A 576,716-nucleotide genomic window follows, 5' to 3' on the forward strand; every position below is an offset into this window, starting at 1 on the left:
ACCAGGAGATGACCTCCCTGTCCCCTTCCCACTCTAGCAGCCTGTGATTCTTTAAACTGAGAATGACAGAATTAATTAACCTGAAATGTAGAGTTCAAATCAAAGTAGTTGGTCTTAGAAAGAAGCTAATGTAATGTATACAATTCATCTTGGAAAACTGTTTTACTATCAGGGCAATGCAAAAACTATGATTTTTTGATAAGAAAGTCAAATTAAATTATGAACTCTTTGAGAGGCAATCCTTGAAGCATAACATTTCTTAAATGTTTCTCAGCAATAAAAGTCTATGCTAACCAGGAAACATTAAAATTCAGGTCGTTATCCAACAATCAATGCATTAAAATTCTTTCTTGCAAGAACTGTGGAACCCTACCCTAGGAAGCATGGAATAAACAATCCACAAATGATTGAACTCATCAATGGTCCCTATGAAGCTGATTTTTTTTTAATATCTCAGATTAAGAGAAAATTTTCAGGGATCTAGCAGCTTGCAGGCCAGGGATCTAACACTTCCAGAAACTATATTATCTGGGGATTTTACGTCTGATACAGATTCCTTTTTCTTTAAGACAACCCAGGAGAGATCTTACACCTGGCTTTGCGGGATGAAAAGGCAGATGATGTACTCAGCATCTAAGAGACTAAACAAAGCAACCAAAATAGAGAACAAGAAATGGGTATGTGTAGATTTTTTCCAGCGAAGAGTCACCACTTCTTTAGTGTGTCAGTCAGGGCTGATAGGTGTGAGTGAGAGAAAGCAAATGGAAAATATGGGCCAGATCTCAGTAACTCCAGGTAGGCCGAAGAATTAGATTTGGAGACAAGGCCAATGCTGGAAGTAACACTGTAGAGCTGGGCTGCTGAAGACACCACTGGCACCGCTGTTCCATTGAGTCACTGCGGCGAATGCCTCCGATTCCATCAACGCTGGTCATTGGACACTGTGTTAGGAAACAATTCTCCACTAACACCTTACATTTCTGCACGTCTTGCAAGCAGAAGCACTGATTGGCTTTGTTCCAGACTACCTTTCAAGACTATGTGCAGAGCAGAAGCCTTGGAAGGTAGAGATGGTATTTCCCTCTAGAGCACAAGGCAGATATGCTTACTGCCCATTATAAAAGATCCAGACAAATAAATATGATAGAAAAAAACCCTTGGAGTCTGACAATATCTTTTTGTCTTTCCTGGAAGAATTTTGGTGTGCCCTGACTTACCCTTCCACCAACTGGCCACGAGAAGTTCCTCTCCCATAACACAACCACTGTGTATTTAGGCAGCTATCGGGGCTCATCTTCATTGTCCTCTGAGAATTAGGGACAAGGGGAGCTAGTGCCTATGCTGATGTCATGCAACTTGGTGTGCCATGAGTACTAGAGTTCTTTGTCTTTGACCCAAGGGTTTAGTGTCTTCTACCAGCATCCATGAACCTGTGGGAAGGTGAACTTGTTGGCTTGCAAGTAGGGCAAAATCTCAGACCCTTGGTTTTTGTACTTCGCTGCTACAACTGTTCCCGTTGTTGTCCGTAAAAACTGGACACAAGTTATTAGAATGGAATTGGCAGTCTCAGTTTTTTTCTCTTCTGAGCTTCCAAGTCTAGCTGAGGTGGCAGGTGCTCCTAATTGGTGGACCCTCAGTCAGGTACCCATGTCTGTGGTGAAGAGGAGTCTGAGAAATCCAGTATTTGTTTTTTTAGTTTCTGTAGTGGGAAAGCCTCCAAACATTTGTTCAGGACCACAGGCAAAAACATAGACGAATGCCCACTACATCAGTAGTTGTTCTATATTTCTCAAATGATACATAATGGGGATTCTTAGGACTCCATCAAAGGTTAGATCTTTCAAAGGAAGAGGTTTGTAATATCCCTCAGGGAAAGGCTTTAAATTTCATGGCACTTAGCAGAGATGTTAGAGGCACTTGGCAAGAAAATACACCAGGTGGCACTCTAAGTTGTAATTACACTTCAGCTTTCTTCTAACTACAAGGATGACTTGGGTTTGGGGTGTGTGTGTGTGTGTTCCTATGGCCTTTCCATAGGAGGGCAAGTCAGGGCACACCAGAATTCTTCCAGGAAAAAAGATATTACCAAATTCCAGATTTTGAAAAAATAATTATTTCTCAAATAAGATGGTTTCCTAGGGAGCCATAGATAGCTCAGGGCTGGGATGAGGCATGTGCTATGTGTACCAAGGCCTGCAATAATCATAGGTAGGACTCAGTTACCACCCCCTGGGGTAACAATGAAAAGGGCAAAACTGAAGATGGGAGATTCTCTAAGATGGCGAGGTGGTGGGAGTGAAGAAGCAACCCTGGGGGAGGGGCTCCTAGAAAGTCATATTTGTTAGAGATTTAAATCCACTCATCCTGGAGAAGCCTTGACCCATGTGTGTGTGTGTGTGTGTGTCTCATGCATGTGTGTTAAAGGGTAGCATACATACAGGAACATGTCTAGATCATAAGTTCAATTAGTTATCCTAAAGTGAATATACCTGTGAAATTGTAACCCAGGTCAAGAAACAGAACATTGCCAATACCCCAGGAACTCTCAAGTTCATTCCTAATTACTGTCTCCTTCTCCTCTCCAAAGATAAGCACTACTCTGATTCTAGCATCATAACGTGCAGCGTATTAGTTTGCTCTTTTGAAGTTTATAAAAATGGAATCATAAGTATGTACTCTTTTGTGTCTGACATCTTTGCTCAACGTTATGTTTGCACAATTTATACACATTTTTTCAGGTAACAATAGGCTGTTCATTTTTTTGTTGTGTGGTATTACATTATATTAATATATCAAATTTATCCATTTTACAGTTGATGGAATTTGGGTTAAGTCTAACTTTTGTCTATGACAAATAATGCTTTTTTGTATTAAACATTTCTGTATGTCTTTGGTACCTGTATTTTGGTTCAGTTTATACTTAAGAGTCATAAGACAATCATATGTACACTTTTAGTAGATAACTCCGAAACAATTTTCCAGAGTGGCTATAGCGATTTATACTCCCCTGCTCTGGGGTTAAACTTTAAGAACATTGATCCTATGACGATGAATGGAATCTTCCATCTTGAATCATCAGACGGCTTTGTGTAGTTAACTGTTTGTGGGCTGAAGGTATGCGTAGGAGAGTGTCGTATTCCTCAGCCCCAGCTGAGTCACTGCCTTCTTTGTCAGAGAGCTCTTGCTTTCTCCCATGCTCAGTTTCTTCCCCCGTCACTTCCCAGATTCTTGAGCATGGCCCCTAAGGGTCAGAATGCTAGACTAAGAGTCAATATTAGGTTCAAACCAGGTTTAAAAGATCATGGGGAATCCAACTCACCAATTGGCCACACCATAAATTTCCTTAGGGAATAGTTTTGCATATCTCTCTCTCTTTTTTTTACAGTTTCTGACACACTTATTGGAATATGGGTAATGCCAGTTGAAAAATAGAACTTCTTTATTATCTTCTCCTTCGAGATATAAAATATAGTCACAGATAAATATGGAAATTTTTGCTATTATTTCTGTTTTTCTATTAAATATTTTAAACATACTATACAAAATATTAAATTTCATGTTTAATATTTTCCTATGAAAATGGCTACTGTAAAACATATTCAAATAAAATAAGATAAGCAAGACAAAAATTAGAAGTTCTTTTGGTATATTTCTAAGTAGACTAGGTTGAATAGTATTATCTATAAAATTTAATATTTGTTGAGTTCTTGTACTGTGCTATTATTTGTATAGATAATGTATTATTTAACCCCAGAAAAATCCTCTGAGCTATAAACTATTAAAATCTCTGTTTTACAGGTAAGAAAATAGAGGCATAGTATATAAATGCCATGAGACCAGAGACACTGTTAGTCTTAACTGCTGCTGTACTTTGAGCATTTAAAATAGTGCCTTGCACATAACATGTATTCAATATATATCTATGGACTGAATTAATGAATGGAAGTAACTTGTCTAAGGTTTTAGAGCAAGTAGATCCAACTCCGAGTCCAGAGAGCATGCTCTTACCCTCTGTGCTGTAAACTGAAAAGAGATGGCTCATTCAGTCCTCACACTAACTGCATGTTATTAATGAGCCTCCACCAACAGTAAAATGCAAAAAGAGCTGTTGAAACCAGAGATGAATGCAGTTGGAAGGAGATGAGATGCATCAGAAGTGCTGTCCACCCTGCCTGGTGTGGCTCAGTGGATTGAATGTCAGCCTGTGAACCAAAAGGTCACTGGTTTGATTCCCAGTCAGAACACATGCCTGGGGTGCAGGCCAGGTCCCCAGCAGAAGGCACACAAGAGGCAACCACACACTGATGTTTCTCTCTCTCTTCTTCTCCCTCTCTCTTCAAATAAATAAATAAAATCTTTAAAAAAACCCAGTACAAATACTTCCCTGGATCTCTTGATCACCAGTGCTTTGATGCAAATGTATTATCAGATGAGGTCAGGTGTGTTCAGGGTGGTATAGCCATAGACCAGGGGTGTCCAACTCATTTTCACTGGGGGCCACATCAGCCTAGCCATTGCCTTCAAAGGGCCGAATGTAATTTTAGGACTGTATGAATGTAACTACTCCTTAACTAGGGGCAAGGAGCTTGGGCTGCTGCCGGGTAGAAACAAGGTGCCGGGCCAGATAAAACAACTTGGAGGGCCAGATTTGGCCCACGGGCCTTGTGTTTGCCACCTGTGCCATAAACTGATGCAAATATATTATCACCAGTCACTCAAACAAGTATATTTTATCCCACATTTAATGTACTGATTATATCCCATACATAAGTCAGCTCTTGACCTAAGGAATCAGAGAATCAGAAGCTGGAAGGAACATTCAAAGTCAGTGTGTTACTCTACCCAAATCTGGGCTGTTCTATATCAAGCCAGGTTTAGCTTCTTCTGGAGTCAAGAGAGCTCATAGTAAATGCATTTTGTCAGCTTGGCTTCTCCATCTATTTCCAGAAGAAATTGTATCTGTAAAAAAATACGAGTATATATGCCACCATCAAATGCCAATGTTATGTGGTCTGATTATATGGGGAGAAGTGGGAGGACAGAGACAACTAGTCAAGGTTAGCAGCTGGACTGAAAAACCTAAATTTCTAGTGAAAACGTAAGGGAACCAAGAGCTGGTCCGAGGATTTGGAGATCCAAATGTATTAAGTAAATTCACATCAATTACCAATTATTCTACTCCAAAATTTACTTAGTGGATGAAAACACTTATAATTCTGAGGGTTGGCTAGGCTCTGCTGGAAGGGGCTTTGGCCCACATTGTGTTTGCTGGGCTCACACATGTCTCCGTATTCAGCTGGGCTTTCCTGGAATGAAACATCCAAGATTGTGTCAATCACATGTCTGGTGTCTCAGGTGGTGGCTGAAGCCACTGGAGACTGGGTGGGTTTATCTGTCTCTGTGTGGCCCCTTGTCATTTGGTAGGCTAGCCCACATTCTTAACATGACCAGATCCCAAGAGAAGGTGAACAAGAAACTGACAAGTCTCTTCAGGCCCAGAACTGACACAGCATCCCACTATGGTCTCATCCTGCTGGTCAAAGCAAATCACAAGGTAATCCCAACCGATGGGAAGAGCAGTGCGCATGCACAGGAATGGGAAGAACTGGTGGCTATCTCTGCAGACAATTTACCACGTTCACTTATAATCTAGGTATTTCAAATCAGTAGCACACCTAACTTTGATGACTGTCTTTCCAGTTCCTAGACAAGGAAACTGGTGTTCAGAGAAGCTGTCCAAAGTCATCAGCCTTCTAGAAACAAAGCCAGAAATAAAACCTCTCTCTTACATTGCAAAGCCTGTGTTCATTTCAATCCTGCCACAGCATCTCTTGTTTCTGCAATATTTGACTAGTCATATTTGCAATATTTGACCATTTAGGGGTAAATTCAAACAACTTTGAGCTCAAAGCCTTTAAAATAATCTTGTCCAGCCTGTTCATCTCACGGATGAAGCAAGTGAAGCCTAAGTAAGTTCACATTCACACAGGAAGTCAGAGCAAGGACTGCTCGGACTTTCACACCACAGCCTAAGCCAAGGTCAAATGCTGGCTGCAGGAGTCAGAGTGCCATGGAAGCACTTGCCAGGTGAGCTCACCCCAGCTGTGCCTTCAGAGCTGTGGCTGCAAACTTCCCCATTGCCTCATCTGCATGTTAGGACCTGCTGACTGCTGGGCACTGTGAGTGTGCTCAGTCATCCAGGAAGCAGAAGTGACCCAACAAGTAATTTTTACCTGCCCTGTGTGATCAGGAGCTACGCAGAGGTGTCCAACCCACGGCCTGCTGGCCACATGTGGCCCAGGATGCCTATGGATACGGCCCAACACAGTATCATAAATTTACTTAAAACATTATGAGATTTTTTTGTAATTATGTATCAAAATGTATTTAACATGTAGCCCAAGACAGCCCTTCTTCTTCCAGTGTGGCTCAGAGACACCAAAAGTTTGGACACCCTTGACAGGAAGAAGATGACTCCTGAGGTGATGGGTTGAGAAATTATACAGGAAACCTGGCACTAGCTCCTTGCTAATTCAGTCTTGTTGTCTGACCCCCTGCAGATGATGCTGTTTGCCTCTGGGCTTGTGTCAGGACTGCATCTGACAGCGGAACAGTCTAAGAATTAGGTATGTGTCTTCTGTGCCATTTACTTGGTCAGACTTAACAATGTCCATGTTGTAACGCATCCGGACAATAGCTAGTCGAATTGAATATTAAAAAGGTCAGAAAATCCAAGCTCACCGTTAGCAATGGAGTTTCAGTGGTCTGGTCCAGTGGTGCCTGAGGAGCCTAAATGAGGTCTGGGAACCAAGAAACTGTCATGGCAGCAGGAAGTCCACTTGGGTCTGAGGACTAAAACACATAAAGACCAAATACACTACAGTCTTATAGGAGAAGCAAGAGTGTATAGTAGTTAAGAAGGCTTTTGGCTATGTTCTGACTGCTGATTTTGAGTTGATTTTCTCTCTCAGAGTCTTAGTTTCCTTCTAAGTAAAAAAGGGGATAATAATAGTACCAACCTCAGATGGTCATTGCAAAAGAGCACTAAATGAGGTGGTGTGGATGAGGTTCTTGAGATGTGTCCATGGAACAGGAAGCAGCCAATAAATGGTAGCCAGTAGCTTTAGCTTTAATTATTATCTTAAGGGACTACCATGAGGATCGAACTACACGTATGTGTTAAGTACCTGGCAGAAGGCTCAGTACATGGTAAGAGTTAAATAAACGAGAGCTGTTTGCATTAATATGAGGGAAATGCTAGATTGTCACTAAAAATGATATTGAAGAATATTTTGTAACATGGAAGTGTGTCACTTCATACTATGTAATCTTCTAATTATCCCCCGAAGGTCTCCCCTGATTGCCCCCTGAAAGACTCATGCAGACATCCACCTGACATCTGTTAGCCAGACCACCGGCACCTGACCTGACCTCTTGGCAGCCTTCTGCGGCACCACCTGGCATCTGTGATCCTGACTGCCTGACATCGGACTGACAACCGTCCTGGACCAATCCAGGGGCTGAGACTGCACGACTGATCCTTCTGCAGAGTGTACCTGTTACTCTTAAGAACTTCTCTTTCTTTTTTGGAACACTGCTGGGTTTTTGCCTTGCTATACTCCCAGTGTGCGGACTCCAAAAACCTTGAATACAGCTCCATCATTTATTTCTAGCAAAGCCTCCAGAGTCTTTTTCAGTTGGTTTGACACGATCTTAGACACAATTAGCGCTGTCTAGGTATTTGATACTGCTCTGTGGGTGTGTTATGTGTGTGTGACGAGATTCTTGGGAATTTGTTTCTTCTCTATTTTCTGAGTTTAAAAGTTGTTTATTTAGCCCTGGCTTGTGGCTAAGTGGATTGGGTGCTGACCTGTGAACCAAAGGGTCACTGGTTCAATTCCCAGCGAGGGCAAATGCCTGGGTTGTAGGCCAGGTCCCCAGTTGGGGGCATGTGAGAGGCATTAAGGTAAGCAGTATTATTCACTGAACAGCTTCACTAACTTTATATGAAGAATTTTTAGAACCTCAAATCAAACACATTGAAAGGTAAGTGTAAAACTTCATTTGAAAACTGAGAGAATGCTACGTGTATCACTCTGCTACTTCCTCTTTGGGCTGCAGAATCAGGCAGACTGAAAATCACCTTTTCTCAAAATGCCCCCAATGCCCAGCTTCAGAACCATCTGGAATACTTATTAAAATGCAGGTTCCCAGGGCCTCACCTAGAGATTCTGATTGGCTGCCTCTGATTTGTGTGGGGGGATGCTGGTAATGACGATGACAGCTGAAATGCATGGAGGTCTGTGGGCCAGAGCTCAGAGGCTCTGTTACATCCGAACAAAGGGGAAAACCCAGAGAATCTGATCAATATGGGATTTCTTCAAAACCTTTGAAAATAGGCTCAAACCACTTATAATCCAATTTAAAAAATAAAGATATGTGATGTTTCTTATACTCTAAAAGTCATGCAGAATCCCTATGTGTCACAGTTTTATTAGTTCTTTAAAATACTGCATCACAAGCTGACTCATGGCATAACTACAGGAGAGAGGAATATAAAATGAGGAAGGGGAAAGAAGCTGAGACCAGGGAAGAAAACTTCCCATAGGTTAGAGTGTCTGTTAAAATGGTTGGCCAGGAATGTAGTAACGGCTCATGATTTTTAAGTCTTTAGATGCAGCCACTCTTGATACTTTCAAGGCAATTTTAAAACATTGACATGATGGAGCGTTTTATCTCAGGCCAGTGAATAGCTCTGTTCACTTGTTTTGGTGGATTTGAGATTGTGAGAGAAAAAGAAGGGATGCTGTGATTTGATAGAGAGGTGTATGACACTGTGGCCTTAGGACCCTGCCTTAATGCTGTGATAACTGGTTAGCCGAAAAGGCCTGAGCATCACCAAGAACTGGGGAAGTAAATCAATTTCACAAGGGAAGTATCGGAATCTGGCCAACCAAAGGCTGACAGTTGTGAACTTAACACCACCTTACTTTAAAAAACAAACAAAAACAAAACAAACCTTTATTATAAAATAGAACAAAACAGCTGTGGCCGGTGTGACTCTGTGGATTGAGCACCTGCCTGCAAACCAGGAGTTCACCAGTTTGGTTCCCGGTCAGGACACATGCCGGGGTTGCGGGCCAGGTCCAGACTGCGGCCATGTGGGAGGCAACTGTTTCACTCTTGCACAACGATGTTTCTCTCCCTCTCTTCTCATTCCCTTTCCCTCTCTCTAAAAATAAATAAATAAAATACAACTAAACAAACAAAACCCCGAGACTGTATAAAAACTTGAGACTGTATTTCATAGGTTTGGAGTGGAATGTAATACTATGAAGACCTAAGCCCCACAAGGAAGTAGACATAAATAAACTCTTTTTAACCTCTAAAGGTTAACAGGAGTAAGAGAAAATTGTAGTTCAAGGTGTAATGTAGATAGCATCCTCCAGCCTAGGTCAGAGTAGCAAACTCACACTTTAAAGACATAGCTTGTCGCATACTGTGGACTCGTTGTTTTGCAAAATCGAAAGAGGCTCACGATGGAAGTCACCCAGCAGATTCCTGAGTCACTGGAGAGCTGGGAGACAACTTGCAGAAGTGGGTGACTGTATTCTGAAACAGTCATCCAATGTAACAGGATCTGTCAGTAAACATAGTTATTTCCTAGTTATCTTTTCTGTTTTCACTAAGAAATGTACATAAACTCCCTTGTCTGAAATACGTTAAAGTATCTCAAAAAATTAGAAAACATAAATCACAGCATTTCAATGACTATAGACCACGAGAGTAATATTTATTTACCCTTATGTTTCCATTAAAGCAGCACGATACTAATTCTGTGAGTACAGGATGGAGGACAGCACAGAAATGGAACGCACCATGGACTTAATCGTTGCATAAGTGCTAAACAATTAAATGACTTACTTAAAATTTTAACTTCCAATGCCAATATGTTTTCTTTTTAAATCCTAAAGGCTGGCTAATCCCATTTCCTTCCCCATTACCATAAATTTCATATTTACTGTAAAATTCAAAATTGATTTCAAATTTGACAAGAATTTTTATGTCTGGAGAATAAAGACCCTATATGAGCACAAAGCAATAATTATGATTGCAATCTGGCCTCTGAATTCTGGATTTAATCTTAAGGGAACCAGTGATATAAGAATTCACGTGCAGAGAGTTACAGAAAGAGATGACAGGACTGCAACACATTAAACACAGAAACACAAATATTCTGATGAGCAAAAGTATTGACTGATTAGATGGCAATTGCCAACATTAAAGCTATAAAATGTACAGAAAAAGTACTTTTGTTATTTAAAGAAGTAATAACCCTGTGCAATCAAGAACTTTATACAGGTTGTAGAAGGAAATGGAAAACTTTAATAAGGTATCTGTGAGTACACTGTCTCATTTCTTACACTGAAGACTCCTGGTCCACATGCTAATGGCTCTCAGAATCTTTGTCTCTAGAACAACTCTTACTCTGAAATTCCCAAACTGTGTAATGCACTTCCTGTTGGGTAGCCCCACTTGTGCTACAGACCTGTCCCTCCAACGTAACCCATGCAAACTGGAGCAGATCCTCCCTCCCCAGCCCTCCCCTGATCCTGCTTCTCTTCCAGTGTTCTATGCTTTGGTGCAAGGTGTGTACCCCAAGAAAAATGATTGATTTGATGTGAACCCCAAGAAGCAATGTATCTGTTGAAATGGACTCCCCAGGGTCAAATGAGGGTCCACATTTGCTGACAGTGGCTCCTCAGGTGCTCTGTATCCAGGGATGAACCTCAGACTGAGCTCTCAGCTTCTCACACTATGCCTGCTTGTTGCCACCATCTGAGTCAACCACTGTAGTAAAGCCCTGGCATCATCTTGCCCCCAGTGGACTGAGACCTACCCTATCCAATCCAAGCTGTGCAAATTATATCTTAATTTGCAACTATGCTGACCAATCAGATTTGTACAATTTGGACCTATCAAAACTGTACAATTTGGAAACCTGATTACCATCAAATGGACTAAAATGGCAACTGTAGATGGAAAATGCTCTATAAAAGTTGACCTCTCTTTTTTGTCTTGGTGGTACACAGTTTAAGTTGCTACTTGAATCTGTGTGTTCCAGGCTGTAGCATTTTTTTTGCTCAAATAAATGCTTTTATTCCTTATTACAAACTAAAGTTAATTTTTGTTGACAAGGCTATCAAAATTCACCAAATTCCCAAGCCAGAGACAGACATGTTATTCCTAATCTGTCTTTCCCACGTTATCTTATATCAGATTGAGAATTCCTGCTATTTCCAGCTTTTAAATATCTCTAGAATATCATCGTAACCAGGGCCCAGTAACAAAAACCATACTGAAGCAGGGTGCAGCCAAGAGGAGGGCCCCAAGAAGGGATTTGTAATGGGGTCCAGGACTCAGGGTGTCCAGGAAATATTAGAAAAATGTATGTAGGATGTCTTCACCCCCACAGGCCTGAGCCAAGGGGGATGGGACACATGGAACAGGGCCATTCAGAGTTGTTTTGGGTAGCAAGAGCTTTGCAGCTAACCCCTGGCACAGTCATTTAACATATCTATAACCTTTAACTGGTTTCATGGATGTGTTAAGTAGCTGTGGCCATGCTTTGAGCCAGGGGGATGGGACCAAATTCCACCCAGGATGGGACTGGGAAGTAACTCCCCCTGGTTACAGGGCCTGCGTGAGAGCGTGGAGATGATTGGCTCCATGCCATGGGGCCACACCTGCCCAGACTTACTATGGCAGCCCAGTAAAGCTGGAAGAATACAGGGATGCTGGCAGGTGTAGCTGACTGTAGGAGGAGTCAGAAATGGGGCTGCAAAGCAAGATGGGCACTGGGATTTAAACCTAGGCCCGGCAGCCATAGAGAGAGGAGAGACCACGCGGCTTCAAAGAGTAGGGAGGACCACAAGGTTATGGGGGAGAAAGAAGAGACCATGCAGCTCTGAAGGAAAGAGTGAACCACGAGGCTCTGAAGCAAGTAGATAGATAGAGGTCCATGTGGTTCTGAAGTGGGGAAAAGGACCACGCGGTTCTGAAGGAGAGTAAAGAGGACCACGAGGTTTTGGAGTGCTTCTTCTTGCCACGCGGCTTAGGCAGCAGGAGAGACTTTGCAGCCATAGAGAAAGGGGAGAAAGGACTCTTGCTGCTGGGCCATGAGAAGGTGCCACATGGCTTTGGATTAACTGGAGATCGCAGCAGCCACACAGCTGATGGTGCCGGGAGCCTGAATCACGGACTTCTACTTCTTTTCCTGAGACACGGTACCCCGGACTGGGCACAGGGAGAGGGAAGGACTGTGCATCTGTGGGTATTCTAGAGGACTTTAGTATCTTACTGAAGACATTAGGTCATTATTCTAAGTTTGTGTAACTTTTGAATAAACAATTCCTTTCCTTTTCACCAGTCTCTGGCATTGAGAGACATCTTTCCTCTGGCGGCGGGCATTGCGAACCTAGCAGGTGGGCGTGGGGGGAAGGAACCTCCAGAGACAGAAAGGCGGAATCCTTTCTGTAATAATTTATCGTGAACCACCCCCACCCTCTTGCTCTGTAACAATACTAGTTATTTTTTTTCATACTAGTTATTTTAACAAAGAATTTAATGTAAGGAAGTGGTTAAGTGTATTCTGGAGGGCTGAACAGACAAAGAGGGAACACCAAGGTAACTGAGAGTGAAGTGTTCCAGCAGATGCCACCCCTTGGACTGGGGGAACAAAGAGCAAGGTTAGGGTTATCAAAATCTAGGAACTTGCTGGAAAGACCCTGAAATTCTTGGGACTCAGAACCTGAAGAGGGGCCTTTGTTTAGTTGCTGCTACTCAGGAGCTGAGAGGAGGGTTTGCATCAAGTTGGGCTGTGGAGAGGAGACAGCTGGTGGTGGTCCGCTGAAGAATGTACTTAGGTCAGTTCTGGGAGCATAGGGAAAAACAGACCAATCGCTGCTTCTGGAATGAAGAGCTATTGCTGGGATCAGCAAACATGTAGAAATGAGCAGGTTTCTTCCTCCCTTCTTAGCTTTGAGGTCTCCCTTGAGTACTTCCTATTGGGAGAACCGAACAAGAGGCAGGAGGTAGAGGGTGGGGATTTAGCTTTTAGAGTGCTGGTGTGAGCACCACAGAACAACATGTAGAGAAATGTGTTTGGACCTGAGAGATAGCTGTCAAATGATAAAAAATAAAACAACTTAGTAATGGATGTCATGTCCTTAATTCAAGGGAAAACAATCCATGGATTAGGGGAGTAGAGTGGAGAGCTCTTCCCAAGGGATATTTGGGCAAGAGCAAGTTTTGTAGTGTGTTAAAAGAGGCAACGAGGAAACAGGGTGTGTGTAGTGTAAGTCCTGAAAGTTGTTTTCTTCTTCTTTTTGGGAATGCAAGTGCCCGACGAGATTTGATTGGCAAGGCATTCACTTCGGAGGGGCATCTGCTGCAAAGATGGCTGCCCGGAATAAACACCCATAGCCACACAGCTGCACAAAGAGCCAGTCTGCTTCCCCCACTGAGGCTCTTATGTTTCGGGGTCTTGGTTGACTTCAATAACTGACCATTTGGGCCACTTGTTTTTTTCTTTTCTCCCTTTAAATTCCCACTCTTTTGTTTCAAATTCACCATCAAAGAGGGAGCCCTAGCCCCCGACCCTTGACTCCAATAGAAATAGAACCCCAGGCCCATGAATTCCCCACCAACTCACCATCCTACCTCGCTGTGTGGTCCTAGGTGTGCTGTGTGATTTTCAGGTCTTATAAGTAATAAACCTTAATTGTTCAAAGCTTCCGGATGGTTATTGCTGAAGGGCATCTTGCAATCATAAGGACTACAAGGGATGGTCTTTATGGCACAGGACGCCTGATTGGTTAGGAGGTAGGGATTTCCTCATAAGGCTAGCAGGTCTACGAGGGAATAAACAGAGCATTTGGTTTAAACTGACGGGCTGGGGTTCATATCTGACTTTATTTAAAAGACAGGAACCAATACAGATTACCGACAGTTGGGGACTAGCTGACTGAGTGGACTGGGTTTCTGGTCAAGCGGAGGATTTACAGGAATATGAAAGTTATTTAAGTTTCAGTTTGCTGACTCGGTATCACAGTCAGGAGAGGCTCCATCTTGGGCCTAGAAATTTATTTCAACGTAGCCTGACAGGGCATGTTCAGTAAAGTGTGCTGTTTCTGCCTCCTAAACTGCTCTAGAGTTCTTCTTTCTCTCCCCACTGCTGCTTTCCTGCCTTAGGAACTGTGCCTCTCAGATGACCTAACGTAGCAGCTTCCTAACTGGTTGCTGTTTTCTCTCTTACCTGGCTCAGAATCACTCTGCGCCAGAGTGATGGTAAAGGGGAGCAGAATTTACCACCACCAGTACGCCACTCTGGCTTGAGGACTATTTTGAACTAGAGGCAATTAAAACCCAGCAGATTCAGGAAAAGCTCTTTACCTCCCCGTCAACTGCCAAAATTTACATTGGAAAAGGGACCTGTACCAGGAAGAGAGCTATATATATATATGTAAAATACACATTACATACAAATAAATTCTTAGGTAAACTACAGGTAAAGTTTACCTATACCTATAGGTAGAGGAAACTTAGGTAAAGTGTGTTAGGTAAAAAATATATATATAATTTATTTATAAATAAAGAGGGAGCCCTAGCCCCTTACCCTATATAAATATTTTTTTAACCTAAGAAACTTATTTTATAAAAAATAAGATATATTTTTAAAAATAAAGATATAAAGATTTATATCTTATTTTTTACATTTTATAAAAAGGGGCCTATACTAGGAAAAGAATGATTACCAGACATATATATTTATATTTTTATATAAATAGTATATATTTATATACTATTTATATATTAATATATGTATTTATATAAAATGTGTATATTTATATATTTACATGTAAATATACACATTTATATATATATATATATATATGTTTTGTCTACCTAAGAAATTTATCTGCGTAACTTATCTGTTAGTTTCTGAACATCTCCTTTGCCTTCCTGTGAATGGCCTTTCTGAGCTTTGTATCCCCAGACCCTACCCCTTTCCTTGTCTCAGGATGTTATACAAGCTTCAGTTACCCAGCTGCTTTTTGAGTCTTTGTGGGGTTCCCATACATATGTATTTAAATTTGTTTTTTCCTGTTAATCTGTCTTATATCAATTTAATTATTAGACCAGCCAAAGAACCTAGAAGGCTCCTCTCTCTAGAGAAAATCAATAAATAGAAATTTTAAAAAATTATCTGTTTATCAGACCTTATTATGTCAGTATTTCACCATGATGGGTATTGAAATGTTACACCACAAAACATGCCTCTTTGGCATATAGATTATTTTGAGCTAAAGGCCATTCAGAACCAGCAGATACAGAAAGAGCTCTAAAAACAGGGCACAGGTTTCCATTTTGTAAAATAAATTTACTTCTATATAAAGGGCAGTTTCATTTGTAGGGGACTCAACAACTCTTATCAACAGAGAAGGCACTGATTTAAATCTGCCTAATGAACTTCACTGAACAACCCTTCTTTCCCATACTTTCCCTGGTCACCTTTTCATAACGTGCCTATCCTCCTCTTCCCTTCTCTCCCAGAAGCCCCAGACCCCTTTTCCTTTAGCCTAAGATAATAATATATAACCCTTCCTTTTTTTTTAGGCATCAGCCTTTTATTATTTATTTATTTAATTATTTGAGGGGGTGGAGAGAGAGAAACATCGATTAGTTGTTCCACCTATTCATGGATTCATTGATTTTTTATGTGCCTTTACTGGGGATTGAACTGGCAACTTGGTGTATCAGAATGATGCTCCAACCAATTGAGTTGTCTGGCCAGGGCAACCCTACTTTTTAAAAAAAATTATTAAATTTATTGGGGTAACATTGGTTAATAAAATTATATAGGCTTGAAGTATACAAGTCTATAATACTTCATCTGTATATTATGTTGTGTTCACCACTCAAAGTTAAATCATTTTTGTTACTACATAGCTGACTCCCTTTAACCTTTGTTACCTCTCTCCCAAACCCCTTTTTCTCTGATAACCATCACACTATTGTCAGCATCTATGGTTTTTTTGTTTACTTGTCTTGTTTGTTCATTTGTTGCTTTTAGTTTTATAACCCACACGTGAAAAATTATGTAGTTCTCACTTTTTCCATCTGACTTATTTTGCTTAGCATGACATTCTCAAGATCCATCCATGTTGTCACACATAGCAGCAGTATTTCATCTTTTCTCATGGCGGAGAATTCCATTGTATACATGCGCCACATCTTCTTTATCCAATCATCTACTGGAGGGCACTTGGGTTGTTTCCATGTCTTGGCCACCATGAGTAATGCTGCAATGACCATAGGGGTACGTATAGCTTTATAGATAAATGTTTCCACATTTTTCAGGTAGATACCCAAAATAGGAATTGCTGGGTCACATGGTAACTTAGGTAAACTCTATTTATTTTTTTTGAGGAACCTCCACACTCTTTCCTATAGTGACTGTACCAGTTTACATTCCCACCACCAGTGTATAAAGGTTCCTTTTCTTTCTATAACGTCTCCAGTGCTTGTTATCACTTGTCTTCTTGATGATAGCCATTCTAACAGGTGTGAGGTGGTAGGTATTTGCAGTTTTGCCCTAAATTTTAAACACCTCTTTGAGCTTTACATCCCTGAGTTTCTCCCATGTGTATATAAGAGGCACAGGTTAACAAAGTTTTTTCTCTTGTTGATGTGTGTTTAGTTACAGAGTCTCCGTCAAGAACCTAGAAGAGGAGACAAAAAGAATTCTTCCCTCCTCTACGATCTATACCATTCTAACGCTGTAAATTTATCAAATTTCTCTTTCTTCACTTTTAATTGTCCTGTTGGCCTAGACTAGGGTTTCTCTACTGTAGCACTAGGCAGAATAACTATTGGCTGTGAGAAGTTGTCTGTATGCTGTAGGATGTTTTGCAGCAATTTTGGCTTCTATTTTCTGGATGTAAGTCACATGCCTCTGCTCTGGTTGTGACAATCAGAAATGCCTCCAGATATTGTGAAATATTTTTAAATTTAATTTAAACAACATGTAATTTTTTATTATAAGGATAGCCCATGCAAACTTCAGAAACTTATCTAAAATTCAAATTTAACTGAATACCTGTGTTTTTATTTGCTAAATCTGGCAGCCCTACCTGGGGTAAAAATCATACCTGGGTAGACACTCACTATCCTAGAGTTACATAGAAGTGTTTTACCGACTGCAAGGAGTCAATTTTTTTTTATTGGCTTGTTTTTAGAGTCAACCACACATTGAAACACTTCACTTTTCATAATCATGAGGATAGTGCATTTGTAACTAACTACATAGTAGGTGAGAAAAAGTAATTTTTCCTATACTCTTCTAGGTTCTTGGCTGAGGTTTCCCCACCCCTGTAATAAAAGGTAGATTAACAAGGGAAAAGCAAACAGAAGTTGAGTAACATGCATAACTCATGTATACATGAGAGATACCCAGGAAAACTGAGTAAAAACCCTCTGAAATGGCCCAAGCCGACACTTTAAATACTATTAAAGCTAAAGACAAAAGAAAAGATGTTGGGGAGGCGCAGTTATGGGAGGTTCCCAGGAAAAGCAGAGCAAACAACGGCAAAATTTGTTATGTAGGGTCAATGGCTTCTCTGCTGATTATTAAGAGTTTCCAGGGATTTAGAGTCATCCTTCTCCCTGGCACAGACAGAAAAAACCTTTACAAGTGGAGATTTCTTTTATAAATTTAAATATTCCTTACAACTGGTTAAATGCTGCTCTATGTTCAGAGACTCTCCTGTATGTCTACAGTTTGCCAAAACAATCAATTGAAAATAATCTTGAGGCCAAAGAATCATCTTTTAGAACAGCATATCTTGCTACCCTTTAAGATGCAGGGAAGAGTCAAGATGCAGAATCCAGTGAGATGAATTGTGGTAACCGTAGGAAATTAAAGAAAACTCTGGGTTCCGTCAGAGAGGGAAGAGCTTGAAGAAGGAAGCTGGCAGCAACCTGAGGACAGAGGTAGTGGGAGCAAAGCGTTCTGCTACACCAGTTTGTTAAAACAGGTTACAAAAGAAGCTATAGGGGGTTATGAAAGATTTGCATAACAAAGGAAAGATTTTCAGTGGAAATACCAATGTTTAGGTCAATGGGAAATACACTTAAATGTCTTAAGAAACTACAGAAATGCAAAATGAAAGCAAGCCGAAGAGGAAGTCAGCTGCAATCTTAGAGGGTATTGCAGACTTTCTGTCTCCAACAGAATTACCAGATTCTTAAACTCCTATCGGCTTGGAGCCAAGTCCAAGTCTATAGTAAGATATGCCATTCTTGTTGTAACAATTATAAAATGATTCATCTGTGACCAGTGGATTAGGAAGAATGCCCTGAATAAGCTCAGGATTTGAATCCCGGTGTCTAACCTTGGCCACTGAAGAACCTGAATTGATTAGAACAATCCCATCAGAATGCTTGGAATGGTTGAGCTGTTTCTTTCATGGGAGTGTATGGGGATTTTAACATTTTGCTGTGATTGTGTTAAGTTCAGAGAAAAATGTTGAATATCTGATATTAAGTATATAGTATGTTTATGTTTAAGAGATTTGGCATATTAGCAAGTTTCACAGGTGGCCTGGTGATTCCATTTAAAATGTGTAAATAGAGTACTTTATTTTAGACTTACAGTTTTTAAATTGAATATTAGAAAATAATTTGGCTAAATTCGTAAACAGGATTAGAATGTTTAAGACAACTTAATATTTATTATATTAATACAATTTATTAAATGTATAAGACCATTTAATTAGCTGGAAAAGTATTACCTGTTAGACTCATAATTGAAGTGCCTAAAAAGAAGACTTAAATATAGTAATGCTATAAATGTAATTTAAACCTTTTACTATAATGTAATTAACTAGGATGTAAATGGATTGATTCTTCAAAGAGTTTAGTTTTTTCAATTTGAGTTGCTCAAATTTTATTCAAAGAGGCCTTGAATGTGAATATGAACACATTTAAATATGGGAAATAATATATTTTTATAAAAATATAAAATAATAATTTATATATAGAAACAGAATAATGTATGTATACTAGCTTATAAATTGACCTTAACTTATTAATTTATTATTTTTAAGTAGTATATATTAACCAACATCAAGGAAGAATAAACTTATCTGTACTTAAAGAGAAAAAAATAATCCATAATGACAGTTTTGAAGATTATTTTTCATGAAGGTCAAGCAAGCAAAACGCAAGTTTGTTGGTTTCCAGCCTTTCTCAATAGCTTCTGAAAACCAGAGTTCAATTAGGAAATGTCCTAAACGCACTACCCTATTTTGAACTCAGCGTTCTTCCTGCCAATGTGAGTGAGAACTTTCCTCTCCTTCTCAACTTCGCTTCTTTCTTTCTACTCGCTACCACTGGCAGAGCAGGTAAAACTCAGAAACCGGTTTCTCAGGGTTGTTTGTAACAGGAGATGATGCACCGCGTGGGTCATCGCTAGGTAACTAATGCCTTTGTCTCATTGGGTTGGTCCCTGTACAAGGTGGTGTAGCTGCCTGTGTTGCTAGAAAAGCACTGGCAGGTGTGGAAACAGAGCGTTTGCCACTGACCTGGGCTTCTGGAATCTTCCTCTTTGACGGGAAGCATTTTGATGTTAATCAGAAATACCTCCGGAGGATTCAGGAAGCTGTGTAGGTGAAGAAAGCCTGTGAGGGACCGGCATGGGAATCCTGTACTCTGAGGTATGGAATCTTTCTGAAAGTAAGACAACAATGGTGTTAAAAACTGCTCATGTTTTTCAAATGTAGTAACTTCCTATCCCTGTTAATGTCTCCTTTCCTTCTGTTTAACTTTCTGTGAGAGCAAGTCAAAACAAAGACCTGCATGTTGCTCTTTCTGGTATTTTTCATATCTTAAGGCAAACTGGCAATTCAAAAATGTTAGCTACATGTAAGTAGAGAGGAATACAACAATTCAGAATGTCCACGTGGTTGCAGGGGTAATGTGGACCTTGCAAAAATGGAATTTGAGTGGAGTTTTTCTGATGTCAGACATCCAGAGGGAAAGTGAAAATTGTATCTAATTGCATTTTCTAAACATACTAATGATAGACTGGTTGTTTTATGGAAACACATGTATCGAGTAACACCTTTCAGCTTGGTATATGAAAGGAAATTCACCTCCAGCAATTATTAATAAAGACTTTCTCTGTATAGAAGAGAAATAAAACCAACAGGTTTTTAAATACATTTTTGAGTTATTTCTTTTCACATCTGATGAATACAAAAAATGCTTTATCCTGTATTGAAAGTAACCTATTAGAATAAAATTGATTTTTAAGTACATTTCAAAGGAGTACAAGTGAGTAATGATTAAACAAGCACTGGAGATGGGATGACATTATTATTCACTGTTTGTTCTCTCTAACACTTTAACCGGTTAGTCTGCATTTCATTAGACATGCTCAGCAGAACCTCATCAGGTGGTTCGTCCAGTACTAAATGCAGTTTCTCTCCATTTGCAGTTATTTTTAATGCCATTTGTGTGTGCGTGTGTGGTTAGTTTGTAAGTCTCGGTATGTCATGCCCAGTGACTTTGGCCTGGTGTAAAGCTCACCTAGATGAAAATGACAACACTTGTAATGCTCTAAAATGCTACTCAGAACTCTCAAGCTTTAGACTGCCTAAGTGTCCGTGAGAAAAATAGTGTTTAAAATGCAGTTTCAAGGGCCTCCACCCCAGAGAGTTTGTTTCACTCGGTCCGTGGTAGTGTCCAGAAACCTGCTTTTAGAAGAACATCCTGGTGATTCTGATGTAGGTGATCAGTTTACCACCAGTGGAAGAGGAACACTGCCCTGGGCTAGTGCTTTTCAAATTTTAATGTGCATACCCATCACCCCAAGATCTAGTTTAAGTGCAGATCGTTATTCTGTTGGGCTGAGTGGGGCCCAAGATTATGCATATCAGACCCTTGATGCTTATGCTGTGGGTCCACACACCACACTGGGCACAGCTACTGGACAGCTAGGCTGCAGTCTAGGCCCCGGGAATAATACGTTGAAAAAAAGTCTTTGCATGAGCAGTGTAATTGTTTGTTTATTGTGTGTTGATTTGGCAAGTGGTTGAGGCAAGGAAATGAAAGGCAAGGCAAAGCAAGACATGTTGAATTACTTTCGAGTATCAACAATGAAAATGTACCCAGAAGTGGAATATATGCTTTACTTTAAGGTATATTGAGGACAATGCAACTTTGATTTACTATGATATTTATTTATTTATAATTTTTTATTTTTGTTCAAGTACAGTTGTCTCCATTTTCCCCCCACTACTCTCCCCTGCCCCACCTCCCATCCTCAATCCTACCTCCCCTCGGGCTTTGTCTTTGTGTCCTTTATACACGTCCCTTGACGGCCCTTCCCCTTATTTTCCCCATTATCCCTTTCCCCTCTTCCCTCTGGTTACTCTCAGTTTGTTCTTTATTTCCAAGTCTCTGGCTGTATTTGGCTGCTTGTTTGTTTTGTTGATTAGCTTCCACTTACAGGTGAGATCATACAGTATTTTTCTTTCATCCCCTGGATTATTTCATTTAGCATAATGCTCTCCAGTTCCATCCATGCTGTTGTGAAGAGTAAGAGATCCTTCTTTCTCTCTGCTGTGTAGTATTCCATGTAAATGTACCATAATTTTTTGATCCACTTATTTACTGATGGGCACTTAGACTGTTTACAGCACTTGGCTATTGTAAATTGTGCTGCTATGAACATTGGGGTACACAGGTTCTTTTGAATTGGTGTTTCAGGATTCTTAGGGTATAATCCCAGCAGTGGCATTACCCGGTCCAAAGACAGTTCCATTTTTAGTTTTTTGAGGAAATTCCATACTCTTTTCCACAGTGGCTACACCAGTCTGCATTCCCACCAATAGTGTACTAGGGTTCTCTTTTCTCCACAACCTCTCCAACACTTGTTGTCTGTTGATTTGTTGGTCAATCTGATCAGTGTGAACTGGTATCTCATTGCGGTTCTAATTCTCATCTCTCTGATGGCTAGTGATGCTGAGCATCCTTTCATACGTCTTTGGGCCCTCTGTTTGTCCTCCTTGGAGAAGTATCTGTTCAGGTCCTATGCCAGTTTTTTAATTGGATTATTTTTCTTCCTGACGTGGAGTTATGTGAGTTCTTTATATATTTTGTAGATCAAACCCTTGTACAAGGTATCATTGGCAAATATATTTTCCCACACAGTTGGTTCCCTTTTCATTTTACCAATGTTTCCTTTAGCAGTGCAAAAGCTCTTTAATTTGATGTAATCCCATTTGTTTATTCTTTCCTTTATGTCCCTTGCTCTAAGGGACCTATCAGTGAAAATATTGCTGCATGGAGTATCTGAGATTTTCCTGCCTATGTTCTCCTCTAGGACTTTTATGGTGTCACAACTTATGTTTAAGTCTTTTATCCATCTTGAGTTTATTTTTCTATATGGTGTAAGTTGGTGGTCAAGTTTCTTTTTTTTTTTTTTGCATGTAGCTGTCCAGATCTCCCAACACCATTTGATGAAAAGGCTATTTTTTACTCCATTTTATGCTTCTGCCCCCTTTGTTGAATATTAATTGACCATAGAGACATGGGTTTATTTCTGGGCTCTCTATTCTGTTCCATTGATCCATGTGTCTGTTCTTATGACAGTACCATACTGTTTTGATTACAGTGGCCTTGTAATATAGTTTGAGATCAGGTATGGTGATCTCTTCTACTTTGTTCTTCTTTCTCAACATTGCTGCAACTATTCGGGGTCATTTATGGTTAGATTCTAGGCTCTTCCATTTAATTCTACTCATTGTTTACTACTTTTGTATCAGCAATATGAAACACCTGAAAACTCAGTCATTTCCAGAAAGAAAATTGTTTACCTTTTTTCAAAAATAATTTCTCAATCATCAGAATTCCTCTTGATACCAGCTTCTCTTCCTCCTCCTTCTTCTTGTAAAAGTAGCCATAAATGATGGTATGTAAAGATACATGCAGAACTAGTTTGAGTAGTAGGTTTGTTTTAAGAGTGAGTGTTGAATCTTCCAGCATGACATCTGTGGTGGGGATGCTGTTTGTGGAATGGCGGTGTGGGTGTGTGTTTATTCTGCTGTCTCATTACACTCCAGCAGCCCTGAACCCAGGAGATTTCCCATTAGTGTGAGGGGCGCCTTCACCGAACTCCCTGTAGAGATTATCCAGTTTGGCTGATGGGTTTAGACACGTCTCATTTTTAGTTTTCAGATTTCATGGTATGCCAGGGCAATGGGTTTTAGAGCTACACTGATTCTGCCAAAGATTTAGAAAATCATTAATATCCCTGCACATCAACTTCTTGATACCTGGACTAAAACTGTGCTATTAAATGTCCAAAATTAGAATAATCTGACTACAGTGATGGACAAAAGAGAAACAGCAGAAGAGAAATGGGTTCTTTTAAGTTGGAGGAAAGCTGAGGTTACTTGTTCCAGTTGCATTGGGGAGTTACATGTGAGTGGAAAAAGAAAGAAAGAAAAACTTAGCCTCACCCTCTGGTGTTTTGATGCAGAAGGTCTGGGGTGGAACCCTCTGTGACACTTGTCCATCTATCATTCACAAAAGGTCGAGGAGCTCTGGAGTAATCTCTCAAATATTTAAACATAAGTTGCTCATCTGTTATGTACCAATCTCTCATTTGTCCTATACTAACTACTTGGCATTTCGTTGATGTAAAGAATGTGAACCACTAAATGAGAACAGGGCAAGAAACATCCAGTCCTGCCCTATTCCCTTGAAACAACTATTTTTATTTAAACTTTTAGTAAAGTTCAGCTTCCCACTTGGCATGTGAGAAGTCCTCCAGGTTGATAGAGGTTCATTATACCTGTAAAGCTGTAGGGGAGGAAGAAGATCCTTTTCTGCTTTACTCATCTTAGGTGCATTGGCTGGGGCCCCGTAAGATAGACTGACAACAGAAAGATTAACAGGAGAAAAACAAGCCAGCTTAGTCACACCTGCATCACGTGTACATGGGATGAGTAACTTAATGGGTAGTTGGAACTTGTGCTCACATAGCATCTTAACAACAGAACAATAAATGTTCAGTGGGGAGATAGAGGAAAGAGACTGAGTTTCTAGGAGTGGCAAATTATGGGAAGGTAAATATATAGGGGAGCTAATGGAAGATAAAGGCTAGTTGATAAATTTTATTATGTAGAATCCTTTAGTACCTTCTCTGGGCCAACAAGGGTAACTTTTGTCCTTCCTGTTAAAGAGGCAAGGGGGCACATCTTCGCAAATTTATGTCCTGCTTTTAGCTAAGTAAGGGTAGGGTAAAGAGCTTTCCTGTATTAACTTCTCAGTTGCCTTTAGCTCACAGTATTTGTTATGCTGAGAGGTGTACTTTGGGTTGAATATTCTGCTGCCCTTCAGAGCCTTGCATTGCTAATAGTTATGATATGTATATATATCATATATATGTATTGTATGTGCATGATATATATGATAATATTTTTAAAATTGATGTATAATTGATATAACATTATATTAGTTTCAGGTAGAAAATATAATGATTCAATATTTGTACATATTGTAAAATCATCACCACAATATATCCAGTTAATATCTATCACCATTATAGTTATAATTTTTTTCTTTTGACAAGAACTTTCAAGATCCATTCTCCTAGAAACTTTCAAATACTCAATACAGTGTTTTTACCTACAGTTGCCATGCTGTGCATTATATCCCCAGGACTCATTCACTTTATAACTGGAAATGCGAACCCTTGACCTCGGATAACCACCAATCTGTTCTCCACATTCATGTGCTCCATATCTAATTTTTGCTTGTTTGTTTTTATATCCCACATGTCGGTGAGATCATACAACACTTATCTTTTCCTGTCTGACTTGTTTCACTTAGCATAACGAACGCCCTTGATGTCCAGCCATGTTGTCCCAAATGGCATGGTTTCCTTCTTTTTTTGGCTGAATAATATTCCATTGTGTGTGTCACATTAAAAAAAACATCTTCACCCAAGGACATGTTTATTGATTTTAGAGAGAGTGGAAGGAGGGGAGAGAGGGAGAGAGACATCCATGTGGGAGAGAAACATTGATCAGTTGCCTTCCATATGCGCTCCAACCAGGGATCGAACCCACATCCTAGGTATGTGCCCTGACAGGGAATTGAACCTGCAGCCTTTTGGTATATGGGATGATGCTCCAACCAGCTGAGCCACCTGGCCAGGGCTGTGCCATACTTTTTTTTATCCATTCATTTATCACTGGGCATTTACATTGCTTCCAATATGTTTTTAAGAAAGAAGGGGAGAATGAGGGAGTTTCTCAGAGTTGAGCCTAACACCTGCAATAGAGGATATGCTTAGAGCCCAGTGAGAGAACCTAACTTGGAATAGTCAACCTCAGCTATGTAAGCTGGACTTTTAAACACAGTTGATTCATTTAGACCTTTATCGAACATATTTATATTCATATTATTTACATTATGTTTGTACATTTGCAAACATTTAATGAGGATGTTATATATCTGGCCATGTTCTAAACACTATATGTGTATTAACACACTTCATACAACAATTATATCCTTATTTTACAATTGAAAAAGTGAAGCAAAGAAATGTCAAGTAACTTGCCCAGAGTTATGTAGCTAAAATGTACTTAATGGCTAGAGAACAGAGGCTGGGATATGAAACCTATGTTTGTACACTCAGGGAAATTCTGCTTATATCACTGATGAACACGCTAAGTTCTTTCTCTACCTGCTGTCTCAACAGGGGCCTCATGTGCCAAAAAGGAGTTGGTCTTATCCACTCTGCTGTTCTCCACTAGGATGCACTACTGCTCTTTCCCTTAGTGAAAAATGGGGTAAACTGAATCCAGGTTCCCTGAGGTACATCCTACCCCTACGTTGCAGATGAGAAGTATTATACTGCAAAGTATTGCAAAAAATTGGAAAAAAGGAGGCTATAGAAGAACGTAAAGAGATTAGGAATTCGTATTTAGCAGATGTATAGAATCTTCTGTAGATGCTTGACTCTGTCAGCTGGGGAAACAGGCTTTAGAAGGAATGTCTTGATAATTATATCACAAAGATGTATCTCTTTAGACTTGGGAAAGTCTAATGATAAGGTGATCTAAGAACAGAGGGATAGATAACATATAGCATGCATGTGCATACATGCAACACACACAACATACATGCACATGCCGATGCACACACATACTCTTAATATTAATTTTTTAGGAATGGACCTATTTTTCAGATGTTACTATAGAAAAAGGGTACATAGTTCAAAGAACAGAGGGATTGGTTTGAAATATACAGTATCCAGAGAGCGCAGTTTAGGTTGAGCAGGGCTTATTGGGAGAGCTAGTGTAGTTGGGGGGAACTCAGGGAAGACAGAATGAGTTGTGACTAGTGGAAAGGCCACTGGACTAGAAATCAAGAAAGCCTATAATTTAGTTCTGATTGTGCCAGGAAGTCTATGGGACTTTGGGGAAGTCATTTAACCTCTCTGAGTTATAGCTCCAATATTTACAAACCAAGAGAGCTGGGTGAGATTTTGTGCAGCACTGAACATGGTACCTTTCCATGATATGGAAAAAGAAAATGCCAAATAACTGGAACAAAATTGTCCCCCCTTACAGTCTTACCAGCTCCTTCTTTGGGTAAAGAGTGTCCCAAACAGAGGAGATAGATGTAGGACGAATCCGAAGCATGAAAAGTTGGGCCTGTTGTCCAAAGAGAATCAGTCTACCGGAGTAGCTCCTGAGAACGGTTTCTTATTTCTTAGAGACACAAGGACCATTTTTCACCTATTGGGTGGACAAGAGGCCATGAAGCTGTGGGTGTGGGTGACAGGCTCTATGTACATTGCTGACGAGAGAATAAATGGTACAAACCCCGGGAAGGGTAAATGTTGAAATCTTTTCAACATTTGTCAAGATTACAAATACCTATCCTTTTTACCCCACCAATTCTGGTTCTGGGCATTTGTCTTATAGGAATACTAACAGGTTTCTGGAATATATTAGAACAGTGAATATGGAAGATACCGAAGTGCCTATCAAAAGGTGACAGAGAGATGTTTTTTGGTTAAACAAATCAGGCTACCTGCGTGCAATGCAATATAACTGTCACACAACATCTAGGATGTCCTTTATGCAAAAGCACTCTGCTACGGTCAAAAAGCAGTATCAGAAATGCCAAGGGTATGGTATTACTTGAAATAAATAAGAATGGAGTAGATAAAACTACATATTCACATTTGCTTCTAATATCCCTTATTACATGAAGAGAATCTGTAAGAATAAACAAGACAGCTCGATTAGTAAGAAGATAGGAGTAATAGGGAGTCTTTTATTTGCGTGTCTTTTCAGTGTTTTATATTCAAAAACCTGTGGATGTAACAATTTTCTATGGTCTGAATGTTTGTGTCCCCACGAAATTCGCATGTTGAATCCTAGGTGACGGTAGTAGGAGGTGAGGACTTTGGGAGGCGATTAGATCCTAAAGGTACGGCCCTCATGAATGGAATTAGTGTCCTTAAAAAAAGAGGCCCCAGGCTCCAGAGAGGCCCCGCACCCCCTCAGCCATGTGAGGAGACATCGAAAAGACAGCGCTCTGTGAACCAGAGAGCCCTCAGCAAATACAGAAATTGTTGGCACCTCGATTTTAGACTTCCAGCCTCCAGAACTGTGAGAAATAAATGTATGCTGTTAATAAGCCATAAATAGAAAATAAGATGCTGGGCCTATCGGAATAATTGAGTGGTTTGCGAAGGGCATTCCGGTCACAGCAGTTCATCTAGGTGCAGGCAATGAGAGGTTGCAATGTTCATACAGATTTAGAGACTCATAGCACTGGCTAAATATTGACTTGCTTTTTGTTATCACTGTTCTTTGATCATCCTAAATAATGTAAGTTCAGCGTGGCCCTCCCCACCCTTGGGTGGCCACTGTTGGACGGGGAGCCCTGGAGCCCAGGCGGCAGTGGGAGTGACAGGGGCCGCAGTGGGGGGGGCTGCCAGGGCTGGGTCGTGCAGGCCTCGTAGGCCAAGATGACGGACACTGACTGTATTCTAACACTATGGAAAGCAGTGGAAGGGTTTGAGGAAGAGGAATGATATGACCCAATTAAGGTTTAAAATGTTGCTCTGGCAGCTGTGGAAGAACGAATTGGTGAGCTGCAAGAGGGGCAGCCTCCCGGAAGGAAGCTGTCCTATTGGTGGTTGTATTAGGCTGGTGGATGAATTTGAGGTACATTTCAACTGCAGTGTGATGCAGAATATGGGAAGTACCCATGTGAGTGCCTACTGGGTTTTATCCATCTCTGTATCCCTGGAGCCTCACACGGTACCTGGTGAGTATTGAGAGCTCAAGTTCTCTTAAACTGAATTGAAGAAAATAATCAAGAGCTATAGAAGCTTCTGGAACCTTTGTGGGTAGAGTTCCTGATGACTTAGTACATAAGGGAGTGTGAAGGTGGGAGAGTCACTGTAGGTTAAACACTGGCTCTCGAGTGGGACAGACTAGGATATGAATTCCAGTTCTGCTTCTTACTAGTTATTTACAGCTCTGAGCCTCAGTTTCCTCATCAGCCAGTCGGGGGCATAACTATCCCCAGACCAAGATCGCTGTGGGATTAAATGAAATGTTTGTGAAGTTCTTGGTAGCTGTGTAGCTGTCATGTAGGGAAAAATTCATATTCAGTAGCTATTATAGCTCTTAGTCTTTTACTGTTACTTGTCATTTCTCTCCCAAATAGAGAGAGTGTAAAAATACCTGTTTTGTCCATTGAGTGTTTGGAGACACTGCTTACTAAGAGTCCAAGTCCTGGGCCGTTCCCCAGCTCACCCCTCCGGAAGGTTGGGGCAGACAGTACAGAGGAGTCTTGAGACGATGCGTCAGTTGCTGTTGGAGTCAGGTGACTACATGTCAGTGCTGGCTGGAGTCAGCTGGCACCGACTGGAACTGATTTCTTGTGAGAGCTGATTTTGCCCAACTCCAAATTCAGTGACCTCTCCTTGGTAAGTTTGAAATGGAGGAAGTGGGAGTGGAAGTAGTTACATCACTGAAATTGACAAATACCGCAAAGAAGATTTTCTTCACAGCCTCCCCACCCCCACCCTGCCCCACCTGTTTGCCTGGCATTTACCCCTTTGGTGGTCTGAGGTAGTGGAAAGGTCCCAGGGCTTTGGCTTTGTTCGATTCTACCAGCTAGAACCCACTCCTCCTCTGCCGTTTCTCCTCACTATTGGAGGCAAAGGCTTTCTTGCCCTTTCCCGGTCTTCCTCATTGTGACCTCAGAGCCTCTGAGTCTGAAGTGTGGCAATGGGGCTTCTTTAGCTCCCTGGCAGTGAAGACAGCATCTCTCAAGTAGACCTTGTTGGAGAAAGAATAGAAAACACAGACACAGAATTAATAGAGCCCACTGATCAACTAACTTTTCTCTCTAGTGTCGATTACACTTGTCTTTGCTCACAGCATTCCAGCTATTCTGGAATATTCCATGTTCTTCTGTCTTTATATCTTTGCTTTAATTTAAGCCAAATCATGCATCAGCCCACACCTCCCCTCCTCCAAGAAGCCTTCCTCAAGCTCTCAGTCTACAGGGACTGTCTCCCAGCCCAGGCACTCTCTACCACATTACTATGTCTTAGGTTTTTTTAATTGCAGTTATAATTACTGAAATTGGGCTTCATGTTTCCTATTTCCTAGAGTGTAAGGTACCAGTGATTTTTGCCTGGTTTTCAAAGTCCTGTTTCTCTTTGACTAAGGTGTAAAATTCTGTACTGCATCATCTGTGTATTGTACTGTGTGTTCCGCGTCCCAAGTCTAATCTCCTTCCATCACCAGAGGAGCAACCTTTTGTACACTTTAGTCTTCCCACTGAAGGGTCAAGGACTTGGTGCCAGAGCCCCACCCCTGTCCCACCGTCCCAGACCCTAAATTTTGAGCAGTGTCTCTTGGCAGTACGTGACATATCCAGCATGTTGATGATAACTGAAATATTCTCTATATATTATTTAACGCAATCACATTTTGCACTGCTCCAAGTATAATAAATATCACAGCTAGAAAGATATCTTTCTTCCTCTAAAAATTAAGAAATCTTAGGGAAAAATAATAAACACTGGTTAGATTTTTAAAATTTACTCTGTTGTACTTTTTACACTACCATTTAGTTCCCTTATGCTCCCCAGCAATCACCACACTGTGGTCCATGTCCATGAATCCTTTTTCTTTTTGCCCAATCCCTCTACGCCCTAGCCATCATCTGCTCTCCACCTGTGAGTCTGTCCCCGTTTTCCTTGTTTGTTCAATTTGTTCATCGGATTCCATATATGAGTGAAATCATGTGGAATTTGACTGACTGGCTTATTTTTCTGGCTTATTTCACTTACCATAATGTTTTCCAGGTCCATCCATACTCTCACAAAGGGTAAAATTTTCCTTCTTTTTCATGGCTGAGCAGTATTCCTTTGTGTAAATGTCCCATCATTGTTTTATCCACTTATCTAATGATGGGCACTTGGGCTGCTTCCTTATCTTGGCAATTGTAAATAACACTGCAATGAACATAGGGGAGGGGTGCTTATTATGTCCTTTGGAATTAGCGTTTTGGATATAGGGTTCTTTTGGATATATTCCCAGAAGTGGGATTCCTGGGTCAGTAGGAAGATCCATTTTTAATTTTTGAGCTGTCTCCCTACTGCTTTCCACAGTGGCTGCCCCAGTCTGTATTCCTATCACAGTGCAGAAGGCTTCCCCTTTCTCCACATCCTCCCTGGCACTTGTTTGTTGATTTATTGATGGTGGCCATTCTGACAGGTCTGAGATGGTATCCACTGTGGTTTTAATTTGCATTTCTCTGATGATTAGTGAAGTTGAGCATCTTTTCATATGTCTATTGGCCCTCTGTATGTCCTCTTTGGAGAAGTGTCTATTCAGGTCTTTTGCCCTTTTTTTAAAAAAAAATTTGTTGTTGTTCAAAATTTTTTTAGTTGTCCCCATTTCCCCCCTGTTGCTCTCCCCTTCCCTGTCCACTCCCTCTTTCCCACATTCAATCCTCCCCGCTGTTGTTCTTGTCCATGGGTCATTTTTACAAGTTCTTATTTTATAATTGGGTTGTTTATGGGTTTGTTTGTTTTTTTGGTGTTGAGTTTTATAAGTACTTTATAAATTTTGGACATTAACCCCTTATCTGATTTGCATGATTAATTTCAAGCTTTTCTTTCTAATGACTCATTTCTTCATTACTGTGATTTTTAAAATTTCTTAGTAAATTTTTTCTTTCAAACAAAAAAGGCACAAGGATTTTTTTAAGTTTGTCTTTGACCCACTTCACCTTTATATAACATGAAGGAAGGTCCAGCAGTGACTGGGTTAAGAGGGCCGGCAGCCGTCAGGGGAAAATCAAGGCGGAGCACACGTGATTACTTCTCTCCAGTCTCCCGCTGGCCTGTCTAGCCCATCCTTGGTGTCTTCACTGAAACCTCTTGGTGACCTGTACTGCAGTCTCCTTATTTCCTGTTTATCACTGCTGGGTTCTGCCCATCGCTCAATTTCTTACTTGAAGTCCTTGCTCTGCGTCTTTCTCTACCTTTGCACATCTTTCTACTGTTCTCCAGGACACACTTCCACCTTCCTTGATGCTGTAGCACAACTTCCCCTTTCTTTCTCTTCCCGGGGGTGATCCTCAGTGACCTCAATATCCACAAAGCTTCACTCTCCTTTCCTGACCTCTGTCTCTACTCCAAATCAGCCTCTCAACGTGGCCACTCTGTCTGTAGCACTCAGGATTTGTTACCTCTACCTCCTGTCAGAACTTCTTAACCGGCCACAATTCCCACTAGATCACATGCACTGACTCTGCTCGAGTCCATCTCTGTTTCCACCTGCTTGTCTTGCTCTTTTTTTTCATCAAATCTACCGGTCTCTGCCTGGTTGGTATATGCTAACCATCCAGTCTAAATTCCATGGCGAGCCACTCTTCTCTTATACTGCTTGCCTGTCGCACATTTTCCAATTTTTGCTCTTTGTCCCCTTCATTTTCTCCACCCTGCCCTGACAATAGGTTTGCTAAAGAAAGTAACAGGCCTATACTGCAGGCTCAGCCCACTGTAGCTTCTTAGTGTGTTTTTATAACCCGATACTTCAAGCAATTTTGTATTTTGTATTCGTCTCCTGTAGATACTTTCATTATGACTGTCCCAAATATTTCCCACCGTGATAAAGAGCCTCTTCCACTCTTGACTCAGTTTCCTCTCCTCTGTCATTAGCCCCACTCATCTATGTAAACATAATTACTATTTACTGAGTTGTATGTCCATCTATTTATGATAAATGTAGTTAACCTAAAGCATGAAGATGAAACCTCAGACTTCCTGGCAAAAACACTAGCCCGTGTAAAGTTCTCTCCAACCCCAAATCTCTTTCTTCCCTTGCTTCGGCCTTAGACCCAGAGTTGTCATTCTGGTTAGCAAGGCAGTTACGTCCCTTCTTGTTCTCTAGCCTGTCACCTCTCCACTCCCTTTGAGCAATTATCTACTCCTGCATAACAACTCCTGCCCATGTCGCTTGCTCCTATGCTTTGATAATTATAAGTGTAGCTGACATTAATTGAGGGTTTATTATGAGTCAGGTCTGAGCTAAGTGCTTCATCTACACAGTCACCTTTAATACTTCCGCCTAAAGGAGATGTGATTATTAAATGGAGAAGGAAATGGAGAGTTTAGGTAACTTGTCCAAGACACTGTTACATGGTAGGGTTGAGACTGCACCTTAGAAACTCGCTTCCGGAGGCTGTTCTTATAACCTCTTGACTTTGCCTACGAACGTGCAGAATGTTGGCTGGACTCTGCTACACTCCTCCGTGTACTTGCAAGCTCATTCTTAGCTTTCACTGCCAAAGTTACCATAAATTTCTCTCCAGTCACATCCTCTAACTCTTCACAGACCATGCACTCAGGCCCTTGTCTTCTGCCTTCTGCCCCACACTCTATAAAAATTGATCCCTAAATGGTCACTAATGTTCAAATCCAGCAATCTTTCCTTATGCAATGCTTCATTCTCTTGACTTTGTACCTCTTCTTGAAACATTTTCTTCTAGGCCATATATGTTTCTAGTTTCTCCTGCACCCTCTCTGACCACCACTTCTTTACCTCTTGGCAGATGTTGCTAGTTCTAGGTCAGTTTGGAGAAATATCCTGGTTCTACAACCAAGAAGGCTGGGACACCAACAGGCCAGGGCAGAAGACGAATGATCAGTCTCTTAAGGCTGTCGGCTGTAGCTTGATTTTGGGTGCAAATGCAGCCAAAAAAAGTCTCAAACACAAAGTCCTGTAGCCAGAAGACATTTTGAAGACTGTTTTAAAATTACCTGCAGTAATTAGAGCCAGAATGTGTGCATTCTGGAGTCAGTCCCCTTGACTGGCTTCCTAGCATCGTCAGCTACGAGCTGTGTTACTTTGGCAAGGAAGGCAGCCTCCCTCAGTTTCCTCTGTACAGAATGGCTCTAATAATACTACAGGGTTGTAGTACAGGGTTAGCCTATCGGGCTGCTGTGAGGGTTAAATGAAATAAATGAGTGCTCAATAAAAGCTCATTATAATTTATTCATTTGCTTATTTGCTCACCCAATATATACTGACTGCCCATTTTGTGTCAAGCATATGCTGGGGGCTGGGGAGGCAGTGTTCTCCAAGTACAGACACAACACCTGCTCTCATGGAGTTTACGGTCTAGTTGGGGAGATAGCTGTCAATAACACTCATCTTTATTTACTTAGGTCAAGGGTAGCGATGGGGAGTGGTGGGAAATGAAGTTGGAAAGACAGGATCTGTGAGATTTGAAGAATCATGTGTGCCAGCCTGGGGACAGCATCCTAATCTGGTTGGTCACCACTGAGGTTTCCAGCAGGGAAGTGATAGGAAGCTGCTGTTTTGGGAGGATGCGTTAGAACTGAATGAGTAAGACTAAGAAGTATGGCCAATTATGGGCTTGTTAAGTAGCCATTAGTCTTTGGTGAGAATTATGAAGATCTGAGCTAGTACTTTGGCAGTGAAGTTGGACAGAAGCATTCTCAGAGTTATTCGGGGATAGAATTATCATGGTACTTTCCCAAGTTCTCACTGGTTTCCTCTACACATCGACTTCCTCCGAGTTCCAGGACCTTTAGAGGCCAACAGAACTTACACCTCTTCCCTCAGTCCAAATGGACAGCCCCCACCCCTCGCCCCTTTTGCATTCCTAGCTTGCCAACTGGCATTTTTCTATTGGCTTTCCTCTCCTTCTCGTCAGTGCTTTTATGACGCTGAGCTGCCCCCTAGTGGAGACTGATAATTTATAATAGCATAGATTTTTTAAAGCGGTTTTTACAATTCACACAACAAATCACTTGTATGTTGACTGAACCAGGCATATACTTTAATTTTCAAAAACAGAAACTCTATGTCTAGGATACAGGAAGACTAGGAAATATTGAAAGGTAAGATTAGATTAATGTGTTAGGTAATATCGCCAAAATAGGATTGAGAAAGTACTCAGAAACATCAAGTGACCATGCAGGAAAACTATTCACCTTTCCCTTTTTCTGTGTTAGTTAAGTTCCAGCAGAGATTTTGAGGAGCTCAAGCAGAGAGGGCTTTATTTTGTGTCCTAAGGGAAAAGGACCAGTATTGCCAAATCTTTCAATTTTTTTAAAGAGAACCTGGAAAGCCAACTAATACATGATATATTCTAGCTTTTACAATGTTGTACAATAATTTAGAAAGAAAAAATGAACTCTGTAGCCACCTGTTTTCAAGTTCTACATGCTAGACCATCAATTTCCAAATGGTAGTCCATAATTAGTAGTGATCATTGGCAAATTTTTGCTGGTTTATAATGAAAAATTTTTTTAAAAGATTTTGTTTATTTACTTTTAGAGAGAGGGGAAAAGAGGGAGAAAGAAAGGGGGAGAAACAGCAATGTGTGAGCGGTATGTCAATCAGGCGCCTCTCATGCGCCCCCTACTGGAGACCTGGCCCACCACCCAGGCTTGTGCCCTGACTGGGAAGAATTGGCAACCCTTTGGCTCACAGGCTAGCGCTCAATCCACTGAGCCACACTAGCCAGGACAAATTTTTTTTTAAAAAAAGGACAATGAGATAAATTTTTCCATAAGGCTAAATATATCTAATATAATGAACTTCTTCCCCCCTGTGATGGTATCCTTACATAGTTTGTTAAAAGTAGTCTTGGTTTGGATTTATATTTATCTTTTATTTAAAGTACCTTTTATTTTATGAAGTGATGCTATGGCTTCTAATGTATTTAATTGACAAAATTAAGAGTTGGTGACTTTACATTGTCTTATTATATTTGGTTGTGTTGTACTTGTTATTTAAACCTAAGTGTCTGGGTATCAGATCACAATTATGTGCTTAAATAACACTAACCCCAACCTTAGACCCTAGCAGTTGAGGTGGAAACAGTGTAGGGTGGGGAGAGATTTGAGGTCTAGAAGTGTGACTGTCACAGAGTGAGAACCCAAAGGAACTTCTGCTTCACTCCTTTATTTGGTAACCGAGGACACAGACTCCCAGCAGGAACAAACTCATCCACGGCCACCCAGGAGGCAGCAGGAGAGCCGCACTATGGCCCAGTTTCCTCATACCAGGTCCACGGTCTTTCAACTGCCCTGGTCATTTCTACGTCAGCCAAACAGTCCCCGAGGCCCTGCTGAGCCCGAGCGGTGACAAGGCCGGTAAAGGGAAAACTTCAGGGTAACAGGAAGGGTGATTTATGTAACTGCATTTTTACTGCAAGTTTGAACCCCTGTAACATGTTCATTTCATTGCAGGGTATAGAAGTTTGCCCCTTCATCTGCTATTGGGTTGACTTTTCTTTAGGATGTTTCTTTCATGAGTAGGTCTTGGGGTTTAAAGCTCACTTATTACAATATTTAGCTGTGTCAGAACATGAGCTGATTAGCAAATGTACCATTGACTCGCTCACTGGTCTGTCTCACAGCTGCAGGCACTTATGTGCTCAAGTCTGTGTCCTTTAAAATTGTTTTCTTATTGTTTACTCTTGTGTGTGTGTGTGTGTGTGTGTGTCTTATATCCCCAACCAGTGAACAAATTTCACATGGTTAATAGTAATGTAGCTTATACGTTTCTCCCCTAGCAACTGTGGCTGGCACAGTGTACAGGTTTGACCTTGTTAACAAATTAAAGAATGACTTAATAAGCAATACTAATAACCTCCATAAATTGAGCACCTTGTACATACTAAGTATTATTCTAATTGCTTTTTCTTTTACACAATTAAAATCAGTCCAAAGATGTTTACTGTCTTGCCTCCCATGTTATAGGCTGGGGATAAGGTGGGGATTGAATCCTGTAGCCTCTGACTTCAGTGCCTTCCCTCACTCACTGCTGCTTCACCCCCTCCTGACTCATGCTAGCCTGAAACACACAGTTATAAATAATTAAGAAAATAGTTACAGTTATGCTAGTTGTTGCAAAGGAGTGCTGGGGTCAGGAAAGACGTAGAAAAGATGAAAATCAAGTTATGACGTGAAGGATAAATGAGCATTAGCCGGGTGAAGAGAGGAGAAAAAGTGTTTTATGCAGAGGGAGCAGTAAGGCAGAGGCCCAGATGGAAGTAACTAAACGTGGGGCATTGACAAAGGAGAGAAGTCCACCAGGAGAGCAGAGGAAGAAAGTGGCGAGATGACGTCTGCTTCTGTCTTGTTGCTAAACTCCCATCATGCTTTGCAAAGCTCTTTATAATGCTTTCTAAAAGACATCTAGTTGCAGTCAATTACATAATTTATTTATATGTTATTTATCTTAAATAGGTCTTTTTCCACTGTGCCAAGTTCCTGGAGTACAGGCGGCCATGCATCTTTATTCTGTCACCTAGCACTGCCCTAAACTGCTCCAAAGTGCCTATTGTGTCATCTGTAAAATCCTGCTTTTCTGACAAGAATTATCTACCCGTGAACACAACACAGAATTTCTTCACGGAGTCGAATCGGAACTATTGCATCCATCTATTCACTCATTCATCCCTTTGATAAACATTTCTCTGTGTCAAACAAGTTAGGAAATCTAAAGAGATTCCTTAGGGACTCGATGTTTGTTCTAGACTTAACACTAGGCATAATCGAGACCAAAAATCTCACTGACAGAGCAGTATATTACTATTAGGAAACACTTGAATTTTGTCACTGGATAATGATTTTTTTCTTCTTTTTGTGGCTTAATTATACTTACATTTAAAAATCTGCTTTTGTTTTTTTCTCCTCAGCCCATCTGCCAGGCAGCCTATCAGAATGACTTTGGTCAGGTGTGGCGGTGGGTGAGGGAGGACAGCAGCTATGTCAACGTTCGAGATGGCTTTAATGGAGACACCCCCCTGATCTGTGCCTGCCGGAGGGGCCACCTCAGAATCGTTTCCTTCCTTTTGAAAAGAAATGCTGATGTGAACCTGAAAAACCAGGTAAGGCCATGACACCGGACTGGAGAAAGTAACTGACCGAGGTAATTCCCTTCTCCTAGCATCACCGGGATCTCATGCTTGTAGCTCCTGACACCAACAATTTTTATTTTAGAGAGACTGACACATACTGAGGACATTTTACTGGGCTAAAACGCAAAATAAAATATAGTTCAGGAAGCAGGTATATTTTATGGCGAATTATGTCCACGTACTTCTGAAAAGGAAGAGAATAGTTCACTCTTTTGATTGGAGAGAGCTTCCTTTTCTTTGCCTTCTCCTTCCCTTGCTTTTCCTTGACCCCCACCCCCTTCTCTGCCAGCTCCTTGTCACTATTACAGAAGTAATGGGAAAAGATTTCCTGGGGAAAAATATTGACCTGCTGGTGCTATCTCATGAGTTGGGTTTTTACCGTCTATGTCAATATACTGATTCTTAGAAGGTGCTACAGTTTGCTTATAGAATAAAAGGATGCTAGTAAAAAAATTGCCAAGGACAAGTAAGCTCACGAACCAGAGGTTACTTGAAGCCACGTAGAAAGGCATTAAGAATGCAGTATTAGCTGACGTGGAGTCTTCGGTCAGGAAGAGCAGAATACGTGTCCATTGCTATGAGGGTCCTTTCAGAGCCCCTTTGGAACTTCCACAGCCTGCATCCTAGTAAAGGCAACCTTTAAAGTACCCTGAGGAAACATAAAAAATCATTATTTGTAATAATTATGCATGCCCTGCATTCATTCCTGAATATTCAGTGAGGAAAAGCAGACTGTAGGGCCCCACTTGCCCCTTCCAAGTTATTTTAAAGACCAACCCATTTAGAGCAATAATGTATTATCAGAAAAATAGACCAGTGCTGAACTTTCTTTTATATATATATATATGGCTTGGTTGGATTTCAAAGCAAGTCATGCCTGTTCTAAATCTGACAGATCTACAGCTTAGAGTATGACAAGATCTCCCAGCTGCAGAACCAGGTGTGAGGAGTTGTGGTGAGAAGAGGTGGCAAAAACAGACGTTGATGGGTCCACATCCTCTCTCAAGAGACTTACTCTCAGGAAGCTGAGGGAGGGAGATGTTTGCCAACACAGGGGCGGGGCTGAGGAGACACACTTATCTCTGTTTTGCAGAGAACCTGAGGCAGCTTCCTGGGCTCCTCTCGTGTTAGAAATATCACGGAGAAGACTTTAGTGGATACTTTAGATTAATAGAGGTTTTTATCCGAATAATTGGTTTGCATTTTCTATTTTAAAAATATCTTAATGTTTTAAAATGTTTGATCTTTTTATATTTTTCTCAAGTATAATCTTTGTGCATTAATGATTTAAACCAGTGCTTTCTCACTTCTTAGACTTACGTTTTTATGAGTTATTTGCAGAAGTACTAAATAAAGGCCTTGAAAACAAACAAAGAGCTCTGCTGGTGACCCAGATGCACAGGCTTAACAGAGAACACTGATTCTATGGGAAGCAAGTTAAACCGTAAAGACGGCCCTGGCTGGTGTGGCTCAGTGGATTGAGTGCCCGCCTGCGTGTTGAAAGGTCACTGGTTTGATTCCGTCAGGGCACAGGCTTGGATTGAGTCCAGGTCCCCAGTTGGGGACGTGTGAGAGGCAACCGATTGATATATCTCTCACACATTAATGTTTCTCTCCTTCTCTTTCTCCCTGCCTTTCCCTCTTTCTAAACATAAATAAAATCTTTAAAAAATGTAAAGCTAGATATAGATACAGATATAGATATATAGCTATATTTTGGTCTGTCAAGTTGACCAGACTTAAAAAAGAAAGCCAAGTGTTGATCAGGAAGGAAATTTAAATCATTATCATCTTACTAGGGCACAGTTTGGTAGCACAATATGAAAAACATTAAAACTTTTATTCCAAGAATTATATTTTTAGAAACTTATGTTACAGACAAATTTAGAACTGTTGACACATCTTTATGAGGATGTTCACATAGTCTTATTTATAAGAATCAAAAGTTAAAAACTCAAATGTCCAACAGGTAAGGTTTAGCTAAATAAATTACAATAGTTCTAGTCAACAGAGAGACAAACAGTCTTTACACTCATAGGTTTAAAACCATTAAATGGCATGGAAAACACATGTATCCTAAATGTTAATTGAAAAAAAGGCATATAATTTTGCACATGCAGCATGAACCTACATTTAAAAATTTCACAGTTAACTCTGGGCTGTTTGATTAAACGGGTGATTTTAAATTCATTATGTTATTATCTTCTTGCCTAGTTTACAGAACTTCTACAGGGAACAAATATATTTCTATATTAGAAAACCAGAAAGACTTGTTTAAGAACAGTGCCTCCCCCAAGTAGAAGTTAGCCTCCTTTTTCTCTCTGGCCCTCCCTCTCTCCTCATTGATTTGGTTGGTGTTGCAGTCACAACAGCTTTCTGCATTATACTTATTTGTGTTTCTCTCTCCCTGGGTTGGTTTTGAGGCCCCAAGGCTTTACATTCCTCACCAGTTTATCACCTGATAAATATTCATGTATTTGAATAATTAAATTGAGTCATTGCCATTCTTCTAGCACTGTCTGTATGTATGTAGAAACAGAAAAATTGCCATGTGGTTAAGATTTCTTTAATGAACAAACCGCAGAATGAATAACTGTATACCATTGATGCTTAAGGGATAACTATAGATTTTTATACTGAATTTAGTCCTATGTTTATATCTCAATGTCATGCTCACCAAAACCAAAATGTGTGAGAATCCTTCTTTTGATGATTTGTAAAATGTACACTCCACCTGTTATCTTTTTGCGCCCCTCCCCCAGCTTCTCCTGTAGACTGTACTCCATTCAATATTCTAATCAGGGAAACCTGGGTTTTTTCAGCAGACATACTTCACAGAAAAAAGGTGGCCTGTGCACCATAAAAATGAAAGGCATAAAGTAATTTTTTTGATAGGGTAGTCTGAAAATAGGAAACTTGAAAGGAAATATTTTATTCATGAAGAATTCTTTTCTTAATTTTTAGAAAGAGAGAACCTGCTTGCATTACGCTGTGAAGAAAAAATTTACCTTCTTTGATTATCTCCTCATTGTCCTATTAATGCCCATCCTGCTTATTGGTTACTTCCTCATGGTGAGTACACTGGTGAGAGCAAAGGGCCTGTGAGCAGGAGGCCTGTGGTGTGACTTGCAGGGCCCGTGAGATGTAAAGACATAGTAACAAAGTAAGCGCTTGGCTTGTATTCTGTAAATGACATTTCCAACAGACATGCGATGCTGTGAGTGAAGTAAAACAAAAAGGAAAGTAGCCAAATAAATTAATCAACAGTAAAATCATCTGTGTGATGTTTATTTAGAAAAAGGAATTAATCTTGCTTTAAATCTTCTTAGGGAAGCACAAAAATCGTGAATATTGAAAATAAAATTTCCCCTCCTAGGTGCTGTTTCTTTTTACCCCTCTTCATAAGAGGAGTTTGTCTTTGTACATGTTTTTCTGAGTTTCTGATTGTTAAGCACCAACCCTGGCTGTCAGTTAAAAAACAGAGCCCAGGACATTTGCAGCCAGGAGCTGACAAACACAGAAGATCTTTATACAGGGATTGTGAAGCCCACCTTTCCCTGTGATGAACTTAGTCGGGCTTGAATGAGTCTTCGGGCATGCAGTGATGTTCCTGAGTGATTAAAGATGTAGTTGGTGTAGGAATGCAGTTCTATTATAAGGAGAAGATGACACTTGAGTTTTGTTGTTGTTTTTCATATAAGGTGACAGCTTTGCAGTGACTCATTCACAGTTTTCCATACTGTTCTCCTGTGGCCAGTTCCGCCTTTGAGAGATGACTCAATGGATGTGTAATTGACTCCAGTTCAATGACCAGTCTCCCTTTTTCTTTGTAGTTAATAAACTGTGGCTGTTAGTTATTCCTGTTAACATAAGGTCCAGAACAAGGTCTACACGTCAGAAATGTTATTACCTCCTCTGTTATTTAAATTTTACAGAATTTGAGGAACTGCAATTAAATATGATAACATTGATTTTGATGCTTGGGTTTATGGGAGAGAGAAAACTATAATTCACAGATAAACATATAATCTGCTTATATCCTTGAAAAGTTCTTGAAAAATTAGTTGTGTATTTAGTGCATAACATTTAAATATTTGTAATTTGGGGGCTGGGGGAACCTGTTGTTCATTTCCAAACATTTTTGGAGATTATGAAGAAAACATCTATGATTAGCAAGGTTCATTCAGAATTTGTTGATGCTCAATCCAGCTTTCTAAGACAGCCCAATGTTTAAAAGCTGGAGGCCTGGACACAACTACTAATTGTAATCAATAGCCTGACTCCGATTGCACATGTACCCTGTTTATTAATGGGGCCCGAAATGCTTAATTTGTAGCATATAAAGAATGAATGACATGAGAAGAAATTACAGGTAAAGAGACCAGAAAGGACTGTGTCACTTCAGAGGAGGGAGGGAGAAAGTCAGTTCGGACGCTGACACAAGAGGAAAGCACAGAGCGAGAAGACCACTGGCTGGAGCTCCCTGGATAATAAAGGGGCTGACCTCCAGGACAAGCCCTTCTGAGCGGGAAGAGCTGTGCTCCCTCAAGCAAAGAGTTGTTCTGGTGGGGGTGGGGCGTGGGATATGATCCATCTGTCACGTGCTCAGAATCTCAGGGGACTAGGCAGGAAAAGTGGATTTCTGAGGAGCCTAGTTAGTTTCATCCTTTTGTTCAGTCAGTCAACACAAACTTATTATGGACCCACTATGTGCTGGCACCGTACTGGGTGTTAAGGATAAATGGTGAACCCAACAGGTGTAGTCCTTGTCCTCCTGAGAGTTAGAGGGCAGTGAAAAATGAGCCATTAATCAGACAAAGGCAGGAACACATGTAAAATTACCAAGAAGAGGTGGTGCAGAGAGAGGCAATCAATGTTAGGAGTGAGGTTATGGTCAAAGAGAGGGATTTCACATGGCCAGCTAGGTCTGGGAAAGCTTCCTGGAGCAAGAGGGGCTTGGGCTGCAATAGTAAAAATGATTTTTTTATTATTTCATTTTTTTATTACAGAGGTATTTAAGGTTACTTTACAAGGTAAACACAGGAGGGAGAAGGCTTTTAGACAAAAGGAATAGAATATTCAGTGCAACTATTCTACAGCACTAGGGAGCCTGGGATGTGAAAGACTAATTAAAGGCCCCTGCGGCCAGGGCAAGGTGAGCCAGCAGGTGTGGAGCAAGCCGGCCAGGGACATAAGTGGAGGCCAAAACATGCACACCCTTGCAGGCCAGGCTTAAGTGTTCGCCTTGCTCTCAGAGCAATGGGACGTCATTGGAGAGTTTAGAGCCAGGGAGACAGGTTGCAGGGCCCTGTTCTCAGTAGGATTTGGTAGGTCTGGAGTGGGGGCCCAGAATTTTCATCTCTAAATACCCAGGCTCTGATGCTAGTCCAGGTCCACACTCCGAGAACCCTGGCTTTATCTAGTTGATATTAGAAAGGGGTGTAGAGGTGGGGGAAATTTTTAACAAGATCTTGGGCACATAGGGGTATTGGGATTAAAATGAAACATTGATTGGAATAGTTCAGACACAAGATGAAGAAAATGTTTGTCAATAAACCTTTTGTACGGCTATTTGTCGTAGGTATCAAAGACAAAGCAGAATGAGACTCTTGTCCGAATGCTACTCGATGCTGGCGTGGATGTTAACGCTGCAGACCGTGTAAGTTTGTACTTTTAGTAATTTTGAAATAATATTCGAAATGCTATTTGTAGGTGGTGTACTTGTCATCTGTAAAGCTGCTTGTTTTATTTTCCTAGACACTTTTGCATTTCTTTTTCTTTTTTCTTTTCACTGCCAGTTATGTGATCTTGAGGTTGTTTATATATGGACACTAAACTTGTGGGAATAGTCTTTATTGAATATAGAACATTTAAACAAAAACCTGCTCCACCATTGGCGAGAGGTTAAGCAAGATGAAGGCTCCGATAACCAAACTTGTCCTCGGTAGTTAAGAACCTGGAGTCAGAATGCCTATGACACGTAAACCTAGGCTTGCCGCTTTTTACCTGTGTGCGTTGTGGCAAGTTATAAACTTTCTCAGCTTCCAGTTTGCTCATCTGTAAAATGAGAATATCGATAACTCACAGGGCTGATTCATGTAAAGCACTTAGCAGAGCGCCTGACACATGGTAAGTGCTCAGGGAATGTTAGCAGATGCTACTGCAGCCAAGATCCCAGCCAGCAAAGAGGGCCCCCACCTGCAAACTAAAGAAAGGTAAGAACAAGGGTCAAGGGAAAATCCAAATGATGTTAAGAGCAGCAGTAACAACAGGAGCAGCCCCGGCTAACTTCTTCCTGTTTATAAACATAAGGTTTTGTTTTCAGCTTTTACAACTGTGCCCTGAACACATCTTCCCCCTTACATGGCCCTACGTGGGTCAAACATTTATTTCTAAGGAGTTTTATTTGCTTATTTGATTGAATGAAATTTTGGTTGCCTAGTTCCTTACTGAAAAAATAAGCCAGTTAAAATTTGATTAAAAAATACTCTATCCTTAATTTATGTTGTATACATCTGTGTATATATTACCATTCTATGTTCGGTGATAGAGACAATGTCCCTTTCTCTGTTTCTATTAATTATTTACATCATTTTAGTTTGGGTTATGTTGGTATCAGATGTTTAAATCAATGTAGTTCTCATTTTCTCTCTCTTTGTGTGTGTGTGTGTGAGAAGAGAGTAGGGGAGAGAGAGACAGCGAGTTTATGAAATGTGTGCTTTTTCTTATTCCAAATATAATTTTTGGATCCATTTGGACAGACTACTACTGTGATTCGTCATTTTCTCAGATAACTTTGAAATGTATTAAGATGTCATTAAACATTACGTAAAAGATAATTCAGAATGTTCAAACCTTTGCTTGTGAACAAAACTTCTCTAGGATATTTTTGAGTTACCTATGTCTCTCTCAGTCTCTAGATAAAGAGTTACAGTCCTGTGCACACTCATGCATAGATGTGCACATAGGCACAGGTTTTTACCACGTTTCAAAACCTACCTGTATATTAAGATCCATTTTCCAACTCTAAGTAATGCCGTGTATTGTACTTTTTTAGACTATTTCACATGGAAAAATTCAGAGCCAGATGTTCCATTCATCATGCCATCACTTAATAAAAAATATGAGATTACAACGTTATTCCCTATGATTTTAGAGGAGTTTCTAGGCAAAAAGATGCAGAGTTAATTCTGTTAATCTTGATAGTCAAAGATATTATTTCTTCACTTACTAAAACCATGGTTGTTTGGCTTTGAAAGGTAAAATTTTTAGCACAAATGCCCCAGCTATCAATTTCTTTTGACCTGTAGTTAGTGTTTTAAATTAGTACCAACAGAGTAGATCCACTATTTTATAGTACATAATAGAAACTGCAACAGAGCAGGAATGGAGGGCTTCTATACATACCCAACTGCACTGGTCTTGTAAGTGTGCTATAGAAATATGAGCACCAGCGACCTTCTTCAGACTGTGGGATTTTGATCAAGAATCACAGAGGATGGTATCTGCAAAATGGCCCATGTGGTGACTCTACGGAAAAGACGGTAATGTGATCAAAGCGCTGATTGGCCAGACATACAGAATTCCACAAAAAAGGCCTCTGGATAATTCAGCAATAGCTTTTGGGAGAGAAAATGAGAAAGGAAGATATCAGCAACTTATAGAACATTAATAATAAACATGGTGAGACAGAAAAGACTTTAAGAACAGAAAAACGTAGCTGCCCCCAGATGGCTGGGCCTGTTTTGCTTAGTTGTCGCCTACAAAACGTGAGGAGCCCTTGCTGCTGAAGCCGCGTGCGGCGGCCTGTGGAGTGTGATGGCTCAGCGGTAACGCGGCTCCGTTGTGTTTCAGTATGGCCGCACTGCCTTGCACTACGCCTGCGAAATGAAAAACCAGAATCTTATCCCTCTGCTCCTTAAAGCCCATGCCGACCCCACGAAAAGAAACAAGGTAAGACACTGTGGACCATGGTTTGTGGTATCTCCAGCAGCCTGATCCTCTAACTTTGGACTTGTGTTGAATTAAGTTACCGTTGAGTGTGGTGTTAACAGCAACGTTAATCATCCTCATTAAATACCGTATTTTGCCATGTATAACGTGTACCCACGTTTTTGGCCTAAACTTTCAGGAAAAAAATCTTTCGTTTGAACTTTTAATTCAATTATTTATTTATATTTAGATACTTGGTTCTTTGTATTGTAAAAGCATTTTAGCATTTATTTTTGAATATATGGATATCATTATTACTTTCTGGAGTTACATTTTTAACACATAAACATAAATTAAAGAACTAAAATCATTTATATAGATATTGAATTAGTACGGCCCATGTATATAATACACATCCTTACTTTTCCCTAAAAAATTCGGGCAAAAAAGTGCTCATTATACATGGCAAGGTATGATAATTAAGTAATCCTATTACTTTTAAAACAATAACATTTAAAGCCTTTGCCAAGCCTGAGTGAGAGTCAGTCAGCTTAAACTGATACCTGGACTCTGTGTTGACATGTGATTCTACTGGAGATAAATGACGATAATTTTTTTTTTCTTTTTTGGTCAGGATGGTGAGAGTTCCCTGGATATTGCACGAAGATTAAAATTTTCCCAGATTGAATTGATGCTAAGAAAAGCCTCATAATACTTGTGGCCTCAGATGGAGAAGTAGAAAATGTTAAAGGACTAGATTCTGTCTGCATCTTGGACTATTGGTCTGTGGGCCACTCAACCTGGGTGCTGCCATCTTATGGGGCCAATGATGGTTGCCAAGGATAATGTTTTTGAAGAGATTTGGAGTCATGTCCTCGCTCAGTGGAGTTCACCACGGCCCTAATTCTAGAGGACGCACTAAAGCTGTGTAAATTTCTACTTCAGTCAAAAAGGTGATGCTTCAAATTCAGTCTCTCCTGAAGAAGAGGGTCAGTTGTCTCAGACAGTGACCTCTTCTCTTTGTGGTGTGCTCCTACGAGGGGCTGTCCTCTCCATATCACATCCCAGGAGACACTCTTCCTCTCAGGCCCCTTTGAGTGGTAAGATGAAGACTGGGAGGATGTACATTTGTATAGAATGGTGTGTCTATGTGTGTGGGTTTGCAATTCATGTGTAAATGTTCCTTTGGCAAAACAACTGCAAACAAAACATTTATCAGTTGTCAGTGGTGGCAGTTTTACACCACAGAAATTGGCAAATCCTAAAACCAAGGCTTTTCTTTTTTTCCTGGAGAACCACTTTACCAGCACACTGCTAAATGTTTTGCTGTTGGTTTACAAAAAAAAAAAAAAAGCCATCTTGATTTTTAATAAGATTATGTAACTATCAAGATGTTTGTTTAAAAATATCTCTCATTCTCTTGTGAATGAATACAAGGCAGCTATTGAACTTGTGAATTCTGTTTATTTTATTGATAAAATTTTAAATAGTATTGTAGTTTATTTAGATAAAGTATTTCTATATAAGAAATAGTGTTATATGATGAGATAGTATCTGAGTTATGCTTCTAGATGAGAGTGAGAATATCAAAATATTTGTCCAACTACTTTGTCAATGAAACAAAGCAGTGAAAAAGTATATTTTTAAAATGATTAAATTTGCTGTGGCTGGTGTGGCTCAATGGATTGAGTGCTGGACTGTGAACCAAAGGGTCGCTGGTTCAATTCCCAGCCAGGGCACATGCCTGGGTTGCTGGTCATGTCCCCAGTAGGGGGCGCATGAGATGCAACCATGCATTGATGCTTCTTTCCTTCCCTTCCTCTCTCCCTTTCCCTCTATCTAAAAATAAATAAAGTCTTTAAAAAACTCTTTAAAAATGACTAAATTTTACAAATAACGACTGAATTGTGAATTTCTTTATTTTTAAATTTTAAAAATTATGTTCTATTGATTATGCTATTACAGTTGTACCAATTTTTCCCCTTTGGCCCCCTCCACCCAGCACTCCTCACTCCCCCAGGCCATCCCACACCATTGTTCATGTCCATGGGTCATGCGTATGTTCTTTGGCTACTCCATTTCCTATGCTGTACTTTACATCCCCAAGGGTATTCTGTAACCACCTATTTGTACTTCTTAATCCCCTCACTGCTTCACCCATTACTCCACACCCCCTCCCATCTGGCAACCATCAATACGCTCTCTCTGTCCATGATTCTGGCTCTGTTTTTCTTGTTTGCTTAGTTTGTTTTTTAGATTCAGTTGTTGATAGATATGTATGTATTGCTATTTTATTGTTCATAGTTTTGATCTTCTTTTTCTTAAATAAGTACCTTTAATATTTCATATAATAATGGTTTGGTGACAATGAACTCCTTTAGTTTTTTCTTATCTGGGAAGCTCTTTATCTGCCCTTCAATTCTAAATGATGTCTTTGCTGGGTATAACCATCTTGGCTGTAGGTCCCTGTTTCATGACTTTGAGTATTTCTTGCCAATGAAATATTTCTAACCTGCAAAGTTTCTTTTGAGAAATCAGATGACAGTCTTGTGGGAACTCCCCTGTAGGTAACTGCTTCTCTCTTGCTGCTTTTAAGATTCTCTCTTGATCTTTAACCTTTAGTATTTTAATTATGGTGTGTCTTTGAGTGGGCCTCTTTGCATCCATCTTGTTTGGGACTCTCCATGCTTCCTGGACTTGCATGTCTATTTCCCTCACCAAATTAGGGAAGTTTTATTTCATTATTTTTTAAAATAGATTTCTAATTCCTTGCTCTTTCTCTTCTCCTTCTGGCCCCCCTATGACACAAATGTTGGAAAGCTTGAAGTTGTCCCAGAGGCTGCTTATGCTATCTTCATTTTTTTTGGATTTTTTTTTCTTCATGTTGTTCTGATTGGTTATTTTTTGCTTCCTTATGTTCCAAATCATTGATATGGTTCTTGGCTTCACCCACTCTATTGTTGTGTCCCTGTAAATTGTTCTTTAATTGTTGTATCCTTCATTTCTGACTGGATCTTTTTTATGCTGCTGAGGTCCTCACTAAGTTCCTTGAGCATCCTTATAACCAGTGTTTGAACTCTGCATCTGATAGATTGCTTATCTCCATTTTGTTTAGTTCTTTTTCTGGAGTTTTGATCTGTTTTTTCATTCGGGCCATGTTTCTTTGTCTCCTCATTTTGGCAGCCTCCCTGTGTTTATTTCTATGTATTAGGTAGAGCTGTTAAAACTCCCTGTCTTGGTAGCATGGCCTACATAGTAGGTGTCCTATAGGCTCCAGAGGTACAGCCTCTGCTGTCACCTAAGCTGGGTTACTCGAGGTGCACCCTTCATGTGGGTTGAGTACACGCTTGTTGTTGAGTCTTGATTACTGTTGGCAGGTCAATTTACCCAGGCTAGTCAGCTGCAAGGACTGGCTGTGGGCACTGACCACCAACCTCCACCCAATGTAGAAGACCATCTGTGCAGGTGCAGGGTGGTGGTGCTCCAACATGGTTTGTAGCTATCCTCTGGGTATGCAAGCTCTAGGATTTCCTGGGTGGTGCAGGCCAAGGTCAGCTCCCACCTGTGTTTTGCCCAGAGCCACCCTGCCTGAGCAATAAAGCGATCTGAAATGGATGCTACTTGTACTGGTCTTAGAGATTCCAGGTTAAGCCAAGCTGTGAATCTATGCTCGTTGCTGCTAGTGATGTGCTTGGGGCCACTTAGCAAGAGGCATGGGGGCTGGGGGCTCACTGAGTTTGCCTGTTGATTGTTTGAGGGGATTTAGGAAGTTGTGAGGCATGAGCCAAGAACAGCCATTAATATGGAAAAGCAGCTTGGGTGGACCCATTAGTTGGGTGGGACAGAGTCTCTGGGGATCTCTAAGGTGGGGCAAACAGTGTTCCCCAGGTTGATGGAGTCTCTGATATGGCACCAGCCTGTTGGCTCTGTGGCTCCGTTGGAGGAGGGATCAAAAAAGGGACAATGGCCTCTGCCCACCCTTCTGTCTGGGAGAAAACTGTCCTCCAGCTTTCGTTTTTATGCCAGATACTTCAGCTCCTCCCTTTGTGCCACTGGTGCCTTTGGAACTGTTACTGTGGTGCTGGAGCTCAGAGGGAGTGAGTCTGAGTAAGTCAATGTGTGGATTAAGAGAAATTTCTTGGGACTATTGCAGTTTCTTCCACTAACTCAATTGCCACTCATTTTTGCAGCCAGAAGTTTTGGGGAATTTTCTTCATGGCACTGGAACCCTGGGCTGGGGGGCCTTTCTCCTGAGATATCCCTCGTGAATTTTTATCCACCACACATGGTTGTGGGACCTTCCTGTTCTGTTTCTCCATCCCTCCTACCAGTCTGGTTGGATATGGTTTCTTTAATTCTGTAGTTGTTAGACTTTCATTCAACTCATTTTATGATGGTTCTGAGTTATGGTTGTTTTATATTCTAGTTGTAATTTTGATGTGGTTGTGCGAGAGGTCAGCCATGTTCACCTATGCTGCCATCTTGACTGAAAGTCGAATCATAAACATCTTTAGACCTAAACTAAGCTACAATACGTGTGGTAACAAATATGTCTAAGAATAAAAGATTTGCTATCTTTGAACAGAACAAAGTTCTAATCCAAATCAAATCCAGGGCCTTTAGGCACTTATTGTGTGATATGAGTAGTAGGGTATAGATATAGATTCTGAAGACTTTAAATGTCTCTTAATAAATTATGTAAGATTCAGTCAGATTGTACTGAGTGGCCAGGTGCCTCTGAGAGATACAAAAAAAAAGTAACTTCACACATAAATATACCTTCGACACACACCAGTATACCTTCAGAAGTTTTCAAAATTGTGCTATTGGTTCCAGAGTTTTCCATAGTTGTACTATTACTCATGTCATTATATCTGTTGTCTTTGAAACTGTGTGAAAAGTGAAAGAAATAACCAGATTTGAGAATGGCCTGAGGAATTTTCCAACAGTAACTTTGTCAAGATCAAAGGATAAAATATATAACCGTTAGTTTTATTATGCTCATGACATTACAAAGTTTTCTTCCTAGCTTTTAAATTTCGAAGGCAGGAAGCTGGGTCAGACATTTCTATCCTATAGGTCTCTAAGCCACCCTCAAACAAGCTTGGACTGGTGTCTCGGTACTGAAATACACATACATGCCTTATGCAATGCAATGCGCTTATTGAAAAACTCATAAAAATTCCATAAAAGTATCTCCTCTGAGACTCAGGTGTAAAACCTGGCCCTTTTGAAGATGCTTAAAATGTAATATTTTATCCATGCTGTACAATGATTATTTTGTTTATTTATTTATTTGTTTGTTTGCTTTTTATTGTAGCAGCTTGGCTTTCTGAGGTAGTGTTCTCTCCGTGTCAATAAGGTGAAAATATCTAGTTTATTTGTGAAAGTCAACAACAGTCCAGAGATTCAAGACTCTTGTCTTGCCCTGGCTGGTATGGCTCAGTGGATTGAGTGCTGGCCTGTGACCCGAAAGGTCAGTGGTTCAATTCCTAGTCAGGGCACATGCCTGGGTTCCTGGCCAGGACCCTCGTTGGAGGCATACCGGAGGCAACCAACCAATCAATGTAGCTCTCGCACATTGCTGTTTCCCTCTCTTTGTCCCTCCCTTTTCCTTTTTCTAAAAATAAGTAAATAAAATATTTAATAAAAAAGACTCTCTCATCCCAATTTTTCATTTTACTTTATTGTTCCAAAAATAGGGCTTGTAGAAAAATAAATAACAAGTTTTAGGGAAGTTTACCTGAATGACACAGAGAATGTCTAGATGATTTGTAGCTCTCAGATAAACCCTACCTTTCGATATGGTAGAGTATACAGGGCCTGGCACAAGTAACACCCCTTTTTATTATAGAATCTCTTATTTCAAAATCATAAGCATGTAATTCTATAACGTAACAATATCACACTCAAGCATACCATAAGACATTTTAGGTGGAATGTTCAAATTAAAACTTTGAATTATTACACCTACATTATTACCCTACCAACCACACTCAGGCTGGCCTTACTTCTGCTGGACCCTGTATAAATAGCACATGAAACCTACGGTTAGCCAATGAGTAGTTTAGTTAACTAAAACCAAAATTTAGTGTCAGTTTTAGTGCCAAATGCAAGAAATCTGAAGGAATATGTAATAAATCTCTGCCCTCCCTTCTCTGCTTCCCTTCTATTGATATGATAGGTTTCCAGTTCTAGAAATCCTTAAAATCCTTTGTTCATGGACCCCGGCACCATCGTCCACAAGGTTTTTCCTAAGACTTGTCAGTGTTTGGTGCTTCACAGTCTGACCCCACACGTTCCCTGGGAAAGGCTGGTCTCCTCCTGCTTCATCAGATGTATGATTTCATTATACAGACGATGAGGTGCATCTAACCCCCAAATGAAGTCCACATGCGCCCATTCGGGAATGTTCTTGTGGTAGATGAGGTTGTTCACTTCGGAGAGCAGTGTTCTCACATCGTCTGGGTTTGAAAGCCAGTCCTGCCCTCCAGTCCACATCGCTATTGGGACCGTCATGTCTCTAACTCTGTACCTCACAGGAGTTGGCTGGAAAAGAAGAATATTGTTACTGTAGATCACATTTGGACTTCCAGGCTCATAATTTACATTTCAAATAAACACACTAAATATACCATGTGTTGTGATGAAAAATGCATGGGCATTGGAGCCAAATAGATGTGCATTTAGAGTTTCTGTTACAGCACTTACCTGAAGGTAAAATTACTTAACCTCACTGAACTCCAGTTTCTTCGTCTGTGAAATGGGGGTATCTGTAACCACTGACTAGGTTAAATGAAGAAATATGTAAACTGCCTAGCACTTTAAGTGTTCATATCCAATTTTTTTCCTAGTAATAAATATTTAAGATATAAATTACCTCTAAAAGATAATTTCACAAACATTTCATGACAACAGAGTTAGAAATATTTTACAGAGAAAGGCAAGAGAATGGACCCTCGGTCTTTACAGAGATTTTCTATGATAACAGAAAACCCTTGAACAAGCGCAGCTTGACCATCTCCAGAAACATGGGGAAGTCAATGGTACTGGGACTCAGGGAGTTTGAGTCAAGAGCAAGTATGAATTAGATCCCTGCTCTAGTCCGCTATCACCCAAAGAAGGGCATCTAGGTTTCTTAACTCTTGAAAACATCTCTTATTCAAGCAGTGCTATGAAATCAGATGGCTGACCGAGCCCTTGAAGTTAATCAGCACCCAGATCTTTTCCACAGAAATGTTGAGGCCCATTTCTTACTTAGAAAATCCACTCTGGAGCTGAGGTTCCAATCCAGGCAGTCCTTGTTTCACTTTGTGACTTTCTAAAAATTAGGAGTTATAGACTATGGTGTAATTTGAAATAAAAAAAAAACATATTATTGGTCTTATCCCCATTTTTGGAACAGAGCTCCTAAAACCCTTAGTTAAGGACCTTGAGATGAGATCATCCTTGGTTAGGGTAGCGCTAAATCAATTGGCATTTTTCAAAGGCAAGGGCAGAAGACAGAGAGAGGAGAAAGTCATGTGAAGATGTAGGCAGAAGTAGAGAGATTAGAGTGATGCATCTGCAAACCAAGAAACGCTAAGGATGACAAGCAACCACCAGAAGCTAGGAGAGAGGCATGGGACAGAATCTCAGAGGCTCCAAAAGGAACCAACCCTGTCCAAACCTTGATTTTAGACTTCTGGCCTCCAGAACTCTGAAGGAATAAATTTCTATTGTTTTAATCACCACCCTCCCAGCCCCCAAAAAGCGCCCTTGGAATTTTACTAAATAATGAGTACCATAAAGGTGTCTTTTGTTATGTTAATGAGGTGGCTTGGAACCAGGTTCCCAGCTCCTAAAGTCAAGCATGTAATGTCTATGATTCTGTTCCTGTTCTTCTCGTTTGCTTAATTTGTTTTTTTAGATTCAGTTGATGATAGCTGTGCATTTGTTGCCATTTAATGTTCATAGTTTTGATCTTCTTTTTCTTATATAGTTCCCTTTAACATTTCATATAATAAGGGCTTGGTGATGATGAACTCCTTTAGCTTTACTTTGTCTGGGAAGCACTTTATCTGCCTCTCCATCCTAAATGATAGCTTTGCTGGATAGAGTAATCTTGGATGTAGGTCCTTGCTTTTCATCATTTTGAATACTTCTCGCCAGTCCCTTCTTGCCTGCTAAGTATCTTTTGAGAAATCAGCTGATACTCTTATGGGAACTCCTTTGTAGATAACTGTCTCCTTTTCTCTTGATGCTTTTAAAATTTTGTCTTTATCTTTACTTTTGGCATTTTAATTATGTGTTTTGGTGTGGTCCTTTTTGGGTCCAACTTGTTTGGGACTCTGTGCTTCCTGGACTTGTATGTGTATTTCCTTCACTAAATTAGAGAATTTTTCTTTTGTTATTTTTTCAAATTCTTGCTCTCCCTCTTCTCCTTCTGGCGCCCCTAAGATTTGGATGCTGGTACATTTGGAGATGTCCCAGAGGCTTCTTAGTCTATCCTCATTTTTTTAAATTCTTTTTTCTTCTTGCTGTTTTGATTGGATGCTTTTTCTTTTCTTTTTAGTTCCCTTTTTATATTTTTCTTTACTTTACTTAATGAAACCTTCATTTCTGCCTGGGTCTTTTTTATGCTGGTGCAGTACTCAATGAGTTCTTTGAGTGACCTGATAACCAGTGTTTTGAACTCTGCATCTGATAGGTTCCTTATCTCCATTTCATTTAGTTCTTTTCTTGGAGTTTTGTTCTATTCTTGCATTTGGGGTATATTTCTTTGTCTTCTCAATTTGGCAGCCTCCCTGTGTTTGTTTCTATGTATTAGATAGAGCTGTTTTGACTCCCTGTCTTAGTAGCATGGCCTATTGTGGAAAAGTGCACCTGCATGTTGTATGGGGCAGAGTCTTAGGTAATCGCCAGGGTGGGGCAACCTATTTTACTGCTTTATGGCTCTGTGTGGAGGAGGATTCAGAGAGGGGACAATGCCACTGCCTGGCCTCTGGAGATAGCCTGGAAGGAAGCTTTCTCCAGCACTCACACTGTTGCCAGCCATCTAACTTTCTCCCTTTCTCTCCGTATGCCCCTTGTGCTCTTCCAGCTGTTGCCTTGGTACTGAATCCCAGAGGGGGTGCACCTACATGAGTCTTAAGTCCATTGCAGGCACTTTAAGAGCAGTCTCTGAGAATCCCGAAGTTTCTTCAGCCACTCCAACCCCCAAGCAGTTTTACTGCCAGAAGTTATGGGGACTTATCTTCCTGGCCCTGGAACCCTGGACTGAGTGGTCTGGTCCAGGCCTGGGATTGCTTACTCCCAACATATCCTTCCCAATATTTATCCACCACTAATGAATGTGGGACTGCCCATTCCGCTGCCTCTCCACACTTCTCCACACCTCTCCATACCTCTCTGCATCTCCTCCTCTCCTACCTGTCTGGATGAATGTGGCTTCTTTAAATCCTTGGTTGTTGGACTTCTGTATGGCTCAATTTTCTGATGAATCTGGGTGATATTTGTTTTATAGTCTAGTTGTAATTTTTGCTGTAGTTGTGCAAGAGGTGAAGCATGTTTGCCTATACCTCCATCTTGAGTGGAAGTTGCTTACTTGTCTTTAACTTCATGCAAAACAATTTAGTGAGATTGTATTGTGACAGCTATCGTATCAGCATGCATTTTTAAAAAACATCAAAATTAGGGAATTTTTGTGCAGTCATTTTAATATTGAAAGGGGAAGAAAATATACAACATATTTGGTGTATTATGCTTCATTATTTCAAGGAAGATGAAAACACAACTGAAACACAAAAAAAGATTTGTGCAGTGCATGGAGAAAGTGCTGGGACTGATTGACCATGTCAAAAGTGGTGTGTGAAGTTTCTTGGTACTATTAACATTTTGGCCAGATAATTCTGTGCTGTGGGGCTGTCTTATGCATTGGAAGATGTTTAGCAGCACCCCTGGCCCCTACCCAATAGAAGCCAGTAGCAGGAGATAGCTAACATACTTGAAATATCCAAATCAATAAAGTTATTGGTGAAAATGAAAAATGTGTCTTTTATTTTATGGAAAAAACATAACAGATTTTTGGCCAACCCAATATTTTAGGAAACAGCTAAGATGGATTTAAAAAAAAAGGGAGCAGATACCTGTGATGGAGAGTTTGCCATTCATGGGCCCTACGCAGTCTTTAATTTCCTAGCCTTTTATATCTGGATTGATATACAGAAAGAGATGTTAAGTGTGCTATGAGACTATCAAAGATTTACCTATGTCTATTCAGCTCCCTCCAGATTTGCATGTGTATGGTCAATGTTTGTTTACATTCACCAACAAGCTCACCGATGGGCTGCAGCAAAGACTGTATCTTCAGAAGAGTAAAATATCCACTTCTGATTCTGCACAACATTTATTTTTAACTTTGTTCTATAGCATTGGCTATACAGTTTCGTAGGTAATATGGTAACATTTTAAAAATATTTTTTACTTGCAAATTGCAGAATCATTATAAATGGGACCAGGGAGAGCTAAGAACAATCTAGCCCAATAATTTTCAGAGTTAAAGAAGACTTAGGCCTAAGGATCAAAGCAGCCTATACACAATCACATGAGTGTACAGGTAGAACGGCAAGACCAATGCAGGAATCCTCACTGGCCAGTTAATGGTCTTTTTCTTTATGCAGCAAGTTTTTAAAACTAGATATAAGATTGAATTATAATGTGAAATGATTACCATAGTAAATTAGTTAACATCCATCACCACATAAGTTACAATATTTTTTTGCATGTAATAAGAACTTTTAATATCGACTCTCAGGAACTCTCAAATATACAATACAGTATTATTAACTATAGTCACTCTTCTATACATTATATCTGACAACTTATTTATATTGTAACTGAAGTTTGTACCTTTTGACCCCCTTCACCCATTTCCCACCTCCAACCCCTCACCCCTGTCTCTGGGCAACCACAAATTAACGCATTTTGTATTGTACCATAAAGACAACTTCACCCCTGCCATCCTCATTGGCGTTTTTGTGTTTTTTGTTCCAAAAAGGATTCTTCTAGTCGTAGCCACCACAGACCACACTGTTCCCTTCACTTAGCCTACCCTATTGGCTCCCAAAAAGCCCAGTGCCTCCTTCATGGAAGCAGCCTTTCAAAGAAGCTCTCCTACTCCATTGGAGAAGCAGCAGGCCTCTTGCTAAGTGTGAACTTTCCCATTTGCAATGGAGTCACACCTGAACTATTATTTTCTGCTCGCTTTCTTGTATTTTATTCGCATCTCCTAAACTGCCATTATAACTTTTTTGTTGTGCAGTTGAAAAGGATGATATTGATTTTCTTACCTGATTGCCTTTCTCCAGATTTTTGGTCTCGCTTCCCCAGTCAAATGCCCGGAGTTCCCCAGAATTTGCTGCCTAAAAGGAGACAACAATTTACATGAAATTCAAATGCATTGCTGGATAAGAGTGGGGGGAGGGATGGAAGTGTGCTACCAAGTCTGCAGTTGTGGGGGAAGCAGAGAGCAAAGGTTGAGGCTGAGCTTCCTTTCAGCTTTAGGATAATCTTCAGGAAAGTACAAAGGCAAGAATAAGACCCATTCAGGGAGAAAATGTATGTACTGCAGAAAGACGTGGTCCCCATGTTATACAACTCCAGGAAGAGCATCCCCATCGAAGTCTACCTAGATGGCTATTCTGCACCGCTCTGCAGGCTCCAAAAGAAAAGCTCCCCCTGGTGAATCGGGGAGAAGATGACCAATACTCAACCCAGTTCACAATTATAAAATCAAGCTCGCTCTCTCTCTCTCTCTCTCTCTCTCTCTCTCTCTCACACACACACACACCCCGGCCTTACAAGATCAATTTTGCTAGACTCTAAATTGCTAGAAAAACAGATAAAACAATATTTAGGACTTATAAATGTCACCACTTCTTAAAACTCTCTGCTTGAGTTATAGTCCTCTCGGGTTGTTTTTTTTTTTTTTTTTTTTTAACAAAGTGGGATTTTAATAAATGAGAATCTAAGGTTAGTTATGCTCTATCTCTGTTCTTATTTCCATCTTTATTTCCACAATTAATCAGGATCACTCTACAGCATCATCTAGAATGAGCAATATTATTAGGTTCAGCGCTTCTTCATTTGTGAAAGAATAATTAGCATTGACATTGCCCTCGGATCAGTTCTGAATGTCTTACTTCAGCTCTGCCTTCCTTAGTTCATGTGACTTGTAATCAAGTCATTCCCTCCTATGTAGCAGGTATAGTCTTTCCTTCCTGTGAAACCTCTTTGGATAATTAGGTCTTGCCTTAGCATTTTGTAGCTATTTGACCAAGCTGCTGGAGGAGCCAAAAATGATATTCTCCTGCCTCATGTTGAAACGGCTAGAGACAGAGAAAGGTCTCGCTGGGACCACCTAAATTCACACTTTTAAGGTCAACTGAAGACATCCTTGAGCCAATACTTTCCTTCCACCTCCTGAAAAGTTTTCATGTTCAAGATCACATTTTATCTTTTTTTTAAAAAGATTTTGCTTATTTATTTTTAGCAACAGAGGAAGGGAGGGAGAAAGAGGGAGAGGGAGAAAGAGAGGGAGAGAAGCTTGATGTGTGAGAGGTTCATTGATCAGTTGCTTCTCACAATCTCCCAATGGGGGACCTAGCCAGCAACCCAGGCATATGTCCTGATGGAGAGTGGAACCAGCGACCTTTCGGTTCGCAGGCTGGCACTCAATCCACTGAGCCACACCAGCCAGGGTGATCACATTTCATCTTGTCATAAATGTAAAATAACCCCTGGCCTGTCAAGGACATTCTTCAACTATTCTAGACAAACTGCACAAAGACACTTACTTAGGAAAAATTACAAATCAACAGTCTTACCTGGCTCCAGTGTAGGATGTTTTGCACAGATGTTCCAGCAGGAGAGTGAGCAACATACACATTTGCTCGGCTCTGTAACAAAGCATGGGTGGTTTGTGGGACATGGAAAAACCATATCTTATCATATGTAGCTATTAATCTTATTATTTAAAGAAGAAGGAAAAGAATCTTTAGGAATTAAAGATGTGTCTTTCCAGCTGCCAGGGCTGCCACTGGCTGGTAGCAGTGGGCCTCCTTGGGGTACTGTCCCAGGTGTAAAGTCCTGTCTTGCCCAATGTATCAGCCAGTACTGGCATCATCTGCATTGAATGACTAGTTGATGTGGGGATGTAAAAACCCAGCTCTCTCACTCTCTCTTAGGACAGCTCTGATGGTCATCCCATCTTCACACATCCCTGTAGGATCAACCCAGCTTCCCATTAAGACTGCACCAGAGCTTATTTTCCCCATCTACTCAATCCTGTTTCATGCCCTTCTCTCGGTGTTATCCCAAGAGCATAACCCCGAACCACTCTGCCCCCTAATCTCCATCTCAGAGTGTGCCTCCTGGGAAGCCACCCTGTGACACCCACCAACTGGTGGCTATGCCTAGGCCGCATGGAAACTCCCAGACATCCTATCAAAGGGCTTAAACTACAAACCAGAAGGACCCAAGTAGAAAGAAGAGGTGGATGATGCACCATTGTTCTCTCTTTTGACTACTGGATTCTAATCACTTTTATTCATCTGCTAATTCACTGTGTAAACCTGCTTTCATTATTTCTTCCATCTATGACCTGTGAAGTTAATATCTAGCAATGCCCTTACATTAACCTGACTTCAACCCATATTAAACCATTTCCCACATATTAGTATAATATGGAGAAAACCTAAATACTAAGATTACATTTCTCTAAGTGTTCATTGGTAGTAACTCACCCTCAAGGAGTGAGACTAATAGCTTTGCTTTAAGAACTGACAATTTGCTAGATTCCCCCTTACCATGTTCATGTTTTGTGTGTTAAATCCTCCCAGAAGTAAAATGAGACGGCTACAAAGCTGATCAATAATCATCTGGCCACAAAGGTAAATGTAAAAGTGGCGGAGAAATCTGGTCTGGTGCAGAAATTCTTTCCTGCCAAACAACCCCTGTCAAGATATGAAGCAAAACAGTAGTCATTGCTTTATAGTCCAGCAGAAGTGGCGGAAAGGAGTCAAGCTTTCCTCATTGTGCTGGACGACTCCTGTACGTAGACAAGACATTTTCTGAGGAGTCACATACCTTGATCATCATATCGGGCAGCAACAAAAATTTGGTCCCAGGGCTTTTCGCATGTTTAATGGTAGCTATGGGTGCTAAGGCAAAATACATTTTTACTTTCTGAGCCAGCTCTGGCATGGTGGAGAATGCAATAAAGCCTGCAAGAGAAGGAATGTGTCAGCGTGGGTATCGAATATCCTGGAATTCAGAAAACGCTTATTTTACTTTTGCCAAGCTATTTCAGTAATTACTTGTGATTATGTCTTCGCTCTCCCAGGAAATTGGAAGTGCCAGAGGGGGAAAAGCAACAGCAGCAAAAACTCCTTTGTGTGCCCTCTTATTGGATGTTCAGTAGTAGGTTCTCATCGAATTACTGAATTAAAGTATTGAGTCCAAGAATATGGACTATGAGAATATTTATACATGGAGAGGTAACCATATGCTAGACACTTTGTTGCTGGTTCTTACCTTATTTAATTCTGAAAATTTTATGAGATATTTTAATAAATCTCTACAGTGAAAAAATGAGAAATCGCCTGTTTATTGATAACAAGCATGTTCTATGACATAATGGGTAGAGCAGGATTTTGCCAGTTTTCTTTGATACCTATTTTTTCTGGAACCCAAACTGTAAGGTAATGTAGTAGACAAGTTGTCTAATGAACTGGATTCCAACTCTTATTTTTGCCATGAATTTGGTGTGGAATGCTAATTAAGTCAGTCTGTGCTTCAGTTTCTATGTCAATAAAATAGAGCCAAATTCCCCAAATTACCACTGTACAGGGATACTCTCTGTGAAGCCTTTGGGAGAAAAAGGCTATTGTAAAAAGCCAGGGCATGGCCATTATATTTGAAATACTCTTATGTCTACTTCAAAAGAGCTCGTATTCTCTCTGTCTAAGCTGATGCTGATGGTTGTGGGGAGGGAGGCTGAGTAGGGAAAAAAGAAAACACCCCTTGGAATCACATGACTTCTGTCTAGTTCCCAGCAGGTAAGTATTAAGAAAGACTGATTCCTTCCCTTCTTTTCTCTTCCTGTATTAGGTTTGCCAGCCACACGCAAAGGCAGGCAGAAGAGTGACCTGGTATTAGCACTTGCTCTCCCAACTGTACCACCAGTAGGACTGGGTTGAAAATAGTTTAAAATATACGACTATATTTGAGCTTAATTGTGATGATAAAGAGCTCTCCTCAAATGTCAAATTCTGAGAACTCCAGATAACTTCTCCCATCAATACTCCTTATACAAAGCAAGTTTGAGTTCTCCGTATTAATAGCTGCGTGGTTGATTAATAGAGTAATCTTATGCTTTTTTTGCCTCCTCCTTCTTCTCAGAGTAACATTTAGCTTCATCATTACCATCTTTTTCTTCATGTCAAGTTGAACAATTTGAGTATAGAGCAAAAAATTTTAAGACCTCTGGAAAATAGAGTTAGAGCAGTCATAATACTTTAACTTTCTTTCTATGAAGTACACGGTGAGACAGCATCGCTAGGATCAGTTAATGTTATTGAAAGATCCAGAAAGGAAACTGTGGAAGTCAGTGTCTTTTCATTAGAAGTCAGCACTAGACAGCACTGAGTAAAAATGAAAGAACTAAACTTGAGCCCTGAGTTCCTGTAAGTGAGTGCTCATCTGTCTCCTTAGTCTCCCTTACCCTGTCCTTCACCTTTGGGTTTGGCTCAGGGGGAGGGTAGAGAGCTCCTCTCAGCCCTCTCCAGAGACAGAGAGCCTTCTCCTCAGGCACATATGGTGCTTCTCCTGATCTTCCTTTGTTCTAATCTAAGCCAAGTGCATTTTTCCTGTTGACTCTGGTCTGATATAAAGCCAGCATAGCCCCATCTTTCCCAAGTAGGTGATCTGTATTCTCTGGGATCATGAGTTAAGGTTTCTCACAAATTCATCAAAAAGCAAAAGGACACGAGCATGCAATTGCAGGCATTGGCATTAGAAGGGAAAAAAAGAGATTTGAGTAAATTCCCCCACCTGTTCTGTTTATGGTGTGACACTGCTTAGTGTTTATTATTTGCCTATTACATGCCAGGCACTGAACTCATTCAATGCATTTATTGAGTGCTGCTTTCACAGCTGTTTTAGATAAAATTCCTGCCTTTGCGGAGCTTATATAAATCATCATATCAAATAGTCCATCACCTCTAACACACCTAAGAGGGAACTATTATCCACATTTTATAGATGAGGAAACTGAGGCCAGAGGAGTTAAATAATTCGCTCAATGTTATTTACCTAAGATGTGGTGGAGCCCAGTATTTGAATCCTTATCTTTCTGATTCCAAAGCCCTTGCTCTACGTACCATGCCAGAAGCCTCCCTCAATTCCATTTCTGTTTCCTGTAGCTCTTAGAGTCACTGAAGAGGATAAGGTTAGATGAGCGAAGTGTGAGATGACTGATCCCAGGCATAGTTGTTCACCATATGCTCACATTTCTTCTGCGTATACAAACCTGCTTTCCTTTGAACCTACCCATAGTGGTGCCCTGTGAATAGCCGACATAATAGATCTTTTCCTGGCCCGTTTTCTGCAAAATAAAGTTTATGACTGCAGGAAGGTCAAACCTAGCCATCTCATCATAACTACAAGGAGAAAAGACAAAGTCATATGAAAAGTTATAATCAGAAACAAACAAAAACAGCCCCTGGGGTTTACAAACAAACCCTTGAATTGTCAGCCCCAAACGCTTGTTGCCACGCCCCTCACAAGACTAGGAACGGACTTGCTTCAAGCCTGTGTTGCACGGGTGCCTCTGGAGTCCCCGGTCACTAGTGAACTGCTATTTTCTGCAGATGTTATAGAACAATAATCATCTTCAGTGAATATGCACTGAGCACACAATCCACCTCCTAGTAGAGGTGTCCTGTTATTCTGTTAACAGAACAGCACAGGGTCATGCAGATTCATTTACATGAAAAGTACTAAAGATGCTATGAGGCCCTTCTCTGATGAATTGTATACAGAGCAGGTTGAATGTCCAGAGGTAATTTAAATAAAAATATTAAAAACCATTTGTAAGAGTGTGAGACATGTGTTAGTTGAACTAATAGTCCCTAAGGCTTAAGAGTTTCCTTATGTCTTTAATGTCTGATCTCATCTCCTCTTGGGGGTACTGGTCCTTGTCATAACTCAAAGAAGAGTTAGTCCCAGGACATCCATCTGTGAGAAAATGGACATACATGTCTCTTGTACTGGTCTTAATCACCTGACACCAGCCCCCATTTTCACCCCATTCACCACACCCAGTCTTTTACGTGGGGAACTCATTTTCCCTACTACTTCCCCCAAAGAATCACCAGTCAAGTAGGACAATCAAAGCATATCGTATAGGATATTGACGAGCCAACCCAAGTAAATTACCCAAATACTGGAAGCCATAATTGTTTACCCATTTCTTCCAGAGACATCCACGTCCATCTCCACTCTCAAGATTTTCAAATACCTGAAAGCCCAGAACTCATCTTGGTCTATGGAGAGGGTCTTGTGTCTCCGAGACCAGGTGTTTCCCCGGCTGTTCCCCATCCACACGTCAAAACCGGCGTCTGCCAGAATGAAGCCCAGGCTGTTGTTGGGCAGGTTGGAAATCCAGTTGCTGGCGTCTCCAAGCAGACCATGCTGCAGTAACACCACCGGCCTGGAGCCTACAAAACCAGAATTTCATCTGTGGGAAATGTTCTCTACCTTTCTTGGTATCCTTTAACATGCAAAGGCTTTCAAGTTAGACAAACCTGTGTTCAACTATTGATTCAGCTTCTTGCTAGCTTATCTCAGCCAGTTACTTAACCTTTATGTTTCTGACTTCCTCATCAGAAAAACAGAATTTTTGTTATAATTAAATAAAATAGTGCACAAGGAGCAGATGGCACAATGCCTAGAACTGAAAAAGAATCAAAGTTCATCTTCCATTGTTGTTTTTCTGTAGGTATTATTTGTAGACTTGTCTAAGCACCTGAGAGGACATTAGAAATGCTCCAGGAAGTAGTGTATACAGTGATTAAAGTAATTATTATATTAATCATAACTATTCTGTTAATACGAGTAAAAATTATATTATTATATATTTGCATTATGTATTATAATATATTGCTGCATTATTGTAATGTATAATATATCATGTTATTATATAACATTATATAAAGTTATATATGTGTGTATATTAATGTTATAATATCAATAATTATATATAGTACTTATATAATTATTGATATTTTAACATTAATATACACACATAGAAATGTGTATACATATGTAAAATATATTATATATCTATATATAAAATCTAATATATAAAATGAATAATATATTAATTATTCATAATATATTATAATATATAATAACTGATATCTCTATAATATAATATAAATATATTATATACAATTTATTAGATTATATAACATAATATATTATATAATTGTATATAATTACATATTATTTGTAATGATTAATATAATATTAATACATATGCATATGTACCTATACCATAAGTGTAATGATTTAAATGGTTATGGGTACTTCATGTCAGAAGGACTCACAAGCCAGCTTGAAGAATCTCCCAATATTTAAATATGGGAAAATTTGAGCACCCAAATGAATAATGATAGTAATAAATTATATCCTATTAAATAAAGAATGTATGAATCAATATTGATATCAATAAAAATGAACAAAGAAAGAAGCAGGGGATGGTAATAGCTCTTATTTATAACATAATGAAATCATGAACGGATGCTAAAATTAGTGGTTAAAGTTTGAAGGGATATAGGATATTTACATATCTTGAAAGTATCTCCTCACAAAATTTATTAATTACAGAGGGAAAAATACTAAGTTTATGGTAGAAAAACCTGTCAGAAACCATTTTAACAAAGTTGTGAAAACTAATATCACTAAATAGAACTGATACCCTAACTTACACTGCTCACAAAAATTAACTCAAAATGAACTAAAGACTGAAATGTAAGACCTGAGACCTAGAATAAAACATAGGGGAAAAGCTCTTTGACGTTGGTCTTGGCGATATTTTTTTGGCTGTAACATCAAAAGCACAGGCAACAAAAGCAAAAATAAACAATTTCCACTTCATCAAACTAAAAAGCTTCTACATGGCAAATGAAACAATCAACAGAGTGGAAAGGCAACTTATGAAACAGAAGGAAATGTTTACAAACCATGTATTGGTGAGGGGTTAATATCCAAGATACATAAAAAACTCACACAACTCAATAGCAAGAAAATAAACAATCCAGTTTAAAAATGGGCAAAGGTTCTGAATGGACATTTTGCCAGAGACATACAAATGGCCGAGTGGTACAAGAAAAGGTGCTCAATGTCGCTATTCATCAGGGAAATGCAAATCAAAGCCACAGTGAGATATCACCTCACACTTGGCTTTTATCAAAAAGAAGGGCTAGCCAGTGTTGGTGAGGATGTGGAGAAAAGGGAACTTCTGTGCATTATTAGTGGGAAAGGAAATTAGTACACCCATTAGGGAAAACAATATGGAGACTCATCAAAAAAATAAATAGAAAATGAAACTACCATATCATCCAGCAATCCCACGTCTGGGTATATATTCAAGGCAAACAACATCAGTATTTTGTAAAGGTATCTATACTCTCATATTCATTGTAGCACTATTTACAATAGCGAAGATATTAAAACAACTTAAGTGTCTGTCAAATGATGAATGTGTCATCGGGGGGAGTCTATAGTGCCCAGAGAAAAAGCCCATATAACAATTTTGGTTAATTGTCTGCCTCCTGTCACAAATGCAAAATGAACAAATAGAGACTGGAGCAAGATAAGGATTTGGGCTAACACACCCCACACATACCAACATTTGGGTAGTGACATCGCCCTGGGAAAGCTGGCACCTCCTTTACCTCTTATATTTAGGGGTTAATGGGCATGATGTCTGAAACTTCATATTAAAGATATTTGAAAAAACAATGAGAAAGGAGGTAAATAGGAGCAAAATGTAACTCACAATTGGTAAATCAGGATAAAGAGCATGTGGTAGTTTCTTGCACAATTCTTGGAAACTTTCCATAAATTTGAAATTATGTTAAAATAAAATTTATAAAAATATCAGTAGGGGATAAGGAAGGATTAAGAGCATTAGGAATTCTAACATGTTAGATAAATAAGATAAACATTATTTTTGGCATTAGCAAGTAATACCGAAAGATTAATAAAATGTTGCCTCTTTAAAGAGGAAAAGCATCGTGCTCTTGATAGGACTTATGGGAATTAGGTCAGATCATAAATGTCATGTCCACACGGCAGTACCTGGTTTAGAGGAAAACTGTAGTAAAGAGAAGCTTCACTGCTGCTGTGATTAGTGCTATAATTTTCAAAGGCAGCTATTCTCTGAGCTTCAGTGTACTAATTAACAAAACAGTGATGCATCTGTCTACCTCACAGGGTTTTGAGGATGCTCTGCATTCAGCATTTAGCTGCCTGACCCCTTACAAGATGGAAGGCCCTGCTGTTGTGGGTGGAAATTAGGCTCCCTTGGCCACAAAGCTGCTAAGGCCATGTGGCTATGGAGAGAGGACACATGAGTGCAAGGGGTGTGTGTGGATCACCAGCAAGAGAGAGAATTTCTTTGTTCCCCTGGGATTATATTAGCTTGGGTTTGCGATGGACGAGGTGCTTTCTCAGAATAACCAATGGTTTCCTAAGCTTTCCTGGGCTTTTGAGAGGGCCCACCCCCTAGACAGACTGACAGGCTTTGGGATCAAGCACCTTCCCCTCCATCTCCCAGTGATTCAGTACTGGAGGGGGGAAGGGAAGGGTGTTAATCCCCATGGCAGAGAAATGCTGTAATCCCCTGAGGGGTGAAGTTGTAGCTCCTTGGTGAAGCAAACAGGCTCATGCTCCAAAGTTGATTAAACTCAATGCCTAATCCCCTTTGCTCCCCTTTTCTTATTAATAATAGTTAACTACCTATGGTAACACTACTATTCACTGAACTGACTCCATATGCATCTCCTGATACACAGAGGCCTTTCTACAACAAACGCATCCCGCACCCGGGAGATCTTTATGAATTTCATTTGCCTCATTTTTTTCCTCTGGGAAAAGAACAAGAGGGCTGCTAGTGCAGGACCAGGAGAATGAAACTGGGTTATTTTAGGTTTTCCTTTATTTCTGGTCACTGAGTTCATCCTCTTAGCCCTCAAGGAGGTGACCTCAATGTGTTGCAATCAAACCAAGCTAGATCACTACCCTCCTTTGGAATTCTTGGTACATTTCCCATGGCTGGGGGCAGCTTATCCCGACCTGGCAGTAGTCTGTGCTTGTGGTTTCCCTAGAGCCATGGAATTTCATTTAAGTTATAGCCAACAGGTGAAGGTGTAAGAGCTACTCTTTAAAAAGCTCTCATTTTTGAGGATGGCTCAGCCTATTTTCTCTCTTGATGTAAATATTTGAAGCCAACAGTGATCATCTGACAAAAAGATTTTAAAAAATGTTTTGTCACGAGCTTGTAGACAGCTTTCAGTTGTTTTCACTCTGAATTTTATTTGCCTTCTTTTTGAAAAGATGTTGAGAAATCTTGCTTTCCTTTAGTGCTGGAGATTTCCTCTTTGAAAAGACCAAAGGGAACTGCAGTAAAACATCAACCACTGGAGGGCAGTATTCTGCACTGAGTGGACCGAAAAGGTTGACACCTTGGACACCAAGATATTCCTTTGGCAATGAGTGTACAATGTAAATAACCAAGAGGTGAGAAAACAAATTCCCATGAGCAGGAGCTGTAGGCCATCTCCCCTGAGCTTAGGAACTAGAACAGTTACTTGATTGCTTGGCACAGCCATGCCCTGCTTACCCTCAAGGATTTATGGGGCTACTGAAAAGTTATCTGTGTCTCCAAGGTATCAATTATTCATATAAAATTAGTTTATTCATTGCATGTATACATATTGGCACCTACAATGTGTTTAACACTCTTTTAGGCACAGGTGACAGTCTTGAACAAAATAAATAAAATCCTTATTCTCAATGAGTTTATATTCCGGTTGGGAGGAGACAGGTAAACAAACAAGCAAATATCTACATATCAGGTGGTGTTAAGTGTTGCAAGATAAATTAAGCAGGATAACTTGCTAGCCCTCAATAGGTGGCAAGGGGTTGCTGTACTGAGTAGGGTGGTCAGGGAAAGAATGTGATGGAGAGGGTCTAAAAGAAGGGCCAGTACTAACTGGAGGTATATCTGATGAAATAGTTGTCCAAAGGGAGAACTGTAAATTCAAAGGCACTGAAGTGGGAGCATGAAGGACATATATAAAGTACAGCTATGCACTTGGTAATTTTTAAAAACCTGGTTTGCAATAAGATGCACAAGTGTAAATTAGAATAAAAGAGAACCCTGAAGCATCTTTACACTGAAGGCCAATAGCATTTGCCCAGCATTTCCTGGTCTTAGTTAAGAACATAGGCTATGTTTCTGTTCTTAGTTAAGAACATAGTCTATGGTCAGACAGATCGTGATTTGAGTGCAGGTTTTGCAACATACTAGCAAGTGCTGATACTTACATAGACTTTCTGGGCAAGTTACTTAACCTCTCTGTGAGTGGCAGTTTCTTACAATTATTGTGAAAGTTACATGAGACCGATGCAAATAAAGCGCTTAGCATTTTACCTGGCATATAGGAAGAACGTTGTAAGAAACTAGGTCACCTGGACTCATGACAGATAATGTGGTTGTTACTATATACATAGAGCTAGAGTATTAAAGACAATACAGACAAATAGAGATGAAGCATGGGCACAATTTAATGAGTAATGAAGGTAAATAAAAGCCAGCAATTGCTAAAAATATCACATGCAAAAATGGGGAGATTATATGAACTATGGAAATATGCACCAAAAATTTAAAATGTACAAATAGTATCTGATTCTTAAAAAGAGCTCAGTGGGAATGTGGGCAATGTCTTAGATATTTAAAATGTTATTTGGCTGGGGAATATAGAATGTGCTGGGGTTGGTCTGGTCTGTTCAAGAGAACATTAATGAGTATTCTAGAACATATAAGAGAGGTTTGGTTAACTGCTAGGACAGGTCAAGAAATAGACTTTTTCGAAGGTCTTCTTTGAAAAGTAAACACTATGTTTATTTGAGGTAATTGGAGATGGGGGTGGTGGTGATGGAGAACATGGGGAAACCGAAGTCCTTTTTTGAACCATGCGCCCCAGTCAATACCAGCAACCCCAGTTCCCCTTCACACACTCAAGTCACAAGGAAGTCCTGACTGTGGGGAGGAACGCCGTGCCGGGACGACGCAGGGAGCACCATACCTGTCTTCGTAAGTTGCATGGGGCCTTGAGGAATTCTGTTAACGGAGAGGATGTACCCATCTTCTGTCGTGACCTCGTACTCCTCACACGGGTAGCCTTGATGTTGGATGATTTCACTCTACAGAAAAAGCACAGGTTTTTTTTTTAGTTCAGTTCTGTAAGGCTATATTCTCAATTATCCCAAAGTAAAAAGTAGATTTCTTGATGCTGGAAGACATAAACATAAAACTTTCTTTACTTTAGCTAATCATGTTACCTCAGAAAAATTAGCCAACCCTCTGCAACTCTCTTCTTCTTTATCTTTAGGGTGGAGACCGGATTAGAACAGTGTTTTTCCAAGTACCCACCCTGGACCAAAAACATCAACATCACTTGGGCACTTGTTAAGAGATACAAATTATCAGTTTCCCCCAAACTTATTGAATCAGTAATTCTGAGAATGAGGCCCAGAATTGTGTTTAACAAGCTCATTAGGAAATTCTGATGCATTCTAATGTTTGAGAAACCCCGGACCAGGGCACTGACTCCAACCCTGGGTGTGCATCAGCACCGTCCCACCGGGGCACTGAAACAAACAGGCTCCTGGGCCTGCAAGAGGCTAGGGACCACGTGATTTCAATGCAGCCAATGGGGCACTTGCTTTATGAGAACACCTGGGCCGTGCCTTTCCTCAGCTCCTTTTCAGCTCTAAAAATGCAGACCCAAGAGCAGTAGTTCTTAACATTTTTAGGTCACGAATCCCTCAGTGAATTTGAGGGGTTTCAGATTTCTTGTTGCCTATGTATGACCCCTGGTCATGGACCCCTATTCTATGCAGTTGTTATATGTACAAACTGTAGAATATGAAGCTGCAGAGACCTCCAAAGTATTCTCAGCATTCGTGCCCCTTGTAATCATCTAAAGGAGGGAGTTACTTCTGTCAGCTGCTGCTTTGAAAGGAACAAAAGAGGAAAAAGCCAGGTGCCAAACGCCCACTGTAGTACAATATGTAAGGCCAAAGGACACAGTAGTTAAGAGAAAGTCCCTAGGGGCCCATTGCTTGAGTTTCCCTCCTGGCTCTAACACTAAACACAAGCCAGCTACACGATCGTGGGAGATTTACTTAACCCATCTCTATTCTTCAGTGTATTCATGTGTGAATTGGGTGTACCAGTGATTTATACTCCATGGAGTTTTTGTAAAGCATGTAAAAAGAATGCACGGAACTGAGCTACCTGGCATTTAGTCGGTATAAATGGCCATTGGCTACCACAACAATTAAACATCATCCCCACGTGTTCAGGTAACTCCTTTTATCTTTCAGACTTCAGGTAAGAAACCCTTTTCTCAGAAACTTTCCTAAACTGCCAGGGTTAGGTGCCCCCTATTTTGTTTTCACCTTTGATTTCTCTGTTCTTGTAATTAGTAAAGGGGTGTCCCTCATCCCTGCCAGATTATCATCTCCATGAAGCAAGGCCTGTGATATTCTTAGATCTTTCTGTACCTCACTGCAGAGCACAGTAGCAAGGGCCTAATAGGTGTTCAGTTAAACACTTACTAGGAAAGTACACAAATGAAGTCCATTTTATACCAAAATATAGGCTAGATTATATCCATATAAATCAGTATACTGAGTCAAACCCATTCAGGCTCTGAACTACTTTATTCTAGGTCGTTTAATTTATACCAGCAGCCATTCGAATCTCCTATTGTACTTTGCCTGTCCATGCATAACTGCTCAATGCCAGAATCCAATTCAATGAATGTAGTTTGGGGGCTCCTGAAGCTCCCACAGGGTGTAAGTGCTGTGCACACACGGTGGGCGAGGCGCAGGGAGATTGGCTCCGCTGACAGCCGAAGAGATTCCCGTCACCCAGTAGCGCAGAGGAGGCCGTGTGGGGCCTTGTCAGGGCCAGAGGATGGCTCTTAAGGAACCACAATGGCTTGCTAGCTATCTGGACAAACCACCAAAAGACAGTCAGTCTTTGGAATCATAGAAAGAAACCTGATATTTGGCATCATGTAGATGCAAAATATTTCTGTGATCCATCAGAGTTTTAGAATCCATTTGGAAAAGGCTTCTGTAAAAAGTGTCTTAAATCTGTATTAAGGCAAGTTAACTTTGTGACAAGTCTGTGGGTCGTGAACACTACATACAGTCATCTCCCTCCTCCGGAGGGAGCCTCTACTTCTCACCAGGGAACGTTTATTGCAATCTGGTTGTAATTATGTGTTTGGGTAGGCCTGCTTATAAATTTGTAGCTCTACCACCTACCAGTGGCGTGGCCTAATTTAAGTTGCTTAATCACTTTAATTTCAGTTTCTTCATTTGAAAAATGGGGTTGATCATATTTACTGAATAGGGCTGTGAGGATTAAGTAAAATTAGTATTTCTGCAGCTTTTACCACAATATCTGCTATGGGATAAGTGTTACCATATGTCAGACATTATTAAAACACAACCAAGATTTGAAAGTAAGCCAAAAAATTATCTGGGATACCTAAAGAGATGTCACATCATCCATTAATTTTACTCACAGGAGGCCCTCTGTAGCAATCATTAGGGTTCATTTATTTACTGTCTGTCAACAGAGTTACCAGTTCAAAACAGGGTAACAAGAATACATTCGAATGGTGCAGGAGGCTACTAGAAGTGGGTGCCCTCATGGTAAGGAGTGAGGGATAACACCTTTCTAATATGGGATAAAGTAGGAAAACAAATAAAAGCACAGACAAAATGAATATAATCGAGGGTCTGGGCTTGGCCCAAGATACTGCAATGATTTCTTTGCTCATAGAATGAATCTATGAGTTCAAGAAAAAGGTAAATTGTGTTTGAAGCCCAAAGAGATTAAGTCATTAGCCCAAGTATACTGAATTTGTTTGAGGAGACCCCAGTCTATTCTCATCCAGTGTAGCAGTTTAGCACTTTCCAGTACAATATGCTAATTTATGACTGCTAGTGAAAATCACCACCATATATAAATATAATACATAATGCAGGTAACACACAGATGCAAACACTAACATGCAAGGCACTTCATTTCCCAAAAACAGTATGAAAAATCCCGACTTACAATATTCATGAATGCTTCTGGGTCCACATCTTTCGTCGGCATGCGTACTGAATTCACGTTCCTTTGGAAAAAGTGCGCCACCAGAATCAGGAGCCACATCTCAGTTCTGTGCGAAACAATCCACTCTCTTGACAAGATTTTTGACATGGTCCAACATCTGCATTTATGTTTTCCTGGCAGTAGAACAACTGATGCTAAAGTCAGAAAGATCTGTAGGTTTAAAAACAGATTTTCCAGCTGTGATTCCTTCCCCAAATTCTGGAGCACATTAAATAAGCTTGGTTGGTAGGAATGAAAGAACACGAAGTTAGGGTGGAAACATTGTCCGGGATGTCCCAACACCACCTGGCTCCTCCCACTCCCTCACACAACTTCCTGTAGGTAACCCGTGAACTTGAAGGTGTGTGAAACTTTCTTGATGCACCTACAACCTGAATTTATGTGCATGTTATACAATCCATAAAACCCTTGTTCTTCATCACCAGGTAATGAGAACCACAGGGAGCATCCTTTTCTTTTTTCTTAGTTTTTATCTTTCTTTGACAGGTAGAAAGATGTGGAGTCTGTAGAAAATACTACAAGTTTCTACGGCCACATTCTAAAGCTTCAATGACTGCTGTCTTCTGATGGAAGATCAGTGCGGTTTTCAGTATTTTTATTGAATACATCAAACATTTTAGAGCACTTTCTATTTTTAGTGGTGGGTGAGAACACTTATGAGAAGAAAATGAGTCTTCTATGTTTAAGCTATTTCTCTATAGTTCAACTACGTACACATGTATAAACATTTTTATTTTGTGTTGTAGTTAATTACTGTGAGATTAATTTGAAGGACAGCTGATAATTCAACTCTCTTCAATAACTAAAATGAGTTGCAGCTTAGTTATTTTCACTATGCGGCGATGAGAGTCATTCCTTAGCCTACTAATATTTAAGCAGGCCAGGAGAATGGCTCTGTGTCATTTTAGGTAAAGAATGTGTTAACATTTAAGAAAAAATATTATTTAAAGTAAAATATTTTTTTTACTTTGACATCAATTCTTCCGAACTGAGCTAGCAGCAGCCGGAGTAGTTCGGAGAGTTTTGGAATGTGGTTGGTGAAGCAGCCGTAGCTGGAACAGGAATGGTGAGTCTCTGAGCGAGGATCTGCCCCAAGTCTCAGCCTCGCCCACTCTGGGCCGGCTGCGCCTGGGAGGAGGTAAGCCTGCAGCTCCTACCTGGAAGGATTTCAACATTCCCACCATTGTTGATCTGATGCATGCTGAGGAGGAGTGAGTTGACCTACTTTAGGGGAACAGAGGGAGCATTTGCCTAACTGCAGAGCCCCATGCCCTCGTACCCACTGAGCACACTCTGGGGTTGTGTATCCAACATGGAATTGTAGAAAGTAACTTTGCTGCCGACTGTTGACATTTTAGGGTTTTTAAATGTTATAGCGCCAGGTGGAAAGAAAATGTCATTCAGCTCGTTCATTTTTAGAAATGCGAAGACACGTTAAATGACTTGCCCAACATTACCTAGTTAGGCAGTGGCAAGGCCAGAATGAACATTTAGGTATTTCAATTGATTGTTTACGATCATTACCACAAAGGAAAGATGTAATGTTTCAATAGCCCCTTCCCCATTCAAGGGCAAAGGCCCACATACAATGAAAAGCAATTATATCAACCTCAGTGAATTGTCTCTTTAAAATTTCTCTCCCAGATTTAAAATTTTAAATAATTTTAAATAATTTTATTATAATTTTGAGAGATATAATCTACTCACATTTGCTTCAATATATTCAGATAAGATCAACTCCCACACTGGATTAATATACTTATGAGTATTGTACAGACTACTAAATCAATCGATACCAATAAACTGATTAGCTCAGAAAGAATCCTCTCTTTTTGGTAGTAGAACAACATCTCACCCCACCTTTATTTTTCATCCTTTGGAAACTGTCCGCCCTGGATACAAGCATAATGCCGAGAAAATAGAATTCGATTTGTCTCTCAAATTCTTGGATAAGTTTATGGGCTCACAACTGTCATTTTGGAAGCAGGAAAGTGACATCCAAAGTCCAACTCAAAGAGCTACATTTGGAACAGATGTTAAATAAGTACAGTTCTTCCCCACCGCAGAATGTTAACAATGACGTTATCTCCTTACAAACCCACAGCCCATGGAAAGCGTCAGCGGCACGATAAAGAGAGATGGGGGGTCCAAATGTGACACCGTGAGCTCCAATGTGGAATTATCCATATCTCAGAGATTTTCCTTCAGAGGCTTCTATCGAGAAACTGTGATCTTTTAAAATGGTTGTTGTGATGTTGTTGTTGCTACCATCCCCAAAAGGTGGATCCCATGGTACTTCAACATCTCTTTGTTGTCTATGTCTATGAGTTGTGCTGAGTTGTGCATATAAGTTCTTTGATCCCCAACATCTTGAAACTAACAAAACAGGTCTTAACTAATATGTATTGCCTATAAATCAATTATATATCAAAATTACATAAGAGCAGCAGGTCAAATAGGAGAGAGGTTGAGGAAAAGCTTTCTAAAAAAAAAGTGAACAGAGAATAAGGTGCAGCCTTACCCATAAATGTACGGTGTGTAAAAACGATAATAACTGAAATAATTAAAACAAATAAACAAAACAGGACAGAACAAAGAAACAAACACCCAGTAACACAAGAGTTAAAAAAAGAAAAGTAAAACAAGAACCCTGAAACTGGGAGAGAATTTCTACTTTCTGCTTGAGTTGCCATTAAGTGCTGCTTTTCCCACGATGTTGAACTAAGTTTACGAAAACAGTTCTTTAGGTTTTATAAACGGAAGCCTTGAGTGCAGCAGGGGCCATGCCAAGAAATTTGTCTGCAAGTCCAATTCAACGCTCTTGTCAGAGTCTCTCTAGGATCAAACAACCAACACGCTCCCGTGGATCAAGCTCCTTCCCCACTACCCCTCTCAGCAGGAGTGACCTCTCAGGAGACTCCAAGCCTTCGTGCAAGGGGGCCTGTGGTTTAGCTGCTCACGCATTCTGGAAGACATGCCTGAAGATGTATGATTTTCATTTTGATACCAATCAATTTTTCCCAGCTACATTAATTGACATGTGAAGGGTTTTTTTTTTTGATGGTTCTTCTTTTAAGAAAAAATAATGAATTGTTTTTATTTTAGAATAAAGTTATTAACACCTGAAAAAAGTTGAGTTAAATTAAAAATTTATAAGTTTTTGGAAATATTTTAAACGTTACTGCAAAACAAGATAAGAATGTATTTATGTTTATGCTTAGGTAAGATCTTAAAATAACAATTGCACAATATCAAGTTTGCTGGGATTATAGAAGGCATAATGTTTTTTGAGATGTTAATTTCTAAAAACATCAATATTTATACCCTAAACTTACCACAGAAATTCTAGAAAATTCAAAAACATACAGTACTATTCCATTAAATTAGGATGTTTCTAAAAATTTATCCATCATAGTGTAAAAACTATAGAAATTGATACAGTTAAAACAAACAAACATTAAAAAAACAGTAAGAAGAGTTTTAAAAATAGTGAAACAAAAACCCTTAAAACTGGGAGGTAATTCAATTTTGTTATCCAATTTGTTGAAATGTAATTGTCCATAGTAGGTTCTTATGATCTTTTGTATTTCTGTAGTATCAGTTGCAATGTCTCCTCTTTTATTCCTGATTTTATTTGACTCATCTCTTGTTTTTCTTAGTCTAGCTAAAGTTTTATCAATTTTTTTCTCTTTTTTAAAAAATGAATTCTTAGTTTCATTGTTTTTTTTTCTGTTGAATTCATTATAAAGAAGTGATTATATGGAACTAAAAAACCCCAAAAAACCTCAGCAATCTTGAGAAAGAAGAACAAAGTAGGAGGAATCACATTACCTGATAACAAACTGTATTACTAGGCCACTGAATCAAAACAGTCTGGTATTGGCATAAAAACAAACACATAGGTCAATGGAACAGAATAGAGAGCCCAGAAATAAACCCAAGTCTCTACGGTCAATTAATATTCAACAAAGGGGGCAGAAGAATAAAATGGAATAAAACATAGCCTCTTCAACAAATGGTGTTGGGAGATCTGGACAGGTACATGCAAAAAAAATGAATCTTGACCACCAAATTACACCACACACACAAATAAACTCAAGATGGACAAAAGACTTAAATATAAGTCCTGACACCATAAAAGTCCTAGAGGAGAACATAGGCAGGAAAATTTCTGATAACCCACACAGCAATATTTTCACTGATAGGTCCCCTAGAGCAAAGGACATAAAGGAAAGAATAAACAAATGGGACTACATCAAATTAAAGAGCTTCTGCACTGCTAAAGGAAACATCAGAAAAATAAAAAGGGAACCAACCACATGGGAAAATATATTTGCCAATGATACCTGAGACAAGAGTTTGATCTCCAAATATATAAAGAACTCACACGACTCTACACCAGGAAGGCAAACAATCCAATTTAAAAAGGGGCAAAGGACCTGAACAGATACTTCTCCGAGGAGGACAAAGAGAGGGCCTTGAGACATATGAAAGGATGCTCAGTATCACTAGCCATCAGAGAGATGCAAATTAAAACCACAATGAGATACCACCTCACACCAGTCAGAATGGCCATCATAAACAAATCAACAAACAAGTGTTGGAGAGGTTGTGGAGAAAGGGGAACCCTAGTGCACTGTTGGTGGGAATGCAGACTGGTGTGGCCACTGTGGAAAACAGTATGGAATTTCCTCAGAAAACTAAAAATGGAACTGCCTTTTGACCCAGCAATTCCACTGCTGGGATTATACCCTAAGAATCCTGAAACACCAATCCAAAAGAACCTATGCACCCCAATGTTCATAGCAGCACAATTTACAATAACCAAGTGCTGGAAGCAACCTCAGTGCCCATCAGTAAATGAATGGATCAAAAATCTATGGTACATTTACACAATGGAAAACTACGCAGCAGAGAGAAAGAAGGAGCTCCTGCCCTTTGCAACAGAATGGATGGAACTGGAGAGCATTATGCTAAGTGAATAAGCCAGGTGGTGAAAGACAAATACCATGTGATCTCAGCTATGAGTGGAACCTAATTAACAAAACAAACAAGCAACCAAAATAGAGCCAGAGACCTGGAAATAAAGAACAAACTAACAGTAACCAGAGGGAAGTGGGAGGAAGATAACAGGGAAAGAAGGAGAAGGGTCAAGTCAAGGAACATGTATAAAGGTCCCATAGACAAAGACAACAGGAGGGGGAGGATTGAATGTGGGAGGTGGGGGAGGGGACAGCAGGTGAGAGTAATGGGGGAAAAATGGGGACAACTGTAATTGAACAACAATAAAAAAATGAAAAAAAAGAAGTGTTAAAATGTATGGAGTTCAGTCTTTTGAAATTTTCATATGTCATAGTTCAAATTTCAAAATTTCTGGTGTTTTTAGACAGATTTTCTTTACACAAAGGTTATAAAGAGTATCTTCTATGATTTCTTAACTTTTTAAAAAAATTTAGAATCCCATACTATTTAAAATTTATTTTTCAGTATGGGTAGATACTGAATCTGGATTATTTTTTCCAAGCAGTTATTTAGTTTTGCCATGGTCACTCATTATATAGTTTTCTGGTTCCACTGCTATGAACACCACCTTCCTCTTTTATCTTTGTCACAAAATCCTGAGGCCCGGAGAGCTTACAGGATTTTTCTCAGGCATGCTTCCCAACTGGGAGTGAGTTTGTCTCCAGGAAACTTTTGGCAATGTCTGGAGGCATTTTTGGTTGTCCCTACGAAGGAGTGCTGTTGGAATCTAGTGGTAGAGGCCAGGGTTGCTGTTAAACATCCTACTTACAATGCATAGTGCAGAGTCCTCAAAACAGAATTCAATGACCCAAAAGCTGAGGTTGAGAAATCTTGGCCTATGGTCATCACAGTATATGAATATCTGTCTGTAAAACAAATGCTACTTAGAAAAGGTATATGAACATGTTGTTTAAAGTAACTATTTTAAATTATTGACTTTTTCTTAACTATTGATAATTCCTTCAAAAGTGGTTGTGCATATAAGCTTGTCATCATGAATTAGTAGCTGTCTGTTTTCCGGGTGAGAAAAAAAATGTGACCTTATTCATTGTCATTTTGGTGAGATGCTCCCTGTTCTCCACAGATGTAATATTTTATTCTCATCATCTGGAGAACATGCTGATCCTCCGGACAACAAATGCATGTACTAATTGTGTGCTGTGTTCAAACACTGACGTTAATAAGATCAGGTAGTGAGGACGTTTTCCAACTTGACTTTACCTCTCATATTCAAGGAAATCAGACGGAGAATCATCTGATTAATGATGCTGGTTTCAGTTCCCATGCTAGACCAACTGAAGCCAAGTCTCCAGGTTTGAGGCGGAGGAATTTGTATTTCTATCAGGTGAACCAAATAGTTCTGAGGAAGAGCTGGGTTTGGGGGCTGCTGTGTGTGGGGCTCACAGACACCCGGCCTGCAGGGAGAGAAGCGCTAATCCCCGTGACACAAATTGTTCTGATTTGACTCCTTCCCTGGAGAGGAATTTGGTCCCAGGCAGTGAAATAAGACTGGGCTTTTTAGGGTTAAAGTTTTCCCTTTATCCACCAGTGCCAAAAAATGTAATAAAATGATAATTTATAATAACTACTACTTCTTTTGAGGGGGGACATTTTAAAAATATTTATTTATTTATTTTTATTCAGTTACAATTGTCTGCATTTTCTCCCCATCCCTCCACCCGACCCCAGCCAGTCCCACCTCCCTCCCCCACCTCTACCCTTCCCTTTGATTTTGTCCTTGTGTCCTTTATAGTAGCTCCTATAGACCCCTCTCCCCACTATCGCCTCCCCACTCCCCTCTGGCTGTTATTACAATGTTCTTAATTTCAAAGTCTCTGGTTATATTTTGTTTGCTTTTTTCTTTTGTTGATTATGTTCCAGTTAAAGGTGAGATCATATGGTATTTGTCCCTCACCACCTGGCTTATTTCACTTAGCATAATGCTCTCCAGTTCCATCCATGCCATACCATCTCATACCAGTCATAGTGGCCAACATAAACAAATCAACAAACAAGTGTTGGAGAGGATTCGGAGCAAAGGGAACCCTAGTACATTGTTGATGGGAATGCAGACTGGTGAGGCCACTGTGGAAAACAGTATGGAATAACCACTACTTCTTTAAGGTTTTAAAATTGTATCAGAGAAACTACAGGGGTTGATGAAACAAATATGCAGATTACTCATTTCTACAACTGCTAACAATGGTTTGTGTTCGTTTAGTTTTCTTTCATCTCAAAGTGGACTTAAACATCAATTAAGTGTCATGAAAATGGGCTGCATTTAACAAACAAGTATTACAAAACCTAGAGAACAAGATCACATGGATTTGGTCTGCATGATGCCTAACACCACCCATGGAGGCATTTTGCAAATACTCTGATAAATAGAACTTTCCATGGTTTGTTGAGATGTTTAGCATCCAAGTCACTCAATCAAGAGATAACAGAGACATGAGAACAGCAGTAAAGGGCCTGAACTTCCAACATTGCTTCAACAGCGGCAAAATAATTTTCTTAGTACACTTAGCAGTTGGGGGGGAGTTATTTTAGAGTCTTTCAATATTGGCATTCCTAATGTTTCATCTTTTAATAGATTTATTTTTTATCATCAAAATGGTTTCCCAAAGGATGTACTGAAAAATAAAGAAAATTTGAAATGAATTGCCAGAATATTGTTTGCAAATTATGAAGGAAGCTATTTGTGATGGAAGAATTAGCTGAAAAAAAAATCAGAGAGCTAGCTAGGCATAATTCCTAGTGGAGTGCATTTTGGTGAAAGAAAGGGAACAGCAGAAATTAGAGTGTCTGTCTTGCAGGTCCCTTCTAACCTTAGGGAACTGGTCAGTCTGTCATCTGGACAAAACATGGCTGGAAATGTGATGGCGGCCAAAGGAAGGCTATTTTTTCATGTGCACATTACACCAAACAAGGAAAATTAGAGCATCAAAGTAGCCTCTGTCTCTAAAGAGCCCTGGATTGAGTATTGACTCTCAACTCCTTCCGAAGCCTAACCCTAGTTCATGGTTTCTAGAGCAGGGTGTCTGTCCTCGTGATTGCAGACTTAGGCCATCTGAGAAATAGCCTTAGGGAAAGGAGAGTCTTAACATTTTTTAACCTGTTATAAACCAGTAGAAGAGATCACTTAAAGTGATCTATGACTTGCGAGTAAATTTATGCAGATAAATAAACCTGATCGCAACCAGATGTAAGATAACTTATCCAAGAAGGTAGGTAAGTAATTTAGAAGCTACCTGAGTCAATGCCTTTGCTCCCAAACATCTTTCGTCCCCTAATTATGAAAAATTATTTCTGCTTTGTTTTGTCATAAGGCCTGAAACCTCACTAATAAAAAAGGAACTTGGTTAATGAGGCATTCAGGTAAAGTGGAAAGACCACTGGAACAGGACTTAGTGTCTGTGGTCCCTTGTTAGCAACTTGTAGGATCGTAGGGAGGATACCTGCCCCATCTAGGCCTTGGAACCTCTCAAATTTAGTTGGGACTAGATGGATAGTTTTCAAACAGCGTTTTGTGGAAGCCTGGTTTCAGCAGAAAAGTCAAGGAGTCTGCCAATGTGTCAGTTAAATTTTTTTTCAAATACAATTTCACTAGGTGAAATTATACATTTAAGATCACAAGTGAAATGGTTTGTATAATCTCTCCTCTTACGTTATACCTTGGTTCCTTAAAAAAATTAGAAAATTTCTACTTATGTTGTTATCCTTTGAGATTTTGAGGAGTTTGATGGACGTTATAGAGAAATGGTTGGGGATTATTTTAGCCCTGGAGCACTTGATGGAGAGTCAGGTTTACATGGATTCAAATTCAGGGTTTGGGGTCAGGCAGAGAGCAGCATGAAGCACCACAAACCACGGGAGGGTTCGCCGAAGACATGAAAGGGGCAGAGGCTGGAATTTCCTGGCTGGAAGGGTGCAGAAGTGCATAGCTGTTCAGCTCTGCCTTTGGAAATGATGGGATTTATAGGAAGATAACATATTGAGGCTGACCCAAACCCAGCAGATCTGTGGTTTATTTTACAGGTAAAACAGGCCCAGAGTATTTATTTGAGAAATCCAAAATACTAATTCAAAAAGACATATACACCCTTATGTTCATTGCAGCATTATTTATAATAGCCAAGATATGGAAGCTGCCCAAGTGTCCACTGTAGATGAGTGGATAAAGAAGTGGTGCATATGTACAATGGAATATTACTTAGCCATAAAAAACGAAATCTTGCCATTTTCAACAACATGGATGAACCTAGAGGGTATTGTGCTGAGTGAAATAAGTCAGAGAAAGAAAAATAACATATGATTTCACATATATGGGAATCTAAAAAACAAAATAAACAAACAAGAGAGAAACAAACTATACACATTGATGGGAGGGGGTTGGGGGATGGGTGAAGAAGGAGAAAGGGTTAAGAATCACAAATTGGTAGTTACGGAGTAGTCACGGGGATGTAAAGTACAGCATAGGGAATGCAGTCAATAATATTCTAATAACTATGTATGGTGCCAGGTGGGGACTAGACTCACCCAGGTGATCATTTTGTAAGTTTTATAAATGTCTAATCACTATGTTGAACACTTTAAACTAATATAATATGGTATGTCAACTGTAATAATAAAAACAAAAAGCAGACCCAGAAGAAAAAAACAACTTGCCCAAGTGTTTAAGATCAGCTTCAGCATGACGGGGGCTAAGCCAAGTGGGGCAGTATGGAATGAAAAGAGTACAGAGGAAGTGGAATCAAGAGAGAGGCCCCTCTATCACCTCACTATCATTCAGGGGACAACCTAGCAATTGCCACTGTCCCCCTTTAAAACAATTAAATGGCAAGTGTCTCTGTGTTCAGAGGTTGCTTCTCATTCCTATGCATTCTTGCCTTCGGGAATCTCCCCATTGCCAGAACATAGCAGTAGGCCACCTACCTAGCCCTGTCACTGACATTGCTGATATATTATCTCCAGAAGATTCTCTCCAAGGTTTCCTTCTTTGATTGTTTATTTAATTGTTGGTGGTATGCCTGGTACATATTTCCAACAGGGAATATGCAGTCTATTCACATTAATACACACCAAACAAAACAGATCAAAATAAACAACAACAACAAAAAATCCAGAAACCTTATAAACAATGTTAGAACAATGTCCTAAATGATACGGAAGAAAAACATCTTTTCTGCTCTTTCAAATCTGTAATATACCTAATAAAAGCTGGAATAATTCAGGATCATGAAAGACTCTAGCCATCATTGTTTCTTAATCCATTTTTTTCCCAGGGCCATTAAAGGGGCAGGCACGAGGATGTGTAGGTTTAGTTATGGAGCCTGGAAATTCCATGATGCTTCAAGCCACTGACAACACCTGGCATGGAGTCCCACCTAAAGAGCAATGGAGAATAGTGGAATCTGACAGACCTGGGCTCACATCCCAGCTACGTTTCTCATTAGCTGTGGACCCTTGGACAGTTTTCTGATTTTTCCTTTTCTTACCCAAATAATAATAATAATAATAATAATAATAATAATAATACCTTCCTTGCAGCATTGTTGTGAAGCCCAAGTATAACACATGTGTGAGGGGCACAACATCATGCCTGGCACCTAGAAGCTACTTGATATGTTGCTGCTGTTGATTGTCAGCATCCTTACCATTAGGGTTAACATCAGTCTGTAGCCTGGTGGAGGAGAAGACTACCCATAAAGTTGATTACTTGGACATTTCCTACTTTATATGTCACATAGAATAGGAAGGTGCCCAGGTGATCCCGACAACAGGCCGTGCGTGTTAGGAGTTACCAGTTTGCAGACGAGGTTAAGGCAAAGCTGCCTGGCCCGGCGCTCAGCTGCTCTGGCTGTCATGGGCCTTCCCATGACAACTCTTAGCAGATGAGTTATTTGGAGTTTTCCATCTAACAATCTGCGTAGACAACCAAAGCAGAGATTTTCTTTAAAGTTACACAATGTGATTGTCTTTATTGATTAAACCATCCAATCTGTTGTTGGTTGAGTGTGCACCATGGGACTTTTTCTGAAGTAGGCAAAGATTGAAAATGATCTTTCACATTTTGCCATAATGAGGAACGTCCATTTGCTACATCTTTCTGCAGCCTCGGAATATTGATACCAGAAGAGTTTATACATTCACCTAAACACCGCTTGGAAAAATCTTCCTTACTTTTTTTCCCCTTTAAGAAGTTAGTCCATTTCCAGAGCACCTCTGACTGCCCTCTTCTCTCTCCAACGGATGGTCAGGTCTACGGGAAGGCAGCACACTCTCTTGCTTGTCACGTGAAATACGACATAAAAAGATTCTTCTTGCTCTTTCCCCAAAACTGTTACCACTTATTTCCTCTCTTTTTTTATTTACTCAAATTTGCAGCTAAGTCCCTTCCAAAAATGTTTCTTTTTAAGAATGTAAACTCTCTGGTGGAATATTTGGCCATATGTATAAAAAATTAAATATAAATTCAGAAACTTATTTCTAGGAGCCATCAGTGGTGAACAAAGATGTGTAAGAACCAGAATGAAAAATTGGAAACAGCACAAACAGCCACATGAATGAAATGGTTTGATACATTCTGGGTCATCCTTACAACAGAACACTAGTCAGTCGTTAAATATACTATAGAACATATATTATAGGTAATGCTAAAGCTTTCATAATATCCAGGGTCCAGCACAAATCGCACCCCTTTTTTATTACAAAATCTTTTATTACAAAACCATAAGCATGTAATTCTGTAACATAACAACATCACACTCAAGCATACCATATGATATTTTAGGTGAAATGTTCAAATTAAAACTATAAATTATTACCTCCATGTTACCACCCTACCAACCACACTCAAGCAGGCCTTCCTTCTGCCAGACCCTGTATTTTAATGGAGAAATGATGGCTACTAAATAGTATTTATTGAATGTTTTAAAATTATGATGGACATGAGCAGAAATGGACCAGAGAGAAACATATCAAAATATTAATCAAATAGTTTTCTCTTACTGTTGACGATATTGTTTATTTATCATTTTCTTTGTTAGTTTCTCTCTATTTTCTAAATTGTCCATAACAAACAGATTTTAACTTTTGTAATTGAACAAGAACACAATAAATCATTTTTTTAACCTAATAAAATATTCCCAAGCCTATTGCAATTTAAAGAAAAGGCAGTGCAAGGTAGTAGCCGAAAGAACCATAGCTATGACCTACCTCAGCACCGAGTCCAGTTGCTGAAGCAGGGCTGAGTCGGGAGTGACGTCGCCTCAGCTGGATGCTACAGTGTGAAGGGAGGTCAAAGCAGGGCAGGAAGCAGAACGCGGACTGCACAGAGCTTCCCCTATAATCAGCCGTCCTCTTAGCAACCAGTTTCACTGCCTCGGGCCTAAATTCTTCCATAGTCGCTTTAGACAATGGACAGCATTTCCCCCACGACCTAGTGGAGCTTATTGGGCAGTGTTTCCTCAAGTGTGGACTACACAGCTTGGGGGCTGTGAGATGTTTTAGCTGACATACAGGCATGGTATTAAATGTCATTGAATCCTGTAGTATGTCCGTCTGTATTCATTTCTTATGGCCGCTGTAACCAATTACTACAAAGTCAGTGGCTTAAAATCAAATAAGTTTATTCTCTTACACTTCTGAAGATCAGAAATCTAAGCGCATGATGTTAGGAGGGCTGTATCCTGTCTGGAGACTTCATGGAGAATCTTTTTCTTTGCTTTGCCCAGACTTTGGGGCTGCCTGCATTCCTGGACTCTGGTCGCTTCATTGTCATGTTGCACCTTGACAATGACCTTCTTGTCTCCCTCTTATAAGGACCCTGTAGTTACATTGGGCCCACTCAGGTTACCCAGAATAAACAAGTTTCTTAACCGCCTTAACTTCATTGCGTCTACAAGGTCTCTTTTGTCATATAAGGGAATATATTCACAGGTTTCTGGAGTGAGAACATTTAGGGGGACTGTGACTCATCCTATCAAAGACTCACTATCAAATTTCTTTCAACTTCTGAGTACATCAAGGAGAAAGTCAAACTTTGGTTTACTTCTTCGTTTCTAGCACTTGCTACTCCTCCTTTCAAATCAAGAGAAAGTACTTAACAAAAAGAAGTCAGTTCTAAAACTTAAGTGCCAAAAAAGAAAACCCTCAAGCGCCCTGACTAGTCATGGCCTCTATGTATTTTATTATCAATTGTCTGCCTTTTTATTGTTATAATGTTTATGGTTATCTTCAAGTTGGGGCAAATAATACCTTTTCCTCCCATTTATAGTAACTTCAGAAGGTTTTTTTCTTAAATTCAAATAAGCACATTGGTTTTGAGACTTTTAAATAAGCAGCATCATAGGTGGCAGGCAGATAATGGCAAACATGACCGAGGAATGTGAGTGACTAGAGTTTGGGAGAACGCCACCCTACTCACAGCTGGGGAAGAATCAGGATGTGTAGGGATGACTCTGCTCCGTGCTTAGCTCTGCATGAAGCTTCCCCTGAGGAACTGACACAATTTCCTTTCTGCCTCTTGTTTGGTTGTGTACATGGGTACAGGGTGAGTCATCAAGACAGGGAGAAAGATATTCCTTCTCATTCATGAGGAATGCAAATCATCAATGGAGACTCTGTGGCATGCCATTTACTGGGGATTGGCTCCATGAGAATCTCCTGGCAGACTTGCTGAGAGGTAAAGGAAGTCCCTGCACCCAGGTGGTGTCTCTCTGGTAGAGGACCACAAATCAAGGAAATGTAAGTCTAAGGTAGGAAAGGGCCAGGCGCATAGAAAAGGAACAGTAAATTGCTACTGAGTCTAAATAGGGACATGATTCTTTCCGTTTGAAGGTAGAGAGAATTGGGTGAGCATATAATAGTGTAAGAATGGGGAGGATCAAAGAGCTCTTCATGGTGAAGATCAATTTTAGTTCAGGGACTTTACGAGGAATTTCCCCAAGAAGCGTTTGGGGTGGGAGCTTCATCCCTGCCAACACTTAAGGTTTTCTGATGGCATCCTCGGTGTGAGGAAGGTTCCTGAACACCAACTACTCGCCAGACTTGCTCAGTAATACACTGATACAAAACTAGAGTTTAATTTCTCTCTGATAAAAATCATAGAATAAAATCATAGAATTTCTCTCTGTTAAAATAATAGAGTTCAGTCTCTCTCTGTTAAAATCACAAAATCATAGAAAATCACAGAAATCATACAATATCTTAGATAATTGGTCTTAATGAAAGATTATAAAAAGTTTTTCTTTATATTTTATGTAATCTGCCTAGGAGGCAAAGATATATGTTTTATGAAATATTTTCTATGCTTCATATTGTCTGTCTCTGGTCTTTGATTACTTAGAAAAAATTAAGTCTTTTCAATGTTAAAAGAGCTAAGGTGTATGTTATTGTTTGCAACTATGTAACTTCCTGAATTCATCTTCAAAGCCTTAAATAACTGGAAATACGGATGCATATTACACCAATGCCAAAAATGTTCACTTATAAGAGCAACAGCATTAAAGAATTTTTAAAACATTTGTAGTTTTCTGATTTTCTATAACATACTCGTATTATTATAATGGAAATATTATTTTATGACAACATACAAGCATGCAGTTTATACATATCCTTGTGACACTCTTGTAGAGTATGCGGTTAGTAATTTTTTCTTCGCTCCACCTCCATTCTATTTTGTTGGCTTCTCTTTGCGATGTTCAGAGCTTCTCCACCCCCCTCTGTTGATGACCTGCTTTGACAGGGTCTAGGACCAGGAATTCATTACCTCTAGTAGAATTTCCAGTGATCTTTTCTTGGGGGAGGAGACACAATGGTAGGGCATGGAAGGCATTTTTTTAAAGTGCTTATTTGGATGAAGCTTATAAAGGGCACATAATATTCCAAATCACTTAACTTTGCTCAGTTGACTTGTTTGGTCAGGAAAGCAATTTGCACACAAAATGAAATAACAAACAAAGGCATGGAGGACAGGAAAAAAACGGGTGCTTTTATTTATACTTTACAGACGATTTTAAATGCCTGCCCAGTGTTGTTGTTGTTAGGGTATTTTCATTTGGGTCTGCAGAAGATGTTATACTGATGGAGATTTTGGTGGGACTGAAGCCCTGTCACACCTTGATGCTGGTTGGCAGAAGTATTTCATAATCTGGCAAGAATACCAGCAATCTGTTTTCACTCTGACGCTTCTTAATTACGTTAGAACTGTAACATGCAATGAAAACCACTTCTACGTTTTGCAATCCCTGAATGTCAGATTAAGATATGAGTGAAAGATTGTGTAGTCAAGTTAATGGGTACTTTTAGAGAAACTGACATTTCCCCTTAGGACAATATGCATATTAGAGATGATATTAGTACCGAAGTCAGCTTTGGGTGGGACTAGCAATTAATGCAAATTAATGAATTTGAATTGTTTTCTGCTTCCAAGTCACCTGGCTAAGGATTGAAAAGTTAAAAGATAAAGCCAAAACTTGGGAACAAACCAGATGTCCTTCAGTGGAAAAATGCTTAAACAAATTGTGGTGTATACATACAATACTATTCATCCATAAGAAGGAACAAACTTGGTGCGTGTAACAATTTGACTGGATCTCAAGGCATTTTGCTAAGTGGGAAAAAAAAAGCCAATATCAAAAGGTCACATACTGCACGATTTCATTTACACAGTTACAGAGATGGAGACCGTATTAGTGATTGCCAGGGGTTAGGTTCAGAAAGAGTCGGGGCGTGGGGTGGAGTGGTTGTTGACTACAACAGCACAAGGGAAATTTTTTGTGGCCATGACAGTTTTATATCTTAATTGTGCTGCTGGTTACGCAATGTACACGTGTGATAAAACTGCACTGAACTACACACACACACAGAGTGCAGGTAAAACTCATGAGTCTGAGTAAGTTGTTTGGATTGTACCAAGGTTAATTCCGTGGTTTCGAGAGTATACTGTAGTTATGTAAGATTTTACTTCTGAGGGAAACTGAGTGAAGAATACATGGGACCTCTCTGTACTGTTTTTGCAGTTTCCATCAATCTATAATAAAAAGCGATTTAGAAGAAGTATTAATTTGGGGACATGAGGCTCAGGGAAAACTTTTCAGAAATAGTGGGAGGTGTGGATGAGTGTCCTATGGAAGGAGAACGGGGAAGTGCTCAGAGCTGAGCAAGGCGCTGGTGGGAACTTCCTTGCCCTTGGATTCACGACTCTCAGAAAGCCATTATTTCAGTCAGGTTTCACCTCTCTGAAACTGACTACACTTTTGGAAAGAAATTCACCAAAGAATTTACATTTGACATGAATTCATGTTGATTGAAATTAATACTATTATTTATATTTTTCTATAAAAACTATGAGTAAGATATTTAAGCTTGAGGAACTATAGTAATCTAGTGAGCCTGCTAAGGAGCTGTGAGCATGAGTTTCTTGCTTTATATAAATGTATGGGGAAGAAAAAAAGGAGAAACACTGTCAAGTTTTCATAAATTCATATTAAAAGTCTATCGCGAAGTTCCACATCAATGAAGGGATTGTTAGATTGCCTACTTGGAGCTGATCCAGATATTTCAAACACAATAGTGAAAAATGTGTCATAATTGACCTATTTTCTATCTTTATTCAGATAGACTTATAACTGACATACAACATTGTGTAAGTTTAAGATGTACAATGTGTGACCTGATACACGCACGTATTATGAAATGTTTACACACAAAAAACTGGTTAACAAATCCTTCCCCTCACACGATCGCTACTTTGCTGTTGCTACAGGGAGAATGTTGGCGCTCTGCTATGGCAGCAGCATTCCGCGCTCAGCAGCGAGGTGGCTGCCATAGGTGCCGGGCTGCGGTTAGACCTCCGGAACGCTTGCTTCATCTCACAACTGAACGTTCGCCTTGGACCAGCTTTTGCCCGCTTCCCCCACCTCTCGTTCTCTGGCAGCACCATCGCACTCTCTGTTTCTATGAGTCTGATGTTTTGATATTCCACGTACAAGTGAGATTATACAGTATTTGTCTTTTTCTGTCTGACTTATTTCCCTTAGCATAATGTCTTCGAGGTCCATCCATGGTGTTGCAACTGGCAGGATTCCCTTCTTTTTATGGCTGAAAATTATATGACTATATGTGTATGTATATACATTCATTCATGCAATGAATATGTATGTATATATTCATAGACATATGAGCATGTGTGTGCATATATGTTGTTTCTTGACTACTGTGAGGAATGCTTCAGTAAACATGGAAGTGCAGATATCGTTTCAAAACAGTGATTTCATTTCCTTTGGATACATAGTCACAAGTAGGATTGTTGAATCGTATGGTAGTTCTATCCACTCATCTCAATTTGATGCTTAGAATTTGAAAAAAAATATTTTCCTATCTGCTTCCTTAATTTTCCAAGAATGTTGGTCTAGGTTAATACAAATATGACCATTGTCTTTTATAGAGCATCCAAACATACTTACCCAGGGATAAGCCGAAGTGTGGATTTGGGGATATCAGACCTCCTGGGTTAAAATCACAACTCCTTCACTTGTATAGTGTTAGGCACATTTGGCTTTTATGCCTTATTTTTCTCTGTTCCTCAGTTATCTCCTCTGTAAAACGAAAATTACCATAGTACTGTCTCGTAGAGCTATAAGTTTCCAATGAGATATTTCATGTGAAACTCTTAGCAAAAATAAGTTACTACTCAGACCTGCGACGGGCAGTATATTTGCTACCATATGCGGAGCTGCAGTATAAAAAGTAGTGGTATGGGAAGGGTGGGGCATTGTTTCCTTCTATACGTCTTAGTGCATTGATTTAAAGCAGAGAAGCTCAGAGTTTCTAAAAAAATACTTTTTATTGAAATATAGTAACAGAAAAAAATGCACATATTATAAATGTATAGCCTGACCTGATACTAAAACTCCATGCTGCTCTTGGAACTCTACTAAATCCTAGACATCCGTGCTTGGCATCATTTGGAGACTGAAACAAAGGAGGAGTTTGGATACTCCAAGTGCCTCCCCTGCTGGGCCTCAGTTAGGCTTTCCGGGGACTGCTTTACACGGCACTGAGGTACAAATGCGGCAGTGTAAATTCTCCTTTGATGGTGAAGACATAATGGTTGATTGGTGGACTTTATCTTTAGAGCAAAACAAGAGAGATATTCCTCATATGTTATAAATTAAGACTATTTCCTACTGTCAATAAGCTCTAGTATACTATTATCAGAAAGCTTTATTAATTTTACCTTGTTTTTAAAACAGTGATCTATAGTATATAGGTTTAATAATTAGTAATTTTAGTTTATCCTAGACATTTCCAATTTTGTCTCTCATTTTTTCCTAGCTCGGAACAGTAAAACAAGCTCCTGGAATACTTGAATTCTGTTAGTTTTTCATTCTGCTGTTTTCTTTCACGCTTGACAGGGACCAGGCTTTATTTCATGGTTTGCATGTATATGACCGTATGACTACAGCCCCAGATATGACTTCAAGGAGGCCACAGGATCCCAGCCACACAGAATACATTCCCAAGCAGCTGCCTTGACAAAGTCTTGTTCTCTAGGCCAGCACTCCTATGCTTGGTTCAATCCTTTGAAAAAGTGGATGCGGAGCAAGTATTATTTTCATGAAGCCACTGTATATACTTGAAACAGGAAAGAAAAATCCTCTTTTGATTCCCCTCTCAAGTGTACCTTTAGCAAAGATAAGTTTACTAGACCGTCCTGGATGAAAAAGAGGGCCTAACACTGACTGAAGGGAAAAGACTCTGAGATTTCAGGTATGGACATTTCTTGGAGACAGAGCAGCACAGTTGAAATAATTCCCCGTTGAGCCTCCATGATAAGGGAACACTCAGCAACATCAACAAGGTGGAGGATGTTGGGGTAGACCACACAGCTGATAATTATTATTTTCCCAAAGCCTCATGGGCTTGGAAGCAACTTTTAACTAAAAGTAGATGTACGGAAGTTAGGAATATGCCTTCATCAAATCTACGATTTTACTGTACACCCGTTGAGCAGCATCAAGGCCCCAGATGAAATCAACGTGGTTCCAGTCTGGCAACAGCTTGAAGTAATGGAGATTCCTGATTTGGGGGAGCACCCTGGCCACGTCCTCGAGGGTTACAAGAATATCATTTCCACCAGCCCAGACTGCAGTGGGCACTGTCATGGAAGTCAGGTCATACAGGGGGGGACGACTCTGTGGAAGAGAGAGAAAGGGCATTCATGAGAGGAAGCTCCTCATGGCAACAACCAAATCCAAATGAGCAGAGAGGCTGCCAAATCAATATCACCAAGCCCACAGGTCAGCCAGGCCCTGAGGGAACTAGGAAAGAAACTTGCAATGGTCCTTACTTTCAAGGAGTTTGATGAAAAAAGGCAAGATAACCAAGTAAACATTTGTATACAAAGGAGGGTATGTTCAATGCTGCAAAACACTCCACAAATACAATAGAATTGAAGACAAAGAAGAAATTATTTCCAGTTGGGGGTTTCATATAAAAAGAAGTCATTGAAATGACTCTTGAGCGATGTTGGATTTTGACAGATAGGAAGGAGGGTGGGATGGCGTCCTAGCAGGCAGGAAGATCATGCATGCCACAGTGAGGGATGACAAGCTGTCCTGTGTGTACCCAGATATGAAAACATGTGAAATAAGATTGACCACTGACAGTCAAGGTCTAAATGCCACCCTAAGGTATTTGGACATGCTTCAGAAGTTTTGGGCACAAAGCAGGGTCGTTTCTCAGAGCTCTGCTTTAGGAGGATTGTATGGGCATCAGTTTGTGGAATGCCTTGAAGTGGAATATACTTGAAATAGGAAAGAAAAATCCTCTTTTAATTCCCCTCTCAAGTGTACATTTAGCAAAGATAAGTTTACTAGACCATCCTGGATAAAGAAGAGGGCCTAACTCTGACTGAAGGGAAAAGACTCTGAGATTCCAGGTGTGGACATTTTTTTCAGATCCTGGGCAAGCAGTATGGGTGGTCCACAGAAGGGGATCACTGAAGCTATGGGGATGGCTAAATTCTCCAAGGAAGAGAGAGAGAGGGGTGGAAAGAATGTTGGGGGTCTGCTGACATTTGGAGAGTCATGGGAGATGAGAGAGTAGCCAGTGCAGAGCACCAACAGAGCAATCAAAACGGGAAGGAAAAAAATCAGAGATCATTGCGTTATGGAAGTCCAAGTCAGGGGACTGAGTTGCAAGGGGACTATGGTAACTCTGTTTTTCATAAGGGACAAGAGTTCATTAAGATAATAAAAGGAGCAAGAGTGAAGAAAGGATGAGAAGAGATGAGGTCAAGGGCACAAGACCTGGCTAACTTGAAAAATAAGAGGATCTTCTTTTTCTGAGAAACAAAGGAAGGATAGAATCAAGAAGACAGACACATTTTCAGGTGGGTAAGAGGGAAGTTAAGAAATTTCCTTCACACAACAAATAAGTATTAAGGGCCCAGTGAGTGCCAGGTACTCTGTCTGCTAGGGGAACAGCAGAGAAGGAGGTCCCTAGCCTCCTAGAGTTTGCCTGGGTTAATCCTCTTCGTCTGGAAAACAGAGTGAGCTGGCAGCACACTGATTGTGCTGGAAACTGAAGGAGAGGGCAAACTGTAGAAATTAGAATGTAATAACAATTGACTTCAAATGATCTAAAATCACAAACAAATAAAACAGGATCAGCCTGGAGTAGGGTAGGACTAAAAGCTAAATGTTGATGAATTCTAAGGGCATTTACATTATCACATGCGTATCACATTTAACACTTCAATCTTAAAATCACAATTTTAACTGTGATTTTTACCTCAATAAAGCTGAAAAACAAAAGAATTTGATTATAATGATCTTAACAGCATTTGTGATATCTTTTGTTCCATTTTCTTTTAAATGTAAGCAATATAAAACGTGTTTAATAAAAATAATGGATGAAAACGGACATGCGTGAAATCCAAAATGAGAGCCTCCTTTACTCCATCACATCCATTCAATTGCCCTTTCTTTCTTCCTCTCTCTGAAGATAATCATTTTAACACTTGTTATTATTGTTTTTCTGGCCTTTTTCTCAACCTTTGTGAATATACATAGTTGGCGTGCCGGGAAAAAATTTCTGTGGGCAATGGAAATGTTCTATATCTTGATCGTGTTACGGTTACACAAATGAATATACTTGTCAAAGCTCATTGAATTGGACACATAAAATTAGCAAATTTTATTGTGTGTAAACAACACCTTCATCAAGCTGATCAATAATAATACTAAAAATATGCATGGCTCTCATAGTTGTCTAAGAGCTAGCAGAATCATTTCTCTAACAATTCGATACATTCCTAAGAAATTGGCTGGTCTGATTGACTGACTGTTGTGATTCTCAGAAAGAACCTACTTTATCTTTGTTTGCACTAAGTAGTCTTAAATATGTCAGTCTGGGTAAATATTAAAAAAATTAAATTTAATGTGTTCAATTCACACTGAGAAGCCCAGCCCCTGACCTTGAGAGAAGGAATGACGGCAACAGGATTAGTAAAAGTACGGGAGAGCTGAAAGACTCTATAAACTCTGGCGTGTAAAGTTAAAAGGAAAATAACGCTGCAAGACTCAACTCTTCATGGTGGATAATACTCTTCTAACATTTGTGTAATATCTCACTGATATCAAGAAATTCATATTCATTTTCTCTGTAAATTTTTGTAGGTTTTTATAAAACAATTTTCATTATTATGTACCGTTAAAATTATGTTAAAAACCTCAGTAACATTGGTTATGTCTTGCTATGACTGTAAATAAAAAAGAAGTATTAAAAGTTGTGTAAAAGAAATGACACTGAGAAAATGGTAATGAATTGAACAAAATATTGATACATCTAGTTATCTCTGGGTGGAGGGATTGTAAGTTATTTAATTTCCTTAGTATATGCTTCTTTTCTCCTAGATTTTTCTGCAATGAGTGTATATTAAAATTAGAAAAATTTCAAGAGGCTCTATCAGTGTGAATACCACCAATTACCAGATAGGATTCTTCCCACTCACAAATAATTTCTTACTACAATGTCTCAAAACCACCTTTCTGAGGGCATTCTGAGTAACTCACCTGATTGTAGTGACGCATGTTCTCAGCTTCACTTCCCCAGTCATAAGCTCTGAATTCATCAGATCGGTAAAGCTGAAATAAATGGGGTTTTTTAGAAATATAATATCAGAGTAAGAATCATGAATGATAACAGTAAATCTTTAAAAAAGAAAAAAGAAAAAAAAAAAAACGTACACCGGGAGGCTTCTGGACAATTTGCCAGAGAGAGGCAAATACGCGTTTACCACTACGAAAAACAAGGTCAACAGAGAGCAGTGATCTCCCTCCGTTTGAAGGAAAAGCTCGTGGGAAACCAAAACTCATTAGGGGGAAGCTAAATCTCAGGTATTTCTCTCTCTGGGGAAGGCTCAGGTTCCTGAGATTTTCCCAGTTTACCTCTTGCTGTAGCTCAAGGCCTATTTCACAAGCTCTAACTTAAGATGGAGTCACTTATGTCACCTACGTGATCGGCACCGTTCCTTGCCCTCTCTGTTTAAATCCAGGGAAATCAAACCATGAAGATAGTGACAAGGACAAAAGGAAAGCCAGCTTCTAAGCTTCTTAGGGGAGGCCCGCTAACTCTGTCCTTTCACAGCCAATGAGAATAAGGACTGGAGCGGTTCCCACGGCAAAGACACTACCTGCTTTATGTGCAGGATATTCTGTACCGAGGATCCTGTGGGAGCGTGCGACATATACACGTCCATCCGACTCTGAAGGGAAACAAACCACATGTTACAGCGCGAATCACCTACAGAAATGAAACGATGCTTTTCAGAAACAGGAAACAATTCTGCTAAACATTAACAAGCAAGTATTGGGGTGCTGAAAATAGCAAGGCGAATCATCGAGATAAACCTTAATTTATGGCAGACGTGTGAACATGAGTGAATCATGGGCTGCCCAGGGGCATAGGCTGCTAGAAAGCAAACCTGCACCAGTTCTGAAACTATAAGATTGTTTGTTTATTTTGAAGTAGAAGAAGCAACGATGGGCCTCAGGGAGGAAAGGGGTTACGTGCAAGTGGGCGTGGTGGTGTGTGGCTGTGTGTGGACAGGCTCTGTTACAGATCAGTACATCAAGAAACCTGGATTTCAGGATCCAACGTTGTTCATTATAACCTTTGTGACTTTGGGCAAGTTATGTAACATGTCTGAGTTTCTGTATTTTTGTCTATTAAATGAAGATACTAAAAACTGTGCTACCAAATTGATAGGCTCTTGTGAGAATAAAATAAAACACTGTAAAAGAACAGGTAATCAATAATCATTTCTGTGTGCACTGTATTTCAATCTTTATAAACGTTACAGAGATTACATTATAGAGATATAACAGTAATCATAATTTTTTATCTTAGAATATAATAAAACCAATCAAGAGAACTATTCAAAATCTTTACTTTTGAATAAGTAAGCTCTGAACAATCTTTCCTCATGGCCTTTAGGATAACACAACTCAGTTTCTGAAAGAGTAGAAGTAGAGTGTGCTGGCAGAGAAATGTCCGGGACTAGCTTCCCTGTCTGTCACAGACCCGTTTGGCTGCCGTTTGGAATATGACAGAGATAACTATCCAACTGCACTCCTCTGCAAACGTTAACTCCTCCTCCTCTTCCCCATCCTTCCTCCTCCTCCTCAATGTCTCCGTAAAAGGAAACACACTTGGAGAAACAGGACCGCTGTTTCTTCACAGAAGAGGGATTCCATCTCCATTGCATTCTGTCTTGTACTTTCCAAGTTAAGTGCTGAGTTTTATTTGAGGCCAAAGTCATCCAACAAGGGAGGGCACACGAGAAGTGAGTTCAATGCTTATATGTACTTCTCTTCTTTTCTAGAATTTTGTTTTTTAATGTACTATATTAATTATAAAATCAAAACTCACTGTAGTAGGTGATGGCTGATTATGAACATGTGAGTCCCATTGCAGAACACTCATTTTCCTAAACCTGACCAGGGATGGAAGGCTGAAGCTGCCTATTTGTTCTGTTTCTCAGTCTTTACATTCCCGGTCCATTGAATTCCTAATCCATGCATAGCAAATCTCTGCCCTTAAGGGCTTATTATACCATATTAATTTATGCAGTGTAATAGACACATCAAAATAAGTCGAAGGAAAGTTGTGATTTCTTAAAGCATCTGATGGTCCCATGGCCATTATACATACCATATTCATATTTTTCTTGTTGAATCCAGCCCATAAGGACATTAATTCACTACATAACACCCATAATACTTTATTGTTGCAGATTTTGATAGAAGGTGGCTTCTCTGATTTATATTCTAAAAGGAAACCTTTGGTACCAAAAAATCTCTGTAAAAATAAAGAATAGTTATCCTTTCCAGAACCATTTCCAGACTTTTTGACTTTCTCATTATCCCAGGAATAAGATTCTTGGGGATCAATTTGTATTTGTATTTACTGTTGCAGTGAAGGACACCACGTCATTCAGGCAAAGTAACTACTTATAAACCCATCTGCACCCAGGGAAGATCACCATACATAATTTACAAAGAGATTGTATAAGAACCCTCAAACCCAAATTTGCTTCTTCATGGCAAAGCTTCCCTGTGGCTTGCCTCTGTATTCTGTAATCAGCCTCATTTTTGATTTCTCATTAATTTGTAAGAAAGGCAGAACAGTTTCTCCTTAGGGTTAAATATCTCCTTGAAGAGAAAGGAAAAACAGGGGTTTCCCTATCACCCATGTGCTCACTGGTTTTCTAGTAGTGTCCCGGATTACCTAGCTCTTATGCTGAAGAGTGGAGAGCGGTGCACCAAAGACAGGGTGTCACTGGACAGAAAAGAAATTGTCATGGGAGGCAGCGTGGTAAAACTTCTAGGGCTTGGGAAAGTAACCTCGAGTGGGGAACCTCTGATGAGAGAATTAGAGCTTGTGCAAGAAGCATATATAGGGAGCGGTGGGAGGGGTTAGGGAATGGGACTTAAAGGGGCAGGAAATTTGACAGTAGGAGATAAGAAAGAGATAAATCGGGGACAATATTTGCCTCAGACCCAATCTTTGTAGGCAAAGCAAGACATATGCAAAACTGGTGTGTTTAGAGACAGATGTGTCTGTCTCTTAATTTAATTTAACTATTTGTCTGCTCAACTCTGTCCAAATTTGGAAAACACTGATATCAACACACTTTGAAATAGAACTGTCAACAGCACAGAAGGGAAATTACATCATGTGAGCTCACAATAAACAATACATCAAACTATTATCAAACTAATCATTAGGCCCTATGGAAATTCTTCCTTGTCGTAGCTTGCAAATCACTGCCCCCGCACCGCACCCCCCCCCGGCTTTCCACTACTCCACTCTAAACCAGGGCCTCATTTTATTGTGAATCACTGATACGTAATTTGTCTCCTTGACTTCACTTCGGCCAAAATTTATTTTATCCTTCACCCCAAATTTAAGGTACAATCTTGGTAAAAATACCATGTTCATTGTGCCAATGACCTTTTTAAAGAAACAAAAGGCAAACAGAAAAATAGATTTAGTGGATGGAATTCCAAATTCACAATTAGCAATCAAACTGCTTTTCCAATTGTTGGAAAATAACCAATAAATATTTGAATAAATAATTAAGGTAAGACATTGAGGCTTTAAAATCATAGCTTTAGTAAATGAGAGCAAGCTCCCATATGGGAAGGGCTATATTATTCAAGTTCATCTGACATCAAAGTCAGGGACATCTGTGATCCTATGAAACTAGGAAAGTGTCTTCCATTTGGACACTGTGAGTTCATTGACCTGCCCAGTGGAACAAAAATGGAACAAGACAACTTATGAATGGACTTTAAGCTGACACAGCACTGAGCTCAGCTAGAAATTCTGATATTAAATACGTAGTCAGGTCTGTTAATGACCGAGCACCACAAATTGTGTATGAGAACTGTAGCTACTGTGGCACAGACACAAACACACATGGACACGGATTAGCACCTGGTTGCAGAGTCTTTCCACAGGTTTCACCTAAACTTCCTATTTTTACTTCATAACAGATTTAAAAATAGTAAGGATCTATGACCCAAAATGAGACCCTCAGATACATTTTGGTGAAATGGAGAGCCTACCTTGATTGCAGAACTTGGAAGTAGGAAAAAACTGGTAAAAATGCTCTTGGGATATTTGAATGAGACCACAGGACCCAAGGCAAAATTCATTTTGATTCTTTGTGCCACTTCAGGCATGGTGGAAAAGGCTACAAACCCTGGGGAACAGGAGACAAGACAATCTTGTAAAAATGAGACATACACAATGTTTCTACTAACAAAAGTGGGGCTTTATCATTTTTGTCCTTCTATTACAGTGATCTTGGGAATGAATTGGGAGACTTATCTGAGTTATTCTGCAAAGAAAATTTGCCTTCAGTCCTCTCTCCTCTCAAGTCTCCTTTGGAAAAAAAAAAATTCTGGAGAATTTAACTTGCTTGGGGAAAGCGAGGGAGTGAAGGATAAGCTGTTGAAGCAACTACTGCTGAGTGAACTATGGATAACCTCACTTCCAAAGCATGGGGTTAAATGCTGGCAATATTGCCATTTTACCCCCAACTCTGAGTTGCCAGAATGAGATCCGGAGCTTCCAGAAGTAAAGAATCAGTTCATGGGAGGTGACTCAGATCTTCCTGCAGCATCATCGAGTTATTCCAGTTTTTCTTTCTCACAATGGAATGAGATCTCATTGCTCATAGTGCTTCACCAGATGCTTAGCAACCCTCCAGAATTTTTCCTGCTTCCAAGAAGGAAGGGGATTTCCTTCAGTACACCGTTGTCCCAGGAAGAACCAGGTGTCTCTCCATTTGCTCTGATCTTTAAGCAATAGCATTGCACCCATTGCTAGCTCTGTGAGGATGTGGGGTGATCAGCTCCACACAGGAGTTATGTGGAGTTTCTGTGTATTCAATTCTCCAAGTGCCTTCCTGGCCCCCTACCACTGTGTGTGTGTATGTGTGTGTGTGTGTGTGCCCATGGCAGAAGCTACTTCACCCCCCCACACACAAAATTCTTATTGACATTGTGTTGGCCAAAAAAAAAAAGTTTTTTAAATCTATTTACTGAGCCATTGATACAAGACTCTGAAACAGGCATAATATTTCCATCTAGAAGATGTCTGTGCATTTTGGGGGGTCATACTCGCTGGCAGCCTTATTATCACTTAGTGAGCTGGGGCCAGTAGAGATAGCTAAGTGTCCTGCAAAGGTTGTGTCTTCCCCATAAAACAAAAATTGCTCTGCCCAATGTGCAAATAATGGTCACTAAAAACTTCTATGCCTTAAATGCAATGCAGAGCACTGATGATCGAATTTTCTGTTTGCTTGGAGGAGCAGATGTAAGAAGAGCCTATCTAGGTCTTACCTACTTTTCTAGCCCCCACTCAAGTCGTTCCTTCCTGCTCCGTCCAACGCCCAGGCACCTGATGGAGAAAGTCAAACTGACCTGGTACGAATCGTGTTCTTTCTATCTTTTATGTGCAAAAAGGCCTTGAACAATCCACTTAATTTCTCTGAACTTAAGTTTCCTCTTCCATGAGACAGAAATAATAGTAGGATTGTTCTGAAACTTAGAGAGTATTATGGGAAAGTTCTGAAACACAGGTCCCTAAACCTAGTAAATGCTTGATAAGTGTTAGCTATGATAGTATAATTATTTGCCTGTTAGTGACATTTTTTTGATGGGGGGGGTGTCTCCTATTGGTTCTTTGATACCCTTATAGAATGCGTTCTCTGGTGCTCATTGCCTATTCCAAGGCTTGGAAGCTGCCAATCAGTATAAAGCACTGATAAATATATAATTGTTGATGATAATGGTAATAATGAGACTACCATAGAAATGCATATTGTCTCTTGCACAGTTTCACCCCTACTTAAATATTTTTCATATAACTAAATTTCTTAAAATTGGAAACTTCAGTGGAAGATCACTAAAAATTCACATTTTTAATGGTATGGATCCCTTTACATTTTTATTTGGAGTAAGGTTATTGATTCCCACCCTCCCCCCGCACCCTGCAAATATCTAGGTAATCACTGAGAAGTATGTTTTCAAAGAGCAGGGTCTTGGTCTCAATTTTTTTTTTACATAATTTTTACAGTTAATTGCTATTCTGTAATATTAAATTTCACGCTAAATAGATAAGCCCAGTTGATTTATTATAGCAAGCTTTTGTGTGCCAACGCAAAAAAATGTGATCATATCTTTCCAGTTTGTTCAAATATAAATATCAGTGCCTCTCTTTTATTTATTTTTATAAAAATCCCATGTGGGTTGTGAGGAAGCTATGACTGATGTGTTCCTGTATTCTTCGGGGATTGCTTTATGTATTAGGTTTTACTTTTTCAGCTCAGAGGGAGTCTAGAGACTTACTCTTTGGATACTTCTTTGCATTTTGGGTACAAGTCATTCTGGGAAATGGCATCACCATTACAAATGTGGTGTTGTGTTCAAAAATGAGGAAAGATTTGACCCGCATACAGTCTCTGAAATTCAAGTTTGCAGTCACCTAGGGCACCAGAGTTATGTGCTAAGCACAGGACACGGCAGTAAGGACACTATTAATGGCAGTAACTCTGGTCCAGCCTGAAGGTGAACCCTTGGAAGACTCTGACCCTTGTAAAACACTGACTCTTTAAACATACCTATTGTAGTGCCAAGTGAATGTCCAATAAAATACAACTTCTCCTGCCCAGTTTTGTGTACAATGAAGTCTATTATTCTCGGAAGATCATATTTGGCCATTTCGTCAAAACTGCAAAATAAAACAGGGGCTTATAAATACAACTGAGTTTAAAATCAGAGCATTCGTTCACTTATTTTTACATACAGAATTCTGTACTGTCCACTTATTTGGTGCATACGTCATTATTTACCCAACTATATGTAGGCTATCGCAGCTTGTTTACTGCATTCATGCGGGTCTCTTTCTAACAGCAGGAATGATTCAAGACTTGTGTATGCTATCTGAAGTTCAGTCTTATCATTCTTCCTCTTTATTCCCTTCCATTGTGTTTCTTTCACTTTTCTTTCCCATCTACTTTGCATGACTCTGCTTCAGACTGCCCCTGCCCTGGGGACTTAATGCTCTTAGGACCATTTTAATTCCCCACTTTGGAAACAAAACTGGTTGTAAACCACGATGTAGCATGGACTAGCTGATTAACTTTAGATTAGTACTTAAATGCTCTAAGCCTAAGTTTTCTTACCTGTGACACGAACACGACAACACCTGCTATACATCAGGGATGCTCTAAAGTTTGGATAGTGTTAAAGAAATGACTCTGGCTGCTGGCAGGCACTCAGTTCGATGTTGTTTTTATTAATATTTTGGTCCATGTGAAGGAATATATATTCGACATACACCAAAATCTTATAGTACCAGTTCAGCTGGCATTAATACAAGAGAACTATTAATATATAACATTTAGTGGAGTCAGGTACCCCCTGAGTGAGAAGACTATTTGTCAAAACAACATCAGAGGAAGTCTCTAGATTGATATTCCCAAGTGTGGAAATTGTGGTGCCTTACAGTGAATAAGATCCAAGCCCCCCGCCAAGGACTGGTGGCACAAAATGTTTCCTGATGCTTGCTGCACTACCCAAAAGCTCTGCCCGTAACAATTCATTCTACCCTTCCTTTCTTCTCAGCCCGTCAGGGGGATCTGAGCATTTCATTCATGTGGCAGGAATGTCCGCTCTGTTCTAGCAGTGGGCTTGCATATGAGCAGGGACCCTACGCCCGGGAAGGGAAGCCTACTGATGACAGCAGAAAACACTTTGACTAAAAGAAACAGTCACATATCAAGACATTCTTCTCCATTGACCATGAACAAGGTTTTAAAGACCTCAAATTGGAATTTTTCTGAAAACGGTGTTCTGTACAGTTCAACCACAGCATCTCTAAAGAAAAAATAGTACCGATGCACATCATTGCAAAACTGGCTGTCCAAGACAAACGACTTGCATTAGCAGCAAGTAACAATGAATATAACGTACTAATGTACTAGAATATAATTGTACTAGAATGAATATAAGCTTTGAGAGGGTAGGGACTTTGTTCAGTTTCGAACGTTCAAGACCTAGAACAGTGCTTATACTAGGCACTCCATAAGTGTTGAGTGAGTGCCTACGTTGGTCATAAAAATTTCCTGAGCTGTCCTTTGGGACATACTTTAAATGTATAACATTGGATAGAATTGGATGTTGAAATAATTGTGTTAAAATGATATAATTTGCCTATGCGAGAATCCGTGGAAATCACAACTTCTTGCTGTTTCTGTCCTTTGAGATGTTAGTAAGAACTACAAAGAACTATGACTTCAAATATCATAGATTATTATTAATACCATTCACACTATTATATTCAAAGAAATTGTCTCCAATTTTCTTTATGATTTTTCTTAGATACAGTTTACCTAAAGGCCCAGAATTCCTCTTCAGTCACTGACAATGTTTTGTGTCTTCTTGACCAAGTGTTCCCCCGACTGTTCCCCATCCAGACGTCATAACCTGCATCTGCTAGAATGAACCCAAGGCTCCCGTTGGCATAATTCTCAAGCCAAGAGGCGTTGTCTGCAAACAGCGCATGTTGCATGTACACAACTGGCCGTGGTCCTGCAGTAAGGGGGGAAAGAGAGAGAGGAGAGATACTTAGATAGATAGATAATGAGAAAATAACTTATGATAAATAGAGCATCTCAGGAACATGACAGAAATACACACACACGCCCCTCACACCAGAAAAAGCCAAAACCGAAAACCATATTCCCTTTTCCCTGTCATTAGTGTAGAGCTTCGCGATCACACAAATTTCTTGAGCACCTACTTTGTACCTGATGTTTTGCCAACCGACTGACATGCAAGGGCTTATTAAATTCTTACAATAACTCTATAAAGTAGCTGCTATTTTGAGGACTCTCGTTTCATAGATGTGGAAACCAAGACTTAAGGTTATTAAGTAACTTTTGCAAGGGGTCAGCCTGCTAACAAGGTACAGAGCTAAGACTCAGGCTCAGTTCTGTTTCATGCCAAACATGCGCTTGTAACTCCTCTGCTCCATGTTTTCATAGTTACGTATCCTCCGGGTTCGGGTCACAAAGACATGAAAGTGATCACATTCAACGAAGTCCTATCCCTCTTCCAGTCCTTTCTCCAGGGGGAAGAGGGATGCGTATAAATGGACAATCACTAATTTCTCACCAAACTTCTAAGCAAACCCTGAACTTCTACCCACTGGAGAGCATTTGAAAACTGTAATAGTAAAACCAGCTCAACATTCCTCTGTCAGCTCTCCAATTCCCAATGGAGAAAGTATTTATTTGGGGAGATGAGAAGGACCAGGTTAAAATGTTCCCAGAAGGCTCTACAATAGTTGTTAAGAGGACAGGCTCTGGAGTCAGGCTGCCTGGGGTTGGATCCTGGTTCTGTCACTTGCTATTGGTTTGACTTTGTCTATTTCATAACCTGTTTGCCTTAGTGTCGTCATCTGTAATGTAAAATAACTGTCAATAATATTGACTTCTTGGGGTTGCTGGGAAGTTTAAGTGATTTAAATTAATATAAAGCTTTTGGAACAATATAGCTAATAAATGACTTTTAATTCCAAATCTTCCCAAATTCTCCCTCCTGGAGCAAAACCATCCCTTGAAAAAGTTTTCTTCTTTTGCATTCCATAGTCTCCTTTCCCCAGTACCTGAAGGAAGTTTAGTTGCCAGAGTATTGCCAGATTTATCAAAAAACAAACAAGATAAACAAAAATACCCAGGAAGCCCTATTAAATTTGGAATTTAGGTAAACAATGAATAACTTTTTTGTCTAAGTACTATATCCTCAAGTAGGACATCCACAAAAAGCTTCTTTGTTGTTCCTCTGAATGCAATTTAACTGAGTAGCTCAAATTTTGTCAGATCATCTGACCAACATCACACCTTCCCCGCTTTTGTAAACTCCTGCATTAATTACACATTTCTTTCTGAGAGAGACAATGACAACGCGATTACAGCCACCTCAAGATGGAGATGGAGGGGCACGTGCCGTGGTGGTCATGGCAGGCGATTTGCCACCAAGGTTTTGCAGAGGTTTTGCTCGCTCCCTCTCTCCCCCCTCAGAGGCTGTGCAGTTATACATTCCTCTTTAGAGTGTAATTCCCCTGCTTGTGCACAGCTGGCTCCTCATCCTAGAATTAACACCCTGCTCTTTTCATTCCACAAACCGTCATTTCCTCAGGTCAAAGCATATGTGAATGTTATTGTTTTCTGTCCCGGAAAGCATTTCAAACATCAACCATTTAAGCTGAATTTTTATCCTGAAGAGGGAGGCCAATTGATTCTAGTGGGGGCCAGAGAGACTCTTGGGGGTACCCCATAGCCAACTTCATACAATCCAGCAAATCCTTTTCCAACAGTGAGAAAACTCACTTTCTTGGAATACAACAATTTATCATATAAGAAATTAATAATGAACCAACAAAATGTGAGCTCTGCCTTTGCATTCACACCCTAAGAAGCAAGCCTGGTTGCAGTCAGCAAGATCAGGCTTGCCCTTTGTATTTTTAGATTCTTGGCTGTCTCCGGAGAATTAGGAAACAATGAGACGCCCTGTTAACCATTTAAAGACTAATGCAAGATTGATTCTCATACTTTGAAAGTCCCCGTTTGAAGTTCTCTTTCCTCCCCTTGCAGAAACAGAGGGCCTTAGACTTATGAGAAAATGCTCAACATAATTAATCACCAGAGAAATGCAAATTAAAACCTCAGTGAGATATCACCCTATGCGTGGTGGAACTGCTACTACCAATAAATCAACAGACAACAAGTGCTGGAGAGGATGTGGGGAAAAGGGAACCCTAGTGCACTGTTGGTGGGAATGCGGACTGGTGTAGCCACTATGGAAAAGAGTATGGAGTATCCTTAAAACAATTAAAGATGGAAATTCCTTTTGACCCAGCAATTCCACTTCTAGGAATATACCCCAAAGATACTGAAACACCAATAAAAAAATATGTGCACCTCTATGTTTATGACAGCGCTACTGACAATAGCCAAGATTTGGAAACAGAGTAAGTGTCCATCACTGGATGAGTTGATTAGAAAGCTGTGGTACATTTACACAATGGAATACTATGCAGCAGTCAAAAAGTAGAAACGATTACATTTTGCAACAGTATGAATGGACCTGGAGAAAATTATGCTAAGTGAATCAAGCCAGTCAACGAAAGACAAATTTCACATGATGTGAATATGTAGAATCTGATGAACACAATAAACTAACAAACAAGATAGCTTAGATACATAAAACAAACTGACCGCTGTTGGATGGTGGGGATGGGATGAGAGATGGTGAAGGGATTTAACAAAGAACATTTATGCACACCCATGGATGGGGACAATAATATGGAGATCAATTTGGGGTGGGGAGAGGGTAGGGCTGGGTGAGGGAGAGGAAGGAAAGAAAAATGAGAACAATTGTAACAGCTTAAACAATAAAAAAATTTAAAAATTTCAAAAAGACTAATGTAAAATTCAAACAAGTTTTGATAATCAGTCACGCTCTTAAAGAAAAGCCAGCACTAAATTTTCGTCATGTGCAGTCCTTCTAGCAGGAGAGACACATTTTGTACCTGTGCTCCTAGTAGCTCTTCGCCCATGGGGAATTCTGTTGATGCTGAGGATGTATCCATCTTGAGTGATGACTTCATACTCCTCACTGGGGTAGCCATTATAGGTGATGATTTCACTCTGCCCAGCAAAAAGACAGCATTAGCTAAACATCTTCTTTAAATGTTATCAATAGAAACTAGAACAAAGCATCTGGTATATGCTTATTGGAGTGAATTATCTATAATCTGTAGCCCCGGGTAAGTGTAAAATTAATTTATTACATAAAGTCTTGATAAAAAATAAGTAGAATATTAGAAAATGTCTACTATTGGCTTTTTTGGGGGGGGAGATAATATTTAGCATTGACCCATTCTGTTGATAAAACTATATTCTCAAGTCAATTGTCTTTTGAGATCCTGTTTTGGTTAAAGATAATAAAATCACAGCCCAATAAGCAGCAGTCATAAATATCATCCAGATGGCTTAAAATATAAATTTTTAATATTCTTGAAATATAAATTGTCTATAAAAATACAGTTCTGCTTTGTATTATTAACAAGTAATATTTATTCAGCCAAAAGAACAGATCTACCTAGCTTGACTTTTGGAGAAATGTTAAAAATCACCTGTTTATATCTGTTTTCTTATCAGAGATTTTCAGCTATAACAGATCCTTTCATAATTTCATAACCCATTAATCTGCTTTATTTGATGTTCTTCAGAATTTTCCATGACTTACAATATTCATCCACACCTCAGGATTCGCGTCATTTTCCAAATTAAAGAATCTATCACCATTTAAAGTTCCACAAATCAAACAGGTTGTTGTTAAAAACAGCCACATCATGGGAATGCCTGGCATAAAACATTTAATATCACAGATTAATTTCAAGGATCAGAGTGGATTAATGAAATGAGTATAGTACCCTAATAAAAAATTTAACTAACATCCTGAAAAAGCTCACAAAGTGTGGAAGGGAAAAAATACACTGAGCTAACTCTGAGCATTATTAAACTATTTTTTTTTCCCATAAAAACTACCTTGACATAGTCCAGTTCTGAAAATAAAACGAATTTTAGTCTGTATGAAGTCTTACTTTTTGTCTTATTTTAATCACAATTTTTCAATTATTTTAAGGCTCTGCTCACCTGTGAGTTGCCAGAACATCTAAAGATTCACGCCATGGCAAAGCTAAAAGTGGAAGTAGCCTACAGTCCAGCCAGAAACCCGCAAAACAAACAAGAACTGAAACTTCAACCAAACAAGCTTATGATCGGTTTCCGGCAATGTGATTATTTCTCTCGTGGTCACCCAAATGGCAAATTTAAAATAAATGTGCAATCTGTACTTTCTGGCATGGCTGAAATCATGTCTCTTCCACGGCCAGCATCATCCCAGTGTCCAGTGCTTGTCACGTGAGAGCTCCAATGGCCTGAGATTGAAGTCCAGCCTGACTACAAACAAGATTCCTAACCTCAGGCGAGTTAATTTTAGTGGCGTTGTCTCCTGGCTTCCTTGATGGTAGAGTTAAGATAATCGTGTTCCACGGTTCTAGGGAACGATTATAGGTTAGACAGAGGATTAAGTGAGATATAAAGCACTAAGTGCATTGTAAACTCTTTCACTACTTAATCTAAGAATGAGGAAGAGAGTAATAGCAGAGTCTTTGCTCTAACAAATTAATGACTGACTTCTAGAAACTCAGAATTTACTTTTGAAATTAAATAACTTTCCATCTATCTGGTTGAAGACAATTTTATATCTGTAAATGTTATATAATTTAAAACATTTTTGAAACAAATAATAGACACCTTTTGAATGCTTGGTTTGTGCCAGGCAGTGTTCTAAATGTTTCACAAAAAAGCTCCACGAGGTAGTTACTGTTATTATCCTCATTTTATTAATGGAAAAAGAAAATAAACCAAAGACTTAGGGAGATTTAAGACCTGCCCAAGGTTACAGAGCCAACAAGTTTCTGAAATACAATAAGAACACAGGCAGCCTCCCTGCAGAGACCGTACGTCTGATTGCCATGCCCCACTGCCTCCTGCTCGATAAATCTTGATCTTACCTTGTTAAGTGAGCTTCCCCTGCTCCCAAGGACTCCTATGGGTTAGGAACTTCTGATCTTCGGCAAGTGACATCAGGCTAAAGAATGAGATATGGTTGCAGTGACAGTTAGAAGCTAGGCAGATAAGACAGGCACGCCCAGGGCGTCTTCCCAACACACCGAATGCCACAGTGCACTTGTGGGTTGGGAAACAATGGTCTAAACGACGCCAAATAACCAGTTTGACTGAATCTTTCATGTTTCCACTGAGTGTCTAACACTGCTGGGAACACTCAGCAACATTTTGAAACCAGTGAGTCAAATGGGGAAGTAGAATGTGTTCAGGATCCTAATACACAAAATCAGACATAATAATGGCTACCTCCTCAACCCTACGGCATTACTATGAGAGTCAAATGAGGCAATGTACAGTTGGCCCTTGAACAACACAGGTTGGAACTGCGTGGGTCCACTTACGTGCAAATTTTTTTCAACAGATATTGTAAATGTATTTTCTCTTCCTTATGATTTTCTAATATCATTTTCTTTTCTCTAGCTTACTTTATTGTAAGGATATAGTATACCTATACCTATAGCATGCAAAATACGTGTTAATCAACTATTTAGGTTATCAGTAAGGTTTACTGTCAACAGTAGGCTACTAGTAGTTAAAGTTAAGTCTTTGGGGAATCAAGCAATCGATTTGATGGGGTAAGGGGTCAGCACCTATAACCCCTTGTTGTTTAAGAGTCAACTATATGTGAAGGTAATGATGTCAACCATCTAGTACAGTGATTTATCAACCAGTGTGCCACAAGAATTTTTAAAACATGCAATACCTGCCTATTTAGTCAGAGTCACTGACCTCTTTTCCCTTAGACTGTCAAATAAAAAAATAACAATGGCCAACACAACAATAGCTGTCTGGTCTGACTGTCCTGTCTTGAACCATGAATATATAGGTCGTATAATAAAGTTGCCTCTTATTGGTCATGTCACATAATAAGGTTGTGTTCTGATTGGTTAATTGTTAATACCAGAAATTCTTATGAACAAGTATATGCACTTGATTTTTTTAAAAATCACTTTGGAGCAAAAAGGGTAAGTGATTACTACTTTTGGGGGGTAAATCAATCAAAATTATACCGATTTTTGTCATATCAGCAAAAATACATATTTTGGAGTGGGCAACGGAACTTCACTAATCAGTTTATGTGTGTCGTAAGATGAAAAGGGTTGAAACTGCTGACCTGGTGTGTAGGGATGTGAATGTAACTCAATTCACAAGTGAGCTGTCCTGACTCCCGGTTCTTGAGTCCAGAAAGAGTTTGGAACTGCCTCGTAGCAGAGGAAACTGACCCATATGTTAAAGAGATTCAACCTGCTGCCAACCTTGGCAGCAGCCACTGGGGAGCTAACATACCAACTATTTTGCAACTGTCCTGAACAAGATAGAGATGGAGACCCGAGGAGAGTAAAGACGTTTTAGTTCTAAGCACCATCTGACATACTAGACAATGGAGGTGTAGTGCCTCAATTTTCTACTTCACTTTGCCTGCCTTTAGATCCCAAGCAATATTTAAATCTCTTTATCTTCCAACATGAAGAAGGGTTAAGTTGCCATTCAGTATGATACAGGAGTTTTAGTACTATTAGTTTGGACTCATGCTCAAGTTCTTTCAAAAACAAAGGTTATCCATATTTCTCCAAATCCTAAGATCTATCCAACTTGTGTGAGAAATTTTATGCCATTTAAACCAATGTGGAGTGAGAGAAAGCACTGTGCTTGTTGGAGTAGGTGGAAAGGTCAGGTACCAATCTGTCCTCAGCCTTGGATGAAAGACTCAGCCGTGCTTCGCCATGATGGACAGTACAGTGGCAGAGCTGCGTGGACTTGTCTGGGGTCTCTCATGAATTACGACTTTAAAATCCACCCTTTCTAACAAAACTTCGGAGGACTCGTTGGAGAGTTCTAGGAAGCAGAGTATTATTATTAATGCTGATTTGTTGCTGTGACTTAATGTGGAAATAGCATAAATATAGTTAAACTTCTCAGGCTTTTACAGACTGTGTAGATTAGCTTAAATCTCAGAAGAATTTCTACCCCACTGCCTCCTTATATTCCTTCCTCAGCTCTGAGGGTGATTAAATACCTGGAGAATTCTTATGCTTTTGTTTATACAGATACAAAGCCCATATCAAATAAATGTGGCTAATTTTCCCACCATTTTTTCATCATTCTTCTTACATAAACTTGCTATTTCAGTAATTACTTAGTATATTGAAATGAATTAAAATAAAATACATTGAAACTTCTTCCTTGGCTCTGTGAAATATAAAATGATAGTTGATAATCTCTAAACACTCAAATTTTTCCTGCTTTTTTTCCCCCATAAAGCTAGATGACATTAGAGCTGGAAAAGGATGTTGGCGAAAACGTAGATTAAGGGGCAGCCTTTCGGAAGGCCTGTGATATTTCTTTTGTTTTTAATTTTTATTTATTTAGTTTTTAAATTTAATTTTATTTATTTTTTCAATTTTTAAATTATTTTATTGTTGTTCAATTACAGTTGTCTGCATTTTCTCCCCACCTCTCTACCTCACCCCAGCCAAACCCACCTCCCTCCCCTGCTTCCATCCTCCCCCTTGGTTTTGTAACCAACAGTATGGGAAGACATATTTGCCAATGATACTCAGACAAGGGTCTGATCTCCGAAATATATAAAGAACTCACACGACTCCACTCCAGGAAGACAAACAACCCAATTAAAAAATGGGCAAAGGACTTGAACAGGCCCGTGGTATTTCTGATACCTTGACCCAAGGACCATATCCAGCCTCAGCAAAGTGTTTAATGATGGCTGCCCATTTGATCATTAAGGTGGCTGAAAATACGTAGTTGAACATACATCCTTGAACTTGATATCTGTCTGGAAAAATGATGATTATTTTTTTCTTCAAAATACGTTTGCTATTACCCCTCATTTTTTTTGTTTGCTTCATTCTTCCCAAAGATTGCCTTTTATTATTTAGCACATGACTGTATTAAAGGGGGCATAATTTCCCCTTCAACGCAACTCAAGGTTAAAAAAAATTAGGCATAACTAACAAAATAAAAACCACTACGAATTTTAGAAAAAGAAATAATTTGAAACTTTACACCCTTGAGACTTTGTATGAACAGGACTACAGAATTTGTTGCTAGTTCACTAGGTAATTTATCGAATTCATTATGCATCTTAAAATTCAAACAAGACTCAGTAAAGTCATAAGTGGTGTGTGTGTGTGAGTGTATGTAAAATGATTGATTAGCACATTTTGGCTTTAGGAAAAGCATTTTAAACTACATTTTAAATTTTTATTTTTTTACCCATAAAGCAAAGTTGTCAATGTCTATAATGTCTATAAGAAACAATGTTGTTTTTGAGATTACGTATTAGAGTGGAGCATGTTCTCCTTAGTGTTGGCATCAATGCATCTTCGTGTCTGCTCCACTACACTGCTCCCATCTTCAAATTCAGTGTGGCTATGGCAAAGAGGTAGAAGAGAGAAATGACAAATAAAAACATTCTACCCATCATAAATGAGTGAAATATTGAAGGTTGTTGAAAGAGGCCACAATAAGCTAATTGAACGTTTACCCACCCCAAACCAAATGCTCAAAAGAAAGACCACTTACATTTAAAGAGAAGTTACTACCCGAAGTGCTGTTTATTGCCTTTGATGACATCCACGACCCAGAGTGCCAGGATCAGGACACTATCAGTGACAAAGGTCAAGGCTTTGTTAGAATGAAGAGGAAGAGCCATACCATCCAATGGGAGGAAATTTATACCATCCATTCCTCCAAGCAGGTTTACCTGCCTAACTGCTTACTTAATGTTCAGAATTTATGTATGGTATTTGCTAGAGCTCATTTTGTATTTGAATTCCTGTAGGAGGTATATTCAAATGCAGATTCTTTAAAAAAAAAACACAAAAAAAAACCACATGCAGAACACTCAGCCAGAAATTCAAGCTGGGTCTAGTTTTTAAATTGTCTCAACAATTTACAAAGGTAAGTAGTGATTAGAATGTAGAAAGAGGTAACAATGGCTCTTTTGATATATGCTCCTGTTTCTTTTGAGAATTAATTTCCTCTTTTGTGCAGTTACTGTAAATCACCTTCAAATCTCCCCAGCACTTCTGAAAATGGAAAGGTGGCTTTTTAGCGTCACAGTGCCTTGATTTATTTGTCTCCTAAACACCATCAACATCAAAACTATTTGTTGAGTGAATGAAGAAATGAATGAATGAATGACTGTGCGAGATGAGATTAGGTTGCTTAATTACTGAGGAATACTAATGATGTTAGGCTACCAGCTTGGCTATAAATTCTAATGTATCTCTTTACTCTTACATATGTTTCAAACATTTCTTAACATTTTTATATGGTAAATTTAATAGAAGAAAGTAAATTCATAGGAAAAATCAATCATGTTTTGTTTTTGTATTAAACTGGAATAAGTCTACCATTATTCATATATTGCGTTGTACAAAAAAAAATTACTCCTCAACAATAGTTTGTATGCCAATTAGCCTTCTAATAATCCTCAAATGTGAGAACTATGGCACAATCTGATATTTCTCACACTATCTTCTCTCATATCTCCATACATTAAAAAACTTTATAAATAAAGAATTATTCAAGTTTTTGTATAAATAACCAGATTTCCTAGGCAATAATAACCTTATTCTTGATTGTCCATACCAGTGCTGTCCAAAAAAAACTGTAATGTAACTATATATATATATAATTTAATTTTCTTATAGCCACATTTTTAAAAATATACAGAAACAAGTAAAATCCATTTGGTATTATATTTAAACCAATAAATCCAAAATGTTATCATTTCAAAATGTCATCCATATTATTGACAGACTTTTCTTTTTATTTTTTTGCATGAAGTCTTTGAAATGTGAGGATTACGTTACGTTTTCAGCACATCTGCCTTAGGACTAATCACATTATTCGTGCCTGACAGCCATACCTGACTGTGGCTGTACTATCAGTGCAGCTTGCTTTTCTCTACAACTTTTCTCCAACAAGATTCCTCATTTTTCCATGTAGTACTCACCCCAAAGACATCATTTGCATCACATATTTGACCTGAATTGCATACCTGCCTACCAAGCTTCCTCCTCTCTGAACCATCAAACATGGCTTTTGAAGTGCTTGGCCCCTGATCCTCGGCTGAGCTTTGAGTGCTGTCGTCTAACAAAAAAGACATGCACAGATATTTCACCTACAGTCGTTTATCAGGAGTACAATATCCATCAATGACCTCAAGGTCAGTAAACCTAGAAAGATAGCTTGTCGTATTGACTCCTCTTCAACAACAAATGCCAAACTATTATTTTAAAGTTTTTATTAATGATTTAAAATTTTCTGACCGAGGTGTCACCAAAATTATGCTAGCATTTTAAATCATTTATAAGTCTGATAGTTTCCCGGATCTAAACTTTCTATTCCTTTTATTTTTTTGATTTAATCTTTATTGGTTTTTTTTCTATTACCATTTAGTCCCCTTATCGCAATCACCACACTGTTATCCATGTCCATGATTTTTCCTTTTTGCTCAATCCCTCCACTCCCTAACCTCCCCCTCCCTCATTATCTGTCATTTGCTCTCCATCTATGAGTCTTTCTCTGTTTTGCTTGTTAGTTCAGTTTGTTCATTAAATTCCACATATGAATGAAATCATACGGTATTGGTTGAATAAGCACCAACATAGCAACTTTCTTAAGAGGTTTTACTTGTAGATCATGGGTATCAGCAAAAATTCATCACTTGTTCCTAAGAGTCCTTAATGTAGAACTGAGAAAATATTTTCTATGGCTAGCTTTATGGTTCTAAATAGTGTAGGCCTTCATCTCTAGCTGGACCACAGCAATCTTTGAACTAGATTCCCTACACCCATCTAATTCATTCTCCACTGTGCAAATATTATCATTGTTTTAAATCACACATCTGACCTGATTCTATTTTAAACACTCTTGAGATTAAAACTCTTTAATGGCTTGACAGTCACAATTCTGCGAGTGTTTAGGAAGACCTACAAACCGGGCTCAACCTACTTCTTTAAGTTCAATACTCCCTGTCTCCTTCTGCTTCTTTAATTCTCTTCAGTAAGCCAGCTCCTTGCCACCTGGGCTATTCCCCTGCCTGTAATATCTGAGAATTTACAGATCTCAGCCACAATTTCATTTCCTCAGGGAAGATGTCCCTGTCCACTCTGATGAGGGTGCACTTCATATCAGAGGATTCAGCACAATTTTAATTAAAGATTTAATTATGTGAGTAAACAGCTGTAGAGTATCTGCCTTTTTCTTTAGTCTGTGAAGTTCCATTTGGGCAGGAACAATGCCTACCTCATTACTCTTCATAAGTGCCCAGCTAGTTCATAATAGACACACTACTACAGCATAAAGATTAAGAGCTTGGTATCTAAATTCAAGATCCCAAAGTTTAGAAAATTGATATTTTGAGGTAAGTTGCCCGATATTTTCAAATTTTAGGTCCCTAATCAACAAAGAAAGGATACAAATGGTATCATTTTATAAAGCTATTGTGAAGCTTAAATGTAAAGTTAGACTGTTATATTCTTATGAAAAGGCTCAGTGCACTTGAATAGTTATGTAGGTAATGGTTTCTGTTAAACCCCATACTTCCTCTGGCTTTTTAAAATTATATTTTATTGATTATGCTATTATAGTTGTCCCAATTTTTCCCCCTTTGCCCCTCTCTACCCAGCATCTCCCACTCCCTAAGGCAATCTCCACACCATTGCTCATGCATATAAGTTCTCTGGCTACTTACTCCATTTCCAGTACTGTACTTTACATCCCCATGACTATTCTGTAACTACCTGTTTGTACTTCTTAATCCCCTCACCTCTTCATCCATTCCTCTAAATCCCCCTCCCACCTGGCAACCATCAATAGGCTCTCTGTATCCATGATTCTGTCTCTGTTCTTCTTGTTTCCTTAGTTTGTTTTTTAGATGCAATTGTTGATAGATATGTATTTATTGCCATTTTATGGTTCATAGTTTCCATCTTTTTCTTTTTCTTAAATAAGTCCCTTTAACATTTCATATAATAATGGTTTCATGATGATGAACTTTAGTGTCTTTTTTTGTCTGGGAAGCTCTTTATCTGCCCTTCGATTCTACATATCTTTGCTGGGTAGAGCAATTTTGTCTGTAGGTCCCTGGTTTTCATGACTTTAGATATTTCTTGCCAATCCTTTTTAGCCTGCAAGATTTCTTTTGAGAAATCGCTGACAGTCTTATGGGAACTCCCCTGTAACCCTTGCACACCAAGCAACATTTTCTCACTAGGACTTCCTGTGTGTTTCATTACAGGGAAAGCATCCATTAGTTTGGCATAAAAATTGATATCTTTTTTTGACAGCTATAGATTTTAATATGAATTATATGTTTGGGGTTTATGCTTCATAGCTTCTCAGTTACATTTCAGTTATGTGACTCAGCATGTGTTAGGCATGGTCATTTCTGGGACACTAACAAGGCCAAGTATCAGGTTATGACACTCTGATATGCCATAGCCCCAGATGTGCCTCCCTGTGAAGCCTTTTGGTGTCCTGCCAGCCAGGCTTTCTCTGCCAAGGTTCAGATCTCTTTCCATTTTCTCCCCTTCCCATCTATAGCTCCTTATTGATGCCAACAAATTCTTGAGAAATGAGTCTTAGCCAAATATATATTATGTTTTAAAAGTACCCCAGTTTCCACAGGACCCAGTCAAGTGCTTGGAGGACAGAGAGGACACTCTCAGCTATTTGACAACTATTTGTGAATCACTGACTCTGTGCCTGGGTGATTGTTGGTGTGACTGTAAATGAGACAGAGGCAGCCATGAGGCAGCTGACCTTCCACCCAAGTTCATTGGGAAATCAGATAAACTCCACATCCTCTGGCTCTCTTTCTGTCTATAGACACTCCAAGGCTTCTCGTACCTTCCATTTACATACGATTATATTCCCGCCTAGATCACAACCTTGACAGCATATGGATATATTCTTGGGCGTTAGAGTAACAAGATAGTTGCTTGCCATTTGACCTGGGGTACCTAATTATTTCCGGAACTTATCTTTTTCACATGTAAAATGAGTTTACTAATATCTAACTCATAAACTATTGTAAAAATTAAATGGCATAATGAGCTATATACTTGGCATTCAAAAATAAGAAAACAAACAGACAAACAAAACTCATAGACACAGACAACGGTATGGTGGTTACCAGAGGGAAGAGGGGTGGGGGGGTGGTAAACATAAAGGGAATCATATATGGTGATGGAAGATTTGACTTTGGGCAGTGGGCACACAATGAGATATACAGATGATGTATCATAGAATATACACTTGAAAGTTATATAATCTTATTAACCAATGTCACCCCAATAGATTTAATTAAAATAATAAAAATGTATGAATATCCCATTTCTATGCATGCACACAATACCTGGTCCCCTTGTCTCTCCATAGCAGGAAGTATAGCACTGGATGAAACATTAGAGATTGTTTAATTGATTGTGCAAAAAATGGAGAATAATTCACAAATACCACTATGCTGGCAACATTCCATTGTGAGAGGCAATATAGCATCACAGTTAATTAGCATGCTGGCCCCAGTAGTGAGACAGCTTTGGGTCATTGCCCTCACCCCTCAGAAAAGTGGCTCCACCCCTTCAGAAAGTTATTAACTTTTCAAATATCCAATCTCCTCATCTGTAAAATGGAAAACGTGAAGTCCATCTTTAGGAGTATTATTAGAATTAAACAAGAAATGTACAGAAGCATTTAACATAGTGTTTGGCAAGAGTGTTTCAAAATAATAGGTAGAGATGATTTCTATTAATGTTATTAAGGTAAATATTAATATATCCAAGTCTAAAGAGGGCAAGGAATTAGGTATTACTTTGTATATGTCATTTAATGTCTTGGTACACTGCACTTAATTCCTATGTAAATCAAACATTCTATTCTATGTAGGGTTTTGGTTACAATTAAAAATATCGAGCCTTTATCTTTGCATAACATTTGATAAATAATAATGCTTATTAACCCCTTTCCAGGTAACTGACATCGTGTCAAATTTTTAAATTCATTATCTCACAAGAGCCCAATAATAAAGGTACTAACATTATCTCCATTTTATAGACAAAATATGTAGATTGGAGTGATAAACTTGCTTATGGATACGAGTATCGTAATAGAGCTGGGGGCCAAGCCTAAACAACTTGGACTTCAAGGTCCATGTTTCAGTACTGCGCTACACCAATGTGCTTCATAAACATCCTTGATCTTTAAGACAGCATAGGGGTAGGCAGGAAAGAATGCCTCCATTTTGTGGGAAAGGAAATTGCTAGAATTAATGATAAGGAACTATTCTAGGATCACACAGCTAATAATTAGTGGAACTGGCTTTGGAACTTTCATTGTTTAGCATTAACATGAGCATTCTTTCCCTTGTGACCCCATATTACCTCTCAGTCTATAAGAGGAAAGGTATTTATACCTGTGAAAGCACTTTAAAATGAAGAACATGAAGTGCCATAGAAACAAGAGCAACTTTTTGTTATGATGATTTTCGTAAATATTGGTATCCTTAAAAGGAATGGTTAAGAGAGAACTGGGTTTCATTTTACTGAACCAATGTACCCGTCTGACACCATGCTGGTGTGCAGGGTAAGACAGCTGGAACCAAAACTAAAAGGAGTGGGTCAATGGAACCTAAAAATTTGAAAATGTTCAGCCTCATGTAAGAAAGCTCAGCTATGAAAATAAGGGAAAAGTCTTTTCTTATAAAAGTTATAAAGAATAGTGACTTTTCAAATTTTATTTATTTATTTTTAAGTTGAATTTATTGGGGTGACATTGATTAATAAAATTATATAGGTTTGGGGCATACAATTCTAGAATACATTATCAAGTCTCCTTGAATCACCATTTACCCTCCTATACCCTCCTCCACCTTTCCCCTACCCCCTCCTTTCCCTCTGCTAATCACCAATCTGTTGTCTGTGTCTATAAGGCTGTTTTTTTTCCACCCAGCCCCCCAACTCCCCTCCCCTCTGACAGTTGTCAGTCTGTTCTCTATACCTATGAGTTTGTTTCTATTTTGTTTGTTAGTTTATTTTGTTCATTAGATTTCTGATTCTACTAAATATAGGAGGGAGGATTGTTCTCTTGAGGCTTGGGTCATTCTCCAATGTTGCAAGACAGGGCTTCATTGAGAGGAATTACATTGGGGAGGGTCAAGAGGATGATGCTCAGCTGTTACCTTAAAGTGTTGAAGCTATGCAAAAGCCATCACAACCCTACTGTCAACAGATTTGTCAGATGAATACCAACTAAGCTGTCAGCCTGGTTATGACTCAGAACTTGGGTAGCCTGCTTCACATACTTACGTACACTCCTGTTCTGTCCTGGCGTTGCCTGTTTCATCCCCAGCCCTTGCTGCTGGTTTAGTCAGCCCTCTCTGTAGCTCAGGTGACGTGGATTGTGCTTTAGTTTCTCTGTTTACTTTAAGTCTGTGTTAAATGCTGGTCCCGCCTACTGTACAGAGCCCCAAGAATCCTCTAACAAGCGGGCACTTTCCTGACCAGACTACCCTACCCTGGACTCCATATTGGGAGACAAAACAAGAAAGATTTAGAGCCTAAGATTTGGATTCAGAAAATTCTGGGATAAAAACTCAGATTTGCTTCTAATTCTTAAATATTTGACCTGAGCTAGCATTTGTTTTCTGAGTCTCAGTGGTCTTCTAGCAAATACAGGGTTTAGCAGAAGTAAGGCTTGTTCGAGTGTGGTTGGTAGGGATGTCTCGCATGAGATGGACAACAATTTGAACATTTCACCTAAAATGTCTTATGGTATGCTTGAGTGTGATATTGTTATGTTACAGGATTACATGCCTATGATTTTGTAATAAAAGATTTTGTTATAAAATAAAGGGGCATTATTTGTGCTGGACCCTGTAGCTAAGCTTAGTACCTTTATAACAAAGATGTGGACAGGGATGAATGACTTAGGCCATATATTTAATAAAAGTTAAATAAGTTAATAAGTGCACAATAAGTGCTAATTAATGTTCATTATTTTAATTACTGTCCTTATTGTGTTGAAATTTCCCATTACATTTGAATTCAATATATAAATCATAAGGGCAAGAAGCATGTTTTTCTTTTTTCATCCCATATATCTCTAGCCTTTAACATATAAAAAACGCAGGGTAAAATTGTTAAATTCATAACTTGTAACTTTAAGGAGATGCTCAGAAAATCTTTTGGCAGGGGCTCAGAGACTGTCTATCACTAAGGAGACCTCCCACCTCCTGCACAAAGTAGTCTTGTGATTAGACTGGAAAATCATGGTTCCATATGAAAGTTTTCTCCCTTCTACAAGCTGCCAGCATTCAGAATATTGGGCAGATAGTACAAAATCAACTAAAATTATTAAATTGATATAATTGACGAAAGTGATGATGATGTACTTTGAGATTCCTACTGAAAAAAAAATTATGAATTAAGAAATACTTTTAAGATATGGCAATAAAAATAAGAAAATCCGATTTGACTAAGAAATGCAATGTTGTGACAATTATAATTCCATTCAGTTTAAGGCAAACATTGTGGACAAAGCTTGTTGATGAGAATGAAAAGATGTGTGGGAAGACTTAAGTATACAAGTATTCTTTGAATAAAAGATATGCATTGGCTAAGGAAGCAGAGGCAAAATGTAACTGGAAAAGCAGGTGAAAGCAGAACACGGAAACTTGGAAAGACAGATAAGGGAGTTAGGATGTGATGGGGTAAAACCAAAGCAGAAAGTTATCATAGATTCTGGTAAAGTGGTATTTCATGGCTAAAACACCCTTTAAAAAAGTAATAGGGAAGATGAGCCAGTGGAAATGCTTACAATTAAAGACATTAAGGAAGAAGGAGTAAAGCTTTTGCAGAGAAAAATTAATGCCGTAGAAATGCTACATTTGATCAGCATTCTGAAAATACAGTTCTAATCTTATCTTACTCACTAACTTAAACAACTTGGGCAAGTCACTTAAATTTTCTATGACTGTGCTTACTTATATCTAAATTCATGTGGTTGGATTCCACTAGTTTCCTGAAACATACTGATAGTAAGGCAGACATTTTTAGATGGAACACAGAAACTTAAAAATGTCGTTACATATTCTTTTTACTTACTTATTTTTACAATTACATTTTTTAAAATGTAAAGTTCTACCAGCTACACATTAGCAGAATGATATAACTTTTAAAAAGATCTTGATTTTTGCTTCTAGTGATGAGAGAATAACAAGGTTTAGAATTTTCATCCTACCATCAAAATTAGAAAATTGGAAGCAACATAATAAATGACATTTTCCAGACGTTGGCGAGCAGGCAACACTGTGATCACTAAAGAGGACGAAAACAATAAGGAGAGACCTATGATGGCCTTAGCTTTCTGCCTATCAGCAATTTCCATGTTGCAACAAAGGTAGGGGAACCCAAAGAAAGCTCAGTGGTCTAGTTGACTGAAGGTGACAAAGACTAGAAATCAGGGAGAATGAGGACAATAAAATATGTGGGCTTGAGCAACAAAGAAAAAGGAGCAATTAAGAGAAAAAATTCCTGAAATATAAAGATGCATCTCCTGGAGCTTTTGGCTAAATAATAATCTGCTGATGCAAAGGGTAAAATTCCACAAGAATGGACAAAGTGAAACTTTCAGAGGAAAATAATTGCCAAGGAACTGTGAGTAAAATAATTTCTGGAGTATGCATAGGGATTGATTTGAGTTCCCACCAACCAGCAAGAAGAGACCTCTCTGAACACATGGGAATTTAATGGAGACCTTGGAAAGGGCATGTCTCAGTGTTAGGGCTAAATTTCCTTAGAGGGGAGATTGCTCTAGACCTACCCTTGGGAGATGGAAAAGTTTCAAAACAATCAAAGTTAGATGCAAGTAAATTAACTGACTGCCAAAAAATTTCCAGCCCTATTTGAAGGTATAAAATCAAACTCAGTCTTCAACAATGCAAAATTCAAAGTCTTGTAACAGTGGAAAATTGTAATGGTGGAAAATTATAACCCACCCCAACATTCTTTGACATTATTTCTGTAAGTGCTGACTCGGACTAATATGTAGCTTGTAGCTAAACAGCATGTTTGTATAAGAAGCCTAGGAACTAACTTCAAAAGACAGACTCCAACCTTCAGGCATCCCAGCTCTGGGAGATTTACTCTCCTTTGACCGTGGAGCCAAGATGATGTAAGGTCAGGATGACTAATCCAGAATGATGGCATCAGACCATCACGTGCCTTATTGGAATGGACTGTGCTCATCTGCACTTAGAGTTTTCAACACCCTCCCTTCATCTCTTTGTTAAAAAGACCTCTGCCTCCACTAAGAGAAGTGGAGATGGGCTTTGAGACGTGAGTCCCGCATCTTCCAGGTGGCTGGCATCTGAAAATAAACCACTTTCCTTTACATCAATCTGCAAAACAAGCAATGCTCAAGGAAGTTCTTCAGGCCAAAGGAGAGACGACAAAGGGAAACAAGGGCAGGGTCTCTCAAGCTTCTAACCAAAGAGACAGAAATAATAATAACAACAATAATAACATTATTAGTAGTAGCAGTAGTGGTTTACTACTGCTGGTAACAAATGACCACAGACTTAGCAGCTTAGAACCACATATATTTATTATCTCACGGTTTCCGTGGGGCCCTGCTCAGGGCAGGGCATTGCTGGGTCCTCTGCTCGAGGTCTCGCCAAGCTGCAATCCAAGTGTTGGCCGGGCTGCGTTCTCAGCTGGAGGCTTTGCTGGGAAAGAATGCGCTTCCAAGCTCATTTGGGTTTTAGGAAGAATACATTTCCTTATAGCTGTGTGACAAGGTTCTGACTCTTTGCAGGTTGTCGGAGGGAGGTCACCAGCAGACCCTAGAAGTTACACATACTTCCTTTCTATGTGGGTTTCCTCAACACAGCTGCTTACTTCATCGAGCCAACAGGGAGAATCTCCTGTTCCAGTCTGCTAAGATGGTTTCTTCCACAGTATAAAGTAATCAAGGAGTGACATCCCAGCACCTGTGCCAGGAACATAATCTAATCAAGGGTGAGACAGCCCATCACCTTCACGAATCCTAGAAGCAAGGGTCCGGTCCCTCTGTAACTCAAGGAGTGCGAACTACACAAATGCATCGATGCGAGGAGGCGAGTCATTGGAGGGGTCGCCTTCGGGTCTGTATGCCACATCATTATCATGGAAACTTGCTTGCTTAGAAAAAGTGTATTTAGCTTCAGAAACATCCCTCCATCATTCTAATCAGGTCTTGGTAAATTTCCTGGGGTGCATCCTGTCCAAGGTAAAAATCCACATGATTGTAGTGAGGAATAAATTTGTAATAAATGAGTCTGGTGATTTTAGGAAGTAAATTTTCAGTGTCCTTGGAATCAGCCACACGGTCCTGTCCACCACTCCACATTGCTGTTGGAACTTCCATCTTAGAAACGTTGTACAAGGGAGGTGTTAGCTAAATGCAATTAAAGAGAAAGAGAGAGTCTTACAGAGTAAGGCCACCACCTAAACCTTTTTCCTAAAGCAGCTATATACTCTTGTCAAAGGGAGGACTTGGCTAATTACGAGTAAATAGTGCGTACAGACATAGTGTGTGTGTGTGTTTGGGCACGTACACCCACACACGTATGTAGTTATAGTATTTTAGAAGAAAAATCAGATTTTTCACACCAGTTGAAGTTATTAATTTTTACTACTGTAGTTGTTATGGTGGCACTGAAAATTTGCTTTTCAAAAAAATTCCAAACTTCCACATCCCTGATTTGTAAAACACATGTATCTTTGATGACTACTTGTTTAATGTGAACTCAATCTGTCAGAAAAAGTCAAAATCTCTATTAAATTCCCTTATTTACTCAAAAAACACATATATATCCCTTAATATGGAATTTTTGCTCTAAAACTTTTCATAGAAAACATCAAGAGATATCTTGATGTAGCATTCTTTGGAAAACAGCACTGATTCTTCCTAAAGGTGACCTTTCTGTCTGCTTTATTTTTAATGATTCTGTATAGTAGTAAAAAACTTTCCAAAGAACTAATAAGACAGTGTTAGCTCATTTTATGAGAGATGGATATGAAGTCAGAGCATATGCTCTAGAAACAAAAATTATGTATCTTTACTTCTCTCTTTAACATATGACCTTAAATGCTGAAAGTTTGTTTCTTCCTTCCTTCCTTCCTTCCTTCCTTCCTTCCTTCCTTCCATCCTTCCTTCCTTCCTTCTTTCCTACCTTCCTTCTTTTTTCTTTTTTTGTGAAACAGTAAGTAGAGTAGAAGAAGAATGGACTTTAGATCCAGAAATGCCTGGGTCATATTTTGATTCTTTACTAGCTAAATAATTTTGACAATTTACTTAACCTCGCTGAGCCTTGCAAGGTCATAGTGAAGGTCCAAAGTAATGCTATGGCACATGGTAAGAAACCAGTAAGTAATATCTGATCTATATAAAATAGCTGGCAGAGTTTGAATGAGACCTAGTCAGTGTTTAATGAGTGGATGCATACAGCGTGGTGCAAAAGTAGGTTTGCAATTTTTCATATGAAAGATAATACAATAATCAATCAACAAGAATAAATGCTGTGTTTTGCATACTCACAACTGTAAGCCTGCTTTTGCCCACCCCGTGTGTACTAGCTCGTTCACAGTACGCCACTGATGACTGTTCCTACTGTACCTGGTGAAAGTGCTCCATGTTCTGATCGGGGTTGCCCCAGTCGAAAGCTTGGAACAGACCGGAATTAACAGCCTATAATAAAAGCATAAACACATTAAAATGATATAAAAATAATACATTTAAAGACAGTAAACAAGAAATATACAGAGAAGATTGACATTACGTCCTACTTTTTAAAATTCAATAAAGATTCATAAGCCAAATAATAAAAATTTATACTAATTTCTGAAACATTGTTAAGCTTTTATCCCCCCTTCTAATTTTCCCATGAAGATCCTCAAACAGAAATGCCTTTAAAATGTTACCGTGCTGTACACAGATAAGTTTTAAAGATGCCCAATCGAATGATTCTTAAATATCTTGGCTTACGGAATTTACATATCTGTATCTACATCTATATATGTATATATATTTAAAAGGCACCACCTATATATTTCTTTTTTAAGAAAGATTTTTATTTATTTATTTTTAGAGAGAGAGGAAGAGAAGGAGACAGGGCAACATCTTTGTGTGGTTGCCCCTTTTGCGACCCCTATTGGGGACCTGGCCTGAAACCCAGGCACGTGCCCTGATTGGGAATTGGACCAGAGACACTTTGGTTCACAGTAGGGCATTCAGTCCACTGAGCCACACCAGCCAGGACCACCTATATATCTCTTACATTAAAAAATGTCTGCCATTATTATTAAGTAACTTTAAACCTTATTATCCTTATCAGGCAGTCTAAGATATTCCAATGATACTCCCTGTTCTTAAACAGTTTTTTTTACTATCGAAAGGGACATTCATTCCCAGGACGCCCCAGGTGCTTCCTGTGGGAGGTGTGGCTCGCTGGGTCTGTCTCCTGTCTGCAGGGCCAAGCACCCTGCATGTTATCAGTAGGGAGGACACGGGCTGCACGGCTGAGACACCACGCCTGCCCTTTCTTGCATTTTAATTTTAGACTTCAGGTATTAGAACAGAAACATTCGTACACCTGGGGGCTCCTTTTTCTGTGATTGGCCACCCATGCCTATTTGAAGAGGCAGATAATTTTTACCTTTACCTCAAGCTCTTCATTAAACTATTAGCAGACTACTCTAAGGGTTTTTTCTTCACTTGAATCTCGAGGTATTTTTTTCATACTCATTGATTTAAACTTTATTTTTAGTTTTAAATGATTCCCATCAGATTTATATTGACAGAGGCAGCAACCTGCTGTTACTGGAATTTTGCAAAATTTCAACAATGGGAAGCAGTAGAGTATACTAGTTACAAACATGGATTCTTGCATCAAACAGGCCTGATTTGAATCTAGGCTTAAAGAAATGTTGAATCTGTGGTCCAGGACAAGGTATTTGTCTTGTCTAAACCTGTTTTCTCACCCGTGAAGTAGGATTGACAGTAGCATTCTTCTCATGGGTTGTGAAGAGTAAATAGAGCCTTAAAAACACGCAGCACCTAGAAAGGCTCAACAAATCTTTTTTTTACTGATATTACTATCATCTTCCTCATCCTTGCCTTAGCTGTCTGTATAACTTATGACCGAATATTTTATACCCCCACCTTTATTTCTATTTTGAAGAGAACTGCCTGTCAGAGAACAGTGCTCCGGAAGAGGATTCAGCTGTGAGACGTAAGGGATTGGCTATGGCATTTGTACAACGGGGATATTAGTGTCTTAATACAAGATTGTCATGAGAACGAATTACATGACATTGGATGAAGTCATGTATAGAAATGATAAAAGAACACATAGTCAGTGCTCAGTAAGTATAAAATTGAAGTTGCTCTGCCCGGAATGCCATGCCCATCAGTGAGTCTGTTTGCCTCCTCACTAGTAGGAGGCGCTGTGTCTCCAATGTGTTTTTTCTGATACAAACTTGAAGGCTTATTTCAGAAAGCCTCAACGAGTGTTTCAGGCTAGCTATGGCCGTGATTTTAAACTTTAAAGCAAGAAACAAATGTATCAAGGCATAGGTTAAAATGCAAATTCCTAGAGATCTCAGATACATTAAAACTTTGGGAAGAATTCTCTCTCTCCCCCATTCCACGTGCAAACTCTCTTACATACTTGGCTCAGGAAACTATACTAATGGAACTTGACTTATCTTGGAGCTTGTCAAATATTGAGTAACATAGTAACACAAAGAAAAACTTAAACTGAGGGTAAAAACAGACACCATTAATCTATATTAATCCCTCCCTAATATGGAATTTGCTCTGAGTAAAACTGCATACTCTGAAATGGCCCATAGACCAAATGAAGGGTGAGATCTTTCTGGAATAGCCTATATCATGATGCATAAAGTTCTGTTAGAACTGGTGGTGTCCCAGAAGAGGAAATATAAGCTTTCCCTAGAAAGGCAGTTAGGAGTAATCTAAGGATCAGAATTCAGTTAGCATATCTGGGAACCAGGCCCAGACTCCAGACGCTGAGGACATGCGGACGGGAAGGGAGTAAAGGAAATCAACATGTGTTGATGCTGATGCTAGAAATATCAACTGGACAGTGACAGGTGCCTGCGAAACCCTGCAGCGAGCCGTCTGGGGGTGCTGCTTGGGGGTCTCGCATAGATGTGTGTGCATCACATCAGAAACAGGAAGCACGTACCTGGGACCAGTGTAGCATATTCTGCACAGAAGTTCCTGCTGGACTCTGTGCCAAATAAACATCCAAGCGACTCTGCACAGTAAAGAGACCATGTTTCATCTCGAGCCTAATCATATGATCACATCACAAGTAAATTTGAATACTTTTCCGTCAGTTTTTCTTTTAGGAATAAACATATAGCATACCCTCTGAAGACATATGAACCAAAGAAGCCCATCTTTAAGTTTTCCTTCCCTTAACTCTGTTCTTCTGTCCCGAGCAGTGACTTCATAAAGCCCACAGAGGGCATCCCACAGGTCAGAGGCAGAAAATAATACACCTTTTCTTTCTAGTCGCATCTCAGACGGGTCCCAGAGGACAGGAAGTCATGGGATAAAAGACACACTGGTTTTCTTCTTCACCCTCTATTATGTCTCAAAGGACATTCTAAGAAAGTTGTCCATTGTAGATATTGAGACCAGATCTGAATGTTCCCATTTGTTTTCTGATTTTTAGTATGTGGTAAATATTCTGTAGGGCTGTTTGAAAGTTTGTAGGACATAAGCCATCCAATATTTTAATCTCCATTAACATTTAAATTTATTCTGTATTAAAAAAACCCTTAAGTTTTTCATATTTTCAATTGCATTCTGTTTTTTTAGTATACAAAATGAGTGATTTGCCCACCAGAGTAAACATCAGAAACATCTTGGAGCTTTAAAAAATACAACTATTTATGAACTACCCAAACCTGCGATTCAATATTAAAATTTCCAGGGCTAAGTTCTGGACGTGTGTATTTTTTCAAAGTTCTACAAATATTATGCTTACATACCCCTGGTTATACTCTACTAAACATTCTTGCAGGCTTTGTAATATTCCATAGTCCAGACCCTGACAGTGAGAAAATAGAAGGCGATCTCTCTGCATAAATGTACAATGAGGGCTGCCAATCTATGTTCAAGTGTGGCATATTGTGAGGGATTACTTGAGCAAACTCTTAAACTATGTTGAGTGGGTGATTTTGAAATTATCTCTACTGAGTTTGCTTAAAGGTCTTTTTACTTAGCTTGCCTACATGACATGCTTCCATCTAAGTGATAGGCAAGCATAGTCTCCCTAATAAATTCAGAAAGGGAGAAAGGAATGTGAAAAGCAGTGGCTAAGGCATGCTTTGCAAAGACGACATTTGAAACCTTGCTTAAATGCAAGGAAAGCATTAACCTGTGCTTTCCACCTCCAGAGGGATACAAATCTCTGCGCAGAATCTGTGACACAACTGGAAATCACCTTCAGCTCTGTCTCTGGTTTCATACATATCTCCTCTCTAGCTGGGCAGTAAACAGTAACTGCCTCTCTTTCCTCCACCCACTGCTTGGGTCAGCTAGTGGTAAATAAGAAAGGAAAGGATCGCACTTAAGTTGCAAATGGCTTGACAAGCACCCAACACTTATTCCTGTCTGTATCCCTTGAACAGTCAATGTATAGCTATCATGGAAGAGCCACCCCTTTATCTCTTTGGAGTAAAGAAGTGGCTCACAAAATGGCTATTTCTATACGGAAGTGGAAAATTGATTTTAAAAATAGAAATGCCTGAGCTCACTTCCTGAAATTCTTCTTCACTAGGTCTAAGATAGGGCTTACACACAGCAAGATAAGTTTCAAAACCATAGCTGTGATCAAAGTGAGGGGCTTTCCAATGTGGAACTTTGGCCAATAGCAAGAGGTGATAAGAACTTGTAGCAAAAAACTTTCTCAAGTCCTCATACTTTAGTAGCAGGTGGACTCTCAGCTTTGGATGGAAATCATGAATATCCTATAACATTTCAGGAGACAAAAAGCAGACCTTGTACATGGTTTCTGTGCAATTTAGAATAACATCTTCTAACCGTTGTGCAACAAAACAATTGCTTTCCCAGGTCCAACTACTTACACGTACCATGTTTAAGTTTTTTGGATCAAATCCAGAAAAAGAAAATAGGAAGTTGCTGCAAATACGATGAAATAGCTTCCGGTTACACACCTTGGTGGCAATGAATTGTTCAAAAAATGTATGAGGAGAGAACATCTTGTCACCAAATAACACCTGCAAGTTCAATTTAAGACACCATCAAATTTCATGGGGTGCATGTCAACAGTGGAAAATGAGTAGTAATTCAGACAAGGACTGAACAGAAGATGACATCTGCTTAGTACTTAGAACTCAGTGAAAGCAAGAGTTATGTTAAGTTTTGTCTTTGTAGTTCCCCCAGTTCCCCTCATTTCCCGAGATCCTTTTCTTGGAGTGTTTTTGTAATGCCTCCTAAGAAACTAGTCCCTATAGAACACAGTTAAGGCTTTGGAACCAGATATACCTTGGTTATACTCTTTCTCTTTCTCTGAAAGTATTTAATTTCTATTATCCTGAATTTTCTCAACGATAAAATGGAACAATCAATATGCACTAAGTAGAACTGTTGTGAAGATAATAAGTCATGTTTAAAAGATACCTAGTGCATTTTCTAGACCTAGTGAACATTACAAAAACAATATTATTATTATATTCAGTGACTAATACAGACGTAATAGTCATTCCTTCTAGAATCTTTAAATAAACTCTTTCTAGAGGCAAAAGCTTAACCCAAAGAAATCAATCTCTACTCATGGAATTTCTAGCAATGTTGCAAGTAACTCGAATGTATATTTTGAACTTTAAGAATCCTTGAAGTTAAAACATAAATTAACATCTAATCCCTGTGCATATAAATCCAATCTTGCCATAGTTTTACAATAAGTAGTTTTATAATCTTAAGACAATAAACAATATAAAGGTGAAAAGATATTTTTTTGATTCTTAAAAATTTTGGAAACACCCATTTACACTAAAAAACTATCATTTCTCTCTTCTGGAATTGTTCTTTAATTGGCAATCACAACTAAGAACAAAAAAACCTAGCATTTATTTTTATTGCACTAATGCACTACAATAACTTATATTACCTTTGGTAAACCAGATCTACTAATTCTTACTGTTACAATTCATTAAATTCCGAGTTTGAAAAATGGTTATCTTTACAGTCAAAGGTAATATTTAATAAAATGTTTTATATTCCATGGGATATTAATGAAGTATATGATATGCCATGACAATATAATCTTTCATTCCAGAGAGAGGGAGGGCTGGAGAAAGGAAGGAAAGGAGACAGGGAGAGGCTACAATATGTTAAACTAGTTCAAACCACTGCAGGCATTATCTAGTTTATCCTGGCCTCTTATTCACTTTGTCACAATAACTGGGACCATTGGACAATATGTCAGCTAATTCATTTACTCCACTTAACAAATTGTAACTCTTTCTATGTAACTGTTTTCATGATAATTTAATAGTACTTATCTGTTAAAAGAATGTTGACATCTATGTTCTCAAGTGTGATAACCTAAATAGATCACCACATAAATAAGTAATTAAAGTAAAAGGCAGGATCTGATTTTACTCAGTGAACATTTTTATTGTTCATTTACCAATATCTTCATCATCCACACTTGGCGAAATATTCTTGTGAAAGAAGACAGCCAGTTCAGAGAGTAACTGACCATGAAAATATGATGTGAAGAAGAGGCTATGTACCATAAGAAGTTATCGTGCTTTGTTCAGACGGTCGACTTTCCTAAATACGGGGTGAAATAGCATGATAGCCCTTGACTCCACCTCTGTAACCATGCAAGAGTGACTCAGCAAAACTACCAACCATTTACCCAGGGATAAATAATTGCTCCTTTACCCTAACCTAAAATGGAGGATAATAATGCAGACTAACCAGCCATATAGCATCCACTTGCAGAGTGGTAAACATGCTAACTTGTCAATGTAATTCCAGGTTTGTTCTAGAGGGGACATGTTTGTCTCATAACAGCATGGGGATACGCTCCTGCTGTTAGCTTTTTTGGTACCTTTGTGACAATTACAAAAGCACCTCCCTCTTCTGGGCACATGACTCTACGCCAGGACACATGGCTTGCCAAGCAAAACAGGGACTGCATTCAGCCCTCCACAGCCTACTGAGCTGGGCACCAGTGTGTATGGCTGCATAATGATCCAGGACTGACTTCTTCAGGTCGGCACTGAAAATGACAACCTATGAAAAAGCACTGCCCATGGATGGCATAATCAGATCTGGGTTCAAATTCTGACTCTGCCACCCATTAGCTCTGGGTGATTTGGAACAAGATGTTTAACAGCATGTATGTGCTCTGAGACTCAAGTGCTTTTAAGAAATGGAAACAATATTAATCCTTAGAATCATAGATAGTATGTAAAAAGCAAAGGGTCAAAGCAAGCTATAGCTTAGAACAAAGAAAGTTAAGAAGAGGAAGGCATAAATGCCCAGGGGAGAAACAAGGGGTGGGAGGGGAGGAAAGAAGGAACAATTGGTAAACAGGAGATCTGAAACACAAAGGGCTGTGGCTTTGACTGCAAAATAAATTCAGTTAATAATACTAGATAATATTTATAAAGCACCTACTACAGCCCAGTACAATTATCTCAATGAATATCTCAAACAAGTTGACAAGTTCTATATTTTTTAATTTACTTATTAACTTACAACTTTAATGAATTGACACTATAAGACATTAAAATCCTAAGAATGAAAGCTTGTACCCTTTGACCTACATCTCCCTATTTTGCCCTTTTTCAGTCCCAGAAACTACCATTTATTTTTTGTTTCTACAAAATTGGCGTTTTAAAATTAGATTCCATACATAAGTGATTCCATACAGTATTTGTCTTTCTTTGCCTGGCTTATGTCATTTAGCATTAAGCCCTCCAGATTCGTCCATGTTGTTGCAAATGAAAGTATTTCCTTCTTTTCTTTTGACCTTTTTATGTTCTTTTTAATTTTTGTTTTTTAATTTGTTGAGGAACCTGCGTATTGTTTTCCATAAGGGCCATGCCAGTTTACTGCCACCAATAGTATAGTATGTAGGGGTCCCTTTTCTCCACATTCTCACATCATTTATAATTTCTTGTCATTCTGAGAAAAGCCATTCTAAAAGGTGTGAGGTGATATCTTATTGTCAGGTATGAGGTGATGTCCCATTGTGGTTTTAACTTGCATCCTCCTGATGATTAATGTTGAGCACTTTTCACATATCTACTGGCCATTTTTATGTCTTCTTTGGAAAAAAAAATTGTGGTCCTTTGCCCATTTTTAAATTAAATTACTCACTTTTTTCTATTGAGTTATATAAGTTCTTTGTATATTTTATATTAACCTTGAATCAGGTACATACTTGGCAAGTATTGTAGGTTACATTCTTAACATACTGATTACATCACTTGCTGAGTTGGAACATTTTAGTTTGTTCTCTTTTTTTCTTTCATTACCCATGCTTTGGGTACTTTATGAAAAAAATTATTGGTAACATTAGTGTCAAGAACCTTTTCCTTAAGTTTCCTTCTGTGTGTTTTACGGTTGCAGGTCTTACACTTAACTCTTTAATCCATTTTAAGTCAATTTTGTGTGTGGTATAATATAGGGATCCGGTTTCATTCTTTTGCATATAGCTATCCCGTTATCCAAATGTTATTTTTTGAAGAGACTATCCTTTTCCCATTGTGTGTTCATAGTGCCCTGTCAAAGATTAGGTGACTGTATGTAGGGGTTTATTTCTGGGCTCTCTGTAATGTTTCGCTGGTCCATGTTCCTGTTTTTTATGCCAGTACAATACTGTTTGATTACTATGTTTTTGTAATATAGTTTCAAGTCAAGAAGTGTGATGACTCCACCTTTGTTCTTTTTCTTTTTTTAAATTAATCTTTATTGTATTTTTTTCCATTGCCATTTAGTCCCCAACTTACACTCACTCCTCCCAGCAATCACGACAGTGTTGTCCATGAGTCCTTTTACCTTTTTGCTCCATCCCTCTGCTCCCTAACCTCCCCTACCCACTATTATCCTGCTCTCCATCTTTGAGTCCATCCCTATTTTCCTTGTTAGTTCAGTTTGTTCATTAGATGCCACATCTGAGTGAAATCATATGGTATTTGTCTTTCTCTGATTGACTTATTTCACTTAGTATAATGTTCTCCAGGTCTATCTATATCGTCACAAAGGGTAAAATTTTCTTCTTTTCTATGACTGAGTAGTATTCCATTGTGTAAATGTGGCATAGTGGTTCAATCCACTCATCTACTGTTGGACACTTGGGCTGCCTCCATATATTTGCAATTGTAAATAACACTGCAATGAACATAGGGGTGCTTAGGTTCTTTTGAATTAGTGTATTGGGTTCTATCAGATATATTCCCAGAAGTGGAATAGCTGATTTAAAAAAAACAGATCCATTTTTAATTTTTGAGGTATCTCCATACTGCTTTCCACAGTGGCTGCACCAATCTGCATTCCCATCAACAGTGCAAAAGGGTTCCCCTCTCTCTACATCCTCACCAGCACTTGTTTGTTGATTTACTGATGATAACCATTCTGACAGATATGAGATGGTATCTCATTGCGGTTTTAATTTGCATTTCTCTGATGATTAGTGACATTGAACTTCTTTTCATATGGCTGTTGACTATCTGAATGCCCTCTTTGGAGAAGTGTCTATTCAGGTCCTTTGCTCATTTTTTAATTGAGTTGTTTGGGGGTTTTTTGTGTTGACTTTTATAAGTTCTGTATAAATTTTGGATATTAACCCCTTATCAGATGTATTGGCAAAAAGACTCTCCAGTTTGCGGGTTGTCTTTTTATTTTACCGATGGTTTCTTTTGCTGTGAAAAGTCTTTTTAGCTTGATGTACCCATTTGTTTATCTTTTCTTTTGTTTCTCTTTCCTGGGGAGATATATCTGATAGAATATTGCTACAAGCAATGTCCAAGATTTTGCTGCCTATGTTTTCTTCTATAATTTTTGTTATTTTGGGGCTAACACTTAAGTCTTTGATCCATTTTGAATTTATTCTTGTGTGTGGTGTAAGAAGGTGGTTTAGTCCTTTTTTCTGCAGATATCTGTTCAATTTCCCCAACACCATTTATTGAAAACTATCTTTAGCCTATTGTATGTGATTGCACCCTCTGTCAAATATTAATTAACTGTAAATGTGTGTGTTTATTTCCAGGCTTTCTATTCTGTTCCATTGATCTATGTGTCTGTTTTTATGCCAGTACCATGCTGATTTGGTGACTATGGCCTTATAGTATAGTTTCATATTAGGTAGTGTAATTCCTCCAACTTTTGTTCTTCTTTCTCACGATTGCTGTTGCTATGAGGGGCCTTTTGTGGTTCCACATAAATTTTTGAATTATTTGTTCTAGTTTTGTGAAATACACCATTGGAATCTTGATAAGAATTGTGTTGAATCTATAGATTGCTTTGGGTAATATGGACACTTTAATGATGTTAATTCTTCCTATCCATGAACATAGTCTGTGCTTCCACTTAGTTGTATCTCCATCTATTTCTTTCTTTAGTGTCTTATAATTTTCGGAGTATGGGTCTTTTACCACCTTGGTTAGGTTTATTCCTAGGTATTTTATTCTTTTTGGAGCAATTGTGAATGGGGTTGTTTTCTTAATTTTCATTTCTGTTTGTTTTTGGCACATAAAAATGCAACTGATTTCTGGATATTAATTTTGTATGATGCTTCTTTGTTGAATTCATTTATTAGTTTTAGCAGTTTCTTGGTGGAATCTTTGTGGTTCTCTATGTACAGTATCATGTCATCTGAAAATGATGACAGTTTTACTTCCTCTTTTCCAGCTTGGATACCTTTTATTTCTTCTTGATGTCTGATTGCTGTGGCTAAGATTTCCAGTACTATGTTGAATAAAAGAGGTAAAAGCAAACATCCCTGTTTTGTTGTCAATTTGAAGGGGGAAGCTTGTAGTTTGTGCCTAATGAGTATGATGCTGGCAGTGGGCTTGTAATATATGGCCTTTATTATGTTTAGGTATATTCTTCTAATCTCACTTAGCTGAGAGCTTTTATCATAAATGGGTGCTGGATTTTATCAAATGCTTTTTCAGTGTATATTGAAATAATCATGTGGTTTTTACCCTTGATTTTGTTTACATGGTGAATCACATTTATTGATTTATGAATGTTGTACCAACCTGATATTCCTGGAATAAATCCCCTTTGATCATGGTGTATGATCTTTTTGTTGCATTGCTCTATTCAGTTTGTTAATGTTTTGTTGAGGATTTTAGCATCTATGTTAATCAGAGATATTGGCCTGTAATTTTCTCTTTGTAGTGTCATTATCTGGTTTTGGCATTATCTGGATAATGCTGGCCTTGTAAGATAAGTTTGGGAGCCTTCCCTCCTCTTGAATTTTATGAAATAGTTTGAAGTGAAAAGATATTAGTTCTCCTTGGAATTTTTGGTAAAATTCACCCATGAAGCCATCAGGCCCAGGGCTTTTGATTGTTGGGTGTGTTTTGATTACTGTTTTAATTTCACCAGTTGTAATCTATCTATTCAAATGATCTGATTATTCCTGATTTAGTTTTGGAAGATTGTATGTTTCTAGGCATTTATCAATTTCATCCAGGTTGTCCAGTTTTTTGGCATGTAGTTGCTCATAATATTTTCATACAATCCTTTGTATTTCTTTGGTGTCAGTTGTTATTTCTCCTCTTTCATTTCTTATTTTATTTATTTTAGATCTCCCTCTTTTTTCCTTGATGAGTCTGATTAAAGGTTTGTTGATCTTTCCCTGTAAGTCCATCAAGATTTGTCTCAGATATTTAGTGCTCCTATGTTGTGTGTGTGAATGTTTACTAGGGTTATATCCTCTTGTGGGATTGTTCCCTTTATTGTTATGTAGTGTCCTTCTTTGTCTCTTACTATAGCCTTGTTTTTAAAGTCTATTTTGTCAATTATAAGTTCTGCTACCCCAGCTTTTTTTTCCTTTCCATTGTATGAAATATCTTTTTCCATCCCTTTACTTTTAGTGTGTGCGTATCTTTTGAACTTGTTTTCTTATCACTCAGTTACTCTATGTCTTCTGTTTGGAGCATAAGTCATTTACATTTAAGATGATTTTTGAAGATTTATATTTAGTGCCATTTATTGTCAGACTATTTTCCTCCTTTTTTCTTTCTCTTTTTCTTCCTCTTCTTAAAGCAAGCCCTTTATCACTTGTCGCAGTACTGATTTGGTGTAAACAAACTCCTTTAGCTCTTTCTTGTCTGAAAAGTTGCTTATTTCTCCTTTGATTTTGAATGATAGCTTTGTTGGGTAAAGAAGCCTTAGTTGTGGGTCCTTGCTTTTCATTACCTTGAATATTTCATGCCACTCCCCTCTGGCCTGAAATGTTTCTGCTGAGAAATTAGATGACAGTCTCATTGGTGCTCCCTTGTAGGTAACTACCTGTTGTTCTTTAAGCATTATCATTTAAATTATGATATGTCTCTGTGTGGGCCTCTTTCGGCTCAACTTGTCTGGGACTCTCTAAGCTTCCTGGACTTGTGTGTCTTTTTCCTTCACCACATTAGGGAAGTTTTGTCATTATTTCTTCAAATAGGTTCTCGATCCCTTGCTCACTCTCTTCTCCTTCTGGTATTTCCATGATGTGAATGTTGTTACGCTTCATGTTGTCCAAAATGTTTCTTAAGCTTTTCTCATTTTTTAAAATCCTTTTTTCTTTTTGCTGCTCTGCCTGGGTGTTTTTTTCTACCTTGTCTTCCAAATCACTGATTCAACCCTCTGCTTCATATAACCTACTGTTTATTCCTTCTAGTGTATTATTTATTTCAGATATTGTATTCCTTATTTCTGAATTGTCCTTTTTTATGGTTTCTATGTCTTTTGTTATGGTGTTGAGTAGCCTTATTGTCATTACTCTAAACTCTCTATGTGATAAATTGTTTGCCTCCATTTCATATAGCTCTTCTTCTGAAGAATTCTCTTGTTCTTTCATTTGGGGTCCATTTCTTTGTCTTCCCATTTTGGCTGCTTCTTTGTATTTGTTTCTTTTTATTAGGTAGACTGCAAAGACTCTGGTGTAGGCCTTTGTCAGACACCGATGGTGACTGGCCCTACTCACATTTTTGGAGCTGTCAGCAATCCACAGCATGTGGCTCCCTCTGCTGGACAGTATTGTTGTGGAGAAGTGGTTTTTCTATTTGTCTGTGGTTATAAGGTTTCTCTTCAGCTAGTGTTCAGGTGGTTATTCAGGATGATTTCTCTACAATTTAATTGTCATTCCAGATTGGTCCTGGGAGGAGGTTAGTGTAGCTTCCACTTACTCTTCGGCCATCTGGGCTCTCACCTTTTGTTCTTTTTCAAGATTCATTTGGTTTTGCAGGACTTTTGTGGTTTCATACAAATTTTAGGGTAGTTTTCTTTTTCTATTTTTGTTAAAAGCCTTTGAACATTAGATAGGGATTCCACCAATTATAGATAGCTTTAGGTAGTATGGCCATTTGAACAATATTAATCTTCCAATCCATGAACACAGTATATCTTTTCATTTAATTGTATCTTCTTCGGTTTCTTTCATCAATGTCTTATATATTCAGTGTACATGTTTTTCACTTCCTCGGTTAAATTTATTTCTACATATTTTATTTTTTGATGCTACTGTACATAAGATTGCTTTCTTAATTTCTTTTCCAGATAGTGCATTGTTTAGGGTAGAGAAATGCATCTGTTTTTTTTAATGTTGATATTCTGCAACTTTATTGAATCCATTCATTAGTTCTAAATTGTTTTGGTGGAATCTTCAGGGTATTTTTTTATAAGATTATGTCACCTGTAAACAGAATTATTTTTACCTTTTTCATCCCAATTTAGGTGCCTTTTATTTCTTTTTCTTGCCTAATTTCCTTGGCTAGTATTTCTAGTGCTGTGTTGGATAGAAGTGTTTCTGATCTTAGAGGAAAGGTTTTTAACCTTTCACTGTTGACTATGTTAGCTACGGGCTGTCATATACAACATTTATTATGTTGAAGTATATTTGTTCTATACCAAATTTGTTTAAAATTTTATCATAAAGGGGATTTAACTTTTCCAAATGCCCTTTTCACATCAGTTAAGACGGCCATAGATTCTTATCCTTCATTCTATAAATGTGATGTTTTACATTTATTGATTTATATATGTTGAAACATCCTTGCATTGTAGGAATTAATCTCACTTGATCACAGTAATTAATTCTTTTAATGTACTGTTGAATTCAGTTTGCTAATGTTTTCTTGAGGATTTTTGCATCAAGTTCTTTTCTTGTAGCATCTTCGTCTGACATTAGTATCAGGGTAATGCTGGCCTTGTAAATGAATTTGGAAATGTTTCTTCTTCAATTTGTTGGAAGAATTTGAGCAGTATTGATATTGATTCTTTTAAGCTTTGTCACCTGAGCTCAACACTGGTGAAGACTGCAGGAAACCTCAGTAGCCAAAATTGTGGAGGTCTTCCGGTAGCAGTGGTGACCAGAGTTAGTAAAGGTGTCAGTGGCAAACACTGCTGGTATTCTCCTATTTGTTTTGTGCGTGGGAAGACGCTATAGCTCCAGGTATACTCCCTGGTACCAGGTTTGGTTCACTGAAACTCAATGGGGCAGCAAAGCCAGTGTCCAGGGTTCAGGTACTACCACAGCAGCTAGGTTGGAGCATAGGTGTATTTACTGTGGTAGTGGTATTAATTCTGAGGTGTGGGCATGTGCACACCTCCTGTGGAATTAGGGTCTGGGTCTCTTGTGCTTGTTGCAGTGACTCAGGCCCAGGGGTGGGGGAAGAAGTTGGGAGACTCAGCAGCAGCATGGGCCCAGGGATGATAGGGTGCAGTGGTGGCTTAGGCTCAAGAGGCAGGGTGCAGCAGCAGCATGCCCAGGGGATGGCATCATTAGGGCCAAGCTGCTGCTGTTCCACATCTGCCCCTGGGGGTCCAGTGTTGGGACTTTGTTCCACCCTAATGATGTTAGGATGAAGTCCCAACTTGGGTACCAAGGGCAGAGCACAAAGAAGCAGTGGTGTGGCCACAGTGATGGTGGTTCAAAACCATGATTTGAGAACCAGAGAGTAAAGGGCAGACAGTAGCAACTGTAGTCCCATAGATGGCAAGGCACTGTGGTGTCCTGATTCCAAAGTGGGCAAAGCAGCAACTGGGGCTCCTGAAAACAGGTCTCACCGCAGTGACAACTTTAGCCTTGGAGAGGAGATGCAGCATCGGGAACTCAGAGCATCACTGTCAGCTGGGTTCAGCACTGGAGAAGACTGTGGGGATCCTTGGTAACAAAGGCTGTGAATTCCCAGGGTAGTGATGAGGCTTGTTGGAGTTCTGCTCTTTTTTTCAGCCACTTGATGAAGTCCCTCTGAGGGGATCCTTTTGAGTGATGAGCTGCTTCATACTAGCTAGTGGGGTGATGCAGGTGAAATGCTTTCTATTATTTCCCATGAAGCCATTCTTGGTATTTGAGCTCTGAAGGATTTCTGCTGTTTCTTCACTATAGTCCAGAACTTCCCCAAAGCTATTTTCATGAGTTTACACTTATTTTATTGTTTTTGTTGTTTCTATTGGGTAGACATGCTGGGACCTCCAAGCTCGCCATTTTGCTCATGTCACAACTTCAAATTCTACCCATTTTATAAATGTAAAACTTAGGTTTGAAATGGTTAGGTAGCTTGCCCAAGGCCACAAGGGGCAGAAAGCAGAGGCAGAATGTAAACTCTGTTCTATTTGACTCAAGTCCTTTGGCCAGTATGTAATGTGCATTGAATTGAATCAAAATGAAATAAAGGAGTTATAGAAAAGAACTGATTGTATCAATAAAAAGAATTCTCTAATCAGAGATAGTGAAAGGGTTGTCTCAGTCCAGCTCTCAACTGAAAGAGGAAGCCATTCTCCAATTATGTCTGAGAACTTTTGGCTAATAATAGGAAGAGAAAGAAGCCCCTCCCTCTCAAAGTTTATATCATGTCTATTTTATTATCAAATCCTGTAATTTCCTTTTCTTTTTGGACAACTCTGGCTCAGATTCTCATCTATCGGCTGAAGTGCAGCAATAATCCCATAACCGCTCTATCTTTTATCCTTCATGATGTCTTTTATTCCCACACACTTCCATTGGGTTACCAGGAGAATCTTCATTCAAAAGAGCATTGTGTGTGCCCTTCCCCAGGTGCAAGCACTTCCCATGGTCACCCATTACCTATGGAATAAATTCTAACCTTATTAACTTAGCACTCAATTCCTTTCAGAATCTATTCCTGCATTTCCAATATTATTTCTCATACACTTTTTTACAAATGTAAAGCGCCAGTAAAGTCGGTTACATGTGGTTTCCCATGGCTTGAATTTTACTACTTCAGTGGTGCTGATGTTACCCTTTCGGTTTGGAAGGACTTCCTACACCACCCTATATGTTGAACTCTGGCCTTTAACCTCAAATTCAAATGCCACGTCATCTAAGAAGTTCTGTAATTCCAACAACTAGAAATATCTTCACTTTTCTCTGTGTTTGTCTATATTTTTATTTTTACTTTATCATTATAATGCTGGAGTTTCTACTAGAAGTGAGTGGGTTACATCTGGTAGCTCCTCTATTGTAGTCAAAGCTCTTGCAGGGCAATCTTTCTAAAAGTACAAATTTGATCAAGCCAGTTCTCTGCTTGACATTCTTCACTGGCTTCCCATTACCAACAGAACGAAATAGAAACTTCTTAACATGACATAACCGCTTTCCATTAGCTGTGCCACACTCTCCTTTCAGTCAAGTCTCCCATGACTCTCACACGCATCCTGACTCTCAGTCATATCCGTCGGCTGAAATGGATGTTTATAGACATTGCTGTTTCTTGATGTTATGCCTTTGAAAGAGTAGCTCCTAGATATCTTTTCACAGAATTGAATTGACCTGCACTACACCACAGGCGTGTCAGAACATGTGAAAGGTTGAAGCAGAGCTGTGCAAATTGAGAAAAATAGAAAGAGCCCGTCGTATCAAAATGTCTCTTAGCTGTGTGGGAATGCTGAAAGAAGTTAGCAAGCAGTCCATGAGTTTTTACGGTATAAGAGGCCCAAGTACTATGAGGGAGATGCGAGCGTTTTCCATGTTGTTTGGTGGCTTTCCTGCTACTGCGTTTCTGAGTTATACAGGTATGGAATGGACTCAACATAAACTAATTTGCTTATCTCCTACCAACCAAATCCCTGGCTTCTATAAAAATTATCTCAGTATTTGCTTTAACTGAAATCATTGATTTTGATTAAACAGTATGATTACTTTCTGTCAACCATGGGAAAAGCCTGTATAAATATGCAACATGAAAACACACCAACCCACATGCACCAGTTCTCCCTGACTGGGAAAATGATGAGCTTAGCAAACTGTCAGCTAGCGGAAAAACCTGAGGTCAAAGATGTTGTCTAGGTTTTGAGGAGTTAACAGACTGGGAGTCTGTGAACTGTGGGCAACTGGGCAAAGTTGGACTTGTAGAGATGGGGGAAGGTATGTTATATGAAATGCATGAGAGCACTAACAATAGTTGACATTTGTTGAAGGCTTATAATGTGCAAAACCTAAGGGATTTACATGAACGATGAACTCACTTAATCATCACAGCAGCCCTATTAGTAGAGACTATTATTATCTCCACTTTAACCAAAAAAGAAAATAGTTCACAGAACAGTTAAGGTCTTGACCAAATTTACCCAGCTAGCCAGGACTCAAACCCATGCCACCTAGCTTCATGCCCTGATCTCAACTTCAACTGTATACAGCCCCTCAGAAACTAGGGGCCACTGGAGAGAGATTTAAGCTACTAGATTAAACAACCAGTTAATCCAAGTGGCATTTGCTTTATCTGTAATTGAAGAATGACATACATGAGAGAGAGAGAAGACATTGATGAAGACAGTAGGGGGGTATAGCATCAGAATGAGCCCCCTGAACCCTGCTGGTAAAATTGCACATCATCAGTAAACCTACGCGGGTACCTCCAGCACCTGTTATAGTCTCAGAGGTTTGTAAAATGTCATTTGATTTTCTTCTACTGAAATCATCGGGAACAGAGCTAGCTTTAGTTGCTACAGAATTAAACGTAGGAAGTCACATACCTTGACTGCTTTTCTGGAAAGAGTTGTTAACTTTCTCATAGGACTTTGGGTGTATTGCACTGTGGTTACTGGAGCCAATGCAAAAAATATTTTAATCCTTTTAGCCAGCTCTGGATTTGTAGAGAATGCTATGAAAGCTGAAAGGGAAGAAAATACTAGTTTATAGACTTAAAACAATTCCTAATCATTTTAAAACATAGTAAATAGTTATATTAAAAACAGCAACATAAATAAAAAATAACTCTGAGTAAGTACAATTTGTAGAGAAGGATTTTCTAAATTTCTCAAGAATGGAATTGGCTAATGCAGAACAAAGAAAACTGGAGAGTGCGAGAGTTACAGAGAGGGTTCAAACAGCCCTTGTCGGGCATGTGGAGGTAGGCTTCTAGCTCAACCATCCTCTTTGGTATCAGACAAAACTTGACTTTAATTTTGGCGTACATTCACTAGCTATGTGAAGACTTGGGCAAGTTAACTATGTGAGTCTCAGTGAATCTGTAAATGTGGACAAAGAATCTTATAGGATGATTCTTTTGAAGGTTAAAATATACATATATGAAGCTTAAGGTATTATTTGGCAGTATCACCATTAGAAAGGATTTCTAAATTCAGCCGTATGTAAAATATGGATGATAATTGTCTCACACATTTGTAGTTACCAAGGTGAGAATGTATGTAAGATGCCTGGTGTAGTACAGGCATATGAAGTCCGACTTTATACTAGCAACTTGATTAGGATTGACTAGCAACAGAAAAGAGACTGGTGGAAATGCTGTTGACACTGTTGAGGTCTGTGGCAGAATGAGGAGCAGCAAAGGATGGGAAGTGCCTCGTGGTGTTGTCCACACGGCCCCATCCACATCCAACCTACCCCAGCGCATCCTGGGAAGTGAAAGGTATGCTGATCGTGACATATGACCAGTGGGATTGGTAATTCTCTGTTTTCTTTTCAGTGTCTTTACTAGACTGTGAGCTCTTTAAAGGAAGTGTCTGCCATATTTACCTCTGCTTCCCCAGCATCTAACCCAGTGTCTGAAAAATGTTTCTTGTGTGTAAAAATGAATAATTCTCTCTCCTTATGACTTATTTATCAACCTCCAGATTTAGTCTTATGGGGGAAAAAGCCTTGTCATGCTTCCTCTTTTTTTTAATCTTCAGAAATCAGACAGAGAAAATGGCTTTCCAACTCAAGTTCCCAAGCTAGAGACATCACAGAGGGAAGAAATCCTGACCCCTTTCATGAATAGGGAAGAAGATCCTCTGACACTCTCAGGTCACACCTGCCCCAAACACACCGATGGTGGTGCCCTGGGAGTGGCCCACATAGTAGAGTCGCTCCTGTCCAGTTTTCTCTACAATAAAATTGATTGTGGCTGGAAGATCATACTTAGCCATCTCATCCAAACTGCCAAAGGAAAAAAAAAACAAAATTGGAAAAAATATCATTGTTAGGCCTGCAATATTCAAACACATTCTTTGCAGACATAGGTACTTAGCTTTTTGTTAAATCAATACATGATATTATGGGTCTCTGGGACTTTTGAGGATGAAAATCACCTTGATTGCACATTGTTAAGAAATTGGAATTACAAAACATCTGAGTTACAAAGGCCTATGCTTTTCCTGAAAGACTAGTCATATTTCACTTAATTCTATGGCAGATTTATCAAACTCCCTTTAAAAAGAACAGTTACCTAAAATGAAATATACAGAATCTGGCAAAAGTAAGGCCTGCTTGAGTGTGGTTGATAGGGTAATAATATGGGTTTAATAGGGGTTGATAGGGTTTAATAATTTATAGTTTTAATTTGAACATTTCACCTAAAATGTCATATGATATGCTTGAGTGTGATATTGTTACGTTACAGAATTACATGCTTATGGTTTTGTAATAAAAGATTTTGTAATAAAAAAGTTGCATTATTTGTGCCAGACCCTGTATTTGGAAAAAAAAAAAACAAACAAACAATAAAGGAAACAGATCCGTAGTCTTCAGCCCAGAAAGACTGAATCAAGGCAGACACCTGGGAATCAATACTTCAGGTGCTTCTTTTCGTGTGTGCATTTGTATGTGTAGCTGGGAAAACACTCACCTAGGGAATCATCATGTCATTTGCAGTCATTTGCATTTGCGGTGGCATGTTCAATGACACAGCTGCACTGGGGTGTGCAATCAGGAAATGCCAAGTGGCTTCCAGGAATGAGGCGGAAATGAGGCCAGGGAACAAAGGGCTCTCACGGCCTTCAAGGTATGGTTCTCAGTGCCTCTGCAAGTGCAGGGTGTGTCCCGATGACCAAGCAGGCCTGGCCTCTAGAGCCAACAGTGGCCCCGGAAGGGGGCTGGTGGCAACACTCTGCTGTGTAATCATCCCACAATCAGGTTTTCTCCTTATTTCCCCCAAACCTGACGCCTGGGGCAGATTTCAGTACTGCCCCCTGTGGGGGGCAGAGTGTTTTTACCACTCGGTGAGTAAACATTTGAGTGCCACCTACACACAGGATTAGACTCCCCCTTGGCTTATCATGAACGTCTGGTTCTCGGGATTTTCACCGAGAACCTTGTTTCTTGTCCCAGTTCTTAATCGGTTTCATTTTTTCCTTTTTCATAAGAGTTCTATGTCAGCTTCCTGTCAGGCATCTACGTGGACAAAGGCATAGTCTTGGAATTAACTTTTTCCTAAAGCTGACCCTTGCATTTTGATTTTTTTGCATATATACTTTGCATACGCATATGCACACACGTGTTCATCCCCCTTCCCTACATAGCAGCAAGTGGGGTGTTAGAAACAAACATCAATGCAATAATAAGGACATTTTTTCAGAGCCGGTGAAGAAAGCCTGGGTAAAGGAGGAAATGTTTGTTTCCTTCTTGTGGATTTCATTGGATGCATTTGGACAGAAAGGGAAAAACTGACATGTTCATCCATATATATCAGTCAGGTACACATTTTATTCATTACTATGTATCTCCTTACCTGAAGGCCCAGAATTCTGGTGATGTGGGTGAAAATTTCAAGTGTTTTCTGGACCAGGTATTTCCCCGGCTATTCCCCATCCACACGTCATAACCAGTATCTGCCAGAAGGAAAGCCAAGCTGTTGTTGGGCAGGTTGCAAATCCAGTTAGTGGCAGATGCAATTAAGCCATGTTGCAAATAAACAACAGGCCTTGGAGCTGCAAAACATAGGCAACAAGAATTTCATGTCTACTTCCTCAGTGCCCACAAGAGAATTCTCTTTCCTGACTTCCTGTAGTATACAAGAGATGAAATTTGGCACTAGGCAAACCTAGGTTCAAGTCCTTTCTGAACTACTTATTGGGCTAGTTATTTATCTCCTGTATGTCTTGTTTTTCTTTTTGTAAAATTTGGACTATATACAATGTATTGTGTTGTCTGTAGGTGCTGGGGTCAGATTGTCCTGGTTCAAAATCTATGCTACTACGTATTAACCCTTTTGTGGTTATCTCAGCTCACTTACCTGCGTAATGGGTAATAATGGCGCATTATCTCATAGTAGAGCCATAGAATTAGATTAGAATTAAAATACATAAAAGACTGTTCAGCACAACAAATATTTGCTTTATTGTTATTCATATTAATAACATTTTATTTCTCAAGAAGTAACTGAAAATAAAACTAACTTTTTCTCCAAATCATAACAAAAACCATAAAAATGTCATTTGTTGAATACCAGGCACTATGCTGGATATTATACACACTACTTAATTTAATCTGTTCTTTCAGAAAGCAAAATTCAAAGATTTAAGTGAAATGTTATGCCATGTAAAACTGTGAATTTAATATAAAAATCCTATTGATAATGTAAAATTGGAACAATCTGACTAAGAAAGAGAAATAAAAGGAAGTGGGGAAACTCCAAGAAGAGAAAGGAGTGACCAGGATTTGGTTTTTTTAATAAATAGTTTGGAATGCTCTGTTGCTGCCTTAGGACTTTCCCTCAGGTCACCTTTGTTGCTACACCAGCTTTCCGAGATTGGGTAGGCTAGACTAGACCCTCCGAGAGCCTTCAGCCATCTGAGAGCAAGGAACTGTGTCTGTTTACCCAGCTTTTCAGAAGACAGAAGGACGAGGTATTACTAATTCTACAAATGGCCGTCACGGTCCCTCTCGGTTCTGAGCCCTCAGGCAGCTCCTCATTGCAGAGACCATTTTCCATCTTATGCATTTTGCCAGCTTCCTGGCAGAGATCATGAGATAAAAGATTGTGGAAACAAAGTTCTTGTGAGTATTTATAAGAAAATAGACTTATTTGGGAGGAATGGATGGTTCTATTAAGTCATCACCATTTCATCTCCCCCTCTTTTTAAAAGTTGAGATTTTCTCTTTAAATAATCAACCCTTCTGATGTTACAGTGTCTGTTATACAACACTCCGAAGAATGAAGGGAGCTAAAAATCAGAAAAGAAAGTAAAGAGTTATTGCCAAATGAATCCCTCTTCTCTCTGCAGGTACCAGCCTATATTGCAGGGAGCTAGAATGGCCCTTTAATTCATTTTAAGTATAGAACTAGTAGTGTCAGATTTACTTTAAAAATGAAATCCCACTGACGGGTGGAGGACTAATTACAGCTGATATAATACCAGTTAGAAAGCTATTGTAGTAGTTAAAGCAAAAGATGATAATGGTGGGTAAGCCTAGACTTGAGTGATCTTGAAGTTAAAAGAATTTTGCAAATAAGAAAGAAATTTAGAAAGCCAGTGTTGGTGATGGGCTATATATATATATAGTAGGGAAGGAAGAAGAAATTATCAAAATGACTTAGGTTTCTGGTTTTAAGCTGGAAAGTGGTATCTCTAGAGTAAGACTGAGTTTTTCTTCTTATGTTTTCTAGGAAAGAGGAAAAAGGGAGCAATCAAAGGTTAAATAAACAGTGTACATAAAATGCCTTAAAAATTCCAAAGGGTTACACAGATGAAAGCGAGTAGTAGAGTTGGAGCATCTCTAATGCAAGACGCTGGGCTCTGTTTCAGAACAAAAGCTGCCTTGCTGCTATCAGCCCACCCAGGAATCTCTACCTTAGGCATTATGCCTTTCATAACAAAATAAATCCTACCTGCTCTCGGACACCCTCTTCCATGAGGAATCCTGTAAATTCCGAGGACATAACCATCTTTTGTCACAACGTCATACTTTTCGTAAGGATAGCCCCAGTAAGAAATAATTTGGCTCTGAAAAGAGGAAAGAAAAAAAATATACGTTCATGATGTAATCTCTTGATTTCTATACCTGCATTGCAATATAGTCCTTTAAGTCACAGCCTACTCTTCCTCTGTGTATTGAGACAAAATAAAGCAGGAAAATCAGGATAGCTTGAGGAGGGCAAAGGGGGATAAATACAGCAAAGGCATGAGTGAGATAAGGTTGGGTGACTGTATGTTTTGGTTTGCTTGGCCTGGTATTATGAATGCACCTAGTTCATTCTCAACATTTTTTGACAAGAAATATATGGTCATAATGAGGGAAAGCACAGACGCTTGTGCAGTACTCTACGGCTAATAATGAGTGAGCTGTCTCCGAACCTCTACCGTGAAGGGGATGAAAGGAAGTGGTTACCAGAACAGAACCAGAAAGTCAGGTACAGAGGACCACGCTGAGAGGAGCTGTGACCTTTAGCAGAGGGAGACAGCCTGTCTAGGGTGACCTCATGCAGGGGGCCAAGGCAATAACTCATATGATTTCACTCTCCCCCTTCTTTCTGATCTCCTGCTCATGATTTCCACTGGATGAACTGAACTGAAAAGCAAAGGTCCAGGGAGCTTGTTGACCTGGTTCTTACAGGTCAGCCTCTTGGACAGAGAAAACAGTATAAAAGAATACAGAGTGTATCTAGAGGGTTAAACTAAAGATATCTCAACCACAGATACACGAGAGAGGGGGGAACTACTGTTTATTGCATAGAAGATGGTTTATACCTCCTGTTTTATTAATCTTAACAAATGGACTTTAAGATAAAATTACACCCATTTTGCAGCTGAGAAAACTAAATTGCCAGAAGATTAACAATCTGTCTGAGATTGTACAAGTAGGAAAAGATAAAGATAAAATTAAAGCTGAAGTAACTTTAGCTCAAAAGCATGCCCTTACCACAAGATTATGTATTTGACCATGCCAGGCACACAAGAGCTGTGTATACATTATTGGACCATATGAAGCAGTGGTTATGAGCACAGACTCTAGAGACTCACAGTATGACACCGAATTCCACTCTTCCTCTTGCTAGCTATAGAACTTTTGGAAAATTAACCTTCTTCTGCCTCATTTCCCTCAACTCTAAGACAAAGATAATAATGGTAGCTCTTCACAGCTTTGTTGTGAGGATTATACATAAAGGGTCTAGAGCAGTGCTTGGCCCAATCTAAGTGATCCATGATGTTTATTATTCTTTTTTTCTCCTCACCCAAGAACACACATTGATTTTAGAGAGGGAGGAAGGAAGGGAGAGAGAGGAAGAGAAACATCGATATGAGAGAAACTGATCAGCTGCTCCTAGTAGCACCCTGAACAGATTGAACCTGCAACGTAGGCATGCTCCCTGACTGGGGATTGAACTTGTGATCTTTCGGTCTACAGGACAACACTCCAAACAAACGAGCCACACTAGCCAGGGCTAATGTTTATTATTCTTATGATCATTATAGAATAATTAAGAGCCAAAAAGCATTCAGACCAGAAAGAATACAATGTATGTGAATATGGGAGGAAAAGGAGAATTTGGATCGAGGACATATATTTATAGATTGTGAGCTCAGCAGTGTGGTAGAAGGTTAGGGGTACCTGCTGGATGCATTGGAGTGAGAAACAAAACACTAATTTTAAAACTTTGACAGTTCCATTCTTAAAGTTCTAATATAAACAGGTGTGGGAGAGCACCTCAGTGGTGTACAATGTATGCAGGGGTATGGAGTATCCTATTACAACAAAGTCTACAGTGGATATCAGTCACTTGTCTTTTTCCTCCCTCCCTCCATCCCTTCCTTCCCTCCTTCCTTCTTTCGCAGCACCGTTCCATTCTATCACTCTATTTCATTTGATCCCACTTCTGGTGTGAATTCCTGTGTGTTAAGATACTTTTTGTTAGCAGCAACCAGAGCCAGTTCTGGCTTACTAAACTAAAAGAGTACACTGATACAGCTCACAAATCACAGAAACTGCTCTAGAAAAAAATCCTTAGGAAGAACTCGAGGATACTCTGTAGTCTGAACTCGTGAACATTTTCTTCACCATGAGATGGTAGCTCCACTACCAGGAGAGGGAGTATTACCCGCCCCAACTTGAATCAGGTCTTTCAACCCTTGGATTAGTGAGTTATGTCAAGGAACAGGGGAGGAGGCACAGACTCAGTCAATTTAGAATTGTTGAAAACTAGACAAGCACATCAATTATGTCTAAAGTAATGATGACTTAATAAATCCTTATCTTAATTTTTTTCCTTAATGGATGACTTACAATATTCATACGAGCTTCAGGGTTTGTGGTGCTTCCTTTCTTGTGAGAACCGCATAGAGGTCCAAGAAGAAGCATCCAGCATGCTGCTGCCAAAAGCTGCCACATTTGGGGTCTGCCTAGGAAAGGAAATATTAATATTTTTGTCATCAAAGAAAATTCTAAAAGTGACGTTTGGTGTAATATTCTATAACAATATTGTGGGAGGGAGTAGAAACACACTTCTAGTTGTGTTTTAATGAGTAATATACTTAATTATTCAAGACTTAGCCCATGAAAAAATCTAAATGGTAACTTTTTAATAAAGAAAGAAGAAAGTGTCAATTAAGTGTCCAGTAGGTAATTGGACAAAAGAAGGAAATGTCTGATTTCCAGAAAAAGAAATATAATGGCCAATATATTAATCATTAACTCTAATATTAATGTATTAGATTTCTTAAAGTAGGTTTAATAACTCTAGTTATCAGATAAATTAATATTTTTTCTTCTGATGGTGGGAGTGAACATTGGCACAGCCTTAATGGGAAGAGATTTTTTAGCATGTCTTAAAAATTTGAAAATATTCATACCTTTCACTCAGTCATTCTATTTTCAGAAGTCTACCCAAAACAAATATAATATATGTAGGTAACATGTGTAAAACTATTTCTTAGATCTTAGAATAGTGAAATTTACCAAAATAAGTGATTGATCAAATAAATTATGGGTAAGGAAAAATGAAATTATTTAGATAACAAGTATTATGTTTACATGTGATATGTGAAATTCCTATTATACAATAGTAAAGAAAAACAATGTACATAAATTGTGTATATATCCCCTCACTTAAGAACATTGATTTTTACAGAGAGAGAAAGGGAGAGGGAGGGAAGATGGGGAGGGGGGAGAGAGGAACATTGATTAGTGGCCTCCCATAGACTCCTCAATGAGGGATCGAATCTGCGGCCCAGTATGTGGCCTGACCTGGAATTGAACTGGAGACCTTTCAGTGCAGAGTGATGCTCCAGCCAACTGAGCCAAGTCACCAGGGCAGGTGCACATATTTTTAACTCATGATAAAACAAATTATAAAGGGAGAAAAAAAAGACTAAGCATCAAATTTTATTATGGTTATGTCTAAATGGTGAATACCTGGGTGGGTGATTGTTTTTCATTTTTAAAGGATTGTACCTCCTTCTAAATGCCCGATGTCCAGTGTTTATTATAAGAAAAAATTCTTTTTCAAACAGACAGTATTGGAAACAAATTATGGGGGTTAAAAAGATGACATACATTTCCTATTTGGCTTTGAAACTACTTGAGTTTAAAAACAACAACAAATAAGTAATGACTGCAAAAATAACAGAGGGGGAACATTTTGCAGGAGACTTCCCGTTGACTACTGTCTTTACAAAATAAAGGTCTTCAAATTCCATTAGAAAACGCTCTCTCTGCTAATTTGCTGTTTTCTTCTAGGAAGAGACAATGGCAAAATTTAGGCCAGAGTAAGTTTAGCTCCAAAGCATATGCTTTTATCATAGGATTATGAATTTGCCCATGCCATGAACACTATTATATAGTGTACATAAACTATATATATGTGTGTGTGTATATATGTATATGTATATATATACATATATATATATATATATATAGTGTATATTATATAAGTGTATATGAGCATATATTAAGGGGCTATATAAAGCAGAGGAGTCGCTTCTCTCTCTTCTCTGTGGTTTCAACACCACTCCCCCTACTTCCATTTTTTCTTAGTCAAATTATTACAATTCTTCATTGTGAATAGGATTCTTATGTCTAATTAACATGTAAGAGAGATGGTAAATCTCACCCTGCAGGAAGTGCATGGCTTCACTGCTCTGTTATAGAAAATTGTATGAATTCCTTTCTTGAATTTGTCAGTCATAATCTCTGTTGACTGTATGTATTAATATAATTAATCTATACTGTAATTAGTATGATTAATAACATGCATTATGCAGTTTTATATTAATATATTTTATATTAATATATTTAACTAATATTGATTAATATAGCTTAGTTCTGCTGAATCATTATGGTAGTGATAACACCATCAATAGCAATAATTATTACCTTTACAACTATGTATTGAGCATCTATTATGTGCCACGTAATGTGCCAGACATATATTAACTCATTTTATTCTCAAAGTAATCCCAAGGGACAAGAGATATTATTCTCATTTTATTTCAAATGAAACTGGGTATCAAAGAGGTCAAGTCATTTGCCTGAGGTCAACTAGATAGTGATGGAGCCTGAGTCTGAACTCAGGTTGCCTGACTCAAGGAGATGTGCCTGAACTTCCACCCACTCAGTCCATTCAGAACAGGCTCACTAGAGCCCTCTGGCTGCCGTGTGCTGATTTGTGTTCACCTGCGGCCCACAGACCACAGGCGTCATAATCACCATAAAAAACAATGAGGCCTCTTAGAATCCACCCCAGCTTAACCCAATGGGACTCTGTGGGGCTGTGGCCGGGAATCTGCATTTTAAACCAGTATGTCAAATGATTCCCAGGCATTCCAATGTGAGAAAAACAGCTAGACTGCCATGATCCCATGAGAAGAGAAACTATTCCATTCTCATTTCTGTGTCTCTGAGACGTAGCACGGAGGTCCCTATAAATGTTGGTCAAATAAATAAATGAGTGAAAGAGTGAACGAGTCCATTACTTAATCTTAAAGGCTGTTTCACATTGGCTCAATATTTTCTATCATATCTTTCTCACCTGGTTTCATTTCACCCCACCTCACTGGTCCTCCGTGATGGGAAGCTTCCAGTTGATTATGTCCTCAGTTCAATTCAGGAATGTACCTTAGTGGTAGGTAGTACAGCATTTTTTTTAAATTCGCCTTTTCTTGTAGGGCATTTACAATTTAGATGTTCCAAATTCCACTGAGTGATTGGGATTTGAGGCCTCTGAGTTATAGTCACGGGCAAGGGAACCTGGAGCCTCTGCATTAGAACAGATTCAGCTCTCTTCTGAACCAGGCGAATATGAGAGCCTGTGGAGCCGGTAGTTGTGCAGGGGAGGAGGTCTAGGTGGTTAGCACCATGTGCTGGTCCTAGTCCCAAGAGATGGCACAAGAAAGTGCTAGTCCTGACAGGTCATCTTTTGCAGCCATGGCAGGGAGCCCATGCAGCTGCTTTAGTTTCATCCTTACGTGCAATGGATCTGGGTAGGGCAGGGTGACACACCCAGTCAAAAGGAGTCTCTGTGGTCATTTTTTAAGGAGTGGCAGGTCCCAGCCAAACAGTCTTTCTTCGGGCTGTGGCAGGGCTGTGTTTGCCTGTGCTTTCCAGGGGTGTGTTTACCTGCTCTGCCGTATCTGGGCCCCACATTATTTACTGTAATTGCTGGGTAAGTCTGCCTGTCTCAGGCATCTCTCCTGAATGATACTCCGACAGTCTTCTAATCTCTTTGACCTGTTTCTATGATGGCTCCCTGATGAATGTGCCCTACATCGACTGACGTACTGCTTGTTCAAACTAACACATATAAGGATGTTAGACTTAGGAAAAGCAGACATAAGTTCCAGAGGGCTGTCAGTTCTCAAAAGTGAGACCTTTAGCCTCAAGTGCCCCGACTAAACCATATACAATTTATATAGATTATGTATGTCTCCCATAAGGTGATATTTTTAAAAAGAGCTCATGGGGAAACATGATAAAATAGATAGATAAATAGTAGACTCTATATATACATATGTGTGTGTGACTTGCTGGAGAGTCATAGACTATATATCAATATATGTATATAAATATTTATAAATGCTGCACACATGACTTGCTTAGAGAGTCTTAACTTACAATACGATATTAAGGCTCAACATAATCCTGCACTCAAGACAACTGTTTAACTTTGTTAAAAACAGTCTGTTTTTTCACAGCCTTATTTGCTCTTAGAATTTTACCATTTGAATAATACTGATTCAATATACTATAACCCAAATTTTCTAAGGAACACACTTGGGAAATGTTGCTTTGATATTTATTTATTTTTCTATTTACTATACCAAAAATACTTTGTGTAATGAAGGGAAAGCTAAAATGATGCAAGTAGCCCCAAATTGGAAGCTCATCTTTGAAAAGTTTCCTGCAGGCAGGTGCCCTCCAGGCCCATGGTGAGAGCTGCTGTGGACATAACTGAGTGTGGCTGTGAAAAGACAGTGCCAGGAATGGGAACACTTATTAAGACTCTCCTCCATGGATCAAAAGTCTCCCTTCTCTGTGGTTATTTTCTGTCTTTCCCCCTAGCAAATGCAGCCAGGGGGATATATGAGAATTTTGAAAGAATATTGCTACATTTTCTGTTTCATGTAGGTTTAAATATTGTACATCAAATGCATGTGGAGTATATAGGAAACTTTCATAAGGAAAACATTTTCCATCTACAGATACATCGATGATGAAATAAATCAGGGGTGGCAATTTCTCAAAGAAAGAATCTCACAAATAATATAGAACTTCGTTCCACTTTCCTCATTGCCCCATTATAGTGATTGTCAGACTTATCAAGTGGACATTTAACCAAGGTTTATGTTGATGCCTGGATAGTATTCTCAATGAATCCAGACCCCAGTTCTTAACTATGTTGTGAAAATAGAGATGAGAATTAGCCAGAATAGGCAGGTAAAATGACCCTACGGGTAGTTCTCAACAAGAATGTGTTTTGTTCTAAAAACACATACAGGCCAGTTTCTATGAATGGCTCTCTGGTGAATTTCAGTCTGCTCAATGGTAAAGCAAAGGATAAGTCCCTGAGTGCTCTGCACAAAGTTTGAGTTAAAAGTCTGGCTCTGTCCTAGTTTAGAGAATGTGGCAGCCATGAGAATGCACCTCTTACACCTCCAACTACAGAGAGCAAAACTGGCCATCAGCCATCTCTCCTGTGCTTGAAAACCCATCACTGTGTCTCCACTGAAAATAAACTCTGTAGACACTTCATAAGTGTTGGCTACCACTGTTATTATTATTAGTTGGGTGACTTTTGCTAGTTAACTTAACCTCTCTGAAACTTAGTTTCCTTACCTGTATCATGAGTATAATAACATCTACCTTGTAGGGTTAGCTTGAGATGATAAATGAGATGATAAATAATGTCTATAAGACATCTAACAATGCTTGGCATTCAATAAATGGTACTTGTTAGTATAACATACCTTCAATTATTCAATGATTGTTTCAGATGAGTATCACTTGGCTGTCAAACTAGTTCATGCATTTCTTAAAATCAAGAACCACATTTTATACTCTGACTGTATTTATAATTTTTATATCTTTCATGTGTCTAACCTTGCTCATGCTAGATATGGTACAACTTTTGAATTGAATTGTAAGTAAATCAGGTATTTTATACCAACATTTCTTCAGAAATAGTAACATATAAGAGTGGTTAAGACTGTCTGTTTATAACTTCTACCAAGAATTCTAATTTTTTATGACATAAAGTACCTTACTTATTTAATCTGTAATTCTTGGGTTGATAATACCATTCATTGAACATCTATATGTTTAATCACCACAATTATTATTTTTCACAGGTAGAAAATATCAAGTCCATGACTCAGGATAGAAAGAAGTTAGGGAAACCTCCTGACAAGTGGAATACAGAGGTAGGAGCAGACATCACGGCCACTCCAGCAAACCACTAGATCCTCTCACCAGAGCCCCCACCTCTGCACGTGATGAAAGGGAAATAGTTTATGGCAGGGAACACATGCAGTGGCCACAGAAGTCAACAATAAGGGCTGGCTAAAACCAGAACAATCCAAGATGGAGGAAAAATTGACCAGAGACCCAACTCCAAAACTCCTTACAACATTATTGTCATGAAGACTGGCACCGCAAGCAGAAGGGGGACTGGGGGGGCAGCACCATGACGCTTCCCCTCCCAACCAGAAGGCAGAGTCAGGATTTGATGCCACCAAGTTCAGAAACAACCCACCATTGGAAACTGATAAAATTCCAAGAACCGACTGACCCAGATGCCACTAACTCAGGAGTTCACCCACATCCACCCTGACGTGTACTTCTATTTCTTACACAGCAGAACCCTGTGAGACTTGCAACCAGTGGGGCAACAGGTGGCGGCCGCCAGTCTCAGGCTCAAGCTCTGATCCTGTCTCCAGGAACACAAGTCCTAGCCCTTTTTTCTCTCCCTGAATGAAATTTGCTTTTGCTCTCTCATTCTCACTTGTTCTTGATATCCTTCCTGCAAGCGTCAAGAGCATGGAGGCCCAGTCCCAGATGACACCAGAGCAGGGCCAGTCCCCAGCACGGAACCAACTGGGTGACATTAGGGTTTGAACAAGATCTATTTTATTCCATGCTCTTTTCACTGAGTCTTGTTTCCTCATAAAATTATTCTATAATGAAATTTTCTCAAAGTATTAATAGATGTTAGAAAGTTTGGGCACACTGTAACTCAGTAGAAGGTTAAAACAGATGAGCAATTTTGTCTTAACAGATTTGAGTATGAAATTATTATCAGTGATAATATTGAAAATGGCAGAAACAAAGTTGGATGACTTATGCTACCTGCTTTCAAGACTGACTATAAAGCTCTACAGCATAGAGAATGACTGCTTAGTAGTGTCACAAAGGTAAACCTATAGTTCAATGAAATACAATAATAAATCCACAAATAAACACATACATCAGTGCTCAGTTGATTTGGAGCAAAGCTTTTGGAGCAAAGTAATTTCAATTTCCATTCAAATGAATGGAAAAAATTATATTTTCAAAACTGGTGCTAGAACCATGTTAAAAAAAATCAGTTTCAGCCCCTGATTCACTAAAGTTAAAAGGAAACCATTGTTCTCAACATAAAAACTAAAGCTATAAATGTTTGGAAGAAAACACAGAAAATCTTTCTGAACGAAGCACAGAAATATCCTAGGACAGACACACACAAAAGAAAAGGCAAAAATGGCAAAATGAAATTCATCAAAATTAAAGACTTGTACTGCAGAAAAGACACCATTAAGAAATTTAAAAATGAAGCTGTAGACTTAGAGAAAACATTTGTTAAACAAGGATCTGACAAAGAAATTTTATCCAGATTATATATAAGTCTCTTACAGTTTAATAAATCAAATGGACAATAATAAAATGGACAAAAGCTGTGAACAAATACTCTAGAGAAGATATATAAACCACTAATAAGTACATGAAAACGTGTTCCATATCTTTAGTCATAAAGAAATGCAAATTTAAAACTACAATGTGATAGTGCTTCACACCCACTATAACAGCTACAGTTTATTTTTTCCCTTTTTAAATTTAATTTATTGGGATGACATTGGTTAATAAAATTACATAGGTTTCAGGTGTACAATTCTATAATACATCGTCTGTATATTGTACAGTGTGTTCACCACCCCAAGTCAAGTCTCCTTCATCACCATTTATTCCCACTTTCCCCTCCTCTACCTCCCACCCCCTTTCTTTCTGGCATTCACCATATTATTGTCTGTGTTGTTTCCACTCATTCTTTTTATTTACCTCAGAAGAGTCCTATTTAGATGATTAATTAAATATTGAGGACAGAGCTATTAAAATGTTTATGAAGACTACATAGTAACATGAAGACATACTTACAATATTCCATTAAATCAGGAAAAAACTGTTGGGAAGAACTGTATGTTCCAGTAGTCTTTCTTGCTACTAGGGTATGCGATGGCTTTGTAAAGAATATACAAGTATATAAATAGTTTTTTAAAAATTGAATTAGGTATAGAGCTTTGACCCCCACATATACTCTTTTCTAAAATTGATATGACCTGAGAATTTCTAGCTTCAAGCAGGTTTTCCTTTTCTAACTCAATGAAGGAAAAGCCTCTCTTCTCTCCTGAATCTATGGTCATTGCCCCAGGCTGGAAAAACGTTGGAGGCCCCTAACAAAAGAACACATGGAAGTATTGACATTGATATTGGGAAAGATATTGTTAATGAAGTGATCAAGTTTTCCAAGGGCAATTAACCTTTGCAAATCAGTTAGTTTATAATCCTTTGCTTTCAAAAAAATTGAAAAAGGATCTACCAAGTTGTTAGGAGGTAAATCATTAAAAATAATTTTGGGGGATGCATCATTATGTGATTTGTGGCACAGAGCTTCAGAAAGAGTTTGAAGAATTGAGTAAAATTATGCGAACATGGTTTTTCAGCAGTTACATCTGTTGAATAAATGGGAAAGAACTGATGTCGAATATCTCTCCTCTATCAATAAATAATAATCATCACTAGACATATAAATTAAATGGAAAAGTCCATTTATGTCATTAATAGATTTATTGTTAATAGTTTTATTTTAATGTTAATAATTATTCATTAAACTTTTAATATATTTGTGATCTTTTGACAATTTTATACTATTAGAAATTATAATAAAGAATTATTTAAAAATTAAGGGAAGAGCTGAACTGTGGGTCGACCAAGTGGCTTTGGAATCACCACCACCACAGCCAGTCAGTCGCAGGGCACCCTTTGTTACTACAAGTTGGAGAAGTGGGCCACGGAGAAGGTGTGCAAGGCTGGCAAATGGAAGAACCAGAGGCTGAAGCAAGCCAAAGAAAAGGTTCAGTCTGAAATTGTGTTGTACTGCCTGGAGAAGGAGAAGAAGTTCAAGGTCAAGCACGCTGTGGCTCTGGGATTCCAGGCAGTTCAGTTGCAGCACTGAAGTGAAGAAGGACACCCAGAAGAAGATGATCATTCTCCAGGCTTACTTCCGGCAGAACAGGGATGAAGTGCCGGATTGCCTGTTGGCCTTTGCCACATCCGGCCACAAAGCCATGAAAACTACAGCATAACTGGATAGAGGAACAAGAAAGAAGCACCTGTTCCATGGACTGGCATTTTCGATGCCTCCATGGAATATGAAGTTTTTCAAGTCTTCTGAAAAAGCTACTAAATTATTTCTGTACATTACATACTAGGTCCTTTTATTTTGGAGAACAGCAAATCTTGTTTCTTAGATGTAGTAAGAAACACTTTTTTTTTAAAAGAAAGACAAGAATTAAATATATGTATTTTTTTCTTAAAACTTTCTCGAAGGTTAGGGGCTTTTTTTATGAAAAAGTAGTAAATAGTTGTTTTTAACCTGCGCAAAGCAGCAACCAGCCTTGAAATAGCCCTTTCTGGCTAAGGGTTGGAAAAATGAATACTTGTGTAATTGTATGGGCTGTTTTTAGTATCTCTTTATCAAAATTACTAGATGATAGAATTCAAGAACTTGTTACATGTTATTACTTGGTATACTGATAATCATTTAAAAATAAAGACTCTTTATCATACAAAAAAAGAAAGTGAAAGAAAATGCAACCTATGATCACAAGGTATAGAAACAATGAAAATATCCATGTGTTTTCATTTTTTAGTTGCAAAGAAGGATCAATTAATCAATAAAAGACTTTAAGCATACTAATGCATTTCATTAGGATGTATACTTATAGAAATATGTAAAACACCTCTAAAAAAGTGGAATGGGAATATGAAATTGAAGGAAAAAAAAACCCAAAATAGAAATGTTCATTCTGTTAAATGAGTTTTTTTCCCCCTAAAGTGATTAGGTATCAAGTCACTATTCTATTGGGTATATTTTTTAAATGTGTAACAATTTTATTTTAAACTGTCAATTTTTATAATGTGTCTTAAAGTTCATTCTTTATAACTATTTAAAATTATGGTAAAAATTTGTATATGTCAGCATAAATATTTCTAAGTGTTAGCATAGGCAGGTAGTTAGTTATTAACAAAAGAGAAGAAAGCCAGACCGCTAATTAAGCCAGGTTACCTAGGGGATTGCCACATTGCTCCACCAAGCAATGAACATCCCCCTGAGGAGGGAGGAAGGATGACTTTCCAATCACCCCAGAGGACCAATCAGATAGTTTCTGCAGATGAGGGGTGGGGGAACCAGTGAGGGGAAGGGGAACCAGTGAAGGGAAAACTGTCTGCTGAGGTATGTGCAGTAGGAGCCAAAATGGTGACCGTAAGAGGAGGAGGGAAGGAGTCTAGCCTGGGAGAATCTGGGAAAAAGACTGGGTGGGATGAAGGCAGGAACTCCAGGATATCCAGGAAAGGGCCTGGTTAGGGGGAGGGCCCTGCTCAGGCCCTGGAAGAATTAGGAAGAAGCTTGGTTAGTTGGAAAGAAAGTTTACCCTTTCCCAAACCCAAGGACATATAATCACAGCTTAAAGGCCCAATGTTTACAGTGCTCTCTCTGTCCACAGCAGCTGCAGGGCAGCCACAGGGACGGGAGTGTAATGTGGTTCAAAGGATATTGCCCCATAAGCCTGGCTTGGGGGGTGGGAGAAGCAGAGCACAGTGACTGGGAGACTTTGCATATCTAAGGCAACTTGGCTAGCTTAATAGTTATGTTAAAAAGCTGTGCCAGCTGCGCCTGGAGACAGGGAGATGGGCGGGACTTTAACCCCTGAAGGAGCCGGGTACTTGCCAGCTTGGAGGTGGTTCCCTCTGCCTCATTGGGCCACGCATACCTGGACTAACAATGGCAGCCAGAGAATGTAGAAGATAATGGGGAACAGGCAGATGTAGCCCACTGTGGGCGGAGTCGGAAATGGAGTCGCCCCAGGAGCTCTGGGTGGGGGTTTAAACTAGGCGCGGCAGCCAGTTGCTCTCTTGGCCATATGGGGAGTTTTCAAAAGGTTTCCACTTTGACATCTGCCACATTTCCCTTTTACCTGATGTGTTCAATTTAAAACAGATTGGGATGTTTACAAACATTTAGATTCTGCCTAGTTGTTACTTCAGCTTTCTCCTTCACTAGGCTCTGATGTTTTTATCTCTTACCAAAGAATGGTGACTCACCAGGTAACACAACTATTAGCGAAGTTGGTCAGAATCTAATCTAAATTGGTTCGCTGCTCTCTGAATTCCCCCACCCATAGGTGAAAGAGGAAATGAATCAGGAAGAGTGAGGAGACTATTAACAAGTGAATGAAAGGAAATCATTGCACAATAGGATACCCAGGCCTACCCATTTCAGATTTGAGTTTAGCTCCTTGTGTCAAATGAAGAAGGACTGGGCACCTTTGACAGGATCTTTAAATAGGATTGAGAGGCCAATAGCTCTATGCTCCAAGCCCAGAGATAGCAGAAGGGTTTTAGGATGAATGGGGAATAAAATGCTCAAGAGAGAAAAAAATACAGAGAACAACTGGAGGACATTTTCATGGCTCTTCTGCAGTATTAAGGATGGAGCACTTGAACTCTGAAAATGTGTTGCTTCAAAGTTTATAAAATAAAGTAAAATAGATAACAAAGGAGGAGCCTTGGAGGGAATAATTTTTTGTTCAATTTTTTTTTTTTAAGTAAAGGAGACTAGCGTGGACCAGTGAAGGAACATTAGAGCAAGTTGCATTAGAGTCCTTTATCACCATATTCTTATCCCAAAATTTAGCTCCATACTCGTATTTCCAGTCTGAAGTATTAAGTGTGCTAAAGGGATTGTACATGTGAACAGATTTATTTTTTCAAGGTCTTGTAACAACTTCTTTCTTGTTTCTTGAGATTAGAAAGCAAAAGAAAAACCAAACCCCAGAACAACCATTTGGCTTGGATATATAGAATTAAAGGATGATTATTTCATCTCTCAATTTCTGGGGGTTAAATTTGTCCATCAGGTTGGCCCATCCTCATCTCCCCAGATTTGAATGCAGTTTTGCAATTCTGAGAGTGAGTGGAGCATGTTACACTTGAAAACCATTCACATTAATATGAACCACTTTTTCACTCTACACCCAGTAAGATTTTCATTACAAAGAAGCAGAAAAGAAAAATGGTGTGTCCCTTACAAGCTATTAGAAGGGTGTTCACGATTCCCATTAGCAGGAATGTCACTTACTGCAGTGATTCCTGCCAACCGTTTGGTCCCACACTTCCCTGCAGATGACCCCTCTCATAAGAAAGAATACAAATGCTCAAAGCCATTGGAATAAGACAATAAAAGGCTTTCTGTAAATGCTAAACATTTGTAAAAACATTATCCAAATATTACTTCCTAAGCCCTTAAATGCACAATCCCAAAGAAAGGTCTTTTAAACCCTTAAAGTATCTGTCATAGCACTTCTCAGGTGTAGACTTGTGATGCCATATTTCGCTGAGATTCAGATACAGGAATGTCTGCTTTGTGAATGCTACCACAGCTTTCTGAAAGGGGAAACTCATCACAACATGCCGGGAAACACCACCATATGTCTTCTCCATCCGGAGTGGTCACATTATATACTTTTGTCATCTCTTGCTTAACTTTACAGAATCAAAACCCAATGCTCCTCACCAACATGTAAAGTTTCGTACCTCTAAATATTTCCCATGTCTCACTGAAATACCATGACTCAGGCTCTGTGAATAGATCAATAGTTATTACCTGATGTCTCTGGGGATCTGTCTCCAAGTCTTGGGAGCTTCAGGTGATTCCTGCCCTTCCAGAAGCAGCTGTCAGTGGAGCATGCTCTGTTCTCAACAGCCCAACAGATGTTGCAATGAGAAATTTCTCAACTGAGACAAATTAATTATGGCTTCAAGTACAACAGATGCCACCCAGGCAACCTCGTTATGTGAGTTCTTAGGCAGTAATGAAAAAAAAGTTGCAATGAACTAAAATCCCTGCTCAGGCCAAGCCAGTCATGTGCCTCAAGGGTCAGATGAATTGGAAGATCCTCAGCAGAATACAGAGTCTCAATTCAGAAAATAATTTTCACCTACAGTTGGATGCAATGACTCAGTCATATAAGCATCTTTGTAAACTGCCTAATCACCTTGCATTGTCCAACCACAACACCTATAATGCTATTCATTTCTAATTAATGCTCTCATTAATTTGGTTTTCCTAATTTCCTCTACCTTGTTATGTAAATTGGGTATTCAAACTGGCAGAAAATGCAAAGAAAAGTACCCAATTTTTTTCACTGAAGCCTAGAAAGACAGTGTCTCTCATTTCCAACCAGCTGAAGACAAACAAACCAACCCCCCAAAACAATAAATAAATAAACACACACCAGACCTTTTTCTTTTCGTAACCAGTCTTTTCCAACCACACAAGCAGCTCCTGCATCTGCACTGGGTGGAGGTTTGGTGTTAGATAAGCTGTAAGGAATTTTAGACCTATATAGATTTTTATTTTTTTATTATTTTATTTTTATTATAATTATGAGGCTGCAAATCTAATCTGGCTAAATTCACCCAACCAGACTTCTAGTATGATTTTAAAACTAACATCTTACATGCTTAAAAGTCACCTAAAGCAGAGAGAGTAGTATTCTTGAAGGAATTTCTGAATTTTCACTGTTGGTACAGGCATGTCATGTTGACTGACACCCCCTCAGAGCACAGGAGACAGGAGACGGCTGTAAATGCACTTTTTTCACATTGCGTTACTTAGGCCCAAGACTTAGTGGCATGTGGCTGATTTACATATCTTCAAGTATCTTTGCATCGCGTCAATTCTTAAATACATTTTAGGCAATTTGATTCAAAATTGTAGGTGGAATTAGCTTTAATGTGTAGTTGGAAATGGAAGTGATTCATGAATCGGACATCATCCCGTCTAATAAGTAGAAAGGCACTCTGGGGAGGGAGGGGTGTTGTACACAGTGAAAGGCTTTTATTTGAAAAAAGGTGGGGCAAGGGAGCTTTAGCAAAAGAGATTATTTTTATGCCATCTTTTTTGGGCAAAAGGGACTAGCAAGGGTTTTATCATGCAGATTGTCTCTTTTTCCTTTGAGGGGGTGGGTGAGTAAAGAGGATCCCTGTACTTGACCAGAGAATTCTAGACTGATTAGGATCACATTTCTGATGAAGGCTGAAGCTGCAGTAGGTTAGGTATCAAATCTACTTTTGCTATTAGATGCTTTAGTGCAGGTGACACCGTTTTGGGTCTATGGTTTTCTTTTTAATGCTATAATAGTTTCAGCAGTTTAATTAAAATTTTACATAGATTTATTTGCTTTATTAGAAGCATTTTATATAATGTCAACATAAGAAACAGTCAAACCTGTAGAGAATTTTTGTGAGTTTATTTGAGCCAAACTGACCATTGCTGGGAAGCAAAATCCCAACAATTGAGAAAATGCTCCAGAGAATGGCAGCTCTGCACCCTGCTTTACACGTTGCAGTCAAAAGAGAGGATGGCAGTGGGTTACATAAAATCCACTGGTGACAGGTGGGGAAGGCAGGAGAAAGCAAAGCTGGGAAACTTCCGGAACTGGATAAAAAGTAAAATAATAGACACGTACTTCTTTTACCAAGGTGGGTACAGGATAGTTGACAGTCAATAATTAACTCAATAATAATGAGGGGCTTTGTGGTCCCCACTCTGATGCTCTGGTGCGGTATCTGCTTTGAGAGGTCAGGGAAAAAGAAATCACTTTGACATTGTGAAGGTATATTATCATAGATGCAAAGAGACAATAGACAGGCTTAATTAAGGTGAAGATTGACTTTTGTCAGGGAAAATTCTAGCCTAGGATGTAACTATCTGCCCTAAACTGCTTTTAGTAAGTTACAATTTCAGACCATCCTTTCGGTCTCTGAGTTAATAAGGCTGCCACGCAGGCCCCCCCCGAGCTTGTCAGGTTTAGTATGTGGCCCCTTTTCGTCCACACGTACCTGTGTTTGTAATGGACAATTCCACTTACAAAGTAATACATTATACTAACACACCATTTTGAATCTCTAAAGAGAGACAAAACCAGCTAGAAAAACAGTTCATGTGTTGGCAATATAAAAACAATGGAATCTAGCCTATGCTAGAAAATCAGATATTCTTGAGCAAAAGAAATGGAAAGGTAGATTTTCCAACTATTGCACGGTTGATATGGAACTATTTTACCAAAAGTTCTTTGTAATGCATCTTTCACCCTCCCCAAATCCAAATCCTTATACTTTGCATACTTTTATAGAGAATCAGTTACGTATTCATAGACACTCTACTATTGTGTTTATTCTTATCTTATTGAATTTTAACCTGTGTCCCTGATCCCCACCGTCATACATTCAACCTCCATTTCATCCTAAAATATAATTGTAACACGCCATTGTAAAGTATGTAGTATTTTATGATAAATATGATTCTGTTTCCTACATGTCTTACTCTACACTAGGCTTATGAACAAGTGGCTACTTAAAATGTGCAGGCCAGTGCAAAATGAAAATTCAGAGCCCCTCGTTAACAAATCATTAAGAATTTCACGATGACAATAGCGAAGTATCGAACGAAGTGTGGTGTCCTGTGCTACTGCCTGTGTCCAGCATCTATCAAGTCAGCCCCATTTGGGAGAACACAGCACTATATACGCGTGGTTTGTTTTTTCTTCCTGTCCTGTAGAATTCCACAATACCCATTTTCTAAGCATCCCATCCCTCAGGGACAGATGCTGTCATTTCTTCAAATTCCCCACCCTTGCAAACATCAACATCTGCACTTTCCATTAATTATGTGAGCATTTCTTTGAGACGTATTTCTAGGAACAAGACCTTTATGTCATAGGTTATATGGTTGCCCAATTTTACTCTATGTTGCCAGATTGTTCTGGAACAGGTTGTATACTCTCGTCAACAGTGCTGAGAGTATGCATTTCTCTGTTTATTGTGCTAATTGTGATGTAATTATGTCTGTCAATCTGTCATTTTAAACATTTATCTCATCTATGGTTTAACTAATTGAACGGAATCCATTTCTGTTCCCATTTTTACTTTTATGTTCATATTTGTGCCTTAGGGTTCTTCTTGAAGCTTATTTTTCAACCCCAAGATCGCGAAACAGCAGAGCAAAGATGCTTTTCATTTCCACTAACTTAGTAGTGGCTTTAGGGCCCTAGAGGGATGCGGCCTCTTTTGTTCTTTGCTCCTTTACTTCTCTTCCTTGTCCTACCGTGCCGGAGGAGTAGGTGTTCTTTCAGGAGTACATCCTCTTCCTCTTTCCTCAGGACTTCTAAGATCTCCAGGGTATCAGGGCAGAGCACGGGAAAGAACGGAGTAACTCCTGTCTGACTCGAGCTGTAGGCTGATACTGATACTGATGACTAATGCCGCTGAACTCTTAAGAGAACATTTAGGATGAAGTGCAGCTGGGTCCCCATCTGAACACATTTTAAAATTTGTGCCCTCAGCTCTGGTCCTGCAGCTCGGTTGGTTAGAGTGTTGTCCCAATATGCCAAGGTTGTGGGTTTGATCCCTGGTCAGGGCACATACAAGAATCAAGCAATGAATGCATAAATAAATAAATGGAACAATACATCAATGTTTCTCTCTCTTCTAAAATCAATAAATAAAAATTTAAAAATAAAATAAAGTAAAATCTATGCCTTCTGAGGATTTATAGGGTAACAAAATATTCTGTATGATACTATAGTAATGGATATATGTCATATACATGTCATTATACATTTGTCCAAACCTATAGAACATGCACCCCAAGCATGAACCCTAATATAAACTATGGACCTTGGGTGTCCATAGTTTAAACTATGGACTTTGGGTGTCAGTGTAGGGTCATCCATTGTAACAAATGTACCACTCTGGTGGGGGGTGTTGATAATGGGGGGGCTATTCATGTCTGGGAACAGGGAGTATATGTTATTTTCTGTACCTTCCTCCCATTTTGCTGTAAACATAAAACCGTTCTAAAAATTAACATCTTTATAAAAATCTGTGTCTGTAGGTCTGAAGCAGGAACTTGGCATTGTTCCCTCCAGAAGGTGAAATGCCTTGATGTTTGCATAATGGCTTCTTTTGTTTTGATGTATTGCTTGCGGGCACTGTCCCCTGAGGTTTGTATTCTTATGGGCCTGTTGGTAAGGAACTAGGCTAGCATGAGGGTTAAGATCTCAATTTTAAGGAATGTAATCCTCCAGGGCTGTGCACTGAAGACCTTTTGTGTGTGCCTGTGTGTATGCGTCCGGTATCTTGAATGCCTGGGTATACTGGAGATCATGAGTCAGGGGAAAACAAGGCCCACTGTGGGGTCAATGGACAAGGCCCTGCCCCCTACCATGACTGGGGGTTGGTCAGACGGCCACTGGCCAGAAAGAATGTATTGTTTTGGGAATGGATTGTAACTCCCTCTTTATCTCTTTTTGGGAGTAGCTTCTTGCCCTGTGACTGCTTCTTGACCCTTGTACGCACTCAGGCAGTGTAGTTTAGAGTCATGTGTAGAACATGAGCCTCCTTTGTCTGGGACCCCTAATAACAAGCCTCAGACTGGAGCAGGTGCGGTCTCTCTGGCACCGGCCCACCGCCGCCAGTGCACGCCCCTGTAACGTGGGCAATAGACGCCACGTCCTTGCCGGCTAGTGCACTGCGTGGTTTTTTTGAATATCGTGAACACTTAAGCAGTTCCCCTGTTTGGGTTTGGAGCTCCTGTGCTACACCCATGGACAAGACAAACATCAAAACTCACTCCCCCTGCTGATGAATGTAGCAATTTATTGAGGCATGTAATTTTCCTAGGGACTGGGTGTTCGATTAAAAAAACAAACAAACCCTGAAGCTCCTACAGTTTTTTGTTGAATCTAAGATGTCCCCACTTGTAAAATGTCTTCTTCATTACAATATATATTCCCAGGAAGAGAAAACAATGTCAATCATATTTGTAAGATATCATCAATTATAAGAAGTATACATAAGAGATATAAAAATGTAAAAAACACATTTTGAAATTAGTGAAATATAGTTTACTATGTGGTCCCCAGTGCGGGGACCACAGATCTTTATCTGAATTTGCTCAATGATTCAGATTTATGTATGGGTTAAAACACTCACATGTTTTGGCATATGATGAAGGGAAATCACCTAGGATTTTGCAAGCCCAAAAAATCTCTTTTTAAAATTTTGTAGGGACTTTAAGAGGCCACAGTATTAGGAAAAAGGTCCTGAGACTGATAACCTATTAACTCTAATTGTCTCCAAATCTCTGCTTAATTAAGTAATATAAAGCCCATTTTACAGCTTAGGAAACTGATGTTCAGAGAAGTTATAATGTGTTTAAAGAACTAGCTGGTGAAGGATAAATATCATGACACTTAACCCCTCATTAAGACATTTAATTCATATAGTACCAAGTGCCTAATTACCCTACTATGCAGATATTTTGGTACTATAGGCCTAATAGTTAAAATATCATCTATAGACACAGTCTATGTGTTCAAAAGATACAGCTTATAATTCATTTCAAATGAGATTTCTAAGTCAATATTTATCTACGTTTATTTATTATTCAATAAGCTACATGCACAGAAAAGATACAAGTCTGTTCATTTTATAAAATGAAAAGAAACAAAAATAAAATTCCTCCTCTACACAAAATATTTCCTCTATAGATCAATTGGCCTTATTGCCTGTCTGTATAAACAACTTGAGAATTAATATTTTTATAGGAGGACAGCATTACTGAGTACCAAAGCCAGAAAAGGACACTGGAACCCTATAGGACACCTAACATCGTATTCAATGGAGAAAGGTTGAAAGCTCTTCCTTTAACATCAGGAATAAGACGGATGACCACTCTCACCACCCCTGTTTGCCATAATACTGGAAGTCCTACCCAGAGTAATCAGACAAGAAAAATGGCATCAGAATTGGAAACGAAGAATATAATTGTCTCCATTTGCAGGTGACAAAATTTTGTATATAGAAAATCTAAAAGACTTAAGAAAGCTCTGGCTGGGTATCTCAGTTGATTGGAGCATCGTCCTGATATGCCAAGGTTATGGGTTCGATCTCTGGTCAGGGCACATACAAGAATCAACCAATGAATGCATAAATAAGCTCCTCTGGTGGTTTCTTAAAATCTTTGGATAATGAGGACAATAATGGTAATTATGATGATATAGCTGCTATTTATTGAACATCAACTATGGGATAAGTTTTTGACCTATATATTTTAATCCTCACCATAATCTTATAAAGTATGAATGATTGCTTTCATTTCTAGATTTGGAAATACTGCTTGGAGAGATGAAATATTTTATTTAAAGCCACTAATCCGGGCAGAGGTGGGAGCTATGCACTTGTTCTTTTTAACTGGGCTCCTACTTGAAAAATGAGGACAAAAAGTAAATGTGGCAATGCATGCGATATGCCTGATTGTGCTTGATATTTCGTAGGTGTTAAATAAATGTCAGTCCTTTTCCTCTTTAGTGAGGGTCTACATTACATGTTTAACTACGGTTGGAAAAGGTGATATCACCATGAGTTGACAAGAATTGGGAAAGAACGATTCCGGGAAGTTAATGTTTTTAAATCCCATCTGTTCCTTTCCATTGGATTCGCTCCACTTGCCCAGACGTCACTGTGACGGCTGGATGCATTCTCATAGACCATGACGAAAGTAGTTACCAAAGGGAATCAAATGGCACAGCCTTCCCTCTCCTGCCTAGTCCTTCAGTAGGACAACTGCTGACACCTCCTCCACCTAATCTGCATTGTTTAACCCTTTCCCATTGCCAAAACCTTTTTTGGTCTGACTAGCAGCAACTCCACTGCCAGGGTCTCTGCCACTTCCCTTGATGGTTGCCCGAGGCCGTGTGGAGGGAGGAGAGGCTTCATGTGGCAGCGTATGAGTGTGTATGCGCTTATATTCATTGGGGACTATTCAAACTGGACTGCTCCTACGGACCAGGGATCACCATCTTATTAAAAATACAATTTCAATGGGCCCCATTCCAGACTTAATGACCGGCATTTCTGGACTTGGGCCTCTGTTTTAGCAAGGTCTCCAGGAGATTGGTAGTATATACTAAGGTCTGAGAAGATCTGATGTAAAGCATCCTTTTCATAGGAAAATGTGTTGCAAGTTTCTAATGAACAATTTAGAAATTAGCATTCAGAGACAACTTATTATTAAGTGTTAGCACTAATGGCTTTATGAAAATGAGAAGACACAACCCTCTTTTTTTTTTTTTTTTTAGGAAGAGGGTTATTGACACTGTCTCCAAGGAGCAGATCAGATAATAAAGCTTCTCTCTCCACCTCTCCCAACCTCAGGACAATGATTTATCTGCACATCCTGGGTCCACATAAGATTTCCATGTGCACTCGATTTGTGAAGACAGAAAAGGGCAGAGATGTGCAGAAACACTGAAGTCTGACTGTTTTTTCAGAATTTAGGTTTATACCTGCTTCAACACTCTACCTCAACAATCATATTTTCCCTGTATGATGCCTATATTCAGAAAGACAGACCATTAATACGGTTAATGAATACACATTTTTATTGCTGTTTTCTGTTTCCAGCTTATCTCAATGAACTGACTATCAAGTGCCACTTCCTACCCAAACTTGCCGGACCAAAGGTAAAGTTCAAATCTTTAGGGCTGTGCCTTCCCAAAGCATTCAGGACGGTTTTCCGCACATGTTAGATCACTGCTGAGTGATTAATAGAGGCACTTTTCTTTTTGCCTTAAAGGAAATGTTTGAGTTTTATTTTAGAAAACAAATAGCTCAATGCAAAAAGAAAAACTCAAGGTCATAAGAAAAACAATAAAATGATTTATGCAAAAACAAACAAATAAGAAAACCTCCACAACAAACCAATAGTTTTGTTTTACTTCAGGGCCACTTACCATCACTCCCATCCCCAGTCTTGAGGGATGACATACATAATCGTAAGTAAGGTTGGAGGGGGCTCTATTCTACAACACGTATCAGAATCCCTTAGGATGAAGTGAATATACTTTGAAAAAAACCCACAAGTGATTTTCTAACTCTTTAGCTGCTATACCAGCAATAAATACTTATATATATATGTATTATATATATATAATATATACCAGGATACAGTCTAGCAACAATGTCATAAAATTTCTATAAATAACTTGAATAAAAAGTGAAAGAGACCTAAACATAGGAAACTATGCAATTATACTAAGGTACATTGAAGACAACTTGAGTAAAAGTCCAAACATAAAATGTTTAGAATAAGAAGATTCTGCTTGAAATATAATTTGAATTATTGAAAAGGTTTAAGGCAATTTTAATGAAAATCTCAGAGAAATTGTTGAAACCTTGCCAAAAATGTAAACTTTACTAAGAATAAAAGGGCAAGACAATTTACTTAAGAATTCAAGTCAGAGTAACAGGAAGAGACATACCCAACTATAATTTAAAGTGAATTTTAAGGTTATTAAAAGTTAAAAAGTGTGGCATAGTACAAGGATTGACCACAGATCTACAAAATAGAACAGATAGGCCAAAACAATTGCAAAGTAGCAAAACATGATATATAATATAAATGTATTATAAAGATAATATCGTAAGTTATAACCAAGATTAGATTAGTGAGTATTTTAAACTCTTTTAAGGGTCAAGATTCTTTTATTAAAAGCTCATGTTTGGCTGTGCTATTTCTTATTTTTTACCATCTTAGCTACTTCATATTGAATGCACAGTTATCTAAATTAACTGCCCAGTGTTCAGCCAAAATATATTCCCTAATTGTTCTATGCATTGGGTTCAGCTTTCAATACAGGAAGAGTAATATTGCGGATCATTTGCAACAAGGGCCCAGCAGATACTTTTGAATGAGGACATGTACCTTAATAACTTGGAAAAACACAGGAGCAACTTTGTGCTGGTATTTTCTCATAGAACAAGTGACAACTTCCTTACTGTGTCTCTGATGATCAGAGCTCCTCCAGACAGATTTGTCTTTCTGATTCCACCGTGCTGTTTATTCACAGGATATAACAGAGATTCCAGAAAGAGCTATTAATTGTTAATGAGTAAAGTTAGCTCATTTAGAGGTCATGTAAATAAAATCAACACTTGACAGAAACAAAAAGGGTAACCAAACAAGTCCAGGAGGAAAAATCTCCCCATTGCATAATAATTATTCTTGAAAGAATACCCTGATACTTTGACATGAGGGTAGAAATTCATTATTATTAATATCATTATTAATTATTAATATTATAGGCCTGTCATGTCATGATGGAAAAAGAGTGTTTCAAGAGAAACTCAGAAATAAACTTGATTCTGATTTAAGAATTAAGCCCTCTGTTGGTTAAATAAAAAGCTAGAAATTGTGAGAGGCTCCTGATGTTAGATTAGATCAGGAGATACGGAGTCGCGAAACTAAGGCTCGGATATTTGGCTGCGACGTGATGTTGAGGATCAGAGCCTTATAGAGTTTATGTTGTATGGGAGGAGGTGATGGGATAAAGGGACTCTGGAGTGAAATTTTATTAGTAGTATATTATTTGTGTAAGTTGAGTTTAATGTGGCCACATTAGAAAGTAGATAATTATTAAAAGCTAAAATGGGGATATTAATTGGGTATATCATATTGCAATAGAGAAAGATTGCACTTGGCAAAAAAATCAATATATAGTATTCTCAAAGATGAATTACATTATCTTGAGATTGGAGAATATCATCTATAAATATATGGCAACAAAGAAATAAGAAAACAGGAAGAAAGGACTGGTATAGACAGATATTAAGATACCTATAAACCTAATGTAATGTATGGGTGTGTTTATGTCCTGATTTAGACAAACATTGTTTATGAGACAATAATGGAAATGCAAACATTGCTTGGATATTTGATAGCATTAAGGAATTTTTGATTTGTTTGTTTTTTAGGCATGGTATTTATATTGTGGTCATATTTTTAAATTTTCTTATGTTTTAAAGCTATATAATAAAGTATTTCTATATGAAATGATATGATATCTAGAAGTGTGCTTTAGAACAGTTTGTGCTGGTTGTAATGTATAAGGGAACTGTTCCACATGTGGGAAGTGTAGCCCAGCCCCCACTTGGAAAAGCCAGTGGGGTGAGAGGTCTGGCACACAAGGACCCATGCCCACAGACAGGTTCTCCCATGGGGAATCAGACCTGCATTGTCTGGTCCGCATTGCATAGCAGACCTAGGCTGCTATGAGACTTGCTTTTGCTCAAACTCCCTCACCCTGAATTGAGGAAGCAAATGTTTACTGAGGAAGCAAATCTTTAACTTCCTAAAGTCTGTGCTAAACCTCCCAAGTATGGAGTGTAACCAGTTCAACCACTTTTTGCCTTGATCTGTAACATCCTTTTCTTGAAGTAATTAGCAACATTCTTTCCTTTGTTACCTGTAAAAGGTAATCAATCACCTGTGGTGAACCTGTGCACAGTAAATGAGGACCATCCTTGATGTAATTTGCCCAGAAAAGCAATAAAAGCCTGTCCAGGCAGGGGTGCTGGCTGTATTGCCCTCTCGCCCTCTCTCCCAGACAGCGGCCATGCCGTCCCTTTTTCTCCACAGGATTTCTGTAGCCTGTGTGAATTTGTCCATTGCAGCCACAACACATGGATCCCGTGGGCTGGGGTCCACATCAGTAGTGGGCTATAGATGTAAAACAATTGCCCAAAAACTAACAATTATTGAGGATAGATATTTGGGGGCTATTCTATTTTCTCAATGTTTTGTTTGAAAACATCAAAAATAAATGTTTTAAAAAGAAATTACTAATAAGTTGTTTCAGGAAATCAAACTCAGGGAATTATAAGTTTTGTATTAAGTTTAAGAATATATTTTGTAATATATGATTAAGCTAATCCTAAATATGCCTGTTGTTTACCTGTGATTGTAAGAGAATCTGGCACATTAAAGAAATGGACAGATTAGCCGAACAGAGAAAAATAAATAATCATTAAACTAGTTTTAAAATAAAAATTAGTAAAAATATTAACTATAGAGGCACATAATAATAAGCTTCAATAATTAAATAGGAGCTCCTATGAGTCTGTTTGTGCCATGCAATAGAGACTATTTGAGGAGTAATATGTGTTCCTTGAATTTACAGAGCTCACAAATGTGGGAGCAGTGATAAAAACACATCACACATACACACTATACAAAACAAAGAGGTAAGAGTGGAACCAAAGGTAAAAATGTTTTATGTAGCATGGGATCGTGTGAAAGATTTATTAATGGTATTAGGACTTAATATGTTGGTGTGAAATAGTGGACAAACTTGGATTTTGGGGTCAGGCAGAGCTGAATTCAAATCCTGGTTCCAACGTTTGCCATTAGATTTTGCACACACGGTATATATTAAGCATCCTTTCTTCGTAAAATTATTATAATGTTAGTGATTTTGTAGTATTTTTGTAGGAATTCTGATGCCATATTAAAGTACGTAGCAGTGCTGGTTTCCCCTACTTTTCATTTGTGAACTTCTTTAAGACTTAATTACATTTTTAAAGATAAAATCTTCACAATTTTTAATAGAGGGGCTTAACATGCTAAGTAAAATGAGCACAAGCACCATCTATTGATAGAGTAGGTAAAAACCCTAGATTAAAAGGGAAAATTTAGGCAAATTTCCAAGTCTACCCTCTAGTGGCAAATTTGGGTAACTGCATAATTTCTATAAATTTTTTTAATATCAATTGTGAATATGAACATATATTTTTAAAATAACAATAAGTGTTTTTCTAATAAGAATTAGCTATATGCCCTGGCTGATGTGGCTCAGTGGACTGAGCACCAGCCTGTGAACCAAAGGGTCACTGGTTCGATTCCCAGCCAGTACATATGGTTGTGTTGGGGGCCAGGTCCCTAGTTCGGGGGTTCACAGGAGGCAACTGCACATTGATGTTTCTCTCCTTCTCTTTCCCCCTCCCTTCACCTCTGTCTAAAAATAAATAAATAAAATCTTTTTTAAAAAAGAATAAGGTATATGTATATGTTCAGCTACTGATAAAGTTAATTTAATAGAACAGTTAAATTTTAGAGCCATAAAAAACAAAATGCTGATAGATTTCCAGCAATTTTGAAATAGCTACAAAGCATATTTCTATAATAATGGCATAGTTTTCTGGACCTGTATGTAATCTGAAATAGGTCATTTTAAACTCAATTTTTACTTCAAATTTTTTAATGAAATACTGCATTGTTTTTCTATTATAGTTGTCTCAATTTCCCCCCTTTGCTCTTCACCGCCCAGCCCACTCCCCAGCCGACTCCCCAATCCCACATTCAATCCCCACCCTTTTGTCCATGTTCATGGGTCAGTCATACATATTCCTTAACCAGTCCCTCCCCTTTTTTTCCACACTTATCTCCCACCCCATCCCCTCTGGTCACAGTCAGTCTGTTCCTTGTTTCTATGCCTCTGATTATATTTTGTTTGTTTGTTCTGTTTATTAGGTTCATCTCGTAGGTGAGATCATATGGTATTTGTCTTTCACCGCCTGGCTTATTTCACTTAGTATAATACTCTCTAGTTCCATCCATGCTGTTGCAAAGGGTAGGAGTTCCTTCTTTCTTTCTGCTCATAGTATTCCATTGTGTAAATGTACCATAGTTTTTTATCCACTCATTTACTGATGGGCACTTCGGCTGTTTCCAGCACTTGGCTATTGTAAATAATGCTGCTATGAACGTTTGGGTGCATACGTTTTTTTGAATTGGTGATTCAGGATTCTTAGGGTATAATACCAGCAATGGAATCACTGGGTCAAAAGACAGTTCCATTTTTAGTTTTTTTGAGGAAACTCTATACTGTTTTCCACAGTGGCTGCACCATCTGTATTCCCACCAATAGTGCACTAGGGTTCCCTTTTCTCTATATCCTTGCCAGCCCTTGTTTGTCGATATATTAATGATAACCATTCTGACCAGTGTGAGGTGGTATCTCATTGTTGTTTTAATTTGCATCTCTGTGATGGTTAGTGATGTTGAGCATCCTTTCTTCTAACTATGGGCCATTTGTATGTTCTCCATGGAGAAGTGTGTATTCAGGTCCTTTGCCCATTTTTAAAACTGGATTGTTTGTCTTCCTGGTGTGGAGTTGTGTGAGTTCTTTATATATTTTGGAGATCAAACCCTTGTCCAAGGTATCATTGGCAAATATGTTTTCTCATATGGTCAGTTTCCTTTTCATTTTGCTGATATTTTCTTTAGCCATGCAGAAGCTTTTTAATTTGATGTAGTCCCATTTCTTTATTTTTTCTTTTATTTTCTTTGCCCTAAGAGATATCTCAGCAAAAATATTGCTATGTGGGATATCTGAAATTTTACTGCCTATGTTCTCCTCCAGGACTTTTATGGCATCACGACTTATATTTAAGTCTTTTATCCATTTTGAGTTTATTCTGGTGTATGTTGTAAGTTGGTGGTCTAGTCTCATTTTTTTGCATGTACCTGTCCAGTTCTCCCAACACCACTTATTGAAGAGGCTATTTTTACTCCATTTTATGCCTCTGCCCCCTTTATCAAATATTAATTGACCACAGAGACATGGGCTTATTTCTGGGCTCTCTATTCTGTTTCATTGATCTATGTGTCTGTTCTTATGCCAGTACCAGACTGTTTTGATTACAGTGGCCTTTTAGTACAGTTTGATGTCAGGTATTGTGATCCCTCCTACTTTATTCTTCTTTCTCAAGATTGCTGAGGCTATTTGGTGTCATTTTTTGTTCCATATAAGTTTTTGAAATATTTGTTCTAAATCTGTGAAATATGCCATTGGTACATTAGTAAGGGTTGCATTGAATCTATAGATTACTTTGGGTAATATGCACATTTTAATGATGTTGATTCTCCCAATCCATGAATACAGTATATGCTTCCATTTTTTTGTATCTTCCTTAATTTCTTCAGTGTTCTGTAGTTTTCCAGGTACAGGTCTTTTACCTCCTTGGTTAAGTTTATTCCTAGGTACTTTATTTTTCTTGTTGCTATAGTAAATGGGATTTTTTCCTAGTTTCTGTTTCTGATATTTTATTGTTGTTGTACTAAAATTGATTTTTTCCTTGATCTCATTGTTAACCCATTCATTATTTAATAGCATGTTATTCAGTCACCATATATTTGAATGTTTTTGAGTATTTGTCCTTGAGGTTGGTTTCTAGTTTCAAGTCATTGTGATCCAAGAATTGCTTGATATGATTTCAATTTTCTTGAAGTTGTTGAGGTTTGTTTTGTGTCTTACCATGTGGCCTATCTTTGAAAATGTTCCATATGCATTTGAAAAGAATGTATATTTTCCTTCTTTGGAGTGAAAAGTTCTGTATATACCACTTGATCTAGAGTGTTGCTCAATGCCACAATATCCTTGTTGATTTTTTGCTTGGAAGTTCTATCCATTGTTGACAATGGGATATTAAAATCCCCTATGATGAGTGTGTTGCTGTTGATACCTTTCTTAAAGTCATCCAAGATTTTCCTAATATATTTAGGTGCTCCTATGTTGGGTGCATATATGTTTACAAGGGTTATATCTTCTTGATGGACTATCCCTTGAGTGTTATGTGATGGCGTTCTTTGTCTATTTTTATGGCCTTTGTTTTGAAGTCTATTTTGTCTGATAGAAGTATTTCTACTCCAGCTTTTTTTTTTAAGTCATTTTGCCTGGAATTTTTTTCCCATCCCTTCACTTTCAGTCTGTGTAAACCTTGTTCTGAGGTGAGTTTCTTGTAGACAACATATGTGCAGACCATGTTTTCTTATTCATTCAACTACCCTATGTCTTTTGATTGGAGCATTTAATCCATTTACACTTAAGGTTATCATTGATAGGTACTTATTGATTGCCATTTTTTCCCTTTGTACCTGTGATCCTCTCTCTCTTTGCCTTCAACTTCTTAAAGCAGTCCCGTTAGCACCTCTTTCAATGCTGGTTTGGTGGAGAGGCATTCTTTTAGCCTTTCTTTTTTTTTCCTGGGAAACTCCTTATTTCACCTTCCATTTTAATTATGAGTCTTGCTGGGTAGAGTAGTCTTGGTTGCAGGTCCTTGGTTTTCATTACTTGGAATTTTTCTTGCCATTTTCTTCTGGCTTAGAGCGTTTCCATTGAGAAGTCAACTGCTAGCTTTATTGGGGCTCCCTTGTATGTTACTTCCTGTTTCTCCCTTGCTGCCTTAAGATTCTCTCTTTGTCTTTAAACTTTGCCATTTTAATTATGATGTGTCTTGAAGTGTGCCTCTTTGGGTTCCTCTTGATTGGGACTCTCTGTGTTTCCTGGATTTGTGTGACTTTTTCTTTCATCAAATTAGGGAAGTTTTCCATCATTACTTTTTCAGACAGGTTTTCTATGCCTTGTTCTTCTTCTTCTCTTTCTGGTATCCTTATGATATGAATATTATTATATTTCATGTTGTCCTCCAACTCCCTTAAACCCTTGTCATTCTTTTTGAGTCTTTTTTCATTTTGTTTCTCTTTCTGAGAGATTTTTTCTACATTGTCCTCAAGCTCTCTGATTGGATCTTCTGCTTCATTTAGCCTGCCTTTAATTCTTTCTAGTGTATTCTTCATTTTAGGTGTTGTATTCTTCATTTCCTCCTGGCTCTTAATGATAGTTTCTATGTTCTTTTTCATGCAGATGTAGTTCCCAGTAAGTTCCTTGTAGTTTCCATAGAGTTCCTTGTCATCTTTACAGAGCAACTGGAGCATCTTTATAACTATTATTTTGAACTCAATATCTAATACATTGCTTACCTCATTTTCATTTATCCCTCTTTCTGGGGATTCCTCCTTTCCTTTCAATTAAGGAGTATTTCTTTGTATCCCCTTTTTAGGTGTCTCTTGTTTGTTTCTGCATATTTGATTCATCTGACTTGTCTCCCTGTGTTCGTGGGGTAGACTTCTGTGGTAGGAGACCTGCGGGACTCAGTGGTACAGTCTCCTTGATCTCCTGAGCTGGATGCTCTTGGGATGCCCTTTATACTGTTTATGTGGGTTCTCTCATTGTAATTGGGTTTTGGTTGTTGTTCAGTCATTCTTTGGTGGGTTCTTCCCTCTGGCTGGCTGGCTGGCTGAGAGCCACTCTGCCCACTACATCTTGTATGCTATTGTATGGAGCTGTGAGAACAAAACAAAATAACCCAGGAAACAAAACCATCGCCCACAGTAATGATCCCCATCCTCAATCACACTATCAACAGCAAAAAAGCAAATATTAATAAAGGTCTAAAGAGATTTTGACTATACAAGAAAGGAAAAATGAATATTAGATGACTAAGTGAAAGAAAAATGATTTTGAGAGAGTAAATTATGAGAAAATGTAGTATCAGTAGGAAATAAACAAGTTTTGCATCAATGTAGCCAGGATCATCACACAATCTGACATTTTGAATAAAATCTTTGATGCTAAGTAAAGTTTCTTAGGTGTTAGCCACACATGTTAATTATTAAGAGTGAAAGGAAGTGAATAGTACAAAATCAGACAAGGAAATGGCATCATTACATTGTGTAGGTTAAGGATAAACTATTCCGTTAAAAGAAACTGTGTTGGTTTTGGTGGGTGACAGAAATAGGTGATTAAGCTTTGGAAAAAATAAATATTATTAATTCCCTGCCATATATGCCTACTTAATATTCATGGTTTTGAAATCTATGCTACTGCCCTTGAAATCCCTATTTAAAGAGAAAGGAGCTCTTACAAAAAGGCTTAGAAAGCCAAGAGTATTTGAAGAGGGGTCTCAAAGTCCAGGCTTCACTCAACCACTGTTTTTCTCCTCCTTTTTGCTTCCATTCCTTTCCTCTCCTCCCTTATTTTCTCCTCCCTTCCACCTTCCTTCCCTCCCCTTTCTAACTTATTCTTCCTCTTCCTAGTTTTCTTGGCCCAGTCAGTTTCAGTTCTTTTGGACTATTTTGTATTGTTTTTATTTCCTGTCGCTGCTTCAGGGGCGGAATCACAGTCTTAATAGCTGTGTGGAGTGTTTGGTAAATGAAACAGCTATGGAGGCATTGCCACACAAGGTAATTGAGAACAAAGACACACACAAGGATCTCACAGCCCGTAGTGGGGATTCAAACATAGTCAGTGCTTTTCAAGGAATAGTACAGTACATGTGTACATTTCCATTCTGGACATAAACACGATTATTCACCAGGTGTTTAAAAAAATCACAAACCTTGAGGTAGAAAACAGGAGTCTCTGAAATTCCTCTTAATAGGCCTTTTATGGCACCCTACCAACCGGAGCCAGTGCATTAAAGGCTATGATTGTTTTAGCCAGTGTGGGGTTAGTAAAAAAGGTAATGAAACCTGAAACAGAACAAGGAGTGGAGGAAGTGTGCGTGAAAGTTACAGCTGTGACATTATTTTGGGTTTTATAGGACTGCCATCAGAGGAAACCTGAGAGATTGACCATCTCTGCTTGTTCAAGTAATCAGATTTTAGTATTTTTCAACATTTGTTTTATTTTCTTAGATTCGCCATGCAGACATGAGGTTTCAAAAAGTTTATGAAAGTTATAATAAAATATAATAAAGTATATAAAGTTTATAAAGTATATAATAAAGTATAAAGTATATAAAGTTTAAAAAAGTTATAATAAACTCTTTTATCTTACTTTAGAAATAGGGCAACTTTAGGACAAAGAAGTTTTTATACTATACATAAGATTTGATGTATTTAAATTCATTTTGTCAAATGAGATAACTTTTAAAGTGAGTAGACTATATAAGCAGAAAGGTCAAAAGCATTAGTTTGCAATCCAACTAAATAGGATTTGAATACGGGTTCTGTGGTTTATAAGCTTTGTGACCTTGGACAAGTCACCTAAACTCTAAGAGACTCAGTTTCCTCAGCTGAAACCTGGGGATAATAATAAGTGCTTCATTAGTTGTATAGGGACAATACAAGGTGAATACTCATGTAAAGTATTTACCAGGACACTTGGCAAATAAGTAAATGCTTGACAAACAGGTAGCCAAGATAATTCAAATACCCACATGTAGTAAATATATTCAGCTTACTCTGTAATTAATTGGTTTTGTAAACAGTAGCATATTAGTAGGCTAGGATGTAATCAAACAGTTTTTAAGTTAAATTCCATACTGTTGAAATACACTGGATGATCATTTTTCACTCTTAATAATGGCATATAGAGGATGCTCAAAAATGGCCTGGAAAAAAAAGCTTTCAGATTTATACAACAGTCTCACCTATATAATGTACAGCCTGATTCTCTTTGAGGAAAAATGTGTTTTTCCTCAAAGAGGAAAATCCCTGGCTGGTTTGGCTCAGTGGATTGAGTGTTGGACTGTGAAGCAAAAGGTCACTGGTTTGATTCCAGTCAGAGCACATGCCTGGGTTGCAGGCCAGGTCCCCAGTAGGGGGTGTGAGAGAAGCAACCACACACTGATGTTTCCCTTTCTTTCTGCCTCCCTTCTCCTCTCTCTAAAAATAAATAAAATTAAATCTTTAAAAAAATAAGATAAAATTCTACAGGTGAGATCCATACTTTAGGAGAAACCAGCAGTAAGAAGAGAACTTTCACAGGCTCCCACCAACAATTTCACCCAGTTTCCTGCGTATGTGTCTATGTACGGACATTCTGATGGCTCAGAATTATAGTAGGAGATAAAGTAATCAGCTGAGAGTGAAGATCAGCAGAGAAACATGCTCTTATTTCTCCCACATGATGCCTCATTTGCTCCTCCTTCCACCCTACTTCTTTCCTTTAAAGCTTTCTCTCATGCTCTTTTGAACTCACTTGCTTTCACCTCATCCACTCCCTCAAAGTTGCAGTTATGAAAGTCTCCTGTAACTTTGGGGCTGCCCAACAAAATGGTCAGATTTCAGACTTTGTTACACACGGCTTAACAATAGCCTCATCCACAGTTGGCCACATTCTCTTTCTCAAAACACCTTCTCCCCTTGACTTCAGAATACCAGAAACTCCTGGTTTTCCTGACACCAGTCATTATTATTTCCCAGTTTCTTGTCCTGTTTCCTCCTCATCTTCTAAACTAAGAGTGGCCCAGGGCTTAGTCCTTGGACTCCTCCTCTTTTCTGTCCACACTTCTCCTTTGGTTATTATTGCATGCTGTCTCATGTACTGATGACTCATATTTTGTATCTTCAGTCCAGTCCTCTCCCACAAACTCCAAATTTTTATTATCATTGACAGTACAACCCCTCCATTTGAATCTCTGTTAGGCACCTAACATTCAGCAGGTCCAAAACTGAGCTCCTGCTCTCCCCAGTCACATCATCTCTTCTCATAGTTTTCTTTGTCTTGGATAATGACATCCCATTACTCCAGGTGCTCAGGCCACAGATCTTGCCATCATCTTTGACTCTCTCTTTCTCTTACACCCACACCGCATACAGAAGCAAATCCTGTTGAGATCACCTCCAAAATATATTTAAAATACACAGAGAGCTTAATCTTTGTTATTAACTCCCCAAGTAGCCATACCCCCTCATCTAGGCCACTATTATCTGTCAAATGGGTAAGTACAAGAGCCCTCTAACTGGTTTCTCTGCACTAGCCCTGTTCCCTTCAGCAACGAGAGGGATCCTGTTAACAGAATCACATCACTCCTGATTCTGTAGAGGGTCAATAGGTCAGATCATGTAACTCCTCTATTCAAAATTCTTTTGTAATTTCCTCTTTCACGTAAAGTGAAAGCTGAAATCCTTACAACAGCCAAATCCCTGAGCAGTCTGCCCTCCTAAACTTCTCTCCCAGTCTCATTTCTCTCTCTGTCTCTCATTCTCAATCTGATTCACCTACACAGTGAATAGCCTTACTTCCATTCTCAGCCTCAAACCTTTCTCACTTTCCAATCCTTCTTCCTGGAACATCAGTCTTCCAGATATGCCGTGCACATGACTCACTCCCTGACCTCCTACATTCTGTTACTTAGAGAGTGGCTGGTGCTACTCCCTACGTAAAATCGTTGTGTACCTTTCTGATGTCCCTTAATATCTTTCCCTGATTTATTTTTCTCCCCATAGCATTACCATTATCTAACAGACTTTGTATTTTACTTTTAAATACTTAGTGTTTTCTCTGCCTCTTCCCACTAATATATTAGTAGTAGGAAGATAAAGATTTAGTCTATTTTATTTATTGCCGTATTCTAGGACACATGATAGGTGCTCCATTAACGTGGTTGAATGAGTGAGATCAATTTGGTCCAGAGGCTGTGTGACACAGCGTTTCAGAGCATGCGTTGGCAGCACACTGCCTGGGCTGCATCGGATCTACCCTATTTGTAATAACTGTGTTACCTTGCACAAAGCATTTACCCCCTGCTTTCTTTCGCCATGTATACAATAGGAATAATAATTGTTCCTATATCATTGCATTGTTGATATTACATTATATAGCGAGTGGCAAATGATTAGCATGACGACCAACAGGCCTGCAGAACCCCTAGAAAGAAGTCTGCATCAACTAAACTACCTGCTTCAACCGCTTTTACCTGCCAGTGGTGGCGCCCTGGGAACGACCAACATAATGTAGCTCCTCCTGTCCAGTTTTCTTTACAATGAAGTCAACTGTGGAAGGAAGGACATGTTTAGCCATTTCATCAAAGCTGCAAGAAAAAAAGACAAAATAAACAACATATTTCTTGTTATAATTTCTAAAAGTAGACATATTTATACCTAAGGCTCTGTGTGAGAAATTGAAAACTAGATTCTCTAAGTGTTGCTGCTTGTAGACCATTAGTGACTGCCACGGGCTTTTTGGGGTGACTTCTTATACTCAGTTGACAGCATTTCGAAGTGTTTAGCAATTAAAAGGAAAATTAGTATCACGATTTGAAAATGATTATAGCAATTTCTCAATTCAACCCCCTCATATTATACAGGTAAGAAATAGCAACCTACTTCCTAGATAATTTAATGGTAATTTCAAGTCAACTGACTTAGTGCTATTGTTTCAATGATCAATCTTTCACATAATTGCTTTATCAGAATTGGCAGGCTTTTGCAAGCTATTTTAAAAAGTCAGAAAACATATGTCAAACTCCAAGAAATATCTGCAACTCTTATGACAAAGCTTAATTTCTTCAATATTTAATTAGCTTTTACAAATCAGTAAAAAAGAAAATACCAACAGCATTTGAAATTGGTATAGTACATGTAAAAACATTTCATAGAAATAAAAATGTCTTGAAAGCTTAAGACTTAAAACCATTTGCAAAAATTCTCAATTTCATTTTTCATCAACATAATATAAATTAAAACTATAATGTTGCAACAGTTTTCACCTATTAAATAAAGTCTGATAAATTATAGTAATGGAAAAGTTATAAAATAGACACTTAAATGTTGTTTATGAGAGTATAAATATTTGAAGGATCTTTTAGAGGAATGTGGCAATACTTATGAAAATTTATAAAATATGAAAATTTAAAATACATGTCCCTTCCAATCCACATTTAGAATTTTAACCTCAAATGTAATTACAAATGTGCCTACATATATGTATTAGCATGTTCATTACAGCATTGTTTATAACAGAAAAGATTGGTAACAAATTCAAAGCCTATCAGTAGAGAACATAATTTCATAAATTATTTTTCAACTACACCACAGAATGCCAGGCGTATTATTTAAAAGAAAGCAGTAAGGTAGATCTGTGTGTGCTTACATAAAAAATTATCCTAGAGGGATTATAACAGCAAGACAGGGAATTCAATGTACTTAGTATATATAGTATACTATATGCAGCATCATTTATGAAAATGAAAATGTATAATTTAAAAAGTAAAAATAAATCACTGAAATGGTTAGGGTTTTTTTGTAGTTGTAAAGCAATACAAGCCAAAAGGACAGTCACAAAATGTATTTGCTATGAAACAAATAAAATGTTTTGCATTGAAAGTAGCTTAACTGATGAGCTTACTTACTAGATCTAATCTCTCATAAAAACCTAGTAAGTTCCAGCTTAAACCGGGTTTTCCAACCTGAAGTTTATCAGCCTTGCTTGTTAACATGTGGTCCTTGGAGCAACGGGTTAGCATTTTTTCTGAGACAAAACTAGGGATTTCACATACACTCAAACTCAGTAGACCTGAACTAGTAATCCTTTCAACTTTTACATTTTGAATAAAATTACAGCTTATAAGCTTTCTTTTTCCAAATGATCATTTTAACAGCACTCTACTGTTCTGCTCCTCTGATGGGAATTATCCCTTGTTTCTCAGCACATAAAGAATATTTGACATTAGACCCAGAACATCAAAACTTCCTATATGTTATCATTGCAAACAAGTTTGAGAATATTCAGATATTAAGCTGGGGAGAAAGCTTCAAGGAGAAGGGATATTTGTCCTCAAATATTTTAAGGAATGTCATGTGGGGAGCGGTTTTATATCAATTCATGTTTAGTGTGCCAGAAATAAATAATTCAATGTATTTTATTAAGAAACTATTGCATGCTAGGAGCAGTACTTGGAGGTCACACATGGAAAGATTTTAATTCTATATAGTGAAGACTTGTAGGATCCAGATCATCGGATTCAAGTAGGATTCTTTGAAAAGTGATGAGTTCTCTGTTGCTAATGATATTTCAACAGAGGCATAAAACCGTTTGTCATAATTCATGTAGAGTACTTAGCATAGTGCCTGACTTACAGTAAAACCAGACTAGAACCCTCAAGACCTAAATCTGACGCTCTGGCCTAATAGTTTGGTCTCTCATTTAGCAAAGGATTAGATATAATAGAATCTCCTAAAAATGGATTTTTAAAAACTCAACCATGTCTTCACAATCACATTTTAGGAAAGGACAAACTAATATGTAAAGACCAATGAGTAGTGTTTTAACATTCAAACCAGAAGGCTTCATTCCAATATTTCAGGAATGCATAGTTTTATAACATCTATCACCTCCACTAAGTAATTTGTTACTGTAAAGTGAGGACATCTGGCCAATAGTCTGAGTTATCGACATTCCAGCAACCCAGTTATATGCATGTGCTCGAAGATGTTCAGGGGCACAATAAACGTTCTCAAATTCAGGATGACTAGTTCTAAGATAATAACAGTGACTAGTATTTTCAGAGTGCTCACTATGTGCTGGGCAGTGTTCATTCAACATGTTGCATGTGTGAGCGAGTTACCTTCTCCCAGATGGTTTCCTCTTCTGTAAAAAACAGGGCCAGTAATAGTGCATGTCCTGAAGTTATTATGAGAATTCATTAAGATAATAAAAGTAAAGTTCTTAACAGCATATCAGGCATCTAGTAAACCCTGGGTAAATGCACTTATAATTAGTATCATCTCATTAAATTCTCATTCTGACCCTATGAGGTAAGTAGCATTATACTCCTCATTTTACAGATGAGCAAGCCAAGGCTGAAAGAGGACTTCCCCAACATGTGTGTAGAAAGCAACTGAGCTCATATTTGGCACTAGGAAGTCTGTCTCCAAAGACTACGTCTTCTCCACTATAAAGGTTTCTTTGGAATGAGCTTAGGCTAACATCTACGAGGAACTACTTGTAATATCCTCAGGGAGAATTAATTTAATCCAAACATAATTTGAGGTGTTTATAATGTGAAGATATGTGTTAGTAGCCTCTGAAGTTTAACAACAGTATGCTTACAGGTTAATTCAATAACTGTCAATTTGTGTGAAATTAAATTATTCAATATAACATATCAATACAGCCAGTTCATATGACACTAGAGGACTGATCTAGGGTTTCTCAAAAGGGAAAATAAAAGATACAACACTTTCCTATTAGACATCCATGACAAAATGCCAAATTAATAAACAAATTTGTCATCTAGTAATTACAAATTTTATGTAGCTATAAAAATAAAAGAAAAACTACATCAAACCCCAGAAGAATAAACCTTAATCCAAGTAGACACAGTTATATAGGTCAATATGCAACAAATATTTAAGTCTTTAAAAATGCACAGCTGGGTTAAAAAATGAATCTAATAACTCAAATATCAATTTTGCTCAGCAGAAATTATACTCACGGTCTAAGAAATATGGTTATGATTCTCTGGATGTTTAGTATTGTCATTAATCTTGTATTACTTCTTATATAAAAAACTTCAACAATGGCCAGAATTACTCATCTACTGATTAAATTGATATAATGTCTTTAATATCCTCACATCATCAAGATGTAAAATGACACATCTAAAAATCAAATACTGCATTCATTTGACATACTGTTGAGTTGTTAATTTTTTTTTAAGATTTTTAAATTTATTTTTAGAGAGAAGGGAAAGGAGAAAGAGAGGGAGAGAAACATCGATGTGTGAGAGACATGCCTATCAGTTGCCTCCCACATGCTCACAATTGGGCACCTGGCCTGCAACCCAGGCATGTGCCCTGCCTGGGAATCAAACCAGTGACCTTTTGGCTTGCAGGCCGGTGCTCAATCCACCGAGCCACACCAGCCAGGGCGAGTTGTCAATTTTAACTTTTAACAATTACAAACATTGGCCAAAGAAGTTGTGATGATTAAGAATGACTTAGAAAACATTAAAAATGATTCTTGATGGCTTAAACATATAAAACTATTGAGCCAAAAGTAGAATGCAAGTTATTATGTAGTATGGCTCAAATAAAGAGGCCTAAGATTTAAAAATAAAAAATGTTCTCTTGTATAAATACAATGCTTAATATATTCAGACTGGATAGTTAGACAACCACCAGAAAATACGTGTAATCAGCAAGAATTCTTTATTATTGTCTTTAACTAGGGTCTCTAACCCTGCAAATAATATTCCAGTTAACACACAAAACCCAATCCTGCCCTTTGAAAACATATAGGGATGTCTGTGTTTCTGGTTGCTCACCACAGTGCCTGGTGCCCTGGAGTAGCTGGGTGTGAGGGAGCAATGAGCTCTCAGTTCTTCTGGCTTCCAAGGCTCTACATGTGTCTGAGGGAGAAGGCAGTGAGTGACAAATCAACAACTGAATCTAAAAAAGCAAACTAAGCAAACAACCAGAACAAGAACAGAATCATAGATATGGAGATCATTTGGAAGGTTATCAGCTGGGAGGAAGATGGAGGGGAATGGGAGAAAGGGTGTAGGGATTTAGAAGCATCAATGGTAGATACAAAATGGACAGGGGGATGTTAAGAATAGTATGGGAAATGGAGAAGCCAAAGAACTTATATGCCTGACCCATGGACATGAACTAAAGGGGGGTGGGTTGCTGGAGGGAATGGGGGTACTGGGCAGAGGGGGGAAACAGGTAAAATTGGGACAAGTGCAATAGCAGTAATCAATAAAAAGAATCTGAATTGAATTTTATGAGACCCTCCTGCTGATCTTCATGTGAGTAGCCACTATGCTGTTGTTTGGAGCATTTGACATTGTGCAGCAAAGAAATATTTATGGACAAGCCCGATCGACTGCTTGTAGGACAAGGAGTTCATGAGGCAATATTGTACTTTGCTGAATAAAGCTCCAGGATATTTACACAGGTTTTATGGCAGGAATTCTTTCTATGTTCATGGTGGAGTAGATGCTAGCGGAAAGCACCAGGAGGCTGTTTATGGACAAAGTGATATACTCCATGAAGTATTGTCTCTGAACTTCAGTGAATGTCATACCCAAATCTATCATGTGGATGCTCATGCAACGTTGAATGATGGAGTAGTTTGCTGTCTAATGGTGGACAGCCCGAGAGGAAGTTTATGCGAAACTTGGCTCCTGAGGCATATGTTCCAAATAAGTTTTACATTCACAATTATGTGCTTTGTTATAAGGAAGAAGTATTTGGTGAAGCTAAACCACAACTTGATGAAGAATCAGATGAAGAGAACAAGAAAAAGGCAACCACCTCCAGAACCTGTACAAGAAAATAGTAACAGTGGATACTCTGAGGTTCACCCTCTGCCTAATGGCATAGAGGAGCCTTTGGAAGCATACTCTCATGAACCTGGACCTGACCCAGATTCCGAAACTAAGACGGAAGAGCTGCAACCAGCAGTGAGGGAGAAGAACTTAAAAGAATTAGAGAAGTCTACTTCTACTATGGCTGAACCTGTTTCTCTGCCTCAGGAAGCACCAAAGCTGAGAGTTGAACTAGTAGTTCTGCCTCGGTCACCTCATGTGCGTGAACAATGAACTAGAAAATGGCCTGGTTTCCCTCCTAGAGAACCAAGACTAGGCAGTGTAGAAATAGAACAGAGTAAATACAACCACCACAGAATAATTCGCTTTCCAGTCAGTCATCAACGTTTTTGGTAATTTGTCACATAATACTGATGAAAATTAACTGAATGGGTTCTTTGTGAATTTTGGAAGCATTATGGAAGTTCACATCAACAGCAAGAGTGTTCGGTAAAGCTTCCAAATTTTGGTTTTGTGGTTTTTGATGACTCTGAACCAGTTCAGAGACTCTTAATTGCCAAAACAATTATGTTTCAAGGGGAAGTGCATTTAAATGTGGGAGAGAAAAAAAATGGAGCCACAAGAGTGAGAAACGAGAGATGGTGGTGATGATGGGAGGGATATTAGGCACAGTGATTGAGGTCCTCGTGGCCCATATGGAATAGTGGGCGATGGAATGATGGAGTAGTTGGATGGATAGAAGAGGACCTCCTCCAAGAGGTGGCATGGCACAAAAATTTCGCTCTGGAAGAGGAACCATGCAGATGGAATGTCGTTTTGCAGGACAGTGTCGCTGAAGCCCCACTGTTGGCAAAATCTTGGCGGTGGTACATCCTTCACGGTATTTGCATCCCTGTTAATCTATTTTGGCTTAGGTTAGAAATGTGACACAGCCTTTTTGATCATTTCTTTGATGTGAAAGGCATCTTTGGTTTTGAGTGGACATTATTTCCCCAATTTCAAAGCAGGATTCAAATTGTTAATTTATAAATCTAGACTTGGAGAATGAAGGACTGAGGAATGACCATATCTTAAATGATTTACAACAAAATGAACTATTTAAAAGGACATGCCCAACTGAGTTCAGGTCCTTTGAGTCAAGAAAATCCTTTCCTGCACATTTCATTTAAGTGTGACTATTTCTGCCTATTAACGTTGGAGACACAAATAGTGCAATAGGAAAACCTTGCCTTTTTTCTTAGTTCCTCCCAAAATACAAACCAACAGAAACTTGTTATGCAGGCATCAAAATGCACTACTATGTATTCTGAACACATTAACATTGACATCTGCAGTAGGAAGCAACAGGTGAAAAATATTTTATCCTTTTTTCCAGGAGACAGTAGTTTGAGAAATGATGAGGGCATTTTACCTGCTTGCTTTGACCAGCAATGTGTGTACATGAACCTTAACGAGACTGCGAGTATAGTCCAGAACTTCAAGTGCTATGGTCTGAAAAACTAGACCAGATTTAGTGACTCCATATCTCAGATTTTTCTACCTGCCCCTCCTCAGTACAGGGCTGGCTGGCTGCTCATCAGACTCCCCTTCCTCTTTCTCCTGTCTCTAATCTGTGTACAGTGAAAGTTGTCTTTACCGTATTTTTGTTCTCTAGTGATGAAACAAGCATGATTCTATTAATGCATCATTCTATTAGTACATCATTTCAGCTTTGCTGGTAACTTTGTACAGTAGAATGTATGAATTGCTGTGCTGCAAAGCCAAATAGCTGCAAAATGTTGAGTTAGTGAGGTGTATAAAATTGCAGTATCTTTAAAATTAGTAAAACTAAGTAGTATATTATATTCCTTGTTCTTTAGTTATCAGCTTTGTGTTCTCCGTGGGATGGAGTCTGGTGCGTTTGGGAGGGAGAGGGAAAGAGGCAGTTATCTGAGTAAGTCTCTTGTTGACTGTTCTCTTAGCATGAATGTGAACCTCGAAGCGGATCACCTGAGAGGTGCTTGGAAAAGTCGATCAACTTGATGTACATTAATAGCGACATTTAAAAGCAGTCAGATTCCATTCATGGCGAGTAAACCTGAAGTGAGGACACTGCAGTTTTCAGAGAAAAGAACAGCAGTTCTTAAGCGTTTGCATTTTTTATTTTAGGGGAAGAGAAATGTCATGAATTTTGCACAATTCTTGAACTGATGTCACCAGCCAAGTGGTTCTGAATTTAAGTCAGAGACACATCTTTTATTTGAGCAAATTTTGCAGCTGCTGGATTGTCTGTCTTTATTGCAAGTTCCAGTAAACAGCAAGAATGTAAAAGGATGTATAATTTATGCTTGGGGCACTCAGTAAATAACCAGTGTCTGGCGTTTCAAGCTAGGAGCGGGGTAAGTAAGTGTGACCATTAAAGCTGCTTGTTAGCATGGAAGACGTCTCCATTCTATCTTGGTAAAAACAAATATGCACTTGACACAGTAGCAAACCAGTTTTGAATCATGAAAACTGTTTGCTATTTAGTAAACTAGCAAATGATGCACATGTTTTGTTTTTCATGTACTGGACAAAATAAGTAAAATTAAATCTGTCCCTTTGTTTCCTCTGAAGGAGATCTTCCATGTTTAAGGAAAAGTCTTGCCCTATTGCATATATTTTGGGGAAACACATCTATAATAATTTCTATTTTGAGAGACTTAAGGATTCTTCTTTGTCCTGTTTAAAACACTTTTCACATTTTCTATGTAGAGTACTTGAAGTTCTTACCAGAAAGTTAATTCTGAGTTTTGAAATCTTTATCAAACTACGTTTCAATTAGTGTTTTATTGTCAGTTTTTTACAGTATATTTTTCCTCTACTCTTTTCTTTCTTTCTTCCCATTTCATATATCTGAAATTTCCAACCTAGGATATTGCCACGCCTCTCATGGAAACTGCTCTGGCCCTGAAAGCAACAGCAGATGCTAAGTGTAGTAGGAAAGTAGAATGAAGAGTCATTCAGCTTAAATGCCATGAATAAAACATTAAAACATCACATGGACAGGTTTACATGGTGCTTGGTCACCAACCATACTGTGGACTTTTAACATTTGTCCCCCAAAGTTTTCATACATTGTGAAAAGGTTTGTGAAGAAATAGAGGACTATGTGAAAGAGAAATGCATTATTTCACAAATTCATGAGAAAACTCTTGGTGCTTATGAAATGACTCCATTTGATTGTCTTCATAAAATTCCAGGTTCTTTATCTCTTGGGAGAGATTATACTGTCATTGTAACTCCTCTAGAAACCTAAGCTAGCCCTTATCACTCAAAATAGTTAGCACTGACATTTATACGGGACAGATGTTCATAACCTGGGGTCCATGTAAACGTGTGTGTATTTAAGTCTGTGCATTTCTTAAGTGAGTAGCTCCTTTACTTCCATTTGATTCTTGAGCAAACCTCAAGGAATACTATGGCAGAAATATGAAAGATAAATGAATAGCATTAAGGAGAACAATTCCAATGACAATGATACCCAGAGCGTTGCATCTAGTAGGAAGATTCTTTTTATCATGCCAATGATTTTATAGTAAATGCCCCAAAGTGTTTCATGCCCCCAGATCATATTCAATTGATTGTAGAAGGTAGAGTCAGAGATTGTAGAATGCGGTTAGGAATTTGACAGGGTAAGTTGCTAGCGTGCTTAGGGTTATCCGGCAAGACCTTTTCCTGTCCAGAGTAGCTGGGGTACGTCTGTCAGTCACTTGGGACTGTGGAGGAGTAGGCAACTGAATACACAGAAAGAAAAGAATCTTCACAAATAATTACACTTACAAGTGACATTAGGTCTTTGTAAAAGCATACTTTACTAGGAGAGAATGTGTATTTTACTAATACTATAATTATTGGTGAAAGCGAGTTGACTTTAAAATCCATAGCTTCTAGTAGAAAGACCACTCGCATATTAGTAAAACATAAGGGTCCACACGACAATAGTCCGACATACCTGTCGAGCTTGGCGACCTTTTACACACAGACTGAGATTAGGAGAGAGACAGTAACTTTTTCTAATATTTAAGACAATAGTAAAATAGATTATTGAAACCAGATCTTCTCTGTTGACTCTTTTGAAGAAACAAAGACAGACGTGGTTTAAAATTTCTGGACAAAGACCAGTCTGGATGCCGGCCATTGTCCTGGTCAGTTGGTCTTGCATTGACCCTGCAGGTCTGGAGATAAGGGTGTTGATCTTACTCTTAGATTCAACAGGTCCCAGTCCTAATCCTGCTGAGGTTTGTCCTTGCTTCTCCTCTTCTGTCACCACCACTTGGTAAAGCAAATTTGTGAGTCCCTACCACAGTGGAGGCAAGTAGAGAGCTGAGGTGTGGACATTCTACATGGAGATTTTGGGGTAGAATTATGAAAAACTGCTTTGGGGATAAAACTTGTGAGTGTTCTAACAATTTATAGACAGATACTGCCACCCCAGACCAATATCTGATACACAAAAGAACCCTGAAAACCAGTTTTCTTTGGCTGTGTCATTTGATGCTGAGTAGGTCAAACAGATTAAAAGTATTAATATTCTATTAGTTTTAGACAACACTTCGTATGTTATATGTGTTTTTACTTTCCACTTATTGTCTAAAGAATAATTCTCCTGAATAAGTATCCTATTACATTAGCCTTTTCTGAAGGATCATTTGAAAACTTTTAATACATACTATATTAACATTCTTGAAGAGATCACTAGATATGTATTTATTCTCCGTGCTCCACTATTTTAACCCTTTGTTAGGGTTACCAAAAAACGAAAACAAACTTATCTTTAGCCTTAATTATGACCTTTAAAATTATTGTTTGCCTTCTGTTGGCTATAATATAATATATCCATGTATTTTATTTTTTCTCAGTATCTATCCACATGCCATTTATTTTTGTATGACAATTTTTAAAGTCCATCCCCATGTGTTAAATACAGATTTTGCAGCTTCAAAACTTATTGAACTTGACTTGGCTTTCAACCTCCATTTTGTCAGAGGTAGAAAATTCAATTTTCCCACTTAGTAAATAATAGATTGCTTATCCCAATCTTTATGTGGCAAATTCACACTCAGTTCTAGAATTCCCCCTTTTCCATATTGCTCTCCCCAGGGATTACAAAAGTCCTGTGAAATTATAGATTATTTAGGAATTGGAAGGAAGAGAAGTTTGGCTTCCCCTGAGCATAAATCTGCAGTGTGGTCTGCATCTGCTGGAGATACCCACTGTCTTACCGCAGCCTGTGGCTCCTTTAATATATGTAGCAATTACTGACTGTATTCCTTCTTCCCAAATCTTCCCGTCTGCAGTACCCTGTGGAACACGTCTGCGCTTTTCCGGTGTGTAAGAGGCTCTTGCATATTTCATGCACTAAGCTGCAGGATGTATTTTGTGAAGACACCTTCAGATCTATTTACACAGAAATATATGCCTACCACTACTTTTAACACACACTAAGCTGGGCAGGCAAATGCAGTCTCCCCAGGCTATACACCCAAGACGTGAGGGACACCCGCTCTATGGCTTCTGCCCTCTCTCTACCTCTAGGATTTAGCCTAAAATGCGGCAGTGGGCAACAACATTATACTGGCACCAAGGCCCTCTTTACTCTCTTCCCCCCACAAATTCCTATATCTAGCTCAGAAAGTGTTTTACTCTTCATTCAGAATAGAGAAAAATTAGCTTTCATGTCAGCAAGTATTCTTCCTAAATCTATTTTTATCACATCATATATGCTCATATTTCTTTAAAAAAACACATCTTTACCCTGGCTAGTGTGGCTGAGTGGACTGAGCACTGGCCTATGAACCAAAGGGTCGCCGGTTTGATTCCCAGTCAGAGCACATGCCCAGGTTGTGGGCTGAGAGGCAACCCATCGATGTTTCTCTCATACATTGACTTTTCTCTACCTCTTTCTTTCTCCCTTCCACTCTCTCTAAACATAAATAAATAATCTCTTTAAAGAAAACACATCTTTCTCAAAAAACTATCTCTTGCAATTAAAAATATTCAAGGTTATTGTTTTTCTTTTTACTTATTTACATTCTATTTAGAAACACAACAGATTTCTTTGGGTTTAGTTATTATCTGTTATTTCCCCTGATACAACAAATGCCACTGATTTAATGAATGGAAGGCCTAAGGGCAATGAAAACATATAGGGAAAAATTTCAGTGTTTATTTAAATAACTGGAAATACATACATAGTACGGAAAAATAATCAGCTTTTATTAAAAATTATATAGATCTTTCAAAACAAGCACCATGGTTTTTATAGATTGCCTTGGATAATATCAATGATTTCACGATAAACTTGATGATATGCATCTAATCCAAACAAAAAGTCTACGTGATTGTAATAAGAAATAGTTTTATGGTAAATGTGGTTTCTGATTTCAGAAAGTAAAATGCCAACGTCTTCGGGGTCAGCCAGCAAGTCGCCGCCACCGCTCCACGTTGCAGTTGACACATTCATGCTTGTCACGTTGTACAGAGGGGCAGTTGTCTAAGCATAAATGGGCAGACATCGGTGTTTTCACAGGGAACAACACTTAGAAAGCGTTATTTACTAATTCTTTAGATGTGAAATTTAAAAAACTGTTTTAAAATAACCTGAATTTAAATAATTACTACTAGGGAAGCAATGAATATGAAAGAATAGCTATTACAATTTTTACTTAGAAATAAATCAGATACAAATCAAAACTAGATAGTTCTAATTCAGAGTATCCAAACATTCCACAGAAGTCATTTCAGTTTTACTTGCACAGCATGAAAGTGTGTTCATCAAAACCTTCTGTGGCTGCCAATATGTTTATCAACAAATGATAAATACTGGTAGTCAAGGTCAAATCTGGTTTTATTGAATTTGATGTTTATGTTACTTCAAACTTTACACAAGCAAACCACATCAGGCACAGAGTTTAGCTAATGAATAAAAGTTAGGTGGAAAACCATAAACTTTGAAACAAATAGACTTGGGTTTTAATAGCCCAGGACTTTTGTTATTATACTCATACTATTTTTTACCAACTTCTGCATTTTCCTAATTATTACATGCATTTATCTTAGCTTCCTCAATAGAATAGTTTTAGGGTCAAGAACTATATTACACTTTTTATTTCTTATTTAAGCAACACAGAGCTGTGAAAAATATAATACTTTTTTCTCTTGCAGGATGATGAAAGGACCCAATGGACAAAGGCAATGGTGGGGAGAGATTGAATGTGGGAGGTGAGGGTAGTAGGGCAGGGGAGAGTAATGAGGGGGAGAATGGGGACAGCTGTAACTGAACAACAGTAAAAAATTTAAAAATTAAAAAATAAAATACGTCAAAAAAAAAAGAAAACTTGGAAAAGTCACTTTGACTGGATGTGATAATCAGGATCTGAAGCAACATGATCTTTACTGCTCCGTCTTACTGACTTATTATACTCCTGGGCTCTACAGATGAGCCTTTATCTATAGCAAGATATTCTGAATTGATCACGGAGATAGTTTTTAGTTTATATATAATTATATACCTGATTAAAATGAACCAAGTTCAGAACAGGACTGCCCCAGTCAAAAGCTCTCAAGTAACTAGAATTGAAAAGCTGAAAGAAAAATTAAAAACGTAAGACTATACTCATTTTTTTCATCACAGGGGCAGTAGAGACAAGCTAGGAATGCATTGCAAATATGGCCTCTTTTTGCTGGGTCTACTGGTATATGTGCAGGCGACCTTCATTGCTCCTCCCTTCCTTTGCATAGGATTATGTGTGAAAGAGGTGGGCGTTGGGGGCAGGGGACTCTACAGAATATGACTCTATTCTTCATTTAAATGCACATCACCCCAAGGCCTTTTATCTTATTATAGGGGGGCCTGCGTGTTTAGGGTAACATTAGGCTTCGCCAGAAATCCTTAGCTTCGTTCACAGATGTCAAAAGTGAGCGTCTAACACTGAGTAATCTGAGATTAACATGGTACTGCCCTAAATACGCTTGCTTCACTCTTAACACTCACATTCTCACCACCGCCAGGCGCTCCGAGCTTATCCAGCCTGATGTGATTATGTCCACTTTCTTCCTTGATTATGTTTTCGTTACAAGGAAATGTAGACTCTCAGGTTCCCATTTCCCTGATGCTGTAAACCGTGTAAGTCTCCATACCACCATGCCGCCCACACCCACTTTATCTCTTTCCAGTTGTCCCCAACTACAAAAACTCTCCATCACCTGGAATTCCATCATCTGTCTAGATCTTAAAACTCTAATCTAATAGGCCTCTGTATCTTCTTGCTCTATTGAAAATCTGATTTTCCCTGAGAACATTTTTCTTTTTTTGTAGCTCTTTGTTTCTACCCAAACTGGCCAAGGTTAATTGTGACCTAGACATTTTTAAAACTTTGGTCAATTCTGAGATAGTTTCTCATGTATGAGCAGGACTTGACACAACTGTTCATTTGCTCATCCTTGAGCTCTTTCCTTTAGTTACCTTCTAGAATAGCATTATTTCTTGATCTTCGTTTTCGTTCACTGTTTCTTTTTAGTTTTCTATGTTACACTTTTCTTTCTGACCTCTTAATCTTTTCATATGTGAGCAGTCAATCCTTGCTTCTTTTCTCTGTGCTCATTCTCTTTGTGTTCCCATCCAATTTCTTGGTTTCAAATGTCATTCACATTCCAAATGTTTGTCTCCTTTTATAAGTTTCTTCTAAATTATGGACTCTTATAAAAAACTGCTTATCAAATTATTCAAACTCATCACCTGGATGTCTAATACTTAACCCCAGAAGAGAACATCGTAGCTCCCTGCCAAGCCCCACTCTACCATCAGACCTCTCTTTCTCCTTTAATGGCAATTTTATCTTTTCATTGCCGAGGTCAAAAACTGTGGAGTTATCCAAGACCCTTCCTTCTCACATCTTATGTAATCCATCATTAAATTTTGGTGGCTCCATGTTTACAATATACACATATTCAGAATCTAACCATTTTCACCACCTCTAGTAGGAACACAACGGTGCAAGCCATTATTAATTACTGTTTGGGTTTCTACAATAATCTCCTGAATTGCTCACTGTCCTTACCCTTGCCCACTACAGTCTACTCAAGTAGCAGCTACAGTACTCTTTAAAAAATGTAAATCTTGTCATGTCACCTTCCTACTCAAAAGCCTGTAGTAGTTACCCACATCATACTGAATGCGAAAGTCCCTGCAATGGCATACAAGCTCCTTTCTGTTGTCCCATTATGTTTCTGCCTTTTCCTACTACTCACTCCCTTAAATCACTCACATTAGTTGTACAGGCCTTTTATCTGTGCTTTTCAGAAAGGCTCCTGACTCAGGGCTTGGCATTAGCTATTTCCTTTATCTGGAATGCTCTTACCCAATTTTCACATTGCTAACTTTCTCATCTCCCTTACATCTTTTCTCCGGTGTCACCATCTCATTGTGGCTTGTCCTAACATTTCTATTGAAAAGTATAATCTACTACCTCATATGCCTAATCTTTTTTCCCCCTAGTTTCCTCTCATTTTTCCATAGCTTCTATTCCCTTCTAACATTTTAGTAACTTAGTTATTTGGGTTTTTTTATTGTTTAGTGTCTGTATATCCACTACAAGGATTTAAGCTCAAGGAAGACATGACTATATTTTTGTTCACTGATATATACCATGAGCATAGAACAGTACAGGATGCACAGTAAGTACTCAATAAATATAGTTTCATTGAACGAATAAATGCAAAGGCTACTCAGATTTTCCTGGTTTAGCTATAACTAGGTATAAACTAAAATTGAGGATAAGTAATAAAAATAATAATTTTAATAATTTATTCTTAAACAATCACTTAATAGATTTAAACATTTTTAAATGAGGAAGTCCTTAACCAACATCTTAATGACACTTTAAATTTACCTAGTGTTCATTAAATATGAAGAACACCCACAATTATCATCCTATTTAATCTCATAATATTTTTGTTAGGTCAGAAAATTATTATTAATTCTACTTTTTAAATTCATAAGATTGAAGATTAACTCAATATCGTTGACGATAAGGTTCAGAGAAAAGATTCAGTGCTTGGTATTGTGACCTCGAGAATAGTGTTCTTTCTGTGACATTATCCTGATTCTCAGCATTAAAATGATATTCACACTGAATATTTTTTCTTCATCAATATTCATTCAACCAATATTTTTGAATATCTACTCTTTTCCAAGAACTCTTGGCCTTGCAAATATTTAAAAAATGAACAAAACTTGCTAATGGTCCTCATAGAGTTCACAATTTAATGGAGAAGAAAACGTAATCTTGTGAAAAACTAGTGTTAGTTTTATTTGTTTGTTTGGTTTCTTAAAGGAATGGCTTTGACTCTTCAAGTCAAAGAATGGACATGACTTAGATGGTTCCTATTCTACTGTTCTGAATTAACATTTTCTCAGCTGTGAAACTGAACATAATTATTTTGTTCTTATCGTTTCTTAGCATTATTGGGTCTAATAAATTATATGAACACATTATAAAGTATCATTTTTTACAAATATGTAGCAATTATTTCTATCTTTCCAAATTTGTCATTTTACAGCAATGGCATGCATCCTAGAATGATATGATAAACCGTGGATAATATAAATAAACTTGTACTGAAATGTACTTGAAAAGTTATACCTGAGTCCAGTGGAGTATATTTTGAACAGAGGTTCCTGCTGGGTTATGTGACATATAAATATCCATACGACTCTGAGGGAAGGAAAAATTATTTTTATTCTTAGCCCAACCACAGAAAGTGAAATCTCTGATATTTAGTGAAGTAAATAATTCCAGAAAAAATAATTTTTAATAAATAATACACATAAACTATATTTAAAATAAATATATAAGTGTACTTAATAATTTTAGAATTTCTGCATTAAGGTAGAAGCTAGTATTAGATTTCTAAGTTAAGTGGTCTATTACCCAACACATAAAACAATCAAAAGTGATGGAACACACACAAGCACACCTTTTGGAAGCACTAAAGAACAGAAAAGATAGAAAGAAATTACCAGGACAAATGAAAAACACAACTAAGAACCCAAGGAGAATAGCAAAGTCCTACGGCCACTTTTTCCTTAAGGTTGTCCTAGAGAATTTGAGGTTTCATTTTGAGATCTTAGCTAGGTGAGGAAAATATAAATCAGCTGAGGGCCTCCCAAGGCAGTCAGAGATTTAAAAAGAAACCTTTTCCATGATAAACTGGGGGCCCAAAGTTCTGCACAACTGAAAGTGAAGCTAACTCAGAAATACTGTGGCCTCGTGTCAATCTGTAATCTAGGTTTGCCTACACGGTCTTTGTGAACATCAGTCAGTGAATAAGATATTTTTAAAAATACTGTATTTAAAACATGTATAGCTCTGTGTTTGGTATATAAGAAATTAAAGTCCTAATTTGACCCTAAAATTATTTATTTTATTTGGGAAGATAAAATAAAGATGTAATAATTAGGGAGAATGTTGACCCAGACTTGCATACCTGAGGTATTTTGTTCTATATTTTCTCCTAAATTTGTTCCAAATTATCTAGTTGTTTATGCTCAGAAGATAATTCTAGACTCAGCTATTCACTCATGGCCAGATGTAAAATTCTTTATGTGTTTTTGTTATGTCACTTCTTTAAAAGTTTTTGCCATTTGGCTTCTTGGGGGGCTTAAAAGAACATTTGTTTTCATTGCAACTCAAGGTAGCTGGAACTGGCAAGAGTAAAATTCTGATAAAACTGTTAAAAATGTCCTGTGTAAAGCTTTTTACCAGAATCATTCTCTACTTTACTCTTAGGTGTTTGGTGTACCCTCTAATCATAATTCTTTCTCGTGCTTGAAAGAAGCTCCGATATAATGTTTGCCTTGGGTGGCATATTCCGGATGTACTAACATTCATGGCCACCATTATTTACCCTGGTGTGGGCTGAAGACTTACTCAACCAAAAACACCTTGTCTCATTCATTGTCCTGGGAAAAGCAGCTTATAAGTAGCTCTTATAAATGTTCATTATCTGTATCCATGAGTAATCTGAAGTGTTTACAAAGTCTCTACATTAATTTTAACAGACAGGTAAGAATAAATCTATTCCCTTAAGGGATTCAAATCATAACCACAAACCATAAATTACTGTATTCAGATATCTCAGGCTCTTTATAAGTATTAGAATTTACTTTTGTAAGCCATTACCAAAGAATCATGTGAATTGAACAAAGTCAAAATACTGAATTGTTTGGTGATACATTTTCCTAGTTACTTTGGTGAGAGCTTTTGCCACTTGTTCTTCCTGGCATGGTAGCTTGTTTCACTTTTCTTATTTGGTTTTCTATTCCTGAGTGACATGGGCCCAATTCCATTCACTGCCGTGTTACAAACTGCTAGATTCCCTGTCAGTTATTCATGCTGACCATAGGAAAGAAATTCCAAGTCAGACCCTATCTTCCGCCATAGATCTGACGGACTCAAGAAGACTGAGTCGAACTGAACTATACTGTCACTCTGTCTTCCCATACACACTCTGTGTGAAATTGTTCCACTTTAAACATTCCCAACGCTGGATAACTCAGGACACAACCATATCACAACCTATGTACTGTCAACTTTTGTCCCAGAAGGGAGACCCCACAAAGTTGAAGGCTAAGAAGCCAGAGTAGAAGCTTCCTTTATAGTTCACAAAAAAAGTTTTCAAAGACACCACAGTATAATTACAGAAAATACAGCAATGCTAAAATACTACCCAAAACATAGAATGAATGAATAAGGCAAGCAAAATTTCAGATTAAATTTATGATTATATTATTTTCATGACTGAAAGATGGCATTCTTTCCGTCAGTCCATGGTAGGTATGTAATACTACATGGACATAATAATATGAGAAAGAGAGGGTATTAAAACAGTCTTTTTAAAAACTTCTATGGCTAAGTTACACTACTCACACCTTTATGTGTAAAAGGGAGAGAAATGAGTTCATTTCTTCTATTATGAAATATTTCTTTCAAATTTATGCTATGGTGTATATACCTCCCTTGGACTAGAATAAGACCTTGGGGTTGAATAAAACCAGCATATTGCTGTGGCATGAAAATGTATTTAGGAATTAAGAGGAAATCAATCTCTCTCTCTCTCATTGAATGAATAAATTGGTTCTCATTGAAAAGTTCTTAAAAGGTCCAGGTACAAGGACCAACCACTAGTCCAAATGCCACAATTGCTTCTGCCAACTCTGGATTTTTTAATTTAATGAAAAGTTTCAGAATGAATACCTACATCTTTAAGAGAATCTACACACATTCAATCCAAATGGACTTGGTAGTAGTAGCTTGAATACCAAACAGTTTCCCACTCTGGGATTTGATGAATGCCAGAAGCATGTAAGTAACTGACAGGCACCACTTCTAATACAAAAGGATCAACAAGGAAGACAACGTGTTTGGAAGCAGGATATCAGAGGAGGAGAAATGGGAAACAAGTAAATAGAAGGCAACCTAAATTCAATAAACCACAGGAAACTAGCACTTAATAGCAAAGGCTAATGAAGATGCCCATCACAACAGCTGCTCTCTGTTCTTCACAAATATGGAAGCAAAATAATCCCAATATGCAAATCAAATTAGTGTCACAATATTGGCTTGAACACAGAACCAGAAGGGCAAGGAATCGAACTACTAGTATATATGGATAAATCATAAAATGACACACAAAGCATAAAATAAACTATTAAGAGCTGCTTTCTAAAAATCGACACAATATGTTTTAAATCCATACAACTTGGTCTTACCATATTTAAGTTCTTCAGGTCATATCCACACATCATAAATAAGATATCATGGCAAATCTTACCAAAAATCTTTAGTGGACATAGCTTGGAACCAACAATTCTTTTAAATGAGGTATCAGGTAAGAAGTCTTTGTTGCCCAAAAATACCTGTAAAATACATTTACTTTATTCATATTTAGGAGAGGAAAATAATTTATCAAGAAATGATTTGGTGAGTTCACTATGTTTATAACAATGCAGTATCTCACAGTAAGTTAAAGCATTTAAATTAAGGACAAAACTGAGAAGCAGAATTTAGATATGATTTGACTGCTAGATTTTCATTTACACTGAGATGTTCTAAAGTACCAGAATTGGCATCCCATTCTTTTCTAGAAGCAAAGGCAAGAATCCAGTGTGAATGAAACAGAAAAAAATCAGTTCATGCACGCGGCTGTGCAAGCATAGTTACGGCCTCAGATTTTGAAAGTAAGACTCATTGTCTTTTGCAGTGAACAGTGTAAAGGAAATAAGCAACATACCTTGATCACTGACTTCCACTTGTATGCCATTTTGATTAAAGGGCTTTTTATGTATTTAATGGAAAAAACTGGTGCTAAGGCAAAAAATATTTTGATTCTTTTAGCTATCTTTGGTATTGTGGAAAATGTTATGAAACCTGAAAAAAAAGATATAAATGAACTATTCTTAAGTAATTACTAGCATGCAAGAAAAGACACTATGGTGAATAAAAGTTCAATAGGTTCTAAACAATTAATTTACTAATTTTTTATTTACTTATCAAACATTTCCTGATAATCCAGCATGAGAGATATATATTAATCACAACATAATGCTGATTATTAGGATTAAAAAATATGTATAGACCATAAATGATGATAGTTCATCAATAAATCAGTCTTGTAACATCATAATCTAAAAATCAGAAAAATATTGAACATTTGTATAAATGACAATGTTAAAAATGTGGTTAGTGAATTTTTCAGGTAAATGAATCCTACACTTTAGGTGAAAAATTCAGTAAATGTCAAATTGTTTTAATGTTTACTGTTAATATATCTTAAAACTCTCTTGCCTTCCAGTACAGAAAACACTGAACACTACTTTATATTGTGCTGGTAATTTAGAGTCATTATTATAACAAATAGAGGCTGTTTCCTTTTTGACGTCTAGTGATCTGCTTGCAGATATCTACTCGTATTGTGCTTTTCTCCCTGGGTTCTACGAAGGCAAATAGCCAGAAAATTACATATCATATTATGAGTCAGGAAGCCCTGGGTGATGTATCACACTTTTTTAAATTTAATAATTTTCTAAGATTCTTAGTTCCACAGAACTGAAGAGCTGATGAAAATTTGGACTAAAAGTCACACATGGTTAATAAATGTCAGAGAGAATATCTGTGAAAATTAGGAATAGATAACATGTTATTCAAGACACTTTTTCTAGTAGGAAGATAATCTCCATAAGAAAGTGATACTCTTCAGCCTAGAAAAGACTCATTCAATATTAGCTTCTATTATAAAGTTGCTGAACTCCAAAGCGTAAAGAGTGACTTTAACTAAGCAGGTTTGCAACACCATGTAAGAAACTATGTAGGAAACACTTTCTCCCTAAGGAGACGAAAGTCCTTTTCTAGATGTCTTTAAGTAGAGGAAGGTTTTCTCATCTTTATATATTTCTTAAATTTAATCTGTTCTAAATGCCAAAACATAAACAACTTTTTCAAGTCTCTCACACTTAAGGCCCTAGGCTATAGTTTTAAAAAATTATGAAATTTCTGTTTGTGGAACAAGTGATAGTTACGGTCTCACTTTGATCTGAGATGGATATCCAATTTTTTTTACAATTGGAAACAAAACTACAAACCACCTCGTTCATCCAATCAATTCTTTGTGACTAGGGAAGACTAGGTGGAATTGAAGCAGGGTGTAAGCTCCTAGGGCACTGCTATGCAATGCTTGTCTCAATTCTGCCTTGTTTCACTTACAGGTCTAGAAGCTTATCTACAACCTTAAGAAGCATATGTACAAATTTTTAAGATGTAACTAAGGAATACTGGCACCAATCTTTCTTGCCATACCAATAGTTGTACCCTGTGAGTGGCCTACATAAAATATTTCCTTTTGTCCAGTTTGCTTCACAATGAAGTCAATGGAGGCTGGAAGGTCATACTTAGCCATTTCATCAAAACTACAAAAGAAAAAGAAAAATGCAATTCATAGTAATGTTACATTAACATTTGAATGTAATAAATAGGTAGATGAGTAAAAGAGGTTTTCAACTCTTGTTGGGTATGATCAAGAAGTTACATGGCATAATACATCCACTGAATAAAGACTTCTGTGAGAGCACTAAGTCCAGAAAATGAAACAGCTCCAAAGTAACTGGACAAAGAGGGTATTAGATTGTTCTAACGATAGTGGGTTAGACTAAACTGTAGGTTACAGGGCGAAAGAGTAGTTAAAGGAATCAGTAGTCAGTAAAGCTTACCGCTGAAAAATGAGAAATAAGTTTAAAAGCAAGCACTCTTGATTGTAAAGTCAATTGAAAGCCTTCAGATGAGAAAGGAGACCTTTTTTTAAATTTTATTGAAAAGGAAAAAACATGTTTAATACACTTATAAAATAAAATGAAACATTTCTTGAATTTATTTGTACCTGAAAGCCCAGAATTCTTTGGAATTTGTCTTTAGGTACAAGTGTTTTCTGGACCAGGTGGTCCCTCTGCTGTTCCCCATCCAAACATCATAACCAGCATCTGCCAGAATGAAGCCCAGGCTGTTGTTGGGAAGATTGGAAATCCAGCTGCTGGCAGATGTAAGCAAACCATGTTGCAAGTATACAACAAGCTTCTGAGCTAGAAAAAATGCAAATTTTTTTTAAATTTTGTAATGTCTACATGAATATGTCATCTGAAATTCAATCTTTTAATAGACTGCATTTTAAACATTTTTCAAAAGTGATATAAATAGGCTAAGTTAATAATGTTTAATCCCTTTCTATGTCAGAGTCATTTAGCAAAGTTCAGTGATGAATTTCTTTCAGATAACCAAGTGAGCAATTAGGTCATGTCCCACTTAAACATAGAAATTTTAAGGATATAGAATAGTCAAATACGGTGGTACCTCAGTGCTCGTCGGCTTCAGAACTTGTCAAACTTGGTACTTCTTGCATTTTGATGAGAAAAAATGTTTCACCACTCCGTGTTTGCTTGCCACTCATCACGCTTACTAGAACTTGTATGAATCACGACGCCACCCCACAAGAGACAACGCTTCATCACTCGGCACTGGCTCGCCACTCATCAGAACGGATTAACAAGTACCAAGGTACCACTGTATGTAATAGTAATCTGGGCACATATGTATATATGATTTTCCCACTTTTCATTTCATGAAACAATTTTACTATCATATTTATCAGCCATATTTAATATAGGTGCCATCATTATAACTGCTGTGTTACTCACCTAACAGAATTCCTAGAGCCCTACTTTATACATCCAAGGTTTTTGACAAATACCGTCTTTTGAATAGTGTAAGGTGTGCTCACCAGTCACTTGGCTTCTCACCCCCAAGTTGTTATTCACACACAGTCCACCTTATCATCATCTACCGAAGTGACACGGACAGTGTTTCCTGAGGTCAGTCCCGATACGCTGCTAAGGTTTCTTGTATGCTTAGAAAATTTCAGAACTGCAGCAGCAAATTGTGAAGGAAAGGATAAAAGGGTTTAGATGTAGGTATGCTAAATCTATTAAATAAGACCAGAACACCCGCCGACTGATAAAGGTGCATTGGGAGATCTTGGAGGATGTTCTATTTCCAAGTTTTTTTAAAAAAAAATAACACTGGTGGGGACAGCAGCAGAATTTAAAAGCTCAGAAGTAGAGAATTTCTGTTTCCATTTTGAGATAACTGGAAGAAGAATCACTCACAATTTTATTAAAAACTGGGGTCAAATTCATAACTGTTAAATAACTCATCAAAGAAATGATGTCACAAAGCAAAAATCTGGACCAAAATCTGAAGAGAAACAGGTGCTTGCAGGGAGAGAGGAGTCATAAGTCCTCCCTAGGAGGGAGGCACAATCAGGAGAGTTCAGGTAGAATAAGTAATTAGTGAAGGCCAGGTACAGGCGAAGCTTCTCGATGCAGTAGATATTGGGAAATTCTACACCCTCCCGCAAGCTCTTTCCCATGAGGCCTACATGAAGCTCACAGAAAAGACTGGAAAAAGTCTTTATTGTGGTGCAGACCTATGAGAGGAAATAGCAGTTATGCAAAAGGAGCAAGAAACTCTCCTCTAACCATACACCCATCAGCCTTGTGGAACAATATTTAACCTGTGTGTGGGGGATGGGGGGGGAGGTGTGAGGAATGGGATAGGAAGAGCAACCAACACTACACAGAGCACACTAACCAAACAAGTGCTTTGGAAGACTCAACCAATTTGTGTCAGCCAGATACTGTTTTTGGCAACCCCATTGCTGTGCAACATGCTCAGAGAGGCATAGCCATGATGGCAGAGATGTAGGCTAAACACTGGCCCATCATTGTGGGCCTACTTACCAAGGCAGACCTAGCTACTGCCGGGGCAGTATGTCTGTCAGCAAAAGAGAGCTTACATGGTACCTACCCTCAATGAGACGAACAAGAAACTTGGCGACAATTTGGATACTTCAGTCCCTTTGTCTCCATGGAAAGAGCAATTTGTTACAAGTAGGACTGATACACATTTCTGCTATGATTTGCCTTTCACTCCACACAGGACCATAACCAGCACCAGTCTTCAAGAGTTCAAAGTGTGTCCGCTCTACCTACATGGGACACTGACCCCCCTCCCCACCCACTCCCACTCAACTACAATCAAAAGACTTCCATCCTTGTAAAACAATGAAACAAAAAATCCAGGGGAGATGCCAGCTGGAGTATGATATCCTGGAAGTATGGGTGCTGTCCTTCGGGATTTGTTATACACCCTAAACACACGGCCATGATACAGCGCTGATTCCCCTAGTCAGTAGAATACCTGAGTTTCAAGGGGGGAAAGGAGTCGCATTAGGGATCATTATCACTCCTAGTAACTCCTTTAGAGACTTACACTTTCTGTCTTCACAATTTGGGGCCCTGTCAATCTGGAGGTCCTGGTTTCCGGAGAGCAAATGCTTATAGCAGGGCACACAGTAAACATCCTAAGAAACCTAGAGCTGTGACCGCTGCCTGTTCGCTTTGGCCTCCTCCCGCTAGAAGACTGGGAGGCAAAGGAAAGCATTACCGTCATGGCAGGAGTAATTGGCCTTAATCATCATGAAGAGGTAGGGCTGCTGATGACAGAGACATTATATTTATTATTCAGATGATTCTCTGGGGCATCTTTTGTTATTCCCATGCCTTGGTTTACTGTAAAAGTACAAGTCAGCCACTATGAACTGTCATGAAACAGTAGACCTTCCTTAGTGACGAGGGCCTGGCATCCCTCTTCAGGAAAGGTAACTGGGAGGGAGGAAAATCTATGGTGCGTAGTGGAGGTGGGAATTTATATGTACCAGTTATGGCATTAAAATCAGCTACAAGAGCAGATGTAGGAATTTGCCCCACTCACCTGTTCTCCTAAGTTTCCCCAGAAATTCTGACCAACCACGATTCTAGAAAAGCTGTTCCTGAATGAAATAAGCTTAATGTGAAAAACAGGAGGATCTGAGTAGTGCAAGGGATGCATTCTGTTGGATTGTTTAGGGGCCCCACCTAGGTTTCCTTTACTGAGCAGGGAGACCCTTCTCCTGGCTGTTGTAAACTGCTTTTGAAGGTTCACTATTGCCGCTTTCTCTGTAGAACCGTCCCCAAGCAAATGGGAATTGCCTCACCCAGGAGATGACATCTTTTTCTATAGGTAGCCTCAGGCACTGACTGATAGGGGAATGCAAAAACTAGTTCTCTAGCTACAACTGGGACCATGTCTGGAGCACAATTCATAAATCCTTGAAGTCCTCTGAGATCATATTGCAGCTAGACTTAGCTGAGGCACATCCTTCCCTCGTTCCTTTGCCTGGCCTACCCTGAATTCCACATTACTTTCTCTTGACAGCATTCCATCAATAAATAACATTCGTCTGCATCCTTGTCTCTGGCCCTGCTTATAGAGAATTCTAAGGCATCTACTGTATTTTTAAATTACCTTTAAATATTTTATTATAAGGTTTGCAAACTTAAGTCTTACCCTAAGGAATGATTATTATAATTATGTTAAATCTATGTTAACACTTGCTGTCTAATGGATGTCAGCTTTACTAGGATCCAAAGTTACATTGTCTAGGGTTGTTTTAAATTAATGTGTCTTCCCTGAAATATGCTTAATGTTTAAAATGAGAACTTGAGATGGTGTCCTATAATATGAGAACAATCCTTTACTAGGAGAAAATCTAAAGAGAAAAAAGCTGACTTTTATTCGAGCAATTAGATGAATGAACAAAGTAACCCATTACATATTCTGCTGGTAAGTGGTAGATAGAGGATTATAACTCCAGAGATGAACGCTAGTGCATTTTTTGCACCTCACTCTGCTGCTAGTGATACACTTATTGTCGCAATAAAGAGCCATGAGGCTTTTACCCACCTGATCTCTTCGCTATTACTGAAGGGAAGGGTCATAATTATGAAAAAAATTTTCCCAGCCATTCTTCAGTCCTACAGAATAATGTTATTATGGTTCAGAGTGTTTCTAACCCCCAATTAAACAAGTCCCAGAGAATCGACATGTATGAGTAAAGTGATCCACAAAGAAAATTTGGGAGAAGCAACTGGTGTTCTTTAAAGTTACTTTAAAACCACTCGGTGAACAGTGAGCCAGTGGAAAAGCAAACTCTCTTCTTGGGGTATGTAGAGAGACAGATGAGGAAGTAAACTGTTCACTTGCCATTCAGATCCTTCTCTTGTCCTAAACTCACTGAGAAGAAATAAAAAAGTTAAGAACTTCTGACCCTAGAGAGTCAACAATTTATCTTGAATTGAATAATACCTGAACTGTTATCCTTTTTTGTCTTTCCATAAGGAATTCTATAAAGGCCAAGGATATAACCATCTTCAGTTACAATATCATACTCTTCATCTGGGTATCCCCAGTAAGAAATAATTTGACTCTAGGCAAAAAAACAAAAAAGGAAAACTGGTCAGAATAGATTGTAAGACAATTAATATAAACTAATTAACCTAACATTAATATTATAATGAACTTTCATATTCTCTTTCAACCTTGGGCCTATTTTTATTTTTATCAATTTACTGACTTATTCAGTAATAAATATTTTTAGATACCTACTAAGCATCAACCTTATACAATAGGAATAAAAAAAAACATAAACCCCTGTCTCTAAGGAGATACATCAGGACTAACCCATATTCTTTTTCTAAGTACTAATAACTTAGATTTTTACCTACTCATTCTTATAAAATTTTAAAATATTTATCAATAAATGTTTACATGACTATGCATATAGCTAACTGTTCTCATTATATTAGCAATGGCTGAACTTTTTCCGGACAGACCTCATATTAGTTCACCTATATAAAAATACATGAGTGCAGAAACATAAGTTTGACTATAGATCTGTTAAGTTAAAAAGTTGAATGGGTAACATTCACTGTTATTTTATCAGGTTAACATTTATTTTCTAGTAACTTACAATATTCATATTTGCTTCAGGGTTCGCAGATCTTCGATATTGAAAAGCACCAGAAGTAGTTCCAAGATTTAATATAAAAGATATCACTTTGAAGAGGTACCACATTTGGGGTCTACATATAAAAGCAGACATTGATACTATTAAAATTGCAGCAAATAATATCTTTGACTGTTTAGATAATTCCATGAAGTAGAAAATATTACCTTTTTCAGGTAAGAAAGCTGAGGCTCTGAAACATTAAATGACTTGTCTAAAGATACACAGTATGTAATAGTCAGGACTCAGATTCAGGCCTGCTTCATTTCAAAGTCCATGCTTTTCCAACTGCCATATTTCAGAGCACAGGCTCCCTCTTTGAACTCTCCACTAGTATTGTTTAGCCCAACTCCAAGAGCTTTATCATACATTGAAAGTTAATTAAATTAATAATGTGTCAGTGTTGATACAGAAAATCTGAGCAAGATGAGCAAAAACCTTGATTAAATTAGTTTTATGAAATATCACACCACAACTTTTTTTAAAGTAGATGAGGATCATTCACTAAGAAAGACCATATATTGGTCATGAAATAAGTATTAATGCATTTCAAAAATATTAAAATATTGCAAAGTATGTTTTCAGACCACAATAGAACTAAATTGGAAGAAAATACCAATTTGTAGAAAATGTAGAAAAACCTCAAATATTTAAACTGCAAACAGTACATTTATGAACACATGAATAACCCAGGGGTCCAGAAAGATAAAACATTCTCTAAGAAAGAAATATTAGAGAATATTTGTGACTAATGGATTAGAACAGTATACTGTTTCTTAATATGTTGGATTTAATTGAAATAGGGCTTAGGGAAAGTTTGTAACTGCTAAGATACCTTGTTCAGATAATAATAAGTAGATAGGAATAGAAGAACTTTTGTTGAATAATGTCACTTAATTTTGTTAAATCTTGAGTTACATGTCAAAAATATAATGACTTAAGCAATATTTAAAGATAGTGACAAAGGAGGCTTCTGCATGCCCCTCCTTCTATGGACATACTAAATAAACAGCTAGGTACACATGGAGCAAGACCCTCTGAAAGAAATCCAGAAACTACCTTAGCAACTTCTATACATCAGGCAAACAAGAAAATATCCACTTCAGAATGGGTAGAAAAGGATGAAACATACTCACACCATAAATCCCACTCTGCACAACACCATGCAATTTGGAGGGATTCCCAAACTCCCAGCTTATTCCTGAGGGCAAAGGATTTCAACACCACATTCATGGCCCCAACTCTTAAGTCATTCACCCTGGCAATGGACCTCCTCTCCCAAATACCTAGGTTTGAAAGCCAGCCACACCTGCACCCTCAAGACACGTAAGGCTATAGCAAACAAACAAGCAGTTATTAATGGGCATGAGCACACAGTGCCTATATCACCCCAAGGTTCAGTGCACAGGGAGTTGGGAAAATGCCCATCTCTTCATCTTTCCCTAAACAGGGTCTATATTTTGCAAACTTCCAAAACTGCTGGCTGGGGATCAGGCATCTAATTTAGCAAGTATCTGGGTACTTACTGTTATCCTCCCCTTTTGGCCACTGATGGGTCTTAGCATGGCCTCAACTACTGGGAGCCACTAAGAACACAACTGGTGGTTTGGGTATTCACAAAGGTCAGACAAATAAAGTATGGGCCAATCTGACTCATGAGGTTAATCACTTACCTGAGACCACTCTTTCAAGACTAGCAGAGGTGACTATTTTAGCTAATGCACAGAAACCAACAGAGTCAAAAAAATGAAAAAATAGGAATATATTTCAAACACAAGAACAAGATAAAACTCTAGAAACAGATGTTAGTGAAACCAAGATAAGTGATTAACCTGACAGAGGGTTCAAAATAATGGTCATATATATACTCCCAAAGATCAGGAAAAAAATGCATGAACAATGTGAGGATTTCACATGGAGATGGAAAATCTTAAAAAGTACCAAACAGAAATCACAGAGCTGAAAAATACAGTAACTGAACTGAAATATTAATAGAGGGGTTCAACAGCAGGTCAGACCAACCAAAAGAAAGGATTAGAAAACTAAAATAGGAGACAGTGGAATTCATCCAATCAGAGGAGAAAAAACACCAAAAACACCACAGTGGATTAATACACACATAGAGGTCCCAGGAGGAGTAGAAATAAAGGGGTAGGATGTTCAAAAATACAATGACTGAGAACTTCCTCAGTCTGGGGAAAGACACAGCCATCCAGATCCAGGAAACCAAGGAAGTTCCAAATAAGACTACGAAGAGACCCACACCAAGACACATTATAATTAAATTCTCAAAAGTTACAAGTACAGAATCTTAAAAGCAATAAGAGAAACACTTGTTACATACCAGGGAACCCCCATAAAATTTTTCAGAAGATTTTTCAGCAGAAACTTTGCAAGGGCCTGAAGAGAGCCTGCTCGATATATTCAAAGTGCTAAAAGAAAAAAAAAAAAAACAAAAAACCTACCACCTATAATTCTACCCAACAAAGTTGTCCTTCAGAATTGAAGGAGAGATAAAGAATTTTCCAAATAAGCAAAAGCAGAAAGAATTTATTACCACTAGATGGACCTTATGAGAAATGTTAAAGGGACTTCTTCATATTGAAATGAAAGAATGCTAATTAGTAACAGGAAAACATAAAACTGAATAGTAAGGTAAAAAAAAAAAAGTTAAATCCAGAATTTCACAATGATAATGGTGGTGGGTAAATCTTCAGAAGAAAGAACAAAGCTGAAAATATTATACTTCCTGTTTTTAGACTATTATAAAACTATAGTAAAACAGGATGGTATTGGCATAAAAACAGACACACAGGTCAATGGAACAGAATAGATAGCCCAGAAATAAACCTATGCATATATAGCCAATAAATTCACAACAAAAAAGCCAAAAATATATAATAGGGAAAGGATAGTCTTTTCCATAAATGGTGTTGGGAAAACTGAACAAGCACTTGCAAAAGAATGAAACTAGACCCCTATCTTACATCATAGAGGAAATTAACTCAAAAGACATTAAATAATATGAAAGTAAGACCTAAAACTGTAAAAAAAAAAAATCTAAAGGAAAACATAGGAGTGAGCTGCTTGCCATTAGTTTGGCAAAATAATTTTTTTGGACTTGACACCAAAAGCAAAGATTACAAAAGCAAAAATAAACAGGTGCTAAAATGCTTCTCCATGTTAAAGGAAACTAACAAAAAAAATGAATGGCACCCTACTGAATGGGAGAAAATATTTGCAGATCATATATGTGATAAGGTGTTAAATATCCAAAATATATTAAAAACTAATAAGTCAACAGCAAAAAAAGGCAAACAATTCAATTGAAAATGGGAGAAGAATCTAAAGAGGTATTTTCCAAAACAAGACATATAAATAGCCAAAAGGTACATGAAAAGGTACTCAACATCACTAGTCATTAGAGAAAAGCAAATCAAAATCAGTGAGATATCACCTCACAATTGTTAGAATGGTTATCATAAAAAGATAAGAAATAACAAATAAGAAATAACAAATAACTGCAGGGCTTGGGAACTGCCCTGCCTGGTTTCAGAAGCTGTAACCCCCCATGGCTAAGGCTGAGTGAGAGACCTTGAGACCCTAAGCCACTAAGGAGACAAAGCTTATCTCCCTGGCAGGAGCACCGCCTCTGTCCACTTTACTTCACCCTGCCTGGTCCCCAGTGCATGATCAGTTAGCCAATGACAGATAAGATTCCTCAAGGGAGGGATGACCTAAGATAAGCACAGTCACAAGGGGGCCCTCAGGGAAGGACTTGGGGGGCTATGGAGAAAGGGGGTGATGGAATCTCGCCCCTCAGCTTTGACGTGGCCTGAGTCCTCATTCTGTCTGCAAGAAGTCTCCTAATTTCTTGGCCGCCTTACTTCCCCTGCTCTACCTAAGCCTGAAACAATGACAGAGGGTGGTGCAGCCCTGTGCTGGAAAGGGCAGGTTCCCTGGGGTGATCAGGCCTGAGAAAGAATGCATACAATCCTGTGAAACCTGCTTTGCTAATACCCTCAAATTTAAATGATAAAGGTCCAAGCATGAAATGAGTTTGTTTCCCCAAAGTTTTATGGTCCTTTATCTATCTGACCCTGACTCAAAATAAGCCCTCAGAGTTCTTTGAATGTTACCTATTTGATTATTACTACCTGACAATAACTGATGAGCTTTCCATATACGCCCTGTATTCCTATGCAAATTAAGCCAATAAAAGCCTGTCAAGGCAAGGGTTGGGGCCTTCTCCCCTGGAGAGAGTGGCTGTGCCATCCCTTTTCCTCCAGAGGACTCAGTAGTCCGTGTAAATTTGTCTCAGCCACAATGCCACGGACACTGCTTGCCGGTGACCGCGTCAAACAAATGCCAGTAAGGATGCGGAATAAACAGAACACTTCTGTACTGTTTGTAGAAGTATAATTTGTGCAGCCACTATGAAAAATGGCATGGAGGTTTCTCAAAAAATTAAAAAATAGAACTTATGATCTTGTAATTACACTTCTGGGTAATTCCAAATGATATAAAAATAAGGTCTCAAAAATATTTGCAACTCCATGTTCATTACAGTATATTGTTCATGATAGCCAAGATATAAAAACAACCTAAGTGTCTATCAACATATAAATAAAGGAAATATGGTGTGTATTCATCCACACAGACACACGCATATAGCGTGGAATATTATTCGGCCATAAAAAGGAAGTTCTGTCATTTGTTACAATATGGATGTACCTTGACAGTACTAGGCTAAGTGAAATAAGTCAGTCAAAGACAAACAATGTCTGGTCTCACTTATATGTGGAATCCAAAAAGAACCAAACTCATAGAAACTGAAACTAGAATTGTGGTAACCAACCGAAGGCTGATGTTTGGGAGAAATGGGGTTACGCTGGTCAAAGAATATGCATTTCCAGTTAGAACATTTATAAGTTCTGAAGATTTAATGTACAGCATGGTAATTATAGTTAATAACAGTGTATTATATATTTGAAAGCAAATCATAAACATTTTCACCATTAAAAATACATGTAACTATGTGATGGGATAGGGATGTTAGCTAACACTAAAGTGTTAATTATGTTGCACTATAGCAATGTGTTAAATCAACATGTTATATACTTTAAACTAATATAATGTTATATCTCAATTATATACACATTTAAAAAATGTTTCATAATAAAAACCATTTTATATAATTTCAGCTGTCTTTTTGATTGGGTTCTTCTTAAATTTTGCTGAAGTCGAGGAATTGGATTCCCAACTAAGTGACAGGATGATGCGATCACTCGCTTTATTAATGCCAATTCCAATGTTTGAAATTGTTTCTTGATTGAAAGATTAAATGTTTTTATTCCCCAAGGCAATGCCCCATAGTAGGATTACAGAAAAATGCGCGATAAATATTTCTTTTGTAAAGTTATAAAAGAACAATTGTGAAAAGGTAGATGAGAAAGGAGAATCTGCTTGACCACTAGGCTTTTTACAGATACTTGAAAATGTATTTTCAGCAGTTTAGGAGGTAGAAATTAGCCTTTTTTCCAGTAGAGAATAGTTTGAGAAATGATGAGGGCACTTTATCTGCTTGTTGTGACCAGCATGTTTACACATAAACTTTAGCATATGTACAAGTATATTCCAAAAGGAATCATTTCGTTTGAACTAAATACCAAAAATCAACACTTTAAATACTATGATCTTCAATACTAGACCAGGTTAGTATCTAACATTTTTCTCTCTGCCCCTCTTCAGTACAGGAATGGCTGGCTGCTCAACAACCTCCTCCTCTTCTTTCTTTCTTTAAACTGGGTATAGTGAAAGTTGTCTTCACTGTATTTTTGTTCTCTGATAATGTAATAAGCATGATGCTGCCTTCCATTAACACATCATTCCAGTCCTGCCAGTAATTTTGTACAGTAGAACGTGTGAATTGCTGTGCTGCAAAATGAAACAACTGCCAAAAGTTTTTAAAATTAGTGCAGTATATAAAAATTGCAACATCTTTAAAATTAGTAAAATTGACTTTAGTTAACAACTAAAATTAGTAAAATTGTTATTTAGTTAACAGCTTTGTGTTCTCTGTGGGATGGAGTCTGGTGCGTTTGGGAGGGAGAGGGAAGGAGGCAGTTATTTGACTACGTCTCTTGTTGACTGTTCTCTTAGCATGAATGTGCACATGGAAACAGATCACTTGGGAGGTGCTTGGAAAAGTCAGTCAACTTGATGTACATTAGTAGTGACATTTAAAAGCAGTCAGATTCCAAAAATAGCAAGTAAACCAGTAGTAAAAATGCTGCAATTTTCAGAGAAAAGAACAGCAGATCTTAAGTGCATTTTCTATCTGGGGGACAGAGATATGTCATTAATTTAGCACAGTTCCTGAACTGACGTCTGCAGCCAGTAAGTCTGGGATGACATCTTTTATTTTTGCATGAATTGCTACACAATTCTGTGAACAAAATTTGTAGCTGCTGAAATGTTGTCTGTCTTTATTACAAGTTCTGGTAAACTACAAGTCTGGCAAAGGATATTCAATTTTATACTTGAAGCATTCAGTATATATCAGTTTCTTATGTTTCCAACTAGGAGTGGGATAAGTAAGTGTGACCATTAAAGCTGCTTGTTAGCATGGAAGACGTCTCCATTCTATCTTGGTAAAAACAAAAATGCACTTGACATAGTAGCAAACTAGTTTTGAATCATGAAAACTGTTTGCTATTTAGTAAACTAGCAAATGATGCATGTATTTTGTGTTTTATGTACTGGGTAATATTAAGTTAAATTAAATCCATCTTTTTTATTCCCTTTGAATGAGGTCTTTCATGTTTGAGGAAAAGTCTTTACCCCATTGCATATATTTTGTGGACACAGATATCTAATCATTTCCATTTTGGGGGATTTGAGGATACTTCTTTGTCCTGTTTAAAACATTTTTAACACTTTCTGACATACAGTACTTGAAGTTCTTATCAGAAATTAATTTTGAGTTTTGAAGCCTTTATCTAACTACTTTTAAATGAGTGGTTTATTGGCAGTGTTTTTTATAGAATATCTCTTTCCTTTACTCTTTTTCTTTTTTTCCATTTCATATATCTAAAATTTCTAATCCAGTTATGCCCTGCCACTCACAAAAACTGTTGTGGCATCCAAAAAATGGCATATGTTTAAGCGAAATAGAAAATTAGAGCAAAGTGACATTCAGCTTCAGTCTTTACATTCCATGAATTAAACATTAAAACATTATGAAGCAGGGTGCAGCCAAGAGGAGGGCCCTAAGAAGGGATTTGTAATGGGGTCCAGGACTCGGGGTGTCCAGGAAACATTAGAAAAATGTATGTAGGATGTCTTCACCCCCACAGGCCTGAGCCAGGGGGGATGGGACACATGGAACAGGGCCATTCAGAGCTGTTTTGGGTAGCAACAGCTTTGTAGCTAACCCCTGGCAGTCATTTAACATATCTATAACCTTTAACTGGTTTCATGGATATGTTAAATAGCTGTGGCCCTGCTTTGAGCCAGGGAGATGGGAGTGGCTTCCACCCAAGATGGGACTGGGAAGCAACTCCCCCTGGTTACAGGGCCTGCGTGAGAGCTTGGAGATGATTGGCTCCATGCTATGGGGCCACACCTGCCCAGACTTACTATGGCAGCCCAGTAAAGCTGGAAGAATACGGGGATGCTGGCAGGTGTAGCTGACTGTAGGAGGAGTCGGAAATGGGCTGCAAAGGAAGATGGGAACTGGGATTTAAACCTAGGTCCGGCAGCCATAGGTAAAGAGAGACCATGTGGCTCTGAAGGGAAGAAGAGAGACCATGTGGCTCTGAAGTAAAGTAGAGACCATGCGGCTCTGAAGTAAAGGAGAGACCACGCGGCTCTGAAGTAAAGTAGAGACCATGCGGCTCTGAAGTAAAGGAGAGACCACGCGGCTTCAAAGAGTAGGGAGGACCACAAGGTTATGGGGGAGAAAGAAGAGACCATGCAGCTCTGAAGGAAGGAGTGAACCACGAGGCTCTGAAGCAAGTAGATAGATAGAGGTCCATGTGGTTCTGAAGTGGGGAAAAGGACCACGCGGTTCTGAAGTAAAAGAGGAGAGTAGAGAGGACCACGAGGTTTTGGAGTGCTTCTTCTTGCCACGCGGCTTAGGCAGCAGGAGAGACTTTGCAGCCATAGAGAAAGGGGAGAGAGGACTCTTGCTGCTGGGCCATGAGAAGGTGCCACATGGCTTTGGATTAACTGGAGATCGCAGCAGCCACACAGCTGATGGTGCCGGGAGCCTGAATCACGGACTTCTACTTCTTTTCCTGAGACACGGTACCCCGGACTGGGCACAGGGAGAGGGAAGGACTGTGCATCTGTGGGTGTTCTAGAGGACTTTAGTATCTTATTGAAGACATTAGGTCATTATTCTAAGCTTGTGTAACTTTTAAATAAACAATTCCTTTCCTTTTCACCAGTCTCTGGCATTGAGAGACGTCTTTCCTCTGGCGGCGGGCATTGCGAACCTAGCAGGTGGGCGTGGGGGGAAGGAACCTCCAGAGACAGAAAGGGGGAACCCTTTCTGTAATAATTTATCGTGAACCACCCCCCCCTCTTGCTCTGTAACAATTACATGGACAAATTTATATGGTGATCGTTAACCAGCCATACTGTTCACTTTTAACACTTGTCCCCTTTCCAGTGATCCACAGTAAAAATATTCACTTACTATTACTGTAATTTACTGATTTTTTATGGTAATATTCTATCCTTATGACACTATTGCAACCATCTTGGCTTTTGTAGGTCTAATTAGAAGACAACGGATTACCATCTCTATTGCTGTAATGTGTTAAGCATTACATACTAGCAGAATCTAGTTTAATTGTTTCAGGTGAAAAGAATTCTTTCAGCTTTCATTTTGAATATGTTTGGACTAAAGAAACAATAAATGACTGATGTCTGCATCTATAGGTAATCTCCAGGGAAGGGCAACCCACTTCACCAGGCTCTGTGTGGGGTGAGGTCTTGGAGAGGGGGCAATACTACTGCTTGGCTTCTGGAGGTTTGCCCAGCACCTGCCCTGTTCCCAGTCACTTTACCCACTTCCTGCATGCTACTGGCACCCTTCCAGTTGTTGCCCTGGTGGTAAATCCCAGCATGGGTGGGTCTGCATACATTCTAAGTCTATTCAGACCCTTTCAATGGACTATCCTGAAAATCCAGCAGTTTCTCCTGCTGCCCCAACCCCCACTGGGTTTTACAGCCAGAAGTTATGGGGATTCATCTTCCCAGCACTGGAACTCTGGGCTTTGCAGTCTGGCCTGGGGCTGGGGTCACAAGCTTCTAAGGTAACCCTCCTGATTTTTATCCAAAACACAGCGAATGTGCGACTGCCTGTTCCACAGCCGCGGCCGCCTCTCCCTGCCACACTGTATCTCTGCACCTCTCCACCTGTCTCCACGACTCCAGCCCTTCTACCTGTCTGGATGAATGTGGCTTCTTTATATCCTTGGTTGTCAGATTTCCATGCAGCTCAATTTTCTAACAGGTCTGGTTACTTTTTTGAGATAGAGCTGTAATTCTCTCTGTGGTTGCATGAGGAGGCGAAGCGCGTCTACCTATGCCTCCATCTTGACCAGAAGTCTGTTTTAGATGTATCTATGTAAAATTATTCCTTAAACATATTATTTGAGTTAAGGCAGATCCTACTTTCTTGTAGTTTTCGTTGATTGCTTCAGGATACTGAAAATGTTTAATTACTTTTCTCCCTTAAGCCCTTTTACATATTTGAAGATAGGTTTCATGTTCTCCCGAAGTCTTCTCTAGGCTAGAAATCTCTATCCTCTTTACCTGTTCAAATAAGGTAACTTCAGGCCTGTTTACCATCCTGGTCAGTTTTTGTTGGAATGGTACCACTTTCTGAATGATCCTCTTAAATCTGGGATCCAGCACCGAGTTTTGTATTCTAGATGTGGTCTGGCCAGTCTAAAGTGTGGTATTTTCACCTCTCTTGTTCTCACATTATAATTCACTAATCATGGCACATTCTCATATTTACTTTTTGTCTTGATATATCTGTTATATTTTTAATGCATAGTGATCAGGTAAACCAAAATTCTAAGCCTCTTTCCTTGATTCAGTAAAATTAGTTTTTAGAAACAAAGGTTAAGACTTGGAGTATCCTTTTCCAATTTTCTTTTGGGTAAATTTGTTTCAGTGACTGCCCATTAAAATACTTAAAATCCTGATTATAAAATAACCCCATGGAACTATTCATCTTGTTGTTACATGATCTAAAGCTGTTAGATATGCCATCAAAGATTATCTCAGCTATCAATACACAGTTAAGTGAAGATAGAACTGTGCATCACACTAGTAGATATCCTCTGATGACTGGCACGATATATTATTACAGTCATATTATAGCATTAAAACACTCTATGGGAAAAGGTACTTAATATCCCAATCATTGAACTGAATAGCCATTCACCTTATCTTACTTTAAGTAATATCTTCAAAAGGCTTGTATACCTTCTAGGCCAAAAGTTGGTGAATTCTCAGTTTCTGAGAATTCTAACTTTGATTCTAGTCACCAAGGATACTAGCATTTAATATAAAAATGTCTCTGCCCTCTTGGTTCTTAAATTCTAGTAGGAGAAAGACAATAAATAAACAATAAATAAGTAGACAGGTATAAAAACAAAATAACTTTTAAAAGTGATTGTCATGAAGAAAACAAAACAGGTTAATGGCATAGAGTCACTGGGTGGGTGTTTTAGGTCAGTAATTAGAGAAGGCCCCTTTAAGTGACTTGTAAGCTTGAATTGATTAACAGAAGGAGTCAGCCTTGCAAAAATCAAGAATAGGAAAAGTTAAAGGGAAAGAATAAGGTGACTAGGAAGAGAAAATACAAGTACATTTGTCCCAGCTATTTTGCAATCCTGCTTTTTATAGGTCATCTAGTTATTCCCAAATCTCCCTGAAAGATACATGTATGCCAATAGCCAATCATGGACCAACAAACCTATTGTTATAGTTCTGGACTAATGTAACCTGTTCTGGAGGTTGGGAATGGGGAATGGGGTGGGTGGCTATACCAATCCCTAAAGATTGAAGCAATGAGAAATCATACTCACCATGACTAGATCTATTCAATGGTCACAAGAATCCCGAATTCTGGTTAACTATAAAGAGCACATTGTTGATCAAAGGAGAAAAGAAAAAGAGAGTGAAGAATTAATGCAAACTCACAACTGCAGGAAACACAGGTCAACAGTTCTTGAGCATAAGCAAAGGTTTACCAATTCCAAAAACAAGTGGGAAATCTGAGCACGTTCTCAAGGAAGATAAAATAATTCCATTTAGCTATAACACAGGGCATATGAAGGTTATCAACATAAGATATAGACAGGTTGAGGAAATGTCACTGAATACTTTTTATGCCAAGCAGTTAAATTTGATTTTGTATGAATGTGAGAGTTACTAAAAGCTTTTTGAGGATGGTCATGTGACTGATCTCAAAGATTGGTGCAGAACGCAGACCAGTTACAAACTGGTCTGTGGGGAGACCAGTTAGAAAACTATAAAAAAATTTATAATAATAATTCAGTTAAGAACTAATGATTGCCTTAAGTAATCATTAACTTAATTTAAGTAATCATAAACTTAAGTAATGGTTAACCTATTGGTGATTACCTTTCAGAATGCTAAATGCCCACAGTTGACAAGAATGAGGTAAAATAGGCATTTTAGTACATTTCTGGTGGAAGTAGGAATCAGACTTTTCTGGTGTAATTTTCTTGTATGGGCTTGAATTACAAAGGAGAGGATGTCAAAAAGACCAGAGGACTGATAGATACAAAGGATGAGAAAAGAGAAGCTATTGAAGATGATTAGGAGGTTTTAGAGCTGATTGTGCAAGATGATCAGACTATTAACAGAAATGAGGAAACAAGAGGAGATGATAGAAAAGAGCAGAACACATTCAAAAGACTATGAAGATCTGCCCTGGCCTCATCATACAAAATCTTTGTAAGCTTGGAAAAGTTCACTTAAACTTAATGTCTGTATTTATGAACATAAAATCGGGGTGGCAGCGGGCCTTGAAATAGACTACCTCAAATATCCTTTCCAGCTGGACAATTTTGCGATTTTAGAATGTTGTTGTGAATCATATTATTGAAGCTTTTAATTTCAGAGAAATGTCTTAAACTATAAACAACTAATAAGGCAGGGACTTATTATCTTATTATGTTTGGCATATTAGCTTAACTAACAAATAAATAAATGGTTAGAAATATATGGGTCTTTAAAAAACATTTGAAATTAATAGTACACTTCCTTTTGTACTTCTCTGAGACTGCATATGTATTTGTATCTGTGTGTTTATAAGAATCTGGGATTTTACTAGTTTGTAGCCCTTTTTATCAACATTACAGCATATGTAGTTTCCCACGTTTTTATATATTCAAAAACATGTTTTTAAAGAAGTTTTATATAGGTGTGTGAATACCCAATCCTCTGTTGATTGTATACATCACTGTTTTTAATAACATTGAGGTAGACACATTTTTACCTACATCTTAATGTATATTTGTACATTATTTTCCCAAGATAAATGTCTAGACCTGGAATATCTCATTTAAAGGGCATAGTTTTAATTTGATATATTTTCAAACTCTAGTGCAGTAAACCTATTACATTTCCACCAGTAATAACATTAAAGTATGCTTTGCTATACTCATGCCAAATGTAGGCATGTAACATTTTTAAAAAGCAATTCCCAACAAATGAAGAATGGCATCTCATTTTAATTTGTATTGAATGTAGAAGAGTTAAACATTATTTTTGTATGTTTATATGTTTCATATAAACATATAAACATTTTATATGTTTATTGGACTTTTGTATTTCTGTTCAAGGATTCTATTAAATCTGGGACTATTTTCTTTTTGGATTATCATTTAATTATGTCTTAAAGATTTTATATAATAAAATTATTAAACTTTCATCTTTCATAGGTGTTCCAAAAATTTGTTCACTATTTTTATTTTGTGTTGTGTATTTTAACATACGAGTTGTAATGATTATGCATTCCACTTTTCTTCTCAGTTCTACCTTTTGTTTTTATGCTTAGAAATGTCTTCTTAAACTATGTATGTTCACCTGTATTTTCTTCTAGTTCTTTTATTGGGTATATGTAATATTAATCCATCACTAGTTTAATGCATGGTAATTTCTTCATGATGTGGACAAAAAGTACAACTTGTAATTTGTAAATGTTTTCATTATAAGTGGCTACCATTGTCAACTTTCTTATTAGTTCTTATAGCTATTGTTTCCCTAGAATTTTCTAGGTAAACTTTTTAATCTACAATTCAATGCAACTTAATTCTTTATTTTTTTAATAGTTCAGATTTCTCATTGCTTTTTGTTGTTTCACTGAGAATTTCCAGAACCATGTTGGGGGAGGAGGAAGAGTGGTAATCTTTATATCCCTTAGAGCATTTGTAATGTGTTATGCCATAAAACATTATCTACCGAGGAGCTGAATGATCTAAGTGTTTTGGCGAATCAAATATCTTTCATATTCATAAATCTGAAATGTAGACATTATCATTCCCATTTCACAGACGCAGAAACTGAAATTCAGAAAGATACATAAACACAAAGCCCAAGGGCTAGTTTAAGAAAAAAGGTCCTTGATTCCAAAATCTTTTTCTATCATGTGAATAGCGGCCATTCGGCGCTGGAGGGAGGCTTGCTCTGGCGTCGCTGGAAGGTCCCCTCCGATCCCCACTTTCAGACTTAGAATATTGAGAGCCAAGGTCCCAGCAAGCAGTGACAGTTACCCTGCAGGCACGTGAGTGAGGCTGGGTCTCCGCTGCAGTCAACACCAGCCCAATGTGGAGGGGGACCGTCACACTAACCTAAAGGATTTCCAGGCTTTTCCTTCCAAGCGAGGGCTGGGCGGCAGTTTGCAGCTTAATCTACCGGCGCCAGCGGGGTCGGATACACCGGCTCCCGGCCCCCCAGCCGAGGGGAGAGCCCAAGTTTGCCGCTGGACTCTGGGCTGACAACCCTCTCGGCCCGGGTCGCCTCCTCTCTGCCCCCTGCAGGCCGGCCGGCGGGACTGCCCAGGGGACGGCGCTAGCTCGGCCTGGGCCGCCCGGCCACAAACTGCAGGCCAGGCAGTGTCGCCGCGGAGACACCGGGCCATGGCGCGGGTGCTGATCGTGGGCGCGGGGCTAACAGGAAGCGTGTGCGCTGCGCTGCTGAGGAAGGAGGCGGCCGGTCCTTTACATCTCGTGGTGTGGGACAAAGCTGGGGACTCAGGTGGGTCGACTAGTGGCCAAACGCGGGGAAAGGAAGCCCGCGCGGACGCCGGCTTCCAAAGAAGCCCGGGCCTCACCGGGGAAGTCTGGGAGAAACGCGGCTCTGTCGGCTCCGGCGCGGGCCGGCCTGCGCAGTGCGCGCCTCGTCACGTGGTCGGAGGCAAAGCCGCGGGATATGGCCGGGGGTGGGGGCGGCGACCCCGGCTTGGTTGGCGGCGGTGCGCCGGCGTGCGCCAGGCCCCAGCAGCTGGGACGTGATCCTGGGAGGAGTTGGCCTGGCTCGGGCTCACCGCCGTCGCTGATTAACAGATTTTCGTCTTGGCCTGCCTGTGCCTTTGCAGTTTTCTCCAAATTATGAGGATCCCCAAAAACCCATTGACCAAGACCTAATGAAGATGTAGTTTGCAGGATCCAGTTATTCTCACGAATCCTGACTCAAAAGAGTGAAAGCATTCATTGATTGATTCATTCTGACATTTCATTCATTATTTTATTCATTCATTCCTTCCATTCAAATTAGTAGCTGTACGCACCAGACACAGTACGGAACACTGCTGTTATTCATGTGTCTTTTTTTTTTTTAAATCACACAGTGACCACATTTTCTTTTAACTGTTTTTTACCAATGTTGGATGACAAAACCTTCAACTTAAAAAAACCATGTTTTCTGATACAGATGTAAGGTAACATGGGGTGAATAGCATTGATTGCAAAGGTTATTCTAATGCAGAGACATTTTCCTGTGGATTAATTCAAGGGGGAAGAATGGCCACCACCCGCAGTCCTCAGAACCCACAGAGCACAGTCGACTTGGGTGCCCAGTACATCACACGCACTCCGCATTATGCCAAAACACACCACAGGTGAGTTAGTTCAAGGGTGGAATCCGTCTTAATAGCTGTATGATAAAAAAGTAAACTATCCATATTTAACAGGGTTAAGCTTTGCCTCTTGTAATATAGTGAAATTATTATGATATCATCATTTGTGATGGCTTCAGCTTTAAAAGGTTTACTTAGTAAAATGGGAAAACCACAATCCACGTCTCAGAGTGTTGTGAAGGTCAGACGAGGTGGTAGAGGGAACAGAGTAAGGGCCCATTAAATGTCAATCACTATGCCGGTGTTGAGGAAGACGACGAAATAGCTGTGTTGAAGTCGGTGCTGACCAACTTAAATAAAACTGGTGTACTGAATAACTTTCCGTTCATTTTCACCGACTTTATTTATTTATTTTGAAATGTGCAAGAAAATAGGCCTTTGGTTGATGTCAGCAAAAGATTTATGGATTCTCAAAACACTTCTGTTCTTCCCCCGAATTATGTTGTATTAACACAAAACATATGTTGATTTGATCGTATGACAATTTCTGGTTATTATTTCATGTTATGATCTCTAAGAATTCTTGTGAGAGAATATGGTATGTTAGAGCTAATTCTAGCATATAATTGTGTTACTCATATTGATTTATTTCAGTTTTTATGACGAACTGTTAGCTCTCGGCATTTTGAAGCCTCTGACCTCTCCTATTGAAGGAATGGTGGTGAACGCCGGAGACCAGAACTTTGTGGCCCCTCAAGGGATTTCTTCGGTTACTAAACATTACTTGAAAGAATCAGGTGGGAATAGGATTTTCTCTGCCTTCTTTTAAAATTAGCATTTTAAAATAAAAGTTATACACAGAATTAAATATTAATACTGTAAAGAAACATAAAATAGATATCCTCCTAACCAACATTTAATAGCTAGTTTTCTTCCCCTAAAGTAATCACTAATAACAGTTTCCAATGTATGTTTCCAGAAAAGTGTTTATGCATCTACCTATTTAATCTACATGGCTGTCTCTATTTATTTATTCATATATGTTTGTATTTATTCATTTTTTAAACTTTGGATTTTAGCTTTATTTAGGGCTGTTTGTGCATGTTTGTAGAATATTTAGTTTAACAGATGACAAGATAGCTCCCCCTCAGTGAGGCCCTGGCCTAAATATATTTCGTTTACTTATAGAGCAAGAGGATAATATTAAGCACGGAAGCTTTTGGTTTGTGGCACTGAACAGTGATCTACACAGGGCATCCTTCAACAGCTACAATTTAGGATCCACTTAGCTTTTCAGCAATACAAGCCCGGGTCTCCTGGCCTATTTGCTTGACATTCGCGTTTTATGCCTTGAAATTTCTTTTTGATTGCATCCTTGGAGCTTGCATTGGTTTTATTTTTCAAAGATGCTAGTTCTCGTGCCTGCAAAAATGCAAACAAGCAAGTAAAAACAGCATTTCCTCTTTTCTGGATTCCTTGGTTTCAAAGCTTGGATCAAACAAAGTGTAGCAAGAAACTTCCTCAGGAAGCATTCCCACAAAATGTTTAAAAGGATTGGTTATGGCTACACCAACATCTCCAACCAAGAATCAAGTTCTCTTTGCCTTCCTCACTTTTTGTCCGCACTGAGACAAAAAATGACAGCCTTCTTTCTTTTCTTGATTTTGTCTGGTGTGGAACATTTCCTAACTTTCATGTCATAAAAATGCGACATACTTCATCAGCAACTTGCACTCCCAAGGCCACCTTCAATTCAGTGTTGGTTGCAAGGACAAGGCAGGTGGGGGAAAGCAGGATGGGGAGGGGGCAGGGGCGGGGAGTCATCCCACGCATGTCTAATGAGCACCCTCCTCACAGCAGCAGGACCAAGTGACATGTTTATATTTATTGTTTTGAAAAATATATACCTGTGGGACTTTTTACATAAACCATTCTATAACGTATTTGGTCTATGTTGATAATAAATTCTCTATTCTCTCTCTCTCTCTCTCCCTCTCTCTCTCTCTCTCTCTAAAGCAGTGTATTTAGTTAGACATTGTTCGAATCTCTTCAGGTTTTGTCTGATCAGTTCTGAACTGCTGCTCCCTGACCCCTATTTGTAGGAAGTTATAGTAGAAAAATGCATATAGATTTTCTCTTTAAAATGGAGGAAGCCTGGGAATAAAATTGAGTAAATATATATCAGAAACATATTTGCTTTTGTAAAGTGTTTAAATTTAATATTCTGATATTTTTATTTTACATATTTTAACATTTTTTATTAAATATTATGTGCTGGAGAAACAGTGGTAAATGAGAGATGTGGTTCCTACCTTTGTTAATAGAGAGGAAAGACTAATTATATACACGCACAAAGACACTTAATAAATGCTAAGAAGGAATGAGAACCTTATGAGAGAGCGTATGATAAGAAGATCTTACTAGTTTCGGAGATATGAAGGGGGAGATGGGTCAAAGAATGTGTCACTGAGGAGTTGCTGTTTTCATGAGTACCTGAAAGGTAAGCAAGAGGAAACTAGGCCAAGAAATGAGTGGTGATGATTCCATGCAGTGGACACGTGAAATTGGAACTGTTCTAATGTAGGATCAAGTTCGAGGGACTAAAAGGCCATCATGACTGGAGAGGAGTGAATGAGGAAGAAAGTGATGAGATGAAGTTCAAGACTACGACAGGGGCTGCATCACAAGGGGCTTTGTAAGCAATATTAAAGATTTTATACTTTATCTTACGTGCAGTGGGAAGGCATTGAAGAATATTAGATTGTCAAATAAAAAATGACAACAGCCAACACAACAATAGCCACACAGTGTGAATGAATCAAAATTATACCTATATTTTTGTCAGATTGGCGAAAAATAGAATATATTTTTTGGGGTGCTGCAGAATTTGAGTAATTAGTTTGTGTGTGCCATGAGATGAAAAAGGCTGAAAATCACTGCCTCAAACAAGCTTTGATTATATACCTAATATGTGCCAAGGACTATGCTATATAGGCTGTATGCTACCTATAGAAATAAAACAGACTTAATTACAGATTAGAAGGGAAGAAGGTATTAATGAAATAACTGCTCAAATAAAATACCTTTGGGATAAGTACAAAGAAGAAAAATGCAATAAGAGGATATTCTAGATTGAGTTTCTGTTAATTCCTTCTTAGTTAAGGTAGTGGATCCATTGACAAGGACATGGATGTCTCTTACAGAGACCTTTTTCAGGTTTAATAGGAATAATAATTCCTTTAATAGGGGATATTGCTCGCTCTTGCTATTCCTAGAGAGAAGAATTAACACCTTTACTAAATGTATACTTGCTCTGCAATGATAATGAGTCCACAGTCGGATAGATATAGCTTTAAGTTACGGCGTGGCGTTTCTGAATCTGTTTCCTAATCTGTGAAGTTAATTGGTATAGTGTATAGCCAGCACTTTGCATAGTCTTGACGTATAGCTGATGCTTAATAAAAAATAGCTATGGTTACTATTATTATTAATTGTAATCATATTTTTCCCCAGTACAGGCATTGATAGGTAGGTCCAGGAGTGCCAGAGGAGAGGAATTCCCACTAAATGATAAAAAAAGTAAAGAAAGTGAACCCCAGGGGCTGCGGAGGACAAACTGCACCACTTATTCACACAGGTGGATGCAGTTGGTGACTCTTCTCTCCCCCTGTATTCGCATGGGAAATTCTGCTTACGTGAACATGATTTTGCTTTTGGAACAGGTGCTGATGTCTGTCTCAGACAATGTGTGACCCAGATCAACCTGAGAAATGACAAGTGGGAAGTCTCCAAGGAAACAGGCTCCCCTGAGCAGTTCGATATTGTTGTCCTCACGATGCCAGTTCCTCAGATTCTGCAGCTCCAAGGTGACATTGCGAACTGTGAGTCTCGGCCTATGCTGTTAACTTCCGGGAATGGACTTTCTTTGGGAGAGCGAGAATTCAGCTGAACTCTCTTAGCACGGGGTCTCATAGTATGGATCCTATTGATTTACATGTGTTACAGACACAAGGTGGCCTGGCTCACGGTATTAGCCTTGGTCACACTGAAACCCTTAGAATTTTTTTCCTTAACCAGTTGAAGGGTGAATGATTCTTTTATTGCTCTTGACTTTAAGATGTAAATAATTTTGGTGGATATGCAGTAGTTTGGCCTACAAGAATAGCAGTGTTCTTGTGGACAACCTGGAGGAAAGAAGGTTTTTATGACACAGCATTAATTATGTGAGCCCCTGGCAAACCTCTTCTCTGATTGCTCTTGAATAAGAGTCTCATGATCTTCTCTGCTTGGGATCTGTTGGCTCACCTTTTACCTGGCTTCTCCCCTGTCTTTTTTCAAAAACAGCTTTAAGATGTAATTCTCATACCATGTAATTCATTCACTTAAAATATACATTTCAGTGGTATTTAATATATTCACCAATATATGCAACCATTCCCACTCTGAATTTTGGACTATTTTAATAACCCCCAAAGAAAACCTATATCCTAAAGCTCTTGCCTCCATCCCTCTAACCCTAACCCTAAATGGGTCCCTAACCCTAAATGGACTGTCACTCATGTTCTGTGTCTAGATTTCCCCATTACCTGGATTCTTAAGAAAAACGTTTCTGTGGATCTGCTTTGCCCCTACCCGTGCCAGGTTTCACTGATTTGTCTCCTGTCCTTCTTTTGTCTGACTGAGCCTGACATATCGAAGTCATTGACTTCTACAGGACACCTCATCTTGCCTTGAAGCCCGTGAGTTATAAGAAAGCAGAGCCTGGCGATGATGGGCAAGACTTTGGGTCATGTGGGAATGGCGGTGTATATGATGTGCCTGGAGCTTTTGACTTTGTTGCCTGACTGAAGTTGACAATGGGTTTGATTGAGAAATGGCCTTTGATGCCACTGTTAGAAAGAAAACTGGTAATTAATGTGGTTTATCTATCATAGATTTAGAACTGTAATAGAAATTGTTCTTTGAGGAAGAAAATAGCTGCTTACTAGATCTTGAAAGTAATTAACTTTTCTTTAAACAACAGTTCTACCGGACAGTAACAGTGTATTGGTACCGTCTTTGCTAGTGCAGTGTGAGCTGATGATATAGAAGGGATTGGAATATGTACTGTATAGCTATAGGCACATTAGGAAAGCAATTTCAGTGATCTCTGTCATGAGCCTAGTCCTAGTCTGTTGCCAAAGTCACTTTACAGTAGGATAATTTATTGTCATGGCACCTGCAATAATTGGGTAAATTTTGAGACTTAAATAATACGCTGGAACATTTTACTAAAACACCGTTATTTGTCAGTGTATTCAGTTGTGCTGTAAGTTACATATTCCGATTTTTAAAAGCTACAGTAGTTTTGTATGTGAAGAGACATCCTTCAACATTGCAATTTGACGGTACTTATCAGTATTTGTATTAGTGACATATAAAACATAACAAACACCTGGTATATGTTTAAGGGCCTTCCAAATAATAATTTTATTTAGATCTTCTACATCCTTTTTTTTTTGAGTACTTGAACTATAATGGACTGAGAGAGATAACTTAATTCTCCTACTGTTATTGTATTATATATCTTTCCAGAGTTTGGGGGGCAATTTTTGCTTTATGACTTTTGATATTTTATTTGATTCATAATATATCTTCATTAAATTTATCTGCTACATCCTTTTTACTAAATATTTCAGAGATGCTTTATTTTGGAAGGCACCATTTAAAAAAAAATTTGTTCATCTTCGAGTCCAGTAATTTCATAAAGATGTATAATAGTTGGTTAGTTTTGCAGGGAGCATGTCACCCATTGTTTTACTTGAATATTCAGCTTTCCCCTTATTTGCAGCTAAGTTTTCTTCTGACACTTGAAGAATTACTTTTGGCACATTTGTTATGATGTAAGAGTATCTTAAAAAACACAGAGTATCTCCCTCCCATACCTGCCATTTTGTCTGAACTCACTTCCAACTTTGGACTTTGCATTACTTTTTAACTTTCTCTTAAAAGCCTTCTCTCCATGTCACCCATGTAGTTTTCAAAAGTGTTTCTTTTGCTCTCTTCCTTGAGATGCTTTCTCCAGAGGTCATATAGTTCTTCACTGTTTTCAAGTCATTGCCTAAATGTTTGTTGAACTACTGTGCTTCCTGACAAAATTTTTCTGTGTGTTTTTCATCAGCTCATTTTTTAGGTTCTGTTATGTTTTGTTCTCTTTCTCCTTTTCTCAGCATAGGCCCCTCTCTAATCATTAATCATCTATAAATGGGGCTATTTGCGTCAATTTTGTGAAGAATAGTGTTGTCGGGAAGGCCAGACACTTCAGTTAAAGCATGTTCCCTCAGAATACTTACTGTGTAAATTTTGCAAATACTTACCTGTGAACAATTGAATGCTAGTGATCATTAATTTAATAATATAGTTATTAACAGGAAAAGATTTCAAAATATTTTAAACTAGAAAATAAAAAGATGTGTCTAATTTTTCCATCAACCAAACATATTTTGACAGAGCCACTTTAACATTTTTTATTGCTTAAAGATGATTTTTATATTCTTCCTTACAATAGTGATGACCATTTTTTGAAAAGTCTTAACTTTAAAAATAAGGATAGTTTAGTCTTATTATTAAAAAGATAGTGTTGACATAATCTGAAAAAATATATCATGCTGAAAAAGAAATAGATTTTCTTCTTTTTTAGTGGAGCAATATGATGGAATATGTAGGCTCTTCATGGTGAAAACGTTTAAGAATCATTGACTTGGTACATTTGATTGATGGTTAGGGTCTTTGCTGTGTTGTGTTGTCTCAGTTCAGAATTGGACCCCATGCAAATAATTCTGTGTTTGTTTCCTTGTTATGCAATAACCTACTCTGGCAGTAAACAGTTAACAGAATGTCCTAACAATGATGACGCAATGCCTACAGGTATGAAAGAAAGGAGTTTAAAAGATCTGCTTTCTCTTTATGTTATAAGTTTTAATAATGACTTCAGTATGAAGAATAAGTTAATCTCTTCTCTCTTTGTTTCTGGAGAACTTTAAATGTACTCTTGTTTGATTTTAGACATTTTCAATTTCTATGCAGAGATATCCATTTACAAAGCCCTTTATTGCCATCTAGTGGATCTCAGTATATATTGCAGTATCCTTCTGAAGTTTTCTTTTTATTTACTTATTTTTAAAATTGTAATCGTTTATTTTTATTGTATTTTTCCATTACTATTTATCCCCCTTGTACCTCATCCACCTCCACCCACCCCCCTTCTCCCCACAATCACTGCACTGTTGTACGTGTTCAATATGTGTCCAAGAGTTTGGGGTTTTTTTTTTTGCTTGATCCCTCCATCTCCCACCCGCTACCCCCACAGCTGTCAGGCTGCTCTTTATCTATGACTCGCCCTCTATTTTGCATGTTAGTTCAGCTTGTTCATTAGATTCCATATATAGTATTTGTTTTACTCTGCCTGGTTCATTTCCCTAGCATAATGGTCTCCAAGTCCATCCATGCTGTCACAAAGGGTAAACTTTTCTTCTTTTTTTGCGACCGAGTAGTATTTCATTATGTAAATATACCATCGTTGTTTTCCTATTCATCTACTGATGGACACTTGGGCTGCTTTCAAATCTTGGCTCATAAATAATGCTGCCGTGGACATAAGGGTGCATATATTCTTTTGAATTAGTTTTTCAGGTTTCTTCGGGTAAATTCCCAGAAGTGGAATCGCTGGGTTTTAAAGCAGTTCCATTTTTAATCTTTTGAGGTAACTCCAGACTGCTTTCCACAGTGGCTGCACCAATCTGCATTCCTACCAACAGTACAAAAGTGTTTCTCTTTTTCCGCATCCTCGTCAGCACTTACTGTTTGTTGATTTATTGATGGTAACCATTCTGACAGGTGTGAGGTGATAGCTCATTGTGGTTTTAAGTTGCATTTCTCTGATAATTTGTGATGTCGAGCATCTTTTCATATGTCTATTGGCCATCTGTATGTCCTCTTTGGAGAAGTGTCTATTTAGATCCTTTGCCCATTTTTTAATTGGATTGTTTGGTTTGGGTGTGAGTTTTATAAGTTCATTTAAATTTTGGATATTAACCCCTTATCAGACGTATCAGCAAATATGTTCTCCCATTTAGTGGACTGTCTTTGTACTTTGTTGATGGTTTCCTTTGCTATGAGAAAACCACCCAAAGCAATCTGTAGACTCAGTGCAATTCCTATCACGATACCAGTGTGTATTTCACAGGACTAGAACAAATATTTCAAAAATTTACATGAAACCACAAAAGGCCCTAAATAGCAACAGCAATCTTGAGAAAGAAGAACAAAGTTGGAGGAATCATGCTACTTAATGCCAAACTACACTAGGCCATAGTAGTCAAAACATCATGGGACTGGCATAAAAACAGATACATTGATCAATGGAACAGAGTAAAGGGCCCAGAAATAAACCCACACCTTTATTTGACAGAAGAAGCAAGCACATACAATGGGCTAAAGATAGTTTATTCAATAAATAGAGTTAGGAAAATCAGACAGATATGTACAGAAAAATGAAACCAGACCACTTTCTTACACCACACAGAGGAATAAATCCAAAATGGATTAAAGACTTAAATGTTAGACCCAAAACGATAAAAATCCTAGAATAAAACATAGGCAATAAAATTTTGGACATTGCTTGTAGCCATATTTTTTTCTGATATATTTCCTCAAGCAAGGGAAACAAAAGAGAAAGTAAGCAACTGGGACTACATCTGTCTGAATTTTTAAACTAGAAAGGACTATGAAGGTAATTGAAACACAGAATATATATAAAGCTATAACTATATATAATTCACAAAACCCAATAATGTCACAGGGAAATAAATTTAGGTCTATTCTAATTAATTTACCCAAAAGTGCATAGCTAATTAGAGACAGAACTGGGGCTGTGTTACAGGTCTCATATTCATACAAACTCTGAGCAGTCCCACGTCTTTGGCTTGTTTTGTACTTTTCTTCTCATTCTATATCTATTTCCTTTTCTAAATCACATCTAGCTTTTAGGATCTGTGTATGTACCATCTCTTAAATGAAAGACTTCCCTTTTGATTACAGCACTGTGGTCTGGATTTCCTCCTAACTCTTCCTTTTCCCTATTTTGTTTTCTATGGAAGAAATAAAACTACTATTTTGCAGGGGTGCAATTACTTGTTACTTTTATTACCTTCTCCAAGTTGGAAGAACAGGGAAGCTTTATGGGCCATATAGTGAATCTCTTATGATTCACAGTTTACCTTCTGGTTCTACAACTGTGCTCTTCTATGTATTAACCTTACAAAAGTCATCTCATTGAATCCTCACCTGACACCATGCATAGTTATATTCCCTATGCTCTGTTTACATCCCTGTGATTATTTTGTAACTACCAATTTATACTTTTTAATCTCTTCATCGTTTTTACTTAGCCCCCTAACCCTGCTCCCATCTGGCAACCATCAGTTTGTTCCCTGTACCTATGAGTTTGTTTCTGTTTTGTATGTTCATTTATTTTGTTTTTTGGATTCCACATATGAGGAAAATCATATGGTATTTGTATTTCTCTGTCTGGTTTATTTTAGTTAGCATAATACCTTCCAAGTCCATCCATGTTGTTTCAAAAGATATGATATCATTCTTTTTTATGGCTGAGTAATATTTCATCATATGTACCACATTTTCTTTATTCATTCATCCATCAATGGACACTGAGGTTGCGTTCATATTTTGGTTATTGTAAATATTCTGCAATGAACATAGGTGTGCATATATTTTTTTCTTATACCATACATAAGAATAAACTCAAAGTGGATTAAAGACTTACATGTAAGACCCAAAACCATAAAACTTCTAAAAGAAAATATGGACAGTAAACTCTTGGACATTGCTCTTAGTAATTTTTTTGATATGTCTCCTTAAGCAAGGGAAACAAAAGAAAAAATAAACAAATGGGATACATCAAACTAAAACATTTTTACATAGCAAAGGAAACCATCAACAAAACAAAAAGACAACCTACTAGATGCAAGAAGATATTTGCTGTTGATACATCTGATAAGAGGTTGATATCCAAAATATGTCAAGAACTGATACAATTTAACATCCCAAAACAATTTGGTTAGTGGGCAAAGGACCTGAAAGGGCATCTCTCAAGAAGGGACATACAGATGGCCAACAGACACATGGAAAGGTGCTCAATATTGCTAATCATCAGAGAAACACAAATGAAAACCACAGCAGGATATCACCTCATACCTGTAAAAATGGCTATCATCAATAAATCAACAAACAAGTATTGTCAAAGACGTGGAGAAAGGGGAATGTTTGTGCCCTGTTGGTGGGATTACAAATGGGCACAGCCACCGTGAAAAACAATACGAAGATTCCTCAAAACATTAAATTAGAACTACCAAATGACCCAGTAATCCCACTTCTGGGTGTTTGTCCTACTAATTCTTGATCACCATGTTTTCCAAATATGCCTAATAAAAATTACTAGTTAAAAAAATATAAGGGTCACTTTTGAGAAGACTTTGATTCCTAGGTTTTGGTTGGGGTCCAGGAATCTTGTATTGTTAACATGGAGCCCATGGGAATTTTCTCTTCCCCAGTTAGGCCTGTTTGAGACATTCTGTCCTGTAATAACACTCATCAGATTTTATTGTGATGCTTAATTTTTAGTAAGTGGCTTCCACACTAAGTCATAAAATCCATGAGGAAAGTGGCCTTATAAGCCACTCTGTCCCCACCCAGAATCAAGTACCAATCACATCCAGATCCATGCATTACTAGTATTTTTCAATTAATATCTGCTGAATGAATGAACATCTGTTTTGTTTTGTTTACCAATTTGATTATGCTCCTTGAGGGCAGATAATCATAGTCTTCCTGTCCTGGCTTGATACGTGGTTCACACTGCTAGGGTAAAAAGGAAAACCTCAGATGGATCATAGAATTTAGGACTACAAGGAACCTTGGGGCTCATTGCTTTTTCTACTCTTAGAAGTGAGGAATTTAAGACATGATCTGCCTTGTACACAGTCACACAATTTATTAGGGGCCATACAGGAGAGAGTATGGCCAAGAGAAAAGGCACCTTTCAAATATTGTCTTGATTTCATGTTTCTCACATGAACGTTTCATCAGGCTGCAAGGGAAGGTCTGGGCCTGAAATCCACATAGCTGGCTTCTGTGCCACAGTTCTTCCATTTTCCTGCTAGGAAAGTAATGAAAGTAGTGCAAAGGATGTGGAATGAACATTGTGGAATAACACAGGTGGCATATGGTCAGTGATTGTGAGGGATGAGGCGCCTGGATGGGGTTTCTTTCCCTGTACCAGACTGCCTCCCACCCAGAGATCCTCAGGTTTTCTCCCACACACCCTTAGATTAAAGGAATGCGTATTTTAAAGGTCTCCCAGCTAATATGTTTCCTTTATAGTTTGGTATGCTATCTCATATCCTCAAAACAAGAGTGCTGTTTTTTTTTTTTTTTCTCCTAAAGAAAGAAAGAGAGAAACCAGGTCTGGTGCCTGAATCTCCCTGTGAGTGCCATTCCTAACCCAGTGTAGGCTCACGTGCACTCTTGCTTCTACCAGATGAATTGGTAGAGGTGAGAACGTTGTTCATCTGAGCAAATAGATGTCAGTATATCTCCAGGGCACATATATGCCAGTTTTGCTATGCCCTTACACCCTGCCGCCCCCCTCCCTACTCTACTAACTTTGGATCAAAGGCCTTGGGCAGGAATATGAATGAGCCGTGGTCGAGTCTACGCCGAGCATGTGGCCACAGATCAGAAGTCTCCAAGAGGAAGCTGAGAGAGGCAAGAAGAGTGATGGAGTTTGGTCTCCTTTCTTCAGAAATCCTTGTCTACTGTGTATTTGTATCCAGGATACTGTGTGATATTTGATATTTGTGGAGATCATGAATAGTTTAAAAGTTTCAGTAAATTCACAGGTGGTAGGTTTTTAATGAACTATGAAAGATCCTGAGGGTATACTTCTCAATTTCTAAAGATGCCCTAGTAAATAACCACTTTCTCAGTAGTTCCTTATGTACCATACCTCCCTTTTCTCACATCAGTGCTAGCACGCAAAACAAAGCTCCCCGTGCTTCCCCTTCTGTCGTCCTTTCCGACACCTGGCTACATACTCTGGCTTCAGATACCCTGCGCACAGTTTGCACCTTAGCGCTGTCCTTAAGATACGCAAAATTGTTCAGTTCCTCCTTTCTCCTAATATTATTTATTTTTTCAATTTTACTCTTATTTTAGTTAGTGGAGTTTATTGATGAAAAATTTGAAAGTAAAAGTAAAATAAAATCCACTCATAATTCTAGCCCCATAAATACTAACCCAGTGAATACACATTTCCAAAAAAAAAACACAACCCACAAAAACACATTTCCAGATATTTTTTAAGGTAGAAATAAAAATATTTTTTCTGTTTTCAAACTTTCTAGTATTTTAGGAATATCTTTCCAATGCTAATGAATGCTCACATGTGTCATCATTTTTACTACATAGTGTTCTATTTTTGGATTTCCGTTAATACATTAAAACAGTTCTATGGACACTTTAGGTTTCTAGTTTTATGAAGTAATCACTTTGACAGTGCAAACCTGAAACAGACTTTCTCCTCTAAACCCCTTTCCTCCTGGCAAGTTATTTTACTACAGAGTAGAAGAAGGCCCTCTTGGTGGTTTTTGTTTTAAGCTTTCTTGGTTAATCTATCTTTTAGTTTTTCTCTGCGTGCTTTAGAATCAGGTTTCATTAAAAACTCTTGTTGAAATATTGATTTGAATTACATTTAATTTAAGTGTTAACATAGGGAGATTTGCTGTCTTTACAATAGTGCACCTTCCCATCCAAGGAAATGAAACAGTTCTTCATTTATTTAGGTATTTTTATGTTCTTCAGTAAAGTTGTATACCTTTTATCTGAAGATATTACATATTTTATTGGACTTATTTTGAACTCTTTTATGTTATTTGTGGAGATTTTGAATAAGAGCTCTTTTGTTATCTTATGTTTACTTAGGTGTTTCCAGAGAATACCATCTAGCTGAGTTTATATATTTTTTCTTTTTTTAATTGTTTTTCAAGTACAGTGGTCTCCATTTTCCCTCCACCACCACCCCCCTGACCCCAGCCATGCCCACCTCCCACACTTGATCTTACCCACCCTTTGGTTTTGTCCATGTGTCCTTTATAGCTGAGTTTTTAAATCCAACATGAAAAGTCTGTTTCTTTTGATAGGAGAATTTAATCCTTTTACAGTTATTGAAAAAACAACCATCTTGTTTCTAACCTTTCCATTGATGTCTATTATTTATTTTGCTTCATTTCCCCCCCACTTTTTGACTGTTTTCTTGTATTTGCCAATTTTATCAAGTATCTTTTATTTCCTTCCTCATTTACTTATAGGATCTACAGTTCTTTGACACTCCATTGATGGTTATCTTCTTATTTATTAAAACATATTTAGCCCTGGCTGGTGTGGCTCAGAGGACTGAGTGCCAACCTGCAAAGCAAGGGGTCACCAGTTCAATTCCCAGTCAAGGCACATGCCTGGATTGCAGGCCAGGTCCCCAGTAGGAGGCATGCAAGAGGCAACCATACTTTGATGTTCCTCTCCCTCTCTTTGTCTCTTCCTTCCCCTCTAAAAATAAATAAAATAAAATATTGAAAAAACATACTTAAACCTATTTCACCCACTTCCTATCCCTCCCCACATCATACCACAAATATTTTCTAAATGCCTACTGTACTAGAGGTTGTTGGGCAAGTCAAAAAAACTTAAGTAGTCCTTCTCCTCTTCTCCCAAAATAGTTTTTCATTACTTTAAATGACAAACCTGATTAGTAATTATATATATATATAAGTTTATATATATATACACACACACATATAATTTATTTATATTTAACAGCTGCATAATTTTCTATAATTTGGAAGTAACAGGATTTAGTTTTTTTGTCTCTTATTATTTATTGATGGACAGTTATGTGCTTTCCAGTTTTTTCTTATTTATTCCTATTTATTGCTATGTTGGGTGATAAGGTACTAAAATAGAAATTTTTAGATAAAAAGATTTGTATGTTTTAATAGATATTGCCATATTACTTTCCAATAATTTTGTCGTGATTCTCATTCTTAATGTTTGAGAATACCTGTTTTTTGATACTGTCTATTCAATAGCACTAGATGTTTTTAAGATTTTATTAACCTTTTCAGATTTCTGCTAAAGTAATAAATGAAAACAGGTGCATTGTTCTTACTTTAATTTGCACTTCCCTGGACTGAAAGTGAGATTGAGCCCCTTTTAATACATTTATTGGCCATTTGACTTCTTCTTTGTGCATATCCTGGTCACTCCCTTGCCTCCTTCTCTAGTGTGCACTGTGTCTGTTAGGAGCATTTTACGTGTAAGATACTACTTTTTGTACATTGTATTACAGTTATTTCCCAGACAACTATTTGTTTGCCTTTTGCCTTCATTTACGTTGTTTGCCATAATTTCTTTAGAAAATGTTTTCAGTCCGTTAGGTCTGTGCTTACTTTTACAGATGCTGGATTTCTTGACTTGCCAAGGGCTATTTCTTCCCCTCACTCTACAGTCAATAAATACCCTATTTATATTTTATATTGTGTACATGTTTAAGTATATTTATATTTTAAGAATTTTAATTCTTATACTTCTAAATCTTTATTCTATCTGTAATATGTGTTTTATAAAGTATGAGACAGGGATCTAGCTCTGTGGGGCATTTTCCCCCCTGGTGATACCAATTTTATCAGCACCATTTATCTAATAAGAGATTCTTTTCCCACTAACTTAAAATTCCTCATTCGCCATATGTTAAATTCCAGTTACTTTGTGGCTGTAACTCATTTTTAAGGGAACACTATGGAGTGGACACATGAGAAAGCTTGATTTTGTTTCATGGAACTGCCCTCAAACTTTCCTGTGTTGAACTCCATGTTCTTCTAGAGAGAGAGTACCTTAACAACATCTTGTTCATGTGCTACAGTGTTCTAGTCACTTTTGACTGTTGGAATAGTCTCATTTTGTTTTTTAAGACTTAGCCATGTTTATTTTTAAATTTTAATCTCAATTCAGAGCTCATTCTTTCCTCCTAATGCCAAGTAAATCTGTGTGTAGTATCAGAGGCTGTGAGCAGAGTGAATTATGGGGTCTGTTTTTATAGACACACCCCTTAGACGCCCTTTGAATATCCACTCACTCCTCCCTTCAGACTATATTCTCTTGGAGACATTGATTGCTCCTCCTAATGGCTTCTTTTTGGTGGCTTTGGCCTACCTATAGTTCATTCCTGCTATCTGATGCTTGGTGATGATTTTACATGTAGTCAGTGATGTGTTCTCTTGGCCCAGTGAACAGATTTTAGCTTCTCACTGAACCCCTCTGGGGCTGTTAGCAAGGCCCTCACCTACCCTAGAGGCAGTGAGTTTCTCGTAGACAGCCCACTAGCAAAGCTTTGCCCCAGCCCCTGTGGGTTCTGCGGGTCAGCAACCACCTAGTTAGAAAACAATGTCCCAGTCACCCCTCTTGGAACTCTCTCCTGAGGGTTTGCTTCTGAATCATTCCCTAGAGGTCTCTTAGGAAAGAGAATCACCCCCTCCCTGCTCACAGGATTGAAAAGAAAAAGCTTCTCTCCAGGAATGTGACATTCCCACTAAAGCTGAGCTTTCACATCCCTTCGATTCTTCTTCCTGTATTGACCAGGCAGTGCATGGGGCTCTGAGTAGTAAGGCCAGCTCTTGCTGGCAATTTCTCAGAAGTCTGAGGGCAGTTGGCTTGGTTCTCTTCCTGGTAGCTCCTTGAGCTTCAAATGCAGGATCAGTATTGCTTTTTGTCCCCAACTTTACAGGGAGCCAGGATAATAGGGGAAAATGCCATGTCAGTTTTAATGTCTGAAGGCAAGGCTTTCCTTAATATGTCTTTATTAATAACCAATTTAATAATTACCATGCCCTCATGAAGAAAGTGTATTTGTTGACCGTCCTTTGCCCCACTTTAGCCCCCTGCTCATCCTTCAGACTCATTTCAGAACACTTCCTCAAGAATACCTTCTTGACCCCCAAGACCAGGCCATTGCTCCTAATACATGTTATACTAGTTTAATGTCCCTCATATTTTTAACACGTATCACAATTTTAATTAATTAATGGCTTAGTCCATTGTGTTGTGTGTCTTTCCCAATAGAATATAAAGTACAGGAAGACAGGAACTGGCTTGACTTATGTGTATGGTTTTGCTCAGGATTCCCTGTGAGTGCCTCATTTATGGTAGGCCCTCAGTCTGAATGAATGAATGAATGAATGAATGAATGACAATCTGAAATATGTCTTGAAGACAGGCAGAGGAAAGGAGGGAATGCTTTGGAGAGGAAAAAGGGTCTTAGCAAAAAGTTGGAAATATAAATGTTTGTTTTATATCTTGGGAACTGAAAATAGATTGACTCAGAACAAAAGCTTTGTTGTGAGGAATTTGGAGAAATAAAGCTGGAAATGTGGATTTGGGGCAGAATGTATTAAGTCTTGAATGTGAACATCTGTTGAACAAACAACAGAGGTGTAATTCATCCAAAACATTGTATCTGCGTTTTAAACCTGCCTGGATACATTGAGATGGTAAATAACTTTATCTAATTGGATTGGGAGGAAGAAAACATTTGCAGGACTTGCGGGAACAGCATTAAAAAGCTTTTAATATTAACATATGCGCTATCCTTAGACACTTAGAAATTTAGTAAACTATACTACAAAAATGCTTAATCTTAGAACTTATTATGCACTATAGAATATAATGGCAACTTATTGCTCATAATAAACACCTGCAACCTCCTTCCCACAACTTTTAGAATCTCCCATCATCATTGATGGAAAAATGAGAACCAATTCTTTCTACTAAAAGAAGTTTAAATTCTTCATTTTTGTTTGACATTTTGCAGAAAAGATTTTGATGAAAAGCATGAGTAACATGCTTCATTGCTTTTTCCAGCAGACCATCCCCACAGGAGGGGAAATAATTTAGTTTCTAAACTTCTTCAGGTATTAGCTGCTCTATTAGTCTGCCTGCAAGCTTATGAGCTGAGAGTTGGTTCTGCTTAATCTTCCATTCTTCCTCTAAGTGCCTGAGAGGGAACCCAAGCTAGTGTTTGCCTCTCTACCACCTTCTGGAAACTGCCTGTCAGTGGAAGTGCAGGAGACTCCCATCCATCCTGGAGCTGAGAGTGCTCTGGCACTACTCTTACCTGGGCTGGCTACCCACTCTAGGTCCTGGCAGGACAGAGACTCTTTCCCTACTCCTATCCCTCTGGGGAACTAATTACTGTGTGTGTGTGGGGGGGAGAAGTAAGGGGGATAACCAGATGATGATGATAACCAACATCAAAGAGCATTTTGGGAATACTTACTAAGCACTTTACCTACATTATGTCATTTATTCTTCACAACCACTTTATAAGAAGTAGTTCTTCCCCATTTTATAGAAGAGGAAAGTGAGAAGCAGAGAAATTAAATGAACTTGTCTGAGGTCACGTAACACTTGAGTGGCAGATCTGGAATCCAGATCTTCTCCAGGCTCTAGTGATTGGGACATCACACCTTTTTGTGCCTGTACCCAATGTTAGTGCGCGTGATCTCACTGTACTTGATATAAATGCATCAGTGATGTCTTGCTGCTGACTTTTTTGTTTTTGTACACGTGCTTTCAGTAGACACATGTTTGAAGCTAGGCCGCCAGGTTGCACCTCTAACAGAAGGTCCTTTCTTAATTCTGCCTTCACAACTCAGAACTTTACTTTTCATTCAGAGTTCTTCGATATCAGAAAGCTTTACAAAGAAGTATCAGAGCTAGAGATGGGGTGAGATGAAAGAGCAGAGAGCTATAATTTATAGTTGCGTCCTTATCACCAACTGAGTCGCCAACTGAATTAAATTGAACTTCCCCCCCTCTGAGCTGGCAAAGACATTTGAAAGAGAGAAGAAATTTGAGAACTAAGATTTTAACTTTCTGGCATAAATCTCCAAAAATTCAAATGAAATGTGCCGAACACAAATAAGAAAGTATTACCACAATAAAATACTAATGTTAAAGTGCAGAAGTTTAAACATCAAGACTAAAAGAAAGTCCCTGGCTGGTGTGGCTCAGTGGATTGAGTGCTGGCTTGCGAACCAAAGGGTCACTGGTTTGATTCCCAGTAAGAGCACTTGCCTCGGTTGCAGGCCAGGTCCCCTGTGGGGGCACACGAAAGGCAACCACACATTGATTTTGTCTCCCTCTCTTTTTGCCTCCTTTTCCCTGTGTCTAAAGATAAATAAATACAATATTTTTTTAAAGATTAAAGGAAAGGAAGGGAAGTATAAGGGAATACGAGCATTCTGCATTGGACAAGCCTTCTTCCAAGTTTGTTATTTTTTTCACAAATACATAAGATTTATGAGACATGGCTATATGCTGACCAGACATTCTGATCATCTACCATTCTTCTGAAGTTCTGTTTCGAGTCTGACATTTTCTCATTCTGATTTGAATGCTCACTTCTAGAAAAGAATGAGAATCTTAAAAAGTACTTGAGTAGCTAGCACAAAATATTATGTTTACCAGTGTAGAAGTTTCTGTTGGTTTGAGGAAGCTGTTTAAATGTTGGTCTCTTCTAAATTTTCTTCCATGAATTAGCCTCCTCAAAATCACTATCCCCAAAGCGGAGCTTCCTTTCCATTTCTGTGACTTGTTAGATATTTTTAGTATCTTATAATTTTACTTGCCACAGGCATATAAAATCATGACATTTTATTCCCAGAAGAGAAATTAAATCCAGTTTTATTTTTAAATGTAATTTTAATCTTTTATTCAGATGTTGAATTCATTTTTTTCATTTTAAATGTTTATCAAACATCATCTCAGAGTTGTTCTGGGCACCCTGAATACAGCAGTGAACCAAACAATAAAAGCTCCAAAGTATTTCTTCTCTAGTGGGAGGAGGAGAAATAAGCAAATATCTATGTGAGGTGATAGGAAGTGTTGGGAAAGAAAGTGAAGCAAGGTAAAGAGGACAAAAGGTGAAAAGGAGTAATTTTGTATATAGTGTGAGCAGGTCTGTGACAAAGTGACTCTGAGCAGCAGAGACCTGAAGGCAGTGAAAGTGTGAGCCATGGGAATATCTGCAGGGATATCCAAGTAGAAGCACAGTAGCTTCAAATTGAAAAGCCCGAAAGTATGAGCAGTTTCGCAAGGAGGCCAGTGTGGCTGGGGTACAGTGCGTAGGCAGGGGCAGGGGTAAGAGATGAGAACGGAGAAGCAGCAGGAGGCCCAAGTATCTAGAGCTTATGCATGACAAAGACCTTGGCTTTTACGCCACCTGAGGTGGAATGATACGGAAGGAATGACAGGACCCGGCAGGTGGTGTTGTCATGCTGTCCTTGTGTGGACGTTAGACTGGAAAACAGCTGAGCTGACGGGGTGGGCTAATACTATAAAGACACAGGCCAGAAATGCAGGTGACTTGGACCGTGTAGCAGTAGTGGTGGCGTGTCACAGAGTGGTTGCAATCCAGATGCTGACTACAAGAATCCTTCGTTGTCTGATTCAGTTCTGTTCCCGATATCAGCTACCAAGAGTTCAGATAGTGAGAAAACCCAAGCATTAGTGGTGCCAAGAAAGTTCCAGAAGAAAGAAGTGACCAGGTATGCTAAATTCCGCCTCTAGTTTGTGCGTGGTAAAGGCGCTTCTTTCAGAAGAAGCTCAAACATTATGAACAATATATGACCAAATATTATATGAATGATAAAATAACAATAAATTCATATCTATCAATAATTGAATCTAAAAAACAAAATAAACAAAAAGCAGAACAGAAACAGAATCATAGATACAGAGAATGTTTTGATGGGTGCCAGATGGGAGGGGTGTTGGGAGATGGGCAAAAAAGGCGAAGGGATTAGAGGGCAAATTGATTGTTACAGAATAGTCATGGGAATGTACAGGACGGCATGGGGAATACAGTAGGCAAGGAACGTACTCGTATATGCACGACCAGTGGATGTGGACAACAGTGTGGGGGTGGCCTGAGGGAGTGGGGAGGGTCTGGGTGGAGGGGGGCAATGGGGGAAATATTGGGGCAATTGAAATAGCATAAATAATAAAATATACTTTAAAAATAATTTTTTAAAGAATTGGCTATTGAATTTAGCAACGCGGAGGGCAATGGTAACATTGCCAACCGTAGTTTCTGTGGGTACTGGGAATGAAAAAATAGGACGAGAGGACATTGAGATTATAGGTTTAGACTAGTGTTTCTCAATCTTTTATCGTTATCACCTCCCTAAGGAGCTTTTTAAGACATTTTTTCCTAATTTCCCCCCTACCCAAAGGATTTCTAATATCACAGATATACTTTATAATTATTACATATTATATGTGTGGTGTGCTTTATCTATAAAAAGAATATGACTTTTTCATCTGGGAAGAGTCAAAGTTTGCCTTTTGAGGGTAATATCACCTCTATTGAGAATGGGATAATTTCGACAATTCTTTAGAAGTTTTCCTGTGGAAGGGTGTAAAGAATTGGGTTGGTAGCTAGAGGAGGAGATTGGATTGTTTTTATTGCTTTGTATTTTCAAGTTGGGATATATTATAACATGCTTGTGTGCTGATGGAAAGAATCTAGCAGAAACGGGAAAACTGATGATATGCAATAAGATCGAACAGTTACAGGAGTCACGGTCTCATGTAGAAGACAGAGGACAGGCCAGACAGTTCCCCCAAAAATAACAGGAGGGAAGCCAGAGCATAGGAGCACAGGCACAAATAGGATATCTTTGGAGGGGAGAGCTTGTGGAAGTCCTCTTCCCACTGGTTTGTTTTCTCATGAAACAAGAAGGAAGATCATCAGCTGAAATTCAGGAGGGCAGGAGATTTTGAAGACTTAAAGGAAAAGGAGAAGTGTGATATGGTCATGGAGGGAAGTACACTGAGTAGGACATCGAACAGCTTGGCAGCCCTAAGACACACCCGAAGTTAGCGATTCGGAGTTTAAAATCAGACAAGTCAATATTCGGTTCCTCCAGCACTTGATTTTCTCTAAGCACATTAGAGATTTTAAGGATTTGAACCAATGAATAATGTGAGTTAATACTGAGTTTATGCTGCATGAGACCTAAGATTTTTTTCAATTTAATACTTTTATGCTTTTAATTGGAATGTTTTATTCTTGATTCTGTTAATATTAAGGACTTCAGATAAGAAGTCCTTACTTATCTGATAAAAGTAACTAAAATCAACAAGGATTTTAGTGCTTTTATTTTGGTTGACATTGCTGCTGAATATGGGAATGTGAGAATATATAAAAATGACAACTAGTTTTGAATCTCTTTCTAAATACATATATTATTTTCATAAAAAGGAAACAGTAAATGGTAGTTTCTTTGAAGATGTGGTAGTCACTCTCTAGAGATTTCTGAAATTCTGAACTATACTTAATCATTCCTTCATACATTTATTCACTTAACAAGCATTTTCTCAGCAGCTACTCTCTTGTCAGTCACAGGAAGGACAAAACTGAATATAACACAATTCCTACCTTGAAGTACATTGCAGGCATCTGGATGTTACACTGCTTTTAGGTGTACTCACTTTTCTTTATAGTATATAAAGATATACTTAAACTAATATACAGGGTTCAGCAGAAGTAACAGCTGCTTGAGTGTGGTTGATAGGGTAATAACATGGGTGTAATAATTTATAGTTTTAACTTGAACATTCCACCTAAAAGGTCATATGGTGTGCTTGAGTGTGATATTGTTATGCTACAGAATTACGTGCTTATGATTTTCGTAATAAAAAAGCAGTGTTATTTGTGCCAGACCCTGTATTTAGAGCTCATGGTTCATATGTGGCACCATATAGTATTAGCACTGATAAAGAGAGAATGGTATGAAATTTGTAAAATAAAAATTCAAACACATTAGGAAATTCCGTACATTTCATACAAAATGTTCGTGGTTGAGTTTCTGTTCTTTGAATAGGAAACAGTGGGCTCATAGAGACTGCTTTGTCATGGCCACAACTGCGTGCTTTATAAAATCTGTACTAGAAATTACCAATTCTAGCGAATTACTAATTCTCAAGATTTATCCTTCTATTTGACAAGACTGGTTGTTGCTTTTAAAGAGTTAACAGCATCATAAATCTGTCCTGCGATTTACCCTCCTGTTGAGGCCAGGCCTGGTGCCTCCAGACTGCAGGACACACAGATGAACAGCATGCGGCAGTGTTTAAATGCTCTTCTGAAAACCAGTGTCACCGCCGAAGACAATTTAGACCACTTGTCTGCAATCATTGCAAACGCATCCGGGATTATATTTTTCTTTTATATTGCTGTGTGTCATGCTTTGTTTGCCAAACAGAGTATAGAAAATGAATAGGCAGTTTTCTGGCATAATTCTTTGCAGATGAATTGTCAGAATGAACTCTGTTGCTTAAGAAAAACATAAACACGGTTTAGTCACTGGATGCGGCTGCATGCAGGTTGTGGCTGAGGGGAATTGGGGTTTGGCTAAAGTGTTACTTTTTTTTTTAAATTCTGAGAGACCAAGATTCTCTTTGCTTTCATAATAGTCCCACTTCACTCACCAAAAAAGAGCAAGCTATCAAATTACTGAGGTTTCACTTGTATGCACATATCTGACATAATTGTGAATTTATTTTGTCATGACTAAATTATAGTTATTATTTGAATAAGAGAACTAAGCTTTTGATTCATTTTTACAATTTGTATGGAGAATTTTCTTTCATGTAGATTTTTTCCCCATATACCACATACAGCTGACTGAACTTTAAGCCATCCCCCAAATACACACGTGTGTGTGTGTGTGTGTATGTGTGTGATACTCCTCATTATCCTTCCTGTTTTAAGGTAATACCACTGGCAGTGATTGAAATCTTTACATAATAATATAATGGGGGCAAAGCTCTATGAGCACAGTAGTCATTATCACAGAGTAGATGTATGAAGATATTTTTAACCCGTGACTATTTTCTTTACGTATGAATATTCTCACTACTCTCCTACCTTTTGTACTGACTGTCATCCCAAAGATTGCTTAGAGAGAATGTGATTCCTTATTGCCCGCGTTGCCATTTGCATTTCAACTAATTATAACACACAGATATCTATTGAGCTCTCAGAGTATTCTAGGAATAGTCCAGATTCTGCGTTCACGTAGGTTAATGAGCCCTGGCCCCAGTTCTTCAGGAGCTCATCGTGGGGAGATTTGTCTATTGCACCTTTCTTCTAGTTGATTCTGAGTTCATTGTTTGTATATAGTTAGGCGTTAGGGCAACTACTGGTAATATTTTCTGCCCTTCTTGCTAGTCCGGACCCTATTGCTTGTTAGCTTGGTGACGTTGGGCACAGTACATAACCTCTCTGGCTCCCTGGTTCTCTTCTGTACAGTTGAGGTGATCCCCCACTCATCAGGGCATTTGGGGGAATAAAGAAGATGATGTATGAAAGCACCTAGTAAACTGCTGGCACATGATCAGTGGTCAGTGAAGGAAGCTGCTGCTGCTGCTATTTAACTTGTATTTGTCACATGTCTGGCACTTATTTCTAAGTTTTAGTTCCCTGTGCTGCTATCCATTCTTCAAACTCATGGCCAGTTAGGAATTTGGAACTAGAGTAAACACTATAGCTCCAATTTGTGAGCATCTTTTATGTGCTAGATATTTTACATGTCAACAATCCTTAAAACAGCTCTGTATTGTTGTTATCCCTGCTAGGGAGGAGACCAGGGAGATCACAGTTCCTTTCTAATGCTGTGAAACTACCTACTAGAAGAACCAATATACTGACTCCAAAACCTGCCATCTTTGTAATACGACACATTCTAAGATCCCTTCTAATTCTCAATGCTTTAATTTTTTTTAAAAAATGAGCGTGTATTATGATCACAAGCAATAGAAGTTTTCATTTGAGCACAAACTCAGACATTCAAATCTGGATGCCTGATGATGTCATTCACAAGCTAAGATACAGAGATCTGCACTTTTATAAATAAATGTGACTTTTAGACCATGGGCAGCCAAAGTTTCTCAAATAGTTCTCAGATCTTGCTATTTGCATCCGTTCATTTTTCTGTATCAGCTGAAAGTAGAATTGTTTTTAAGGGGTGTTTTGGGAGTGCTTTCTTTCTTCAGACTTTTGGAAATATTTTAGAAATTTTGATAAACGTTTATCACTGATTTTTATTAAAAGGTTTCTTGATATTTTGACTTTTCTTTAATCACAGGTGATAAACTTTGAAGATCTGTGCTTGCTTTGGTATAACATTTCTCTGTCTGTATTTTGTACTTCTTGGTCTTTAGTGGCCTGAAAACCTCAGGCGGAAAGAGATACAATTAAGACCATGGAGAGCTGACCCATGTGGCTCATTGCTTGGCCATTGCCAGCGTAACAAGAGTTCCTGATTTGAGAAAAAAGGAACTTGTGTGGGTGTGTATTTTCTGTGGAGAAATGAACAAACTATTAAATTAAATTAGAATAATTAGAATTCTGTGTAGAATTCTCGTTATCAGCTTCTAAATGGTTACCTTGGGCAAATGCCAGTGTATCTGGACTTTATTTTCCAACTCTGTAAAATGAGATCATTGAAGTCTAGATTTCTAAGATCCCTTTTTAATCTAAAATCCAAGCTAAAATGATTGTTTAAAAGGGCAGTTTTTCTTTTCCTGTAAGAAAAGCAGGTGTGCGTAATCACTATTTGAAATGTGAGTTATTTGAACATGAGTTCATAGGTTATAGATGTAAGAAAGTGTGTTTATAAAATGTTATTGTGGGTAAGTGAGAGAGAAATATTTCATTGTTGTTTACAAACACCTTGGTTAACAAGTTTGCACCTTTCCCGAACACATTGGACTTGCAGGCGAAGAGAGAGGAAAGAAAAAGAAAGGCTTATATTCAAACTAAGATTTAATATATTTTTAAAATAATGGTTCATTTATCTCTTTCACTCATTAAACTTGAGTTCCTTGAGTCTTATTCTACTTGTACCACCTTACACTGCCCTAAATAATATTTTTTGAATGAATGAATGATTAATTGAATGACAAAATCCCCTGTGTACTTAATTATACTACAAGAAGTAAGACTTTTTCAACTTGTACTCTTTTTAGCCTCAACTATCTCATCACCTACTATCCTCCTACATTATATTTAAGGGAAAAAATCAATTATCAAAGGAAAAATATTCCCCTCTTACCTTGCTTTTTCCTTGAACTCTCATTTTAAAAAAGCAAACTACTCTCTTTTTTGATGATAGCTGAATGATTTCTGAAGTTTTGCAGACATAAATGATTTTTATTTCTGTAAAACAGTTCTACTAGCACAATTAAACCATGAAATGAAATACAGCAGCAGTTAGTGTAGGACTTTTGTCTCATTTCCAAAAAATGGTTTTGTTGATATCTAAGTATCAACAAAATATAGCAACAACCAAAACCAAAGACAGGTTGGGGATTGTGTGTGTGTATGTATAAGTGGATAGGTGGGTAGGGGTGGATGGAAGTGTGGATGTTGTGTTGAAGGAGGAATGGAATTTAAAGACAGTTATTTTGTATGTATTCTGAATCAACTCATAAGTTTAGCACCAAGTCTAACAATAATAAGTTTTAATATTAGTTCTAAATCTAATAATATTTTATACCTGGAGAAGTTTAAAAACTGGATTTCATTCATGAATATAGAAAAAAAAATCAAACCATTGCTCTTTCTGGACCTCAACCTCCTTAACCATGACATGAGGAGACTGGGATACGTGACGTTCATGATTCTTTTAGCAACAAACATTCGCTGATTTTGTGAACCAATCAGTCGGCTGTCATACTTTCCAGCTTGACTCTAGAGTGGCATTTGTCTGCCTCTTTGATTTCATCTCTCCTGCTGCTTTTTCACTCTTCTCTGTTTATTTCCTCTAAATGAGAATTATTTTTGTTTCCATTTTTGTGCCTTGTATTGTAAAAAAAATAGCAAACTGGATATATTTCAAATATATATTTTAAATATATGGGCGATATTTTTTATTTTTATCTATATGGGAGTAAGTTTTAGGATATAAGAGTGTGTAGGGCTACAGCTGTATGACAAGAGCTCTAGCTTTTCCTGTGGCCCAATATGAATGGGAGCATTCGCCAGGATTTTTCGTATTGAATGCAGTCTGTTACTGTCTACTCATTCTGTGCTGCTGGTCTCACCCTCCTGAATGTGAAATAAGAGACCTAACCTAGCTTTTATGCCATAAATTCACATGTATCAGTCCACTGTCTCCATTAATGATTCTGAATATGCATATCTTAATGCACCTGGATGCTATTGTCATATGACACTTTCTTGACAGCGAGGAATTGCCAATTTTGCATTCCAGGGGCTGGCAGAATGCTAGATACTATTGATGCATGTATGTTAAATGCATGTTCTATAATTTGTCAGTCTTTGAATGCATGGATTTGTAAAAATATATATCTTCTTGTAAATGTGTAGGGATATACTTGGTAATGAGGTAAAAGTGAAATACAACTAGTTCTTCCATGAGGTACACCTATGTTTTAAAGTTTACCAAGTTTATGTTTTAAATTAGTTAATATAGGACTTGCTCTGGTGATGCTATCTCCTCGTCTGGAGTACTTCTTCCATAATTGTAGTTTTGCCTACTCTTATGACCGCCGTATGAGGTAGTAGGTCATCACCCTTTCATACTTGGAGAGAGCCACTCAGAGTCTTGACTGGTGACTAAATATAGTGGATGACCAGTCATAAATAAAATATGATTGGACAGCAATAGGAACAACTTTCTCAGATGTCTCAAGAACCAGAATGGAGGTTGTGCCGAGAAATTCCAGAAATGTTCTAAGGATGCTGGGATTAGGGAAGGTATTCATAAATATACTTTGGCCTTCGGAGCCGTTTCTCAGGAGGCTATGTTTTTTATTTCCACAGTGTTTTCCACAGTAGCTTACTCATACAGAGTTTTTAAAACTTCTGATGAAATGCACTGCACAAATTATTTGGGGGAAGAAAACTGGCGTGGTATTTAACATTTATGAAGTGTCTATACCTTAAGCAGGACATATTGTATGTCACATATTTAAACATCGCCTCTGCCGTTAAAAACAGCGCAGCAAAGAAGAGTGACGAAACAATTGAGTCAGCCTCAACAAGAAACAAATGTCTACGACTGTGTCAGTTGATCAAGCCTCAGAAACCTGCCTCCTTCACAAGCCATTCTTTTATATGCAAGTAGAAGGAGACTGTGAACCACTGTGATTTGTTTGAAGAGATTGGAAGATATGTTAAGATAAAGGTGTTTGAGTAAGAAAAAAACCCTCATTCTCTGATTCAGCTTTTGTATTAAATTCACAATCATATTCAATATTGCAATTCCTGGTTGCTGAGGTTAATACCGAAGAGTATGATGGTTTTGGAAATTGAACTAAAATCTCAAATCATTACTGGTAAACATGTGTAACTGGGTACCTCTCAAAAGATTCCACAGATTCAACATGAGCAAACATTTTAAACCATTACAATGGTTCTCTTGGTCTGCAGCCCTGAAAGAAAGATCAAAGTATTTTTATTAATAAAAGATATGACAGTTATTTTGATATTACGTGCTTTTGATATGATAGTGTTTTATATATGGTAACTTAGTTCTTACAACAACGTGAAGAATTAGGTTCAGTTATTATTCCCACTTTAAAGATGAGGAGATTTAGAGTTAAGCAACTTGCTGGAGGTGACGCAGTTCCTGAGTGAGTTGGAATTGGAACCCAGGCATGCTGAATTCGGGGGCCCAGGCCTTAACCACTGCACCACACTGCGCTACTTTTCACTGTTTATACTGCTTCTCACACTCAGCAAATGAGTCACAGGTTTGCAAGTATAGTGGAAACATGGTAAAAGTACAAGATGGGCCATCTTTCATCTTCCATAATCTTTCATCTTCCATGTTTTGATATCCAGTGTGGTAGACAAAATAATGGCCCCTCAAAGATGTCCACATCCTAATCTCTGGCAAATGTTACCTTACTTGGAACAGGGGACTTTGGATGTAATTAAGCTAAAGATCTTAAAGATTATCCTGGGTTATCTGGTGGATCCAAATTAATCTCAGGAGGGAAGAATCAGAAGCAGATGAGATATGATGATAAGAGCAAAGTTCAGGGACGTGTGATTGCTGGCTTTGAAAATGAAAAGGGACTATGAACCAAGAACTGTGGGCAGGCCTTGGAAGCTGGAGAAAGCAAGGAACAGACTTTCCTCTAAAACCTCCAGAAAGAACCAGCCTGCAGACACCCAGATTTTAGCCCCAGAAGACCTATTTTGTCCTTCTGACTTCCAGAGGGTAAGATAATGCATTTGTGTTATTTTAAGCCACGACATTTGTAGTTATTTGTTGCAGCAGCAAGAGAAACCTAATATACCCAGTAATTATTTTCATGAACAATAATGTTTTAATGAAACTTGCTGATACCCATCTAAGAATGATAATCAGATTGAACATTATAACCGTTTCTAACTCAATACTCTATGTAGGAATTAGGAGGAATGGAATTTACTTCTTCTCTCTTAAAAATAATTCCAGTTGACTGCTTTCTCCAGCAGTGTGAAAGCATCTTTATATCCTTACAGTTTTGCTGGGTCAAGTACTGATAGTCTAACCAGTTCTAAGGAACTTTTGAGCAATTTACTTGGAAATGACTAGGAAGTTATTTAGGCAATAGATCTTTTAATGAGATAATTCTCTTTATAGTGAAAAAGGGTTTGCCCCTATATAGGAGATTATTTATTTTCTACCCATAATTGGAAAACCCAAAATTGCCTTGAAGTTTCAAAATGCTGATATTTGGAAATGTATTTATTTTAACCAAGATAGAATCTATTTTATCTGCAATTACTTTCGCTTAGCATGTGCCAAGGCTGTGTTTGTTAGTAAATTTTGTAAAACCCTACTAACTATTTGAAAGAAAACATGCTTTTCAAATGCATAAAGTCTGAGATAGCATCCCAGTACTAGCATGCACAAGCCAAGACAGGCTGATGAAAGCGCTTTCATAGCTACTTCCACTGGGAGCACAGTGATCATGGACTTGGAGTATGTTCTTTCGATTAGCGTTATCATAAATCAATGTGAAAAGAGGGAAAATAATTTGAAAGTAAATAGGAAAAAGAAGTCTTGACGTGAGGACATGATATATCTGAAGATCATCTCAAGGGGTTGATGTACCCTTTTAGGGCCATTGTTTCAGAATAATGAAATTAAAAATGCTCACATTCATTTCTCCTCAACCTCTCATTCCCAACACACTAATGCGCACAGACATACCCCATAAACTCAGTTCAGTAAGCATCTGTTGGACCTCTGTCGTTGGTGTACCATAATCCTTCCGTGATTCCTTTCTTGTCATTTACGTGGCAAATGTAAATGACATTTACATTTGTTGTCTGTTTTGGTTTCTTGGTAAGAACTCGATTTAGAATTTGAAAGTTCTTGTTCTCTTTGAAATAATATTGGATTTTCTAATATTTGTTATCCAGAAATTTTATTTAGTCAGCTCAATAATAAGTTTATGGCTGGTTAAGAAAAATTTTAACATTTCTTACCTGGATAATTTTTTGTTTAATCATTGACATAGACATACATTTTCTGAATTATGGATTCGATTACAAAATTTCTATTTACCCCTAACATGAAGACAATAATTAACTATTTTAAAGCATTATCAGTATCACAAGTTTCTTCAGTGGTAGTGTTCATAGAGTTATTACTGTTTCTTATATGAAAGAAAGAAAAAAATGTCTATTTGCAGTAAGCACAAAGGGCAAAACTTGATTCTCTTATTTCACTGCTTTCAACATAAATAAGTGAAGTTCATCTTTATTCTAACTGTTCAGAGCTTCTAAAAGTCACCATTATTCATTTTAGAATTTTGTATTTTTATTTCTGGATCAAGCAGGTGAAAAGATCAGCAAAGCATTTTTTTTCTTTTAATAGTACTTTAAAATGTTTTGAATAGGCCACAATGCTAAAATGCTCTTTTGCACTTAAAAATTACTTCACTATAAGATAGCTATAAAAAATAAGTATGGTATCAAATATGATACTTGGAGTATTCTGTAGTTTTGGATTTTAGTTTTTATTCTTTTTTAAAAATATGTCACTTGTTTTTTTGTTGTTGTTGTTGGTTTGTTTTTAAAAGATTTTATTTCTTTATTTTAGAGAGGGGGAGGGTGACCAACCAGAAGGTGGTTCTCATGCAGACCAACTTTTTGGAACACAATGGTCAAAGATGGCTTCTGTTGCCACTAATCCATTCAAAATCTTCACAAATGGCTTGCCTTGTGTTTAATTATGATTAATTTACAAATATTTTATAAGGTATATAAAGTATTTTTGTGTATATTTAGTACCTTTTAACCAATTGTTTCTGTTAAATAAATGTCTTTGTGCATTTTAGTTTTGCTTTACCAGAGACATTTTATCTAAACTTCATCTCTTTCTTTACCGTATATAATTTCTTAAAAATATAATTTGGATTGTACTAGACAACCAGTAGATAACCCATTGGTCCATCTAACTTTTAAAATATATAACCAAAAAGCATGAAGTGGCATTTAAGAAGTTTCAGAAGAACATGGGGAACTCTTAGATAACCAATTTTAGAAGGTTTTTTCTTTAATATGGAAATGAATTCACATGTAGGTGTTTAAGTTTTTCTCACAGTTACTGTCTGAACTTTCCAATTCATAAGGGAGAGGAAAGAGACTGTGGGCGAGACCTAGGGTGGAACTACTAGGAGCTGGTGATGAGAATGGGGGATGGGATGGAGGATGGAGGGGTGCAGATGATTGGGGGAAAGCTAGCAGGTCATCAAATATCATGAGGAATTATGCTGGAAATATTGAGCAAAGGGATTGTATAACTGAGGCATGAGGGCAAAGGGAAAGGTTGCAGAGGTGGGAACATACAGGTGGGGGGCAATTTAATTAAGTTCACCTAAAAAAAGCACACTCTAAAAAGATTCCTTACAGAATTGTCCATTTCTCCCTCCAGGTAGACATTACCTCAGTTTGGTGATAGCTTTTTCCTCATCGTTGTGTATTAGGAACGGAATGGTTTTATATCACTCAAGGGAGATACACTCGCAAGTCCTGTGAGAGCCCAGAGCATTTTTATTATATTTTGTGATTACAGTTGGAGTGCTGCTTATCTTCTTTCTTGTAAAACTCAGAGGGAAGCTTTCCAAGGGCTTTACTGCTCTTGGGTCCCTTTGTAATCAAATATGCATCTTCAGCAGTAATTTTAGCATCTGTTATTGTGTTGAGCCCTGGCAGCACCGCAGCCTCGCAGCTTTGACATCATTTGTCGTTTGCAGAACATCAGGCAGTGCTGTCTAGTGCTCCTGATAATACTTTCTAAATGCATAGCTGATTTATACTGCTTGGAATTGTCCCATCTCTTCCTAGCAATTGAATTTGGCAAATACATCATTTAACCTTTTCTACCCTGTGCCCAGGCCTCACTGCGAAGTCACCGGTGTCACACCAAGTAAGTCTTCACATTGACAGAAACATGTTTGTGCTGGAACTGCGAATGCCACCCTTTCTGGAACATGTGCATGTTGGCACGTTAGATGAAGAAACAAAAGCAAATGAAAGCCTATTTTTCTAAGTACACTTAATGAGTCCAAAACAGAACCAAAAAGAGAGATCTATGCTCCTCCTTCCCAGTCACATGAGTGGTTCCTTGGGCTGCCTTCTCTTCTCACCAAAGCTCCTGTGCCACCAGCACAGAATAATCAGAGTTGATTTTCTATGCTCAGCCTCACACTTACGTTCTCAGAGCTGATTCCAAGATACCAGGTTTAAGGACTTAAAGAGGGAGGGCTGTGAGGTGGGCCTACATAAATCTGATGGGCTAGTTCTGCATTCATTGTAACCTTGAATTTTTATAGCACAGGGACCCATTTTTAAGCAAGGCTTGTAATTAAGAAGAAACTCAGTAGAAAACGACTCTGACAGTCACATGAATTGTCCCCCAATGTAAAGGTGTCTCTCCCCTGTTTAGCTCCCTATCCTCAGAAATGCCTCCTCTTGTCCTTGGAGTAGGCTGTGGAGGGTTCCATGGAAAAGTGCCATCCCTTCCAGCCCCGCACTCCCCATACCCCACCCTCACCAGATAGACATGTCGGCCGCTGAGGCTTCCTCCCCCGTGAAGAATCCTCGGATAAACTTCACAGGCAGGAAGTCCTTAGTAGTATCATACATTTACTTAGAGTGGCGCAAAGAAGATATTTCTCTTTGCCTCAGGTCAATTTGACCCAGACCAGATTTGACTAGAATATAGAGATATAAATTGTAAGGCTGAAGAAGGAACTGTTGTTAGGTCAATTGTTTTCTCAAGCTAAAGGTTAGAATTATTATCTTTTCAAACATAATCTTGCTGCCCTGATTTCCTGATTTCTCATGCACAATAGTACCATGTGTTCTCAATACTAATTCTTCTCCGGTGCCATTCTACCTCGTGTGTCTGTTCCGAGGAACAGGAGTTGTTCATCTCTGCCTGCCTTCTCTCCCACCAAAGAGCATTCCACCACCCCATGAAAGATTCAGGGGACATAGCCATGTGCCCTTGAGGCCCCAGAACTATCTTTTCAGTTGTGAACTAAAAGCCAACAAAGATTATTATCACTTTAAGGTGGATAATGATGAAAATTAGCAACAATTATCTTTATGAATGGTTCAGTTTAGGGGCTGAGGCAAAGGATGAATTGCACGTTGCTGATGCAGAGGCAATGAATTATGAAGGCAATCCAATTAAAGTAACACTGGCAACTTTGAAAATGTCTGTGCAGCCAATGGTTTCCCTTGGTGGCTTTGAAGTAACACCACCTGGGGTCTACCATTGAAATGTGTTCAGAGCCTGTGTGTATTAGTGGACTGCTCTTAACCACTGTGGAGGAAGGTGCAGAGTCAGAAGATGAAGATGAATGAGGAGGACATGAAAATCCTAAGTATATCTGGAAAGCTTTCTGCCCCTGGAAGTGATAGCAAGTTTCCACAGAAAAAAAGTGAAGCTTATAAATATGATGATGAAGATGATGATGATTTTAAGGATGAGGAAGCTAAAGAAAAAAACTCAGTAAAGAAATCTGTATGAGATACTCCAGCCAAAAGTACACAAAAATCAAACCAGAATGGAAATGACCTGAAACCTTCAACGCCAAGATCAAAAGGTCAACAATCCTTAAAAGAAAGAAAGAAAGAAAGAAAGAAACTCCTAACACACAAGAAGGACTTTGTTTTATAAAAGACATTAGAGCAAAAATGCAAGCAAGTGTAGAAAACGACCACTGAACAGTCCTGGACACTGGTGGTAAATTAGACGCAAAGATGGGGAAAGAGGAAGAGGAGAGGCAAGTATGTCCGTACTGAGTTCATCAGCAATCCCACGAAGTTTTCTATTTTAATCTCAATCCCCTTTCCTGATTTACCACTCACCCATGCCCTCTTCCAAGTGGGAAGCAGTCTCACTTTTAACCTCCTACAGAACTTTTCTTTTGACTGCTGCAGTTCAGTGAACTTTTCTTGTTCATTTGCCTCGCCTCTTTGACCATGTTTTAAATATTTTTCTATCTCCCTAGCTGCTCAATAAATATTGGAAAGAGTAAAAAAGGAAAAAAGGACTAATTCTTGGAACATACCAGAAAGGTTCATGTGCTGCTATTTTGTTGCTACTTGTTGAAGTCCAAAAGGGTTCAATGTGTCAGACACAGTGGGTCATTTGCATGACATGCTACATGTTAATAAAAAAGCATATGTGGGAATTCCAGGATATGTTTTATTCTGTTTCAGCATTAAATTTCAGATCATGGCCAAGTATCTGTTTTCATTGAGAAAAGCCAGAATCTGTCAAAGTCAACATGAAACACAAGAATTGCATCGTGATGAAAAAGAGTTAAGACATTGTACACAGCCATGTTGTTCTTTTCAGTTCTTATCAAAGTAGCCTTGTTTTTTTAAAAAGTGTATTAAATTTTTCATTGCCAATTAGAAAACTAGAGAATTCAGTTTACATAGTGATTTATATTCCATTTTGAAAACTGCTCACAGAGTAAATATTTTCTCTCTATATAATAGAAATGCTTATATAGTTTTCACAGTTTGCAGCCTTAACATGGAAACAAATGGTAGAAGTTGGCGTTTTTATTGAAACCACATTCTAGAATTTTTAATTCAAGTAGATTAAGAAATGCAGTAAGGAAAGACCTATAGTGAGTGAACACACCATATCAGAATGTGATTCCTGATAATGTTGAGAGAGCAACTTGGAGTTTGAAAAACTCAATTTCTGATTAAGGGTAGCAAATTATCCTGCTTCTACCAAATTACCATACTCATTGCTTAATTTAGATTGGACATATGAAAAAACTATATGTGGTATGCCATCAAGTAATGAGATTTGGGGTTTAGACTCTCCTCAGTTTTTAAAAAAATTCTTTTTTTTTCTTTTTTTGCTACTCTGCTTAGGTGTTTTTTCTACCTTGTCTTCCAACTTGCAGATTAGATCCTTTCTTTCACCTAACCTACTGTTTTTTCTTTCCAGTGTATTATTTATTTCAATATTGTATTCTTTATTTCTGACTGGCCCTCTTTTATGGTTTCTATGTCTTTTTTCATGTGGTTGAATGTCCTTATAATCATTACTCTAACCTCTCTATCTGATTAATTGTGTTCCACTGTTTTATTTAGTTCTTCTTTTGGAGTATTCTCTTATTGTTTCATTTGGGGTCTGTTTCTCTGTCTTCCCATTTTGGCTACCTCTTTGTGTTTGCTTGTATGTGTTAGGTAAATCTGCAAAGAATCTGGTGCAGTCCTATGTTAGATGCTGCATGTGACTGGGCCTGGGCAACCTGTTTGGAGCTATCCGTGATCTACAGCTTGCGATCTCCCTCTTCTGGCCTGGGTGTGTGCAGAAAGAGACAAGCTGCACACCAAGGCCCACTTTTACCAGCACTGGGCCTGGGGGATGGTCAGTTAAAGTCTCCGAGATTTGGTTTTGAAAATACTTATATTTAATTTATTTAAAATGTGTGTTGTCCTTGAGAGAGTTCCTCTGGAAATTTGTACCTATTTCACAATTCTCAATTTTTTTTTGGAAAATTATTTTAAATAAAGTTTTAGTCAACTCTTTTAAATAAAACTAGAACAAAGTTTTTTTTTTTTTTGAAACTACCCAAGAGTGGTAGTTTCTAAATTTTGGAATTTAGAGCCTCCCTAGAAAAGTTCTTCGAATTACTGTTGTAGTCACACATTCTTTTAGATACATACCTACTTCTCTGGCCATGACCGAAATACTTTTTGACTCTTCTAAACCTATTTTCTACTTTCAAAGGAAAAGTTTTGCTATCCTTGTAGATATTCAAAAGAATAAGCAGGATTCTCTAAAAGCAATTCCAGAAGAGAATTTTTCAAAATATTAGTAATAATAGTAACAGTTTTGGTATAACAACAACATTTTTAAAACAGCACAATTGTCTGGATATGTTAGTTCTTACGTATTTGTTGGTAAAATATAATACTTTATAGTAACATGTGTAATAGGTTACAGTAGATGCCTTGTTTTAGAAAATGTTCACTTCCTTGAACCAGAAAATAGTTGCTGTTCTAGCAGCCTCACAATAGCTTATGAAGTGCTTGTCTTTGGCTTTTGGAATAATATGGCATCTTAGAATTTTTCAGGAGCTATGATACATAATTTAGCACGGCTGTTCTATGGGCATTTCTAAAAGCTACATCTTGCGGTAGTAAAAGCATGTTAGTAAAGTCAGTGTTCACAAAACAGGGGGGAAAGGTATTATATTTTGAAAACCCTATATTTACTTGAAATACTTTTTGTCACGATATAAACTTTGTATTTGAAATTATCTTGACACTCTGGTAGAGGGGAAATCTAATTTAACTCATTTTTGTTAGTTTGTAAATTACATTATCAAAGTGACAACAGTATTTTTTTCATAGATGATGGCTAAGAATCTATTGATGGAATTAATGAATGGGAATGCTAAAGAATTAGTTCACGAACAACATTTGTGTTACAGCAGCTTGATGAGTATTTAAAATTAGTACAACTTTATTTTTGTAAATCTTTATTTTGAATGATTTAACTTTGAATACATTACGTGGACTCCAAATTAATAGACCCCAGATTTAAGAAAGTATTGATGTAGCCATGTTGCAAAGCAAGCTATATATTTACAGAGATGAATTTATAATACTTATGTGCTGAGTAACTATGTGGCTCCAGATGCTACGCTAGGTGCTGGAGATAATGTGGTGGGAAACAGACAGCATCCTTGCTATATGAGCCTGCACTCTGGTGACTGTAGGGCTCCAGAGAGAAGAGACCGAACTAGGAGTCTTCATAGCGACTCTGTGTCCTATGGAAAGTCCTCATTCCAAATCTCTGCATTCTTCTCTTTACATGAAGTGTGATGAATTTGGACTCATGATCTCTATCCTCTAGGATCAGAACTTATGCTATGATTTTCTGAATGCTTCTTTGTTATCTTAATTGATAGAATCCTACCTCCCAAATTCTTAGTATTTTCAATATGTAATATATGTGAGTACTATGTGAACATTTTGTAAACTGTAAAATCTTTTCACTCAAAGGTAGTGCTGTTATTCAATAAGAAAGGATTGAGCTATATCTTCACAAAATACAATGTAGATCCTCCCAGTTACATAGAAAATGAAAAAACAAGTAATCGAAAGGTCCTTTCTCCTCTCTCTCAAAAATTGGAAATGTTTTTGCCTGAATTAGCTGGTTAATTTATCAACTGTCTACCTCAGTTTTATAGAAACAATTTTTGAGTCTCTCGAAACTATAGTTCATGTTCACTGTGGTTTGGAGCTCACATTTCTTTGGTGGGCACAGAATGTGTCACCCCATGAAAGAGAGACTGTCAATATTGTTTATGGAAGCAGGGAACAAAATGAAGTCATGAATCCAGGGGACACCTATTTGGTCACAGCTTTTGCGGAGAAGTAATTCCAAATAATTTAAAGTGGCTAGTTAACCTTTTTCTTAAACACTTTCCAGCAAGGAAATGTAATAACTCCCCTCAGTAACTTAAGTCAACAGTCACATACATTTTCTTAAGTAGTTTCCTTCTGTTGGAAAACTGGAAAAAAAGGAAATGACAGGATAATATCTAAGACTGTCCTCTGTATCTTCTTCAATTTTCCTATTTTTTTAAAAAAAACCTCAACCCATAGTTTAGCCTTCTTAAGAATAAACTGCAACTGAATGTGCCCAAACTAATTATTAAAAAAAGAAAAGATCAAATTTCACTACCACTGTTTTCACTAGGAATGAACAAGAATTTATTATTTATTTTAAGTTCTGCTTCCTGTACTCTTTTCTGGAAGCATCTCTAAAGACAGGCATGGCAAGAGATTCTGAGGAGAAATAAATCATGATTGAATATAACCATAGCAGAAATGTCTTTTCTAAGGGTTAATGAGGTCACATTGTTTGTTATATTTTTTGAAGTCTTAGAATACTTGTGAATTTTTTTTTCTGACAACAAAGTGCAGCTGTTTCTAGTCAATGCTTTTAAATAAAGTTCTTTCTTAGCACATCCATTTCAAAATCAGCAAACCTCTGGGCCCAGAGTCAATCTTCCCCTATGTACATGCCAGACACTTTCATTATTGGTAAAAGTCACAGGTTAATCTCCAAAGATAGATTTTTTTTTCCCCAGTCAGAATCACATATGAGTAAATAAAGGCCCCATCTGGCTCTCTGCTTCTGAGACTTGTTTTGAATTCACTTATAAATTCTTTATTTCCACACAATTCTGTTGCATTAACAGTTTCTGAATATCAATTATATTTTTCCACTGCTGAAACTCTCAAGTGACTCAACAAATACATCATTATTTTTTTCTTCTCCAAGCTCCCCTGGGGACCTTACATTTGGAAAGAGTTCACAGTTATAAAATTGTCATCATCAACACCATTTTTTTCATGTCTTTTTCTTTTTTTTACTTTTTGTTGAAATATACATATAGGAAGTACACATACATTGAGTACACATCTTAATGAATTTTTACAAATCAAACATGTATCCATATAACCCGCATCTCTGTCAAGAAACAGGAAACACTGACACCTGAGAAGTCCCCTTGCTGTCCCTTCCAGTCACTGACTCTCTCATCCTCCAGGAGTTATTGCTCTGACTTCCAACAGCATAGTTTGTTTTTTAATTTTCTGCCTGTTTCTGTGCTTCATTTAAATTGAATCACACAGTATGAGTTAAGTGCTTAGCTTCTTTCACTTACTGTTATTTGTGGAGTTATCTTATTGACATGTGTAGTTAGAATCATTTTTTCTTATTGCCGTGTAGTATTGCATTGTGTAGCTGGAGCACACTTTGTCCATTTCACTGTTGATGGGCATTTGGGGAGTTTCTCAGTTCATGCTGTTATATAGATAGTGCTCTTCTGAATATTCCTGTACATTTCTCTTGGTGAGCAATTTGTATACATTCCTATTGGATATGTACTTAGATCATCAACATTTTAATTTTTCAATTTTATTGATGAAAAACTTAAATGAAAATTTCTGATCAGCCTGAATCAATCAGTTACCATATTGAGTTGATATAATTTTTTTTCTAATTCATACAAGCTCAACATTTTGGTTACTCATGCTGCTCTCTCGGTTTCAGTGACGCTCATTTCATTTCTGCTCTTTCTTTTCACTGCCTTCCTGTCACCCTGCATATCTGTTTACTCCTCCCTTTCTGCTTTTACTTTTATCTCCTAAGATAGCATAGTAGTAACATGATGCTTATATTAGTAAATAACAGCAGCAACCATTTCTTGAGCACTAACCATGTTAAAAAACACTGCTATGATTTAACTGCTTTTTCATTGAACTCTCACATGATCCCAGTGTTATGCAAATATGTTCCAATTGAACAATAATTTTTATAATGAAATATTACAGATATATCAAGAAAGAATCAAGAACAGTATAGCTAACATTCATGGACCTAACTCTTAGATTTAATTTATGTAAAGAGTCTGGCATTTTTGTTTCTATTTTTTCCTGTACCCAAGATGTAGAATTAGTTTGCTTGCTTAAGTCTTACTCCCATTAAGTGTCAGAGCTGAAAGCTGATATTTAACTTTTTATTACTGTCCCTGTAAACCCCCGCTCTCTCCCTCACACTTTATATTATTTTAAGGTCTAAGCTCCTTTCTTGCATGATCCTATCTATACTGTTGTTGCTCCTCTCTGAGAAAGGTAGCCAATATTTATTCTTTCAGCCAACAAATATTTACTTGCCTTTTTTAGGTTCCAGGAACTATGCTAATATGTTTCCATGCCTCATGTAATTCTTACCATGGCCCATGAGGGAGGTACTGGTATTGACCTCAGTGGACAGAAGAGGAAAACACAGTTTGGGGGTTAAATCACTTGTTTAGAACTGTAGCTCTATTAGGCACCCAGGATTATATCCATCTCAGGTGTGTCTGACTCTAAAGTCAATGCTTTTAATGCTCTCAAAATCTTGTTCATTGGAGAAGGAATGTTATTTTATATTATTTCTTGTACTTGTAGTTAGTATGAAATGCCAGCTGGGTGTGAGCCCCTCCCCCAAGTCCCATCTCCTACTTTACCAGTGAGGATGTTAATGTCATAGAGCAGTTATATGACCAGTTCCAGGCCACATGGCTACTCGGGGGAGCCAGGGCTAGAACCTGTACTTCGTGACGCCTCATCCAGGCTTCCCTAGTACATAATGCTGCACGTGCATCTCCAGTTTAAGAAGGTAAGTGTGTGAACAGGTCCATGGAACAAATTTAAACCTCTTTTGTTAATTCTCTGATAAAACTATTCTCTATAAGGCCATCCCCAGTGACCTCCTCTTTGTCCCATTTGGAGTTTTTCTCCATTGTCACCCTCCTTATTTCAGTGCCTCCTTTATGGAGCTCTTTGTCTCTTGGCTACTCTGGATCTGAACTCTACTTGTTCTTCTAACTGTGATCACCTTTTTTCCTCTCTTCTTTGTTAATTAGTCCTCTTCCTTACTCCTAAAACACAGGCAGTACTCAAGGTTTTTTCTTGAATCATCTTCTTTTTCTACGCTCTGTCTCTTAGCATTCCATTTACTCCAAGAGTTTCTGTGCAGAAGATCACAAATCTTCATTTTAAACCCTGATTTCTCTTCCAAGATTTAGACCTGAGGCTCAGGCTGCGGACAGAATTAACTTGTGCAAAGCTAATTTCAACACTGCTCCCCTCACCAGACCTGTTCCTCCCTTTGTGTTCAGTGCAGTGTCATCCGTGGCTTGCCATTCTCTCACGACTCTTTGCATCGCTTACTGCTTGCCTGCACTGTAACAAAGCCCCTTACGGAATCCTTCTGTCACTAGTCAGATCCGACTTTCATCCATCCTCATATCTGAAACCAAAGTAATCTGAAGGGTACCTGAGATCATTTCATTCTTCTGGGCATATAAACTTTGAGAGGTTCCCCGGTACCTACCAACTAAAATTAGGTCTTCAAAGCCCCCTTTTACTGATTTCCACTGATCTTTCAGATCCAGTTAATCTATTTCTTTTCCTGTTGACTTGTCTGCAAGTTTCCCTTTCTGTATCCTTTCCTAATACCTTCTTTCTCTAGCATTTCCTCACTTCTGTTAAGATCCAGTTCATCCTTCAAGGCTACTTTCCTGTATCATTTCCTTACATTCTCAGGCAAAAGTAATACTTGGTGGTCCTTTCTAACCAAGGATGATTGGTACTAGGGAAAAGGCTGGTCAAGGGGAATCCAAATTAAACAAGGACCAAAATTTCACAGTAAATAAGAATGAAAGGACTGATCTGGAACTAACTTGAAAATGAAATTAAAAATTGTAAACATAAGCTTATCTTCCTTATAATTAATAAAATTTAAGTTGTAATTGAGATTATATGGTAATTGCTGGAATGTACAAAGAACAATTAAAGTATTTATTGAGTTTTTAGCATAATTTTCTGACAATCATAAGATGGAATAATTCAATCACATTGATTTTGACTTTTACAGCACCAACATAATTTTTTTAATATTACAGAAGCTCAGTTTTATATAGATCGTCTTTTAATTTAATTTGATTTTAAAAGCACCATGTCAGTCACTTATCAAGTCTTTATCAAATCAGTTACCTGGTTTCTCTCTGCCAGATCCTCATTTATAAGTGACTTTGCATTTGATTTTAGTGCTTTCTTTCCCACCTCTACTTTCACTGATTTTATGCAATTGTGCAGATTTTTCAATATCTACAATTTCTGTTTGCAATAAATTACTATTGATATTATAATCATTTAGTAAAGTGCAAAACCCTTTGTAATTACCTAACACTTTATCCTTAGGTGTTCTATAACATTTACTATAGTCTAAGTGTTTGAGTATATATCTGATCTCCCAGGTTTTAAATTTCTTGCAACAGCTTTGTTTTTTGTTTGTTTGGGGGTTTTTTTTTACCCTTTCATGAATCCATGGAAATGTCTCGTACATAGTAAAAATTTAAATTCTGTTGTTTCTTTGTTCCTCAACAGAACAAATCCTTGCCTTTTGCTGCATTTCATCATTAGAAACAATATCATAAAACTAGATTATAGAAAAATGAATTGTCTATTTTTCCCGTTGGAACAGCACACACAATAATGAGCTGCATTCCGAATCAAAGACTCAACCTCAGATAAAAACAAGAGTGTATCATAAAATAAAAGATGAACTAAGTAACGTCTTTAAGATAACTTAAAACATTTCAAGTCTTGCAAAATGTCATATAGCATGTGTAATGATTATTTGTTTCTTATGATGTGTACATAAAACATAAAGTTACAAATTAGATTACACATTTAACATAAATGTAAAGGCTTTCATAAATGTGAATTTAAGAGTCTAATTGACAACAAATTCTCTTATTCCAAAATTTAAAAGGGTCTTTGTAACCTAATTCTTTTTATTTTTAAAATTATTTATTTAATTTTGGGGGTATAAAGATCTGCCTTAATTTTTTCCCTTAATTTTTAACCTCATTATTTTTACTTTATTTTTATTGTTTACACTATTACAGATGGCCTCATTTTCTCCCCCTTGCCCACCTCCTCCCCACCCTCTCGCCCCCTCCCCCCACAATCTCCCCATCATTTTGTGTCTGTAAGTTATGCATCTTTTAAAAGGCTCATTCAGGTATGCCTTATGCAGATACTTCCCTGGGGGAAGCAAACAATTCTGTTGACCTTTGATTTGCCTTGTCTTATTGTCGGGTTACTCAGTAGTTTGGGAGATGATAATAATTTTGCTTCTACCACTGGGTAGCTGATCTAACATTTCCTCATTCACCTTATTCATGCTCCCCCTCTCCTTATTCAATTTAAAGCCATTCAACCTCAGAAAAAATAAGTTCTACACAAGAACAGAAAGTAGTTATGTCATTCTTCTTGATATATAGTCATGAGAATACTACACACATCATTGGCATGCTGTAAAAACGATTGCTAGGTCTCTGGAATGGGCATTTTAATGGGAATTTCTGACAGAAGGTAGTGGCCCTGACTTGGCTTAGCATGTGCGATTATATGAAAATCAGTGAATAAATAAAGGTGGCAGAAATTTAGGGATGGTAGAAAATAGGCAGCTATGATTTAATGGCATTGAGATCTATGAAATGGCTTGACATGGCGATCGCCTGCATTGCTAACACTGACTGGGAGAAAAAAATTGCCTTCACAACTCAAATGTCCTTGCTCTCTCTATAAAGCTTTTACCAGGACTAAGTGGAATTGTAGTATACCTAATCTACTGTGAGTTTTTCAAATTCTGCTAAATCTAATTTGTAGCAGACCTACATTGAAATAGACAATTTATCCAAAAGATGAGTTTAGAAACCATTCTCCCCTTTCTTTTCAGAACCTAAACATGCCCTTCTACAGTTGTGTTTCTCTTTGTTGCCCTAGCAATGCCTATTAACCTACAAGGTCACTGATAAAGGCAGGCTGCCCTCTGCTGTACTTCATCCCTCCGTGAAATCGCGACAACTGAAATCAGATGCCGTTCTCTGGTTCTCTAATGCATTGATTCCTCCACTTGGAAAAATATTTCTTACACACTGGACCAAGTATTGGGACCAGTGCCTTTGGAGACATTTATTGAAAAATATTTGTTCAGTTCAACTGCTATTAAATAATATTTAATTGAAACATTTTTTGTCTTCCCATCAACTTTTTTTTAAAAGCAAATCCTCATTTTTTAATTTATTAGGGAGTGAACCAACCTGCATTTCTGGAAATCATATGTTATTTCATTAACTGTTTTTGATGATCCTGCCTTGGTGCTCCCCCTCCATTTCCTATGGATTCACTTTTTTGACTTTTTTTTGCTGTTTTTAAGTTTTCTTCAATGTTATCTTTCAGTTGAAATTTTTTAAATTTTATTTTTATCATAGTATCCTTTCTTATTTTATAAACACAGTATCTTCTCTTATATTTCTGAAGACAACAAAATTTTTCAAGTTTTTTTTCCTCTCAGTTGCTGCTTTTTTGTTTGTTTAGGTCTCTCTTTTCATGTTCTTCACAATGGTTACCCTTGGTTGTCATATCATATTTTAAAGATGCAGGACTAAACGCCAGTTGAAAGCTCTGGTTCGGGGAGTGGCATTTGGACTAGTACATTTTACTGAAGGACAATTAGGCTAAGTTCTGACCATTTAGAGAGGACCTCTCAAATAGGTCTGCAGTTGACCCTCACAGTACCTTTGTGTGAATTAGAAAAAGGTGTCCCCTGGAACATTTGAGTTGTTGGCCAGTTGTTACCTTCATGCTAATTGGAAAAAGCCCCTTCTCAGGATACGTGGCTCGGCTAATGGAGTCTGGATTAGATGTCATTCCTTACTCATTTCTCTAATCAATGTCCCTTGTATAATTAACAACCAGAGAAACTGTAAGAAACCTACTCCTAAATGTTAGTATCTGTAGGCCTTTCTCTTCAGCCGGCCAGTTTCCCAGACACTGACGTTTAGTGTTCTGCCTGGGGATGGGATTGGGTGGGGCTGTGGCAATGCAGGGAGTCTAAATAAAGGTCCGGCTGCTAGATTTCTGGAAGCCAAATAGAGGAAAGAAGCTGGGGAAGAGAAAATGTCTCATTATTGCATATGTAGACTTTTGCCTCATCCTCTGTGTCACTAGAAGAGTTAGCCACGCACAGATTTCCAAGCCTTTCTGATTCAGCATCTTCAGAGTCTTCTGCCATGATGGCTGTGAAGGGTAGAGGAGGAAATGTGGGGGTCCCTGCAATCCAAGTCCTCAACCATATTCTTTTCTTTTCCATCTCTCGTTGCTTCCTTCTGAGATGCCTGGTGCCTCCAGTTCCTGAACCTTTCTAGAATTCTGCATCTCTGCTGGCCTCCCACTGTTCACCTCCTTTGAAAACTTAAAATTCAGCTATCTCTAAAGCCCAGCCAATTATCCATCATCCATCTACTAAATAGCTTTTAAAATTTTGTTTCTGTGCCTTGTCTACTATTGCCTTTTCAAGTTTTCTCTGTCCTTTTTTGTTTATTCACTTTTTAAATGTATAGTCATCTTACTAGGAGATAATAAGGAAGCAGAAACAAACAACTAAACAATTCTTTGTGTTTAAGTGGAAGTTCATGACTTCTTTATCATTTGGGGGAGGAAGATCTGTATTACTGAATTTCTACATATACTCGCTCTAATATGAATTCTAAATTTGGTAGTTAAGGATGTAATATATTTTGCCCAAGGTTGTAGTTGCTGCATTGCTCTTGCCATTTTGATCTTGGTAAAGTAACCAATAGGCCTACTTGATTTTCATTGCCCGTAGCTGAGGTACTGTGGTTCATTGCAAGCTTATGAAGATGAAGTAGACTTAAACAAGAGCTAAGGCTTTGCACCTTGGTAAACACATTTACTTGGACTTCACATCGTCCCACAAATCTTGATTGGTTTCTGTGGGTGTTGGGCCAGGCTTTTTAGTGAAAGTCATATAGTGATTTCTTAAGGGTCTGAGGAGACCTGGGCAGCTGATACATATTTGTATTATTACCAGGAGGTGTTATGATCTCTTCTGTCTGCTAAAGCGTGATCTAATGTTGCAAATGAATACAGAAATGTACCATACAATGCTTTTACTAGCCTAGTTGTACCCCACAGCAGCACTCTAGTCAAATGAATAAAAAGTGATATTCTTTACCACCACTTGAACTTCTCTGTGGGTGAATATTTATTGATAAGGTCTTAAAAATAATTCTGAATATCTAAGTTAGTAAGATATTATGACCTAGAAGTCTGAAAATCACTGCAGTGAAATTCCCTCACTGCAGGGTCAGTTTGAATACCAGTCAGTGTTTTCAGGCATATACAAAGTATGTCCAGAAGGTATCCAGCCCTGTAATATGAAAAATAGAGACTTTTATTGAAGATACAAGATACAAGAAACATTGTACACAGGACAATGACGCATCAGTCTCCTTCAAAGTCGGGACCTCGAGACCTCACACAGTTCTCCCAATTGCCATTCCCTGCCCCATTGTATTTTCTTGAATCTCATCAATGGTCTGAAATCTCTTCCCTTTCAAAGGTGATTTTAGTGTTGGGAAAAGCCAGAAGTTGCAGGGCACCAAATCCGGGCTGTTGGGGTGCTGGGTCACCTGGGTGATTTGATGTTTCAGCCAAAAAACTCTGCACAAGACATGATACATGAATGGGTGCGTTGTTGTGATGAAGCTGCGAATCATAGCTGCGGCCTTCTGAATCATCCAAATAGTTTCCATGGAGGAATGTTCAAACATAATGCAAAAGTTGATGCAGATTCGTCACTCTACTCTCTCAGTCATTTTGAATGTGACGACCACACAGTACACATGCTCACTCAACAGTGTTTACTGCCCCCACTGACTAGTACAGTGAAGTCGTCACTGTTCACGCATGCACTTTCCAGTCCACACTCCTTGGCTGCCAGGTTACATCGATGTCATGCAGGCCATTCTTGTTATATTAACAATGGCTGGAGTTTTCCTGGGCAGAACTTGTATATAACTGCACATCTAAGCTATGATTGCAAACTTGTGGAGCATTATTTCTGAGCACAGTTCTATGTCAACAAAAATAAGTAGATAAAACAAAATAAAAATGAGGCCTGCTGAAAACCTGTTCAGAGAAAATGATCTCCCCTTAACTTTGAATGCCCTTCTGCATTGCTATAGATTCAGCCATCTGAACTATTTCATTATCTAGGTGCTCTATATGTAGTTATTTAGGGCTTTCCTGGGGCCTTTATAAATGTGAAGCAAGTTTATTGTACTGTGAAGTGAGGAAGTTTAAAGGTTTCTTATGTTCGGTAGAATATATTTCATATCAGGGATGATCAACAGGAATTTTATGGGATGGGATGTAGAATGAAAGAATAATTCTCGTATTAAATATTTGTTTCATGTACCTCTTAAACACACAAACACACATGCAACAACAACAGCACAACATCTTTTGCTTCCCAGATGACTTAGACAAGTGAATTTTCTTTCTGTTGTAGTTCTTATGTGGAGTTTAGATGTCCCTTGCCATCAGGTTGCCAGATGAGGAAAATGAACTGTAGTATTATCTGCTTTCGGTCTAAGGCAAGGCATTTTAGTACTTGAAGTATACTGAAATATTAGCTACGGCTAGTATTTGGCACAAGTTTATATGTAGGGCTAATATTGTATTAATACATTTGAAAATAGTCTAATTAGTACTTTCCAATAGTACTTTCAGTGATGACGGAAATGTCCCGCTATTGGGTATGGTGGGCACTAGCCACCTGTGGCTGCTGAGCACTTGAAGTATGTCTGGTGCGGTTAGGAACTGGATTTTAAATTTTGCTTCATTTTAATTAATTTAAATTTAAATAACTAATAAATAATGGGATATTCTTTTCACAATTAATTGGGAGTATAGATAACAGAATAAAATTATTTTGAACAGAAGGTCTAGCCTATGAAACAGAAAATTGCCAGTGGCTTGACCATGGCACAGGTCATTCATTCCAACATCTGTTCAACACGTATGAAGTACTTACTGTGTATGATACTAACTATATGATGTTAGATGTTGAGGTAAATAAGTTTTCTGTTACTGAATTGGGCTCCAATTAAATGAAACATTTTTAAGGTCACTCCATATATATGCAGCTGACCAATTGAGGTTGGAGATCCAAATGGTTTTCTGTTGCTGTTACAAAACACGTAGAAAGAAAAAAACAGCCCCAGAAACCATCAGGGAAAGGCTACAGCCAAAGAAAAAGGACAGAAGCCAAGAGACCTAAATAATTTGTTATAATTAATTAGTCTGAAGAAATGATACGGTTTAAACATTATCAGAAGATAGAGTTCAAAAAGTTAAAACAGAAACAAAGGGGCAAAGCCAAGTAGAAATTATTGCAAGATTAGCACAGTGAATGGCGCATCTCAGAAAGCAGCTGTTCAACCAGGATGTGGTATTGTTCCAAAGTACGGCTCAGTGGCCATAACTCCATGGGAAATCCATCTAGCAAGCAGATATGGTAGGTATAAGGCTGCTACTCACTGATTTCCCTTATGTATTGTCCTGGCTTAAAGGTAAGGAAAGGAAGGGTATATTTATAATTTAAACAGTGATTCTTCTATTCTGCAGGTGATTCTGAAACTACTCTGGCTTTGAGAATCCCAGCTAGATTCTGCATTTTCATACAACACCATAGTCCTTTTCTTATCCATGGTTTCGTTTCCCACAGTTTTGGTTACAGCAGTGAACTGCTGTCCAAAAATATTAAATGGAAAATTCCAGAAATAAACAATTCCTAAGTTTTAAATTATGTAGCGTTCTGAGTAGTGTGATGAAATCTTGTGCCATCTTGCTCCATCCCACCTGGGACGTGAATCATCCCTTTGTCTGGCATAACCGCTCTGTATGTACTACCTGCCTACTAGCCACGTAGTAGCTGTTTAGTTGTCAGAGACCACATTCACACAACATTTATTACAGTGTATTGTTATAATCGTTCTATTTTATTATTTGGTATTGTTAATACCTTCCGTTTCCCAATTTATAAATTAAACTTTATCATAGGTGTGTATGTGCAGGAAAAAGCACAGTATATACAGGGTTGGGTACTATCTGTAGTTTCAGGCACCCCCTGGGGGGTCTTGGAACGTATCCCCTGTGGATAAGGGAAGACTACTATATCTATAAATTACCCTTTTTGGCTTCTTTTTAAACTGAGTCTGTGCCCAAAAAACTACAATGATTGATGAGTATGATATTTTGGAATCCAAGAAAGAGATGGGAAAGAGTCATCTTTCGTTTTGTTCTTTGTAATTTTCTAAACTCAAAGGGATGGATGGACTGTGGCTGAATGTTCCTGAGCATGGAACCTGATCTAAAGTGGTCCCTTCCTTCTAAAGGAGAAAAGAAGTCTGTAAATGTTCATCTTTGTGGAATAATAGACAGTGGAAGTAAAGTCCCCTTTTACACTTGGCCAGGTGTATAAATAACCTGAATAAGGTAATTTTCTGAATGACATTTAGTGGGACATGTGCAAAGCAGACCTGTAGTTAATCAATAGCAATGTTTTCTTTTTAAAAATATTTTTATGATTTAAGGTTCAGAATTCCCCCTTTTACAAATCTTACGAAAAGGTAATCTCTTCTGAAAGTTTCTTCTCACATCTCTTGATGCACAGGTGTATGTGATGATTCTGAGAACTGTAGAGATAAAAAAGGGTTTCTCTGTTTATAGAATTGCTTTCTCCTTCCCAGGACAGCTGTTTGGGTTACATAGCTGCATGCTCGTTTGTGCTAAGGAAGGTCCAGAGGAAGGAAATGCTGCTGCCTTTTATGGTTCTCCCAAGCATTTCGCCCCAACCCCTGCAGGCAAGAAGTTCTTTGGGGAAGGACCGGCGGTACAGCCACTCTGCTGCCTCTGCTGTGGAAGCTTTCTTTCTCTTGTCCTGCCTACAGAAAAACAGAACAGCTGTTTGCCACATTGGCACAATACTTAAAAGCTGTCATTTCCTTATCAGCCTTCCTTTCTTAGGTTCCATAAGCCACATTTCTTTGTCTTTCTGTTTGGGCCCAATTTTTATCACTTTCTATTCTTTCAATTTCTTTAATCAGTCTCTGTGGGATTCTTTCCAAATCCTCTATAGATGTTTTCAGGGCCTAGAACTGGAGCTGATCAGTACCCTTATAAAGGCCTGCCCCGTGCTGAGCCTGAAGGGTGGTTGCCTTGTACTTCCTCTCAGTCACATGCTGAAAAGACTCTTGTACAAAGCTTGGTTTTTCAATTGTAGCGTAGCATCACTGGCTTGTATTTAATTTGCACTTTTTCATAGAGGCACAGGTTTTTGTGTCATGGATACTCAACACCAGCCTTACTAAATCTTTTCTCTTTTTAATCTTCACCCGAGGACATTTCTTCGTTGCTTTTAGAGAGAGGGGGAAGGGAGAGAGAGAAACATTGGTGTTGCCCGGACCAAGGATTGCACCCACAACCTAGAATGTACCCTGACTAGAAATAGAACCCACAGCCTTTCGGTTATGAGACGGCGCTCCAGCCAACTAAGCCACACCATCCAGGGCAGGCTTGCTAAGTCTGTGTTGGTTCAGAATGGCTTCACTTGGAAAAACCTACACTACCGAACTATATCGTCACGTCCATTTGCCAACCTCCACGTCATCGCCATCTAGAATTTTTATTCTGTATTTCAATTTCCGGAGCCAGTTTGTGCAGAATTCCAGTTTTTCACCTTCAGTCACGCATTTTTCTTCAACGTGTTTATTAAACCTCTGTATTTCAGGCACTGCCTGTCCTACCCTGCAGATTTTTAATGCATCAATAAATACTTTGGAATCACACTACAACATTGTTTCCGCCCAAGGCAGGAGTTGATTGGCCTCATTTTAGGAGAATGTAATTAATGAAGTATACAAAAGTCCTCATTAGAAGATGAGTCTTCAAAGACAACATTAGGGTGATGTTCGGGCGCAGGACCAGCCAGTGAACTGAGCCTGCCAGAGCTTGTTTGAGCGTTTACTCCAGGGTAGGAGGGAAGCAACAGTTATTGTTTCTTGGGGAACAGCATCTAACAAGAGTTATGAGAGAAGTCACCCTTTCACGCCAACTTACTGGCTAAAATCTGAATCTCCATGTTTCATTGTTGATTTTGGTAATAGGGGTGTTCCTAGGGTTTACTCATTTCTTGGTGTTCAGACCGCTCTGTTCTTTTCCTTGCTAATATGATCCTGTGCCAGTTTTAACTCTTTTTATCTGTACTTATGCTTATAACTTCTCTAAGATCCAGTTCTGTCTATTAGCTACCCTAAACAATATTATCTGATATGTGTTTTATCACAAATTTAGCACATTTTATTCTCTCTGAAATTATTTACCAATTCTAATAGCTGCATTTCTATTACTGACATAGACATCCTTCAATGAAAACCTTCTTTGTTATTTTTAATCTGTCTCCCTTTTCTTCTGTTATATGCTAATAATCACAACTGCTTTGGTGTCCTCCTTCATTAATCCCTATCACCCGTTGTGGGCACACTGAATTTCATAACACACTTCTCGAAAACCTCCAGTGCTTCCTTACTATCTACAGGATAAAATCCCAACACTTCAGGCCTCACAAACATGGGAACCAAACCGGGTCCGAATATTAAGCACAATTATTCTGAGCTTTGCCTTTATCATTGCTTCTACCTCCCTTAAACATCATGCAATGAATTCCCTAAAAGGCAATATCTTTGAAAGTTGGAACAAGGAAAGCGAATATCCACGGTTAAGATCTGAACCAGAAAAGACTAACTCAGGAATAGGATGATTTGATTTGGACAGAAAATATTTTAAGCACATTTTGCAGCAAGGCCTGTAAAAAAACAACACAAATGTACAGGAAATAAGATACTCAACAAGGGAGAAAAAGAAGCCTAACAGACTTTGATGGAGAGAGATGTGAAGAACAGGAAGAAAAGAAAAGTAAAAATACCTGGTCTAAGTTAGCATAAACTAGTGTTTATATAGACTCTTGGTTCTTGATAACTTATTTTCAATAAAGTTTGTTTTCAATAGGCCAGTGTTTTGGAGAAATAATTCTCTTCTGGATTTAGAACTTTCTCTGCAGCTGGAAATTTTTCTGTACATGTTCAATAAGATATTTATGTAAAAATATGGCAAGTCCCTGCTCTATGTGTGACGCAAAGAGGAGGGCCAAGTAGATGTTCAGTAAGCACTGGAGTGCGTACACCTCCAATCTTCCTCTTTCAACTGAAAGATGTGTATAATTTAGGAAAGGTTAGGGATGGAACATTTGCTAGGCTTGGAAAGCACAGAAGTTCAAGTCTGAATATGCATCAGACTCACCTGTGAAGATTTAAAAAAAAACAGAAATGCCTGGAAGGATCCCAGACCTCGTGAATCAGGGTCTCTGGCTGTGGGACCCAGATACTTTTTAAATGTTCCTCAGATGATTCTGCAGAGTAGCCAAGCTTATGAACCGCTCATTGCAGCCTGGAGAAAGTACAGGTTTCCTATAAACAAAAGCCAAAGAATTATCTTGACTTTCCTTGAGGATGTGCCATGGTCAAATGGAAAAAGTGCTGGACTGGGATCTAACCTTGGACTTAGTTCTGCTAGTGTAGGAGGTCACCTAATTTCTTCTAATTTCTGTACAGAGCTGTTGTAAATATTAACAGAAGCATCTATACCATAGGCGCTAACTAGTAGTAGGTGGACAATAAGTGTTAGCTCTTTTTACTTGCCCTTTTCCTCCTCTCTAGGTAGGTAGTGATTCTTCAAAATAAGTAGTTTAGCACCCACTTCTTAGTCTAATGGGAGAGATGAATGGCAAACCAATTATACCAATATTTATTAAATTACAATTTTGGTACATGCCACAAATGTAAAATGTTATAAGGATCTTTAACAGTATTTTCTGATCTAATTTATATTACTATATTAACCTTTTGTTTTGGCTACATTTTTTCATATTAATGTATTGAAATAATATTTCTTCAATGTTAATGCAGGAAAGCTTATTGTAAGGAATAAAATCCCTTATCACAGAACAGATATAAATGAACAGATATACACTGTGTTTTCCTGTGGGTTATATGTTACTTACTGTTATGGATAAATATGTATACCCTTAACGCCAAGCTTTTTGAAAGCCCTTTTCATTATTTTTTTTAAATCTAGATTTTAAATTTTATTATATCTGTTGGGTTAAAGACAAAAGGACTGGTTCTCATTAGGGTCTAACTTGGCTGTAGTGACAGTGAAGAAATGTCCAAAGTCAGTTCTATTTGGCAACACTAAAGAGAGAAATCTCTCTTACCATGTTTTTAAAAACAACTGTCCATTAAGTTTCATTTGGGATTAGGATCTGTCTTGGTTATATACTTCAGAAAAAATTAAGATTTATAACAGGACAATCTTAGTGTCCTAACATCATTAGGTATAGCTGTAATCTGTTCATTGTTTCCCATTGTGTAAAACTCAACGTTGCCTTTAAACTGGCATGAGAATTGCTTCTCAGACTCTTCTGGCATTGACAATCAAGTTTTGTTCGGTGAGGAAATCTTCATTCAGTCAAAATTATACGACCCTCTTTGGCTTTACACTCTTCATAAGTAACTTAGGATTTTAGGCACTTGTGTCTATAAGAAGTCTAGAAGAAATCTCTTCACTGGATAGTGTAGGTGCCCATGTTGAAAGATTATTTCTCAATTACCAGTGAAAAATATTTGAAGAATAAAGAGTGGCTTCTGGAAATCACTTCTCAAGTTCATCAATCTGTGTTATTTATGTACATGCAAAACAAAAGGGCATTTCACTCAGTTTATATTATATACATGTAAGATAAATATCAAAGTGAACCTCTGAGACATCATAAAAATTAACATACTCAAAACATTTAAATTCTCCAACCATTGCTTAGATGTGTTTTCAACTAAATATTATTATCCCCATTTTATAGCCAGTGTTAGAGCCTCCGAGGGCAATGTCGATCTTTGTTATTTAATAAATGGTGCATCACATATGTGCGTGGTAAAAAAATGATTGTGTTTTCCTTATGATGTAAAGTCTGCAATAAAAAGGAGTTCTGTACTATGGACAAAATAGAGTTATGCACAATGAATTTATAATGATTTTCCAGATGTTCATATTTAACTAGCAACCATTATGAAAGGAGCAAGACTTTTAAAGGTTATCTTCCTGATTCACAGCTCTCGCCATTCCTGGCTGGGTGATTTTACAGTCTGTCAGGGAAATTAACCCTGTAGCCTCCAGGTCATAGCTGTCATCATATAGACGGAATATAATGTCACACGTTTCAGTCACATATCGAGATGAAAAGTAGACATTACTGGATTTCATTTAATGATTTATGTACTGTCACAGATATATTGACATACCCAAACTCTGAAGGGAAATGAACAGTTTGTCAAAGTTGGCATACAGTTTTTACTACAAGAATATGGCCATCATCAGAGATGAAATGTACGACCACAAAGCCCTCTCAAGGACTTCATGTCTCATGATTAATTTTCCTTTTTTCACGATACTATTGAATATACCAGTGTGCCAATTTCATCTCCTAAGAAAAATGTCTCTTTGAAACAAAGTAATTTAGTGGTAAAAAGGGAAATACTAAATTGGAAAAATACCATCCAACTTTACACATAGACTAAAAATTATAGGGATTTCTCAACAGTCCCAACAATGTGATGTTGCTCTGAATGCATGTACTTCTTTCAGCTTGAGCGGCTTGTTGTAATCAGGCTAAATTCTCACCATGTTATTCCATTAAATTTATGACTTAAATCCATGAGAATTATAAGAGAACCTTACCTCACCAAAATCAAATTTAATGATATATTCACATTGTAATCTAGAGAATAGAGGTCTTAGTTTAAAATCAGTGTCATCTCTCTGTTCCTAATGGAAAATGAATCACTTTTTTTCTCAGTGTGACATATTTTCTGGGACGTGAATCTTCCACTTGCCTCTAAAAGGCCTATATGTGGATAGTCTCTACTCTAGCCATCTGCCCTTCTATATCCTCTAATCCCTGTATTAGTTTGCTAAGACTGCTGTAATAAAGTACCACCGACAGTGCGACTTAAACGACAGAAATTTATTTTTCTCACAGGTCTGGACACTACAAGTCCAAGATCAATGTGTTGGTAGGTTCTCCTGAAGCTTCTCTCTTTGCCTTGCAGACAATCACCTTTTTTCTGTGTCCTTACATGGTCTTCTGTTTGCCCGCCCTTGGTGTCTCTCTGTGTGTCCTCCTCTTACAGGGTATCAGGAGGATTGTATCGGGGCCCCACCCTAATGGCCTCACTTTATCTTAATTACCTGTTAAAGGCCTTATCTCCAAATACTGGTTAGAGCTTCACATAAACTGAAAAGACACAGTTCAACCTGTAACACCTTCTGTGTATTGCTCTCACTCTCCCTCCCTCCTCCTCCTTTTTTCTTATATTCTTACTTTTTTTTCCTTAAATATTTATTGAACGTCTACTTATATGCCAGGTGGGGCTGGAGGCTGAAGATACAATGATGAATGAATAAATTATGGTTTTCCCTCCAAAGATATGGAGGAGAAAGCAAGGAAGCAAAGAAAAAGCTAATTATATTATAGAAGGGTAGTATTCTCATGAGGGTGTGCATAAGGCATTATGAAAGAACAGGCAAAACCTCTGAAACCTGCCTTGGGGAATTAAGGAAAACCTTCGCTGTAGAAGCAGCCTTTTAGCTGGGTCTTGAATGACTAGTAGCAATTAGCCAGGAGGAGAGAACTGGGAGAAGGGTTCACAAAGAAGCAACATATGCAAGAGCTCACAGGTGGAAAAGACAGTACAATTGGACCCTGCAAATAATTCAGTAGAATATGAGTGAAGCAGTTGTGAGGATTGAGACTGGGGTGATAAATAATGGAAAAATAGTAAATCAGTATTTAGTACTTCTTGAAAATAAATTAACATAAACATAATGCTATGCTTGGAAACATAATTCATATTAAAATCAGAACAGAAATGACAATCTTGGAAAAAAGTACTTGTAACTCCTAGTAGAAAGGGCTAGTTTCTTTAATATGAGAATTCTACTAATCAGCGTGAAAGGCCAGTAATCTAGTAGAAAAACAGGCAAAGGAGTAGAGAATTGAAAGAAAAAAAATGCAGTGGCTCCTAAACATATGAAAAAAAATAAGATGCACAATAAAACTACAAGATACTTTTTCATCTTTGGTCTTGGCAATTTAATAGTAATGTATTATAAAGGCAAAGTGAGACCCATATATTGCTGGTGACAGTGTCAATTTTTATAATCTCAGCAGAGGAAAATTTGGCAATAGCCCTCAAAATTATAAGTGTGCATTCCCAACAGTTCAACTTCTAAGAAATATTCACACATGTGAAATAGCATTTATACAACATTTTTTGCATAACTAATTATAATAGCAAAAGTTTAACATCGAATAATAAATCATGTGGATTAAATATTTTGAGGCAGATATAATGTTATCTGCAACATATTCTGAAATTAATAAAAATATAAGAGGAATGGACAGAGGGATGAAGAGAAAATTAGATATGTGATAAAGCAAGTCCATAATAAAATGTTACTTACAGGATCTCGTGGCTGAGTATATGAGTACTGCAACTTTTGTGAACATTTGAAAACTTTTATAAAATGTTGAAAAATTGCTAATAACATTGTAGCTTATTTGTACGGGAATGGCTTAATTATGGTGCATCCATACCGTGGAACCCTATAGCTATCTGTAAAAGAATATGACAGGTGTTTATGTACAGACCGAAGGCTCTCCAAGAAGGGTTATGAGTGAAGTTAGATGTCAAAGGCGGTATGGGTACCACCGTTTGTACATAATATCTCTAACAGGATGTGCAAAGATTGGGGGGGGATAAAGCTTCTAGTAGGGGAACTTCATCGGGAGGACGGGGTGGAAGGGTGATCGATTCTTTCATACATGTTTGTTTTGAATCATGTGCCTTTCCTGTCTACTCAAAAATAAAGTTTAAAAACAAATAGTTATCTAGCCAGATACTTTTGATGTCTTTTTTTCTCTAGTTCTCACTGCCATCCTGCAAGATAGGTTATTCATATCACCATTAGCAGATGACAAAAGAGTTTCTGAGTTCAGTAATTTGCCAAGGCGACACAACTGGTGAGTGACAAAGGCGCAGCTGAGATGTGGGTCTAATTCCAAAACCTTTGCCCTTTGCACTGCCAAGTGGTGCTAGGAACACTGCATACGAAGCCAAGGCCGCAGAGGTGGGAAAGGGAAGCCCTCACTGGAGACCTGTGGACAGTACAGAGTAGCTGGAGGGCAGAGGCCTTACCGAGAGGACTGGAGAGAAGGAAAATGAAAACTCCAGCCCTGATTGTACAGCCAAGGAATGTGTACTCCATTTTACAGACACTTAGGAGCCACGTGTTAAAGATTACTTTTTTATTATGTATTTTATGGTGAAGGATACAGAAGAGTGAAAAATGACAAGTTCAGATAAGTAGCTTAATGGAGAACTTTTGTTAACCATGTTGTTTTCTGGGCATCAGTCAAGTAATAGAGTGGCAAATATTTTGTAAACTGTGAACACTTTTTATTATAAATCGGCATGTTTGCATTTTGTAGGCACGTATGAGCTCCCTACGTATATGCAATTGAAACCTTCCAAAAAGATCATCCACAGACCATGTACTGAAGCAATAATTATGGCCAAAGGGGACTTGCTTCTGACACAAAAGGGTGCAAGCACTTTTTTCTTTAAATCTCACCCTCCTTTAAACAAAAGATTAACAATCGCTAATAAAAATATTAGCATTATAAAGGGATTGCTATGTACCAGAATTTTTCCAACTTGTTTTGGAAAAATTACATTATTATAACTATCATTACTAATAGTTATTGTAAATATGCTATTTAATATTAAATATTATAGAACTGCATAATTAAATTATATAAATGCTATGAATAATAATTATAAATATGCTATTTAGTAGCAAAATTCCCCTTGTATTTTATACCATTTTAGTGCATACAATATACTCACCTGAATTCTTAAATACAGCATTACTGGTTACATGCAAGGATGATTTTGAATTGTTATTTATAAAAGTAAAAAAATGGAAATAATCTAAATATCCACAACAGCCATTTGGTTAAGTGAATTATAATACATTTATATTATGGACTGTTCTGCAGGCACAAAAATACGTTTTCAAACCAAGAGTGTTTAATGGCAAATGAAAAAGTAGTAAACAAAACAGTATTTGTAGCATGACCATCAGATTTTCAAGGACATCGTTGATCTCTAGGTTGTAAAATCCAACTATCAATCTTCTGCCTTCAACAAACTTGACCTACCTTGGGGACTTGAGCTTAGATTCGTATCACTCCTTCCTTCTTGAATTGCTGTCTTCACCGGCGTCCTGGACCAAACTCCCTCTTTTGTTCTTCTTCCCTCGCTCAGTGTCCTCTCCTCACTCTCCCTCATCCTCTCTACATTTCTAACTGTTGGAGTGCCCCAGGATTCAATCCAATGCCCTCTCCCCTTCCTCATCTACACCCTCCTCATCCATTTTCATCATTCAGTCCCAAATGTACATTCTCAGCTTTGGTCCCTCCCCGGAACTGCAGACTGCTCAGGAACTCAACCTGCTTGTATAATAAGCGCCTCAAACCTAACTCCTCCAGGATGAACTTCTGATTTCTCCCTTTACAAACATGTTCCTCCCACAGCTTTCCCCATGTTTGAAAGTGACAATTATGACTCCAGTTGCTCGAGCCAAAATCTCTGGCGTTATCCTTGACTCTTTTCTGTCATACCCCACATCTTGGTCACTCAGGAATGGAGGGAGCTGCTGCAATCACTTGTGGCTTGTGCGTCACTGAAAAATGATTCTCCTGGGAAATGAGGGCCTGAGTATCTAACGCAGCTGTGGAAGGCCAGGAGCCTGCCACTGACCGGCTTGATGGGCAGGGAGGGAGAGAATGCCCACTGAATCCCCATTTTGTATTGAGCTCTCCCGCACTCTAATCCATATCCTATGTCTCCCATTATTTTCATTTAAAATCTCAGTTTTTTATCTATAAAATGGGCATAATGATTATTTTTTTAATGTGGGTTAAAGTTTTAAGCATCTATAAGGTGCTAATTAATGTAGTGCCCGTTACATAGTAAGCCTTTAATAAATATTAACCTGCTTATCTGTTATTTATTTTCATCTTTGGTGATACAAATATATTCTCTTTATTAATAGAGATATTGCGATAAATTTATTACTGCTGAATGAAGCACTTTAGGGATAGGAGACATTTGGTAAAAGATTTATTCTGAAGCTGCTTGTGATATGAGTCAGTGAAAATTTTAATTGATAGTTAAATAATTTCTTACATTTTGAATAATTGAAAATATTTAAAAGGTATTTTTACATCTTTTTTTCTGTGCTATTTTTGCAAGTTCACATCAGGATGGTTAGAATTATCTGAGCCAATATTTTTGGCTTTGTTTTAATTTTTTAAATATGGAGTCATCTCTTCTGTTATACCATCCAGTGCATATTACCCCAAATGTGCATTCAGTTTGTTTATATACCATGCTATTCTGCTGCGGAAAATACAGTCTTCTGTCCAAAAGTCTGACATAAATTTGACATACTTTCCTGAAATGTGAAATGGTTGAGACTTTCAATCCTAAATTATTCTCTAAACATTCATTTATATTAAAAGCCTCGGTAGGCACATGAACTGCAAGTGTTAATATCCTAAGGGATGACTTAAAATGACCATTTGGACGTAGGTAGAAAAGAGACTATGAAAAATTTATCAGTTTTGAAATGGGGCTTGATGAGTCATCTTCGCAGAGACAGTCATAAATCTTTGCAGGCAGATGGCCATCACTCTTATCAAGCGTATTTGAGAAAGAAAGATTGTATGACCAATTGGTATCTTATTTTAATATTTAATAATCATAACTGTGAGGATGTCCTTCCTTATAGGTATTTAAGCCTCCCTCCCTTTTTATGTAGTGTTTTTGCAGAGAACATCTCACCCGTTTAATTGCTTTTTGCATTATGTTTTTGAGTTGTCCCCAATCCTTTTTTTTTTTTACCTAAACTGTTCTTAAATATTCAACTTAACCATTTTCTGGCTTTTTTTAAAAAAAGTAATCAAACATTTAATTTATTTTATCCTGAGTTTAGGACTAGGATTAGAACTCTTACTTTCCTTCTGCCACCCCTTTCTCTCTCTCTTGCTTGCTTTCTGCCATTTATTCCATCATTCAGCTAATACTTTCCCCATGTTTACCCACACCAGCCACACTATGCTAAGTGTTGGGAATGTAGTAAGGAACAAGGTGGTCCATTTTCCCATGGAGCTCACAGGCTAATGCGAGTCAGTCCCTCATTTAGGATAATGGGCAATCATTGCCCATCTTTGTTTGCCAGTGTCAAAGACCATCATGTCACAAAATCGTGATCACACAAATAGAGAAGGAAGTGATGAGTTCATCTAGGCTCATTGGTATCCTGACACTGAACTTCAAAGTACTTCATTCATTCCTTCACTGTCACCTCACTGGGGGCCAGATAAGAACTAGAGAGGAATTCAGTTCAGGAACACGGGAAGAGAACTCCACAGGGGCAATCTTAGAAGGGACGTAAGAGCCAGCCAACAAGAACAAAAAGGGTTTTGCCAAAGGAAAAGCAGTCATTCTAAAACGATTGCATCCTGGACCCAGAGGGAAATGTGCAGTGCCTTTGATAAAGTACGAAGGACGGTACCAGTAAATCAGTACCTCAGCAGTTATATTTAGGAATTGAGCTGAAAATGGGCATATTTGACATTATTAGAAACCATGTTTCCTTAAATTTCTGCATGGTTCTTTTCTTCTATGTAAATAATGTCTCAAATAGGCATTCCTAGATAGGAGAGAAAACTGGGAAAGTGAGAGTAATGATGGGCAACAGGCCTCCACCTGAAGACACAGAGTTCCAAGGCTGTGGTCTTTTCACTCTTCACCCCCACAGCTGCTGCAGACACAACGCAGAACCACCACCAGCACCAGTAACGCCCAAGCTTCTAGTGGAGAAATGCTAGGAAAGATCCTCAGGATTGTATCAATCAATAATGCTAAATAACAATAGCAGCAATAATCCTAACTACATTTACTAGGCACTTACTAAGTGCTGGACATTCTGGCAAATACTCTATGTACATTTTCTCATGGAATCATCACAGCATATCCACGTGGTAGAAAATTATTAATAAACCCATTTTACAAATGGATAAATAAAGGCATGGAACCCTGCTATAATTTTCATTAGGTTACACAGACTGTAAGTGGTGGAATTATTCAAATACAGATCTGTCTCTCTGCCCGGAATGCTATGATTCCTCTCTAGAGCTGTTTCACTGAAGAACCCTCAGTTGCAAGCTGCTTATCAACTGGAATTTGCTATTTTCCCCAAGTCTAATGGATACACAGCTGGCAACTAAAGACAGGGTAAGAGACTTAATAATAAAAGGCTTCAAAATAGTGCTTATAGTAATAGAGACCATTCAAGTTTAAAATTTCAATTTTCCAAGAATGATGATTCATTTTGCAGCTGCAACTGCCATCCATTAACTGATTAACTCTTCTCGCTAGTGACTGTTTACTCTATTTTAAAGTTTCAGAAATATCCAGTTAATCCCACAGTTATCAGTTGTAAAGACATTAGATTTACATATAATCACAGTTCAAAATCAAAACTCTGTGGATGTAATAAATGGTTACATTCTTTTATCAGTGGATTTAGTTTCCTGGTGGCCACTAATTTTGAACCCTTGATGTGTGCTGCATTGAAATTAAATATTTATTATGATCTTTTGAAGTTTACATTGGAAAGCACTTCAAAAACTATCAGTACATCAAATTATAATATATTGCTTCTCTTTTTAAAAATCTGATAGTGGTAATCCTCTGTGAATTTTGCGCTTTATAATTCTTTCATCAGTGCAGATGTTAGCAACTCACATGGGAGAGCTAAAAAATGTCTTCTCATAAAAGCTGTAAAAAAGAGTCAGCCGTAAATCATGCTCTTTAAATATGGGGAGAGCATCCTGCTATGGATGGTACAGTTTCTCAAGAACAGATGATTGTAAAATGAAAGGTTTAATACTTCCATTAACATAGCACTTTCTTTATTGATTTGTTTGCAGCGGATTGGACCACTTCTTTCAGGGATGTCATTTAGGACTTACTATTCCGTATATTTCAATAATTTTTTTTAAATTACCAGGAAAAATATCCAAAGAAAAGTGCTATCCTCATTTCATTGTGGTGATTGTGGGGTTGGGGGGTTGTGGAGGAAGGGGGGGGGATAGGGGGGATAATGGTGATGGAAGGAGACTTAACTTGGTAAGTGAACACACAACACAATGTACAGATGGTGTGTTGTAGAATTGTGCACCTGAAACCTGTATAATTTTGTTGATCTGTGTCACCTCAATAAATTCAATAAAAAGGAAAAAAGGAAAAGTATTTTACTCATTTCATGTGTGTGTGTGTGTTGTGTGTGTGTGTGAGATTGGGGCAGGTAGGCCCTTAGACTGTGCATTCACATTTAATTGCATTTTACATTTCATCGCATAGCTCTCGGACGTGACTTATGGGTAACAGTAAACATGTATAATTATTCTTTCATGCAACTTGGCCATTGGCAGTGATTTTCATAGCCGTAATTTAACTGCTGAGACTGCAAGTCAAGATTCATCAGTTTTATTAGGTTGCTGAACCTTAAAAGCTTATGGTTGATGATGTTATTAACTCTCTCTGCATTTCCTCTGTAGTAAAGGGAAAAATTGGAAGTGCAGCAGTTTTTAATATAGTCCACATGTGGGAGGCTATGAAATGCAGGGGTGAGGACTGTGGCAGAGCTCAGTGAGCGACTAACCCAGTTATCTCAGGACTGTGGCTTCAGTTGTCAAGCATTTAGTTGCTTCAGAATACTTGAGCCTTTCACCTTGCAAACGCAAATCTACAGAATGGCTTTGTGTTCTGACTTCTTTGTTTTTGTTTTAATAGAATATTCACCTTTCTTTTGGTTTCCATACATATTTTTGCATGAATTTTTGTCCATCTTATGAAAATGTTCAAAATCACAGAAAAGCTAAAAAAAAAGCACAATGACATCTAATATCAATTGTTGCCATTGTTTCAGATTTATTTTCTTCCTATATACAAAAAAAAAGCCATATAGATTTTATTTATGTTTATTTTTTATTGATTTTTGCTTGCTGGTTCTTATTTTTCCTGACTCATTTGAAAGTAAGTTGATAAGTTGCAGACACCATGACAGTTTTTTAAATTAATTTTCAATTCAGAATCCAATTAAAATTCACTCATTGAATTACACTGTTATATCTCTTCAGCTTTAATCTAAAACATTCCTCCCACAACCCGTCCCAGGCTCTACTATTGTGTAATTTGTGATCTTGACATTTTTGAAGAGTTCAGGCCAGTAGAAAATCCGATGATCTGAATTTGCCTCATTGTTTCCTCTTTAGATTCAGATTAAACCAGTGGTTCTCAAGTTTTGGCATGCTTCAAAATCCTCTGGAGGGCTTATTGAATGTAGATTGCTTAGCCTATTCCCAGAGTTCCTGATGCAATAGTTCTGTGTAGGAACCCAGTCATTTGCATTTCCAACAAGTTCCCCAGTGATGTTGGTGCTGCCACCCTTGGGGTCATACTTTGTGAACCACCAGGGTAAATATTTTCACACTATTAATATGTGCTTTTCCTACTGCATCACATCAAAGGGCACAAGATGACAGCTTGTTCTACCACTGATGAGAAAAGTTTGATCATTTGGTTAAGGTGTTAACTGCTAGATCTCTCCATTGTAAAGAATCTTTTTACTCCTTTATAATTAGTAAGTTATCTATGGAATGATACTCTGTAAGGAAGGAGTAATCTGCAGGGACAATGCAAATCTATATTCTCCTTAAGAACTTGGTTTTAGCATCTGGTGACAATTCTTGCCTGGTTCAATTGTTGTTATTCTATTATTTTGTAAATATCTCTTCCTCCTCTCTTTCTTCCTCCTCCCCATGCATATAATATACACAATTTCTCGCTCTCTCTTTCCTAGTCTCTGCTGTTTCTCTCTCCCACTCTCCTTCCCTCCAGCTTAACCCACTTCTGACTTTTCACTATGAATCAAGACTATTTACATTAAATATGTTATAATTTATTATCATGGCTATTATTTGGGGGACTCAGATTCATCCAGTGACAGCCCTTCCTGGATCCTTTTGAAATGATGCCATTACTATTGGGCACTCCCTTGTTTTCTGGCAAAACATGTTCAAATCTTACCTTGTACTATTTCTGCTCTAGACTTGGAATCAATCATTTCTTGAAGGAGAACTGGTTTCTTTTAGCAGGGAATATTATTTAGAAGCCAATATCTAAGTGTTAGGCATTCCATTTGCTAATGGAGTGTCATCACTTCTAGGCTCCTTCAAAGAACAGACCTAAGATTTAATTTTTTAAGTGGTGGGATCGTACTGATACATCTAGTTCAAGTGCAGCGCCACAGAGTTCTTCCTCACCTTACTCCAGCCCCCAGTGGCATCCACATTCGTCCGCAGTGAAAACCCTCATACTCAAAACCAATTTTTAAACATGTTAAAAATTTTAAACATTTAAATATATATGTATATATTTGCTCCAGTACATACAAAATAGATTCAGAATTACAAGAGTAATACTTCAACCACCAATAATAAAACCACTAAGAAAAGTAGATTTCCTTATGTTTTTGGTTCTTAGAATGTGTTAGAATATATATAGTCTGAATGCTATGTTCAAAAATTTCTTAAATTATTTTTATTGTGTTTGTGTTATCAATTTGATATATAGTTTATTTAGCTGCAGTTTTTAGTCCCTTTAAAGGTTTTATTTTCCAACTATTTTTATGTAATTTTATGCTTTGAATATGTAAAATATTTATGTGGTCAAAGTCAAAATTATATAAAAGTCCAAATGTCTCGACCCTGTTTATATTTATTGGTTTCAGCTTTATTTTTTATGTTTATTTAAATGAAAATAAATGAATACATGTACATTTCTCCTTCTTGTACAAAAGCAGCATATAATACACATTCTATGGCACTTATTTTTTTTCACTTAACCATATAGTCAGGGAAGCAACCTAATACAAGTTCATAAAGATCATTCTTTCTCAAAAGCATACATTCCGTTATGTATCATAGACAATTCAGTCAGCTTTTTATGGATGAATATTTAGGTTGTTTCCAAGATTTTGCTGGGTACGTAATGTAAGCACCTTTAGGTCACCTTATTTAGGGTCTTGCATGAGGTTGCAGTCAAGCCATGGGCCAGTTATCTTACGGCTCAATCCGGGCTGAAGAATCTCCTTCCTAGCTCCCTCACACCGCTGCGAGCAAGTCTTTGTTTCTGGCCAATGGAGCCTCTCCATAGGCTGCCTGAGTGTTCTCGAGACATAACAGTTGGCTTCCTTCTCCCCGGGTCACTTTCTGATATGAGAGCCAAAATATGTGAGAGAAAGCACGTGCATCCACTGTGTGCATATCCAAGGCAGAAACCATGGTCATTCAATAACAGAATACTGAAAGTATCATTCTATCATGTCTGCTGTATTTTATGAAACTAGGAGTGAGTCACTGAGTCTAGCCCACACTCGAAGGGAAATAAGCACCACCTCTTGGGGGGAGGAGTGTCAAAAATTTGGGAGCAAACGTATTTTTAAAACTAGCCCGTTGTCTCTAAGACAGAGACTTCAGTCTCAAAACCCTTATTCTGTGATAGCACTTGTCCTATGTGACGTCACAATATCACCTTACTCAACCCTAACCACCTTGTTCTGCTCCAGAGCAGAACCGCACATCTATCAAATTGCAACTGTATAGTTTTAATGAGTTTTCAGGTTAAAAATCAATTTCTATGCCTATACTCAAAATTAAATTTCAGTAGATCATCTTACACATTTGTGCTATTCAGTATCTTAGCTTTTGTTTTCATGTTTTGAGGATAATGATGAAAAAACAGAAACCTTATATAGAGTAGGGAGAAATGGGTGGAGTGATAGATAAAAATGGCTATAAATTGATGATCGTTGAAGCTGGATGATGGAAAGACACTTGGGACCCATTATACTGTTCTATCTACTTTTATATATTTTTTAAGTTTTCCAATATGAAAAGTAAAAGAAAGAGAGGAACAGGAGAAAAAGAAAGCCTATCTCTTTTAACTCAATATTCTGTCCTTTCAGATACATTGCAGTAAGGGAATATAAGTGCTTTTGATCATTAAAAAAAAAAAGATTAGTTCTTCTAATAATCATGAAGTTTCTGAGTCATGAGGAGGAAGCTGAAGTTCCTAACACATAGTCTTCTTGTTACAGAGTTTCCAAACTTTACTGTGCACAGGAATCATCTGCAGAGCTTGGTAAAATGTCCACAGATCCCCACACCAGCGATTACAATTTAGGAAGTTTTGATAAAATAAAAAAGCCTGCATTTTAAGCAAATATCCCTGGTGTTTCTGATTCCAGGGATAGATGGATTCCAGTTTGATATACATGGTTCTGTGGATTTATAGTGAAGGCACTCTTATGAGTAAAGCATATGACAGATATGAAGATGAATGTGTTCTTCTAATATGCTGTATTTCCTAAAGAAAACTGCAGCCTAGTAGAGGAGAAAGACATGCATAAAGTGGTGTAATGGGAGTATGAAGAATTGGGCTTATTCCATACTGTCACCAGCTCTCAGCAAGAAGAGAAGATCATACGGGAGCAAAATTTTTGTCTGGATGAACAGAATATAATAAGAGCTTTGAAAAAATAGAGGAATAGACCATTGTTAGCTTTTCTAAAAAACAAATCAGATGTTTGAAGCTAGTCTTGTCAAGTGCTGAAAATTGTTCATTCTGTAGGTGACAACTCTGATAAGTACCAGGGTTTTAGGTTATTGATTAAAGAGGAATCGGGATGCTTTGAATATAAAATGTGCCGATGACAAAGGTAGTTTAAAAGCTAACACTTGGTAGCTCACAAGACCAACCCACTGAAATGTCACAGTAGACCTCAGAGAGCGCAGGAGCGCCGTGCACAAAGTCATCATGGTCACTCTTTAGATCTGCCCAGGAACCTCGACGGGTAGACTGCACCATTGAGAACTCACGTGTTAATGTTTAGCTTTATCTCATTCATCAACTAAAATCTACTTTGTAAATAGTATTGTATGCTACTCCATGCATAGCTGAGGAGCACATAGGGCTTAGAGAGAGAATTAATAATAAATTGAGTGTCGGTTTTTATCATGACCCAATTATGAAATGGTTAGTCCCCATTTTAATGACAAGGACACCAATTTAAAGGTAATGACTTTTCCAGCTAATTCATAACTATCAATCTTGTAAAATATATCTCCAAGGGATCAGATGATTTGCCCTTTAGTATATAATTTAATTAATATTGTTGATACTAAGTTTTTCTAATAATAGCCAAATAGGAGAAAGATGCTCCTAGTTCAGCAGCATCAAAATAAGAATAGCTAACTTTTATTGAGTACTTATGAATTAGGTATAGTGTTAGTATACATTAGTCCATTATATGTCATCTTCTGAGTTAAGATAATAATTTCATTATGTAGATAGATGCTTATGTATGATAAGTGAAAACAAATCAAATTTATCCACTTGCTAGACAAAGTTATACTTTTGTCATATATCTCCTACTGCTAGACTGCTTTTGAGTTATCTCTTAAAGGGCTGAGTAACATCAGAGGAAAAATATAACAGCCAAGCCAAACATTTTGAAGAGGATGATGATTTAAAATATGTCTTTGAATTAAACTCGGAGGATAGAGATGTATACTCTTCTCAAGTTCAGAGAAATGTCAACACTAAATAGCATGATTTATTTGCCTTAGTTTGTATCTGTAGTTTTCGAGAACTACTTTTATCCTGAAGGCAACTAAACAAAGATAGGAGTTTAGTAGCTCTAAAAAACCCAGATGATGTCAGGAAACATTAACTCCTTATGTGTTCCTAAACGATAGTCCAGAAATAACTCCAGTTAAGCCCAAAATCATTCCAGAGAAAAGCTTACTTCTAGTGTAGAAAAATACAGATCTCTCCAGTGTAGATAAGTTCATTCAGCTCTAGAACATTTTTTTTATGTAATTTAAGTGCTGGTACAAATTATATAATCATTTGACTTAATCCCAGTATTCTTAATCTTCGCTACCTCCAGGGAGTTACCATGAGATGATTCAAAAATAATGACTCACTGGCCTCCTGTTCAGACTAGAATAGGAACTAACTTACAGCTAAGGTATTTGAGAATAAACCTTCCCTTTTTATGTCCCATTAGTCCAAAGTTCTATTTGGCACATCAAGAGAAACGGCAGCCTAGAAGACACTATTAAAATTCTGATCTAACCATAAGCAGGACTTTGCTCTTATTAAATCTTTACAAGTTCATTCGAACTTGTAAAGTTCGAATGGATATTTTTGATTATACATGATCATAATTCTTTCTTCTATGCCTCTTCCTGCCGATAGGAGAATTTTCAAAAGCCTGCATATCTCATAAATATATACATAAAGTTATGATGTCCACCCTTTTATCTGTTTGGCACTTGGTTTTAGACTAGTGCAACCTTCTTGCTGACTAGTCTGCCCGTTTCTTGTAAGTACTCCTCAGGAGCTCACCTGGTGATGGGCAGGGTCCACTGCTGGGCTTTGGGCATATGGGGACAGATGTGCTGCGTCAGAGCTGGCAGAAATTGATTGCTGAGGAGGTGGTGTGGCAGGGGGTGGACAGGAACCTATAAAACTTCTTAAGGAATCACTCAGGCTGTGTCTACTTTGGGATGTACATCTGTCTGGTTACTGTGGGGGTGGTCAATATCAGGCTACTTGCAGAGCAGCTGAGAAACCTCCTATGGAGGGTGGGGGTGGAGAGAAGGCCTTCCTTTTGCCCACCCTGCAAAAAAAAAAAAAAGCCAGACCTGATAAAGTAGCCACAATAACAAATAATTTTTATTAAGAGCTTATAACATACTAGTTTGAAATACAGGCCTGAGCCCTGGGGGGAGAGAGAGAACAATAAGGAAATGTTGAATGGCCATCACACTAAATTATGGGACTCACTGGAACCAAGAAATCCTGGTTTAAGGATGATGTAACAGAAGATTAATCAAATGGGAGTTTTGAGACCTTAGGGATCAAGGTAGTCACTGGCCAAGAAATGCTGTGCCCAGCTAAGGGGTGAAAGAAATACTGTGCCCAGCACGGCAGGGCAGACTGGTGAGTGCTTAGCTGCTGCTGCCATACCTCGTGAGCAATGAGGGGCTCTTCCATACTCTCTACACTTTTACCTTCAACCTCAGCGCTCCTCTCCTAAGTCCAAGGACATTCTCCGACATAAGCACACTGTCATTGTCAATCCTGGCCAAAATTATGATCATTTTGTAATTTCATCTGCTATTTTGTCTGTATTCAGACTTTCCCAAAATGTCTTTCATAGCTGTTCTTTCCCCAACTAGGATCCAATTAAAGTTTATGAATTGTATTAGTTTGTTCTTTCCAGAGGATTTTTCATTGGTAATTCTGAAATAATTTGAGACATAGAAAAGTAACTGAAAGAATAATGCAAAGGATTTCTATATATTTTTCACCTAGATTCTCCAAATGTTAACACTTCACCACATTTGTTTTGTTAATTTCCACCATAGATAATAATAATAGTTCTGGTATTTATTTCTTAGCTGTTTGAGAATAAGTTGAAGAAGTGATGCATCATATTCTTAAATATGTCTGTGTGTATTTTCTTAAAACAAGGGCGTTTTCTTACATAATGGTAGTATAATTGTCACAATCAGGAAATTCATGTGGGATGCAATATTGTTACCTAATCTACATACTTTATTCAAATTTTACCAGTTGTCTCAGTGATGCCCTTTATAACAACAGAAAAAAATTATTTTTTTTCCTACTCCAAGATTCATTCCAGGATCACATGTTTCATTTAGTTGTCTTGTCTCTCTAGTTTCCTTTGATCCCAACAATTACTCAATCTTCATCTTCCATGACCTTGGTAGTTTTGAAAAGGTGAAGAGTACTGGACAATCATAATACAGATGTTCCTTGATTTCAATTTGTCTGATGTTTCCTCCTGATTGGATCCAGGCTTTGCATTTGTTGGCTGCATGTGAGGTGTGTCCTTCTGAGAACATCATGTTCAGGAGGCACATGATGTGGACTTTTCTTACCGTTCATGATGCTAACTTGCTGATGTCACCTGCTGGCAATCACTTGTTTAAGTGATGTTTGTAGATGTGCCCACTGTTAAGTTACTATTTTTCCTTTGTAATTAATAAGTAATTTGGAAGATACTTTGAGACTCTGTAAATATCCTGTTTCTTACCAAACTTTCACCCACTAGTTCTAATATCCATGGATGATTCTTGCCTGGATCCTATCCAGATAAATTTTATGTTCTTGACCGGGACGTTTGGCTTTTTCCTCTCCCAAAGACCTCAAAAACACTACTTTATAACTACTTTACTGAAGGTTGCTTCCAAAATTTGAGCTAGTTGGCTCTAAAAATCTCACAGCGGTACACTGTACTCAGAGACCAGGTGTTGTTGAGTCTCTCCCTCCTCACACCTTCCGTTTGGACAGGTGCTTGTTCTCTCCCAGAACTTTTATGGCTTAAACCAGCCATGGGTTATGTAAGATATTTCCCTTGACATTTCTGCTTTGTCCTATTTTTTCTCCTACCTGTTCCTGGTTTTAAACAAAAATCTCTTCCTTTTTAATGCCTACATCCTCAAATCCATCAACTACTACTTTTCAAAGTTAGGCCTTTGACACCTGTCTCTCTAAAAGACTTTCCCACCGTTGTTTTCAATCCATGGCATTTTGTCTCCAAATCTGCCATTTCCTTTTTGTCTCTCTCCCATTTCAGCTTTTGAAAGTCTCCTTCATGCAGCCTGTTTACACCACTTTCAGTCTGGGCTACTGCAAGTTGAAGACTGCATCCCGACGATTGTCCTCTTCTTTCACCTTGAAACACTAAAACGTGAAAATAAGCTAATTCTGTGTGGCTTCTATCTAGCCCCTCTGCTTCCAGGGCGTTAGACTTGTGTCTGTTACCTCTATTGTTGCCTTTTAATTTAAGTGTGTTTCTCCAATATTTTCGATAAGTTCCGTTAGTCTTCCCAAAGAACTTTGAACTCACTTTTTGAAAATAATTTACTCGCTTTTCTCTTACTTCGGATTTCACATCCTCCCCCGACCTTTGCTGCTGTTAGCAATCAAGTTCCTCTCACCGGGGCCCATTACACAGGCCCACTGACTTTTCTCTTTTCTTTCATTTTCATTTTGATGTGTTTTCCAGGGAAGCAATACACTCAGTTTGAGATTCTCAACCTTTAGTGCACCTACTCTTTTTTTTTCTTTTTATCTTTTTTTAATTAATTAATTTTTTTTATTCAGTTACAATTGTCTGCCCTTCCCTCCACCCTGCCCCAGCCAGTCCCACCTCCCTTCCCCACCTCTACCCTCCCCCTTGATTTTGTCCTTGTGTCCTTTATAGTAGCTCCTATAGACCCCTCTCCCCTCTGTCCCCTCCCCACTCCCCTGTGGCTATAATGCACCTATTCTTTTCTCCCTTTTAAAATGCCCAGCCCTTTGGACATCTCCATAGCTGTGTGTGTGTTCCCATGAAAGTTCCACAGTCTCCCTCTTGAGAAACACTAGGTAAGTTGTGGATCTCAAACTTAAAACCATCCAAGGCTGCACTCCATTGGGAAATGCTTTTTTGAGTTGCAACTACCATTTCTTGAGCTGTTTACATTGTATTTGCCTGTTCCAGCTTTAACCTTTGTCTTCCATGAAATCAGGTGGGGGTGGGTTTTTTTTTAAAGGGATCCAGTTTGTTGTGGGCTGTGTGTGGCAAAGGGGTGTGGTACCTGATGACAGACAGCCTCTAAAGTCTTTGAAATTGGTGGAGATTCTTACGCATTTCTCTTGGGAGAGTGTTTATGCTTCATCAAATTCTCAGAATCATCCTGTCTCCCTGTCTCAAGTTCTGGTTCCAGGTTTGATTTCCTCATCCAAAAGTCAATCAGGCTATTTTTTCTGCATTTCAACATCTGAAGAACTATTGGGCCACAGAGTCTTCCTTCTCCTATTCTGTTTTTGAAGTTTAACGTTTCCCAGGTTAATGAAATTCTAAATAGTTCTCTTGGAAGTTCTGGGTCCTTTGTTCATAATATAATAATACCCCAAGGGAATCCAGCTTTACAATTTAAAAATCCTATCAATTCCTTAATTCCAGAGGTTTTAATTACTGCCTTGTATTTGTACAGTCAAGTCTATATTCACTCTGTCTATTGGGCAATTGCTGTCCTGCTTTCACAAGTAGAAAATGTCAAATAGTTTTCCTTTAAAGGTGTCCTTCTGGAGTACTTCTCTCCTTCCAGAAGCTGCATAAGTGTTCTCTCCCCTCCTGCTTCTGTCCCCTTTGCCCTTTGCAATCCATATGAAAAGCAAAATGGACAAGTTAGAAATGTTTGCCTCTTTCCCTTTTTGTCTTCTGCATCCCCACAACAACTTTTTAAAGCTGCTTTCCTCTATCCTGGCCCAGTTTTTCAAATATACTCTTTCTTTCAAAATTCCCGCTAGAAGCTGACACTCATCAAACTCCTGAACCAAAAGAAAAAGTGCTGAGACACCCATACCTACACCCTCTCATTTCCACTCCTGTTGCCCTTAATCCTGAATTTCTTTGTGGTTAGGCTAACCCCAAACCAAGTTTTTACATCTTTCCCCTTCCATTTCTCCTTCCCTCTACCATGCTGCCCTCTCTCATTGTCACTATAACATTCTCTCTTTCTCCCAAATTTCTCTCCTCTCTCAATCCCCTTAATCCCTTTTGATTTCCCTTCTTTCCAGTATACTCCATTCACTTAAATGAAGACTATTTTGACACAATCTCTCTGAGGAAGTGAGAGTTAATGTACTATATGTCCGTCTTATAAAGATAATAGCTGACGCTTGAAAAATTTAACTTACGTGTCTAACACAACACAACCAGTTATTATAAGGCTTACAGACCCAAAGCCATCTTGTCACACTCAGTTTATCTAAGGATTTCCTTCCTTCTTGGGAATAAAGATGAAGATAACAAATTGAGGCTAGTAGCTAATTTTCTCACGTCATACTAATATCTGTGTGCACCTTACTCAGAGAAATTTCATATTTTTGCAACAAGTAAAACATACAATGATTGCAAACTCTCTATACAAGTCATTTGTCTCAAGTTGTACCAGTTTATTATGTAATGTTGCTTCTTAAAATCTGAGAAGGATATCCAAAATTAGGTAATGAAACTAAGATTAGTTATCATCACTAGGAATTGTTTCTGTTTTTGGAAAGGTTATTAAAAAAGGGTATTGAACATCTTTTAGCATCAAAGCATGTGCTGAGTTGGAGGCAAGTCTCAGCATCACACCTGCAAGAACTCAAGGATGGGGTATTCAGATTTGCTCAGACATAGAAATAAATTGGTAATACTTGAATGTTGTTTATTGTTCTCTTGAGTACAGAATGTAAGGACAGCAGAGTAACTGTTTAGCTGGTGTCTTGGTGTCCTGAAACGTTTGCCTAATTGTTCAATTAAAAAGAATCAAAGATTAAGTCTGGCCTTAGAGACTTTTAGAGAAAAGTTCACTACTGATTTTTGTAGGTTCCATTCAGAGTTTCCCCAAAGTACATAGCTGGAGAAGCAGTGGGGTTGGGACTTGCACCAGTTTTCAATCCCGGATCTAATGCTCTTCTCGTATAGCTCCAGCATCATTTGTAATATTAGTCTTTGAAAATAGTCCCTCTGTCAGGCTAGCATTAGAATATGGTACCACACGTATCCAGAAACACTTCACATATAATTTCTGAATAAAGTTGGGTCACCTTAGAAACAATGCAATTTGAGTATTTTTGAAAGTAAGTAGAGCTACAAATAAATACCTTCAATGCAAAGAAAACAATACATTTGGCTCCATTAAATTATAGAGGCTTTATTAATTTTTATCCATTCCTATTTAAGCTCTTTTTTTGTCCTTGTTTCTCTCACTGTCCCAAAACAGAGCTTGTTTACAGAATGACTGAAAAAAATGTTTTGTTGAATGAACCGATATCCCATTTGTATACCAATATTAAGAAAGTGAAAGCCACTCAGTTTTTTTTCATATTTTCACTTTTTAACAAACTGTCCTTTAACATTTTACCCTGTAACTTCCTCATGTGGATTTTCTCCACTCTGAAGCTAATTGCAGCACTGTTCAAAATCTGAACATCCCTAACTCCTCCTTTTCCTCTTCCTTTCAAAAATCTGTCTTTGTCAATGTATTTTAACAGAATCCATGTGTTTCTTTTTTCCTCCTTACCTTTTTTTAAGTAAGTCTACTGTGCATATCAGGACACGTTTCTTGGTGTTTATCTTCTACTACCACGACAAAAGGATAATCTGTTTTTTTTTAGTTTAACTTCAGAGTCAGAGGTCAAGATATTGTCAGTTGAATTGTCTCCCAGTGATTTTTATCTTCTTTATGCTCCGCTAGTGTTCAGAATTGGTTGGGGATGTTTGTATAACCCAGTCATCCGTGGTAGTAAAAATCAAAATGGACACATGCAGCTTTGCATGACTTCACATCCCTCATTACACCTAAGGAAGCAATTAAGGTACTTGAGAGCATGCCTTTTGAGTGGTTGCAGTTGTAGCAGAAAGGGAGAGCAGTAAAGGACAGGGACTGAGAGAGAAAAAAGAAAGGGGCGCTGTATTATCCCACAATAAGACAGTCCTAAATTTATACATATGTTTCTACAATAATATAATATAGTGGTCTTTTGTCGGTTTATAAAGTGAGAAGAGCAAGTAAAGTACTCTGTGTAAAGATAAATGTTCAGGAAAAAATATTGGAAAACTTAGAAAGTGATCTAGGGGAGGACAATTTGCTGAGAGCTAAAAAATCTACAAAATAATTGACATCAAGTTGTAGCTATTCATTGACCAATAACTGATGTCCAGTTTGCATGCTTTCCTCTGTTCTTATATATAGTTTCTGTTATCATTAAAAGATACATTGCATAATATGGTGGAAAACAAGATTGTAATCTTCTTAAGCTCCTTTTAAATATGCATTTACTACATTTATTATCTATTTTACCAGGATATCAGAATATACATCATTGATGAAAAAATTATAATACAGGTAACTCCTACTAAATACCCATTTATTATCTCTTCTAGCTATACATCAGATTATCATAATGGTCCATTTAAAGCTGGCTTGCAAATAAACTCATGCCAGAGCCAGGAATTGATGCATGCTGGTAAGATAGTGAAAAATTAGTCCATTACATTGATTAAATTTCTCATATAACAGAAAAACTTGACTAGTATAACATGTCAGTTATTGTAGGTAACACTCGTCTTTAAATGTTTTCAGTTATAAAATATATTTAGATACTTTCATACGCTTATTCACTCAGAACTTTACCCTGGGTGGAAAGGGGACTGCCATAAGCATCGAGAGAGAAGAGAAACTATCATATCCCTAAGTTTCATCATTCTGCCTCCCTGCTTTCAGGAGCCATCAACAATTTGTCTTTTAATAAACATTTGGAGATGATGTGATTGAAAAAGCTTAGGTAACTGCACACGCAAAACTAGGGAGAAAAATTATGTTGAAAAAAATAAAAGAGCAGGTTTATAATTTTACTCCTATAAATATATTAGCAGCTTGCATGCCTCCAATACCCACTGTTTGGATGTTTCTTAAGAAGACTAAATTCTACCTGGAACATTACTTTTTTAAATGAAGTAGAGCATCTTTTCCCAGAGTGTATTCTAGGAAGTGTTCTGCAGAGCGGGGTTGGGGCGGGGTGGCAGTGATGGGACTGGAGGTCGAGTTGCAGGTAAAATAAGATTGAGAGGTTCTCACACAGTCTGTTTTCCTCTTGACACACACAATGCCTCTTAGGATGTGAAAAATTCTGCTGTAAAGCACATTATTTAACGTCGTTTATCCCAGCTCTGCACAAACCTAAAATGATTTACCATTTTAAACTTTTACTTTGTTACTTATTTTATTTTACATCATCATCATCATCATCATCATTATTATTACTATTATTATTTACTCTAACACACCTCTGACATCTCTAAGCAATAACAGTTTCTCTTTAGGAAACATTGGACTACCTTCACCTTCGTGGTCCTTTATTTTCATATCATCACTATCTCTTCAAGAACTGCAATGCTCTCAGTGAACATTGGAACAGCTAATTCATGCTTTCTCCTTCCACGTACTGCACAGGTACATGGGCCATAGACAGTACTCTCAGCACTATTTAATTACGATGAGGAAATCTTAATAAATAAATAGTAGGTTAGTAAGAAATTAGTTGGATACATTTAATATACTTTTGAAATATAGGCCAGAGTATTACATAAGCTTTCTGAGAATAGTTAGTTAGTGAGCTCGTGTATACTCAAGAGGCAAAGGCAACTGAGAGAACAGAGTCCATTTTAATCCATGTTTCAGGCCCCCCAAAAGAAAATATTTCTGATAAGCTTTTAAAGTGCCCCAAGGTTTTGGTTGGTTTTTCCCCCTCTTTTTTAGGCTTTAGTATTTTACAACTCCTAGGTGTTTGGTATGCCATGGCTTAATTATATGGCATTAGTCACTTCAAGAAATTTTGCAAAAAACATAAAATTAAAAAATTTTAAAGTCCAAGTTTTAGGTAAGAAGATATTGATATTTTGTTGCTCTATTGTATAGCCTTGGAATCCTGAGGTTTTTGAACATGCTCTGCATCAACAGAAATAAAAGTTTAGAAAAATAAATATATCATAGTTTTAGGTAGGTTTTTATTGTAGCTTACAGTCCATAATGTTATTTTTAAAGGAACTAAAACACATTACTCTGCAAACAGTATGTTTATATTTGCTAATAAACAAGATTCTTGACCTTAAAAAATATAACCAACTTTCTGTATTTGTCTGATTCCATTTAGTAATTTTTGTCAAAGTATGGTTAATGTTCACTTTGTATGTGCACAGTTCTTTTAGGTAAAGATTGTAGGACTTCCCACCATCAGCTTCAAAAGTTTGGAGATGAGAGTAAAGAAAATCTTTCTGTTGAAAATTATTCAATAGAGAATTAGCTACAATTAAAGTAACTACAGGCTACATGTGTTTTTTTTAAAACAACTTCAGACTATTTGATATTTAATAAACTTAGGGATCACATCTTAGAATATTACCTTGAGGCACTGCAAAATAATTTCACTATTGCAGTTTCTAAAAGGTAAATGTTTTGCTATAACTTGCTTCAAAATCAGCTTAAATCATGTGTTTTAGTTGACTATTAAGTAATAATTTGAAATTAACAATTTGCAATACAGTTTTTTCCCTTGTAAAATATAGTCATAAATATATAGAGAAAGTTTATTTTAAAATGAGCTTAACATCCTTTCTTATGTCTCTGGGCCCTCTGTATGTCCTCCTAGGAGAAGTGTCTGTTCAGGTCCTTTGCCCATTTTTTAATTGGGTTATTTGTCTTCCTGGAGTGGAGTCATGTGAGTTCTTTGTATATTTTGGAGATCAAACCCTTGTCCAAAGTATCATTTACAAATATATTTTCCAATACGGTTGGTTCCCTTTTCATTTTGCCGCTGTTTTCTTTAGCCGTGCAGAAGCTTTTTTATTTTGGTGAGGTTCCATTTGTTTATTCTTTCCTTTATGTCCCTTGCTCAGCATCACTATCCATCAGAGAGATGCAAATTAAAACCACAATGAGATACTGCTTCACACCAGCCAGAATGGTCATCATAAACAAATCAACAAACAACAAGTGTTGAAGAGGTTGTGGAGAAAAGGGAACCCTAGTACACTGTTGGTGGGAATGCAGACTGGTGTAGCCACTGTGGAAAACAGTATGAAATTTACTTAGAAAACTAAAAAGTGGAACTGCCTTTTGACACAGCAATTTCACTGCAGGGATTATACCCTAAAAATCCTGAAACACAAATTCAAAAGAACATGTGCACCCCAATGTTCATAGCAGCACAATTCACAATAGCCAAATGCTGGAAGCAAGCTAAGTGCCCACCAGTAAATGAGTGGATAAAAAAACTATGGCACATTTACACAATGGAATACTACACAGCAGAGAGAAAGAAGGAGCTCCTACCCTTTGCGACAGCATGGATGGAACTGGAGAGCATTATGCTAAGTGAAATAAGCCAGGCGGTGAGGGACAAATACCATATGATCTCACTTATAAGTGGAACCTAATCAACCAAACAAACAAGCAAGCAAAATATAACTGGAGACATTGAAATAAAGAACAAACCGACAGTAACCAGAGGGGAGGGGGGAGAGGGATAATGGGGGGAAATAAGGGAAGGTCCACCAAGGAACATGTATAAAGGACACATGGACAAAGACAAAGGGGGTAGGCTTGAGGGTGGGAGGCAAGGATGGTTGGGGCGGAAGGTGAGGTGGGGTGAAAATGGAGAGAACTGTACTTGAACAACAATAAAAAACAAAATAAGTTTAAAAAAACTTCATGGTATTTCACTATATTTTACAATATAGCTGGTGTCTTTATACAATGGACGACCTTTTAGCAGTATCTCACCTTTAGTTGCTCAGTACAAAACCACTAGTAATTCACAAAGGGTTCATGGTGGTCTTAAAGTCCCAGAAGATGAACTGAGCCTTAAAGATCCAATGAATGAGGCTATTTGGTTGAATTTGCTGACAGGAGCATCTCTGCAACAGGACTGATCCATTGAGGTGGTTCTATGCAAAAAGGTCATGGGTTTCTGTGAGAAAATGGGGAGCTCAAATCGATGAGGTCCTTGCTGTTAAGTTTCAATTTGAGTCACTTGAGGACCAGAGGCTCCACATCCATTTTGGCCTTTTACTTGTATACACAAATGGAACATCTTCAAAGGACTCATGTCCTCGAATGCATACTGGCCTCATTACACAGAGCTGTGGTTTTGATGTTCTTGTTCCCAATTTATTGCCAGGGTCTGAGTACTTGGGTGCCATGGTGATAAAGTGCCATTGAAATACATAGGTAATCAGTCAGTGTACTGGAGGATTGATTTCTTTCTCTCCTTTTCTGAATGGACAAAAGCATTCTTCTTAGAAGCAGTGGGAGTAGGAGGACACCTAGCATTTACATTATGAGACAACAGTGATAATGGCAAAGATGCCATTTAATTAATAACTTCGCCTGGCCGGTGACTATCTCCAGGGAACTGAAAGTGTGGAAAACCCTAGCCAATATCTCCCCATATAGAATGCAAGCCTCTCTTTTCCCATTTTTAAATTGGAAGATACTGAAAAGGCAAATCATTTGCTCTCAAGCTGAGTTCAAGTCCATAATGGAATTAGGACCAGGACCAGGAACTCCTGGATTTCAAGGCAGGACCGCTGAGTACCGTGTGCCTTACTTTACTACAGATAATGGTCCGCACGCTAATCACTTGTCAGTTCTGAAGAGTGCATCACAATTTAAAAGAGGTCGTGCAGTCTGAGCCGACTACAAAGCATATTTTTAAAGGTCTTTTAAATATTCAAATGCATACACTTCATTAAATGTCATCAGCTTTGCCATTCACAACTATGACCCAAATTTCTCCCTCAAGCATTTTAATTGAGGCCAAATTACTTCACTTTCTGCCTTTACATAAGAATGTAGCACACACCTGCTGTACAGTAATCATGGAAAATTTGGCTTCTGGTACTTTTGCTCTCTAAGCCTTTAACTTCTCTTTCTTCACATTTATTTATTTTTCATTTCATGTTCTCATATTTTAGTATTCTATTTTATTTTCTTACATTTATTTATTGGTATTTTCTTTCCAGTCAACTCTTTGAAATTCTTAACAGGTAACGTTTGCCATTTTTTTCTTAAACAGCTTTATTGAGGTATATTTGACATACAACAACCTATATTTATTTACAATACGGTAAGTTTCTCTGTGTATACACCCACGAAACCATTTAAGATAATGCACATGTCCATACCCTCCCCAAATTTCTTCATGATTCTTTGTAATGTACTCCTCTTCCCACCTTTCAGCCCTTGCATCCCCAGGCAGCCACTGATCTACTTTCTGTCTCTGTAGATAACATTTACCTTTTCTAGAATTTTGTATAAATGGACTCATACAGTATGTACAACTTTTTGCCTTCTTTCACTCTGCATAATTATTTTGAAAGTCATCTGCATTATTGCAGGTATCAATAGTCCGTTTCTTTTTATCAATGATGTAGTATTCCAAGTGTGGATATACAACAGTGGGTTTATCCATTCATCTGTTCTGTTATTTGGGTTGTTTTCGGTTTGGGACCATAAACAACTGCTTTGATCATTTGCACGCAAGTCTGCCTGAACATGTGCTTCCTTTCCTTTTGGGTAAATATCTGGGAGTAAAATGGCTGGATCATATGTGAGGTGTATGCTTAATTTTTTTTTAAGAAATTGTCTAATTGTTTTCCACATGGTTATCCATTTTACATTCCCACCAGCAGTGTCTGAGAGTTCCAGTTCCTCTACCATCTTGTCAACACATAATATATAGTAGTCTTTTTCATTAGCTATTCTAATAGGTGTGTAGAGGTATCTCGCTGAGGTTTTAATTTACATTTGCCTGATAACTAATGCCATAGAGCATCTTTTCATGTGTTTATTTACCATCTATATATCTTCTTTAGCCAAGTGTCTATTCAAATCTTCTGTGCATTTTTTTTATCTGGTTGCTCCCTTTCCTATTTTTGAGTCTGGAGAGCTCTTTATCTATATTTTAAATTCAAATCCTTCCTTAAGTATATGCTTTGCAATTTTTTTTCACACTTTAGCTATCTTTTCCTTTCCTTAATAGTACTTTTTGAAGAGTATATATTGTTAATTTTCAAGGAGAGACCATATAAATATATTCTTTTGTGATCTTATCACAAAGATTTTTCTCAAATTTTACTTCAAGAAGTTTTATAGATTTTAGGTTTTACATTAATCCTATGATCCGTTTTGAGTTCATTCTTAAATCTAGGGCAAGGTATGGAACAAAGTTCATATTATGCATATGAATATCCAGTTGTTCCAGAACAACTTATTGAATAGACTATTCCTTCTTCACTGACTTGCCTTTGAACCTTTGTCAGAAATCGATTGTTCATATATGTCTGGGTTGGTTTCTGGACCCTCTCTTCTGTTCCATTGGCTAATTATTTGTCTTTATGCCAATGACACACTGTCTTAATCACTGTAGCTTTATAATAAATCTTGAAACCAGGTAGTTTTATTGATCCAACTTTGTCCTTCCTTTTTGAAAGTGTTCTGTCAATTCTAGGCTCTTTGCCTTTCCATATGAATTTCAGAATCAGCTTTTCAATTTCTTCAAAAAGTTTGCTGAGATTTTGTTGAATCTATAGATCAGTTTTGGGGAAAACCAATGTCTTCATAATATTAAATCTTTTGACCCATGAACCAGCATAAAATAATAAGAAATGCTTAGGGATAAATATGGCTATGGGTAAGATATGGACACTGAAACCACAAAAGATTGTCAGGAGAAATTAAAGACCTAAATATGTAGAGAGATATACTTCAACTGAGCTTTAACAAATTTTGCCATGCTTTTTTTTGCCCTGTTTTTCCCCTCCCAATCTGTCTTGCAATTCAACTTTAAAGAAATTAAGATATAATAACTTTAAAGTTGTGCTATTAGTCTCTACCTTCAGTTACTAATGAAAAAGTGATTGATGGAAAGTTTAGAAAAGTAATGTTTATAAATAAATTATTCATGGAATCATTATCTGCCCTATGTATTATCCAAACACTTTGTTCTTATTCTTCTTCCATTTTTTTGTGTCTACCTTTTGGCCTTTTCACTTCTTATTAGTGTCTTCTGGGATAGATAGAGGTAGAGAGAAAAAATGGGACCCAACTCATAAATTATTTTTCTTCTGTTATTAAAAGCCTTTATGGAAAAAGAGATTGAATGCCATGTTCAGGAATTTTACTATCTTTCCTGAACCCATTCCACACCCCACATTTCCATAGAAGGAGACAATTGGCAGTAGTGAGAAAGTACAAATGTGCACTTTTAAATATCAAATTCTGCCTTCTAAATCTGTTACTGTATTTTATCAGTGAATACACAGAACATAAGTAAAGTGCATTTGTCAAGAAGGGAGCCTATCCTTTTGAAGATTTTTCACTATATTAAAGATTTAGACTTTGATATTGGTTAAATTTTCAGTAGAGCTGGCTCAGTAGCTGTTGAGATTAAAACAAGCTATTCCTAAGAACCCTCATGAACATTTCTGTTAGTTATCCTTCAGATTAATAATTCTTGCAAAAATTTGCTTTTAATTCTCATCTTGTCAAAGACTTGATATAAGTTGTAGCTGATGTATATGTTATCAAGACAACTTTTTCAGAATTGTGGGGTATGGCAAATTGAATGTGTTCACAAGAGTATCTTCAATAAGATGTAATTAAAACTGTGATACTTGGATAAAATATTTTAAAAAAGAATACTTATTGTGATGCACTGTCTCTAATTATCTTTATTATATTCACTTGATTGTTAACTTGCAAAATCTGCAAAAGATTATTACTCAGTTATTACTACCAATTTGTAAGGTTATTATGTATCTTAATTTATAATAAAATTACTTGCAAAGTATACAATATGAAGGGGTTTTATTATGTAATATTATGTTATTGATTCTCAGGAACAAAGTGTTGTGAATAAAGAGAAGCCAGCAAAGAAAGGAACCCAGATGTTGTCAAGAAAAACTATATTTGGCCTTAATCAGTGTGGCTCAGTTGGTTGGGCATTGTCACTCAAAGAGACACGTGGCTGGTTCTATTCCCTGTCAGGGCACATGACTGGGTTGCAGGCCCAGTCCTCTATAGGGGCACATGCGAAAGGTGGCCAACCAATGTTTATCTCACACATCAATGTTTTTCTCCCTCTCTTTCTCCTTCCCCTCCCCATCTCTAAAAATAAATAAATGAAATCTTTAAAAAGTTTTTATTTGGCCTTTGAGAAACAGAAATATAAAAACACAACTGAAATAAGAGAAGAAATAAAGAGTACCAAGATAGTTATTTTACAATATGTATGTATGTATGTAGCAAATCATTATGTTATACACCTTAAACTTATACAAGGTTGCATGTCAATTTTAGCTCAATAAATCTTTGGAGGAAAAAGAGTGCCAAAAAGATGAAATTTATTCAGATAAGCAAGTTCTGGGATGTGCATCATGTGGAATTCAGGGAACCTATAACTCTCATCATGGAATTAGTAGCCAAGAGTTTGAAAAATTACAGTTAACAGAAAAATTTTCTATGCAGTCTTTAGGAAGTTTATCCATCTTAAAAAAGGAAATTGAAAATTTAAATTTGCCAGCATTTACTGCAAGTTTACTGCATGTTAGGCCCTGGAATACAGAGACAAAAAGTCAAAACCCAGATTTCAAGGACTTTCAGTTGTGATCAAGGAAGGAGCTTGGAAAATCCTCTTCCCACAAAAGCAATTATAAAAATGGATAAAAACTGAAAAAAAAAACCCAAACCATTTGAGTTCTGTACAACCACCCAAAGGCATACACAGTAGTCTGAGAAGCTTTATGTTTAGAACACTGTTGAATTGTGGACCTAGCCATCAGAAGATGGAAGCTTTACTAGCTCACGATGTTTGAGCACAACCTCAGTCCAGTTGTTTTCATACATTAAACTATGTAGTCACAAGTGTGATCCCTGGGAATCCAGGCTTAAGAATTAAAACAAGAACTTTTTAAAAATGAAAAGCAAACAGGGTTATCAGTGGCTGCACTCCATGAGACAAATTTTACAGATTTATCCTGGGCAAATTGCTGCAAAAACAAACAAACAAACAACAACAATAAAAAGCAACAACCACCATCATCAGGGGAAGAAATCAGAATACAGATTTCCTGTAATATATTATCTGAAATGTTCAGTTTTTAACAAAAAATAAATAAAAATTACTGGAAAGTGTGAGTAAGGAAAATAGCAGTCAATAGAAACCATCTCTGAGTATCCTCAGATGTTGAATTTAGTATACAAAGACTTTAAAGCAGCTAAATAAAATCATTTTTAGAGAATCAAAGGAAATTATAATAATATAAATTAACAAGTAATAAATCTCAATAAGCAGATGGAAATTATAAAAATATCCAAAGGAAATTCTATTTTTAAGATATGTAACCTTTTTTAGATTTTGTTTATTTATTTATTAGAGAGAGGGGAAAGAAGGGAAGAAGAGAGGGAGAGAAACATCAATGTGAGAAAGAAACATTGATCAGTTGCCTCTCATATGCGCTTCCAACAAGGGACCACATTTGCAACCCTGGCATGTGGCCTGACCAGGAATCAAACTGGCAACCTTTTGTTTTGTAAGATGATGCCCAACCAACAGAGCCACAATGGTCAGGGCTCAAAAGGAAATTCTGAAGTTAAAAACTCAGGAGCTGACATTTTAGAAAATCACTAGAGTGACTCAAGAGCAGATTTAAGATGGTAGGAGAAAGAATCAATGAACTTGAGAGTCATCAATAAAAATTACACAATATAAAGAACACAGAGAAAAAGACTGAAAAAAAAATGAGGAGAACCTTGGAGGCCTGTGGGACAACATCAGTAATACCAACATACATGTAATGTCAGTGCCAAAAGGACAGGAAAGAAATAAATCAGCAGAGAAAAAAAATGATTGAAGAAATAATGACCTAAAACTTCCCAAATCTGAAAATCAACATTACTCTACAAATCCAGGAAACTCAATGAATCCTATGAATCCTATGAAGAATGAACACAAAACTATCTAGACAAATTTTAGTCAAACTATGAAAGCTAAAGAAAAAGAGAAAATCTTAAAAACAACAAGTGACAATCAGCTCATGACATGGAGAGCAATTGATACAATTAACGACGGACTTCTCATTTGAAAGAATGAAGTCCAGAAAGCAATCGAATGACATATTCAAAGTGCTGAAAGAAAACATTCCAACCAAGCATTATATATCCAACAAAACTAGCCTTCAAAAATGAAGCTGAAATAAGATCATCCAGCATCAAAAATAATAATAATAACAGAAATCTCATTGTGAGCAGACCTGTCATACAAGAAGAGTACAGATATTATTTTAGGATAAAAGGAAGTGGTATTAAAACAAGTTCACAGAAAGAAAAGAAAAATGCTGGAAATGGTAAATATAAAACATTAATAAAATATACCATGGTTAATATAAAAAGTTCTATATTTTATTATTTCTTCTCATAACTTCCTAAAATGACATGATATTCTAGTAATTATAAAACTGTATTTTGCATTTACATAAATATATTTACATACATATATAAAATATATGTGATGATAATAACACAACACATGGAGAGGGAATGGAATTATAAAGGAGCCAGTCTTTTATATTTCAATGCAATTAGTTCATTTGTCTGAAATCGATTGTGGTCAGTCAAGATGCAGGGATGGTTATCCCTACAGCATCCATTAAGAAAATAACTACAAATAAAGTCATTTTAAAAATTAACACAGGAGTTAAATAGTAAAAAGGATTCATGGCCAGGGCAACAATGTGGTGACTGGGGGGAGGGGCATAAGAGGGCTAAATAGTAATGTAAAAAACTACATATTTAACACAAAAAAAGCATTAAGGAAGAACAGGAAAAAAGAGGTAGGATTTATATAAAACACAAATAGTAAAATGGAAGTTGTAAATCCAACCATGTTAATTGAATGTGAAAAGTCCAAATATCTCAGTCAAAAGACAGAGATTGGTGAACTGTTATTAAAAGCAAGACCTAACTGTATGCTGTCTATAGAGATACAAGTGAGATTCAAAGTCACAAATATGTTTAAAGTAAATAGATGAAAAAGATATATTATGTAAACAGTAGCTATAGGAAAACTGTAGTGGTTTTAATGCTTTCAGACACAATAAACTTTAAAACCAGAAATATTGCTAGAGAGAAAAAGGAATATTTCACCATGGTAAAAGGGCCAACACCAGGAAGATAGAGCAATTATAAATACATACACACACCTGACAATAGAGCCCAAAATACACAATGCAAACAATGACAGAATTGAAAGCAGAAATAGAACAAACCTTGGGAATTAATTAATTTCCATAAACTACAATGCAAAACATTTGGATGTTACTAGTCATGTCTTTGTAAAAATAATATCAAACCGGCTCAGCACTGGTTATTTTTCTAACATATGCCACATATACATACACACACGACAGAGGAGTGAACAATACTGATTTAGTTCCGTAAGAATCTTAGAAAGTGTTAATTTGAATAAAGTTTCCTCTCAGGGAAGTATAACAGCATTTTGACAAAAGTCTCATAAGAACCTTAGAAAAGTATGAATTTTACTAAAGGTTTCCCTTAAAGGATAACTGCCAGCAGTTAGTCATCCACTTTGAAGAACCTATCAAATTCACAGCTATGTCAAAGAATTTGCACTTAATTGATGACCCAGGAAACACAACTCAGAATATCTTTCCAGATTTAAAGTTCCTGTAGGAGATGACATTTCTAGTGCTTTCAGGGTAGAATTAAAATTCAAAATGTTATTAAATAGGAAAATAAGCTTTCAGAAATTAGATGAAGGTCTGGCAAGGCAAGTACAATGCAGTAACATTAGAATATAATGGACGAAGACTGACTAATCATAAATTTAAGAGGAAAGGAGATTAAATTATGAGTGAAGACTTAATGAGTGTACGATTGTACAAAGAGCTAATATGATGCAATGATGCAAGGATATATTAAAAATATGCAAGTGGCATGCAAGTTTTAAACGGGAATATTTTTTCTTTTTCCAGTGAGTTTTATTTCCATTTTTATTTAAATCCTTTTTTATTTTTTGATTACAGTTGACATACAATATTGTATTAGTTTCAGGTGTACATCTCAGTCACTAGACATTATATAACTAAGTGATCATCCTGATAAATCTCTTACCCATCTGAGACCATTCATAGCTATTGAACTATTAATGACTATATTCTCAATGCTGTACTTTGTATCCCTATGACTATTCCATAACAACTACTTTGTACTTCTTAATTCTTTCACTTTTTTCCCCATTTCCCCAACTCCCCTCCCATCTGGCAATAGTCAAAGCATTCTCTGTATTTGTGAGTCTCTTTCTGTTCTGCTGGTTCATTTATTTTCATTTTTACATTGAATTGTTGATATATAATGTATTTTATTGCCACTTTATTGCTCACTTTTTTATCTTTTTCTTCTACTTCTTACAGAAGACCCTTTAACATTTCACGTAATACTGGTTTGGTGGTGATGAACTCCTTTAGTTTTTTCTTGTCTGGGAAGCTCTTTATCTGTCCTTCCATTCTAAATGATAGCTTTACTAGGTAGAGTAATTTTGGTTTAAGTCTTTGCTTTTCATCACTTTGAATATTTCTTGCCAGTCCCTTCTAGCCTGCAAAGTTTCTTTTGAGAAATCAGCTGACAGTCTTATAGGAACTCCCTTGTAGGTAACTCTCTGCTTTTCTCTTGCTGCTTTTAAGATTCTCTCTTTGTCTTTAACCTTTGGCATTTTAATTATGATGTGTCTTGTTGTGGGTCTCTTTGGGCTCCTCTTGTTTGGAACTCTCTGTCCTTCCTAGACTTATATGTCTATTTCCTTCAGGTTAGAAAAGCTTTCTGTCATTATTTTTTCAAATAGGTTTTCAGTATCTTACTCTCTCTCTTTTCCTTCCAGCACCCCCCTGAAATGAATATTGGTATACTTGCAGTTGTCCCAGGCTCCTTACACTATCCTCATTTTTTAATTCTTTTTTTCTCTATGCTGTTCTGATTGGTTGTTTTTTGCTTTGTTATATTCCAAATTGCTGATTTGATTCTCTGCTTTATCCATTCTACTGTTGATACCCTGTAAATTATTCTTCATTTCAGTTAGTATATCCTTTTTTTTGACCAGTTATTTTTTATGGTATCCATGTCGTTTTTTATGCTGTTTAATTTCTCACTAAGTTCATTAAGCATCTTTATAACCATTGTTTTAAACTCTTCATCTAGTAGATTGCTTGTCTACTTGAAAAGCTTGGGTGATCAGGGAGGCCGTGCCACTGGACCCTACAGAACGCCTACTACATGAGGCCATTATACCAAACCCAGGAGACATAGCAGCTCTACCCAATACATAGAAACACACACAGGGAGGTTGTAAAAATGAAAAGATGAAGAAACATGTCCCAAATGAAAGAACAGAACAAAACCCTAGAAAGATAACTAAACAAAATGGAGACAAAAAATCTACTAAATGCAGAGTTCAAAACACTGGTTACAAGGAATTTTTTTTATTATGATCATTTAGTGAATTTTTCTTTATATGCTGGACCCACTTTTTACTATACCTTTAAAAAAGTAGAAACTAAAAGAATGCACAATGAAGGTACAAAAAACAATAAATGGAAGATAGCTCTTTCATATGGGCAAATAAGAGGAATTTGGGTTATTTTTCCCTAAATGTGAAAGACTAAGAGATGGCAGCATAATTTTAACACTGGTTATAAGGAATTTTTCATTATGATCTGTTGGTGAATTTTTCTTTATATGTTGCATCCACTTTTTACTGTACCTTTAAAAAAGTACAAACTAAAAGTGTGTACAAAGAAGGTGGTTGATATGAACAACAATAAATGGAAAATAGCTCCTTCATGTGGGCATACAGGAGGAATTTGGGTTACTTTCCCCAAAATGTGGAAGACTAAGAGAGGCCAGGAATCAATAGCTCATATTTCTCTTTCAGGTTTTCCTTTGCTTAGACAAGTTCAATGATGGTGATGATGATGATGGTGATGACACTGATATTTCTAATGTTGCCACTAATGTTTAAGAGGATTCGTGCTTTCCATTTACATGGATTACCTTATTTAACCTTCACAATTATGCTATGAGGTGAAGATTCAAATTAGCTTTATTTTTCAGATTAGGAAACCAAATATAATTTTTCCCAGGTGCAAACTGGGCCAATAAAATGTGTCTCACTTACTACTTCACGTAGAAACATGAAAATGCCTTGCAACACTCTAGCTTCCAAGGCTTATTTGTTTAACAAAGTTACAGGAATTCTATGTAGAGGATGCTTCATAATTGTTAAGAATCAAGTATGGAAAAATTTACCTCAGAGAAAGACAATTGACTTTTTGCTCTTCTATAATTAAAGCCAACAAGCCATTGCCGAATACCTGCTACGGTTAAACATAGTTCTAGATGCCGTGATAGGACATAGAAAGAAAAAAATAAAATATATTTACCACCCTAATAATAATTGTAGCTAATATTTATTGATCACTCAATATGCATTCATTTAATCCTTACAACAACCCCATACGGTAGCTACTATTACCCTTATTTTACACATTAAGAAATAGAAGCTAGTTGGTAGAACTGTGATTCAAACCACAGTTCTCCAGAAGATGCTCTGGCTCCTCACTTGGCTATAGAGACAGGGTAGATAGATAGATAATAAGGTACAGTAGTTAAGATTATGTCAAATCAGTAACAGGGAGAAATCAACTTGAGCTTGTTTGGGCAAGTATTTTCAGTATTCTTAAAGTTATGGGCTGGGGTAGCTAGACAATGGTATGGAGTGCATTATAAATGGGTTGCATAGGATTGAGCAGAGCATATTTGAAGTAAGCAGTTAATTAATTCATTCAATAAGCATTTATTAAGACCCTGCTGTAGGCCATGCACTGTGCTATTTGCTAGGATATGAAAAGGCAGCAGGTGAGAGTGAGACAAACCTAAATTGCAACAATGCTAGATGATAAGTTGTATAGCAGAGGGTTCAAGGCAGTGTCCATCATGCATAGGATAAGCTGAAGTTCACACAGGAAGCCTGTTATCCCTGGTTGTTAACAGAGAAGTGTCACTTTACCAATGTGAGAAGGGATTGCAGAGAGGAAGTATGAGAAGAGCACACGAGAGTCGTGCATGGTTCAGAGTAATAGAAGTGTTATCACAGAAGGTAGGTAGTTGGTTGGGGGTAATTAGGGACTTGAACCGGGAAAGGTGAACTAGGGATGAATAAACCCTGTATATTGTGGGTTTATTCTTTATCTGGGGGGACAATAGCGAGCCTGCAATGCTACTGGGCTGCCCAGGCATGCTTTGATGACTAATGGCAGATAAGGTTGAGGTAAAGTAGGGCCACATGTAAAGGGATATTTTAGTAACAGGATGACACATTTGAAATTGAAGTGATAGGCAGTGAGGACTCATGTGGTATGATTTAACCCAGTCATGTAGTTAGAATCAACGGCTGGGCCCGAGGCGATGAAACATTGGCATGGCGAGAGTGGGAGTGGAAAGAAAATGATGAATCTAAAAGAAATGTTGAAGATAAGTTGCCAAGTATCAAAGACTGATTGGATAGAAGGCGTAGAGGGAGGTAGGAGTCAGATGGCCTTATGTTTTCAAGCCTAGGAATCTTGGAGACTAGGAGAAATGTGGCACTGAAGGCAGACATTAGAAAATAAGGCATGTATTTAGGTGGAAGAAAGTAAGCATTTCTAAAATGTCTAAGAGATAATATGAGAGCCATCTTGGAATAGGTTTTAAAGTCTTTATTGCTAGTGGACTTCACTCTACAAAGAACTTGAGGCAGCTGATTCTCAAGCTTTAATATTTATAGGTGTTTAAAAAGAAATCCGATGAAAATCTAACAAGGATAAACATTAATCTGTCTGAAATAGGTAGTGGGCTACGTGGCCTTGTAAGATTCCATGCATGCACTCAACAGACATGCATTATGAATACCCAGACAGGATTACATAGTGGTTGGTGGCATAGCTTAGTGAGCAAAAGCATGTGCTCTAGGGTCAAGCAGAACTTTGGTTATATTCCAGCTCCTGCACTGGAGAGCTGTATGAATTCAACAAAACTGGCATCTCTGACCCTGAAGTTCCCCAACTGTGAAAAGTAACAGTGGCAGTGACTACCTCAGAGGAACTTCATGGGAATTAAGTGGGGTGATGCCTATAGAGCCTTCAGTCCATTGCTGGGAAGACAGAGGTGATTAGTGAGGATTAGATGCCACTGTATCATCTGTTATTATCTCTGAATCCCCATCACTGTCATCCCTATCATCACCAGTGTCCCTGTGCACCATCTTCCTCTCCATCCCTGTCATCACTGTCATTTCTGCAGTCACCACCATTCCTGTCATTTTTGGTCTCCATTGTGGTAATTTTACAGGGTGATAGACTCCCACTTGGTTGCTCTATTAGTCAGATTTTCCGTGAACAAATCCTGAATGTTACCATTCAAGAGACAACTCTAGACATGGAACAATCCCTAAATTGTTGTTAATTTAGGCCACACTGTACCATTCTTCCCTTCTTTTCTTTCTTTTTTTAAATTTTTATTTTTATTCAATTACAGTTGTATGCCTATTCTCCCCATCCCTCCACCCCACCCCAACTGAACCCACTCCCACCCCCACCTCCACCCTCCCTCTTGATTTTGTCAATGTGTCCTTTATAGTAGTTCCTGTAATCCCCTCTCCCCACTGTCCCCTCCCCATTCCCCTCTGGCTATTGTTAGATTGTTCTTAACTTCAATGTCTCTGGTTATATTTTGTTTGCTTTTTTTCTTCTATTGATTATGTTCCAGTTAAAGGTGAGATCATATGGTATTTGTCCCTCACCTCCTGGCTTATTTCACTTAGCATAATGCTCTCCAGTTCCATCCGTGCTGTTGCAAAGGGTATAAGCTCCTTCTTTCTCTCTGCTGTGTAGAATTCCATTATGTAAATATACCATAGTTTTTGATCCACTCATTTGCTGATGGGCACTTAGGTTGCTTCCAGCACTTGGCTATTGTAAACTGTGCTGCTATGAACATTGGGGTACACAGGCCCTTTTGGATAGGTGTTTCAGTGTTCTTAGGGTATAATCCCAGTAGCAGAATTGCTGGGTCAAAGGGCATTTCCATTTTTAGTTTTCTGAGGAAATTCCATACTGTTTTCCACAGTGGTCTCACCAGTCTGCATTCCCACCAATCCATTCTTTTCTTAATAGACAGTTATCCATTATTTAATGTCATTGATAGAAAAAAATATAATTTGAGTTGTTGTTTGGGGTTAAATGAAGAATTTGAATTTCATTTATGATATAGCAAGTTAATTGTTCAAAAATGGTCATACTATTTCTGCATTCTTACCTTTTGTGGGAAAGGTGCACAGCAGAAAGCACTTACAGGTTTCAAAAAACATGTAGTTAAATTTGCATTCAGCAAGCCTTGCTGTTTAAGGAACACATTGCCTTGGCTGTTAGCCATGCTTTGGGCTTGTGTGTTTTGTGAATATCTGCACTCTGGCAAACAAACCTGGTCTCTCCTACCTACCACTCAACTCCATTAATACAGTTTTCAAAAAAATAAATGAATAGAGGAAAGAATTTGACCGTCTTTTCATTATTTCCAAATACCCGCATCTATGGGGAAAGGGATTCATGGTGAAGATAGGTACTTCCTAAACAACAACTTAGGGAAGTGGTTTCTATTTTGTCCAGACTTCTGCTTTAAAATATTGTAAGATCGTTGACTTAGAAAGTGGCTTCATGAACTTTCCTGAAGATAAAGGCATGCTACTTCAGTGTGTTACCTATTCATTTGGGGAGTGGGGAAGTTTATGTCTACACTCCACTGGCTTCTTCCTAGTGATATACACCCCACCAAGGTTCAGGGTGGTGCGCAATGAGTGACTGAGCTGCTCCTTCGTATGGTCCACGGATCAGTGCCCGCCTGAACACTGCTTGCTGCCAATCCAGGACAGGATAATTCAGGTATCAGGAGTACATGTTTAGAGACTTTCATAGTAACTTTACATGGCCGTGACTTCCAAATATATGCTTTTGAATTTAGCACCAATCTTAGCCATCAATTGATTAGAAGTTTTAAAAAATGAAAAACAGTAACAACACTAAAACAAGAACAAATTAATTCTGGTCTTTCACTACCTCGGTCTTCAGAACACTAGTTCTGTGGGATATTAGTAGGTATTGCATTAAACGTGCGTACCATCCTTCGATAGGTTTGGGAGGAAATAATGAAATAAGTGATGCGAGCTCTTGTCTTCAGCACTCTTAGGGGACTGAACTGTGAACCTCCAGGAGAGGAGCAGGGTTGGCAGTCTCTGACGCCATAAAGCCCTGGATTTGGAGAGCATCTCCAAAGAGTAGTGTTCTATGGGGGCACTGTATGAAGAGTTACTATTCCACAGCTATTTTTAATCTTTCAGTTGCTTCTTACAGAGCTTTAATACAGCATTATACTCTTTAAGCTTTACTTCACCTTATTTTTTAATTTTTGAAACATGACCTGCAATGATACCACTGGAGTCAGTGTTAGTTCCCAGGTACCAGAGACTGCACTGTTTTCCCTGATTACTGGATCATCACAGAGAATATGGACTGAATCTCTGACGTTTATGTGAGGGGCGACTTGAAAATAATCGTGTTGGAAAATTCGTCTTGGTATAAGAAGGTACGATTAGGAACTGAAAGGACATTGGAATAAATCAGATATGAAAAGGTTTTTAGTACTACATATGGAAGGTAGAGGAAGAAATAAAGGATAACTGAGGGTTTAAAAAAAGTCATTGAAAACATACTTAAAGAAATTGTAAAAGTAGTAATGTAAAAATGTAATACCTTGAAATGCTATCAGATATGAGAACTCTGAGACCAAGATCTATTGCCAGGAACAAGTTATATGGAAGAAATTGCTTCACCTCCTAGTATATTGCTCTCCCTTATTTAATCAGCACACTTTCCATTCCAGTTTCTTTTTTTCTTGAGTTTGGTATATTAAAACAGCTCTGGTGATGGCTGGCCGCGATGCACTAATAAAGTGTAGAATCCGTGAAAACCCCAATGAGATTAGGCAAACCCTAAGAACACGTAAACACAGCTGCAAGTTTGGAAAAGCCACAGTGGAATGCCCCTAATCCTTCCTCCCTGTGTGCTCCAGCCTGCCGGCTTCCTCATCACCTCGCCTGGCAGAGCCACCCTTCCGATCCTCTTGAATCTCAAACTCGCGTTCACCGGTGCCAGCTTCCCTCTGCCTTCGGATACACACAGCATCTCCCTATTTAGGGCAGTGACACTAACAAGTCTACATGCTCTAGCTACTTTTCATTTCCTACTTTTCTGTTTTTGCAAAACTTCTTCAACGAGATATCTTATTTCCCCGCCACCTCCCCTCTCTTTAATCTCAGGCATCTGGCTTTAATAACAACCATGACTGCAGCCACTAGGGCTGACTTGACTGAGTGCTTACGCTGCACCAGGCTCGCTGCTCAGTGCTGAGCACACATTTCGTTGAATTCCCACAAGAATTCTCGGAGGCAGGTATTACTCCTATTGTCATTTTATGGAGATGTTCAGGCTTAGGTTAAGCAGTTTGCTACATACACACGGCCTCTGGTGACAGGGCTAGAATTTAAGTCCAGGTCTGACTGACGTCACCACATCCTTGTAACTACCTATTTGTTAACCCAATGGTCTCAGGAAAATGCTCCCAACTCAAAGAGGTATTACAGGGTGCGGAAAAAGTGGGTTTACAGTTGTTCGTATGGAAAATAATATAATAATTAATAAATAATGACACAAGATAAATGCTGTGTTTCAAGTCCTCATAACTGTAAACCTACTTTTGCCCCACCCTGCATTTACTGCATTTTCTCTGAACTTGGAGCATCCGCATCCTCCTTGAAGGCATTTGCAGATTTATAGGGACGTTCGATTGTCTCAAAGCTGGAGGTGGGAATGCTACTTATATTTAAATAGCTAGGAAAAGGAGCGTAGTGGTGAGAGCTGTCTTGCACTGCTGAGAACCACCCCACAGCAAAGAGTTATCCTGCCTCAAATGCCGATAATGCCTCATTTAGAAACAATGATAATGGATGAGAATCTAATAATGGATTCAGAAAGCCTAGATAACTTCCCTGAATCTGGAGCCATAAATCAAACTAATATCTGTCTGGCTCTAAAGCTTATGCTTTTTTCACTCTATTCAACAGAACATTAAAATATTATGTATAATTTGATTTGCTTCCAGAATTATCATATTTTATATGTAACATCTTAAATATAATTTATTTAGAGAATATTTAACTAATTTCCTGATTGAATGAATGTTCTTTTAATGCATTTAATGGAGATAGCATGTATCATAGTATTTGCCAGATTTTCAAACGGATGCTAAAACTTAATGAAAGAAATCATCAGCATTATATTAAATGAAGGAAGCTGCCTATGTTGGAGAATGCCACCTTCTTCACTGTCACCCAGTAGTGGGAAGGACTCATGTAGGAAAAGAAAAAGGGGGTGGGGGGAGGAGTGGGGGAAAGCTAGATGAAGAGGTTAGGAAAGCTAGATGAAGAAAAATATGTATTTGGATTTTTATTTAATTAGTCTTGTATTCTGAGCTCTGAACTGTCCACCTTCAGTGTTTCTTCTTCTGAAATTTCATGTAAAAAATTATCTCCTTCATAAACATTCTAAGGCTTAAAGGGTTGCCCAAATTTAAAAAGTTTCTGCACTTTCTGTATATAAAGGCATCTCTCTAATGTGCTTATTTCCAAAATATATGCTGTATAATTTTTGTAGCAGTTATAGGTTTTGCTGAGCAAAGACCTTGTCACCTTTGGGAAAGGAGAGCTGTGCTTTTCATAATCTAGATTGCATTCCTAGGGCATACCCTTGGACATGGCCTGAGTCTGCGGAATTGAGCCATTCTTTTCAAACATCAAGGCCCGTGTGCCATTTTTTTCTACCCGCAAAAACAGAATAGTAGTTTCAGCCTCATCCTCATGCCTACCTTGAAACTCCCATGCTGAGTTGCCTGGAGGAAAAAAGTATCTGTTTTTTTCATACAGTTTTACTCCTCCCTATATTCACAACTTGAGATATGTTTAAATTCCCAACATTGATGATTTTCTGGGCACCATAGAGAACAGAGAACCTCAAACTGCAGTGGTGATAGGAATATCTGGGGAGCCTGAGGAAATGCAGATTTCCAAACTGTGTGCCGAAGACTTGAACTTAGTAGCTTTTGGAGCGAGTCATGTGCTGTGTCAGTGAGCTCCCCTGGTGATGAGGTGTAGGTGGTTCATGGTTTATTCTTCCTTCCCCTCACCTTTGTCCACCTGTTTTCAGTAACTCTTGATGTCTTATTATGGTCACTTCTCACAGTTTCACGTAAGGTCTTTTCCACTGCCGTGGCTGTCACGCTGCTTCAGGCCTTCTGGTCTCATGGCTTGTTATCAGGTTTCCTGGAATCCAGACCCTTGTCACTCCAACTCATCTTTAAAATCACTATCAAATTAATTGTTCTCAAACTCATGCTTCTCTGCATTGAAGATTCTTCATGACTTGACCCAAGCTCCTTTTCCACTTCCTCTCGCTCTGCTCTGCTTCTCTTTAACTGCACTGGTTTACACTCTTGTCCATAATCCTGCATTATGCAATCCCGCCTTCCTGCCTTTGCTCATGCCCTCCCCCCATGGGCAGAAATGGGTCAACTCAGCAGGTCTGGATCGTTCAAATCCTGCATAGTCCAAAGAAACGCATGTCTTCGGGACTAGCCCTTGGCCAGCTCCTGGGAGCTAACCGTTGAGTCCCTGAAATACTCTTTTTGATAAGAGTGTTTTTGTATGCTGATAGTCTTGGACCATTGTATATTTGTGGCAAAGACCAACCGGTATGTCCAAAGGCTTGAACCATACTGTGTTTATGGGAAACACCTATTTGCATGCCTAAGGCCTTGGCATACGAGTTTAACCAGATATATCCTGATTCAGGGTGAAGGCCCATTTTGGCTCTAGCGGGGAGCTAGACTCTGAGTAGCTGATAGGAGCCAAGTGGGCTCTGTGAGTTTATTGTGACTGATCCCCAGTAGCAATCAGGTGAGCTTTCCTAGTTGGCAACATTTCACATGGGTTACACATTATTGCTACAAGAATTAAGTGTGTCCCCATAAGACCCCACTGAGAGGGGACACCTAGAAGCTTATACCTGGTTTTTCCTGGACTTCTGCCCCAGTGCTTTTTTCCCTTTGCTGATTTTAATCTGTTTAATCCTTTCACTGTAATGAACTGCAGCCCATGGTTATAACAGCTTTTCAGAGACCTGGGAGTCCTTCTCACAAATCATCAAGCCAAAGGGCGGTCTTGAGAACCCCTGAGACACCCCCAAAGGACTGCCCTCTCTTTGCTGCCTCACCACACCCTAGCCATATTTCAAGAGCCTGCTAAAATCCTTCCCTTCCATGTTGCCTTCCCAGAAAGGCAAACAGCAAGTAGCTCCCTCTGCTGGTGAGAGGGAGTGCCCATTGGAAACACCTTTCTGAAAAGAAATTTGGCCGTGTTAGCAAAAGTTAAAATGGACATACTGGTGATGCAGCAGTTCAACTTTTGGAAGTTTATTCTATAGAAATCTTCACACGATGGTGCACTGAGTGTGTTGCTGTCTTGTCTGTTGAAGCAAAAATTGTAAATACCTAATTATTCATTGATGACACTAGTAACATAATAATTATCCTGTAATGGTAATAATGATAAAGCATCCATTTGCTGAGTACATTCTGTTCCAGCCCTTCATTGATGACAATGGTAACAGAATAATTACCCTTTTATAGTAATAATGATAAAGCTTCCATTTGCTGAGTACATTCTGTTCCAGCCCTGTACTAAGTGCTTTACTTAACAGCATTTTACTTAAATTTATAGCAAATCTTCGATGTAGGTAGGTTATCCCCACTTAGACAAACACTGAGGCACTTAGAGATTCACTGAGGTCAAATAGCTAAGATCTGCACGACTCCATCCGTATAATTAGTCCTAAGCTAAGAAAAAATGGTTAATAAAATGTGGTAGAGATCATGTGTCATAGAAATGTACACTTGAAACTTATATGATGACCTCATTAACCAATGTCACCCCAATAAATGTAATGTAAAAATAAATAAATCATTTTTAAAAGTGGTAGAGCTTGGTATGCTGGCATGGAAAGATGGATATCACATATGATTAAGTTTAAATATTAAAATTAAGTTATGAAGTCGTTTGTATATGTTACCATTTTGTCAACCACATATATGTATATACACATTTGCATAGGAAACAAAAAATGCAGTAAGATTCATTAATTTACTGAACAGGTAACAAGTAACTCCTTTTCTCCTAATGCACTAAAATAATGGGTATATGATAAACTTGGCTGCCCTCATATAAGGTTTGAACCAAAGAAGAAAGATCTGAAATTAAAAATAAAAATTGTATGTATCCATTAGTAATAAGGGAGGGACTCTTGATCCTACATTTGGGGCAATAAAAAGTGTTAATATGTTAGAAATACTACTAATACATTTATGAAAGGAAAGAAAGCCTGAGTCCTTTCACAGGTAGAAACAGACAATATATTAAATATTGTATTTTATATCTATTATATGGATATTTAATATAGATATCAAACACAATTTTCAGTTGTAGAAAAATTAGGAAATGTAGCAAAGCACAAAGAACAAAATAACACATAGACTGACACATTATTTTCCCAGAGCAGCATTCCTTTTTTGTGTTCTAAGAACAAATTCTTAGCAGACATGCTAGGAGTCTTCCTCAAAACAGAAAAGAAATAGAAAAAAGTTTGTGTTGTTTAAATAAATTTGACTAATACCACATACTGCATCCTCTCCTTCTTTTAGCACAAATATGTTTATTAAAGAAGCCTTGCAATAAACCCCCTCTTCACTCAGTGTTTTTAGATCGTGTGACCATATCACCCTTCTGCTCCTCAACTCTCTGTACCTGGGCAGCCCACAGGATGAAAGGCAATCGTTGCTTCCTTGTTTATCACAGGAACCTGGGCACCGGCAGAAACTGTTGATATTTTATTGTCTCTCCATTCCAATCCAAATCAATAGTCTCACTTTATTTTTCTCAGTATTCGTATATCTAAGATCCCCCAGGAATGACTCTTACTGGCTCTCCCTGAGCCATAGGCCCCAGTCACTATGGAGCATGGGATCAGATAACCTGATTGACAGGCCTGGGTCACAGGCTAAGTATGTAGCCAGGGCTCTGAGCTCTGTGATGGCAATAATGGCGTGGATCACAAATATATGAGTGGGAAAAAATTAGTTGTGCCAAGGGAAAAAGAAGAGGCAAAAAGTGACAAAATATAAGATTTCTAATATGCTGCCTTTGTCTACTTTCCTGTGGAAACTCTGGTATGTTTTATAAAAACATATATTTTATATACATACCATAAATTCATTCTCATATTATACTTTTTCAGTTAATATATCATAACATTTTGGTTGACATTAAGTATTCTTCAGAAACATGCACTTGAAAGATATGCATGTTCCATTTTATGAATGAACTATATTTAATTATTCCTTTATTGTTAGGCACTTAGTTTGTCCCTTGTTTTGTTATTAAAAAGCTCTGCATTACACATTCAGCATCAGGAGTTCTCTTTGGTTCAACTCAACATTCAGACTCCAGACCGTATTTGACACCATTCTACTCCAAAGGATTCCAGGAAAAGCACTTGCTAGAAGGGCAGCGACGGTCAGTCCCTCCTTGCAGAGGTCCATAGCGGATCATGTGCAAAGATGCACGTCAGGGAACTGCAGGAACTCTCTTGGTTTGGAAGCCTTGTTCACGCCAAGAAGCCAATAACTCCAGCAGCAATTTCATAGGAATAGGTTTTCAAGGTCTTTGTAAGTGACTCGTTCAGTCGCAAGACTCATACTCAGGGAAGCCCAATGCTTGGTTCCTATCAGTTATTGATAGCTCTGCTAGTCTAGACACCACCTACCAGTCCAGGGGCAGTTTTACTACAAGGTCATGTTGACTGATTGTGAACATACTTGACCTGCCCCCCATCAGATTCACAGGTAACTGAAGGTCAGCTTTTCATGCCGAAGTGGGGAAAGGTTTTATAAACCCTTTACCCGCACACATTCTTGAACATAAATCATTGGCCAGATATGTGGTTATTTCCTTAAAATAAATCCTAAAAAATTAGAATATGGAATCAAAGAGAATTAATAATTTAAAAATTCCTGATATATGCAACTAATTTTCTAGAAAAGAATGCCAAATTAAAATGCTGTTGGCAGTTCATTTGTCACAGTTGGGTTCCCACCTGACTTTCCAGCGTTATTTCTGTCACGTTTTACCGGAAGGTAACTTCCCCTCCAGCCCCATTTACCTCTTCGGTATTCCATCCATTTTATTTTCTTTAACATTTCTTGCTTAGTCTTGTCCTTTGACTAGATGTTCTGTCATTTCTATGCCTGGTGGCCCCTGATCTACCTTTTGATGTACACTCAAAATGCCAGCTCTTGAAAAGCTCTCCAAACACTTCATCCCTTCAACACATTTTCTAAGTAGAATTCTTGACTCACCCCTCTCATGCCCATAGTTTTTTATTCCGAAGGCTACTTTAGTGCTTTTGAGGTTGTATTATTATTAGGTGCATATTGCATCTGTCTTTTATACTAGAATATGAACTCTCTGTAGCTAGGAACTACATTTGCAATTTTTCAGCTCAGAGCACTTTGAATAGTCTATAGTGGCCTTTTAAAAATGTTTGTAGAAGAGTATCGGTTAATTCAACAATAAATATTTATTAAACCGTCACCATGGGGCAAGTACTGTTAAAAGTACTCTATCCCCGGCATCTAGAGCTGTCCCTGCATATAACAGATGGCCAAACCCCATACTTACTGGCTAAATAAGTGAGTAAATGAAGATACAACACTAAATAAGACAAGGTCCCTATTCTCATGGAGTATAAATTTTAAAGAGAGAAGAAAGAAAATAAACCCAATAAATAAGAAAGCTGTCAGATGTAGTAAGTGCTATGAAGAGAGGAATTAAAATGAGGGTGATGTTATAAAACTGGGTGGCTACTTTAGATTGAGTAATCAAAGGTTTTGCTGTGGAAAAGACAAGCTGAGAGCTGTATTTTAAGCAGGAATTAGCCATGCAAAGATTTGGAGAAGGTCATTTTAGGCAGAGGTGAAACCTCATGCAGAGATCCTGTGATGGGAAAACTCTGACATGTTCCAGGTAATAACGAGAAATGCCCTGGGGTGGGCCAAAACAGAAAAACAGAGATGATTTTTAAAATAGTTAATGACTGGTATAATATAAACATTGGTTGATGTATCATAGCCTGTTTCAGCCACTGTCTCCCAGTTCCCTCTTCCCTTCCCTCCCATCAGCCCACTTCCTGCCTCTGTATCAGCCCTGGATCCAGAGCACAGAAAGCTTGAGAGACAACCAGTCTCATCACTCCCTTCCTGTTGTTCTCTTCCAACTTCTGATCAGATGGAACACTCCCTACCTGTTTTTATTTTGTGGAATGTAAAGCAGATGATTTTTTCAGTGGGTATTTGGAATTCCTTCAAGACTGATTCCAAGACTCTGAAGAGGTTTGGAATGGCTGTCGGGCATTGCTTCCCAAACTTTAATGCTCGTGTGAATGCTCTAAAGATCCTGCTAAGGTACCAGTGCTGATTCACCAGGTCTGGGGTGGGACCTGAGATTCTGCTGTTGTAATAAGCATCCAGGTGATGCTCACTGACATCACTGGTCCATGGTTTCTACTTTTAGTAGAAGGGCAGAGAGCCCATTAAAATCCACTAGAGAGCTTTTTTTACATGTCCTGCTCCCCAGGCTGCACCCCATGATAATTACATTTAAATCCCCAGTATTGTGAATCAGGCAGGTAGGAATTTTTTGATTCCTCCAGGTGATGCTACTATGAGTAAACCAGTTTGAGAGGCACTGGTTGACGGCAAGAAGTTGGTAAATTGCCTCAGCCAGTCTCTTTATGGCACAGGCTAAGTTCTACAGTTATTGATGAGGCACTAGGTGTTTTATAGAGGACAGATGTCCTAAGAAGAGTAAACTCCACCCTGTCAAAAATCCTAAAAAAAAAAAAAATCATTTATTTATGTTTGTTTGTTTGTTTGTTTGTTTTAGTTTTGCCTTTATTAAGAGTGTGTTTGCACTTTCTCCCTGAAAAGCAGGCAGCACTTCTTTCTCGCCTTCACACGGTCATAACTTATAACTTCAGACTGTCATAACTTAAGTTATTACTTATAACTTAAAACTCAGACAGGCTGGCCTCTTTTGAAAGGATTTGTTTTTTCTCTGAAACCTTTGGGCAAACCGAGGCTATAAAGTAAAGAAAGGAGGGACTTGCTCTCTGTCCTTTGCCTTACAGCCCAACAAAATGAAATAACGGGGATAAATATGGTCATATCAGGCTGGTGTTCTCTCCAAATTCCAAACTGATGACAAAAATTATACCTTACTGGAGCCCACTGTGATTAACTTTCAGACAGCATTTCTATTATAAATCCACGTTTTAAAAGGTTTGTTACTCGGCTGAAAAATTTTGCTCTAGGCTATGGCTTGGACATAGACAATTTCACCTGGAAAGATGTTTTAAAAATAAAAGTCACTTTTTTTCCATTGAGCAAGTGAAGTGTGGTTTTTAAAGGAATGAAATACCCTCTGCATCTCTCTCACTGTTTCTTCTCCAAGTGGCCTTGATTTCAAACAAATGAAACCTAGTTTGCTTGCATATTTTTAAACTAAATGTTTAAATTATTGAAATGTATGGGGGACTTTTTGAATTAAGAAAATGCATTTTGAGGATCACAACTTAATAAGAAAAAAGAAAATATTGTTTGCTATTTTTCATGTGCAGAACTTGGGTGGGGCAGGGTTGTGTTCTTGGAAGGTCCTCAGTCTGTTGCTCAGTTTTTCAAAGGTAGGGGTGGGGGGGTTAAAGCTGAATCGAACAGTAGGAAGCCTATTCACTCTTTGTTTGCTTTCACTGAATATTTCTCCAGGTTTTTAAAAAATGTCTCTCTGTCAGAGTACATTTTAAAATAAATATTGGTGAAATTCATGACAAAATTCTTGATTTCCACTGATTGGTGTTGGGGACCTTTTGTGAGATAGCCTCTCCCCATACTCAGAAAGGGACTGTGTTCCTGTACAGTGGTGTAGCTGGTTCTTCCAATGGCTGCACTGAGCAGAACAGTCTTAGACTTTTCACAGCACATCGCCTTTTGTCTCTCATTTACATCCCATGCTCACAGAGGGTTTCCTTTCCCCCCTTGGCAATGAATATAAGACGTAGCACCTCTACCTCCTGCCTTACTGTGGCATAGCAAAACCCCAGTGACACATCGGTGCCCAGAGGAGCTCTGTCCTAGAGAACCTTATTGTTGGATAATAGTGGTCAACCCAAGGCCCTATAGGAGTTCATGCATCCCAACAGACTTTATACATAACTATGATTGAATCAAATTTCCACTTACAAATATACACTGCAGTCATTAAAAGTGGTATTTCCTTTGAAAGAGCAAATAATATAAAATCATGATATATAAAGGGTTCATAAACATCTGTGAAAAGAATGAAAGCAAAAGTAAGCATTAACTTTAAAAACATACTCTAGGCTCTCTGTCAGTGATTACTAGGGAATCCAAGGTGTCGCTGGCTATTACCCTCAATTCTATTGGCCATTTTTATCCTAGCACACATTTTATTTCAGATATCACATCTAGGGAATGATGCCTGGCCTTTGCCCCACCCGTCCAATCTGTATCCCTCCCTTCTCTCTCTTTGGATCCCCACTGTACCCCTCCACGTAGCTCAAACATAACTCCTCAGAATTTTCCGTCTGCTCTCCACCAGCTAGGCTGTGAGCTCTTTGGGTTCAGAGACTGTGTATCTTATTCACTGTTGGGACCGTAACCCATAGCACACTGCCCTAGTACCATGCTCGATAAATATTTGTTGTATAAATCAATAACAAAATGACTAAGTCAACAAAGTGGAAACACAGGGACTTGTACCTAAATAACAACTCTTGAATTTATTTGCCAGTATTCTATAATACTTTCTGGTTTTATCTAAATATTTGGGGGAAAAATGGTCTTGTTTTGTTTGACAAGGGTTCAGTGCCTAGTAGGAGCTGCAGGAGCAGAAGTAGTAATAGCGAACATTTATTGACTATTCAATCACCAGGCACCATTTGAATGCTTTACCTGCATGAACTCTGCTAATCCTCACAACGGCGTACATAGTGGGCACTGCTGTTGTCCATACTGGAGAGACAAAGAAACCGAGCTCCTTGCTCAAATCACCACTGCCAGTGGTTCAGGCTCAGCTGTTGCCATTTGAACCACCTGTAGGCACTATTATGTACGGATGAAAGAAACAGTCCTACTTGTGGCCATTCCCAACGAGCACGTCATGGTCGACTCTGTTTTCACGTCAGGGGACAACTGGTCTTCAGCATTTCGTTTGGCAGCCGCCACAGCACCATGCAAAGTCCATTTCTCCTAATCTCCATTTCCTTGTTGTGCACACGTGTTTTTCTTTCAGTTCCTCCCTGTTGGTGTTTTATGACTTGGGGAGCTTGGAGAGGCAGCTGTATTGCTAATGTAAGCCATTACCACAGAGGTTTCTGCTCTTTTTCAGAACCTCATAATTTGTTAAAAGTTCTGGTTTGGGTTTCCCCCACATCTTATTGCTGACAGTTTTAGCAGTATCTGCCAACACTATTGGCTGTCTCCAGGGCACCGACTGAGATATAAAGGTTTCTGTAATTGTCTAAGATCATTTGCCGCTTTATGGAATACAACTTGCTCACGTAGGTACACTCTGCTTCCAAGTGATTTTTCTGGCCCCAAAGGGCTATAAAATCACTTGATGCCACTGTAACTTTAAAGACAACAAAATATTAACTCTGAATCATTGCCTTTGTACCCTGACAAGGGGGAAATGATAAGTAGGGATTCTTTAGTTAAGTTGAAGAAACTAAAGGGATATTTTTCTCATCATCATTTCTTTTGCTTGCGGATATGGATTCACAGTGCTATCTTTATAGGCTTTCTGCTAGCTCTTTCTCATTTTGAAGCATGGATATTAGAAATTTTTTGCAAACAGTAGATCATGGCCAATATCAAAAGCTGCCCTGACCTAAGGTTTTCTTGAGCTGATAGCTGTTTGAAAATGAAGCTGTGGTCCAAGGTCACACTGTTTGTTAGGGCCAAAATTGAGGCTAGACCCCTGGTGTCCAGACATCCAGCTGAGTGCTTTTTCTATTGTTCCACATCCTTAAAGTTTATTTGTTTGAAATAGTGGTCAATATTGTACTTTAGGAAGACAAGTAAAAGAAAAATTCACTTGGTAAAAGCCAATTATTTTGAGAGCTGAAAGTCCTCGGCTAGATTTAAGATCCCAAAGAACAACACACACAACTACAAGAGTAGCTTTTCAAAAACCTAGCAGATAAGATGGAAAAACTGTATTTTATTTTTTAGCCAAACATTAGACCAACCTAAAGTTAAAGACTTAACTACATTGAGAAACTATAAAAGGAGTAGGAATCTCTTAACTCCATTAAATAATTTTTCTTAATAGAGTTAATGTTCCAGTACTGTAGAGATTCTGGCATAAAATTTCCAGGTCCTTCATCACATCCCCAAGAGAATTTATAGTCTGTATTAGTTTTCTAAGACTACCCTAACAGATGACTATAAATTGGGTGACTTAAACAGTAGAAACGTATTGTTTGCAGTGCTGGGGACTAGAAGTCCAAGATCAAGCTATTAGTAGGGTTGGTTCCTTCTGAGGATTATGAGGAAAAGTCAGTCTAATGCCTCTTCCCTAGTGTCTTACTTCATTTAAGCTGCTATAACAAAAGACCATAGACTGTGTGCTTACAAACAACACAAATTTATTTCTCACTTCTGGAGGCTGGGAAATCCAAAAAGAAGACCCTGGCAGGTTCGGTGTCTGGTTCATAGATGATGGCAGTCCTCTCACGTGGTGGGAAAGGCACTAACCCCACTCTGGCTCTGCCATTATGACTTAGTCACCTTCCAAAGGCCTCACCTCCTAATGCTATCACCTAGAGGGTTCAGATTTCAACCTATAAACGTTGAGGGGGACATAAACATTCAACCCATAGCACCTGGCTTGTGATGGTTTGCTGACAATCTTTGGCATTCCTTGGCTTATAGAAGCATCACCTCAATCTCAGGCTTCATCTCCACATGGCGTTCTCCCTGTGGACACATCTGTCCAAATTGCCCTGCCCCCTTTTTAAAAAAACAAAAGGACAGCAGTTTCATTGGATTAAGGCTCCCCTTATTTCAGTATGACTTCATCTTAATGAATTACATCTGCAACAATCCTATTTCCAAATAAACTCATAGTGTGAGTTACTGGTGCTTAGGACTTTAACATACGAAGTCAACTATAACACTGTCTATTTAACGAAAGGTGAGTTCTTTGATTAGCTACATCAACAGGAAAAACCTAAACATAGGCAATATGGTGTTCTATCAGGAAAAGAAAATTCAAGTCGAAGTATTTACTTTAAAATCAGGGGTGTCCAACCTGAGGCCCATGGGCTACATGCGGCTCAGGGTAGCAATTTTGTGACCCAACACAAATTGTAAATTTACTTAAAACATTTTGAGATTTTTTTGTGATTATGTCACAGTGTATTTAATATGTGGCCCAAGACAACTCTTCTTCTTCCAGTGTGGCCCAGAGATGGCAAAAGGTTGGACACCCCTGATTTAAATTAATCATTTAATACCATCAAATCCGTCATGTACTTTTAAATACAGTCCCTATAATTCATGACCACACTGCCTGGAGATTAAGACTATAATAGCTTGTTTCATCACTTTGAGATACTGCCTTGATTTTTGTAGGCTATCCTCTCATCTATTTTTTTTTCTTAGCAGGAAAAATATTTTTATTTACTTTGAGTGAATTCTTGATAAGTTCTTAATCCTCAACTTCCAATTCGATTTATTTAAAAGGTTATTTAGAAGACAGAATTCCCTAACTTTTTTCAGGCAGGTTATTATTTTCTTCTCTGCATGCCTACAACATTAGGCACTGCAGTCATTAAAATATGCCTTGTTTTCTGCCTGACTCCTCCATTAGACTGTAAGTAACTTCAAGACAGGGATTGTCTACTTTATTTATGAGGCAGTGTGTTATTTCCCTGGTACCTGTAATTGTGTCTGACACCCAATGCTTGGGATACCTTAAGGACACAAAAAAAGTTCACTAAAGAGGGAATAAATATATGTAGAAGAGTTCATAGAGGCCTATCATTTTAGAACTAGAAGAGGTTTCACATCAAGTTTATCTAATATAGTCTGTATACCTAGTATCTTGGTCATTGGTTTGTCAATATATACAAATATAAATTAGTGAATACCATATTTTGCTGTGTATAATGTGCACGCACATTTTTGGCCCAAACTTTCAGAAAAAATCTTTTGTAAATATAAATAAATTCATTCATTAAATTAAAAAATTTCTGTTTAGAAACAGAACCAATTATTGTATTCCAGGTTATTATTTTGCATATGGATATTGTTATTGCTTTCTAGAGTTACACTTCTTATGCATAAGCATAAATAAAAGAATTAAACACAGTTATATAGATACAGAATTAATACTCCCCTTGTATAATGCACATCCTTATTTTTCCCTCTAAAATTTGGGCAAATAAGTGCACATTATACCTGCCAAAATACGGTAATGAATTCAAATCAGTATTCATAAAGCGGACACTTTCAAGGATAATAGAAAAAATCAACACTTATTTATAGGACAATTATTATTTGACAAATTCTCAGAAGTATTAAACATATGGTCTTTTGAAACCCTAGTGAAAGATTTTAAATAAAGGCTAAGCACTATAATTAGATGGAAAGTATTTCAAATTGCTTTGGATTTTAAAACTTTTGGAAAGTCTTTATCATGACAATTCAATTCCAACTAATATATAATATTTGTTTGAGTATATCCTGTCTACTACTTTGCAGCTACCTCGGACAATACTTCTCTTTGGGCTTTATAAAATATTAAACTACTAATTGTGGTAACTTTTAGCTCCAAAATTCTATTATTCAAATATATTTCCTACAATTATGCAATGTACACTTGCTATATTCCTGGCATCTGACAAGAGACTAGGATCTCGATTGGATGCAAAAATGTATGAGACATTGCCTCCCTGGGATCACTATCCCGACACAGTCCAAGACATCTGTCCTGTAAAAGGCACCAAGATAGTAGCATGGGATATCAGAGAGCTTTCCTATATGCCTGGGAAGACCAGAGAAAGCTTCACAATGTCAAGGAGCATTTGATCTGTGATTATTGAAAGGTTTCCTAAGTAAAAGAGAAGCTGACTTTCATGGAGGAAGCCTACTTGCCGCAAATTTTGTAGACACTTTAAAGGTGTTGTCAGACCATCTTTTGTCACCCCAACTTTACTTTGAATTGGCAGCTGGAAGATCAGAAATTTCAAGGATTGTAGAGCCCAACTGAAAGCACCCAAAGGCCTCCATTCAGTCTTCACCCAGAAAACAGATAACCCTTGCTTCCTGCCGGAGCTCTGCATAGGTCACAAGCCTTGAGGGCAAACCTGAGTTTAGAAGTTCAGGATCCAAGCAGGACTTTTGACTGTTGTGGGGACCTGGAAGCTAAGGGCAGATTGGCACCATGGAGAAGCATTTTCAGAAGCTCTCTGATGATGGTGGGATATGGGCAGGACAAGTTTGTTTGCGCCGTAGGAGCCATGTCTTCCTTCCCATTATTCAGTCTCTTCCCTCCTCTGTAGACACAGAATCAACAGATCTTTAATTTCTACCCACATGGTTTCCTCTGCTCAGGCCTAACATAAACAGGCCTCTTCCCTTAGACAGTAGAGAAGCAGCCCACATTCTCTTGCTTCAGAGCGGAAGCAAAGTAGCTTTCTTCTCCTCCTTCTACTTCTGTTCAGTGTAACATGATACAGGATGGCTGGTCACTGAGGTGAAAACTGAAGTCGATTAGGAGTAAACCCCAAAATGGTCAGAAGGTAAGAGGGAAATAGTAGGGAACTTCCATTTATTTAGTAGGTCTAAATTTCTAGGGGATTTATCATCCATTCATTCGTGCATTTACTCAGCTAGTAATTCTGAGCAGAAACTACATGCCAGACACTGTGCTAAGCACTAGGCACAGAGCATAATCAAAATAGAAATAGTTCTTTCCTTCATGAAGAAGGCTTCATTCTGTAGGAAGATAAATAATCAGATACTTAAAGATTGTGACAGGTGCTAGAGAAGAAGGGGAAATGTGATAGGCAGGAGGTTGAGGAGACTTTAAGTGGGTAATCTGGGAGGGCTTCTTGGAGACAGCAACACTTAAGCTAAGACATGAAGAATGAGAAGGAGTCAGCTATGCCAGAAGTCAGGCAGAAGGAACTGCAAATGTAAAAATAGCATGCGGTATTTCATGTATACCTCTTAGCTGCTTGAAGTAGATGTCATTACTCTTCATTTAACCAGTAAGAAAATAGATGTGAGAAAAGAATATACTGATCAGATTTCTATCTTCTCTAATAGCAGAGAGATTTCCATGGAAGATACTTTTCAGGGCTATAAAGCTCTTTTACCTATCTGAGCCTTAGTGTCCACTTCTTAAAGGGAGCATAAAATCCACCCTTCAGAGGGATCTGGTGAGGGTTAAATAAACTAGTAACTACTTAGCACCATGCTGAACTCAACAAATGCTCTATTAATATTTGCTTGCTCCTTTTGCTTTTTTTTTCTCAGTGCCAGGCTAAAAGACACCATCAAGTATCTGGGATATGAGGTAATTATTTGGTGGTCAGTGTATTTCTGAGCTGTGAATTGTAGGGGTCACCTCAATTTCAGTCCAACCTGATAGTCCATTTCATACCAATAGCACTGCTAAGGGTTTGGAGTGATCCAGTGCCCTTTAACCGCGAGCACAGCTCTGCCAGAACACAGGTGCCTTTCAGTGAACAGAGGGCTGACCTGAGAGCTTCAGCCATGCTGGAAAGAAGTCAACCGTATATTCTCAGTCGCCAGTACACATTTGTCCTCCGCCAAGCAGAGTGGAAACACAGAGAAGAGCAAGCCCAATCATTTGTTTTTCTTTTCAGCTACCACTGCAAACCTTGAATTTCTTAACAGAGTCTTGGGGCTCTGTTGACTCTAACTAAAATTGATTAGCAAGCTCCTGGCGTGCTAGCACTGTTTTAGTGGCAAAGGTACAGTACGATATTTCTGCTGTGGCACAATACCGAACAGGCAAAAAGAGCAAACTGTTCCATACAGGCTTAAAATAAATGAGTTGCCTCTCTTGGTTGCTCCTCCTGTTTCCAATAAAAGGTGGTAGGTTTGGTCCTGTGGCTTTGTCTCTAAATTGAACACTGAATTTACCCACTGACAGATTTAATCACTATAAACCCAGAACATGTTTCCATCAAGGGACATAACTGCTGGAAAATAGAGAAGCTATAAAATGCATCCTTTTAATAGTAAAATTCAAAAAGAAAGGAAATGGGAGGGAAAAGCCCTTATCCACCTCAAATCTTTTTGAAAACAGTCCCTCCCCCCTTCTTCTCCCACCTCCCTTCTCCCACCCCCTGTCAGCCAGATCCCCTCTCCTCTCTACCTTCACCATCCAAAAAATATTGTACAAAGAGAGAGCTTCACACCATATGTTTTTATTAAACAGTGAATTTCTGGTTTACAGAAAAATATTGGAAGCACTAAGTTAAAGTTCTAGCTCTAAGGGCCCAAGCTAACACGTAGTCCTTTCTCCTTTTTTCCCTTCTACCATTCCTCCCTCCCTTCCTCCCACAAATAAAAACGTCTTCTGCTGTTCATTTTTATAAACCACTTTCTAGTGTCCCCTGGGAAAATATGCCCTTTGGCTTTTAGCTAGAGGCTCATATCTAAAATATAAACCAGGGCAAAATTAGAATCAAGGAACACATCTGCTCTTTTTGAAGCTAGGTTGAGGACTGTTAACCTGGGTTTTTGTCTGTCTTAATTCATAAACAAATACTGTTCTTCCTTTGAACCTTTGTACACAGCATTCTATGGGGACAAATTAGACAAGGTCCCATTTTCCAGAGTTTATAGCACATTGAATGGAAGATGTTTATAGAAAAAGAAAATTATCCAGTCAACTGGTATGTTCTCATCCTAAAACAGTTGTTTCCCAAGTGCAGAGGAGAGCTGTACCCAATTCTTAACAGCTGGAGAATGACAGAGAGAATTCCAAGGGCCTGGGCCCTGAGGGCTGGGTGGGCATGAATGTAGGAAGTGTTTGGAGATGGAAGGATGGAGAAAAAGCAGAAAAGAGAAGGAAGGCATTCCCACTGAAGAACAACGTACGAGGCCTTTGTTTCATTGAAAGGAAGCTCCATGCTGCATTTGGAATCTGTTCGAGAGAATGGACAAAAAGAGCAAACTTCCTATGGCATGTGACAGATTTGTTAGGCCTCTTCCACACCTGTGCCCCTGCCACACCTGTGCCCTGCATCTGCAGAATGGACGTGGTAGCACCTAGTTGGAGAATTGTTGGCAATAACCAATGCAATTAATTGAAACTTGCTTAGCTAATGTGCCATGCTAGAAGGCAAGGCTCGTTCAGAGGGGAACAGGCTGCCTCTCAGTCTCACCCCACGATGGGTGTCTGGGGAGGATAGGCTCCTTGAGAGGAAGTGGATTTGGGTGAGGAATCAGGGTACCTGAAAGCTTACCATTCAGACTGATTTCCTGTCAGTCTGCTGTAGGAACCGCACCGGCAGGCTGCGTGCCTGCTGCCTCTGAGGTCAGATCTAGCTTCCAGACCTCCACAGCTGCTGGAGAGCTCAGAAGGCTTTATGAATGAAGACGTCTAGATACTGAAGACTGACAGGTTACTAAGGGATTTATTATTTATTCTAGTAAAATGCACTTTCTGAGTCTGAGTTAAAACATAAGCTCTCTTCTAAAAATTATAAAATGTCAACAACAGAAACCCCAGCGGCCCTCCATCTTTTCCCTTGTAATGTGCCTTGCAGCAGAGACAATGCGTTGCCTTGGTCGGCATGCCATCGCGTTTGTTCAGCAGGAAGCCCACTCGGTTTACTGTGAGTGTGGGGCTGCAGCAGGCTGTGTTGGCTTCATTATGCAGGTGAGGCGGCAAATGGTTTTCTTTAATGACTTGCGTCATCTTCAGCTTCATTGTTCCCGCCCTCCCGCTGATGTTTTCTCATTGAGGCAGACCAATTGCTTCAGATAATGAGCTAACATTTAGTATTATGATTTTGTTCCACTTTATTGCTTCCTTCAGCCACATAAATCCCCAAAGTCTTTACAAAACAATCATTATAAATTATGTTTGGTGGGTGCAGCAACTGTGGTGTGTAGTATCCACTGTGTCACTCAAACAAGAGCCTATGTGGGGATGGCCGCCTCAGGTTAAAATTCTTCCAAGCCACTGATGCACCACCATTGTGTAAATTCCCGAGTGGTGATGAGGGAGAAAAACTCTTTCACAAGGGCTTTAGGGATTTTAGCTAAGGCCAAGATTTTTCCTAAAACTTGTGGGTTTTTTGTTTTCTTTTTCTTTGTTGTCGGTGGTGGTGGTGGTGGTGGTGGTACTGTTGTTGTTTTCCTGTGGCTAGAGGAGGGAGGCTGTCTTTACTTTCTATCCTGCTTTAGCAAATCATTTAGAATGCTTATGCCATATACAGCCTACAAGTATGACCCAGAAGGATCTTCCCCAAAGTCACTGATGTTGTACAAGGGGGCAGTGAGGAACACACGTTAAAATCATGAGTTACTGCGGTGAGTTGCACTGGTCAACCACAAGGTCTCCCACTTCTCATGGGGAAACCAACCCTGTACAGGGACCAAAACTGACAGTTTGCCTCCCACCTTGAACGTTTTTAATTTAGTTAGGCATCTCAGGAAACTAATGGAACAACTGATAGGTTTCTGGTAGCTCTGAGGCTGCTATACTATGGGGTCATCAGAGGCTACACTGGGGTCAGTTCCGTGCCCAGTGCCTGCTGTGCACTCAGGTTGTGTTATTGCTCAGTCTGTGTGAGGGCTGCCCTTTGAGTTGTGCAATGGGCAGCCCTGCTTATGATGTAGCCCGCAGAGGACCTGGGTCCTTCACCTGGATTCTATTTTCAGCTTTGTTGTTAAATTGCTCCTTGACCTTGACCACATCAGAGAGCCTTAGTTTTACCTTATCTGTAAGTATTCCTTTTAGTCCCTCTATTTCTAAAATTGTCTCATCCTCTTTTATTTTTATTTCCTATCTCTCAATACAGTTTGAGAATGTTTGAATTTGAATTTCTCAGTCATTACCACTGTAATACTCTGTAAGAAATGTATATATATGTATGTATGTATTTATGTATATATTCGAGAAAAGATGTAATAGAAATAAAAGCAAGCTGCAAGTATACCTCAGGAAAGCCATAAGAACTTTAATTTTGCTGAAGTTTTGGGTGCTTATTCCACCCTACTAGAAACATAGTTTGGAGTAACTTGAGATTTATTGCCCAGCATGGGGAGAAATACCCTGGAAATAACCGTTCCTAATTTATTTAGTTGAGACAGAAAATAAGAGAGTCCCCTGGCAATAAAACAAATATGATTCCCTTTCCAAATCTTGAGAATTCTGATTAGACTGTTTTATTAGTTTTATCAAAGAATATTCTTGCTGACTTCTCATGCAGCTTCTTCTATCCCTAAAGCCCATCAATTAAAACTGTTACAGGTTCACTGAAACTAAGGCCCCTTGGGAACCCTTCACTGGAGATAGATTAGTATTCACTTTAAAACAAAAAGACTAAATGGTGAATGGGGGAGTGTTGGGTAAAGTGACTTGGGGAACTTCTTTATGTTGTTTTCTGGAAAATAACAGAATTGTTGAGAGATATTTCTCTTCTTTTTTTACTTCTTTTTTAATTGACTTTACTGGGGTGACATTGAGTCATAAAACCATACAGGTTCAAGTGCACGGCTCAACAAAACATCATCTGCACACTGCATCATGCGCCCATCAGCTGCTAGTCTCTGAGCTCCTTGGAGACAGAAGCTATCCTGTTTACTTTTATTTATTCTTATTTTTTCAAGCTTTTTTTTTCAATTCCTAAAATAGTGTTTGACAGATAACAGTACTCAATAAATATTTGTTGTATTGAATTAAAATGATTATTTATTTAGATCAAATAGTTCAAATGAAGGAAACATGTCCTTCATTTTCCTTCATCAAGGAAACTTGATGAACTAATTCTCCAAGAAATAGGCACAGGTTATCTGTGCTCCTGGTTTATGTTTTCTCCATCACTCATGGGTACACCCCACCTCTATCCCCACACTTTAGAACAGGTTCTACTTTTTCCTTCTTTGGCCAAAGGGGCAATAAATCTGATAAACCTATTCATATTGAGCTATAATTGATTTTGATATGTTCCTCTTGACTGACTTAACCACCTCTGTCTACTGGAGCTCTGAATAATTCTGTTAGGCTTTGTAACTTTCGATAAGGAGTTGACCTTCTGGGAGGTTTAGAGGTTATCATCATATACCTGACTTCCTTAAATTCTAATCATTGAAAATAGATACAAAAGCCACATAGATATAAAAGCGTTTTAATAGGACCCCAATAGACTCCTAAAGAACAAAGCCCCCTGCGAGAGTGGTATTAGAGAATATGGCTTCCACAGGAAGCTGAACTTGGTGCTTTATACTTACTTATCCAGGCATCTATGAAGCAACCACCTATAGAAAAAGTTGGACCTACAAAATTGATTCTGAATATATTTGCTCCCACCACACCACCAAAATGTCACTGGAAAAAGTCACCAATTACTTCCTAATGATCACATACAATAGTCATTTCTTTGTCCTTATCTTAATTGATTTCCAATTGTTATTTAGCTCTGTTGAATACTCCCTTCTTGAATTTTTCTCTACCTTAGGCTTCTAGGATACTACCCTTCCTTTATCCCCTTTTTTCTCACTAATCATTCTATAATGAGGTTTTCTTTCTCTGTTTACTCCTTAAAAAATAGTTCCTGTGATAATCTATCTTCTCACTATGCATAATCCATCAACAATTTTATCCACTCTCATAGTTTCTAAAGTGTATTCCAATAACTCCATGAAATCTACATCACTAATTCAGACTACTACCCATATTCTTGATCAATATATTTCTTTTTATCCATAAATATTTACTGACAAATTTCTGTGTGGTTATAGATAGTAGGGATACAAAGATAAGAGTCCCTGCTTTTAAGAAACAGACTAGTATCAGAGACAAGCTATGTAAACAGAGTGGAGTAATGATATCAAAGAGAGCATTTGTAAACAGTGAACAAGAGAACTCAAAACAAACTAGGAGATTTAGAGAAGGAACTTAGAAAGAAAGGATGTTTTAAAGGACACTTAATTGCTGATTAACAGTGAACATTGTTATTGATTCAAGATTACCTCCCACCATTTTCTTCTCTTTTTCTTGGGTGATAGATAGTCTGAGTCCAAGGTGAGGATTGGTCTGCAAGTCCCTTCTTCCCTCACTGTCATCTGTCAGCTTCATGTGATCTGCATAGTTATATGTTGGTCTTCTCTGATGTTAATGGTCCTCCTATGACTTCTAGTCTGAGACCTCTCAGGATGTGTGGGCCTTCAACAAAGGGCTCCAAATCTCTTTGCTGCTCTTCCTACCCATTCCTGGGGTATGCATATCCTCTGAGGCTGACCTCCGGTCCGTCTGCATAAATACTAACTCTCAGATGGCATCTTAGGATGAGACTTTTCTGATAGGCCTACCCGGAGATCTTTTTGTGGAATCTATCCCTGTAACTTATTTTCTGTCATCCAATTCTGAAGAACTCAGCCTTGGGTGGAGGACAGAGAGCAGTCATCCCATGTCTAGCTCCCCTTCTTTCTTTTGCTTTTCTCTCTGTACACCCCACTCTTTGTCCCAAGAAGGGTGTTGATTTCCTCTCTCTATCCTTTTGCATCAAGTTCCATAGCTTTCTCTAAGATTCTTAATATAACTTCCACATTTTAAGTCTTACAAACTCTACTGCAACTGATAAATATTGTTTTTCCTCTCGAAAGGCCCAGCTCTTGCAAATCAAAAGCTCTTTGGCTTTCAATACTGTTGCTTCTGCCATGAATTTCATGGGTGTATTTTGGAATTCAAAGCCAAGAGTTGGACTTCTTGTTCTTGATGCTTTTGTATCCTCTCTCCCTGAAACAAATTTAAAAATGTAGCCTTCTTTAGTTTAATGTTATAAAGGCCAAAAGTTTTTTTAAAATTAAGAACAGGAAAAATACAGTGTATTTCACAATATGATTTTGCTAATATGAAAGTAGCTCCTACCAACTTTCCATAGTTAATTATATGCCCTTCCATTATTCAATCATCTTTTAATTTCTTAATTTAGTATTAAAAATTTAAGATTATTTAGGGCAGAGAGTAAGTCAGATAATTCTTTTGTATTCCTCAAAGCATCTGGGTTCATTCATTCATTCATTTACTCATTAATTCACTCATTTATTAGCCAAATGCTTATTAAATACCTAGAACGATTAACAAAAAGATAAATAACAGTCCTTGCCCTTTATGAGTTCATGAGTTAATAAAAATTACTGTTGGGTAATGAAAGGAAGGTAGAAAGGAAACTAAGATAACTCAGAAGAATAATATAAATCAGAATGAAGAATTCAAAACAGCTTTCTAGAGAAGGTAAACACTTGAGCTGAATTTTGAAGGTTTGGTGAGTTAAACACATCGATGAGAATTTATTCCATTCGTGGAGACTTCATATATGAATAAATGGGAGCATATTTGGGAATTACAACTATATAATTGTGCCCACAATAAAGCAGAGAGTATTTGGTAGTCAGAGAGGAGAGCAATGGAGAGATGAGATTGGTATTTAATAAACAAATCAGAAGGACCTTATTAGGAATTTGAACTTAATTATGAAAACTATGTTAAGTTATAAAAAGGATTTAAGGCTTTTAAGACACTTCTTTAAAAGGATTTTAGAAAGGTCACTCAGGCTACAGTGCGGAAAATGTAGAGAATGAATTGCATTTTTAGAGGAATCTCAAATAGAGGGAATAAAGATTAGAAAATTATTGCGAGTGGTAAGAACCTGGGTACAGACAATGAACTACAGAGGAGGGGAAGATATGGAAAACTTGTGGCAGGTCTAATCTTCAGGGCTTGGATGTGGGAGTGGAGGAGAGGGTGGATGATGCTGAGGTTTCTAAAGTCGTTGAGGGATTATTAATATGGTAGTTTTTGTCTCTTAATTAGGGAAGGACAAGTTCAGATTGGGCTGTATTAAATCTGACATACCCGAGGGACCTGAAGTAGAGCTGTGTGGTAGAGAGCTGTGTGCGGGATCTGTGGCTCAGACCAGTGTTGGAGCTGGAAGTGTTGCTGTGATTGCTAAGGGCGGGAGCGTGGGCGAGATGATCAATCAGGAGAAGAGTGAAACATGTAGAAATAAGAGGAAGAGAAGAAAATCCTGTGGAACATGGTGCAGGCCAAAAAAAAAAAAAAAAAAAAAAAAAACAGGGAATTCTCAGAGAGGAGTAAAAAGAAGCTCCTGGGAGGGGCGGAGGAGAGCCAGGGAGATGAGGCATAAAAGTCCAGGGAGCAGAGCTGCTTATGCCATGGCTCCTATAAATTAAGGGTAGAAAATTAATGAGGGAGCAAGTGGAGAGTATGAATATCAGAAGTCCATGGCTTAAAGAATGTGTAAGCTTCTTCTAGAAGATTAACAAGAAAGAAAAGTGGGAGTTGTGAATCAGTGAGGGGATTTTTTAATGCTTTAAGCCAGAATCTGAGCATTAAAACCAAGTTTTAATCAGGTGAATGTGTAGTCGTGATATTTGAATATAAAGGAAACCCACTTTAGTAAGGCATATCGAGACACCTTAAATGAATCAAGTTTGGTATAATATATACAAAATATACTTCAGAGAGTAATGTTCTGCAGCAGTAAACTATTTGCTCTTTCTGTACTGTCTAAAAAAACTAAACAACAAAGTCCTACATAAAACTATATTATCCTACAAATAAGAAAATTATGTCCTCTTTTCAGTTTTATACAATTGCGGACCCATGAGGATCCCTGTCTCTGCAGCAGAGCTTCTGAACAATTTCCAAATTCCAAAGAAATGTTGCCAGCTCCTCGTCATATTATGTGAGCTTGTCATTCCTGGTGCAGGAAGCTTCTGGGAGGGCGTCACTGCAGGGTATAGTAACCCTGCCGCCTCTGCCTCAGAGGAGCTATTTTCTTCCTCGCACACGAGAAACTTCACGTAGGCTGTGTGGGTAAGTGAAAGCATCATAGCTGGGAGCTGTCCCCCAGGAGCCCCGTTAGACCTAGCAAGGTTTTTCACTTCCTTTTTACGCGTATTACTCATGGAATAAACACAGAAACATTTGAGAGCAACCCTCACATCTCCAGCCCACCTCTTCTGTTTGATTATATTTCTGATGCTTAGAGAATTATTTCTTCCCCAGAAAACATCCCCCACCCCCAAATTACTTTATATACCGTGGAAAGGCAGTTCTCACTGCTCTGCCCACCAAGCAGGCTATGACTGAAGAGAGTATACCTATGCTTGACTGTGAATCCGTCCTTATCCTCGAATCAAGAAGCACCCAGAGTTGGCGTTTACCTTCTCCAGATTGAAAAGATACACTGAATGCTGCAAATATGCTGGGAGACTTTGAAGACCTGTAAGTAATTTGCCTTTTAGTGTCAGTTTTTTGTAAATCTTGAGAAAAATGCCCACCTTCCAGCACAATCATGTGCTCCTCTCTTTCCTTAATCACTGTGATTAGCATAGCATGATTGCAGTGAATCACCATCAACTTGCATACAAGTGGGTAGGAAGGAAGAGCTCTCTCTAAATAAATACTGCGTAGAAAGAAATTTGGAAGAATTGGAAGAGGAAAGTAAAGTGCATTTTCTATAAGGAAAGTGTTCAATCTGGGGGTTTATAAATTGCCATGGGTTCCCCAAAATTGCGTTATTAGCCATGAAGAAGAATTTTTCCTTGAAGGAAATTTCCTTCCTCCATTGAAGAAGATCTGTCAATTCATAAGTAATCAGAATAGAACTCATTTGATCCAATGGGAAGATAACACAAATATATATTATCAATAACACATGATTATTTATAAAAAGAAAGTGATTTTCTTTCTCTTAAATTGAAATTCCATAATTTATAGTTGCAAGAATTGCCATTCTTAGATCATGTATACTGATATTTTCCTATCCAGCATCTGTCCCTTCTTCCTTCTTCCCAAAAGAACCTGAATATGTTCAGGTGTCTGCCCCTTCCCTAAGCAGCCCAGAAGACTGAGGGGAAGCTAAACACATCCCTGGTTCCAGAGACAGCCTTGACTTTCTAAACCAGGCAGAATCAAACTCTCCTGTAGTGACTGCAATAGGGCTAGTTAGTTGGTCATGTGACCTAGAATCAGATGACAGAGAAAGATTTTTACTGCATAGTTGGGAGAGGACAGGAACCAGCCTTAGGAAAAAGCCAACACCAAAGATTATAGAAGAGAGGGATAAAAGGAATTTAGCCCAAGGAGACATAATATAGCTAGTGAATTAGCCAAACTTGAAATCTTTTCGTCTTGTGGGCTTCCCATTGCACCAGATGATTAATTTCCTTATTATTTTAGTGAAAGTGAATGGGACTTTTCTTTCTTTGCATTGGAAAGTATCTTGAATGATGCATTTATGATTAACATTTTATGTTCATGTCAGGGCAGACCCTTCAAGTAATTCAAGTCCAAGGCTGCCTCGGTGCTTTGATTGGAGGAGTACTAACCACAGATTATCTCTTCTCCCAATCTAACACTGGACCTGAAATCCTGGCCATTAATTGCTGCTTTAGGCTAAAGCACTATGTATCCATGGTGGTGATTGTTAGGATGCCAAGAGGGCTGATATCTTAAACGGTGAACTCCCACAAACATTTGTGGGAGAACAAATGATCGTTGAGTGCATTTTAGTGCTCCTCAGCCATTATTTATTGCATCTAAACTGTCAGGACCTATAAAGAAATGAAATTGAAGATGAAGAAGCTACAATCCTTGGCCTCAGAGAATGTGTAATCCAATAGGGGTGAAAGGTGTGCATGCACACAATTAGCCGTATTACAAGCAGATCCTGAAGGAATCAATAGGTCTGGGAGCAGACATGATTACTTTTGTAGGAGGCACTGCAGATTCCAGGCAGGATTTCAAGTACAGAAAGGATGGTACAGACATTTGAAATATTTACTTGAAAGAAACAATTAAGCAAGACCTTGATGCAGAGTCCGCCTTTGTCACTGTCAGAAAGTCACTTTCCATCACATTAGGCCTTGGTCTCCTTACTTTTAAAATGAGAATTTTAGTGGCTCATCTGTGTGGGATCTTTCACCTCTGGTGTATTGTGATTGTACAAATGCCTCAAAAGATGCCGATATTATACACTACCTGCTTCATTTTTTTAAACCACAAACTTAGTACAATATTCTTTGGCCAGAATTTGACCTTGATTGGATTTATATACTTCTCTTTAGAGTGTGTTTGAGCAGGTCCTAAAAACTCTCAAAAAATGTCTTCACCAATTAACAAACACCGGAGTTGTGAAACAACTCTGTTGACTTCAGATCCTAAAATTGCTCTGAGGAAAAGAGACATTTGTTATATTTTACGCCATCTGATGTAGTCACTTGGAATTGCTGGAGCTTATAATGCTAGTAATAAGTAGAAGATTAAACTAAATGGCACCAGGGACACCTGGAGTTGAAGATTCCATGTTCGTACTAAAGAGCCACTAGCAGGCCTCGGAGTCTTCCAACAGTCACAGTAGCAATGAGTGTCTACTACTGAAAAGAGTTCGGTGTTTGCTGTAGTACTATTAAGGTTAAAATGGTTTTTGATGTGTGAGAAAGAGGAAATGAAACAATATGTAACAAGGAGAAAAACTGTTGTGTCGCACTCGAGAATATGTTGGATTGACCTGTGTGTATAACGACAGGTTCACTTTTGGCTATTGAAGTTAGGAATAGGATCTGCTTGGCAATATCGGTCAGTTTGTAGTTCTTGGTTTTGGCAAGATACAATTCTGGCTAACTTAAGCAGAAGGGAATGTGTTGGGAGAACACGGATGAATACATTGAGGGCAACTCAAAGAATAAGTATGAGCCTGGCGGATTGGGCTTGGGAATGGGTGAAACACACAGGACTTCCAATGAGCCAAGAAGGAAGAGGAGCCGCAAAAGTCTCCAGTAGACGTCTGGTCAGTTGCTATAAATATCTTCACCCATGTTTCTTCCATTCTTCCCGCAGCAGGTTAAGATTAATGGCAAAGGGTAAAACATACTCTTGGCCAAATTCAGATCACCTGCCCATTTCCCTGATGTTACTTGGAAGAGTAAAGAAAGGATCTGACCTTCCTGCTTCTTTACTAAGAAACATACTCTTCTACCAAGGTGAACTCTAACACAATAGTAATGACACAAATTTCCAAAGGACTGCATTAGGTTGGGGGAACAGATGCCCTGCAGCCAAAAAAAAAAAAAAAAAGGCAAGTGGTCCATAGGTAAGTTATGATGTCTTCAATTCTTCAAGTGACATAAGCTATAAATGTTTACTCAGATTTACCTAAATATGGAAGGAATTTATTAGCTTATATAACAAGAAATTCAGAATTGGGGCTGTCTTTAAGATTGGTTGAATCGGCAGCTCTGTCAAGTCATCGAGTCCCAACTTCTTCCTGTCTTCTCCGCTCTGCCATCTCGAGTCCCAACTTCTTCCTGTCTTCTCCGCTCTGCCATCTCCAAAGTGGTGGTTTCACCCTTTGACTGGGTTGCCTCACGGCTGCAAGACGGATGCAAGCTTTTCAGGCATCACATCCAGCTATGGCAAAATCTGGGGAAAGAATGCCCCCTCTTTTCCTGAGTTTCATTCATACGAGTGCAGAAATCTTTTTGAGAAGCACCCTAGTAGGTTTTTCTTCACATCTTATTGGGTGAAATTGAACCTCAGGAGCATCTCTAAGCACAGAGAACAGGATTTCTGTGATTGGTTTAGACTAAATAATGTCCTTCTCCCATTCCCTTAAGATGGGGACAGAGTCAGCCTTGCAGGAGTCATGAGTCACATGGAGGTTTACTGGCCATTTGAATGGGATCAAAGTTTTATAAGAAAGCAGAGTGTGGGGATGAGAATTGGGAAGAATTCCAAGTCTCCAGTATAGTCTGTTATCCTGGGGTCTGGAAGTTCTTTGTAGAAAACTGATCCATTGTGTAAACTTTGAATTGGATTTCACCCTAAGACATAAACCTTGGATACAATACTTGCAATAATTCTTATTATACTATAAATATGTTGAATTTAAAATAAATTATTTCCAACTATAAATTTGTCTGGTTTTGAGTAGCGTTGTTGATACAAAATTCAGCCCCATCTATATGGAGCTTTAAATACAATCTTTTATTGATATTCTTTCTGCATTCAATGCTAGTGAAAGGCTGGTACCACTGGAGGACTGGAGAGGCAGACAGAAGGATGAGCGCCTGCCTTCTCTCTTCGGCAAAATGGTGTTTCTTTATGCCACTCACAGATTGGAAGCCAACGGTCTATCACTTTCCCACAAATATGCCCTTGTTACAAAAGACAAAGCTAAAATGCCTTAGTTTTATAGCTCGTATTTCTCAGGCAGGGCCTAATGTGCAATTTTCACTCTCGTTCATGAAGTTGTTTATTGTTATAAATTATACATTGGCTTCCAAACTGCTGTAAGCATCACCTCTATTATTTGCATGCTTCATCAATAAATTATGCCATTTCAGTAATATGCAAATTTCTATCAATATTTTTGGTCTTGAAATTACAAACCTCAAGCTTGTATAAATAATATATGGAAATGTAGATGGTGTCTGCAAACTGATTTTTATTATTACGCACTTAATGGTAATGAAATATAATATTTACTTGGATGAGTACTTTATAAAATATCCAGAAATATGCCCCTAGCTGTCCTGCATCACTCTTTTAAAAAGAGAGACATGTATTTAGTTATAGGAGTAAATAATAGAATTCTGGGGGACAAGGACCAACTTGAAGCCCAAAGGATAATTTTTAAATAGCAACTCTTTTAAAAGGCACTTGGGGGCTTGTGTGCATTAGGGCCTTGTGGATACATGCATGGCTTGTAACCTGGCAACATTTCTTATGAGCAAGCTAAAATTGCTTTGCTGCCAATTTTCTTATTAAGTGGTAGAAGCTTTGATTAAGAAATATAATTGTGAGTGTCTTTGTAAACCTTGACAAAAATAAAATATAAAACCTCCTTCTATCTGCGGACTTGTTTATAGGACAGAGGCCTGGAATTCTTGTTCTAATTCAGAGCCATCCTGGGCGATCCATCTGGTCTGAGGTTATCTCTGATCCAAAGGACCCACGGGGGTGTCTTGTCAGCAGGGCATGGGAGGCTGCAGGATGAATCCCATGCTGGCCTTCTTTGCAGCATCTGTCACATGCAGGGCCTCCACGGAGCCCCTGCTATCATCACACTTTCATTCCACCCAAGCAGCATGTCAGAACCCAGAATGAGCTCACACACCAGCTCAGAAGCTGCTCCTCCCTGATTATCAGGTGAGGAATTCCCCTTTACCTCGCCATGCCCCTTCCCATCTTGTCCGTCTTGTCCGCACGTCTTACTTCCTACACCCCCTCGCCTACACTCACTGAGTGTCATCCCCTTGCCCCAGGATCCTCACCCTATTTCCTGGCTCCCCCTGCCTCTGTCTTCCTCTCGATGTTATCAGCTCTTACAGTGTTAGGGCTAGGACCTTGCAGAGAGATCAGCTATTGAGACCCCATTTTAGTGATAATACAATGACAATTGTAACATTGGTAACGAAAAATTATGCAGTATGGTTATAACCGCCACATTATAATGAAATAGTTCTTTATTATAACCTTTCTATGTAGTAGCCACTGAACTAGGCAATCTTACTTTTTGTTTTTTTCTGGAAACACCACTATGAGGAGCCACTAGTATTACCCCCACTTTATAGCTTTATATTCTTTTCCTTTGGTTCCACATTTGTGTGTCCCTTTTGCTTTCCAGCCATCTGCAGAGATGCTTTTTCTGTTGTCTGAAAATTTGTAATTCCAGATTCTTCCATCGTCTTATTTTCATAAGTCTCTTCTTTTACAATGCTGCTAACTTCCAGATCCTCTTTTAGTTTCACTTAAATAAAAATTTTCTGCTAGTTCCATAAATTCTGTTTCCTTACGTACTTTTGGGATATTGTTTGTGGATCTTTGTATATTTTTCGTGTTGTTTTCAGTTTACTCCAGTTACTTGGTAATTTGATTCTTAGGTGTCCTTTCCCTTTGTGTTTGAAAATCTTTTTAGGGAGTTGGTGGGGGGTAGAAGAAGATGCAGATCGTAATTATAGTTGCTCTCAAATGAAGGGAAAGATAAATGCTCATTGTGCTGGAAACTTTCCTTCTGGGTTTGGGGGTGCCTCGCCCCTCCTGTCGTCTCTAGTTATCCTTGGTAGGGGCTGTCTGCCTACTCATAAGGCTCTTTCTCACTGTTTCAGCAAATGGAGAAGTTGAGGTGGGGGAAGTAACAAGACAGATGATCAGAATTTAGTTTGCCAACTGATCACACAAACAGGCTTCTGCTACTTGTATCTGTTTACACTAAGTACAGATCACATTTAAATGCTGTCACCTTTGCAGAGTGCTCTGTTGCTCACGTTTGGGGACATGGTTCTTCCCATCTGATTCCTAACTTTCAGGAATGCTTGAAAATCTCTAGCCTTTTGATACCACAAGCTCTTATTTTCCAATGCTATGTGGTTTTACAATTATTTTTTTAAATATCCAAAGGAACCCAAAGCACTAATTTGAAACAACATAAGCACCCCTATGTTCATTGCAGAGTTATTTACAATCACCAAGATAATAGAAGCAGCCCAAGTGTACATCAGCAGATGAGTGGATAAAACAACTATGGGACATTTACACAATGGAATACTACTCGGCCATAAAAACAAGAAAGTTTTACCCTTGGTGATAATATAGATGGACCTGGAAAATATTATGCTAAGTGAAATAAACCAGTCAAAGACAAATACCATATGATTTCACTTCTTTGTGGAATCTAATGGACAAATTGAACTCACAAACAAAATAGAGAAAGACTCAGACAACAGGATGATACCTAAGGGTAGGTGGGGGTGGCGGAGACTGAACAAAAAGGAGAAAGGACTCACAGACATGGACAACAGTGTGGCAGTTGTGGTGGTGGGGGGTATGAGGGGACTAATGGTAATGGGAAAAATTACAATAAAAATAATTTTAAAATAAAATAAAATAAAAGCTTTCATGTTATTTCGTGGGACTTGTATGGGAGGGAACAGGGATTCCTGGATTCAGTGCACCATTTTAACCCAATCTTTACTTCCATTCCACAGATGAAATAACTGTAAGTAGCTAAAAAATGTGCCCAAGAATCTGCTAGCCATTCTCACCAAGTCTTCTGGTGCCAGAGCCTATGTTCCCAACCAATATGTATTCTGATTTTCATAACACGCTCTCCAGTTTATACAGAATCACAAATAATGGCTCATTTATTTCACACAATATGTATAACCTCTAAGGTATTATGACTATTGTTTCCAGTTTAATGATGAGGAAGCAGACTCAGAAATGTTAAGTGACTAGCCCAGGATCTCACAGCTAATAGTGGCATGTAGCAAATATTTCTACACATGCAGCAAATAAGGAATGACATGTAATAAGAATTCTGGATACAAAGAAGAGTTTTATGCCCCTGCTCTCCAAGATCTTACAGAATAGAACTGGAAGTAGAACCAAAGTTGTCTAATTCTCAATCCATCTGAGTACCTTTATATTGAACCTCATTTAGCGCGCACACACACACACACACACACACACATCCTTACTCTGTTGGGAGACTGCAATGGCAAGACCCGACTTGTGTTTTATATGACTACATCCAATAATGCATTGATGTTCCATGCAAGTATACATTAAAGAATTAGCCCTGGGGTTTTCAAAAGATTTCCAATATGGCCTCAATGCTGCAAAAGGTATGCATCTCTGATCTAAGGTAGCTGTGCAATGTGCTTGGAAATAAAAGAGAGAAAACTAGCTGTATCAAAGAGAAGACATTGACAAATCACAAGCTTACTGAAGAATCGAATCACCTGGGGAATCTAGTAGAACAGGCTGATTTTTGATAGTGCCAGTGGACACTGCAAGTAGCACCCAGCTCCTCTCATGCAACCACATTGCCCTGAAGATTCCAAGAGACTGTCCTTGTCACCTGCAGAAAAAGTGGCAAGCCTGTCATGAAACCATCATAAACTCATTACATTGCATTATTTTGCTTTGGTCCTGATACCTAGGTAGTTGTGGTCTGGAGCACAAAGTAGGAAAGCAGAAAGCATTAGATACCAACGTAAGTGTCATGGCTGAAGTGAAATTCCATTGCTTTTGCTGAATAAAGAGGTTTGATCTAAGTCCTCACTCCCTTAATTAGTTATTGTGGTTAATAATACTGGTAATAACAACCACTGTATGTTCACAGAGCTATTGAGATGAATATCTGGGTTCCAAGAAGGGAATTCATTATATCCCTAACACCTAACTTTTATTATTATGTTAATGTAAAGCAAAGGAATTTGATATTGCTGCAGTAATAATAAATAATTGTCTATAATTTTCTCTTAATTCTCATCAAAATATTATAAAATGAATACTATGATATTTAGACAATATCAACATTATTATATTTAGATATTGAGATAAGGAAACATACCCTGAGAGGTTAAGTGACAGACCTGGGTAGCACAGCTACCCAATCACAGACCAAGTAATGAAATGACTACTCACACCCCAGTCATCTGTCTCTGAATCCCCATGTTTATGCCATACTATCTTGCTCCTCTAGGAATGCTCAGGAGAACAAGTCTGAACTATGGGCTTTTCTATGCTGGCTTCCATCTCTCAGATGGAGACATTCACCTTATAGATACAGGGGTCTTAGGATTCACTAGCACCATAGGACCCTTGAAACTTTCCTGCTTTGCCCTCAACTCAACTTATCACACTTATCTATGTGTTCAGAGATATGTAAAATTGAATCCAATGTTTCTCATTATTTCACTGAAATAATAATTTCTTTCCTGTGACCTCTAAAATAACATGACTTTTTAGTCAATTATCTTAAGTGCCAGTTATTACTGTTTTGCCTGGATTAAAACAATTTCTGACATTCAAAACTTCTTAAGAAGTTCAGCATGGCATCACTAAGAGCTATACATCATTTAAAAATAAAAATTTTCAGCTGGTTCCAAAATATTACTTCAAACAAATGGGGGCTACATCAAAGTAAAAAGGTATTAAACAGCAAAGGAAGCCATCAACAAAGTGAAAAGACAACCCACTAAATGGGAGAACATATTTGCCAATGATACATCTGATGAGGTGTTAATATCCAAAATTTATAAAGAACTTACAAAACTTAACACCAAAAAAACCCCCAATCTAATTAAGAATGGGCAAAGGACCTGCATAGACACTTCTCAAGAGGACATACAGGTGGCCAATATGCATATGAAAAGGTGCTCAACATCACTAATCATCAGAGAGCTGCAAATTAAAACCACAATGAAATATCACTTCACACGAGCAGAATGGCCACCAACAACAAATCAACAAACAAGTGCTCGTGAGGATGTGAAGAAACGGGAACCTTTCCGCACTGTTCTGGGGATGCAGACTGGTGTGGCCACTGGGGAAAGCAGTATGGAGACACCTCAAAAAATTAAAAATGAAACTATTTTATGACCCAGCAATTCTACTTCTGGGAATATATCCAAAGAAACCCAAAACATTAATTTAAAAAAATATGTTCATTGCAGCATTATTTACAATAGCCAAGATTTGGAAGCAGGCCAAGTGTACATCAGCAGATGAGTGGATAAAAAAGCTGTGGTATTTTTACACAATGGAATATAATCAGCCTTAAAAAAAGAAGGAAATCTTACTCTTTGTGACAGCATGGAAGGACCTTGTCAACATTATGCTAAGTGAAATAAGCCAGTCAGAGAAAGACAAGAACTATATGATTTTACTCATATGTGGAATCTAATGAACAAAATAAACAAACAAAATATAGAAACAGACTCATAGAGAGCAGACTGATAGCTGTCAGCAGGGAGGTGTGTTGCAGGGCTGAGTGAAAAAGGTGAAATGATCAAGCAAAAAAATTAAATAAAAACTCATAGACACAGACACCAGTATGGGGATTACCAGAAGGAAAGAGGGCTGGAAGGAGGTAGAAGAAGGTATAGGGAGGACAAACGTGGGGTTGTCGTGCGAACACACAATACGATATACAGATGCTCTGTTATAGAACTGTACACCTGAAACCTATATAATTTAATTAACCAATGTCGCCCCAATAAATTAAGTGAAAAAGTAAAAAACGAAAAAAATATCATACTTCAACTATGATTGAATTTGGTTTAAAAGCAGTAAAAATGTATTCTGGCACTTGGTCCCATTTGAAAGATGGTGAACTGTAAGCATTTGTTTCAGTTTGATCTTTTCAGCTCATTCTTTTCAGTGCCTCTCCAAAAATTGAAGGCAAGACACATAATCATAGACTTCTTACAGGGAGTCAGATTTATATCATCCTTGGTATTTGATTTAAAAACTTGGACTTTAAAAAGTGTTTACAGCCACTGAAGTAAGAAGCCCAAGAGTTACAACTCATAAGCCTACAAAAGATACAAAATAAGAATCATTTAAAAATATTCATTCATTCCAAGAGCAGAGAGAAAAAAAGATGGAAGATGGAACAAAGAATAGATAGGAAAAGTAGAAAACAAATATCAAATAATAAACCTAAACCCGACCAAATCAGTAATGATATTAAATATAAATGGTCTAAACGCCCTAATTATAAAGCAGAGATTGTTAGACTGGATATAAAAATCAAGATGCAACTGTATGCTGCCAAAAGGAAATACACTGTAAATGTAAAGATATGAGTACATTAAAAAATTAAAAAGATGAAAACCAAATGCTAGCACTACAAAGAAAGCTGAGTGGTTATATTACCATTAGACAAAGTAGATTTCAGAGCAAAAAAAATTTAACAGGGTAAAGATTATCTCATAAAGATAAAAGAACAAAGTTAAGAGGACACAAGAGTCCTAAATGCACATATACCTAATGAGTTTCAAAATACATGAAAAAAAAAAAACCTGATAGAAGTGCAAGGAGAAATGGACAAATTCACAATAATTGTCAGTGATACCAGTGTCCCTTTGTGAATAATTTATAGAACAAGGGGACATAAAATCGTCCATGATGTTGTATACTTGAGCAATACTTCTCAGTCCAAGTTATCTAAGTGACTTGTAGGACACTCCAACCAACAACAGCACAATACACATTCTCTTTAAATGAGCATTACACATTTACCAATATAAACCATGTGTTGGGCCATGGAACATTTTCTGTAAATTTAAAGGATTCGGGTAACACAGAGATGTTCTCTGACTGCAGTGAAGTTAAATTAGAGCTCAATAATAGAAATATCTCTGGAAAATCTTCCAAGTTTTTGGAAAATACATAACACTTCTGAATAGCCCATGGGTCAAGGGAAAAAATCAAAAGGAAATTAGAAAGTTTTTTTAACTGAATGAATATAAAAATACAGCATATCAAAATTTGTGGGATACTGTTAAACAGTGGTTGGGAGGAAATTTATGGCACTGAATGCCTGTATTTGTAAAGAATAAGGGTCTTAAATTAGTGACTTCAGCTTCTACTTTAAGAAACAAAGAGCAAATTAAGCCAAAGTTAGCAGAAGGAAGAAAATAAAGATCAAAGTGAAAATTAATGAAATAGGACAGAAAAACAGTTAAGAAATCAATGAAACCAAAAGTTGGTTCTTTGAAAAGATCAAATAAAATTAATATATCTCTAGTTAGTCTGATCCTTAAAATAAGAGGAAAGACACAAATTACCAACATCAGTAATGAGAGTGGGAACATCATTAGAGATTCTACACATACCAAAAGGGAAGGGAAGGGATAGTATGAACAACTTGTCTGTAAATGTGACAACTTAGAAGAAATGGGCAAATTTCTTTGAAGACACAAACTACCAAATTTCACTTGAGAAGAAATTTTTAAAAGCCCTAAACCTACCAAAACAAATTAGTTGATAGGTAAAAACCTTCCTACAAAGAAAACTCCAAGTCTAGATGATTTGGAGAAATTCTACCAAACAATTAAAAAATAAATAATATCGATCCTACATAATGCTTTCAGAAAATTGAAATACAGGGAATACTTCTCAGCTCATTTGAGACCAGCATTATTTTCCTGATACCAAAATCATACAAAGAAATTACAAGAAATGAAAACTACAAACCAATATTCTTACAAGCAGAGAAATAAAAATTCTGAACAAAATTATAGCAAATGTAATCCAGTTCTGTATAAAAAAGGATCATGACCAAATGGGAATTATCTCATGAATGATAGGTTGGTTTAACTTTAAAAAATCAATGTAATTCACCATAATAAGAAACTTAAAAAAAAAATCTCAATTGAAGCTATTGAAAAGCATTGAACTAAATCCAATGTCCATTTCTAATAAAAACTCTTAGCTAACCAGGAATACAACTTCCTCATTCTGATAATGGCATCTATGAAAGACCGGTAGCCAATAACATAATTCATAATAATTAAGACCACATCTTTCCCCACTAAGATCAGGAACAAGACAAGAAAGAATGGCTGCTGTCACCATTTTTATTCAGCTTTATACAGGGGGGGTTGCCAGTGCAATCCGGCATGAAAATGAAATATGAAGTTTCTAATGACCTAGATTGGAAAGGCAGGTGTATAGTTGTCTTTATTCACAAATGCCATTAATTGTCTTTATAGAAAATCCAATGACATCTACAAAAACAGCAGTAGAACTAGTGAGTTTAGCAGGCTTGTGACTACAAGATCAATATCCAATGAAAAATCAGAAATAAAAATTTTAAATAATATATGTACAATAGCATTACAAAATGAAACAATTATGGGCATATCTGACAAAAGATATGCAAGACCCATACACTGAAACCTATAAAGCACTGCTGACAGATACAAGAAAGATCTGAATAGAGAGATACACCTTTTTCATGGGCTGAAAGACGCAGTAGTTTCCCCACATTACCTACAAATTCAATACAGTCCCAATCAAAGTTCCTGCATATTTTTTGTGGAAATTGACAAACCGATTCTAAAATTCATGTGTAAATGCAAGAGATCTAGAATAGCAAAAACAACTTGGGGGAAAAAATGACATCCAAGCTGCAGGGCCAACATTACCTGATTTCAAGTATCTCAGAAAGCTGCAGGAATCAAAACAGCGTGACATTGGCATGAACATAGACAAGTAGGACAATGGAACTGAATAAAAGCAGTTTCACACACGTACAGACAATTGATTTTTGACAAACATGCAAAAGTAATTCATGGGAGAAAAGATAATCTTTTCAGTAAGTTGTGCTGGCTCAATTGCATGACTGTACACTAAAAAGAAAGGAAAAAACTCCGATCTCCATCTCACAACATATAAAAATAACTCGAAGTGCATCATCAACCTATATATAAGACCTAAAATTATAAAACTTCTAAAGGAAAACATAGAAAAAATATTTGTGGCTTGGGGTTAGGCAAAGATTTCTTAGCTATAACACCAAAAGAATGATCCATAAAAAAACAAATTGGTGAAGGGATTTCGGCTTAGCAAATTACTCCAGCCACTCTTGTCCTTCCTAGCTCTGGAAGACAGATCAACTGGACTCCAAGTCCATTCAACATGCCCGTTCTGGAATCTAAAATGTGAATTACATTGCCTAGGAATCCTTTTTTTTAACTTTTAAATGTAGTGGTTATGACTAACCTTTGTATAGCATTGTTCAAGTTACAGATGGATTTTCTATATATCATCTTAATGATACAGGAACTTTACAAAGAGGATAGTGTTTTTATGCCCATCTTACACATGACTCAACTGGGGCTCAGAGAGATTCAGTTCCTTGCCCAGGGCTGCACTGATAGGAAGCTGCAGGCCACACTCTTAAGAGTCCCCTGACCTTATAGTTTGGTTGTTTTTGACGGTCTCATTCTGCTTCGCTACTCAGAATGGTCAATTGGTCAGCATGAACTCTTTCAAAACAGCAGGATGTTGCCGAGTAAACTAGATATTCATCTTTTATCTTTTGAACTGATCATGGCTGCTGCCATCCACGTTTGCAAGGGTGGCTACAGAGAAAAGATGCATGACCATCCACTCTCTCACCTGGAATAGAAATAAATTTGCTGTAGCATTTAATGGCACTTTGTCACTCTGTACTCAGGTTACCATAAATTAATGTAATTCCCAATGTGACTAGCAGATGCCTATGGTGTTACCTCTTCACCCTGTAGGAGCTGACCTGATATTCCTCTGATGTTGTCTAAATAGATGACTCACTTCAGGGAGCCTCCCTTTGAATTCAGTGCTGTTGGCGTGTGCCCCAGTTCTGTAATAGCCACGTACCCCAGGGGTAAAGTAATGGATCTCTGGCAATCCGGCTGTCCCCTTTATTTCTCTTTCACATTTGTTTACACATTGTGACTGTCCTCTGAGAATGGTGCAGAGTAGAAAGGACTATACCCTCCCACTATCCTAAGGGTCAAAACCACACCAAACAGTCTTATCAGTCTCAGATTATTCTTCAGTTGTGCTTCTAGACGCAGTTAAACTATCTGAAAGCTGAAGCAGAGTGTTCGTTAACAGAATCAAATTTAGACCAGTACATTTATTGCAAAAGGCAATATTTGAGAAAGGTAAATGAATAAAAGTGAGCCTTTTACATTATAGCCAAGCCTTTAACATTTGGATGGGGGAGAGGGGCATTTTATAAAGCTTTGTAGAGAAATGCAAAACTGTATTTTCTTATTAGTAATAGTTCTAGTCCTGTCCCTTGGGAAATAAATTTAGTATCACACTTGTATGTTATTTTGAGAAATAAAAATGGAGCATGAAGTTTGGGAAACTGTGATTGGAAGTAAAATACTTCAAGTGCCATATATAGATGTTTTGTTTAACAATGGTTTTTGCCCTTTTTAATTTGCATTATTTCTGTCTATAAATCTCTATTCTTTTTCTATTGTTCAGGGTATATGTAGCCTTTATAACAATTTGGGTGGGAACAAAGAGTTGGTTTCTCTACTTTCTCCTAGTGCAGAGGTAACATAGTAATATTTTTTAAAAAGCATAGGCGTGTCTAAGTTGTCTCTGCCGCTTGTTAATTGTTTCACCTGGGAGGAACTACTTATTGGGGCTGAAGTTCAATTGCTTCATATATAAAATGAGGTCATAATCCATGGGTCATTTTGAGAAACAAATGAGTTATCGTAAAATAAATGACAGGCATGTAGAAGACATCCAATAAGTATCATTTTTATCTTTCCCCTTAATGAGTTTAAGAATGTGACTTATTTCTTTGTTCTATCCCATTTTTTATATATGTACTTTTGTTCAAATCAAATAGTAAATGAGTTCTTATCTGGCAATCAGAAACTTAACAGCAATAATGCAACCCCCAACTTCCGTACTTTTGTTAATTATGGTTTTCTTTTCTTTGAACTGAAAGTGAAATGTGATTTTCAGTTCTGTTCTGGAGTTTATAACTTAAAATTTGTCGGGCAGTAAAATATCTTACTTTAAGAGAAAGAATAATTAATAGATAAGTATTAAATGTTAAATATTGGAAATAGACCCGTAATTTTCTACCATTACGGTGGAGGCAGAGACATGCATTATCCCAAGTGGTACTTCTGGTTCTGAAACGCCGTCAAGAGCCAGCCACCCTGTCAAAGACATACAGCCTCATCCTCCCAGGGCCTTACCCTGACCACGCTCCAGCCCAGCCTGGCTTCGGGCGCCCTCACGGGTTCATGGGAAAAAGAAAAGCCCAGAGAACCCACAGGCTGATAACCTGAAGCAATAATTAACGTATAGTATGGCAGTAAAGATTAGTCAGACACTTGTAACCCAGTCCCAGCCAACTGGGTGAATTGTGATGAAGATTAAACAAACCTCTCTCTATTTAACTATAAATCTCTTCAATTTTCCTTTTGTAAAATAGGGATAATACTGGTCTGGGTGTGAGGTACCAAGCATATGTAGACTCTCAATGAATATTAACTACTATTTTGGTCAGTTATCTAAAAGAAATCATTCCCTGTTTATATTCATTCTTACTGTAGTGTTTTTTTTGTTTGTTTTCCTTTTTCTTTTTTTTTAATTTTTATTTTTATTCAATTACAGTTGTATGCCTTTTCTCCCCATCCCTCCACCCCACCCCAGCTGAACCCACCTCCCTCCCTCACCTCCACCCTCCCCCTTGATTTTGTCCATGTGTCCTTTATAGTAGTTCCTGTAATCCCCTCTTCCCACTGTCCCCACCCCACTCCCCCCTGGCTATTGTTAGATTGTTCTTAACTTCAATGTCTCTGGTTATATTTTGTTTGCTTTTTTCTTCTATTGCTTATGTTCCAGTTAAAGGTGACATCATATGGTGAAAAAAAAGAATGTTGGCTCTTTGCATAATTTGCTCCACCTATTCTAACTTCTTAGACTTAACTGATCTTTATTTGATGTCTTTCTGAAGGTCCCCCTCTCCCTGCACCACGTCACCCCGAGGGATCTTTCCTCGTGTGAGGAAGCTGTGTGGTGTGCTGATTAAGGACAGCTGAGTTTGAATCCTAGCTCATCCTCTTACTGACTCTGGTACCTTAAGCAACTTTAACCACTAGGTACCTATAAAAAGGGGGCAATCATCATACCCAACTCCTGGAGTTTTGGTGATAATTGAGTTATTACATGTAATGCACCTAGGATAGTGCCAGGAAAGTAATAATATGATCTTTCAATTCTGGCTATGATTAAATGCTAGCAATTACGAATAACAAAATGTATGCATCTTTTTCTCTACACGCAGAGTGTTATCTACACGCAATATGTGGCCTCCGTAAGTTGTCAGTACCAGTGTCCTATGTTGCCATATCAAAGATATGAGTGAGGATGAGTCTCTCACTGACTTCATTATTCATATAATGAAGTCAGTGAGGGCTGCTTACTCTTCCCATGGGCCCTCTTCATAAAACAGGGTTTTAGTGAACTGCGAAAGGTGGCCCAGTTTTGACATGCTGTGACTTTCAACCTGGGTTGGAACCCATGTGTACTTCTGTGTGGTTCACATGAGACTGTCATCTTCCTGAGGGGAAAGGCCCAGATCCTAACCTCATTATATCTGCAGCACCTAAACCGCCACATTCATTCACTCACTCAGAAGTGAATGAGTGGATGGATGGATGGATGCGTTCACATTCAAAGTATAGTATGCCAGCCCTCCGTTCAGCAAAGAGTAAACTTCCAAGCTACTTTGGGGACAATCCTGGAAGTTTAAACATTTCAGGGATACATTTATGCTTCCTAATTTGTCTCTTACTACCTTCAAATTTCATCATTCCTGCCATAGTTCATTGCCTACCCCCCTCACACACACACACATACACTTAAGTGTTCTCATGTCTCAGTGCCTTTATTCTTGCTAGGCTTTCATTTTGGAATGCCTTTCCCTCCTTCTCTACTAATTCTGAATCTCAGCTCACACCTTACACAAACATTTTGTTCTCTAAGTGTAAGTCATTTCACCTTCCCCTGATCCTCTATGAGATAGGGTAGTGAGAAGCTAGGAAAATTGCTTGGCAGGTAGAATAGGGAAACTGAGACAGATAGCCAAACTGGCCAAGCAATTTACAGCCAGGAGCAATTCACAGCCAGATACAGATGGGCACCAGAGGGGAAGGCCTGAGTACCTGGCAGAGGGCGAAACTGAGAAAACAGAACCTCACCCCGGGGTAACCTTCCCTCCCCTGGCCTTCCCTCCCTAGAGGTAACATCTAGGCTTCAGTCGTATTCCAGCTTCAGGCTCTGAAAAGCAGCACAGCCAGGTGGGCAATGCCAGGAACAAGTGCAATGACTAAAGACCCCCTACCCTGCCACTGACCAATCAGTGGAGATCTTGACCCTAAACTGACACACCTGGAGAACTGGTGAACATTCTATTGAAACCCTCCCCGGAGACCTCCCCTAAGATTCCCATTTGCAAAAGAAATAAAAGCCTGGAGCCGTAGGACCCAGCATATGTGCTCTCACTCTGGGGAGCAGCTGTCACCATTTTCTTTCCTTCCTTACCCTCCCCCACTCCTCTCTTTATAGGCATGTGCTTCTCCTAAACTCTAAGGCAATGGGCATCTGGCAGCTTGCCCCAGGCTAATCCCCTGACCCGGTCCTCAAAGGCCCTTTTTTCTGACTTCCCGGTGAGCTAAGTCAGTCCAGCCTAGGCTCTCCTGTTGCTTCCTCCATGCTAAGCCCTTCCTTGTTTCACTGTCCCCAGCTTTAGTACACGTACCCTCATAGTCACCTGGACTGGTGTTGTGAAATCTTTCCTCTACAAAGTCAAGAACCCACACAGTACAGCTGGCTCCCGGCAGCCGCGCCGCTAACACCCACAGCAGCTGTTGTCTACACCAGTTAGCTGTCGCTTAGTATGGACTGTTGTGTGTTTTTAGTTGTTACTGTACAAGAAAAATACTTAGCCGGATTTTAAATCCTTCGAGAGCAGTGACCGTGCCCTGCACATCCATACCTAGCATGTTACCTTACAGTTGGTACAAAGATAAAGTTACTACAGTGACTTGGTCTAACCACCTTAAGCAGACTCCAGATTAAAACTAAATGCAGCACAATGAACGCATGGATTTGTGGTAAGTGGGAAGATTCCATACGCTGGAACACATGACAAAGACGTAAGTTGCAGGTAGAGTTTCAGCTTTATTAGGTCCTTTTGACTCTGTGCTTAACTTTTATTTGGTTTGATGCAACTTTTTATTTTTGTTTGACTTGTACTTTGGGGCAGGGTTAGAGAGGCAAGGGCATTTAACCCGGAGTCTGGCTGCATGCTCTAACAAATAGAAGCTCTACTGCAGAATTGTTTATTTTACAATAAAACATTTTAAAACAAAACATGAGACAACTAATGCCTCTCTGCCATCTGTTCTAAGCAGTGTGGGGAAGGCGTCGACGGGGGTGAGGTGTTATATGCACAGTTCCCTCCGCCTCTTCAAACCTTTCAGGAACAGGGTGCTAATGATGCGGCGCGGATATCACCCAGATTTACAGCGTGCGTGGCAATGTGTCGGCGCATCCTGACTATCATAATACATTGGAGCTACCAAATTCAAAGCAGTATAAAGAATTGTAAACAAGCAGGATGAAGAAAGGTCGTGTAAACTCTTCGTATTTTCAATCCTGGTGAATGAGTCTTCTTAAAATGCAGGTCAAGGGAAACACACTACCAGCCATTGCTCCAAATCCCAGAGAAATCGCCCTGACAGCAGATCTTGTGTCGAGGGCCAAGGTTGTCTTTGACACTGGACGTTTCCTCTGGCCCAGTTACCAAGAGCATCTGGTTCCATGCCTGTTCCTTACTCTGCATTCATGCATTTAAAGACATGTGTGTATCTATTCACTGTGTGATATTACCACTTGGGTAATGTGTCAGCATTACATGGAGCTAGAACAGCAGCTCCCTTCACTCATCACCCTGTTAATGTTTGCCTTTGATTGGATAACCACAAAGGAGAGAATAATGTCCCATTTGTTTTAGGACAAAAACACTTCAGGTTTGGTGTGGGCTGCTTCAAATAATCAGAGAGGCGTGGAGCCATCTTGTCTTCCACTTGAGTTCAGTTTGGCACGCTGCCTTTCTCACGGCCTGCGTCCGAGAGACTCACCATCCACGCACTTCCACAAAACTGCCTTCACGCCACCTATCACTTTCTGCTTCCCGTTAGTTATCAGGCCCCTTTTGTTTCTCCTCCTGGAGAATGTCTTTTATTCCAGTGATGAACTTCTAGTTTTTCTCTGCCTAATCCGCTTGGTCTCCCAGGAGCATCACAGAGAACTGACATTTCGTGCGTCCAGTTTCTATCTCCGTTTTTCATTCATTCATTCATCCTTCCATGAACTTATGTAGATTGACTTGCTATGTGCCAGGTCCAATTTTATGTACTGAGTGGAGAAAACACAGTTCTAGCACTCATGGACCTTCCATTCCAGTGCACGGAGTCAGAGTAAATAAACAAATAGACTCACACACTTGTGCCAGGTGGCAATAAAAGCGAAGGAATCTGCTGATCTAGCTTCATGGAATGCTGACACACTATCCAGGTGGTAGCAGGAGCTATAAAGGAAACTGAAATAGGATAAAGAAGAACGATAGGTGGTGGGGGGAGGAGATGGGGTTTTGAAGGAAACCCTCACATGACAGAGGAGAAAACTGAGACACAAGAGGGACAACTAACTGGCCAGAGGTCACACACTTAGTGAAAAGCCAAGCCAGGTTCAAGACAAATCCACCTGGCCTGAGAGCCCATGCTCTTTGCCATGGTGCCGGGCTGTGCTCTTGATCCTCTGCCACCCTCTGAAGGGACGGCTGAGAGTATTTCAGGAGGAAGGGTCTGCACCTGCTGCATCTGCAGTCCCAGCAGGCATTCGCGCCGTGCCAGAACCCACGGAACGGAGGAGAATGGGCAATACCAACGCACAGTCCTAAGACTGAAAACAGACCAACCAACAAGTCTAACAGATAAATACCAAAATGGCCAGGACAGCCGGCTCATTTTCTTTGATTCACCTAGTAGGCTTTGTAAGCGTTTACATAAAAGTCTTAGTTTGAGATTGTTGTATTCTACTTAAATCTATTTCAATTATAGCTACTGCTACTTTCAGGAGAGTCTTAACCCACAAACTCAGCATCACACTCCTTGTTCAATAAAGCAACCTTCTCAGTCAATGTTCCTTCAGATGTAGCAAATATTCAGTAATTAACCTTAACAAAGTCGGTCCTAGTCCAATTCCACAAAATTAGTTTCTAAAGAAGTTATTAAGAGCACTGGTTGCACCACAGTGTCTATTAATAATACTGTTGAGTGCAAATAAATAGAGCGTGTCCTTATAGTATAAGAGATAAGGGCAGTGCTGACAAGTCGTGTGTCAGCGTACGTGTGGCACAAATGCAAACACCAGGCAAGCCTAATCGTGCCGTCTTTTTACAGCTCAGGGCCATTAACAGTGCTATTAGGAGAACTAGAAATTAGATGCATGTAAAATGGTCCGGAAGCATGAAGAGAAGAGAATGTTTTCCCTTAAAACAGAACTAGTAGTCAGTGGGTTTGGACTTATCACCAAGGTTCCTTGCATTTTGAAAAGTGTTCTCTTAATAAAAAGAGATTAGAAAAATGATTAGAAAAATGGCAATAACCAGATGACAGCCACAAAAGAGAAAGGAAGTGTTTCTTCCATGGTCTTTTTTTTTTTAATGTTGTATTTTATGGGATTTCTATCAAGCTGCTCACTTAGGGAAAGCTACATCATGAATTAGGAATACTTTCAAACCGAAGATCAGCTATATGTTCTGTGGGTTCGTCATAATTAGTAAACAGAACACCCTAATGAATTTAAATGGGTTAATCTTCAGAATTTCCGGGTATCTGGAAAGGGAGTATAAGGAAGCAGCACACGACAACAGCAAATGTTCTGCTCCAGGAAATCCAGGCCACCAAAGAATGCCAGTTCCAATGTCTTGAAAGAAATACTGGGAGGCCAGATATTTTTATAGTGACTTGCTATCTGCTGAGGATTGGTTTTGGAACAGTCACCATCTGAGGTAAAAGTATACACATCCTGGAGACTACTTTTTCCTCCCAGGCTTCTAATTCATATCCTTCATTTTTCAATATAAGATAGTTTTAAAATCACAAGTGCATCGAATAAGGCAGCGTTAGCAGAAAACAAGTAGAGCTATCAGGGAAGGATGCGTTCTCATTCTTCCTACAGGAAGGCCACACTTAATATTTGGAGCTATCATTTAATGTTTAAGTGACTGTTTCAGATAGAGCCGAAGTTAATGAAATAAAGATAGAGCTTTTTTCTCCAGACGCCTTATCCTTATCAAGACTACTTATGAGAAGGACAGTAGAAGTATTGGGCCTAGAAAGATATAAAAAAAAGTCCTGCCCTTGAGGAACCAAGTTAAGATGACGTGACATGTATATAAAAGAAGAATTATAACACAGTGTGACCTTGTGTAATGGGCAATAAAGAGAACAATGACATATGGGCTTTCGTGAGGTCTTCTTTCTACAGGAAGAGGAATAGAAGATGAAAAACGTTCTAGGCAAAAGAATGGCCAGCAGCAAATGTCAGAGGAAGCATGGCTGAGACATACGCGTGGACAGACTCGCGGAAGCAGGGAGAAGGTTAAAACAATAGGTTATGTCTGGGTTCTATGGGGCCTTAAATGCCAGGCTAGGAAACTGGAATTTCCTTCTGTAGGCAACTAGCAACCATCAGAGGACAGTGGATCACGCATATAATAGGGACAAAAGAGTCGTATATATGATATAAGATAAAATAATGACTCAGAAGAAAGAGTGATCTAGAAAAGGTGGGTGGTCTAATTAGGAAACCACATCTCCAGGTGTGTGTGGATAGGACAGACTAGGCAGGTGGCAGCAAAAGTGGACACGGGAGAAAGTTTCTGAAGGTGTGTGGGCTGTCGGGATAGTGACTATATGAGAGAGAAGACCGAATTACAAATGACTCATTTTTAAAACTCACTCAAGCTTTACCAGAAATATGTTAGATTCTTAATTGTTAATCTTTGCTAGTTAAATTAAAGGCTTTTTATTTCTTCCAGAGGTGAAGAGTAGCTTCTTTTTGCTGTAAGTGAACAGACCTTTGCACAGAAAGAACACAGCGCACAGGATCATAAAATATGGTAGAATGTCATCGGCAACATTAGTAATGCTTCCTGTCCACCGGAAACCCAGGAAGGAAGAAAAGATGGGATCCTTAGAGAAAAAGTTACGCTCCGTTGCTATGCTTGGAGAGGGTGATGGGGTAGTTCTTGCAGCCGCTGGCACCAGGGGAAACTGGGGCCTTCCTCACCCAGACAGAGGTGTGGTGTGCTCCTCAGTGTTCTCATCAGACACCACAGGAACAGCTTGGACTGCACAGAGGGCCTCACCTCAGACTGCCCAGCAGGAGACCCTTGGGCCCTCTGTGTTTGGGATTGTTGGTATGGATTCGATCTGATTAAGAGTAGCCGGGCTTTCAGATGATGTTCTGCTCAGGCACAAGTAACTCCCCATTCCTTAACAAACCATAGCCAAACCCAATCACACCCCTATACTTCAAGCATAGCATTAGTGCCTAAACTCTAACTGCTATTGTAGTAGGTTGAATGGTGCCCACCCACCCTCCAAATATGCCCACATCCTAATCCCTGGGACCTGTGAATATTACCTTATTTGGAAAAAGAATGCTTACAGATGGAAATTAAAGATCCTGGAAAGATGAGCTATACAGGCTGGCCCTAAATCCAATGACAAGAAAGACAGAGGAAGGGGCATGTGATGACAGAGGCAGATATTGGTGCCATGTAGCCATCAGCCAAGAAAGCCAGCAATCGCCAGAAACAAGTGGCACGGAACAGATTCTGTGAAGCCTAGGCAACACCTTGACTTTGAACTTTTGGCCTCCAGACTATGAGGGAATGAATTTCTATTTGTGGTAATTTGTTATGACAAACTAAAATAGCTATATTAAAAATCATTTAACCTCAGTGAGCTTTATATTTGATGGTTTCTAAGGCTTAAATGATTTATATGGCATTTGTGTGATCAAAAAGAAAGAGCTGAGTATTATGATATTATGAATAATAATAATATTGCCTCTATAGAATAAGTGCCTACTATCTGCTAGGCCTCACCAGGGCTAGACATCACCCCGTTTCTCCCCACCCAAGAACACTGAGATAGGTTTAAACCCCCATGTTGCAAACAATGAAATAGTGACCAATTGAAGCTAAAACCACCTATCAAGCTAGGGTCAAGTTTGGACCTTTTGGCTCTAAATCCGATGTTCTTTCTAGTAAGTGGCACATGCACGGCATGATAAGATCTCAAGGAAGAGAAAATTACTTCTCTAAATTAGAAAATGGAGAAACTTAATTAAATTGTTACATCTTTCAGAATTCAAAAGAATAAGGAGGAGCAGGAATTAAACCTGGAAAATAAACACAATGACGTGAAGAAGGAGAATAGGCCTAGTCTAGTTTTCCTCTATTTCCCTCACCTCTTGCCTTCCATGGAGAGGACAGTGAGCTTTGAGTGGACAGTGGACTTCTCAGAACCTGAGGAAATGCATGGCCCCACCACAGCCCAGGTGTGGGTAGCTTCTGACAGTGGCCACCCAAATGATCTCTTGTGCAGAGAGCTCTTGCCGTATGTTCCCTACCCGCCAGCACCAGTTCTGGATAGAAGCAGCATTTGCGGGAAAGGAATAGCTGGGAGACCTCCTCGAAGTGGCATCTGCATAGCAAAGGCACTGTTTGTACTTAGATGGTGTGTCTGTGGGCCAGAGGGTGTTGCTGAAGCCCCCTTTTGAGCCACATTCACCTTGCAATAGGCTTTAGCTAACGAAGAAACTGCCAGACTTTCAAAGAGGCCTACGGAATCTAGGCCTCGCCCACCTGAGTGCTGTTCCTTGAGGTCAGCCAGTGGAGTGTTTGACCAACTCTGCTTCAGCTGAGGTCAGCCATCAGGGTTCAGCAGGAGAAAGTAGGAGAGAGTAGGCCAGCCCCTCAGAGTAAGGTCATTTAGAAAATTGCTTTTCAGGGGATGTCCACAGTGTGCTTGAGAACACAGTCTCTCCACAAGGGCTCCTTTCCTGGGGTCTCGCTGATCGTCTGCCTCAATCTGTCACTCTTAAAGTTCTCCCTAACATTTGCAAAGACTCCTTAGCCCAGGAACATAAACAAATGTGTAGTTTATACTTTAGTGTATACACATATACCCCAAGAGTGCTCAATGAGAGCTAGTAGACAGAGAAGATGTTTAACCAATTTAACATCCTGGCCACTTGAACTGTTTGTGCAATTCCCTGAGAATCCTGCTAATGGAGACAGAGAGGGAGAGTGTACGTTAGATCCTTATCTCAAGTAAGAGCCTTGTTAGCCATTCATTCAGAAGATCCCTAAAGTCAGATTCTGTAAGCCTTTGATGAAACAAATACCAACATTTTAGACGGCCAAAGTTCAGAACACACTGCTGTAATAAGTGTGCACGAGCTTGGCACTATATGGTAGACTAACAATGTATGCTTTCTAAGTCCCCCCCAAAAAGCGGTCTAATATATTGTATTTAAGTTTATGCTGTATTATCATGAGAAGAGCCCAGTATCAGCACTGGATTCAATTCGTAAATGTGCTACCCACCAGCTGACTGACCTCTGACCCTTGATTTCCTCTAACCAATAAAACAAGATTAAATATCCCTACTTACCAGGGGTGTTGCAGGAAGCAAATGGGATAACATGTGAGAGCATCCAAGACATAGGCGTGCAATAAAAAAATACGGTTGAATTATTAGCTTCATTAAGGCAAAAACATGGCTGACTATTTCTGCCTCTCCTGTGAGCAATTAAAAAAAAGAACAAACAAGTATCATTGTTTCCATTCTGAATTTACTAGATGATTACTCAATCTTAGGTTCATTTTATGTGGATATTTTTTGTGTGTTTTAAAAGTCCGTGGATATTCATTTCAGATCACGAACTCCAAAAGAGAAAATGAGTAATTATGCAAAATGAGTCTAAGTGAGTCTGGGATGTCAACACTGTCACATAAAACTGTATTTGTATCTGCATCTTAACAAGGCATCTACAGTACATAAAACCATATGGTCAAGGAAAGCCAAAATCGTGACGATTCCAGAGAAAATAACCTGCTGAGGTCCTAAGCCTGAAATTTTATTAAGTGAAAAATGAAGAACACTTTTAAAATGTTCTCATTCTCTAGGGTTGATATTGAAGTTATGGCTGAAATCCTTGGCATTGTCATAATAACTTAGACATTTAAAGGGCTGCAACTCGTATTTCAGGAGCTGGCCTGTGAGTCCTCTCAAAAAACAAGAGTACCGTTTTATTCGGCAGTGCTGGTGCTTTTTGACCTTTTGGGAAACATGCTGTATTAGCTTTCACACTGTGACACTGTTTGTTCATTTGCCTGTCGGATTAACATAGTAAACTATTTACAGCTGTTCTGCATAATGTTTTACTGATAATAATTCCCCATAAATGTAGACTCTTGTCATTTAAAAAAGAACTATTATCAATGGCTTCTAAATCCAAATTCTAAGTTAAATATGATATTCTTTACCAAGATTTTCTAGTTATGTTAAGTATATAAGGAGAAACACCAGAAACATTAGTTATGGTAAGTGTGTAAGAAGAAACACCAGTTTTAAGAAATATCTTCTCAAACCACATGTACAAATCCATGTTTTAGGCTACTCAACAATACTACATTCTTTACACCCTGTGTTCAAAAGCCTTTGGAAATTTTAAAGCATAAAATCTTGATTCAAAAAGTACAACTTCCCCCAGAAGAATTCAGCAGAAAACAAAAATAACCCAGCTGAACTCCCACTCCCCTCTGCAAACATATCACAAAGTCTAGGAAGGCCAGACTCTCATCCTATATAATTCTAAGAACTCCCATAGGGAAATTTGTGGAGGAATTTAGAAACCTCCCCTGCGGAAATTCTCATAGATCTAGATAGGATGAGAATCTGGTTCATAAACAATAAACATAGAATTCCTCAAGATATGATCTTTGCCCTCATTTAAGCTCCAGATGTTAACTTGGAAATGATCATCTTGGGGCTCCCCTACACCGTCTCCTGGGTTCCTAAGAATTCAGTCAGTCACTCAACAGCATAAGGATATTCTTATGTCCCTTTTGCCATGAAGGGACACAGGATATTTGTAAAATTGCTCCATCCAGGTTTCGGTAAGCTGGGGCCTAGATTACATAGGACAAATCAAATTTTAGGCAGAAGGGTAACACAATTATATCTGCATATGCAGTTTTTTAAATTACAAAGATTGCATAGGCTTGTTGTAAAACAAAAAGAAGCACATGAAGTAAAAATTTTAAAGTCCTCAAAAAATCTAATAGAACTTGCAAATTAATGTAATTCACATATTTCTTTTCTCAGAACAAAGAGAAAAAAGGAGGTCAGGTTATCAGGTAGCAATTGAATAGCTTGGAAACCTTCACCTACTTAGAATTCACTGTAGCATTTTCTCTAAGGAAAAGAGAGTGGGAGTTCTTAATGTGCCTCAACTTATAAGGTAGAGTTACTGTCATGATATAGAAACAGGAATCAAGGTCAGGGCCATGGAAGGGCAGAAACAGGTTTTGTCAGGCTAACCATGGTCAGAACACCGGAGGTCTAAGGAGAGCGAGGCCGGAGGATTCCCGCAGGTCAGAATCACAGAAGACGGCACAAGTCAGGACAGTCACAGAGAGGAGAAAACGTGGAGGACCAGAACCGCTGTCAGTGGGACCTTAATAGTGTGTCTTCATTTTCCACCTGTTCTTGACTTTCAGGTTAATCAATTCATGTCCATTCTAGATGGGGAGCAAGAACAGCTGGCCTTTGCAAGGTGTAATGGTTAACACTAATTGAGTACTTACTATGTGCCAGGTTCTATTTTAAGGGTTGTATGTACACAACTCATTTTATCCTAATAAGGTTATAGCAACCCAATGAGATAGGGCTACTATTATCCCCATTTTATAAATAGAGAAACTGAGACTTAGAAAGATCATGTAACTTGCTCTATCACATAGCTAATAAATCTATATGAAGTCAGCTTTTAGTCCTTGAATGTTTCTATAGACACACAAACCACCTTCTTCACCTTATTGATAGAGAAAGAGTGGAGGAGTTATTCGAAAGCACAAACCAACTCAGCCTAATAAATGGTATGGTTTTGGATACCATTGAGATTTTGGTATGAGATTTTGGATATGAAGTCATCGACCCAGCCAATGCAGTCAAAATTAACAATCAATCTCTTGAATGAAACAAAATCTCAATGCACTCTTAACTCCCAGTTCTTTCTAGTGTCATGTACCTTTCTAAGCTTCACAATGAGCTCTAGTTATTTCCAATGTGGTTTGTTTATTTGGAGAGAGGCGGGAGCTGACATCCTTGACAGGCAAAGAGAAGCGAATGTTTCACCAACCCACAAAACCATCTCTTATAAGTTCATTTGCTCATAGGCTCATGAATTGTCATTCTGATTCTCTCTTGCCTTTGCATCTGTGTTCAAAGTCGGGCCTCCTTACTGTGCCCACAGCATAGTCTGCTGAGTTGGTCACACATACTTCACGGTATCTGTGTGCTCTCCATCTGGGCACTTTGGAGGCAGCACTGAAAACTACAGGAAATTTTTGGTACTTTTGCAGTCTCCCTTCTACTTGTCTCTCCTAGAAATCTAATCACCAAAACCCTGCCCAAGGTCAAACTTCATTGTATTCATTGCAGTAGGTCTGAGTGGCACAGAAGCAATCTGGTGAGCTATCGCAATCAGTTTTAAAGATAAGTTTGGTTGACTAAGTGAATCCCTAATAGGCAGGTTGTTTGGCGAGGTAATTTCTAAGCAAGAGAGTCTTTCAATACTTACAACTTCTAACTTCTACCCTATATGTCATTAAAATAAGAGCTAACAAGGTCAAAAGGTTGCTAGTGCCGCATGTGACTGAAAACTTTAAAAGAGCCTTCCTGCTTTTGTGATTTTCCCGTACAAACAGTAAGCACGTTACACACGTATTTTAGGACTTCACCTAGGAAGACAATGTAGTCAACTCTGAACCTCTAAAATCAAGTCTCAAACAGCAGTCTTAACCTTCTTCAAGAATCTGATGAGTGGTACATCTACACATACAAAGCGGGTATTGCATTAAGATCCCGTGATGTAAGCAGTTGTAAGGCTAAGAAAAGAAATGGAAACTATGCCCTAAACCAGTCTTTAAATATCAACCTCATCTTTCCCAGCTTCAGTGTCCACATCTCTAAAATTTTGTTATTTAAATTTCCTACTCTCAACTGTCGCTTAGCTCTAGGACTTTTTGACCATTCTGTTTCTTAAGCTCATGGAAAGCTAATTTTTATTACACTCTTAAGACAAACTTAGACTAACAGAAGACCAAATTATAAGCCTTCTGTGTATGTCCAAATAGATTCAGAATATTTGCTTCATGGTAGCCTGGTGTTAAGAATAAGTTAACAAAACAAACAAAACTCCTTATAACTGTTAAGTCGAAGGTATAGAACCAGCCTAAATAAGAAAATATTTGTTATTTGCATTAATTTATCCAGATAGATGATATTTTTATATCTTTAATTTTGCTATAGGTGTGACTGGATACTTTTATTTTGGTATGAAATATAAAATGACAGGACCAAAATAAAGTCAGAATTCTTGGTGGCTTACCTATTAAATGATGAATAGAAGTTATTGACATGGGGAAACTTTATCACCATCTGCAAGAGCAATAGAAAACAGAAGGGATGAGATCCATTCAAATGAATTGTTTGGAACATATCTGAACATGAGAATTGGAGACAAAGTGAAAGAGTCTGATCTGCCAACCAAAACCCAATGAAGCACAGAAAAGAGATATCTGAAAGAGGAAGGAAGAGGCCCTTAAACTTGAAAGGAAAATATGACCTAACCTCTACCTCATTTGACTTCGGTGATGCTTAACAGTTTGGGCCAAGCTACAAATAAAGCAGTATTTGGTCAGCTAGTTGGAGGAAGACCATAAATACAGAGCAAGAATGGTATAAGATCAAGTTGATGTAAGATCAAGTCAGTGTAAGATGAAGTAGCTGAGAAATCCTGAAAAGTTAGACTCATCTTTATGAGAGAAAGGAACACACTGCCGTTGACTGCTATTTTCACAGTGCCAAGAGCAATGCTGGCACGCAGATGCTTAACTAATATTTGTAGAATGAATGAACGAGTGAATGAACAGTCAGGTAATGTTGGGAATGAAGTAATAGTTTGCATATGAATGAACAGAAGAAACTATTAGGCCAGCAAAAGCTATTAACAGAGCTGGGGCATGAGATCTAGATTAGTGATGAAGAGTTCAGCAGAAGAAAAGATCAAGGAAAGAAAAAAACATGTACTGCCAGAACAGAAAGATTTAGGGACACAGTATCTGGGAGAATTTGAATGGAAACCAGGAGACATTTTAACTTTGTATTTTCCTGTTAAAAGTAAGAGTTGATTTTTTTCTCCCACTTTTAAAGGGATATTAAAGATTCCTCAAACACAGTAGTGAATAAATATTTCTCCTTTGAAGCTGGACATCATCAACAGATCTATGTCCAAAACATAGGCTTTAAATATTTCTAGTTTCTCTTCTAGTATCAGTGCCAAGAATAAACATCTATTCATTCAACAAATAGAGAGAACCCACAATTTGACAAATACTGTTTCAAGCATAGGTAAGTTTTCTTTATGCTGAGTAGTTCAGTAGGCATATACAGAGAGCAACTGAGAAGCTACAGAACACTTAGGATGACTTTACTTTCATTATTGCTAAGCGTCTTGAGAGCGTGCTTTACCCTCTCCCCTCATTCATTTCTCTTCCCCATGTCACCTGATCTCAAGCCCTTTGTTCCAAGGAAACTGCCTTCCTCTGAAGTCACCCATGAGGTCCAATCCTTTGGACATTGTTCAGGTCTTTCTTTTTTTCAATTTCTGTTGAAGCATTTGATATCATTGATCATTTTTGTTAACACTCCCACCTTCCCTGGTTTTCTTATCAATGATGTAGTATGTCCTAAAAATTTATAAACTTTCCTTGGAAACACAGAAATATAAGTGTAAATCTCATCTTTATCATCTTATAAACCTCAGCGAATTATTTAACCCAAGTTAGTTTCCTCATCTGTATAATTGAGTGCTGATAGCCTTCATTCAATACTCTCCTTATGTTGCTATTGTGAGGATTCAGTAAAGGTGAAGCGTGGTGCCTGGCACACAGTAGAATGGGGTCAATGTAAGGGTTCTACCTGGGTTCCTCTTCCCTTCACCTGGATTGCTCTTCTCTTACTTCAGGTCTCCCTCATATCCTCCCTGAATTATTTCAATGGCCTTCTCACCAGTCCCTCTGCTTTCGGTCTCTCACAGCTCCATTTTACTCCATTTTATGAATATTGCCTTCATGTAGACCAAAAGTTGGCAAACTGCAGCCCATGGAGCAAATCTTGATTTCCCAAACAAAGATTTATTGGAACACAGACATACTCAATCATTAATGTATCATCTATGACTGCTTTCATGCTACAATGTCAAATTGAGTAGTTGCAACAGAGTATATTATGTGGCACACAAAGCCTAAAATATTTACTATATGACCCTTCACAGAAAAGAATTTGCTGACCTCTGATATGGCAGTGGATATTAAGACAAAGAAGTAAAGCCCGCTCGTTAGAGCTACTGAGCTTACAGACATTAGTGTAATTTCTCTTAAAAGTGATAAGTAAAAAGATTTAAAACACAAAAATAGCTTCAGCTATCAGAAATTAATTTCACCTTCACCACTGATTTTTTCAACTAATTGTTAGAGTTTCTTGCTCACCACCAAGCATTTAGAAGTTTAATATAACGGGTATTTTATGTGCATAGTAAGTGAGTTATTTGGCTCTATTACTTTGATTCTTTGAAAATAACTTTCAGATGTAGGAGCGACAGCCTGCAATCTAGAACTGATTTCTTATAAAGTAGAGAAGATGAGGTAAAATCACTACCTAAGTCAGAGGCTCTGATGACTCATAAAATCTTTCTGGGTTCTGTTTAAATCATTAGAAACTGAAATTAATGATTCATAGATGTGATGGCTCTTGCAGAAGTAAGAAAGGGATCATGACTCATCGAATATCAGTATGAGAGCTTTGTGCTTCTGGCGCAGGGCGGAGGAAGGCATTTCTAAGGCTTTCAGACGCGTGCTTTCTTGCACATGTTCTTTTTCCCGAATTTGAATTCCAAATGGAAAGTAAGGCTAATTAAATTAATTTCCTAATCACGTTACTGTGAAAATGTTCTCAAACAATACCTGAAAATGAGAAGTCATCCCTGATCCCTCTGATTGCACATTCAACTAATGACTAAATGACATTGTGTATAGACTTCATTTGTTCGTATCCATACCAAACGTGTGAAAAATAAATTTACATAGTAGATGATTTCCTGCACGGTTGAATAATTCGGTGTAAAGTAACATTTTTGTAAATTGAATAACATTTTCTTATTTCAATTGTATTTTCAGCACTGGGTCTCTACTAAGGCTTTTTTCCTCAACACATTGTTTTAAAAAAGCACGTATTCACAGTTAAAACAAATCACACTTTTCACAGAGAAACACAATTTTACAAATAAGCCTTTATTCATATACTTTCTGGAACAAGGAGAGTTGTTAAAAATAAACAATGAGCTAAATATTATTTAAATATTATTAAAATGCATTATGAAAACACAAAACTGAAAATGCAGCATTATTAAGTACTTTAAATTGTTGAAAGGGAGAAGTTTGACCTCATAGCATAATGTTTACAGATTAATCAAAAAGAGAAAAGAAATGGAAGCAAAAACTTTCACGCCTAATCGAACAACTCCTCTCCCTATAAAGTCACCGTGATTATGTCTTTAAGACATATTCTGGCCACTTCCCAGATATCTTTAACTGAGGTGCTGAAGGTATAGTTCAAACACGTTTAACAATTGTATTTATGTAATATCTGTACTTCTCTGTAAGAACTCGCCTTTTCTTTCATATTCCATCAGCACACTGCTGGGGATGGGAGTGGGAAATGGGAGTAAAAGCAAGTAAAAAAAAATCCAGCAAAATAGTAGCATGGACGGCAAAACAAAAGTTCATATCAATAATGATTTCTTTACACAGAAGCATTTTTGATGCTATATGTTAACTCAGTCTGCAAGTCACATCACCAGTGTCATTCATGTTTTGCCCACAAAAACAGATTTCCATGTATTATAGAGTAAATACTGATACTGAAGCCAGAGTCCTCTAACAATGGCTGTCAGTGCAGGTACCTGGCTGTCCTTTTCAGCCCCGGTAATTACGATTCCCTCAGTTCAGCAGCTGTGGCAGGGCAGTGGTAGGCACCACGATGGCTGGACCTGTGCCTGCTCTATTCGCATTTTGCTCTTAGCACTTAGTAAATATTTGTTGGCCTACTGAATGATCTAGAGTTGGCCATCCTTTATTTACTTATGCTAACTCCTGCTATTTTCTCTCCATTTTCCTCTTATGATGATTTCACCTATTGCCTCAGTATTCTCATGCCCTGTCCTCTGTCCTAGTATTTATTCTCTCCTCACACATCAGTCGTGTCCATACGGCACAGGCATCTCTCTTTTTCTCACCCTTTTAAACAGAAAAGAACCTAAGAGAATGTAGCCATAGAAAAAGGAATCACAAACCAAACTCAAACAGCCATGAAAACTATAAGCCAGCCATTCCACGTTGCATTTTTTCCAGGGGGAGGATTGGACATTCCAGAGGGTGGAGATTATGTTCTTTCCATTGGTAGTGGACTGGCATATTCCACATGCACCCAGAGCTTAATAAGAACTTTTTGATGTTGACGATTATGATAGTTCAAGGGAGCAGGAAATTGAAAGAATCAGAGAAGGAAATGAGGCCTGATCTTATGTCTCTCAGATTTGTATCTACAATCTACACCAAAACAATTATTTTTACCCACATCTATGATATTTGAACATAAATCACTAGATACGCATCATTTAGTCATCCTAACAACTTCAAGAGGGCTACACTAGAATCATCTCAAGGTAGTCGTTTTCCCTGTGCTTAGAGATTCCCAGAGAAGGAACATATCCAATTTCCCAGGTGCCAGGGAGTTTTTCCTAAGCCTATCTATAATTCTTCCTTCTGTAATATAAGTCCTGACTCTATCCAGCTGACTAAAACAGCTCCTTATCTTCATCTGGATAATATTTCTTTGCCTAGTTGAAGGTTGTTATTACAGCTTCTCTCTACGCCAGCATTCTCTTCCCTGGGCCAGCTGCTCTTAGTCCCTTAACTTTGCCTATTTTATAAGCCTTTCAACACATTTATGTCTGCTTTTTGGATAATGCCCAAGTGTACCGCATTTCACTAAAGATAAAACTAGATGGAGTTTGGGCAATGCTGAGTCAAGGATCTGGTGTCTTTTTGCTGCAGTTTCTTGTGCACCTCGAGTTATCAGGCTTGTTCCCCCTTGTAGCCCCACTTCAGTGCTTCCTGGTAAGTTCAGGATCCATTATGATCTTCAGATCTTTTCCAAAAGACTGGAGTTGCGTTTTTCCCCTTCTCTAATTAAAAATTGCGTTTCCTTTTTGGGGTAAATTACTCTTCCATTTTGAATGTCACTTGGCCCATGACTTAAAATTTTTAGAAAGTTTTAAATTCCTACCCACCTCTTTTTAGGAAAATCCTTTCATGCTTTTACAGCAGAATAAAACGTCCGAAAAACCGGAAAGCATATCAGAGATAGTAGAGGTCTGAATTGTAGAAGAGATTAGTCTTACTCCTTAATCATACAGATGATGAAACTGAGAATGATTAAACAGTTTGTCCCAGGTCACAAAGATTCTCAGGAGCAGAGGCAGGATGGAAACCTCAGTCCCCTGATTCTCGGTTGCAGGCTTCTTCCGCAGCACAGTGAATGAAGCCTTTCGACCATTCCTTATGTTACACTAGTAAAGTTGACAAGGCAAGATTGCCAAATGAGAAAGGTATGAAAATTGTGTATTAAAAGAAATGTAATAGAAAGCTGCTTTTATTATAAGTTATACAATGTTATCATTGAGTAATATATGCATTAAAAACTAGGCTCTCATCCTACATTTTCCAGAAAAAAATGTATGTATTTCAGCCAGAAAAAAAATGTACAAGAACTTTTCAATTAACCAAAATAGATTCTGTCCACTGAACCTTTATTTTTAAACTTTTTATGATATAAATTTTTAAATGTATGCAAATATAGAAGAGCACAGAATAATGGATCCAGATTCAGCAGTTGTCAGTACATGATCGACCTTGTTTTATCTGTAGTCCCTATCTGTACATATATCTTAGTATGTATTTCTAAAAGATAAGAGTGCTTTGCTTAAATCAAACCACAGTAGTTATCACATTTTCAAATATTAACAGTAATTTTTAAAAATCAAGTATACAGTCATATAATGGTTTAATACCATCAAATAGCTAGCCTATGTCCATACTTCCCTGATTTTCATATGTGTGTGTATGCATAAGTTTGCATGTTTGATCGAGATCAAAATAAGTCTTTACAATGTAACTGCAACTGCAATATAATCAATCGACTTACATGTCTCTTAAATCCTATTTAATCTGTGAGTTCCCTCTCCTTTTCTTTTTTCCTTCTTGCAATTTTTGTGTGTGTGTGTGTGTGAAGGAAAATAGGGCCTATTTATATTATATAGTTTCTACAGTCTGTATTTTGCTAAATGAATATGTATCGTGTGATGCAACATGTTTTTCTGAACCTTGCATTTCCTATAAATTGATGGGTAGGTATAGAGAATTGACCATATGCAGATTCACTGAGGGCCGAGAAGACCACTGTGTGAGACTGTATCCTTCTATCAGAAGGTAAATTGTTACCGGCTATTAATGGTCATTGTCAAGATCTACTAGTTCATAGAGACTTCAAAGACTGAAAACTGATTACTTTATTAGCTATACTATTTCTAAAGAACATTTTAATTAACTATCACAGTTAATCATCACAGTTGCTCATCAGTACTTTTATCAATATTTCTTTAGTAATTACTTGTATAAAACTTGTTCTCTTAAAGATTACTCAGTAAAGATGCAGATAAGCAATATTGTTTTTGAGTTCTAACATGTTCATAACTGTCTGCCTGTGGCCATTTTACTTAAAGACCATGTTGGGCGATTGTAAAACCCACGGCTCACATTTTTTTTCTTTGAGTGTTTTAAATATTATACTCCATTGTCTTCTGCATAAAATATTGCTGCCAAAGAGTGATAATAATCTGAAGTTATTTTCCTTGTGAATTACTTGGTCTTTTTGCTTGAACACTCAAAAGATTTCTTATTATTTTTAAGAAAAACTTTTAGATTTAAACTATAAAATCCCATAGTTTTACTATTGTAAAATATATCTCAGCAGTGGTTCTCCTTGTTTGATTTTTCCAGGGACATAATGTACTTTTTCAATGTGTAGTTTTAATTCTGTTTCTTTAAAAAACAATGTTTAGTATAATATCTGCTCTGTTCCATTGCTCTAGTTTTCCTCTTTTGGAACTCCTATCATGCATCTTTCTAGCATGCTTTTATCATCTGTGGGGAAATCATTCTGCTCCTTCTCTCTCTCTCTTGTTTTATATGCCTTTTATGGGCAATCCTGTTCTGCTGCTCAGCTTCAGTGAATGAGTTTTCCTGTTCTTCTCGAAAGGAGGTATGGGCCAAAATAGATTTTGTTGATTTGGAAATCCAGAGCTCCCTCTTTTAAAATGTGTATCAAAAAAACCGTCCTCGCCCTGGCTGGTGTGGCTCAGTGGATTGAGTGCTGGCCTGCGAACTGAAAGGTCACCAGTTCAATTCCCAGTCAGGGCACATGCCTGGGTTGTGGGCCAGGTCTGTAGTTGGGAGCATATGAGAGGCAACCATGTATCTCTGGCACATTGCTGTTTCTTTCTCTCCCTCTCTTTCTCCCTCCCTTTCCCTCTCTCTAAAAAGAGTAAGTAAATAAAAGATTTAAAAAAATACGTCCTCATAATTCTGAAATCTGCCTCCCCTCTGCCTCCCCTCTGCCTCCCCTCTGTTAAATGGCCCTTCCTTCTCTTTTCTCTCTGCTGTTGCCCCCCGTGGGTTCAGTTTGGATTCTCCTCTCTCCGGTTTCTCCACGGTGGCAGACTCTGTCTTGCTAGGGAGCTTTGGTTGGTTACTTTTGAGAATTTGTATGACCCAAACTGATCCATCATCATCAGACCTGGTGAATCACACACGTGTGCACTACCTATGACTTGGATTATGCAGAACACTCTCCCAGGTTCAGCAGCCATATATGAAAATTTGTGGGGTATTATGTCAGCTCATTTTGTTTTACATGTTGTCTGTGGGCTTTTGATTTTGATTTTGTAGTTATTTTATTCTTGTAGAACTTAAGTATTTCCGTGCTATATCTGCCTATAAACTTCCCTGGCATTATCTTTTAACAGTAAACAAATCAACACCAAAAAGGTCATGCAAAATATCATCTAATATGGTATTTCCTAAGGCTTAGCCATATTCATCATATCTTTGATATCTTTTATACTACAGTAAAACTTTAAGAGAATTGCTCATGATGATTTTGATACTTGGGCAATGAAGAATCTAGAATTGTGAGAAAAAAAAAGTCTTGGCCTAACTTTTCTCTTACTATAGGTTTAATTTAGTTTACTATAGACTTAATTTAGTTAAATGGGGTGTTTAGTTAAAACACCCCATTCCAGTGTTTAATATTTTGACAGCCTGAGGCTGTGAACACTAAAGAATTAAGTTCTGTTCAACTATTCTAATACTTTCTAGTACCAAATTTCAAATATATGTTATAAAGACCTGTCTCAATGTTTATTATTGCTAATTTACTAAGAATAGAGAAATTATTTAGTATTAGTATTATTTAGAAGGAATTTTAGTCTTCTGGCTTATGGAAAGCACGTTGATTTTTGTTATTTGTCACACTGATTTTTTTACATTGACTTTCTCAGAATAATCAGACATGCATTTCTCGTAATTAGTGTCTCTCCTAAAAGATAAAATTTACCCAAAAAGTTAATGACATTCATGGGGTGGTGGGGGAAGGGGAAAAGTTGGAGGCAGCTGCATAACTTAACATCTAGTATAATTTGAATTATTGTTTTCCGAAGGAAAATTACAATGTTTTGTTAAATGACAGAACTGAATGTTATTTTTAAATTATAATATACAAGAAATAATATTCAAGAGATTTTCTAGCCTATTGAGGAATTTCAGTCACACATCCATACTTCATTGTGAATATATCCAGGTCACATAGAATCATGGAGATTAAAAAAATGAAAAAGCCAGATCTTTCCATAAGCAAAAAATGGTCCTGAATAAGTAGAATTTAATTCAGTCCTGTTCTTGATGTGTAATGATTGTTTGGGTATTGACAATGACAATCCACTAATTCATTCATTTGAAATACATGCATTTTTATGTCTTTTATATGCCAAGACCTGAATTAACACATATGTAAGTGAATGTGATATTGCCTCTGCAAATGCAAAGCAACCAATTCTATGTCTCCTGGCCACCTTCTTTGTCAGTCTCTCACACTCTGAGCCACTGTCCACCTGCCCTAATTAACCCAGGACCAGGTACCACTCAAGTAGGGACAGCTTCTATACCCCAGAGCCTGCAAAAATTATTCAAACTAGCCAATCCTGTGGGGAAGCACCAGGGCCAGTCAGGAGGCAGAAAGGGAGGGGAATAAAGGCAAGAACATTTATTGTGGTTTTTGTGGGAAGGAAAAGGTGAGGCAGAGTACACAGTTTTAGGATTGGCTAGTTTGTTGAAACCATACTTTCTCCCACTAACTGGTCTTGTCAGCTTGTCATATCAGTTTGTCATAGATGCATAGGTATATTTCTGGACTTTCAATTCTATTCCATTGATCTATATGTCTATCCTTATAGCCAGTACCATACTGTTTTAATTACAATAAATAGTTCTGTAGTAAGTTTTGTAAGTGGGAAGTGTGAGTCCTCGAACATTTTTTAAAGATTTTATTGGCTATTCTATGTCTCTTGAATTTCCATATAAATTTTAAAATAAGTTTGTCAAATTCTACCCCCCCAAAAAAGGCTGCTGGGATTTTGATAGAGATTGTATCGAATCTGTAGATTCCTGTCCTTATTGTTTTCTATTCCCTCTTTTTAAAAATCTCCACCCTAACATTTACATTTTCTTCTTTCCGCTTTCTTTGTGTTTAATTTGCTCTTTTTTTCTAGTTTCTTAAGGTAGGAAGTTAGATTATTGATTTGAGATCTTTCTTCTTTTTAATATAGACATTTGCAGCTGTAAATTTCCCTTTAATCACTGCTTACCTGTATCCCATACAGAGGTTTGATATGTTTTGCTTTAGTTTTCATTTATCTCAGAATATTTTATAATTGCCCTTATTGTTTTATTTGACCTGTTGGTTATTTAGGTATATGTTGTTTAATTTTTACATATTTGTAAACTTCTGTCTGTTACTGATCTCTAACTCCATTTCATTGTGATCAGAGATCATATTTTGTATAATTTTGACTATTTTAAATGTACTGAAACCTGTCTCATGGCCTAACATAGCTTCTACCCCAGAGAATGTCCCATGTATACTTGAGAAGAATATATCATGCGGGGGTTGTTTGGTGGAGTGTTCTGAATAAGTCTGTTAAGTCTAATGGCGTCTGCTGGTGGTCATATCCTCTATTTCCTTTTTGGTCTTCTGATTGTTTTGTCCATTATTAAAGGTGGGGTATGGATATCTCCAATTATTATTCTTCCCTTCACTTGTAGCAGTTTTTGGTTCATGTATTTTGGGACTCTGTTGTTAGGTGCACACACTCTTATTATTACCTGTTCTTGGTGGATCAACCTTTTTTATTTTGTAATAAAATGCCCTTCTTCATCTCTAGTTACAGTTGTTGTCTGAAAGTCTATTTTGTGTGGTCTTTTAGTATAACCACTTCAAATCTATTTTGATTTCTGTTTGAATAGTATGTCTTTTTTCTGTCCTTTTACTTTCTACCTATGTGTGTCTTTAAATCCACAGTGTGTCTCTTATAGCCTGCATAGAGTTAGATCAGGTTTTTACCCACCCTGCCAACCTCAACCTTTAAATTGGAATATTTAAGCCATTTACATTTAGTGGAATTGCTGAACCGGTAGGAGTAACATCTGCCATTATGCTTTTTACTTTCCATGTATCTTACATCTTGTTTTGTTCCTCTATTCTGCCATTACTGCCTTCTTTTGATTAAGTAGATATTGCCTAGAATATCATTTTAATTCTCTTATTATTTCTTTTACTACACTTAAAAGAAACTATTTTCTTAGAGAATTCTCTGGGTTTACAGTTAACCTCTTACTTTGTAGCATTCTAGATTGGATTAATGCCAACTTAATTTCGATAGTACACAAAACTTGGCTTTTCTATAACTCTACTCCTTCCACCTTCCTTTGTGCTACTGTAGGCATAGAAACTACATCTTCAGCTTTGTGTGCACATCAACACAGATTTATAATTACTACTTTACAAAGTTGTCTTTTAAGTCACATAAAGACCTACAAACAAAAAATAGTATATTTATCCTGTCTTTTATACCTATCTGTACAGTTATCTTTGCCAGTGCATTTTATTTCTCTATGTGGATTCATGTCACAGTTTAGTGACTTTTTATTTTAGCCTGAAGGGCTCCCTTTGGTATTTCTGGTAGGACAGGTCTTCTCGCAATGAATTCTCTTACATTTTTTTACCTAAAAATGTTTTGATTTCTCCTTTATTTTTTAAAGAATGGTTTGCTCAATGTAGAATTCTTGGCTGATAAAACTTTCTTTCAGCATTTTGAATATGTCATTGCCACTGAATTTTTATTGCCAGGGTTTCTGATGAGAAATCAGCTGCTAATATTATTGAGGAGACTTTGTACAGAATGAGTCATTCTGTCTTGATTCTTCTTGATTCTGTCTTTTTGTCTTTCATCAATTTTATTATGATGTGACTATGTGAATCTGTTTTATTTTATTGTTTGTTGAGCTTCGAAAATGTGTAGATGGTTTTGTAACAAAATTTAGAATGCTTTGACATTATTTCTTTATATATCCTTTCTGCTCCTTTCTCTCTTCTTCTTCTGTGATTCCCATTATGCATCTGTTGGCTCACTTCATGGTGTTCCTCAGGTTTCTAAGATTTTGTATATCTTCTTCTTCTTTTTCTTTCTCTTCCTAAAATTTGGCAATATCATTTGTACTATCTTCAAGCGTTCTGACTCTTTCTTTTGCCTGCTAATGTCTCCTGTTGAGCCCCTTAGTGAAAATTTTACTTCTATTATTTTACTTCTTAATTTCAGAATTTCCATTTGCCTCTATCTTAGCATTTCTATCTCTTTGTTGATCCCCTCTATTTGGCAAGAAATCATTCTCATGCATTCCTTTAGTTCTTCAGATATTCTCTTTAGTTTTTTTAACACAAATGGAATTGCTGGTTTAAATCCTCGCCTAGTGAGTATAGTGTCCAGTCTTCTTCAGGGACATTTTCTATTGGTTGCATTTGTCCTGTGTGTAGGTCATATTTTTATTTATTTGTATCTCTACTAATTTTGGCTGAAAACTTATATTTTAAATAATATAATGTTGCAACTCTTGAAATCAGAGTCTTTCACTTCTCCAGAATTTGTTAACAGTTGCTGTTTGTTAACGGTTGTTTGATTTTTCTGAACTAATTCTTTAATGTCTGATTTCTTTGTCATGGGCGGCCTCTGGAATCACTACTGGCTAGCTTAGTGTTTGGCTTATGATTGAACAAAAATATTATTAAGTGCCTGGAGCCAATAAGTCCCTCAGTATTTGCCAAGGAGCTCTATGTTTGTTTGGGTCATATAAATAACACTCCAGCATGCACTGTGTAACTCTGCCTTAGCCTTTACTTTCTGCTTGCACAGAGCCCTAAGGTTAGGCAAAAGTAAGAGTTCAGGTTCTATTCATGCTTTTCCTGAACACAGTCCTTGCTGGATATGCTTATCTCCCTATAAATTTATTTAGCTTCTAGATTCTAGTAATATGTATGTGCTTTTCCAATGTCCCTATGGGCATATTTTTTTTCTAGATTTTCCTTTTAAGCTTTGGTAAGCCATTATTTGCCCTAACTCCTGGCAGCTACGATGTGAAACAATTGCCCCTAACTTTTTTTCTACAAATAATAGAAAATTGTTTTCATTGAGAAAAAGGCTGCTTGTAGTGGATGAGTGCTGCCAAGTCACCCACAGACAACACTATGACTGGGTTACTCCATAGGCTCACTGGACAGGTCAAATAATGATAGCTCTCTGCGAATGGGTTTTCGAAAGGGCTCTAATCCTGTTCTGAGCCTCCCATGGCTGTCAGGCTGCTAGTTTTTCACCATGATTGCAGGCTGTTGGTTTTGAAGCTTATTGTAGAGCTGGGGAGGGAAGTGTTGGGAATAGAGCCAGGTACAGTCCAACAAATTGGACTGTTTTTACTGATTTTCAACTATTTTTCTTGAATAAAAGCTTTCCTGATTTCTGCAATCATTTGGTTAATTTCCAGAGCTCTGAAAACTTTCATTCTGACTTTTTTTTTGCTTTATTTTCATTGTTTTTAAGAAGGAGAGGGTTTTCAAAGTTCCTTACTCTGCTATTTTGTACTATAACCCCAATGTCCTCTTTTAATAATAAATAATGTTTAACAATGTCATTTATCTTTCTGAAATAAGATTCATGGGTAATATAACCTACCAATACACATAATTTCAATATAATTACCCTAAACATAATATAGTGAATGAGAAAATAATAGATTAATACTAATTTAAAATATTTGGATATTAGAAAACAAAATGAAACATTCAAATACATCTATTTGTAGATCAAATTGGATTGGATATTACAAATAGAAATGATTATATTCATGTTTTGGGAGAACTCAAATACCATGTGTGGCTCTGATGTTATAGTTTTCAAAAGTGCTGAACAATTCTTGGTAAAGTTCCAAACAAAACACAGTACAATATTCTCTCAATTTACACTGAACTTGCATTTCTGGAAAATTCAGTGTATATTAAAACCATGTGAAAAATATTAGTGTTTTTATGTAAAACTGAATTTGGTGCTAGGCTTAAATAATCACACAGGAGTGTGCGTGTGTTTTTAAATCTACATGAGTGGTCGGTGGGACGTGAAAATCTGACATGCCGCGGCCTGCTCCTCCCATCCGTGGTCACTACCCACTGGACGTCAGTGCCAGCACCATAATCATTCAGACCCTGTGAGACTGAGCCTAGGACCAAACTCAGTTTCACACAAACACCTCCCCAATACACACACACACACACAGAGTCCCAAAACACCCCCTAGAGGGCAGTACCAACCCTTGAAAACCACTGCTTTCAAAGAGCTTATAGGGGGTTTTTGTTTGCTTTTTTTGTTTGTTTGTTTTTTGGTTTTCGTTTTAATTTAAGATACACCAAGTTTCAAAGAAAGCTACCTAATAAGAAAAGCAATAAGTTGACAAAATATAAGTATGCTATATTCAGAACTGAACTGCTACTCTGCCCCCTTTTCTACTTTTCAGGATACTTAAAAACTGAAATAATCACTAAAAAATTTACAGATACTTTGATGGATTAGATGCCCAAACATGTTCTTTGATTTTTCCTTTGGAATTTTTATTGTAAATGAGAATTTTATTTAGTGTAGTTTGGTGAAAAAATATAGAAAGTGAAGTACATGGCTCTGTCTTAAGACCCATGGTCCTTGGAGAAGGGCTGTGTAATTCCACTGACAGGTTTCTGTACTTGGCTGGTCCAATGGTCTAAATTTCTTGAGTAGGATCCTAGTTGTATGTAACTCAGACAGTGTCCAAAAGACCTTCACTTTGTCTCCTTGTGGAGATGAGTGAAAGCTGTTCTATGAAGAAGTCCCTAAATTTCATAGTCACAACAGTTTCAAAGAGCCAACACTGGGACCCTCGCCATTTTGATGGACATGTGGTTTTATCAGTTCTGATGAGGGATCTAATGACAAAAGTTCTATAAAGTGAATCTCTACCGGTTCTCAGTAAACCACAACCAAATCCTTCTTCCCTCTGTGTTCATGACTGCTTATGAATGTCGTTGTCGATGCTGTGATAGCTGTAACCTTCTTTCGACCTTCTGAAAATAATACCTAATTAGTCAGCCTCCATGTTGCCAGGTAGTCTGAAATGCTGTGGCTTCCTACCTTTCATTCTAATGGATTCAGAATTACCTGTGTTTATATGATGGCTCTTCCTCTGCAGCCCCTGTAAACCGTACCCCTGAATCTGAAAGCAGATATTCTAAGGCATGTATTTTGTGCAGTTTCCCAATTATTAGAGAACTCTTCTTATAGTTTATGGGCATTTTTATTTAGAGTTGCTCCTTTCCTTTCTGTAACAGAGCGATGCATTCTCACCAGATAAGGCTTTAGCTTTACAAATGTCTGAAGTTGATTCCACCAGAGGGCACCATGGTAAACTTCATTTTCAAAGAGACCCATAATAATTGGTCAGTTAAGAAATCCCAAAACTAGAATGTTGAAACAAATGTCATTAAGACAGCAACACCTTGACCAAAATATTGATTTTTTTGTGATTTTAAAATATCTACAGAATGATTCTTGTTGCTAAGGGTATGTGCATCATTCACAGACACAAATTGGCAAGTCAAAATAGAGACAAGTTTTTTTGTGGTCAATGTGTGAGCCCCCTGGTCTGTCAGGAAAACAGCATGAGTCTGTTGGGGGTGGGGTCCTCTAATTTTATGGCTTTTAAAAAGAACAAATGCCTCTCCACATATGAATCCCAGAAGGTACACCAGTATCACACTTTCCCATGTGCTACAAAATAGATTTCTTTAGTTAAACTCCAATTTCAGGGTGATTTCTATTGTTTACTACTAATAGCCTTAGGAATGAAGTCATACCAATTCCCTAGTCCCAACCCAAACAAGATTTCATTCCCTTATTCAGAAATTATGGTATTTAGATCCCATAGAATTTCCCAAATGATGGCAGCTGCATCAGAACTCATAACTCCAACGGGAACTAACAAATAACAGGGCACATTCAGGAAACACAGGGTACCCACATCCATGGCTCCATGGTTGCAGAGGTGATTTTGATTTGTCATCAAGATATGTTAATGCCTTGACATTCAGTCATTCATTCAACAAGCAGTACCTCTGACATACTACTGTTGCGGGACCTAGGGACACAGGGGTGAAGGAGATGGACTTAGTCTTTGCCTTAATTATGCCTGATGATTAGTAAGGGGAAGACATATAAAAAGATTAACAAAGAATCAAAAACATGTAATTTCATATTGAGAAATCATAGGAAATTAACAGAAAGGTACTGTGAATGAGAAGGAAAGAAGCCCTCTCTGTGTACGTTACATGATGTAGAAGAGCCAGCCATGTGAGGATGTGGAGACAGGGAACAGCCAAACTGAAGGCCCTTCAGCTGGAAAGACTGCAGAGTGTTACAGTAACCGAAAGAAGCACTCAGTGGCTAGAGTGCTGAGTTCTAGGCAGAGTGATGCAAAGAAAATTGGGGCTGATCATAGCAAGGATTCTGAGTTTTATTCTCAGGGCAAATTTTAAGCAGAGAGCTGACATAGTCCAGAGAATAGAAATGAAGGGAAAAGGACAAGAGTTAGAAAAGATGAGGTGTAAGAATTTAGAGAAATCAACTAGGAAGCTATTGCAGTAGCCTAGGAGGAGAAAATGATGCTGACAACAGAGATGGACTGAAGCAGCCAGATTCAAGATACGTTTTGGAAATGGAATCTACATGGCTTGCTGATAAACTAGATATGGGGAGAAAGTAAAGACAAAGATGACTCTCCGGTTTTTAGCTTGAGGAGCTGGGTGAATGGTGATTCTATTTGCTAAGCCTGAGGAAGGAATGGCTTTCAAGGAGAGGTGGGGAGGGAGGGTAATTAGGTATCCAGCGTCTACATGATAAACGCAAGAAGACTGTAATACACCCCAGTGAAATATATCAAAGCTGCCTTTGGAGCTCCCTAGACACAAGTCTCATTTGCGCCAGTATTCTATCTCCTTCCAAATACCCACAGAGATGTTCCCTCTGTCTGCGTTTTCAAGGTCTGAAGTCCTGAAGGGCAAAGAGCCCTTCACCCCCGTTTGCATTTCCCACTAAACTGCAAGCTGATGTGGCTTCCGACTCTCTTCTGCGATTCTGCGATCGGAGCATTTGCTGCTCTCTGTCCCGCAGGACGACCACAACACCTGTGTGGCATCAAAAGTGTTGGATTTGTGGGATTTTCTGCGGCCAGAAAACCTCAGCTATTAGTCTTACTAGCTGAATGAGCTGAGGCGCGCTATTTAACTTCTGGGAGCCCTGCATGTTTTTGTAAAGACAATATCAATTATTACATGAAAAAGCATTCTGTAAATTTAAAGCAGGTACCTAAATCGGTGTTGTTATTCTCTTCTCATTTTAATCTAAATTATCACCTCTGTCACAAATAATCTGTCATTTACTTTGTCTGTTCTCGTCCCTTTCTTCTTGCCTGCGTCTTCTGTCTCTTGTCCCCCTTCTGCCACATAAATTTGCTTTCCCGAAAAAGGCTAGTTATTTGGAGACATCATCACCAACCAATCAGAGCTCACCATTCTTTCTGGCTGGTAAGCCAATCAGATGTAACCTCCAGGTCTCTTTTCAGTGTTGCTAGGGCTTCAGGTCTACTTCTAAAAGCTGACTTGCTTGCTTTCTGTTAGTTCTCATTTTCTCTCCCTTCCTCTCCCCCTCTCTCTCCCCCATCCCCCTCTCTCTTCCTCTTGTTGCTGCCCTTCTCTCCATCCCTCCCCCCTCCCTCTTCAGCATTTGGAGCAATTCCAAATCCTTAAGCCTCCCAGAAGTTTGGGTTAGGGATAAGCAAGGTTTGACTGTGTCTTTTTTCCCTTGAGAAACAGAGAACAGCTATTCCATGTTCAATATTGTAGCAAGTATTTTTTTTAGCAGCTCAATATCCCTTGGCTACATAAAATTTAGTTTTGTTTATGGGAGTTTTTTGGTGTGCAAATTGACTTCATGTCAGATAGTCTAGAGCATAAACTTGCATTAAATTTTGGAATATGTCATATCACTTGAATCTCATTGGGCTTCACAGTATATATTCAAGATATTTTAAAGCTCTTCCAGTGTTTAAGTGATGACAGAAGATGATAACTACATTGTGGTTATAATGCTCCTGTTACTTGAATTTTCAATGCTGGGATTATTAGAGAAAACCACCATGGATAGCAGAGATTTGGGAACTAATCCCTAATCACTGAGTGGGTGTCCGCTCTCTCACTCACTTCCAGCTTATCTTTGGAAGCTAATTAACATGGGAATAATAGGACACACTGGTCCATCTTTAAATGCTGTGTGGCAAGAATGTTAAGGAGATTCCCTTAACATAAAACAGCTCTGCCTTCCAAAACCCTAAAGACATTTGATAAGGAAAAATAACAAGTGATGTCTTTCTCATAACCTTTGCTACCTACTTAAAAACCGAAACAGTACAAGAATTTGCAGCTTAAAAATGACCAGAGAAGTGGCAGAAAGCCAGAATTCTGTCAGAGACAGCTTAGAAGAGCTTAATGATTAACAAATGGGTCACTGCCTTCAGGCTCTGACCTTTAGAACTAACCAATTTTAGCCTTTTGGTTAGGTCCCTTCAAATCATTGTGTGTCAAAGCAAAAAATACTTCCTAATGGCACAGTACCACCCACACAAAAAGGGAGTCTTAGCAGCCCAGTAGTTTGTAAGTAGCTTTTCTGATAACATTAAGTTGGTCCTAAACACAGTATTAACAACTGTCTAATCATGTTTTTTGTTAGAGTTTAGGGAAGGCCCCAAGCGCTACTTCATATCCTGCAGGTGAAATGTACAAAATTCGGTTAACATGGTAACGGCTCTAAAAATACCTAGGCTACAGTTTAACCACAGAGTTTCCTCCTTAAGGTAAAAGAGCCACCATTTCGAGCTGTTTGAAAGTGCAACAGAAGCAATCTCGGTCGGCCTGTGTGCAAGCAGGCCATTAAATTAGGACTAGCTGTGACAGTCTGCAGCCACTCGGCATCCAAGTAACAATTAAAGTTCTGCAGGCCAGGACAGTAAAGCACAAACCAGCTAAGAAAAATTATATTGATAAGCCTTTTTTCCCCCCCTCCTTCAACCTGTTTTCAGGTGTGGCAGGGGCTCGGAGACAAAGAGTCACCACACTGTAACCACAGGGCCCCACCCAAAGGAAAGCCTGATGCAGAAGGACCCAAGGGAGCAACGGGCAGGCTGCCTTGGTTTTCCCAGCAGCCTCTGCACCAGGCTCGTTCAGAAGGTGCACAGGGGGCAGAATCTCTCACATGGGGTTTCCTGTCAGGGCCTTCTGTCTGACCTAGATGGAGAGTAGGGAGTCAATCTTTCCTTGGAGCCTCTGCAGTTAGAGAGTGAGAAACACACTGAGGCAGGCTCTTTTGAGTTCTGACTCTTGTTGGCTCTGCAGGGGAAGAGATTCCTTACTAAATTCTGTCATGCGTAGGCTGACAGATTTAGCAAATCAAAATACCTGACACACAGTTACAATTGCATTTCAGGTAAACAATCAGTTATTTAGTATAAGTGTGCTCCAAGCAATATTTGGAATATACCTATGCTAAAAGGTTTTTGCACTGTTTGTCTGCAAATGTAACTGGATGTCCTTTTCTGGCAACTCTAGTAAGTTCCTTTCATTTTCTCCCTTCCTTCCAGTGTCCTTATCCTCCCACACCCAATCAGTAATTTGGGGTTTATTTGGGGGTTTTCCTTTGGTTTGTTTGTTGTTTTGCTTCGCTTTGTTTCTAAATTTTGGGTCAATTTAGAAAGGCTATAGGCCAGGAAAAATGAACTAACATTTACTGAGCTCATTCTTCTGCCAAGCCGTGGGTACTTTTGATGCAATTTTTTTTAATACTCATGTTTCCTATATGGTAGGCTACTTATAAATCACATTTTATGAAGGAAGATACCAAGGATCAAAGAGATTAAATGACTTCACCAATGTCGCACAGCTAACAAAGTAGCAAAGCTGGGATTAAGTCAGGTAAATATGACCCCACCTGGCTTTGTGAACTACTTTGGTACATCTACATTAGTTAGATTTCAATGCAGTGTTTAATTTTTGCATGTTTATAATATATTAGTTTCTTTTTCTTAATAGACCTCAACCAAATAGCACAGATTTCGTAATAACTAAAAAGCTCCAATTTCCAACTGAATTGGGAACTATTCTCCATCAACTCCTTTTAAATAATTAGCTATTTTATTGATCCCTTTGCTGTTATTGGACCGCCAGCTCATTTCTGAACACTCTCCACTGGAGGTCTTCTAAGCAAGCTCTATATTAATTAATTTAATGCTTAAATCTATGATACAGTGGTGCTATAGTTAAAATTCCTACTTTATAGATGAGGAAGGAAAAAAGGCTTGGAGAGGTTAAGTAACTTCCCCAAGGTCCCACAGCCTAAAATTTGCAGCCAGGAAGACCACGTTCAAAAGTGGCTCATTCACTTCTGAGTGTACAACTGACTATAGGGAAGGCTCTGAAATTCAATTTCTCTGCACCATAAACTGGAAATTGTAGTGCCTCTCCCACAAGGAAAAAGCTTTGCATAAAGTAAGTACTCAACAAACAAACTTAGAAAATGATTTTGAGGATTATCTTCACTTGGCATCTGTGACAATAAGAGACATAAGAGATACACTTAGGATTTGCAACATTTTTCTGTAAAGGGCGAGAGAGTCAACAGAATAGGCTCCGCAGGCCAGCAGGCAAAATCCAGGATATTACATAGGCATTTACATAACAAGGGAGAAAACAAATTTCCACCAATCTTTATTGACAAAGTTGGAAATTTAATAGTAATAATAATAATGATAATAATAATAAAGTACAATTTTCTGTAATACAGGCCCACAAATGAGATTAATGCAATTCTTTTATTGTGGAGGAGGAGAACATTTTACTTAATTGGGGTTCAAAGTTAGTATTTCCTATCATCAGAATTGATTACACATGTCCATCTGTTAATGCTGATTTATAATGAGATTTCACATATTTCATCTTTGAAAATGGCTTTTCATACAGAAAGATATGGCCAAATACTAATATCTGTCCATGAACATATGATTTTAATTGAGCACATTTATTGCTTGGAAGGCACTTAAAGAATTCTATTCCATTCTCAATATTTGCCTTTTAGCATGTCATTAAATTATTTCCATTTGAAGGGTAGGTGGAAGCTCCTCAACTGTACAGTTAAATGGATTTTGAAATATGGAAATTTTGTTTGCACTTGCATCAGGGTCCAAAAAACACTCTGGAACTGTAGTTTGAGCTCAGATAAAATATCCAATGCACATTTGTGTGGAAGTGGAGGTCTTGCTTCTTGTTTTAACTTTTGACAGCACAGGAAATGTATAAAGCAGTTTGACATTACATGTGACTCAAAGCGCATTAACTGTCACTGAAATGACTTTACCACAGTAATAAGTTTCACATTTAAGTGCTCGTTTTGCCTTATAATTTAGGATCGTACTCATGAAGAAACAATATCAATTCCACAATGAAAACTCATTTCCCAAACCATCCAGTGTTCAGTTATTCTAGTGGATGGTGGACCATGTCACGCACAAAGATTTCAACCGTGGCCCTCAAAAATATCAAGATAAGATGTTAGCACTGCTTAGCAATTGATCTGCTGTGTGGTAGAGAAATAAGATATTTCAGGTTCTGTTAAGCCAAATACTTACAGAACTGATGTGCTTAAGTCCAAAAAAAGTAAATGAAGCTCACCATTAACTCTGTTTTAATTGTCTGTGATAGACTTAATTATTGCCCACAGAACACCCACTGGTGAATAATACAGTGAATACCCACAGGCTCAGAATGCTTTATATTTTCATAAGCTGTGTAAAATCTGTGTAACTGAACCTTTACTTCTGCTTAAAAACAAATATTTTACTACCCTATTTTGAAGCACATCTTAGAGGATTCTCCTTCAGATTGTTCTGAATTCGTGTTCTCTCAATTTCTTAAAAAATATTCTCGCCTATTGTTTTACCATTCAGAGTGCTTAGAGAAAGGCTGATTCTTTAGTCACTTCAAAGGCAAGATGGACTCCAGTGAAAACCACTGAAAATCGTTTACCTTGTTTTTTAATTGACTATCGATGCTTCTCCCAATATTCTGAACACTTCAAGGAACTTTTCTCACCAAAAAAAGACAATAGTCTTAAACAAGGTTATTTTCTCTGGACAATTTCTTCAATTCCTGCCATCAAACACAACTTAATTTACTCACCATTGGCAAACAGCTTTCCTTGCTTAGGAAGCAAAGGAGCCACTCAGAAACTTGGTTGCAGCCTCATTATCACTTTTCATTTTTGTGAAAAAATTCTGCTGTGATGAATTTTTCATTATTTTTTTAATTTTTATGACCATCGCTGTGTTGTGAGTTGTGATGAGTGCTGAAATCCAGCAATGCCGGTGTTCATTGTACTTTGTAGCATAGCTACAGTGTCATTCCACAATAAACACAGTGCTTTGCCATCTAATTTGATAATAAAACCATCCACACTCCACCATACCTTCCACTTGAAATCCACTTACCTCTTTTTGGTTTGACCTGAGTATGCAGTGGTAATTAAAAAAATAATAATAAAAGGTGTCACCCAACAAAAGGGCACTTGAAACCCAGTAAAATTGTAACTGCCTCAGTGCGTCTGTAGTGCCCCCAGCAGTGACAATATATAAACAAATGAGCTGGTTCCAACAAGTCTTCTTTTGTGGATACTGACATTTCAACGTTGTATCCTTTTCATGTGTCACCAAATAGTATTATTCTTTTGATTATTTTTCAATCATTTAAAAAGTCTAAAACCATTCTCAGCTAGAGGGCCATACAGAAATAGACAGGGGTCAGATATAGGACGTGGAATGTAGTTTACCAATCTCTGTTCTAGGTGACTAAATGTTAAAGTTCATATAAGAACTTCGATGAAAATTTTTCTGAAACAGGTGATAGGCGATCTGCATTTTAAAACAGCCTCAGACGTGTTTATCTTTGTTTTATCACAGAAATTACTCTAGAGTGGATATTAAGAACAAGGGCCTCAAAACTCCTCACTCGGGGCTGAGTCTTGCTCTGCCTTTTGCTACTTGTGCAAGGTATTTAATATACTTAACTTTGTTTCTTGATCCCCATTACTGGGTTGGGCGATTGGAATTCTTACAGAGATCACAAATAAGACAAAAGAGACCAGTGTCATCACTGCTACTTAACATAGTAGCTACCTGGCTACTCAGAGTGAGGTCTGCATCATCTGGCTGCTTGTTAAAATTATAACCAGCACTTTAACAAGACCCTTAGGTAATTCCCATGCACGTTAAAGTTTGAGAAGCACTGGTATAGGAGATGTTACCCAATGCAATCACATACAGAAAAGAAATTGAAGTGACACAGTTTGGAAAGGAAAAGGCAATCCTGCCATTATTTGTAGGTGGCATCACAGTCATCTGCAATTCAAGGGAAATCACTGAGAAGCTATAATAACTAATAAAGGAGCAAATAGGAAAAAACTGAATATAAGAAATACAAAGTATACTTTGATACATATAGGTATAAATACGCATATGCACAATTCAATGATTTTGTCATACTATGGCAATGACCAATTAGAAAATATAATATTTTTTTAAAAACTATCCACAAGAAGTAAAAAAAAAACAAAACAGTAAACTGCCTAGGAATAAACTGAACAAGAATTCTATATGAGTGGATTAAGAAAATTCTGAAATTTCAGAGAAGGACCTAAAAGATGACCTGGATAAACCATACCATATTCATGTACAAAAAGACAATATAATAAATACATCAGTTGCCCCCCCCATTAATCTATAAAGTCAAAGCAATTTATTTTCTCAAGTCACTTGGCAAGTTGATTCAAAATTCATATGAAAGGTAAAAAGTTTAAAATTCAGCAAGAAATTGGGGGTGGGGTGGTGAGGCCAGATTACTTGCTCTGCCAGATATTAAGGCATACCAAAAGGCTATAGAAATTAAAATAAAATGGAATTTATGTAGAAATTGTCAAATTGATCGATGAGTCAGAATGAGTCCAAAAATAGACATATGTTTAAGAATTTAGTTGATAAGAAAGGCATTTCAACTCAGAGAAGAATGGGTTATTTAAATAAATGATATAAAGACAACTCTTCATTAACAAAGAGTTCAATTTGCTCTCCCTCATACCACATGATTTAATGAATTAGAGATGCATTAAAGAGTTGATCCTAAATAAAGGTATAAGAGTATTGGAAGAAAATATAGGATTTTTTGTAATTTTCAGGTGGGAAAGACTTTCCTTTAAAAAGACAGAATTCAAAAACTAAAAACAAAAATAATTTAAAGATTTGACTATATAAAATTCAAACTTTTCTATCCCCTAACAAGCAACTGGTTGAATACATTTACGATGTATGTACCAAGTATTATATGCAAAATATAGGATGAGGTCTGTCCGGAAAAGTCCAGCCATTGTTAATATAACGAGAATGGTTTGCACGACATTGATGTAACCTGGCAGCCAAGGAGAGTGGACTGGAATGCACATGTGTGAACAATGACAACTTCACTGCACTAGTCAGCAGGGGCGGTAGATGCCATTGAGTGAGCACGTGTGCTGTGTGGCCGTCACATTCAAAATGACTGGTGAGTAGAGCAAGAAATCTGCATCAAATCTTTTGCTTTACACTTGAACATTCCTCTGTAAAAACTATTCAGATGATTCAGAAGGCTTTTGGGGATGATGCAACAAGTGCAACACAAATAAAAGTGTGGCACAAACACTTCAAAGATGGTCAAGAATCTGTTGAAAGTGATCCATGTTCTGGAAGGCCTGTAACAAGCAGAACACCTGAGAATGTTGAACGTGTACGGGCTGCATCAACAAAGATCAGCGACTGACAGTGTGAGAACTAAAAGCTGATCTGGGGATTCCAAAACCCACTGTGTCAAGATTTTGATGCAGGATCTTGGCATGAAACATGTTGCGGAAAAATTCTTTCCATGGCTTCTGCTACCAGAGCAGAAGGAACATCATACTGCAGTTGTTAATGACCTGATTCAAACCACTACCAATGAACCAGATTTCCTCAAGAAGGTCATAACTGGAGGTGAATGGTGGGTCTATGGCTATGATCTGGAAACAAAGGCCCAGTCATCCCAATGGAAGTCACCTGGTTCTCCACACCTGAAGAAGGTGTGGCAAAGTCACAGCAAGATCAAGACCACGTTAACTGTGTTTTATGATTGGGAAGGTGTTGTCCATCACAGTACACCCCTCCAGGCCAAACAATTAATAAGGCATGCTACCTCAATGTTCTTTGTTGTTTGAGAGATGCAATATGACAAAAACAACTGCAGCTATGGGCAGCTGGTGATTGGCAGCTTCATCACGACAACATGCCTGCTCACGCATCACATCTCGTACGGAGTTTCTAGGCGAAACATCAACCCACCCAGGTGACTCAGCCCCCCTACAGCCCAGATTTGGTGCCCTGTGACTTCTCGCTTTTCCCAAAACTAAAATCACCTGTGAAAAGGAAGAGATTTCAGACCATCGATGAGATTCAGGAAAACGCAATGGAGCAGCTGATGGCAATTCCAATAAGGACTTTGCAGAGAGTTTTGAACAGTGGAAGAGACACTAGGTGAACTGTATGAGATTCCAAGGCGCCCTCTTTAAAGGGGACTGAGGCATCATTGTCCTGTGTACAATGTTTCTTGTATCTTGTATCTTCTTCAGTAAATGTCTCTACTTTTCATAGTGCCTGGCTGGATACTTTCTGGACATGCCTCTCATATAAGCAAGACAGAAACAACCCAAGATCAAGTGGGCAAAGCTTATGAATAAGCAATACACGGCAGACATGCAATTGGTCAATAAACATATGAAAAAATGACTCGCCCCCCTGGTTGTTACAGTTTTCTGTGGCAGTGTGACAAATCCCAAAATTTAGTGACAAACAACCATTGTATTATATCAGAAACTCTGCAGATCAGAAATTTGGACAGGTTACAATGGGAACAGCTTGTCTGTGCTCCATAGTGTCTGGGATCTAAGCTGGAAAGACTCAAAAGCTGGAGGGTGACTCAACAGCTGGGGGTTGTTATCTTCACAAGGCATCTTCACTCCGGTCTGTGGGTTGATGCTGGTGTAGGCTGGAGCTGTCAGCCAGAAACCTAAGTCACCTCTCAAGTGGCCTGAGATTCTTCATAATATGATGGTTGGGATCCAAGACCAAGTGTCCCAGGAGAACCAGGCATAAATTGGATCAACTTTTATGACCTAGCTCAAAAATCGTATACCGTAGTGTCAGTTTTGCCTTAGTCACAAACTCTCTCAGATTCAAGGGAATAGGATATAGATCTTGTCTCTTGATTAAAGGGCTGTAAGAAGAGAATGTAGGATGGAGGATACTGTTGCAACCATCTAGGGAAAAATCTACCTGCCATATTGTGTATCAAGAAAATGCAAATCAAACAACTCGAGACTATCACACATCAGATTGATAATTCTTCCCAGTTCATTCTTTTTTTCTTTTTTGTAAAAAGAGTGGGAAGGGTTATAAAAAGGAAGATAAGGAAAACAAAAACATTGGACTAAATTTTAGCACTGTGTTTTTCCCTAGGTTTTAAAAAATTCTTGGTCTGGAAAGAATTTATTTTTGCTCAAATGTTATTAAAAACTGGCTAATTTTTAGAATATGAAAATAAAGTACTTATTTTGCATACTCTGCTTATATAGCATTACATTTTCACATGTAAGTAAACAAAAGCAAAAATATTTCCTTAATTCAACTAATTCTTCAACTTCGGAGCACACACTCTACTGAACATAGCAGTGCTTTCCCCCTCGTAGTTTATAGCGGTCTCCTGCTTTGTGTGTGTGTTTGTGAGAGAGGGAGAGAAGGGGGGAAACGCAGAAATGCACATTATCTTGTATTTCAGCTTTTCAAAGAAGACTTTTGAATTATATTCAAGAAAGTAAGAAGCTCAAACACAGCTAATTTTATCTGATTTTTAATAAATAATTCAACTACTATTTTGTTCCAAGATAATTTTTCTATATAAAAACTTATTAAGTTTAATAAACGATTTATAATTCATGGGTTGATATTTCTGGGGAAGCTTAAATGGTTACATTGTTTTTAATATGTTAAGTGCATTCGCATATAGGGTAGTATATTTACCAAGACTATTAGAACAGAGAAACATTTTTTTCAAAAAAGAAAATAAGTTTTCAATGTGTTGTTTACCAAAGCCATCTGGATTGTTTTCATATAAGTGTAATATGTAAAATTTTATGTTTATTTACTGTACCTATGATATATATATATATATATATATATTGGCAATTGTAGAGTTAACCTCACATGCAACATAAGATTCATATATCTCTCACATAACTAGATTGCTGCATACATGTTATGCAAATAAATAATCCAACCCTGATTTTGATACCACCACAGACATAAAGGCAGGGGATTCAGGGTCCAGTGAAGAACAATGTAGACCGCATACTTTTCCAAGCTAGCTGGAGTAATAGTTGATGCTGCTTTCCCCACATCATCTTTCTTACACTTGCAAGAGAATTATAGATTAATCTTTTGCAATTGCTAGTAAAATACAAATACCAAGTTAGCAAATTAAAAAGTTAAATTTCTCAGAGTGACATTGACTCATTTATATTGCATATAAGAAATAAATATTTTATTTGCTGCATCATTCAAATCAATTTCTCAGTAAGCATTATTTGACATAGAGGTGAATTAATTTTTTTATGGGCTGTCTATTCTGATTTTATCCTTCTGCACCCATGTCCCTGAGTCTTTAGGCAAGAGGATAAGCTAGCACAGTGAAATTGGTACCAAGTGAGAAAGCAGAGCATAAATCAGTTCCCATTCCAGGTAGCACTCAGTTTATAAACTGTTGATAATATTCTTTTTCCAAATTAGGAATGTGTACTCCCACAGAACCAATATTCTAATCTGCTGTTTCAGTCTTGTCCACAAACGCTTATTTATCGTTAATATAATAGAAATACTACCAATCTGCCCACACAAGATACCAAACAATACATTTGTTCTATTTATATTGGACACTGGTTGTTTAGGGAAAGCCAGATGAGGAAGTAGGTAGAGTCTTTTGTGAGATTCTGAAGGATACTTCAAGGAACTCTTACAAGTCATGTTTCTTTATTACTTGTTATTAGGCCACAAAATATGTGGCTTTCCTATCTCTGCATCACCAACTATTAAAGCCATTTTCAGTTTATTTGTGGGGCAAAGAGTTACTCTGTTCTACTCTTGGGGTATAGGACCATGTCTTGTTCATAAATAGAATAAAAGAGATAGGGAAGAAAAAGCAATTGGTGAGCTAAAAAAATGATCTTCCTGAGACAACAAGACAACTTGGGTAAGGAGGAGGGCGAATGGGGAGGAGGCAATCTGGGTCTGCAGCTTAGGAAAGGAGGTGGCAAGAGTAAGCTATTAAGTGTCCGTCTGACCAGGACAGCCAGTTTGCGGCCAAACTGAGTAGGTGAGGGCAAGGTCGGCTGGGTGGAAGCTTACAAAGAAGATCTGCAATTGAATTCTCATATCCATGGGATACCTATAACTTAGGGTGAAGCCAGATATGGCTGAAAGATGTCAGCAGGTAACCCAATAATTTTACTCTAAATGTCTTTGTAATCAATGAGACTAGTTCCAGTTTAATGTCCCTAAGCAGACACAGGTGTGGAAAAGGTTTGATCTCTGAAATTTGCTCTTTAAATAACGCAATGACAAGATCCCATTTATCATCCCATCATGAAGATACCTAGCCGATGTACACACTGACCTGCCAGCAAAGAGTAAACTGCCGTGTGAGGTGGGTGTGTTAGGGCAGGACAGCAATGGAGAATTTATGTTTTTGACTCTACAAATGGTAGAATCATGGGTCTGGAATATGTCATAAGAAGGAAGAAAACTGCTTATTATTTTCAGGCTATAGAGATGCTATGGTTAATTTCATTAGAGTTAAATTGGATATCAATTTTGGTTAATAACAGATCCCTAGTAAAAAAACAAATACCTGGTAAAAATATTTTAATAAACTTTTTGATAAAATGTTATATAACTGAAGTTATAGATCAGAAACAAATACCTTGAAGCTACAAAATTGGATATAAAATTATGTCTTTCCAGAAATTAGGGAAAAAATTTATTTTCTTCCTTCCTTGTTCCCAATTCTAAATCTTCTCTTAACAAGTGTACCTTTATGTACCAGTTAAGGCTATCTTGTTCGTCCCTTTCCTTGCCACGGCAATGACAACAATTGCTACTATTACTTTTTATTTGCCCCTATTTTGGAATATAAAATTTCAAAAGTTTTTAATAATACCTAGCATACAAAGTTTCTAATCTTTATAACAACTTTTTAAGGCTACGTCATACTACTACTTAACAGATGAGGAAATTGAAGCTCAGTGAGTTGATATGTATATTGCATTATATTGATAGGTACCTATTTATACACATAAAGATTTCTGCTGAGGCTCAGAAATGCACGTGTTCAGTTAAGGATAATCTCTGTCGTCACATCATTCAGATTAAACATTTGCAGTGATGTAAAGTTCAGAAGAAAAACAGGGGGATGCAGACAACTGTACTTGAACAACAATAAAAGAAAAAGAAAAAAGAAAAACAGGGGGAAATGATTGAAACCTGGCAGTAAAAATTTATAATTCAATAGCATGAATAAAATAGAAATGAAAGAAAAATGAACAATATTTTTAAATGTACCAACCAGCATATTAAGAAAAGAAACTTTAAAGACATTGCAAAGAAAAGACAAGCTAGTATGAAGATCAAAAATAATTTGTGCTGTACATCAAACTGATATTTGTGTTAGTTCTGGGAGCATACTAATTTGAATATTAGCAAAATGCTGTAGGCTTCCACTAAATGAAGTCTGGTACCATTACAGTTTTTTCCCCAAGTTCAGTTTATTTGCTTTGGCTTTAGCTAAGCATTGTGGGGAGTTGTTGTTACGTAAATAGAAAAGAAACTAGAGGATCGGCAAAGTACAAGATGAACATATTTCTGAGTGTCCTAAAGCTTACATCACCAAGTTCTGACATTTTGCCACAATGTCACAGATTCTAGATCCTTGCAAACATTGCTTTCTGATTTCTAAAACTATAGAAGTTTTGAATTAGATTCATTCACCAAGTCATTGCCTGAATATAAAGTAACTCTAGCAATAAATATAAAAATAAAATCTGTGTAAAAATATAAAGTGACATGTAGTCAAGTTGTTATTATTGTGGATTTTAAAATTACCGCATTGCTCATGAATGACGTGGCCATAAAGTAATTAAATGGATAGGCAGGGAAAAGGGGCTGTAAAATATGTATGATATTCTGTGACATTTTGTATAATAGCACACACGATGCTTTATTTTCATATTCTTTCTCATCTGAAACTCAGCGCTTTTCCTACAAAAAGAATGATGACATAATGGTCTAAAAGTTTAGAGGACACAGAAATAACGCTAGCGTTTTCCACCCTTACTGCTGTGGTTTCCAGGCTTACTGTATATGTTCTGTAGAGAGAGCAGGAAAGCCAGCTACATTTCTATTCTAACCCAAAGAGAAACTTCCAAAGGATAAAATTGGTAACGACCAGGGTAAAATTATTTTATGCCTCGGTCTAAATTCTGTCGTAGACTCTGCCGAGTGTTTTGTTAAGAGGTATTTTACAGTGACCAGCATAGTGCTGGGCGCACAGCAGACCTACAGCAAACAATGTTTGAGTTCAACAATCCCACAGTTTTTTAGAAAACAGCTCCTACATTTAAAAATGTTTATTTTTCTAATCCTGTGGTTAGAACTAGTTGCTATAGAAACAACTATCATTTTAGTTTCACAGGACCTCCATCCAGATAGAGAGAAGAGTGGATAGTGAGTTTGTAAACCAGCAGAGATTTCATGCGGTTGGGAGACAGTCAAAAGGCTTTATGAGAAATCAGCTACAGCCACATTGAATAGTTAAATACTCTTTTTCAAAGGCCTCTGGGGCAGCTTGGCAAGAAGGCATTGTGCTAAGCACTTACTATTATCTCATTTAATTTTCCTAACAATCCTTTAAGCAGGCATTATTATACTTCTCATTTTACAAGAAAACAGATGCTAGATGGATTAACCAACTTGGCCAAGGTCACACAGTAAATGTCAGAACTGGAATTCGAACCCAGATTTTTCTGACTCTAGAGATGCTTCTCAGGATGACAGAAATCTTTCCCCAGGGAAACTCCACATGGATATATAACTGCTGGAGTCTGTCACCAATAAACTCTAGATTTATTGCTTGCCAAAACTGTTTTTGAAACTGTGCTTCCAGGCTTAATGGCTTCTATACCTAGAGAGCCCAAGTGACCATTCAATTTATTCCAGGTGAAGTGAAACAGGACATCCTGTGATGTTTTTACACTAAAGAAATAGCTCGTGAATGGTGAAAGTTCAAACTCTTGTACTGGCCTGCTAGGAGAGCTATTTATGGAGATTGGGTATTTCAGCACTATTTCTACAGCTACTTTGAGTAAAGAGGAATTGGCTATTCTGGCTAAAATTCTACTGTTTTCATGTGCCCACAGAGCTGGATGGTCTAACGGGAGAAGTGCAGGAAATCTCTTGACGTTCGCAGAATTCGACATAAAAAATAAAAGCAAGAATAAGTAAATTAAGAGCAGCCAGTGTCCCCTGATGCAGAACTTAAAATGCTTGTAACACAAGTTGACATCCTAACTTCAACTGTCCCTGAGTTGAAATTCTTCACGTTTGGTAGCAAATCAGGAATTTAGCAATCCTCTGTACTTGGCTATGAACACCAAACTTCTGGAAGGAGATCAAGGCCTTGAGCACCAACCGTCAATGTGAGCAGCATTTACCATTAACTGCAGTATTTATGACGAATGCCATGTTAGCGCCAAAAGGTGTTTGTTTTACCAGCAACATTGAAGTATTTGTTTTCGTGCCAAAAAAGCCAGAATTAGATGAAGAAAAAAATATAATCGAAAGCAGTACTTTGTTTACTTGTGAAAACATACACCTTCATGAATCACAAAATATTCTCATTCCGACTACTCCTTGATTTGAAAAGTTGATCTCTAGAACTCCATAAGAGTAGAATGTATCGTGTTTTGCCTCAGAGTGCATTTCTAGAAGAAGCTAGAATAAAATATAGTTAAATATTATTTCAGTCAAGGTCCCAGCAGGAAATAGATGGTGTATTCAAAATTTTTTTCACTGGAAGACTTTAATGAAAGGGCATTTATAGAATGGCAGTTAGGGTGAAGGCCACCAGCGAGGGATATTGTGACACCTTGGGACAGTAACAACAGGAAGCCCTTACTACTGCTAGGCCTAAGTGGGTGAGAGAAGGAAACGGGATGTCCAAATCCCCATGAGAACTGGAACCATGGAATAAGAGCTACCTAAAAAGTCCTTTAACTGATGAGGAAGTCGGCATTGCCAGCACCTGGCAAGGCAGGAAGGAGCAGAAGGAATCAATATTCCAGTGTCTGTCACCTTCCACCCCAAAGTCTCTTGTGTCAGCCTCTCATTGGCCAGTACCATCCAGAACAGAACTCCAGGGAATTCACCCTATAGCGAGGGCAGTCACCCTGGGCACAGAGCAGAGCAGAGAAGAGCAAGGCCTGGACCTGGGGGAGAAAGAATAACCAGCACAAATCAAGTTTTGGCCTCTAAGAGTTTAAACAGAAAAGAGGGAGGGAGGGTGAGAGAGCGAGCCCGTCAGCACTGGCAGGAGTCTGAGTGTGCTCAAGAAAGAGAGAGGACAACTGATAAGATCGTTGACATAAGTATTATTTACAATATATATATAACACTAAAAAGTAAACAGCACATAAAAAATTATAACATAATGAATGAGGAGCCTCTATAATGCGTCACTCATTTTAACTTACTAATGTGAAGAGTCCAGTAGACCAGTTAGCAACATGACATGAACAGCTTGTTTCCAAAAGAGAAAATACATACGGGCAAGTAGACATATGAAGAATGCTTAGCCTCATCAGTCATTAAAGAAAGAGATATTAAAACCAAAGTATCTGTGCTTTTCTATTGAATTATCAAGAAAAAAAGGATAGTTTTCTGCATGTATATTAAACCTCACAAGCAAGAATACAGTGAAATGGGCCTTCCGTACACTCTGTGGAAGTATAAATTGGTGCCGTCTTTCTGAAAATCAATTTAACAGTAATTCTGCTTCCAATATTCTATCTTAAGGATATAATTAAAAACACAGATACAGATCTAGACACAGGATATTCATAACAGCTTTAATTACAACAGACGAAAAAGAAATAAATGTCCAAAATTAATGGAATGGTTAAATTACACATCAACCTTTCTATCAAATTTTATGTAAGCATTAAAAATTATGTTTACAATGAGGAGTTTTTGTCATATCCTAAGCAAAACTGCACTTTGCAAAATTGTACGTACCACATGATCACAGCCATGTTTAAAGAAAAAAGGAAAATGTCAAAATGTCCATAGTTGTTTGTTTCTCTGGGTAATGAGAATATGGTGATTATTTTTCCTCTCGTCTCTTTGTGCCTTTGTGTGCTTTCCAATGCTCTACAGTGAGGATGCAGTCATTACCGTTTAGTGAAAGCCCGCGTCATACCAGGCGTGTCTCAAGATCCTGACGCACAAAGCTCGTGAGGCGCAGTCCGTGTCTCAAGCTGCTTACAGTCTCATGGCGTATTTTTCTCTTGTAACTACAACAGTTATGGAACAATAAAGCTGTTACTTATGTAACGAGAGTAGGTGAGAAGTAGCATCCTGTCTATTTCTCATTTGATATTGGTTTTTTGCCTCACACCACCTTTCCAAGCCAACAGAAGTCCTGGCTGCTTAATATCCAAAAGTATACCCCGAACCCTGTGCAAACAAATGAAACAGCTCTCAGAAAGAAAGAAGTAGGAAAATATCTCTAAGACCTTGGGGTAGACAAAAAGGTCTTAAGCCAGAATAGTCTGCTCACTATAAATGAAAAAAAGATAAATTGCACTAAATTAAATTAAAACTGTGTTCAGCAACCCATGTGTTCGAGAGTGAAGGGGGAGGCCACCAAGGAGAAGCGAGTTTTACTATATACACAGGACTCATATCCAGAATTTCTAAAATACGCCTAATCAGCAACAAGAAGAAGGCAGACAGCCCAAAAGAAAAATGAGCAAAGATTTGAACAGGCGATCACAAAAGGATACGCAAATAAACATTGAAAAAGGTTTCCAAATGTTAGTCACGGAATGCAAATTAAAACCACAACGTGATAGCACTACATCCCAAAATAAAAGGCAGTCAGTAGCGAATGTGGACAAAGATATGGAGCAACTGAACTTTCATACACCCCAAGTGGAAGTAGAAGTTGGTGCAATCACTTTAGAAAAGCAGAGGACTGTACCAACTAAAGCTGAATATAAGCAAACCCCGTAATCCAGGAATCCCAGTACTAGGTATATGTACCGAAGAGAAACACATACAGATGTTCTTCATACTACATTTGTAATTGCCCAAAACTATAAACAATCCAAATGTCCATCTGCAGTGGATGGATAAATACAGTGCAGTGTATACATGTAAGCAGTACTTTCCCACAGTAACTACAATTAACTGCAACCTACACATAACAACATTTATAAATATCACAATCGTTAATATTAAGTACAAGAAGCCAGACACGAAGGGTACATACCGCATCATTCTGTCTACGTGACGTTCAAAACCAGCTGAACTAATCTATAGGGTTAGAATTCAGGATCATTGAATGATCTGTTGTTTAATACAACTAGTGATTACACTGGTATGTTCACTTTAGGAAAATTCATCAAGGCACACTTTTCCGTATGTTAAATATCAAAAGTTATATTAGGTCTAGTTTTATATATATGTGTGACATATATATGCACACGTAAGGCACACATATCTGTAAGTTGTGATGTAAATGTATGTATTTATGCACACACATCTACACATATTCCATCTAAAACGTCATGACTCCTGGCCTCCTCTACTGCTCTCCCCAATCCAAGGCTACTGCAGAGCTGTTTGGCCTAACTCCCCTGTTGCATCCCTGTAGCCAGAATAATTTTTAAAACAGGAGCTGGGTCATATCTGTTCTTTGCTCATAACTGGTAGTAACTTCACATGTAAGTCAGGATAAAATCTTCAGAGGAGACTTAGACCCCCGACAGCTTATCTAAAATAGCCTCACTACCCATACCTGTCACTTTCATCCCTTTACCTTGCTTTATTTTCCTTATAGTTCTTATCACCAGCCGACACACTGTTCAGTGGGTCATTTATTTATAATTGGTCTTTCTACCACTAGTGTATGAGCTACGTGAGAGCAGGGACTTTATCTTTCTGCTTTATATCCCCATCATCTAGAGCAGAGCTTGGCATAAAGTTGAGAATGAATGAATGAATGAATGAATGAATGAATATCATCACCAAAAAACATGGAAAATAGGCAGAATGTATATGTTTAGCCTCTTTGATGGGTAAGAAAACTAAAGAATGAAATCACACTAGGAAACAAAAAATGAAATTATTTGAGGGTGTTCTCAGGAGTACAGCCGGGCCTTCTTTTTCTCTCCCTCCACCACTTCTATTTCTTCCTCTGTCCTTCACCTCCCCCATTCCCACAGGTGCACACACAGGCATAGTTACAAGGAGAATGGAATAAGGACAATTCTTCTAATGGATGGAAGCAGGGAGTATAAAGTACCCTGTTCAATACAATTTATAGCCACTTTACTCACATCATAGTCAAAAACTATATTCAATACTCTAAGTACATGTGTGTATAGTCAGAGAGTATATAGTCCTAGTGGTTCAGAATTAAATTAGGATAGCATCCAGATAAATTCATTACGTTGAGCTGGGCATTTTTATATGAGAATTGATTTTAGGGTAGATGACACGTGATAGTACAAATACATGATAGTAAAGAACATACCATTTTTCTTGCTAATATATGTACATTTGGGACCCAGGGATGTTCCCTTTGGCATTTGCATAAGAAAGACTTTCAAAGAAAAAAAACCCATTCAAACAAAATCAGAACATTTTGTTAGGTCCTGCAACAATCAAAAACTTTTAAGGCCCTGAAAATGAATCTCTGGTAAGTGAATATGTCCAGAAATTGAGATCATTTCCATCAGAAGTCTCACCCCCTGTTCTCAGAATGAACTGGAGAGCCCCCAGAGCATACAAGGGTGTTTAAGGTTAATTTCTGTTTCTATATAGATATCAATTACCTTTTCAAAGGGCTACCCGGTGGGATTTGCCACTTGGCAGCTTGTCTAAAAACTAGCTAAATGTGCAAATGTGCATGTGGGGAGAGGGGAAGGTCCCATTTGGTTGTCAACCTAGTTGACCCTTCACTTTCTGTTTAAAAAAAAAGAGTTTTAGGCCCTTTCACTTACTAAATAGCTGACTCCACAGTTTTGTTGGTTTGTTTTTTAATCGAAAAACTGGGAAACTTAGTGATATCACTAAGTCCAATATGTGCTCAACTGCTGGTGTTAGTCTCCGTCACCCTCTCCCCCTCGGAAAGCAGTTAAGCACAACATCAAGCCAGAACTTTAAAAACAGATCAAATAATAAAATGAAGCCCAAGATACATTGAGTGTAATGAGGCCAACGTCAGAAGATAATTTGTTCATCAAGTAGTTAATATCTTTTAATACGCAGGAAATGATGGTCAAAGGGAGTGATGGCTTAGACTTCTGTGTGCAAAATAATCATTAATGTCCGAGGAGAAAGCAATGCCAAAGTTCGTTTTGAAAGTCAGACTTACAGCTCCAGGGCGGGCGGGGGGGGGCGGGGCGGATTGCACGAAGTAATGAGTGCCTGTGTGGGACTCCGATGCAGTGATTGTGGCTTCATCTTGACCCCGTGAGCTGGGAGCTGTGTAATCTAGGGCAAGTTCCTTGACCACGCTGAATCTCAGCTTCCTAGGGATGTAAAATGAGGATGGTAAACACACCAACCACGCAGGGCTTTTGTGAAGATTAAATGAGGTCTTAGTTCTAAAAAATTTTTGTAGCCAGGAATATGTTATAAGAATGTATAGGATTATTGCTGTGCTTAATACTTCATTAAATACCCCTCTTTCCTTCTCTCGACCTCCTAAAATCACTTCTCCAAGGTCTAGCTAAAATTAGCTGTCATCCTTGAGGTCTGTCTATCCCTGTTTTATTTAGGATCTTTTTTACTAGCTTAATGAAAATTTTTCATATATTGCATTTCTGAATTGGCCTGCCTAAACCTTTAGAATAGAACTATGGCCTTCTTTGAAATGCAAATTATGAATGCTGTACATATATGAACGAGCAGCTCCCTGAGACCCTTTAGGATAAAGAGTTTGAAGATGGAGATTCAAACATTAAGGAAATTTCCTTTTCTACCCCAGAATGAAACATTGTCCCATTTTCCTAAATAATTTCATGTCTCTAATAGAAAAAGTGCCTGTCTAATGAACACTTATCCTATGCCAAGCACTGAGCTATGCATTATTCATGTAATCCTCACAGCACACTGATACACCCTGTACTAGTGTTGCCACTTACAGACGAGAGCACTATAATTGAATAATTAATTAAGTGATAGAATCATGATTTGAACCCAAACCTACCTAATTTATTTCCCAGTCTTTTTCCATCTGTTAATTATTTACCTCCTATATTTTAACTAGCTTTGCAGGTCTGTATTTGCCTTTCTTTACTTTTATACTTTAATCCTTTGTGTGCTTATAATGAGTAGGGTAGAGGTCTGTAACAAAAATGACTAAGGTGTGGTCCCTGTACTTAAGGAACTATTATAATCCATTGAGAGGAAGATGACAAGCCAACAAATCTCTATGTGACGTGGAAGACTTTCAGAAGTCCTTGAAAGATGGAGCATCGGTCTCCCCAGCTGTGACATGGGGATAATACTCCACCTTACAGAGCAGTTGTTAGGATAGAGTGAAATGCTAGCTAGTGTCAAGTGTTCGGCAAAGACTCTGACTCGTAGTAAGCGCTCAGTATATGGAATCTATAATGTGACCAGACAGTCCCAGGATGATAACTAGGATGCAAAGCTAGAAAAGCAACTTGGTGCCAAATTTTAAGAGCCTTGAATGCCAGTCTAAAGAGTTTGGACCTTCAGCGTGGTAAAAACAATCATGCCAAGGTCGGTAATCATTCTGAAAAGAATGAAAGCTGTTGCTATTTCCCATTACCTTTCAAAATTCATCGTAAGTGAGATAGAATTGGTGGAAATAGTTGGAACTAGTGTAAAGGACTTTTGTATTTGATGTACTAAAAGGAAAGATGATATTTGCAAGTTTGATGCCCCGTGCTTTTTCTTCCACAGTAATTAGTGAATGCCAAAGGCAGCAACTGGAGTCGGTGAGCTACTCCTCTCGCTACGCTCTGGGCATCTTTTATGAAGCTGGCACGAAGATTGATGTCCCTTGGGCTGGGCAGTACATCACCAGTAATCCCTGCATACGCTTCATCTCCATTGATAATAAGAAACGCAATAGAGGTCAGTGCCTTCATTATTTCCCTTAAATATGGTAACAATGGTGGATGTAGATCATGAAAAATGCGGTTTAATTGAGTGTTGCCATTCTGCACAGAGCAAGCATTTAACTCCAAGCCACGGGGAATAAAATTTAATGTCACATTTGGCCAATAATAAAATACACAGTGAAACCAGCAATTTTTCAGAAAAATTATTCACAACATGGTTTGTATTACTGAGTTCATGAAAATAGTGTCAGAAGGTTTAAGATTTCAAAATGGCCCAAGATCCATGACTTTAATATGAATTCATCTACATGCAAATGTATTTCTCATCATTTGTTTCTTGGCTGAGTTTGTGTTTTAAAAAAATTTGATAAGTGTTGCTCTTGTTTCTTCTTCCCGGGCTAGGGGAGAAAAAGGTGAATTTTACAATGTTATGAAAATCCTTCACTTTAATATAATTTTACTTATTTCCTTCTGGGAGACTACATAAAATTACTTTGTATACAATGTAACTTAATGATAGATAAAATGTTTCATACGAGCTCTACTAGAGTGCCATAAAATCTGCACTCCATCCTTTGTGTTGAAGATAGTTATAAAAATTATACTTGAATTGCAAGAATGAACATAACTGATTCATTTCAGGCAAAAAGGTGAAGTGTATTCTTATTTGTAGTATTATGGTTATCGCTGAGATACTGCTTTTTATGGAATAAATTGTAATAATCTAAAATTATGGAATTCTTGCAAGGGATTGTCATTTCAAACTGTTACAGCGTTTTATGATACAGTAATGGTTTCATTGAGCCATTTGTTAGAAGTCTTGCTTGATATAATCACCAACTCTTGTCTCGTGGCTTGCCAGAACTTTATAATGGTAGAACTGGGCTGGAGTATGTTTTTATATCAGAGCACATGATCTTAGAAAAATGTTTCTTTTATAACTTTAAACTCCCTAAGGGGTGGACTGTTTATGTTAACATGATACCACATATATGTACAATCAGCAGTTCGTGCAATGTTCTGTAACAACAATGGACTAATCTTTTTTAAAATTTAATTTATTTTTTAAGTATTTTATTGATTATGGTATTACAGTTGTCCCAATTTCCCCCCCTTGCCCTTCTCCACCTGGCACCCCTAGTCCCTCAGACAATCCTTACACCATTGTTCATGTCCATGGGTCATACGTACAAGTTCTTGGGCTACTCCATTTCCTATACTATACTTTATATCTCCATGGCTATTCTGTAACTACCTCTTTGTAATTCTTAATCCCCTCACCTCTTCACCTATTCCTCCAAATCCCTCCCAATGGCAACCATCAAAACGCTCTCCATATCCATGATTCTGTCTCTGTACTTCTTGTTTGCTTAGTTTGTTTTTTAGATTCAGTTGTTAATAGATATGTATTTATTGCCATATTATTGTTCACAGTTTTGATCTTCTTTTTCTTAAATAAGTCCCTTTAACATTTCATATAATAATGGTTTCGTGATCATGAATTCCTTTCATTTTGGTTTTTTTTTTTTTTTTTTTTTTTTTTTTTGTCTGCGAAGCTCTTTATCTGCCTTTCGATTCTAAATGATTATCTTTGCTGGGTAGAACAAGCTTGGCTGTAGGTCCCTGCTTTTCATGACTTTGAATATTTCTTGCCAATCCCTTCTAGCCTGCAAAGTTTCTTCTGAGAAATCAGCTGACAGCCTTATAGGAACTCTCCTGTAGGTAACTGCCTTTCTCTTGCTGCTTTTAAGATTCTTTTTTTATATTTAAACTTTGGCATTTTAATTATGATGTATCTCGGAGTGGGCCTCTTAGCATCTATCCTGTTTGGGATTGTCTGTGCTTCCTGAACTTGGATGCCTATTTCCTTCACCAAATTAGGGAAGTTTTCTTTCATTACTTTTTCAAATAGATTTCCAATTTCTTGCTCTTTCTCTTCTCCTTTTGGCCTGCCTATCATGCGAATGTTGAATCTCCTGAAGTTGTCCCAGAGGCTGTCTATAGTATCGTCCTTTCCATGAGGTCTTTTTTTCTTCTTGTTGTTCTGATTGGTTGTTTTTTGCTTCCTTATGTTCCAAATCATTGATGTGACTCTCACCTTCATCCACTCTACTGTTGTTTCCCTGTAAATTGTTATTTATTTCAATTAGTGTATCTTTCATTTCTGACTGGATCTTTTTTATGCTGTCGAGGTCTTCATTAAGTGCCTTGAGCATCCTTATTATCAGTGTTTTGAACTTTGCATCTGAGAGATTGCTTATCTCCATTTACTTTGGTTCTTTTTCTGGAATTTCAATCTGTTCTTTCATTTGGGCCATGTTTCTTTATTTCTCCATTTTGGCAACCTTCCTGTGTTTGTTTCTATGTATTAGATAGAGGTGCTATGACTCTGTGTCTTAGTAGCAGAGTCTAATATAGTAGATGTCCTGTAGGGTCCAGTGGCACAGCTTCCCCTATCACCCAAGCTGAGTACTCGAGGCATGCTCTTTTGTGTTGCCTAAATACACCCTCCTCTTGTAGTTGAGCCTTAATTGCTGTTGGTAGATCAATGGGAGGGATTTACCCCAGCCAATCAGGTACAAGGACTGGCTGTGACCACTGACAACAAACCTGCACCCTCCATGGAGGATTGGCTGTGCAGGAGCAGGGTGGTAGTGCTCCAACATGCTCTGTAGCTGTCCACTAGTTGCACAGGCTCTATGGTTTCTTGGGTGGAGCAGGCCAAGGTCAGCCCCAACCTGTGTTCTGCCCAGGGCCACCCTGCATAAGCTATAAAGCAATCTGAGATAGCGCTACTTGTGCTGGTCTGGGAGATTCCCAGGTGAAGCCAGGCTGTGAATCTAGGCTCGCTGCTGCTGGTGCCAGGTCTGAGGCCACTTAGCTATTGCTTATTGATAGAATTTAGGAAGTTTTGAAGCATGAGCCAAGACCAGTCCATTCCTATGGAAAAGTCAGTTAACAACTTGGGTGGGCCCATAGTTGAGTGGGACAAAGTCTCAAGGGATCTCCAGGGTGGGGCAAACAGTGTTAGCCAGGTTCATGGAGTCTCAAATATGGCCCCCACCTGCCAGCTCTGTGGCTCTGTCAAGGGAGGGCTCAGAAAAGGGACATTGGCCTCTACCTGTTGTACTGTCTGGGAAAAAGCTGTCCACAGCTCCTGCCTTGATGTCAGACACTTCAGTTTCTCCCTGTATGCCACTGGTTCCTTTCAATCTGCTACTCGAGTGCTGGAGCTCAGAGTGAGTGAGTCTGAGTAAATCCATGTGTGAGTTCTTTAAGAGGAACTGGTTGGGACTCCAGAAGTTTCTTCCACTGACTTATCCCTGCCACTTTTTGCAGCCATAAGTTATGGGAACTTATATTCCTGGCACTGGACCCCTGGGCTAGGGGGCCTGGTGTGGGGCTGAGACTCCTCACTCCTGAGATATCCCTTCCAAATTTTTAATCACCACACATGGATGCAAGACCAGCCCATTCTGTGTCTCTGCCCCTCTTACCAGTCTGGATGGACGTGGTTTCTTTAATTCGGTAGTTGTCAGACTTCCACTTAACTAGATTTCTGACAGTTCTGAGTGATGGTTGTTCTATATTTTAGTTGTAATTTTGATGTGGTTGTGTGAGGAGGCAAGCAGTGTTTACTTATGCTGCTACCTTGACCAGAACTGGACTAACCATTTTTAACTCTACAACTGCTTTGTTCTAAGAAAGGAAAATAGCTCTTGATCCTCTCATGTTATATGTCATGAATTAGATATTATCTTTTGTGTATTGCTTCATAAGACTGGATATCTGTAAGGATGTATTTAGTAATATATAATAGAAAAAGACACAATTTAAACTTGCTTAAACAATATATGGATATTATTATATTATCTGGTATAGACTGAATAGTATCTTCCCAAAATTCACATATTGAAGCTTTAACCCCCAGTGTGACTATATTTGGAGAGAGGACTTTTAGGAAGTAATTAAGGCTAACTGGGGTCATAGGGGTGGGATCTCAATCTAATAGGATCGGTGGCCATATAAAGCAAGGAAGAGAGAAAGGTCCCTCTCCACTCGGGTGCACACACCGAGGAAAGGCCAAGTGAGGAGAGTTATTAAGGTGAGAATGTGATCTGTCTGCAAGCCAGGAAGAAAGTCTTTACCAAGAATCAAATCACTCAGTATCTTGATCTCAGACTTCCCAACTTCTAGAGCTGGGAGAAATAAATGTCTCGTGTTTAATCCAGCCAGTCTATGGTATTTTGTCATGGCAGCCCAAGCTTATTGATATATTACCTAAGAAGAAGAAGTTGGAGAGAGTTCAGAATTTATTGATTCAAGAACTGAGCAATATCTTCAAGGACCTAGAATTTATCCCCCTGTGCTGTCTTCCACTGTTGATGTTGACATCCTAGGTAGAGAGATGGCAGTGCCTGCTGGCGTCACATCTCGACCCGAAACATGCTTAGGAAGAAGAGGAGCTATTGCTGTCTGAGTCCCTGTCTAAGAATCAAGGAAATATTTCCAGAAACCCCTCAACCGACCTCATCTCGTATCTCACAGGTTAGAACCGGGTTATTGGACCGGTCTGAAACAAACCACTGGCAAGGGGCTGACTATCGTGGTGAGCCTAGAAAAATTAGGATTTATTCCTGAAAATGGCATTAGGGTAATTTTCTCTTTAATCATATGAGGAGTAGATACCTGAACAAAATAAGGATTTGTTAGGGAGAAAGAACAGAGTAGTTAATGCTGGGTTGGCAACAAATAATGCCTATTATCTGCAAGTCAGTCACGTCTTATGTGGGAGGTAAAGTACTAAACCTGGCACATAAAGAACCGTGTATATTCAAAATTATCTTTGAAAATCCCTTAAAACTACATGACATTTTGAAAAGTGAGGTAACTTGCAATAACTTCAGTATTTTTCCAGCATTCAATAGATTTCAGTTTCTTTGGGTAAGGCCAGATGAAATACTTGGTTTTCTTTTATAGGGTGGAGTGATATTTTCTACTATGAAAGGCACACTGGAAAAAAATAGCAGTCGTATTTCCTAACAGATTCAATTCTCTGTACAAATGGAGTGCCTTGGTGGGTGAAAGCACCAACGGTACCCAATGCAGTAGCAATTTATAAAGGCAGAGTTATGCAAATTTGAAAAAGTGTAGCATAAAAATGTTAATAAATTCTCACATGATCGGCAACATTTGAGATAAGAGAAACACAGAAATTTGTTTAATAGTAACAGTCTTCCGGTTTTAAAGCTGGAGGGTTGGGTCAATGGGAAACCGTGTTTTTGCCCATGGTGGTGCCGCTTCAGACAGCAAAGAAACGCCTGTATTCCTGTGCCAGTTTTATAGAAAATTCATCTCGGATTATGCAAATTTTAAATGACGGGAGGCCTCCAGTAATGATATTTCTTAATGTAAAACCTAACTCCCTTGCATTTAAACTATTTTTTCTCACTACCTGGGGCAGGATGCTAAGTGTAGCTAGGTAACTCCACATAATATAAATGTTCAGATACTGTTACCCAACTGTATTTTACTGACATCGGTACCTAACTAGACCAGTAAGAGTTATCTCTTTTTGTCACGAACACTATCCCACGCCCACCCTTTATTTGGAATGAATGTATATATAAAATATATGTGAATATACATATGTATATGTCATATATAAAATAAATATCCATTTGCTGTCATTTAAATGAATAAGCACAAATTATAAAATAAACGAATCTCATTCCACATAATATTTGCCACTTAAAACCAGAAATGTGTTTTCCTTGGAAAATAAAATAACTCGGAAAATGAAATGTAAGGAGGACATTTGCACACAAAGTGAAAGCGAGCGGCGGATCCCTGTCAGCCTCTGGTTCCCCGTCAGGCCGTCCTCAATGGGGAAGGTTCGCATCCAAGAGAGCACTTGTCCCCCCACTTGTCAAGCATGCTAACTCAGTATGAAAGTCAATGCCAGAGATGGAGGGAAAGTGGAAAAGCAACTAAATATATAACATCAAAAAATACGCTTTAAAAATACTTTATGGCACATATTACTGGGAAAAATATATCTTACGGAAGTTTCTTTCAGAGAAATTGAATTTATAAGTATTTGGCTTATATGGTTTGAATTCTCAGCTTGTTCAGTTGAACAATTCATTATTTACAAATACGTATTGACTGCCTCTGTGCGCCGGGCACTATGCTAAGAACTGAGGACTCCATAGTCCCCACCTGCGTAACACAAGGTTTCATGAAGTCTGCTTAAGGGAGAATTCTGAAGGACACAGATACATGAGGCTCTGCTGAACCAGTGACTTGGAATCAAGTACGAGTCCTCACAAATATAAACGGATGCACGGATACATACAATATATAGAACATTAACTCATATTTACAGTCAAAACCGAGGAGTCATGTTGCATCATAATAATATTATGAGCTTTAAAAAGACCTCCTAAGATTTTTTGTCAACATGAACCCAGTAAATTTCTTTCTTTTGGTGAAGAAATAAAAGATTGGGGCTCTGGAATATTTAAATCCATGAATAAATCAGAAACTTTAGGATGGCCCATTATTTAACTTTCTCCAGGACTGCTGAAAAGTTCCATAGATACATGTAAGTCATGAAATGTCCAAGAAGCCGTGAACAAAAGGTTAAAGAGTCCGGAGTCCACAGCTGCCTGGCATTTCTGTAACTAAAACCAATTGCAAATGACAGATTTATACAGCATCCACACTAAGGAGTGGGGCTAAACACTAAATACTCTAAATCCCTTCTTGTGTCAGCATTCCACCTTTGTGCTCTGCCACCCTGCCCTCTGAGAGTGATGGTTTCACTTGTGGTGTTGGCTCTAGCTTGTGGCTGTCAGGCTGAGATTTACGAAAGACCTTCGGGGTGGCCAAGAATTGGTCCAGCACACAAGACGCAGATGTGCGGGTGACTGAATGTCGTTTTTACCCACTATTAGTGGAAGGTAAGGGGGGAGTGAGAATCAGATGACTGTTTGTGATCTAAATGCACAGGTCATAGACAAGAGCAACAGAAAAACTGACAGAGGCTGCCATCGCTGCTGCCAATTTAAAAAGGAAACAGCAAGGAAAAACTCTGTTGGTTTTGTGAGTAGGTGAGGAAGGCCAAGTATAGCAAAAAATCATAAAATCAGCAGATGTTCACGGGTGGAAATTGCCACAATCCATTCTGGCCTCTCCATTAACAGAGGTCATGTTAACTAGGTGTGTAGCTATTGTCTAATAAAGGCACTGCTGTATTAGATGTGATAACATCCAATATTTGCTATCCATAATTCAATCCTTTGTAAAAGATGGTTCTTTTAACTACTGAGCACCTAGAAGAGATTAAATGCCAGTTTGGAAGTGGGAGCAAGACAAGCTAAATGGCTATGCCTAATTGAGAAAATTTCAGACATCCTGAAACAATGAGTAAGTCAGGGAGCAGAGAATGGGAAGGAAGAAAGAGAAAAGTAGGTGGTGAGAGGCTGTGGCTTGGCCTGAGGGACAATTGTGTAGATTTGTAACTTTGTCTGTACAGTTCACTTTGCAACCCCCTTTTGCTTCACCCTAAAACCTCAACGTAATCCTGGATTGAACAACTGCTTTAAGTCCATGGCTGCTCCTTACTGGGGAGTTGCTAAGTGGTCAAGATAGTGCAGGTACTTTCTGGAATATCTAGGATAAAATTAGATAAGAACTTCAGTTTCTTTTTTTTTTAAGATTTTCTTTATTTATTTTTAGAGAAAGGGGAAGGGAGAGAGAGAGGGAGAGAAACATCAATGTGTGGTTGTGTTTCATGCACCCTCTCCTGGGGACCTGGCCTGCAACCCAGGCATGTGCCCTGACTGGGAATCAAACCTGCGACCCATTGGTTCACATTCCAGCACTCAATCCACTGAGCCACACCAACCAGGGCTGGGACTTTATGGTTTCTTTACATTAGCCCCTGCACAGAAATTTTGAGTTTGCTGTTTATGTGGCAAGCCTCACATCTGTTTGAGAACCTTATTTAGAATCAAGACAGAACTCCTCATCCTCTGGACCTCAAATAAAGCAAGCTCAACTTGTTGTGTCCATAATACCTGCAACCATGTCAATCTGTTGAGAGCTGGAGATTGGAAAAAGGCTCTCCCTGAGAAACTGAGCTGTTTCAAAGGATCTTGAAGTCAAGTCTTTACTGAGGTCTGAAGTGAAGCTGTCAACACCTTGGATTGGGAGCCAGAGCTCAAAGTGATGTGCTCTGCTCTGCTTCCCAGAAAGTGCCTGGTTTTCATCATTCTGGAGGCATCTCAAAACCTTTGTAAATCGAGAACAGTCTTGTAAACTTGTGTAACTCTCAGACAGCTTGTGAGCCTCGGGTCCTGGGAGACAGTCAAGACTTGTTGAGCCAGAGGAGAGCTTGACAAGTCTTCATTCTGGTCCTTTTTTTATCTGGGACCATGACAACACTACCCCAAAGAAGTGGGAACTTCCCTTTGCCTAGAGCTCCCTCAGAAATGATTCCACTATTTCTTCACTGTCAAGAGTGCCTCCTCAGATCAATCCAAATGTCTCATGGGCTAAAGAATTGATATGCCCTGCTTGCAGAGTCTGCTGCTTTCTCCAGACCTAGAAGCTCTCTCCTTTACTGGGAATACATGCCACTATCCATCATACGTGCTGCCCATATCTTGATTCCCCTTATCTTGATCAAGATTGAAAATAAAAGATAGACACTAACATCAGGCATAATAGGAGTATGTATTGGTGCTTAATAAATATTTGCTGAGCCAGTTGTCCTTTCTGCTGCTCTGAGATGCCCTTCCCGGGTCCTAAAATAATACTGATAATTAATATTTCAGCACTGGTCATCCACTGAGCAGGCAAGAAAAGGTAATGACTAGTCACCAAATTGTTCATCCCTAAGACATTCTAGGTATCTGTTCTCACTGCCCTTAAAAAATCACATAAAACAAGTTAGCACTCTAATTGCTGAATCTAGAAGCCATTGAAGAGTATATGTGAGTCTTGGCAATTAGAACGATTAGAAGCTTATTTTGGAGGGATACTTGCAAACTGGGCATATCAATTCTTTATATAGGATTAGAGGTATTACCAGTTAAGATCTGGAAGTTTTATGGAGCCCTCTTCCCAAAGAGGTACAAATATTCTCAGTAACAATTTTAGCATTGTCTCTAGGGATGATACATCTGCTTTGAATGATGCCCTGTAATAAGACCTTGATTTCCAAGGTTACACTTCAAAGGATCCCACTGTTCTCTTTGTGAAAGATACTCCTTTTTAATAGTTAGTTAAAGAACAGTTGTGCTCCAGCTGAGATATGTAACTTAGAAAATATGTAGTAAGTTCTGCAAATGTGCCATTTCTTTGCCACAGTTTACCAGTTCTCTCTTTTTTGTATTGCGATGATATTAAAGCGAAATTATGTTTTGTATAGGACCCTCACCATAAACGATAGTTCATATCAACCTAAGTTTGGTGAGTGATGGATTCTTTATTGCATAATTCATAATTTGGTATTTATCATGGATGGTCAAAAATAACCAGTTTTACCCAACATGGTTCTGTGAATACTTTGCAATAACAAACCTAGTTGCAAATTATAACTCAACACTTAGAATTAGATTGAACCATCTTATATTGTTATCTTTGTAAATTAAAAATAGTTGAATACCAGCATTTTCATTTGATTCAACTTAATAGCTCTATGATCATGATTGTTTCTTTTTTATTTTATTTTATTTTTGAATATATTTTATTGATTATGCTGTTACAGGTGTCCCATTTTTCCTTCCCCATTATTCCCCTCTGCCCTGTACCCTCCCCACCAGCATTCCCTCACTTTAGTTCATGTCCATGGGTCATACATACAAGTTCTTTGGCTTCTCCATTTTGCATACTATTCTTAACCTCCCCCTGTCTATTTTGTACCTACCATTTGTGCTTCTTATTTCCTGGATCTTTTCCCCATTTCCCACTCCCCCTCCCTGCTGATAACCCTCCATGTGATCTCCATTTCTGTGATTCTGTTCCTGTTCTAGTTGTTTGCTTAGTTCATTTTTGTTTTTGTTTTTAGCTTTGGTTATTGATAGTTGTGAGTTTGTTGTCATTTTACTGTTCATATTTTTTATCTTCTTTTTTTTAGATAAGACCCTTTAACATTCATATAATAAGGACTTAGTGATGATGAACTCCTTTAACTTGACCTTACCTGGGAAGCACTTTATCTCCCCTTCCATTCTAAATAAAAGCATTGCTGGATAGAGCAATCTTGGATGTACATCCTTGCCTTTCATGACTTGGAATACTTCTTTCCAGCCCCTTCTTTCCTGTAAGGTCTCTTTTGAGAAATCAGCTGACAGTCTTATGGGAACTCCTTTGAAGGTAACTGTCTCCTTTTCTCTCGATGCTTGTAAGAGTCTCTCCTTATCTTTAATCTTGGGTAATGTAATCATGAGGTGCCTTGGTATGTGCTCCCTTGGGTCCAACTTTTTTGGGACTCTCTGAGCTTTCTGGACTTCCTGCAAGTCTATTTCCTTTGCCAGACTGAGGACGTTCTCCTTCATTATGTTTTCAAATAAAATTTCAATTTTTTGCTCTTCCTCTTCTCCTTCTGGTACCCCTATGATTCGGATATTGGAACGTTGAAAGATGTCCTGGAGGTTCCTAAGCCTCTCCTCATTTTTTTGAATTCTTGTTTCTTCATTCTTTTCTAGTTGAATGTTTCTTTCTTCCTTCTGGTCCAAACCATTGATTTGAGCCCTGGTTTCCTTCCCTTCACTGTTGGTTCCCTGTACATTTTCTTTTATTTCACTCTTCATAGCCTTCACTTTTCCTCTATTTTGTGACCATACTCAACCAATTCTGTGAACATCCTGATGACCAGTGTTTTCAACCCTGCATCTGACAGGTTGGCTATCTTTTCATTCGTTAGTTGTATTTTTTCTGGAGCTTTGATCTGTTCTTTCATTTGGGTCATATTTTTTGTCTCAGGGAGCTTGTTACATAGTATGGAGCAGAACCTTGGGAAATGCCAGGGTGAGGCAACCCACATCACTTCGCAGTGGCACTGTCTGTGGGGGAGGGGTCCCAGAGGGAACAATGCCACTTGCTCAGCTCTCAGACAGCTTTCAGTCACTTCCTGCACTACCCACAAGCAAATTGGGCCCTTCTGGTGCTGGTTCCTGGGTGGGTGGGTTTGTGTACATTCTAGGACCCTGTGGATCTCTCCAATGAACTCTCCTGTGAGGCTGGGAGTTTCTCCCACCACCTCAACCCCCACAGGTTTTTCAGTCAGAAGTTTTGAGGCTTTATTGCCCCACACTGGACCATGGTTTGCCCCGACTGTCTCACTCACCAGTTGTTCCTCCCGGTTTATCCACACGTAAGTGTGGGACCGCCCGCTCCACCAGCTGCCACTTCACCTGGTCTGCCAGCTACTGCCTCACCCACCCCATCCTCCAGCTGCTGCCTTGCCACGTCCTCTCCACCCCCGCTGCCCATCTCTGCCCCCCCTAGCAGTCTGGATGAATGTTTCTTCTTTAATTCCTTGGTTGTTGGACTTCCATACAGTTCAATTTTCTGGCAGTTCTGGTTATTTTTTGTTTTTAAATCTGTTGTTGTTGTCCTTCTTTTGGTTGTGCAAGGAGGCAAAGTCTATCTACTTATGCCTCCATCTTGGCCTGCAGTCCCTGATTAAGCTTCTTAATCACTCCAAGCTTCACTAATCTGTACTACAAGTATAAGGTTAATAAAGTCTCCCAGAAATGTTACAAAGATTGAATATAGTATATCCAAAAACTCTAGTACCTTGTTTGGCACATAGTAGGCACATATAAATTATTCTATACTGTCATCCTATTAGTTATATATACTTTTTTTCATTTTGAGAAAAAGAAGAGAAGACAATTGCCAATAGTGGATGTTTAGTTATATTATCTTTTGTGAAAAATAATAACACTTATACATTAGGGTGGCTAAACAATATCTCATTACCTGAGTAAGGTGTTAGTTTCAGAGGACATTAGGTTAGATGTCATCCTTTCTTTTTACACAATCTCAAATCACTTTTTGAATAAGAATAATTCCCCCAAAATTCAGACTAGAGCCATTCTGAGAAGAATTAGACACTCTGAAGTAATCATCACTGAATCAAAGGGCTGAGACCAATTCAAGGGCAGGTTTCGGAGTCTGACTGCAGAGTCTCACCACAGGAGAGTGCTTCATCATGTTTTATAAATACTTTGTATCAGTTAGAGTTTTTAATTCTACCCAGAATCGCCAATCCATCATTTTGCCCAGGTATGACGTTATTGAGTCCATTTAGCATAAAGGGGCCCTTTGGTTTATTACCAGTGTCTTTCTTGTTATTAAGTGAGTTGAGAAGGCTTTGATATGCCCCTTAAGATACATGGGCCCTGATGTTTTTAAAGATCATTGCACCTACAGACTTCTTATATGTGTTCATTTAGATAATGAGAAGGATCCACATGTATTGTACAGGACATCGAATTCCCTGCATGATATGAATGAATATTAAACATTAGGATCTGAAAAGAATAGTGCAATTCCATTAATATTTATAACTGATCTGTGGGACTAGGGGAATTCTTCAGTATAAAATATTCCAAATTCATGTTTGTAAGAATGAAGCATCCATGAATTTAAAATAGAGTTTTCCTCACTGAATTAGATTTCTCTTATACAATATACCTAGTGAATTCTTTGTTGTTGATGTCATAGCCTTACATTATTTAGTAGAGGCTGAAAATGCATTTCAGAAACTCGAGCTCAGTTGAACCTAATCCACTCTTTTTTACTAAAAGTAAAATGCCTTTTCCACTATCTTTACTCATAATAATGGTTTCTTAGAGTAGCTAACAATATTATAAAGATTGTAGCCCTTTTGATTTAAAATTTTTCACCCAAATCCTCAGACTCAATCTTGGGTTTTTATTTTTTCCTGTTAAAATTTAACAGGAAGAATAACTTCACTGGTCTTATTAGTAAAGTAGATAAGAATGTCCACAGTAAACCAGTAAGTTTCCTCTATGAAAAGGGCCAGAAATATTTTGACATTATCATAAATAAAAACTTCATTATCTGATCAGTCTTGGTCTCTCAAATTCAACATTTTATAATGTCAAGGCAAAAACTTCTCTTTAATACACCAAAAGAATGAGAGCAAAGCTTTAGATCATATCTTCCAGCCCAGAGATAGATTTCATCCGTTCATGGAATTCTTTTGAACAGTTACAAATCTAAAGTTGAACCCAATTACGCAACTACAGCGATAGAGTGATAGCCTTAGAGGCAAACCAGTATGCTGGCTCAAGGGGAGAACTTTGCCCAATTCGGGAAGAGTCCAATCATAATACCACTTAACTCACAAAATTTCATAGAGGGCATTATGCTGAGTAGGCTGAAATAACGATGTATAATAAGAGATGGCTGTTTCTTGCTGACGAGTGTTTGGAAAGGGGAGCATTTTAGTGAACTGTCATCATAGAAAACCAGAGCTTTCTTACACACTGTGGAAGAGCTCCAGTCAGGGCTGGAACACCAAGTGCGAGTTAGGACAAATCCTCTGCTCTAGGGACCTGGGTAGGGCCCAATTAAAAGACTATCGAAACCCTTCCGTTTTTCCTTTTGGCAGTGCCAATAAAAGCTGCAACAGGCTGAAAATCTCCTTGTGTCTCAGGATAAATAGATGTTTTCATAAAACTTGGGAGGTCTTAGCCAAAGAAAAAACTTCTCCCAAACAGATCCCAAACTGTGTGCAGTCCCACTAAATGTGGCCGCTTTCTTTAAATGGGTAGAATCTATGGAATTTTTAAGGGGTTAGGGCAAGGAACATGGAAGAAAAATCCTTCTGGCCGTGGATAATAAACAGAATTCAGAAAATGCTTGTCAGGATTGTTTTATTCTCTTCTTTAAACAATGATGTATGTTAAAATCAAACTTTATATGTGAACGCTGGCTATTGATTACCTGCCTTCCAAATTCAGAGTATGTTTCTCCTCCAGTCTTCTCTGTTTCTGAAATGGAGCCACCAATCTCCTATCTCCTTATGCCAAAAATCAGGAATCATTCTTTGTTTCTCCACCCCACGCCCCCCATTCATCCCAATAACCAATCTGTAACCAAGTCATACTGATCTTGCTTCCAAAATAGGCAAGGAATTCACTTCTTTTCATCACCACGGTCACAACCAAGGCATGATCTTATTTTAACTGGCTTCCCACACTTGCCTTTTTTCAGTTCATTCTTCACATAGCCAGAAAGGTCTTGTAAAACATATCTGTTTGGGCCACCCACTTTCCCATTCAAAACCCTTTAATGCCTTCTCTTTGCACACAGAATGAAGTCTCAAATATTTATTGTGTCCTATAAGGTCCCGAGTGACCTAGTACAGGTGTCACAGACTTTTTCTATAAAGGCCAGATAGTGAATAGTTTAGACTTTGTGAGCTGCATCTACCATCACTGTTCCAACTACACAGCCCTACTAATGTAACAGAAGTTACCGACATTACATAAAGGAAGGGGCATGACTATGTTACAGTCAAACTTTATTCACGAACACAAGCGGCAGGCTAGATTTGGCCCAAGGACCTTAGTTTGCCAGCCGCTGACCTAGCACATGCCAATCTCAGTAACTCCTCACTCCTTAGCTTGCTTTGCTCTCCCGTCATACCTGTCATTCTGGCCATGTTTTTTCCCTCTCAAGAACATTGTCCATTCTGTTCTCTCTGCCTAGACTGTCTCAATTTAAATGTCACTTCCACAGAGGCCATTCCTGGATTTCTCATTCAATTATGTTTTCTTATTGTACTCTTTTATAGCACCATTTATTTTAATTTTCAGTAACTGTGCTTTTATTTGTGGGATCGCTTATTTAAAGCCTGTGTCACCTTCAAGTTGTAAGGTTCATGAATGGAGAAACTGAATTTACTTTACTCATCTTTGTATCTTAGCACCTGGCATAGTGCTTAACATATGGTAACTTCTCAATTAAATGTTTGTTAATTTAAAAAAATTAATGAGACCTAATCAAAAAATTAATGAGGAAAACAAGATAATTTGGGGATCTCTGATCTGAAACATGAGATGCCTTTAAATCTACTTATTTCCAAGGTACAGCATTTGAAAAGTCTACTCTCCAACTAAAGATTATGTGCAAATCAGGGTAGTTAATAGGCGTAGCCTTAAAACCTAAAGGCGTTGTGGTTGACATGTTGGGGTTACACAGAGCTGCATGCAGGTTGGGCAGCTCTACTTCGTCTTGTAGCTCTGCCTGCTGGAACCCGAGCCCCAAATGTCAGAGTGGAAGTGAGAACGACATGGAGGAAGCACAACAGCTTTAACAGCCTTGGACCAGATGTGACTCGCTTCACTTCCCCTCCTAGCCCAGTGACCAAAGGTAGTTACACGGCCCCAGCTTAACTACCAAATCAGCTGGCAATTGTCAGGGAGCACGTGGACTATGGTGAATACGAACTATCTCTGCCAGAGAATGTAAACAGTATTTCAAATATGTAATATTAAACAAAATTGGCTATATGAAGATACTATAAACCCCATAGATTGGTATACTATAAATTATATATTTTACCAATGTTATAAAGCCTTTCTTAAATTTTAATGTACTCATTTATGGTAATATTATACTCGTTAGTAATCCTTAGTATCTTACCGTCATGTCTCCCACAGACGCTTTCTACAAAGATTTAATGTTATGTAGAGAAAAGTGCTCACTTAAAAAACAATTTCATGTTATGACCATGCTTTTTCAATATACTTATAAATTGGATCATTTTAAAAGAATTCTATGGCATATTTCCTTTTAAAGTAAAGGATCAGAATCCAAAAAATGACTGTAAGGGAATAATCTTTACAAGGAAAAGAACATATGTTCTCTTTGCTCCAAAAATTATTTATGTCTACATAAGTTATTTACCAGTCACATGTTCAATGAATGCTTATTGAACTCCAGCTATTGGCCAGCCATTGTTCTAGATGCTCAGGTGAATAAACAGCCCTCCCAGGGCTTCCATTCTACAGGGGATGTTAAAACATATTCCAGGATGATAATATAAAGTTAGAATTCTTTATAAGCAAAATTTCAACAATGTTTATTCTGATGTTCTCTTTTTCCCTTATTTTATTTATGCAAACTTTTGAAGGTATATATTTTAACCTCTACACAATAGAATGTTTGTGGAATTGAATTGAAGTATTGCTATTTCCGTGAGACATTGTCTTTCATCTGATCAGTAATCCTAGCCAGATCTTTCACACTCCTCGAGTTACACTTACAAGAATATAAAAACGTGCCTTTTTTTTTAAAGGGACAGTATTAAACTCTGAGGCCCTATCTGCTCCATCAAAGAAGGTAGAAACAATGCTCTAATTAGAAAACAGTCACCTGGGGGTATCTTCCTTGTTTAAATAGCTTGCCCGAAGGCACTCTGCTGGAGGGATCTGTCTCACAAAACCAGGTCTGTGTCCCGCGCATTTGTATGGAGGCAAAAGCCTAAGGAATGATGGAGAGGGTTGGACTCAAACATGAGGTCTTGGCCAAGAGGAAAGCTTCCCTGACACAGAACTTCCTGTAACAGGGATTCTGTTGATCTGCAAGGTTTTATCTTTGCAGTGGTTTGGAAGTTTTGTCTCCTTGGTTTGCTGCAATGGAAACCCATCCAGAAACTCCTCTAAAATGGTTAGATTTGAAAATACTCAGAATTTCCAATTCAATAGTTAAATGTGATTGGAAAATCAAAAAAGTCTCAAGTCCTGAGAATGGGGGCTCGGGGAGACCATCAGCTAATATCCCATGTAATGGAGAAAGACTTAGGAGTCTTTCCCCAAACCTTATTTCCCCCAAACCTTAACACTAGTCCTGGAATTTAATTTCATTGATCTGATTGGCCTGGTTTGAGTCCACTGCTGAACCATTCACTATGACCAGTAAGAATGGATAACTGACCAGTTTAGGCTAAGCTACTTGTATCAAAGGCTGAAAGTAAGGGAGGGGTGACCCCCTAAAACAAAATTTGGGTGCTGTTTCCACAAAAGAGCCAGTGGATGCTGAACAGGTGATGACCATAGACTCACTCCTGTGATCCTCATAACGAGCCTGGAGGTCAATATTTAACTGTACAATCCCATACATTTTCTTCAAGGGTTACTAAGTTTCTTGAATCTATTAAGTGGATTACCAGGCAGAAGATTACCATTTGTGAACCAGTCTGATCCTCTTCATGACTCAAAGCCAATCCAGTACGAAAATAAAAAACAGTAAAATGAATTTGTGTAGGCAATGTGTATTTTTTCTCCCAGTACTGGGAGAACTTCTTGCCCATCCCCCAGGCCCAACCCTACTGGTTATTTCTTATCCCTAATGTCAGCCCTTTCCACTGATCACCTTATCTATTATGAACTCTTGTCCACTTTGAAGATTTGACTCAGCACCTTAATTCTTATATCTACTCCTAGCTCCTCCAATCAGTAGAAAATTCTCCCCCGAGTCCAGCGCAGCCCCTGTTCTCACTCTCTTGAGCCCATCTCAAAGCATCTAGTATCCAGCATTCACAGGTATTGAGGAAAAAGGTAATATGTTGTTTATTATTTAAGTATCTTGGATTACTGGTAAATGTTATCATTTACTTTCTCAGTTGGCTGGAGAAGGCAGAGCATACTCTTCTGTGAACAATTTTCCATTGTTTACTAGAAGATTATTTCCTGAATTTGTATACATTTACTTACACTGGTGCTATGGGGAAACATCTTCTGAAATTGGAAGTACGAAGTTTAAGGGGATTCTCATTTTATTTTCAATTCATCGTGTGGGGTTTTACACACTTGTTTATAGTTAACGAAATGTCCGTGAGAATGGTTAGCTTATACAGAATTGTTTAGAGGATGTCTGTATGTCTTGTTAAACATAAGAAATCCAAACATATATAGCCTGGGATAACAAGGATTGCAAATACACATGTGTGTCAGCTTTAAAACTTCCCTTCCTGTCCTTTATTTAAAATGGCAAATGCATACATCCACAGATATGTTAGTGCCCACAGGCCTAGAATAAACAAGTCAAAGACCAGAAAAGTAGAAGAAACTATTAGGCATGTTAGTGTTTTTTAAAGCTAGTATTTCCAACTCAGTGATGGAAAAGTTTCCCTAGGGTCACATATAGAACCACAGCTATAATTGTTTACTTGTGAGCATTCAGGGCTGTCAGATTCTAAATGTGCTGTTGTTTTGCCCAGGAGAGCCGGGCCCATCCCGTTTATTCAGTGGATGGAGGAAAGCTTACTCGGCCTATCCACGCGCTAGGTGCACACAGACAACATGGAGTCCTCTGAGAGAAAGGTCTCAGGGGTGGAGGGGAACGGAACCAATGTCTTCGAGTGTGTGTAAAAAGGTATCGGTCGATAGGTAACAGAGATGTTCGAGCATTTTAGAAAAAATATGTTAGAGTGTTAGAGGTACATTGAGAATCAAACAATTGAAAAGATGAGCTAATTATCAACTCTAGGAAAAATGAAGGGTTGAACAAAACAGGATGTATGGTTACAAAGAACTATTTGGTTGCTCAGAAGCATTGCTATACATTATTATAATGTAGACTCTAATAATTTTACCAAAAGTTGTAGAGATGTTGGTTGGAGTGATGAGTTGGGGTGAGGAGAAGGGTGACGTGGAAGACCTAAGTCCCCATCTGCCGTAGTAGAAGGTGAATAGCTGTTACTTCATTCATTCATCTATTCACCCGTGTTTTCAACAAATACCGAGTGCTTACCACATGCCAGTTTCTGAAGTAGGTGTTAGCAATGTAAAACAAGTAAGTTGAAGTAGCCTTCCATGTAGAGGGAAGACAGACAAATAAATAGACAATTAAAATGTCAAGGAATGTGTATAAAGGACACATAGACAAAGCCAAAGGGGCTACGATTGAGGGTGGGAGGCAGGGATGGGTGGGGCAGGGGGAGTGGAGGGAAGAAAATGGAGACAACTGTCCTTAAAAAAAAAAAATACAATGTGACAAATATTATGATTCCGGGATGCACTTTTCTCCCATGATGCATCGTTTTCTGAGATTTAGATTTCCCGTCAATGAAGTGGAAGGTAAGAGTGACGGCACAATAAAACCTCAGTACCTCTAATCCTCTGAAATGAAGTGAGTCAGCCTTGATAGGTAGGTTTGCCAAATTGCACTTGATGAGTGCTTAGTATGTGCCAAACGCTAAACTTCGTACTTTACAAGGATTTAATCTGTACAGTAATCCTGAGGCTGGCACTATGGTCACCACAAGGACAACAAAAAGGCGGCCCCTGGAAAGGAATGTACAAATTGGGTTGCATGTGAAAATATCCCACTCACATGTAACTAACTGAAAATTTAAAATAAGGTACATTTTAACCTAGCAGATTAGCAAAAATTACCCAGCGTTGGTAAGAGTGTGGAGAAACGAGAGCTTTTATATGCTATCGGGGTGGGTGGAATTTTGGAGCACCATTGAGCTATATCTGAACTAATTTTGCAATACTTCTATTTTTCATTTTTACCCTTTCGCAGTGTTGCAGTAACCCTTCTTAAAAAATAATTTTGTATCGCTTCTCAGCCTTTTGGCTAAGATCAAGTGTAGTGTCTGTTCTTATCAGTTTAAAAAAGATTTTTGTAATTTAAGTAAAAGCAGTTTTAAAACACCAAAAAGAATTTCCTACCATCGTCCCTCTAAAGAATCACACTGTGTATAATTATACTAGGGACTCTGAGAAGTCCTCTATAATTTTGTTTAAAACAAACATTTCAAAAATATATTTGCCCAAAGAATTTCATTACTGTTGTTTTGCCTAATAGCTGTTAATATGACATGGGTCCTCCTGTGGGAACACGGGCCCAAGGAATCACAGAGATGTTATGACTGGCCTAAAGTTATGCAGTCAGGGAGTGGGCAGACAGAATTTCTGACTCAACATCCAAAACTCAACTGATGCCCCTCCAAAACTGGCTGTGCAATCAGGATGGAGAAAGGGATCTGATTCATTCATGCTAAATAAAGTGTATCTTGTTTCTTAAAGGGAAAAATAGCACTCCAGGTTTTTTTGTCAATCTTAGATGGTATAACTCTGACAAGAGTTAGGTACTACCTTCAACAGGCAGAGAAAAAAAAAGACACATTTGAACTTGAGCTATATTTCCTGTCTTTTAAAAGAGTACCACTTTAGCCCTATCATTTCCTCCTTTTTAAGATAATTTACCTTTAAAAAGGGAAGCAGGGGCTTGTCAGGGAATTTCGGTATCTAGTTCCTGACAAGAATACAATTTCTCCATTTCTGTTTCTGAATCTTTTCTAGGCCAATTACCCTCTCCTGTTAGTTTTTTAGATACTATTTTCTTATATCTCCCAAAATGAAACTCTTCATTGAAACCTCTTCAGCGATTTTCATTAGCTATTTAAAGCAAATGCTATATCAATTAATATAGTCCCCTACCTCCAGAGAAATAATAAGGAAGAAAATAAAACAACTATTTCTCCCCAAAGATGATAGGATAAAAATGAAATAAGTAAAGGGGAAAACTAGGAGTAAAACCATTTTTGTCTATGCCTGGCCCATGCTGCCATTTCAGAAGTTTCCAGTTACAGAACCTTATTCTTCAGTCAAAACCATGAGATTGTATTGAATGAATATAAATCCTTACTACAAAAGTCACTGCTGCAGATAAAATTGGAAGGGATGAAGTTGCCCATGACATGAGTAGGCCTCTTGTAGATGAATTTTGGCCTCTGTAATGTATACATAAGAAATAGGTTTGAGATTATTGAAAAGCAAATAAAACCTGCAGGTGGTCCCTCTGAATAGTGAGGCCTAGTTCCTGATTCTGGGCCAGCAGCAGACACACAGAACAGCAGACACACTGCCAACGATGTGGAACGCCAAATGGCAGAGTGCTATGCGCTTGTTTGGGTTGGCTGTGCTAGGGAGAGGAGGAAGGGGAGAGAGAGACACCAGAAGCACATATCTCTCCATCTCAGTCTCCCTTTCCCCTCCCCACTCTTCTTCCTTCTCCTTCACTGTGTATTCTTTCATGGAAGACAAGTTAATTTTTTTTGCTGTTGGTTTACTGATGTGATTGGCTTCCTCCTGACTGCATTTGCTGCTGCACCCTGGAGCCCTGTGAAAGAGCTAAATTGTAATGAGAGCTTTCATTGCTAGAGGGCAAGGATAGTTGAGCCAGTTCCACAGGAGTAGGGAGAGGGAAACTCAGCACCAACTCCTACTGCCAGGGAGAGGGGGGAAGGAGAGCTGAGCATTGCCACCCCCAAACCGTGGCTCTCAGCTCCTTCTCCAGTTCCTGTGTTCCATGGATTTGTTCCCTAAACTTCACTTGCACACACTGTCAGCGCCTTCCATCTGGCAGATAATGGTTCTCCAATTGTTCTCCTTGTGTGTCCCCTTCCCCACTAAGATGTTCGCCTCAGTCGAGTTCTCATCGTACCAGACACTGCACTAGCCTCCCACGGGCTGCTCTCCTTACATTGACTAAGTAATTAAGGAAGCATTTGGCCTATTCCTAGACGTTCTTGCCCTGCAGCTACAGTGTTAGCCACTCCTTCCGTTTCTTTAGTCCTCTGCTTCCTTGTCAGAGATGAAATCTAGAGCTGGCCTTAGACTTTTCTGTCTTTTGAAAGACCCAGCTTCTGTCCAACTTGATGACCTAACTTTTGTACCTTGATAGATATTGCCAAAAATAGACCTTACTGGGTGGAAAAGGTCTCTGGGGTATTTACATGTAAATAGGGTGTCCCAGTGGCTTTGAGCTTGTTGTGTGGCCTAAGAACGTACATTTCTCATATGGTTACAGAAGTAAGACATCAGAAATGGTGACAAATTTGGTCAGAAGAGGGAGGGAGGGGAATACTCTAAGTTATGTTTTTCAGTATACCCCATTTTCTAGGGCAATGTAAAGAATTGATCTTCTTCCATTGCTTTGTTTATCTTCCTATGCTAAAATCTTAATACATTTTAGGATTATTTTTCCAGAATTATCTTTTCTGTTTCTTTGACTAGTATTGTCAACCAGTACCAGGCTGTTTTAATAATGCAGTTAAACACATGGCAACGTCTTGACTTGCTGATTTTTCAAAAATTTTAAATATTCTCATTGCCTTATTTTTCCTTTAGAATTACTTTTTCTAATTCAAAAAAACACCTCTTGTAGATTGTAGAATTAAGATTTTTTTTCTTGGTAGTTATTGTTGGCATATAGGAAAATCAATTTAATATCAAAAAATTTTAACTAATTTGATGGATTTTATTTTGGTTAACTATTGTTTTTATTCCTATGGTTTTCCTTTTCTTTAGTAATTATACACTTCATTTATATTTGTTATCTTAATGCGCTGACCAGAGCAATATTGAACACCATTAGTATTATGAAGCATCCTTGGTTTATGCTGATTTTACTGTGAAAATCTATATTAGTTAATTGTAAAATGTGATGTAAACCATCATCTTAGAAAGATACAGTATCTCACTTTGAGAAACTTACCTTTTTTCATATTGTATATTTTTATGAATTGATATTAAATATTAATAGATGCTTTTTAAATACATATTGTGATGATGTGTTTCTCAATTGTACCTGTTAACATGAAAAAATGTACCTATGATTTAAGAGGAGAATAATCTGCAGTTTGGTGTGCTGGTGTGTGTAAATGTGATGTGTGTATCTGCAATCAACATTATATTTGCTTCGCAATTTTAAACAAAGCACAAGTGAAGCAATCAGGTCCTAAACACTTTTTTTTTAATTCATTGACTTTTTTTCAGTATCTTTTATGTATTTTAGTTAATACTGATGTTTCTAATATTGAGTTAATTTTGATAACTTTTATTTTCCAAGAAAAATCACCTTTTTTCTTTAATGTATAAAGGTTTTTAGCATGGGCAAGTACACTTTTATGGCTTTAAAGAACTTCTCTGTATGTGATACATCCTAACTGGCAGAGGAAGAAAATGAGGGTGCTTGCCTGTTTTGGAGTGGAGTGGAAAAAACATAAAAGAAAGAAAATGTATCCCCTGAGATGCCAAAGCACATATTCATCCTCAGGCAGATTTGGTGCCAAAGTTTATTCTGCCAGTATATTCTAAAAATCTAGTTAAAGTAGTCATGGGCAGTATTGCCCCGAGGCATCTGACAGAACCTAAAGTTAAATCTCCAAAGGAACACTCTTTAAACTTAAGCCTCAAAGAATTTCTCAGATAAAGTTCCTAGGAACTTTCAGCTCCCTATAGAAGATGTGCCCAGGACAGGGGAAAAAGTCACACAGCATGAAAGGCGGCACACACTGTGAGCAATAGCCATCCGCACAGCAGAAAGCAGAGTCAAACTCATAGGACGGCAGAGTTTGGAACAACCAAACACACAGTATAAGAAACTGACTTTGTTAAAAGAAATAAAAGAGAGCACTGACAGTATGACTAGGGAGAAAGCAGCCACCAAAATGGATTATGCAAGATTTGGAAAATAAAACTTTTATAAATAAAAAATAAAATAATTTAAATTTGAAATTCAAAGGACAACTTAAACATCAAAAGAAACACAGACGTAGGGAGAGTGGTGAACTAAAAGATCAATCAGAAGAAATTCACAGAGTCTAGCACAGAGACAGAAATGGAAAGTGTTAAAAAGACAACAAGATATGTGACGATAGAATGAGAATGCCTATTGTTTCTCTAATTAGAGCTCCATAAAGACATAGTAGAGAATAGGGAGTACTAATGGCTGAACAATTTCTAAAATCGTTGACAAAAATGAGTCTTCAGCTTCAGAAAATCCAATGAAGTCCAAGAAGGTAAACAAAAAGAAACTCAAACCTCAAGATATCAAAGTAAAGCTGTAGAACCCCAAAGACAAAGAGAAAACAATGGAAATATCCAGATATAAAAGAACAGTTACCTGCATAGAACCTGCAATCAAATTAAGAGTTGACTTCTTAACAGCATCACTAAAAGCTAGCGTACATTAGAATAATTTCTTTAAAGTACTAAGAGAAACTGTTTTCAATCTATTACTATATAGTGAGGATAACTGTCTTTCGTAAACAAGGATTAAATAAAGACATTTAAAAAAAACAAAAACTGAGAGAGTTTTTCCTTCAGCAGAAACTCATTAAAGAACTTCAAAAGAAGATACTTTGGGAAAAGGAAAATAACCCTGAAATCCACAAAAGATGCTGTGGATAAATATAAGCAAACGCTGCCTGTATTAAAACAAAACTGAAGAAGAAAATCCTGAACAACAAAAGCATAATAAAATCAGAGTTAAAATATTTTAAGGTTTTTCTATTATGCAGGAGAAGGATGAAGATGGTAAATTTTGACTGTATATGGGTGGTTAAATCTGTGGGTGATCCCTAAAAATAGAAATGAGCCGTATAACTTCCAAACTGGTAAAGGGAAAGAATGGAATAAGGGGTAAAAATTGTTTAATCAAAAAAGAAGGCAAAAAATTTTTAAAAATTTTTGAAAAAGTGAAACAAATAGAAAGCACAAATAAACTTTAAGGTTAAAAGCACTTCTAAATGAAAGATATTCATAACATATTCTTAAAGGGTATCAGGAAATAACAGGAAACTAATAAGTTTCAATATAAAGCAAAAAATTTCAGTAATTGACCAAGCACACAAAAAATTCTTGGGAATTTAGTTGATTTAGAACCACACAATTAATAAAATTACTCCAGTGGACTTTAAATGTTAATTCCACGTCTAGAACATTATATTCATGCACATCCGTAACACTTGAAATCTGATTATATATGAAACCATTTGACAAATCTTAAAGTTTCATACAGATCACATTCTCTGACTTCGTGTAACTGAGTCAGGATTTGTTTTAAAAATGTATTTTATTAGAAGCAGCATATACTTAGATGTTATTTTCTGGACCCAATATGGCAATATTTGTCTTTAACTAAGCAAGTTTAATCATTAAATCAAATGGAGGTTAAGCCAAGGAAGCAAGAGAAAGCTGAGACTCAAAAGGGCAGTAACATAAGAATTAGGAAAGATTACCAAGAGCAAAGATGCATCGTTAGAAACCAAGGGTAAGATCTTCCGCATCCTCGTGTTCCCAATGACTATGAACAGATTAAAAAAGCTGGACAGTAAAGAAGGCAGATAGGAAGACAACTGATCCATTTGAAACATCTGGACAGTAAAGAAGGCAGATAGGAAGACAACTGATCCATTTGAAACATCGTGCTGTAGACGAGCTCCACAGATACCGCGAACCACCAGAAAGAGGAACATGTGGGTCCGGGAGCAAATTAAACCTGAAACATCGCTGGGAGCAAAAACGACAAAACTGAAGCTGTCCTACCTCAGGCACATCATGAGAAGGCAGGGTTCTTTGGAAAAGACAGTAGAGATGGAAAGACAGAAGGCAGCAGGAAAAGAGGAAGGCAAATGTCAGATGGATTGAGTCTGTGAAAGAAGCCACCGGCCCGAGTCTACACGAGCTGAGCCGAGCTGTCCAGGGCGGGACGTGGTGGACCCCACACCAGGAATTGGAGCTGACTCAAAGGCACATAACCCACAAAAGCAAGTTTAACCTGTTAATGTTTATAATTATGATTAATATGATCATGGATCTGAGGCACCTAGTGTACTTATTTCAAAACAAACTTCAGTTTCTGTTCGGATAATAGGTAATGTCTATAGCTCTGTATTGCATTTCAAGTGAGAGTCTTCTGTATCTCAGTGTTGTTTTAACAGAGATGATAATGCTGCTGTTACAGCTGGGGCTGCTGCTATTGCTAGCATCAACTTTCAGTGTCTGGACCCCCGTCCAAAATTGTAAACTAAAACTCTGTCCCCATTTCATACCCATTAGGATAGCGATTCTAAAAAATAAACTAAAGTAACAAGTGTGGGCAAGGAGGCGGAGAAATTAGACCCTTTGCGCTTTGCTGATTGGAATAAAAAAGTGATGCAACCACCGTGGGAAAGAATAAGGTTATTCCTCAAATATTTAAGCATAGAATGACCATGTGATTCAGCAATTCCAGTTCTGCCTACTTACCTAAAAGAAATGAAAACAGGGACTCAGATAGATATTTGTACACCCCTGTTTACAGTAGCATTATTCACAATAGCCAGAAGGTCAAAGCAACCCAAGTTGCTTCAATGGATGAATGCATAAACAAGATGATACTATACATACAATGGAATATCATGTGGCCTTAAAATAAAAGAAATTGTCATATACTACAAAATAGATGAACCTTGAAAACATCATGCTAAGTGAAATAAGCCAGTCACAAAATTGTTTGACAAATACTCTTTGATTCAACTTACATGAGTATCTAGAATAGTCAAATTCATCGAGACGGAGGTAGAATGGTGGTTGGCAGAGGCTGGCGGAAGGGGAGTGTGAGAGGTTAGTGTGTAATGGGTGTAGAGTATCAGTTTGAGAAGACAAAGTTCTGGATATGGATGGTGGTGATGGTTTCAGGACAATGTGAGTATACTTAACGCCAGAGAACCGCACACTTAAAATAGGTTAAAATGGAAAATTTTATGGTATGTGTATTTTACCACAATAAAAAACAAACACAAAAGCTTCTGTGCCAATCCCCAGGAATAGTTCAACACTCTCCCGGGGGTGTTGATAGAATAATTGTAACAGGGTGCTGAGCTCGAGGTCCCCCGCAAAACAGAGAAAAACCCCAGAGCTATTGCTTGGAGGATGGGGGAACAGAGCAGGGCCATTGAGAGTTACTTTGCATATCTAAAGAACTTGGCCAGTGTTTTAGTAATGCTAAATAGCTGTGCCTGCTCAGAGCCAAGGAGATGGCAGGGCGGGGTTATGGAAGACTATCCCTGGCAGGATTTAAACCCAGGTGTGAGGGCAGCTGTGCTCGCTCTCTCTCTCTCTCTCTCTCTCTCTCTCTCTCTCTCTCTCACTCACTCTCTCTCACTCTCTCTCACTCTCTCTCACTCTCTCTCTCACTCTCTCTCACTCTCTCTCAGCCTTGCTAGAGGTCTGGACCATGTGGGAAGGAGAGTAGGAGAGCCATGAGAGGCTCTCTGTCTCTCAACTATGAGGTTTGGGAGCAGAGAAGAGGGTCTTGGCCACGTGGTTTGAAATTATGCTGAAGGACCCTCCACCAGCCCACCGTGAGGATGTGGTTTTAGATTAAGAACAGGAGCCTAGCTAGCTGAGCACGGATGTCTGGAAGAAGCCAGAATACAGACAGGAATCTGCCCAGCTAAGCTACAGGCTTCTACTTCTTTTCCTGAGAGACAGTACCTCTGACTGGCCTGGTTTGGCAAGGGGGTGGTGCAGGCAGGACTGTGTGTTTATGGGTGTTTTTTTGTTTCTAAAGGGAGTGAGATGTAACAGTAGAATTCCGCCGTTATTCTAAACCTGTATAACTTTTGAGTAAATAGTTCCTTTCCTTTTCTTAAGACTCTAGCTTTGGGGGTCATGGTTCTTATTGGCAGCAGGCAACGGACCCCAGTGGTCCCGTTACATAACCAATCTGAATACTTTGAGTGGACTCAACTCTGTTAACCCTTTCTAAACCTGCTCTAACTACAGCATAGATGTCAAAAAGATAAAAAGAATATCATCTACTAATGGCTCACATTTGTGTAGCACTTTATATTTGAAAAAGGGCTTGTATGTGTCCTGACATTTAATCCTTGTGACAGCCTTATAAAGTAAGTTGTAATACTCCCTTGTAATTCATGGAAGAAAGTGAAGCCTGGGAGATTAAACTGTCTAAGACCACGGAGCTATTAAGGATGCAAAGGTTCAAATATCTACTGACTATAGCCCTTCACTTCCCAACATACAGAAATAGTTGTCAACTTCCTATGAACTTTACTTTTGAAATGCCAAAAGCAAAGTGCATTGCTTGTTAAACTGAGTAAAAAAATAAATAAAAAGATAACATCATTACCTTCTCGGTGACCGAGGAATAATGATTATACTGAATTTACGCTCTGAATCCTAATAACATATTTGCGGCTTTTTATAATGCTTCAGTTTCCAAATCGTGGTCACATTTAAACTCTAGGTGGCTGTTTGTATTTTTGAACTTTTGCTTCTAAAAATACTCCTTCATTTGGGAGGTGAGGGAGCTTTATCTTAAAACGTACTCTTTTAGATTGAGGCTGTTCAATTTTTAATCTAAATTCTCCAAAAAATGTCTGATTCAAAAAAAACCAAGTAGCCAGGTTGTTCTCTCATTGTTATACAAGAACTGTCTCATTTGGGGTCTTAAATTTTCTTTTTTATTGCTCTGTTTGGAGTGGATAGCTAATGTAAATGAGAGAAACCTGGCCGTGCACCATCACTGCCCTTAGTAATTTGATGAGTTCCCCCTGAAATAAATGGCTGGGTCAGCGCAACCTCTGGACTCTCAGCACGCAGATAGCATTCATTGTTTTCTGAAGCCTGCTGTAGATAAGTCAACTCAGAACCCCAACTCGGCTCTCCTGCTGCAGAATGCTGACCCAGTAGCTTTCACTGTCTCTGGGAAGACTTGGCACCTCGTGAAAGAGTGGTGGCATTGACACCCCCTTGCTATGAACAAGCCCCCCTGAATTTATTAACTGATAGCACCAATAACTCCCTGCAGCAATATGCAACAGGTTTCACGGTGGTGGGATTCGGTGAAAGAATTTGAGATTTTGCACTCCTTGGTCCTTCCCTCTGTGTGGTTCCCTATACAGTCTACACTGGCAGGTTAAACCTTGAACATGCAAAGAGATGGCCCCTTGATTTCCACTTCCAAGTCATTCCAGGTGCTGTGAAAACAGTGGACGATTCCCCCACCATTGCATTCACTGAACATACTCTGAAGTCCGATCTCCCACCTCACAAATATAAAAATGTTGGAAAGCACTCTCTTTATTTTAAAATGCTTACAGCATTTTGGGATGCTCTTCCCTGTGACTTTGTGTAAAATTCGTAATCGAGGCTTCTCAGAGCAGAAAGCAATGGAAAAATGAAGTACTTTTACAAAAAATAACTCACACCTATCATTTGGGCAACGCCATGGGAACTTTTCCCCTTATACATCAGATTTATTGTTTCTATTCCCATAGCTTATATTTATGAAGCACCTACTCCGTGCCAGAAAATGCCGAGCACTTCACATGCATTATGATTTTATATAAAACCTAACATTCTGATTTTATATAAAATCCAAAAAACCTTGAAGTGCAAAGAGGTTAGGTGGCATATGTTGTTCAATTTTTTCTGTGTGAAATTGTACGCACCGACCTCAAATAGATCATTGTCTTTAGAATCCCAAATTAAGGAATTTTCAGAATCAGGTTTCCCAACCCCTGTCAGTGCCTTACCAGATTTAATGTTCTTTTCTCCCAGCAGGGGGGAGCACCAGTTTCATACCACTATTTCATGCGTTTCGGATCTATTATTGTTTTCCCCCAGCTTTCTCCTCTGCAGGATTCAGGCAAACAAGAATAGCAGGCAAACTCTTGTTAACATTCCTGCCAAGTCTGTCTTTTATAAATGCCTCCGTCACTTTGCTTTCAACTTTGAATTTTATTTGATTTTCCTATATTCTACTAAAGAGTCAAAGATACAAAGCAGACATTCATTATTTGTAATTGTGACATATAGCAAAAAAATTCAATGGCAAACAAAAATGGAAAGTAACTCCATGTTATGAGTGAGGCAGACTTTTATTTTTAATGCTACTTAAAAGATAAAGGAGACTATTAGAAAATCAAGGCTGTTTTTAGAGAGAAACTTGATTTTTTGGAAAATGGTAAAGGTATTTTATTCTAACATTTAACAATTTCAACAAAATATTTTGTCACCCATTTAACAGAAAATGAATAAGTATTTTTGAACATGCGCTTTATTCTTAGAATTTAAGGAGAATATGGACTGTATATAAGAAATGGTTCCTGCCCAGAAGAGTTTATCATTTAGCGGATGAGAGAAGATGAACATACAAATAAATTTGATTATACTCAAGGCAGTATGTATTAGGTGCCCTTCCTTCCCATTCTTTAGCAAGACCTAGAAATTTATTCTCTAAAATACATCATGAATTTCTCCTCCTCTTCAGAGAAGCTTGATTCTGAATTTCAGAAATAGCCTAGTTTCATGCTCTAAAGATTAGAATCTGTTTCCCTCTATTTATTGCCTGTTTATTGTAGTCAAGTCTTAACTCTGGATTGAAACGCTAGAGACCCTTCCATGCTACCCTCTTAAGATGTATCTTTATGTTCCTCGTATGCTAGCGTCATCAGCAGTGGGGCCTTCCCTTGTGATTCACACCACTGTTGCCTTTGGAGTTGAACACTTGGAACACAGCACGGAGGATGTGCAGGAGTTAATCTTCCAGCAGCTGGAGAACATTTTGCCAGGCTTGCCTCAGCCAGTTGCTACCAAATGCCAGAAATGGAGACATTCACAGGTAATCATTGAATCCAGTAGTACGAGCACAGTTTTCTTAACAGGTCAGCAGAACTGACTTTACTTTTTCTCCTCCTTTGCCTAATGTGTAAGTGTAAACTTCTGCAGGTTTTATTATCCTGTTATTTCCCAATAAGAGATGCATACAATTTTCCCCAACCTAATGTTTAAAGTTTAGCATCTCAAAACATACACCCTGAAAATCCAGGGTTTCCCATGCAAGCAAAGCAAGTTATATATCAAAATGCAGCTGTTTCCCTGGGGTTTTTCTAACTCAGTACTGTGGTTATGTAGAAACCACTGTAACCTCCCAAATTTTTGCAATACGTCAAATTAACCTCATAAGTGTATTTTGCTACCACAGTTTTCATTTTTATTAGTTCCCACTTTGGTTTTGACTGCTGCCAGTAGAGCTCTTTGCGGGGAAAAGGATGAATACCTGCATAGATCAGCTAGTTCAGCTGTTTTTCAGGGTTAGATAAACCTGCTGATCTCGCTACTGGTTCAAACTTAAAGCTCTTTAACACTAAGTAAATGTTGACTTTTCTGAAGGTCTCTGCCTATTTCGGTGGAAGTTTGTGAGTATTCCTAGAAAAAGCCTTTTGATCTGTAAACTCGGTTGTGAAGTTATTTGGGGACAGTGGGGCAAAGGGCAGCAGGGGAAAGGACACAGAGTTTCTAGTTTTCCCTAAGATTCCCGAGCCCCTGGGCAAACTGACTTACCCGCGCTATTGGGTATCTAAGCTGCAAAGCCTTAGAAAAAGTGGTGTTGTGAGAAATTGCAGCACATTCTGTGTGTTTTAAAGGGATTTCCAAAATCAGAGGAAATGGGAAATTGTAAATTACTTCCTAAAATCACTGCAGGTCTATGTGTTTACTCATATCCTCTCAAGGTAAATTATACGGTAAAACGTTAGGGAAAATACTTACTTAAACATGCCATGGTGAATTCGGAAGATGACTTTTTCCTTTTAAAAGCATAGAAAAATCTCAACAACTAATGTCTTTAAGTGATATTTAACTCAGTTTTAGGTTGACTTGAAAAAGTCAGGGAAATAATCTTCTGATAGAATTTGAAGCCAGATCTATTACACAGCAAGTCACTTTGCAATTTATAAATATTCCTTTAAAGAAAGAATGGTTTGTGAGCTTCTTCTGCAACTTCCTTAACATAATTTAATAAATCAAAAATATGACTTAAAATCTACTTATTTCTTAAAATTCAATGTGTTATAGGAATAGATGTGAACTTACTACAAAATAACCTATTCAAAGTTGTGCAAAATCACAAAATGTAGTAAAAAAATTTTTTGAACAGAGAACATCCAAACCCTAGCAATGATTTTTATGACAATTTGGGTGTTCTGTCTTGAAATTATTCCAGTACATTTACAGCTCTCTAGTCATGAACTCTATATTGGCTACAAAGCCTAAGAGGTAATAGTTGTCATTCAACCTTAGAAGTTTGCATTTTCCGCCACTCATGCACTTCTCATAGTACTGGAGCACCATTCTACAGAACATGGCACTGTGGCTGGTAGCAGAGATCTTACCTGTGTTGTGAGATGACAGCCAGATAGATGATAGCTAGCGAGCTAGCTAGCTAGATAGGTATAGGTAATCTCTCACATCAGCTTAGAAAAAGAAGCAAATAGGTTCAGAGACACAACAACATTTAACTAGTTCTGAGTTATTACTCCCAAGAGAACATTTCTTCAGTGTTTTTAAAATGTCCACCTTAACCTTTGAATGTGACATAAATATAGGCACCCCTCTTCCCTTGCCATCCAGGACGCATGATGTACCTTTGTAGTGCACAGTGTTTGTGTGTGCATGAGTTCTACTATGGTGCTTAACCTGAAGGGAAGAATGGGGTAGAAACAAGGACCCGAAAAAAGAAAGAGGAACAAAGAACTGATTTTGACGTTTTTCTTATATTTCTGATGAGCGGTGCAGTCCCCTTGCAAGGGAGATTCCACACATATTTTTTTCCAGCCTGGGTTCCACCCTATGTTTTCTTCCTTTTTCTCCTCCCAGTCTTGTTCCACCCAAATCTTCTCCTGCTTTTCGCACTCTACCCCTTCCTTTTTTCTCTTTGACCTTCAAGCCCTCATTTTATGAAATCCTGGGCAGACCGCAGAACTGCTGTCCATGCTCCAAGCAGCAGTGGTATAGATTCCCACTTCTAGACCCTCAAACTTAACTTTTTATCCACATCCACTTTCTTTTTTTCCTTTTTCTTTTTGTGATCCCTACACTGCATCCTGGCACCCAGTGACTGGAGGGTTGGAAGAAGGAGAGAACAGGAGAGAGCAGTGATGGGCACCCACAGTGTGGCCCCCCTGGAGCTGGGCAATGCCACGATGTGATCTCACTGAAAATCAAAAGTAACCTTAAGGGTTGCTAGTTTTAACCAAGTCCAGCGATGAGGAAAACAAAGCCTCTTAGACATGAAATAAATTCTCCAAGGCCCATTGGCTAGTAATGAGAAAACCAGTCTATCTGCCTCTGGAGTCCTTTACTCCATTTCACCAACCCTCTGTTTCCTCTTCACTGATGCTGTTTCCTATTAACACAAGTTTGATGGCTTAAAACAACATAAATTTATTATCTTATAGTCCTGGAGTTCAGGAGTTCAAGATGGGTCTCATTGGAACCAAGGTGTCAGGAGGGCTATGTTTCTTCCTGTGTAGGTTCTAGGAGAGAATTCATGGTCTTGCCTTTATATTTTCCAGAAATTTCACATTCCTCAGCTTGAGACCCCTTCCTCCATCTTCGGAGCCAGCAACAGTGGGTCAAGTGCTTCTCATGTTACCTCATTCTGACCTATCCTTCTGCCTCACTTGTTCTTTAAGGACGTACGATTACATTGGGCTCACCTGGGTAATCCAGGATAATCTCCCCATTATCCTTTATGAGGCAGTATCTTCCACTCCCATCATAAAACCTCCGGGGACAGCATCAGTCCTTTAAGGCTCAAGGCGCTCAAAGGAAGTGACTGCTGTCTGAAAAAAAGAAAGATAAGGGAATATTGTGGCAGGGGGTGGGAAGGTGGGGGTCAGTGTCTTGTATCCCTATATAGTTCTTCCCAGCCCAGTGCCACCTCTAAAGTTACATACCACATTGGCAGCAGGGGGTGGGGTGAAAGATATTTCCTTTATTCATTTGGTTACTCATGTAGTCAACAAATTCCTACGACAAGGCTAGTGCTCTGCTCATAGAACCCCAGAGGCTAGTATTTGCTGGAGGCAACTCCTAAGACACTCAAATTTTTTGGTCCTGAGTAAGATAACAATGCATTCTTGTGGGAGTTGCCCTTAAGGGAGGAAAGAGACAGATGAAGAAAGAAGGCATGTTGAAAGACTTGGGAGGTGCCCTGTGCCTCCCATTTGGGGTTCATAAATAGGTGGTGCAAACAAACTTAGCAAAGCAATGCCAGATTTTCCTCCCTTTAGCCCCCGGTTGCTTTCCATAATTTAAATGTTTGTCCGATTAATATAACTTGAGGCCTAGGTTCTGATACATTGAATTGAATCAATGTGAGAGGGAAACATCTATTGGTTGCCTTTCATACATATCCCAATGGGGATCAGACTCACAACCTAGGTATATGCCCTAACCAGGAATTGAACCCCCATCGTCTGATGTACTGAATGATGCTCCAACCAACTGAGCCACACAAACCAGGGCCACATGCTCCACTTTTGACTCTATCCTTTTTTTTTTCTTCTTAGATGAATGTCTTTGCCCTTTTCAGTGCAAACTCCCCACTTTGACTTCCTCGGGTCTTCCTCACCTCAATACCTCCGTTGGCATAGAACTCCCCAGGAATTAGAAAGAATAAAAGAGAAAGAAGGAAATATGCACCAGTGTAAAGCCAGAATTTTCCTTAGCGATTTGTGTTTGGTGGGAGAGGAGGCAGTGTAGAGAGAAAAGCCTGAGACCACCCATATACTTATTGAAATATATTATTCCCTCATGAGATAAATTTCTGGTGGGTAATTATGTCTAATTTCAGGATTGGAAGGTCCAGTGGTGATTGGTAATTTCATTTTTTCTTTCTCTTTCTCATGCGTCTTCTATTGTATCTTCCTCATTTTCTTCTTGTAGGTAGATAGGAACTGGAAAGTAGTGACTGATTATAAGAATATACCAAAATTATAACTACAAAGGATTGTCGCTTTCAAAGTAGTTAGTCTCCTTGATAAGCTGCACTTTTATTTCAACAAGATGGAGCATCTCTTTCAGAGACTGACATGTATTCTTCAGCATATTATCAGTTGGATCAAATCATTGAAGGTTGACCTTGAATTTAATGTTTTGGAAACAAAGTCATTTGGACTTTAATCTTTTTAATAAAATGGATGCTCAACCTTGATAATTTTTTAAATGTTTTATAGCAGTAACTAAAGAAATATAGCTGTTTGTATTTATCTGTTTTAATGTGGCTGTTAGGCTGAATCTAAAAGCAGTTCAAAGCTGGCGCCCCTAAAAGACATTGGCCAGCGCATCGTTATGGATTTAAACATGTGGTCTTCTGGGATAATTACTTTGAAAGCCAATAATTGTGTTTGAGTTAAAATAGTAGTTATGTTGTTCAGTAGTTTATTTCCTCAATATGCTTTTTTTTTTTTTGGTCATTCTGCCACTAGCCCTATGTCTTTTCTCCTATGTTTGTATTCATAATTCCTGGATTTTTAATAATGTGCTATGATCTTGAACTTTGGAGTCAGACAGACTTTGGTTCAAACCTTGGCTCTGCGTATGCCTTTGAGCAAACTGAATGGCAACTCTAAGCCTCAAGGGTCCAATCTGTAAATGGTAACAACTGAACCTTACCCAACAGGTTAGTAGTTAAAATGAATGAGAGAGTGTTCCTAACAGGGATGTTTCAGAAGGACTGCCTCAATGCCAGAAGCTATGACACTTCATCACACCATAGGGAACGTTGAATAATGTAACAACAGTGGGAGATAAAAACGGTAGATCTCTTGTGGACACAAGCAACTCTTCTCACTTGGGTTTTTCTAAGCTAATAGATTTTTCAGCTTCTTGCCATTTATTCCTAAACTAACTTGCACATTTTCCAGTGTTTGGTAAATTCAGCCCATTTATGCCATGACTCAACATTTCCTGGCGTGAAATTATGGCCATGAGCCCTGTTGCCTATGTGCTATATGATCACAGTAAACTGTAAAGAGCCAAAACAGGCCCTTTGGGATCAGTGGACTATGGCATGACCCAATCCATCAACAGCAGGAAACATAACAGGTGTCAGCCCTAAGCAATCCATGGAGTAATCTCCCACTTCTTTGTAACTGGCACATAATTAACTAGTTACTTCACCTTATTATGAGGTAGCTGCATATGTGTGAGATCATCAGCTGAGAAATTCTGGTCATTGAATTAGGGATATACAGTCAGACTAACTGAAGTTTTATGGGTACATATTTCCCCTTTTCACAAAATCTCATAGTATATGAGCTATAAAATGTTTTAACACATATACATTTAATTAAATCATTTTACTCAAGTACTCGTGGGACTTACCCTGCTATGTAGTCAGTATCACACTTGTTCAGAAAAACTAATTATTTCGAACAGCACTACTTTATAGAAAACTTTGAAAGGAGTCTGTGTTATCTTTCCTGAACAAATGTTACATATATTCATCTGTACCCAAAATTACTACTGAAAACTGGATGATGGCTGTTATGTGGACATGGACACCATAAGAGAAAGAGGCCCTATTCTAACCCTATTACACAAAAGTTAAATCTACTTGTTGTGCTGAAAGATCAGTAATATGCTATAAACCCAACAAAAAAAAATTCAGTTGACAAAAGCTATTTATATCCACATTAAAAATTTATAATGTATGTTCATCTTTTCATTTAACACACATGTATTGAGCTCCTAATACATGCCAGACATTGTACCGGATTCTAAAGACTCAAAGGGAGGTCCCTTCCTAGTACTTCTATAAACCATGACAGTCCACATCATCATTATATTAGAGAGTCTGTCTGTCTATCTGTCTATCTACCTACCTACCTACCTACAACATCTGTCTATTTATCCTCTGTCTCAAAAATGCCATGTATTAATCCCCTACTCTGTGTAGCTCATTGGGCTTTGTCTGTAAGTCCCTTCATCCTCCAAACACCCTCTAGAGTTTATACACTCTCCCCATTGCATGGATAAGAAAGGTAAGAATGAGAGAGCTCAGAACCTTGTGTGAGGTTCCTCCTCCAGGGAGTGGCCAAACTGGAGTCCAAATGCAGGTCTAATTAAAAGCTAGTGCTTTTAAACACCTTACTCTACTGCTGGTAACTGTTTGAGTTCTGGCTTTCTCCCAACTATGACACGTTCTTATACGGTCACTGTTACTGCTGTCAGCTAGAAATAATAATAGTTAACATTCATACTCTGATTTTAGAAAGCACTTTCATGCTTTTTTTTTTCATTTTTTAGTTCCTGACAGACCAGGAAGTAAATATTACTATCTTTGCTTTAAATGGGGGAAACTAAGAATCATGTTGAGTGTTTTGTTTAATGTTATGCAACTGGTAAGCAGCAAAATAGAAACTGGAACACGTCAGTTTAGATTCAAAAGCCTGTGTTGCACACAGTGTACAAAAATTAACTACACACGGATCATAGGCCTAAATGGAAAACCTTAAACTATAAAGCTTCTAGATGAAAACATGGAGAAAATCTATGGGTTGCTCAAGGGTTTGGCAAACATTTCTTAGATAGGAAGCAACGTATAAACCATAAAAGGATAAATTGATAAATTGGGCTTAATTAAAATTAAAAACAATGTCTTTGAAAGACACTATTTTAAAGAATGAAAAGACCAATCACAGACTTAGAGAAAATGTTTGAAAAAAACATGTATCTGATAAAAGACTAATATCCAGAACATATAAAAACTGTCACAAATCAGTAATAAGAAAAAAAGGCCCAATTATTTAAAAATGGGCAAAATATTTGAAAGAGTACTTCACTTTGTTTTTTAAGTTTAATTTTAAATTTTCAGATATAGTGTACTTCCAATACTATTTTGTATTGGTTTCAGGTATACAGCATAAGGATTGTACAATCATATACTTCACAAAATATTTTCCTCAATATTTCCAGCACCCACCTGGCACCGTACGTAGTTATTGCAATATTATTGACCACATCCCCCATGCTCTACTTTACATGCCTTTACATGCTTGTATTTCTTAATCTCTCCACCCCTTTTATACAGTCCTCCAACCTCCCTCCCCTCTGGCCACCACCAGTCCACTCTGCATGTCTATGAATCTGTTTCAGTTTTGTTTATTTTATTCTTTAGGTTTTACATGTAAGTGAAATCATGCCATATTTGTCTTTCTCTGACTGACTTATTTCACTGAACATAATACCCTCTAGGTCGATCCATACTGTTGCAAATGGTAAGAGTTTATTCTTTTCGTGGCCAAGTAATATTCCATTGTATATATATGTAGCACAGTTTTTTTTATCCAGTTGTCTATTGATGGGCACTTCTATATCTTGGCTATTGTAAATAGTGCTGCAGTGAACATACGGGTGCATATATTCTTTTAAATTAAGATTATTTCACTTTAAAAGGATGTAATTTTAGCCATGATATTATAAGAGTTCTATAATGAAAACTGAAAATAATCTGAATATTTTTCTCTGGCAGATGGACAAACTGTCATTCAAAATATTGCTGAAAGAAATCAAAGACAACTTCAATGAAAAGATATCCCATATTTATAGATTAGAATACTTAATATTTTTAAGATGGCAATATTACCCAAAGTGATATACAGATGTATCTCAGTCTCTATAAAAATCCCAATGGCCTTTGAAAAAGTGGAAAAGGTGATCCCAAGGGACCCCACATAGCCAAAACAGTCATGAAAAATCACAAAGTTGGAGGACTCACACTTTTTGGTTTGCAAACTGACTACAAAGCTACCATAGTCAAAACAATAAGGTAAAAACATAAGAACAGATCTATAGATTCAATAGATAGAATCAAGAGTCCAGAATTAAACCCATATAATGGTCAATTGATTTCTGACAAGGTTCCCAAAAACATGCAATGGGGGAAAAAAAACCCAGTATTTTCAACATACCGTGCTGGGGCAACTGGGAATCCACATACAAAAGAGTGAAGTCGGACCCTAATCTCACATTGCATGAAAGGTTCACCCAAAATAGACCAAAACCCACATATGCGAGCTAAAAATATAAAATTCCCAGAAGAAAACATAGGGGTACATCTTCACAATTTGGTTTTTTGCAGTGGTTTCTTACATGTAACACCAAAAACATAGGCAACAACAAAAAACTAGATATTTTAGACTTCATCACGATTGTCAAGGCTGTGAAAAGACAAGCCATAGAATGGGAGAAGGTATTTGTGAGTCGCTCCTGAGAAGGGTTCACCATCAAGAATATATAAAGAACTCTTTAACTCAACAACAAAAAAGAAATCCAATTTTTAAAATGGGCAAAGGACTTGAATAGACATTTCTCCAAAGAAGAGATGACAAATGGTCATCAAATGGTCAACTAATACACAAAAAGATGCCCAATGTCAATAAACATTAAAAAATGCAAATTAAAACCATAATCAGACACCACTTCACACCCACCAGGATGGCTATAATTTAAAAAAGAAAAAGAACAAGTGCTGTTGAAGTTGTGGAGAAGATGGAATTCTTGTACCTTGCCGGATATATAAAATGATTCAGACACTGTAGTAAACCGTTCGGCAGTCTCTCAATAAGCTAAACACACAATTATAATATGACCAAGCCATTCCACTCCTAGGTGTGTACCCAAAAGCACTAAAAAACACTTATAAAAGACTAATATCCAGATACAACAAAAAAAAAAACGTGTATAAACATTTATAGCAGCACTATTCACAACAGCCAAAGGTGGGAAAAACTAATTGGTCGTCAACTGATGAATGGATAAACAAAATGTGGAATACCTATTAAATGGAATATTAGCCACAAAAAGAAATAAATTTATCTCTGTTTAAAAAAAAATCAATCATTATATGGGAAATATGTGTTTAACGTCTTTCTAATAACAAGAGCCATGGGAAATGATACAGAAAGGCACATATTAAACATCTGAAGAACAGAAAGAGCAATGAGGTGCGGATGCATGCTATGCCATGGATGAACCCTGAAAACATTATCCCAAGTGAAAGAAACCAGACACAAAAGCTGGTTTCTTGAATGAGTCCATTGCACAAAATATCCAGAACAGGCAAATTCATGGAGACAGAAAGCAGATAAGTATTTGCCAGTGGCTAGTAGTAATGGGAAATTTTGTGTCATGTGTATTTTACCACACACAATAAAAGAAGAGACGTGGATGGCAGTAAGGACTGTAGATTAAAACTACAATGAGGACCACGACACACCTACTAGAACGGCTCAAATCAAAGCTTTGAAGATACAAATACGAGCAAGAGTGTGGAACCACTGACTTTTTCACAAGTCACCCTGAGAATGCGAAATGGTGCAGCCCCTTTGAGAAACGGTTTCATAGCTTCTTACAAAATTCACTGTATACTAACCATGTGACCCAGCAAACTCACTCTTAAGGATTTGCTCAAGAGAAATAAACACATATATCCACAAAAAATCCTATTTGCAAATGTTCCCAGCAGCTTTATTAATAATTGCCCCAAACTGGAAGTAACTTGAATATTCATCAGCTGGTAAATGAACAAACTGTTAGACATCCGTAAATGAAAACCACTCAGTAACAAATGAAACAAACTACTAATTTTTGCAATAGCATGAGTGAATCTCAGAAGCATTATCTAAGTGGAAAAAGCCAGACTCAAAGACTACCTATTGTACTATTCTCTTTGTATGGCTTCCTAGAACTGAAAAATCTGTAGGGACAGAAAACTGATCGGTGGCTGCCAGGAGCTTGATTGGGAGAAGAGAACTAATTACAAAGGGGCAAGGGGAATGTTGATGGAAATGTTCTCTGTATTCTTCATAGTGGTAGTAAACACAACCATGTCCTTTTGTTACCAAAGTGGGATTCAACCACCTGCCATCATACACAAGCATAACGCAATTAATTGGGCGGGGGGAGAGGTTTTTTATTAACAGGGTGCCCAATTTGACAGAGGTGGGGGCTCCCCTGCTCCAAGCCATTCTATTCTGCAAAACACAGAAATCCCCTTGTTCCCAAAAAGAGTCAAATCCAAATCCATGCCCAGAGACCCCTCTCCATTTTATCTGTCCTTTCGAAGTCCAAGGCTGCTACATCTCTCCAGCCCCAGGCTGTCTGTCTGTCTGTCTATCTCTCTCTCTCTCTCTCTTTCTCTCTGTCTCTGGAGTGCACCCTTATGGGGCAGGCGTCTCCATTGCCCCACTGCAGCTTTCTCCCTTTCCCCGGCCGGGGGTGCTGCCAGATCACTGCAGCTGGTTGTGAGAGGGGCTCCATCCACAGGGCCCTGGAGCCCAAGGCTGCTCACACTCATGGAGCCAGCAAAGGTCCTCTGCCTGCACATCTGTGCGCTGCTCTCAGAGCAAGAGACTGGGAGAGGTCTGGGGCCCTGCCGAGCACCGCAGGGCGAGAGCATCCTGGGGGTTGCCACTAGCGAGGTGCACATCCCACTGAGGTTGCTCCCAATCATGCCATCAGGGCAAGGCAAGGGCCACAAGCAGGGCCAGTGTCCATTGGTCCCATGAACACTCCGGTCCCCCCAACCAGGCATGGGGAGGGTGTTTCCACATGCCATCCATTTTAAATCTTTCACCCCAAAATCCAAGGCAAAAATGTCCATGGCTGGCATCCACCGTGCTTGTCAGCCCACAGAGTGTCTCTGCTCCTCCTCCTGCCACCATGATCCAGAAGTGGGTAGGAGCGTTTCTAGCCGCCCACAGGGGCACAGCTTCTCTGCTTGGGGCAGGGCATTGCCATGCTCACCTTCATGATAAACGTGTATTGTGGCCTTTTCAACCCGCTCGCTGTGTGCAAGCTGTGTAAAGAGCCGTGTTAGTTATTTACCCTACCAGGGGATAAGGAGGTCTTTCATGCCCCAACTGCAGCTTCAGTCAATCAGCTTGGGGTTTTCTCTGACCCCTCCCTTCTCCAGGGAGCTCAGCATCTCATGCCAGATCAGGGTTCACCCTCACCCCAGAGACCTAGTCAGACCTCTCTGTTACATTGTGTCAAAATTTTTGGAACAGTACACACAAGAGTAAATTTGAATGTATATAAATTATTCCTCGGTTAAAATGACTTAAAGCCACTTGTTTTTATCCTCCATTATTTTCTCTCTGAGGAGCGTAAGCATTGACCCTTTTATCTTCAGTGTTAAAAGTAGAAAGAAGGTTCTTTCTAGAACAAAGATCAAAATGGTTACAATCTTTCTGCCGTAATTGCACAGCCCAAACAAAAAGCTATTATGTTCCTTCAACATGAATGAGAACCAGAAGGAAACAACCATGTTTCTAGGTCGTCAGGAAAAAGAAGGGAGAGGGAATTGGAGAAGGGATGAAGAAAGGTTGAAATAGTGGGAAATTAAGCAGCAATTAACCTAATGGGGGAGAAGGCATGATTAGGCTCAGCTGAGTAGGAAAGATGATTTCAGGCTTATCTCTAGACTCACAATCAAAAGCATTTTTGCCCTCTGCATCCTAGGATCCCAAACAGTTGGATCTGTTGAGAGACTGTAGTGCAACATTTACATTTAGATGAAAACAAAAGGATTCCAGTCTGTTAAATCACCTTATTCCTAGGAATTGCTCTCTGTGCTGTGACACCTTACTCAGTGCTCGGCAAATACTGGGAACACAACAAATCTTTGAAGGGTTTGTTCAAATGAGTCATGAATGAGTATAATGAATGAGTATACTAAAACTTGCTGAAGGACAGAACAATTTTCTACTAAATTAAAAACTCCACAGGGTAATGTAATACCACTTGTCTTGTCCATTACTACTGCAACAGTAGTAGAGGAAACAGTATTTCTTTCTTTATTGTGTGCTTGTTCTGAACAAATCCTCATCAAAATAGACTGCTCCAGTGTTTTCAGGACGTTGAAAGATAGACTAGATCTAAATGGATTCAGTGTAGACTTCAGCAACTGAACATACAATTTCGGCAAAGTACGTCCTTAGCAGTTTGAGCCCACTAAAGCTGCTACATGGATCATATAAATGATTTGTGGCACGTTCTGCCTGCACCTACCCAATGGTTTATTCAAATTGAATAGACAAATACCAATAAAGTGAAAAGCTCCACTGAGAATTGACCAAACCACATCACTCTCATCACACCTAGGGTGTTCCAACCAATAGTAATTTTATAGCAGTTCTTTGTAGTATCAGAGACACAGCTCTGTCTGCAGCCAGGAACCCACAACACAAGCCAACCTTTCCCGAAAGCACAACAAAGAAATGAGTTTATGAAATCACCATTAAACATAATAGAACACTGGAGAGAAGAGTAGAACGGAGGCAAGATGAGATGATGAACATGAAACATAAGAACTAATTAAAAATGGGAAAAAGATAACAAAAATAAAAACGTACCATCTCTACAGGAAAACACCCATGTGTTGACAAAGCTTTTTATAAATATTAAATACTATAACATAACATAATAGAGGACTGAGAATCTCAAACACCAGGGGCCCAAAGAAGTACAATATTTTTAAGGAAATATACCTAAAAATATTTCCAATGGTAAAATCAACACCCCCAATTTATCATTGTTATCCCACTTTTGGATCTCACTTATCTTCACTAATGTGCAATGTACGTTAATAAATAATCCTTATCATCACTTTTCCTAACAATATAACAAATACATTCCATTGGTAGATGATTTCTGGCTGTGCCACAAAAATTGAAGCATAGAGTTGACTATTTTAAGAAAGAATTTTAAAAAGATATAGACATCATAAATTGACTAGATCACCCCCCAAAACTGTTTTGTTCTCTCCGACACCTATAGCTTTTAAGATTGTATTTGCCACCTCCCAGAGGAAGAGTATTTAAAGGATTACTTACACTGTTGATCTGTGCAAGCGTACTGCAGCTTTGCCCTCCGCTGTGGAAATAGCTTGGGCTTTCGCTATGGTCTCCCCATCCTTTGGAATGATGGCAAACATCTGTATATACTCTCCTACATGCATGTACATATAGACACATGTGTACATCTGTCTAGTTATACTTTCTACACCTTTCAAGGTATTTTTATGAGCTAAGGGTTAATTACCTAAGAAACTATCTTCACTTCCTATTTGAAATTCAGGATGATTCAAATATTCCTGGCGCTTTTGCCTGTAGTCTACAAAAGATGAGCTGCAGGCAGAGATTTCAGCTTGCCAGGGGTGATGATATAAGTGTCAGAGCAAGGGCTGTGGGTACCAGAATATACCAGCAGTTGTCTCCCGGACAGTGCATCTGCCCAAGACTTGGGTTAGGATGGTGAGGTGTCACGTGTGTTCAAATAAGAGGAGGCTAATAACTTGGCAATTCAGAAAGAAAAACAAAAATGTAGAGACTGAGAAACCAAAGTAAATTATTTTTGTAGAGAGAGAAAAAAAAAACCCACTACAGTAAAGACCATTTGAACACTGAGAATTTAAAACTTTCAAAAATTTGGATTTGTGTTGTTGGTTTGTCCTGCAGGCATACATTCTTTGGGCAAAGAATTTATTCCACATTAACCATATATTAGGGAGTCACAAATGGTGGGAATACAAAAATGAAGGAGACACTGTCTCATAGTTTTCTCATAAAGGCTTTTAAGCATCAGCTATCTCTTACCACATGCAGTTTGGTGAGTTAAGTGTAGAGGAATCTGCAACATTTCATTGCATTTGCATCAAACCCGAGGGGGACTTTTTAAAAATAAAAGAAAGGAATGGAAACGTTACATTTTTAATTTAGCTATTTGAAAACATTTTGTGCTCTTAAAAAAAGTCTATCTTCAACTTTCATTTGTCAGATCTTCCTTTCCTGTATCATGGAAGTTTGCTTAGGGATCAATAGTATTTTTCACTATTGATACAACAGTGAAGTCCTATCTTTTTTTTCTAATTTTTAAAAAATTTTATTGAGTTTATTGGGGCAACATTGGTTAATAAAATTATACAGGTTTCAAGTGTGCAATTCTATAATGCATCATCTGTATGTTGCATTGTATGTTCCCCCCTCAAAGTCACATCTCCTTCTGTTACCATACATTTGACCCCCTGCCCACCCCTGTTTACGGAAAACATTCTCCAGTCTGAGGAAGACCGCTGTGAGCCACATAAGCGCCTTGCCTCAGTGCAGCGGTTCGAAGCGTTTTTATTTCATGGACCAGTAAAGTCCCCCTAACTGTTTTGGGAACTGATATAATATTGTTATCTTTTTATTCTGCAGTTAAGAATTTAAAAAGCAAAAACACAGCTATAAGAATTTAATGAAAAGGATAGCCAAAAGAATAATAAAGATATAACATCATAACAAATTTATAAATACAATACATTTAGCCCAATTAAAAAGTGCATAATTCTCTTTATTTTTTTTCCCTTCTTGCCATAGATTGGCTTTTGGGAACCACTTCCTTTGCGCTTTGCATAGCGGCTATAAAAGAATAAGTTAACCAAATATTCAATTTCTGCTGTTTATGTTCCATGGCATGGGTTCAGGTTTACACTGGCAGCAGAATAGACACAGAGGGGAAATGCATGATTCAGCTCTGTAGCATCACAGCCCCCGTAGCCATTTATGCCGCCAGTGTGGTCAGCTCCTCACACGTACCATGGGTAGGGAGATGCTGGGGAAAGGAGGTTATTACTCAGAGTTTGCCCCAGTCAAGTTAGTGTGCAACTAAGAGACAAGAAGATTTCCCTGGGATGCAGGGACAATTTAGAGAGTCACCCTCAGACATCGAAATTGATTTTTAAGAATTAATTTTAAAAAAAAAAGATGCCATGTGAGTCTTAACAGCACAAGTGATAGCTTAGCTCCCTTCGCTGTCAGGACTCAGGCACACTCCAGGGTAATAAAGTGACCCTTGGGAATGTCCCAGAACATAAAAAAGCAGTAAAATTACCTACCGTCTTTTACAACACCTTCGGGTATTTTAAATAGAATTATCTCAGATGCAATTGAGAAATAGATCAGTATTACAGAGGAATTATATTGGTTTCATACATGTTTATGTTTTCAAGTGATCAGGTTAAGTTTTCTCACAAGCGAAGACAAAGCCTTGGCAAATGTGAAGCTCTGAAGGAAAAAAACAACCCGGAAAGTGGCCAGAGGTGCCTTCCTTGAGTGCAAATAGTGGCTGTTTCAATGGCCTTAAGAACTGCGGGGTTTTCCGTCATGTTAACTTTGTCAGCAAAGACGCAAGTGCTGATGAAAAAACCACAGACATTTTCCCTTTACTAAAATGACAGATTGATGAAGAAGGCCGCATCCCTGACCATAGTTTTAATTTAGCTCAAAATAGTCACTTCCAGAAGCAACTGCCTCCCAGGACCTACATCTCAAAGGAGAAAGCACAAGCCCCAGGGGTTAGGCTGCAAAGGGTGGACCCCGTAGCTAGATGCAGAGGCTGGGAGAATGTCAACTGTACTATTCACTTTGCTATGATGTTTATTGTTTTAGTTCATGCTTGGCTCAAAGTTCCATAAGTTCTGAGTCATCTGCCCCAACTCTATTTTTCCCACAAACTCTGATATTTTTAGTGTGCAATTTTGTAGACAAAACACCTGTATTTTATTTTCACACCGCAGTCAAAGGCCTGGCGTGGTGTATGGAAGGGCAGTGATCTGGGAAAGGGCATCAGAAGGTTATTAGAAGGAATTGGATTTCAGCCTCCAGCATCAGCTAGAGAAAATGGCTCCTGATGTGATCCTAATTCTTCACATTGACATAACTCTGGTTTGGAGAAAGGCAATGCATCAGACTATCCTGGCTTAATGGGAAAAAAAGAAAAAAAAACAGTAAAGAATACTTAATTCCCTTATTTCTAATTATGTGTTTGCTCTGCAATCTTCTCAGCCAGGATTGCTATATAGGATTTCTCCCAGGTGCCAACTCCAATTGACTGGTAGTGTCTGCCTGAAGCAATGACGTGGGCAGGGTGCTGAGGCCACTTCTGGGCTCAGTGGGGAAGAATGCCACGACTGATCAGTGATGTCTGTCGGGAGTTGCCAAACGGGTGTCACCCCTATAATCTGTGCTACAGTTGAGGGGATTTGCCAGCTAAGATGAATGGGCTGGGAAGGCAACCAGACTTGGTTCTGGAATCGGTACATTTACCTTTGTAAATGAACAAATTGATTCTCTGATAACCAGTCTATCTCTGTCAGCTTCAGCTGAGGCTGTTCATTTGGTTGACCTGAGAAAATGGAAGGTTTAAACCAGCAATCCTAAAGATGTTTGAAGTCCTGACACCTTATGCTATTACCAGAAAATGCCCTCCTTGAAGGGTCTGATCATTCATCATCTTTGGATTTGCTATGTATTTACTATAAAGTATTCACCAGGCTTCTCTCCTAACCCTATTTACCACTCGCTGTACTTCATCAGTTGGAGGATGCCACCCAGTTGGTATGTACCAGGAGACTGCCAGAATGTCATTTTCTCACACGCCTGAACTCGGTTATTTCTAGTTGTCTAACAGTGGACCCACTCTTGATATTTAAATTAACAAATTATTTAAGGAGACAAGAATATGAGTCTCAGCGGAATTTTCTATCCCATGGAAGAAAAAGTACATAATCAGAACTTACAGAACAGGTGTCAGTGACTCAGAAGCAACCCCCAGAGAGGATAATTCAGTGGAACGCACCTGTACGAAACGCCCCTTACCAGTGTTGTAGGAGGCACAGAGGGCAGACTGCGTGGGGAGAGCGTGGGCACCAACAGCTCAGAGTTAGAGAGTGCTGCAGGGCAGTCAAACTCTGAATGGGAAGGAGTTTTTGAAAAGGCTTAACCAATGTATTACTCTTTTATTTCCTTTTTGTTTGCGAAAGATCTGCATGTAAACAAGTGCAAAAGAACAACTCTAGTAAGTATAAAATAAAGCTTCATGTCCTGTTGACACCATGTGTTTTCTCTCTGGTATGTAAAATGTCGGTCCCTCTTCCAATTGACAGTGACTTAGACGCAGTGCAATGCAGTGTAAACTACATTCATAACAAGTGCAGAGATGCAGCCTTAAGAACCTGACTGTGAACTGCATGTCTGGGATTAGAATTTAGGAGACCTTAATTCTTGCCTTACCCACTTGAACATCACTTAGTGCCCCATTATCCAAATCATGGTCTGGATGGCCAACTAGAAGTGATCAGGCTGAAATACAGTCATTCCATAGACCAGCCCAATAAGATCGGTCTGTGTGGGTAGATGTGGGGCAGACAGTCCAAGGCGATCTCTCGTGTCGGTCTGGGAATGGACGGAACACTGCCCGTTGTCGAGCGCGCCACTGATCTTTGTTTTCTATTTATCAACTATCCTTCATGGAAATGCCCATTCACCTGCTTGTCTGCATTCCTCTTTTCATCTTTAATTTCATTCTTATGCCAAAGGAACTTTTAGGGGGTGAATTTTTATAATTAATAATCATGATACAAAAAAAACTATTAAGTTAAACCATATAAAATTGACAGTATTTTACCATTTCTGATCTACAGAATCAGCAAGTTTCTGTGGTCTACTGAACACATGACATTAGGAGATTTTCACCTAAAGCAGTTCACGATCAGAGACAAGGAGACAGCCCTCCATTCATCATTATCGAGAGCCTCCTACATACGATCTCTCTCTCATTTAAGCTTCTACCAGCTCTGGGGGAGCTTCTTAATAACACTTTTTGTGTAGAAGGTTTCTTGTAAAGACCTTTATTCAATCAACCTTATGTAAAATACTTTGTCTTTTTTTTTTTAACTCAGTAAACATTTGTTGTGCCCTTAACAGGGGCTAGCCGCCTTTCTCAGCCTTACGTACAAAATTTAGTGCATCACAGTCCCTACTCTTAGGAGCATGCAATCTAGGAAGGAAGACAGGCATGGACGTAATTGTAGTGCAAAATAGCAAGTCACATAATAGATATAAATAACATGCTGAAAAGGCACTTAGCCTGCCTGGAAGAGCAAGAAGACCTCAGAGCAGGTGACATGTGTACTGGTTCTCAAAGAATGAGCAATTTACTTGGCAAAAAAAGAAAGGGGACAATACAACATCACCAAGCCAAATGGCTTATTCAAAGTCGCAGAACAATGAAGAAGGATGTGTTTGAAGAACCGTGGTTTGAATGTAGACAGGACCCGCGAGTCAAGTGGCAAAAGATGAGGCATGAATGGAGGCAAGATCTGGTTATGAAAGGTCTTCCCATATGGGGCTAAGAAGTTTGCATTTTACTCTGCAGGTGGAGAGAAGTTACAAAACACATTCACATGGGTTTAAATAGCTTAGAAATAAAACTGTTTCTGCTGTGAATTTTTATGTTCAGTCCAAGCATCACCTAAGTTTATAGAAATATTACACTAGCGACCCCGCAGCATGAGCTTCTGCAGTGGGAACTCTTTTTACCCAGCCCTGATACACATGTGAGCAGAAGCAACCTGGATTGCCAGGGGGCTGTTTCATCCCTGGCATCGTTTTTAAACACAGTCATTGAGCTGTGGTTCCTCACTGTGGCTGGAAGCACAGCCAAGGGCCGTGTTATTGTGAGAACTTGCGGCTTTGACAATTACGAGCTGCTCCCCTGCAGGACTCTCTGCTTCGCTTGGGTGAAGGAACTTGCCAACGCGCACTTCATGTTTTCATATTTCCCTCATTGGGTAATTGCAAAATGGGCAATTCCACCTAAATGCAGCGAGATCAATTTCATTAAACTGCAGACTAGCTAATCAGTGGCCCAGTTTTCCAGTCACGTGATCTGGCATCTGGCATTTACCACCCATCAAATGAAATTACACAGCACCGATACATGATCTGCTCACCCCTGGGTAGAACTTTTTCCCTTAAACTCCCTCCTCCTTAACACTGTGTGATGTTTGATAGTGCCATGGCGTATCTATTCAGGGATATCAACTGGAATGTATTAAAACTTTATCACAAATGGAGATTTATATGTGTGCATAAATTATATATAGACAGACACATACACATGTATATGTAGGAATACGTATGAATGAGTTATCCCATTTATGTGAAGTTTCCAGATGCATAAAGTTAAGTGACTATCAAACATTTTTCTTATTTAAAAAATTATACATATATAGACACGTGTGTATATGTGTTATGTTTGTGTGTGTGTGTATATATATATATATGAATGAGTTATTTTATTTATATGTATCTTCCAGGTGCATAAAACTATGTGACTACCTAAATAGATCCTGGTACCAATTCCAATGTTGAGGGAGGTCCCCCAAAACCAACAAACAATTCTCAGACACCAGCATGTGTCCAAGAATTCAACTCAATTCTGACACTATCTACCCAGAGATAGCATCAGATTCTACAGTTTCAGGGTCACCCCTACAAGACTACCTGCCTCCCACCACTTCAGAAGCCCATCCAAACCCAGGTGTTACCTGTGCTTCGGACCCACTGGCTAATTTAAAGGTTCCCATGATCCTCCTCCTCAGGTTCGATTAACTTGCTAGAGTGGCTCACAGAATTCACAAAAATGCGTACTTATTAGATCACCAATTATAAAAGGAAATAACTCAGGAACAGCCAGTTGAAGAGATGCATAGGGCAAGATGTGTAGGAAGGAACATAGACCCTCCGTGTTCTCTCCAGACATACCACTCCCCTCATACCTGCCTGCGTTCACCAACCCAGAAGTTCTCTGACCCCTGTCCTTCTGAGTTTTTATGAGGCTCCATTACATAGGCAAGATCGACTAAATTCTTGACCATTAATGATGGAACTCCATCTTCAGCCCCTCTCCCGTCCCTGGAAGTGTCGGGTAGGATAGGACTGAAAATACCAACCCTCTAATTACAGGGTTGGCTCCACTAGAAACCAGCTCCCCCCCTCCCCCCCGTTCTTAATTTTTTGACTTTCCAAAAGTCACCTCATTAACATAACAAGAGGCAACTTTATCACTCTCAAACTTAAGAAATTTCAAGGGTTTCAGGAGCTGTGAGTCAGAAATTGTGGGCAAAGACATATATGAAATATATATTTTGATCATCAGAATGACCAAATACATATTTCTTATAAATTATACTATGACACTATCAAAGGTTTCTGTTTTGTTTTACTTACATTAAGTCTTTTTAAAATTGTTTTCAATTACATTTTATATTCAATGTCATTTTGCATGAGTGTCAGGCATACAGCATAGTGGCTAGATAGTCATATTCTCCAGAGTGTTCTCCCCGGTATTTCCAGTACCCACCTGGCACCATACGTAGTTATTACAATATTGACTATATTTTCTATGCTGCACTTTACATCACCATGACTGTTTTGTAACGAGCAATCTGTACTTCTCAGTCCCTTCACCTTTTACTCCCAGCCAGCCCCCCGACCGCCCTTCCCACTGACAACTATCAGTCTTTTCTCTGTGTCTGTGCGTCTGTTTCACATTTGTTTGTTTATGTATTTTGTTCTCCACATTCTACATATAACTGAAATCATATGGTATTTGTCTTTCTCTGACTGCCTTATTTCATGACTTATATCACCAATTATAAAAGGATATAACTCAGGGACAGCCAGTTGGAAGGGATGCATAGGTCCCTCTCTTCTGGTTCATTTAGGTCCATCCATGCTGTCGCAAATGGTAAAATTCATTCTTTTTTATGGACAAGTAATATTCCATTGTATATGTACCACAGCTTTTTTATCCACTCATCTATTGACAGGCACTTGGGTTGTTTCCAAAATATGTTTATTGTAAATAATGCCGTAATGAATATAGATGTGCACATATTCTTTCAAATGGGTGTTTTGGGTTTCTTCATATATATTTCCAGAAGTGGAGTTGCTGGGCCATAAGGCAGTTCCATTTTTAATTCTTTGAGGAACCTCCATACTGTTTTCCTTAGTGGCTACACCAATCTGCTTTCTCATCAACAGTACACAAGAGTTCTCTTTTCTCCATATCTTTGCCATCTCTTGTTTGTTGATTTGTTTATGATGGCCATTCTGACAGGTGTGAGGTGATATCTCATTGTGGTTTTAATTTGCATCTCTCTGATGACTGGTGATGGTGAGCATCTTTTCATATGTCTATGGGCCATCTGTATGTCCTCTTTGGAGAAATGTCTATTTAGGTCCTTGACCATTTTTAATTGGATTGTTTGTTATTTTGGTGGTGGGTTGTATGAGGTCTTTATAAATTTTGGATATTAACCCCTTTATCAGATGTATTATTGGCAAATATGTTCTCCTATCCAGTGGGTTCTCTTTTCATTTTGTTGATGGTTTCTTTTGCTGTGCAAAAACTTTTTACTTTGATGTAGCCCCATTTGTTTACTTCTTCTTTTGTTTCCCTTGTCCAAGGAGATATATCAGAAAAAATATTGCTATGGGAAATGTGTAAGATTTTACCACCTATGTTGCCTTCTAGGACTTTTATTGCTGTAAGTCTTATATTTAAGTCTTTAATCCATTTTGAGTTTATTCTTGTATGTAGTGTAAGAAGGTAATCTAGTTTCATTGTTTTGCATGTATCTGTCCAATTTTTCCAACACCATTTATTGAATGGACTGTCTTTACCCATTATGTATGCTTGCCTCCTTTGTCAAACATTAATTATTCATAAAGGTGTGGGTTTATCTCTGGGCTCTCTATTCTGTTCCATTGATCTATTTGATTGCTTTTATGCCAGTCCCATGCTGTTTTGATTACTATGGCCTTGTGGTAGCTTGATCTTAGGTAGTGTAATCCTCCAACTTTGTTCTTTTTTCTCAGGATTGCTGTGGCTATTAGGGGTCTTTTGTGGTTCCATATAAATTTTTGGAATATTTGTTCTATTTCTGTGAAACATGCCATTGGTGTTATGATAGGAACTGCACTGAGTCTATAGATTGCTTTGGGTAGTATGGACATTTAAATCCAGTCTTTATGGAAATATTTCTGAAGGTATTGGAAAGGTGAGTTCCAGAGTCAGCCTGCTCTGTTTGAATTCCTGTTTCTTTGCCTTTTAGTTTTCTGTCCTTGGACAAATAACAATTTTTCTGAATCTCAGTTTTCTCACTATAAAATGAGAAACCACCTCATAGGGTTGCTGTGTGAATTAAATGGGGTGTGCATGTAAAGCATTTGGTATTTGTGAACATTCAAGTGATGCTAGCGATGAATAGTTTATGCACATTAGAATTGATTCTTGGATATTGGGACCATCATCATGGGCATTAGTAATTATGGGAAAACTAATAAGCTGACAATTCTTGGGGCCTATTAAGACCCAGAAAGTTATCTGTCCCTTCACTAAGTGGCCCCAGACTACCAGTTGTCACATTTTGATATTGCTAATTTATATAGGAACCTAACAGTGCTCTTCCTCCCTTAATGTTTCACTAACAAATCAGATAACCTGATTTGTTAAGATTCCATCTAAAGCAGGAGTACTAAAGCTCTGAATGAATGCCCAAGTCTGTCCTTCAGTGCCTATGCTGTGTGTTGTCTTTTTAGCCACTCAGATCTTTACTGCTGATTTCAAGGTTGTCAGCTATGGAATGACAAATGCCCAATACAGCATGACCTCACTTATATGTGGAATCTAATATAGTCAAGCTCATAGAAGCGGAGCGTAGAATGGTGATTGCTAGGAGCTGGTGGGAGGGGGAAATGGGGCATGCTGGTCAAGGGTACCGATTCAGTTATACAAGATGACTCAGTCCTCGGATCTAATGTGCAACAAGGTAACTATAATTAACAATGGTGTATAGTATACTTGAAATCTGCTAAGAAGATAGATCATAGAGTGTGCCACCAAAAAAAAAAGTAACCGTGTGAGCTGATGGATGTGCTAATTACCTTGATCATGGCGATTATTTCACAATGTCTGTGCATATCAGAACAATAAGTTGTGCATCTTAAATATATACAATTTTTATTTGTCAATTATACCTCAGTAAAGCTGGGAAAAAACAAAGCTACAATTCAACATAGATGAAAAGTATGCCATAATTTTGTTTAAAAAGATTATCTGTAATGTCTCTGATAGATGATGTTATCGAGTGACCGCCAGAGAAGTGACATACTCAACATTTTACACTTGTAGCTAATGACACGTGTCTTTAAAGGTCCATAGCTTTAGAGACCCAACAAAGGAATAATTGTACCACCTGATTTTTAAAGTAAAATATGGCATATAAATAAAAACACACCTAAACAAAGTTTTTCTGATTCAAAAAATTGTAAATCAGCCTATCTAGAACCAAAATCTCAGCTCCATAATTCAAATAGCATTTATTACATTTCTTGACTTTTTTGTGTGATTTTTAAACTAGCAATCCTACTATTCTTTATGGGAATATTGTACAAGAGAGGCCAGAACTGCTACTTGCTGTCTACATGAATGATGCCCCCAGAAGTTGTGTAGAGAAATCCCAAGTGAGATTGCCTTCATAATAAATTTGTGTGATTTGTATTTTGGCTTGCTTAGTGTTTCATAGCCAAACCATCTCAGTGTCCAAGATAATCGCACCCACCTCCCTCTCATTCTCCTGGCTATGAGTACTTCTTAACAACATTCACCCTAATTGTGAGAATATATTTTTTCCAGGAAATAATCTTTCTATACCTTTTTTATCAGTTCAAATATTATAAACCTGGTTCTACAAAATAAAATAAATTCCAGACTTCAGCTGATTCTCTCAAGTTTGTCTCCTAAGTAGTAAATTCTACATTTTAATAGATCTTTATATTTATGTTTTATATTTTTAAATTTTGAAACCCTGTATTTTTCTTATTTTGCCTTTCGGCCATGTCCCTTTCTCCAGTCAGCCTCCCCCTCTAACACACACACACATACACACACGCAGCAGGTGGCCCGCAGTTTCGTAAACACACTTTGTTCTCTCTTGCCCATAGACCATGGGCATTTACTCATGCTGCTCCTTCTCCATGGAAAGCCCCGTCTCTGTTTCCTTGGCAAACTCTTACGCACTCATCAGAACTCAGAAATGACCATCCACTCCCCTCTGAAGCTTTCTCGTGCTGGTGTGCTGGGTTGGGCCCGCTCGTGTGTGCTCCCATAGCGCCCTTTCTTTGCTCTGTCCTAGCCCTTGGTCCCTGTTAGGTGCTAGCAGTCATGCTGAACTGAAAACCCCTTAAGGAAATGACCTTCAAATCTCTTTTCTACCCACCTTGTCTAGCATGTGGCCGGGACTTAATACTCAGTGAATGATACTATGAACGTCATCTCCTTCTTATAAAAAAAAAATCACTGTACTTTTAACTAATTGAGCAAATCATGAGCTACTCATTTTGAAGTTCAATGCCCTTCTAATTATTTTATCAAATAATTGAAAATGTAAACATAGAAGGATGCTCGGTGTAAACACTCGGATGTGGGGGAAGCACAGGGGTCTCGGTTTCGTTTTTCGTTGCTCCGTGTAAGACATCTTGATTTCTCCAGGTGGGAAAGCCTTGCCCAGGTGGGTGTTGACGTGGTGGCACAGTGGAGCACAGAATGTTAATTGCAACATGCCCCCCGTTTTTAAAATCTTTTTCAGGTTACAAGTGCCGCTGCCAAATATCCTGGCCAAATGACTCTTCACCTCGACCCTGCGCTCGTGTGCGGAGGGGACGGGTTCACTCGGTCCAGCTTTGATGGCTGTGTCGCTTCTGCCTTATGTGTTCTGGATGCCTTAAAGAATCGTATTTAGTGTGTGTTTTCTTTTTAATTTTATTCTTTGTATTTCTTTTAATTTGTTCATTTCAGCTGACATACGATATTATGAGTTTCAGGAGCACAACATCGTGATTAGACATTTATATAACTTAAAAATTGATCAGCTAATAAGTCTATTTAGTACCTGTGTTCTTATCTTCTACATGTACTTTGGGTTTTGGTTTTCACAATTCTCTGTTATTGGTTGTCTTGTTTTCTATTTTGATGAGAGAAATTACCAAAAAGTTGTTCTACGCTTGTCATTTTTTTTTTATGGAGAATAAAATCAATTTTAAAATGGTGATAGTTACAACCCACGCTAGAATAAAAATTCCTTGGACTTTATACCTTTTGCCACTTTTCTCAGTTGCCATGACTACTACTTGAGAGACGAAAATTAGTGCTTAAGAATAACAAGTGACCCTCCCCCCAAATTAGGTGAAATCACAGTAACAGTTCATGTTCCCAAACCTTTATTATTCTTTGGAAAATTTTGCTTTCAAATAAAGAATAACCATTATCAAAGCCTGGCTTTTAATCTTCAAGTGTGCCCTTGATTCAGCATTTTTGCTACCTGCTGAACTACAATGTTCCTCCAAACTTTGAATGGCAGTGTAATTTTTGTCTCTTATTTTTCTCCCAAGTCATTAAATAATCCTGAATCAGCTATGTCCTCATCTCTGAGAGGGCAACTTGACTGATGAAGTAACCTCTCTTTAAATTGTTAGAAAATAACCCGATTCAACCTGACTTTTCAAGTCACACAGCGCTTTTTAACTTAAGAAAAAGTCTTAGTATGACAGATAAAAATTAAATGGAAACTCAGAGAAAATATATTGATCTTTACCTTATGTTACCTCTCATGGCTGCTGCTGCTTTTATGTGCATTCCAGTATGTGCTGTGGCATTTAGACTGTGTCAGGTTTAGTGAATTTAATGCAACCAAAAAATGTATTGAACCAGAAATTAGATGCACTTAAAGTAGTTCAATATTTGCCAACATATTGGTTCAGTGACCCACATGGTTCAGTGACAACCCGGTGACTTGCTGGCTGGAGAGAAATTGGTCCCCAGACTTCCAAACAAGCTACCTGTTGCTAATTTGAAGAGCAAAATGGTAAGTTCTATTTTATCATTCTGAAGGGAAAGAAATCATTGTAGCCTCTCAAACTAAGAAAAGTCTAACAAAAGACTTCTTATCTTGGTAGTAACCTTAAGTTTCACACTTACATGTCCACTGCTTATACACACACAGGCATGGGAAGAACTTGCTTATGTAGGTACAAAGTGGGTTTTGTGACTCTAGGGAATACTATGTGTCCTGTCAGCAACTGGTTGGTGAAAAACAGAAATGCCTACATATAATGTCATTCATTTTTGAAAGCAGAGAAAGAAAAGGGAAATTAATGTAATTTCTGCTATGATATGATAAAAAATTATAGACTTCTTTCATCATTTTGGCCCATATTTGATTAACATTTTCTTTGTTTTGGCTTTATCCTTTAAAAAAAGGTAGAAAAATCATTCAAATGTATTACTATTTTGTTTTTAATATAATTCTGGAGTCATTTGACTGAAAACATCCTGAAGCTTTAAGAACAATGTTATATTTGTCTCATGAATGTATATCCTCCAAAGGAAGGGAAAAAATTTGTAGGGGTGGGATGCATAAAGACAGAACTCTTCTAAGCCATTAGTGATGACTGCCAATATCTATTCATTCTGTGTCTCCCTAATAATTTTGTACCTATTTTGAGAAGACTATATGCAATATGAGGAAAAAACTCAACCCTGCCTTATATGTAGATCAGTTACTTTGCTATTTTAATCATTCTAAAAACTCATTTTACACTGAGTTCTCTCTATGAGAGGAAGAGACCAATTCCCTGATGCTAAGATAAGGAAGTAAAAATGTATCAAATGCTTGTATTCTTCCTTTTCATTTACCCCTTTCCCTGTAGAAATGAAATGGATACGGGGTTATCTTGTGCTGGAAGGCATCCCAGAGGGCCGTGAAAACTCAGATGGCCGGGATGCCCTAAAAGACCCAGGGCTAAGGTATCAAGCTCCCCTGGGAAACCAGGGTCAGCACCATTTGGAGCAGTTGCCAAGGTGTGTGTATGTCAGCCCCACAGAGCCACACTGCACCGTGATATTTCCAAACAGGGGTGTCATTAATCAAGCCAGCCAAGGAAAGCTGCTCTGTTTTGAAAGGAGCATATTCAAGTGAGAAACGGCTGGAGCAGTGGGGTGATTTAATACTTGTTAGCTGATAAATATAGCCTTTGCCAGAATAAAACTTTATGACGCAGTGTTGAAAAGCTTAATTACTAAACTGTCTATGCGCTCCTTGCACAGGCAGCAAGGGTGACAAATTATATCAGTAGAGTAGTATTTTTCACCTTTGGCATTTCTGAAGGGGAGAAGTATGTCTAAAAACATCAAGAAAGCAGTAATAATTGTAGGCCAGATGGGGGGCAAAAAGACACGCCATTGAGTCACCAAGCTTTCTGTGCAAAATGCCATCAGCCCCACCCCCTGTTAAGTAAAAAAAAAAAGAAGTCCATTTTACGTTTACCTGGTATCTTATACCCATCCAAATAAAAATATATAAAAATATATGTGTGTGATTTTCCACTTTCCATGCTCCTAACATTCTTGTGAAATAAACAGAGCAAGGATTTCTCATTCACATTTGACAAATGAAGAAACAGACGCACAGATATTGGTCAACCAAGGTCACATAATGGGATGCCGAGACAAGATCCATGCATCCCATGGCCCAGTTCTATTTACGTGGTGCTACACTGCTGCCAAATGAACATGGTAATTAAAGCTGAACTGAAACATTAGTTGGAGGTACAGTCAGCACCGTGTGGTCCTCTTATTGATGGTTCATTTCAGAGAGCTAGCACTAATCCTGATGTGATATACACAAGGGTCTGATACGGAATAAAGTTTCCCCAATACCAGCTACATGATTTACAGTCCTGTTATTTTCATTTACTGGTTTATTTCCCTCTGTGGGGGGCGCTTGCTGTGAGAAAGAGCTGCATCATAATGATACTGAAGTCGACCTAACAGTAGTTGGTTGGCTACAGACTACGTTGATCGTTTCCTTCTGTATTTCTCTTTGTTTCTTCATTCCCTTTGTTCCACTCCCCTCTCCTCTGTCATTTCTTTCTTCCCTTTTATTTTTCCTCCTGCTTCTTTCCCTCTGCTCAATTCTCCATTCTTAGAAACCTGGAATATAAGTGCAATCACATTATATTCATATTTATCTTATTTTAATTTTTTTTCTAAAATTTAAAGCAGTTGATTCTGCTTTTTATTCAAGTGGACTACTAGATAATCATTATTTAGATTTTCAGAAGTGATGCAAGAATTTAAAACTGGCTATAGCTTTCAGGGATCTCAATGCTAATAACCTAAAAATACATGCAAAGCATGGAATCAGGATCTGTGGTGGACACGATGGAATATAGTCAGCGATCTCCTCCTAAAAATTCTAGTTAGGGGAAGAAAGCCACATGGAGTAGAAGGCAGGGTCAAGGTGCATGTTCGTGTCATGGCAAGCAGTAAATAAGATGCTCTAACCTATGAAGCTGGGGAATCCTAAGAGAAAGGACCATGTTTAATTATGAGAGGGTGCCTGGACAGCTGCAGAGATGCATCAGGCAAACACATCCTTCTACGCCATACCTGAGCAGACCTGGCTGACTCTAGGAATCCAAACTGTGTTATCAGGACAATGAGTCTTTCCTTTGGAGAAGGCTCAGTGGGACACAGAAAGTGGTCTCTGGGAAGAAGAAAAAGCCTCAGTAAACCTCAGACCAGCCTGTGCAAGACTGAGCTGCTGTATTCCAATCTCAAATGTACTTGTGTCTCGCCCATTATCATCTGGCCAGGGAAGCCAAGGAGGGTTGGAATGGTAATGTGTCCTATATTTCCGTCTCAACAGATAGTAATTGTAGCTCACATACGAGTTCAGAGCAGAAGCCATCAAATGAACCTGCTAAAGAGAAAGACTGTCTAGAATAGGGTTAATTTAAAAGGCATGTAGAATCATAGAATCCTGGAAATCCAAGTTTTGAGGGCTTGGAGACCATTTTGACCATTTCTTAAGCCAGCTTGGATTTTGAAACCATTTGAGAAGCTATGGAAAACTATGGATCTTCTCCTAAAAACAACAATAAAAGTAACTGCACATATGCACACAGAATTTGTAAACCATTTTAGCGCGTGTTCTTATGAATAGGTTTCATTAGATCACAGTCTTGCCCGTTCATTTGTGTATTGTCTATAGTTGCTTTTTTACAATAACAGTACAGGGAAGTGTTTGTCAGAGACCAGATAGCCTGCAAATCCTAAAATAGTTAGCTATATGACGCTTCAATAAACAATTCGCTGACTCCTGCTTTAGGGGGTTACAAATCCTCCGAAGTCTATTTTTAGACATTCAGGGGTCTATGGACTTCAGATTAAGAACTTTCAAATCTCAACCCTCTAATTTTATGTAAATACAGGCTTATGTTAAATCCACACATCTGGTCCATTGTTCCTTGATCCTATGCCCCATTGTAAATCCTTTAAGACAAGAGTATAGCCCCCTAGTTAAGAACACATTCTCTGGAGTTAAATAGATCTGTATTTTATCTATAATTTTATCTTCATTGTATGATCTTGAGACAGTTACACAACCTCACAGACTCCTCATCGCCTGAAAAATGCGTTAATGGGAGCTGCTCCTAGGATAGTTGTGAGGCTCAAATATACAGAAAACCTTAGCGTGCTGCACAGCTGTTAAGTGCTTAATAAATGGCAATGATGGCGACGGTGACAAAGGGGAGGAAGAAGGACAAGGGAGAAGAGCATTAGCAGATCCTCCTGGTGCCCCTGAGGCCCCTAGGAAGGCTAGTTCCCTCTGCATTTATATAGGACACTTAGGAAAGTTGATGATAAGGTGAGTTTGTGCATTGACAGCAAACCGTGGTGAAACTCAGAAGCTTAAAAGCTCTAGGTTTCTTCAAAATCTTCATGACACTGAATAGTAGTGTCTACCTGAGACCAGCTGGGAGCCCCTTTCTCTTGTCCTCTTACAGTTAAGTAGACACTCGTTGCTTGCAGAAAAAGTGGTTTGCTCTAATGTGGTCCTTGAAAAGAAACCAGGAGTAGAGATGGTAAGTAGAAGCATTTTCTGCAATGAGCAGGATCATTCCTTTAACATGTATGTGTGCTGACTGCAAAAAAGTTGCATGCTTGGACTGGATTCTCCTGGAGATTGTTTACAGGCAGACCTTGGAGATATTGAGGGTTCGGTTCCAAACCACTGCCATAAAGTGAGTACTGCAATTCAGCAGTTTGTAGTCTTGTTGCTGGTGGAGGCCTATTTCCTTCAATTTGTAAAATACACATCTGTGAAGCATAATAAAGCAAGGTATGCCTATACTTAAGCTCTGAAACACCGTGAAAACTAGGAGTGAGTTTTTTCACACTCTTAATGGGTTTGGCTAAGTATGCAGACTCATTCCCTGTCCTTGGCCTCCATTTTTCAAAGCTCAACCCCTGGTAAATAGCAATGACTCGTGGGGAGTTCCATGCCATCCTGAATCCACTGTTTTCATGTGACAGTAGACCAGTTTCTGATGTCTCCGAGCCTCCAGATCTTCATCTATGAAGTGGGGATATTAATTTTACCTACCTTAGGGTTATTCTGAGGGTTATGGGATATACATGTAAAGATTTTAGCTCTATGCCCTGCATATAGAAAGTATTCAATAAATGTTAGCTATTATTACTAGTAAATTATTTACTATTATTATTAGTTAAACATTATTAGGAGAATTATCCCTCCTCATAAAGACCCCTACCTTTATAGGTAGCATTAGACCTAGCCAGGAAACCAAGTGAATATTTGTAAAACTCATCAGGGACTGCATGCAGGTGCCACGGGAAGTTTGGCTTCCGAGTCATGTCTCCAGAAATTCTGAATGACTCTTGATTGAGTAAATGAATGAATGGTATTGCCATGCTCCTGAATGTACCTTGCACAGTGCCCTGTTTTCCCCCAGGCACCCTAGTCTCCTCACTCTCATTATGGTACTCACATGCATAGTTAGTCATTCAATATCTACTTGTCACCAAAACGGCAAGAACCACAAAAGCAGGGCCTGGCACATAGGAGGTACTTCATAGAAATCTGTTGATCTAATGAATGAATGAATTCAACTAATCAATATTTCTTATTCGAAATACAAGTACCAAAGGAAACATTGCTAATATAGAATTGTCCCATGGAACAAAAATATACCCACCTCAATAGAGAAGATAATTACAACAATACCTACACTCTCCCTATATAGTTTCTGTTCAGAGTCAATAGGCGATTTCAGAAAATAGCTACTTTACGATGCCTCCCATTATTTGGGAAAACCTTATTTGGAAGGTGGGGGCATTTGGGAGACCTGCCCTACCATTTGAAATCACCTAATACATACTCATACTTCACTTCTCATCATTTTGTCTACTATTTAAAGGTTTCTGTCTATGAAGTCAAAAGTCTGAATGAAGAAATGCACCAGACCGTCGAAGCCCAATGGGTCTATTTACTAGTAACCTACCTGAAAAGCTGGAGTCATATATGAGAGTAGATAGAAATTTATTAAAACTACAGATAACTGAATTACCTAAACAGGGAGGTTAAATACATTCAATTTAAATAATTATCAAGTAGAAACCCTTGTTTGCACCAACTCCTGCTTTGTTGCTTTTCCATAACGCCGGTTCACTTCTTTTTTTCTAGTGCCTGCGGTTCCCATAGCGTATTAAAGTTGAATGAGTCCTGGTATTCCTTGGAATTGGGATTTCATTAGAATGTAGCAACCTCCACTGGACAAAGACTTTTGTCTCTTTTCCTCACTTTGGAATCTCAGGTAGTATCAACCTGAGTCACCAGAACACTACCTGGAACATACTGAATAAATAATTCAAAACCATTCAGACCATCAGCAATTAGGAAGCTATCTTATGTATTTCAAAAATGTTGGAAAGGGGATCGAAAAACTAACAATTTATAAAGTCTAACAAGACATAAAAAATAAAAATTAAAAAACTTTGAGTCTTAACTTATCAGTTCTATAAAAACAAGGATCACGCCTGACTTATCTAACATGTTTCCCAAAAACCTAGCACAGAGCAGCTCACACAGTAGACCTTGAATAAATCCTTGTTGAATAATTAAATGACTAAAGGGAGGAAAATTTTTAGCGAAAATGAGTACTTCATTCTAAAACCCCAAGAGAATCTATCTCTCTGTAATTGGCGTGTTTGTGTGCATACAAATGTGTGTCAGAGAGGGGGAGGCGCCGTGAGGCTTTCCCTGTGCCAACAATCAGCGTGGCTCCTATGGCGATGTGATTTACCCCCAGCCAACACTATGCAGTCAGGGTCTATTGGCTCATGGTCTGACTTGCTTGGTATCCTTTTGATTAGAGTTGATTTAAAGGTGGTGAGAGTTAGGCCCAGTGGGGGACCCGCTGCTGTTACACTAGACAGTCACCAATCTCAAACTTGTGCAATATGTTTTCACTATTACAATAGCCATGTTTACTTCCCCTTTGGGGAAAAAATCAAACTATTTGCTGAAAAAATCAAACTATTGTCAGAAAACAAAATGTTTATGATACGGAGATGACTGTGGAGAAAAAAAATTGGCCAATGTCACTCAATTCAGAAACGTTTATCTGGATGAACTCCGACAAATTAGCTAAAAGAATATCCCTGTAATCAGGAAATCCACTCATACAATAAACCATATTAACAGTTGCAATGATAAAAACCTTATAACTATTTAAATACTGAAATTTATGTCATAAAATTAACATATATTGCTGGTAAAATTTTACAGAAAACTCAGAGAAATGGGATGCTACCTTAGAGGAATAAAGATTGTTTTAAAATGATTATAAACTTCACAATTAAGAACAAATTACTAGAATCATCTACATTAAACTGGGAAGAAGTCAAAGATCTTTGCACCAGTGTCTTGAAATTTCTAGGGACTGTATTACAGCATAGAAGAAATGTAAGAGATGGGGATGCCGGGAACAAAGGCAAATGGTTACTAACTTCTGTCCATATGATTACAGGCCTAGGAAACACAGGTGAATTTATTTTAGAGCTAATGAGAAATGACTAGAGAGGCCGAATTATAAATACTCAAGATCAACAATTTTTCTATATGTCATAATAATTAATGCAAATATATCTTGTATATATCTTTTTATTTAATCTTTATTGCTATTTTTCCATTACCATTTAGTCCCCTTATACCCCCTCCCCCAACAATCACCATACTGTTGTTGGTGATAGGAAGAGACCTTCCACAATGTCTCTAGGAAGATATACAAGGAAACATTTTCAAATTTTCATTCAATGATATTTCAAGAGATTTGAATAAGTAAAAATACATATGCATGTTCTTAAAAGGGAATAGTGAATATTATGTAGTGTTTAATTTCCCTCTTATTAGGTTATAGGTTAAACGTAGTCACAATGAGAGTTTTTAAAACATGAAAAAGCAGTTCTAAAGTTCATCTGAAAAAAATAACAGGTGAAAATAATAAGTTTAGGAGTGAGAAAATCACTACCATGCAACTTACTGGCTACTTTTTAAAAGATTTTATTTATTTACTTTTAGAGAGAGGGGAAGGGAGTGAGAAAGAGAAGGGGAGAAACATGGATGAGCGGCTGCCTCTCCTGCACTCCCTGACCCGGGACCTGGCCCACAACCCAGGCATGCGCCCTGACCAGAAATCAACCTGGTGCCTTTTGGTCCACAGGCCAGCACTTAATCCACTGAGCCACACCAGCCATGGCTATTTTTATAAACAGGCTTAATTCACTGTGTTTTCTTGTATAAAATGACGTGGTGGCCACAGCCGGAGCCTGGGTCCTCTGCTCAGAAACTCTGGGGTGGGTCTTCACCAGATGGTCCGTGAACCTCCGACAGGGAGACTTGGTGCGCACAGGGGTGAGATAGCTGTAGGTCTTAGGGACGGCATCGAAGGTGGCCTTGGTGCAGTTGCCAGGGTGGCAGAGCAGCCCAGGGTGGCAGTGTGGTCCCTGACTGAGGTGCAACAGTCGCTGGCAGTGGCCGTCAGCAGCAGCTGAGACAATGCCAGTGCCCCTGGGGGTGGGGCGAGGTGCTCAGGCACCTTGCAGGGGGCGGTGTGGGGCTTGTGGATCTTGCTCCCTGAGTAGCCCCTCTGCACGGGGTCGATAGAGAGCTTGGTGGTCCCACAGGTGTCAGTAGCTTCCTCTGTGGTCCCCAATGGTGACAAAGACCTTGAACCAGGTCCTCTGGCCAATGCCAGATTGATTTTGCACTGGCTTAATCTTCAGAAGACATTATAAAAATACACAAATAAAGCAGTTTGATATTGGTTCTGGAAGTGACACAAATCAATGGAAATAAGGACTTTAAAAGCACTTAATGTGATCAAGAGAGCATTACAAAAGCATACATACATTAAAGGGGTAAGTATAAACAAATATACCTCCCCCCCATAGAGAAAAACATAGTTGAACATTTAAAACTCTCAGAAAACAACACCAAACGTCTATAGATTGATTATGAAAAAATACTAAAAATAATTTACAGTACAGTGTAATAGTCTTAAGTAGATACAACTCCTTAAAGCTTAAAAATTGTTATTATTTTTCTCATGTATACATTTTTTAAAATTATGGTAACATTGCCACATATTTATACTTTGACTTTATATGCATGTATTTATAAAAATATAGTAATGTCTTCTGATTTTTTAATTTACAACATATTGCATGTAGTTATTGTAATAAATACCCTTGTACATGTTTCTTTTCTATTAATGCAGTGTTATTTTTCTAAATATGAGCTTTGACTCACAAATGATTTGTAATAGTAATTTAGGGAAGCAAGAAGTGTTTTTTTTTTTTTAATTAAGAGAACAGAAAGAAAAAAAAGAATGAGAAGGCTGACAAGTGATAAGCACAGCTATTATTTCATAAAAGTTTTGCTTCGGTGCCCTGGGTCACTAGGTAAATGGGGTTCACCCAGAAAACCACTGCTAGAAATATGAGAGTATATAAAACATATAATATTACTACTCATCCTCTCTAGCTCCTATACCCAACTGTTCTCCCTTAGTCCAAATCTGGAGATGCTGAGAGGCCAGGGCATATCAACCACCTTGAGAAGGTACAGGCTTTGGTTAAAAAAAAAAGAAAGAAAAAGAGCGACATCAAATGTGATTCTATCCTCATACCATGCATTAGCGGCTGGTCTGGGAATCTGACTCACGAGCATATCCCTGACATAATGACACTTCCTCTTCTCTGAGGAGAGCTCAGAGCTGCCCTCTCCCACAGGTGGCCCCGTTCCGTCACAGGCTGCATCATTTTGATAGACGTGGCCTGGCACAGCACACTTTCTGTCCTGACACTCTGGGGCAGAGACAAAGCATCAGATAGAAGGGACCTCCTGGGGCCGCATGTTTCCGCTTGTGAGGATGCTTTTTGAGGGGACAAGGCACAGGGCATACCACAACCAATTTTCTAGGCCAAAGCGCTGGGTATTTGACTCAGGCCCAGGGATTTCATGTCAGGTCAAAAGCATAAGCAACCCTTGCTTTCTGACCCAGATGAGAGATAACAGTTGTCTTAAATCAAAATGAAACAGGATGGGGTGAACAAACCCACATGAAACATGTTGAGAAGTCCTCTCAGGCACTCTGGGAACCCGAGAGCCTGCTGAGCTGCCCAGACCAGAGTTGTTCCTGTGGTTTGCTTGTGAGCTGGCTCGGAAGTTTTGCTGCCACGAAGAAGAGAAATCCGAAGGCTAGTTCAGCATAAACGGTCCCCTGGCTGTGTGGAGGGCAGTCACAGTGAGTCATAAGCAGTGTAGAAAAGTAGAGATGCACTCTGGAGGGCTGAGAAATGCCACTTTTATCTCCATCTCAAGACGAGTGTCTCACAAGGAACTGAAAGTGGAATTACTCAAACTAAAAACTGCTGATTTCACCAGGACGATTCCTTCGCTGACCCAAGTCTGGGAAGTGTCGCTGGTAAACACCCAGAAATGAATTTGCTAATCAAAAAAGGAACAGAATGAGATACTCTCAGATGCACTCAGTGACATTTTCACAGCTTGAGAAGCCAACCCTTCCTCACCTCAAACCAGAGCACTGAAATGCTTGAGTCTGTGCAGTTGTGGTAGAAAGTCCCGCTATCAAAGGCGGGCTCCAATACCACAAGCCAAAGATAAATAGCAGAGGAAATCATTGAGACCATGACCTCTTGGTGACCCCTGGAGCTAAATCTTTGCTAGACCTCAGAATATCAATCAGGCCACCAGCTCGCCAAGAGCAGTGTATGTATGAACAGCATGGAAGCCACTTTGGCCTGGCTCTCTTGAAGCTTGAGAAGAGAAATCCCAAAGGAATTTTGCACTATAGCTCCACAGCAAGGGCTTGATATTTAGGCGGAGAAGCCTCTTCTAACACATGAGCTCATTCCTGGGACTCTACCAGGGATTTGGAAAAAGTATTTGCTTGGGAGTTGGGGTGTATCGCTCACCCATCCAGTGGTGAGATACCAGTATTTGAAAAATGTGTTCTCTCACCAACTAGCAAACAATGAACTGGCAGGATTTCACAGGGGTTGTGGTTATGGAGTCCCATCAGCAAACAGTATAGGGTGTTTGCTCTATGACCATTCTTGTGGGAAGTTCTCAGGGGATGCTGAGCAGAAGCAGACTTGTGCTGCTCACGGAGGGAGCAGATCAAAGTAAGGGTCCCCCCTGGGGACAGTGTCACAAACCAGATAGCAACTCCTGGTCACCACTTCTAGTTAGGAAACCGCCGAGGCATACACAGCCATGGAAGCTGAAGGGAACTACTATCTAACAAACAAGGCTTGGTCCCTAAGGTGCCATTGGAGTGTCTGGCTGAAGACTGGCCAAGTAAGCTAAATCCGCAAAATAAAAGGTGTGGAGAGAATCTGGAAGACAAAGTCTGACCCTCAGTCTGATAGGAAAGAGATCTTGAGCAGAGGAAAAGTTCAAACAGGTCAAATTTCATCTCTTAGCCATAAGACTCACCAAGGAGTACAAAGATCGACTGACAGGTCATGTATGTAAAAATACACATACAAAGATCGACCGCATGCAAGAGGGCCAGCTCTTCAGGTTGAAGAAGGACTCCCCTTGGGTTCCTCCAAGGGCCTCTCAAGGTACAGTGTAAGCCACAAATAACAGGGTCTTCTCAGGTCCTCGCTGCCTAATTCTGTAATGTCGTGACCCTGTTGCGGATTACCCCCCAGATATCCATGGTTCTGCCCTTGACCCACTATGGGGTGGTCCTCCAAAGAGAGCAGCTACACCTTGTGACCGCTGTGGCCAGGCCGTGGATTGTTGATGGGTGAGAATGACAACTCAGATTTGACCGGTGTTTCTGTACTTTGCTCTTCTGCCTCAGCATCTCAAAGAGTAAGAAACGGGATCTTAAAGGAAGGAAAAAACTGATAAAATGCTTTCATGCCAGGACTAATCCTGTCTACACATAGAGCACAAGTTCCCAGAATCCACTGTAAAGTACTCCTTTATTCAGAGAACTGGCGATTCATATTTGTTCCTTGTGGATGTTAAATGAGGGTTTTGTGCATGAAAACATTTAATTCAGTCTCATGGTTATCACATCCTTTTTAAAGTGGCCAAAGAAGTCTGATAGAGTCGATTCACCTGGATTTTGCATTTTATTGCTTTTCCTCCAAATAGGATCTGCCTCCTGGAGTTTCACTGATCTTTCATCATAGATTCCAACAATTTGCTGACTCTAGTAAATATTTGCCAGTTGTCTCCTTAACATCTACTGCCTTTCCTTCCAACGATTTCATGTGGGTTCCCTCCCTTTACCTATTCTCAATCCACGTGGTCTGCGGTGAGGTGATGTGCTGTGCCCTGGGTGGTGGGGGAGGGGGAGAGGACCCCTGGGCCAGAGTTAATCAGTGCTTCGCACTGTGTTGGCCCCAACAACTTGTTCTGGGTAAAATAAACATGAAATAAACTTGTTCTATCATAGTGAGGTTCAAAAGTCTGTGAAAAGCACGTAATAAAACAAAGCCTCTTCCCTAATTCATCCTTTGACCAGTGCCACTGATTCATACCAACTTCTCTGCTTACCAACAAATCTTACACCAAAGTTTCTCCCTATAATTATAAGCCCATAAAATTTCACTCCATCCCCCAAATATTTAAGATCTGAATTTCTCAGCCCAGTCCCCATGGGCTCCCATCTTTTCCTAGTGTGGCCTCTGAGCCCGTTATGAAGACACTGGATCCTACAGTTCTTAATTTCTACATTTAGATTCTCTCTTTCTGCTCCCTTCTTTTCTTGCCTCCCTCCTATCATGGGTGATCTTTTTTAAAAATGTACCCAAACCCAAAATGTGGAGGTCTGGCTGTATTACTCCCATGTCTGTAATTAAAAAGTTATATTCTCTTCCTAGTTAGGCTTAGCATATGTATCACTCATGTATTCTTCCAGGAATCCAACCACCCCTGGTGTTACAAAGCATTGTTCTATGTTGCTTGTTGGGTTTGTAGTAATGCACCTTCCAACATCTCCATGAGATTGGTAATTCATTAAAAATGCAATGCATGGTGTATCAGTTTGACATTCCAGAAAGCAGACACTGGCATCAAATTAGGTGTAGAAGGGGACACACCTGTGAAGGATAAAGAGTGCAAGGAGCAGGTATGGAGGTCTTTCAGGTAGTGAGCCAGGTCTGACGTCTGTGAAAGAAGCAAAGTAAGAAGGAGGACTGGGTCCGGAGAGCCACATAGCACAAGCTTTCGATTATCTGTCTCATGCTGGTCATTGGAGAGCACGAGAGCAAAGGTCGCCTGTTAAAGGAAGAAATGGCTCAGGCAGAAATGGCCCAGCTCTTGTGCCCCAGTCTGCTCAGTGCAACAGACTGAGCCACCAACCAACCAACCACCTTCCTCACAGAAGGTTCTTTTAAAGGTGATCCAAGTAGTAGCCATTGTAGGTGTTTTTAAAGTGGAAGCCATTTGGCGTATGGTGTGTGTGTGTGTGTGTGTGCGCGTGCGTGCATGTGCTTGTTTAACAGAAAGAAGATTGCCTTGAAAATAGGGGTCTGAACCACAGTTGACATGATAAAACCATGAAAACCAGAATAAAATTTTTCTGTCTGGGAGACCAAGCCTCACCCCCAACTTCTAGACTGTTTGTCTGGCTGAAAAAGAATCATTTCACAAGTTTAAAAAGGAATAAAATTAGAAATTCCAAGAGTGCAAAGTATTCTGGGACTTCCAGGCATCCACACGCTGCGTTAATCATAAAGGGGGAAAAGCCCTCTATTTTGGCCACAAAACAGGGGAGTTATTTTGGGAGCAGCCCCATCAGTGACCCAGACATTACCATCTGAGTTCCAAAGCTCTGCTATGTGTTCCTTTCTTTGTAGGGCTTTTTGCACAAATCCACCCAAAGTTCAGCATTCCCCTACTCAGGGGCGCCTGCAGAGAAGCAGATCATTGTCATTAGAGAAAGTGAGCTTTTCTGGGAAGTTACTTGTTGCCTATGCAAGGGACCTCAGGGCTCACAGTCTCTAAGGTCTTATACAGCCTCGTAAAGAAGCATCATACAGACCGCATTTTACCAGCCCATCGTCTGCCAATAAATTGCCTCATATAAAAAAGCCCAGGAGATGACCACCATTTCTGGGATCTATATGATGTCATCTGTGTAATTTCTCTGCAAGCTGCTGGCTGTTGGAGATACAAAGGGAGACTCAAAGAAAAGTAATGCATGATGCTAGCCCTGAAAGCATGACTGACGAGTTCCCTGCCCAGGTCACCTGTGAGTAAACCCAGACCCTCCTCTTACTCAAAGGAGAAAAATAAACCATTTATAATAAGCAATACTAATTGTGTACTTTCGCATAATCTCATTTTATATTTAGAATACCCTATCAAGAAGATCTCTTTATAACCCTCCTTGGAGAGATGAGGACACCTAGACTCAGAATGCTTTAGTAATTTGCCTAAACTAACCCAGGTAGCAAATGGCTGAGCTGAGACTTGAACTTGGGCCATTCGGACTCCAGAGCCTGTACCCATAACCACACTTTTCTATGTCTCAATCATTGTGATCAGGGCATATCCAGGTTTGGAGGAGACTGAAGTGGATGTATTAGGGGACCTCATTAAGAAAAAGAAAAAATATATGAAAACAAAATTCTATCCAGGGCCTTAGAAGGGGCCATGCAAGTGAGAGAGGCTGAAGCTCCAGCTTCACTCACTTCACAGTGAATCCACTTTTGATTGTGATAATACTATTATTGCCAACAATGTTAATGTGAAGAAAAATAATTATTCTTCAGACCAAAATATACAAAAATCTGGTTGCTTTAGGATTTAAATTTTACTTTGGATAACAAAGTTATTCTAGGTACTCAGAGACCCCACATGCCCCTTTCCGACAACCATGTGATTTCTCTGCAACTGAATCACACCCCACCTGCTCAAATTCTCTTCATGTCTTTCTTGCATCTCTGCTGGTGCTAGCTCAGTTTCCACGTCTTAATAATAATTACAATGGTTGTTAACATTACTACATGTGCCAGGCTCTGCACTAAGCTTTTCCTTCTCACTGCCTATTAATTAAAGCTCCTAGTATCATTTCCACTTTCAGATGAGGAAACCAAGGCCCTGGGAAATGAAATAGTTTGTCTCTGAAATCTGCACTTGTAATCACTACACCATAGTGATTTCAATAGCCTGGGTAAATCAGACCTTAACACAAGTGGACTCCATAGAGGCCAGACAAAATACAGTAACTACAGTGCCTGATAAAGTACCAAATATAAGGCTAGATATTCTGTAAGTCACATGTTTAGTACTTTGGTCCGACTCCCCTTTGGCACCGGTGAAGAGTGCAAGAAGAAAACCATGTATCAAGCCAAATCAGCAATTCTGAGACATGGAAGTCTTTGAAACTGTGTAATTTGGTGATAGAAAATAAACTTTTCCCTGGGTTGCAAATTATGAATCCCAAAGAATTTACATATTTATTATAAGTATGATACTTTTGTAGTCATTATGAAACTACCAGAGAGCCGTGCCAGCCCTGGAAACTAGTAGCCAACTGGAAATAGCATCTGAGGAAACTTGGAGGGTGGTATAAAATTGGCTGGTCAGGCTGCGTGGCCGTCTTCCTGGGGCTGAAGCGCCATTGGAGGCTACAGATCTGACTCATGCTCCTTGAACTTAAAGATTTACAGGAACCTCAATTTTTACCCACTTCATACCCTTCATTTACTGGTGAAGACAGTGGGACCCTGGGATGCCAGAGGTCACAGAGCTGATGAGTATCACTCAAACAACAAAATAGTTGAACAGATCATGGAACTAAGATTAAGGACTTTTCCACTGCCCCCTGCTGCCCTATGGTTAGGATACACTATTGGGCACAGCATCACTGATGTTGCATTAAAAAAAATCCTGCCTATGTCATAGACATACAAGGTTTTCATTGGTCCAGGCTCTGCTCATCAATCCACCATCAATCATGTCTCACAGTTCCCCAGAATGAAACCCTGTTCTTTCTATTTCCCAGAAAGTACTCACTATGCACACTTGTCTTCGCTCAGGCTGCTATAACAAAATGCCCTAAACTGGTGGCTTATAAACAAAAGAAGTTTATTTCTCACAGTTCTGGAAGTGTATTTTCCATGCCACTATGGAATAGAGGAAAAGGAAAGAGATCAATCTTCTTTCACACTCAGCATTCCAAATGATGCTTCCTTTCGAGTTCTTAGGCATTACCAGGAATTGATAAAGTAGCTATTCCTTCTGAGAGTATCCATGCAAATTCTTCCCTCCTTCTCATGTCTTCCCATGTGTCCTTCCCATGTGTCCTTTCTATCTCATGTATTGGAGTTTGTTCAGCGCAACCTCAGAAGGTTTTTACACATAAAGTATCTGTCCTTTACTAAAAACAATAAAGAATGTGTTACTGGTGTATCTGTTTTTCAGTCAGATTTTTAAAAGTTATTTAAAGAGTTCTTTTTCACTTTCTTCTAAGCAAATATATCTTTCATTAAACTCCAAACATAATGTTTTTTACTACAATGGTTCCCCTTTTTTTGTTTTATTTATTTATTTATTATTGAATTTTATTTCTTGTTTGACATAGTATTGTGTAAGCTTAAGGGTGGGCAATGTGTGGATTTGATACATTTATATATGGCAATATTACCATTCTAGCATTAGCTAACACCTCTATCACGTCACATAATTATCATTTCTTTTTTGTGGTGGAAATAATTAAGATCTTGTCTCTTAGCAAGTTTGATGTTGATAGTACAGTATTGTTGTCTAATCACTATATTGTGCATTAGCTCTCCAGAACTTACTGATCTGCTAGTTTCAAGATTGTACCTTTAAACATGTCTCCCATTCCTCCATCTCCCAGTCCCTGAAAACCACCATTCTACACTGTTTTCACAAGTTCCGCTTTTTTAGATCCCACATATAAGTGATATCATACAGTATTTGTCTTTCTCTTTCTGACTTATCTCAGTATAATGGTTTCCTTAAAGAGATTTTTGTTTGAAAAGAAAAAAAAGAAAACTCTCTTTGCCAGTGGTATCGATGAGTTGGTAAAACACTGAAATTAGGTTGGATGATGGGAAGACAAATTCAGGACTAAGGAGAACACCACTGTTTGTCTAATTCAGCCCAAGGACCACCCATGAAGGCTTAGAAAGTACAGAGCTGTCCAGGAAGTCGGACTAGCACTGGCTAGTGTTTCAGAGCAGCGTTTCAAAGTCCGATGAGTTCAAATCCAAACTCTGCCTCTTACTTATTCTGTGACCATTACTTTATTTAAGCCTCCCAAGAGTCTTAGTTTCATCATCTGCAAAATGGGTAAATAATAGCTACACTTATATGGTTGTCATAAGGATTACATCCTAAGTTCCTGTTGATAAAGCCCTTGGCATAGTTGCCTAGTATCTGGTAAGTATCTGATGAAGAGTAGTATTAAGCCAGCCATAAACGATGCCTACCAGTCTGCATAGCTTGGGTTATAAACCATCAGAGTGGTACCACAACAAAGTGACTATAGGAGTCAAAGAAACCAACTCGGGTTTGCTTAGCTTCACAGTTCCTGTTCTTTTGGGAAATCTGTTGGTCAAGAAACTATGATGGGAGTTGAGCACAGGCAGGAAGGGTGCTTTTTACTTGGGAGTCAAGAATTAGGATATTATTAGATATTTAGTACACATTCTCTAGGCCAAAACAAATCTTATTTTACTTAAATTCTAGCTTTTATTTCTGCCTCATTCTGTACATGTTGTGTACTATATTGTTATTACTTATTTTACCAGGAGAAAAATTAGCATACTCCGCACACAGTTATATACCTGGTTTTTCACTTCAGGATGTGCTTAGCTGGTGACTGCAGGTGGAAGTGCAGAGATCTTCCCTACTCAGCTTCCAGGCGTAGGAAATGTTGGGCAGGCGAGCCATAATTCACTCACCTGGTTTCCATAGACATTTAACTTTTTCCGAGTAGAACTTTCATGAGTAGCCCTTGCACCCATAAGCACACATCCTCAATGCCCACTTAAACTGAGAAAACATGTGTTAGGATTAGTGTTGAAGGTCACTGGGCATGATGATGGTAAGTGTATTTCTTTTTGTTTGTTGAACTATCCATCCCTCTGGCTCCAATTTAATTAAAATTAATGTCCTGTAGATATTGATGGCTTCTACCAAGTTGGGGAAGAGATTATTTTCCTCACTCGCATAGGAGCGGGAATCTTCGGAAACCCCTCTTTCTTTGTCTTTATAACTTCACTTTACTAATTGGACTCAAGAGGAGACCCGCATATGTGATTCCCAACCAATTGTTTCTAACCCACTCCTTGGTACTTTTCCAAACCAATCTTTTTATAGGCAATAGTTTAAATGATTAGTTATAGACTAGACCATACATTAATGCTAACTAGGAAGTAACCACTAAGTAATAACATTTTCTTCAGTGACCAGAGTTTAGAATTAGAAAATGATTAAAGTCCACAGGGGGATGTGCAGGGACACTGGGACATCCAGAATACTCTTTAGCTTGAGGGATTCAAGCTTGCCTGTAACAGAGCATTAGAGACCGCACTTTCTTTCCATACTTCCTCGTGACCCCTGGGCCAGGGATCCCCACGTCTCTGGTGAAGGGATGAGCCTGCCTTTTCTCATATCCAGACATTGCAAGCCCCTAATGCTCCTAAGCTGAGATGGTCTCTATGCAATTTGATCAAATGGTCCCTATTATGAGCTAATGGCCAAGTCTGAGGCCTGGGATTTATTCCTTGCCATCACCTTAACTCACCTTGCAACTTTGAATTTATTACTTTTTCCATTGTCTCAGTTTGCCCATTGGTAAAAGAAGAATGAATGCTTACAATCATCAAATAATAATTGCACTTTGCATGGAGAATTCCTGATGAAGTGAGAAGTCATAATTAGCACACACGCCAGGGCTATTCAGTTAATATGAATTATCCCACGCACTTCTCACTGCAGCTCTAGGAGGGACACATTGTTATACCCTCTGTTTACAGCTGTGGGAACTAAGGCTCAGAGAAATTCACTAATTTGCCCAAAGGTATCAGAACGAGTGAGTCGTGAAGCCAGGCTTCAAACTTGCCTTCAAAGACTGTTCTTTCCACTAGTTAAGTTAGATTGTATTCAGTAGGATCCAGAATGCGTAGTTCTAAACATTTATCTTGTGTCCAAAGTTCTCTGGGAATGTGTGCCTAAAAGACTCTCTCTAACAGGAATTACCATTAATGTCACGGTCAATGACATTTTTTAACTACCCTTTCTGTCCTATCAAGAATAATGGCAGTAACATTTTGCATTCCAGACTCTCTACTTCTCAAAGTATTACCCATATCTACTGGCGCATTTTATTCTCAGAGAAGTACTGATTCCCCAGAGATGAGGTCAAAGAATCTGCCTAGTCAATTACAAAATTCCTGACTCTCGATCCAGTGAAATTTCTTTCCAGAGGAAGAGTGTGTGTTTATGCATATGTGATTCAATTATTTTATTGGATGTTTTTAAGCAAAAGAATAAGTGTTTGTTGTAAAAAAAAAAACAAACAGTACAGATCTGTTTTCAAGATTAATTACCTGCTCCTTTCTTTCGTCAATCCCACCCTCCCGAAGCTATCCATGGAAACGTATTGGTGTTTAATCTTCCATTCCAGACCATGGACATCCATGGTTTCAAAGATAGTATCATGGACTGAATCATGTATTAAAAGGCACCTCTTCCAGTATAACTTTTACAATGTTAAGCACAGGAATCCATCTGAAATTCTCTCACTAGCCCTAGGCGCTATTTCTCCCTCCCCTGGTGATCCCATGCCTGGATCCCTCTCCCTAGTGACAGGCCTCCCAGCCTGACCACTTACAAACGAGGCTCTCGGGACTCATTGGCACTGCCTGGGCTTGGTGTGTTCGTAGTTTGTCACCCATCTGACATAGTAACTATGCATCCTGGTACCTAAAAATTGTGAGCCTGACCCACTCTGCCACCTCAGCCAGCTGCCCATCAACTTCCACTGGGAGTATTTAATGATCTCTAAGGAAGGATTTGTAAGAACTTTAAGTTGGAAGTGAAGTCTCGGCGTACGTGGTGCTCCAGCGTGAATGCAGCACATCTCCCGTTAACCCTTCCTGCCAAGCTTACATTCTGACAATGTAGGAGTGTCTCTTGGGCCCCGTCCTAGAATTGTTTTACAGTCATTTCACTTACACTCACATCACCTCAATTTTGACATCATCATGTGGTTTTCATCGATGTGAGGCTGCCATGGGGACGGGCTCACAACTATAGCAAAACCTCTGCTGAGTACATAAAGACCTGGTTTTGAATGTGGGGAATGGTGGAGGATGGAAAAAATCACAGAAAGAGACCAGAAACAATACAAGCTCAGTAGGGAAATTTTAGACATCAAACATTTTTTTAAACACAAAATACCAAAGGTCACTAGTCTCCCACATCAAATACACAGACGATTTTTTTTAAACAAACTCATTTCAGTCTGAGTCTTGAAACAAGTCTGAAATATGTGATTTTGTAAAGAAGATGCTAGGATAATTTTACATTTGTTGTTTTTCGAAAACAAAGGACGGACCTTTTGAGATGTGAGACGTGGAAGGCAATGAAGAAGGGCACCATTTTCGTCTCCGTCCTCATTCAGCACATGGACTTCAACTTATCCAGAGGTGCTGACATCTGATTAACTCATCCTGAAGTCCAAAATGCCAGAATCATACTCATTTGCAGGCCTTAGATGCCACCAGAGGGGCCAAACAGGCTGCGAAATGTGGCCTTGTGCCAGTTTTCAAAAAGACTCACAGCCCCCTTTACACTCAGTTAAGGCTGACTAGAGCACCCTACTTCACCCAAAATGCAACTTCTGCATTTATCTCCACAGGAGTCCGACAAAGGAGTGAGGTGTGGCCAAAGGTGGGTGGAATCAGCACCAAAACGTTCCTTCACCGTATTGTCCTGTCTGAAGAAGGCGGGTGGAGACAGAAGGTTTTCGGGCTGAGTTCCCGCCGACCTTAACTGGAATAACTTGCTCTCTTTCACATCTGCAGCTGTGTCCTCCTCAGGGAGTTGTCCAACTAAATGTGATTTTAAACATCTGTCAGCTAAATCAGAACTCCAAATTTAGCACTCGGGAACATTATGTAGATTTGTGGTGCTCGCTGGAGAACACTGGATCCATAAACCAAACTCACGTGACTCAGCTGGGCGGCCGGGGGCGGGGGGGGGGGGGGGGGGGGGGTGTTGATGCGGTGGGTCCTCTACTTGGTGATTTCAGTCTATGACACGTTTGATTTGCCTGCACGTTCATGAACGTTATGTAAAGGGAAAGCGCGACCATTGCCCTGCAAACCGCTTTCTGAATCGCTGCAAGATCAATAGCCAAAAGGGGACGTCTTTACATTGGGAACATGGACCTACTCTGATCCGATCATTGCCTGGAATTAAAAAAAAAAAAAAAAAAAAAAAAAAATCCCAGCGGGCTCATTTGGTCTGCATTTCCTGAAACTGTGTTCTCCGCCTTGAGCTGTCTTTCTGGTCCAGCTATAACTTTGCTCCACTGAACCCGTCCGGGAGGCGGAGTTCTGCATATAGGGACAAACCCCAGTTACACGTTTGGAGACGTCGCTACGGGACAGTCGTCCTTCCCCTTCACTGAATGATGTTTCTGATGGCCTTCACTCAAAGATTCCCTTCGCTGAGGTAGTACTCCTGGGTGATTGGCCAGGAATCCTTAGTGCACATGGGGGTTTGCAGCCCCCGTTATCAGTTCCTGAGGTTAGATGTCCTTGGAGGCAGACTTAGGGAGGGGTATGGGTTTCCGACAGAGGAGTTGCCACAGTAAACTGAAAGTCGTGAATTTGCCCTACTTAGGTTAGCACAAAAGCTCACAGCCTCCAACATCCACTTCTCCATTTAGCCTTCCCTAGTTCTTCAGACAGTTAGTTACCCTCTCCTCTGAGCTCCCAAGACAGCCTGTGTGTAGCTCTCATCTGGTATTAATGTCCGGTGTTGTTAGGGAGTGTCTTCAAATGCCACTGTGATCTCTAGGGCGACAGAATGGTATTTGATTTGTCCTGTATCCCCAAGGTCAGGACAGACTGTCCCCAGCTGACATTTTATAGATAATGAATGAAAGCACGAGGGACTGGCACTAGTTTGAAAGGCATTAGAATATCCCATCGAGAGGCAAGGAAAGGTGGTTCAAGCTTTGGGGTGATGGACATAGGAGAACCCTTACCAGGGTACCTTGAATAATCCTACATGAGTCATGTGTGTGTGGGGGGGGGCAACTGACCCAGCACACATTTCCCTTGTTGCTAGAGAAAGGGCAGCCCTCTCAGAGGTACCAAACCCCAGGCGAGGACAGCCAGGAGCTGGGACACAGGGAGAGCAGTGCCATCTAAATGGGGTTGTTGAGGGGACTGAGCAAGGAGGGGCTTCTGCCTCAAAATACCTTCTTTCTGGCACCTGAACTTAGAGTATTTCTAGAAGGCATGGTAAGTTTCCCTGTATTCATCCCACCTGTGGGATGACAGCTGTACCTGGGAGCCCACAGAAAATAATAGTGAAGACAGGAGACTGTAGCATCAGACAGATCAGGGTTCCAACTCTTACCCATAATTCACATAATCTATTATCCTGGGGAAATTACCCAACATCTCTGAGCTGACTGGTTAGGCAGTTGAAGGGATTAAATGAGCCAGTGTGAGTAGAGAATCTGGCACAAGCGCATGTTCAGTACCGTCAGTTTTCTTATCATTACTCTAATTAGTTGGGACTCTTTTGTTGGTAAGTGATGAGAATGAACCAAAACTGGCTGAAAAATACAAGTGTGTCTCACAGAAACTAAGAGTGGGAACGTACCTAGGCCTCAGAGAGGTACTGTCACCTCTGCCTTCTCTGACATCTGCTTGACGGTCCTTTCTTGGCTTCTTCTCTTCTCAGGCCCACCTAACTGTTGGAGAAAACCCACCCTTCACTCCTAAGCTGACACAGTGCAGGTTCAGCTACCCCCCAAAAGAGTAGTACAAGTGATTTTCCTGGCCTTATTTTCACATTTCTGGGGAAAGGCTCAGATTGACTCGCCTTGAATCTGGAGCTAGTCCTGCTTATTCAGCTGTGGCAGGGGTTAGGCACAGGTGAGGCAGGGGGTGCAGACACACTATGGCCCCCTCCACTCGGGGCCCAGTTCACTGGGGAGGAGGCTGGCAGAGAGGGAGAGCAGTTGGGTGTGGGGGGGAGAAATCGCCATGACACAGGCAGACGCTGCGAAAGACACCTTCAAAGTACTAGAGGGATGAAAGTGGGACATTTAGAAATGTGCAAAAAAGTGTGAAATGTCTGTGTGAAAAAAAATGATTGCATATATGTCGTAATCATAACTCTATTCACTTACGAAGGTAAAGATTTATAGGGAACACAAAGAAATTGTTTTTATGTTATGGTGATGATTTTTTAATGGCCCTTGATTTATTAAGAAAACTTTGTTTAATGTGGAAAGCTCCTACAGGATTAATCACCCTTGAGCCTTTGCCACCTAACACCTAAGCAAGGATTAGCTGACAACTGGCTGAGAGCCAGGCCCCAGGGGACAGAGCCAGGCCTGGAGGAGAGGTAGGAGGGGGCAGGGAAGTGCCAAGAGCGCTGGAGGCAAGCTTCTGGTTTCTGAACAGTGGATGGATACTACCACCCTCTCTTCCCAGAAAGGCAGCTAAGCTGGCTTAGAATTCTGAAGCCTCCATAGAATTTTACAGAACATCAGTAAATTCCAGGCCAGAGACAGGGCAACTACCAGAAAACTCCTTTGGTAATAAAGATTGCACAAGGGCAATGCATGGTTTCCAGACCAAAGCTGATGCCAACTTCCAAAGGCCCTACAGACATCCTATAGAAACAGCAGCCTCTCAGCCCATTGGCCTCAACACCATTCCCACACAGGGACACCATGGGGATAACCTGGAAAGTCTTCCTTTTTTAATTCTCATGCAAGGATATGCTTACTGATTTTAAGAAAGAGAGAGAGAAACATTGATGTGAGAGGGAAGCATCACTGGCTATCTCCCCTAAATGCCTGACAGGAGATTGAACCTGAAACCTAGGAATGTGCTCTGGGGTGAACCCACAGCCTTTCTGGTACGGGATGATGCTTCAACCCACTGAACCACCCGGCCAGGACAACTCGGGAAGTCTTTCCATTTGGGCTCTGGCATCCTGCTTCCACTAGCCTGGATGGCAATGTGCTGCTTCTCTTAGTATTTCCCTCAGGGATCGGTTAGGACAGATGGTCACTCTCATGTCAAAGCCAAAGACTTATGAAGCAACTTTGAGAGTGCTGAGAGCTGAGCGCCTACCCCAGGGATAGAGCCCTGAAACTCCGTCTGGGACAGTGGCCAGGGCTCTGAAATACAGTGGGGAAATTACATCCCCAGCCTGAGCTGCAGAGCAGACACAGTGTTTTTGAAATGGCTCAAGGTGGCAGCCCTGAGACATCGCCCAAATATTTCCTTAAACACTTCTTTTATCTTCACCAAAGCCGTATAATGCTAAAGCTCCAGAAAAACTCACGGTCACCTAAGGGCTTTGAGGGAACATTCAAGGCCCAGGCATTAGGAGATCCCGAGTTTCAGTGCTAGACACCCCTACTTTTTGTGCCATGACTACGATCTTAACCAAAAACCTCCGAATTGCCTACTTGGGCAATTTCAGCAGTTTATCTATAGCCCTCAGGCCTCTGTGTCCTGTGGAGTGTGGGCCTACAAAATTACCTATATAACAAAATAGCCATACATTCAGTAAGGTAGTCAATTAATTGAGAACCTACTATGCGCCCAGCAGTGTGCCCAGAGCTGAGTATAAAACGATGAATAAGACTCAGTCCTGCGGAGTGTAGGGATCTGCAGTCCAGTAAGGGAAAAGGGGTATCGAAGGAAGCAGTAACAGTACAGGGTAATAAATGCTCATAGGATTAACTGGGCACCTGGCACACCTGAGGGAAACAACAGGATATTGAAGGGTCAGAGGAAGTTTCCTAAAGCAAAGACTAGCTCTGCGGAGCCCTGCAGGAAGTAAAGAGTGTGCACAGATGAAGGTGGGGATGAAAACCTCAGTTATTAGATCCTTCAGTGGCGGCCTCTGGCCCACCCCCCGTCGGGAGGCCCAGCAAGGAGCTGAACTGGCAAAGCAGCGCCAGCCCACGCGCTCATGCACAGAGTTGGGTGGTGTAAGGGTCTGGACACCCGTAAATGAGGACAGAGGGTTTCCTTCCTGCAGGAACGAGGACAAAATCGGACTTTCCGATTGGCAGCTAAGAGAGCTGTCTGGACTTTCTGTCAGAGCAAGTCAGTCATCTAAACAGTTTACCAAATAAATATGTAGAGTGCCTACTACATGCCAGGCACTGGGGATGAATGATAAGAAAGATAGCACATGCCCTGGCTGGGCAGCTCGGGTGGTTGGAGCATTGCCCCACACACCAAAAGGCTGTGAGTTCGCTCCCTGGTCGGGGAATGTTCGGGAGGCAACCTATTGATGTTTATGTCTATACTGATGTTTCTCTCTTCTCTCTGTCTCGTATTCTCTCCCCCTTCCTCTCTATCTGAAAGCAATAAACATATGCTTGGTAGGGATTTTTTTTTAAAAAGATACCACATGACAGAGAGGAGAGATGGAATAGGGTCTGGGGTAGAGGAGAGAAGGAATGGAAAAGCTGTGGAGCAGGCTGGAGACCCCAATCACTTCCTGGTGGTGTAAGCTTGCTGGCTGATTTTTAGCTGCTGATTGGTGACTAGCAACTCCATCTCTGTGAAGAGGAACAGGAATGGATATACTTGGCAGAAGGGGTTCAGTCCAACATAAGAAACCATTTCTTGCCAGTTGTCTCTGACATGCTTCAAATGTGGGAATAATGCTCTGTGGGAAGACGCACCATTGGCAGAGGTTTATAGGCAAGAAAAAAGTTCAGATGACTCACTTAGATTCCTCCCTGGCCTGTGCCTGCGATCTGACAAAGCTTAGCTGAAATGTGAGTGAAGCAATCGTCAAAGGGGCCTCAGAGATTTAAGCTTCATGAGCATCTGTGCTAACACAGAGTTAAGTCACAAGAAAATGTCAAATACAGCAGTGTGTTATTCCAGCTTTGTGTGTGTGTGCATGCGTGTGTGGGTGTGTGCGTGTATGTGTGTGTGTGCGTGGCGTTGGCAGTCGATGGCTTTTGCAGAATGTCCGTTCTCTGTCCATCCGTACCTGATTGAAAAGCGAAGGGGAGAGTGCTGAGAGATGGGGTTAAAACTAAAGGGGGATGGGATTCAGAAGTACTAATCGATAGTTACAGACAGGCACAGGGCTGTGAGGTACATACAGCACAGGGAATAGAGTTAACAATACCATAGTAACTATGCGTGGTGCCAGACGGGCGCTTCAATTGTCAGAGGGAACACTTTGTAACCTGTATGAATGTCTGTCTGCTGGGCTAATACCAAACAGTGTTGAATGTAAACTGTAATAGAAAAATAAAATTAAAAACAGGAAAGGGGAGATGTTTACTAGGTAGTTACACACCCACCTGATTCATTCTCTATTCTTTGGAACCCCTTGTTTACAGAATTGTAGAGCTGAGGGAGGAACAGAAATTAAATGAGAACTTGTCTATTGGGATGCTTAGCATGATCTTGGCATATTTTATCAGTGATAACAAAAGTAAAACAACTGTTTCAAATTTCTCATTTTACACATAAGGAAACTGAGGGATGTAAACAGCGCAAATGAATTGTTCAAAGTCCCACAGCTGCTCATTCCTCTATGTGTAAATTCATGCACGTATCACCGAGTGCCTGCCTTATGCCAGGCATTGTGTTCAGGATGCTGGCAAAGCCAAGTTCTAGAAAGCGGTTTTCCGCACAGCCAGTCCAGTGCTCTCCCTTTAAAACCTGGAATTCACGTTTTAGGTATCCAAGTTAGAGGCATCAACTTCCTGTCGTCTGCACGAGGTTCTGGAAGAGCGATCTAATTTCCCTGTGACAATCTGTCTTTTCTCCCTGAATATACAAGCATTTTGATCACTGGCACAATATAGAGGAAATATTGTAACCTCAAAAGATAAACCTTGTGTGAATTTTAGGTTTGCAGCTTTTATAAGAATCAGGGGTGGCAAAACGAAGCAAACTGGGCAGGTCCGAGTGCAGTTTGCTATATTATTCTACTAGACTATTGTCTATTTTGTTATGGTAAAGGGTGTCACAGGTTAAACTTACGTGCCTCTTTCACAAATTATGTTTCTAGGATGACGATCTCAGGCTGTTAAAGTCTGGGTTAATGAGGTTGTCTGTGGATCATTCCCAGGGAACTTGAACTCAGAGGACACAAATGAGTGGTCCCAGGCAAACCCCGCCTTTGGTTGTAGTGTTTGCTTGGGCTTGCAGAGTGCTGGCCCACACGAGAGTTTTTAGATTTTTGAATTACTTCAAAACATTAAAAACCAGGAGGTTATTATATAAAAAGAAAGATTATGGCTTGTACAGAATCAGACGTTTCTGAGATACTGAGCCATTCCTTACACACTGCTGGCACGAGGTGACTAGGGCTGTGGACAGGGCAGCCTTTCAAGTCAAGGTGAACAGTTGCGCGGTCAGTCTCACCCGCTGGGGTCCTCTATCACTGCCTGCTTCACTCTTTTACGTACCAGGCCCTGCTGGCACTTGAGTTCATGGCCTTCGCTGCGTATCAGGCGTTGTAGAGGCTTCCAACCAATTTTCTCCAGGTGTTGAGTGCAAAGTGGTTTTGGTGATCATGTGAGATTGAAGTGAAAAAATGAATTCACTCCCTAAACATGTATTGTTTTCTATTGTGTTCCAGACGGGTGCTGAGAATGGGCCGGCTGACATACACAAGGCTTAGCCTCCCCAGCAGCCCCTGGGCTAGTGAGGCAGAGAAACATGTGATTAGAATAGTTTATCCAAAGGTTATGGTGAGTCATGGTAGCATAAAGGTGGGAGCAACCAATTCTGAGGGAAATTTAAGGAATTTTATTAGAGCAAATAACTGAACTGAATCATCAGGTCCAACAAGGAAAACAGGAAGCATTCTAAGGAAAATGGAGCAGTTTCACAGTCAGTTGCTGACCCAGCTGTGGTGGTTCCCAAAACGACTCGCTAATTCTTTGACATTCCTGCCATGGAGGGAGCAGTCCGTGTTCCTGCCCCCTGCTGGAGTCTGGGTGGACTTGAATTTTAACTCACAAGGTAGGGAAGAAGTGCTGCTGCACAACTTCACACAGTAGGGCACAAAAGGGAGTGTCCTTGTTGCTGGACGGACCCCTCACATCTGGAGCTCCGAGCCACCGTGTGAGCAAATTGCTCTGAGGCTGTCGTGCCACGAGGAAGTCGCTCCACATGTCAGGTCGTGTGTGGGTGCTCCAGTCGGCAGTCCTAGCCTTTGAGTCATCGCAGCCCAGGCACCAGACATGTGACTAAATAATCTGCCCACGATTCCAAACCCTAGGTGTCACGTCACCCCAGTATTTGAGTCTTTCCAACTGAGGGCCAGATATTACCGGACGAAAGAGAAATCATACTGGCTGTTCAAATTCCTGATGCGTGGAACGGTTGTTTTGAGCCGCTGAATTCGGATGTAATTTGTTACATAGAAACAATAACCAGAACTACAGATTATGGAATTGCTAAAGAGGCCACACAAGACAGGGAAGCAACCTACAAATTGGCAACAGCAGGAAACACAGGCTCCCATCTCTAGGATAGAGGGACAAAGAATATCGTTGGTATTCATGAGGCTCAGGGTCCAAGGTAACCTGGCAGAAGTTAGAACCAAGGCAAGCCTTCCAGAAAGAGGGGAACAATGGAAAAAACACAGCTGGAGCGAAGATACTACTCAAGGAACAAGAGAAATACTAGGTTTCTCTCTTCTTCCTGTTTGAATATCTTCTGCTACTGCCTCCCACTGGCCTAACTCAGCCAGAAGCCTAGAAAACACAGCCTGCAAGAGACAGTTCCTTCTAAATACAGGGCAGAGCAAGGGGAGAAAAAAAGATGGATCTAAGGCAAACAGGCCCAGAACTAGCACACTAGATGTTGAAGAATGAGTAGAAGGTCGCAAGACAGGTAAGGAGGGGTAAAATTCCAGCAGAGGTATGAGCACATGCTCAGGAAACTTCCCGTAGTTCTCCAAAGTTGGAAGGAACCTTGCATTTGGGTGAAATGGGACAAGTAGATACTCTCATTCCCATTGTATGGACAAGAAAACTGAAGCTCAGCGCTGCAGATTAAATATCAATGTCCCCCTCAAATTCATGCATTGAAAGTAATCCCCAATGTGATGACATTTAGATGTGAGGCCTTTGGGAGATGATTAGGTCAGGAATGTGGACCCCTCATAAGTGAAATTACTACCCTTACAAAAGAAGCCCCAGAGAGCTCCCTTTTCCTTCCTGCTATGTGAAGACAGAGAAAAGACAACCATGTATGCACCAGGAAGCAGCTCTTCACCGCACAGTGGATCCACCAACATCGTGATCTTGGACTTGCCAGCCTCCAGAACTCTTAAGAAATAAATTTCTGTTGTTTTTAAGCCACTGAGTCTACGTATTCTATTCCAGCAGCCCAAAGGGACTAAGATACTGACAGAGGATAAGTGTAATGAACACTTGTCATTTGAGGAGTTGTCTGGGTCCCAGCATCTTATTTGGGAGAACCGTCCTTCACACATGGCTTGGTGGCAGTGCGGCATTGCCAACCACTAGGAGAGCAGCATGATCCCGGTGGACGTCTTTGCCCAGAACTTGGGGTCTTGAGTGAGCAGCACAAAAGTAGAGTTAAACTTATATTTACAGTCTCGGTGGTAGTATTTTAGGTCCACTATTACTGGCACTGAGTGTCCAGGGGAAGCCTCTGGACCCAGCCAGTCTTGATCTTGGCTCTGTGGCCTGATTCGTGATCTTTTTCAGCTCCCGCTAATTTTCTAAGTCTGATCCTCCAGACTTCCAGTTAATTCTGGGAACCACCCAATATCTTGCCAACAAATTCCTTTCCTGCTTAAGTTTGATAGAATCAGTTTCTGTTGCTTGCAGTCAGACAATATTACAATAAGAATTTGTGCTCTGAACTGCTCTTTTTAATTCAATAGCATTTATTTTGAGACTACGAGATAGATGTTGAAGCGATCGTGAATGCGCTAGACACTAGACACATACACGTGATGTGGATCTCTTTGAACGCAGTAATCATGAAGGGATATCACTTGATAAGGAAAAAGATTAAACCATCAGCTAACATTTATTAAGCAATGTAATAGTGTCCTATGGCTGCTGTAAAAAAAAAAAAAAAAAAAGTGCCACAAACTTAGTGGCTTAAAAACAACACCGACACCTTATCTTAGAGTTCTAGAGGTCAGAGGTCGGAAATGGGTCTCACTGGGCTCGCATCAAGGCGTCAGTAGGGCTGTGTTTCTTTCCTGAGGCTCTAGGTGAGGATCTGCTGTCTTCTGGAAGCCGCCTGCATTCCTTGTCCAGTGGCCCCTTCCATTTACAAAGTCAGCAAAGACAGGCTGAGTCTTGTGGATCACACCACTCTGACGGTGAGTCTTCCGCCTCCCTCTTCGACATTTAAAGAGCTTGTGATTAGGTTGGGCCCACACACAAAACCAGGATAATCTTCTTGTGTTAAGGTCATCTGATTAGCAATCTTAATTCCATCCACAACTTTAAATCCTCCTTGTCAGTAGCACAATACACTCTTAGGTTCCAGGGATTAAGATAGAAACATGTTCGGGGAGCCAAAAATTCTGCTCACCACAAGAACTTGCTGTGATGCTTACTTTTATGGGTCAACTTGACTGGGCTAAAGGATGCCCAGATAGTTGGCAAAACATTGTATTTCTGGATGTGTCTATGAAGATGTTTCTGGACGAGACTAATGTTTGAATTAGTAGACGAGGAAAAGATCCCCTTCACTGGTACAGATGGGCACCATCCAACCCGCCGATGGCCTGAATCGAATAAAAGAGTAAAGGTGGTCTCTCTGCTTGAGCTGAGACACTCACGCTCTCCTGCCCTCTGGCGCCAGTGGTTCTCGGGCTTTCGGGTACTGACCAGAATTTACATTACTCCCCCTTCTCCCCTCACCCCAAGTCTCAGGCCTTCGGACCCAGACTGAATTACACCACTGCCTTTCTTGGTTCTCCAACTTACAGATGGCACATTGTGGGACTTCTTGGCCTCCATAATCTTGTCAGCCAATTCCTATAATAAATCTGTTATAAATAAATTCCTATAATAAATACATTAATTCCTATTAAAAATTTCTATTAAAATATACAAATATATGTACTTATAAATCCTATTGGTCCTGTTCCTCTGGAGAATGCTAACACTCTTATTATGCGTCAAGTTTTAACATACTTTATACTTAATAATTTTCCTGGTGATGCTTTCCTGGGCCATGCAGTGGGCTTTGTGTCCAAAGCCCCAGGCATTAATACAAAGTGTTTTACAGGCCATTGTTCTCTCTGAATATATTTCCCCCAGTGACTTCAGGAAAAGGAGGATAATTAAGAGTAAGACTGAGCCCTGATTGGTGTGGCTCAGTTGTTTGGGTATTGACCCCTAAAGCTAAAGGTCACCAGTTCAATTCCCAGTCAGGGCACTCACCTGCGTTGCTGGTTCAGTTCCCGCTCAGTGCACATACAAGAGGCAACCAGTCAATGTTTCTCTCTCACACTGATGTTTCTCTCCCTCTCTTTCTCCCTCTCTTCCCCTCTCTCTAAAAAATAAATAAATAAAATCTTCAGGAAAAAATAAGGAAAGAATAAGATTAAGGTGTTCTTACATCCCTGCCCCCAAACCATCTCATTCCCACCATAATTTGCAACAAAACAATAGAAAAGACAGTTATTTGGGTCAACTGCTTATCATTTTTGCCTAATTACCATAGAGTAAAGTAAGAGTTGGTCAAAACACACGTCAGATTAGCTTGTGTGAGCTTTACTTCATTACAGCAGCAACCTCCATTCTGTACCCTAACCTTCATGGCTGGTTACACATGTAAAATGGTTGTCTGCTCACAACTCAAAAATATCAGAGGGTACACTCAGTGTTGGAGACTTGGTAAATTATCCAATGCTGATTTCCTGCCGTAAGGAATGGTTGAAGCTGTCATTGCTATTTTAGAGAGTCCATCTGTATTCCTACTATCTTTGCTTCTGACATTCTAACCCTGAGAGGAGGAAGGGGAAGAAGGGGAAAATGAGATTTATAAAAACATGATAAAATCTGTTATATTACTCTCTGGACACATTAAAAAGGGGGGGGGGAAAACACCACCCTCAATTCAGAGCAATCGCTGCAAACTATTCGTCCCTGATTATATGGCAGCACTCCTGGTGGGAAAGGCAGCAGTAGTGAAGGATGGATTCTCGCATGTCCTATGTGTTTATGTACGGTGCAGCACATCATCAAGCAACACTTCACAGGCTCTAAGCTGGCAAACTGGAGGACTTGGAAGGGAAATAATGAGCTGAGAGTTTCATGACGTGCTATTAAAAAGTTTGTGATTGGATTTGGAAAATCAGATGGGTCTCCAAGGAAAGAGACCATTTCTGAGCCGTTGCACTTAGAATATTTTTGAGCCCCAGGGCAGATATTTATGAGAAGGGAGAGTTGTTTTTGTCTCAAATCCAGGTTCCGGCTTTGAAGTACAGAGGGGAAGCCACTTTGCACTGCAGACCTGAGGTCCTGGAAGAGCCATGATGTCACCTTTTTCTGCTGATCGGCCACCACTGCAGAGGCACTCTATGAGCTCTGTGATGTTGTAGCTTAATTCTCCCATATGTGGGTTACAATTCCAGCCAAAACAAAGTCGGCGGGGGATTTTACCGCCACTGAATCACCCAGGGTGCTGCAGGCTCGGTGACATTGGGGAGATCAGATCAGGACACATGATTATGAAAAAATAAAAATAAATTTAAAAAAGACAAAGACAAAGAGAAAGAAAAGGCACTAGGACGGTGGGATTTGGAGTTGCCTGACCTGACGTGTGATTTCCAAATCAAGCCTTTGATCTTCTAATCAGTGATTTGATGCTCTGGGTGTCCACCTTTGAGATTTTCAGTGCTTTTCTGACATATGTGATGGAAGAAAGCACCCTCTTCTGGGGGGTAAACCGTGGAATTCCTGTCCCTAAATTAGAAAGGAGACATTTTAGGTTATGAGATCATAAAAGAGGATAGTATTTGAAAAGAAGAAAAAATTACACACACAACAACATAACTCGGGAAACACAGGATGAATTTGTGGTGAAGCCATTTTCCCACTGCTGATGACACTTTAACCATGTGAATCCCAGAGTCCTCCCACCCACAGCCAGCAGGAAAAGAGCTCTGCCGCTGCCGCCACCATAAAGCCAGGCTGCTCCGTAGGCTGAGGGAGGAAGGTCTAAAAACCCTGGGTCAGTGCAGTGCTCCTCAGCTCGCAGAGCATGATCCCCCAACCCTTCACTTGAGATCATCCTGTGACTCATCCTCTCGTCCCCGTCAGCAACATAATGCATAAACGCGTAACTCTCGGAAGCTCTTCCAAAGCAGGCGAACAACAAGGCAGAGCAATCCCACCATGAAATATGATTTGTGATCATTAGGGGAAGAAAGGGGGGTTGGGTAAAATGTTATGCTAATCAAAGCAATAACTGTTGTTTCTTCTTCAGCTTTCTTCACAAAAGTCACATGGATTATGATACATTTTCAAGCCTGCTCCAGCCAAGCTCTGAAATGTGCAAATACTTGTTTCATATGGGCAACGCTGGTTTTTTTCAGTGTTTTTTTTTTTTTTCTTTCTTTCACTGTGGGAAAATGAACTTATTCTCAGTCACCCCTGACATCTGACCACGCAACCGATCACGAGGACACTGCGGTAAACCACAGCTCAACTTGAAATTATCTCTTTTAGGCACGGTTCCTGTACTTTGGATGGCACCGTCCCTGACTACCCAGCTTCAGCTCTCCTCTGCAAGAGTTGCATTTGCTCTCCTCCATCTACTCTAAGCGAAAGGCCTTGCTCTAAAGCCTTTCAGTTGGACCCATCCCCAAAATAAGCTGACTGCAAAACTGACACCAGTTTTCTCAGCCAAAGCCCCCAGAGTGCCCATTTATACATTGTGTCCTCCGTGTAAAAGGGTGGGGAGCATAAAAACTTTAAAATCCTGGAAAAGAAACAAGCAAAAAAAAAAAAAATAGCCTGATTAATATCAGAATGATCCAGCAGGGTTTATACATATTCCTTCTGTTTCACTCATCTTGTTTTCTGTAGCTGTTTTACACCTCCAGTATCCTGCCATCTGCCCACTTTAAAGAAATGCAGCAAAGCGTTCCAAAAACAATGGCTGGAAGGAAATAATTGAATAAACCCAAGAGAGATCAACTTTCCTGCACCCTCCCAGTTACTGCTGCACTCCCTGGAGGGAATAGAGTGTGGGGTGGCCCTGAGGTGCCTGCTATGGGGGCCTCGACGCCCCCACCCCCTCCCCTGTCGTACCATCGGGCTAACCAGAGAGAACTTGCTGTGCAGATCTGGCTGCCCTCTGGGCTGAGGAAGAAGGAGGAGGAGGGGTGGGCGGCTCCCTGGGCAGTTATGTCCTACCCAGATCTGGGATGTGCCATTGCAGTATAGGTCAGCATTTGCTGGACAAGTTAAGGCAAGCTGGAGGCATGTGGATCCCGACCAGGCACAGTTCTCCCTCACTTTCTGCCTAAAACAAGTTACCAGGCCCAAAGAACATGGACAGGCAGAAAGAAAGCAGTCTTTCCACTTTGTTCACAAATGCTGGGGAAATCTCAAGCTTAGCAAAGGCTTTATCAGTCTTGGGGGTGGGCCAACGAGCCGGCTGAAATTCAGCTGGCCAGGCCAAACGCAGCTGCTGGCTATTCACGCTTCCCAGAGGGACTTTTCCTCAACCCCTGATTTAGACAGCGTAGTGGACGGGTAATGTGCACATAGCTGCCTAGGGTGATTGCAGAAACAAAGTGACTTTGAATTACAGAGCAGTTCAGGTGGAGACAGAGAACGTTTTCTTTCCAACAGCAAAATGAGGTGTCAGTGAAAGAACCGCTGGCCTTGCGGAGAGATTGTTATTTAAAGGGACATGGACAAATGCTTTCAGTGGAACATTTAGGCTTGGTTACCTGCCTTTCCCCCACAGTTCAGAGACAGATAAAAATATTACGTAAATTGGATTTTTCTTGTGAATGAAAACATCAGTGCCCTGATTTAGAGTAACAAGCATTGCCAAGTTAGCGCTGAGCAGGCAGAAAGGAGGAACAGGACTCATCCTTTGCCTTGGGGGCAACGCAAGAAACGTTCACAAAGGAGCGTCATTCCACTGATTGTCTGAAGTCACCAGACTGTGCACGCTCAGAATGGAACTCCAGACTCCCAAATCCCAAAGTCTGATTAATTGTCCTTTGAGTAAAACAATGAAAATAAAATGGATTAGCAAAGGGTCTTGCTGCAGGCCAACAAGTTCAGAAAGCAAACAGAGCCTCAAGGAGAGTGTGCTTTTCTCTAATTAGGCTGACGTCAAGTGCCCCTGGAAAATGTTGTCACTGTGAAATTAACATTTGCACAGCAGGTACATTTGTGATTTCTCATCATGTAAGTTAAATTAAAATTTAGTTAGTATCCCTACGTTCCTGGAACTGTGCATGATATTTGCCCAAAATTATATGATTTAACCCTCCTGAGAACCTGTGGGGTCATATAACATTATCCCTATTTTCCTGACGAAACTTAACCTGATTAAAATCCTATTTGAAGGGTAAGTGGTAGTAGATCAGGGATTCAAATCTAAGTTTCTTAACTCCCATGTTTAAGAACCCCTCAACAGTCGGTTTTCTTTCTTTTTATATGTATATACATTTTTTTATTTTTCAATTACATTTCACAGTTAGTATTATTCTGCATTAGTGTCAGAGGTATAGCATAGTGTTAGAAAATCATGGACTTTACAGAGTAATCCCCAACCGCCTTTTTTCTTTTTTCTTTTAAAGATTTTACTTATTTAATTTTAGAGGAACGGAAAGGGAGGGAGAGACATCGACGTGAGAGGGAAAAGTCGATCAGTTGCTTCTCATACACGCCCTGATTGGGGAGAAGCCCACAACCCAGGCATGTGCGCTGAGTGGGATGGCACTGGCAAACTTTAGCTTTGCAGAACTACGCCCAACCAACTGAGCCACACCAGCCGGGGCTCAACTGCCTCTTTTCAATAGCATCTTATCTTGAGTATTCATATCTAGGTTGACCGTTATAAAGTGTACATTTATGGATGAGAAAAATTATGAGCTAAAAAAGAGGTTTCCTTGAATTACCTACATGCAATGGTTTGCCTAAATATGAAGGTAGTTGGGTTGGTCATGAAATCTCATCATGCCTCTTAATTAAATAGCGCGTGCATTTGTAAATAAACTCTCTGTGAGGACAACACCATATAGCCTGGTTAAAATCTGGTCTGGTATTTGAAATGCATTACAATGTCCAGACATAAAATAGCTTGAACATTATAATAGGAAAATATTGGCTTGAAAAGTTGTACATTTAAAGATGTTAGCAAATAGGTGATTCAGTGCTAAGTGCATCCTGACAAAGCAGGAAGATGGACACTCATTTAGTTATCATCTTAGTTAGAGGTGTTGGATGCCGACCTCCCCTAAAATAGAGGGGAAAAACTTGGTGTGATCTTTTCTGTCTCTCTCTTTTTCACCTTTCTTGTTTGACACAGATATGGAATAGGAAAAGTCAGGTAAAAGTGCTAGAAATAAAAAAGAAAAATGGATGGCATCTGCTCTCAAGGGTCTCCTGGTCCAGAAGTGGTGGCAGACAAAGAAAAAAACACAATGCTAGATGGAAAAAAGAATAAAATATATATAAGGCACAAAAACAGTGCAGAGGAGGAAGCGATCGCCTAGAGAGAGAGACAGTGGGGAAAAGCTGGAAAGGAGGAAAATCTGAGCTGGAATTCAGAGCCTTTGACCAAGTGGGTAAAGGAAGAAAAAAGAAAATCTGTGCAAAGGCACTGAGGACGAAAGGAGGTGACATAGTGGGGCCTGGAAAGAATCCGAAACTGCTGGAGGAGAGGCCTCTGTGGGGGCGAACTGGTGTAGTAGTTGGAGGTCCCGCTCGGAGGTGGCTGTGGGTTCTGAAAAGCAGATTTCAGTTTGCAAAGAGTTACTCTTGTGGTGGTGTCAAGAATGAATGGTTCCTCATCTGATCAAAAAAATGAAAAGCTTGTTGTTTCAAAAAAGTAATTAAATAGAGAAACTCTTGGCATGATTGATTTTTTTCAGAGGCAGAAATAAGCAGTACTAGATATGAAAAGGGACATTGAAACAGAAAAAGTAAATATTTAAAAGTCATAAGAGAATCACATGAACAACTTTAGGCCAATATAATTGAAACCTTAGGCACATGAGACAATTTTTAGAAAGCATAAATTACAGAATTAACCGGAGAAGAAATTAACACTGAATAACCAGTAAGTGGAGGGTGAGGGGTGAGAATTAACTCAATAGTTTTAAATATACCACAAACAGTTCTAGCTCCAGAAGATTATGTGGGCAATTTTTTTCCAAAAATTCAAGGAAGAAATAATAACCACTGACAAATAACTATCATAGGGAATAGAAAATGAGAGAAACTGCTCAGCGTATTTTACAAAGCCATTATAACCCTGATTCAAAGCCAGACAAGGAGAGAACAAGTATCAGTTCCACGTAAGTACAATGATGCAAAAATTCTAAATAAATTTTAGCAAGAAATCCAAAGTGAGTGTACATACAAATATTATAATATCTTTTATGGCATGCAAGGATTGTTTAACATTAGAAAATCAATCATGTAATTTATCACACTGACATATTATAATAGATAATGGAAAACATTCAGTAAAATTCTGTTCATAATTTTTAAAAATTTTGCCAACTAGTTTGAATCATAGCTCCATGACCTATTAATAATTAAATTTAATTCAGGTAAAAGACAATCTAAGCCTTGTATAACAAAGGGGGTGGGGGTAAGGAAATAGAAGCCCACAGAGAGTGGAGACAAAGAGAATGAGCTGCAGTGGCTACTCCAGGTTCGAGACCCAGACCTCGAAGACTGGACAAACGCCCTGATGGCGAAGGCTGAGCAGAGGGTGGGGTTCGGCAATGATTAAGAGGAAAGACTGACAGAGGCCGGTGATTGACTGCACGTGTGGGGAGAAGGGTTGTAATGAGAAGATGGGAGTCTATTATTGACTCCCAGCTTTCTGGACTAGGTGGTTGTGCGGAGGGTAATTCAATTAATCAAAATAGAAACTGTGGTTGAAGGTTTATCTGAAATTAGCAAGGCCCTCTTGCATGAGAGGGCAGTAACTATTTACCAGAGCCGAGTATCAGCACAGAAAGCTTTTGCTGCCACAGGATTTCAGTTAAGATCAGGAGGGAGAGAGACAGAGAGAGAGAGAGAACTACTGGCTTTGGAAGCCTAAGCTGGGCCTGTCAGAGTCACCACTTGAATAAATGTTTACTGAACTAGCTGAAAGCTACCAGCAGTTTACACGGTGTATAAATAAGTAAGGGGCTGAGGCTTTTGGACACCCAGAATGATAGTAACTAAGAAAAAACAAATGTTATCTTGGAACTATATAGTAATCCAGAGTTAAGAAATGTCTAATGATGGTAATATTTGTGATAAAAAAATTTTTTAACATTGAAATCAGAACAAAGAGAGGAAGATGTTTCCATTTTCTTAAATCTTGCTTTATCATATATTTTATGTTTTTATAAATAATTGCTGCATTTTGAATTAAAACTAAGCTTCCTTTACAACCAATGTAATTTTCATACAAAACACACAATCTAATATTTTGGTCCTCAGTGACCACATGCTGGCTGCTACCAGAATTGCCTTTTTCATCCCCTTTTATTTCTCCAATTTTCCATTTCAACTTGATAATATCCATGTATGTTTCATCCATTGTGCTGCAGCTTGAATATGTATCAAAATCTATAGAAGCAAGCCAAACCAAATGACCATTTTACTATGCATGTGCAAAATGTCCAGAAAGTTAATGACTAAATATTTCTGCCCAGCCTAGGAAAAGGCTACACAACACTTCAGAGCATGGAAGGCCACTTCCAAAGCAGTAATATCCCACGGAAAGCAGCACTGGGCATCTGCCAAGAAGTTTTGTTAATTGCAAGACCAGTCCTCCCCAAGATGGTTGAAAATGATGATGACTTCATTTGGCTTTAAGGAAATTCGTGCAGGTGTGAGTTGGGGAGAGAGTGCTGCAAAAGAATGAGCGGCCCTTCTGGAGTTGGGGACATTGTTTCATAATGGACTGGTGCTTACACTTTAACCTTTGGGCCACCAGGCTACAGATGGCATTACCCAGAAACCAAACCCAGATCAGAGAGAGAATGAACTAGAACCCTGCCCCAGGAGCAATCTTCTGCTGATCTGGTCCAAGTGGCAAGATCCACAGCAGGACAAAGGAACTTTTGAAAGGCACTTGAAAAGAGTTCAGTTACTCTGCGGTTAACCCATCAAAGGCGTCTTCCTGTAACCCAGAGGACGGCAGGCCCCGACATGTGCTGGCCATTTGGAAAACAGATTCATATGGAGTAGATCAAACATTTCAGGAGAGCCCCTGGCCTTGAAAATATAAAGCCTTATGAAAATCATTAAGCAATTCATTGATATTTATTTGCCTACACTGCGCTACAGCAAAGCAAGCAGGGAGATGAGGATGAGAACCATTGACCCAATTTCAGAGGCCCCAGCTCAGGAAAGAAGGATTCCCTTACATGCCTGATTTTTAAGAGCCTTTTAAGAAGACATCCTACCACACAGCTGGCATAGGAAAGCTGTCTTGGCTCCCTTTAACTGTGTATTAGGTTAACAACCACCTCAAGCTTCTTAGAAACCTAGAAATCCCCAGGCAGCTAGAGGAATTCCACAGGGCTAAGAAAAACCTCGCAATCTCAGAGCTTTAAGCAGAAAAATATTTCCAAACATCCAAACATTTCTCACTCTGTGGCACTTTGTGTGACCCACTCCCAGCCTCATAAAACATGGTGGCTCCACAACATGCCCAGTAATCTGTTCTGCCCAGTGAGCCAAGACTCTTCCATGGCCCCGGGCCAGTGGACCTGGGAATGAACAAGGAGCAAGTTCATATTTTCACTTTGGGAGTCACACCAGGTACACACGTTCCTGCTAAACCAAAGTAACCCTACTGTCTGATGCAGGGGACTTGGCTTGCTTTAAAGCTTAAGGTAAGGGGCCTTGAAGACTCATGGGGCCTCCTAGCCTCCACTTCCCTTTCACACAGAAGCAAAGTTGCCATCAGTGGAGAAGGGATCATCAGAATGTCACAAGCTTTACACTTCGGGCTTTCAAACCTAGCCACGGGGGATGCCAAGTGTGGAGTCTCTGAGGCTCCTAGAAGTTGAGCTCAGCTTCTCCCAGAACATTGCAGAGGTTGAAAATCTGTCCTCAGATACTCAATACATATGATCTGAAATTCATTAAGTTCCAAAATTAAAATTAAAACAATCTGAAAGATCCAGCCTTGGTTCTTCTGCAAAGCACATACCCAAGGAATGTTTGTTGACTGATGAATCTGTTAGCTGATAAATGCAAAAAGTACAGTTTGTTTTGTACCACATGGCAGTTGAAGTTGCTGGGAAGGCATTTGTCCCATTTGTCATTAAAAAAGTTGTAGAAAATGAATGACCTAACCTTACCTGTGTTTGAAAAACAACTTCCTCACAAAGCCTTCCCTATAGTCTCTTTTTTGGCATTTTCCGGGGAAACATCTGTCACTTGGCTTTGAATTGTTAATTAAATTTTTGTCACTTCCTCCACCTCATGGTTCCCAAAGGGGAAAATCCTAATATTTGTTTATGTAAATTTGGGAGGGTAACTCCCTCAAGGTCCACACAGATTCTTACTCAAAGCACATCCTCAATAACTCTTTGGTGACCGATCAATTTGTTCGTTGATAGATACTAAAAATACAGTCTGGTTTATGCTACATGGCAGCTGAAGTTGCAGTCCACAAAAAGCATTGTCCTCTGACCATTTTGTAGCCCGTATGTACAAGAAATACCATTTTAGAAGATCTTTTATGGGGTTTCAAGTTAGCTTTGGACACCAATATTTAAGAGGAAATAATGTGTTTTATGCAGTACAATAAGATAGCAAGTATATAAACATTAGCACCACAGATATTGCAACACTGCAGGCATTATCTGTTGATTGACAGAGATGTTGGTTACTTTCTGACAGGCCCATGACAGCCATTTCTGTAGTAGGTAGAGGAGTCTTAGTTGTGACAGATCCTTTGTAGATAAGGTAGTTGGGTTTTCAAAGTACAACATGTATTTTTCAATGCTTTTTGTATTAAGGGAGGAAGGGAAGAAGGAAGGGAATAAGGGTGGGAGAGAAGAAGGGGAGGGGGAGGAAGAAAGAAAGAAAGAAAGAAAGAAAGAAAGAAAGAAAGAAAGAAAGAAAGAAAGAAAGAAAGAAAGAAAGAAAGAAAGAAAGAAAGAAAGGAGGGAGGGAGGGAGGGAGGGAGGGAGAGAGGGAGGAAGGAAGGAAGGAAGGAAGGAAGGAAGGAAGGAAGGAAGGAAGGAAGGAAGGAAGGAAGGAAGGAAAGGCAAAGAAAGAAAACAAAAAAAACCACTTTGTTTAAGTATCCACATACATGACTTAACCACCTGTTAACTACTGACATATTTGTACACACAGCAAGTGTATCAATGTAGGAAAGTTAAAAAAAGAAGAAGAAGAAGAAAAAGAAGAAGAGTACAACCTTAGAAATATAACTTGAGGATTTTTTCCTCATACAACTTTATCAGTGACCACTTTGCCCAACTCCATTTTACTTTCAGAATGAGCCTAAGGAAAGCTCCTTTCGGGAGCCAACCTAAACTTTAGGACTTCGAAGTACACTCTACTTACCGGTGCTTCAGATGGAGGTGTCCTTCCGAAAGAAGCCTGGGAGATGGGTATTTTCAGAAGCTTGAGCTTCTCATAATTGGGACAAAAGTCTCCCTCATGGCGTGTACTGACTCCTTGTGTGTGACTCTGCAAACTCCCTCTCGTTTATCACTCCGTCGAGGCTGGGACTGTCTTTTGTTCTGCAGAGGGCTGGCATGTAGAGGTGCTTAATACTTATTGTAGCAGTTGAATAAATGAATTTTCCTATCAGCCCTATAAAACAACAGCGTAATGCATCTACTGGAAGGGGAAATTGAAACGGGAAGTAACTTGCCCAGCCCTTGGAGGAGTGCAAGCTTGCACAGCTCTCCGCCCAGCATCTGTGCTGAGTCCTGAGAGAAGGCAACCATTTACCTAGTTACCCCGTCCTCGTTACAGCCAGAGGGCAGGCAGCTCTCAGGGCTATCACTTCCTTTTGCTGATAGGTTAAAAAAAGTCTTTCAATCCCTTGAAGATTCACCAAAAAGAAAGTTAAACTTTCAAAGCCTATGTAATAGCGTTTCCTGTGATCTTTTTTTTTTTTTTTTTTTTTTTTTTTATGAGGAAACAGTTGCTTAGGCCCTCATAAAGTCAGCTCAGAGCTCTACCTCTTCCACCTTTATTGAGACTTCCTTGACCCGGGTAAGTCACTCCATGCCAAGGACTGCGCCAGCCGAATTCACAAGCTGCCAAGCCCACCACCTCTTTCTTAAAGGAGCCAAGGCCTTTTCTTCTCCAGAACTTTATGGCACAATTAAGCAAAAGCCAGCCATTTTCAAACAACGTTATACCATAGTTTCCATGAAATAGTTTAGAAACTTTGCCATATCTAGTTAAGCATTTAACACAATACAGGTGTTCAGTAGCAAGAATCACATGAATACACTATTTAAAGGTCAAAATTTCTAAAGACGTAGTAGTTACTTAAAGATCAAAAAAGTCTAAGGTCAACAAATATTAATCAGAGACTACCGATAACGTATTACCCATAATTTCCTCATTAAGTAACTGTGTTATATTATCATACAGAGCAACCCACAGTGATAACAGGAGCTCAAATCCAAAAACGCATTTTAGTAAAATTCATTACAATAGGATTCTACCTGTGCAATACTTTCACAATGTACAAGGAAAAATAGTGTCAGTGATTATTAGTCCATATTAATCATTTCTACTGAATCTACACATTGACAGACAGTATATATCAATGAAAAAAACTGAGAGAAAAAATGGTAGGCTAATTGCTTTATGGACTTGTACAAGTTGACTCTTCTATATTGTCAATCTTGCAATAGAGATGATAATATTCTCCAGGATGCCACCATTCATTGCGACTAAGCTGTTATATGTAAACCACACGACACAATGTCTGACACCTGGGCGTGGTGTTTTGTTTTAGCTGTCCATGGCAGTTGTTGATAAAACCGAGGCTACTCCGAGATGAAGAGGCATTGTATTCATAATAAAACTGGTCGTGCTGGGCTGTTTTGGGTACTTCCCCCGGTGTGACCACGCTTACCATCAGTGGAATTCATATTGGATCTATGTTAGGGATGGATTTATTTCCAGGTCAAACACAATAAATCACCAATTGCCTAGTAGGTCCTCAATGAAATCTTACCCATCCTGCAGGTTTCACCTTGAATGCCACCTCCTCTGTTACATCTGTGATTACTCCTCCAAGCGAATGTTTTCACTCTTTCTTGAATACCTCCAAAACTTGGCTTTTACCCCTCTGAGGATACTTTCCCTGTTCTGCATGTTATGTTGCTGTCTCTTTGCCTTATCTCCTATTGCATTTGAAATCGCTTAAGAGAAGGGATCAGTCTTATCTTCATATTTCCTACAAGCAGAGCAGAGGGTGTTGGACTTAAAAGTTCAATAAAAATGTGTTGAGTTGTAATGAATTGTGACCCACTCTGGCTGCCAGGCCCTCGGCCAGCTTGAGTGAAGAACACAATAGGGTCTTGTATTCCCTGCAGTGCACACCCACAAACATATACTAAACACCTGGAAACATGGGGACACTTGTTGCTTGGCAAATACTCTCCCTCCCAGGGTGTCCTCCCTTTTGGAAAGGCTCTTCTGACAGCCAGCCTGCTGCTGATTCGATGGGGCCCTCCCCAGGATGGCCCATCACTGCAGCACATGGCCAAGCTCACTGTGCCAGGAGCCAAGCACAGAGAAGGGTCCAAGTAGGAGAGTGTCAGTGCCAAGAATGTGCTCTCAGACCCATAACTGAGAGGGAAGCAGGGCACACGGCAAGGGAGAAAGCGATGTTGAATTTGCACCAAAGCCTCCTCCCCCTCCTGTCCTCTTTTCCTTCTCATTCCTCTTGTTTTCCACCCCTGCACCCTGTCCTCCTCTGTCACTTGGTCCTGAGGGGCTCAGGGAATTCAACCCTAGTCCCCAGGGACAGGTCTCTGCCCAGGGAGGTCAGAGCCGTCTCCCACCTCCTCTGGGAGATGCTCTCACAGATGCTGCGGCGGTGGGGCTTGCTGCTTTGTGTTAAACACAAGTTGCACTGACCCATTTCCAGGAACCTTAGTGGAAAGTCGATTCCCCCCAAACCCTCAAGACATTTTCCAGATCCTGAAGGGATTATTGTTAACATTGTTATTATTATTTACAAAGCCCATCTCATTTTTTAAAAAAGTTTTCTTAAAGGAACAAGATAGAGTAGGCGTAAGTGTGCAGCATCCAGAATGCATCTTCAGACTCTGCTTCCTTCACATGAACGACAAAACCGGCTGGAGTCTGGTTGGGCAGCAGGGCAGGAGGGCTCGGGCTTCTTCTTGAAGCCCAGGCAGAGTTGCCAGATTTGGTGAATAAAAATACAGGATGCTGCTCGGTTTGATGTGAATTTCAGATAAACAACAAATAAAGTTTTAGTATAAGTGCGTCCCAAATATTGCATGGAACATACTTATACTGATACAATATTTGTCGATTATCCCCAACTCAAACTGAACTGGTTATCCTGTACTTTATCAGGCATCCTCAGCCCAGGGAGAGTCAGGACAGCAAAGAGATTTTCACAACAAAGCGTCTTTCAAAGCCCTGGCTGAATGGCTTTGGAAGACATTTCAGTTCAGGCCCTGCATTCTTCCTGGAGTGTGAGCTCAGTGTCGTAGAAAAACAACTGGGAGAATGAACATTCAGTGAGCATTCCGCCCCTTCCCTGCCCTCAGCAGCCTGTGGCAAACTGCTCCCCTCAACCAGCTGGGGAGGAAAACAGCTTCTCTTTGAAGATGGCTTTCCCCTCCCCTTTTCCAGATTGGATTGTTTCTTGGATTTGCTGGAGAACTGCTTTTGCTAATTACTTGCAGACTACAGTCCAACCAGGCCTTCCAACTGTGGAGGTGGTGTGGAGGGGCCGAGAGGTAAAGAGTAAGGGGTATGCAGTCAGGCAGACCCTGTTTGAGTTCTGGCTCTGCCGCTTTCTGCCAATGGCACACTGGGCAAGTTGCTTACCCTCTCTGGACCTCAGTGAGGGTGACATGAAATTGGAGCATGTACAGTGCTCATCACAGTGCCTGGCACATAGTAGGTGCTCCTTTAATGCTAGCCACTGTATCGTTGTATATCTTTGGTATGTCACGTGTGATGGTGACACCTGGAATAGAGTCCTCTCAAGCCTGAGGCTTGGAAATGCCAGAACACGGATTCTAGAAGGCAGTTAAGCCCTCGTATACCAGAAGGGTTAACTTGATTAAACTTGACCCCACCACTTTCCCGAAAGGCCCTGCCCCATTCAGTCTTGCAGCAGCCCACAGACTGACCACCTCGAAAGTCAGTGATCAGATCACCAAACGGATGTGCATTACATCAACACAGAAATGTACTGGGAGTCAGAAATCTACTTTAAGGAGTAGGAATAAGAGGGAGAAAAGAAAAAGGAGAGGAAAGGAGGAAGAGTGAACCAGAAGGGAAGGAAGGAAAGGGAGGAAAATACAGAGAGAGAGAATGCAGGGTTTGGTTTCATTGTTAAAAGCCACCTCTCTGTGTACATGGGTATGGTGGTCATCTGCTCAGGGCAGCTACAGTCACTATCTTTCCCTCAGACCTTCTTTGGAGGTTCAGGCTCAGTCAAGGCACAGGTGACCCGGGCCTATACCAACCAGATTATCATAACCCCCAGCCACAGAGCTGGGCACGTGACCCAGCTAATCAAGCTGACGGCGAGCTAGTCCGGGACCTGTACTGAGTGATTAAAATAAGTGTCAACTTTTCCCTCCTAGTCTTTGAAACTGAGAGGAAGTGCAGGTCTAGGGCCTCTGCAGCCATCTTGCAACCATGGAGATCCAGTTGAAGAGCTTACATCTTACAAATGCGAAGTCTGTAGAAGAACCAAATCAGTATAGAAGGAACCCAGCCACTGGGAGAGTAAGGGGGGAAAAGTACTGTCACCTCCTTGAAGCTCCTGTGTCCACCCCTGAGCTGTTCACAGACAGTTCCAAATACAACTAATTTATTGTTTAATTCTGTGTGAGACCAGCTCTCTCTTCCTTGCCGACTCTGCTACAGCGATTCTGCTGGCTCCTGCTCCATTTCCGTCTGCCCAGTGCTTCATTTCAGAATCTTCCCATTTGTAGCTACAAAAGGTTCATCTCAACCTGCTTATTTGCCCATTGTCAAGGATTTCAGACTTAAGCCCTTCCAAACCCTGGTGCTGCCTGTGCCTAGAGGTATCGCCCTAAAGTAACAGACAGAAGGGTAAAATTGCCATTGGCAGGTTGCTATACCAGGGAGTGTCTGGCACCATGCTAAGAATTTTATTTTACTAAATCCTCCAGCAACCTCATTTTACAGATAGTACAGATGAGACAACTGAGGTTCAGAGGGTGTATTAGGTGTCAACAAGGTTGTTTTTCCAGGGGCTTCTCTCCTTGGCTCGTGGGTGGCTATCTTCCTTCAGTGTCTGTACATGGTCTTTGTTCTGTGTCTGTGTCCTAATCAAGAACACAAGTCTCATTGAACTACTCATTGGCTCATCCACATGACCACATTGTACCTTCGTTACAGCTTTAAAAGCCCTATCTCCAAAAGCAGTTCCATTCTGAGATACTGGGGGTTAGGATGTCAACATATGAATTTTGGGGGGTGGGGGACAGATGTAATTCAGCCGACAACAGAATGGTTAGGTAACTTACCCCAGGTCCTACAACCGGATACATCAAGGCGAGTTTCACACTCAGGTCTCTGTGTCCCTAAAATCCATCATTCTTTAAATCTCACGCCTTCCCATCCTCTCAGCTCAGCCAGGCTGCCATCCACTCCCACTACGGCTTGCTGTGATGAGTGGCATGAAATGCAAACACAAATTCCCGCCCTCCAGTGCATGATCCTGTAGGCACAAGAGAGGAAGGTAACAACTAGTAAGCATTCAATAAATGCTAAGTCCCTTCTCTTCATTCTAACAAGGCTTATAATAACATCTGAGAAGTGAGTTAAGAAAGTTGTAAAGAAAACACTTTATGATTACAAAGGAGGGAGAGATTGACAATCAGCGATGGGGGAGGGGTGCAGCAGGTGGAGAAAAAGAAATAGGATCAGAAAAGGCTTCAGGGAGGAGATGAGAGTTAAGAAATAAAAAATAATTTCTTGGAGCACATGGGAATTAAACTGTCAGAATGGGAATCCTAGCTTTACCACCTACTGGTTATGTGATCTTGGGCAAAGTACTTAGCCTCAACTTCCTCATCTTGAACATGGGGGTCAAAATACTTGCAGGGATCTCACAGACTCCTCGTGAAGAATCAGTGGAATAACCCCAGTAAGTATCAGAACAGTGCTGGCACGTGACAGCAGCTTAGTAAATGCTGCCTCTTATTATTTGTGATGGTTTCAAGAATAGGTAGGATTTTTCATAAATAGAAAAATAAATTTACAACTGAAAAGAATAAATAATTAAAGTTATGATGAAGCTGACCTTAAATGTGTAAATGATGAATTTGGACTTGGCTTTTCATAGGCAAGGAGCTGTGGACGACTTTTGAACAGGAGCTATGATGCTGTTACTAGTAAATATGTGCTGGGAAAAGATTGCTCTCACAAACTTGTGTAAAATGGACTGGAGGGTGGAAAGCACGTGACGGAATGACTGAGGTAAGCAGGGGGCTGTTAGAAAAAAACAGATACAAAGTAATATGAGCTGGAAGTGGGAAGCAAAGGGCATACTGAGGGGTTAGGGAAAGGGGAGAGGAGGAACTGCAGAGATCAGATATACAAACCTGGCTACCAGTTGGTTGTCTCTAGTGAGGAGGAAGAAAAAGCCACAGTTTCAAGACTAAATTATTGATTGTTGCCTGTAGCAGACCTTGTTTTTTCCCCACATTCCCCATCACCCCTCCTCCCTCCAATTTTGTTTAATATTTGCCCACTGCCTGCTTCAAAGAAAATGGACGCAGTTACCCTCGGCCTTGGAGGTGAGTTGGGGGATTATTGATTTCTCCAAGACACCCAGGTGGCTCCATTTTCTTGCCAGAGTTAAGAATAAGCATGAACATATGGCAAAATTTGGGGCAAAAAGAGCAAAAAACCCCTCCAAATGTCCATCAACTGCAGAATGGATAAACAAATGTGGTATATCCATACAATAGAGCATTATTCAACAGTAAAAATGATGAGGTATGGATTCATGACATAATATGGATAAACCTCAAAACATTATGCTAAGTGAAAGAAGCCAGACACAAAAGACCACATATCATGTAAGTCTATTTATATAAAATGTTCAGAAACCACAAATCCCTTAAAACAGAAAGTAAATTAGAGGGGAATAAATGCAGGGTTTCTTTGGGGGCCATGAAAGTGTTTAAAAATTGATTATGGTGACTGATGGCTGCACAATTCTGTGAATGTACTAAAACCCAGTGAATTGTACACTTTAGATAGGTGAATTATTGCACATAGTGTGCATAGGAGAGCTCAGTAAAGCTGTTATTAAATTTTCTTTGAGAAGCAAAGGGAAGATTGTTAGGGAGACTTCCGGAAAAGGTTTCATCACTCTTAAAAAGAAACACAAAAAGAGATGGTGCCTCTTTTGGAAGCTGCTGTTTCAGAATATGGTCACTGGAGTTGTTACTGAAACCTCCCTTCTTTGACAAGAGCCCGCGGGAGCCAGAACTCACCCACAGAGCAGGCCAGAGTGGAGAGAAGCACCTAGACTTCTCATTACTTAAGATCATAAGCTTCCTCATTTTCTAGGCCAGTTGAGTCGGGCTCTTCTGTCACTTGTAGTCACAATGTTCTAACTGATACAGTTCCATTAACAAATATTTTTAGGTCAGGAGAAGGGTTGCTTTTTCAGAGAGACTAGGAGTTTGTATTAATTTACATGTTGCACGTGTATTCTGACTAAAAGTTAAGTGCAGTTTGGGATCTGGAGAAAGGGATGCATAGGTTGATTGAAGAGTTCCAGGTCAGGCCTGACGGCTGAAGCCCGAGGGAGAGCACAGAGAGAGAGCAGAGAGCCCTGCGCTGCCTGCTCCCTACACTGAGCAGGAGGGAAAGGAAGCGAAGTTAGGGAAGGAGGCTGAGAAAGGGCGCGTGGAAGAGGGCATGGGGAATTAGAAAGTGCTGCAAAGGTTGTCTTATAAACAAAGAAGAGGATTCAGGAACACAGGGATTGAAGTTCGGGTCAAATTTTACAAAAACACCAAGGAGGTAATAACAGAGAAAATATGGTTAGAGAGACAACTAGGAAGCCATTGTAGGATTTTTTTTTTTTTAAGAAGGAATTTTAGTGAACTGATGGTGCTCAAGGCCAGATTTTAGAAGATGGGGGCTGGACGGGCAATGAGTCAGCACTGAGGAAGCAGAGGCGGCAGTCTAGGAACCTCTGTGCGGAAGCTTGGTTGCTCTGAAAAGCATTACTATGTTCACCGATGTCTGGTTCTGCTCCCCATCCTGGCGTGTGGAAGATGGTACTTCGCAGTGTCCTTGCACTTGAGAGGAGTCAGGTGCTGGCTTTTTTAGTGAAATGGGAAGTGGGTCAATGGACTGAGGCAGCAAAAAGCTCTGCCACAGTGGTCACGGAGGAGGCCTCGTCACCTAGGTGACAAAAACAAAGATTGAAGCCCCATATCTCTCAGTCCCTGTCTGAGAGGATAAACATTCTCAAAGAGCTCCACCTGGTCTTCTGCGGCCATTGCATGAAGAAGAGATCATTTCTTGTCAAGCCAGTGAGATGTAGGGTTCTATGTTCTCATAACCTTGTCTTATCCCTGATGACAGTGAACCAGGAAAGTAGCAAACCAGAAGAGCAGGGCCAAAGAAAGGGTGCTTTTATTTTTATTTATTTATTTATTTATTTATTTATTTATTTGCATTTTCGTGACTTTAGGACAAATGAGACCCAAGCATGCTTGTTAGGAAAAAGGAAGGAGTCAGAGAGGGGAAGAACCTGAAGATGAGAAAACAGTGTCCTAAAGAAAGCAGAAGATATGGCCATGCACGAGCTCAGAGATGGGTCTCTGTTCTTCTGAGGCAGATTAAAAATCTAGACCCAAGATGAATTCCTGACAGTTTGGGTTGGAGATGGAAGTTGAGAGACGCTACCCACATCAGCCTCTGCATTTCACTTCTGAGACAGGAGAGCAGAGGTTGGAATTTAGAATCCTTGGAGTAGAGCAATTTCAAAGGATGACAAGGGCGACTGAAATATCCGGCAAGCAACGATCGCCTTTGTGTATCAGCCCCTGGCAGCTGCCCATGAAGGACGACTGGCAAGGACTGCCACAGACCGCATTGCCTTCTTTCGGTCTAAATTTTGTAGGCATTTCTTAACCAGATTTATCATTATTTAAAAAGTAAGTTCAGTCATGCCCAGAAAGGGTTAAAACTGGTTTTTCTAAGTTCTAGCCCAGTCCTCCACCCCCACTGTTTCCCCAAGCCCTTTAATGAAATTAGTTATTCCATTGACAGGCCAGTGCTGGTCCCAGAATAACACATGCTGTGCTCTCTCTGGGAGCGCACTCATGATGAACTTGGAGCCGCGCATCTGCTGCAGAGAAGGAACTCCTGTTCCCAAGTGGCTGACGTTAGCTGAAGATGCTGGGTTCATCTCTGCCATGGCATATTTGTAGTAGATGGGCAGCTGAAGGATAGATTTAGTTACTTTGTCTATATCTCATTGCAAAACACGCCCCACTATTGTTCTTTTCATCAGCTCCATGTTATTCTAAGACTCAGTTTCTGCAGAGTGAATATTTGGATCAAAACCAGTGTCCATCCTCACTTATCCCCAAGCCATGTTTGTTTCTAAGGATCTATTTTCACAATGTCACCATGCCAAGCTTTTGTGCTTTAAGGTGGTTGGTGAACATTTTGTATAAAGGCCCACCCAGATAGTAAATATTTTAAATTTTGAGGAACATACAATCTCTGTTGCAACTACTCAACTTTATCATTGTAGCACCGAAGATAGCAGAGATAATAGCTAAATGTATGAGCACGATTGTGATCCAATAAAACTTTATTTATAAAAACAGGCAGTGCGTTGGATTTAGCCCATGGGCTGTACTTTGCAACCCTGGATTAAAGTAGGGATTAGTAAGAAGACTTCAGGTGAACTGAGAGACAAAAACCAGTATCTTTTCAAGTTCATCTCCTAGAAGGAAAAAAATAACTAAAACATTTTGTTGAACATTTCAATTTGTTGGGGGTGTTTTTGCAGACAACAGTATGGCATTTTCCTTCTTTTGAGATTCTTCACCCACAAAAAGTTGAGGAGAGCAGTAGAATGTAATTCAGAAAAGAGAGGGTTATGAGGCTAACAATTGGAGGTGAAAGTATCACTTATCGGCAAACACAGTATCTTCGTTAGAAACTGGTTACCCAGCCATTGAGTTGATTGTAAGAGATGCACAGTAAAAACAAATTTGCTAACCTTCAATTCAGAGGTCAAAGGTTAAATTCATACCCTGTAGGATGGTTCTGTTAAATCACTCCCAAGCTGCCTGGTGACATATTTTCGAAAAATATTTCTCTCCAACTTTATCAAGTGTTCTTTGTGTTCTGGAAACATGATGTGAAGTCCCAGCTGGAGCCAAAACCACATGAGTGTTAGATAACTGAAATTCTTCTGCAACTGTCTCCAGAGGCAAATGGTTAGTTGGGATAAATGTTCATTGTAAGGGTTAATACCTCAGAGTCCAGTGTTTATCAAATTCTGAAATTAGTATTTTGCACCGGCTAACCAAGGACTGTATGAACCGTGCATAGATAAAGAGCTAAAATTGTCCACTTTGATGTCCTTGATTGGCCTGAAGAAGCATGTCTTAAGTTTTAATATTCATCAATGACGGAGTCTTCTTCCAAATTCTTTGCCTCCAAGTAATGCCCAGAGCAGAGCCCCAGCACTTTGAAAGTGAGGAAAACTTTATGTACAAATTAATCCAGCCAAAAAACAAAGCAAATTTGCTTTTTAAAAGCAAAGCAAATTTTCTGTCTCTTTAATTGAAAACTTATACAAAACTTGTCAATAGCAAAGGTTTACAAAATTCATTTCATGACGAAGTTTTGTTAGTCTATAAGAAGATAAAAGAAAATTAAGATGCTGGTGTAAGTGCGTTTTCTCTAAAGGACCTTCCTTTAGTCTCTCTATTTTTATGTTAATCAAATGTAATTAATTTTAATTAATAATGTGTTAGTAAAATGATGTTAGCAACCTTATCTTGGTCTCCAGTTGCTTTAAACTACAATTTTCACGGACCCCTACGACCCATATGTTGGACACCCACCCCCAGTGTGATGGTGTTTAGAGATGTTATTTGGGCGATAACTAGGTTAAATGACATCATGAGGGCGGGACCCTCATGAAGGATCAGCGGCTTTATAAGAAGAAGATGGGAGAGATTTCTCTCTTTCCACCCTGAAGACACAGAAAGGTGGCCATCTGCAAGCCCAGAAGAAGGCCTTTACCAGGAATTAAATCAGCTGGTACCTTGATCTTCAGCACTCCAGCCTCCAGAACTATGAGAAATAAATGTCTATTGTCTGAGCCACCCGGTCTATGGTATTTAGTTATGTCAGCCCATTTAATAAGCAGGGAACCAAGAAGATAGAAGAGCATTACTGAAACTTTAATCTCTAACAGTGGCTCAATAAAGGGTAACAAACTGGATTTACTTCTCTACAAACTTCAGAGGGTGTGTCATTGCTGCCTGACCCCTAAGAAAATGGAATGTAAAAACGAAGCTGAATAATGTTTTATCTTTTGGGGACATGTGTGTACACTCAGGAAAAGGTGTCATCGACATAGTAGGAGGCAGGTATTGGGACACCTGATTTGTTGGGTGAAGAAACTGAGAACTGATTTTTCTAACTGTGAAAGAGATAAAAATTAATCCCAACTGTCCCCAAAGATGGCATTTCACTCATATGCCACACACTTCCTATTGTAGCGTGAAGCAAACCAAAGACAATTTAGTAATTGAAGGTGCTAGTAAGATACCTACCAGATATCCAAGGCTTGGCTTGTTTATCTATAAGTGAGGATAATAATATGTCCAATCTCCTGGGGGTGGTTGGGAATTAGAGATCATACATGGAACACACTAGTTTAGTTACTGGCATAAAATAAGTTTTCGGTAAATGTTTTGTGTTATTATTGCATTATATGTTTTAAAAAGACCCACTCTAAAAGGCTGATTTTAGTTATGAAATTACTTTCCCAAATTTTGAAGCTGAAATAGAAAATAAAATTGCCTAGATCATTTATCAATAAAGCCACTCAAGCGATTGGAAGCCTTCCACCTGAGACTTTGCTCCTGTGCGTGTGGAGGGTGGGAAAGTAATAATCACAAAGGATGATTTTTTAAAATGGTAAACTTTTCTATTGAGAGGCAGAGAGACAGATGGGACCTTGACCTCCAAATCTTCTCCTGCTAGCAAGCTACCACCAATGAGGGCCAGATAAGGGTATCTGGCAAAGGAAGACTTGATTACCCTCTGAAGTTTGGCCCCAAACTTCTGACCAGTGAGGCTCGGTCCTGTGTACCTGTGACAATTTATTGTGCCTGGAATAAGGAGGCCAAAATGGGCCACCTCTCCTTAAATACCTCCCAAGCAGGAGATAGCCTAGTGCTTAAGAGTTTCAGCCACGCAGATCACGGAGGAAGAGGAAGTGCAGAATATAGCCAAAAGGCCCAGGACTTCCATGTAAGGATTAAAAATTTGCCTTTTTTTTTTTCCTTATTACATGAAAACTCCACTTAGTTCACCATGATTGCAAAACTCTTCCTTCTTGGGGATGAGTGAACAATGAGTTGAGGCAAAGGAGAATCCTAAGTTTCCTTTAAAGTATGTATATTTTACTTTGGTATGAGGGTGGCAGGCAGCACAGACCTGTGTGAAAACTGTTGAAAGCAAACACTCTTCCAGGAAAAAAAAAATGACATATGCATAAAATGTTGCTTGTGACTTTGGGAAGTAAACACATCTCCTCCAGCCCATCCATGAAATCCAATAAAGAATGTTTGCCTTATTGCTGTTTTAAACAAATAGGCATTGAACACTGAGTGCGAGGCTCTGTATTAGGCACTTTTAGATCTGTATGTCCCGAGCTCTCAGAACATTCTTTCCCTGCAGACACTGTTGTCCCCATTTCACAGTTAGCCGGGAAACTGAAGCTAAGAAATGTTGAATGACCTGCCCAGTTCGAGGTTTCAGTAGTGGCTCTGTCATTTACTACCTGCATGACCTTGAGTCAGAGCAGTTGCTCTTACTCTCATACTTAGTTTTCCACTCGATAAAAGTGGGTTAAAGAAGAGCCATGTGCACTTCATGTTGAGGATACATTTTTTCGTTGTTGTGTGAACACCACAGAGTGCACTTGCACAAACCTGGATGGTATAGCCTCCTACTGTGTTGTATGTGCTAGGCTTTATGACTGCACAGTAGGTCTGTGTACAACGGCATGGCCACGGACATGTGAGTAATACTTTGCATATGACATTATGAGGTTATGTTGTCTCCATTATAACCTTTTGGGAACACCATCGTACACCTGGTTGTCATTGATTGAGATGTTGTCACGTGGCGCGTGACTATAGTACGTATTGCTGACTGTTGTGAGTACTAAATTGTATGTACTGACCTAGATTGTTGTGTGGCTTAAATGAGATCATGCAGTAAAATATTTTGCACAAATTCTGAAGCATGTAAAATATACAATATACAGTCACATTAAAAAAAAACCCAAAAACCCTTGCCCGAGTACTGAAATGAGCCACCAGCCTGAACGTCAGCTAGAGAAGGCTGGGTAACACTGATCAAAGCCCCTTTGGATATAAGGAACAAAATCCGCTCAGAGTAGCCCAAGGAAGGAAGATTATTTAATCAATAATTTATCCCATAATTAGAGTGCTCACACTCTCCCAAGACGTGGTGACATCTTATAGCACCGTAGGGCCAGAAGTCCAGCCAGACCTCACGAGCTAGCACTGGAATCTTGGGTTTGGAAAATAATCCCTCTATTTTTCAGGACCTGCGTGGTCTTTCTCCTACCTTCTCATGCCTTCACTACCCTTTCTGTATGTACTTCATTTTTCTCCTTGCCCATTTTCTCTGAGTGCTCATATTGGACATGGCCCAGCATAGTTCTTAGACCCAACCTGCATGTTCTCCCCACTCCTCCCGTGTATACACCAACTGAGTCGCCTGTCGGTGATTTAACACATCTAAAGAAGGGTCTGGTTGGCTTCGCCAGCCTGTGGGGTCAGATAATCTTAATCGGCTGGAGCCATAGTGGGGGCTCTCAAGTGTGCAAACACGTGACTCAGGCCCACTCATTTCAGGTCATGCTGGGGAGCAAGTTTGGAAAATGGGTTTATTGTATGCCCCTGTCTCCAAGAGGAAAGAGGGATGAATTGATAATGATTCCTTGCAAACTTATCCCCACCATGGAAAAGAAAACTAAAAGCAATTTCTATTCCAAAGATACACATTGCTGTGTGTTTTTTAAAAAGGGCAACATATAAACTCTTGGTTTTACATTAGGTCTAAGTCTTCAGGGAAACATGTCCAGCAGTGGTTTGTGCCTATTTCATACTTGTTTTATTTTATTTGGCAGCAAAATAAAGATCATGTTTCGAATAAAAACCCAGTTCTGTCCCTTACACATTTCATTAAGTATTATATGCTGTTTTTGTCTTCAGGTTCCACAGTCATGTCCAGGCATGATTTTCAGACTCCTTTTGTGGCAATATTTTTGCCTATTTCTATATTTATGATTCCTTATAACCACAAAATAACATTTGACATAGGGTTGGAGGATTTGAGGAAGATAAAAGTATCATATCAATTCATCATTTATATTAATGAATTGATAAAATTACCTTTTTTTATGCTGTTAAAAAAAACAAACAAACCACAGGGAAACCTAAAACTGAAATATGTTTCTGGAGAGGACAGCAAGAGCAATGAGTGGGTGAGGTTATCTAGTAGGGAGGCTGGCCCAGGCTGAGCCCCTCACAAGCTGTGTGTCCTTAGGCGAAGTCACATAACCTTTCTGGGACGGAGCCTCCCCACGTTAGTCATATGGGGGTGATACTGCCTTCAACTTGAGCTCACAAATTTGAGGGCACGAGATTAAAATAATGTGCTCTAACAAAACTACTTTCATGATTTGTGAATATGCTTCAAAAAATGGAAGACCAGTTAAAAAAATAAGAATTTCCCGAGCCCAGAAAACTGAGGGGCGCTTCCACCCTTGCCATGTGACTGCCAGCAGCAGCTTCTGGTGGCTTTAGAGGCAGATGGGTCCAGACCCTTTGTACTAACTCTGCCCTGTGCAGTTCCCCACCGTCGTGTGCACAGATCCCCAGATATTTGTCTCTGATGGTTCTTGGATCAGCCCCTCCAAAGCGGATGCTCACCTCTGATGGTCCTTTAAAAACTAAATCAGTCCATGTATGTTAGCACCTGTTGTCCATCAGGCATTGTGCTAGGCTGCAACTTTATAATAATAAAAACAATAAAAATATACTATGTGATCTTATCCATGTGATCTTGGAAGCGCTTATATCAATGATCTTATTTGAGATGCACGACAAACCCCTGAAGTATATACTAATAATAAGTATTATTATTTCCCTGTTTAACAAATGAAGAACTGAGGCAGGAGAGGTTAAGTAACTAGTCAGATGTTAGCTATGGAATCAGATTGTGAATCGGGAAGATCACTAGAACCTCCTCCCTGATCCAAAGGGGCTTATAATCCACTAGGAGGTTGTATTCCACATTCCACTAACCACAACGTAGAATGACACAGCCAAGCCTAGTACTGTGGGCTAAGGAAATGCAAATCTGGGCTTATTTGATCCCCTTTCATTTGGGAGGGCTTCAGAGAGAACTTAACAGCTGAGTTGAGTCTTAGGCATAGAGCCAAGCTGACCAGACCTCCCTTGTCACCACTTACGTGGACTTACCCATCCAGGGTTTTAGATGTGATTCCTGCCATAGTTTTCATTAGCCACTTTAACCTGGGTGTCAGTGAATTGGAGGGGGAGAGGTGGGGAAAAACCTCAGTTGAGGGGTCAAATGCTTAGTGATTGATAACACTACAAACTACCCATCACCCAGCTTTCCATCTAGCATACACTTGCTTCAGGCAACTCCTAAAACCTGACACCCTGGAGATCATCTAGATCAATGATAGCAAAAGATTTCATTTCCTGTGCCAACTGCAGTCCATTGAGGGTTACTGCTGAACACTGGGTTTAGAATGGTCCTTTTTTTTTTTAATCCTTGCCTGAGGACACCTTTTCACTGCTTCTAGAGAAAGAGGAAGGGAGAGAGAGAAACATCCATGTGAGAGAGAAGCGCTGATGGGCTGCCTCCCATACGTGCCCAGACCATGGATCAAACCCACAACCCAGGTACGTGCCCTGACCGGGAATTGACACTCCAACCAACCGAGCCACACAGGCCACAGTGTGTTTAGAAGGATCTTGAGGTTGTCAGGGATGAAAGGAAAAAGTGTCTCAATTGATTAGGGATGTATGACCTGGGCCCAGGAGTAGAAAATCATGGCATACATGCAACATGTGTACCAGGCTGAATCTAATTGAACATGTTTGTTTTACTGAGGAACTAGGACTTTGAAAGGCTGAATGCCTCAAAATCACTTAGCAGGTTAGAGGCAGAGTTACCTGGCTTCTAGTGCGCTTCCCATGGCACCTCAACTCCTATTGAGTAGTAATTGGTACCCACAGATCAGCAGCAAAACCCAGCAAGCAAATTGTATTATGCTTAGTACAGTATCTGTGTTAAGTGTATTTCACTTAAATTCCTTGAAAACTGATGATCCACGTACTGTAACTCCAGTCATCAGAATATCTGATTTTTCAGATCATTCCCTGACTTGGCTGGATAATAGCCAATAAGCATCCCCCAGGCAAGCAGCAAATTATTCCAGACAAAAGGAAAGAAGACAGGTCAAGGTCTCCCTTCTTTTTCTAAAGACCCAGTGATAAACATTTATGTAGTTTTACTGTTTGCCAGTCTGACCTGAGATGTCAGTGAAACCTGACAAAATAAAGAGCATTTGAAGGAATGACGGCTCTCTAAAGAGCAAATTCAGCTAAGTTAAACCTTGGTGACCAGATTTCATCATCTTTAACCATTCCTGAAGTATGAGCTAATCAAGGAGTGAGCCCTGAGGGACCAGTAGGAATTCACCGGCAGAGAGGAAGAAAGGAGGACATATCTAGCAGGGGAACTGCATTTACAAAGGTTTGGTGCTAAAAAGGAATGTAGCCCCTAGGTGGGGAGAAAAAAGGTCAGCCTGGTTTGAGCATGGAGTCTTGGGAGCAACTGAGAAACAAAGGTACGTGGTGTAAAGAGCAGGGACTTCGTGGTCAGATGGACTTCCAGCTCAGTCCCAACTCTGCCACTTAAGCAGCTGTAGGATCCCAACACCATGTGCAGCTTCTCTGGGTCTCAGTTTCTTCATCATATATCCCACATATGGTATAAAAAATTGATTGAGATAATTATGGCAAACACTTGTACACAATGCCTGGAACTTAATTGGTGCTTGACAAATGGTCAAGTAATTCATTAAAATGCAGGCTTATTATTTTTTGAAGGGAAAGCAATACTGGGCCAGGAATAAGAAGCTTTGAGTTCTTGTCCCAGCTCTGCTACAAACCAACATTGGGACCTTGTAGTCTCTGTCTTGGACATAGTAAGCACTAAATAAATATTGTCAGAATGAATGAATAAGAAAATTCAAGAAGGATTTTACATACTTCTTGGGGCCCAGTTTTCTCATCCATCTAAGGAAGACTGATTTTTGGGACCCCTTTTAACAATAATGTTCTTTTGATCTCTGTAGTTCTCACAGATGCTCACCTCCACTATGGGCTGGGCCCTGTCCTGGCCCTGAGACTGAAGTCCTAGGAAAGTTCATACAATGCAGCGTTTGACCTCAGCAGTCTCTGGGCTAAATCACACCTGAAGATTTAACCCTAACCACCCAGCGATCCCATAATGTTCCACTCCCTGAAGCTGACTGCAAACAAAGGAAAGCAGATTTTAAAACAAGGGATAACCAAGGATGAAAATGAGACCCCGAATTGCATCCCAGCCTCTGCTCATTCATATGAACTGTTGTCACCAGCACTGTTCACTTCCTGGGCTTTCAGCGTCCTCATCTGTGAATCAGGGACTGTCAAGTGGGGGCTTTTGCTGCCTGGCCACTGTGAAAGTCAGGATGCCCCACCCACCCTTGACCCTGATCTACTGCATTCAGGTGGGGCTCCAGCTTGTTCAGTGGGAAGGCGAGGGCAAGCTGGGTTTGCTGAGCCATCAGGGCACCAGCTGGGCTCGGTGACTGCACACTTTCCCTGGCTTCCTGTGCCCTGGTGGAGATCCCCTTGAGGTGCGGGCTCAGACCCAGAGGGGGCAAAGGCACTCAGAGGCAGGGAGACAACAAACTTCACCAGATGAGAGTTCAAAAGGAAATAGCACAAGCTGGAAGTAATTGATGTGTCTTTAGTGCTTTAAATATGCCTGCTTTTGTTTATTTTTTTAAACTCAACAAGTCACAAGCACTGAATGGTAAATCAGATTGCTGTTTTCCCCCAATTTTCATACTCCAGTTTAAAAGGAACTTGTACATGGCTTTAAAGATAAAACTTCAGAAGGCCTCAGCTCTGTGCCCAGGAGGCAGGGAAAGCAACCATCTGACAGGGAGAAGGAAGCAGCAAAGGCTGTCTCATCAGCCTGCCCTGAAAATGAGGTTGGAAACAGGAAGTACAATGAGGTAGGAACCGTCAGATAAATTTGCTAGGAGCTGATAAAAGCAGGAGCCACAAGACCAGAGAAGTCAGGGGGCCAGTTTGTTATTAATGTAGTATCAGTAGGAAATCGTTACAGGTTTCCAAGCAGAGGAATGGACAGTAAGAACATTCTGCTGATGAAAGAGGTTTCTAGTATCTCTTCTTGCTGCAGATTAAAACAAGTGGTGGAGAGAGCACACTGACCAACTAGTAGATCAAATTCAGATTTGGAAATGGAAAGGATGGGGTTATGTCGTAATTTTTCTAACCTATGTTTTACTCAAATAACAAGAATGTTTGTAGTGCTATTATATCATTTAGTTTTGTATTCATTTACTCAATAAATAATTATGAAATATTTACTATATGATCATCCCCCTGGGAGATATAAGAGAGAAAGAAATTGATAGCCTCACCAACAGACATGTATAAAAGTGTGCCAAAAAGAAAAAGGGAAGAAGGACACAATTGTCCAAGGAGCAGGGTGGACACTATATGATATAGTCAATCTGTTGACAGAGAATTCCCCCAGAGCTGGAACAGTTTGGGAGGGACCGGTGGACGAGGATCAGGAGCTGGTGCAAATGGAACATTCCAGGCAAGGGGAAGAGAACTGGCGAAGATTTAGAGGGAGGCACAACAGAGTGTCTGAAGGACACTGGTCTGACTTAGGGAGGTATTCAAAATCTCTCCTGGAAACAAAGTGTAGTCCTTGCTGACTTCCGGGACAAGCGTTCACCATTTTAAATGGTAATTTAAGAAGATGACCCTGGCAGCCATGTTTAGAGAGGGTCAAAGATGGGGCAGTTGAGGAGGGAGAGGTCAGGGGAGGCTACACCAGTGATCCAGAGGCAGAGATGGGACTGAGAACCTGGGTGGGACATAGCCTATCTTAACAGTTGGTTCCCACTGACCTTTTCCAACGTCCCAGGGCCCAGGCAGCTGTCCAAGCTATCCAAAGAGTGAACTGGACACCCATGCTCTGAATCCCCGCTCATGGCAGGAAGTGAATACTTCTGGTGTCTGAGAGAAGCCTGGAGAATAGAACAAAACCCTGGGAAAGTGTGCTTCCCATCTGCAGCCCACATCCCCGGCAGGCCGCCCACCATTTGGAAAAGATCATCCAAGGCCTGGCCTTCTATTATTCATTTCTCTTGGAAATGTCTGAGGTTCCACGATTCCTCTCTAATCCCATTTGCCATACGTAGCCTGTACTTTGACAGGCACAGAGCTGGTCCCTTTGACCAATATCTGCTTCAGGGTGGAGGAGGTGCTGTGCGCAGTCTGTGCTGAGTGCTGGCCAGGCGTGGCTGGGGCACCCTTTCAGGAGAGGTCAGTTACCCCAGGAGCCCAGCTCTCTGGCACAAATTATATGGCAGGAAATCAGGAAATAGGGTATCTTTATGTTTCTCCTCTTTTTATTTTATCATTTGAATGCAGTAAGAGTTTTCCTCTAACATCAATCTGAATTAAATTTCTGAGTTTAGAAAAGTCACAAAAATTTACTTCATCTCTGAGTGTTCTACTCCCAGAGCTGCTCCACAGTTTGGGTTTCGCTTTCTACCTGAGGCCCTCTGTTTTATTTTCTTGGATTACCTATAACTACCATATTTTGCTGTGTATAATGTGCACTTTTTTTGCCCCAAATTTGTGAGCGAAAAACAAGGATGCGCATTATACATGGGTATAATGATTACATACCATGGGCATAAACATGGGCATGATAATCCCATGCATAATGCAAACGAAAATGTTGGTGTGCGTTATACACAGCAAAATACGGTAATTCTATTATCCAGGAATGGGTACCAGGATTCCCTTCTCTGAACCGAAGATTTCTTGGCTTTTTATATCCAATAACACTCACAGAATGAGGATCACTTTTTACCATTAGGGACACAAGATGTTTCTTTGGGTTTTGTTATCTTTCTTTTTTATTAAAAATATTGGAACATAAACCACAGACCTTAATATTTTTATCCAACTGATGAAAAAGTGACTTTTTCAAAACATGAATCCATACCTTTTCAGAGACCTCTAATTAGCTCAGTGCCACCCACGTGACTCCTGTTTTGACTGTCGTGTGTTGTCTGATGTAGTTTGCCGCCTCGTCCGTACTCTCTAGTCACCGGTAACAGTGGGTGTGATCTGTTAATGTCACAATTTGAGAGTACAGCCCAGCAGGATGTAGCACGGTGGTGACTTTATTCGAAAAGGCTTGTTTAATAACCACCCCAAATGGATGTTGGAAAGTCAATCTGTTTTTTCTCAGACTTGATCTGGTTCTCTCTCACCCCTCTCCCTGACTGGGACCCACCATTCTCTCAGTTACTGCAGCCTCTAGGCCTACTGGGCCCCTATAAAGTCCAGAGCCCGTGTATCTGTAAGCACTGCCAGGGCAGCAGCCCACATACCACACCTCTCTGCTTCTCCACGTCAGAGGGCACCCAAGCGCATGGGAGTCTAGAGTGGGATTGATTTGCAGGTGGAGAAACAGAGTTCTGAAAAAGTGCGATGGACACCTGGGGATTATTTTTGGTTTGGGAGGTTTGTTTTTTGATCCCCTTCTTCCTGACTTTCTTTTAGAAAACCATCTTTCTACACATTTCTAGCATAAATAGTTCTGGAGAGGTTCATCCCACTCCTATACCCTAGGTCAGCAATTTTCAACCTTTTCCATCACCAAAAAAATGTATTTTTTACTGATCTGACAAAGAAAAAATAGGTATAATTTTGATTCCTTCACACTGGATGGCTATTGTTGTACTGGCTGTTGTCAGTCTTTTATTTGACAATCTACAGGGAAAGAGGTCAGTGCCCCTGACTAAATAGTCAGGTATTGCATGTTTTAAAAATTCTTGCAGCACACCGGTTGAGAATTGCTGAACTAGGGATAGCACACAACCCGACCCGGCCAGTTCTCTCCCCTGGTTTCAGGAATTGATTCAGGCAGTGGGTGTGTAACCCAAGCCAAGTGACATTCTCAGGGTTTGTGCTGGAACTCTGGGGAAAAAGATATTGTTTTTCTCCTGGATTTGAAAGCTGATAGACTAAGTAAGCATGAAGCCTCTGGTGGCCACTCTGCCACCATAGGGGGGAACCTTTTGGAGTAGTAAGCCAAGAAGGGAATACAGAGATAAAAGGTGAAGAGACCCAGATGTCTTGTGATATTACTTGAGCCCCTGGACTTATTTGTGCCTGAAGCTAACTATGCCTGAGTTTTTTTAACAAGGTTGGCCAAAAACATTTCCTTTCTTGCCTAAGGCAGTTTGAGCAAGGCTACTCACCTTGAAGAAGGAGGCTTTCCCACTTGATGCCTTGGCACGTAGAGCCCATGGAGAGCTTTCCTGTTATTATTGCTGTGCTATAGTCCAGGAATAGATTGATAATTCCTGTTTATGACATGAGGTAGAAACATGTGACTTTATGTACATTTCCAATTCATCCTAATCTGTATTCTTAATCTCTTCTTTCCTAAACATGACAAAGCACTGATGAAGTAGCAAAATTTACAGATGGCTTGCTTCTGTGAGGTCTAACAGATAACGAAAGGTCTAAATGTAAGGAGCAACAATGTAAGATCTCTCTGATGCACAAAACTCACGTCCCCAGTAGGGTGTTCAGGACTCATTGTACACAGTTAAGTGAAGTCCCTCTCCAGGCCTGGCCAGTCAGAGCCAAGGAAAAGGACTTCCCAAGGCAACTTTATTTCTGGTCCAAAGACCTGAAGACTATGTGTATCCATTAACGGGACCTAAACAAAAATCATGAGTTTTGATAGTAGGAAGGCTTGTATTTAAATCCCAAGGTCTGTAGTTTACTAGTTGTGTGAAATCTCAGAGGCGCTTTCTTAACCTTGGTTTTCTTCCCCCCAAATGCAAATAGTACCACCTATTTCATAAGGCTCTTGCGGATATTCAATGAAATTGCAAATTTAAATACTTTATCTAATCACTGGCACATAAGAAGCACACAATAGTTAGTAGCCAGCATTAGTATAGTTATTAGGAATAGCAATTATAAAGATAATAACAGATTCTGTAGAAGCTTGCTCACTTCTATTGAAACTTTGTATGTGTGGAATGACTGAAACTTTGGGCCTATAAAACAGCATTAAGAGTAATTACCAGTAGATAAACCGTGCTGTCCTCTCTGCCTGGCATGTGAGGATCAGGAGAGCAAAGAGATGAAAGGGCATTTTGATCAGTTTTGCTGAGGTCAATACAAAGTATGCACCTTGACTAAGTCAAATTTCTCAAACATTTTGATGATTTTGTATGCTAATCTCTGCTCATTTTCAATTCAGACAAAACGTCCCATATAAGGTAATGAATGCTAACAGATCTCTTTTAACAGATGAATTATACAAACTTCATTAAAAGATAAAAGCTAATTCCTTCCATTTATCTGTTTGGCCTCTACAAATGGCATCTGAAATGACATACGAACTTTTTAAACGAATTTTGAAAATGTACTCTACAATACCCCATTTTTAAACTATGGCATAAAACGGAAAGAAAACCAAAGATCAAAACTGAAAAATAAAACAATACCACAATAAACAAACAGAAACACAAAGTAATGCCAAAGAATGTAAAGATAACATACACACATATATGAGTATGGTTTATTCAGACCCTGTTAAGAGAGTTTTAAATGGTTTTACAAGCTAGATCGCCTTTCAACACAAACCTATCCTGTGGAGGGCAATGAGACTCACAGTCCCCTCTGACGTAGGAACCACCATGGGTATTTCTTCTGTTTTGTTGTGTTTAGGGCTCTTTGCCCTGGCTCCCAGTCCACTCTCCCCATGTCAGGGTTGCCCCGTACCAATCAGCACACCAGTGGCTGGAGTGACTGGCTCAGGGATGGGCATATGAAAAAAATTTGGCTAGATAATTCTGACTGGGTTCAGATGTTTGTTAAACAGAACATCTTGGAGAGAGAAATATGCTTTTTCCACAAGCCCCCAAAATGAGAGGATGTGCTCCTACTCCTGCTGACCACTAGCTACTATTACTGTTCACGAAGCATGAGACTGAAGCCGACACTGGCAGAAAGCGGAGGAAGAAATGGAGAGAAGCTGAGTCCTGAGGATACCCTTCGATCCTTTAGTCCCGCTGTGCTGGACCCTGCTCCCCAAGCTTTCCGGTTTATGGAAGCCCATGCCAGTTTAGGCTAGGATTTTGTTACTTGCAAGTTAAAGTGACTTCATGATATCCAGATCCATTATCAAAAACAAACAAACAGAATCAAGCAATATCTAAGTTTAAATTAGGCATAAGCAAATCAGTTCCACGGCCACAGCTGAGAGATTACTGCCCAGGACAACAGCTTGCCGAACCTCCAAATTTCTACAAATCGATTCAGACTCAGGAGGCACTTTCAAATAACACTAACTTTACAAAATAAAATAAAACATCTGATTTATGCTATGTGGCCATATCTGTTCAGTTGGGGGGCTTCAAGAGAGAAGTTAGGAAATGTATCAGAATCAAAGGTGGCGGTTTGGGCTGGAAAATGGGTCAGGACTTCGGCAGTCTCTCTGGGAAATTAGCTAAGGAGTCAGCGGCTTTACAACAACTGCCCTGAGCAGGAGAGGCAATGGGGTGATTTGCTAACTATTGGCCGGGGTGCTTGTATTATTTAGGGCTCCTGTGATTTCAAATTAAAAGGCTTTCCCAAACTTGGGAAGGTGCCTTCAGGGCCAGAAGTAAAGAAGTGTGACTCCTCTCACACACACGCAGAGAGAACTCGGACAAATGAGGAATTGTAGTTTTATGAAATAGGGACTGTACAAAGCAGATGCAGTAGGAATTTAGGACCAGCTTAAGACAGTACATTGTTTGTTCAATTTCTGGTAGAAATCCTGCCCCCCAAATTATTTTTAATCTTATATGGCAACTTTTTTGCCAAAAAAGAGCTTTGATGAGATGCTAGCATAAAAATCACTTAAAGCCAGCATAGTTCAGAAGACTCTGGGAATGCAGAAGCTCCCCTTCCAAACCGCAGCTCAGCTAGTGCCCATTCCTGGCGGGGTGGAGTGCAGTGATAGCGGGCTCAGAGCTGAAGAGGCGACAGGGGCAAAAACCAACCTTTTTCTTTACATTAAGCAGTTTGTATTAGGACTTTGACGTTCTTGTGATTGGTGTTTTTTGGAGTATCTGGCACTGTGTAATTCTGCTTCTACTGGGTAAACATCAGGAACTGTTTAAAAAACAGGACAGAATTAACTGAGCCCTGTACACATTCAAATACCAAGGTTTGAGTCCCTTGGGCCAGACGTTTGCCAACTACAGAGGGCTCATGCTCTACCTAGGAAACCAAGGGAATCATTCCACACCTTAGTTCCTCCCCATGCCGTAAGGTAGCTCATCTGGGTACCATGTGCTAAGCTGCATTTATAGCAGAAAAACATTTCCCATACATTCAAGCCTCCTTTTATATGGCGAACAGGAAAGAGGGTCTGACTGCAATGAAAAATACAGTATGCAAAATTCAGTAAAAAGCAGAGAATCAGCCTAAGAATAGTGGCTAAGACATAGCAGACACTTACAAGTATGTTGAGTGAACCAATAAAAGCAAAAGCAAATAAATGAATGGACGATTGTGTCACAGTTTAAAATGAGACCTGAAAGAGAACCAGCTGGAAAATTTTTAGAAGTGGAGCAAGATCACAGTTGGTCAACAGGACAAATATTTACGGTTCATTCACCTTGTGCAAGGTGAAGTGGGAAATACAGACTGGGTGGGGGGAGATAGAAAAATGTTATCAACCTGACTTCTGCTCATATTGCTTGGCATTCACCTGAGAAAATATATATCCTATGAAAATAAGAACTGAAATTGTAGATTAATTGTAGATTAATTAATTGTAGATTAATTTATTTTGAAATAAAGGATACAGAGGAAAAACTCTTACAAGTATAGGTTCTGGGGGTTGAAGGTCAAAAAAGGCTTTGAGTAGAAATAGCATCTATGTAAGGAGAATTTGACTCTGGATAGAAGGAGCAATGCTTACCTGTCAAGAGAATGGACGATGTGAATGCAATCATGTGACATATTTGGGACCAGCCAAATATCTAAATATCTCAAATCTGTCTGCATCTCCTGTCCTCTCTGCCACGCTCCAGGTTCTTGCCACTAACCCTTGTCTGAACAGCAGCCTCCAATAGGGTTTCCAGTCACTTTATCTGGTACTCTCCTGACCCACTGTCTACAAGGCAGCAAGAATGAAGAATGATCTTTCTAAAAGATCAATCCTATAAGTTTCCTGCCCTGCTTAAAACCTACAATGGCTCCTCACCAACCTTAGAACAACGTTGTAGCTCACTAGGCTTTCAAGTCCAGCAGGATTTGGCCTCTGTTTTCTGACCCCAACCCCCACCTTCCCAGCCCTACCCCTCTCTGCCGTCCTGCGACACTCAACTTCTTTCAGTTCCCAAGGGTGAGTGTTGTCTCCCCTGGGCTCCATACCTGGTCTTCTTTCCACCAAGAAAATTTCCCACGTCTTCCAGCTGGCTAACTCTTATTCACAGGTCAGATCTCACCCCAGACAGCACTTCCTCTGACAGAGTCCCTCGGCCTCGGGGCCCAGGTTATAGGTCCCTCCTCTGCCTCTCAGAGCACCCTGTGCTTCCCGCTGACAGCTGGTCGCACTGCATGGCCTGTGCAGTGCTCCATTTGCTACCAGACTGTAAGGTCCATGAGAAGAGGGACTGGCTTGCCTGTGTCACCACTCTGTTCTCAACACAAAGCAGTGTCTGAAACTTGTTAGATATTTGTAACTGAATGCAGGTCCGGCTGCCTGCTGCTTCAAAAGCCGTACTCAAGAGACAGGTGCTGGTAAAAGGAAGTGGTTTATTCAGATGCTGGCCATCTGGAAGATAGGAGACTCTTGTCTCAAAGCCCATCTCCTTGAGAAGATAAAGGACTCCTGTCTCAAAGTCCATCACCACATCTTAGTGTGGGCAGAGGTTTTATAAGGAGGAGGTGGGGAAGCAGAAAAAAGAGACCAAGGGGAGTGGGATGAAAACGTCCTTACGTGCAGACCAGCACAGTCCATTCTGATAAGGACAGTGCTGGTCCTGTGTGCGTCATCCTGGTTTAGTGCCCCTGGCTCCACATCATCCTGGCTCCACAGTTGAAGGTCAGCAAATGTCCCAGAGCTAAGATGCATGAAGGTTGGAGTCTGTATCTTTTGAAGTTAGTTCCTAGGATTCTTATACAAACATACTGTCTACAAGCTACATATTAGTCAGAGACAGAATTTACAGAAACAATGTCAAAAGAATAGTGGAGTGGGTTATAATTTTGCCCTGTTACATATCCAATGAAGTTTTGTTGAGTGGATGGATACATGAACAAATGAATGAACGTTGTACAAACGAGCTGGGCAGGGACTGAGGATTGCAATGAGACTTACATGATAGACCACGAATTCTGAATTTTACCTTGAAAATACCTAATAATTAAACGCAATTTTGAGTACAAAATGTGACAAAACAAGAGGTGAGTACATTGCTACCCCAAAGAAAAATAAATAAAACTAGTTTTATAAGAACAAAAGGTTGGACAATGAAAACAGAGAAGTCAAAGATTTCATTTCACAAAAATAAAGGGTTTGAAAGAGGAGACATGAAATCAAGTGTACAGTTTAGAAATGCTTCTTAGAGGAATTACTAATATTTGGGGACTTTTAAGATTGGGTTCAACCCAGTGTCCTCAGAGCTAAACACAGGCTGTCCTCCCTTCATGCAGTGTCATAAACACCAGTACGTGCCTCACCCAGACACACTCACACGTAGAAAAGGGGGGATGCAGAGTTCCGAAAACAATTTGTAAATAACACTTCCCACGTGGGGTAAACCACATGTCTTTGGGGACAGAGAATGATAAAGATTTAGAGTTGGGTAGAGGAAATGAATACTCCCAGCTTGACTCCGCTTGAATTAGAGGGTGAGCAAGCATGCCAGCTGGCCCTCGGTTACCCAACCCACAGGGTCGAGCTGGTCCTTCTTCACAAGATTAAAAAAGAAAAAGTTTAAATGTTACAATTGTTCTATTAATATGTGCATGGTAAGCACCACGTAGGCAGAGGAGGGACGAAAAGCCCAGCTAGTTTGCAGATACTATAAAGGCCAGACAGCCTGACCAGCCACCATGAGTTGTCTTAGAATACATTGATTGTCCTGGGTGATTCCTGAGCCCCACTCTGCATTTGGTCAAATGTTATTTGAATTAGGATGTGAAACTAAGAATAACGTGACCCACACTCTTAAGATCATTGAAAGAGTGCAAAATTGCCCAACTGAACATTTCTCTTAGTCTTCAAAGCCGGAGGGGTCATAATTTTGTAGGATCACTGTGCTAGCTTGGGTACTGATTATTTACAAGTGTTGACAGCTTCTTCAGTTCTGTACGAGATAGAAAAGAAGTTCCAGTCCCTCCTCAGGGAGCAATAAGTTAGTCAGGCAAAAAAAATCCTAGGTAATACAGATAATATGTGGCTGTAAAATAATAACAGGGAATTTTTCAAACATAAATACCAGAACTTGCTATTCGAGAGAGCTGCTCTGCCAATCTATCACCGTGGGCATGGTACAATTAGTTCAGAGATGCTCCTACGGCTCATCCTTTCTGGGAAGGTACCTTCAGACTTTGCGATGCCGTGTGGTGCAGTGCGAGAAGCGGACACTTTGAACTCTGACCACTGGCAGCTGCACGACCATAGGCAAGTTTCCTAACTTATCAACTCCTTCGATTCCCTCATAAAATGGAGATAAGATACTACACTCCTTTTTTTTTTTTTTTTAACATCAACGAGATAATGCTTAAAAGTACCAGTCTTAAGAGTGCTTACCACTGAAGGCAGGCACTACTTTTTGTGTCATTTAGGTTCAGGTTTAGATCAATAGGATAAAATCAGTCTTGTCAGGTAATCAGAATTTTTGACCAGTAGCAGAATTACTGAGCTTGATCACTCCAGACATCCAACTTAGTCCCTGGATTAGTTTCCTATGGCTGCCGTAAAAAAGTACTACACGTTGGGTAGCTTACACAATGCAAATGTATTCTCTTACATTGGGCTGCTTAAACAATGGAAATGTATTCTCTTACAGAAGGCTAGAAGTTCAAAATCAAGGTATTAGCAGGGCCATGCTCTCTCTCTCTCTCAAGGCTCTAGGGAAGGGTCTCTTCATACCTTTTCCTAGTTCTGGTGGTCCCTTGCAATCCTTGAAGTTTCTTGGCCCGTAGACTTGGCCCTCCTACCTGCCTTCATCTTCACATGCCGTTCCTCTGTGTGTCTGTCTCTGTGTCTCTTCTCTTCTCTGTACAAGGACGCAGTTAGATAGGGTTTAGGGCCCCCTCCCCATAATACAGTGTTACTTCATCTCAACATAATTATATTGGCAAAGATTCTACTTGGGAGGCTCACTATCCATCACAGAGTAATCACCAAAATCAATCTCTAAAAACAAAAAAAAAATTTTAAACCCCACAAGCCCTGACCAGTGTGGCTCAGTTGGCTGGGCATTGTCCCACAAGGCAAAGGGTCACCAGTTCGATTCCCAGTCGTGACTTGTGCCTGGGTTGTGGGTTCTGTCCCCAGTCGGGGCATGTATGAGAGAGAACCAATCGATGTTTCTCTCTCACAACAATATTTCTCTTCTTCTCTTTCTCCCTCTCTACCCCTCTCTTTAAAAATAAATAATACAATCTTTAAAAATAAAAATAAATGGAAATTTTAAAATGCAAGGTTTACATTTTTAAGGACATTCAAAATTACCCAGTGCAGGTTTTACAAAAGCTAGCAGAAAAGAGGAGCTCCAGATCTGTTTCAGACAGTGGCAGCTCGCAGCTTTATGGGAAAATATGACTTGGCCACCCTGGCCATTAAAGACTCGGTGTATGTATTCTCATGATTTCAAGACTTTAGTTAAACCACCATTTCCCCCCCATGAACATGGCATGGAGAATTTACTCACAGATGCCTAGGCTTACGAACTGCTACTCACCTCAAAGGGGCTAGAAGAGCTGTTCTCAATAATAATAATAATAATAATAATAATAATATCTTTCTCTAAATTTGGTCTGGCCAGAAAGTGATTCAAGCTGAGTTATTCCTTTCTCGTCTCCAGTCTCCAGCTTTATGTAATTATACAGTTTGCATTTGTATAAATATCATAAATGTCAATAGATAGGTAGCATTTAGATATCTTTTGATGCAAACAGAAGGTTAAAGATGCTCTGCAGTCTCCGGTGGAACCCCTCCCGTGAGGAAGGCAGATTTTAGATGGAGACAGATGCTAGAAGAAGACTTGCTTGGGGAAGTGGTAGAGAATCCTCCTGGAGAGATGGCAAGGACACCAGGGCTAGAGGAAGTTCTCAGCCACTCGGTGTACCATGAGCCTGTGGTCCAGACCAAGCTCTGAGCTTCAAAGGACTGGGCCGTATTGGGCTGAGCAGACATGATCACCCCATTCTAAGGTTTTCATGTCTGATGAGGGAGATGAGTCATACACAGAAAGCATGGATCTCAAAACAAGGGGAGTCCTCTTTTGATACTGGGTGTCTGGAAGGGTTATAATTATCACCAACATTAGCACAGGGATTCCTGGACTCCCCATGCCAAAATCTAGGGGGGCACAGGAGACTTGTAAGAGGCACCTAGTGAAGCACACAGATATTCTAGAAACCGCAGCCGGGGGCTGTGGAACAACATCAGGCCAACAGAGTCCCAGCATGAAGTGAGGCTCTTGATCCGAAGACAAATGAGTGTCCTGTGGGGGAGCATTCTGTTCAGCTTTTGAGCCCCGTAATTTTAGCTATGGAAGATTACAGAAGTCTTATCAACTCTCCTTCTCTTTCAATAAAGCATTCCTTTGATTCCTGCCAACCAGCGCTATTCGAGTTAAAAAGCTGAAATCAGCGTCCTGATTGTCTCAGGTTGTGTGTGAAAGTCAAAAGAAGCGATTCACCCTCATAAAGTCCCCTAATTCCCTTCCCTCGTAGTGATCTTTGACAGCAGGTTTACACTTGAAAAACTTCTCTAAGGGGAATTTAATCTGGGAAGCAAGGAGAACAATTGAAACCTGAAATGCCTGCAAGAGGCGTGGCAAGCCTCGGATCATAAAGTCCAGTGCCTGCAGAGGCTAAGCAGGTGACCTCAACGAATGAGGTGGAGCCCGTGGAAGATAGCAGGGAACACAAGACAGACGTCCTGTCCAACAAAAGTGGTGACCCCCAGCTCCAGCCTGTTGGTGTCATGCAGGATTAAGGCCCACAATTGTTAAGTTTTTGAGAGAAAACCAACACCCAAAATATTTAGATGTAGCCTGCCCATTTTTAACAGCTTTGTTGCAGTATAGCTGGCATACAATAAGTTGCATGTGTTTAAAATGCACAGCTTAATATACAGGGTCCGATAGAAGTAACCAACCACATCTGCTTGCGCACAGTTGGTAGGGTATGTAGATGTCACGCACAAGATGGACAGCAGTTTGAATGTTTCACCCACAATGTCATACGATGTGCTTGAGTGTGATATTGTTATGTTACAGAATCACATGCTTATGATTTTTGTAATAAAAAAGACCATTATCTGTGCCAGACCCTGTATATATACATACATGTATATATATGCCTATGAACCAGAACCATAACAAAGATAATGAACATATCTCTCGAGTTTTTTTTTAATTATTTTATTGTTGTTCAAGTACAGTTGTCTGCATTTACCTCTCACCATTCCCCCACCACTCCAGCCATCCCCACCTCCCTCCCCTGATTCCAGCCCCCCTTGGTTTTGTCAATGTGTCCTTTATAGCTTTTTCTGAAAACCCTTCTCCAAGAGTTTCTTAGTTCCATTTATAATCCTTCTTTCTCGCCCTCATCCCCGGGCAACCACAGATGTACTTTCTGTTGTTCTAAATTCATTCACGTTTTGTAGAATTTTATGTAAATTATGCACTTTTGAGGGTCTTTCTTTTTGCATTCAGCATAATTTCTTTCATTTGTGGAGTAGATATCATTATTAATATAAATATTTTTAGTATAACTATTTTGAGACTCATTCACATTGTGTGCATTAATAGTTGATTCCTTTTATTCGCTGAGTAGTATTCCGTTGTATGTATACACCACAATTTGCTTATCCATTCATCTGTTAATGGACGTTTGGGTTGTTTCTAGTTTGGAGGTGACTAGAATAAAATTGCTATAATATTTGTGTGTGAGTCACTGAACATGTGCCTTTGTTTCTCTTGGAAAGACACTGAGGAGCAGAATGGCTGGGTCATACTATAATTAAATAATTACACCTTTAGGGAACTACCAAAACGTTTCCAGAATGGCTGCACCACTTTACCTTCCCACCAGCAGTGTATGAGAGTTGCATTGCCTCTACGTGCTTGCTAACACTTGGTATGGTCAGTCATTTTAATCTCAGCCATTTTAATAGCTATATAGTGGTAACTCGTTGTGGTTTAAATTTGCATTTCCCTAATGACCAATTCAGTTGAGTGTCTTTTTAATTGTTTATTTGCTGCTCATATATCTTCTTTGGTGAAGCATCTATTTAAATCTTCTGCCCATTTTGCCCTGGCCACTGTGGCTCAGGTGGTTGGAGTGAAGTCCCGTAACTGGAAGGTTGCAGGTTTGACTCCTAGTCAGGGCACATACCTAGGCTGCAGTCTGTTCCAGTCACATACGGGAGGCAGCCAATCGATGCTTCTCTCTCGCACTGATGTTTCTTACTCTCCCTTTCTCTGTCTCTCTAAAAGAGCAATGAAAAATTCCTCAGGTGAGGAGTAAAAGAAATCTTCCGCCCATTGTAATTGCTACTTATTTTCTTATTATTGAATTTTGAGAGCTTTATGTAATTGTTATACATGTCCTTTATCAGATATGTGATTTTCAAATGTTTTCTCTCAATCCAAGACTTCATCTTTCAATCACCTAATAGTGCCATTCAAAATCATAAGTTTTTATTTTACCAAAGTCCATCTTATCTTGTTTTCTTCTTTCATGGATCATGATTTTGGTATTCTATCCAAGAAATTTTCGCCTAACCCAAGTTTGTAAAGATATTTTCTTTTCTTCCCACTTAAAAAATGCTAGAAATAAGTTTCAATTCTGTGGAAGGTCTGTGTAGGCCAAACAAAACACATCTCTGGGCTCGATCTTGCCTGTGAGTCACCTTTTCATAGCCTTTTACGTATAGCGTGATCCCTCGAGCCCCCAATTTCATACCATGCAGGGCTGATGAGTCCCTTTCTTAACTTTTTCACAGTGCATCACTTTTTGCAAGGAACTGTTCGCATTCTTGCTGAGGGTCATCTTTCCCATGATCTACACAGAAGATCAATGCCTTCTGTTAAAAAAAGTATTGGGACATCAATACTTTTAGTGAGTATTGAGAAAAAGAATAAATGATAGTTTAGTTCTCCTGGGTCTGAACATGCTCCAAGTCCTGGTCAGAAAAAAATGACATTCACTAGCACTATATATTAGCTAAATATTGCTGAACTTTTTAACTAAAGAGAAAATTGTTGAGGGAGGGGGTTAAGGGGAAAGGGCAGAGGGAAACCAGACTTTCCTGTTTAAATTTTGCATTCAGGTAATTAGAGTCAGTACCAGTTGGGGCCCTTTTATTCTTTAGTGCATCTCACAACTCAAAAAGATGAGTTCCAAAGCACTTGGCTAATTAAATTGTTCTTCCTTTAACTTAGACACTTCGGGACAGTGTTTTTAATATACTAGAGGAGACAAAAGTCTGGCCCTAGGCAGATGTTAAAAACATTTTTGTGTAGTCAGCAGAGGAAGAGTGTTCTTAGCCCCTCTGGCTTTCTTCTGGAAATCCACACATGATGCAGAAAATTAGTTGTCTCATGTCCAAATGCTGTTCACAAGAGCCGTTTTTAAAAACATAATCAGACCCCACTGAAATGAAGGGCGCAGTTCAGAACGCGTGATGCATCCTGAGAGCACTGAGGCTTAAGAATGTCACTGGGTGGATGGGCAGCACCCAAGCGAGGGGCAGCTGAGTTTAGCAGTCTTATTGGGAAAAAGCCTTGTTGAACTCTCCGAAACCACTACAGCATTAAACTTTAGGAACGCAAAAGGAGCAAGGACAGCTATGGAGCCCAGTGCTCTGTAAACGCCTACAACATTTCCTCCACTGCAGCTGAGACGCTGGTTTGGACCAATGAGCATAAACTTAATGTTGGAGGCTCTTCCACTCTGTTCATTGTTTCAGCAATGGTTCAGACCCAGTATGAACTCCTGTAAAAGGTGTTTTCAGAGTAGTGAAAGCTTTCCGTTGCCCTTAAAGGAGGATGTTGATTTGGACCCCCTTTTATCTCCTCTTCTTGGGTGTATCTGGTGCTCTCAAAATAGCATGTCATGTTATTGTGAGTACTTTTACAAAAATGTAAAGAAAACTCAGAAGACCAACAAGGGGTTAAATGCCGGAAAGTTCCAGTGAGTCACCAGTTGAGGCTGGAGTACCCCTTGGAATTTCACATCCTTAATTGTGCCCCAGCAAGCAGCTACCTTGGTCTCTCTGCATTTCTTTCAGCATTTAGTACTAGTCTGCGATCAGTTCATCATTGCCAAGAATAAAGCCACTGATTCTTGCTATTAATCCAAGTTAGGGCAGATTTGAAATCTAAATAAACATGAACTGAGGAATAATTTTCCTAGCAAACTCCATTATAGCAGAACTTTGAAATAACTGTATAGGATGTGTTATCTCAAGGTTTCCTCCATGTCCCTCACAGAGAGAATCATCAAAAAGCAGGAATTTGGGGCATTTTCTTTCCTGAAGTGTGTGGAGGAATAATAGTTTGGGAAAAATTTTAACTTCATTTTATTTAGTACAAAACACATTGCCCACCACAGAGAAAGGCATTCGTTCCATTTTAGTTTATATTAGTCCCAGGTGACTTGGTCTAGAAAGGAAAGCACAGCCACGGGTTTCATAGACAGGATTTAGAATAGCAGGCCTGCCACTTGCTGTCTATATGGCCTTGAACAAGTGTTCTGACCTCTTTGATGGTCATCACATTCAAATGAGGCTACTGACACCCAGACCAGAGGGTTGCTGTGAGGATTCTGCATTTCGAGAAGCCGAGCGAGGTCCCCAGGGGTTGGGGCTGTGCTGCATCTGTCCCCACAGCACTGTAGCCTCTCAGGTAGCACTCGCCACCTTGTTTCCTGACTGCTTATGTCACCTCTGCTTCCCCCAGACCCCTGCTAGGGCAAGGCCGCGTCTTGCTTGCTCACCTTTCCATTATTCACCTGACAGAGGCTGAGTACAGAGGCAGCTTTCAAAAAATATTTCCGGAAAGAAAGAGAGAGGGAAGGTAGAGAAGAATAAACTGATTAGAACAGCGATTAAATGATTAAAAGCATAGATTTGGAGTCAAACTGAATTTCAAATCCAAACCCTCTGACTTATTAGCTGGGTGGGTGGCTTTGGGCAAGTTATTGATCTTTTATCTGTAGAAAAGTAATCAGCTGTACCTCAAAGAAGCGTGATAAGGATTGTGAGATTCACTTTGTAAAGGGTTTAGCATTTTCCTCAGCACAGGGGAAGTGCTCAGTGATCACTATATTCTCACTATTACTATATAGTTTAATAGAACTTATCTTAAATCTAATTGAGTAATCAATGCCTTGGTCCTTGCTGGATCTAATGGGTGAGGAAATCATGCAGAAATGACCTTTTGCTGTTAATAGAAATGAGTAGTCAGCACCATCCAGGAACTATATGCAGGAGAGGATGGGCTGCCCTCGTCATCAGCAAGACTGACCCCGTGGGGAGTGTGGAATCTTAACCGAGTCAGAAAGGTGTTTGAATGGCACCCATCTTTATGTTCAAGGCACAGGGCTAAGCCTTCTTAGGCATTCAGAGATAAACCATATTCTGCCCTGCAGGAGTGGGCAACTCATAAATCACTGTAAGAAAAGGCAGGTGGTGACCAAGGGCTCCAGCCAAAGTGCAGACCATGGTCTGGACCCCCGGGAGTGAGGAGGGTGACGTGCTGATTAGGAAAATGGGCTGTGCGTTCAGATCGTTATCTTCCTGTTTCTAGCTGAGAGAAACTTCATTTCCTAGTGTGCAAAGTGAGAGCACCTGGAGTATTTGCCTTACGGAATGGTGGTAAGCATTAATGAGACAATACTTGTAGCTGCACATGATGCCTGATACATGCCTAATAAATGTGAGCCATTATTGTTGTAGCTGTTATTACTATTGGCTAATATTATTTTAACTGGAGAATATTCATATTATTATAAATAGTAATACATAGTATAACACTACCAGCGTATTATTATATATCCTACATTTCTATAGTTAGTACCTTAATATTATTCAGTATAAAACTAATAGCATAATAGTATTTGTAACTATTTGTAACTTTGGTAAGTGCTTCATGGAAAATTTGGCATTCGAGCTAAATCTTGAAGAATAGGTAGCATTTAGGCGATGTTTGGCTATTCAGTATCTAAGGAATGAAAATAGATGTGTTTATCTGAAGCTTTTGCCAGTTTTAATCAGTTCTAAGTTTTATACAGCGGTTGGCAAAAGTAGCTTTACAGTTGTGAGTACTCAAAACAGAATTTATTTGTGCATTATTATTTATTATTATTTATTTGTCTTATTATTGTTATTTTGTATCTTTATTTATGATTTAGCCTTTAGGTAATGAAGGCTAGTCACCGCACCCCCTTTTGCCCACTGCTGTACTCCCCAGCTGTGGAACCACTTGCAGAAGGCTCTAGTCCTGAAGGGTTAATGAGAAGGAGGCCTGGGACCGAATGCTGTCAGGGGTGAAGGAGAGGAAGGAATGCACGCTCAGCAAAAACTCCTCGGGTCATTGTTTCCCATATTTTGCCTGCTTTACCCACCCTAACATCTCACAGGAGAGCAAGGCGGGTGCTGACCAGAGCGCTCCGCACACCGTAAGTATCACTTCACAGCTCCTAGGGTATCAGTATTTATGTTGAAAACAAATTCCCTTTGGGACTCCTGCTCAACTCTGTTGGCACCTGGTGGATCCTTTAATATTTAAGTTCCTCCATCTTCAAAGATCCAGATCAGAGTCTTTCCTGAGGCGGAGCACTGCATGTTCTTGCACCTGGGAATTTCCCTTGTGGCCAGACAACCGAAGAGGGAAGAAGGGAGAAAAGTTTCGTGCATAAAAGAACTATTCAAGGGAGAAGATAAGCCACGTGGACGGGGGTGAGTCTTGAGGTCTAAAAACCACATATAAAGATTTAAATTAGCCTGCCTCCACCCCTTCGCCCATTCCCATTCGTCTGTAAAACAGTGTGACGTGTGTGTATTTGTGTGTGTCTCTGTGTGTTTGTACACACACGTGCCCATGCAGGCATTAGGAAAGGCACGATAAATCAGAGTTGAAACTTACATTGACCTCCCAGAAAATGTTTCGTGAAATTTGTAAAATAAATCTAAGGCAGACAGTCTCAAACTTCAGTGAGCACAAGAAGCACCTGGAGAGCTGCTGAAAATTTATATTTCCAGCCCCAGAGAGCCTGATTCTGTAGGTCCAGGATGAAAATCTGGAATCTTGATTTTTAACAAGCATCCCATGTAATTCTGATGCAAATGGTGCTTGAACCACTCTGAAAAATGCTAGTCTGAAGTTTATGTTTTTCTCTTTATGTTTTCCTGTCCTTTTATTCATTTAGGAATAATTTTTTGGGGGGTGGGGCACATCTCTGGGCCCCAGACCCAGACCTTCCTTTTTATTATTTTATTTTATTATTTTATTTTATTTTATTTTATTTTATTTATTTTTTAACCCTCACTCAAGGAGATTTCTTTTTTTAAGAGAGAGGAAGGGAGACAGATAAAGAGAAATATGGATATGAGAGCAACATTGATCAGTTGCCTCCTATAAACCCTGATTGGTGTTCAAACCTGCAACCTAGGCATGTGCCCTGACCAGGGGTGGAACCTGCAAACATTCCATTCACGAGACAATGCTCCAACTAACTGAGCCCCACTGGCCAGGTGTGGGAATAACTTTTAACTATTTCCCCAATTTTCTCACTAAGCATAAGATTCCCATCGTTGGGTCAGGTGGATTTATAATTTTTTTATTTTTTTAATTATATTTTATTGATTATGCTATTACAATTGTCCCAATTCTCCCCCCTTTGCCTCCCCCCAGGTGGATCTTTTTTCCATTTTAGGAAACTACAATATTTAGCGTCTAAAAGCTAAAGTGCTTTTTAATTGAGTACGGCTGGGGCAAATGTAGTGGAGACAGCTTTATTCTGAACCTCAGCTAGACAAGGACAGGGAATACCAGAAAGATTTTCTCCCGAGGAGCTTCTCCACCAAGAGCAGTTTTAACTGAGGGAAGTCAGCTGAACTGGGTCTCCTGTGAATTCTCTTCCCTATTACGTTAAAAGCTTGTGGTCAACTTCTGCACAGAGCACGTGGCCTCAGGAACTGAGTGGTGGGGAATCCAGGGCTATGGTTTGCTTGGCGTAAGCAGCTGTGCACAAGTGTGAGGCAAACCAGAGGGACCCAGTCAAGAGGCAGACAACATGGGAGCCTGCCCTAATCCCTCTGTCCTGAGATTTGCCCTTTGAAGACTTCCAATGGAGTGACCCAGGCTCCTGACGACTCACAACTTCCTTTGCGTCCCGTCTGCATCTGAAGTTGAATAAACTCTGCTCATGGATGAGGTGGAGAAAAGATGAAGGAAGACTCTTGGGTACCAGGACAAGACAGACCCCTCAGAAGGAGTCCTGCCACAGAGAGCAGGCAAAAGGGGGTGATGACAGATTATGAATTTAGTGACAGCAGGAAAAATCCTCCTCAGAAATTTGAAGACCAAGATATATGCTTATCTGGGAGAGCTGACACAAAGCTATTAAAGCAACGGTTGACCCCTTGCTCTAAAACAAAGTACCCATGGCTGTTTTCACAGCCATGGATTTCAATTTCTTCTGTGAAATAAAAGTATTGGAGTTGATGATTCTGTGACCCCCTCCATCTTTGAGTAGTTGCAAAGTTGGCTATCCATTACTGCATGACAAACTTCTCCACAATTTAGCGGCTTAAAGGGACCATTTAATTTTGCTCACAACTTTGTGGTTCAAGAATTCAGGAAGATCTCACCTGGGTAACTCATCTCTGACTCCAGTGGGGGCAGAAGGACCCATTTCTGAAACTCTGAGATGGCTTCTTCACTCACCTGTCTGATGCCATGGGGTCTGTCTCTCTCTCTGTCTTCCCTCCTTCTCCTCTGCCCCTACTCCAGGGCCCCTCCATGTGGCTCATACTTCTCAGGGTGTCCTGGCAACCTCAGGGTGGTCCTACTTCTCACCTGGAGCTGTGGTGTTTCAATGGACCAAGTTAAAGCCTCTGGTCTCCTTAAAGGCAAGCCCGACGTAGGAGTAGCCTCATTTTTACTGTATTCTACTGGTCAAAACACCACAGGCCAACGCAGATTCAAGTGGAGAACTAGAGCCCACTAATCAATGGGCGGAGTGTCAGAAAATTTCCAACTATCTTCTATGGGTCACGGTGAGCATTTAAATAGAAATTAATTCCCAGCATGATTAAATCTACTCAATGGCAATGACTCAAAAAAAAAAAAAGTTTGTTCTTTCACAAAACTTTCAAAATTTAGCTTTCTTTAAATAAGAAGACTGTTTGGGATAGTCAATGATTGTTCTACAGCCTTGTCATACCCAGATAAGAAGGTGACCGCAGAGGAAGGTCAGGTTCATGAAGACACTGTTTATAGGACCAAAAGCTATATTAAAATAAATAGAAACTGATTGTTGTTAAAAAACAAACAAAAAAGACTTATTTTTATGTAGTTGACTTTTATCTCTGATAATGCTTCATCCCTGGCTGTCTCAGAAAGGATGGCATGGGAATTGCTAAGTATCCAGTAACTCCATCTACAAAGCCTTGTTACTGAGGGCCACTTCATGGGGCCAAGGGATAAGCTCATTGCTTAGTGCTCTGCTTATGCGACGCAGTGTGACACAGATGCCACCCTTGCAGCCTACACACAAACAGGTCTTTGTTGCTCTGGGTGCAGCAAATTCTTTACCATGAATAATCTCCTACAACAAATGCTCCCTTTAGCTCCTTCTCGGTTTTGAGAGTATTTGAGCTCCCAAGAGAAAGAAATCATTGCTCAATAGGAATTAAATGCTAGAAATGCTCTCTCGAAGTATCGCTATGAAAAAGAAATGGAATGGCTTAGAAGTATGGTAAAAGGAACAAACGGATGAATTTGGTGCGTGGACACAAAAGTGCCCACGCTATGAGGCAGCATGATGGGACGGCGAGGCACCTGGGCTTCGGAGTCACCCCATCTGGGTTTGCGTCCACGCCTGATCACTTCCCCGCCGTGACAATTTAAATCAATCACCGAGCTTAGCTGCACCTCACTTTTCTCAGGTAAAGAAAACACCACAGTAGAAACATCCACCTCAGAAGGCTGCTTCCGACGGTTAAATCAGATGGGTGCAACGAGCGCAGGCAGAGAAGCCGACTTATCACTGCAAATACTCAACACACAGCGAGCACTTGATACACGTTTGTGCGGCTGTCATTGCTACGGTTGCCACATTATGGACTCGCACACACTCACATTGCCCTTCAGGTAGGCTAAGAAAATGCAGTTTCTTCATTTTGCTCCCTACTGATATAATGTTCCTCAGGGGTTCTCCCACTGCACTGGGCAGTTGGGAAAGGAAGATTTTAAACATCAATCAATGGTACCTCAGTTTCTTTTGGTGTGAATACATTTTTTTTTATTTCATGTAGTTTCTTCATGCAGTTTAGGTCATGTAAGGTGTCTCCCCCCTCAGGGATTCTCAACAAAAATGGAGTCAGATATAAGTGGACAGTGAGGGCCTGGGACCTGCAACCCTGCTTTGGTTCTCGCTTGTCTTTGCAGTCGGGTGTGCCTTGTCCTGCACGGGCATTGGCCGTGCTGACAACCTCAGAACCAGCCATCTGCTCTCAGATCTCTGCAGTGTCACTGGCCTCCAGCACCTCTGAGTCTTGTCATCAGAGCAAACTGGAATTTTTAGATTTCCTGCTCACCATGCGCAAGCCCTAGGGAGCCAGATGCCCCGCCTCAGCCGCCCATGACCTCTTCCTGACCTGAGCCACTCCATCACTGTCACTCCAACATGAAGCCAAATGTTGGGTTTCTCCGACGACAGTGGTTCCTATGGGGAGGAAGCCCAATTTTGTCTCCAGGAGATACTGGCAACATCTGGAGACATTTTTGATGGTCACCAATGGGGAGATGCTAGGACTGCCAGTAGGCAGAGGCCAGAGATGCTGCTAAACATCTCACACTGCATGGGACAGCTCTTCAAGCCAAGGAATTACCTGGCCCAAAATGTCTATAGTACCAATGGAGAGAAAATCTATCATAGAGGCTCCCAGCACCCTCAGGCCACAATGAGGAAAGCAGGCCACTAGATTAAAGGTTGTAAGTTCTCCTTAAACCTATCTAGATGTTTCCACCACACAGCACTGCTTCCCTCTCCCATTAGCTGGGGGTTTTACTCTGAAAATAGAGTTAGTAGGGAGGTAGGGATATGGGTACCCCACCACCTTGTTCCCCCTGTCTCTCTTCGCCTCACACTTCACTGAGGCAAAACAGCAGGCTTTTCCAGCCTTCCCTCGGTGACACCATGTCCCCAATGTCATTTGTTCCTCCTTTTCCAGATGTCTTTTGCCCTGGGGGCTTCTCTGGGGCCAAAAGGGTGAAATGAGTGCAGGCAGAGAAGCTGACTTATCACTGAGGAAAGATAAACTGAGAGGTGTTTCAAAATGACTTCATTGTTCTTTTATTAATATTTATAAATATTATATAACCAGCACCCTGGCTGATATAGCTCAGTGGGTTGAGCATTGGCCTGCGAACTGAAAGGTCACCGGTTCAATTCCCGGTCAGGGCACATTTCTGGGTCGAGGGCCAGGTCCCCAGTGGGGGGCGTGCAGAAGCAATGGATCAATTTCTTTCTCACAGTAATCTTTCTCTCCCTCTCAGTCTCCCTCCCTTCCCCTCTCTCTAAAAAATAAAATTAAAAAAATATATTATATAACCAGCTACTTTTTCTTAACACCAGGCAGTGACTTGATAAAATATGCATTGAATGGAATTGCTTACACTATAAAGTATTTATTACTACTCCCCACCCCCGGAACAAAATAATTTGGGGAGGAGTCTTTTTTTCTAGGTGGCCTCCCTTCTGTAATGTTGAGCTGCTCTCCGAAGTTCTGCTCCAACCAAGAAGAAACCCTCTTTGTAGGTCACATTTTTGCCTCTCCACCTGAGAACTTGAGCTGAGGGCCCACGCTCAGTTCTCTCAGCATCAGGCCCGCTCCCATTGGCGGCTGCAGGCACTGTCCGCCTCAGGCCTGAGAGCCGCCTGCAGTGACTGCGGGGGGCCAGACTTGATCACCGTAAAGACAGAAGATTTCACACACAGACTCTGGCGTAGGGCTGGGAGCTCAGAGTGCTGGTTCCAGCATTTGCTAGAGGTGAGCCAAGGGGGACATTACTTCCTCCTTCTGCACCTCAGTTGCATTAACTGTAAAATGTTAGGTGATAATACCAACTATATAGGCAGTTTCAGTAAACTCCCATTACAAACGCTACAGAGTGAGTGGCTTCAATGACAGAAACTTATCTTCTCATGGCTCAGGAGGCTGGAAGCTTGAGATCAAGGTGTTAGCATGGCTGGGTTTTCTGTTTTGTTTTGGTTTTAATTTTTGTTTATTGATTTTTAGGAAGAAGGAGAAAAAGCCATCGATGCGTTGTGCCACTTATTTCTGCATTCATTGGTTGCCTCCCATATGTGCGCTGTCGGAGGACTGAACCCACGCCCTTGGCATGTTGGGGAGATGCCCCAACTCGGCCAGGGCCTAGCACGGCTGCTTTCTAATGAGGCTTCTCTCCCCAGCTTGTGGACAGACAGGACCTTCTCACTGTGTCTCTACATGGCCTTTCCTTTATGCCAGCGGTTTTCAACCTATTTATCTCATGGCACATGTAAACTAATTACTAAAATTCTGCAATACACCAAAAAATATATTTTTTGCCAATCTGACAAAAAAAATAGGTATAATTTTTGTCCATTTATATTGGGCAGCTATTATGGTGTTGGCTATTGTCATTCTTTTATTTGACAATCTAAGGGAAAAGAGGTCGATGCCCCTGACTAAATAGTCAGGTATTACATGTTTTCAAATTCTGTGGCACACTGGTTGAAAATCACTGTTCTGTGCACACACAGAGAAGGGTAGCGGAAGGCTTTCTTGTGTCTCCCCTAGTTTTATAAGGACACCAGTCCTATAAGATTATCACGCTACCTTTATGACCTCATTTCACCTTCATTACCTCCTAAAGGCCTTATTTCCAAATGTAGTCACATTGGAGGCTAGGGTGCCAACATAAGAATTGGGCTGGGGGAGGACACAATTCAGTCCACAGCATAGGATTCCATGTGACGTATTTGAACTTGGTAAGCACTCAGTAATGCCTATTATTATTGAGGGTGCTGCTATTGCTATTGAGAGTGTGGAGCACCATCTGACCAGGACAGGCAGGCCTACCACTTACACCCTTTATGAAAGGAGTTTACTGAGTAGGAACTAGGGAAGGAAGATGAGCTGCTGCTGTGCAGTATCAGACCCAGACAGACAGGCGCCAGAAAGAGCCTAGGGAAGCTGCCATATTTGGCAGAAGAAAAGAGGTAGGTATCTCTCAAAGGGGACCAAGTCACTACTACTGACAGAACACAGCATTTATTGATTTACTCCACAAATATAATATCAGCTGTCATTTATTTAACACTTACTGTGTGCTGAGCACTTTATGTACATTATCTCTACTATCTCCCAACAACCTCAATATATGGGGGAAATTGAGCTTCGGAGATGTTAAATGACCTCACCAAAGTTTCAGTTATTAAGTGGCCAAAGCTTGACTCTGTTCCAGGACTACTTGAATCCCCAAGTCATGCACTTTTCCCCTGGGCTGGACTGTCTCAAGCAAACACTCAGGGCTGTGGACGAATAAGACTTGAAGATGCAGTCCCTTCCCTGGAGTCATTATTAATTAGAAAGAGGAGCTGGCCTCTACTTGCAACATTTGGAAGGGGCTAGAAAACTTATCCATTTTTCCCTAAACAAATTGAGCTGAGAATTAATATATGAATTGGGGAAATAAAGGGATTAAGGATATTGTATAGGTTGGCTATACCTTGTTACTGCATAATAAGGAATTCACTCCAAAACCCAGAGGATTAATACAATAATCGTTTATCCTCGCTCACAGGTCTACAAGTCATCTGGGTATTATTGCTCCTCAAGTTTGGCTCTGCATCAGATATAGGTCTAGCTGCCCTTGGCTTCATGCTGAGTCTCCCTGTGTATTCATCTGGGCCTCAGGCAGGGAGGTAGTAACTACTTGGGAAAATGTCTCTTCACAGAGATGGGAATAGTGATGCCTCTAATGGCCCAAATGCAGAAATAGCACATGGTCACTGCCATCCACACGTCATTGGCCAAAGCAAGTCTCAAACCAGTGAGAAAGTTTACTTTGTCTTTTATGTGAGAGGCTACAAAGTCAAATGGCAAGGGGTGTGGGCAAGGAATTGAGGCCAATAATTCCATCTACCAAAGACATTCTCTGATCTGGGGTGGGGGTGGCTAACAGAGAGGTGGAGTGGGTAGAGAGGATCTATAAAATCTCACTTCCAAAACACTTGCCAGGACAACTTTGCCTATGAATCAAACACCACATTTCTTCATTTCCCCAACCCAAGATAATGAAAGACAAACCCTCCCACCCTCCCACCCTCCCACTTTCCTTTTCTTTTCCTTAAAAATTATACAAAATTGTAAGATGCCAGAATATTAGGCAAGCCTGGCTAAAAAGAGAGATCCCTCTAGTCTCAAGTTTCAACCATCTCTAAGCAAATATCTGTATAAAATGCATCCCTCTGCTTTGAGGTCTCAGAGCCCCCATTTGGTGTTTAATCTACACCCCTGTAATCTGCAAATGCAAGGACACCAGCCTAACTGCTGGACAAATAGGAGCAAGCGTGCTAATAAAACAAAAAAGGAAAGCCCCTAGAAACATAACTCTGAAAGAACTGGGGCCAGATTTTATTGCAGAAAGTCAGGGTAGGCCTCCAGTGGTATCACATTACTGAACATGGCTGTATTTACATTTCATTGTGTTGGCTCAGCAGTTCTGATGATGGGGGCTGTCTTTGAACTCAGAGACACGGTTTGAGGGGAAACCGGATTGGTCTGTCTTTTCGGTACAGACCTGCCCTGGCATCATTTGCTGTCTTCTCTCTTATTCAGACAAGCTCCACAGTGTCAATTATTTCACTTGCCAAGAAGCACGGACACTAGAAGAGCTCTGTCTAGGGGTCTGGGCAGTACCTGGGTCCCTTCTGCTCCCAGTCTCTTCAGGATTATAAGAAGACCATCCATGCCGCTTAATGCACAGGTCAGTATCTAGATGCCTTTTTGCACCAAACTATAGGTGCTACAGGGTTGTGCATCCCTGAATTCCAATCGACAAGGAGTTACAGGTCTCCTAGAGTGTGTCTAGCACTGTTGCCAGGCAATGGGATGTAGCAAAGGAAGAAGACTACATTCTCTAGCAGAAAATACTATCTACCCATTCATTAGGTGTGGGGCTGCTGTGACTTTAGTTGCACTACGACTGGGGAACTGGGGGCTGAGTTTTAGGCTCTGCTTCTAATACAAACCCAAATCACATAACTAATTTCAAAGCAATTACAATGCACTTTATCCTATTCTTTTGCCAAAGAGCATTTTATCTGAGCTTGCTTTCCGTTTTACTTTTCCTTCTGCATCACAAAAATATCTCCTGCTGGGTCAGAAGAAAGAAGCACAGACCAAGCCGACTGGAAAAGGGAGTGAGGGCTGCACTGGAGCCCACGTTGTGTTGAAGAGGGAACTCGGGTCCGACACCCCCAGCACTTGGGGTCGGGTGGACTCATTCAGGTGTGCGTGGCCCATCTCATATCCTGGTGGGGTTTTATTTTTCCATGAACACGTGGACTGTGTTAGTGTTCAGGAGGCAGTTAGGTTAGAAAAGAAAAAGAGAAAACAAAGTATAGTGCTTTTCATTGTACCAAAGCTAAGTTCCAATTTTGGGGTGTGCTGTTAATACACTGTCCCTGGTTATTAAAAAATCAATGATTTTTTGAAATACATAAATAAACATCACTGTTGTCTGATGCAGTGGTTTTCAAACTCTTGGATGTATAAGAATTCCCTTGGAAGTTGTTAACAATCCCAATTTCAATATAGTGGGTCAAAGGATAGCCGAGGAATCTTTCTATTTAATCCTCTCTCCAAACCACATGGTTCACGAACCAGGCTTTGAAAAGCATTCATCGAACTCCCTGTCTGCTCTCCTTCAGTTTGCCCCACGTCACTCGCATCATGCTCTATTCCCTACTGCACCGGGGAACCACACACAGTGCATTGCCTGTTCCTGCCGTTCAGAAAGCTTTTGCCTAACCCTGGCTACAACTCATTTGTTGTGGGCTCCTGATGAGGGAGATCTCCCCTGAGTTGTTAGAGAGGAAGACGTGCCCTTTATTGCTAGACTCAGAACAAACCACCAGAGATCTCTAGGTCAGTGGCTCGCAATCAGGGGAGATTTTGCCCTCCATGCTTAACAATGTCCGGAGATACTTTTGGTTACCGGAGTGGGGAGTGCAGTAAGGAAGAGTGCTTTTGCATCTGGTGGGCACAGACAGGGAAGCTACTGAACGTGACGCAACACATGGGAAAGGCATCCACGACAAGGAATCGTCCAGGACACAGTGTTAACCACGCTGAGGCCGAGACACCCGCTTCAGACCCAGCTGCTCCTCAGAGAAAAACCTGGAGAGCTTAAACCCCTTCTCCGTGTGCTTGAAGGTGTATGGATCCCAGATGGTGGAGGATCTTGAATGCCATTCTTAGGCATGTACACCCTATTCCATATTTAGGAAGCTTAGAGGAAGAAGGAAAATCACCTGTGCCTGCAGACCAATTAGCCCAGAGGAGACTAAGTCATGATAACCCTGCAAAATAAATAGCTCTGAGTAGACATAGGTGTGTTGAATGTTGGCACAAAGGCTGGGGATGTGGATAAAAACAGCACAGTCCCTGACTTAAGTAAATTCTTTTTTGTGAGTGCATATCATGTCTACTCCAAGAGCCATAGTGTAAAGTAAAGAGAGGTGGACTCAAAATGGAGTGTGTGACACTACAGTAAATAGAAGAGGGGAACCCTGAAATCCCTGAATGAAGAGGGTAGGTGGGTGTTTGGGGAGGAAGTACGATTTTTTAAAATTTGGTCTTAAGAGTAGGTATGATTTTGGCAGAGAACGTGAAAACAAGGTTATTCAAGCAAAGATTCAGAGGGACAAGAAGTGCAGGGTGGCATATACAGGTGAGGGGGTGTCCCAAAAGAGTAGACAAGAAGTTTTCATTGACATGTTAGGGAGAGGAGTAAGGCTGGCCCAGTCTGGGAAGGTTTTGACTGCTTGGCCAATATGTTTGGGCTTTGTCAACTGTGGGTAATACGGGGCTACCACCAGGTCCTTGGTCCCAGAAGGCTGTAATCCCTAATCCAATTCCTGTAGCTCTAGTCCTTGGGCAGAGTCAATAGGCGCGAGGGCACATATATGCCCCAGGCGCCTAGCCCCACACCTTCCCTTGCTCACTATCTGTTTTTCAGCGGCAGACCAGGCTCTCTGGGAGGCCTGCTGAACATTGAGCCTGGTGAGAGGCAAGAGCGTCTGGTTGTTTGCAGGTCATATCCAGGAGGATGAGGAGAAGGATTTCCAGCTTATACAAAACTACTACCACCCTAAGCACCATGGAGTCAGGCCCCTGGCTGTCATAAATCCCAGGAGTTCACAGATAACCTCTATTTCTTAACAAAGGCATCTCTTCGCAATCAGGTCAGGGATAGGTCGAGATAAGTTAGTGAGACCATGCTCCTGGGCAGTGGCAGCTCATGCTAACTCCATTTCAGTAGAGACTAATTTTTGGTTGCTTCTTAAATGGGGTGGTTTCATCGAACCAATCTTCAATCTTTAAAATTAGCAAGTAATTGCTCAAGGAAAGGTATAAACATGAAAGGCACTGTTCATATAAATATAAAAAGTATAATTAAAAATCAGCACAATGAGTGACAGGCATCCTCCTAGATGAGGAGACCCTGAGAACCAAAGCAGCCGAAGAGAACTTTGATGAAAGTTGAACATGCTGGGGAGCAGCTTCCATGTACCTGGTGCTGCATTTCTCAAACTGTGCTCCATGGGATGCACTTGAGTTCCCTAAAACAATGTTAGGTGTTTCACAGAAACTACTCCATAGTCAGGTAAGCCTGGGAAATTCCCAATCATATTCTCTGCTTTTCACGGTATCCAGAAAAGTTTCAAAATTCCCCTGCAGAGCGTTACACTAAAGGTTCTGAGGTCTAAAGAAAAAAATGTAGTTGACTTTGATCAACCTAGATTTTCCAAAGGACCTTACTTTATTTGGGGATCTTTTTATTTATTTATTTGTTAATAGCACACCTGCCAACATTTCATGGGTACTTAGGTACTTCACAAGCACTTACCATGTATGGGTTCTGTTCTAAACACTTTACAGAATATTATCTCATTTAATCTTCATAACATATACCTACAAGGTAGATCCTATTGGTTTATTCTATAGATAAGAAAACTGACATGCACGACGGGGGGACTAGGGAGGGGCAGGGAGGTCATTTTGCTCATGTCAGCCAGACAGCAGGCTCCGCAGTGCACAATTTTTAACTAGTATGTGGAACGTGGTGTGAAAAATACAGTGTCCTAGAGGGGCTGTCTGGGAGAAACATGTGGAGGGAACCTGGCTCTTTTGTTGAGAAGCTCCCTTGTGTGTTGAATACCTGTGCTACTTCTAAGTACCCCCCTGCGATCTGTGCTCTGATTTAACAAACACTCTCATAATGGGCCAGAAGCAAAGGCGGCCAAGGAGACAAGTTAGCCAACTCAGCCGACAGTGCTGCAGCAGAAAGTGCGAACAGAGTGTACACATCAGAGAACAGTGTGGACTCGGAGGTACACTGAAGCCAGAGTCAAGATCATAAATCCCAGCCTGGTCCCAAGGAGGGAACTTTCAGGAGTATCATCTCTGTGACTCATTTTACACACAAATGAGAAACCCGGACCTGAGAGTGTTTGTCTTGCCCAGGGGCTCATGGTTACAGTTTAGCACCTGTTTCCTGGTCTAGGACTTTTTCCTACTCATAACTACATTGCTGCTAATTTTAAAGATTGAGAGTAGCTTAGACGGAACCCCTCTGATGACAGAAGCAATCAAAAACTAATCTCTGCTGACATGGAGTTAGCACAAGATGCCCAAGAGCACAGCCCAGCTAACTTACGTCTTTGCCCCCAGACCTCTGCATCTGGTTTGCCTCAATGGGGGCGGGAGCGGGGACGGCGGGAGGAATGAAATGATCTAGCATACTTTACCTAAGAGCAAAGTACTCATCACCCTATAAAGCTCCCTGGGACTAAGAGCACAGTACAGGCTGTAATTTCTAATTTCTCCGAAACTCTCCTACTTGCCACAGTAGGTAAGCACACTGTACAACACTCCCCAGAGGAAGAGAGCTGTGAAGTCAATGAGAGGCAAGAGATGAACCCCCTTTGAAGGTTGGTGTGGGTGGGAAGACTAGGGAGCCACCCACACAGCTGCAGGAGCTGCCAGAGTTCCTGGTAAAGGAGCACATGTCCTGCCCCCACACATGTCACTGTCGCTGAGCCAAGCCTGCTGGGTCCAAGAACAGGAGCCCTTAGAGAAAGCTCCTGGCACTGTTCTGTGCCTCCCCTTCCAAGCCCTGAATCAGGCCAAGCAGAGCCAGGGCAGGCCTGCCACTCAGCCCTGGGAGCTTGCTTCTGCCCTGGACCAGACCCACCCTGGATCTCACTGCTAAGCGAGGCCTGTTCAGCGTGTAGCATGGACGGCTGCACACAATATGGCAGACACAACTGACACGGTTGTTCCCCAAGAGGAAACCCAACTCCAAGATGAGCTTTCTGGACCGTGAACTATGATCTGAGAAGATGGAAAATAAGCAAGCACAGATGTGCATGAGCAAAATAGGAAGAGGGAGGGGGAGGACACATGGAGGTTGAACCCTATGTCCAACCAACTCAAATCACAAAGAGTTTTTAGCATACAAGGGAAACAGAGGTCTTCTAATACATAGAACCTAGAAAAGTTGTTGTGAATTAATGAAGAGCATCCACATCATAGCACACTAAAAAAATTCCACTTTACTAAATGTGGCTCATACAACATTTCAACCAACAGTAAGAGGGAAGACAGAGTTAACCCACCCTTTAAATCTCACTTGTCCTGAAAAATCTTTCCTAATCTCTGTAATCCACACAGATCTCCCCTTTTATGTGCCATGGTCTCTCATTGATTTGCCTATATTTGTTCTGTTTCCTTGGGTCAGGCCAGGGCGTAGGCAGCAGAAGAGTACTGCCAAGGATTCAGACAGGGCTCAAAGTTTCAAGTCGCCAAAATCAGAACAGATGGGGAATGAGAAGTCCAGGTCTGAAAAGAATGAGACAGTTCCTTTATGTCAGAGCAGATGATGGGTTGAAAATCTAGGAAGATGAATACATCTTAAGGATTTGAACAGATATCTAAGATGAAGGCAGGAAAGATCCAGAGCACAGCAGATCAAAGGAATTGAAGAAAGAATCCCAAAACATGGGAACCCCAAATTTAGGGCTGATCCCAGGGTGGAAGCCCTTATTCCTCTGCCCTCATTCATGATCACACTTCTTGCTGTCATTTAGTCATCCCTGGCTCTCAGAAGGAGACATAGGTTTGGTTATGATATTTTGAAAAGATGAGGGTGTTCGGGGGTTGAAAGGGTAGTCAATCAGTATTTTAAATATGCCCAACACTGTTGATTGGGACACCTATAAAGGTCCAAAGAATAGACAGAAAATCATTTTTTTATAACCTGAGACCAACATAAATATCATGAACTCCTGCCCCCAGGCTTCACTGTGTTGTGTGCTTGGTCAAAGATTTGTTAAGAGATAAAAAAATAATTTAAAATCAATCATTCACTGTCTAAATGCCAAACCTTTTGTTGCTGTCAATCACTCTAAAACTGTAATTTTGTCCACAAATATTTACTGACTGCCTACTATTCGCCAGGCACTGTGCAAGTCTCCAAGCATGCGTGGGGAATCAGACCAACAGTCAGTCCCCGGAGTCATGAAGCTTCCCACCCAGCCTTACAGAAGCACGTGCCTGCCTGCCTGCTTTTCTCCTTCTTTTCTTTCATCTTTCCTTCCTTCCTTTGTATGTTTTTTATTGCCTCAGGGGAGTAATTTTTTCATAGTTTCAGGTTAAATTTTGTTGACCTTAAACAAGTTGGCAGCCAGATATCCTCCAGTAAAATGGGTTTATTCAGGAACAACAAAGAACTACAATTTGGGACATGTGGTCTAATGGTGAACCACATGAAAGTCCAGAGAACAAAGGAGAGAAAAGGAGGAATTTGGAGAGTTTTGGGGGGGGGCAGTTGTTGTGAACAAAGAGACCGTTGGAGGACACTGGGATTTCAAAGTGTAGTGGCTTTTCACGGGCTGGGTTGTAGCAGTCTTTCATTAGCTGAGTGCTTGCTGGGTGAGGAGAAGATCCTCCTTCTCCCTGCTGCTGGAGTGGAAGAGTAGAGAAACATCTTCCTGTTAGAGATGGAAAGTACATCTCTTCCTTTTTGGGGTAAGTGATGGTGAGCAATAGGATGTGAAAACTCTCTCCACAGGCCCTCCTAACTCCAATTTAAATGAGGTTTTTGTTTATTAATCTTCACAATTTCATCAAAAATTTTTATATAGCAAAATTATTACTGTATCTTGTAGAGATTTGAATTGTTACTCTGCTGTGTTGTGCAACATAAAATACATAGAGGGGAAGGGTATTTACATTTTTCCTTTTTGTAAAGGAAAGGGAAGATGTAAATAATTATAAAATGAATAATCTAGGAACATGATATTCAAATGTTAACCTCCATTAAGAGCTTTTAAAGTCATGTCTGAAATGTTAAGAAAATGTGTATACTTCTATTTATCTATCTATCTGTACACACACATTAGTCTACATGGACAGACATGTATGTACAAGCAAGTGATTCTCTTTGTGACCTTTAAACATATGTCAATATCATGAAAGCCTAGATGTTAGAACTTCATAGGTTCTAAGGGAATTTTTGAGATGATGAAACTAAATTCCAGATAATCACTGGGTAACAGTCAAACGGTCAGTTTAAACTAGAACTCACATCTGTTGACTACCAGCAAAGAAATGTTTCTATCAATATCATTTTAGCGGTTTCTTCAAATTTAAAAATAAGACTTTGGCACCCAGAAAGGTACAGAGCTTTCAGAGAGAAGTTAATAAGACTCCCAAAGTGTGATAATTTTAACTAGGAAAATAAAGGTCAAATGAACAATGAATTTTAAAATATTCTACTTACATTGTTCAGCTGGTGATTGTAGTAATAAGTGCCTCTATTGTGCATTTTCTAAAAACTGGAGCTGGTTTTTAAAAAGCTAAATAATTTATTTTGAAATAAACCCAAAACGGCATACAAATTAGTGTTTGAACTGCAATTATGTGAGATTTCAGCTACTGGTTGCATTGTCTGGAGCTTTTACATGGAGCATCCTTGTAGCTCTAGTGCTTTTGGGGTTTGGTCCAAAGGGAAAGCCATGTAGCCACAGTTTCTGCTTTACAATCACCTGTGCTATAATACTCTGTTTGTAAAGCTTGATTTTTTAAAAAATAGCTTTTGTAAGGGAATACATCTGACATCAGAAATGTCATAATAACAGCCTAGTAAAAAATTTCCTTATTTCCTTAATGCTTCCATGGGATGTATTCAAAGATACCATGGATGAACAGTTTATCAAAAAGAAAGTGAAATCCACTGAATGTAAAGTAAATCAAAGTGCATTTTAAAAGACTTTAAGGTAGAGAAACAGCTGAGGATTTATTTTCCAATAAAGGACAAGGCATGTGTTGGATAGAGGCACACCAATATTGCAGGACCAATATCACAAGGTTGAGTGTTTGTTTTTATGCACATTTAATATAAAATATATGGTCTTACTGTCCATGGGAAAGGATTGACTAAGATTTGACAATCATAATCCTGTGTCCTAAGAGCAAGAAAGTGAGAAACAAGCTGAATCAGAAAAAAAAAGTAAGATATTACTCATAATTAGTTAATCAAATTCCCCTTTGACAAGGAGGTTCTCAGTCCTGTGTGTATTAGTCTGAATAAGCTATGTTGTGCTGCAGTAACAAATACTTCCCCAAATCTCAGTGCTTTAACACAAAAAGGCTTACTTCTCAATCCCATAAGACCTGTGCCTATGCAGGGGTCCTGGAGGGAAGCTCAGGAACTCCATCTGGTTGTATCTATATTATAACTATGAAATTTGGAACACATAGTTTTAAGTCACCATGGCTACAGAAGAAAAAGCTCAGAGTACTGCATCAGCTTTTAAATGCTTCAGCTCATTGGCCACCTACCTGTGAAAGGGCTGAGAGATGTGGGGAACATATGGCTATTCAGTGAGGAGTAAACGTCTGTCCAACCTAATCTGCTTCCAACAAAATGTATGCTAGAAGTTGAAGGTTCTCAATAATTCTCCTCAGGAGCTTGTCTCTAGCCTTTTTTAAATTCATTAGACTTTGACTAATGCCTACATGAATGCTAGAAACTAATTATTTCATATCCACAACAGATTACTCAGTAATCTCTACCTTCATGAAATGCTCTAGTGCTATTCTCTTTTTAAAAGAGCCTTCTTAGCAGACCTCAGTGTTTCTCAGCCTCCAAAATGATTGGGCTCCAATGTGCTGGCTAACTTTCAACTCCTGTGATGCCAACACATTTCCCAGCCTGGGGGACACCCTGGTTAAGCAGTTATGACACGTGAGAGTGCATTGTTATAAAAAGAGTTCTGTACTTTCCCATGCAGAGTTTGCCTCGCAACATTACTTTCGATTGCAGGACATGGTGTTTGCTTATGTTCATTTGATGATTCTCTCCAGAAAGAACACCTGAACTGTGAATTCTGCCTTTGTCCTTAATAGACTCAATAAAATGAGGTTGCTGGAGCCACTGCCATCCTTGGAAAAATGGGGATGGGAATAGTCCGGGCTTCAGATCTTGTTCTTTTTTGTTTAAACTTTGCTCAAAAAAAAATTTATTTTTTACCATGGAGAAATCTCCATATAATATTTTCCAACAGAGTTAGCCAAGATCATATCCTAAGTGGGAAGCGTTACATGTGTTACCATTTAGCACTGACATATCACTTAAACATGCACGCAGCTGCAATGAGCTCTACCCAGCAGTGTGAACTCAGGCGAATGGCACCGGATGGGGTGTCTTGGGTTCCTTTCCAGCTCCAAGCACTTTCATCACACTGTGACCTTGACTGATCACTCAACATTTTCCCTCCGGGTTCTCCACAGAGAAGCGAGAGATGAACAGAGATGACATTTGTAAAATACATGTTCTTTGAGGAAAAGGAGGGTGTTGCGTGAATTTAATAGTGAGATGTGAGTAGTTGGCTGTGCATTCATATGATATATATTATTTATGGGAGATGTTAACTCCATCCTGACGGTTTAAAAAAGATGGGATTAGCAGATTTTATTCTGACTCTTCTGTTAAAATACTGGTTTGGGTTTTTTCTGTAAAATAAAAGACACATTTTTCATTTTCACCAATAACTTTATTGATTTGGATATTTTGTCAGTTATCTACCACATGGTATAACATTGATTGTTCTCAATTAATGTCTCGATTTGATCGCTATCAACTTCAACTGGTCTACCTGACCATGGAGCATCATCTAGCAAGAAATCTCCAGCATGAAACTTCACAACCCACTTTTGACATGTCTGATAAGTCACAGTACTTTCTCCATACACTGTACAAAACCTTGTTTTGCATTTCAGTTGCATTTTTACCTTTCTTGAAATCATAAAGCATAATATGCCCAAAATGTTGTGTATTTTCTTCTATCTTCAATATTAAAATAACTGCACAAAAATTCACCAATTTTGATAAGATTTTGAAAAATGCACACTGATATGACAGCTGTCACAGTATAGTCTAACAAAATTGTCTCAAATGAAGTCAAAGACAACTAAGAGCTACTAGAGCCATCTTACAGGGAAAAAAAATGAACTTTTTGGCCAACCCAATACATGAAACAAGAGTGGTCTTCTAACATAATTTCTTCCATCACCCTTAGCCCCCAGAATCCCTTACTTTACTTCCTAGTCTCAGCTCGTTTATTAAAAAATTATAGGTTTGTTTCAAAACTGCTTAAACCCTCTGCTTTGTGGTTTTCAACCAAGATGGAAAATGTTCCTGTTTTATTTTAACAGATGATTGAAATTTTATTTATTTACTGAGGGATTCCTCAAATTGTGGCTTTCCTTATCTCCTCTGGTCTCCACTCATAATCTCTGGACTAGCATGTTACATTAGAAATACAAAGTTGAGCAATACTTTCCAGGAAAGAAGAGTTTGGGGACCTGCTTCTTGGAAATATCAATAGACCCTTGATGAGAAAAGACTTTTTCCATTAAAATTAGTAAAATCAAGACCAGGAGATGTTTTTAGTGTGCTTGGTAATGTTTTTTTCAAAGGATATTGATTGGTTTTTGTAAACCAATGATGCCGATTTAGTACCATGTTTTTTATATTATTGTTCTCTGTTAGCTTAAGCCTGTTATTCTTTATTTCTCTAACTCCTCACCATATAACAGGTCTCAGAATATCTCAGATAGCATTGACATCAAAATATTTGATTTATTTATAGGGCTTAGTCAAAGAATGTGTCCAATGAGTTAAAAAAAATAATAATAACACTCAATTTAACAGCTTGTTTAAATTTTATTTATTGATTTAGGGACTCAATTTCTACTATGTCCTTATGTGAAAAAAAATTAACCAACTAAGATGTAAAAGGTAAGTTGGAATCACATCATAGAAGATAGTAAGGACCATACATGGTGAGGAGTTTGGAAAGTGTTAATTAGAAGATAGATATCTTTCAGAAGCTTAAAGACACAGATAGTATATTATTTCATCTGTGTTTTAATGAAATAACATTTCCAGTATGAAGAATGGGTTGAAAAATAACATAAAAGGAGAAAGACCAGTTAATGAGGCAATATTCTAAATGGGACCAAAGCTAGTCCAGTGAAAGTGAGAATGAAGAGAAAGGGGTACAAACGAATGAATGAATGAATGAGATGGTAAAAGAGAATAGAATAGAATAAAGAGAAAAGGATCTGTATGTAACCTTGGCTTCAGTGACCATAGTTTTAATCAGCTGCTGCTGAAGGAAAGGCAGAGCAATAGATTTTCAAAACCTAGTTACTCCCTTATCTCAGTAGCCTCAGGACTGAACAATGGCAGGGCATCAACGCAAGAAGAACATGGTGTTACTGAAAACACTCTGGCTCCTCTTCTCCACAGCCTCTGGGCATTGGTACCTTGGTAGCCAAAGACCTACTTACACAGCTAAGACCTAGAGTGTCTCAGGACCACAACGGTGGGTGTCTGGTTGCAACAAAGCATTCCAAGTGCTGAGCTATAGGGATGAACTTGGATACATTATTGATTACTATCACTATATATTACTAGATTAGCTTAGCATGACATTCATTAATAATAAGAACTTTATGGTTTACCCTCAACTACAAGCAGTATCTGAGCAATCTTCTGGGGCTATTGTTCAGGACAGAGAGGAGTCCCTTAGGTAATAAAAAGATGGGTTATCTTAACTCAGTGGACTAAAGTCATAGACATAATAACAGTTCTGTTGAATGTGCACAAGGCTTAGTAACTAAACTCTGGAGTATTGTTTCTCAGGTGCTCAGCTGAGAAAAGAAAAGAAAAGAAAGGGACCTCTCTGTCCACCAACATGATTATTCAACCAAATGTAAGAGACACATTACCAATATTTCCATTCCACTGTCTCCCCACTGAAGAACATGCAAGGTACTAGCAAGATCAGCAGCAAAACATATAGTCGGAAAGCTAAATGACTGTTCGAGGAATCACGCGCTGATTGTCAGTGGGCTGCAGGAAGATAATGCCCCAAGGCCGGGGTAGTTGAATAAGGTATGATCAAGGATCTGAAACGGAAACAAGGCCTCAAGTAATGGTAGCTTTTAAGCGAATACAGAAGAGGCAGTATTTGGGGAGTGAAAAGTATGAGTTCAAGCAAGAAAGCCTTTGCGTTGGTCAGGCAAACGTCTAACTCAAACTGACTTCAGACAGGAAGTTTATTGGCTCATATCACTGAAAAGTACAAGAGTCCATCTCAAAGGACTTAAAATGCCAGCATTGTCTTTCTCCATCTCTTAGTTCCATTTTTTTTCTGTGCTGACTTTACATCCAAGAAGATTCTCAACATGTTGTAAAAAATGCTGACATTGGCTGGAGGTTCATTCCTCACTTTTCAGCTGTCCCAGTAAAGCAGTACAAAATATGACTTCTCAAAAAAAAAAATGACTTCTCTACAGTTGATCCATCAAAAAAAATCTCAGGCTTGCCCCTGATTGGACCATCTTGGATTACCTGCCCATCCTTGAACCAATCTCTGTGGTTAAGAGGACAAAATATACTGACTAATCAAGCCTGGATTATGTGCTTATCATAGATCCAGGGCCCAGGGTCCAACATAACTAGCTATTACAGGTTATTACTGAAAAGACAAACAAGAGATGTTCACTACAGCATTAGTGCATCCAGATATTGTATTGGCCAGTTTGTGATCAGCAAAAAAATATCTTACTGGAATCATGAAAAGTATGGTAGGAGGACATAATGAGGTAAGATTGATAATATAAGTGGTATGGATTCTTGCTGCAAAACATGGGAAATCACTAAAGAGTTTTGAACAAGGTAATGTCCTTTGGATTCAAATGACACTCTGATTTCAAATACCCAACTAAAAATGCTCTTTCACAGAGAAGAAAGTTTATTAAATATATTAAGGCTATATATTTATGGAAAGTCATACAGTAGTTGAGAGTATTCATATGCAAACAAGTGAATTCTCTGAATCTCTGTGAAGATGTGTGAAAGTGAAAAAGAAGGCTCGACCTGTCTACTAAGCTGATTCTACCAGAGCAACGTCGCACATTATCTGACGTGAATGTAAGGTGAGGTTAGTAAAGAAATGCCATTTATTTACTTATTTAGTCCTTCCTTCCACATGCAAGACATTCAAGCCACCATAGTTTGCATCCAAAGGGAAGTATGGATTTGGCTCCCTGAATCTGAATAATACTGTGGAATAACAGACAGCTAATACCCATCTTCACAGAACACCAAATCTGTGTCAGGTAGTGTGCTAAGAGAGGTAAACCCTCTGCAAGGTGAGTACTACAGAGGAGTAATCTGAAGTTCAAGGATTTTAAAGAAAATGCCCCCAAGAAATATAACTAGTAAGTGTCAGAGAGGTAAGGTTCCAAGCCAGTCCATCTAAATCCAAGGCTATGTTCTTTCCACTAATCTGGGTTACCTTTCCACAAATGAACTTGTTAATGGTGTCATTTCCAAGGTCACTGACCAGAGGTCAGTTTTTAAAAAATGATTTATTGTTGATGAAGTTACTTGTCAGGAATGAGTTTCTGGTTTTCCAAAAGCAATACATCATGGGAACTTAAAATGAGAGAGAGAGAGAGAGGTACCCCCACTGTATACTACTTAGATATAAGTTTGATTTTAATTAAGTGTGATGTTAGCTTCCCCAGCAACTTTCAGTATTTGAGAGAATACTGCAATGGGTCCTTTGTAAAGTGAAGTTTCTTAATGTGGCTACTTCATTATTTATTGTGTATTACTTCAGATAAGATTATAGACCTGAGTAGTCCTAAAGTGCTACCCCCGTGCATTTTGAATTTTTAAGAAGTGTGACTAAGTGTGGCTCCAGAGAAGAACGAACTGCCCAAATGTTAAATACGTTATCTGAAACCAAATGTCGTTTTGAACTTGAAGCCATCCTAAACATGAAAGATGAATGTTGGCCTAGAGCTGGGAGCATAGCTGAGGTACATCCAGTCACCTGGTGAGGCTTTTTCCTAAATTCTTCGTCCATATCAACAGCCTCCCAATGGACAATTCCGACTTCTGATGTGGTCAAATGTATTTGAGCACAGCTACTCTTGAAGCTCATAAAAGAGGCAGTTAGCCTCTGGCCACCTCTGTCTAATACACAGAGAGAACCCCATAAAGTAAACACACCTAAAGCTGTTTGCCCAGTAATGGGTATTTGACCTGCCCCCCACAACCTTTCCCTAATGCCAGCACAAGTGGTATTTGAAGAGCAAAGCAAATTCCACTTTGATTCCAAAGCTTGCTCTGATGCACTTTGACTAACGCCCCAAATTTTAGGGAGCAGCTTTGCCACAGAGATCCTCTCAAGCAGCATTTGAGTTGGCCATTATTCCACCAATGCAGCCATTGTTTCAACCCAAACGGGAAACGCAACAGCTGCAGTGGCCAGCTACGACGAGGGACGGTACACTGCGCACACCGCGCAAGCCAGTAGCTAGAACCAATAACTAGAAGAAAGGAGCGCTGGCCCGTTTCTTTCACCGCCCCACCCCCAACCAGAACATTACACTCTTTGCATTTGACAAAATACTGCACATCAAAAGTCTGGAAATTTTCCATACGACTTACCTAGTAGGCCCCCTTTAATGGACTTATTGCAAAGAAATAATCAAAGGTATTCGATTTGGCTACATCAAGTCTTAGCTCTAAGGATGTTCACTGCAGCATTATTTGTTTAATGAAAAGTTGAAAATTACCTAGAAATGCAACAATCGGGATATTGGTGTTATGACACATTGCAACAGACTCAGGAGCTGAAACAACACAGATTCACCACCTCACAGCCTGGTAGGCCTACTGGGCTTGACCGGGTCTCTGCCTCGAGTCTCACTGAGCTCAGCTCAAGGCGTCACCAACGCTGCATTCCCTCGTGGAAGCTGTAGGGGAGCAGAGGTCCCTGTTTCCTTGTAGCAGTCTCGCTGAGGTCCCCATTTTCTTGCTGGCTCTCAGTCCAAGGCCATTGCCAGATTCTAAAAGACTGCCTGCTTTTCTTGGTTCATGGCTCCCATCCTCCGTCTTCAAAGCCAGCAGCAGAGGGGCCAGTCCATCCCAGGTCACGGCCCTGTGCCTGTGTTTCTGCCTCCCCTTTGCACTGTAAAGGTTCCAGGTGATTCCCATGGGCCCAGCCAATGATCAAGACATTCTCTCTATCTGAAAGTTGGTAACCATAACTCCTTTTGTCTTGTAACTTAACGTAGTCACAGAGTCCAAAGATTTTGGCACGTTTGGGGGTCTACCACAACAAGGTACCAGTGGAGTAAAGTGTGGAACATGCATGGACGTAAATAAGATATAAATAAAAGTAATGGTGTGGAAAATATTTAATAACACAGGAAAATGTTGAGATATCACATTAAAAGACATTAAAATACGAATTTTTAAAAAATAGGCCACCCAACAGTATTAAGTTTCATCCCATTTTTATAGAGTAAAAATAATGTATTGTTTAATATGTCTAAATGTCTACATCTATCCAAAATTTATATATCTACAGGGAAAGGTTTACTCCAAAATGTTGAGTGATTATTTAAGTTTGGGGATTACTGGTGAGATTTTTTCAGATTAATATGTATTCTTGAATTTAGCTAAATGATTAAGTATATCATCTACAGCACACACACATAAAATTTTCAAGTTAAATCTTCCTCTTACAAGTTGAATGCAATAGATGGCCCTTTAGCCAGCCAACTGACCCACCGCAAATACCAAAAACTGTTTCTCCTAGCGACCGTGATATTCTCGTCCTCGTGGGACTGAACTCAGTTTCCACATGACAACCCCAATCCCAGGCAGCCTCTCCTAATTCTGAGAAATCCAATATTTTTAGCCCAGTGGCCCAGTAGCTATTAAGCCATGTTATAAGAGAACTTTATAACTTTATAACCTTTTAACACCAACTTCCTAGAGCCGCAATAATATATTGTTGTTTAATGTCATCTCTGAGACATTTTCTGACATGATACAGCCTGAAACATCCATACGTCAATGCTGGGTTTGGTTTAAATTTCAGATAGCTAAAAATAAATCTTTCTGCTCCTTTTGGTTTTAAAGTGTAAGCAGATCCAGCTTTTGATGTACAAAGCTTATAAACGAAACAATTTGCTGTCTCCACCCAAAGACAGCTAATGCAACTCCAGAAAGAAGGGTCTATCTTTAACAGTTTACTCTACATTCTAACTGTGGTTTCCGTAAGAACATACTGTATACAAACTTTGTTCTTAAGGTTATTTCTGTTGGTGCCAAATTGACTTCAATTCACAAAAATCATGTGGGCCATTCCCATGCAACTGGGATGTTTTGTTCTAAAGAAAACAGGTTTCCCCTCTCTGCTTCAGCAACTATCCCCGTTTATGGAAGATCCACTTCCACCCCGGAGATCATACTTAGAATCAGAAGACCTAGCAAAGGCTTTGACCCCTACCTATGACTAGACTGCACACTCTGTCCTATCAGTAGCAGATTGGTGGGCACCTTGTAACATTATGGTTAAAAAGCATAGGCTCTCACCATGGCCAGTGTGGCTCAGTTGTTTGGATGTTGTCCCGTGGACCAATAGGTTGCAAGTTCGATTCCTAGTCAGGGCACATACCCGAATTGCATGTTCAGTCCCCAGTCAGAGTATGTATGAGAAGGCAACCAATCGAAGTTTCTCTCTCTCTCCCTCCCTCCTTTCATCTCTCTCAAAAAACAATGAAAAAATGTCTCAGGCGAGGATTAAAAAGAAAAAGGTATAGGCTCTCCAACCAAAATCCTGGGGTAACAAAACCCTTGGATCCAAATCTTGTCTCTGACCTTTACTTCCTGTGTTGCCAGGAGCAGTCATTTGATCTCTGTGTGTCCCAACCTGTAAAGTGAATGTAATAATATTACCTATAGCCTAGGACTATTGTGGGGTTTAAATGAATTAAACATATAAAGCAATTGGAACACACCACACACAGAGAGAAAGAGAGAGAGAGAGAGAGGGAGAGAGAAGAAAGAGGGAGAAATCTTTTTTTAATTTTTTTTTATTGATTTGAAAGACAGAGAGAGAAACATTGACTTATTGTTCCACATACTTATGCATTCACTGGTTGATTGTTGTATGTGCCCTGACCAGGGATCAAACCCGCAACCTTGGCGTGTATGGATGACACTCTAACCAACTGAGCCAGGGCTGAGGAAACTTCTATAAGGGAATCATGACCATTTACGAAGAGTGCAAGAAACTCAAGTCATGCTAACTAGCCTGGCACCTTCTGCCTGAGGGTCTTTACATCAGCTTTTGTTTTGACCAGGTGCTTCCTCATTTGAAATATCTGCAAAGTCCATTCTCCGTCCTTCAGGATTTTCCAATAATAGTAACTTCTCAGTGCAGCCCACCCTGATCACCCATATAAAATCACACACCCCCCATGTGACACTCCTTGTCCCCTTACCACTTTATTTTTATTATTGTTCAGTTGCAGCTGTCCCACCTTTTTCCCCATTGCTCTCCCCTGCCCTGTCCCCCTCCACTCCCACAGTCAATCCTCCCCCATTTTCCTTGCCCATAAGCCACTTTTAACATTTTATACAATTTCTTTATTGTGTTTACTGTTATGTAAATTCCAGGAGGAAAGAGACTTTTGTCTGTTTCTTTCTTTGTATCCTCAGCACCTACAATAGCTCCTAACTTGTAATTAGGGTCTGTTCATATTTGTTCAATACATGAATGGCCACCTACCTTCAAGAGTAGAGGCTTCCACTCAGAGAAAGACAAATACCACATGATTTTACTTATATGTGGAATCTAATGGACAAAAAAAGGTAACAAACAAAATGGAAACAGACATAGATACAGAGAACAGACTGACCGCTCTCAAAGGGGATGGGGTTAGAGGCTGGGTGAAAAAGATGCAGGGATTTAAAAAAATTCATGGACACAGACAACACTATGGTGATTACCAGAGGGAAAGGGGGTGGAGGAGGTAGAAGAGGGTAAAGGGCGAATAAATGGTGATGGAAGGAGAACTGAATTTGGGTGGTGAACACACAATATATATGCAGATGATGTATTATAGAATTGTACACTTGAAACCTATATCATTTTATTAACCAATGTCACTCCGATAAATTCAATTAAAAAAAAGAGTAAGGGATTTGTCTAAAAAGGATGAATGGATATTGCAAAGCTTGAACGCAGAGCTCCTTAAGCAACCAATGGGAGAACCCATCGTGTGAGCCTCTTCCCTGACAAGGTCCCCAGTGCAAGTCCTAGAGCAAGCTAATGAGGTGGAACAGTGGCTGGGCCTTGGGAGACCACACCCAAGTTCCAGGGCTGCCCTTAACCATCAAGTCACTTCAACTTCCCTTGAATCTAAAACGAGGATCAAGTGATTGGTCAAGGCTCATTAGGATGTAGAACGTCCTGTTTCTGTGAGTAGAATGGAGAAATAATCACTTGGATCAGCATGCCTTTGACACCCATATACTCAGACTGCTTCAGTTGCCCTTAGCAAAGCTTCTGCCAGAGCCTGGCTAGAGGAAGGAAAGCAAGTTAAATTTTCTATTTTACTTCTGGCTAGAGCGTCCTTGTGACTTACATTGAAAGACTGCTCCAAGAATCCCAAGAAATGTTAACCATTGTTTTGTATAAGATCTCTCAAAAAACTCATCACAGAACTTTCTAGGTTTAGTGCAGTGGCTGACAAATTTAGAAATAAAATATCTTTCGCATTTCTCTTTGCTTAAAAAACTATTGGATAAATTTTTCTGTTAGGGAAAAAAAATGTGTTTGCCTCTCTTTCTCTCCCAGACAGAAGTAAAGTCTTGGTTTATAAGCAATGGGGTCAAAGACGGGTCTGATGACACTTGGCATATAGAAATCACCCACATCTTTGGGCAGAGAGTGAGGTTTGCATTGCATCTTGGTCAGCTCTCTGCTGCTCTGCCAGTGTTAGCATTTCCACTTCCTGCCTACGTTTTCTGGTCTGTTCTGGGAAATGGAAAGCCCATAGGAGACTTAGATCTTATCTTTTCTCCTCATTTGCCCCTTGAGATATGGGTGAGATTTGGCTTGAATCCCTAATGCAGAAGCCTTCCACAAGATTTCTATGAATGTACAGGTTGCACATGCTTTTGGCTACCACTTTTCTTTAGAGTCCAATCTAAGCTGCTATAATAAAGGGACGCAAAACAGCAGTAGCTTAAACAAGATAGAAGTTTATTCTCTTGTGTAATGGTCCAGAGGTTGCCAGAATAAGAAAGGTAAAGCCACTCTGCCATCTTCGATGCACATGGCTGAGTTCAAGGTGACTGACTATTCCAGCCCCTGCTACCACCTCTGTGTGCCAGAGAGCAGGAAGAGAAAAATGACATGCAGAGCTCATGCCCACGCCTTATAAAGCCACAATGCCGAAGAGGCACACATCACGTCTGCTCCCATTTCAATGCCCAGAACCTCTCGCATTTGCACAGCCAGCTTCAAAAATGACCTGGAGTTGGAGTTGTTATCTGCGCTGCCATAGGTCTAACTACAAAAAATGAACTTCTATCAGTAAGGTACAAAAAGAATGGATGATGGAGGACAACCAGCAGTCTCCACCGTAGTCTGCCTCTCCAGTCACTCAAATAATCCATTTTCACCTTTCTTCCCACAAATAGCTTGGAATGTACTTGCCCCATCCCGGAGGGATTCAACCCAGTGACCCATCTAGTTGCTGTATCTAGCGCTGCAAAGAGGAGCAGTCTCTTCCATCATCTAGATGCAGCTCCTCGGGGTCCGGTAGAATGCTACCGCCCTTTCATTGCAGACACACGCCCTGTACACAGTGATGGAGTTGAAATGAACAAACTGCAATTTAACACTCCCACTAGGAAAAGGGAAGATGGAAAAACACAGCAGTCACTTGTCTATAGCAATTACCAAAGTTTTCCTCCCCTGACTGAATAAATTTCCTTGATTTGATCCTGCTTCTGCCCGCTGAGATGTTCTTGCCTCTTCATTATTCTCACTTGTCACATCTGAGTGTGGAAGAGCAGGCCTTCCTTGGGAGCTGTGCAGCTTTTGTAAAGCACTTCCTGCTTGGGGCATATTTGGGGATCAGCATTGTTTTAGGGCTGGAAGAACTGCAGGCTTCTGGCTATGGGGTTCCAGTTCATTCCATGTATATATAACTACAGCCAAAGAGCTCACCAAACAGAACTGTGTTTTTTTCATTGATCTTGTATTTACACATCTTTGTGCTACACCCACCTCTCTCTCTCTCTCTTTCTCTCTCTCTCTCTCTCTTTCTCTTTCTCACTCTCTCTCTCATTATTACAGCAGCCTTGGGACCATCTGAAATGATAGTGTAAGTGGTAAGGCAATACCCTTAAACTGATTTTTGCTTCTGACTTAGCCCTCACTATCTGGACGAAAAGTCTTAATGGGGGGGGGAGGGGAGGGCGGGTCTTGAGGCTATAATATTATCACCTGCTAAAGGTGTTTTTTTAGAATATGGGCCACCTTTTCTAATTAGCCAGAGGTCATCAGTCTATAAGTGGCGAGAGGTTTCTAGAACAAATCAATATTCTGAGTTTTCTCAACCACCTTCACTAAAGTTTCTCGATCTAGCACCATGCATTTTTGTCTTCTGAGGTTTCATTACAGACAATATTTTCAACTACTTTGCCACGGCATAACAACGATCACCAGATTTCCAGTTGCAATGCTTTTCTTCACCTCTTGCTACCCAGCCACTAAGCCCTTGTTTTGGTTGTGTCACGGCAGCATGCCGCTTCTGCCAGCAAATTCCGTGTGAGGTGGCATACAGCATACGCTGCTGTCACAACCAAACCCACGTGCAGTGGCTTGAACAAGACAGATTTACTATATTTTAATGATTTAAATACAATTTTTTTATTTTTAAACAATTCTGAAGTGGAAGTGTGTCTAACAATAGCATCTTAGCATCGTATCACGTGTTAATTGACTATGTGTGTTTTTCCTCTTGAGATTATACAAAATAATAGTGCTTTTGTAATGTATGACATCTCAGACTGGATGTTTCTCTCATATACTAGTCTAGACACTGACAATTTAGAACTGGTAGGTCAGCTCTATCATCTTCAATACGTGCTTCCCATGTCTGGGTCCATGGCGGCTCCTCCAGCTCCTCCACCATCGCTAGCCAGCAAAAATGGGGAGTCGGGGAAATGCATGTTCATTCATTTTAAAGTACAACCTAAAAGTAATACACATAACTTCTACCATATCCATTAGCCACCTTTAGTCACATGTTCACACAAAACTTTAGAAAAGGTTTAGAAATGTAATCTACCTGGACAAGAATGTTCCCAGATACAACTCAGCAGGTCTTTTTTTTAATAAGAAAGAAAAAGAATGGATATTAGGAATCAACTAACAACCTTTACCATACCCTATGCCTCCAAATTCCTGTTTCCTCAACTAATGGACTATCAAACCCCATTCACTTCCTTGATCTCCCTAAATTCACTCCTTCAGGAGATTTGCATTGTAGAGGTTGACTTTACTGAAGCCAGGGCTCGGGGGAGGCAAGACTTTCATCACGACAAAAGCAACTTCAAATTAAGTAGTCAACCTCTCTATTCTTGCCTTCATGCCACCCAATACCCATAGTGCTGGAACCTTTCCCCCTCATCGTCCTCTCTCCCTCCTCACCATCTCTGCTCTCCCTCACTACTTGCTTCTATTTTTTAGCCTCATCACTTTCCTTTAACATATTAACTCATGGCTTCGGAGTCTCATGTTTATCACTAACAGCTTATCAAGGACTTTCCCTGCATAGAGGTAGATATCCTCCCTAAAAGAAATTTCAATGGAGTCAACTCTAAGGACAGTAATATTACTATGCTGCTTCAGAAGACTGTCAGGAGACCCAGAAAGGACATAGAGGTCAAGGTCAGATGCCTACAATTCTACCAGATGTCACCTGAGAGAAATCTAACATGGAGAAATCGGGATTCAGTAAATCCATAGGGCTGAGCATTGTCTTAACACTTTGTGAGTCATCTTGAAATCAAGCCCATAAAATGATATTTATCTTCTGCCTTGTTGGCCCTCTCACAATATAATTTTCTGTATTTGCCCACCAGTTTACTCACTAAGGTCTTTAACAACATTGCCACTACCCAGATGTCAATGAAGATAGCTGCTTGGTTGTAAAATCCATAGAGTTTTTCCTTAGAGGCCAGGAAGTAGGTATCAATGAGCCCCCAGCTTCACAAGGCAGCCTTTTATCTTCCCCCTTGTCTTCCTAGTGCTTGTACCATCTATTCCTATTGTCTTGTCATGCCTGGGTATCTGCTATTCATATACTTTCTTCACATTTTATTTGAACGGAAAACATGTCTGTCAATGCTAGCATTAGTATGTACAAAATCCATCACGCATGGGGCCTAATACCATCCATGAGTTCCATCCAGTTTTCCCAGCACCTGCATCTCACTATCATGCTTGGAAGTTCCAAGTGGACAGATTTCAGATCCTGCCAGCATCCTGGCACAGACACGGTGGGTTCTAGCATGCCTCCAACAGTGATGTGTCTATAATTCTGGGTACCGAAGGGTGGTGAGTGTCTGGTGGCCTCATGCCATTCATTGTCAGCCTTCAGGTTTGGGTCAGTTCCTGTAAGTTGTTCAGTTCCTGTAATGGCTGAATCATACTAGTAACAGGCCCTTTTAATAAGAAATAGGCTTTTAGGTTTTGCTTTCAGAGAATTATATGTGAGTGCCTCATATGGTCAAGAGAAAGAAGCTCTGTATGCCTATATTTAAATGCTGCAAGTAATTCCCGCTCACTCTAACTCTATCCAGATGTGGATACCCTGTGCCCATGTAAATTAGATGGCTTTCTTTTTGGCCTTGTAGAGAATCTGCACTCTGACTCACACACACACAAAAAAAAAATATGGAAAGAATGTGCGGCAACTACACACAAGACATGCTATTTTAATAGTACAAGCTCTGTTGAAGGGAAAATCAGGGCTTTTGTGTTGCAAACAACAGCATTTGCATTTTGAGGGGCTAGACACTATGGCTCAGTAAGTACCAGGCCAACGATGGCCTTTCGTCCTGGATGTCAGCTATTCCCAGGGTTGGATTTCTGGTTTGGGTTCTAAGTATTCTTGAGTTTGAGCCACATCTGTTCTCTGCCCCCAGCCTTGCTGCGGTGACTTTCTCAAAGGGGAGAATTATTCTGAGATAATGGGCCCTCTGTAGTGCCTTCAGCATTTTCCATTCTATTCCTCTCTCTCAAGTAGTGAACTGCAGTCAGGCAAATGTGGGCACCGAAAACTCTGAACACAAAAAGCGATTCACAGGGCCCATCATGTTTTGTGTTCCACAGAGTGTCTTATTTAAAAGACATCCCACTAAAGACTCATTTCACTAAATTGGGCTCTTACACAATGGAAAAAAATAAAGAAGAAAAGAAAAAGAGGCAGCCCATCTTTTTTTTTTTTTTTGTCGTTCTTGAGTCATTTACTGATTTCTCTTTGGAAAACCTTGTTCTATGACTGACAGATTGAATTAATCTTTGGTCTACCTTCACCACAAGCTCACCCTTCCTTCTCTGAGATACAGAGGGGAGAAAACCCACAGAAGGTAGAGGTGCTGGTAGCATGAAAGGAATCACGCTGCCTTTTCACAGAATGGCACTGGAACGCTGTCAGACGCTTACCCGGCTCTGCAGGAAGCCCATCCCTTGCCCCCCTCGCAGATTCTGCCCCAGTCACAGTCTATGGCATTTGACATGTGTGTTTATTTAGCCTAAATGAAATGCAAGGCTGAGAAATGAAATTCAGAATGAAGAGAATAAATCAGCACTGAGACTCACGTGTCATTGACCATAAGTGCCTTAGCACAGACACCCACATTGCACTGACCAGGTTCTTAGCGTTCACAGAGCGCCTTCTGAGACTATACTGCATTTGATCCTTGCTACTACCCCGGGTGGTAGGCAGGGCAAGTTTACTACTAAGGTTTTCCAGATGAGAAAAATGAAACGCAGGGAGGAGTGTTAACGCTCCGAGATCTCAGAACTCATTAAAGAGGAAGAGAAGGACTCAACCCAGGGCTTCTGGTTTCCAGCCCAAAATTATTTTCACCACATTTTAACCAGACCCCCCAGACTCACTCTTTCTACTTTCTGAGTATCTAACTTGTTTGGTCTTCCAAAGGTGGGGATTTGAGGCCCAGCACTTTTGGGGGACCGGGGCAACCAACTGTCCCTGTTTGTCTGGGACTCTCAGTGCTACAGTTGGTCACCCTAGCAGGTAGGACTTCCAGGGCGAGTAGGGTCTGTTATAACCAAGCTTCTCTTCGGCCAGCTTACATCATGTCTGGGCAATGTATACTATTTCCAGAGAGCACCCACAGCAAATGCTTCCAGAAAGATGAAGATATCGGAATGGCCTGATCTTTTGATGAGACGTGCTGTATTCTTCAGCAGCCTTGGCTAAAGGAGTAGTGACTGCTCCTCAGAGTGTGCCCAGCACCCATAACTCTGACACCATCTTTACCAGGCAGTCAGAGAACAGCCCTCCCACCTGGCTGGACCGAAGCCTGTGAAACTGTGTGGCCACTGGGAATGCGGTAGGTAGAGTAGAAAGTTAAAAAATAAGAGACCTGTTTGTGACTTTCCCCCCGCCCCAATGACCTTGAGCTGTCAGGGACTGTCCATTTTGATGACTAAATTACTCCACTAGAGAGGTCTGATGCTGACATTTTTATATAACTTCTGTGTTCTCCTGCTCCAAACAAAACAGAGCCTCTATTCTCTATGCTTTTGATGGGAAAGCAAGCCTGGTCCACTCGCTGTGTACCAGGCCAAATGCAGTAATATGTATCAAAAGCCTTAAAATTCTTCGTAACATTGAACCAGGCATTTTCTTTGAGGAAATTTAGCTTAAGCAAACAATCAGGGATACATAGATTAATGTTAATAAAAATAAGGTCATTATACTAGCCCTATCATCTTGCTATGCTACTTTTATTTATGGGGGTTCAAGGAAGTTTGGATCACTGGTAAGACTGGTGGCAAGAGACCATGGGCTGTGTTCACTGTTGGGGTTTAGGAAGAACAGGGCCTGTCTGGAGCCCTGGGAGCATCCAGC

At 39.1% G+C, this 576,716-nt stretch overlaps 6 protein-coding genes and 4 pseudogenes across 9 annotated transcripts; 5 read left to right on the forward strand and 5 right to left on the reverse strand.

Annotated features, from left to right (window-relative positions):
* The first annotated feature begins 19,455 nt into the window (after positions 1-19,455).
* On the forward strand, positions 19,456-55,509 carry ANKRD22 (ankyrin repeat domain 22). Its single transcript, XM_024563454.4, has 6 exons — positions 19,456-19,778; positions 37,366-37,557; positions 40,552-40,659; positions 43,169-43,246; positions 45,442-45,540; positions 46,154-55,509. The coding sequence occupies exons 1-6, from the start codon at positions 19,758-19,760 to the stop codon at positions 46,229-46,231; spliced, it is 576 nt and encodes a 191-aa protein (XP_024419222.2). The 5' UTR covers positions 19,456-19,757; the 3' UTR covers positions 46,232-55,509.
* LIPM (lipase family member M) lies at positions 51,763-72,300 on the reverse strand. Its single transcript, XM_024563459.3, has 9 exons — positions 71,993-72,300; positions 68,937-69,054; positions 63,080-63,278; positions 62,110-62,219; positions 59,647-59,783; positions 59,367-59,513; positions 58,386-58,457; positions 56,850-56,921; positions 51,763-52,068 (listed from the first exon to the last, which is right to left on the reverse strand). The coding sequence occupies exons 1-9, from the start codon at positions 72,137-72,139 to the stop codon at positions 51,799-51,801; spliced, it is 1,272 nt and encodes a 423-aa protein (XP_024419227.2). The 5' UTR covers positions 72,140-72,300; the 3' UTR covers positions 51,763-51,798.
* Positions 72,301-89,957: 17,657 nt separating this feature from the next.
* LIPN (lipase family member N) lies at positions 89,958-106,913 on the reverse strand. Its single transcript, XM_024563464.3, has 10 exons — positions 106,884-106,913; positions 106,474-106,589; positions 105,755-105,872; positions 102,552-102,750; positions 100,779-100,888; positions 98,218-98,354; positions 96,299-96,445; positions 94,779-94,850; positions 94,159-94,230; positions 89,958-91,275 (listed from the first exon to the last, which is right to left on the reverse strand). The coding sequence occupies exons 1-10, from the start codon at positions 106,900-106,902 to the stop codon at positions 91,042-91,044; spliced, it is 1,224 nt and encodes a 407-aa protein (XP_024419232.3). The 5' UTR covers positions 106,903-106,913; the 3' UTR covers positions 89,958-91,041.
* Positions 106,914-121,551: 14,638 nt separating this feature from the next.
* Positions 121,552-161,210, reverse strand: LIPK (lipase family member K). The gene is made up of 10 exons (XM_024563432.3): positions 161,093-161,210; positions 148,687-148,802; positions 146,294-146,408; positions 144,194-144,392; positions 142,514-142,623; positions 141,219-141,355; positions 128,120-128,266; positions 126,202-126,273; positions 123,609-123,680; positions 121,552-122,387 (listed from the first exon to the last, which is right to left on the reverse strand). Exons 2-10 carry the CDS (start codon positions 148,789-148,791, stop codon positions 122,154-122,156), a joined length of 1,191 nt encoding a protein of 396 aa, XP_024419200.2. The 5' UTR covers positions 148,792-148,802; positions 161,093-161,210; the 3' UTR covers positions 121,552-122,153.
* A 20,589-nt stretch (positions 161,211-181,799) lies between these two features.
* Positions 181,800-188,069, forward strand: LOC112307355 (ras GTPase-activating protein-binding protein 2 pseudogene; annotated as a pseudogene).
* A 5,403-nt stretch (positions 188,070-193,472) lies between these two features.
* On the reverse strand, positions 193,473-222,940 carry LIPJ (lipase family member J). The gene is made up of 10 exons (XM_024563466.3): positions 222,651-222,940; positions 208,708-208,819; positions 208,044-208,164; positions 203,686-203,884; positions 203,109-203,218; positions 201,547-201,683; positions 201,026-201,172; positions 197,898-197,969; positions 194,766-194,837; positions 193,473-193,747 (listed from the first exon to the last, which is right to left on the reverse strand). Exons 1-10 carry the CDS (start codon positions 222,938-222,940, stop codon positions 193,514-193,516), a joined length of 1,494 nt encoding a protein of 497 aa, XP_024419234.3. The 3' UTR covers positions 193,473-193,513.
* RNLS (renalase, FAD dependent amine oxidase) lies at positions 222,926-466,782 on the forward strand. 4 transcript variants are annotated; one of them, XM_024563414.4, is made up of 7 exons: positions 222,926-223,056; positions 223,813-223,918; positions 224,531-224,673; positions 227,599-227,757; positions 408,798-408,971; positions 439,263-439,438; positions 464,144-466,782. In XM_024563414.4, exons 1-7 carry the CDS (start codon positions 222,939-222,941, stop codon positions 464,294-464,296), a joined length of 1,029 nt encoding a protein of 342 aa, XP_024419182.1. In that variant the 5' UTR covers positions 222,926-222,938; the 3' UTR covers positions 464,297-466,782. The 4 variants fall into 4 exon arrangements, with proteins under 4 accessions (XP_024419182.1, XP_053779161.1, XP_053779163.1 ...); XM_053923186.2 differs by having other exon boundaries at positions 227,599-227,742; XM_053923188.1 differs by lacking the exon at positions 464,144-466,782 and adding an exon at positions 456,470-456,600.
* Positions 225,121-225,587, reverse strand: LOC112307400 (destrin pseudogene; annotated as a pseudogene).
* Positions 256,556-257,312, forward strand: LOC112307330 (nucleophosmin-like; annotated as a pseudogene).
* On the forward strand, positions 428,577-428,744 carry LOC112307426 (U2 spliceosomal RNA; annotated as a pseudogene).
* Positions 466,783-576,716: the final 109,934 nt, after the last annotated feature.

Source organism: Desmodus rotundus, chromosome 4 (genome assembly GCF_022682495.2).
Source record: "Desmodus rotundus isolate HL8 chromosome 4, HLdesRot8A.1, whole genome shotgun sequence".
Lineage (NCBI taxonomy): Eukaryota > Metazoa > Chordata > Mammalia > Chiroptera > Phyllostomidae > Desmodus > Desmodus rotundus.

What these genes read in the sequence shown, in the direction of transcription:
- LIPM (XM_024563459.3), bottom strand. Translation starts at nt 72,139, where the DNA reads ATGTCAAAAATCTTGTCAAGAGAGTGGATTGTTTCGCACAGAACTGAG. An exon ending in TTCACAGGGCACCACTATGG is followed by an intron (nt 59,784 to 62,109) that starts GTAGGTTCAAAG and finishes CTTCTCTTGCAG; the next exon opens with GCTTTATTGCATTCTCCACC. An exon ending in ATCTGGAGAAAGGCAATCAG is followed by an intron (nt 52,069 to 56,849) that starts GTAAGAAAATCA and finishes CTTCTTTTCCAG; the next exon opens with CCAACTCCTGTGAGGTACAG.
- ANKRD22 (XM_024563454.4), top strand. Translation starts at nt 19,758, where the DNA reads ATGGGAATCCTGTACTCTGAG. An exon ending in ATGTGAACCTGAAAAACCAG is followed by an intron (nt 37,558 to 40,551) that starts GTAAGGCCATGA and finishes CTTAATTTTTAG; the next exon opens with AAAGAGAGAACCTGCTTGCA. An exon ending in ATGTTAACGCTGCAGACCGT is followed by an intron (nt 43,247 to 45,441) that starts GTAAGTTTGTAC and finishes GTTGTGTTTCAG; the next exon opens with TATGGCCGCACTGCCTTGCA.
- LIPJ (XM_024563466.3), bottom strand. Translation starts at nt 222,940, where the DNA reads ATGGCCCGGTGTCTCCGCGGCGACACTGCCTGGCCTGCAGTTTGTGGC. An exon ending in AAAGCCTGGAAATCCTTTAG is followed by an intron (nt 208,820 to 222,650) that starts GTTAGTGTGACG and finishes TTTTATATGTAG; the next exon opens with ACCCCAAATGTGGTACCTCT. An exon ending in AAAAAAGGATAACAGTTCAG is followed by an intron (nt 203,885 to 208,043) that starts GTATTATTCAAT and finishes CATTTTTTCTAG; the next exon opens with CTCAGAAGCTTGTTGTATAC.
- LIPK (XM_024563432.3), bottom strand. Translation starts at nt 148,791, where the DNA reads ATGTGGCAGCTTTTGGCAGCAGCATGCTGGATGCTTCTTCTTGGACCT. An exon ending in CTGAAGCTCGTATGAATATT is followed by an intron (nt 146,409 to 148,686) that starts GTAAGTCATCCA and finishes TCCTCTTTTCAG; the next exon opens with AGCCAAATTATTTCTTACTG. An exon ending in CTCCCAGGGCACCACCATCG is followed by an intron (nt 141,356 to 142,513) that starts GTGTGTTTGGGG and finishes CTTCCCTTTCAG; the next exon opens with CTTTCATAGCATTCTCTACA.
- RNLS (XM_024563414.4), top strand. Translation starts at nt 222,939, where the DNA reads ATGGCGCGGGTGCTGATCGTGGGCGCGGGGCTAACAGGAAGCGTGTGC. An exon ending in ACATTACTTGAAAGAATCAG is followed by an intron (nt 224,674 to 227,598) that starts GTGGGAATAGGA and finishes CTTTTGGAACAG; the next exon opens with GTGCTGATGTCTGTCTCAGA. An exon ending in CCAAGGTGACATTGCGAACT is followed by an intron (nt 227,758 to 408,797) that starts GTGAGTCTCGGC and finishes TTTCTTCCACAG; the next exon opens with TAATTAGTGAATGCCAAAGG.
- LIPN (XM_024563464.3), bottom strand. An exon ending in AAGAGCTACTAGGAGCACAG is followed by an intron (nt 102,751 to 105,754) that starts GTACAAAATGTG and finishes CCCTTACTGCAG; the next exon opens with GACCACGGCCAGTTGTGTAC. An exon ending in TTCCAAGTTCTGCAATCAAG is followed by an intron (nt 96,446 to 98,217) that starts GTAGGCTCTCCA and finishes TTATTTTTACAG; the next exon opens with AGATTTTTTGGTACCAAAGG.